General features: G+C 37.3%; 8 protein-coding genes, 3 non-coding genes and 6 pseudogenes across 25 annotated transcripts; 5 read left to right on the top strand and 12 right to left on the bottom strand.

Moving 5' to 3' along the window:
- The first annotated feature begins 65,785 nt into the window (after positions 1–65,785).
- PGRMC2 (progesterone receptor membrane component 2) lies at positions 65,786–83,301 on the top strand. The gene is made up of 3 exons (XM_065903816.1): positions 65,786–66,231; positions 79,533–79,688; positions 81,084–83,301. Exons 1-3 carry the CDS (start codon positions 65,814–65,816, stop codon positions 81,179–81,181), a joined length of 672 nt encoding a protein of 223 aa, XP_065759888.1. The 5' UTR covers positions 65,786–65,813; the 3' UTR covers positions 81,182–83,301.
- Positions 83,302–86,961: 3,660 nt separating this feature from the next.
- Positions 86,962–87,674, top strand: LOC136145485 (aminoacyl tRNA synthase complex-interacting multifunctional protein 1 pseudogene; annotated as a pseudogene).
- Positions 87,675–87,840: 166 nt separating this feature from the next.
- LOC136145927 (WD repeat-containing protein 82 pseudogene) lies at positions 87,841–88,774 on the bottom strand (annotated as a pseudogene).
- A 35,735-nt stretch (positions 88,775–124,509) lies between these two features.
- Positions 124,510–254,944, bottom strand: LARP1B (La ribonucleoprotein 1B). 3 transcript variants are annotated; one of them, XM_065903918.1, is made up of 19 exons: positions 254,063–254,944; positions 244,759–244,817; positions 244,326–244,385; positions 242,159–242,336; positions 240,834–240,974; positions 237,407–237,538; positions 237,012–237,177; positions 233,155–233,299; positions 224,026–224,200; positions 220,033–220,205; positions 214,867–215,232; positions 178,563–178,686; positions 159,007–159,215; positions 158,453–158,559; positions 143,023–143,183; positions 142,531–142,675; positions 128,563–128,672; positions 127,717–127,844; positions 124,510–126,543 (listed from the first exon to the last, which is right to left on the bottom strand). In XM_065903918.1, the coding sequence occupies exons 1-19, from the start codon at positions 254,556–254,558 to the stop codon at positions 126,298–126,300; spliced, it is 3,321 nt and encodes a 1,106-aa protein (XP_065759990.1). In that variant the 5' UTR covers positions 254,559–254,944; the 3' UTR covers positions 124,510–126,297. The 3 variants fall into 3 exon arrangements, with proteins under 3 accessions (XP_065759990.1, XP_065759991.1, XP_065759992.1); XM_065903919.1 differs by having other exon boundaries at positions 126,485–126,543; positions 127,717–127,761; XM_065903920.1 differs by lacking the exons at positions 124,510–126,543; positions 127,717–127,844; positions 128,563–128,672; ... (5 more) ...; positions 214,867–215,232; positions 220,033–220,205 and adding an exon at positions 222,519–223,452.
- A 13,702-nt stretch (positions 254,945–268,646) lies between these two features.
- On the bottom strand, positions 268,647–272,580 carry LOC136145484 (ferritin heavy chain-like; annotated as a pseudogene).
- LOC136146215 (U2 spliceosomal RNA) lies at positions 269,909–270,089 on the bottom strand (annotated as a pseudogene).
- A 6,270-nt stretch (positions 272,581–278,850) lies between the features above and the next one.
- On the bottom strand, positions 278,851–319,054 carry ABHD18 (abhydrolase domain containing 18). Of its 3 annotated transcripts, XM_065903928.1 has the most exons (13): positions 318,865–319,054; positions 308,629–308,737; positions 307,913–307,997; positions 302,546–302,646; positions 301,697–301,775; positions 301,284–301,368; positions 299,721–299,748; positions 293,495–293,633; positions 290,870–290,959; positions 289,781–289,882; positions 284,861–285,239; positions 283,914–284,076; positions 278,851–281,070 (listed from the first exon to the last, which is right to left on the bottom strand). In XM_065903928.1, the coding sequence occupies exons 2-13, from the start codon at positions 308,718–308,720 to the stop codon at positions 281,019–281,021; spliced, it is 1,395 nt and encodes a 464-aa protein (XP_065760000.1). In that variant the 5' UTR covers positions 308,721–308,737; positions 318,865–319,054; the 3' UTR covers positions 278,851–281,018. The 3 variants fall into 3 exon arrangements, with proteins under 3 accessions (XP_065760000.1, XP_065759997.1, XP_065759998.1); XM_065903925.1 differs by lacking the exons at positions 301,284–301,368; positions 301,697–301,775; positions 302,546–302,646; ... (1 more) ...; positions 308,629–308,737; positions 318,865–319,054 and having other exon boundaries at positions 293,495–293,638; positions 299,721–301,191; XM_065903926.1 differs by lacking the exons at positions 289,781–289,882; positions 301,284–301,368; positions 301,697–301,775; ... (2 more) ...; positions 308,629–308,737; positions 318,865–319,054 and having other exon boundaries at positions 299,721–301,193.
- Positions 285,260–287,817, bottom strand: LOC136145550 (small integral membrane protein 15-like; annotated as a pseudogene).
- On the bottom strand, positions 293,298–293,431 carry LOC136146201 (small nucleolar RNA SNORA42/SNORA80 family). Its single transcript, XR_010658930.1, has one exon. It is a non-coding gene; the product is annotated as a small nucleolar RNA SNORA42/SNORA80 family (small nucleolar RNA).
- An 83-nt stretch (positions 319,055–319,137) lies between the features above and the next one.
- MFSD8 (major facilitator superfamily domain containing 8) lies at positions 319,138–357,780 on the top strand. Of its 4 annotated transcripts, XM_065903924.1 has the most exons (13): positions 319,554–319,732; positions 320,076–320,166; positions 326,091–326,182; positions 331,186–331,229; positions 337,461–337,701; positions 338,535–338,648; positions 341,056–341,200; positions 341,921–341,976; positions 345,567–345,675; positions 349,648–349,782; positions 353,539–353,642; positions 353,731–353,978; positions 356,765–357,780. In XM_065903924.1, the coding sequence occupies exons 3-13, from the start codon at positions 326,164–326,166 to the stop codon at positions 356,969–356,971; spliced, it is 1,422 nt and encodes a 473-aa protein (XP_065759996.1). In that variant the 5' UTR covers positions 319,554–319,732; positions 320,076–320,166; positions 326,091–326,163; the 3' UTR covers positions 356,972–357,780. The 4 variants fall into 4 exon arrangements, with proteins under 4 accessions (XP_065759993.1, XP_065759996.1, XP_065759994.1 ...); XM_065903921.1 differs by lacking the exons at positions 319,554–319,732; positions 320,076–320,166 and adding an exon at positions 319,138–319,396; XM_065903922.1 differs by lacking the exon at positions 320,076–320,166.
- Positions 357,781–362,495: 4,715 nt separating this feature from the next.
- Positions 362,496–379,189, bottom strand: PLK4 (polo like kinase 4). Of its 4 annotated transcripts, none has more exons than XM_065904865.1 (16): positions 378,961–379,189; positions 378,200–378,295; positions 377,391–377,486; positions 377,195–377,309; positions 373,796–374,819; positions 372,965–373,065; positions 370,698–370,831; positions 369,772–369,876; positions 369,310–369,412; positions 367,924–368,073; positions 367,008–367,141; positions 366,824–366,915; positions 366,536–366,680; positions 365,669–365,809; positions 364,322–364,428; positions 362,496–363,137 (listed from the first exon to the last, which is right to left on the bottom strand). In XM_065904865.1, exons 1-16 carry the CDS (start codon positions 378,988–378,990, stop codon positions 363,035–363,037), a joined length of 2,676 nt encoding a protein of 891 aa, XP_065760937.1. In that variant the 5' UTR covers positions 378,991–379,189; the 3' UTR covers positions 362,496–363,034. The 4 variants fall into 4 exon arrangements, with proteins under 4 accessions (XP_065760937.1, XP_065760938.1, XP_065760940.1 ...); XM_065904866.1 differs by having other exon boundaries at positions 366,536–366,677; XM_065904868.1 differs by lacking the exon at positions 364,322–364,428.
- A 24,290-nt stretch (positions 379,190–403,479) lies between these two features.
- Positions 403,480–456,038, bottom strand: HSPA4L (heat shock protein family A (Hsp70) member 4 like). Its single transcript, XM_065904869.1, has 19 exons — positions 455,627–456,038; positions 443,151–443,208; positions 441,276–441,416; positions 438,780–438,902; positions 436,426–436,525; positions 435,961–436,094; positions 433,980–434,224; positions 433,764–433,840; positions 432,957–433,108; positions 432,383–432,489; positions 430,830–430,963; positions 428,803–429,002; positions 424,564–424,662; positions 420,513–420,650; positions 418,327–418,452; positions 417,924–418,031; positions 410,631–410,750; positions 407,515–407,676; positions 403,480–404,094 (listed from the first exon to the last, which is right to left on the bottom strand). The coding sequence occupies exons 1-19, from the start codon at positions 455,731–455,733 to the stop codon at positions 403,903–403,905; spliced, it is 2,523 nt and encodes an 840-aa protein (XP_065760941.1). The 5' UTR covers positions 455,734–456,038; the 3' UTR covers positions 403,480–403,902.
- A 7,447-nt stretch (positions 456,039–463,485) lies between these two features.
- On the bottom strand, positions 463,486–491,029 carry SLC25A31 (solute carrier family 25 member 31). The gene is made up of 6 exons (XM_065904764.1): positions 490,746–491,029; positions 479,629–479,756; positions 471,968–472,085; positions 468,991–469,145; positions 467,418–467,543; positions 463,486–463,686 (listed from the first exon to the last, which is right to left on the bottom strand). Exons 1-6 carry the CDS (start codon positions 490,987–490,989, stop codon positions 463,486–463,488), a joined length of 972 nt encoding a protein of 323 aa, XP_065760836.1. The 5' UTR covers positions 490,990–491,029.
- On the top strand, positions 470,463–471,383 carry LOC136146005 (small ribosomal subunit protein uS5 pseudogene; annotated as a pseudogene).
- A 2,464-nt stretch (positions 491,030–493,493) lies between the features above and the next one.
- On the bottom strand, positions 493,494–576,397 carry INTU (inturned planar cell polarity protein). Of its 5 annotated transcripts, none has more exons than XM_065904748.1 (16): positions 576,178–576,397; positions 561,825–562,363; positions 551,056–551,141; positions 541,552–541,755; positions 537,349–537,467; positions 534,549–534,638; positions 531,727–531,804; positions 524,988–525,177; positions 521,089–521,142; positions 515,400–515,462; positions 514,361–514,582; positions 512,918–513,370; positions 511,933–512,030; positions 507,592–507,781; positions 505,113–505,270; positions 493,494–496,781 (listed from the first exon to the last, which is right to left on the bottom strand). In XM_065904748.1, the coding sequence occupies exons 1-16, from the start codon at positions 576,321–576,323 to the stop codon at positions 496,670–496,672; spliced, it is 2,802 nt and encodes a 933-aa protein (XP_065760820.1). In that variant the 5' UTR covers positions 576,324–576,397; the 3' UTR covers positions 493,494–496,669. The 5 variants fall into 5 exon arrangements, with proteins under 5 accessions (XP_065760820.1, XP_065760822.1, XP_065760821.1 ...); XM_065904750.1 differs by having other exon boundaries at positions 524,988–525,129; XM_065904749.1 differs by having other exon boundaries at positions 537,349–537,464.
- LOC136146164 (U6 spliceosomal RNA) lies at positions 549,170–549,276 on the bottom strand. The gene has a single exon (XR_010658903.1). It is a non-coding gene; the product is annotated as a U6 spliceosomal RNA (small nuclear RNA).
- LOC136146238 (U6 spliceosomal RNA) lies at positions 572,426–572,532 on the top strand. The gene has a single exon (XR_010658956.1). It is a non-coding gene; the product is annotated as a U6 spliceosomal RNA (small nuclear RNA).
- Positions 576,398–576,716: the final 319 nt, after the last annotated feature.

Genomic DNA, 576,716 nt, shown 5'->3' with positions numbered 1-576,716 from the left:
ATTCCATTTTTAGACAGGAATTTTAAAACTACTAATTGCCACTAATGTAAATAACACCCATCTGTGAATCACATCAGAAATTTACAAAGTTAATTATGGGACTGCATCTCTGATGCTCTCCCAGGATGGCTCTGGCACCTGCTATGTGCTAGGCGCTGGTCTAGACATTTTACATATGGCATCTCTTTAATACTGACAATAATCCTATTACATGGGTATTAATCACCCCGTTTTGCAAATCAAAAAACTGAAAACACGATGGAAGCAGGACCAAACAAGTAAGAGACAAATTCTGATTTCAATACAATATCATTCAATACAATACAAAGCTCAAGAAGGGTAGACTTCATGATGTTTTAAGGCTCACCCCCATACCTGTCAATCTGTCATTAGCTCCATTCAGTTGTGACTTAAATGTCCTTAATAGTCACCTAAGAAATTTAAAATAACCTGTACACTGATCAGAGTAGACAACTGTATGCTACAAAAAAAAAAAAAAACAAAACTGGAATCTCAGTGGCCTGACACAATAAAAGTCATTTCTTGCTCATGCAAAATCTGATGCAAATGTCTGGAGTACTTTAAGGGGATCAGCAATGAGACAAGGAGAGCATGGAAGATGGACAGTGCAGGATGTTTTACATTCACAGATGCAGATCACTCAGGCCTACAAGTGAAAGTGAAAGTCACTCAGTCATGTGCGACTCTTTGCATCCCCATGGACTATACAGTCCATGGAATTCTCCAGGCCAGAATACTGGAGTGGGTAGCCGTTCCCTTCTCCAGAGGGAATCTTTCCAACCCAGGGGTTGAACCCAAGTCTCCCACATTGCAGGCGGATTCTTTGCCAGCTGAGCCACAGAGGAAGACCCTACAAGTGAAGTACCTCATTTCCACTCACATTCTGCTGTACAGAATCAGTCACATGGCCAACCTAATTGCACAGACAGCTGGGAAATATAGGAAAGGAAAGCAGTGAATGATCACTATAATCTCTAGCACACTCCTAAAGAATTATGGCTTTGCTTCCTATCTATCAATATATCAGTTAAGAGTTAGTTAACAACAATAGACACAAGTAGTATGTAAGGAATCTCTTCTTCAGGACAGAATTAGAAATGAAGAGATAGAAAAAAAGAACAACAGAGAAAAATGTACTTACTTGACAGTTTTCTTGGGTTTTGCCCAACTTGAAAAATCAGTCTATTAAACCCAACTGTGGGGGGAAAAAAAAACCACTGTGTCTCCAGCTCACTGCTCAGATTTTCAAGGGCTCTGGCTGTGTGCTGACTTAGACCTTACATCTTGCAAGTATAAGTCCTCTCAAAAATATCAGAACTAAATCTGTTTGCTTTATTCAAAGGGGCATGTAGGTATTTGGGACATTAAAACTAAATAAATATTTTCCTGATAAGTTGACTGTAACAGATATCAATAAATTGACATTTTTTTCATTTATTTCTTCCATAAAATTCAATGACAATTAAACAATTGACACCCTCTACCCCCCCAAAAAAATAAACCAAATTTAAGACTGCATAAAATTTTTAAATCATATATTTAAAGGAAAATTATGATTTATTAAAATATTAATAATAGCTATTTGTGCATGACCCAATAGAAACCTGAATTGAAACCCTCCTTTTCACTCAATCTAATCACCAACTGCCTTTGATTTTATCTGCAAAATATCTCTCAAGTTCATAATCTTCTCTTAATCCTTCCATCCCCATTGTGGCTGTCTCAAACCTTCTCACCTGGATAATCACACTACTTCCTAGATAATCTTCCTGCATTTAGTCTTGTCCACTCCCTCAATCCTACTTCGAGAAAGAGCGGGCTTGAAACTACAAGGTAGAAGGCACATGCTGATTCCAAAGTTTTCCCCCTGGAAATTCTGATTCAATTCAGTGCAATTCAGGCCTCTGAATTTTTAAAAAAACATTGCAGAAGATGGTAGCATTGTGGTCCTAGGAGAAATGCTGCTCCACACAAAATCTCAGCAAGAATCCCAAATCTCAATTGCCAGTTCTCTGTTCAAAGCAACTGAATAGCACATCACTACAAGGCGGATAAATTTCATGCCCTTTATCATGGAATATAAAGCCTCCAAGACCTTGAATATCTTTCTGGGCTCATATTTCACAGTTCCTCCTCAAACTTTACACTTGCAGAACCACTAATGCCAAATTATTTGCAATTCCTGATCACACTGTACTGTTTCATGCCTCCACATCAGCCTATGTTCTAGCTACTCAGAATTTCCTTGCACATTGCTTTTTTGTTAAACCAGAATTTACCTTCAAAACTGAGCTATAGTCTATCTCCTTTGTTAATCTTCTCTAACAGGCCACCATTACTTTGTCAGTGTTAATGTCAGTTACTTTGTCAGTTCCTTCTACTGTCTGCTCCTGACCTCTGTACGACTTCTATGACTGCACATCTTTGTTTACACTCCTGTCACTCCCTGCCTTCTCATCATCTTCTCTCCCTACTTCATCTCTGTGCCTGACACATAGAAGGCACTAAATAAACATTGCTGAATGATCAGTAAACAGAAAAGTTGAGCTCCTTTGGAGATAGAAACAAATGAAGCTTCCTCTTTGGACTGTCTGGCTCATTAAGTTAAATAGTTCAGTTTATAGCATTTTCTCTATCCTACATTATTCAAATTAATTCTACACTTTTTGAAAGCCTACTATGCATGTCTTTGTACAATAGAGCTTCCTAAAATTCTATGTTTACACACTAGAAACTGTGAGACTGTCACGGCTAACGCCATGACAGGCAGCCTAGGCCAGGTTTCCTGGGGTAACATAATTATCAGGCTACCTGGAGCCAGCCAATCAACATATGCCTAGCCAGAAAAAAGGGAACCTATCAGGGGAAAGCTGAAAGCCCCACCTTGGGCCAACAAAAATTACCTTGCAACTGTGTAACCAATCCACTTGCGCCAACTACCCACTGTGTAACCAATCCGATTGCGCCAACTACCTCTTGTTTATTTTGACCTAATAAATACCCGAGAGAACTGGGGCTCAGGGCCTTTCGTCCTCAGACACTTGGTGAGGGCAGGAGGCCCTGGCTCAAGTCAGTAATAAATTCCCCTATTGCAAGTTGCATTGTTTCGAGGAGTCTTCTTTCCCGACCGGGGACTCGGACTACGGACAGAACAGAAACTATGAGATATAGTTTGCCTTTCTTTATCTTTTATTCTCTATTGGTCTTTCATTAATTTTCTTGTTTTTACTAATGGTTTCTGTACCACTTAGGTGAGCTATTAGTACCTTGAAGACCTATCTTTTGAGAAGCTTAAATTGCTATTAACTGTTTTTCTCTAAATAAAGCTAAAATTTCTTTCCAAATAATGTAACAAGTAGTGTTAAAATATTTTCACACATTTGTGTTTCTATCTAATAGTTTCTTTGGAAAAGTTAATAGCAACCTAATATAATACTTAACCCACATCCTTAAGCAATTAATAAGTTGTGCCATTGTTTCTTTTTTTTCTTTAATTTCATGATCTAACTTATCCTGAGGAATACTGTTGATTAATAGAAAGAATGGACCATTGTCTTTCTATATTTATCTCTAGATCTCGGTACTTAACTCAAAGACCTCTGGGACTCTTAAAGAAACATACAACATTTGAAAATGGGACAATACATATGGTAGCCTTGATCACCACTAAATAACCTCTTTTATACATTTCTTCAAAAGTTTAGATCAGGATTTTAATCCTGCATGTAACAATGTATTTAAACATTGCTCTTTTATACAACTCCTTGGATATTTTATTGTGTAAACTTGTCTCTCAAAAGAGAAAATGTTAAAAAATAGAAAATAAAACTCTCAAACTTGTCAACATTCTAAAATAATTTTCTAACAGAGGAAAACTGCTTCTTTTCAGCAGAAGAGTGAAATTATTACTAATGTACTCTTTCTGACATCAAAATAGTAAGAATGATTACTTATCCTATATTTGTTGCAATAGACTTATCTGGATGTGGCAAAATAGCACCAAAAATAGTCCTTGCTTTTAGCCATAAACCTGCAAATTTTCCCTACAAAGGTGAAAACTGTTCAGAGCAATCAATAGCAACACTCCAAGTGTGACACTCTTGGACATCTAAACAACACAGTGCTGACTGGACAAAGAGCCCTGTTATCAGTAGCATTAACCACAAAATCACACAAAGCACCCCACTCATTCTCCCCAAGGGACAAGTGTCCTTAATTCTGCAATGGACCAAAACTCAAAGCTGCCCCAGAAAATATACAATGGAGGGTTGCAAATATGCCCCATGGAAGGATAAGAATTTATAACAAAGTTTAAAATCATTTGTAAGGTGGCTATATTTTTTAAAAATAACAAGTGTTGATGAGAATATGTTGAAATTGGAACTCTCATACATTGCTGGTAGGAATATAAAATGGCGACACTTTTTGGCAGTTCACCAGATGCATGTCAGACATAGAATTACCATATGATTCAGCAATTTTACTCCTAGGTATATACCCAAAAGTATCAAAAATAAAGACTCAAACAGAGCTTTATACACAAATGTTTATGGCAGAACCATTCACACCAAAGGGTGGGAAAAACACAGATGTCCATCAATAAATAAATGGATAAACAAAATGTAGTATATATACACAATAAAATATTATTCAGCCTTAAAAAGGAATGGAGCACTGATAAATGCTACAAAACTGATGAACCTGGAAATTATGTTAATAAAAGAAGCAAATTATAAAAGGCAACATACTGTATGATTCCTTTTATATGAAATATCTAGAGTAGGCAGAAAACCGATTAGTTGCTAGGGGCTGTGGGAAGACTAGAATGGGAGTGACTGCTTAATGTCTCCCATTTGCTTTAGGAATGATGAAAACATCTAAAGCTACATAGTGGTGATAGTTTCATGACACTGTGAGTGTCCTAAATGTCACTGAATTATACATTTAAAAATGGTTAAAATGAGACTTTTATATTAATTTTACAATGAAAAAATCATTTGGCAGCTAAATAATTTTTTAAAATGTAGTACAGTTCTAAGATAGTCCACAGTAATAATACTTTAAAAGTACACTTATCAATACAACTATTTGCAAATTTCTTGAATTATCAAATGTCAGCCTTAACTTTAAACAAAGTTGCCATTACAATAGAATTTCAAGAAATCCTGAAAACAGATGATATTTGGTGAATTGTATTGAATTAAAAAGTAGCAATGCTATAAAGTCAAATAATATAAATCCCAAATCCGTAACATTTTTGGTAATGTAAAATGATTACAGGTATCTATGATTAAATGCCCAAAAGACCACAGATTCCCAAAAGTCTGAGAAGAACTAAAGTTCTGTTTTGAAAATGATGAAATAGTTACCATCACAAAGAATTATTGGCCTCGGTCATTACTCAGTATTATGTATATATTGATGGTTTAATCAACAGAATTTATGTGGAATGCTTATTGTGTGTCATACACTGTTCTAGGTATTGGACATATGAAATTTACTAAGGAAAGGTTCTTTCCCTGAAGGATCTTATGAATAAAATGAAAACCATGCATGTTTCACATACTGCAGTTTTACATATGTCAATATCATCACCCAGAACAGTAAAGGGATGAATAGTCAACAGTAAGTGGAAACAAAGAATTTACTGCAATTATCTTCCTAAGTGGTTTTTAAAGCAACCGATATGCATGCACACACCAGTAAATCAGTATCATTATGTTGTCATACATATAACTGCTGAGAAACATCATGCTGGATATTTGAGTTGGTAATCACATTCTCCTAAATTCCTAAGCTCTGTTTTATTAATGCTCTGTCTCCTCAATCAATCAGAAAAGTGGGTAAATGTTAGGTTGTTATCATTTGAGGAAATAAATTTTTAATGCACAGAACCCTGTACTAGGCACTATGGATTACTCAGAGTACACTTACCTTTGTGTAATCTATCATCTGACTGGATAGGCAAAATGTCCATCAGAACTATTTAAAGAGCAATTATTGAGTGACATAAGATCTAAACACAGGTCAATATAATATAAATCAAGCTTCCAAGTGCTGTGAGAATGTGAAGAATGAAAGACTCACACCAGAGCATTTACCTGATACTTATGCCCTTCTGATACAACTCAGGCTATGTTTTACCTGTTCCCTTAAAATAAAAAACAACAACAACACTAACCCTGACCTATTTTCTCCATATCACGTGCAGGGGTTTTGGAGGAGGAAATTTAGAACTTACTGTGCTGCTAGACATTTTGATGGGCATTTTCACATTTAACCTCACAAAACCCCAAGCAAGTTCATTATCATCATTATTTCCACTTAATGTGCCCAAAATCACACAGCAACCAACTATGACAGTTGAGGAGGAGTCACTGAACTCAAGTTTGATTTCAAAGACTATTTTTTCCACACTATTTTACTCCATGATTCCACACTCCTGAGACCATACTCTAGAGTTGTTGCCCTAAAGTAATGACTCTTTTTCAGAGATGCTTCTCAGAATTACCCCCGAGGGCTTTTTCAAAATATATATACTGAGTATCATAACCCAGATACAGAGCCAAACGCAGTTATTTATCAGTCAAAAACTCTAGGGCTGAAGCCTGGGCGTCAGTTCAGTTCAGTCCCTCTGTCACGTCCAACTCTTTGTGACCCCATGGACTGTAACATGCCAGGCTTCCATGTCCATCACCAACACTCAGAGCTTGCTCAAACTCATGTCTGTTAAGTAGGTGATGCCATCCAACTATCTCATCCTCTGTCATCCCCTTCTCTTCCTGCCTTCAATCTATCCCAGCATCAGGGTCTTTTCTAATGAGTTGGCTTTTTGAATCAGGTGGCCAAAGTATTGGAGCTTCAGCTTCAGCATCAGTCCTTCCAGTGAACATCCCAGGATTGATTTCCTTTAGGATTGACTGGTTTGATCTCCTTGCAGTCCAAGGGACTCTCAAGAGTCTTCTCCAACACCACAGTTCAAAACGCATCAGTTCTTCGGCACTCAGCCTCCTTTATGGTCCAACTCTCACATACATACATGACTACTGGAAAAACCATAGCTTTGACTATGACTATACTATGACTAGACAGACCTTTGTTGGCAAAGTAATGTCTCAGTTTTTTTCAATATGCTGTCTAGGTTGGTCCTAGCTTTTCTTGCAAGGAGCAAACATCTTTTAATTTCTTGGCTGCAGTCACCATCTGCAATGATTTTGGAGCCCAAAAAAAGAAAGTCTGTTATGGTTTCCATTGTTTCCCCATCTATTTGCCATTAAGTGATGGGACCAGATGACATGATCTTCGTTTTTTGAATATCAAGTTTTAAGCCAACTTTTTCACTCTCCTCTTTCACTTTCAGCAACTAAAGAGGCTCTTTAGTTCCTCTTCACTTTCTGCCATAAGGGTGGTGTCATCTACATATCTGAAGTTATTGCTATTTCTCCCAGAAGTCTTGATTCCAGCTTGTGCTTCATCCAATCCAGTATTTCACATGATATACTCTGCACATAAGTTAAATAAGCAAGGTGACACTATACAGCCTTGACATACTCCTTTCCCAATTAGGAACCAGCCTGTTGTTTCATGTTCAGTTCTAACTTTTGCTTCTTGACCTGCATACAGATTTGTCAGGAGGCCAGTGAGGTAGTCTGGTAATCCCATCTCTTTAAGAATTTTCCACAGTTTGTTGTGATCCACACAAAGGCTTTGGCATAGTCAATAAAGCAGAAGTAGATGTTCTTCTGGGACTCTTTTGCTTTTTCTATGGTCCAGCAGATGTTGGCAATTTGATCTGGTTCCTCTGCCTTTTCTAAATCCAGCTTGAACATCTGGAAGTTCTTGGTTCCTGTACTATTGAAGCCTCAGTTGGAGAATTTTGAGCATTACTTTGCTAGTGTGTGAGATGAATGCAATTGTGTAGTAGCTTGAACATTCTTTGACATTGCTTTTCTTTGGGATTGGAATGAAAGCTGACCTTTTCCAGTCGTGTGGCCACTGCTGAGTTTTCCAAATTTGCTGGCCTATTGAGTGCAGCACTTTCACAGCATCATCTTTTAGGATTTGAAATAGCTCAACCAGAATTCCATCACCTCCACTAGCTTTGTTCGTAGTGATGCTTCCTAAGGCCCACTTGACTTCACATTCCAGCATGTCTGGCTCTAGGTTAAGTGATCACACCATCATGGTTATCTGGGTCATTAAGGCAAAAAGATATGACATTGAAAGATGAACTTCCCAGGTTGGTAGGTGCCCAATATGCTACTGGAGAAGAGTGGAGAAATAACTCCAGAAAGAATGAAGAGATGGAGCCAAAATGAAAACAACGCCCAGTTGTGGATGTGACTAGTATTGGAAGTAAGGTTCGATGCATAGGAACCTGGAATGTTAGGTCTATGCATCAAAGTAAATTGGAAGTGGTCAAACAGGAGATGGCAAGAGTGAACATCAGCATTTTAGGAATCAGTGAACTAAAATGGACCAGAATGGGTGAATTTAATGCAGATAACCATTATATCTACTACTGTGGGCAAGAATCCTTTAGAAGAAATGGAGTAGCCCTCACAGCAACAAAAGAGTCTGAAAAGCAGTACTTGGGTGCAATGTCAAAAATGACAGAATGATCTCTGTTCTTTTCCAAGGCAAGCCTGGGCATATATCTCTCTAAAATTCTACAAAGTAATTTTATATACCCATCTAATTAAGAAGGTCTGCCTTCAAATACGCTGCCAGGGCAAAATCCTGACTACATAATCTTTCAAAAAATTATTCCACACACCTTCTTCTCAAGAAGGAGTAATCTTTTATGATCCTTTTATTTCTGCAGTATCAGCTGTAACTTCTTTCATTTCTGATTTTATACTTGAATCTGCTCTTGATGAGTCAAGCTAAATGGTTTTTAATTTTGTTCATCTTTTCACAGAATCTTGGTTTCACTCATCTTTCCTATTGCCTTTTTAGGCTGTTTCATTTATTTATGCTCTCATCTTTGTTACTTCCTTCCTTCTACTAATTTTGGGCTTCATTTGTTCTTATTTTCCTAGTTTCTTGAAGTAGAGTTATGTTGTCTATTTAAGATTTTTCTTGTTTCCTGAGGTAGGGACTTATCATTATAAACTTCCCTGTTAGAACTGTTTTTCCTGTCTCCCCTAATGTTTGGCATGTTGTATTTACATTTTTGTTTGTATCAAGATATATTTTTTCTTATTTTTGCCTTTTATTTCTTTGTTGATTCATTGGTTGTTCAGAAGCATGCTGTTTAATCCCAAAATATCTTTTTTAATTTTGCAGATTTCTTCTTATAATTGATTTCTAGCTTCAAACCACTGTAGTTGGGAAAGACTTGATATCATTGAAATTTTCTTCAATTTATTAAGTAATGACTTGTGACCTAGTATATGATTTAGCCTAAAGAACGTCCCATGTGTAGTTGAGAAGATTGTAGATTCCAGTGTTCTTGGGTGGAATGTCCTGTATATATCTGTTCAGTGTACCTGGTTTAATGTGTCATTTATAGCTTTGATAGTTCCTTACTGACCTATCCATTGGTATAAATGGGGCTTTACAGTCCCTTACTATTACTATATTGCTATTTTCCCCTTCAAGTCTGTTAATATTTTTCTTTATATATTTAGGTGCTTCTACATTGGGTGCATAAATATTTACAAATGTTATATCTTCCTGTTGCATTGACCCTTTATCAATACGTAATGCCCTTCTGTGTCTCTTATTACAATCTTTGTGCTAAAGCCTATTTTGCTTGATATAAGTATAGCTATCCCAGCTTTCTTTGGGCTTCCATTTGCATGAACTATTTTTTTCCATCTCTTTTCTTTTAATCTGTGATATCTTTATATCTGAAGTGAGCCTCTCATAGCAGCATATAGATGGGTCTTGTTTTTAATCCACTCAGCCATTCTATGTCTTCTGATTGGAGAATTCAGTCTATTTACATTTAAAATAATTGTTGCAAGGCATGTACTTAATACCATTTTGTTCACTGCTTTCCAGCTGTTTGTAGCTCCTCTGTTCTTTTCTTCTTCTCTTTCTCTCTTCCTTTGTATTTTGACAATTTTCTTTAGTGGCATGCTTAGATGTCTTTCTCACTACCTTTTGTGTATCTGCTATAGGCTTTTGCTTGGTGGTTATCATGAGGCTTACACATAACAACTTATAACAATCTAGTTTAAGTTGATAACAATTTAAGTTTGAATACATTCTAAAGCTCTGGAGTTTTACTTGCCCCCATGCATATATTTTGCTTTTCACGTCACATTTCACATCTTTTAAGACTCTTTCTTTTCTTAAAGTTAATAAATTTACTTTTATTTTGTCTGCACTGGGTCTTCATTGCTACACATGGTGTTCTCTAGTTGTGGCGAGCAGGGACTACTGTCTAGCTGCAAAGTGCATGCTTCTCTTTGTGATGGCCCCTCTTGTTGTGGACTATGGGCTATAGGGTGCACGGGCTTAAGCAGTTGCAGCATGTGGGCTCAAGAGTTGTGGTATGTGAGCTCAGCAGTTGTGGCTCGCAGGCTCAGTAGTTGCAGCACACAGGCTTAGCTGCCCCATGGCTTGTGGAATCTTCCCAGAGCAGGGACTGAACCCAAGTCTCCTTCATTGGTAGGCAGATTTTAAAACACTGGACCACCTGGGAAGTCTAAGACTCCTTCTTAACAAGGGATCTGACACAGAAGACAGCAAAGGGAATCCCCAAACAGGTGATAATGGGTAACACCAGACAGACAGCTGTGTACCAGACCAGGGAAAACGAGTCTAGGTTGAAAGATCAGAAACCAAGTTAGAAAGTTCCAGAAGAGACTGCTCCAAGAAGTTAACAGAATATCTGTTGTTTCTGGATATATTTAGAGGAGGTCCTCTGCAAACCTGCAGAGTTTGAGGCTAAATTATATAAACTGAATACAGGCAAACTTTTCCTATACGGGCCAAAGAGTAAATGTTTCAGGTTTTTCAGGGGATGGAGTCTGCTATACTATTTAACTCTGCTATAGCAGGGTGAAAGCAGACATAAATAGTATGTAAACATATAGGTATGATTTTACTGAAATTTTTACAAAAACAGGCAGTGAGTTGAATTTGGCACATGAGGTACAGTTTGCTGCCCCCTAATATAAGCACAGAAATGTAAAGTGATGTCATCTGAGGAGGCTTTACACAGTTGAGGAAAGAAGAGAAGAAAAGCAAGGGAGAAAGGGAAAGAAACACTGAACTGAATGCAGAGTTCCAGAGAATAAGGAAAGAAGATTTTCTGAAAGGAACAATGCAAAGAAGTAGAGAAAAACAATAGCATAGGAAAGACTAGAGGTCTCTTCAAGAAAATTAGAGATATCAAGGGAACATTTCATGCAAGGATGGGCATGCTAAAGGACAGAAATGGTAAGGACCTAACAGGAGCAGAAGAGATTTAAAAAAGGCAGCAAGAATACACAGAAGAATTAAACAAAAAAGGTCTTAATGACCCAGATAACCACAATGGTGTCATCACTCACCTAGAGTCTGACATCTTAGAGTTTGAAGTCAAGTGGGCCTTAGGAAGCATTATTACAAACAAGGCTAGTGTAGGTGATGGAATTCCAGCTGAGCTATCTAAAATCCTATATGATGATCCTGTTAAAATGCAACACTTAATATGTCAACAAATTTGGAAAACTCGGCAGTGACCACAGGACTGAAAAAGGTCTTTCATTCCAATCCCAAGGAAGGTCAGTGCCAAAGAATGCACAAACTACCACACAATCGCCCTCAATTTGCATGCTAGCAAGGTTATACTCATTGGAAGGACTGATACTGAAACTGACACTCAAATACCTTAGCCACATGATGCAAAGAGCCAACTCACTGTTAAAGACCCTGATGCTGGGGAAGATTGAGGGCTGGAGAAGAAGGGAGCAACAGAGGATGAGATGGTTGGGTGGCATCAGTGACTCCATGGACATGAGTTTGAGCAAACTCCAGGAGATAGTGAAGAACAGGGAAACCTGGCATGCTGCAGTCCATGGGGTTGCAAAGAATCAGACAAGACTGAACAACTGAACAGAAACAAGGTTATGCTCAAAATCCTTCAAGCTAGGTTTCAACAGTAAATGAACCGAGAACTTCCAGATGTACAAGCTGGACTTAGAAAAGGCAGAGGAACCACAGATGAAATGGCCAACATCTGTTGGATATTAGAGAAAGCAAGGGAATTCCAGAAAAAATATCTACTTCTGCTTCACTGACTATGCTAAAGCCTGACTGTGTGGATCAACAAACTGGAAAATTCTTAAAGAGGTGGGAATGTCAGACCATCTTACCTGTCTCCTGAGAAACTTCTATGTGGCTCAAGAAGCAACAGTTAGAACCTTACATGGAACAACTGACTGCTTAAAAATGGGGAAAGGAGTATGACAAGGCTGTATGTTGTCACCCTGTTTATTTAACTTATACGCAGAGTATATCATGCAAAATGCTTGGATGAATCACAAGCTGTAATCAAGATTGCCAGGAGAAATATCAACAACCTCAGATAGGCAGATGATATGCTCTAATGGCAGAAAATGAAGAGGAACTAAAGAGCCTCTTGATGAGAGTGAAAAAGGAGACTGAAAGAGCTGGCTTAAAACTCAACATTCAAAAAATGAAGATCATGGCATCCAGTCCCATCACTTCATGGCAAATAGATGGAGAAAAAGTGCAAGCAGTGACAGATTTTATTTTCTTGGGCTCCAAAATCACTGTGGATGGTGACTGTAGCCATGAATTAAAAGATGCTTGTTTCCTGGAAGAAAAGTTGTGACAAACCTAGACAGAGTATCAAAAGCAGAGACATCACTTTGCCAACAAAGGTCCATCAAGTCAAAGCTGTGGTTTTTCCAGCAGTCATGTACAAATGTGAGAGATGTACCATAAAGAAGGCTGAGTGCTGAAGAACGGATGACCTCGAATTGTAGTGCTGGAGAAGACTCTTGAGAGTCCCTTGGACAGCAAGGAGATCAAACCAGTCAATCCTAAAGGAAATCAATCCTGAATATTCATTGGAAGGATTGGAAGAATCACAAGCTGTAATCAAGACTGCCAGGAGAAATATCAACAATCTCAGATAGGCAGATGATACACTCTAATGGCAGAAAACAAAGAGGAACTAAAGAGCCTCTTGATGAGGGTGAACCTCCAATACTTTGGCCACTGATGTGAAGAGCCAACTCATTGGAAAAGACCCTGAGGCTGGAAAAGACTGAAGGCAACAGGAGAAGAGGGCGGCAGAGGATGAGATGTTAGACAGCATCACTGACTCAATGGACATGAATCTGAGCAAACTCCAGTACAATGTGAAGGACAGGATAGACTGGCATGCTGCAGTCCATAGGGTCAAACACAACTTAGCAAATGAACAACAGCAGCAATGTATGCACAGAAAAAACTCAATGAATTTGTAAACATGGAAATTACTAATTCCCAAAAATCCCAACAAAAAGTTGTATAGAGAAGTAAATGTTTTCATGACTCAGATAAATGTGAATAATATTTACATAATCATAATTATAGGGCTTCCCAGGTGGCACAAGTGGTAAACAATCCACGTTTCAAACACAGGAGATGCACATTTGATCCTTGGGTCAGTAAGATCCCCTAGAGAAGGAAATGGCAACCCCCTCCAGTATTCTGCCTAGAGAATTCCATGGACAGAGGAGCCTGGCAAGCTACAATCCATAAGGTTCGCAAAGAGTTGGACAGAGTCAAGCCACTGTTGTCCAGAATTTTTAAGTTGCTACTCAAAATATTTTATGGGACTTACCCACACGGGGGACTACAAGAAAAAAGGGACTGCTACCAAAATCAGGCTCTAGGGACTTCCTTGGTGGTCCAGTGGTGGAGCATCCACTTGCCAATGCAGTTGGACATAAGTTCAATCCCTGGTCCGGGAGGATCCCACATGCCTCAGGGCAACTAAGCCTGTGCACCACAACCGCTGAGCCCACACTCTAGAGCCTACACACTGAAACTCCTGAGTCTGCAGGCGGCCACTACTGAAGACCATGCACCTACAGCCTGCACTCCACAAGAGAAGTCACTGAAATGAGAAGCCTACACACCGCAACTAGAATAGCCCTTGCTCACTACAACTAGAAAAAACCCACACACAACAAAGACCCAGAACAGCCAAAAATATAAATAAACAAAATTTTTTTTAATTATTTAAGGAAAAGACAGACTCTGTAACTTCTCTCTCATCAACACAATAGGACAAAAAGATCTGATCCCTCAGAAAGAATTTATCTGCTAAGAAAGATACACATATATATATATACACACACACATATATACATACATATATATAAAGTCCAGTAGAAAGAGAACCATAGTGTTGCACATCCACTTCCAGTTTTGACTGAAATCTTCACAGAGAGGCAAACATCCCACAGATATCAGTTGATTAAGACTCAGTGCTAAAGACTGGACTATGAGCAAATGCACAGACTAGAATCAGTAATAAAAGACTCACAGTCTTTTATTCCCCAGGCCACATGGAGCAAGAACAGGAACCGAACCTAACCTAAACTCTTCTCTAAGTTACTCAACTTGCATTCTCATCAGCTTCTCAGGGATTTCAGAACCCTTGGAGAGCTTATGCAATTGTCTTTTAGCAATCTAGGATCAGTTGGGCCACCAATTACTTTCAACATCTACATAAAACTTCAAAGTAAGGAAATCTTCTAGACGTTGCTATTTTGAAATATGTAGTGACATATTAATAGTATCTTAAAACATTAACCTTTATGGCTCTATTTTTCTGAATTTCCTTGGCTCCTATCTTCAATCTCAGGAACCCACATTGCCATACAGAGAATTAGGACAGTTACAGCAATAATTACAGGAGCAGGGCACAGAGTTCGTGTCCTAGTAATAAACTTGAAAGAGACTAGAGAAAGGCAAATGATCCTCTTGGCCTCTCCCAGGTTAATCTCTCTCTCCCAGGATCCCCTGGGCTGGGGTTCAGAGGAAAATAGTGGTGCAGGTGGTTTTTTTTTTTTTTTTCCTTTGGTAAACAACTAAAATGGACCTGGAAGAAGTATATGGTAATTAATACCAGAGAAACACATGGAAGCTGAGCCAATACTCACTAACTAATCAATATCGTACTAATGAAAAAGCATGTGTCAGCCATGCTAAAGAACTTCAGAGTGAAAATACACTATTGACAAAGGCTGACACATGATCCTTGAAACATCTACCAGATAGATACCCACTCATGCCCCAAAGCATGCTGAATTCCATATGAAATGCGTCTTAAGGGATATCCTAGGAAACTCCTAACTGCATGACACCCAGAGGAGCAGTGGTTCATGAAACGGTAGCCCTCAGCAGAATGTGAACTTGAATGAGACTAAACAGTAAAGACGGAGAAGGCGATGGCGCCCACACCAGTGCTCTCACCTGGAAAATCCCATGGACGGAGGAGCCTGGTAGGCTGCAGTCCATGGGGTCGTGAAGAGTTGGACACGACTGAGCAACTTCACTTTCATTTTTCACTTTCATGCACTGGAGAAGGAAATGGCAACCCACTCCAGTATTCTTGCCTGGAGAATCCCAGGGATGGGAGAACCTGGTGGGCTGCCGTCTATGGGGCTGCACAGAGTCAGACACGACTGAAGTGACTTAGCAGCAGCAGTAGACAGTAAAGAAATCTCCAATCACAGATAATTGGGCTGTGTGGGCTCTATTAGACTACAGAGTTACCAAAGCAGGCACTCTTTAAGGAATCCAGTCTTAATAAGACTTATTTTTGTCTAGATATTTAAAAAGCCCATGCCATGTATGTGAATGTAAGCATTCTCCAAGCCTCCACTTCCCTATGTGAAATTTATCAAGGAGTAAATTAGTTCCCCTAAGAAACAAGCTCCTAAATTGAAAGCCTTAGTTGGTCTCTTATTTGAATGAGGGATTCATTAACAAGAGTCCCCACTGGAACTCCATAAATGAGACAGCTCACATGAGTCCCTTGGACTGCAAGGAGACCAAGCCAGTCAATCCTGAAGAAAATCAATCCTGAATATTCACTGGAAGGACTGATGCTGAAGCTGAAGCTCCAATACTTTGGCCACCTGATGTAAGAGACAACTCATAGAAAAGACCCTGAGGCTGGGAAAGATTGAAGGCAGGAGAAGGGAACAACAGAGGATGAGATGGTTGGATGGCATCACCGATTTGATGGACATGGGTTTGAACAAGCTCCAGGAGATGGTGAATGACAGGGAAGCCTCGCATGCTACAGTCCATGGGGTCTCAAAGAGTCAGACACAACTGAGCAACTGAACAACAACAACAAATGAGACAGCTACTAATCCCACACAGTGAATTGAGCATTCAAACAACAACCAAAGAGAAAGGAGTAACACTTCCCCTTGGGTCCTTGGTCCCTTTAAGCACTTGTATGCTATTTTCATTTCTTTTTAAAAAAAATACCTTTTTAAAGGGAGTCAACACCATTGCATTTATTGGCAAAGGTTGAAAGTTCTACTGAAACCCTGCATCTCTATTCAATCTTTACAAATAATTTATAACCAGCACAGCAGGCCCTCCATATCCACTGGTTTGGCATCTGTGGTTTCAACCAATTGCATATCAAAATATTTTCCCCAAATTCCATAAAGTTCTAAAACACAAAATTTAATTTTCCATGTGCCAGCAACTACTTACAGAGCATTTACATGGTATTAGGTGTTATAAGTAATTCAGAGATGATTTAAAATATATAAGATGAGGGAATTCCCTGGCAATCCACTGGTTAGAACTAAACTTCTACTGCAGGGGGCCCAGGTTCAATCCCAGGTCAGGGAAATAGGATCTCACAAGTCACACAATACAGTAAAAGAAAAAAAAAGTAAACAAATAAATAATAAAATATATAGGAGGATATGTGTAAGTTACATGTAAATACTAAACCATTTTACATAAGTGACTTGAATAACCACAGATTTTGGTATCTGTGGGGTCCTGGAATCAATCCCCCACAGACACTGTACTACATTATCAATGGAAATCTATTCAATCCTTATTAAGCTCTACCATTCAAATCTAATAAATATAAAGAAATTTGAGGTCAACAATACTATGCACATTTATTTAGGAATTTTTTCAGAGATGTAGTAATCTTTCAAAAAACAGAATAGACAGTGATCTGATAATAAATCTGTTGAATCAAGAATATGAGAAAGAGCTCAGACCTTCTCTTACAGCAAGTAGGAGATGCCACCTAACAAGAAACCTGCTTACTTTTAATAATGCATATGATAGGACTGTGTGCCCATGTGGCATTAGGTAAGAAAGTTGGTTCTAAGAGATGGACCAGAGTTGAAAGGGCCAACCACAGTCCCCAAATCCTCAGTGGAATAATGTGACTCAAGGAGAAATGTGGTGAGTGTGTCAATATGTAGGTTATAAACAGTAGCTAAGGGCAGACAAACTGATTTGTGTCTGAGGCAGCTCTTAATAAATTTCTGGATACCTTTTACAACACTATCAAACTAGCTGTTCCAAATACAACTGCAGTGTTGTCTGACTTAGACTAAGTAATCAAATCTTAACAAAATGAGCAGGAGTTGCTGCCATGATAACAAGCTACGGAACATAGTAAAAATGTTCCATAAGTGAAAATGTTTGGTAAGGGCTTAAAGTAAGTGCTAAAAGGAACCTGGAACACAGGATAAGTATTCAGAAGGAAGTTGAACAGAAGCCACAGTGAAGAATAGATATTTTCATCAATGCGTTGAAGGTTAGAAAAAGAAGAGTAGACTTTAGGGCTGGAAGAAATATAACAGTACCTAACACAAGACTCTCTTTTCTAACATATGAAAATAAGAGGCAGGAAAGGGTCTTTGAGACTTGTCACTTGAGATTTCTTTATTTTCTGCATAGGTTGTTTCTACCATACTATTTTGGCCTTCTCTACCTGAGTTTCTTGAGGATAAGACTTTGGCTTTCTAGATCATCCTTCCATTCCATAACCCTTGTTTAATGAGTGATTTTGTAGGCATAAACTCTGGCCCCATAGGATTCTTCCTGGCAAGTCAATCCTTTCCTTCCAGTTTCTGTATACCATGCCAAACAAGCAAATACTACAACTGCAACATGTTGCTCTTCATGACTTCATAAGGAAGTAAATAAACAGCCAGGTCTACCAGAAAATCGTTTTGTTGTTCCAAAGATGAAAGAGTCATATAAGCATTACCCCTTAGAGAGACTAAAATTCACTCCTAGATGAAGCTGAAAAGCTGACATGATGTACATGTTACAAAACAATCTGCCAAATCACGTCTGCTGGTGGAAGAAAAAGCACACATTATATGGTTGGTAAATATTTGCACTGGGTCCCACGTGGGTGATTCACAAATATCAAGTGAGGAATTAATTTGAGAAGGTCATATGGATAATTTCATCTCATTTTTGGTGATATAAAAGCCCTTCACCCTTTCAGCAAATATTTATCTACTCTGTGCCAAGCACTGATTTAGACACTAAAGATATAGTGGTGGAAAAGCCAAGTCCTTGCCCTTAGTCACTCAAACACAAAGTTATAGTCCTTTTGACCATTTTTCCCCAGCCCCTCTATTATTCAGCACACTGCATCCCTTCAAATGACTCTTTTATTCCTTTATCTCATTTATGTTTGCCTCTAGAGCCAGCACAATGAGCTCAGGCCTTTATCACCTAAGCCAGTTTTTTAACTGATCCCCCAACTTTCTTTCAACCTAAAACGCACATCCTGGCCAGATTATAGTTTTGAAAATTCTGATTTGTTCTGATTAGTTCAAGTCTCAAAAGCTTCAAATGGCTCCACATAGCCTATCTCAAACTCCTGTCATATCTCAGCTTCTAAGTTCTGGCTCTACCTCTTCTGTCCAAATTTAATCAACAGGAATAGTATTCAGAAGCAATTTTAAACTGTATTAATATTTTAAACTACATATCCTATAAATTTATGCAAAGAGAAAAGATTTGCGAGGCAAGTAATTCTTCATTTATGTGAGTTAGATTCATGGAAAAGCTATTTTAAATCAACATAAAGTAAATAGACTTTAGTTTTTCCAGAGAACCAATGTCATTACAAATATTTTCACTCTTGACTAAGAAGCTAATGCCCAACACATTTATTGCAGGTCAAGATAGTGGAAGAAGTGCTGTAAGTCAAAATAGTGTCAGTAGGATTTTCTTTTCTGTGAAAACAGCTATACATCTAACCAAGCATCTACTTAGCACCCCTTTATGGAACCTACAATCACTGTCTATTGTCAACTATAAGTCACCTCCATGTGTATTATTCTAAACTATATGTAAGCAATCAAGGTATTCCAATCATAGGAATGCATTTAGTATGATATGCTATCAACACTTACACCATTTTCTTTGCTTACTTGATAACTTTTCCTTTATTTTTACTTTAGTAAAGCAAAAGGTGAGAGGCACCTTTGCAAGGACTCAGAATTGAGGAGGCTTACTTTGGGTCAACTCTGACAGCATCTTCAAGGAAGAGAGACATAGGGCCACTTGTGACTTTTTCAATGATACTAACATAGAGATATCTAAATTGTTGGTGATCCTTTATTTTCTTTCAAGAAAAATTTTCTTGTAGTATACTTAAAAGTTTCAGCATTAGAGATTAAAAGTCTTCGTGTCTTTGAAAACTTTCTTGAGCGGCAATATCACTAGCCTAATCATCTTATAATATCTAAAAGTGAGTCTCTTGATGAAATTTTAATCTTTTTAATCTCTTGCCACTTATTACTCCATAGTGTTAAAAAGACCCAAAGTGTGATAGACAAAGTTAAGCCCAAAGCAGTAAGTTTTATTTGAATGAAGTGAAGCCAGTTTCCTCACCCCAGTCACAACTGAGCTGCTAGCTTATAGTTATGGAAGGCAGTCAACCTTCAACATCTAACCAGTCATTTAGATTATGCACTCAGGTTAGTGGCTAATTTTTTTTTTTTGACAAATATATGAAACTGTTAAATACAAACGCTTTTGCTCCAGTATGTATCAAAAGCCTTTAAAATGTTATGTGCCTTTTGATCAATAATAGGCTCAGCAGGTTAACTTATAGTCATCTTTTTCTAAGAAAAGAAGCATCAAGTATGCAGAGATGTATTTATAAGGACATTCCTCACAACATTGATTATAACAGTGAAAAAAGGAAATGATCAATGTGTCCATTAAAAAGAAAATAATAAATAAGAATGCATCCAGGGCACAGCAAAACTGTCTCAGACTAGGTCTGGACATAAAGTAGAAGTCTAAAGGGCTTGAGTTCACGTAGTTTATTTTGAGAGGTGAACCCAGGGAATGGTAGTAAGGGACCAGGAGGAATGGGACAAAGAAGAAGGAAAACTCAATATAAAGATGTATTTTCAAGCCAGAAACTATGGGAAATTGAAGCTTGATCTGACTGGAGGCCTCTAAGGAATTATGTACAGTGTCCCTCTCCAGGAGATAGAATCAGAGAACATTTACCCACCAACTCTCATACACCATTGGTGAAGTTTTCCCATGAAGTTAACACCCTCACACTTCACGTATGCCCATGCTCAAATGTTAAATGGGTCCCCATGGATCTCCCATATAGGATATAAGAAACCCAGGGCAGAAACAGATACCTGGTGCAGGTAAAGCAGGTACAGGTAAGGTAACATCTGTGCAATGGCTGGAGTAAAACTGGGGCTGAGAGAATGTGAGGTATGAGAGATAGAGGTATCTAACACCAAGACCAGATGCCACAAAAGCTATAACATTGTTCTGATATTTATTGACCTAACAGGTGTCTGCTATTGATAAGAGAAAACCAAAGTTGTTACAGCAATTTAAAAAACACTCTAGATAGTATGATTCCACTCATTTTAGACAGCTAGCTTTAGTTTCTACTAACAAAGTCCCTGGAGGTAGATTTTAAGAGAAGACGGTGGTTTAGTGGAAGAATCAATTGAGCAATAAGAGAAACAGGATCTCAAAGGAGATTGCACAGACAGCCCTCAGGGAAAAGGAAAGCCTCTCAATTTGGAGGAAGCTCTGAGACTGAGTGTTCTCTCCACTTTGGTCTCTCTCACAACCTAATTCTGCTCTTCTCTCACCCTTGACTGGCTCCCTAACACTTTTCTTCGTATCTCTGAATCTCCTCTTTCTCGTCTAAGATACGGCTTCTGCTTCTTTACAGCCTTTGTGTCCCACTACAATTGTGCTGGTTGTTTATAGGTGGCATCCACTCTAATTAGTCAATGAATATGACATACCATTTGTTAAATATTCTCATATCAACTGTTTATACACACAGGCACACACATACTTATGTATTATGCATTTATGGAGGAGGAGAAAAGACACGGAAGAAAACAGGAAGAAATCATCAGTGAGAAAAGAACATGAACCAGAGCCAGTGGAGGAAACTGTAACTGTCACTGCACACAAAATGTTCAGTTTATGTATACAGCAGCAATAAACACACAGAGGAATTTCCTTCAGTCCCATGCCAGAAATAACTCTTTCTCCTTTTAGCCTATACACAGAATGTGGTTAGTAAAAGGAAGAGAGGCTACAAAAAAACTTGTTCTCTCCATCTCCAGAGAATGTGTGCTTCCCTGGAGAAAGGTGAGGAGAAAGAAAGCTCATTAACATAGCTTTCTACAATATATCAAAGCAGCCAGGTACTCGGACTCTTATAATTAAATATATCAGAGCTAGAAAACATAAAGCTCTCATAGCAGCCTTACTTTAAGAGTTATATGGTTTCCCAGGTTTCCCCATAAGAAACCTGAAGGAGAAGGCCTTTCGTACTCATCTATACATGTCCCATACACAGTAAACAGTCAATATCAGTAAATATTCCATCAAAATTTCAAGCAGTTTAATTAAATATTATTTATAGCTGATATCTATCATATTGGCCCCTATATTCATCATGAAACTCCCTAAAGGAACTACCTTCCCACTGACTTGAGACCATGTGGTTTGAATGACGTGTCCCCACTCTTAAATAGAAAGCGAGGCATGACAGAACTAAGTTAATCAGCAGATTCAATTATCTTACACAAAATGACTGATTCAAGGATGAGTATATGACCTACTGAGGGCATTGAGAACCAGAAACAGGGCTTTTGATCATCTGCTGAAAATGAGAAGTACTCTCTGCCCCAATAGATAATTCTGTCTAAGAACGAGATCTATACATGGAAGAGAGAGAGAAAAGCTGAGGTAAGACACAGCCTTTGAGACTATTTCTGGAGCATCTGTGTCAAGCAACAATTAAGCCAGTCACCCCACGGTGACTGTTTAAAAAGTCAATAAACTCCTTTTTTAATTAAAATCATCTAGGTTAAACTTTCTTCACTTTCAACCAAAACAAACTTAACTGCTACACTACTTACATAACATAGCTGCTGATTCGTTTCTAAGATTTCCTCCAGGGATATACATACAAATCAGACCCAGTCAGAAACAAGTCTTGCTAATGGAGGGGCAGAGGTATAAGGGGGTCATTTTTTTGGGGGGGGGGGTTGAACACTCTGGACACTGGACCCTTAAATCTTGAGCTTAACTGATTAAAGTGGATCCTTACGGTATAAATACTTAACTTATAAAGAGATCTTACATGATCTAAATTTTAGAACTTTATATAAAGACAGACTTGTTGAGAGTGATAACGTATGTTTTGGAATGAGACTTATAAACAAAAATGAGAATTCTAAAAAATATTAACCACATTTAGCTACTAAACTGTCTCTAATTTTGTCCAGATTTCTCTTTTCCCTTCATTGTCCAAGCCAGTCCTCTGCCTTTTTCATCTCAGGTATGAGGCAGCACATTACCGCCTGACATCAGGGTCCTTAGTCACATTCATTACAGTTATTTGCAGTCTCTACTTACAGTGCCTCTAAATTTACTTTAAAGTATGAAGCCCATTTTAATAACACTCTTAAAGAGGTCTCACCAGGCCTTCCTAGTACTTCAGACAATTTTTAGCTCTATGGTTCTTCCCAATTTAAAAACAAAATGAATTTCACAAACAGAATTGAAATGTCAAATTTTACTACCATCTGGATTTAAAGACTGCAAGAAAAACTAGGTTTGGGTTGTTTTATTTTTGTAGCCAAAGTGAATGTATTACAGTACATTTGTTTTCAGACCATTTACCTCTCTATCCTGCATTTCACCTCAGGGGAATAAGGTATTCAAGTGAAAAAGAGGAGACCATCCAGAAAATTCTAAGAGGGAGCCTATAAAATTCAGTAGTTGTACTTGATATAATGGAAGAAAAATCTTCCAGCTCCTCTTCATCATCATGATGATGATAAACCCGATCTGCTCACTGCACTGAATTTAGAACCATGAATGTGAGTTAACAACTTGGCTCTGCTCCTCTAGGGGCTTACAATCTGATATAAGTACAGACATAAAGGGTATACGGACAACTTAACAAAGGCTTTTATGGTCCATCCTTTTAAGACACAATGCAGCTCTAGTGGCTCCAGGGAAGGGGAAAGAATGGCAGCATCTGAGACATATCAGGTGGGATAGATCTAATGAAATAGGAGAGGCACTGTGAGTTTAAGTCACTCCTGCCTTGGGCAGCAAAGACATCGCCTCAGGGAAGAACCCAGCACTGTGACTTATGCAAAAGGTAGCTGAGTACACCTTTATATTAGAACAGGGATCTCCAACCCCCAGGCCACGAACCAGTACCAGTCCGTGGCCTGTTAGGAACCAGGCTCCACTCCCTTGCCTGGAGAATCCCATTGACAGAGGAGCAAAGCGAGCTACAGTCCATGGGGTTGCAAAGAATTGAACATGACTGAGCAACTTAGCGTGCACGCATCCATTGCTTCTACCTCCTGTCAGATCAGCAGGAGCATTAGATTCTCATAGGAGTGCAAATTCTATCGTGAACTGTGCATGTGAGGGATCTTGGTTGCTCACTTCTTATGAGAATCTAATGCATGATGATCCAAGGTGGAGCTGAGGCAGTGATGTCAGTGCTGGGGAGCAGTTACCACTGTCTCCCTTCACAGCCAGGATGGAACCATCTAGTTACAGAAAAACAAGCTCATTCTGCATTATGGTGAGCTGTATAATTATTTCATTATATATTACAAAGTAATAATAATAGACATAAAGTGCATAATAAATGTAATGCACTTGAATTATCCACAAACCATACCCCGACTCTGGTCATGGAAAAACTGTCCTCCACAAAACCAGTCCCTGGTGCCAAAAAGGTTGGGGACCACTGTACCAGAAGACCCTCTACAGAACACATCATTTGAGTCTCTCAAGAACCCCAATGAGAAGCAGGTCAAGGACTTGAACAAAGACTTTTGCTGCCATTACAGTAAACAAAGGATGTTGCAGACAAAATCCTTCAGCAACTGCAGCCACCCTCATTAGCACCCAGAGGGGAACTCAGGACTGAGATAACAGGATACTGGCTTAAGATAGTTAATGTGCATATTAAAAGAATAGCTTCAAAAAGCCCAGACTCTTGTACAGCATCTTTCCATACACAGAAAAGGAGACAATTCATTAACTAGAGGTGTCTGGTTTTTTTTTAATTAGCAGTAATCCTTTGATGTTCAACTGCCTGGCTTTTATTTTGGTTTGATTGTTTTTGCAAAAACCTCTTTATATTTTCTGTCTCTTCCCTTCCTTACCTCTTTGGAACAGTCCCTCAGAAATGAGAGGCTGTATCCCAGGCTTAAGTCCTCAGTAAGGAAGACAAGAAATAGTCTGAAGGCACAGATAAAAGTGAAAAGGAAAGATGATATGAAAGAGAATGAAATGAAGCCTACCAAGACTTGAGCAGAGAAAGCAGCAAAAAGACATACTAAAGGAGGGCCAGATTATAGAGAGCTGTACACTGTGCAAGCACTATGCTTTTATCCTAAGGCAATGGAAAGTCAGGAAGGGTTTTAACCAGAAGAGTGACACAGACTCACACTGATGAAAGACTATCCAAAACTCCAGAGAAGAAGATGAACAAAAGGGAGGGAAGGCAGGCCTAGAGTAAAACACCAACTGAGAGGATATTGTAATAGTGGAGCTTAAATCAGAAGGGGGAAGGGGGAAAGCTGTACTTATAAAAACATTAAATATTAACAGAATCAACCAAAAAACTGTTAACTATGTTAACTAAATGAAGAAACTTATCTTCTCATAAAACAGGAAGATCCAAGGACAGGTTTAGGTACAACTAAATCAAGGGAATTTACATGAAATCAACAGGTCCCCCTTTCTACAACATAAATCTATGTTGGAAATGTATCACTTGTGGCTGCCCAAAATCATTCTTTATAGTTTTCCACACTGTCAATTCTGCCTTCCAAAGTAGGATATAAAAATTACATTCACCAGACTCCTTTGCAGCTAGAGCAAAAACATATGATCTATGCTTTGCCAAACAGATTTAGCCACAGAAGACTTGCAGTGTTGGCCTCGCACTGGGAAATTGGTTGATTTTTCCCACAGTATCAGTAGTCAGGTTGTCTTAGTCTTCTGGGGCATCAGTGGCACAGATTTTGACACCAGGTTCAGGGTTGGGGCATGTTAAGTGGCAGCAGGTAGTAGGGATGGTGCTTCTCCTAGAATAATTTTTTAAAGAGGTTAACCATTTTTCTTAGCTTTTCTTGCATGGCTGCAATATTTCGTGGCAATGAAATATCAATTCTGTTTTCCAGCAATCCTGGAAATTCCTCCAGCTACCTAATGTTTTTTTAATAAATCCATTTTTTTGTTTAATTTAGCTGGACTATCTAGAATTGATTCTGCTGTTCACAACCAAGAATGCTGACTATTACACTACTCACTTACTTCTTCTTGGCTACTTTTATATGTTGGCCTCATTCTTTTCACGAAGACTTTCTCCACATAGCAGAAAAAAAGGGCCACCAGAAGCTATTAATTGGCATTTTCCAGCTCCATGACCCAAAAGCAAGCCCCCTTTCACCTTAGCACCAAATTAAAAAGTGAGGGGAATAATAACAGCTGCCATTAATACATCACATTAATATATAGCACTAATTAACAGACAACTTTCAATATGCTCTCTCTATATTAACTCGTTCAATCCTTACAATATCTCTAGGAAGCAGGAACTATGATTTTCCCTCATTTCTCAATAAGAGAAATAATACAGTAAATTTCTCAAGGTCATATAGATAGGAAGTGACAGAATCAGAATTTGAATCCAAGCAATTTGGTTCTAGACTCTATGTTCCCAATACTGGAGCATTCCAATGTAGAGGTTGAATAACAAACAATAACCAGCAAAATTCCAAAAAGGTCAACCCATGAGATAGGAAAAAAGTCAGAGAAACATGTGGCAATTTAGAGAAGAAAGAGTTTCAAGAAGAAAAGAGATATTTATCTACTCAATCAGGAATTAGCAGTTACTCAAAATATGTCACATATTCAATTATCAAGTGTGCTTTACCAGGAGATCTCTGAGGAATTTCAAAAGGGAAAGGTGGGGTCTTCCCTGGTGGTCCAGTGACTAAGACTCCAAACTCCAATGCAGGGGGCCCGGGTTTGATCCCTGGTTAGGGAACTAGATCCCATATGCCACAACCAAAAGATCTCGCATGCCTCAATAAAAAACAAAGATCCCAAGTGTCGCAGCTAACATCCAATGCTGCCAAATAAATAGATATTTTTTTTTAAACTTTTTTTAAAAAGGGGAAAGTTGCACCTATGAAGGAGTCAAAGAAAGTTGTCAACAGGATTTCATTACCTATTTACAGTAATCACTTCAGAATTATTCACAACCATGTTTCATTTGTGAAACAAACAATAAAATCATTAAATATGAAAAGAAGATGAAGAAAGAGGAGAAGAAAGAGAGGTCACCTGTGTCAGATGCTAGTAAGAGGTTGAATGAGGTGAGGATAGAAATTGACCATTAAATTGATAATTGACCGATTAGATGGTAGTAAACAGACCAATTTCAGCAGAATGGTGAGTACAAAAAGTGTCCCTGGAATGGACCTGTGAAAAGAAAAATGGGAAACGGAGACAGTTATAAACAAATAATTTGAAGATTATGTAAAGAAAGAGAGAGAAACAGAACATACAAGTGGGATGTGGGTCCAAAGGCAGTTTAATTTTAAACAACTATCCATAGTAATACATCAGATGTGAGGAGTGAAAACACTACTCCCAGTGTAATAGAAGGAAAATGAAATATGTGGAGGTACAGATGCAGGTAGGTTGATAGTTTCAGTGATAGGGAGATAGGGTAGCGATTAGTTGGTTAAGCATTTAATTGGTTAAGATCATAAATGGGATGAAAGTATGGAGGCTTGAGAATATAGGTCATCCTAGAGTGTAGTAGAGTTAATGTGCCAGGAAACTATAATAGCATTGCCTGGCAGCATTTGATACCATTTCAGATTTAGGGTGGATAAATTTAGACAAGTCCAGTCAGCACAGTTGTATAAACTTTCTCTACAAACAGCAGTTGCTCAGGTATGGTCACAGCATAGGATAACCGGGTTTCACAAGGTTGGGTTTTTTCAAACGAGTACTACGGAGAGAAAGAACAATTGAATTCAGCTTTTCTGCAAAGATGTGACTAAAATGCCAGATCACAGAAACTAGCTGGGCAAGAAGATAAACAACAGTATGAAAGAGAAGAAAATTTTTAGAAAGCCTAGGGTCAATGGATTGAATGTCCCTATGGCATCCAAGAAGAGTTCAAAGGGAACTGGTAGGAGTGAGACTGAGGTTCAGAAGCTGGTAATCAGATAGCAGGACAAAATTTACTGTCCAGAGATTTTGAAGGAGGAGAAGCTATTAGTAACACTACCAAAACTATGTGGTGTGACCAAAGGAGTGGCAATGACTGGCTGCAATGGAGTGGGGGGATTACGGGAATTGAGAAGTTCAAGCAATTAAGAGACCAGGGTTTTGAGTGGATCACCCACACAGCACTGGTGGGTTGATGGTTGCTTACACAGATGTGAGGTGCAGATGCAAGGGCTGTAGTCTATCTCAGGGCAGAAAGTTTTATGGCAACTGGAAAATAAGGCCAGGTGAGGACCTGGAGCCACTAGTACTTCTTTTGAAGAGGTAAAGGAAATTGTAATTGTTTTCTTATCACCAGAAAGTCTAGCTTTTAACCAACAAGTTTCCTTTGCTCTGTTTTGTCTCATTACACTGAATTGTATTTCTCTGGACTCTAGAAAAGTCCTCTTCTTCCTTGACCACTATTTTAAGAAATGATACAAGACAGGTAAAACTGAACTACTTTCATGAAACATTTCAAACAAACTCCAGTGATATTTGAAACTTCAGATAACTACTGCTCCTTATCACCTTTGTTCCCATTCCCATTAAAACAAAATATAGGTAGACAAAGATATATGATAGAGAGAGAGAGAAAAAGAGGATAGGCAAACTGATAGATGGATAAACAGATGGATGACAGATAATAGATGAGTGAGAACAGGGAAAGAAAGAGAAAGGAAAGGAAGAAAACAGAAAAGAGAATAGTAAGGGAGAGGAGGGGAGAGGAAAAGAGAGTTAGGGAAGTGAAGAGATAAATTAGGATCTGGGTAACCCTTTGAGAGCTAAAAAAATGTCTAGGTATTCTTTGGACTAATCCATTCCTACAACCTCATGAAAAGGATAATCTTATTTAAAATCTAATTAGCAAAATGAAAGCTAATTTCCTAATCCCTCAACCTCTACATCCAAAAATATTAGTACAACTTCCAGGCTAATATAGATAAATAGGAAAGGTCAAAGAGTTAGAAGGCCACTTTGGAACTGTCTTCCTAACTTCTGAATCCGAACCGATCTTAAAATCCCTGGAGTATATGAATCAGTTCAGAGGCAAAGCTAGAGAGCATTAGTCCAAAGATCTGCTATAAATAGAACACGAACTCTGCTCTTGCTAGGAAAACAAGTTTCTTAAATCAGAGTTAATCTCACTATTATGATGAGAAACCTGCATTGTCTCTCAAGAAGGATTAGCCAGTGGATTGTGGCAGCTCAAGAAGAGAATCAGAAGCAGAGTTTCAAGGGCTGTGCCTAAGGCTACTTAAAATTCCTGTAGTAAGCTGATTCAATTCCCTCAGTGGCCCATAAGACTTCCTATTTCTTCCCTTTAAATAAGTACTGCAGTTTTAGTTTTGGTTAAAGATCCTATGGGAAATTTCAGAGACTCAGATGAGAAAGTAGACATATCCTGGACCATAAGTTCTCACACTGTTGTGCGTCTGAATTCCCCAATACAGAGTGTTATAACGGTAACTCCAAGCACCCAACCCTTGAAGTTGATCATTTCACCCTTACCTCACTTCATCTTCATGTGCAATCTCTGGGCAAGATGTTTCCATTCCTATTTTACAAATGAAGAAACTGAAGCTGAAGAAAGTGAAGCAGCTTCACCAAGTCACTCCATTAAAATATGGGAAGGTTGGTTTTATGTGCAGGATATCTGATGCCAGATCCTATGTTGTAGCAATTCCATGAACACCACTTGTCTGTTATAACCATAGAGTGGGGCCTGAAATTCAGAAAAAAGTGTTGTTTTAAAAGTTGGGTGGACTGAAATGTTGTGAAGTAATTAGCCTCCAATTAATAAAAAAAAAATTTTTTTTTTAATAAATAAATAAAAGTTGGGTGGAAAAAAAAAAGTTGGGTGGAAATAAATGGAAAATGGGGGGGGAATGGAAAAATAAATAAATAAAAGTTGGGTGGACTTCAGGTTTCTTTTTAATTAAATATCACATCCATACACAAACACATACACACAAAACCATTTAGCACTTTTAAAAGCTGGCATGGCAGTTACCCAAAACTGGGAACTTGTTTAAAATTCTACAGTATTTCAAAGGAAGTAAAATTAACCCCAAAAGGTTGAGAGTTATTCCTCCCATGCACAGTATTATTTATGTAGCTACCACAAATTTTAAAACAATGTTGATGTATGATGACATTAAAAAGATGTCATTTTTTGTTCCATTAAAAAGAGAGGAAGAGAGAACTCTCCTGACCTTTTCAGGTTGATTGTTACTTGATTAGTCAATACAAAGAAAGCATTCCAGGCATTGTTGTACAACAGCTCCATTCTGTATTCCAAAATATTTATATACATGACATACTTGAGCTATGTTTACTTATAGCAGCTAGGTTTAGAGCCACTTTAGGGTATACACAGAACTGTAATCTAGCCAGCATTCCAACTAGACTTCTTCAGAACCTTCCATCCCCTCCAGCTTTCTCTCAAATGTTTGTGTCATCCCTCTTCCTCTCCTTTCTACCAGCTACCAGCATCTACAACCCTATCCAAATGTACTCTAGTTATCAACCATCTTATTTCACTTACATGCATCTTGTAGATCTCCCTTCCAATGTGAATAAACATTCTTTATGCTTTCTTCACTCCTCTCACACTGTCTTATTTTCTAAAACTTTATTTAATAATCTCTCCTAATCTCAGGTAAAGGTCATCTAACTTCCCCACTATCTGCCATCCTTCTTCATGGCTGTCTATAGACCTAAGGGATGCTTCCCTAGCTGCTTTAGAACCAGAATCCATGTCTTCTCCCATGTCCACTCTTCCATCAACATCCTTGGCTCCTCCTTTGCACCATGGGAAGACCCATACCTACCAATAAACCCTGTTAGGACACTGGCCTCCCTTCTCTGCAATCCCAGCAAATTCTGTCTTCATTCCATCTCAGCCTCCTTTCAATACAGTCAAACCTTGGCTTTCTTACACGGAACTCAACTCAGTATGCTTCAAATTTTGCCTCTGGCCAGAACAAGATCTGGCAAAAAGTTAGTCTTTGGGATGAACAAACTCTTGAGAATATGAGCAAACTAATCAACCTCTCTGGGTCCCAGTTTCATGGTGTTGTGATGAGAACTGAATGCTACAATATATCTACAGATTAGAAAATAACAGGTGTTAGGATATAAGATTAATATATAGAAATCTGTTGCACTTCTTTACACTAACAATGAAATACCAGAAAGTAAACAAAAAAAAAAAAAGCTGCTTAAAAATCACATAAATACCTGGGAATAAACCTAACCAAGGAGATGAAAGACCTATACACTGAAAACTATAAACTATTGATAAATGAAATTGAAGATGATTTCAAAAAATGGAAAGATATTCCATGTTCTTGGCTTAGAAGAATCAATATTGTTAAAATGGCCACACTACCCAAAGCAATGTGATCCCTATGAAAACATCCAAAACATTTTTCACAGAACTAGAATAAATTATCCTAAAATTTATATGGAACCATGAAAGACCCAGAATTGCCAAAGCAATCCTGAGGAAAAATAACAAATCTGGAAGCATAACCCAACCAGACCTCTGATAATACTACAAAGCTACTTAAGCAAAACAACATGGTATTGGCACAAAAAACAGTTCCATTTCAATGGAACAAAATAGAGAACCCAAAAATAAACCCACATACCTACAGTCAATTAACCCACAACAAAGAAGACAAGAATATACAATGGAGAAAAGACAGCCTCTTCAGCAGGTGGTGGTGGGACAGCTGGACAACCTCGTGCAAATCAATGAAATTAGAACACTCCCTCATAACATATACAAAATAAACTCAAAATGGTTTAATGACCTAAACATAGGACATGACACCATAAAACTCCTAGGGAGAATACAGACAAAATATTTTCAGATATAAATTGTAGCAATATTTTCTTAGATCAGTCTCCCAAGGCAAAAGAAATAAAAGCAAAAATAAACAAAAGGGACTTAATCAAACTTAAAAACTCTTGCACAGAAAAGGAAACCATCAATAAAACAAAAAGACAACCTACAGAATGGGAGAAAATATTTGCAAATAAGGCAGACTGACAAGGGTTTAATTTCCAAAATATACAAACAGCTCATACAACTCAACATCAAAAGACAAACAAACAAAAAACGGGCAGAAGACCTAAACAGACATGTTTCCAAGATGGCCAACAAAAATGCAGTATAACCTAACATTGGTCAGAATACCCACCACCAAAAAGTCTACAAATAATAAATGTTGGAGAGTGTGGAGAAAAGGGAACTTTCCTACATGGTTGGTGGGAATGTAAACTGGTACAGCCACTATGGAAAACAGTATGGAAATCCCTTAAAAAACTGAAAATAGAGCTACCATATGATCCAATAATCCCACTTCTGGGCATATATATAGAAAACACAAAACTCTAATTTGAAAAGATACACTCACCTAAGTGTTCACAGCAACACTATTTACAATAGCCAAGACATGGAAATAACCCAAATGCCCATCTACAGATGACTGGCTTAAGAAAATGTGGTATATATACACATTGGAATATTATTCATCCATAAAAAGGCTGAAATATTGACATTTGCAGAAAGATGGATGGACATAGAAAATATGAACTAAGTGAAATAAGTCATACAGAGAAAAATAAATATTTATATATATATATATATCACTAATCTGTGGAATCTAAAACGTAATACAAATAATTCTATATACAAAACAGAAACAGATTTACAGACACAGAAAACAAATTCTTGATTACAACTGAAAAGGGGCATGGGGAGGGATAAGTATGAGATTAACAGATATTAACTACTATACACAAAATAGCAGAGCAAGAAGTACTTATTGTATAACACAGGAAACAATATTCAATATCTTATAACAACCTACAATGGAAAATAATCTGAGAAAATATATACTGATCATTTTGCTGTACATGAAACTAACAGAATATTGCAAATCGAGTATACTTCAATAAAAAAATGAAGAAAAAAAAAAAGAAAATAGCAGGCATAGTATAATAAACAGCTAAGCCTGTCTCTTATTTTCCATGTAAATGACTCCCAAGCCTAAATCTATAAACTATAATCACACCAGAACCCCAGACTCAAATGTACATATATCTCCCTTGATAGCTAGACAGCTCATCAATAATTTGAAATTATCCCACCTTCTATTCCAAACCAGTTCCTCTCCCTCTTCCCTATTTCTATAATAACGCTACCATTCTCCCAGTTACAAAGGCTTCAAACCACAGAAATCACCTATAATTCTTTTAAGCCCTTCCCACATCCCACTACCAAATCCAAAGACTATTTCCACCATGTCCTTCAATGTTCTTTCTACTCCCACTGCCACACCGCTCATGAGACCAGCACTGGCTCTTGTTGAAAGCTCCACAATAGCTTTTCTAATAGTCTCTTTACCTTTGGTCCTGTGAAGTCCACCTGTAAAAATCTCTGATCATCTCATTTCTCTATTCAAAGTCTATAATAGATCCTCCAGGTTTACCAAGTAGAGCAGACTCCTTAGCCTGGCAATGAGAGCCCTGCACATACGACCAAATTTGTTATCACATGTTTTCTTAAGGCATCCTGTGTTTCTCACTTTGTATCTTTACTCATGCACTTCCTTTTCTCTTTAGAGCTTTCATCCCTGTCTGTAGCTGCTAAAATCTGACCAGCCTTCAAAATCCAGCTCAAATCTTCTGCGAAGTCCTCCCTGATCTTTTCAGTCGGATTTGATGCTTATTTTTCTAGTACTTCCTCAGTAGTTTTATTTTTCTTTTATTTTATTCTATTGTAATTGAGGTTTATTAATAATAAATTTTTTTCTACTATGTAATAAGCTTCCTGAAGATGGGAATCATGCCTTATTAATTTTTATATTGCCCCCAAACAAGCGAAATTCCTCACACACAAATGGCTGTCTCTCAGATGAATAGAAAGAGAAAATGTGGTGTATTGACATATATAATGGAATATTACTCAGCCATAAAAAAGAATGAAATAATGCCATATGTAGCAACATGGATGGACCTAGAGATGATCATAATAAGTGAAATAAGCCAGACAGAGAAAAGACAAATATCATATGATACTGCTTATCTTTAAAAAAAGGTACAAATGAACTTATTTACAAAACAGAAACAGACCAACACAGAAAACAAATTTATGGTTACCAAAGGAGAAAGCAGGTGGGAGAGAGTCTGGGATTAACATATACACACTCCTATATATAATGTAAAACAGATGATCAACAGGACCTTCTGCATAACACAAGGAACTATAATCAACATTCTGTAATAACCTATAAGGGAAAAGAACAGATACATATGTGCGCATGTACAGCTGAATCACAGTGCTATATACTTGAAATTAATACAACATTGGAAATCAATTATACTTCAATTAAAAAATGGTTTTCTTTAACTATCTGTTAAATTCACATGTATATACCTTTAAGGAATCACACATTGGAATTTCGTATTTTTGAAATTGAACATTATGATCATTTGTATGCAGATAAAATGTAACTTTCAAGGCATCTTGGTGACGTATCTCTTAGGAATTGATAGAAAGAACTTAAAAGACATATTTATCACAGTTGTGAAATTTCTTTCCCGTCTCACTCTGGCCTCATACTCAAATCACAGTGATGGCTAAGCATATAGATGAAATTATCACTTTAGAGAAAAATGATTGTTGTAATCTTCTTTCCTGGTTAAAAAGACAGAAAAATATCCTTCCATCTGAAAAGCCTAACACGAGAGATGAAGAATTATGTCAATTCAGAAACAGCAATTGCAGGGATCATTTGTCAAGGCTTCAGAATGCTTTGTAAAACCCACCATGGATTTAGTCCTTGCAGTTAGCAAATCCCAGAAGCTACATGAAACATCAAAAGGGCTTTACACTTATCCCAGCTCACCACTGATAGACTATGAGGTCATCACTCCATGCTCTTGGCCTCAATTTCCCCATCTTAAAATAAGGAAGTTAACATACTGAGTAATCTCCAAGGTTCTTTCCATCCCAGACCTTCTCTGACCCTGAGACATAAGATGTCTCTTCTCTGCAGCCATTTGAAGCAATGGAGCAATGGAGCAAAGAATCTGAGCAGTCAGACCCAGCAGTGATCTAAATCCTGCCCAGGTGCTTCCAGTTATAAACACTGAGGAAAATACACATCCTCTCTGTTCCCAGTTTCTTCATCTGTAGGAGGACTATGGTGATAATACTAACTATTTCATAGGTTACTTTAAGGACTAAAAGAGATGTATAGTTTATCACAATGCCTGACACATAGAAAGTGTTTGATGAATTTAGTGACTGTTAAGTTAAATGGGATCTATTTTCAAAAATGGTAAATGCATTCTGAGAACACTAAGTGAGCCACCTTCCACAGGTATGTACCCAAGTATGTCCTTAGGCTGCCAGATAGTGGCCATGAACTTCTGAAGCCAGAGGTTATAAACTGGCAACCCAAAATATATTTTAACATATTTTCCCCATAGGTGTATTTACTTGGTATAAATAGTGTTAATGTTGTTGTTGCTGTTGTTATTTAATTACTTGCCAACATTTAAAAATCAGGGTTTCACATTTCTGGCTTCTTTTGAAAAACGGCAGTATCTGGCAATAGTAAACTTGCATTCCTGCATAGCATTGATAACTAGAGCTTCCCTTAAAGTTCCTATCACTCCCTATTGTCCTCCACCAGGCCTCACGCCTATAGGCACTGCAGTTTTGATCCCTGTTCTAGGGGATGAGGACAGCTGTTCTTCTCCATTAAAGAGTCCACACTTCTCCCACCACATGCAGAAAGTCTAAGAAAGAATCAACACACAGAGAGAAGTGGAGTTGAAACATGAATTTGGAGGGAGCCCTAGTTAAATAATTTGATCCCTGGATCCATTTCTTCCCCAAATCCATACATCCTTACATTTCTCAGTTAAATGAGTCATTAAATTCCCTTTTTAAACTGAGGTCACTTTATCTGAATTTCAGTCTCTTGCAACCAAAGAACATAACGAATTCCATGACGAGGGTGGCCAATTCACCCTTGTTTTCTCATTGGAAGTCCTGTATCCCTGGAAAAACCTCTCAGGTCTATGCAAACTGGAATGGCTGAACAGCCTATTCATGGTGGTGATATGATTCAAAGTAACTTAAAGCTGTTACCAGAGCATATGTTCTCTACCTCACTTTCATTTGCAAAATTCATTATTATATGATCAAAAACTGGACCAGATTTTGCTTTCTAATACCATTCTTCTACAAAATGAACCATGACTCCTTGTAGAAATGGCTGATTCTAGGGCTGGTCCAACAATATACAAGATAGCCCAGAGCATCCTCTGGCACCAGAAACCAAGGAAGTGCTCCAAAAACAAAAATGATGGGTACATATCAAAGAGACACAGGAATTAGCTGAAAGAGTTTCCAATGGCCAAAGCTGGAACTGTCTGAAAAACAAAATAAATAACAAAATATTTTATTATAACACAAAGTATAAAGCAAATATAATGGGTTCATACTGGTACAAATAAATGACTAAACAAGTAAGAAGAGACAAATCTCCCTTACAGAAGAATTCATGATAATACTTTCCCCCTCCAAGAAGTGAAACTTAATTTTCCAACCTATTACTCCACTTAGAGTAGGCTGGCCCTTATGACCGGCTTCAAAAAGTAGAGTATTAGAAAGGAGTAAAAAGTAACTTTGCAGTAACGAAACCTGACCACCGTGGCAAGGTTAACATCAACATGATGAGTCATGCTGACCATATGTAACCTTAATATGATGTGATAAGAGTGGCATTACCCTTCTGTGGTCTTCTTCCCCAAAACCCTTGTCTAACCATGAGAAAAACACTGAAGAAATCTAGATTGAGGGACAGCCTAAAAAAAAAAAAAAGAAAAGAAAACCCCGACTAACACTTCTAAAACTGTCAGGGCCATCAAAGACAAGAAAAGTCTGAGAAACTGTCACAGACCAGAGGAGGCTAGGGAGTCATGTTAACTAAACATAATGTAGTGTCCTCTGTGGGATCCTAGAATAAAGAAAAGGACATTAGAGAAAAATTGGTGAAATCTGAATCAAGTATGAAGTTTAGTTAAGAATAATATACCAACGTTTATTTCTAACTTGTGACACATGTACATACTGAAACGTGATGTTAACAACAGAGGAAAACTAGGTGAGCTGTTCTCTGTACTATCTGTGCAACTTTCCTGGAAATCTAAAACAACTGTAAAATTAAAAAAGTTATCTTTAAAATAACAGACCAGCTCATGTTCTAAAGGAAAGCCCCACTATGAAGAATGATATGCCTTCACCCATTTCAGAAACTTAACCTAAAAAATACACTATAGAAAAGACGGATTTTATGCATTTTATACACTTTCTGTATAAAGTAACATTCAGTGTAGTGTCATCTGTCTGGACAACTTCTCCCAGTATAATTGCAAGCTAGCTGTACCGTAAGATTTGATTGACCTACTTAGAATTTCAGTTCTTCTAAACATTCATTAAACTTACAAACTAAATTAATGCTTGTTCTTACATGTCTTGGCAGAATAAATTAATACTATGTGAACAAATTAATAACCTTGGCTCCTAACTCCTGTGATTTTGGCAGGTTATACTTTCAGTTTCTGAAGCCTATACACAGAGGAGTCCTGAGGTAGGGAACTGCTCTCCTGTCTATACCCATGTGGAGTTATCCTTAATGAGTGTTAGAAGCATGCCCCAGAGGAAGAGCAGTCATCATACCTTCTCGTCAAAGCCATGAAAAGTTGGCCCAGTGCCCTATTAAGAGACTTAGATGACAACATAAAACACAAATCCTCACAGCAAGGAAGCAACTCATTCACTCAACAACATTTTTCTTAACACCTGAACTAAGAATACAAAAATGACAGACACTGAAGGGTTTCCATTCTTACTTCAGGGGCAAAATAGCAACATGTTGTTAAACAGGAGGTGTAGAGATGTTAAACAGGTGAAACTGAGTTCTTGAAACATGCAACTGAGTATTTCTAGCATATCAGAAGCAGTGAGTAGTAGGAGTAAAGACGCATTTCATGAAAAAACACCGATCATGTGTCTCCCATTGACTGCCTCTTCTAAGCCCAGTAAAGGTTGCAGATTAGGACACAGTCCATGCCCTCAAGGCACTGGCTGTGTGGTAACCGAGATGGAGGAAGTACACCATTAGTTACAAGCACAAAGTAGAAGTTAATATGTCCCCCAAGAAAAGTACAAAGTGCTCCTGGATGTCAAAGAGGAAAACATTAAATCTAGTTACGAATAGGGAAGTACAGACAGCATTTTGAGATAGGCTTAAATTGTGGTTCAAACTAGATAGGGTTGAATGGGAGTATCACAGACAAAGATATAATCTCAGCAAAATCACTCAAGTTTTCCTCTTCATCAAGGGTATGTATATGTGAATCTTGGGAAATGTGTTTTGATGAAGTAACCAAGACAGATATTAAGTCTGGAGGAAAGAGTAGGATAAGTGAAAGTGAAGTTGCTCAGTCGTGTCCGACTTTTTGGACTGTAGCCTACCAGGTTCCACTGTCCATGGGATTTTCCAGGCAAGAATACTGGAGTGGGGTGCCATTTCCTTCTCCAGGAGATCTTCCCGATCCAGGGATTGAACCCGGGTCTCCTGCATTGTAGGCAGACGCTTTACCGTCTGAGCCCCTAGGGAAGTCCCAAGAGTAAGATAAGGAGCATACTTATCCTCTGTGCTCATAATACATCTCTCCTCAGAATGCTTACCAGCTGTTAAGGGGGGAAATCGCAACCATACTGTGCAGAAATCAGATACTTTAATCAAATGATCAATATTAACATGACCAATGAGGAACAGATAGACATCATGTGACTCCAGATGCCACATGCTGAAAAGAACATGACAATTTCTTTTGTAGTTTTCTAGCCAAACACTGAATTTCCTCAGGAAGAAATCTGAATCTTATCGCAAAGAAACATCAAATTCAAACTGAGGAATATAAAATAACCAGTCCATATTCTTAAAATATGCTAATATCATAAAAGACAAAGAAACGTGGGGAAGATTAAAGGAAACTAAAGAGACAACATGACTAAATACAATATATGATCTTGGACTGGATTTGGAACTGGAGAGGGGCAAATGCTAGAAAACAACAAGGTTAGGACAATGGACAATTGAAATACAGACTGTACATTGTTTAAAGTTTTATATATCCATGTTAAATTTCCTGAATTTAATAATTCTACTGTATGTACACAAGAGAATATTGATGTTTTTAGGAAAAATGCACTGAAGATTAAGGGAGTAAATGGACATGATGTACCTCCTACTCTCAAATGATTCAGGAAAAATATGTACATATATAAGGAAAGAGAGAAAGCAACTAAGGAAACAAATATAACAAAATGTTAAAAATCAGGGACTATAGGTATAGGGTCAGGGAGAGTTACTGACATCATTCTCGCAACTTTTCTATAGTTTAAATTATTTCAAAATAAAAACTCTTTTAATGTTTTTACAACATTAAAGTCAAAACTATTTCCAGGGACTTCTCTGGCAGTACAGTGGTTAAGACTCCTTGCTTCCACTTACAAGAGGCACAGGTTCGATCCCTGGTCAGGGAACTAAGATCTGCCATGCTATATGGCCCAACCAAAAATATTTTTAAAAATTTTAATTATTTTCATGCATAAAAGTTTCATAAGCAATTTCTTCTAAGGTATAAACTTTTCACATAGGTAAAAATTACTATTTATAGTACTTAAAATAGCAATTGAAACCTTAGGATCTTCTTTTTTGTTTAATATTGTCTTATTTAAACATTTCCATGTAAAAACTTGGCCACATAGCAATCATTTTTAGTAACTATATATTCACTATGATATAATCATTCTTCTATTGAACAGCTGTTACCTCCAATTTTCTCAATTATAGTATTACTGATATGAGTGTAGCTATAAAAACTACTTTACTTCCTTTGGGAACATTTGCTAGGGACTTTAGAATAATTCTGTAGAACAAGATACAAAAAGAAGACTACTATTTTAGATGTGTCAAACTTACATGAATTTGAGATCCACTCACTCTAGAGGACATTTTCCCTACTTTTGAATATGGAATAGGTTTTGAAAATCACTCAGGAACACTGGCACCATTGCCAGACAACATCTCTTAGACATATACACACCATTCACCAAGCCTGCAGAGCAAACAGAAAGAGAAAGAGAAGGATGCGCAAGGAGCCAAGCTGACAAACTATCACTGTGTTGATTCACCACCAACTCAGCTGGAAAGCTTTTCTAGTTAACACAAAGCACAGCAGACCAAAGATGCCCATGCTCAGATACACTGCCTTTAGTCAATACATCTTATTCTTAACAAAATTTTCTCAAGACTTTAAAACTGTTTAGTTAAAAAAAAAAAAAAGACACGCGTACTTTGACTCTAAGTGTGTCTGGGGAGCTTGAGCATCAAACAACTGAAGAATTATTTTGTATGTAATAATAATTATGTCAGGCTATAAACCAAGTGGAGCAAACGATTGTAAACAAGGAACACCAATTAGCAATTTCATCAATTAGGAACTGGTTTGCAAAAGGATAAAAAGCAGCTCATGGGACTTTGTGAAAATCCTATTTCTGTCTTTAAGGAAGTATACACACATACACAATAAGATGTATCTTTGCTGAGATAGGTAAAATATATGGATACACATAAAATATAAGTACTTGAATTCTTACTAATACATACAAGGAAAGTTTTCAAAGAGTTGCCTAGTACAAGGGAATGTTCAGGAGCAATGGAAATTATTTTTATCACAGGATCTAAATCATCTATATGGTTCTGAAATTGGTTACATGAGTACATGCATTTGATAAAATTCTCAAACTATTCACTTAAGATCTACAAATTACTCCACGTAAGATATGTCTCAAAAATGCAATAGAAACATACAATGTCAGCAGACCTGCTCTGTCACTAACTATTTTTATGTGCTTAAGCAAGTCATATAACCTCAGTTTCCTCATCTGAAAAACAAGAAGATAATCTCTTTAACATAATCCCTAGATTCTTTACCAGCTTTAAGAGTCTAATTGACAATTTTTTCAAGTAGCAACAAATTTATGGAAATTAATAATCTGACTGAGGACTTTGACAATTTTAACTTTACAAGTTTCAATCACATTTAATACATGAATACATTATCATCATAAATAAAAGTTCTCGCAATCCTAGAGGGGACTTGTCCTGCCAGGTTTCAGTGCGTCCTTCTGGACCTTTTTCTTGTTGCCGCAGAGGCAGTACAGCTCTGTGGATGTACATGAAGACTGTGGGGTAGTGCTGTGTGGTCCACAGCCCAGCAGCACCTCTAGCCAGGATAGACCTTGTTGAAGGCATCCAAAATCCCTGTGCTTCAGTTTCCCCATCTAAAAACACCGACAAAAATGGCAGCCATTCCTGGGGTTGTAGTGAGAACAACATATGATATCATAAAACACTTGGAGCCTGGCACCCAGGAAGTGTCACTTACTACTGATAAACTCTTCACTCTTTCATAATAAAGTATCTACACTTGTTCCTTAGAGAATAAGTAATTTAAACACTAACTCTACCTCAAAGTCACTTAAAATGCAACACTAAATACAAAGGCACTCAGAAAAGTAGGTCTCTTAGCATATTTAATCATTGGTCTTGAGCCAAATAATTCTTCAGTATCATTCAATACATCTTGTAGATGGAAACCAGGCCCATCAAATTTCTGTTACCAATATTTCAGATTTTTAAGTATTAAAAGCATTAAATGAGTGAGGGTGGGGTGAAAATTGAATTCAACAGAGACACATCCCGTCTTATCTCTGTAGGTCTGCCCCATCACTGAAAATCACCAAGCCGTCATGATACCTAAGGACCCAAGGATGGCATAAAATGTCTCACACACAGCCTGAATGACTGAACTTTGTATCTTGGCTTAGGAAAGGGGGATACAATGTGCTTCCTATTATTCACTCTGCATTTACTCTGTCAAATTTTTTCATTTCCTAATGCAGAACCCTTTAGTGAAGGAAAAAAAGCCTGCCTGGTTGGATTTGCATTTATTATTTCAGTGACACAGAAAGACATGGAAACTAAACTTTCAACTGACACGAGGGAGAATAAAATGACACATTTTATTCCAATCAATTTTTCACCTTTACACAGAGTGATAAGAGCCTGAGCCAAAGGTTCTTGATTCTATCTACGTGAAAGGACTCCGACAACTGTTTAGTCCACAAGTCAACAGCCTTAAATATCAAAAATGTGAGGACTCTGAATGTGGATTTGCACAGTGCGTGGCTCTCCTGGAAACTGTCTGCTTCTGGAACAAGACACCTGCAGAGGGTAGCCAGGTAGTGCCCTGCTAGAGGTGAGAGAAACCAAGAGGGTGGGGAAAAGGCCTGGAATTGCCCTTTAACCAGACACAAGCATGTCTCCCTGGTTTTCTTGGCTGAACATTCTATCAGCGTGTTTCCAAAAACAACAGCTGACCTCCAGTAGCAGAGTGAACTATGGCCCTTTTGGTTTGATTTAAAGATCCCTCTGCCCCAAATTTCCCCTCACTCTCCTTTGCAACTGCTTGATAGCATGTATTTGAGACTTATTCCTTTAGTTAACATGCATTGTCTTAGAATGCCAATGACAGTTTTTTCTTTTTTAATTGAAGTATAGTTGAATTACAATGCTGTGTTTAATTACTGCTGTACAGACAAATGACTCAGTTATACATACATATACATTTTCATATTCTTTTCCATTATGGTTTATCACAGGATACTGAATATAGTTCCATGTGCTATACAGTAAGACTTTATTGTTTATCCGTTCTATATATACACCAGCTTATATCTGCTAATTGCAAACCCTCAACCTAACCCTCTCCTACCCTGCTCCCCCTTGGCAACCACCAATCTATTCTCAATGTGGGACAGTTTGTTAACGCACTAAGTCATCCATCACTCACTCCAACTAGGGCATATGTGCACTTATCCATTCTTTTCTTTCTACTAGCTGGCTGAAATCACCAAATCTAGAGGATAAGAATTATTGGATTATGGATTGTGCATAGTCCATAAATGCATATGGATTATGCTTTATTTCTGCCATTCTGTTTTATCTTTTGACTCAGGAAAAGACCTTCAAAGGGAGGGAGAGATGATTTTGGAGCATGGAGCACTACCAAGGAAGGAAGAGGAGAGAGAGGTGACAGAGTAGGCAGCTGGAGGACAGCAGGAGAGACCTGATGCCCCAGGGTGAGGAGAGGAACCAGGAAGTGAGTTTAAACTAAAAAAGCCCCAATATTTCCCAACTTTGGGACCAGTTCACTTCCAAGGAATACTACTTCAGCTCTGGGGAATGACCTAGAGTTGCATAAACTCTGCTTATCTTTCAAATTAAACCACTGAGTTTAATGAGGGAGCAATTTTTCAGTGCATAAACTGAATTTTTAACAACCCAATAACCACATGAAGAAAGCATTAGAAAAAATTCTAAATGTACATACATCCCATCATGTACACAATTGTAATTTCAGAGAGGAGTGGAATCCTGAAGCTGCAAGTGACACAGAGAAAATTACCCATCTACACATTTTTCCCTCTTCACTGAGGCAAAGTGACAGCTGTGGCAGTTTTCTGCGTGATGACTTTGGGTGGCTAAGATGATCTTCCCACCTGGTCTTATCTCCTGTGCTATATTTCATATGGCCATGGCCACAACAGCTATAAATTTGCTTCAAATAAACTATTGTTTCTCAAGTCTGCTTCATTTCAGTTCAGTTCAGTCGTTCAGTCGTGTCCAACTCTGCAACCCCATGAACTGCAGCACGCCAGGCCTCCCTGTCCATCACCAACTCCTGGAGTTTACTCAAACTCATATCCATCGAGTCGGTGATGCCATCCAGCCATCTCATCCTCTGTCGTCCCCTTCTCCTCCTGCCCCCAATCCCTCCCTGCATCAGGGTCTTTTCCAATGAGTCAACTCTTCGCATGAGGTGGCCAAAGTATTGAAGTTTCAGCTTCAACATCAGTCCTTCCAACGAACACGGAGGACTGATCTCCTTTAGGATGGACTGGATCTCCTTGCTTAGACTGTAAGAATTGTCCAGGGTGCTTATTTAAAGCATGCTGTGTGCTGTGCTTAGTTGCTCAGTCGTGTCCGACTTCTTTGTGACCCCATGAACTACAGCCTGCCAGGCTCCTCTGTCCACGGGATTTTCCAGGCAAGAATACTAGAGTGGGTTGTCATGCCCTCCTCCAGGGGATCTTCCCAACCAGGGACCAAACTCAGGTCTCCCACAATGCTGGTGGATTCTTTACTGCCTGAGCCACCAGGGATGCCCAAGAATACTGGAGTGGGTAGCCTATCCCTTCTCCACGGGATCTTCCCGACCCGGGAATCGAACCAGAGTCTCCTGAATTGTGGGCAGATTCTTTAACAGCTGAGCTACCAGGGAAACTCTGTTTAAAGTATACTCTTCCTTAAAATTCAGATTCAACAGGCTTGGAAAGGATCCAAAGAATTGTGTTTTTCACCAACACTTTAGATGATTTTTATAATCAGGCAAGTTTTACAAATACTAAGATAAGAAATCCACAATTTCAGAAAGAAAACTAGGAAAAGGGAGAGGCCAGAGGAAGTCGTTTATCCTCTCAGTTTGGGAATACATGTTGCTGTCCCTTTCAAAGAATTAGGTAGATTATTACTTCAGGCCCCATCCACTGTCTATCTTGAGCTGAGACCTTTTCAACAATACACAGGAATCCAAGCTAAAGAGGGAATTCAACTCTTATGTGTAAAGGCCTATTAACACCCACAAACTCACTATATACAACAAAACATACAATGAAAACCTAGTATTGTATAGCTCTTCTTCCATGCTGCTGCTGCTGCTAAGTCACTTCAATCACGTCTGACTCTGTGCGACCCCATAGACGGCAGCCCATCAGGCTCCCCCATCCCTGGGATTCTCAAGGCAAGAACAGTGGAGTGGGTTGCCATTTCCTTCTCCAATGCATGAAAGTGAAAAGTGAAAGTGAAGTCGCTCAGTTGTGTCCCACTCTTAGTGACCCCATGGACTGCAGCCTACCAGGCTCCTCTGTTCATGGGATTTTCCAGGCAAGAGTATTGGAGTGGGTTGCCATTGCCTTCTCCTCTTCCATGTGCTGATGGTAAAGTCATAGCCCCACCACCAACACCAAAACAAACAAACAAAAGAAACAAAGATACTTCTCAGTTCTGTAATGGTGCCACCAAAGTTCTAAGATAACAGACTAAAGCTAGCTACAGTAAGTTAAACGTGGGTACTACCAGAGCTGGTGTGAAGTACAACTCTCAAATGGAACACAATTTTTCACAAGACTTCCTCCACCACAGAACTGCAATAGGAACCCCACTTGGTAGCTTCACAAACACAGAGCCTAGGCCTAGAAAAGAACATAGGAGAATAAAAACAGTAATTATAAGTGAAGTCTTTCTATATTTTTTTCCTTCATTGTTATTTTAATGATATGTCATAAAAAATTAACAATTGTTGATGCATTACTTACCACTTCTCCTTTGTTTGTCTGTTTTTTGGCCATACCTCCCAGCTTCTGGGATCCTAGCTCCCCCACCTGGGCCCTTAGCAGTGAAAGTGTGGAATCCTAACTACTGGCCCACCAGGGAATTCCCCAATGCATTACTTACTATTAGTATTTTTTAATCATTATTAATAAATCACTATTTTGTCAAAAAGAAAATTTAAATATTCCTTCACGACAACTGAGTCAGTTTACTAATTGCTCCCATTAATGGAGATATTATATTCTATCAACACATTTCTTTGTCACAAACTTCATAGTGACATGAGGTATTGAGAGTTACATCCCAATTTCAGGCAAAGCATTTAATATGCTATAAAAACAGAATTAAATGTTTATTAAAATAGCACTAATTAAACACAGAATTAAACACTTATTATTCTCACGTAAAATCTGATGTTATATATTTACACTTTCATTTTACAATAACTGGAGTTACAACTATTTTTATAATATAATATTGATAGCTTATATACAGGCATATCTCATTTTATTGTGCTTCACTTTATTATATTCTACAAATACCACATTTTTAAAAAATTGAAGATTTGTGGCAACCCTGCACTGTCAGATGATGATTTGCATTTCTTAGCAATAAAGTATTCCTTAATTAAGGTTGTATGTTAAAAAAATGTTATATGTTGTTTTTTCAGACATAATACTAATGCACACTTAATAGGCTACAATATAGTGTGAATATTACTTCTATATAAATTTTAAAATTTAAAAAAAATTCATGTAACTAGCTTTATTGAGATATTTACTTTATTGTTGTAATCTGCAACTGAACCTACAATATCTCTGAGGTATGTCTGTAGATGAGTTGATTTTATTTTCAAGTAATACTGCTAGAGCTTTACAGCTGTAATAGGCAGTTAGAACACTTAAGGCATCAAAAGTGGCCAAATTCATAAAAGAGAAATAAACAATGCATATTACATATAGTGGAACCAAAGGCTAATTGGTGACTAAGGATGATGACCAAGATGTAAGCAACCACAGCAAGTATTTTGACAGCTCCCATTTGAATAGTCAGTGCCCCTTTCCCAACAGGAACACACTATAATGTATCCGCACACATCCCCCTAAAGGGAAGAGTCCCTGTCATCTCCTCTCTTCCAGATTTCCTGGTAAACTGGGCTTTCTCTCTCTGAAAGTACCTCTGAATCCATAATTTCAGAAAGTTCCTAGCAAAACAGTCATGACATATAGAAAATGTGTGCTGGCAGAGTGCAAAAAAATTAGGAGCCTAGCTCCTGAGCAGGAGAGTAGGAGAGCACAATGGTAAGTCCTGGCTCTACTGACTGGTGATCTTAAACAAGTGACTTAATCTTTCTAGGTCTCAGTTTCCTCATATGTAAAATGAAGACGAAACTGCTCCTACCCCATAATGAAGACGAAACTGCTGGGAGAACTGACGAGATAATGTAGGTAAAGCACTTCCTTCACTACCTGGCAGGTAGTAAGGACTCAGTGGGTGTCAGCCATTGCAGCCTTTGGGGGTTGCTGAGTGATAGCAGCCTTGTCCCACAAGAACACTGTGGGACAACTCCGGCACAGAATGGGACAATCCTGACCCTCCACTGGGCCCCTGCAAGGCCAAGTCAGGGGAGTCCATATAGTACAGACTGCCTGGATGCAAGTGATCAGGGTTTAGTTGTGTGAGTTGGGATGGTTGCTTAACCTCATTGTACCTCAGTTTGTTCGTGTGTAAAGTTGTGATAATAATAGCACCTGACCAACACATTATTGTGAGGATTAAAAGGAATATATTTGTGTGTGTTTATGAACTTACACAAACATGTATGAACAAGTCTGGCACACAACTGTATAAATTAGCTGCTATGATTCTAAGCCACCCTCAGTTTTCACTTGCTACCAACATCTCTGTGTTGAAGTAGACAGATAAATGACATTTTATGTGGTCACTGAGGGAAATTTAAAATATCTTGCTATATTTTTCAAATAATCTGAGAAATACTTTGCACTCTATATTTCTGTTGGAAGAAGTTTGAGACCAGCATATCAATAAGTCCCTTTCTGGTTTTAAAATATTTATTATTAAACTGAAAAAGTCTTGAACAGTATGTGACAATATGCAAGAATTCATATTCTTCCTAAAAAAGTTAGACTCTCCTGCCCCTAAGTGTTTCAGACAGTGAAAGAGAAAACGCTAGCGTAAGAGAACTGTTTTGTCGAATAAAAGTGGCCTCAAAAGTGTTTACAATTCTCATTTGATTATTCTTACTGCTGAAAAAAGTGGAAATGCTTATGAGGACTTTAAATAAAACTTCCATTACATGCAAAGGAAATGGTACAAACTACACACTAGACTGTTCTCCAGTTTTTTAATTAAGTCAAGTAAAGTAAGGAAGCATTCAAGATAAGGCTGAAACACACCCTTCCCACTGCTTATCTGCCACTCCTGATAAAAAAAAAAAAAAAACTGTAATCGAAGCCAATCCTGGGCAAAGCAAGGTCCTGGCAAAAGGCGCTATTTCCTCCTACAAATATTCACAGCAAGGTTGTACCAAGCCCTTTTTTCATGCAGTGCTTTCTTGGTCACTAAGCGTCCACCACTCCCACACCCTCCTCTCTCCCTTGCTCTTGTCTCTCTGTCTCTCTCTCTCACCCTGTGTCTCCCTCCCTCTCAAACACATAGTCAGTCTCAATGACGGTTTAGAGCAAAGATGAGAAAGAGTAGACTGAACAGCTTTTCATACAGTTGACGTGCAGGGCCCTGTTATAAGTATTGAGATACCCAGCAGTAACCAGCTCTCCCCACCAGTAACCAGTTCTCCCCACCATCCTTCCCTGGCCAGTTTCCAGACATGAAAGAAACAATCCATTTAAAAGGCTATGTCAAAGATAGCCACATTGTCCACCTAATCTTGCACATTCCAGAATTCTTCAGAATACAACTGACCCTTGAACAACACAGGTATGAAACGCATGGGTCCAAACTTATATACAATTTTTTTAAAAAATGGTAAATACTAGAATACAACACAATCCACAGTTTGTTCAATCCATAGACATGGAACCGCTGATATGGAGAAAGTGTACCCATGCAGGCAGAGACGATTTTAAGTCATATGTGGACTTCCGATTCCACCAGAGGGTCCCCCAATTATACCATCAGCCCCCTGCCATTGCTGAAGGGTTAACTGCAGCATTTAATAAACCCCAGAAATGTCAGACTACTAAAATTCTTCTGGTAGTGCTACCCAGATATATGACTGTTCCATCTTAAGCTAGACTAGGGAGAATACTTAGGGAATCTTAAATTCTAGCTCCCTTAATAATGTTTATCGTTTATCATCCAAATTTGCCATATGTCAACTTTGGCAGCTTCTCAGCAGCCTATGTAAAGAGTCAGAGTGCTTAGTCCAATTCCAGACAACTGATGTCCAGGTCACATATCACCTGTACTCGGGACAGGTCTGGATTCAGAATGTTCCCCTGAGGCTTAGTGGGTGACAAAACAGTCCAGAACAAGGAAATCCAGAACCGCACAGAGCCAAGAGGAAAGCTGGTAATGAAGAAGGGTTCCAAGAGGAACAACTGGTGGAAGGAATTCAGTATCTTGTTGTGTTGTGGTCAGTTCCTAAGTCATGTCTGACTCTTTGCGACCCCATGGACTGCAGCACACCAGGCTTCCCTGTCCTACACTATCTCCCAGAGTTTGCTCAAATTCATGTCTACTGAGTCAGTGATGCTATCTAATATCTTGTTACAATAAAGTAATGAAAAGTACTGTTGGACTAGAGGAATGAATGTATGTGTGTCTGCCAGGCATTGTAGTCTGACAGGAGGGAACTTTTAAAAGCAGATACTTTCTCAGCCCACAGAAGATCTGGGGTCCCAGGAAGCACACCAAGCCAGCGAGGGGACCAGCTGAGGCCCAGTCACCAGTCATAGTGAAGTGTGCCACATCAGATCTTTTCAAGAATTAGTGACGGTATGGTTAAACACATAAATACATAAAACTATATATGGGCGAAAAACTCTAGAAATGATAAGATTAGGTATCTAGTCTCGTGTTTACCCCTTCCAAGTTAGGTGACCTTCAACAAATCACTAGGCCTATTTCAGCAGCTTTTCTTTTTGGCTGCATCATTCAGTATGTGGGATCTTAGTTCCCAACTCTCTGCGCTGAAAGGGCAGAATCTTAATCACTGGACTACCAGGGAAGTCCCTGTTTCAACAGCTTTAAATGGAAACAATAACCATTACACCTATTGTATGTGTTGTAAGGGTCTGATGCAAAGACAGATGTGAAAACAGTTTATAACCAGCTCTAGACCTGTGACATGGCTTCTTTTCACTTTACTGCAAATCCAAGGGATGCTCTGGACTTGTAAGAGGAACAGCGGCTGACAATGTTAGGACTGTCACCACAGCAGGAAGTAGGGAAGCATTTGGGCTGGGATGTCTCAGAATCTGTGCAACTCTTCAAAGCCTCCTCCTGCAGACTCTAATGCCCTGCTGCCCCACTCCACCCCAAGAAACACACACTGAGAGTCAGTCCTCTAGTCCAATAGTATTTTCAATTGCTCTATTGTCAACATAATACTTGACTACCCTATTATAAGCTGAAACTGGAAGGGTGGAGACCGCAAAGCCCACAGATATGCTTTCCTTGGCCTTCAGTTTGGCCTACAAAAGGTACCTCTGCTCCCACCCAACAAAAATTACACATAACCCTCAGTTTTTATAATGTTTAAAAATCATGAGATTCCCATAAAAATTTACTTTTCTAGCTTCTCTTGAAAAATCAAAAGATTTAGCAATACTGGGCCCAAATTCCCACAAGACAACACTCAAACTTTCAGGAGTATAACAATCACAGGGAGAGATCATTAAAATACAGACTGCAAGACCCCATCCTGAGAGTTTTTGATTCATTAGGTCTGGGGTGGGACTGAAAAACTGCATCTCTAACAAGTTCCAGGTGATTTTGATGTTGCTGGTCCAGAGATGGTACTTTGAGAAGTACTGTGCTAGATCCTTGCATGGGCTGTTCCTGTTAAATAGGGACTCTAGTTTACCAAAGTCCACACTATCTTCCACTATCAGTGACAATAGTATCTGTTGGTAATTACCATGTTTACTCTGTAGTTTCTCTTACACATGCAAAGCCACTTAACTAACTTAATATGCCTGACCTCTTAAGTGTTTGAGTTACCAGCAACCTCTGCTACTTGTGGGCAAGAAATCTGCCTTCTGCACCCCTTCCTTCCTCTTCAACCCCTGTCTCTCTGCTTCTCTCAAACATACACCCTCACCATCTTACACAGTGCCTTACACATAGCATTCAAATATGTTAGTTGATTTGAATATCTGCAGAAAGTCTGAATCCTTCAAGGCCTGAGCTTGAAGGACAGCAAGACTTTTTAGCCAGGAACTGGCTTAGCTTTCCTTCCCCTTGTCTACTGGATCCTGATCTAAGACAGGATGCTGCCTCAAATGTGGAGGTGGGAAGCAAAGAACGAAGATCATTATACAGGATAAGCGTAAGTTCTCCCAAGACCCACTTCTCCTATTTAGCTTCTTGGACTCAGTACTTAGCCCCAAATCCTCAAATTAGTTATCATTCAGGTATATTATCAATTGATCAATTCAACCAACTGCTTTTACTAACTGGTTTCAAGATCATCAGCTCGAGGGCAGGGGACAGGCCTGGGTGATAAATCTAGGTTCCCTCTAACTTTCTTTTCTATTTGCCCATTAATGATGACTTAGAATGAAACAGATCACCAGCCCAGGCTGGATGCATGAGACAAGTGCTCGGGCCTGGTGCACTGGGAAGACCCAGAGGAATCGGGTGGAGAGGGAGGTGGGAGGGGGGATCGGGATGGGGAATACATGTAAATCCATGGCTGATTCATGTCAATGTATGACAAAAACCACTACAACACTGTAAAGTAATTAGCCTCCAACTAATAAAAATAAATGAAAAAAAAAATCCACCAAAATGCAGGCCAGGCTACTCCCTAGTGTCTGCCCCCATCCACACGTGCTCTATCTTGTATCCTTGGCCCTGAGTTGTGGTTTGCATACAATGGCCTCAAATATATAATTTCCACTAAGAGTTTAAATGTTTCTGTTTTCGATAATGAAATATAGGCAGTTCATTCCAGAAAGCTGTAAAGAATGCCAGTCCTTAAGGCCAAGAAATTTTATCCTTCTTTTACAAGCTGACAGCAAATGAAAAGAGTTTGTTTTGCCAAAAGGGATATCAAAGTAATTTGTGAAGACCTGATCTCATTAAAATATTCTTGAAATGTGACCAAAAAGGAAGAAACATCTAAATAAACTGTTAGAAGCCTATCCTATGTCAAAAAGTGGCCTCGGAGCAGTATTATCACTTCTGTTTTATGAAAAAGGGCCCTGAGGCTTATAACAACCTCCCCAGGATTATACAGCTGTAATCAAAGACAGAATCAAACCTCCTCTCGAACCTACTCTCAAGCCCACAACTTCCCCATTACCAAGTTATCTTCACTATCCATAAGTCTTACACCCAGGGCATATCGTCCCTCTAAATTGCCTCTAAAAAGTTTAAGAACTCAGAGGCTAAAGATGACTCAAAACACAGAACATAAAATAGAAGACGCCGCAGTAATTGCTTCTTAAAACCAGGAGTATCAAAATGAGCACATAGTAAATAAGACCAAAAATATGCAAACGCATTTTTGTAAGTGACAAATGACTCCCAGGCCAGAAAGGCTTTGCTTGAATGTAGTAACAAATCTCAAGAAAACAGATCCCTCAGGAGACTATGAAGTAGCAGCAAAAGTAAAAGAGCCTCAGAAAAGTCATCAAAGACCATTAAGCACTCTTCAAGGAGAGTCCTAGCTGGTTGTTCTAACCCTTAATAAAGAGAGATGCCTAAAACCTGTTAAATCCAAGAAGCTCAAAAGCCCTGAGGGAAAGACCAACAGATTTGAGCACTAACCAATTAAACTAAAGGATGCCTTGAAAAGGCAAATGAACCAAGAGGAGAAAATATTTGAACATATGTCAGAAAAAGGGTTAATATTACTACTACTATAAATATGCTCCATCCCCCTAAAATGATCAAAGACAAACAATCCAACAGAAAATATGAACCCGAGAGGAAATTGATAGACAAAGCATGGAACAGGAAATGCAAATATCTCAAAACATAGAGAAAAATTCTCAAATTCATCTATAGTCAGGAAACGTGCAAATCAAAACAAATGTCCACTGTTCCTACTATCCAAAGAGCCCCTCCACCAAAAAAAAAATCAAACCTAAAAATATCAGTATCATCAGAACTAGTGAGGAACAGACACCACTATCCCATGATTTTGGGGAATATAAAAATGCTACACAATCCCTGGAAAATAATTTGGCTACGTACTGATTTAAAAATAAGTATGACCTCTGACCTCAAATCCCACTTTGGAGAATTACATATTGAGGCATTTTAAATGGCAAAAAACAGCCTCAACATTCGTCAACAGAAGAATAATTGGAAAAAATTCTGGGCCTCCATAAAAATATTATATAGTCACTGAAATGAACAAAAATAGCATTATTTGGAAGACAGCAAAAAGCAGTGGACTTGAGAGCCACATTGCTCAAGTTCAAATTGCTGCTCCCATTATCTTTGCAACCTAGGGCAAATTAATTACATCTCATTTCCTTGTCTACCCACTGGGGATAACAGTACCTACCTTATATGGCAGTTGTGGCATAAGTAAGATAAAGCATAGGGCCTGGCATTCAGCAAACACTGGATATCCTGTTGGCGGAGCAGGAGAGAAGTATCCAAATTTTATAGCATAGATATATTTTAGTTGAAAGTATATATATTTCAAAGCACACTATGTATGTATGTGTGGTTCTGAAAGAAAAGAAAGTTTTTATGCAAAGTCTTTCCTTGCACATCTCTGGGTTGTCTGTCTTACTGCAAAGAACATATATTGCTTTTACAGTTTGGAGGACTAACCCAACAACATTCTTTGAAAATGGTGTGAGTGACAGTGATAGCAGGAGACAGGCATACAAAAGCATAATTAAAGACTGGGAAGTGAGTCTGGAATCTGAGAAGTCTGGTGTGTCTGGATCACAGTGAGCAATGGAAGCAGCCGGCTGGGTAAACGAAGGATCGTGTGTTCTCAGAAAAGGAGAGCAGACTTTCTCCAGATATTCATAGAAAGTTCTCTGGAAAAAAAGGAATGCAAAGTATCGGCTGTACTTTGGCAGGGTTAAAGATGTACTCTACCCCTCCACCAAAACAAAAACTTTCTGTGGCTCCTTTTATAGGGATAAACTCCAGACCTACTTAGGTCTGTGCGGAGCTTCCCCCGTGGCTCAGCGGTAAAGGATCCACTTGCAAAGCAGGTGATGCAGGAGACATGGGTTTGATCCCTGGATGAGAATGATCCCCTGAAGAAGAAAATGGAAACCCACTTCAGTGTTCTTGCCTGGAGAATCCCATGGTCAGAGGAGCCTGGTGGGCTGCAGTCCATGGGATCACAAAGAGCACACACGCAGACACTTAGGTTTGTGAGTCTGAAAGCCAGGCTTCTCATCCCACCTCCCTGAACTACTTGTAATTCTTAGAAAGTTGTGCTCTCTCCAGCTTCCAGATCTTTGCTCAGGCTGGAGTTTCTGCCTGCAGGGCCCTTTCCCCCAGCCACCCCAGCCCCTCCTGCCTTGTTCTGCCTGACTGACTTCTCAGAGCTCAGTTCAAATAACCCTACCTCCTGAGAAGCTCCAAGGCTTAATCCCCCAAGGCTCAGTTTCCCTTCAAAGTCCTCCTATGTCACCCTGGCATTAACCTAAAAAGAGAAGTTTTGACATTGGTTTTTAATTGTCGGTTTGCTATTTGCCTCTCCAACTAAACTGCAAATCCAAAAGGGCTGGTGCTTAATAGTATTCCTTGTTGATTCTTCAGTGAATAGCGCAGAACACAAACTGAAGTCAGAATAGATAAATGCTTGTTAGATGAACATCTTGAAACACATAAGCCATCTAACTCTTTCTCCTTTTTTGTATTCTATGTTTTCCCCAAAAGTTTCTCATTTAATGCCCTATCCTATGTATGTCAATCCATAGCCAAGTCTTGGTCCAACTGACAGTTATACTGCTCACTGAAAACTAATAAATTGGCATATGGATTTTATATGTCAATCTTATACTTTGGGCTAACATAAGTTCTGCCCTGGAGGAAAAAAACTCCATGTGCTGGCAAAAGCTTACATCTGAGCATTTAAAACAAAGGGCCACAACCCTGAATTATGGTAAATTACTAACGCAAAGGCCCCTTGGGAGGCCCCCTCGGGCTACATCTGGACTTGAGTCTTTCATTCATCCAGCAAATATTCAACAAACTTCCACTAAATGACAACCTTCATTGCAAGCTCTGAGAGTATAGCAGGGAACAAGACAGATGAGCTCTACCCATCATGGAGTCACATTCTACTGGAGGTTAGCAGAGAGATAGATAAAAAACATGTGAAAAACAAGATACTTTCAGGCAGAATCAAATACTGTGAAAACAACTAAGCAGAATAGGAAATGAAAGTTTGGGAGAAGGGGTGACAGGCTCTTTAGTGTGGTCAGGATAAGGCTTCTCTGAGAGATGGATATTTTATGCTAAGTCGCTTCAGTCGTGTCCAACTCTGTGACCCCATGGACTATAGGCCACCAGACTCCTCTGCCCATGTGATTCTCCAGGCAAGAATACTGGAGTGGGTTGCCATTTCCTTCGTCAGGGGATGGACATTTTAGCTGAGACCTAAGCAACGAGAATGAATCAGCCATGAGAAAATCTGGGAGCAGATAATTCCAGGCCTGAAAAAGAGCAAATGCAAAATCTCAAAGATAGGAATGAGCTTGGAGCACTCAAAGACAGAAAACCAAATCTGACTGGAGAACAAAGAGCAAGGAATGTAACTGAAGAGCAATCAGAGGGTAGGTGTAGAACAGATCATAAAGGCTGTGATTATGAGTTTGGATTTTATTTTAATTGCAATGTAAAAACATCAGTGAAGTATAGGTAAGGAAGTGACAATCTGATTTATACTGTTAAATGGCTAATGACTGAAAGTAAACTCTATGAAGGTAAGAGTTGCAACCCAGGAGCCAGACAAGAGGCTGCTGTCATGGTCTAAATGAGAGCTGCTGATGGCTTGTACCAAGATGGTAGCAGTAGACATGGTGAGAAGTGGTCAGTCAAATTTGGAATAATATTTTGGAGGTGGGATCAACAGGACTTGATCTTTGATCAGACATTGCAGACAAGAGAAAAAAAAAGAATCAAAGCAGTGATCTTTTGGTTCATCTCATCAGAAATTCCTGTACCTGCTTGCCAATGAAAATCTGTGTTCTGCTGGAGAACCTCCTTTCAGTAACCATAACAAAGTCAAAGCCAGTCAAAATTTCCACTAGCATATGACAATATTTGAATTATGCATGCCAATTTATGACAGAAGATTCAAGAACAGTTTATTCTGCATTAAACTAAAGCTTTAATCTTTTTTCTATCTAAAAAGCAGCTCATTTTCTAAAGATCCAAGTTACTTACAAAGCAAAGACTGGGTCCCTTTAAAAAATGTTATTTCCCCTGAAATATTAGAGATCTATAGGCTCAGAGCTTCTATTATAGTTATCAGATATTTATTTTGTCTTATATTTTCTCATATGAGGGCCATCTTTTATATTATGACTTTATAAATATTAAAAGTCATAGCAGGCCAAGTAACTTACAGCACAGGAAGAATGGAGAGACTGTTCTCCTTAGAGTCAACCCCTTAAAGTATTCATTCACCTTCTATGAAACTCTGGCAATAGTGCGTCTTTAAGAAACAACTGTTTAAGGCTTTCGAGCAACTGTCTTTCTCCTGAACTTAACTCTTCTGATGTTTTATATACCGCCCAATAACAGTCCTTTTGAAAACAAACTACACTCGTTAGTATGTACAGACCCATGAAACACATACAAAAGATTATTAGAAAAAAAAAAAGGCTGGATTGAACATAATTTCATGACTTTTTCTAGGAAAATTCACAGTAGTATTTACTGTGTTAATATGAATAGCACTGATAAAGACTGAGAACCTTTAGGGGACTCTTCCTACCAAGTTGTGAGCCAACCGAAAAACAGGAAAACGAGTAGACAGCTGAGAAACCACTCATATTGATAAAGTTGATCTGGAGGCAAGATGGCACCAGTGGGCCTTCCAACACTGATCCCTAGGACAAGGCAGATTTACAGTGGAGTTGCTGACTGGCAGAGCAGAATGAGAGAAACTCTCCTCCTCACCTACTCCAAAGATCTGTCTTTATAAATTCTGCAGCAAAAAGGAACATACTAGAAGTCATGATTCCTGGTAGCCTGGCCCCAAGATTAAGACTAGCCAAAGGGCTGACCTTTCTCACCCAGTTCCTCACTAGCATCTTACTCAATAGGAAAGAGGAAGGGCTGGCCCAAGATGCCAGGGATGTTAATAAAACCCACAACTTAAACCACACTCCCCCATAATTTTATTCTCTTAACTTGCTGCTGCTAAGTCGCTTCAGTCGTGTCCGACTTTGTGTGACCCCATAGATGGCAGCCTATCAGGCTCCCCTGTCCCTGGGATTCTCCAGGCAAGAACACTGAAGTGGGTTGCCATTTCCTTCTCCAATGCATGAAAGTGAAAAGTGAAAGTGAAGTCATTCAGTCGTGTCCAACTCTTCTTGACTCCATGGACTGCAGCCTACCAGGCTCCTTCATCCAAGCCATTTTCCAAGCAAGAGTACTGGAGTGGGTTGCCACTGCCTTCTCCATTCTCTTAACCTAGTAATCTACAAATTGGAATAAGTCTACCCTGGGATTCTACTTTCCAAGGGGAATACAAGCACAGATAATATTATCAACTTTCACCTACTCTTTCCTAAAAGTGAGTTGTCTAAAACATTAGTGAGGTTGAAAAGTCATTTCAATTCAGTTTTTCTAGTTCCATTTTAAAATCATTCGTTTCACACTTATAAAAGACAGGCATCCTCTCACCCACCCCAGATCCTACTATGACAAATTGCTCCCATGTGCAAAAAGCTTCAAAGGCACCAAACAAAGGAATAATTCTGAATACTGATGTCAATGTTTACTTTAATCAATGCATCATAAGTAGCAAGGAGATTTCTTGACTTTCTTTTCCTTATCTTAAATACATTTCTATTAAGAAAAAAGCATGGCACTAGAAACTGAGTATTTTGGTCTGGGCTGGAATGTTCTGAGTTCAGATATATGAGTAGCAGAAGGTATGATCATTTTTGTCTAATACCATTTCCTCTTCCATTCCCTGATAGTGTTAAAGAAAACTGTTGAGATAACAAAAAGGAATACTGAAGGAGCCCTACGGGTAACAAACTCACAGTAAAGTTTCATGCTCCATATATCTTTCTCAGAATTCAAAAATGAAAGATATGTGGAAAACATTCTGTGATATATCAATCAGTTACAAGGGACATCTACTCAATAATGAGAGAGAACTCTGTGTCTTTCTCCTGTGTCTCAACTGCATATTTCAGATAATTTCAAGGAAAAGGATGTTAAAAAATTCCAAATTTCCTTCCAACAGATCAACATTACATATAAAAGGAACATATATCAGAGATACATTAATGTTTTACAGTGCTTTTTGAACAATTATTCAGACTCATGGGAGAAAATATTTTCACTAGTTTTCATCTGAAGATTATTGAATACAGTAAGTCTATACTCATTGTTTTACCCAAACACTGTTGTAAATAATGCACTGAACAACAATAATTTATTCATCTTTTGTAATAGTCCCCCAATATGTTTTCATATTCTGTGTCCTAGCAGAAAATCAGGCTTCCCAAGTGGCTCAGAAGTAAAGAATCTGCTTGCAATGCAGGAGACAAAAGTTCGATCTCTGGGTCTGGAAGGTCCCCTGGAGGTGGAAATGGCAACCCACTCCAGTATTCCTGCCTGGAGAATCCCCACAGACAGATGAGCCTGGCAGGCTACAATTCACAGCGTCACAAAGAGTCAGACACAACTGAGCATACAGCACACCAGAAAATTACATTCAGGAACTAACCGGAAAAGTGGAGCTACATCCATTTCATTGGGAGATATATTTCCAACAAAATTTTAGCTCTTTAATAATCATTTGGAAAAATCTGTAATGTAATTAAGTATTACTAATTATGTATTACTGAAACATATTACAATTATGTATTACTAATAATTATAAAATAACTCAATCCAAAACAAATTTTAGAAACTTTTGAAACTTTTAAAAAATTATAAACAACTTTGTAATCACCTAAAAAAATGACAGGGTAGGCAATAAAATACATTTGAGCATAAAATATATCTTTAAGACTTCTGTGGGGAAGTAAAATAAAAATACAAATTAAAAGAGAAAAAAAAAGAATCATGTAGGGACTTCTCTGGCAGTCCAGTACTTAAGACTCTGTACTCCCAATGCAGGGGGCACTGGCTCAATCCTTGGTGGGGAAATTAAGATCCATTAAGATCCCATAGCAAAGCACTACCCCCAAAAACAGAGAATGCAAAATTTCTGTAAAAATGGAGATGTGCATATTCAATTTCTATTGGATTTAATTTCACTAAATGCATTTTTAAATAACATAAAGCTTTTTTACTTTAAAATAGTCATATTTACATTATACCAGAAATTACATTTTTTGCCACTTAGGACAAAACTTACATGTTAAGCTAAAAAATATTTTGGGTGGTATGTTAGTATAAATGTACAAAGATCATTCACTTAACCCTTTCAGTTTACCCACTGAGACTACCTTGGGATATGGTTAGCTCCCTTGGGTAAGAAGTCAGCAGTCAGTTGGGGTAGTCCTGCTCCCATCTTCATAAGACCACTTCAGTGCTAATTTCACTTCTTTTGTGGAATCTCATGGGGCCACTGATAAAGTGTAGGTTTTGTTGTCAGAACGCCCTGACTGGGTCAGAACAATATACCAATTAAATGAGCTCCCATGTTATTCTGTACATGGGAGCTGTAATTCACAACCTGTTCTATTGCCACCTCAAATTATGTCCCACTATCTTGTTCAACATTGCTGGAACAAGATCAAACAGTAACATAAAAACAGTCTAAAAATTAAGAGCCAAAAAGATGCCTTCAATCTGATTATGATCTCCTCCCAATATGAATTTTCCAGCAAGAAATGAAAAGCTCAGAAATTACATTATCTTGTTCTGCTGAATTATAGCCCAAAGTAATCAGGACTGACTTCATGTTAAAGTCCAAAATTATTAATGTCCAACTTGTTAGCTCTCTTGCTCTTGTGAACTAAAGTTCAAATAACAGATTTTATCACTTCTTGCCAGTGAACTTAGCTCCAGCCTGGTTTCCCTTCCCCCAGAGCACTTAAACTATTAAGTTTATCCCAAGCCTCCCTTGGCCTGGGCAGGCCACCCTCGGCATGGACAAACCACTGTTAAACTTGTGGTACGAAGCAGCAGAGTAGGAAGCATACTTTCTGTGGGCGGCCTGGCTCCCATGAGAAAAGAGAGAGGAAGGTGCGCTGCACATGCCAAACTTACACATCAGGAAACTTGCTAGAAGTGCTGGAATAAAGTATCAAGTGTTATGTTAGTGGCACCCCCTCCATACTTCAAGAAACATCTGATGTGGGAAAGAAGTGTTTTCTCCTAAAATAGAGAAATAGAATTATAAGAAACAGTCTCTCTTATTTAAGAAATATTTATTCAGCTCAAATTTCTAAGCTAGGTTTGCTGAGAGATTCCTTAGTGAATCAGAGCTGGATGCTGCCTAACAACCAACCACCAACATTTGTAACATATTCATATATGTCAATGCCATATATTTTAGGTTTTTGTTACAGCAGTGCTCTACATTCAGTACCAATTTTTGTATTAGATCAGTCTTTATTTGCTACCAAACAACCCCAAATATCTCAGTGACTTAGAATAGCAGAAACGTATTTCTCACTCATACAACCATGTGTGTTAACTAAGGACTCTTTTCCACTTTGTTCTGACTCTCAGACCCTAGCTGACGAAAGCAGCCACCATGTGGAACACTGTTACTGTGGTAGATTAAATAAGACTACAAATTCTTTGTCACTCTTCTCCCAAGTCCCCATCAAGAAGTGGACTTTATTTCCCCTCCCCTTGAAACTAAGTTGGCCCTGTGACAACCTTAACTAATAGAATGAGTTATTTCCACACCTAAGTTTTAGAAATAGACTGGAAGAATCTGAAAGCTTTTGCAATTTTGAAGAGCCCTGAGCCACTATGTAAGAAGTCTACACTGTAGGAGAAGCCATGTGAAGTGAGGCCCTGGAATAACACTGGGAAAAGAAAGGCTCAGTCATTCGAGCATCCCTGTCACGCCTCCAAATTACTCCAGCCCGACAATACCTGGCTGGAACCACATGAGAGACCCCAAGCAAGATGAGACAACTGCCCATGAGCCCATTCAACCCACAAAACCAAGAGAGATTATGAAATGGTTATGGTTTTAAGTCACTGAGATTTGGGATGATTTGTTATGCAGCAATACATAACTAAAACATTCCATCACTATGCCAAAAGGAGACATGGGAAACTGTGCACAGGTTCCTATATTAATCACTTTTGCTTGCAAGTGACACAGATCACTTCAATCACGTTTCAGTGGCCATGCTGAGTTCAAAGGAGTAGGGAGATGCAAGTCAGCTATGTGTCTGAGAAAAGAAACAGAAACATTCATTGCTTAGTACTAATACCTCACAGAGAGGGGTCAAGCTTAAAGAGATATATCTTCCATAGAGATGACAAGTTAATCAGTAAGCAGTGGATTACATCTGTAAGGGAAAGGCAGGGAAGCCATTTGTGGATTTACAGAGTGCCAACAGAATTTCTGAGTTACATTGAGCAGCACTGGAGATAAAGGAGTAAAGGAAAATCAGTATACATGACTAGTCCATGTAGGAATGGAGGGAAAGACAGAGCAGGCCTCCAGTCTGAAAGCTACTGCAGGATTCAAAACAAGAGTATCCTACTGGGAGAGATATTTTCCTGGGGGGGGGGGGGGTGAGACCTAAAAATGAAAAGAAAAAAGAGAAACGTTTCAAGTGTAAAACTGAGGTATTTATCAAGAATATAAAAGAAAATGTTTAATTCTCATGGCAATGTTACTTAGCTATTCAACATTCCCTCTCCCTGCCATTTCCTTGACAATGTAACTTCAATACTGTTTGACTCCTCTCTTCCCTCCAAACCAATCAGAAACAAACAAAAAAATCTATACACATAACTCAGTTCCAAAATAAATTCCGATTGGTCTAAGCCAGTGGTTCTTAACCAGTATCATCTCTTGAGAGGGTGTGTGGAGGATGGAGGGAAAGAGAGTTTTTTGGTTTGGATTGGTTGGTTTTTTTTTTCTCGTGTCACGTCTGGGGTTGTACTGACATTCAGTAGGAAGGCACCAGAGATGCTAAATGTCTACAGTTCTGTGTGAGAACAGTGAAAAGCCAGAAAAACACTAACAAATCATGGTAATCCTATGCTCCTTATCAGTAACTGGTATAGAAACTAGCTAATAGCCTAATTTTGGAAAAATAAGATATAAGGAGTGACCTGCTATGAAGCCTCTGGGGAGATTTCTGTCCGCTGATGTTGTATGAACCATGTAACACCTGGGACCGCTACAGTCATCTTCCTCCAAAAACCAGTTTCTTCCCAATTTCCCTGTTTCCATCATTGTCACCACATCCTTTTTACCAGGTTCTAAGGCGTCTTTGATTTCTCTTAACCTCTAACTGCTACATGAGGTTTGTCTGGGACAATTTTACTCCTATTCTCCCAGTGTGGTTAGTGAGAAGCTGCGACATAGTTTTAACCGCTTGGCGCCCCCCAAAAGGGGTGTCTTTTCTCCCATGGGCGCCGTCACGCCTGTCCAGACGCCCGGAGCGTGGGCGCGCAGGCAAAGCTACGGCCCAGAAGTTTTGGCGACGAGCTGGAGTCGCCTGGCGCCCAGAGAGTGCACGGAACTCGCACTGGGATTGTTTGGCGAAAGGAATCTACCTGCTGTCACCGAGGACACCGAGTAGCCACTCCCCAGTGATTTTGGCCAAGGCTGCTCCTGTAGAATTTTCTTTCACATTTTAGACGAGAGGTGTCGGTATTCCTTAAGTCGCACTCATTTGGGGCAGGAAGAAAGTGGATAGGGTGAGGTGGGCCTTCAGTTCGCTTGTTTAACTTAATCTACAGTTTCTTTTCATCTACCTAGGTCTTGTAGTCTTTTAACCTTTCGAGTCCTTAAAACTTCGGCGTAAATGTCACCTCTGAACCCTTACAGTGAGCGCCTCACCTCACGCTCTGAACTCCTTTGTCGTGCTCCCTCTCGCTCTAGCTTGTTTTGTGTCACTGGTTCCCCCACCCCTACCCCCTCGCTGTAAACTGCCCTCGTGGTGAATGAGCTGTGTCAAGGGAGTAACAGTTTTCGTTTAATCTGGAGGAACTTGCGGAGTGGAGGAGAGATGTGGGCAAACTGGAGCGTATGGTATACTAATTAGGGAAACAGCTAGTGGTCCATTTTGGCTTTAAGTGCCGCAGAGGAGCGAAGTCTGGAAAACTAAGCTTGTAATCACAGTATCACGGGATTGGCTTGGACTTTATAGGAGGAGTTTCAGCAGATACTGAAAGGAAAGTGACAGGATCAAAACTCTTCTGTAGAGCGATTATCTACTAGGATTGGTGTGAAGGGTTGGAGTGGGGAAAAGAATGGGAAATCAGTTACTAGGCTAAGGTATTTGTGCAGGAAGTGGCAGGAAGTGCGGGAATGTAAAGGGCCAGTCATTAACATTTCAGGTGTTCGGGTCGTAGGTACATAATTTTGCCTCATAGCGACTTCACTTCAGAGTTATAAAAGCAGTCCATGGGCTGAACCCCTGCTTGAGAGGTATTTTCTTGAGGCAGAGTGAACAATGGGGAGTAATCCTCCCATCTAGACTGTTTTTAAAGCGAATGTGGGCACTATTAACTACACTGGGAGAATGAAGAAGTGAAGTCGCTTCAGTCGTGTCCGACTCTTTGCGACCCCATGGACTGTAGCCTGCCAGGCTCCTCTGTCCATGGGGTTTTCCAGGCAAGAATACTGGAGTGGGTTGCCATTTCCTTCTCCTGGGGATCTTCTTGACCCGGGAAGTTTCCTCGTAGAGGAAACCAGCCATAGAAAATACTTAAAGGAATGACTGGCTGTATTCCAATGAAACTTTATGGACACTGCAATTTTCATTTGATACAATTTTAGATACCATGAAATAAGTTTTCAATCACTTAAAAGTGTAAAAAACTGTTTCTTAAAACCTTGTAGAGTTGTAAATTTTAATTCCCTGGCTACTCAGAAGGTAGAGTCTGCCTGCAATGCGGGAGAACCAGGTTCTATCCCTGGGTCAGGAAGATTCCCTGGAGAAGGAAATGGCAGCAGTATTCTTGCCTGGAAAATCCCATGGACAGAGGAGCCTGGCAGGCTACAGTCCACGGGGTCGCAAAGAGTCGGACACGACTGAAGCGACTTCACTTCTTCATTCTCCCAGTGTAGTTAATAGTGCCCACATTCGCTTTAAAAACAGTCTAGATGGGAGGATTACTCCCCATTGTTCACTCTGCCTCAAGAAAATACCTCTCAAGCAGGGGTTCAGCCCATGGACTGCTTTTATAACTCTGAAGTGAAGTCGCTATGAGGCAAAATTATGTACCTACGACCCGAACACCTGAAATGTTAATGACTGGCCCTTTACATTCCCGCACTTCCTGCCACTTCCTGCACAAATACCTTAGCCTAGTAACTGATTTCCCATTCTTTTCCCCACTCCAACCCTTCACACCAATCCTAGTAGATAATCGCTCTACAGAAGAGTTTTGATCCTGTCACTTTCCTTTCAGTATCTGCTGAAACTCCTCCTATAAAGTCCAAGCCAATCCCGTGATACTGTGATTACAAGCTTAGTTTTCCAGACTTCGCTCCTCTGCGGCACTTAAAGCCAAAATGGACCACTAGCTGTTTCCCTAATTAGTATACCATACGCTCCAGTTTGCCCACATCTCTCCTCCACTCCGCAAGTTCCTCCAGATTAAACGAAAACTGTTACTCCCTTGACACAGCTCATTCACCACGAGGGCAGTTTACAGCGAGGGGGTAGGGGTGGGGGAACCAGTGACACAAAACAAGCTAGAGCGAGAGGGAGCACGACAAAGGAGTTCAGAGCGTGAGGTGAGGCGCTCACTGTAAGGGTTCAGAGGTGACATTTACGCCGAAGTTTTAAGGACTCGAAAGGTTAAAAGACTACAAGACCTAGGTAGATGAAAAGAAACTGTAGATTAAGTTAAACAAGCGAACTGAAGGCCCACCTCACCCTATCCACTTTCTTCCTGCCCCAAATGAGTGCGACTTAAGGAATACCGACACCTCTCGTCTAAAATGTGAAAGAAAATTCTACAGGAGCAGCCTTGGCCAAAACCACTGGGGAGTGGCTACTCGGTGTCCTCGGAGACAGCAGGTAGATTCCTTTCGCCAAACAATCCCAGTGCGAGTTCCGTGCACTCTCTGGGCGCCAGGCGACTCCAGCTCGTCGCCAAAACTTCTGGGCCGTAGCTTTGCCTGCGCGCCCACGCTCCGGGCGTCTGGACAGGCGTGACGGCGTCCATGGGAGAAAAGACACCCCTTTTGGGGGGCGCCAAGCGGTTAAAACTATGTCGCAGGTCCTCACTAACCACTAGCCCGCACCCTCGGAAAGGTGTCCGAGAGAGGCAGCCTCAGCAGCCGCCTCAGCGCACGTGAGGCTCTGAAGCTCAGCGTGGGCGAAGAGGCGGGAGCTGGCAGACGCAAACCGTGACCAGGGAAGGGGCGGGGTCCGTGAGCGCATGCGCACAGCCAGAGAACTGGGCAGGCCGTTCCTCCCAGAGGGTTTGCAGAGGAAAGGGGAGCTCGTGGCGCCCCGGAACCCGCGCACGCGCCGTAGCCTCGCCCCGCCTGTGTGCGCGCGCGCGCGCGGTCGGCGCAGCATCTTCTCTTCAGACCCGCCCCCCTCTTGTACTTCAACTAGAGAAGGAGACAGGCGAGAGCAGGGAAGTGTGGGGCGAGGTGGGCGGGGCGTCGCACGCGAGCGCGGCCAGCAAAAGGACGGCTGAGGGAGAGATCCAGGACAATGTTACCGCGTAAACACCCAATCAGGAGCCGGCCTGACCCCACCCCCTGCCCTCACGTTATTGGCTAGAAAACCCCATATGGGCGGGGCCGGCCGTGGGGTTGGGGAGGGCAGGGGGCGGGGAGGAGGAGGAAGGCGCTGGCGGGCAGTGATGGCGGCGGGTGATGGGGACGTGAATTTAGGCACCCTGGGGAGTGGCAGCGAGAGCAGCAGCGACGGTAGCAGCGAGAGCCCGGGAGGCGCGGGAGCGGCAGCAGAAGGGGGCGGCTGGTCGGCAACGGCGTTGGCGCTTCTGACGGTGGGCGGGGAGATGCTGCTGAACGTGGCGCTGGTGGCGCTGGTGTTGCTGGGGGCCTACCGGCTGTGGGTGCGCTGGGGGCGGCGGGGTCTGGGCGCCGGGGCCGGAGCGGGCGACGAGAGCCCCGCTGCCTCTTTGCCTCGTATGAAGAAGCGGGACTTCAGCTTGGAGCAGCTGCGCCAGTACGACGGGTCTCGCAACCCGCGCATCCTGCTTGCGGTCAATGGGAAAGTCTTCGACGTGACCAAAGGCAGCAAGTTCTACGGCCCGGGTGAGGAGGAGTTGGAAGGGGAGGGGGAGGACCCCCTGCAGCTCAAGCACGACCCCCTTCTGATGGGGAGGCCCCTGGGCACCGGGTTAGTTTGCCAGCCTTCTCGACATCTGGACCCCCGAGCCGTTTCTGCCGCACCTGAGACGGCCCGCCCCCCACACGCCCAAGCCGCGGGCCCCACCGGTGTTTACTCCTCGAATTCGGATCCCAGTGTCGCCCCAGCAATGAGCTCTGAATTTTCATCTTTTTCCTATCTCATTTCTCTTCTCAGCCTTTTCTTGGGCTGAATTTTTCAAAATCCTTCTAGTTGTCGCCAGTCACGCTGGCCCTCAGCCTTTACTGAGCTTTCTGATTTCTGGAATCGTTGGGGGCAGGAAAGAAGGAAGATTTCTGAAGTAGGGACCTAAAATTTTAGGCCCTGTAATTCACAACTTTCTTTACTTTTGTGTGTGTGTGTGTGTGTGTGTGTGTGTGTGTGCGCGCGCGCCACAGAGCGCTTATCTACTACTCCCCATAAGGCCACGTTTAAGTACACGTAGTTCCAAGTCCCAACCTTCTAGAATCTATTAAATCCGATCCCATATGCAGCACCTTGACTTTTTTTTTTAACCGGTTTTGATACAGAGATGTTTTCCAAGATTAACAGTCTATGTGGGATGAGGCTGATCAGAATGCAGATCCTAATAAATACTGGCAAGGTTATTCGCCCTGAGTTTTGGAGGTGGAACTCATATACCCAGCAGGCGTGCTTGTACAGTTTCTTCTTTTTTTTTTTTTTTTGGTAGCAGGAAGGCAAGTATTAAAATACACGTTGATTATCACTTACTTTGTTTTCACTGAGAAGAAAGAACTTTATAAACAGCTATAAATTCATATCACCATGCACCAGTTCTGCAAGTTAAATGTTTCTAAAGCTTTGCTTTCAGAGAACTGTGTATGTAAGGTGGTTGGTTTAGAAATCCTTCTTTAACAATGTAGTTATAGCAAACATTTCAGTTCAGACTCATGAAACCTGTTGGCATACCATAAAATTGAGCAACATTGTACATTCTGGTTTTGTAGTTATTCTGAGCTTTTAAGGAGTTACTACAATAAAAGTAAATAAAATTAGAGACCTATAGTCACCTGTTAACTTGAAAGAGGACATCCAAGTCTTAAGGGGTTGGCAAATCTAAAAACAAGTTGGTTTCCTCTTTAATCTGTTAGTTCATGATATTTATTGACACCTGCAACTGTACACTTATGATTTCTGTGCTTAGTGGCTGGAAAATATTTTAGAAGTGTTCTGGTTTGTTGTTTGTTAATTGGGTTAAGGAAGAGAAATGGGAGATTCTACACCTGGTAACAAGCGTGTTGAACTATTTCTTAGTTGTTTGTATTTTGTGTATATATTTACATTCAATCCAACCAAGTCACAGATAGCTTATAAAGTACTTGCTGCTTGTATAAAAATGAAAACCAGATGTCTACCCACTCACATCAGCTGAAACAGTTAATACATTTTTGTTTACTTAAGCGAATATGAGTAGGACCAAAGGACAATATTTAAACGAACAGACCAAATTAGTTAATTTTTTTTTTAGTCAAGAATTTACACAATATTATGTATTCAGTAATTAGAAATTGTGTACAGGTCTAGGTTTTTTAACACAACTTACCCAAACTAATAACTCTGCTTTTGTAGCCCCTATCTAAACGGACAGTGAAGCAACCAAGTGTTTAGTGCAAAGAAGCATATCAGTCCTCACACATTAATGCCTTGCCACTATCTGAAAATAGCTAAGAGAGACAGCCATGGACACAATTTGGCAGCACCCAGTGGCAAATGTTCTGCAACAGAAATTTTTAAATTAAGATGAGAGTCATCGTTATAATATAGATAGTCTTTGTGTGGCTCGAGCCAGTGAGGGGATTCCCCTCAGATGACAACAGCGGACTCAGTTTTAGGTTAGCTTTCACTGATTTCCAGGTTCTTCTTGATGAACAGGCAGAGTGATACTCCATTATTTCATTCTAAGTAGTTTTGAACAACCTAAACAGATACTTGGAATACTTTTTTATTGAAAGGAACCTTAAAGTTAGCCAGATCAGCTTATGGATTTGGAATATATTTCACATTAAGAGGAGATCTAACATTTCCCAGAAGTCTTGAAGCAAAATTTCGGGCTATAAAACAAATTCAGTTTTTATTTTAATTTTTTTATCCTCAAATCAATTAAGGAATTTTGTAGCAGAGTAATTCAGAAGTAAAAATCCTTATATGAGACTTTGTAGCTTGAAAGAATGAGTTTAGGGAGTCTAGCCAATATCCACTCCCAGTTCTCAATAATGGTTTTAGAGTTAAAAGATTGTTTGTGAGGCTTTTCTGTGTTGAAGTTATTTTTATTTTTAGTCATAATTTTTAAAGTTTGAGTTCTTAAAAAATTAAATGTTGGCAGTTTAATTTAGTGGAGTAAACAGACATTGGGAAACAATTGGCATTAACTACATTTGTCAATATTAAGTTTAGTAACAGTTCAGGCACTTGGCCAGTTTGTGAGGAAAGTGATCATGTAAGAAACAAAAAATATGGGAGGAGAAAGGAAGCAGATTTGTTAAGCAGCTACTACATCACATCTATTATTTTGTCATCTCCACAATGCTTCAGTGAGGTTAGTGAACATTCCTATCTTTAAGAGAGAGAGCTCGAGGTTTAGGAATTTGGAGTAAATTGGTTGGGTCACACAGACATGATATTCAAATCCGGATATATTTGACCACAAAGCCTGTCTACTCTATTTGAGATAAACTGCATTCTGAGATAAACTTACATAGAGAATCTTATTTTTATACCCTCTCCTGGTTCCCATAAGGATTTAAAGCCTCAGAGAAACATACTTTCATGGCTTTATGTTGTGATGTTCAATATGGTAGCCACAAGCCACATGAATTGAGTTTCTCAGTCACTTTAGCCATATTTCAAGTGCCCAAACAGTGCACTTTATAGAGCATTTCCATCCTCCCATCGAGTTCTATTCAATAGCATTGATTCTAGAGGTTAGGGTAGAAGGAGGAGGAAACTCCCATTTGGGGCTTATTATCTCGTTTAATTTCCAGACAGCTCTAGGAGATAAGTGATGTTCCCATTTTACAAATGTGAAAACTGAAACGCGGAGATTTGGCCCAAAGTTACATATCTAGTAAATGGCCAAGCTAGAAATCAAACACAGTCTAACTGGCTTCACCGGCTATGCTTGCTACTGTATCACAACATAATATAATTTCATGTTTCCAGCATCATAATAGATGAGGAAGACTCATCTATCATTTTAAATATTAATATTAATTGTTAAATAGTAATAATTTGGTATAATATTTCTGCAGTGGGATTCTAGCAAAACTTTTTGCTTTTATTCTTTATAATGGCAGGAAATTATACAGTTATACAACTGACCTTTCTAATAGTTTATTCACATTTCTGGTATTAAGATACATAGCTTCCCCTTTATTCCATGTAGAGTTTTCTTTGATGTATAACAAAGCTGTAATTTCTCCAATATACCATTTAAATTCCACTGGAAAGAAAAAAGTTTCTAAGAAGTACCCCCATGACATGCCTAATATTTAGGAGATGGGGAAAAGGAGTTCATACACCTTTTATGTGTTCTTCCTCCTTTTTTAACTTGATATTTGCATGTTAATTTTATTCGTAGTTTGCAAAATTGCAGCTGAAGCAAGAGTTGCAGCATATGGACAAACATATTCTTTCTTGAATGTCCTATTGACACTATCCAACTTTCATCCTAGACTTTTGTTTTGAAGCCAGCTGGGTCTGTGTTAAGTTTAATGCCCATGCACATTCATTACCTAGCAATCAGGTAAAAGGACCAGCTAAGTTTTCTGATGAATTTTGATACTCTGCTCAAATTCATACTAATTTCTTTTTTTTTGACTGTGCCATGTGGTTTATAGGATCTTAGCTCCCCAAGCAGGGATCAGACCCACCCCTGTATTGGAAGTCCAAAGTCACAGCCGCCGGCTTGGCAGGGAATTCCCTTTACTAGTAAATTTCTACAGTACCTAGTTGGTTGGCTCCTCTGAGTTCAACATCATTCCATTGTTTTTAGTCAAAGAGAGAATTGTGTTAAATACTAACACAAAGTATAAAAGGATAGCTTAAACCATGTATGAGACCAGAAGATGTTATTCAGGTTGAAGGAAAGGAGTAGATTAACATCTGGAGGTAGCCCTTTTTACGTTCTTTTCATAGTTCTTTCAACCATGTGGCATAGGTCACTCATCCCCCGCATACTTGTGAGATACATCACTAAACAACTGCTGTATAAGAGCCAGCATTTTGTTTCAGGAGCAACTCTGAGAAGGAATGACCTGGGTTTCATCACACTGTTGCCTAGATAAATGTTTTGAGTAATTCTCTGAGTCTTCAAAACTTGTGCTTCCCAGCCCTCATGGAGTTTGTGTTCTGTTAAGAAAGACAGATAATAAACTATCATTCAATATGTGATTATAATAAAGGACTTTATTTATTAGGTTTAGATGGTAAAGAGAAGTACTTATTTATGTTGGTTTGTCAAGAAAGTGGGGATTGATACTTAAGCAAAAACCTGAAGGAACCAGCCTTACAATGATTGGGTGTATCATTGTTTTAAAGCTATCTAAGCACCAGACCTAGGACTGATAACGGCAGAGGAAGAAACATCCTTATCACCCTTACTGATTTTCAGATTTGACTTCAGGCTTCATTTGATAAGTATTACCTCAGCAGTTCTTTTTCCATCCTCTTAAGCAATGTGTTTTATTTTTTCTTTATAAACAACATAGCTGGATTTTTAAAAATTAAATTTAATGCCAGTACTGTCTTTTAACAACTTAATCAGTTTATATTTTTTGTCCCTATTAGCATATTTAGATTTATTTCTACTATCCTATTTAGTAATTTCTCTGACTACTTTTCTTTGCCTTCTTTCCCACCATTTTTTCTTAGATGGATTTTTTTATTCCACTTTTTCTCCCCTACTGATTTGTTGTTTCATTTTAGTATAGTTGATTTGCAGTTGTATTAATTTCTACTGTACAGCACGGTGTTCCAGTTATACACATACATGCATTCTTTTTCATATTCTTTTCCTTTGTGATTTCTCACAGGGCATCAAATATAGTTCCCAGTGCTATATAGCAGTACCTTTTGTTTATCCATTCTCTATATACTAATTTGTATCTGCTCATCCCAAACTTCCGACCTTTGCCACCCCCACTCCACCCATCCCTTACAAGCCAGAAGTCTGTTCTCTGTGTTTGGGAGTCTTGTTTCTGTTTCATATCTACCTGCTAATTTGGATGCATTCTATTTGTATTCTTTTGGTGACAAGAGTCTTTTCCTTAAATTTTTTCCATAGGCATTGTCACTCTGAACAATATATGAATGTTAACCAAACATTTTTGTACAAATTAGAAAGAACTGTCACATTAAAACACTTTACTGCCATTGGACAGAGTATTTCTTAATATTAAATATACAAAACAATCGTGTAGACAGATGTGAATGGTGTCCCCTGGAGTTGTATGGTACACAGCCATATGTTGTGGCCTTGGGTTAGAAAGCTTTAACTCTAATCCCTCCCCACTCCATTTTCTATGTTATTTCTATTAGACTTACAGTTTTACTGTAGTTTTTTAAACGCTACCCTCAAACTGAATAATAAACTTTTTTTAAATAGGCAATTTTCATTTACATTTACCAATAGTTACCATTTTCTTCTTTCACTGTCATTTCTTGCATCTCATACTTTTGTTCAGAGTTCAGTTTTCATTTTAGTGAGGTATGTCCTATAGTTTTGCCATTGATAGAAAAAAAATCACTTTCTATCTGCCCTCATTCAGGAATTATAGTACAGATCCAGTTCCAGTTCAGTCGATAAGTCATGTCCGACTCTTTGTGACCCCATGAACTGCAGCACGCCGGGCCTCCCTGTCCATCACCAACTCCCAGAGTCTACCCAAACCCATGTCCGTTGAGTTGGTGATGCCATCCAACCATCACATCCTCTGCCGTTCCCTTCTCCTCCTGCCTTTCCCAGCATCAGGGTCTTTTCCAGTGAGTCACCTCTTCCCATCAGGTGGCCAAAGTATTGGAGTTTCAGCTTCAACATCAGTCCTTCCAATGAACACCCAGGACTGATCTCCTTTAGGATGGACTGGTTGGATCTCCTTGCAGTCCAAGGGTCTCTCAAAAGTCTTCTCCACAACACCACAGTTCAAAAGCATCAATTCTTTGGCGCTCAGCTTTCTTTGTAGTCCAACTCTCACATCCATACATGACCACTGTAAAAACTGTAGCCTTGACTAGACAGACCTTTGTTGACAAAGTAATGTCTATGCTTTTTAATATGCTGTCTAGTTTGGTCATAACTTTCCTTCCAAGGAGCAAACATCTATTAATTTCATGGCTTCAGTGGCCATCTGCAGTGATTTCAGAGCCCGAAAAAATAGTCTGTCACTGTTTCCATTGTTTCCCCATCTATTTCCATGAAGTGATGGGACTGGATGCCATGAACGTAGTTTTTAACAATGCAAACCTTTAACAATATTTTAATATATTGAAAGCCTTTTGTATCAGTTTAGAAAGAACTCTATCAGTTTTTGGAATGTGTGTGTAATTCTGTTATGAATATATCATTTAATAGTCCACTTTTAATGAATATTTGTTTCCAGTCTCTTGTTATTACATACATCCATGCATGCTCAGTTGCTTTAGTCATGTCCAACTCTTTGTGATCCTATGGACTGTAGCCCACCAGGCCCCTCTGTCCATGGGATTCTCCAGGCAAGAATACTAGAGTGGGTTGCCATTTCCCTCTCCAGGGGAACTTTCCTACCCAGGGATCGAACCCATGTCTGCCAGTGCCTTCTGCATTGCAGGCAGATTCTTTACCTACTGAGCCACCTGGGAAGCATGGTATCATGTACGTATCATTTAAAAATGTTACTGAAATCATAATTATCTATTAAATAAATTCCTAGAAGTAAAACTACTGAGTCTTAGGTTATGGACATTCTTAATTTGGATACTTCTTTCTAAATTGCCCTCCAGAGATGTTGGACCAATTTACACTCACATGAAAATGCCTATTTCTCACTCTCTTGCCAAAAATGTGATATAAAATTTTTTGATCTTTGTCAATCTGAGAAGTTAAAGTAGTATTTCAATATTATTTTAATTTACATTTCTCTTTTTCTCAGTGAATTTTGGTTAGTTACATTTGGAATTTATTTAAGATGTGAAGTAAGCATCAACTTTTGTTTTTGTTTTCTTACAGGGGGCTATTCAGTTATTGCAACACCATTTATAGAATAGTTTTTTTCCCTAATACTTGTAGTTAAGAGATTATCTAGTTTGACCTCCACAATTTTAGGCATGTAAAATTTGCCTCAAATGTAGGGTGTGGCCTCAAACCCAAGTATCTTGGCTTGGAAGAGGTATTCTTCCAGTTTTACCATGCTGCCTTCCCTCTAAAAGTCCTGGGAGTTCCTAGAACCAAGCACAAAAAAGATATATTAGTTGGATTTCATTTAATCACTTTTATATATGGTTTGATTTGTCCTAGGTCCATTATAACCGTATTTGGAATAAGTTACTCAGTGTGCGTATGTGCTCAGTTGTGTCTGACTCTTTGCGACCCCATGGGATGTAGCCTTCAGCTCTTCTGTCTATGGGATTTTCCAGGCAAGAATACTGGAGTGGTTTGCCATTCCCTTCTCCAAGGATCTTCCTGACCCTGGGATCAAACCTGCATCTCCTACATTGGCAGGTGGATACTTTACCACTGAGCCCCCCGGGAAGCCCTATACCAAGTATTATTAGATTTTTTTTTTTAACTTTATTAATCACAGAAGACTATTGTCAAAACACACCAGAAAACTAGGCTGTTTAACTTTTAGTGAATTAAAGTTTATCTCTCAACGCTATGGTTTTTATACCATGAAAATAACTAAAATATTTGTTCTGGAATTTTCTTCATAAATACTAATGTATTAATAGATACATAATCACCCTAGTAGAAAATTATCTATTACATATTTTAGATGTTTACTTTTTCCTGGAATTTTTTGCTCATTAAATTAGTGTTTTACAATAACCATATGTTGTTCCCTTATCAAAAATATGTCACTCCATTATATTTGACTGTATGATAGTAAGCAGTTTCAGGATGCAATAACTGGTAGATTTATTGAATTTTGAACTTCAAAAAAATCTGTATCGTAAGTTGTGTTAACTCTTAAAACTTAATGAAATCTGGATTCTAACTAGTATGTCATTTTGGTATATTTAACAGTATCATAGAAGTAAGATTTATCTATAAAATGATGTCCTAGAATATTTGTTTTATAAATACATTTTAAAGAATCTGTCTTGGCTAAATAATTGGGTTCATTTTTTGTAGCAAGAATATTCTTGAAATAGTAAACCTAGTTTTGTATCAGCATTATATTTTAGTTTTTTAGAAGGCAAGAGTGTAATTCTCCTATTGTTACTGAAATGTTAATGTTTAAATGAACCTTAATTGTTAAAACAATCTGATTAGTTTATATGAGCTAGCCTTTTAATTTTTTTTATAAATTATACCATACCAAAAGACCTAAGAGCTTTTAAAATGTGCTTTCCTTGGGTAGCTCTCTGTTGTTACAGTATTATGGATAGCCAAGAGTAGTCACCAAAATATTAGAGTCATAACATATATGTCAGTTATATAAGGGGGTAGTGGAAAGGGGAGGTATTACTGAACTCTCAGATGTGATTCTGATTGTATTCGGGATGCAGAGGAATATACTTTAACTGGACCTCAAATCCTCCTTTCTCAGCAGGTCATCCTTTTCCATCTCTAGTTCTTAGTCTTAATATTACATTCTTTATGCTATTACAGGAAAAAGAAAACTATTTTCAAAAAGACCTTTTCAGAAGTTAAATGCTTCATGTGGGAAATTCGAAATATGTGGAGAGGTCATTCTTTCCAATAGTTAACAGAACATCATTTTGTCTAGGATTAGGCTTGCATTATTAACTGTTGCCTCTAGTTCACTCTTGAGTTATCCAAACCAAAAAACAGCATTCCCTCTTAGGGAAGTTGGCAGGAAATTTTACTAAAGAATACACTGGTATGTTATCCATATACTTAAAGATGGAGGTTCTTATGACTTCTGTTTTTATAGTGATCATCTCCTTTTTACCATTTGGATGTTTTTAAGGTTGGTGAAGTATCCTCAAGTAGATTGAGTTTTGTAGACCAGGAAGGTAAATATTATATAACATAATGCTAAGAAAAGCTATTGATTTCTACAGCTTTTTTTGGTTAATGTTCTTCCATTTTAAGAGGTATTTTAAAATAGCCATTCCCCTGAAATTTTGTGATGAGTGAAATGCTCCAGTTTTCAGGGTTGTCATTTCATCTTTGGGTTTGTGGGTCCTCTGTTTTCTCAAGATGTACTGTGTTTGGTATAGTTAGAAAAGTGGTTGGTTCTGTTAGTAATTTTAGGCAAGTCACTGAATACCTCTGCATCTTTTCATCTGCCAAGAAGGGAGGGCAAAACTATCCCTTCTACTTTGTGATACAATGAAAAGGAAGTGAGATTGCTAGGAAATTCTTCAAAAAGTTGAAATTCTCATTTTCTATTTGTAGTTTTTTATAGCCTTAATCAGTTTTATTTTTTCTTTTGTGTTTGACTCATCACTGTTTTAAGTTTGTAAGCATTGGTCCAGTCAGCATTAAGATTTTTTTGGTCATTATTGTTTCTTAAGAAAATATTAGTGTTTTATATGTATATATACATATATTCCATCTCTTGAAAACAGCCATTACCACGTGGAGTTATACCACAGAAAAACTAAACTTTTTTAAGGTGGACCACTTTTCTTTCCCTCGGGACTGTTCTTGCTTAATTTTAGTGTTGGGTTTTTTGTTTTTTTTTTTAACTTGCTTAGTTTTAAAAGTTAATGTTGGGAATTCCCTGGCAGTCCAGTGGTTAGTACTCAGTGCTCTCACTGCTGGCACTGGGGTTCAGTCCCTGGTTGGGGTCTTGCAAGCCACATGGCTTGGTCAAAAAAAGCAATGTTTCTCATTTTAAAAAAGAAGAAGAAGAAATAATGTCATTTGCAGCAACATGATTGGGCCTGGGGATTATCATAAATGAAGTAAGTCAGACAGAAATATCATATGATATCACTTATGTGTGAAATCTTTAAAAATGATACAAACGACTTACTTAGGAAACAAATACAGACATAGAAAACAAATTTATGGTTACCCAAGGGGATGAGGGGAGAATAAATTAGGAGTTTGGGCTTAATGTATATACACTACTGTATGAAAGTTTTCCTGGTAGCTCACTGCCTGCAATACAGGAGACCTGGGTTCAATCCCTGGGTCCTGAAGATCCCCTGGAGAGGGAAATGGCAACCCACTCCAGTATTCTTGCCTGGAGAACCCTATGGACAGAGGAGCCTGGCGAGCTACAGTCCACGGGCTCGCAGAGAGTCGGACAGACTGAGCGACTCAGCGCAGCACGATAGAGAGAGAGGACGGGGAACAAGGACACGGGGCGGGACTCGGCGTCTCCTGCTGGCCGTCATGGAGACGAGTCTAAAACACACATACTTTTTATTTATTTTTTTATTTTCCAGTGGGTTTTGTCATACATTGATATGAATCAGCCATAGAGTTACACGTATTCCCCATCCCGGTCCCCCCTCCCACCTCCCTCTCCACCCGACTCCTCTGGGTCCTCCCAGTGCACCAGGCCCGAGCATTTGTCTCATGCATCCCACCTGGGCTGGTGATCTGTTTCACCATAGATAATATACATGCTGTAGTTTCGAAACATCCCAACCTCACCTTCTCCCACAGAGTCTGTTCTGTACTTCTGCGTCTCTTCTTCTGCCCTGCATATAGGGCCACCGTTACCATCTTTCTAAATTCCATATATATGTGTAAAACACACATACTTTTTAAAACCACATTTTTTTTAGAATTACTTTGCTGTACACTTGAAACTAACAGAGCATTGTAAATTAACTATAAATTTTAAAAAATAAAGTTAATGTTTCTCCAAAACAATTAACTCCAATTAAAGAACTTCAGATTTTACTTTGTAAGTAGAAATTTACTACTATTTACTGTAACTAGTACTAAATTTCTTTATCGTAAACATTTAAATAAATACCGTTTTGAATGTCAGTTTAGATGATGGGCAGTGTTTGAAAGTTACAAATATTGACCGGTTGTAAGTAGTGTCCCATTTTCTTCTATAGAAGACAAATTTAGAAATAGTCGTGATAGTCACCTAATATTAAGGAGCAAGATAGAAAGTACTTAAGAATGGGAAAGCAGAATAAAAAAGTACTGGAAGTGTTACCTTTATTTTTGTGTTAATATATTATTGTCTAATAATGGTCCTTAAATTTATTGCTAAGGCTCTTTTTTTGTTCCATGCAATAAACTTTTAGAGAATGAATTTTCCTAACTCATTTCTAAAACTCATTAGTTTTCCTAAGTAACCCAGTGAGCTTCATGGTGCAGTGCTTACTGTAGTTCAAACTAAGGTTCATAAATGTTTAGAAATTTTTGAATTTTCTTCTTAAAGGTATGGATGCTTTTCTGACACATAACCTTCAATTTCCTAAATGCTTTCAAATATGAATATGGGTATAATCTTTATTTTACTCATTTAAAAATCAGGGAATTTCCTTTCTTTGTACTGTGTACTTCTCATTAGAAAATACTTCACTCTGTTAAATGGACAGTAAGCTTTTTCACTGCCTACTGATAATAGTTGCTGGTTCATAATAGTTAAGCCAGCAAATTTGATTTTTAAACTTTTCTCTAGATTTATTTTGTCATGTATTGATAACTTCAGACTCAGGAAAGAAATTTTTATATATAAAATCATGTATTTTGTAAATCTTATTTATTAGTGCATAGTTCTTAAAACGTTTTAAACAGGAAAATTTACATGGTCTGTTCTATAAACTAAGATGAAGAAAAACTTAACTCTTAAGAGATTTATATTATAAAAATTGTTTTTTAAATAGCCAGACTTGGGAATCCTCTGGCCGTCCAGTGGCTAGAACTCTTAACTGCTGAGGGCCCAGGTTCAATCCTTGTTCAGGGAACCTAAGATCCCACAAGCCGTGTGGCATGGCTAAAAATAAATAAATAAGTAGGCAGGTTTAACCAATTAAATGAAGTAGTAAAACTTTCCTCTCCATTCCCCAGAAACATTGCTACTGTTAAGTACTTGGTTTGTATTCTTCCCGGTGCTTTTTTCATGCATATACAAATACGGGTTAAATGTGCATATATGTATATCCTTTTTTAGTTCAAAGGAGGTCATACTATGGGCTTCTGTGATGGCCCAGTGGTTAAGACTATGCTGCAGGGGGCACGGGTTGGATCTCTGGTCCAGGAACTTAAGTTCCCATATGCCATACAGTGCAGCCAAAAAAGAATAAAAAATAAAAATAACTAAATGAATCATACTGTGTAATCTAATTGCTTTTTTCAGTTACTATATCATGGACTTCTTTGTGCATCTGTACATACAGAGTTACCTCGTTCTTTTTGATAGCTTTGTACTGTTTCATTAAAGTAATGTACTATAATTTATGTAAGCAAATTCTTGATATAGAAAATTCCGTGGTTTGGATTTTTGTCTGTTAGTATGTGTTTATTTTGTTCCTACTTTATGCCAGGCATGTGGTAAGCATTGAAGATCCAGAGATGTGCAGTTGAGTTGCTGCTCTCAAGGACACACTTTGGGAATAACTTGCTTCTGGTAGCCATTCCTCCCTATTGACAAGGTGGTTCCTGATTCTATACACTAATTATTTTGTGTCCTTGTAGCCATATATATATCCAGCCAGTGTTCTGTTGATTATTTTTAGATGCCACAACTAATTAACAGTAATCTATAAGGCATCATTTCCCCTCAAGAAAACTGGCTTCCAAACCTAACTCTTCTAAGCTTCCTCTTCTTTCTAATCTTTAATCACAGTCTTCATCTTTAAATTAAGTTTTTTTTAAGTATCTAAAGTAATTGAAATGTAAATTCTCAGTAAAAAACTTTACTTTGGTCAAAAGGTCGATTTCTAAGAAATTTCTTCTTCTTATCCTGTTTAGTGTCTGAGCATGTTTTGAAATATAAGACTGAGTACCAGATAAGAGTCATGAGGTTTCTTTTATTTGGCGTTTTCCTTTGAGACATTCTAAAATACTTTTAGATAATCTAAATAATTTCTTTTTTTTCCCCAGCGGGTCCATATGGAATATTTGCTGGTAGGGATGCCTCCAGAGGACTGGCAACATTTTGCCTAGATAAAGATGCACTTAAAGATGAATATGATGATCTCTCAGATTTGAATGCTGTACAAATGGAGAGTGTTCGAGAATGGGAAATGCAGTTTAAAGGTACCTTCATTTTATTGGGTTCTTTACAAATACTAAATTTATGGCCAAAGAAAGTACATGCCATTTTATTACTCTTTAAGAGCCTAAGGATGCTATCTGTTTTCATTGCCATCATTATTTGATGATAAGCATAGCTAACTATCAAAATGATTGTTACATGTGCTAATAAAATCCATATTTAAAAATTCACTTGTTACAAACTGTAAAATTTACAAAAGTTGTGACACCTTTAGTCTTATAAGGCTTGTTCATTAAGATAGAGTTTTTTAAACATAGACTTATATTTAAAACTGAATTGATTACTGATACTGTAATTTTAGTTTATTTTTAAATGATTTAATTGATCTTACCTTCAAACCGTAAAGGAAAAATGTCATTCTCCTTCATTATATGCTTGTGACATCAGTTTTTACTGCCTCAGTGAACACTCTGGACTGTTACCATGTGACTTATGGATCCCTTGAAATATCTCTTCTGGCTTCTTGGCACTTGTACTGGTTCTGCTGGACCAAGCAGTCCTCCTGTTTCATCCTCTTGATTTGTCAGTTAATTCACTTAAACTCAGTTCAGAATCCTGACCAAGAAATGACTAAATATTATCATGAACATAACAGTGGACATAACAGTGTTCTAAATTAAACACATGGTAACATAAAAACAAGTGGTGTCACATCTAAGAAGAGAGTTTAATAGGAGAAAGAAAAATCCTGTACTGAGAGTCACACATCAGGGCCTCAGAGAACACAAGATAATAAGTAACAAGTGAATTTCCATCTGTTGGTTTGGTTTGTTTTCTTAGGGACTACTACATGTGTCACATTTTCTCCCCAAGAATATTTCCTGGTTGGATTTACTTTCCATGTGATTTTCCACCTCTTATTTTTCTCCCTACTTTTTCAACCCCAGGAAAGTCACCATTAACTTTTTTAAGATCTTCTCACTGTTGGAAATGCCCTGTGTTGCTACCTTATTTATTTAATTAAAATTACTTTGGGTTATTAAGTTTAAAGATCTGCTCTGAGACTCAGTGCACAGTAGAAGTAAACCAGTTTCAAAGTACATGTCATCAGACCTATTCCAAGAGCCTGGCATGGGTCCTGGACTCACATGTATTTTTAAAATGTCTCCAAGTGATTCTGAGGCAGCGTCCTTGATTAAGAACTGGTTGTATGGAATACTCTCCTCCAAAGCATAAGTCCGAAGCTTTATAAGTTCCCTGATCCTGTTTTCTTTTGTTCAGGCCTTACATGAGTATAAAAAGACTGGACAAGGTAAACGATAGGGAAAACATACCTTATTCTCTATGACTAAAAGAAGCATACACCTTCCCTCCTGTATAATGGAATCGTGAAATAAATTTGATTGCTACTGATTTTCTTTTGATGTATCTTTCAGAAAAATATGATTATGTAGGCAGACTCCTAAAACCAGGGGAAGAACCATCAGAATATACAGATGAAGAAGATACCAAGGATCACAATAAACAGGATTGAACTTTGTAAACAACCAAAGTCAGGGGCCTTCAGAACTGCAATTCTTACTCCCTTTCACAGAATGTCCAGCATCTTTGGGTTTGGTTCACCTGCTGCAAAAAACATTCAACAGATTGTACAAGCTACATGAATCTCACTATGAAGATTCGAATACTAGACATTATGTATGCTGCCAGACTCATTTGTTGCAGTTATTTGTAATGTCTGGTGGGGCTTCATTCTGAAAAGGAGGAGACAGGGATATTTTTAAAGAGCAAGAGAGTCACAAGATTACTTTCTCCTTTTTTTCTTTCCTTTTTTTTTTTTTAAATCAAAGACAACCTGATATGTATTTGCTACTTGAGTGTACAAGAGATTTTTTTGAAATCTCTTCAAAAAAAAAAAAACAACAGCAAGGAATTCCTGTTTCATGTGCTGTGTTTTGTTTTAGCAGTGAGGTAGAGAGGAGACCTGGGCAGGAGAGGTGAGGGTGCACACCAAATTCAAGTAGTTAAGGCTGCTGACACATTAAAATGGTAAATGTGAGTCCCAAGCTTTTCTTTTTGGGTTTTGTCAGGGAAAAGAAGAAAACCTTTATTTCTAAGAAATCTTTGGAAATTAGAAGAATGAATTTCAGGTGGATTTAAGTCAAAGCTAATTCCCCAACAGCAAGATCATTTGAAACTAGTTTTTATCCCTTTCCTTCCCCTAGATCAATCAATATTAATTGTGCCTTATTTCACTTACATAGACTTGAATTATTTTTAGGGAAAGCCCCTATGTGAATTCCGAAGTCACTACAAGCAGCATTGAGACTGAAGTTGGAATATTCTGTTGACTGCAAAACCTTGATGTCATTCTGTGTATATAGAATGTAAAAGGAATATTCAGTGTTACTGCCATATATATGTTAATATACACAAACTTAATTAGCATTATAATGGCCAAATGCATTCCCCCATGCTTCTCTCTTTTCAAAAAAAAAAAAAAATTGAAAAACAAATCAACAACTCTGTCCCCTAACAGCTGCCTAATTTCAGGAGTCTTGACTCTCACATCTCACTGGTGTGGGTGCATGGGGCTGTAGTGTGGATGTCGCGTGGGTGTGTCTGAATGTGTGTGAGAGCGCCTTGGAAGGGACTCTGCAGATACTGTAAATACCCATACCGTTTTAATAAAGCATGTACAATAAACCAAAATAAGCTTGAGTTGGACTTTATATACAAACTGTAAACCAGTGCATTATAATATGGTAGTCAAGATTGTGTATTTGATTCAAGATAAGGAAAAATCTTGGAATGAAAGGCAGGCACTGGTTAACCAAGTTGTACACATTGTACCACACCACTGTAACTTTAGGAAGAAATTCCACTTTGTGGAACATTCTCAAGAGATCTGAGATTATTCAGGTAAGAATTGATATATTAAAATGTACATATTTTTACTTTATATTTTTATGCCAGCTGATTATACTAGAAGTAATAGCACTTCCGATGGTAGTTACTGAACACAAAACAATAAAGGATATTATACTGTTAGGTTTTAAATTCTGTTTGAAAATGCTCTTACTAAAAAGCCCTATATATGTCCATTATTTGATTTCATCATATCATGACTGTTTAGGTTCTTAATTGGAGACAAGTTATACCAAAATAGACAATTTTATGTAATAAGTCACCAGTTAGAAGAATTGTCCTGCGGTATGAATATAATATATGTGGAAGCCATCAAAGAAAAAGGAAGTTTTAATTGCAATAATAAGCTAAAGTATGTAAAATACTACATTCTATTGTAATCAGTCTTGGAATGTTTAGTAGAAAATAAGTTTCAGCCAAATTCTGCTGAAGGCTGGTTGCAACAACTGAAGAATGTTGGTAAATGCTTTTTGTGTGTTTTTATGTAAAATATTTTCTAAACAGATTTGTTAAAGTACGTGTCCTCTGGAGTAAATTGATATTGAGAGAGAGATATATATATATATATATAATGAATCATTTCAGCCTAAAGTTAAGTAAATCTACACTTGTGAATAGAGAAACCCTAAATATTCATGCAGTAAAAATTATGCAGTCTGTTAAGAAAAATGAGTAATTTTGTGTTTTGGACTTGAAATAAACAGTGTTCTCTGGACAGTTGCTCAATTCCAGTTGAGTGTTCTCATTCTTAGGTAGTTTGATGGGCAGTCACTGAGTGTGGGAATGGGAGCTGTGGTGACTGGCATTGCTGCTGTCCACCCCCTGCCCCACCCTTAACCACTATTTCCCCAACCTTCCTGGTTATTAGAACCACTTGAGGTGCTTGAAATACAAATTCTTGGTCCCCAGTCCAAACCTGCCACCCAGTGAGCCCGAATGGAAAAGAGCGAGTCTCAGACTGTAAGGAGTCCCTTGGGTAATGCTAATGATCAGGCACAGTTGGGAAACACCACACTGGTCTTTTCAAGTCATACAGTTGACCTTTGAACAAGGGTTTGAACTGTGTGGGTCACTTTTATGCAGTATTACTATATGTAATAAATACTACAGTACTTCATGATCCACATTTGGTTGAATTTGTGGACGTGGAACTGTAGATTTCAGAGGGCTGTAAGGGGAATTTCTGTCAGCACAGGTTAGTACCTTAAACCCCCACATAATGTTCAAAGTTCAGCTGAATTGTCTGTCTTTGTCTTCTACTTGAAATAGACTTAACCTTTGGACAATTTTGGTCTGATTCCCTGTATTCGTTTTTGTTTCATTCCCTAAAAGTCCATAGTGTTTCTGAGTAAAATGAGATCTCACATAAAAATATAGTGTGTGATTTTTTTAATAGTTTTATTCTCTTAAGTTTTTAAAATTTTTTTGATAGCATCTTCCAAGTTGGCATTATGTTTCCCAAATAAAGACTATACTGTGAGTACTAGCATAGTTTCTCTTTATTAGAAAGTGAACCCATTCAGATTACAGATCAAGTTTTTTAAAACTTTGACTATGGTGCTAATGGTTACTTAGGTTTTCCTGACAGAGATTCTACCTGCCTTCTTTGAAATCTGCAGAGTCTAACACATTACCCCCACCTATGATCTAGAAAGCAAAAGTTAATATATTGAACTGGTACTGGGGGAAATTATTCTGTTGAAAACGTGAGATAAATCAGACTCTCCTCACCAAAGTAGACCGTTTACATTTTGATAACTGAGAAGTGCAACACAGTGCTAGAAATAGATGTCACTGGCATGTTAGTGTATGCAAGGCTATACACTGTATGTTTATGCATTAGAATAAGCTGGTAAGGAGGAAACTTTAATATGCAAAGATACCTGTACCCCAGCACTCTTAGCATTGTTTACAATAGCCAAGACATGGAAGCAAACTAAATGATTTATCAACAGACGAATGAATAAAGATGTGATATATATACATGGAATACTACTCAGCCATAAAAAGAATGAAATAATGCCGTTTGCCAGCAACAAGGATGGACCTAGAAATTATCCTATTAGGTAAATATGTGGAATCTGAAAAGATGATATAAATGAACTTATTTGCAAAACAGACCCACAGACATACAAAACAAACATGGTTACCAAAGGGGAAGGGAGGAGGGAATAAATTAGGTGTCTGGAATTAACATATATAGAAGAGATAAATAACAAGGACCTGTAAAGCACCAGGAAGTATATTCAATAGGTTATAATAACCTATAATGGGAAATAATTTGAAAAGGTATATATACATAATATGTGTATATAACTGAACCTATTGTACACTTGAAACACACAACATTGTAAATTATACTTCAATTTTCTTAATGGTTTAAAAAAAAGCTGGTAATACTAAATATTAAATGTGTAAGTTGCTTTGAGCATAATGAAAATAAGTTACTGAAATAAGCATGGTTCTTTTCCTCTAATGAATTAAAAGTAGCAGATGTTCAATGATAGCTTTTGAGTATGTATGTTCCATTAAGGTCAGCTATCAATCTGCTAGATGATAGCAATCACAGGGTATGATCTATTTGTTGGGGCAAGGAAGTTCAAATGAAACCCACCCAACTTTTCCTTACTGTTTTTAGGCAAAATTCATCATTCCCAGGTAATGTCAGAAAGGCCTGAAACTTAGACACACTTGTGAGTCACATTTCTGAGGAGACACTGGGCTAGATACTCAGGTTTGCATTTGTTCTACCATCAATGGTTACAACATTAGGAGGACCTATGATTACTCCATTCAAGAGAGCACTTAACATGCTGTGAATACTTTATTCACAAGAGATTTTTCTGTCTTGCTGTATCTACAGAGAGTCCAACTAAACCAAATTGTAAAGTTTAGTGTAAGAAAACTGGTAAATTGTTGAATTTTTCTTTTGCAATCATTTTTAGTGGCGGCATAATATATTAGTGAAAATGCAGGATATGGCATGGTATGCTACCAGTTGGGTTAAAGAGCAAAGTTTGGAAGATAAATCAACAGACTTTATGCATTTTCCCATTTATAAAAGTAATATATGTTTAGTGTACAGAAAAAGATAAAATGATAATTAAGCAAAATTAGTTTAAACAATCTCTTAAACTAATTTAAACTAATCTTCTCTTTTTTTATTTTTTGGCTGCACTAAGTGGCTTGCAGGGTCTTAGTTCCCTGACCAGGGATTAAACCTGCACCCTCAGCAGTAAAAGCTTGGAATCCTAACCACTTAGGCTTTTCCACTTAGATAGCCATCTGATCATGCTGAACATCTGTACCTGGAACCTCAACGTGAATGCATCCTTTTCCTCACAGCCTTGCCTCTGCCCTCATGTTCTCTATCAGAGAGCTACTGCTATTTACTCTCCTGGCTTGTCTTCCTACCTCTCTACTAGTTCTCATCAAGTTCATTGTCCCTATCGGCAGTCTGAAATAAATTTGACCTGTTTCCCTACCCCAAGGCCTTAAGTGATGACAACTTACTTCCAATTTCAAGACAGGGAGGGCTTAGGCCTCTTCATCAGTTCCCAATGAACTGTTACATAAAATGACTAGTAGCTTCCAGAATATACCTCTAGCTACTTACCCACTCCATTCTTCAGTCTATATTATACTCTTCCCCACACCTTGCCAAGTTTAACTGCCCTTCTAGCTAATTGGCCCAGTCATAGAGACTCAGGCTCACACTCATTGCCCCCAGACTGAATTAGACAGCCCCAGTTCCATGGCTCCAAGTATCACAGGTAATTCTGTATCACTGAATTCACTATTGTGCTGTAATCATCTGTCTTCCCTGATAAGCCAGGGACCAGAGCATACCCATATTTTAGGCTGTTTTTCCTAAGGGCTTCCCTGGTAGCTCAGCTGGTAAAGAATCCACCTGCAATGCAGGAGACCCTGGTTTGATTCCTGGGTTGGGGAGATCCCCTGGAGAATGGATAGATTACCCCCTCCAGTATTCTTGGGCTTCCCTAGTGGCAGAGACAGTAAAGAATTTGCCTGCAATGTGGGAGACCTGGGGTTGATCCCTAGGTTGGGAAGATCCCCTGGAGGAGGGCATGGCAACCCACTCCAGTATTCATGCCTGGACAGAGGAGCCTGGTGGACTACAGTCCATAGGGTCACAAGGAGCAGGACTGAGCAACTGAGCACACTTTTTCTAAACTTAGACACATAATATTTGTTCAGAATTTTTTGTTCATAAAATGAGAGGGTAGACTAAATCAATAAACTTTAAATGAGGGCTCCAAGGAAATATTAAGAACTGAGGGGAGGCACTCCTTACCTGCTCCCAGCTGAAGCTGTTGAGGTGCCTCAGTCCACTGATACATGATTTTATACCATTTCTTGGCAAAAATGGCAACCAGTGATGCTATTGATTGTAGCAGAAAGGTGCAGGAGCAGATCAAATTATTGAATATCTTAAGCAGAAAATTGCTCTAATTAAGGAGAAAGCAATTTTGCAGACAACTTTGCAAGAAGAGAAGAAACTTCAAGTTGAAAATGCTAAATTGAAGAAAAGTTGAAGGATTGAAATGAGCTAATTAAGGCAGAAATTAAAAATGGAGAAAAATATCATTTCTATCTGGTACTCCACTAAAAACTGATTCTACAGTTTCTGAAAATGAGCTACAATCCATACCAATAACAACCATATATTCTGGTGCTAAAGAGCAAATAAAGGAGGAAGAGGAGAAGAAGAAAAGATGAAAGAGAAAACTGAAAAGAAAGGAGAGAAAAAGGAGAAAAAACAGCAACCAGTAGCTGACTCGAAGTCTGTTGATGTTTCCCCGTCTGGATCTTTGAATTGGTTGTATCATCACTGCCAGAAAACACCCTTTGCAGATTCTTTGTATGTAGATGAAGTAGATGTTGGAGCCCTAAGAACAGTGGTCAGTGGCCTGGTGAATCATGTTCCTCTTAACAGATGCAAAATCAGATGGTGGTTTTACTTGTCTCAGGCAGTGGTAATGTGTGAAAGTTCACCAGAGAAAGTTGAAATCTTGGCACCTCCTAATGGATCTGTTACTGGAGACAGAATTACTTTTGTGAGAAGCTCAGCAAAGTAACTTTTTTCTTTTGAGCAGATGTATAGCACATTCTTGGGAAGACCATGCGGAAGGATGCTCTCCAGTCCAGTCCAATGATCCAATCCCACTATTATCTTGGTCCCCTCTGAATTTTTTCCTACTTGCCACCCCTTGCTGTACAGAAAACAGCCAAGCACCATGCAGGTCAGTCATCAATGGTGAGCAACCAGAAGGCCGTGTTAGAACAAGCGCTGGCAAAGGTCATGATCTTGGGGTTGAACTGCAAACAGGTAATGGGGCCTGTGTATTTGCCATCCAATACAGCTACTTTTATACCACTCTGTCTATTCCAGCATGGATTTTACCATCCTCTGAACCAATCATAATAAACTGGGAGTCTGGGGTAAACTAGGCCTCCAATGTGACAGCCTTGCTGTTAGCATAACCCTCAAACATATGCATCACTACTCCCTTGAATGCATCAGATGGATGAAGCTGCCATGGGTGGAGATGAGGATGAGCTTGCCATCATTGCTGAACTTAAGTCCTGTCCACTCACAAGTTCAATCATATTGTATCTTAAATGTTGCAAATGGCCCCGTATCAAAAGAGCAAAGATCATAAAGTTTGACCATTTCAGAATTGACACCTGCAGCAAAAATTAATCCTTCTGGATCAAAAGGACAAACTGGCTTGCTCTGTAGATGCATGAGACCCTGGCAGTTAGGAGAGCGGAGATCCCAGAGCCAAATAGTCTTATCAAGAGACCCAGAAATGAAAGTGTCATCCACAGGTGACATGGACAAGGCCACCACCCTTTTGCTATGTCCAGGAAAGTACCTGATATATTTGTTGTCATGCAACGACAGATAACGAATAGTATCGTCTCTTTTGTTAGAGCTGTAAACTACTGTTATTTGCTGCATGAGAGTATCTGATGAGATCCGTGCTGCCTTACTGTACAGGGTTCTCTTTGGTTTGCCCTCCTGGCAGTCATAGAGCATGATGGAGTCGTCATCGCTGCTCGAGATGACAATCTCGCCATTGGGACTGAAGCTGAAGCAGTTGATCTTGTCAGAATTTTCGCGGAACACCTTGGCGACGCGGAAGCACCGAGGCACGCTGTGGATCAGCTTCATGGTGGCGATTGCCTACCATGACAAGGAGCTGAATCCTAAGAAGATGATTTCAGAGCAGATCCAGCCTGATCTTTACACTAATGATGAATGCGCGACTACATACAAAGGCGCTCCCTTTGAGGTGAAAGGGAAGGGAGTGTGTAGGGCTCAAACTATGGCCAACAGTGGAATAAAATAAAAACACTTCAGTTTCTGAAATACATTAGAGAAAACAATAAGAAGAAATACATTTGTCACTCATACCTAAAATTAAAAAAAAAGAGAAAACTGAGAAAAGAGCCTAAGAGCTACATCAGAGCAGCACCTCTTTGTTTTGTTTGTAGGCTTGCAATTAAGTTTGGAAAGGTTTTTGTACTATTAAAAAAAAAAAAGGTGAGAAAATCACTGGACTAGATAATCTCTAGTACCCTTTAGTTTATAAATACAATTCAAGGGAAGAACCATATAGTCTTATTCATATCCAGCAAAGCTATATGACAGCAGAATACAGATTTGTCTTCATGACCCAACTAGATCACGGCACAAGCACCATACAGCAACTTTGACCTGAGTGCCGATTTAAACAAAATTTGCAGGAACAACAGCTTATAAGCTTCACTGAAGAGGTGATCAAAGGAAAGCCAGAGGAAAGGAAAGGACACACTTTTTCTTTTCCTTATAACTAAAAACACTCATCAATGCCTTGAAACCCCACCCAGGGAGTTGTTCGCACCCCCCCACGATGCCCTCTGATCTCCACCCCCAACACTCCCATCACTGGGGCACTGATTGCAGCTCCTGGTCTCTTCCAGAGGTGATGCAGAAGAAGGCAAGTAAGACGAGACACAAGTTTAAATCTGATCTAACCAAAGACAAACTGCAAGGTAATAAAAGCATACTGAAAACAGTCCCACCTGCTGCACTCACCTGAAAGCAATGCCTTATCTGTGGGGAAAGACCTTTACACTTAGTACTGTGCTAAAGGTGAGAAAGGAGACAAAGGCAAGATAAGATAGGAATAAATCACCTTTGTTATGTAAGAAACGCCAGAGCATTTTAGTTCCTTCTGTGTTTCAGCTGGGTCTTAGAGGAAGCGTTTAGGTCTTGAAGGGAATCTGCTGCTTTCTGGTGACCTTGGGCAAGTTTCTGAATTCTATGAGCCTAATTTTCCTATCAGACATCACCAGATGGTCAATACATTGATTATATTCTTTGTAACTAAAGATGGAGAAGCTCTACACAGTCAGCAAAAACAAGACTGGGAGCTGACTGTGGCTCAGATCATGAACTCCTTATTGGCAAATTCAGACTTAAATTGAAGAACATAGGGAAAGCCACTAGGGCATTCAGGTATGACCTAAATCACATCTCTTGATTATACAGTGGAAGTGAGAAATAGATTCAAGGGATTAGATCTAATAGACAAGAGTGTCTGAAGAACTATGGACGGAGGTTCATAACATTGTTCAGGAGGTGGTGATCAAAACCATCCCCAAGAAAAAGGAACACAAAAAGGCAAAATGGTTGTCTGAGAGGCCTTACAAATACCCGAGTAAAGAAGAGAAGCAAAAGGCAAAGGAGAAAAGGAAAGATATACCCATTTGAATGTAGAGTTCCAGTGAATGGCAAGGAGAGAGAAGAAACGCTTTGTAAGTGATAGTGCAAAGAAATAGAGGAAAACAATAGAACGGGAAAGACTAGAGATCTCTTCAAGAAAATTAGAGATACCAAGGGAATATTTCATGCAAAGATAGGCACAATAAGGAACAGAAATAGTATGGACAGAAGCAGAAGATATTAAGAAGAGATGGCAAGAATACACAGAAGAACTATACAAAAAGAGATCTTAATGATCCAGATAACCATAATGGTATGATCACTCACGTAGAGTCAGACATCCTGGAGTGTGAAATCAACTGGGCCTTAGGAAACATCATTACACACAAAGACAGTGGAGGTGATGGAATTCCAGCTGAGTATTTCAAATACTGATGGTGTTAAAGTGCTGTACTCAATATGTCAGCAAATTTGGAAAACTCGGTAGTGGCCACACGACTGGAAAAGGTCAGTTTTCTTTCCAATCCCAAAGAAAGGCAGTGCCAAAGAGTGTTCAGACTACTGCACAATTGCACTCATTTCACACACTAGCAAAATAATGCTCAAAACCCTTCAAGCTAGGCTCCAACAGTATATGAACCAATAAATTGCAGATGTACAAGCTGGATTTAGAAAAGGGAGAGGAACCAAAGATCAAATTCCCAACATCCATTGGATCTTAGAAAAAGCTAGAGAATTCCAGAAAAACTGCTTTATTGACTACGCTAAAGCCTTTGACCATGTGAATCACAACAAACTGTGGAAAAATCCTTAAAGAGATGGGAATACCAGACCACCTTACCTCCACCTTATCACCTTACCTCCTGAGAAACCTGTATGCAGGTCAAGAAGCAACAGTAGAGAAATATCAATAACCTCAGATATGCAGATGACACCATCCTTATGGCAGAAAGTGAAGAGGAACTAAAAAGCCTCTTGATGAAAGTAAAAGAGGAGGGTGAAAAAGTTGGCTTACAGCTCAACATTCAAAAAGTAAAGATCATGGCATCTCGTCCCATCACTTCATGGCAAATAGATGGAGAAACAATGGAAACAGTGACAGAATTTATTTTCTTGGGCTCCAAAATCACTGTGGACAGTGATGGCAGCCATGAAATTAAAAGATGCTTGCTCCTTGGAAGAAAAGTTATGACAAACATAGACAGTATATTAAAAAGCAGAGATATTACTTTGCATACAAAGGTCCATATAGTCAAAGCTATATGGATGTGAGAGCTGGGCAAGTGGAGAAGGTTTTTCCAGTAGTCATGTACGGATGTGAGGGCTGGGCAATGGAGAAGGCTGAACCCCAAACTTCCTACTGTTATGCTGGAGAATATTCTCGAGAGTCCCTTGGACAGCAAGGAGATCAAAACTGTCAATCCTAAAGAAAATCAACCCTGAATCTCCATTGAAAGGACTGATGCCGAAACTGAAGTTCCAATACTTTGGCCACTGATAAAAAGAGCTAACTCATTGGAAAAGACTCCTGATGCTGGGAAAGATTGAAGGTGGGAGGAGAAGGGAACAGTAGCTGATGAGATAGTTGGATGGCATCCCCGACTTGATGGACATGAGTTTGAGCTTGAGGAGACAGTGAAAGACAGGCAAGCCTGGTGTGCTGTGGTCCATGGGGTTGCAAAGAGTTGGACACAACTAAGTGACTGAACAGCAACAACAATATTCCTGTTAGTCTCTTCAGAGAGACTAATAATACCTATCTCACAGATAAGAAATAAGGTAAATGCCACCAACTCCATGACATATACTACACACTATTCCTTCCTTTGCAGTGGTAGAAAGACATTTAAATGTCTTTTAGGTGGTATATAATTTTGTTCTTATCTGACGGTAACAATCTTTTGTTAATTAAATTGATAATTCTAATGACACCAGTTTTTTCTCAGTTTACCAGTAACAAAGAATTGATGTGTTTACTAACAGAGCATCAAGGCAGTACTAAACTTCAGCAATAATGCCAGGAGTGATAGATCCGCATTTATTGACATTCTCAAATGCCCAACTCATAATTTATTTAGAATCTAGATTCAGGTTGCGGTTACCCTGAAATCACTTGCATAACTTAGTTAACTGTTTGTGTAACTTGCAGATGAGATGTCAGAGACAACTGAGTGATTTTATTAAGTTGAAAACACCTCATTACTGACCAATTTCACTGTAAAGTAGTCACTTTATATCTAGGCTAACTAAGAGCAAATGTGAAAATGCATGATTTATAGCAATGAGTTCAGTGTGTTTACTGTTAGCTTCACAGATTTGTGTGCATTGTTTTAGTTAACCTTGTTTCAACTGCCATGAAATAATTGAGAATTATCTCACAACCTAGTTTGCGTTAAGCAAAACTGGTGATTAGAATAGCCAAATATATTGCGAATGCACTATTCAAATGTTTTTTTCAAATGGCTGAATCTTTTAAAGCAAATTAGAACTTCAGTCATCCTAAGTGAAAAAATTACTAGACTTTCTGTAAAACAATTATCCTTCAATTAAAAAATGAATAAATTTGAAAAAAGGAAACAACAAGAAAGCAGTATTGTAACAAATTCAATAAAGATTTTTTTAAATGGAAAAAAAAATCACTAGACTGGCCTATCTCTAACATATATTTTTGAGCAGTCAGAATTTAGTTCAAATTAGACTTTACTCATGATGGTTAACTGTGTTAACTTGGCTGGGACTTCCCAGGTGGCATAGTGGTAAAGAATCTGCCTACCAATGCAGGAGACACCAGAGACGCAGATTCAATCCCTGGGTTGGAAAGATTCCCCTGGAATAGGAAGTGACAACCCACTCCAGTATACTTGCCTGGAGAACTCCATGGACAGAGGAGCCTGGGGGGCTAGAGACCATGGGGTCCACAAAGAGCCAGATATGATTGAGCACGTACACGCATGCACACAACTTGGCTAGTCTATGATGCCCAGTTGTTTGGTCAAACAGTAGTCTAGATGTTGCTGTGAAGGTATTTGTGTTATGTGATTAACATTTGCAAGTCAGTTGACTTGAAGCAAAACAGATTACTCTTTATAAGGAGGGTAGGCCTCATCCACTAAGTTGAAGATGAGGTTTCTGCAAGAAAGAAGCAGTTCTGCCTCAAGACTCCAACATATCAATATAAACCCTGCCTGAGTTTTCAACCTGCTGACCTGCCTTGTAGACTTCAGACCCAAGAGTGCAACTTTTACCTGAGTTTCTAGCTGGTCAACCATGACTTCAGGCTCACCAGTCCCCACAAATGTGTAAGCCAATTCTGAATCTCTCATTATCTATCTGTCTAGAGAGAAGATATAGATATATAGATATCTATAATTCCCCAAAGATTTATTCTGTATTCAAAGATTACACGTATCTCTATCTGTATCTCCTATTGGTCTGTTTCTCTGGAGAACTCTAACACCCTACTATATTCTAATTATTAGTACATATGAGACTTTAAAAGTTCTACTTCATTTTTGTAATTAAATGACAAATCCCTTCTTGATTTAGTTCAATACTTAATACTTGATCTGATATGGCTACCTGGGCTTCAGTTTCTGAAGTATCTCTGACAGATACTTCAGCCATGAAATATAATACTTTCACCAATATGCATCCCGTTGTTCCAGACAAAACCTGAAATAGCTTTTTATCTAATCTCTGAAATAAGATTTCATCAGAGGTTATGAGATGGACAAAGAGGAAAGATTAACACAATTAATCCTTCTACTCCCAAAGATACCAAAGTCAATGTGAAATTTAGGAGAAGAGCATAACCTAGTGATTTTATGCAAAATCAATTCCACTGACCACAAGATTTTTTAAAATAATTTTTAAATTAATTTAACAGAAGTAATCTGAAGTCATTATCCTGGGGGAAATATATTTGGGGAGAAACAAAACCCTCAAGCATTGTAGCTAATGGAATATTTGACCTGCCCAGTCTCCAGTTCCTGATTTCTCTCCAAAGACAACCACGATTTTCAGTTTAGTGTATATCCTTCTGATCTTTTTTTTAAGCATTTACATTCATATAGCTGTTCCTGTGGAAATATTGCAAAACTTAAGTTCCAGAATCTATAGGCAAACTGCCTGAGTTTAAATCCTAATTTTGTGACTTAGGCAAGACACTCAACTTCTCCATGCTGTTTTCAAGTCTGTAATATGGGAATGGTAATTACAGTACCCAAGTCATGGAGATGTTTTGAGTGTCAGTGAGTTCACCTATGTAAAGTGCTTGGAGAACAGTGTCTGGTATGGCACATAGTAAGTACTACAAAGTATCGTCTATGTGTTAGTCACTCAGTCACGTCCTGACTCTGCAACCCCATGGACTGTGCCTGCCAGGCTCCTCTGTCCATGGAATTCTTCAGGCAAGAATACTGGAGTGGACAGCCATTCCCTTCTTCAGGGGATCTTCCTAACCCAGGGATCAAACCCAGGTTTCCTGCATTGCAGGGAGATTCTTTACTGTCGGAGCCACTAGAGAAGCCCTAGCTATTATCTTTTCACCTCCTTTTTGAAAACCATATATGGCATCCTACTACTATATGTTACTTTGCAAATCTATTTAGAACAGGGACTCTCTTGTGGCCCAGTGGCTAAGACTGTTCTCTCAACACTGGGGACCAGGTTCAATGCCTGGTCAGGGAACTAGATCCCCCATGTCACAACTAAGAGTTCACATGCTGCAACTCAAGATCCCTCATGCCACAACTAAGGCCTGGCCCAGCTAAATAAAAAAATTTTTTTTAATTTGCCTAACCCACTCGTGTATTTTGGAAATCTTTCTGTAATATTACAAATAAAATCTACCTCTTCTTTTTTCAACTATTTCAAGTCTCATTTTCCATATAGTGATTTCAATCTACTCCTCAGTACCTAAAAGAAATATCTACATTTATTTACCCAAATAGTTCACTTTTTCTGTATGGTTCAGTGAATTAATGTACCTGGGACCTCAGGGTGGGGGAGGGAAGTGCTTGGTGAACTAAAAAGCATCATGGAAATATTTGTATAGATGTCTTCACACCTTAGGTATCAAGTGGAGAAGGAGATAAGACTCCGCCTTATCTGGGTCATACCCTTTACTACCCTAGGTAGCCTCCATTCATTTTTGAGGCTTGGTTTTCATTTACTAAAAGTGGTGACTCACTAAAGATGCAAGCAGTCTTTGGCAAAGCTACCATACTCTGACTGTTCTGTTTTCCCCTTCTTCCACTTGAGTTGCGGCCTCACTGCCTTGAATGAAGCAGCATGTATCTTTAAAGAAAAGCAAGGGAGGACAAATGATTGGCATGGTTGAAGGTGATGTTTACACTGCAGCTCTACTTCCTTTTGAAGTTCCCCTTTGAGGGCATCTCCTCTTTTGGACCCAAAAAGGCTTAGGAAGTGCTGCCACCTCATCTGGTGCTATTGGAGCCCGCTGCAGAGGGCCAGGTGAGAGAGCAAGGCAGGGCGCGAGGGAGGCGAGGGAGGCTGCTGCTCTGATCTTCCTTATGTTACCCTCAGGCTGTTCTTTAAGTAGACACAGCACCTGGTGCAGTTCCTAGTAGTGCAAAGCAGGCATTTGGCAAATGTTTGCTGATTAAATAAATGAATCAATTAAACCTTTACTTGCCATAGCAGAAGAGAGTATATTTTCACATCATAAAAAAGTGGGGAAAAGTGTTCTGTATTATCAGCGTCTATTTTTATATCTCTCCCGCTTCCCTCTCTTAGATCCTCATCCTATGACATTAACTCTTAGGAGCCAAAAAAAAAAAAAAAAAAACTCTTAGGAGCAGAAATTCTGTCTTATCTATCTTTGTGTCTCTAGCCCTAGGACAGTATCTGCTCATAAAAGTTAATGAGCAAATGAATAAATAATTTTAGCTACATTAGGTTTGTGGTAAAGCAATACTTACTTTTTATTGATAGGTTAAATCCAGAAACACAGAAGCCCCTAAGAGAGCTCCAAAAGGCAGAGGACCTGAGGTGAGGCTCACTCTAGCTTCCTCCGGGGAAAACTCACCTTTATGAGTCTGAGTCAGACTAGTCAGTCTGTGAATCCTCTAAGTATTGGGAAACAAGGCAGATGCTCCTGGGGCATTCTGTTCTTTTGCCATCCACCAAGCTGCGAAGTACTCTTCAATCTTAGTCAATCAAGTCTTTGAACTGGTATTTCTTCCCAGTCACAAGTCTGAACTGATGCAATGGTGTTCTAGAGGTTATAGGAGAAAAGTTGCTGGCAATCATATCTGAAAGACCCAATCCTTACTTCTGTTTATGTGCCAAAGGTTTTTCACAACAATCAGCCTTCTCAAGAAGTGTACCCACAGCTTGCCTGACCAGGCCTCAGTGAGAGTCAGAGGGTGAAGCCATGGTCAGGCAGAAAACACTGTTTGCTCCCTTGAGAAAATAACATCACTGTCAGCACACTTGCCAGGGTGCTCAGAGGACAAAAAACGTATACCGTGCCTTAGAAGAAAGAAGAACAGAAGTCTGAGTCCTGGTGAGAGTTTTCAAGTGGATCCCAAGGCTAAATAAATGAATGGTGTGTCTCTTCATACAAATTTCCAGCAAAGGAAAAGGATGGGACACTCAAGTGGGCCCAGCAAAGACACTGAATTTTCACTTTTACAAATGGCACTGTGAATGTGAGAGCTGAAAGTCGGGAGGAAAGTTAAAATGGTGCAGTAGCAAACAATCACTTCCTTTGCTTCCCACATCTTGCAGTGCTCACATTTGTCTAACTTGGCAGAAAGGAGGTCAGCAGCAGAATACAGGATCCAAATCCATTTCATACACCAGATGTGAGTTCCCAGAGAATCCTGTGGGAGATAGGACTGATCTGATGTGTTGGGGCAGAAGGAAAGGCAACTCAAAGAGAGGAAAAGAGCCAAAATAGCATTTTTCAAATAAAGAATTCCTCCCCTGCCTTCATTCCTAGGAGGAGAAGCTTTTATTTTCGTGAGGAGATCACAGGAAAATTTCCTGGTGTAAACTACAAGCTCTTCCACATTGATTCTTCAGAGGATGTTCCAAACTCCAACTCTGCCCTGCCCTATGTCGTTTTGGATGTGGTATTTGAAATAAGAGTATTTAACATTTCCCTCTGTGCTGGCTTTGTGCCTGTACATTAACTTGGCAGTCACCAGGACTTCCATTGCATTTACCTTCAGCCAGGCCTTAACCTTGCTAAAACAAATCATATATTGTGAACTTCACATAAAGAAAAGATAATTTCACAAAAGTTTTACCCTTTTAGAACTTAGATAAATTATGGCCCTAGGCTATTCAAAAGTCGTACTCTTTATGTGGTGGTGGTTTAGTTGTTAAGTTGTGTCTGAGACTCTTTGCGACCCTAAGGACTGTAGCCCACCAGGCTCCTCTATCCATGGGATTTCCCAGACAAGAATACTGAAGTGGGTTGCCATTTCCTTCTCCAGCTGATATTCCTGACTCTGGGATCATCCTGCATGTAGGCTGATTCTTTACAGATGAGCCACCAGGGAAGCCCCATACTCTTTGCATATCCCCTCAGAACAGGGCCTAAGCTTATGGGGCTCCAAAGATGGGTTTCTTACCTGGGCATCTACCAAGAGCTGAGGGAGTCAAGTAATAACTCACTGCAAAGAGTAAGGAAGACACCCTCTCTGCAAGCTCTCAATCCTGTCAAAACATACCTCATAAAGACATGAACACTCTTGTTCAACACAGCCTCTTTGAGACCAAATGGAGCAGTTACATATTCAAACCATATAATCAAGAATATAATATATAGAAATTCTTTTTTTCCCAATAAACCTGCAACCCAATTAAATCTCTATTTTGAACTTGCATTTCCCTTCATAATGGATGTAAATTGGCCCCAGATTCTTTGTAGCTAATCACACTGAGGTGAAATCCATTTCTGCACTCCCTGAATATGGAACGGTCCTTGGACTTGCTTTGACCAAGAGAATGTAGTAGAAGGACCAAGTGACTTCTGGTCTTCACCTCAAGAGGCCTCACAGCTTCTGCTCTTATCTTTTTGGAAAGTTTCTACCATTCTGTGAAAAAGACTGTGGCGGTCAAGTTCAAGTTCAGTCACTTAGTCGTGTCCGATTCTTTGCTACCGCATGAACCACAGCACGCCAGGCCTCCCTGTCCATCAACAACTCCCAGAGTTTACTCAAACTCATGTCCATCGAGTCAGTGATGCCATCCAGCCTTCTCATCCTGTGTCGTCCCCTTCTCCTCCTGCCCCCAATCCCTCCTAGCATCAGGGGTTTTTCCAATGAGTCAACTCTTTGCATGAGGTGACCAAAGTATTGGAGTTTCAGCTTCAGCACCAGTCCTTCCAATGAACACCCAGGACTGATCTCCTTTAGGATGGACTGGTTGGATCTCCTTGCAGTCTAAGGGACTCTCAAGAGTCTTCTCCAACACCACAGTTCAAAAGCATCAATTCTTCGGCGCTCAGCTTTCTTCATAATCCAACTCTCACATCCATACATAACCACTGGAAAAACCATAGCCTTGACCAGATGGACCTTTGGTGGCAAAGTAATGTCTCTACTTTTTAATATGCTATCTAGGTTGGTCATAACTTTCCTTCCAAGGAGTAAGCATCTTTTAATTTCATGGCTGCAGTCACCATCTGCAGTGATTTTGGAGCCCCCCAAAATAAAGTCTGACACTGTTTCCACTGTCTCTCCATCTATTTCCCATGAAGTGATGGGACCAGATGCCATGATTTTAGTTTTCTGAACGCTGAGCTTTAAGCCAAATTTTCACTCTCCACTTTCACTTTCATCAAGAGGCTTTTTAGTTCCTCTTCACTTCCTGCCATAAGGGTGGTGTCATCTGCATATCTGAGGTTATTGATATTTCTCCCGGCAATCTTGATTCCAGCTTGTGCTTCTTTCAGCCCAGCGTTTCTCACGATGTACTTTGCATAGAAGTTAAATAAGCAGGGTGACAATATACAGGCTTAATGTACTCCTTTTCCTATTTGGAACCAGTCTGTTGTTCCATGTTCAGTTCTACCTGTTGCTTCCTGACCTGCATACAGATTTCTCCAGAGGCAGGTCAGGTGGTCTGGTATTCCCATCTCTTTCAGAATTTTCCACAGTTTATTGTGATCCACACAGTTTAAGGCTTTGGCATAGTCAATAAAGCAGAAATAGACGTTTTTCTGGAACTCTCTTGCTTTTTCGATGATCCAGCAGATGTTGGCAATTTGATCTCTGGATCCTCTGCCTTTTCTAAAACCAGCTTGAACATCTGGAAGTTCTCAGTTCACGTATTGCTGAAGCCTGGCTTGGAGAATTTTGAGCTTTACTTTACTAGCGTGTGAGACGAGTGCAATTGTGTGGTAGTTTGAGCATTCTTTGGCATTGCCTTTCTTTGGGATTAGAATGAAAACTGACCTTTTCCAGTCCTGTGGCCACTGCTGAGTTTTCCAAATTTGCTGGCATATTGAGTGCAGCACTTTCACAGCATCATCTTTCAGGATTTGAAATAGCTCAGCTGGAATTCCATCACTTCCACTAGCTTTGTTCGTAATGATGCTTCCTAAGGCCCACTTGACTTCACATTCCAGGATATCTGGCTCTAGGTGAATGATCATACCATCATGATTATCTGGGTCGTGAAGATCTTTTTGTACAGTTCTTCTGTGTATTCTTGCCACCTCTTCTTAATATCTTCTGCTTCTGTTAGGTCCATACCATTTCTGTCCTTTATTGAGCCCATCTTTGCTTGAAGTGTTCCCTTGGTATCTCTAATTTTCTTGAAGAGATCTCTAGTCTTTCCCATTCTGTTGTTTTCCTCTATTTCTTTGCACTGATCACTGTGGAAGGCTTTCTTATCTCTCCTGGCTATTCTTTGGAACTCTGCATTCAAATGGGAATAGCTTTCCTTTTCTCCTTTGCTTTTTGCTTCTCTTCTTTTTACAGCTATTTGTAAGGCCTCCTCAGACAGCCATTTTGCTTTTTTGCATTTTTTTCCCATGGGGATGGTCTTGATCCCTGTCTCCTGTACAATGTCATGAACCTCCATCCACAGTTCATCAGGCACTCTGTCTATCAGATTTAGTCCCTTAAATCTATTTCTCACTTCCACTTTATAATCATAAGGGATTTGATTTATACCTGAAATAGCCTAGTGGTTTTCCCTACTTTCTTCAATTTAAGTCTAAATTTGGCAATAAGGAGTTCATGATTTGAGCTACAGTCAGCTCCCAGTCTTATTTTTGTTGACTGTATAGAGCTTCTCCATCTTTGGATGCAAAGAATATAATCAATCTGATTTTGGTGTTGACCATCTGATGATGTCCATGTATAGCATGTAAAGTAACGCTAGCAAAGTAATGCTCAAAATTCTCCAAGCCAGGTTTCAACAATATGTGAACCATGAACTTCCAGACGTTCAAGCTAGTTTTAGAAAAAGCAAAGTAAAAAAATTGCCAACATCCAGTGGATCATCAAAAAAGCAAGAGAGTTCCAGAAAAACATCTATTTCTGTTTTATTGACTATGCTAAAGCCTGTGACTGTGTGGATCACAACAAACTGTGGAAAATTCTGAAAGAGATGGGAATACCAGACCACCTGACCTGCCTCTGGAGAAATCTGTATGCAGGTCAGGAAGCAACAGGTAGAACTGGACATGGAACAACAGGCTGATTCCGAATAGGAAAAAGAGTATGCCAGGATATACATTGTCACCCTACTTATTTAATTTATGTGTAGAATACATCATGAGAAACGCTGGGCTGGATGAAGCACAAGCTGGAATCAAGATTACCAGGAGAAATATCAATAACCTCAGATATGCAGATGAAACCATCCTTATGGCAGAAAGTGAAGAGGAACTAAAAAGCCTCTTGATGAAAGTGAAAGAAGAGAGTGAAAAAGCTGGCTTAAAACTCAACATTCAGAAAACAAAGATCATGGCATCTGGTTCCATCACTTCATGGTAAATAGATGGAGAAACAGTGGAAACAGTGTCAGACTTTATTTTTGGGGGCTCCAAAATCACTGCAGATGGTGACTGCAGCCATGAAATTAAAAGATGCTCACTCCTTGGAAGAAAAGCTATGACCAACCTAGACAGCATATTAAAAAGCAGAGACATTACTTTGCCAACAAAGGCCCATCTATTCAAAGCTATGGTTTTTATAGTAGTCATGTATGGATGTGAGAATTCAACCATAAAGAAAGCTGAGCGCCAAAGAATTGATGCTTTTGAACTGTGGTATTGGAGAAGACTCTTGAGAGTCCCTTTGACTGCAAGGAGATCCAACCAGTCCATCCTAAAGGAAATCAGTCCTGAATGTTCATTGGAAGGACTGATGCTGAAGCTGAAACTCCAATACTTTGGCCACCTGATGCGATGAAGTGACTCATTTGAAAAGACCCTGATGCTGGGAGGGATTGGGGGCAGGAGGAGAAGGGGACGACAGAGGATGAGATGGCTGGATGGCATCACCGACTCAATGGACATGAGTTTGAGTAAACTCTGGGAGTTGGTGATGGACAGAGAGGCTTATGCTGCAGTCCATGGGGTCACAAAGAGTCGGACACGACTGAGTGACTGAAGGGAACTGAACTGTTTTCCTTCAGATCACCTTTTTGAATGATGTATACTGTTATATCTCTGGTTTACATAGAGGAATGGTAGAGGAAACTACTGACAGAATCCACTATCATGTTTATTGAGGAACATTAAAGATGTCCCTGTGGCACTTGATATCCACACATGAAAACCCATACAGATGTCTTACAGACCTAAGAAACAATAAAAGTTTCCTTTCTCCTAAAAAAACTGAATTGTCATTGCTTTAATTGAATGTGAAGTTTTAACCTATCATGTTTCTCTTTTTACCTTAGCTATTAAGTGGCTCAAAAAGGTATTTGCATCCCAATTGTAAGAATAATAAACTACTTTAATCTATAAATCTGCATGCTATCAAAGCTTTAAACCTCTAGTCTTTTAAATTTCCACTGATCATAAGGTTAAAATTCTTGTAAATTGCCTCAATTCCTTTACAGAATGAAGCAGGCAAACAAATTTTAAAAATATTTCCCCAAAATTGATATTTTGGGGAGTCCTTGAATTGGAATGTAATCTTCATATAATGCAACCATATGGTCTTCCAAGCTGGTGAGTTATATCTGGCAAATAATTTTCACTCTATTTAGTGCTTTTCCGTTTCCAGGACAAGAATGTTACCCACAAAAGTGGCTTATCTGACCAGTCACAGACTCTCTGGAGGCTACCAACTGAGTAAACAACAGGCATCCTAACATCAGATGTTTCTTGGAACCTTTGTTAACCCAGTCCTTTCAGTCAGTGCAGTTCAGTCGCTCAGTCATGTCCAACTCTTTACAACCCCATGGACTGTAGCATGCCAGGCTTCCCTGTCTATCACCAACACACAGAGCTTGCTCAAATTCAGGTCCATTGAGTTGGTGATACCATGCAACCATCTCATCCTCTGTGCTCCCCTTCTTTTTTGCCTTCAATCTTTCCCAGCATCAGGGTCTTTCCCAGTGAGTCAGTTCTTCACATCAGGTGATCAAAGTATTGCAGTTTCAGTTTCAGCATCAGTCCTTCCAATGAACATTCAGGACTGATTTCCTTAAGGATTGACTGATTTGATCTCTTTGCAGTCCAAGGGACTCTCAAGAGTCTTCTCCAACACCACAGTTCAAAAGCATCAATTCTTTGGAATTCATTCCTTTAGAGGTGACCTAGGAAATGGTAACCCACTCCATTACTCTTACCTAGAAAACCCCATGGACAGAGGAGCCTGATAGGATACAGTCCATGGGGTCGCAAAGAGTCGGACATGACTGAGCGGCTTGACTTTGAAGGGGGATCTGGGAAGGAAGACAGCTGTTCTCCAAGGGGCCCATGGCCCTCCACACCTTCATTAGTTTGTTCTTTTGTGAGTAGTAATCCTGCTTCTCAGGGTGCCAGAATGTTCTTAATCTTATTACAGATCTGATCATGCCATAGATGTTCCTCTCAAGAGAAAAGAGATTCACCAAATGTGGTCAGATAAGTCTAACTGCAATTACTCCTTCTAGACAAACACTTAAAGGTATTAGAATGACCAAATGCAAAACACTGACAGCACCAAATGCATGTGAGGATCTGGAGCAATAAGAACATTCATTCCTTGGTGGTAGGAATGCAAAATGATACATCCACCTTACCTTGGAAGACAGTTTGAAAGTTACTTGCAAAACTAAACATGTTTTTATTACATAATCTAGTAGTCTCCCTCTTTGGTATTTAACCAAAGGAGCTGAAGACTTATGTCCACACAAAAACCTACACACAGATGTTTGTACCAGTTTTATTCATAATTGCCAAAACTTGTAAGCAACCAAGATATCTTCCAGTAGGTGAGTAGATAAACTGTGCTATACTTAGTGGAATACTACATAGCACTAAAAAATAAGTGAACTTTCAAGCCATGAAAAGACATTAAGGAACCTTGTTAATGGAAGTGTTAGTTGCTCAGTCACATCTGACTCTGTGACTCCTTGGACTGTAGTCCAGAAGGTTCCCCTGTCCATAGAATTCTCCAGGCAAGAATACTGGAGTAGGTAGCCATTCCCTTCTCCAAGGGATCTTCCCAACCCAGGAAACAAACCTGGGTCTCCAACATTGCAGGCAAATTCTTTACTGTCTGAACCACCAGAGAAGCCCTGAGAAGGAACTTTAAATGCATATTACTAAGTGAAATAATCCAATCTGAAAAGGCTATATATTGCATGAGTCCAACTATACGACATTCTGGAAAAGGAAAAATTATGGAGATAGGAAAAAGATCAACGGTTTCCAGGGTTGTGGGAGGGATGAATAGGTAGAGCACAGAGGATATACAGGCAGTGAAAATACTCTATATGATACTATAATGATGGATACATATTATTATACATTTCTTCAAACCCATACTATGTACAACACCAAAAGTGAACTCTAAACTATGGACTTTAGATAATTAGGATATATCAATATAACATATCATACTTTATATGATATATATATATATATATTTTACCAAGGGTTTTTTTTACAAGCATCCTTGGTTTAAAAAAAAAAAAAATGTACCATTCTGGTGAGTGATGATGACAGTGGGGGAGGCCATTCATGTGTATGGGGATAGAGGAAATCTCTGTACCTTCCTCTCAATTTCATTGTAAACCTAAAACTGTTCTAGGAAAAACAGTCTTTTATTTTTCAAAAAGCATGTTTAGAAACCCTCTGGGAAGAAAAAAAAACAACAACAGAAACCCTCTGGGAAATACTCTGGAAAGGTATTCAGGAAATGAATGGAGAAACAGGGAGAAACAAGAAGGAAGAAAGACTTTTGTCCATAAACTGATGTGAATTTTGAGCTGCGTGAATGTAATGTCTATTCTAAGAAGAAATAATTTTTAAAATATATTAAGATCCAAGTTTGGAAGGCCTAAATACTACAGAATTTCTTTTCAGCAACACTGAGTGACATGACTAAAGTGGCATTTATGAAAGGAGGATCTCGCATTAGAGGACAGGATAGAGAAAGGTGGGAGGGATTAGACGAGGCTTTTCTAGACACTTTGGAAGCAAGGGCTTAAACTTTTATTTGTTGCCCTGGCCAGTAAGCTTGCCCCTAGTAGGCTCTGGTACCATGTCCATTGCTCCTGGGGTTGTTATTGCTGTGTTATAAATGTTGACGGTGGTGACAGCAATGAGGGTGATGATGACACTTGGTATGGTAGGGATTCAGGAAGCTTTCAGAACAATTCACACCTGCTGTTTGATTCTCACTTCTCTAAATCCCCTCTTCTGTTCTGACAGCCACTGCTTTAGTTAAAATCTGACCCAAAACAATGAACAAGATAGTATCTTTGCTATTGAGAAATTCACAAATGGTGGAAGAGTACAAAAACAATCCACTAAGTGAAACGTCTTCTATGGTAGCGAGTGCTTTAGAAGTCTCAGCCTCCAACGGTAGCAGAAAGGATAGAGCAAGCAAAAAACAATGTAAAATCCTTAGGTATATTCAGAATTTTCCAACTCAAAAAACTCTTATTTAATAATCACAATAAGCCCGTGGGGTGGATACTGTTGTTCTAGTTCTTAGCCAGAAAAGTTAAGATCAGCAAAATAAGAGCAGGGGTTCTGGAGGTGATAGACTGGGTTTTAAATCCTGGCTCTGCCACTAATTAAGTAAATTCTTGAGCAAGTTATTAACCTAAAATTATGTTTCCTCACACAAAACATTAGGTTCATAACAGTATCTACCACACAGAATTGCTGTGAAGGATGGAACAAAAATAGTATATGAAAGGTTTCTCATGGAGTCTGCTAACTAGTAGTACTCGATACTTTTTGCTCTTTTCCTTCTTTATTCTTCAACTTTCTCCACAAAGCTATCTCCAACTCACTCATCTTGGTTTCAGCCACTCAAGGCCTGTTTCCCTCTTTCCAACTAACTTTTTATTTTCTGAGAAGTTACAAGTTCCTACTTCTGTATCTCTACAAAGCACCTAACTCATAATTTATTTTGTTTTATATCCAAATCTTTTTTATAACCATTAAAATTAAAAATTGTATCATTTAGCATTTTTAAGTGTATGATTCAGTGGCATTAGGTACCTTCATAATATTGGGCAACTGTGTATTTTCAAAACTTTTTCATCAAGACTTCCCTGGAAGCCGAGTGACTAGGACTCGGCGCTCCCAATGCAGGGGGCCCACGTTGGATCCCTGGTCACAGAACTATATCCTGCATGCTGCAACTGAAGATTCTGCGTGACACGACTTAAGATCACACGACTTAAGATCCTGCATGCTGCAATGAAGATTAAAGATCCTGCGTGCTATAACTGACCCAGTGCAGTCAAATAAATACATAAACTTAAAAAAAAAAAAAAAACCAACTTTTTCATCAACCCAAACACAAACCTTATACCCATTAAGCAGTGACTCCTCCTTTTTCCAGTCCCTGGTAACCTCTGCTTTTGTTTGTTTGTATGAATTTGCCTGTTGTACCTGCTTCATCAGAGTGGAATCATATGTTGTTTGTCCTTTTGTGTCGGCTTCCTTTCACTAAGCAGAATGTTTTCAAGGTTCACCCATGCTATAGCACAGGCTTTTTTATGACTGATTAATATTTCACTGCATGGATAAACTGCATTTTGTTTGTCCATTCATCTGTCAATGGACATTTGGGTTATTCCACATTTCAGTTACTGTGAAAAATGCTGCTACGAACATTGGTGTACAATCATCTGTTTGCTTCCCTGTTTTCAATTATTTTAGGTATATACCCAGAAGTAGAATAACTGGTTCTTACGGTAATTCAATGTTTAATATTTTGAGAAACTGCCAAATTGTTTTCCACAGCAGTTGCACCATCTCTATCAGCAGTGCACAAAGGTTCTAATTTCTCCACATCTTTGCTAACACTTACTTGTCATTTCTTAATTTTTTAATTTTTTTAATTGAAGTATAGTTGAATTACAATGTTGTGCTATTAATTTTTGTTTTTATAACAGGCATCCTAATGGGTATGAGTGGTAACTCATTGTGATTTTGATTTGTATTCCCCTAATGACTAACAATCCTTTAGGTTACTACATTGATGCACTCGAAACTAAGTTAATATTTTGAAAACAAGGTGATTCATTCTGATGGCTTAATGAACACTTTACTGTTACTCTTTAGCACTGAACTTTGCATATTTCTGGGAAGAGGTGAATTTGTCCAAGGAGAATATATTCCACAGTTCATGGGAAAAATAGTTGTTTGTAGTACTGATATAATGTTACTTTCTCATATGATCATGATTTAAAGGATTATCTTGGTTCAATATGTATCGGTTAGAGGTGTAAATGCTCATATTGTTAGCACACATTAAATGATTTTATACATAGTTCCCAGGGGTGGGTTAAGAGTGGGTTGTGAAGTGACAGGAAGCAAATGGTGGCACAGAGACTGTCCAGGGAAGACTTTGTGATAAGCGTCTCTCATAAAGACAGCAAGGGAGAGAGACTGTATAATAGTTACTGTTACAGATTCACTGCCTGGAAAAATATTTTCCAGAATTATGAATTAACAGTCTAGAATTCTTTTTCATACTTATGAACTATATAATGCAAGGCATTTTGCATAGTTTTCATTTCTTTAAAATTGCTGCTTTCTAAAATTCTCTTGTTTTCACACTTTGTTGGGAAACCCAACTACTGATCAGTAGAATTTCACCCAAGAAATAGCAATAGTTGGACATTTCTGAATTTTTCCATATTGTTTTTTTCTTATTATATTTATACTTGATTTTGAAGGATTGCTTATGCTTGTGTCACTGCAAGCAATCAGTACCCAGTCATTGTGTAACACATAAAGATACTTATTGTACAACAAAGCCTGAGTTTTTACCAACTGTAAACCCTTAGAGTTAGGTGTCTCCCTCCTAATCCATTCATCTATACCGTGGCCTTTTCTCTTCACACTCAGCAGATTCATAAGGTTATTTGCCTTTAGTGATTTCACTTTCTTACAGTATGAAATGATGAAGGTTGATAAAAGGAGAGATTATATTAAAAATAAATAAATAAATAATAAAGAACGGAAAGAGCAAAAAAGTGAAGTCGCTCAGTCGTGTCCGACTCTTTGAGACCCCATGGACTGTAGCTTACCAGGCTCCTCCATCCATGGGATTTTCCAGGCAAGAGTTCTGGAGTGGGTTGCCATTTCCTTCTCCAGGGGATCTTCCTGACCCAGGGATTGAACTCAAGTTTCCCGCATTGTAGGCAGACGCTTTACCCTCTGAGTCACCAGGGGAAGTAAAGAACAGGAAAGCAAAGCTAAAAGAAACAGCAGCTCTAGTTTATTTCTCTGTGAGAGTCTCGGGTCTCCTTAAGTGTTTTCCTGTTTTGGCTCTTCAAATCCAGCCTAAGCTAAAATGAAGAGGTGTGGTAGGTGCTGTTACACATACGCGCAGTTCCCAAAGACCCCAGTAGGGTAAAGACCAAAAGGAAGCAAAACTAAAAGAAAATAAAACAGGACAGCTGGGTTTATCCCTGGTTTGGGAAGATCCGCTGGAGAAACAAATGGCAACCCACTCCAGTGTTCTTGCCTGGAGAATCCCATGGACAGAGGAGAGCCTGGTGGGCTACAGTCCATGGAGTCACAAAGAGTTGGACACGACTGAGTGACTTTCTTCACTCACTCACTCACTCACACTCAATGACTAATGATGTTGGTCATCGTCTCACATGTTTACTGGCTATTCGTTTATCTTCTTTGGTGAAATGTCTATTCAAGTCTTTTACTCATTTTTGAATTGGGCTGTTTTTGTTGTTGAGTTATAGAGGTTCTTCACATATTCTGGATGTTAATCTCTTATCAAACATATGATTTGAAAATGTCTTCTATCCTGTAAGCTATGTTTTCATTCTTTTTACAGTATCATTTGATGCATAAAAGTTCTTTATTTTGATAATGTGCAATTTATATATTTTTTTGTTGCCTATACTTTTGGTGTTATATTCAAATCATCAACACATCCAAAGCCATGAGGATTTTCTCCTATATTTTAAGAGTTTTATAGCTTTAGCTCTTAAATTTAGGTCTTTGACTTATTCTGAGTTAATTTTTGTATGCGGTATAAAAGAAAGGTCTAACTTCATTCTTTTGCATGTTGGATATCCTGTTTTCCCAGCACTATTTCTTGAAAAGATGGTCCTTTCTCCATCGAATGATTTTGGTACCCCTGTTGAAAATTAATAGACTATATATCTGAGGATCATTTCTAGGCTCTGTTATCTATTTCTTTGGTCTGTATGTACATCTGCATGCCAGTATCACATGTTTTGATAATAACTTTGTAGGAAAATTTGAAATTGGTAAACATGAGTCTTCCAACTTTGTTCTTTTTCAAGGTTCCTTCGATAGCTCATAATTGGTATGCAGATAGATTTGAATATGTAGCAGATGCATTCAAGACAAGAAAGGAAAAGCTCAAACTCATGCCCTCACAGTTCGCCACCTGTGGCAAGGTCCCACTGAATGCCTTTTTAGTCACACAGGTCTATTCTGCACTCCTAGAGGTTTAGTGCAGTGTTGGGGAGGAAGAAATTTTCCTCTCCCCTTCTAGGTTTTCTGGGATGGTCTTAATTAATTCTTTAATTCTTAATTGACATGAGAGAGATTAACAGGGAAAAAAATCAAAGTTTCACAACATGTGTACCTGGGAGAAGCCCAGGAAAGCTGATTACCTTGCCCAAATGGCCAAAGCCCTCACCTTAAATACCATCCTCAGCTAAAGAGAATGTTGAGGGTGGGGAAAGTAAGTTAAGTGAGTACAGGGAACATGGGTAAGACTTTATTTGGATTTAAGTCCTTGCCTTCTCCAATGATAAGGGTTCTTAAAGATTTGGTCATTCTCCTCTTCCAGGTAGAGGGAGACACCCGTACAAATGGTGATTTCCCTTACAAATGTAAATATTTCCTACAAAAAGCCAATTCCTACTTGGTTTTCAGAGTCCTTCCCATATCTGTTTTTGTTTATCAGAAAATAACTAGCTTAAACAATTAATATGCTGAATGTTATGCCTGATGTCCGAATCCCTGCGGGAAGAGAGAAGGCTTCCAAGACAATGCAACTCGCAAAAAAGGGAAGTTTATTGCTGACTTGAGTCAGGGCTTACTGCCGCAACCAACACAGTGGTGCAGGGTCAGAAAGCCCTGAGCCCACGCTGTTCCCCAAATTTATATGGTGTGCATAAGCAATTGGTAGCTGGCTTAAGCGGATTGGTTACATGTTTGCAAAGTAATCTTATTGGCCCAAACCTTCACGGGCTTTTTTCAAACTTGGGCGTTCGTGGGCTTCCCAGCTTTCCCCTGATAGGTTCCCTTTTTCTTGCTAGGCGCATGTTGCTTGGCTGGCTCCAGGTGGCCTGATAATCATGTTACCCTGGAAAACCAGGCCTACTCCTAATCTAGGCTGCCTGTCATGGCACAGCCTCACACTGAAGAGATATATTTTAGGGTGGCAAATTCTGCTCCCCTACTGTAGGTTGTGGTCACATTACAAATAAATGGTCATGATGCTACAGTACTGTAATTAAGTGGTATATGGAGAATGTTTTGTAAGGAGACCAGAAGGGAAACTGAGGAGGACCCTGTGGGGCTTCTGGGCATGGAAGAGTGTTTGTCCCCCATTCCCTGTAGGCGGGACTCCAGCCTCCATGACTTTCTCTGAGTTCCATCAAACAGTTACTAATCAAAGAAGGAGCAGCCAAGAAACCACCTGAGGCAAGATTAAAGGGACCAGAGAAGCTCATCAAGATTAGGAGACCTGAGACTAATCTTGTCAGCAACACTACCCTTTGAACTACTGCTATAAAACAACTCATCAAATTCTTCTGGGTTGGGACACATAGCTTTTTAAGCGTGTCCCACTTTGCCTGGCATAGCAATAAATCTGTCCTTTTCTACTTTGCCCAAAATTGTGTCTCTGAGGTTCAATTCAGCACTAGAATATAGAGATGCTGAGCTTTCCACATCAGAATCAGGATTCTAGTTCCAACTCTGCACTTACAAGCACTAACTTTAACAAATATCTCACCTCTCAAAGGCTCAATTTACTGATTTTTTTTATTGATCTATAAAATGGAGATTATGTACCTCCCCTGTGTACCTCACGGGGACAAACAGAGGTTCAAGTGACAGAAATGTGTGGCAGGCATGGTAGACGTAGGAGATCCACCCATGTCCTCTGCCTGCCTCTTGTTTTAGAAAAGTTGCAGTCTCCTAGGCTCCTAAGTCACAAAAACCTAGCTCAATGATTGAAAGGATATGAACATGTGGCAATAAAAATAGCAGTTGAGCCAGGAGAATTGGTAAGAATCCAAATGGTAAATCAGCCATATGGGAGTCACAGAATCTTTAGTTCCTTTCTGAAGTACCTAGATAACAATATCTGATGCACCAAATGGAAGAAGTTAGCTACTTGATGACCATGAGCATACAGCCCCCAGACCTACTGGAGCCTGAGGAATGATAATGCTAACCCTTGTGACACCGCCCTATTACCTCACCATTAACCAATCAGAATTGTGCATGAGCTGATCGATCACATATCCTGAAACTCCCCTCCTTCATCTTGATTTTAAAAATTATTTCCTGAAATTCATCAAAGAGTTCAGGTTTTTTGAGCATTAGCTGCCCCAGAGTCCCTGTCTGGCGCTTTACAATAAACACTGCACTTTCCTTCACCACAACGCAGTGTCAGTCGATTGGTTTGACTGCCCAAGGACAGCAGAACCAAGTTTGGTTTGATAACAGACAGAAACTGACTGATACGGAGAACAAATTAATAGTTACCAAAGACAAGCAGGTTGGGGGAGGGGCAAAATAGACGAAGAAGATTAAGAGGTACAATCTATTGGGTATAAAATAAATTATAAGGATATAATGTACCACACAGGGAATATAGCTAATATTTTATAATAATTTGCATGGAGTATTATCTATAAAATATTGAATTACTATGTTGTACACCTGAAATTAATACTATAAGTCAACTATACTACAATAAAAAATGAATAAAAGAGTTCACTGTTCCAGTTGGCATATTTTTAACCCATCACATTTCATGTCAACAACCAACAGAAAGTAGATTCCATAATAGGCTGTGAAGGGGAGCAGATTTTGATGCCCCAAATATACCTATTTTAAGCTATTTTTTTTTTCTCTCTTTTTTTTCCGCTGTGCCATGTGGCAAGTGGGATCTTAGTTTCTAGACCAGGGAATCTAACCCAGGCCCCTCTATAGTGAAAGTGCAATGTCTTAACCACAGGACTGTGAGGGAAGTCCTTAAACCGGCTATTTTTTTTTTTTTTAAATAGCAGAAATGAGAGAAGTTCTGAAAACTGAGTAGAAGTTAACCTTTTGTAAGAAACATTTATATATGTTAGAAGAGTTTCTATTTGTAAGGGTGTCTCCCTCTCTATATCTGGAAGAGAAGGATCACCAAATCTCTGGGAACTTATCACTGGAGAAAGGCAAGGACTTCAATTTGCACAACAAATATCCTTGTTTACTGTACTTTTCCTGATAACCTCCCATAACTGACTCCTCACCCTAAACATTTTATTTTATATTTAGCTAAAGATAGCATTTAAGGTGAGGTCTTCTGACATTTCAGTGAGTTAGTTTTTCTGGGCATCTTCCATGTGTATATGTGTACATGGAGGTATTACATATTATTACACTTTTGTTTTTCTCTTTTACATTAATTTATTAGGACATCAAAGAACCTAGAACAGAAGAGGGTAGTTTTTTTTTCTGCCCTTATAACTGCTTTAGTCTATCAATGTCATATAGATAAGTGAAGACCCTGTGAGAAAAGCGGAAGACTGTGGGAGATAAAACTCACAAGCATCTGGGAAAAGCCCTTATTCTATCTCCTGAACCTGAAAGGAAATTTACAATTGCATACTCATTTATGAGAATCTTTGGCTGGTGAAATAGCAAGGGCTAGTCACAACAAGCCTTTTCAAAAAGACAAAACAAGTGAAAACAACAAAAGCCCTTCCCATTAGCTGTTGGTTTCACTTATAAGCAATTACCAGGACTCGCAGCAAGTCATTTGGGGCCCTCTTGACAAGATTCAGACACGATCTGCAGAAAGTAGGGAGAAATCTCCTCATCTCTGCATGTTAATTAAGGAAGACAGATGGCCTTGTGATTATTCAACCATATGTAGGTCAAGACTAAATGAATTAATAAGCAACTTAATTCTCAGCCGCCTCCAAGAGCTTATGGGGCATCTATGAACAAACAATTGCCACAGTATCCTGGGAAACAGGAGATGGGAGTGGGAAGAGAGATTAAATTTCTCCCATTGCACACTAAGTTCCACAGCCTGGGGGGGACAGCTCAGTCCCTCCACCACACACTGTCTTCTATATTGTATTTGCAATGTTAAATGAGTCACGTTATAAATCTTAGTTTCCCACATATAAAACATAGTTCACAGGGTCGCTCTTTTTTTTTTTTTCTCCTTGAAGTTAAGCTTTCCTTAATTGATCACTTTAGGACTGAAAAAAGCACAGGAACTAGAGCCTAGAGCCATGAGGAGAAATGTAACAAGACAGGCAACACATGCTGAAGGCAAAAGGTTGGGTGTGTGTGTGTGAGAGAGAGAGAGAGAGAGAGAGAGAGAGAACAAGTTCTGAAAGGGCTGTGTGTGTGTGTGTGTGTGTGTGTGTGTGTGTGTGTGTGTGAGTGAGAGAGAGAGAGAGAGAGAGAGAGAGAGAGAACAAGTTCTGAAAGGGCTCAGAGGACCAGGGGCTGTGGGAGGTAGAGCTTGATCTGGACCTGAAAAGGCAAATGGACATCAGTGGGGTGGGGGCGGGAGACCAGGGGGGGTGTGTGTGTGTGTGTGTGTGTGTGTGTGTGTGTGTGTGTGTGTGTGTGTGTGTGTGTGTGTGTGTGTGTGTGTGTGTGTGTGTGTGTCTGAAAAGGCAAATGGACATCAGTGGGGTGGGGTGGACCTGAAAAGGCAAATGGACATCAGTGGGGTGGGGGCGGGAGACCAGGGGTGTGTGTGTGTGTGTGTGTGTGTGTGTGTGTGTGTGTGTGTGTGTGTGTGTGTGTGTGTGTGTGTGTGTGTGTGTGTGTGTGTGTGTATGTGTGTGTGTCTGAAAAGGCAAATGGACATCAGTGGGGTGGGGTGGACCTGAAAAGGCAAATGGACATCAGTGGGGTGGGGGCGGGAGACCAGGGGTGTGTGTGTGTGTGTGTGTGTGTGTGTGTGTGTGTGTCTGAAAAGGCAAATGGACATCAGTGGGGTGGGGTGGACCTGAAAAGGCAAATGGACATCAGTGGGGTGGGGGCGGGAGACCAGGGGTGTGTGTGTGTGTGTGTGTGTGTGTGTGTGTGTGTGTGTGAAAAGGCAAATGGACATCAGTGGGGTGGGGATGGGAGACCAGGAAAACTGTGTGCAAAATGCAGGAAGCTGTGCAAGGCATGCCAGGGATGGTGATCAAACCAGTATGACAGGATGACGCAGGAGAATCAGGAGAGAGGTCAGTTGGTAAAGGTGTTTAACAGCTAATAGAGCCCTGGATGCCAGCAGTGCTGGGTGTTTATAGGGGAAATCAGCCTCTATCCTCTTCCCAGCACTGCTGCCAGACTCCCCAGGACAGAAACTAAAAACCCTCCAGGAGTTTGTACTGGGCAGAGTTATTTCTGTGCTTCTCTCAGCTCTCAGTCTTCCTGTGCGAGTGACTGGCGAGACTGGCAAAAGAACTGAGTTGCCCCACTCAGCTCCTCTCTCCCTTCCTCTTACCAGGTTGAACTCCCTGTAGAACCAACCAGTTTTCTGTCTTAACCTCCTCTCCTCTTCTAAATGGTGAGTCTCTTGCCTCTGAGGAGAGGCCTGAATTTGTCTGGTTGTCTCTGGATGGGCAAGTTTAATTTTTTGAGCAAAGGTGTGAGTATTAAACACAGCTGTCAAATTCAGTGTTAGTAGTAAGTGATAGATATTTTGCTCCCCTTCTGACTCTATATACCTGAGTTTGTTTGCACTGAGTTTGGAGCACTGAAGAGGGGAAAAAAAAAAGAAGCATAATTTATTATCTCTTGTGTAAAATCCCAACATCCAAAAATCTGGAAGAGATATACATAGAATTGCTGTACTAGTCACCTTATAGCGAAACCAAAAGGACATATTAAGATGAGTCAAAGTAACAAATCTTAGTTTCTTAGCATTGTAAAGCTTAGGAACTTAAAAAAAAAAATCTTAAAAAAAAATGTACACATAATGAACAGCTTATACAGCTCAATATTAAAAAAAAAACAAACAACCCAATCAAAAATCGGGCAGAAGACCTGAACAGACATTTCTTCAAAGAGGACACACAGATGGCTAAAAGGCACATGAAAGGATGCTTGACACTGCTAATAATTAAAGAAATGCAAATCAAAACTATAATGAGGTATCACCTCACACAGGTCAGGATGGCCATTATCAAAAATTCTTCGAATAATAAATGCTGGAGAGGGTGTAGAGAAAAAGGAACCTTCTTAAACTGTTGGTGGGAGTATAAATTTGTGCAGCCACCACAGAAAACAGTATGGAGGTTCCTTAAAAAGCTAAAAATAAAGCTATCATATAATCCAGCAATCCCACTCCTAGGAATATATCCAGAGAAAACAGTAATTCAAAAGGATACATGCATTGCAATGTTCAAAGCAACACTATTTACAACAGCCAGGATATGGAAGCAACCTAAATGCTCATGGACAGATGAATGGACAAAAAGGAATAGTAGTTAGCCATAAAAAGGATGAAATAATGTCATTTGCAGCAACATGGATGGACCTAGAGAGATTATCATATTAAGTGAAGTAAGCCAGACAGGGAAAAGCAAATATCATATAATATCATTTACATGTGGAATATAAAAGAAAAAAAAAGAACAAATGAACTTATTTCCAAAACAGAGAGACTTACAGACAACAGAAAACAAACTTATGGTTAACAAAAGGAAAAGAGAGGTGGGGGGAGGGATAAAATACAAGGCTGGAATTCACATATATACATTGCTGTGTATAAAATAGTTAACTGGGACTTCCCTGGTGGTCCAGTGGTTAAGAATCTGCCTTCCAACAGAAAAAGAGACACAGAAGTACAGAACAGACTTTTGAACTCTGGGGGAGAACGTGAGGGTGGGATGTTTTGAAAGAACAGCATGTATATTATCTATGGTGAAACAGACCACCAGCCCAGGTGGGATGCATGAGTCAAGTGCTCGGGCCTGGTGCACTGGGAGGACCCTGAGGAGTCGGGTGGAGAGGGAGGTGGGAGGGGGGATCGGGATGGGGAATACGTGTAACTATATGGCTGATTCATGTCAATGTATGACAAAGCCCACTGAAGTGTTGTGAAGTGATTGGCCTCCAACTAATAAAATAATATTTAAGAAAAAATAAATAAATAAAGAATCTGCCTTCCAAAGCAGGGTACTCGGGTTCAACTCCCAGTCAGGCAACTAAGCTGCTGCTGCTGCTGCTGCTAAGTCGCTTCAGTCGTGTCTGACCCTGTGCGACCCCATAGACGGCAGCCCACCAGGCTCCCCCGTCCCTGGGATTCTCAAGGCAAGAACACTGGAGTAGGTTGCCATTTCCTTCTCCAATGTGTGAAAGTGAAAAGTGAAAGTGAAGTCGTTCAGTCGTGTCCGACTCCTAGCGACCCGATGGACTGCAGCCCACCAGGCTCCTCCGTCCATGGGATTTTCCAGGCAAGAGTACTGAAGGGCAACTAAGCTTCCACAGTGCAATTACTGAGCCCGAGGGCCCCAACTAGAGAGAGCCCACATTCCTCAAACGAAGATCCCACCTGCTGCAACTAAGACCTGATGCAGCCAAAAATAAATAAAATAGATAAGGAACAAGGGTCAACTGTATAGCACAGGGAACTATACACAACATTATTATGTAATAATATATAAGGTAAAAGAACATATATAATATACATATAACTGCTACTATGCTGGATGTCTGAAACTTATACAATATTGTAAATCAACTACACCTCAATAAAAAAAATTTTAGTGTATGCATAGCATAACAGCATTTTGAAAGCTATTGCTAAATTTTCAATCACAGAGCTTTTGTACCAGTTCATACTCCCACCAACATTGATTAGCATTTTTCATAATGTGGTTCTCTTATGACTTTCTATGATCCCTTCCCTAAATGCAAGAACTCTAGTGGTAAATCCAAATTTTAATAGAAAGGTCAGCTGACACCAGGTACTGCATTTGCCCTGTCACCAGGCATGAACTTCCCAGTTCAATAGCCTTCCCAGTTTCTGTCCCTGCCATGATGACTAACATTCATCTGCCGAGTCAATAGGTTCACACTGTGATCAGAGGTATTGCCATAGTTAACCTCTTGAATTCTCTCAGAGATTTAAAAGATTTGCGAAAGAAACAAACACAGGTGGCAGTTGACCTAGTTAACTCTCTGGCATCACTTGGGATCTACTTAAAATAAAAGTCACACACAAGGAAGGAGATTCATAAAGTACATGCTATTTATGATACATATAAAATAATTACACCAACTTCAGCAATCTTTTCAGTAACTTTAAAATGTAAGGGCTATTTTAATTGCATGGTAGGCTAGAATCAACAATGTAAGTTAAAGCAAATTTATGTTTCCTTCTTATTTTTCTTTGACAAGCAACCCTGCCAGCCTTCTTAATATCCTCTCACGTAAGGTCCCCTCCAGTGCCATTTTGTCATGTAACAGAGCTTCTTCCCTTGCTTCACACTCTAAAATTATCCCTCCTTTCCAAAATAAAATCTTTTCACCCTGTATCCAATAAATTCACTCTCACATATAAGGGATTTGATAAATTGTTTTTCACCTGAGTGGCTAATTACATATACATATACAGTGGCTATTACATATACATATATTCTTTTTTAGATTACTTTTCATTATAGATTATTACATGATATTGAATATAATTACCTGTGCTATCAAATAGGTCCTTGTTGCTTATCTATTTATATACAATAGTGTATATAAACTAGATATAAATTCCCAAACTCCTAGTTTACCCCTCTTTTCTCATTAAGACTCTTAATAGCAAGAGGTTAGTACCAAATGTTGTTGTTTAGTTGCTCAATCCTATCTGACTCTTTGCAACCCCATGGACTGCAGGCCACCAGGCTCCTCCTCTGTCCGTGGAATTTTTACATGTATTTTCATTTAAATACTAGAGGAGAATAGGGAAAGATGGATTAGCCTAACTTGTCCAGTGATCCAGCAGAATCAGAATTTGGATGCAGAGCTACTTAACTCCAGAGTCTGCACTTTCCCCCCTCCCATCAGTGTGCAAACCTTGTAAGATAATTCCTTGAAAATCTTGTAAGATAATTTTCATAAATGTATGTATCCCTCACAAATTTTAAGTTGATGTTTAAAATTTTTCATTTTAATAGCTGCAAAGGTCATAACTTTCAGCATGTTATAAATACAGTCTTAGAAAGTTATAAATATCACTTTTTAAGTGAAGTCAACGAAACCCAAATATAATATTTAAATCCATTTTCAAAGTGTATAAGTAAGCTCTTCTTTAACATTTAGAAAACTTATACCTTTATCTTTTCTCCTTGAACTTGTATTTTCATTCCATTTTCTCCAGATTTTTATCCTAGTACATTTTAATGTTTGAATGTCTTATTGAACATCAGATATTTATCCTCAACAAAAATAAGTATACAATTAAAATTTTTTTATTTTCTTCTGACCATAAGTGGCTGTAATTGACAAAAAAATTTTTTTCTTCTGTATTGCAGTCATTATTACAAATAATAGTAATACATAATGACTGAGACAACATATATAAATATTTTGTTAATTATTATACATAGGTAGTAAACGTTTCATTATCAGTAAAGATAATACTAAACTACTGTAACTCCAAGCTCTTGATGGCTTAATATAATAAAAGACTATTTTTTGATAACATAGAGTCTCGTTAGAGATTAGTAGAAGTTGAGGGACACGGGTTCCTCTATTTGGAGGCTCTGCTATCTTGAGCATGTGGCTTCCACATAGTTAAAAAAGGAAAGACAGCATGGAGATGGCACTTAGGCAGGTCTGAAAGTAGTGCCCCTTACCTCCTCTGCCTTCCAGTATCCAGAACCAGTTGTACTGGCAAGTCTAAAGCAGAAGGAGAATGAACATGCAGTGTGACCAGGGGAAGGAGAAGTGAACTGGATAAATAACTTGACAATCCCCACCACAAGTTTTATGGTAAATGCTTATCATCGGAAGAATCATGATCTAACATTTTAATGGAATTTAATGAAAGAGAAGGTTTTCGTCTGATAAATCTGTTTGGCAGCTATTTTTAAAATGATGTATCTTATAAATAGGAAGTGGAAAATTTTGAACACTTTATCAGGTGACATTAGATGAGGACTGACAGTAATTATAGTATACATTTTGTATGATTTGGTAAAAGCATGTTCTAACTCTCTCATTAAATAACACATTGAACACCAACCAAAATTACACACAAAACTTTCTGTTACCCTTAACAGAAGTATTTGTAAAGCAGAGAAATTCAGCAAGTCTTATGAGTTTATGAGAGCCCAATAAATCATTAGATTTCAACCTTTATGAGGCTCGTGACTGCCTTCACATCTACAGTAATATTTTGGATTGGTAAGGGCAATGGCTTTCTTTTATAACATGGGAAAAAAGACTATTAGGAACTTGAGTATATTACTGGATAAATCAATTTTAGTAAAGAGTACTCATGTAACCTGAGAATCTGGACACTGATTCCTTTAAAATGATCTATGCCTATGTAAACTCCTCCGCAAGGATTTATGTTCTCCTGGGCATACCCCCAACTTGAGAACTACTACATCACACCATAGTTCCTAGACGACCCAACGTAATCTCTAAAAGTGTGTTTCTAACAAACTTGTGAGATATTTCAATGCCTCCCTTGGCTCTTACACTGTATACTCTGCCTCTTACAAAAGAAAGTAAGTGGCAATGAATGGCAGGTGGCAGTCACTGGAGTGTGCCTTGGTCTGGGAGAGGCCTCGGCCATGGAAAGGCAGAGTCTCATGTCTTGCTCAGGAACTGGATATTTATGATGAGGCAGAAGTAACAGATTGTGGTGAGGTTGGAAAAACACAATGAGCAAAACTGTTAACTGAATTAAAAAAAAAAAAGAGGCAAGAACTAAAAGTGAGACATTACCATAATCAAATCCATGACATGGTGACTGCTTCATGGAATTCCTACCCTTGTCAGTTGTTCAGAGTCAGCAGAAATTTAGCAGCATCTAAGCACCCTACTTCTCACGTGGAGGTGACAAAGACAGAGAAGTGTTCATATGTTATTATCCTAGGACAATGAAACAATGACAAGGAATCTCACTTTTTTCTACTGACTAGAATGTTTTAAGTAAATTAATTTCACAAGAAGATTTAAAATGAAATTCACTGTTTACTGGAGAAAATATCTTTACAAATGTGAAGATAACCGGTCCAACTCTTAATCCTAATAATAGCTAATGTTACTGACTGCTTATCGCATGTCAGTTACTGTGCTAAGTGCTTTATATTTAATCTTTATAACACTATGAGGTAAGTGCAATTTTGTAGATGGACTGTAACTAAATGAGGGAAGCCAGGATTCAATTCATGTTTCTAACAAATAAGTTGTTTCTAGAGCAGTGGTTATTAAACTTATTTGGGATCATAAATCCTCACAGAAATCTGATAAAAGCTATGCATTATTACCTCCAAAAGTATGTAAAATCCTACGTATTAAGTTTTGGGGTCTTACAGACCTTCCGTCTCAAAGCCCATCTATTGACTCATTAAGAATCAGTCTCAGATTATACTCAAGGACACCCAACTAGAGACCAGAAAATTTTAACATTAAAAACATTACAGTACTATGATTATGTTCGTGCTGTAATGAAGGTCTAACATACCTTAAAATATCCTGAGAAAGGTATTCAGTTTTGTAGACCTGACATATTACCTGGAAGAAACAAAATCAACACGAAAAACAGCACATCCTGATTTTTTTTAATCTGAAGCAAATGTATATAGTGTATTGGCAGAAACCATTCTATTAACCAAATCACGTCTTTAACTGGACAAGTTAAAAGCAAGCTCATTCCCTGGAGAAGGACTTGGCAACTCATTTCAGTATTCTTGCCTGGGGAAATCCCATGAACAGAGGACAGAGAAGCCTGGCAGGTCAAGTCCATGGAGTCACACTACCAGCATGCAAAACAAGATGAAATATCAACAAAAATTGGAAAATAAAAGTTATTTTAAAAGGTTCATTGTAAAGAATTCAGAAAATTATTTAAAAAAATAAGCATACATTTTAAAGCCAGAGATGCTTCCTGTTAATTAACCATATGGCATATTTCCTTCAAGCTTCTTAAAAATTAGAACACTTATTTCTAAATAGTATAGGATCTTATATCTGTAGTTGACAATTATAACTAATGTAATGCAAAATTTCTAATCATATTCTGAATAAAGTGTTTAGTTTTTATTTTACCTTACCTAATTCTAGGAAAATATTGAAACACATGAATGATATTGTCCTCAACTGTGACTCTTCCCTCCAAAGAGGATTCCCCATATAGCATTTAATATATATATAATTATTCCACTAGACCACTCGTTACTACAGAAGATGCCCAAGATAAAACAACATTAGTCTTAACCACAAGAATCTATCTTGATTTTATAATAATTAAGAATCACAGCATTTTGAGTTTTAGAGTCAGGGTTCATATGTTTCGATATTTCAGGCTATTAAAGAACAGTCTGGTCAAGATGAAGAGCTTAAAGTCTGGAGCCAGACTACTTGAGTTCAAATTCTTGCTCTACCATTCAACTAACTGCATGATAACTTTTAGTTCAAGTCATAAAAGTACCACCTAGTTTTAGGTTTCTGGTGTTTCAGGAAGGATTTAACTACACAGCTTAGGTTAGCCAGACAGATTAAACAGATACACCTTACAATTTTCTTGCTTTGTTTACATCTCAAGGCTAATCACAAATAATGCTAATGAAGTACTACAAATTTTTAAAAGAAATGACCAAAAAACCCAGAGCATTTTTATCTAATCATATGCAAATCTTAATTTATCTGTATTTATTGACTAATAACTAAGCAGTTTGGCATCGCTGTAACAAGGTAATCACGAGTTGTTAACATGTGACTATTAGGAATGCAAGAGTAATTGATATAATTACATATTACCACAAGATGGAGTAAGAGTGGAGTGAGAGTTATACTCACACACACAACACCACCACAAGATGGAGTAAGAGTGGAGTGAGTTACACACACACACACACACACACACACACACACACACACACACACACACACACACACACACACACCTGTCAAAAGACTTACAGATCTGACTTATTCCATTCTGCCATCTAGTGGTGATAAAATTAGGTATTACTCTCAGATCAGTCTCCTATGTCATAAAATAAAAGCAGCTTCATAAGAGCTAAGAAATTAGGTGAAAGATAAGATTAGGCACAGAAAGGAAAGAGGTAATATCATTTAGTATAATGGCAAGAGGAAGCATCAGAGAATGTTAGTGTGAAGTCCCAATCTGGCAAAAACAAGTTTAAAAAATAAAATCTGTTTAGAAACTAAAATGATATCTGTGTTAACATATAACTTTCTTATTTAATTCCTTTTAGAATAAAGAACTCCAAAGCTGGTTTCAACCATCCCTTTAACAGGACAAGTAATTTAATTTAAACATTTTAATGTTGCCTTTTTTCTTTAATAAAACTGAAAACTACAAAATCACAAGGAAGGAAGCATCTGAGGTCTCTAGTTCTGTGCCGTGCTGCGCTTGGTCTCTCAGTCGTTCCGACTCTTTGCGATCCCACAGACTGTGGTCTGCCAGGCTCCTCTGCCCATGGGATTCTTCAGGCAAGAATACTGGAGTAGGTTGCCATGCCCTCCTCCAGGAGATCTTCCCAACCCAGGAATCAAACCCAGGTGTCCAAGGTGGATTCTTTACCATCTGAGCCATCAGGGAAGCTCTTTAGGAACTTACATAAATTTTAAGTAGGACTATTTAGATTTATAGTCAATAATGTTTTTCTTTTCATTGAATAACAATGCTTTCAGTTCCTTAAGTTTCACATTTGGCTTTAAGTGGTATAATTTTTAAACTCTTACCAAAAAAATGTACATACTATGTCAAATATACATGAACAAAATTAGAAAGCAAAGGATTAATAGTCTTGCTAAGTAAAAAAGCTCTATAAATTAATCAAAAAAGATAATCATGCTAAAAGGAAAACATAAAAGATATGACCAAGCCATCTACAAATATTATAATAAACAATAAAATTATCATTCATTAGTAACTTGATTAAAATGATGACCTTAATAATGACATTAAAATAATATTTTTTGCTTCTCAATCTATCAAAGAAAAGATTTATAATAACCAGTGTTGGTCAGTTAGTCAGTTCAGTCGCTCAGTCGTGTCCAACTCTTTGCGACCCCATGAATCGCAGCATGCTAGGCCTCCCTGTCCATCAACAACTCCCGGAGTTTACTCAAACTCATGCCCATCGAGTCGGTGATGCCATCCAGCCATCTCATCCTCTGTCGTCCCCTTCTCCTCCTGCCCCCAATCCCTCCCAGCATCAGGGTCTTTTCCAATGAGTCAACTCTTTGCATGAGGTGGCCAAAGTATTGGAGTTTCAGCTTCAGCATCAGTCCTTCCAATGAACACCCAGGACTGATGTCCTTCAGGATGGACTGGTTGGATCTCCTTGCAATCCAAGGGACTCTCAAGAGTCTTCTCCAACACCACAGTTCAAAAGCATCAATTTTTCAGCGCTCAGCTTTCTTCACAGTCCAACTCTCACATCCATACATGATCACTGGAAAAACCATAGCCTTGACCAGACAGACCTTTGCTGGCAAAGTAATGTCTCTGCTTTTTAATATGCTATCTAGATTGGTCATAACTTTCCTTCCAAAGAATAAGCGTCTTTGAATTTCATGGCTGCAATCACCATCTGCAGTGATTTTGGAGCCCCCCAAAATAAAGTCTGACACTGTTTCCACTGTCTCCCCATCTATTTGCCATGAAGTGATGGGACCAGATGCCATGATCTTAGTTTTCTGAATGTTGGTAAGGACATAGAAAAGCAGATGCTATTGGTAAAAGGGTAAACTTTACAACCGTTCTAGAGTATGTTAACTGGGAATATATTTTTACTTAGAATTTCAACTTCTAGGAATTTATGTTAGGCAGTAACTCCAAGTTTACACACAGATTTATCTGTAGGGATATTATCAATTAAACTGTTGTTTGTAACAGCCCAAACCTGACCACAGGCAAAATTTCAACCATACGTGATTTAGCTAAATAAACTATGACACATCCACATGCTACAATACTATATACCTTGTAAAAGTCACAGTGTAGAAATATTAATGACATTAGAAAATGGTCACCTCTACAAGTAAAAGCAGGTGATAATGCTGTATGTATAGCATGATACTGATTTTATTTTTTCCTTTTTAAAAAAAGTACTTTATTTTCATCTTTGTGCTTTTCTAAATTTCCCAATGTACATGTATTGTTTTTATAATCAAAATAATTTGATAAAACTATTAATTTATTACACATCACAAAACTCTTGATCATTGTATTTTCACATAAAATATACAATTTCATCTACAAATTTCAAATATACATTTGCATATTTAGGTGAGTGGAAGTAATCTTAACGTTAAATACAGGTTTCAGAGGTAAGTGTTCAACACAAAAAGAATATTGAGAAAGATTTTTAATCAATTTAAGAGAGCACTTAAAGCTAATAAGCATGGTTTGGAAAGTCCTCACTGAAAAGCCAGAACTACATATGCATGTAAGAAAACATTTTCAAATGTATTATCTAAATCTATTTGTTTTACTTTTGATTCTCTTCCCAAGATCTAAGTAGATTTTCTGAATATTCAAATTTGACTGCTTCTTAGAAGCAATATATCAAAATGACTTCCCAAATATTAAATATTATACAACTGCAGATTATCACTTATTCATAGGAAATAAAGTAATGAAAATCTCTTATTTATTAAAGGCTAGTCCATTTATCCAAAGAAAATATGTATTTCAATATTGTCATTCTATAAGAACAAGACATCAAAGAGAAAATAATAAATTAATTTAGTGTATTAAACTGGCTGCTTCTTCACAATACAGGAAAATATATGTTAAATAAAAATGGATATAAGTTTAACACTGAAACTTCATTCACAAAATACAATGGTCTTCTACTAGAATTTGAAAATTACAGCTTTTCAACTATATTCTAAACAAAAATAATTAAAATTCAATTCAAATAATTTAAAATTAGTGCTTTATTTTAATTCCCACAAAAACTAAAACTATCATTTACATTAGATGCAACAGTAATAAAAATTAGAAGTAAATTTGTTTTTGAAAACACTTATAAGCATAAAACAAAACTAAAAGACACAAAAAAGGAAAAACTAGGTACTCCTTTTAAACTGAGGATAATCTGACTACTTGTGACACAAAGAGCAAATACATTCAAAACAGTGCAAGATTTAATTAACTTAGGACAGTGTTCCAACCAATCCCAACTCCAACTTCAATTACTTGTGCAGGTTTATATAGCCACAAAAAGTAAATCTATCCTAGTATGTAATGGGCTGATGTCAATTCAGAACACTCCACAACAACACAACAGTAACCATGGAAGTCATGAAGTATGACTTGGTGGGGGAGGGGAAGCAAAACCCAACATCCAAGGTGCATATATACTTCAATATAACTGCAATATACCTCTCCCTTTGTAAAAAAAAAAAAAAAAATTTTAAACCATACATCTAAAAGAAAAGCAAATGTGGTATTTCACATTCTTTTTCTGAATTTAAAAAATATATACGTAATCTTCCTTTGTTTTTGATAAGTTCAAATATGAATTGATAATGAGGTAACTGGATTCTTTAAGAGAACTCTACAGAAGAGATGAATACAACATACTATATCTTCTTTAAGAAGTATGAGTCGTAATGTTAGGCATTCCTTGTGATGTTTTTATATATATTTAAGGAAGGCTGTTCTTGTAAACAATGGCTTTGAAAAAGAAATACTGAGACTAAAATACATTACTAGAGGATCTCTATAAAAGGTTACCAAAATTATCCTTGGTGAAATCAAGGCAACATTTTTAGAATTTATCCGGCTAGAAAAAAAGGCTACCATTTTTCTTCCTTTTTCTTTTTTCTGATTATCACAATTAAACATCAGACGATTTTCCCAAATAAATACTGATGTAAATGTTGATTTCAAGGGTAAACAACTTTTGTTAAGAGTCTATTTCTCAGGCAGTTCACCATTTGTTGGGACTGAGGCAGCATTGTTCTGGTGTGAATTGTCACTGGACTCCTGTGAAGTGTTCCTTCTGGGAGAATTTATTGGAACCTGAAGCTGATTAGCAGGTGTAGGCTTAGCAGCACTTGGTGGCTTTGTAGAGAAATTAGATGGAAGTCTCTGACGATTACTCTCCTCACCAGAAATAGATGAATGTCTTTTTCTTCCAACCTCCTCACCAATAGGGGGCTGCAAATTATGAAAAAAAACATAGTGATGATTTTACTATTTTTTCCTCCCTTCAAAATCTAAGGTCAGAATTTTCTAACAGAGAATCTGTTAGATCTCTTTTTATCTACTTTAAACCTACTTTAGTAGATTTTATTAGTATAAGGAAAATTTAACAGAAATTTAAGGTACTAAACTTAAATTTCCTTCCTATCAGTTAATTCTTTCATTCAACACATGTTTATTAAGCTACTCCTATGTTTTAGGGTTTGAACTATATGGTAAAGCATAAACATAACACTGCATTCCATAACTCTGGGAAAACGTTTCAGAGAGGCTATTTTTGTTCTTTATGCAACTTTCATCAAATGCAAAGCATTTGTAACTCTAATCTTTTCCTTCTCCAAACTTCCACTGTATTTAAAGGCAGAGGTCTGAATTCTTGAACTCTCTTCAGATAGGGCAACAGTCATTATAATATTATAAAGCAAGGACATCTTTGTGACAGAACTGGCTGGACCACTCTGGAAACACAGCTCTTTAACTGCAGAGATGTCGGTACTTCTATTAACTGCACCCCTGGGCTATCAAATCTATTTACACAAAACTGCAAGACAAACAAATTATAATACTAAAGAGAGATGTACCTAGTTTTCCTTTCACCTCTCTCTTTTCTGCTCTTTTTGATTCTTCTCTCCTTGTTTCTCTTTTCTCTTCTTTCCCCTTTTCCTTTATCTTATGCTCATTCCCTTCTCTTTAAAAAATGTTTCCTTTTCCTCTTGAAGTCAAATTGGTTAAAGTGACTGACAACTCCACTGCGGTTATGTAAGATATTAACCTTTAGGGACTCTGGGTAAACTGAGTATATGGGAATTCTCTATATTATTTTTGCACCTGTTTTGTTTTTTTCTTCCCTTTTTGGCCTCATGGTGTGTGGGATCTTAGTTCCCTGACCCGGGATCAAATCTGTGCTACCCGCATTGGAAGTATAGAGTCTTAATCACTGGATTACCACGAAAGTCCCATTTTTGCACCTATTTTAAAGTTTGATTTCAAAACTAGAAAGTTGAATTTTCAAAATGAAAGTTAAAAAATAAATATTGTAAAATTAAAGTTAAGAAAGTCACTGATAAGCCCAAATTGCTCAAATATAAGAGTAATAAAAAGAATACAGGGAAAGAACTTAAAACTTACATCAACACGGAAGTCTTCTAGCTTCTTAAAGCTACAGAGGTATTCCTGAAGTTTGGGGTCAATAGATTGTGTCTTAGATTGAGAATATTTTAGATAAGCCCAAAACTTTTCTAATCCATACAGCTGACCTAGTAACAAAGAATATATACAATAAAATATATAGAATCCTTAAAAAATGATTCATTGACCATGATCCTACCAGCATTAAGCCATGTCTTCTAATATACACTTTATCTAGATCTTGAGGCTAACACTGTAATGAATAACAGCAGCTAACATTTATTAAGCATTTGCTATGTAACAGGTATTATTTAAGTGGTTTATTGTATATTAAACTAATTTGAACTATACACCACCCTGTAATATAGGTGTTCCTGTGTAAATATTACTGATGAGTAAACTGAGTTAAGCAAGTTAAACAAGGTTAAATTAAGCAACTTAACCATGGCCACAGAGCTACTAAGTGGTGGAAAGGGAACTCAGACTTAGGACTAGCCCAGAGCCTGTATTGTTACCCACTATACTATTTCACCTTTCCAAGCATACTTGCTCATATTACATAGAATTTTCACATAATGGAACATCAGTGAGTAGTCATGTTAAGTCAAATGAATAATGACAAAATGCAAATCCATAAAGAAACACTTGGGAGTGATTATTTTCCAACATCTTACATGAAAAACCTTCTTACCATATGGTGCTCCATCCTTTATAACAAATCATAATAGCGGCCTCAAAGTCTTTTTGGTCTGTCTCCCCCACCAAAAAAGGATACAATCTCCCTATTTATTAACAGATTCAGATTTACAATTTCCAAATTGAATAAGGTTATTGTTTTGTTTTTACCAGATTCGTAGTCTTTCTTGGTTTCTTCTTGGAAATCCTTAAAAATTTCTTGTCTGAATTTCTTTTCCAGTCCATAACTATAAAACCTGAACAGACATTCTAATCCATACCTGTGGGGTGGGGAGAAGGGGGTGGAGGGAAGGGAGGTGGGGAGGGAAATGGTTTATAATAAAATTTTCGCTATGACAATGCAAATAATAATACTTAACAGCACTGACATAAGCAAACATGGCACAAATAATCCCAAATAAGAATGTTTAAATCTATGTAGTTTTTTAATCCACAGCTGGTTTTCCTATTTTTGTTGACTTAGGCACAGTATCTCATGGAGGTATACTGGAGATGTGCAAAATAAGAGGCAACCCATGAACAACTAGAGCATGGCTTCTTTGAACAGACAGAGGATCTCTTCCTGTTATTTCTGAAAAACTCCTTGGTATTTCAAAAGATTTAGTGACAAATTGGCAGTTTTAGATTTTTTTCCAAACCAAGGCTTGCAATGGTGTTTTACTACATGGTATTAAATGCTCTTGAACATAATCTCTACTCTAGGAAAATAAAGACCATACTCTTGGGTCATAGACCCTAGGTGTGGTTGACCCAATCAACTATAAAGTGAAGTGAAGTTATTCAGTCGTGTCCAACTCTTTGCAATCCCATGTAGCCCACCAGGTTGCACCATCTATGGAATTTTCCAGGGAACAGTACTGGAGTGGGCTGTCATTTCCTTCTCCAGCAGATCTTCCCAACCTACGGATAGAACCCAGGTCTTCCGCATTGCTGGTAGAGGCTTTACCCTCTGAGCCACTAGGGAAGCCCCAACTATAAAGGGACAAACCTAATTAAAACTGTCTCCTAAGAGAGCCTTCCTGTTTATAAAGCACTTCCTGTTTATAAATAAAAGATAATTTACCAAAATAATTGTATCACTGCATAAATCAGAAAGTAAATTTCTTTCTTCTTACAACCACCTAGAGAACCTGAGACAAGTTTTGGACAGTGGATCAAGAAACTACATGGGCTCAACCTGCAACTAACGGGGATGAGCAGAATCCATGAGAGTGGACATGGATAAGTTGATGGACAACAGTAAAGGTGCCATCTAGCTCATTCAACTACAACATGTCACAACTTAAAACAACTTCCTCACTTAAATCTCTAAATCATTCTGGGTACCTCACCGGAGGAGAGGCAACATTTCTTTATTCCTGGTAATATAATACTGCCTGGTCATTATTCACATGTGTATGCATATGTCTTTTGTAACTGGCTTATTTAAAATGGAATGATGGTCTGCCTGGAAGAATAAACAAATTTCTTGGCAATGTGCCAAGAGAAATGTGGGCTTACCAACCACACACTAACCTGAGTCCTTTCCTTTGGTAGCCATAAATGATGCTTTTCCTTGAGTTTGTCTGACTGAGGACTCACGAAACAACAGTTAAGAATGAAAAACTTATCTTAACACTCTTCTTATGGGATCATATTATATTGATACCAGTAGTCCTCACCTTGACTACATATACAGACCACCTAGGGAGCTTTTTAAAAAATGCAGGCTCCACTTCAAACCAATGAAATCATAATCTCTTGGGATGAAGCCAAGGCTTCTTTCTTTATGGAAAGCAGAATTGAGAAAACTTAGGTTATATTGAGTGAATGATATTTTAGAGGAATATTAGGATTCTTAGATTACTGGTAAAGGACAACTGACTACTACAATATCTGGATTTCCAGTCTAACTTTTTTAGAAAACTAATTCCAAAGATCAAAAGCATGACATTAGTACTACAACTCAAATATGTAGCATAACTGCTGGAGGAAAGAGAAGGGGCATATGACCAGCTTCTCAGTTGCCATTTATTCACTGACCCATCACTGCGAGACAGCTTAGATGAGTGGAAAACATAAAGGTTGAGAACCAGAAAGAATTATATTTGAATTCGTTTATAGTCATATCTCTAAAAATGCAGGTACTAATATCCTACTTTTCAATGTCAGATAATATTTGTAAAGCACTAAAAAACCAGACCTGATGCATTGCAGATATCTATGAAATGTTGTTTCTCTCCTTCCTTTTTGAAATCATCTTATGCTAATGTTAGTTAATGGATATATTTAGTACTGATCTTCTTTCTAATAAGAATAATCATTTATTGAGCATACCAGGCAATGTGTTAAGCCCTTTAAATGTTGTGTTTTCCTTTTTAAATCTTCACAATAACCCTGTGAGGGTATTTACCATAATTTCCCCACTTTATAGATAAAAAACCTAAAGCTTACTGGGATTATAACTTTCAAGGTCACAGTAAGTTAATGGGTTTGATTTGAAAGCCTTCGGGTGCTTAACCACTGAGCTATACTTGCTAAGGAATAGCTAATCCAGTCTCATCATGAACACTGCAGAAACAGATCAAAATTATAATACTGTTTTAAAAATCTATATACAGGATACCACAGGAACAAAGAAGAACTGCCAATCTACACTTGGGTAGAAATGGGATCAGAAAAGTTATTAGAAAGTCCTGAGGAACAAATAGAAATTGTTTGCATAAGTAGCAAAATATGCCAAGACTAAATTAAAACTTAGTTCCAACAGTAAGAAAAATATTTTACGTTGTGACAGTCAATACAACACATATTTGTATAACATAAAAACATATATAAGTTTTGTAAATAATTTTTAAATTTGCATTTATCTATGAATTGTAAAACATATTAATAACTTCACTATCATCAGTGAAGTCTGATATTTTCTATGTAAAATAAAAATTATTTACTTATTTGGCAGTACTTGGGTGCATCTCAAAAATGACAGAATGATCTCTGTTCATTTCCAAGGCAAACCATTCAATATCACAGTAATCCACAGCTATGCCCCAGCCATTATTTCAAACAGTTCTATGAAGACCTACAAGACTTTCTAGAACTAATAAAAGATGTCCTTTTCATCATAGGGGACTGGAGTACAAAAGGAGGAGATGAGAGATACCTGGAGTAACAAGCAAGTTTGGCCTTGGAGTACAAAATGAAGCAGGTCAAAGGCTAAGAGTTTTGCCATGAGAATGTGCTGGTCATAGCAAACACCCTCTTTCAACAACACAAGAGAAAACTCTACACATGGACATCACCAGCTGGTCAATACTGAAATCAGATTGATTATATTCTTGGCAGTTGAATATGGAAAAGCTCTATATAGTCAACAAAAACAAGACCTGAAGCTGACTGTGGCTCACCTCAGGAGCCCCTCATTGAAAACTGAGGCTTAAACTGAAGAAAGTAAGGAAAACCACTAGACCATTCAGTGATGACCCAAATCAAATCCCTTATGGTTATACAGTGAAGGTAACAAATAGATTCAAGGGATTAGATCTGGTAGACAGAGTGCCTGAAGAACTACAGATGTAAGTTCATAACACTACAGGAGGCAGTGACCAAAAACATCCCAAAGAAAAAGAAATGCAAGAAAGCAAAATGGTTGTCTGAGGAGGCATTACAAATAGCTGAGAAAAGAAGAGAAGCAAAATGCAAAGGAAAAAGGGAAAGATATACCCAACTGGATGCAGAGTTCCAGAGAATAGCAACTAGAGATAAGAAGCCTTACACGAACAGTGCAAAGAAATAGAGGAAAGCAACAGAATGGGAAAGACTAGCGATCTCTTCAAAAAAGTTAAAGATACCAAGGGAACAGTTCATGCAAAAATGGGCACAAAAAAGGACAGAAATAGCAAGGACCTAACAGAAGCAGAAGAGATTATGAAGAGGTAACAAGAATACACAGAAGATCCAAATAATCATGATGGTGTGGTCACTCACCTAGAGCCAGACATCTGGAGTGAGGAAGTCAGGTGGACCTTAGGAAGCATTACTACAAAGGCAGTGGAGGTGATGGAATTCCAGCTGAGCTATTAAAAATCCTAAAAGATGATGCTGTTAAAGTGCTGCACTCAATATGCCAGCAAATTTGGAAAACTCAGCAGTGGCCACAGACCTGGAAAAGGTCAGTTTTCATTCCAATCCCAAAGAAAAGCAATGCCAAAAAATGTTCAAAGTGTCACACAATTGTGCTCACTTCACATGCTAGTAAGGTAATGCTCAAAATCCTTCAAGATAGGCTTCAATACTACATGAGCTGAGAACTTCCAGATGTTCAAGCTGGATTTAGAAAAGGCAGAGGAACCAGAGATCAAATTGCCAAATTCCGCTGGATCATCGAAAAAGCAAGGGAATTCCAGAAAAACTTCTACTTTGCTTCATTGACTACGCTGAAGCCTTTGACTGTGTGGATCACAACAAACTGTGGAAAATTCTTAGAGATGGGAATATCAGACAACCTGATCTGCCTCCTGAGAAACTTGTATGCAGGTCAGGAAGCAACAGTTACAACCAGACATGGAACAAAGGTCTGGTTCAAGACTAGGAAAGAAGCACATGAAGGCTGTATATAGTCACCCTGCTTAAGCAGAGTACAACATGTGAAATGCCGGGCTGGATCAATCACAAGCTGGAATCAAGATTGCCAGGAGAAATATCGACAACTTCAGATATGCAGATGATACCACTCTAATGGCAAAAGCAAAGAAAAACTAAAGAGCCTCTTGATGAGGGTGAAAGAGGAGAGCGAAAAGGTTGGTTTAAAACTGAAAGGTTGTTAAGCCATGAACGACTCCAGTATTCTTGGTGTCCTGAGGAGAGGAATTCCATCCGGGGCAACTGATGAGGCTTGATCGCTCAGAGCTTTTGTGTGATAAAGTTTTATTAAAGTATAAAAGGGGTAGAGAAAGCTTCTGACATAGACATCAGAAGAGGGCATAAAGAGTGCTCCCCTGCTGGTCTTTAGCCAGATGTTATATAGCTACTAGCAGTCTACTAATTAGAGAAAGGAAATGTCTCCAAACTCAGAGACTGGCACCAGGCCCCTCAGCCACAACATGCATTTTGAGATAACACTGGCACGAGGTGAGCTGCCCCAGCCATAAAATGATTGACATGAATCTTGAAGAAAGGCAGGTTTCCAAGCAAATACAGTCTCATTAACATAGCTTAAGAGAACATTTGCATAAGTAAAACATACTGGTTTGTCAAGTAGGTTCATGAGTCTTAGTTAGAAACAACTTGAAGACAGAGTCCAGGGCCCATAAGTAGTTCATTAACATAGCTTAAGACAAACATTTCCAAAAGAAAAACACATCACATTGGCGAGCTGAAGGTTTGAGAAACATTAAGTTCTGGTGGAGCCAGGTGTCCTCACAGCAACACAGAACTTTAAAAGAAACCTCTTTTTAAATTTGGATCAGTTCAGTTCAGTCACTCAGTCGTGTCTGACTCTTTGCAACCCCATGGACTGCAGCACACTAGGGTTCCCTGTCCATCACCAACACCCAGAGCCTACTCAAACTCATATCCATCGCATCAGTGATGCCATCCAACCATCCCATCCTCTGTCATCTCCTTCTCCTCCCACCCTCAATCTTTCCCAGCATCAGGATATTTTCAAATGAGTCAATTCTTCGCATCAGGTGGCCAAAGTATTGGAGTTTCAGCTTCAGCATCAGTCCTTCCAATGAACATTCAGGACTGATTTCCTTGAGGATTGACTGGTTGGATCTCCTTGTAGTCCAAGGGATTCTCAAGCATCTTCTCGAACACTACATTTCAAAAGCATCAACTCTTCGGCGCTCAGCTTTCTTTATAGTTCAACTCTCACATCCATACATGACTACTGGAAAAACCATAGCCTTGACTAGACGGACCTTTGTTGGCAAAGTAATGTCTCTTTAATTGTGCTTCCACTATATGCTTTTTAATATGCTGTCTAGGTTAGTCATACTTTTCTACCAAGGAGCAAGTGTCTTAATTTCATGGCTGCAATCACCGTCTGCAGTGCTTTGGGAGCCCCCCAAAATAAAGTCTCTCACTGTTTCCGTTGTTTCCCCATCTATTTGCCATGAAGTGATGGGACTGGATACCATGATCTTAGTTTTCTATATGTTGAGTTTTAAGCCAACTTTTTCACTCTCCTCTTTCATTTTCATCAAGAGGCTCTTTAGTTCTTTGCTTACTGCCATAAGGGTGGTTTCATCTGGGTATTTAAGGTTATTGATATTCCTCCCGGCAATCTTGACTCCAGTTTGTGCTTCATCCAGCCCAGTGTTTCTCATTATGTACTCTGCATATAAGTTAAATAAGCACAGTGACAATATACAGCCTTGACGTATTCCTTTCCCCATTTGGAACCAGTCTGTTGTTCTGTGTCCAGTTCTAACTGTTGCTTCCTGATCTGCGTACATATTTCTCAGGAGGCAGGTCAGGGGGTCTGGTATTCCCATCTCTTTAAAAATTTTCCAGTTTATTGTGATCCACACAGTCAAAGGCTTTGGCGTAGTCAATAAAACTGAAGTAAATGTTTTTCTGAAACTATCTTGTTTTTTCGATGATCCAACGGATGTTGGCAATTTGATCTTTGGTTCCTCTGCCTTTTCTGAAACCAGCTTGAACATCTGGAAGTTCATGGTTCATGTACTGTTGAAGCCTGGCTTGGAGAATTTTGAGCATTACTTTGCTAGCATGTGAGATGAGTGCAATTGTGCAGTAGTTTGAACATTTTTTGGCATTGCCTTTCTTTGGGACTGGAATAAAAACTGACCTTTTACAGTCCTGTGACCACTGCTGAGTTTTCCAAATTTGCTGGTATATTGAGTGCAGCACTTTCACAGCATCATCTTTTAGGATTTGAAATAGCTCAACTGGAACTCCATCACTTCCACTAGCTTTGTTCATAGCGATGCTTTCTAAGGTCCACTTGACCTTGCATTCCAGGATGTCTGGCTCTAGGTGAGTGATCACACCATCATGGTTATCTGGGTCATGAAGATCTTTTTTGTATAGTTCTTCTGTGTATTTTTGCCATCTCGTCTTAATCTCTTCTGCTTCTGTTAGGCCCATACCATTTCTGTCCCTTATTAAATCCATCTTTGCATGAAATTGTCCCTTGGTATCTTTAATTTTCTTGAAGAGAACTCTAGTCTTTCCCATTGTATTATTTTCCTCTATTTCTTTGCATTGACCACTGAGGAAGGCTTTCTTATCTCTCCTTATTATTTGGAACTCTGCATTCAGATGGGAGTATCTTTCATTTTCTCCTTTGCCTTGAGTTTCTCTTTTCTCAGCTATTTGTAAGGCCTCGTCAGACAACCATTTTGCCTTTCTTTTTCTTGAGGATGATCTTGATCACTGCCTCCTGTACAATGTATTGAGCCTCTGTCCATAGTTCTTCGGGCACTCTGTCTATTAGATCTAATCCCTTGAATCTATTTGTCACTTGCACTTTATAATCATAAGGGATTTGATTCAGGTCATACCTGAAATGGCCTAGTGGTTTTCCCTACTTTCTTCAATTTAAGCCTGAATTTGGCAATAAGGAGTTCATGATCTGAGCCACAATCAGCTCCCACTCCTGTTTTTGCTGACTGTGTAGAGCTTCTCCATCTTTGGCTGCAAAGAATATAATCAATCTGATTTTGGTGTTGACCATCTGGTGATGTCCATGTGTAGAGTCTTCTCTTGTGTTGTTGGAAGAGGGTGTTTGCTATGACCAGTGTGTTCTCTTGGCAAAACTCTGTTAGCTTTTGACCTGCTTTGTTTTGTACTCCATGGCAAAATTTGCCTGTTACTCCAGGTATCTCTTGACTTCCTACTTTGCAGTCCAGTCCCCTATAATGACGAGGACATCTATTTTGGGTATTAGTTCTAGAAGGTCTTGTAGGTCTTCAAAGAACTGTTCAACTTCAGCTTCTTCAGCATTACTGGTCGGGGCATAGACTTGGATTACCGTGATATTGAATGGTTTGCCTTGGGAACGAACAGAGATCATTTTGTTGTTTTTGAGACTGCATCCAAGTACTGCATTTTGGACTGCTTTGTTGACTATGATGGCTACTCCATTTATTCTAAGGGATTCTTGCCCACAGTAGTAGATATAATGGTCATCTGAGTTAAATTCACCCATTCCAGTCCATTTTAGTTCACTGATTCCTAAAATGTCTATCTTCACTCTTGCCATCTCTTGTCTGACCACTTCTAATTTCTCTTGATTCATAGACCTAACAGTCCAGGTTCCTATGTAATATTGCTCTTTACAGCATCAGACTTTACTTCCATTGCCTGTCACATCTACAATTCGGAGTTGTTTTTGCTTTGGCGCCGTCTCTTCATTCTGGAGTTATTTCTCCACTCTTCTCCAGTAGCATATTGGGCACCTACCAACCTGGGGGTTTCATCTTTCAGTGTCATACCTTTTTGCCTTTCCATACTGTTCATAGGGTTCTCAAGGCAAGAATACTGAAGCAGTTTGCCATTTCCTTCTCCAATAGACCACAATTTGTCAGAACTCTCCATCATGACCCATCCATCTTTGGTGGCTCTGCATGGCATGGCTCAGTTTCATTGAGCTAGACAAGGTTGCAGTGCATGTGATCAGTTAGGTTTCTGTGACTGTGGTTTTCATTCTGTCTGCCCTCTGATGGATAAGGATAAGAGGCTTATGGAAGGATAAGAGGCTTATGGAAGCTTGCTGATGGGAGAGACTGACAGAGGGGGAAACTGGCTGAATAGTATTCTTATGGCTGAATAATATTCCATTGCATATACATACTGCATCTTTTTTATCCATTCACTCTCTGAAGGGCATTTAGCTTGTTTCCAGTTCAGTTCAGTCGCTCAGTCATGTCCAATTCTTTGTGACCCCATGGACTGCAGCACACCAGGCTTCCCTGTCCATCACCAACTCCCGAAGTTTATCCAAACTCATGTCCATTGAGTCAGTGATGCCATCCAACCATCTCATCCTCTGTTGTCCCCTTTCCCTCCCACCTTCACTCTTTCCCAGCATCACGGTCTTTTCAAATGAGTCAGTTCTTCACATCAGGTGGCCAAAGTATTGGAGTTTCAGCTTCAACATCAGTCCTTCCAATGGATATTCAAGACTGATTTCCTTGAGGATTGACTGGTTGGATCTCCTTGCAGTCCAAGGGACTCTCAAGAGTCTTCTTCAACACCACAGTTCAAAAGCATCAATTCTTTGGCACTCAGCTTTCTTTATAGTCCAATTCTCACATCCATACATGACTACTGGAAAAACCATAGCTTTGACTAGATGGACCTTTGTTGGCAAAGTAATGTCTCTGCTTTTTAATATGCTGTCTAGGTTGGTCATGACTTTTCTTCCAAGGAGCAAACATTTTTTCATTTCATGGCTGCAGTCACCATCTGCAGTGATTTTGGAGCCCCCAAAAATAAAGTCTGTCACTGTTTCCATTGATTCCCCATCTATTTGCCATCTTGGCTATTGGGAACACTGCAAGAAACATGGGAGTGCACTTCTCTATTCAAAATACTGTTTTCACTTCCTTTGGGTATATACCCAGTAGTGGAACTGCTGGGTCACATGGCAGATCTATTTTTAATTTTTTGAGGAATCTCTTTATTGCTTTCCATAGTATTAGACCAATTTACATTTCCACCAACAGTATATAAAGATTCCTTTTTCACCACATCCTCAACAGCAACTGTTATTTTTTGTCTTCTTGATGCCATTCTAATGGGAGCATAATTCTTAAATTTTAAGTGTGAATGGAGAGATCACTAGCTAAGGAAAGAGGGAAACCCATTCAGATCTTATTCAAAAATTGCATTTTGATGAAGATGATGAAACAAACATACTTCCACACATAATGTATCCTTCCTCTTTCCAATCAGGTAGGTCCAAACTTATCCACAAAAGTCAGAGCCTCTCTCTTTCTAAAATTATTTTGATTATTTCTCTTTTTTCCTCAGATAATAGCTTAATCAAAATTTTTTCAGTGCCCAACCCCAATTCTTCAAGCTTCACTTCAGCCTTATTCCTGCTCCATCTTCCTTTTTTTAACTTTATTTTTAATTGGAGGATAACTAACAATATTGTGATGGTTTATGACATACATCACTGTTCAGTCTTCCTTATTCATACGAAATAAAGAAGTCTCTTTAGAAACAGATTTAAGATGGCACTCACCTTCTCCTATGAGACCAAGTCATGTACTCATCTTCTCCTGCAAGACCACCAAAATCACAACTAGCTGTTTAACAACCATCGACAGGAGGACACTGGAACTCAACAACGACGAAGGACTAGGAATCCCCAGAGAATTTGACTTTGAAGGCCAGCAGGATTGACTGCAGGACTTTCACAACTGTTAATTGGTTATACCCCAATACAAATATTAATAAAAACTTAAAAAAAAAAAAAAAAGTCTCTGAAAACCCATTCAAAGAGTTGAAGCCAGTGTGAAATTCTCTTCTCAATCACTGCTTTCTCACTTTCTCCTCATCTCTGTATTCAGGCCTAACTCTCCTTTCATCTTCTCCACATACCACAGGAAAATAAGCCTATTCTAGGAGTCCTAGGCATTTTTTGGGCTTGTGGTCAATATCTGCAGGCAACTTTGTTGGCAGGATTTTCAGCAAAGTGGCTGGTGGGGAACTTGCTTGAAGATTAATAAAGCTGGGGGAGGGCTTGGCTTGACAAAGAGGCACAGTATTACCCTCCTCTTTGGCTGTGGTGTCAACAGAAAGCTTCAACTCCAGCACCCACCCCTGTAGTTGATACACACGTGTAGTGCTGTGCGGGCCAACTGCCGGAGCCTCTGAGCTTGCACAGAAGTTTGTTCTGCACACAGCCACCCTATTTAAATTTGTATTGAGAAGGTGAAAAAATCTTGACACTTGTAATTTTTTCCTCCTGCCGCTTAAGAGAGAGAGAAAATACGTCTGACACTTGTAGTCTATTTCCTCCGTTTGGAGACCCCTGGTCTTCCTGCCTGTTACCGTCTCAAAACTCAACATTCATAAAACTAAGATCATAGCATCTAGTCCCATCACTTCATGGCATATAGATGGGGGAAAGGTGGAAATAGTGATAGAATTTATTTTCTTGGGCTCCAATCACTGTGGATAGTGGCTGCAGCCATGAAATGAAAAGGTGCTTGCTTCCTGGAAGGAAAGATATGACAAGCCTAGACATATTGAAATGCGGAGACATCAGGTTGCTGCTGAAATTCTGTAGAGCCAAAACTATGGTTTTTCCAGTAGTCATGTACGGATGTGAGAGTTGGACCATAAAGAAGGTTGAGTACCGAAGAATCAATGCTTTGAAATTGTGGAGCTGGAGAAGATTGAAGAGTCCCTTGGACAGAAAGGAGATCAAACCCGTCAATCTTAAAGGAAATCAACCCTGAATATTCATGGCAAGGACTGATGTAGAAGTTGAAGCTCCAATACTTTGGCCACCTGATGCGAAGAGTCAACTCATTAAAAAAGATCCTGATGCTGGGAAACATTAACAGGAGGAGGATAAGGGGGCGACAGAGAATGAGATGGTTGAATGGCATCACTGACTCAATGGACATGAGTTTGAGCAAACTCTGGGAGATAGAGAAGGGCAGGGAAGTCTGGCGTGCTGCAGTCCATGGGGTTGCAAAGAGTCCAGTGCGACTGAACAACTGACCTACAATTTATTTGGCTGAGTCAGGTCTTAGCTGTGCCACATGGGTTCTTCTTTGCATCATGTGGAATCTGTAGTAGTTGCAGCATGCGGACTTAGTTGCCCCACGACATGTAGGATCTTAGTTCCCTGACCACGGATGAACTCATGTCCCCTGCATTTTCTATTTTTTTAAGTAAGTCAAAACCACTAAATGATTTCAACCCATTAATGGGTAGCATACCACAGTTTGAATGAGAATATCTAGACCAGCCACTATGAAGAACAGTACCAAGAAAAGTGAAAAATAAAACTACCACATGACTGAGCAATCTCACTCCAGAGCATATATCAGGAGGAAACTATAATTTGAAAAGATACATGCACCCCAATGTTCACAGTAGTACTATTTACCACAGCCAAGATATGGAAGCAACCTAAATGTCCATCAACAGATGAATGGATAAAGAAGATGTGTACATATATACAATGGAACCTACGCAGCCATAAATAAATAATAAATAAAGCCACTTGCAGCAACATGGATGGATCTAGAGATTATCATACTAAGTGAAGTCAGACAGAGGAAGACAAATATATAATATTATATATGGCATCTAAAAAGATGATACAAATGAACTTATTTATAAGACAAAAACAGACTCACAGATCTTGAAAACAAACTTATGGTTATCAAAGGGGAAAGGTAGGGTAGGGATAAATTAGGAGGTTGGAATTAACATATACACACTAGTATATATAAAACAGTAATTAGCAAGGACCTACTGTATAGTACAGGTAACTACTCAACCTATCTGGGAAAAGAATCTGAAAAAAAATGGATATATGTATAAATGAATCACTCTGTGTACACCTGAAATACAATAATATAAATCAACTATACCCCAATATAAAATTTTTTTAAAAAAAACCTTTTTTAAAGAAATGGCAAATTTTGCCTTTTGTGCCAACTCAGATAAACTGGCAGTAGCCATTAGAGGTGTGAGAAGAAAGACTATATAAATCTGAATTCAAGAACAATATTAAATAATGCTGAGATTGATTAGAGATGTCAGTAATGAGGTATACATGCCATTTATCTATTATTCCTGATCAAGATTCTAGATGAAAACTAAATGGGCTTTATTTTTACACAAGTCAGTGCAAGTGTAAAAAAAATTTATTTTCAGAAAATAGTTTTTGCAGCATCTTGTATTTCTCTTGAAGATCACAAATTGATTAACAATGGATTCTTATTTGAGCTTTACAAGAGAAATCCACAGATCCAATCACATATGGATTATGGTTGACTATAGTATTTACTATTGAAAAAACATGCATTTAAGTGGACCCATTCAGGTTCAAATCAGTATTGTCGACGGGTCAACTGTAGTAGGAAAATATGAGATTGAACAGGTGAGTCAGGAGGTATCATGAGAGGCCTTACTTTAACTTCTTCTTGTCTCAAGGAATGTTAACAATTGGTTTGGCTCTAATCATGTATCAATCTGGGAATGTATATATGCACATCCAAGGGAAATCTGTCATGGTGAGGGCAAAAGAGAGAAAATGTCTTTCAAATTTCATTTGGCTTTTGTACCAGCCACTAAGACAGTTCCAAACAGTCCCACCTCCTGATATACACAAACTTGTGTAGCTCCCTCCTATATTATATCAGGGCTGGTTTGTGTAAACACAGTAATATGGCAGAAGTGATGTTACTTTCAGGTGTAGGTTATGTAAGACATTGAAGCTTCCATCTTGGAAGTTTTCCCTCTTTCTTAGATCATTCACTCTGAGTGAAGTCATATGGTGAAATGCCTATGGGGAGGCCTATGTGGTGAGATACTTAAGCCTCTTGCCAATATCCAAGTGAATGAGCTTGAAGAAGATCCTCTATCCTCTTCAGGGACTGCAGCCCCATCCAATACCTTGACTGTAGTCCTACAGGGGAGCTTAGCCAGAGATACTCAGCTAAGTTGTTCCTGGAGCCTTGACACTTAGAAACTACTACCTAATAAATGTTTATTGTTTTAAGCTTTTAAGTTCTGGGGTATTTTGCTATGCAGCAATAGAAAACTAATACAGTCTTTTCCTTAGCTATCACATGGTATTTTCACAGTCCAAAATCAGACTAGTTCAGGGACTTCCCTGATGGTCCAGTGGTTAAGAATCTGCCGGCCAATGCAGGGGACATGGGTTCCATCCCTTGGTCATAAAGATCCCACATGCCACGGGGCAACTAAGCCTGTGAGCCACAACTACTGAGCCCACTTGAACTAGAGCCTGTGCACCGAAACGAGAGAAGCTACTGCAGTGAGAAGCCCATGCACTTGGTGCAACTAGAGAAAGCCCATGCATGGCAATGAAGACCTAGTGCAGCCAAAAATAAATTAACTTTAAAAAATAAAAATTCCCTCCAAGTGTAAAGATATGAGAAAATATTTGACCTGTAATTTTCTTTTGCATCTTCCCAAGCAAGTTGTCTAAATTCCTCATACATTTTTTTATTGAAGTGATCTCTGAGGAAAAAGGACCAGAAACGAAAGAGGGTATTCATTTCTTGGGACTGGCCAATTCCCAAACGTTTTCTCTCTGGAAAAAGTCAAAATAGCAGACATTTTACATAGCATAAAATCAAGAAAGCTGAAATACATCAATCCCCAAGACATATTTGGGTTTCTTCTAAACAAAGAATAATCATTTCTCTGACTCATTGCTCAAGTTTAAGCATTTGTCAGTAGTAATGAGAATATAGTAAACTTCATTTCCTAATGTATCTAAACTATAAAATACAGGAATAAAGAATATATAAAAACATTTAAGGTAATTAAAACAAAACAAATAAAAGAATATTTTAGCCTGATATTAAATGTTACAACTTGAATTTTTGCAACTATGTTTTAATCTTAAAGATGACTATATAAAGGAAAGCATCTTACCACTTAGGCATCTTCTACGGTACTTGTGGTACACTTGTTGGGTAAAGCCGTTTTCCTTCAAAAGTTCATGAGAAGGGTGCTGGAACTTTGGGAATGAACGAGGAGTACATCCAAAACTTCCTATTAGTGGTGCACCTTCTGAAGGCGAAGCATTTGAACTGCTGTTTGAGGAGGGGGAAAAAAGCCTTCAAACTGAAATATCGAGAACTAAGTGTTTAAAACAATTTGCACTGTTTGTTACTGAGAGTCTCAATAGTGAAGGCATTAGCCCCTAAAACTCTCTTAAACTAATGATATACAGCTATTCATGTTCAACACATGGATTAATTCAGAAGTTGATAAAGGACATGGTCATAAATCCTCAGACTAAAACAGTAAGTAGAAGGAGATAACTGACCAGCTAGCTTACTCCTCTTTTCCAGATCTGTTAAATTTAGCTTATATTTATTTTTTTCTTATGGTACTGGAGAAATTTTCAATTTTTATGAGCAATTAGGTTAATAATATAAATTAAATACGTAGAAATGAGGAATAAAATCCAGCACACAGACAATATTTTCATTATCCTAAAGACATACCTACAACCCTGTAAATCAATTTCACCTCTGAAATTTCACCTATATCCATCTTTTTCTTTTCATCTTCACTTTATTATTCAAATTGAGGCTTTTCTCCTTTCACTTGAACTAACTGGTGTCTGGGTTTTTCCAACCTCCTTCCTCTATGCTGTCACCAAAGTGATCTTAAACTGATTTAAATCACTGGTTCTCAATATGTGGTCTGCAGATACTTAAGAGAGGTTCCCAAGAACCTTTCAGAAAGCCTGCAAGGTCAAAACTATTTTCAAAATTTTAGACATTATTTGCCCTCTTCGTTGTGTTCACATTTCTACTGATGGTACTAAAGCAACGGTGTATAAAACTGCAGATGCAAACTGAAGCATTGGCACCAAACTTTACTTACTACTGGTTGTATTATTTACTGCTATGTAATACTTGAATTTTTTTTCTTTTGCCAGTTTTATCTTAAGAAATCCTTGATGAAGCAAACAAAATTAACTTTATGAAATCTCAACACGAGTACATCTTACTAAGTGTGACAAAATGGGACAGAAGCTTTAGTTTTGCAAAACGAGAACATTCTGGAGATGTTTCACAACAATGCGAATATACTTAACACTGCTGAACTGTACTCTTAAAAATGGTTAAGATGGTAAATCTCATTCTATGTGCTTATTATAACAATCAGGAGGAGAAAAGCACTTTTGAAGCATATCAAAGTACGATGGCTGTTGTTATGGGCTGTTTGTTGACTTCCTAACCCCTAATGTGATGGTTTTAAGAATAAATATGTCACGATGGCAGAGTCTTCATGAGTGGGATTAGTGCCCATACAAGAGGAGACATAAGAATACTTCCCGCTCTCTCGGCTCTCTGCTATGTGAGGATACAACAAGATGGTCATGAGCAAACTAGGAAGCAGGCCCTCACCAGGCACAGGATCTGTGGGCACCTTAACCTCAGGTCTGTGAGAAATAAACACTTTCTATTTAAGCTCCTTAGTCTATGGCATATTTGTTACAGCAGTACTATGACAGTTGTCCTAAGTCAAAGCACTCCTGAGAAAAAGTTGTGACCTGGACTAGCTGATTTTTTTCATGGAATACCATTTTTAATTAGAAGATTAATCAACAACTTACGGTTATTCAGACTTCGTTTTAGGTCAGTCATTTTCTTGAAAATGAACAAATGAATCTGTTTCCTCAACACAATGTTGAGGAAAAATCCAAATTTCATGCAAAAATAAGGATTTTGGAAACTTTTTGTTACCATAAGCCTAGGAGTTTCCACTCATACCTAAACACCTAATGAAATCAGTGTTTGTTTTTTTTTTAAGACTGTGTGTGTGATGTAAAATATATACGATATTTGTCATTTTAATCATTCTTAAGTGTAGTGGCTTATCAGCACTAAATATTCACAACATTATATCATACTATCTCTACCAAAAACTTCTTTATCATCCCCAAAAAAAACTCTTTCCCTCTTCCTGTAGCCCCCAATAAATTCTATTCTACTTTGTCTTTCAATCTGACTATTCTAGGTACCTCATATAAGTGGAAGCATACTAAATTCATCCTTCTGAGTCTGCCTTATATCACTAAGCATGCTTGTTCTCCAAGTCCATCCATGTCGAGGCTTAAATCAAAATTTCATTATTCTTTATGGAACCACATTCCATTGTATGTATATACCTATTGTGTTATCTAGTCATATGTTGATGGTCTATGTATTATTTTTACCCTCTGGCTATTATGAATACTGCTTCTATAAACATGGGCATAAAAATATCTGTTCAACTGACACTTTTCATTTCTTTTGGATATAGATTTGGGAGTAAAATAGCTAGGTCATATGGTAATTCTGTTTTACCATTTTGAGAAAGTGCCAAACTGTTTTCCACAATGGCTGCAGCATTTTATATTTCCAAGAGCAAAGCACAAGGTTCTAACTTCTCCACATCCACACAAACATTTACTTTCAATTTTTTTGATTATACACATCTGTATTAGTCAGCTCAACTGCCATAACAAGATACCACAGACAGGGTAGCTTAAACAATAGAAGTTTCTGTTCTCATAGTCCTAGGGGCCTGAAGTCCAAGATCGTAGTGCTAGCAGTGTTAGTTTCTCGGTAGGTCTCTTTCTGGCTTACAGAGAGCCAGCTTCTCAAGGTGTCTTCACTAGGCCTTTCCTTTCTCTGTCTACATGCAGAAAGAGAGAGATCTCTGGTGTTTCTTCCTCTTCTTATTAAGGTCACTAGTCCTAACGTATTAGAGCTCCATTCTTACAACTTCATTTAACCTTAATTTCCTTAGAGGTCATATCTCAAATACAATCAGATGGCAGGGTTAGGGTTTCACCATATAATTTTGGAAAGACAATTCAGTCCATAACACCATTGTAATGGGTATGAAGGGATATCTCATTTTGGTTTTTGATTTGCATTTCTCAAATGATTAATGATATTACATTCCTTTTCATAGGCTTATTGGCCATTTGTACATCTCCTCTGGAGAAATGTCTATTCAAATCCTTTCCACATTTTTGAATTGGGGTTTTTTTGGTTACTGTTGAAGTTGTTAAAGATTTTTTCAGACTATTAATCCCCTTATCAGATAAATAATTTGCAAATGTTTTCTCTTATTCACTAGGTGGGCTTCCCTGGTGGCTAAGATGGGACAGAATCCATCTGTAATACGGGAGACCTGGGGTCGATCCCTGGGTGGGGAAGATCCCCTGGAGGAGGGCATGGCAACCCACTCCAATATTCTTGCCTGGAGAATCCTCATGGACAGAGGAACCTGGCAGGCTGCAGTTCATGAGCTTATAAAGAGTCGGACACGACTGAGTGACTAAGCACAGCACATTCAGTAGGTTGTCTTTCCACTTTGATAGTATTCTTTTTTATATAAAAGTGTATAATTATGATGAAGTAAAATTTATCTATTCTTCTCTTTTATTGCCTGTGCTTTGGTGTCATGCTCAAGAAACCAGTCAAATCTAGCATTGTAAAGATGTTCCCCTATGTTTTCTTCTAAGAGTTTTATAGTTTTAGCTCTTAGGTTTATGTCTTCAATCCATTTTAATTAATTTTTTTGTATCTGGTGTAAAGTATGGATCTCATCCTTTCACACACTGGATATCCAGTTTCCCAGCACCATTTCTTAAAAAGATGATCCTCTCCTTCATTGAACAGCACCATTGTAGAAAATAAACTGACCGTATATGACAGTGTTTATTTCTAGACTCTTTTTTTCTATTTCATTAGTCTACATGTCTGTCCTTAAGCCAAGACCAAACATTTTAATTACTGTAGCCTTGTAGTAACTTTCAAAGTTGGCAAGTGTTGGTCCTTCGATTTTATTTTTTAAAGGTCATTTTGACTTTTCAGGGTTCCCTGCAATTGTATAAACAATGGAGGATAAGCTTTTTCCATTTTTGTAGGGACTGTGTCAAATACATATAGATCACTTAGAACTGTAATAATGTCTTAACAATGTTAAGTCTTCCTATCCATGAAAATGGGCTGTCTCTCCATTTATTTAGGTCTACTAAAATTTTTTACTTATCAGTGTGTGTCTTTTGCTTCCTTACTTAGATTTATTCCAAAGTATTTATTTTTTTTAACACACTAATGTAAATGGAATTGCTTTCTGAATTTCTTTTTCAAATTGTTCAGTGCTGCATACAGAAAGACAACTGATTTGTATGTATTTTGTACACAGGAATTCCAGGACAACAGTGAATACCAATGACAAAAGCATGTATCCCTCCCTGTCTTGTTCCTGATCTTAGGATGACGGCTTTTAGTCTTTCACCAGAGTATAAGGTCCACCGTGGGTTTCTCATAAATACCTTTTATCATGTTGGCAAATTTTCCCTTTAATTTTAGCATTCTAAGAATATTTAATCATAAAAGGACACTCAGTTCAGTTCAGTTCAATTGTTCAGTTGTGTCTGACTCTTTGCGACCCCATTAGTCGCAGCATGTCAGGCCTCCCTGTCCATCAACAACTCCTGAAGTTTATTCAAACTCATGCCCATCGAGTCGGTGATGCCATCCAACCATCGCAGTGGATCTCCTTGCAGTCCAAGGGACTCTCAAGAGTCGTCTCCAACACCACAGTTCAAAAGCATCAATTTTTCGGCACTCAGCTTTCTTCATAGACCAACTCTCATATCCATACATGACCACTGGAAAAACCATAGCCTTGACTAGACAGACCTTTGTTGGCAAAGTAATGTCTCTGCTTTTTAATATGCTATCTAGGTTGTTCATGACTTTCCTTTCAAGGAGTAAGCATTTTTTAATTTCATAGCTGTAATCACCATCTGCAGTGATTTTGGAGCCCAAAAAAATAAAGTCTGACACTGTTTCCACTGTCTCCCCATCTATTTTCCATGAAGTGATGGGACCAGATGCCATGATGTTAGTTTTCTGAATGTTGAGCTTTAAGTCAGCTTTTTCACTCTCCTCTTTCACTTTCATGAAGAGGCTTTCCAGTTCCTCTTCACTTTCTGCCATAAGGGTGGTGCCATCTGCATATCTGAGGTTATTGATATTTCTCCTGGCAATCTTGATTCCAGCTTGTGCTTCATCCAATCCAGCGTTTCTCATGATGTACTCTGCATATAAGTGAAATAAGCAGGGTGACAATGTACAGCCTTGACGTACTCCTTTTCCTATTTGGAACAGTCTGTTGGTCCATGTCCAGTTCTACCTGTTGCTTCCTGACCTGCATACAGATTTCTCCAGAGGCAGGTCAGGTGGTCTGGTATTCCCATCTCTTTCAGAATTTTCCACAGTTTACTGTGATCCACACAGTCAAAGGCTTTGGTGTAGTCAATAAAGCAGAAATAGATGTTTTTCTGGAACTCTCTTGCTTTTTCAATGATCCATCGGATGTTGGCAATTTGATCTCTGGTTCCTCTGCCTTTTCTAAAACAAGCTTGAACATCTGGAAGTTCACAGTTCACGTATTGCTGAAGCCTGGCTTGGACAATTTTGAGCGTTACTTTGCTAGCATGTGAGATGACTGCAATTGTGCAATAGTTTGAGCATTCTTTGGGATTGCCTTTCTTTGGGATTGGAATGAAAACTGACCTTTTCCAGTTCCGTGGCCACTGCTGAGTTTTCCAAATTTGCTGGCATATTGAGTGCAGCACTTTCACAGCATCATCTTTTAGGATTTGAAATAGCTCAGCTGGAATTCCATCACCTCCACTAGCTTTGTTCGTAGTGATGCTTTCTAAGGCCCACTTGACTTCACATTCCAGGATGTCTGGCTCTAGGTGAGTGATCACACCACATTGGATTGTATCAAATTAACTTTTCTATGTCAGTTGATATGATTACATAGTTTTTTTCCCTTAGTTCTATTAATATCATTTATTGTATTGGTTTCCTTATATTATATTGAATCATTTATACTACTGGGATAAATCCTACTTGTCATGGTGAATAATCCTTTTAATGCACTGTTAAATTTGCTAATATTTTTTGAGGACATATGCATTTATATTCATAAGGGATACTGGTATGTAATTTTATTTTTTTGTGATGCCTTTATCTGGTTTTGGCATTAGGGTAATGAAGCCCTCAATAGAATAACTATTCCCTTCTCTTCAGTTTTTTGAAAGAGTCTGAGGAGAGTTAGTGCTAATTCTTCTTCAAATATTTGGTAGAATTCACTAGTGAAACCATTTGATTCAAAATTTTGTTAGAGGTTTTTGATTACTGATTCAATCTCTTTACTTCTTATAGGTGGGTTGAATTTTTTATTTTTTATTAAATTAGTTTAGGTAATTAATTTATGTGTTTCAAGGAATTTATTCTAGGTTATGTAATTTGTTGATATATAACAGTTTGTTCATAGTATTCTCTTAGAATCCCTTGTATCTCTGTAATGTCAGTAATAATGCCTTCATTTTCATTTTTGAGTTTCTTGCATCTTCTTTTTTTCCCCTCATAGATGAGAAATCCATGGATATGGAAGGTCAAATGTTTTTTCTAATTTCCACTGTAATTTCTTCTTTGACCCATGGGGTACTTAAGAATGTGCTATTTAATTTCTACATATGTGTGAATTTTTACTTTCCTTCTGTTAGAGATTTCTAACATCTCATTGTTGTCAGAGAAGATACTTTGTGTGACACCTTTTAAAATTTATTAGAAATTCTGTTATGGTCAAACATATATAGTCTATTGTGAAGAATGCCCCACGTGATCTTAAGAATTTGTATTCTTCCATTGTTAGGTGATACAGACTTTCCTGATAGATCAGTTGGTAAAGAATCTGCCTGCAATGCAGGAGACCCCGGTTCTATTCCTGGATCGGGAAGATCTGCTGGAGAAGGGATAGGCTACCCACTCCAGTATTCTTGGGCTTCCCTTGTGGCTCAGCTGGTAAAGAATTCGCCTGCAATGTAGGAGACCTGGGTTTGATCCCTGGGTTGGGAAGATCCCCTGGAGAAGGGAAAGACCACCCACTCCAGTATTCTGGCCTGGATAATTCCATGGACTCTATAGTTCACGGGGTCGCAAACAGTCAGTCACGGCTGAGCGACTTTCACACTATTCACACACTATTGTTAGGTGAAAAATTCTTAAATGTGTTAGGTCTAATTGCCTTATAATGTTGTTCATGTTCTATGTCTTGTTAATCATTTTATGTTGGGTTGGTTGATTTATGCATTATTGAAAGCAGGGTATTGAAATCTCCAATTATGCTTACAGAATGTTCATTTCTCCTCTTAATTCTGTCAATTTTTGTTTCATATATCTCCTGAGGAGCTGTTATTAGTAACATAAATGCTATGTCTTCTATACTGAACCTTCTGTTAATATATAATGTCCTTATCTCTTGTATTCTTCTTAAAGTATAGTTTGTCTGATATTAAAACGGCTGCCCCAGCTCTCTCAAATGTGCATCTTTTACCATTCTTTCACTTTCAATCTATTTGTGTCTTTGAATTTAATATGAGTCTCTAGTAGATGTATATAGCTGGATCATGTTTTTTTACCATCCTGCCAATCTCTGTCTTCTGACTGGAGAATGAAGTCTATTCATATTTAAAGTAACTGCTGGTAAGGAGGGACCTGCCATTTTGTTATTAGTTTTCTATATGCTTTATAGATTTGCTGTCCCTCACTTCCTCTTACTGTCTAACTTTTGTGTTGTTTCTTTTCCTTCTGAATAAAATATTTTGACTCTCTTCTCATTTCCTCTTATATATAATCCATAGATATTTTCTTTGTGGTAGTCATGAGGATTACAATGAACAAAAACGTATCTACTCTTATACATATCTGTCCCCTACTTTCTGTTACTGATTAAATTAAATCTTTATATATTATATAATAAAGCAGTAATTTTTTAAAGTTGTCTTTTAAATAACATAGAAAGTAAAAAGTGGAGTTATAAGTTAAATTACAGTAAAACTCTTACCAAAATTGCTTCTTTCTTCATATGTCTTCACGTTACTGTCAAGTGTCCATTCATTTCAAACTGAGGACTATCTTTAGCATTTCTTACTGGGCAAATCTAGTAGTAACAAACTCCTTCAGCTTTTTTTTTTTTTAATGAAGACTTTATCTTTTAAAGAAACTTAGCATTATGGCAAATTGAGTGGAAGGTATAGAGATGCCCCTTATACCATCTATACTCCCTGCTCCCCAGACCATGGCCTCCTCCACTGTCAACACCCAGCACATCTACCACCAGAGCAGTAACATTTGTTACAACTGACCAATCCACACTGACAACATTATAATCACCCAAAGTTCACAGCTACATCAGCCTTTACTCTTGGGGCTGTGCATTCTATACTTTATAACAAGAAGGAGCTCCCATTACAGTGTCATACATAGTATTTTCACAGCCTAAAAATCCCCTGAGTTCCAACTATTCACCTCTCCTTCCCCTCAACCCCTAGAAAAAACTGGTCTTTCTGTCATCTCCATAGTTTTTCTTTTCCAGAATGTCAAATAGTTGGAATTTTACAGTATGTAGCCTTTTCAGATTGAATCCCTTCACTTAGTAATATGCATTTAAGGTTCTTCCATGTCTTTTCATGGTTTTATAGCTAATTTCTTTTTTTACTACCAAATACTATTTCATTGTCTGGATATACCACAGTTTATCTACTTGTCTACTAAAGGACATCCTGGCTGCTTCCAAATTTGGGCAATTATAAATAAAGTTGCTTTAAATATCCATGTGCAGATTTTCATGTGGATGTAAGTTTTTAGCTCCTTTGGGTAAGTACCATGGAAGGTGACTGCTAGATGGTATGTAAGAGTATATTTAGTTTTGTAAGAAACTTCCAAACTATCTTCCAAGGTGGCTGTACCATTTTAGATTCCAAAATATTGCCAGTGAATGAGAGTTCCTGTTAATCCATATTCTCACCAACATTTATTAGTGTTGTCAGTGTTCTGGATTTGGCCATTCTAACAGGTGTGTTGTACAATCTCATTGCTGTCTCACTTTCCCAATTCCCTGATAATATATGATGTGGATGGAGTATCTTCACGTGCTTATTTACCATTTGCATATCTTATTTGGTGAGGTATCTGTTAGGTCTTTGGCCCATTTTCTAACAGGTGCTTTTAAAATTTTTTTTTGTTTTATTGTTGAGTTTTAAGAGTTCTTTAAGAGCTTTATTGTTGAGTTTTATTGTATATCATGGACAATAGTCCTTTCTCAGATGTGTCTTTTGTAAATTCTGTGGCTTGTCTTTTCATTCTCTTGGCAGTGTCACTCACAGAGTGAAAGTTTTCCACTTTTATCAAGTCCAGCTTGTTGATTTCTTCCTTTACAAATTTCACTTTTGGTGTCATATCTAAAAAGTCAACATCCAACCCAGGATTATAGATTTTCTCCTGTTATCTTCAAGGAGTTTCATAGTTTTGTGAGGTTTCTGATCCACTTTGAGTTAGTTTTAGAGAAGCATATAAGATCTATGTTTAGACTTTTTTACATATGAACATCCAATTGTGCTAAGCACCATTAGTTAAAAAGATTATCTTTGCTCCACTGTATTGCCTTTGCTCCTTTGTCAAAGACCATTTGAATTTATTTGTGTGGATCTATTTCTGGGCTCTCTAGTCTGTTCCATTCATATATTTATCTATTTTTTCACCAATATCACACTGTTTTGATCACTGTAGTTTTACAGTAAGTCTTGAAGGCAGGTAATATCAATTTTCAAACTTTGTTCTTCTTAAATATCATGTTGGCTATTCTGGGTCTTTTGCTTCTCCACAAAAACTTTAAGAATCAGTTTGTTAACATCCACAAAATAACTTCCTGGGATTTTTTGTTGGAATTGTTTTGACTATGTAGATCTAGTTGGGAAGAATTGACATCTTGACAGTATTCTTTCTATCCATGAACATGGAATATAACTCCATTTATTTAGTTTTTTTTTTAATTCCTTTCATCAGAGTTTTATACTTTTCTTCATATAGATGTTGTACATATTTTGGGCAGGGTGATAATGCCAATAGTATTTTGCCCTTAATTTCAAATTCTACTAGTTCATTGCCGGTACATAGGGAAGTGATTGACATTTGTATATTAACCATATAACCTGTAATGCTGATGCAATTGCTTATTAGTTCCAGGAGTATATTGATTATTTATGATTTTCTACATAAACAATCATGTCACCTGCGAGCAAAGACAGTTCTATTCCTTTTTTCTAAATCAATGTATCTTTTGTTTCTTTTTTTCCCCTCAGGTTTTATCTCTGACTGTCTCTCAAATTTGAAGGGCTATTTGCCAGATAAGGAATTCTCAGTTGACAGGTTTTATTTTCCCCCCTGCACTCTGAATATATCAGTTTACTGACTTTTGGCCTACAAGGATTCTGCTGAGAAACTGCCTGCTATGTTTACTAAGGATCCCTTGTGTATGACGAGTATCTTCTCTTGTGCTGCTTTCAGGACTTTCTCTTTGTCTTTGGTTTTCAATAGTGTGATTATAAAGTGTCTTGAGGTTAGTCTCTTCTGGTTTATCCTACTTCCAGTTCATTAAGCTTAGCAGATCTGTAGATTCATGTATTCCAGCAAGTTGGGAGCCATTATTCTTTCAAATATTCTTCCTGCCCCCTTTTTCTGGGTGTACTGGTCTAGTTCATGTACCTGACTGATTCCTTAGATACTGCTTGATTTTTCTTCATTCTTTCTGTTCCTCAGATTTGATAATTTAAACTGTTCCATCTTTAAGTCTGCTTATTCTTTCCTTTCTCTTATGTTTGATGAAATCTACTTTTGAATCTCCTGGTGTATCTTTCATTTTAGTTACTGTATTTTCAGGTGCAGAATTCCTTTCTGTAGACAAAGATAGCAAAGCAATGTATGAAGAAAACAAGATTCTCAAGAGATAGAAATTATATATTGGTTTCTTTATATAATTTCTATCTCTTGAGAATCTTGTTTTCTTCATACATTGCTTTGCTATCTTTGTCTATATCTCCCTTTATTTAACTCTTTGAGTATCCTTAAAACAGCAGTTTTAAAGACTCTGATTAAGAAAAATGGGAATGGGAGCTTCATTAGGTACATTTTTCATCAATTAATTTATTCTTTCAAATGGACCATACTTTATTTCTTTGTAAGCCTTGTGATTTTTTTGTTGTTTAACAATGAAAATTTGAATCTTATACTGTGGTAACTCTGGAAATCAAATTCTCCCTCTTGCCCAGGGTTTGCTGTTGTGTTTTTTTTTCCCCCTTAATTGCTGTACGGTAATTCTGTGCTGAGGTAAGTCTGAGGTGAAAGCTTAAAGTCTCTTAGATCTTTTTCTGAGCCTACATCTTTTCTTGGGCATGAGTGAGTTTTCTAAATTTCCCTCTATTAGTGGTTGCTTTTGAATGTCAAAACAAAAACAAAAAAAGACATTCAGACAGTGTGGATGAAACAATGGCCACCAGACTCAGTCTGTACTTTGTTGATCAGAGGCAGTTAGCAGTCGGAATACAAACTCCAATATTTGGAGGACAAGGTCCTCATTGCCTATTTTGGATCCAGCAAGCCATACCAGAGTTGGGGTTGCCATCTTCCCAAATGCTGGTCACAGGGCTAGGGGTAGTGGAAGATAGACAGCTGCTACTACACAAAAGGCTGACATCAACCAATATTGACAATTTACCCGACATGCTTTCCTCTGGAAGCTTTAAGTGTTTAAAAAGACTGTAGAGTTCCAAAACTGTCAATACAAACAATTTCTGAAAATACAATTGTTGTTTAAGTGGTGATACAGATACCTACCTCTTCCTTCCCACTCTGTTATCTGCCTGACGTTACTCTCCTTAGTGTGTTTATTTTAGGACACCAAGGAAGTTAATGCTTCAAAGACCCAAACTCCCCGATGGCTTTCAGGGGAAGGTTTTTAAAGACAGGGTGAGGCAGACCAAGATCAGACGTGTGGTTACCAAGGTGGAAGGAGGGAGGGAGGGAGAGGGATGGACTGGGAGTTTGGGGGTGGTATATGCACACTATTACACTTAAAATGGATAAACAACAAGGCCCTACTGTACAGCACAGGGAACTATATCCAATCATTTGGGATAAACCATAATGGAAAATATGGGAAAAAAGAATGTATAACGGGCTTCCCAGATGACTCAGTGGTAAAGAATCTCCCTGACAATGCAGGAGACGCAGTCCCTGGGTCAGGAAAATCCCCTGGAGGAGGAAATGGTAACCCACTTCAGTGTTCTTGCCTGGGAAATCCCAGGGACAGAGGAGCCTGACAGGCTACAGACCACAGGGTCGCAAAGAGTAGCACACGACAACTGCGCACCAGCAGCACGTGTGTATGTGTAACTGAGTCGCTTTGCCGTACAGCAGAGATTGCCACAATACTGTAAACTGACTACACTTCAACAATAACAACAAAAAAAGACAGGGTGGGGGTGCAGGATTGTGGGGTACATGTTCAGCTAGTTCTCATTCTGCTGATTGGTTGGTGGTGAGGTATCAGGAGTTAATTTTGGTTTCAATGGGTATGGGGTATCTATGCTTATGGGCAGCACAGAGTTAACTTCTTCCACCTGGTGGGGGTTTCAACATCACCTTTGATAGATGCTACTGCCCTCACGGGGCCTCTATCATGAGATTTGAGAATCTTCCTTCTGCACTTGCAGTTTTGAGGCCTTGTTTCAATAAACATCTAGAACTGTCTGTGCTCCTCAGTGCCTGCCCACCAGCTGGCCTTCCTCTCTTTATCACATATTTAATGCTGTGTGTCAGGCACGTGTGATATACTCTTTCGTTTTGTGTTGGTTGTATTTTCTGTAGGGGTTGTCTTAAGAAAATACTGTAAGCTAGCCAGCAATAACTTTTTAATGGTTGCAGAGTTCTTCTTTGTATCTTTGGAAAGCAACAGTGTAACTGATGCCCTATTGTTGGACATTCATGGTGTTTCCTTCTCTCTTTCTTCTCCTTTCTTTTCTCTTTCTTCCTCTTCCCCCACCTCTTTTCCTCCTTCTCCTCCTCAGGGGTTACTTTTAAAAATGTGATTATTTTGAAATTGTATTCTGAGATATGTCATCATTTAGAAGTCTGCATAACGAAGTTAATCAAGTTTTCAAGGTGACCAATGATTCATGATGTTACAAAAGCATGCATGACAAAAGAGTCATTCAAAGTGGAAGAAGTTCAGTGACTTTTAATGTAACAGAGTATGAAAGTCATTGACATATGGTTTCAGATTCCACATTGCAACTAACTTTTAAAAAACTACCACTTGGTCAACTTTGGTTAAAATCAAAGAAGAATACCTACTTTGGATAATATCAAAGAGGAATAAATTTCAGTTATCTGAAAAGGCTATTAAAACATGTCTCCCTTCCCCAGATTTTATTATTCTAACAACAACAAAAAAAACACAAATGACAAGACTGAATAAAGAAACATATGAGAACCCAGTTATCTCATATAAAACAAAACATTAAACAAATATGTAAAACTTTAAGACAAATACCACTCTATTCAGGAATTTTTTGTTTTGAGAATTATATTTCATAAAAATATTTATGTTAATATAGAATATTTATTATTGTTATTTTAAATGAATAAACATTTAATTTCTTTCAGCTTTACTTTTAAATTCAATTTAATTTTTTATTAAACATTTCTTGTTAAACGAAAGCTAACAGAATTCATTGCCAATAGACCTGCACAAGAAATATTTAAGAAATGAAGAGCATTGTAAATGGTAAAAATGATAACATTTTAAAAACTTTCTTTTTCATGTTAATTGCTTTAAAACCTAATTGTCTAAAAAATAATAATAACAAAGGAAGGGAGGAGATGAAACTTTACTATAGTAAGGTTCTTATCCTATACATGTAGTGATGTATCATTTGAAAGGAGAGTATATGTTACAATGTACACTATAAACCCTAGAAGATTAGTTTAAAAAAAGAGATACAACAAGCCAATTAGAGATAAAACAGAATCATTACAAAAACTAAGCTGATTCAAAAGAAAGTAGGAAAAAAGAACAAAGAACAGATGCGACAAATAGAATATAAGATGATAGATTTAAATCCAATCAATACTTACATTAATGTAGAAGGTCCAAAGATATGTTAAAGCAATTAAATAATCCTTCAATTAAAAATAATTAAATTTTTTAAAAGATAAGAATGTTTATAGTGGGGAAGGTTGTGGCGAGGGAGGCAGGGGATGCAAAAAGTATAAGGGAACTCTGTACCTTCCACTCAATTTTGCTTGTAACTAAAACTCTAAAAGGTAAGTCAATTAAAAAAATTTACCCCTCATTATTGTAATTACATACTTGTCTGCCATCTCTGAATTAAGGTCTGGAAAGGCAGGGACTATATATATCATCTTCTCTGCTATATATCAGTGCAAAATTTTCGCCATTATCTACTGATCTCTAAATATACTCCTCCAAGAAAAAATAATAATAAAAGAAACAAACTCTGAAAATGACTTAGAATACAAAGTAACTGTAAATAAGCAATAGATGTGCAAGAAGAGCATATAGACATTTTATCTTTTAAGGGAAATATGCCTAATAAGAACAAAATGAAAAGTACCACATGAATACCCAAGAAAGACATACTTGGAGATTTTCAGATCATGATAAACTCTCTAGTTTTTCTTTGAATAAAACTAATTCTTCCCTTATAGTAACCAGTCAAAAAAGACTTGTTTTCCTAAAACTCATTTTCCAATTAGAAAGTTGATCAGATAATTATTCTGAAAATATCTATACAAACGCAAGACAGGTTTTTCAAGAAACACAAAGCAATAGTAACTCACCTCTGCAATCACTGTATAGGACAAAGCATAACCAAATTTTTATAATGTACTTAACTGGCATAGTAAAAGTTCACTCTGTCATCACTTTTGAGATAAATAATAGTCTTTTGTAATATTAAAGCTAAAAAAAAAAAATAACCAGCTAATCTATTTTCCCCCAAAGGAAAAACTCTAAAATACTAATGTGTTTTATTTCCATATCCTTTACATAGCTTGAGCAGATTGTTTAGCACATTAACTTACTAAGAACCTACTATGCCACAAAATATCTGGAATCTTTCCAAAGATAACTTTAATAGACCTAAATATTTTTAATCTAAGAGTACACATTTGTGGAAATTACTTCAAAAGGGGAAAAACAAAAACCTATCCTACTGAATTATTCCTTAACATACTTATTGTAAAACTGTCCCACTTACTTCCTCTTCTTTGGCTTCTTTTTACTATTCTCATTGTTCTATAATTTGCTAACATACTAATTTTTAAATGTTCCCAAATGTCTAATTAGTAACTGTTTCCAGTGAACTTAAAATCAAGAACAAAGCAATGTTTGACAGATACAGTACCTGACAGAGGATGTTCTTGGCCCGTGATCTCTGGAGTCCATTATCCAACCAACATGACACTCTAGAGGGGGATTTGTACTATGTCTTGTTTTTCTCTTTCTTGGACTCTAAGGAAAAAAAAGTCAAACATTGCAATTACTTTCAGTAGTGTGAAACTCACAAGTAAATTAAAACCCTCTGACTATAAACCAGCTCAAACATTTTCATACTGTGGATGACACATTGTGAAATCATATGAAGTCACAAAACTCAAACATCTCACATACAAGTTACAAAACTTAGCAAGGCTAAGATTTCAACACAAGGATTAAAGAAAACACAGCTTAAAATGATTCTTTATTACACCTTCTGATCATCTTTAATTAACACTATCTATTGTAAAGAAGTTATTCTTTAACCTGAGAAGACATCACTATGGTAAAATATCATTTGTTTAAACAAATTCCTACAACTTAAAATACAATTTTTTTATTGTGATAGAAACTAAAAAAGTCTCATTTTGTAATGTTGAAGTATACAAAATGTAGGCTGTATATTTTTGGTATTCTGTGTACCTTTACATCAATGGCTTTGGGCTCTTTAACAGGATAAAATCTTGGTGTTTTGTTTGGATCTTGTAATCGAGGTGTTCGCAGTGTCTTGGGTGCCCTTGCAGGGTAAATTCTTCGAGATTCTGGAACTGCTGTGGGCAATGAACGGGCCATTGTTCCTGAAGATACTTCTGAAACATCAAACAGCTTCTGAGCTAATTCATCAGTCAAATCTGCACAAAAAAAAAAAAAAAAAAAGGTTGTTAAAAGTATTTCAATGCAAAAAAAATTATTTTATTACTGAGACCAAGGATAATTCTGAAATTCTCTATTCTCAGAGTACTTTTTCATTAGAAATATTTCAAATATACAAGAAAGAATTTAAAAAGAAAAAACACTTGTCTACACATCATCTAGATAACTACATTTTAATTTTGCTTCATTGCAAACTTTTTTATTTAAAGAAAAATATGCCTAATAACCTTTCCTAATCCCATTTTGCTTTTCTTCCTCAGAGATAACCAGGCTCTTAAATTTGATATTTTTATCTATTACTCTATATATGTAATAATATTATTTTGCATAATTAACTTGATATAAATGGCATCACAGTATAATATCATTCTGCAGGCTTTTTCAGTCAATATTTTGTTTGTGACCATTACTCAAGTTCTATTCATATAGCTTTGGTTTATTCATTTATACTGCAGAATATCATATTGTATACAAATATTAAAATTTATTCATTCTCCTGAAGACAGTGTTTTTACATTTTTGGTATAATCAATAGTGCTGCAGAGAACATTGCTGAACATGTCTCTTTGCACAGGTATGAGTGCTTCTCTAGGGTTTATATCTGAAATGGAAATACTGGTCAAGTGCAATGTGCATCTTCTGGTTTACTAAATACTGTTTGCCAACCTGCTTTCTATAGTGATTTCACCAGTTCATATTTTGACTAGTAGTTATCCTGGTCAAAGCTAGGTTTTGCTTAGACTTTTAAATATTTCTCCATCTCATGGGATTTAAAAGGTATTTGCATTTCTTTGGCTATTAATGAAGTTGAGCATATTCTTATATAGTTAGCACTCAGATTTCCCTTGTGTGAGCTTGCCATTCATATCCTTTTGATTATTTTTCTGTTGAGTTTTTATTAATTAGTTCGTGAAAATCTTAAGGTAAAATACTTAAAGCAAGCAGACAAACCAAGTTAAAGTGTCAAAACTGTAGGCTCTATTTCTACATGGTTTTTCTTCAGACTTATCAACTTCTTTTGATTCATACAATAAACTTTTTACTCAACAAATATTACTGAGTACCTAATACATTCCAAGTACTATTTAGACACAAGTTTGTAAACTCAAAAGGGAACTAACCCACTCTATTACTTAGTCTCACCATCTTGGTATTTTCCTTCCTAGTCCATGATCTTTACTGTTGCCAGAATAATTATTCTGAGGAGCAATTTAGGTCATTTCACATTTCTACCTAAAAAATTTCAGGTTTTCCCCACTGCCTCTAGGAGAGGCATAGGTTCTTTATCATGGCATATAATACTCTCCTGATTTTGCTTCAGTTTTGCTTTTATTGTCATTCTCCATTTCAATGTTGGTGCCCCAAATAGCAACCTACTTGTTATTCCTATTTTCTGTTGCTCTTGTTTTCTTGTGTCATATCTTTTCTTATGTTTTTTTTCTGTATCTAAAAGTCCCTTACCCTCATCTTTTTACACCCAATTAGACTCATATCATTCCTTTAAAATCCAGCACAAATTCTGAGTACTTTCTCTGGGAATGTGTAGCATTATTCAAAGATCTGCCAACAGAATTAATCATTAATCTATTTTTTTTGTGCCACCTCTGCATTTTTATCCATTTATTCTTAGATTTGTTAAATTGAAATTTATTTTCTTATATATCTTCCATTAAATGCTAGCAGTAAATATCAGTACTTCTCTGAAAGCAAGGGCCACAATCTATATATTGTATACCAGGATCTACAATTGTGCCTAGGAAAAAGTATATCCCATCCAATGACTGAAAAACTTAACTGAATTGTGTTAATGGTATTTTTCTGTATGGTAAGATGATACACAATCTCAGGGGTTAAAAGTAGGAGCGTATACTGAAAAATATGGTAAATCCAGTGCCCTTGTAAAAGAACTATTCAAAGATCTAGGAGCAGTAACAACCCAGAAATAGTAAGCTTCCTAGCATCTAGATTATGGCTTCTAAATTCCACTTCCCACTGATCAGTCTTCTTAAAAAACAAAAAGTCTGAAGCACAAAGTATTATAACAGCCTAGGAAATCTTGAGCCAGAAAGCAATGAAGTTAAAAATGAAAATATTAGCATGGTTCATGAAGAAACAGCAGCAAACTTTAGGAGACACTGCCAGTTAAAACAATGACCGAATTGGCCTAAGAACATCAGATAAACAGACCCCATGAGTTCATTATGGTTCCTTTAAAACTTAATCATATTTCTAGGCTGCTATGGCACCAACTCATTATTCTGAAAATGATCAATAGAATACAAGGAAAGAAAAAAGAACTTAATCTTTTTTGTAAATTGAATTCCAGAGTAAACAAAGAGTTAATTAAAAGAAAAAATTCTTCCTTACAGACTTCTAGGTTAGGAAATATAAAAGGAGTAACAAAATTAGAAGATGACTATTTTGCAACTCTACTGAGACAGAGGATGAGGAAAATATTCATCAATAGATGCTAAAATCATTTGGTAAAATGCTGAGGGTAGATTTAATGACCCATGAAAGAAATAATTGCTATACTAACTTCTGTAAAAGGAAAAACTTCAGTTTTGAGAACAACACTTTGAAGAGAATAAAAAGACAAGCCAAAGAATGTCAAACAGTATTTGTAGAACACACATATGATAAAGGATTATTATCCAAGATATACAAAGAACTATCAAAATTCAACAACAACAAAAACCTGATTAGAAAATGGGCCAAAGACCTAACAGACACCTTACCAAAGAAGATATATAGATGGCAAAAATCACACGGAGATACTCCACATCAGATATCATCAGGGAACTGCAAAGTAAGACAACAATGAGATTCTGCAACACATTTGTTAGACTGGCCAAAATCCAGAACTCTGACAACACTGGTAAATGTTGGTGAGAATATGAAATAACAAGAACTCTCATTCACGGTGGTATTGCAGAAATGAAAAATGGTACAGCCACTTTGGAAGACAGTTTGGAAGTTTCTTACAAAACTAAACATACTCTTACATACCATCAAGCAGTCACCCTCCTTGGTACTTACCAAAAGGAGCTGAAAACTTACGTCCACACAAAAATCTGCACATGGATATTTAAAGCAGTATTATTTATAACTGCCCAAACTTGGAAGCAACCAGATGTCCTTCAGTAGGTAAATGGAAAATAAACTGTCATATACCCAGACAACGGATAATTATTCAGTGAAATGGGCTATCAAACTATGAAAAGACACAAAGGAACCTTAAATGCATATTACTAAGTGAAGGGATTCAATCTGAAAAGGCTACACACTGCAAAATTTCAACTATTTGACATTCTGGAGAAGGAAAACTATGGAGATGATAAAAAGACCAGTTATTTCTAGGGGCTGGTGGCAGAGATGAATAGGTAGAACACACAGCACATTTTTCGGGCCGTGAAAATGCTATATATGACATTATAATGATGACTACATCTCATCATACATTTATCCAAATCAACAGAATATACAACACCAACAGTAAATGCTGGGACTTCCTTGGTGGTCCAGTGGTTAAGAATCCTCATCACAATGCATGGAACATGGGTTTGATATCTGGTCTGGGAAGATTCCACACGTCACACAGCAGCTAAGCCCAGGAGCTACAACTATGGAGCCCACATGCTGCAACTACTGAAGCCCACACGCCTAGACCCATGCTCTGCAACAAGAGAAGACACCGTGATGAGAAGCCTTCATACAACTGAGTAGGCCCCACTCACTGCAAATACAGAAAGCTAACACATAGCAACAAAGGGCCAGAACAGCCAAAAATAAATTCAAAGCATTTTTAAAAGAATAAGAAAAACAGAAACTGAAAAAAAAAAACAAGGAAATGCTAATGTAACCATGGACTTTTGCTGATAATGATGTTAATATAGGCTCATCAATAGTAACAAATGTACCACTCTGATGTGGTCTGTTGCTCTGAGAAGGCAACCTCTTTCACCAGATGGGTAATAGCTAGTAAGTTAGGGTCATATTAAAAAGCAGAGACATTATTTTGCCAACAAAGGTCCCTCTAGTCAAGGCTATGGTTTTTATAGTGGTCATGTATGGATGTGAGAGTTGGACTGTGAAGAAAGCTGAGCGCCGAAGAATTGATGCTTTTGAACTGTGGTGTTGGAGAAGACTCTTCAGAGTCCCCTGGACTGCAAGGAGATCCAACCAGTTCATCCTAGCGGAGATCAGTCCTGGGTGTTCATTGGAAGGACTGATGCTGAAGCTGAAACTCCAATACTTTGGCCACCGCATGCGAAGAGCTGACTCATTGGAAAAGACCCTGATGTTGGGAGGGATTGGGGGCAGGAGGAGAAGGGGACGACAGAGGATGAGATGGCTGGATGGCATCACTGACTCGATGGACATGAGTTTGAGTAAACTCCAGGAGTTGGTGATGGACAGGGAGGCCTGGCATGCTGCGGTTCATGGGGTCACAAAGAGTCAGACATGACTGAGCGACTGAACTGAACTGAGGGTCAGGGTGTAAATGTGAAATCTCTGTACCCTCCTCTAAATTTTGCCATGAGCCTAAAACTGCTCTAGCAATAAAACCCTTGGCAGGAGGTGGGGGGTGGGGTGGGGGGTGGGAGGGTGGGAGGCTGGTGGGAGGAAGGCTAAGGGAAACTGTGTGATGAATAGATCAGGCTGATAACATCTAAACTCAATGGTAACATCAGCAAACATTCTCAGGTGCTGTAGTCGTGTCCAACTCTTTGAGACATCATGGACTATAGCCCTCCAGGCTCCTCTGTCCATGGGATTCTCCAGGCAAGAATACTGAAGTAGGTTGCTATTTCCTTCTCCAGGGGATCTTCCCGATCTAGGGGATTGAACCTGAGTCTCCTGTGTCTCCTGCATTGCAGGCTGATTTTTCACGGCTGAGCCACAGGGGAAGCCCAAGATAAGTACATGGGAGTTCATTAACAGTTCTCTCTGCTTTTTTTCTCTGCTTTTATTTTTATCTGAACATTTTCATATTAAAAAGTTAAAGTTTTATTTCAGTTTTACATTTATTTTATTTCAGGTTTAATTAAGTCTGAATTTGACCCATCACCAAGAGCAGATATACCAATTTTATGAAGATTAACATTTATAGAGTACTTTTTGTTATCTCAAAAGAAACATTTTACAAAATTTGTATAGCGTATCATTTACCAATTTATTATATTTTGACAAAAAATTACCAAAAATAGTTAAGAAAATTGCAAGTACATAAAATATATTCAGTACAAAAATTATATTGCTAGAAATATAAGTAGTTGGAAAATAAGAGTATATTAAAAGTATTTTTTTTATAAAATACAAAGATGACATATGAATATCATTTAGATATTGTAACTCTTTTTAATTAAAATCATGGGCCATCTATTATATGTGAATGTTCAAAATAGCATTTTTCATAATAGGCAAAAGTGGAAAAAAAATCCAAATATACACCTATTTCCAAATGGATAAACAACATGAAGTATAACCATACTACAGAATACTACACCTTACAAAAAGGAGAGAAGTACTAACATAAGCAACAAAATGGATTAATGTCAAAAATATTATATTAATTGACGTCCCCTTCTCCTCCTGCCCCCAGTCCCTCCCAGCATCAGGGTCTTTTCCAATGAGTCAATCCTTCACATGAGGTGGCCAAAGTACTGGAGTTTCAGCTTCAGCATCAGTCCTTCCAATGAACACCCAGGACTGATCTCCTTGAGGATTGACTGGTTGGATCTCCTTGCAGTCCAAGGGACTCTCAAGAGTCTTCTCCAACACCACAGTTCAAAAGCATCAATTTTTCGGCACTCAGCTTTCTTCATAGTCCAACTCTCATATCCATACATGACCACTGGAAAAACCATAGCCTTGACCAGACAGACCTTTGTTGGCAAAGTAATGTCTCTGCTTTTAAATATGCTATCTAGGTTGTCATGACTTTCCTTCCAAGGAGTAAGCATCTTTTAATTTCATGGCTGCAATCACCATCTGCAGTGATTTTGGAGCCCAAAAAAATAAAGTCTGACACTGTTTCCACTGTCTCCCCATCTATTTCCCATGAAGTGATGGGACCAGATGCCATGATGTTAGTTTTCTGAATGTTGAGCTTTAAGCCAGCTTTTTCACTCTCCTCTCTCACTTTCATCAAGAGGCTTTTTAGTTTCTCTTGACTTTCTGCCATAAGGGTGGTGTCATCTGCATATCTGAGGTTATTGATATTTCTCCTGGCAATCTTGATTCCAGTTTGTGCTTCATCCAGCCCGGCATTTCTCATGATGTACTCTGCATATAAGTTAAATAAGCAGGGTGACAATATACAGCCCTGACGGGAACTTGTAGCATGATGCAATTTAAAAATAATTACGGGAGACTTCCCTAGTGGCCCAATGGCTAAGACTCCATATTCCTAATGCACGGGGCCTGGGTTTGATACCTGGTCAGGGAACTAGATTCCACATGCTGCAACTAGGACCCAGCACAGTCAAATAAAAACAGAAACAAAACAACTGAATTATGGCACTGATGTACAAATATACAAATTTACTGACATTAATCACACTATACACTTAAAGTGAGTTAATTTTGTGTAAATTATACCTCAAAAAAGCTTTAAAACAGAAGACCAGGACGTCTGTTCTTTGGGAACCTCAATTGTGATCATCTACCATACAGTTTTTGCTAAAAGTTTATCAGAGAAGGCTGATATTTCAAGGATTAGGCTAAAGTACTAATTTTTGAAGTGTAGTCCCAACCAGTGGGAACAGCAAGAGAACTAGAATTAGAAGTGGAGACTGAAGATGTGACTAAATTGCTATAATCTCATAAGAAAGTGGTTTCTTAAGATAAGATCTACTTATTCCTAATGAAGATGCTGTGAAGAATGTCAAAATGACAACAAAGAATTTAGAATACTGTATAAATTTAGCTGATAAAGCAGTGGCAGGGTTTGAGAGGACTGACTCCAATTTTGAAAGAAGACCTACTGTGGGTAAAATGCTATCAAACAGCATTGAATGTCACAGAGAAACTGTTTATGAAAGGAACAGTTAATCAATTCAGTGGACTTGACAGTTCTCTTATTTGAAGAAACAGCCACAGCCACCCCAACCTTCAGCAACTACAACCCTGATCAGTCAACAGCCATCAACACTGAGATGAGGCCCTCCACCAGGAAAAGGATTATTATAACTTATTGATGGTGGTTATCATTTTTGCTAAAAAAAAAGATATGCTCATTTTTATTTTAGACATAATGCTATTGCACACTTAATAGATCACAGTATAGTGTACACATACTGTATACAGACTGTAAAACCAAAAATTCATGTGACTTGCTTCATTGTGGTATTTACTTTATTATGGTGGTCTGGAGCCAAATCCATAATATCTCTGAGGTATGCCTGTATCTCTAAAGACCCTACAAGCATTGAAAGAATAAAAAAGGAATGTTACTAAAAACACCCCCCAAAACAGACAAACTCTTTATATATAAACTACAAAAGTTCACTCAAGAAAACCTAGATTACCTAAATAGGCCCATGTCTCTTTAAAAAATTAACTAGTAGTTAAAAACATTCCAACAATTCCAGACCCAGATAACTTCACTGGCAAATTCTACCACTCTTATAAGGAATCAACAATAACAATTGTATACACACTCTTCCAAAATACCAAAGAGGAGAGAATGCTTACTAACTCAATTTATGAGGCAGTATTCCCTGATACCAAAATTAAGTAAAGATAATCCAAGAAAAACCAATATTCTTCATTCTTCTTAAAAAAAAAAAGCAAATGGAATCTAACAGCATATAAGAAAGGTAATATGTCATAGTCAAATAAGGTTTATCCTGGGCTCATCATTTGAAAAGAAATCAATGTAATTCACAATATAAATAAGCTAATTAAGACAAAACATGTAATCATTTTAAAAGACCCAGAAAAAAGACCCTCCCCCCCAAATCAGCATCCATTCATAATTAAAAACTCTCAGGAGAATAGCACTGCAACATGTATATTACCATATGTGAACTAGGTCACCAGTCCAAGTTTGATGCATGAAACAGGGCACTCAAAGCCACTGCACTGGGACAACCCAGAGGGATGGGATGGGGCAGGAGGTGGGGGGGGGGGGCGGTTCAGGATGGGGGACAAATGTACAACCATGGCTGATTTATGTCAATGTATGGCAAAAACCACCACAATATTGTAAAGTAATTAGCCTCCAATTAAAATAAATAAAATTAAAAAAAAAACTCTCAGTACACTAGAAATAAAATCTACAACTAATATCATACTTAATGGTAATAGACTGAATGCTTTCCTCCTAAAATAAAAAACAATGCAAGGATGTCTTATAACTTCTATTCAACACCATGTTGGAGGTCCCACTCAGTGTAATAAGGAGAGACAATAAATGAAAGTATATAAAAATAAGACATGAACTGCAGCTATTCACAAACAACATAACTGTGTCAACATGATCGATGCAGAAGTCGATCAATACAAAATATATCAAAGAATCTATAGAAAAAGTTACTAGAACTATTACTGGTAAGTTTATCAATATCACAGGATACAAAGTTCTATTAGTCAGGATTCTCCAGAGTAAAGGAACCAACAGGATAGAAAAGAAGATTTAATATGAGGAATTGGCTTACAAGATTATGAGGGTGAGAAATCCCACAATCTGTCATCTATAAGCTGGAAACTTAGAAAAGCCAGTGGTGTAATTCAGCTCTGAGTCCAAAGGCCTGAGACCTAGGGGAGTCGATGATATAAATACCAGTCCGAGATGAGATGAGACGTCCCAGGTCAATGAGACAGCAAAAAAGGAGCAAATTCCTCCTTCCCCCACAATTTTGTTCTGTTCAGACCTTCAATGAATTCGATGATGTCCACCCATACTGAGGATGGCAATCTACCCTGCCCAACAATTCAGATACTTACCTCACATAGAAAAAGAGTCACAGAGACACCCAGAAGCAATGTTTAACCAGACATCTGGGTATCCTCTGATTCAGTTAAACTGACACTTAAAATTAACATCACAAAGAATAATATGAAAAAAATCTATCCTATTTCTATATAATAGCAATAAACAATGAATAATAAAAAATTTAAAGCACCATTTATAGTGACACCAAAATACTTAGGGACATAGCTAACAAAATGTGCACAAAATATAACAAAAACTATAAAACACTGAAGAACAAACAAATACTTAAAAGGAGAAGTATACCATATTCATAGACTGGAAGATTCAATACTGTTAAAATTTTATAATTCTTCCTAAACTAAACTGTAGATTAAATGCAGTTCCAATAAAAATACTAGTTGGAGTTTTTATAGACTTGATAAGCTATTTTTGTAATTTATGTGAAAATGCAAGGAAACTAGAATAGTCAAAATATTTTGGAAATAAAAAGAGAAAAAAGGTGAACAGCACATATTGATTTTTAAGATTACAGTTATAAGGACTTCCCTGATGGTCCAATGGTTAAGAATTTGTCTTCCAATGTAGGGGACATGGGTTCAATCCCTGGTCAAGAAATTAAGATCCCACATGCCACAGGGCAACTAAATCCATGCACTCACTGCAACTAGAGAGCCTGTGTACTGCAACTAGAAAAACCCCCTTGCAGTGCAACAAAGACCCAACACAGCCAAAAAAGAAAAAAGTTCTCCTCTTCAATAGGCACTCTTTCTGGCCACAACATGTAATTTTTGCAGGATCACAGTTCTCCAACCAGAGATTAAACCAGGCCACAACAGAGAAAGCCCTGGATCCTAACCACTAGATCACCAAGGAACTCCCCAATAGGCATTCTTAAAATGAAAAGATAGTCTTTAGATTGGGGGAAGATATGTGCAAATTACATAGGTAATAAAGACTTGGGTTAGAATAAAGAACTCTGAAAGCTCAGCAAGGAAACAACTAAAAGAAAAAAACAAATCTCAAAATACTTGAGCAATCACTTCACCAAAGATATACCAATAGCAAAAAAAAAAAAAGCTCAGCACTGTTAGTCATAATAAGACACTACTACACACCTAATAGAAAGGCAAAAATAATTTAAAACATTACAATACCACGTGCTGATGAAGACATGGAGCAATTTGAACCCTCATACATTACTGGTGGGGATGCAAAATGACATAGCCACTTTGGAAAACCATTAGACAGTTTCTTATAAAGTTAAACACACTTACCACATGACCCAGCAATTCCACTCCAAGTATTTACCCAACTGACATGAAAACTTATCGTTTTATCAAAACCTATAAGCAAATATTTATAGCATCTTTATTCACAATCACCAAACATTAAAAACAACCCACATGTTCTTCAACTAATGGTAAATTGCTTATATCCATGTGATGGAATATTACTTACCAATAAAAAGGACACACAAAATATAGGTGAATCTCAAATGCATTACAGTAAATAAAAGAAGACAGACACAAAGGGTTACACTCCATACAATTCCATTTATATGATATTCCGGTAAAGGCAAAATTAGGAGTAGAAAACAGAAAACAGGCTGCCAAAGGCTAGGCATGGGGTTGGCTACAAAGAGGCATAGGAGAATTTGAGTGGAGTAATAGAACTGTGCTGTAATTTGAGTAGGTGGTAATTGCAAGACTATGCATTTGTCAAAATTCCCAAATCTGTATATGCAAAAAGTGAAATTTACTGAATATAAATGATAGCTTATCTTTTAGAAAAAGAAATAAAAAAGACAATTCTGGATCCTTGTAAAGTGGAATGAAAGGAAACAGACAGATTAGGAGTTATTATAATTAACCAACGTAAAATGATGGTAGCTTTTGTGAGAATGATAGAGAAGATGAGAAGTGGTTAGGTTCTAGATATATTTTAAAGGATAATGGAAATAATCTGCCAAGGAATAAGAAATAAGAGGTTGAAAGAGAAAGGGATCAAAAATAACATCAGCATTTTTTTTTCCCCTGTACAACTAGAAAGATACAGTTAATATCATAGAGATGTGGAAGTCTGAGAGAATTCCTTGGAAAGGATTGGGAATTCAGACTTTCAATTTTCACCATATGAAGTTTGACATGTTTATAAAATATCCAAATGAAACTGTTGATATACAGTTATTTATTCAGAATATAGGATGGAGTCTGTACATAAAGATTTGATACTCAGGTTGGACACGACTGAAGCAACTCAGCAGCAGCAGCAGCATAAGGATGCCATTTAAAAACATGAAACTAAATGCTATTACCTGCAGAGTTATTGAGGATCAGAAAGAGAATTTGAAGAGTAAGTGCTAAAGCATTGAAAGCCTGGGGAAATGGGAAAGAAGCAGCAAATAAAAGACTCCATGAAGTTGAATGAGAACTAAGCAAACAGTGTCTAGGAAGAAGAATGTTTCAAGACAAAGAATGATTGATCCAATCCAATGCTGTCAGGAAAGATGATGATTGACTTGACCCGTCTTAAACACAGAGATCTCTAGAGGCACTATCTAAAGCTGATTTGGGGTGTGAGGGGCGGAAGCGTGTTTGGATCAGGTCTAGGGGATAAACAGGAGGATAGATATTAACGACAGTGAAAACAAAATACTTTTTTTTTTGGCCTCAAATTCTATTTTTTAAATCAACAGCAATTCTTTTTTATTACTATCAGTGTTTTACAGCATTTCCCATCTTTTCACCTTGCAATCTTTGTGTATACTTATGACACACAAACAGCATAGAGCTGAATATCCTTTATATCCAATCCATAACTGTCTTTCTAACCGAAAGTTAATCTATTCGACATTTCTTAGCAATATATTGGATTGATTTCTGTCTTCTTAATTTGTGCTTAATTTTATTTTTGTTCATATTTTTAAAAATTGGAGATTATAGCACACGAAGGTTTATACACACACACACAGACTTTAAAATACAGTTGATTTAGAAATGAAAATGAGAACATGAAACTAAGTATGGAAAAAATTCAAGCTTTCCAAAAACACTGTATTAAAAAAATATCTTTTGGTAAATATCTGAGACTTTACTTAAAGAGCATAATCATTTATACCCAGGTTGGTACCCACAAGCCCACCAAGGCCAAACCATAAATTTCAGATGCAGGCAAACAATTTGCAGACTCTCCAGATAGAATTCCTTCCGTTTCTCAGGAATTAAACACTGTATATATATTAAACACTATATATATATATATATATATATATATATATATATATAGTGAATGAAGCACAAGCTGGAATCAAGATTGCCGGAGAAATATCAATAACCTCAGATATGCAGATGACATCACCCTTAATGTCAGAAAACAAAGAAGAACGAAAGAGCCTCTTGATAAAAGTGAAAGAGGAAAGTGAAAGAGCTGGCTCAAAACTCAACATTCAGAAAACTAAGATCATGGCATCTGGTCCCATCACTTCATGGCAAATAGATGGGGAAACAATGGAAATAGTGACAGACTTTATTTGGGAGGGGCTCCAAAATCACTGCAGATGGTGACTGCAGTCATGAAATTAAAAGACGCTTGCTTCTTGGAAGAAAAGCTATGACAAACCTAGACAGCATGTTAAAAAGCAGAGACATTACTTTGCCAACAAAGGTTCATCTAGTAAAAGCTATGGTTTTTCTAGTGGTCATGTATGGATGTGAGAGTTGGACTATAAAGAAAGCTGAGCACCGAAGAATTGATGCTTTTGAACTGTGGTGTTGGAGAAGACTCTTGAGAGTCCCCTGGGCTGCATGGAGATCCAACCAGTCAATCCTAAAGGAAATCAGTTCTGAATATTCATTGGAAGGACTGATGCTGAAGCTGAAACTCCAATACTTTGGACACCTGATGCAAAGTACTGACTTATTGGAAAAGACCCTGATGCTGGGAAGGATTGAAGGTGGGAGGAGAAGGGGATGACAGAGGATGAGATGGTTGGATGGCATCACCGACTTGATGGACTTGAGTTTGGGTGAACTCCGGGAGTTGGTGATGGACAGGAAAGTCAGGTATGCTGCAGTTCAGGGGTCGCAAACTTGGACGTGACTGAGCAACTGAACTGAAACACTATTTTAAATTTTTAAAATTAATTCCCCTTGCTCTTTATGGTTTCTATAAGCTATCCAGGTATCCATGAATTTTATATAAGACTAAATTTAGTGAACTGATTTTTTTTTTACATCCTCTGCCTTTAAGATTAAACCACTTTGTCACAAATAGCTTTAGATCTTTTATTTTTCACTACTGCATATTTTTCCTTTATGTAAATATATGACATCTTATATTCTATCAATGGGTGCTTTTTAATTTTCATTTGTTTTTTATGTTATGAACAATGCTGCTACAAATGTTCTTTTTGGTAAGCATTTGCAAGAGTATCTCCTGAAGCGAAACTGTTGGCTTATAATATGGTATATCACTGTGGTTTTAATTGGCAAATCTCAGCAAAGTAAACAGTATGGTATCTTTTCATATTTATTGCCATATAATTTTTGTCTATGTGAAGTTCCACTCTGTTTCATTTACTACTTCTTCTACTGATGTTAATCTTTTTTCATATTGATTTATTCATATCTAAGTATAGTTGATGTACAATATTTTATTCATTTCAGGCATACAGCATGGTAACTCAACATATTTATGAATTTTATTCCATTTAAAGTTATTACAAAACAATGGCTATATTCCTATTTACTGTACATTATAATGTATAATGTAGCTTATCAATTTTATACATAAGCTTATCAATTTTATACATAGGAGTATGCTTTTCCTAGGGATTTCCCTATGGCTCAGATGGTAAGTAATCTGCCTGCAATAAAGGAGACCTGGGTTCAATCCCTGGGTCAGGAAGATCTCCTGGAGAAGGAAATGGCAACCCATTCCAGTATTCTTTCCTGGAGAATTCCATAGACAGAGGAGGCTGGCAGGCTATGTTCATGGCGTCGCAAAGAGTTGGACACAACTAAGCAACTTAACACACACACGTTTCTCCTAATCTCATACCCCTATCTCCCCTACCCCACTCCTTCCCTCTAATTCTTGTTACCTTTATGCACTGTAAAATTTATCTCTTTGGGACATAACAATTTAGGAATGTGCCCATGGTATGGTATTAAGTAAAATGAGTAACATGAAGAGTGACAGATATGATGCAATTAAAACTGCATATGGGAGAACATTTATTTTTTGGCAGTGGAAGATATTGATGATTGGCCAGATCACTGTCTTTAAAAGGGCTCCATTTTCAAATGAATAACATGTATTTTTGTAACTGTGAACCATATCCTCTATAGTTTTTTCCTTTTGAAAGTAGAGTGCTATACTTTTTCCTTTTGCACAGAGCAACACATTAGCCCAGTTAACAATAAAAATTACTGATATTATCAGGGGATTAGAGTGTAATCTGTAGTTTATTCCAAGACTTTGCATATATCTTTAATAGTTCTCATAGGATATAATCCAAGGTACCAAACCAAACAAAGATGCTAACATGAAATCTTTGTTTATTTAAAATGTGGTCACTTAGTCCTAAGCAGACATTTCTCCAAAGAAGACATACATATGACTAATAAACACGTGAAAAGCTGCTCAACACTGCTCAACATTAGAGAAATGCAAATCAAAACTACAATGAGGTATTGTCTCACACCAGTCAGAATGGCCATCATCAAAAAGTCTACAGACAATAAATGTTTGAGAGGGTGTGGAGAAAAGGAAACCCTCCTGCACTGTTGGTGGGAATGTAAATTGACACAACCACTATGGAGAATAGTATGGCGATTTCTTAAAAACGATGAATAAAACCAACACATGACCCAGCAATCCCACTCCTGAGCATATACCCTGAGGAAACCATAATTGGAAAAGACACATGTACCCCAATGTTCAGTGCAGCATTATTTACAATAGCTAGGACATGGAAGCAACCTAGATGTCCACTGACAGATGAATGAATAAAGAAGTTGTGGTACACATATACATAAGTGTATACTGGAATCTTATTCAGCTATAAAAAGGAACACGTTTGAGTCAGTTCTAATGAGGTGGATGAACCTAGAGCCTATTATACAGAGCAAAGTGAAAGACAAAGACAAATAAGGTATATTAATACATATATACAGAATCTAGAATGGCATCACTGACTCGATGGACATGGGTTTGAGTAAACTCCAGGAGTTGGTGATGGACAGGGAGGCCTGGCGTGCTGCGATTCATGGGGTCACAAAGAGTCGGACACAACTGAGTGGCTGAACTGAACTGAACTGAGAAAGATGGTACTGATGATCCTACTGCAGAGCAGCAAAGGAGATGCGGACACAAAGGACAGACTTTTGGACACAGTAGGGGAAGGAGAGGGTGGGATGATTTGAGAGAGTAGCATTGAAACACATGCATTAACCATATGTAAAAATAGATAGCTGTGGGAATTTGCTGTGTGATGCAGAGAACCCAGAGTCAGTGCTCTGTGACAACCTAAGAGGGGTGGGATGGGGGAAAAGGGTGGGAGGGAAGGGACATGTGTATACCCATGGCTAGTTCATGTTGACATATGGCAGAGACGCTCACAATATTGTAAAGTAATTATTATCCAATTAAAAATAAAACAAAAACGTGGTTACTTCTTTAACCATGAAAAAAATACACATGCTAACTCTGACTTCAATAATCACTTTAAATGACTTTGGGTCACTGAATTTTAAAACTGTATTGTATAGCATAGCATAATTTATTAAAAAGTTAAAAGTGGATTCCAGGAATTTAAATAAATAAATTAAATTAAATATACCTCATGGAACTTTAATTCTATGATGTAGGGAGGAGCATAAATTGTTAATTTTAATGTATTCAAATTAAACAACATGAAAAATCTTATAATTACTTTGAACATCCCTAGTGGAATACCCTAAAACATTTTTAAAGTTTTAAAGTATAAAGTTTTAAGTTAAAATTTTAAGTGTTTAAAGAACTTTAAAACAAGTAAGCTTCTTTTAGTATTTACAGTAATATTATTGTTATTCTTAAATTATTATAGGATAAACAATTCTGTTACTGTGCATAGGAATATTTTTTTTCATGTAAGTAAAAAGTGGTACAAATATAAAATCTAATAAATTAAAACCTTTAATCTTAAATGTGAACAAAAATTATCAACATAAACTCACAATGTAATTTTCCTTAAAAAAATTTCCAAGCTCTTTCAATGGAAAAGGCCTAGAAACAGTAAGCAACTCAATAGCAACTGGAATACTGACAAAGCTTAACATCAAGCCAGTTGGCAAATAAGGCAGTTAAGAATCCAACTCCATTATCACAAAACAAAGCAACGAAAGGTAGATAAAGTCAATAAACTGATAAACGGCACACGTATCAATAAGATGAGAGTATAATTCATCTAACATATTTAAGAGATCATAGTGATATTTTAATCAAAGTATAGTTGGTGCACATTATATAAGCTATAGATGTATAATATAGTGATTCACAATTTTTATAAAGATAATACTCCATTTATAATTAAAATAATATTGGCTATATTCCCCATATTATACACTATACCCTTGTTGCTTATATCACACATAATAGTTTGTACCTCTTAATCCCCTAACCTCATAATCTCCCCCATTCCCTCTCCCCACTGGAAACCACTAGTTTGTTCTCTGTATCTGTGAGTCTGTTTCTTTTTCTGTTATACTCACTAGTATGTTCTATTTTTTAGATTCCACATATAAGAAGTATCGTAGAGTATTTGTCTTTGTCTGATTTATTTCATGTAGTATAATGCCCTCCAGGTCTAACCATGTTGCTACAAATTGCAAAACTCTGTTCTTTTTTTATGGCTGAGTAGTCTGTCTATATGTACCATACCTTCTTTATTCATCTGTTGATGGACACTTAGGTTGCTATAGATTTGTAGTATAGTCTTAATTAGGGATTCTGATTCTTGCAACTGTTATTCTTTCTCAAGACTGCTTTGAGTCTTGAGAAATAATCATTTGGTACCTTTGGTGCTTCCAATTTATTCTAGTTCTGTGACAAATGTCATTTGGCATTTTTTTGTGGGGTGGGGGGCTGCACTTGGTCTTCATTGCTGTGCATGGGCTTTCTCTAGTTGTGAAGAGTGGGGGCTAATACTCTCCAGTTGAGGTGTGTGGGCGTGTCATTGTGGTGGCTTCTTTTGTTGTGGAGCACTGGCTGTAGGGTGCGAGGGCTTCAGGAGCTGTGGCTCATGGGCTCAGAAGTTGCAGCTTGTGGGTTCCAGAGATCAGGCTCATTAGTTGTAGCATAGTGGCTTAGTTGCCCCATAGCATGTGGAATCTTCCTGGACCAGGGATCAAAACCTGTGTCCCCTGCATTGGCAGGCAGATTCTTTACCACTAGAATACCACGGAAGTTTGTCATTGGTATTCTGATAGGGACTGCATTGAATCTGTTGATTGTCTTGGATAGTATGTTCACTTTAACAATATTAATGCTTCCAATCCAAGAACAAGGTATATCTCTCCATCTGTCTCTGTCATCTTCAATTTCTTTAATCAGTTTCTGACAGTTTTCCAAGTACAGGTCTTTCACCTCTGTAGGCAGGCTTATTCACAGTTATTTTACTATTTTTAATGTAATTGTAAATGGGACGGTTTCCTTAATTTCTCTTTCTGATAGTTTGTTGATAGTTTGCAACTGATATCTATATATATTACTTTTGTATCCTGCAACTCTACCAATTTATTGATGAGCTCTAATAGTTTTGATCATAGTGATAATTTTTAAGTAAAACAAAGAAACCAAAAAGACTCCTCATTGCTCACCAAAGAAGGATGTAGACAACCAGCTCATTACTTTGGAGACAGTAAACAAAAGCAAAGAATTAAGTATTTATTCCTTTTCCTGTTAGAACTCTAACTCAAGATAAAACAGTCAATTAACAGAAATTCTCTTTATAGGCGTAATCCACAAAATTAAGAAAGAATTATGAAAATAGAATTATCACTGTTTTAAGCCCCATGTGATCCAAAAGCTACAAGCAATGATTGCCAATAGCTAACACCAACAAAAAGAATCAAGTATTATGTGCCTCATGGTGTAGTTTTCAAAACAATATATGACATATTCTTGCAGAAATGTGAGCCTCAGTCTGTTCAAGCCTCTGTATCAAAATCACAATTAAAGAAAATTTAGGACCAGAAAATGGCTAGATGAAACCATGAGGATGCAATCAGCAAAATCCAGAATGTGAGATACTATACAGGGCAAACTATCTAGTTTCTACAACAATAAAGTTCAAGGGGAAAAAAAAAACCCAGTATGAACCTATATATTAAAAGAGACATATCAACATATTGCAATGCTTGGAACCATTATGGATCCCGATATTTTTTTTTTAAGTGAGGAATGAGAAAATTTGAACACCAACTATATATTTCATATTAAGGAATTTTACTAACAATTTTAGTATGATAATGGTACTGGGTTATTTATGTGTTAAAATAGATGTCCTTTTCTTTTTAATAACATACACAAACATACTTACAAATGAAAAAATATGAATGATTAGGAGTTTGCTTCAAAATAATTCAATGGGAGGTAAAGAGAATGAGTGGAGTCAAGATGAAATAAAATTGGCTACAAGATGATTAAGTAGCTAATGCATAGGTAGATAATGGGTATATGGTGTTTCATTATAGAATTTGCTCTATTTTTGCATATGTCTGAAGTTTTCCAAATTAAAAGTTTTTCTTTAATCTGCCTTCCAGAAAAACTATAATAAAATCAGTTACACTTGCCTGAAAATGTCAGATTCAATTTATGAATCTCCCAAATGTATTTACATTTTCACACAAAGATAAGGCCTTAAAGCAAAAGAATTATACTGATGGTATATTTTAAGAAATCAACAAGTCAGTGAAAAATTTTCCTTATATTGTGAAGAGAAGGATTCTCAGCAAACTTAGAATCAAGAAAGACACATAACAAACCAACCAATTCAGCTTACTTTTTAAGTAAGCATTTGGGTTTGAGCATGATCTGGTAATATAATAGACAACTCCTGGTTCACCTTTGTCATTGATTACCTGCCTGTTTACCAAGAGTAAGATGGGATTCCAACTATGTCCATTTACTACATGACTGTCTTACCAAATTTACAATCTGTATTTTTTTAAGTCTTTAAAATGTTCTTAAGTTCATCAAAGGATAAATAAAAGCTGAGTTTTAAAATTCTGGTCTTTTATCAGACACCTAAATGTTTTCCACAAATAACAAAGCAGCAAATTTTAAAAACAATTTAGAACTGCTTTAATATTATTGACACTTAAAGAAAAGCAGACTTACATACCTTGCCTGGACTGTGAAGCTGCTACAGGAACTTCTTGGTTTGGCTCAAAAGGAAGCTCAGGTGTTAGGTTTTCAAACTGGTCTTTACTAATGAGATTTAGCTTCTTAAAGTTCTCAACTTCTTGCTAAAGTAGAATGGAGGAATCTAATTACTAAACTGGCTAAGAGAGTAACCAACAGACAATAATTGATACCAATCTCAAAAAAATGAGTTTTAAAAACCGGAATTGATTGCAACAGAATAAGAAAGATGTTCCAATAAAGAATCTAGCATTATACTTAAAAATAATTAATATTCAGAGTCTAAAGGTGGCATCAAGAACCCTAAAATGTTATGAACATTTTATAATTAAAACACATTACAAGAACATACATTCTTATCATTAATTATTTATTGAGCATTGACACACAAGACCATTAAGGTATTATAGAGGTTACAAAGTAATCTAATACACGTTCCCTATCCTTAAGGAATTTATCAGTTAAAGAGAAAGAAGTGTACAAATAAAAATAATATTAGACAGTATATGAAAAGTGTAATATTTGGTATAAGAATTGAGATCATAAGGGAGGCATCACAGAGGAGATGAGACAAAAGAAGCTCCTTAAATGAGAATTTAGAGAAAGGGAAAAGAATCCTAAATTAGGTACTATGAGCACAGATGAGAAGCTTGGAATAAATAGTCATTTATTAGAAGATAATTCAATAAATGAGAGAATTTATTTAGAACCAGTGGCAAAAAGGCCTAATAAGTAAGTTGGAGAAAGCTAGTAGACCTTTAATACTAGTCCAAGAAGTTTCTACCTCATTTTCTAATAGAGGAAACATGTGATGAAAGATAAATCTAGATGGATCTGAAGATTCATTTCCAAACCCCTTTTATAAGCTTAGCAGCAAGGATGCTGAGTAGATCTAAGTTGTTAGCTCTAAGGAAGAATGGGCCCATCCATGTCCCTAGGCGCCCTTCTAATTTTTGTTAGATAATTACTTAGATTTCCCCTGCCCTGAACTACAAATATGCAAAACATTACAAAGGTAGAGGCCATTCTCTACTGGAAGGTTATTTTGTCATAGTGCATGAAGACTATCCAAACCTGCCCAAAGCCGCAGGGGGAGGAGGAAAAGATTTTGAGGGGCTGCTTATATTGTATTACATCTGGTTATTTTCCCCAATAAACCCTATATCATGTCTACATCACTCAGTGCTAATATGTCTATAAACTTTTACAGCGTAACATCTAAAAAGAATGGACACAGGTAAAAGACAAAATTATTTGTCTGATGAATCAAATTAAACAGCATCATTACAAAATAGTTGTGACATCTTGCTCTTAACAGCTAACAAAACCACCTTTTCCTTCTGTCTTCAAATATGAATAGCTAAAAAAAAAAAAAATATGAATAGCTTCTTGCCAGTTCACACCATATGAGATCCAGTTAGCCTTTCAAAATAGTATCTATCTTTTTTCCATGAAAATGTCTTAAATGATTACTTCCCCCATACCAAAATTACTTTCCCAAAAGTCTTCAAGAAACTCTTCAAGCTAATTCAAAGTCTTTACTCTTCACTGGCCCTTATCTTGCTACAGAGCTTGCTATTAGCAACTCTCACTTCAGTGAACATTTATTGTATGCTTCTCACATGCCATTAATGAATAAAAACAGTTCTATTCTGATAGGAACACAAATTATATGTTTCTATTTAGTTTTTAATTTTTAAAATTAACTAAGGTATAACACACCCAAATTTATATATACATATACACATTATTGAGGACATAAATCATAAGTTTATATCTCAATGAGGGGTCAAAAGTGAATGAACCTGTGGGACCACCATTTGGGTAAAGATATAACTAAGCACCCTAGAAGTACCCTTCATGCACCTTCCTCTTACTACCCTCTTTCTTCCTAAAGGTAACCAATACTCTGACTTTAATTTTATAGATTCATTTGCCTGTCTTTCAATTTTATAAAAAAGCAGTAACATATGGTTTCTTTTACACGAAAATATCTTTATGAGATTCATTATAGTTTGTGACTCTACACCAGAGATCAGCAAACTAAAGCCCCTAAAAGCCAAAGTTTGTTTTTGTTAAGTAGTTTTATTGGAACACAACCACACCTATTTGTTTACATACTGCATATGGCTGGCTCCAGAGCTACAACTGCATATGGTTGAATAGTTGCCATAGTCAATGTATGACACACCACGCCTGAAATATTTACTACATAGCTCTTCATAGAAAAAGCTTATCCTTCCTTGCAATAATCAAACCTGGTTTTTAAAAAATCCATTCTACTGCTGATGAGCATTCAGGTCCTTTTCAGACTATAGTCATTATAAAAAATGTTACCATAACTATGTTTTTACAGGACACTTACTTTGGTCAACAGACATATTTTTTCCCTCTTTAAGAAAAAATTCTTATAGGCATATAGTTGATTTACAATGTTGTATTACTTTCAGGTGTACAATAAGTGAATCAGTTACACATATATTCACTTTTTAAAGATTCTCTTCCCATTTAGATCATTATAGAGTATTGAGTAGAGTTTCCTATGCTATACATCAGGTTATTATTAATTATCTGTTTTATACATAGTAATCTGTACATGTCAGTCCCAATCTCCCGGTTTATCTCTCCCCCTGCCCTATCCCCTGGTAACCATAAGTTTGTTTTCTATATCTGGGACTCTTAAAATAGAGCTTTCTTTCTTCTCTCTCTCTCTCTTCTTTTTGGCTGCATAACATGGCATGCGGGATCTTAGTTCCCAGATCAGGGATTAAATCCACGCCTCCTGCAGAAGTGTGGAGTCTTAACCACTGGACCACCAGGTTAGTCTCTTTCTCTTTCTTTTAAACTGAAGTATAATTGACATTTATTTTGTGATTGTGAGAGCTGGACCATAAAGAAGGCAGGGCACTGAAGAACTGATGCCTTCGAACTGTGGTGCTGGAGAAGACTCCTGAGAGTCCCCTAGGTTGCAAGGAGATCAAACCAGTCAATCTTAAGGTAAACTTACCCTGAATACTCATTAGAAGGACTGATGCTAAAGCTGAAGCTCCAGTATTTTGGTCACCTGATGCAAGCGACCAACTCATTGGAAAAGTCCCTGATGCTGGGAATGACTGAGGCCAGAAAGAGAAGAGGGCATCAGAGGATGAGATAGCTGGATGGCATCACTGATGCAATGGACATGAAGTTGGGCAAACTCTGGAAGATGGTGGATAGGAAGGTCTGGCATGCTACAGTCCATGGGGTTGCAAAGAGTCCGACACAACTGGGTGACTGAACAACAACAATAATTGACATATAATATTCTATGTTATGAGGGCTATCCCCAGGGGCTCAACAGTAAAGAATCTGCCTGCAATGCAAGAGACTTGCAGGATATGCCAGTTCCATTCCTGGGTTGGGAAGATCCCCTGGAGTAGGAAGTGGAAACCCACTCCAGTATTCTTGCCTGGAGAGTCCCATCGACAGAGGGGCCTGGTGGGCTAGAGTCCATGGGGCTACAAAGAGTCGGATACAACTGAGCAACTAAACAACAGCAAGAACGATTCTAAGTGACAGGGGTACAACATAACGGTGCACAATTTTTAAAGGTTATATTCCATTTATAGTTATTATAAAACTTGGTTATATTCCTTGGGTATGTACAACATATCCTTATATCCTTATCCTATACTCAACAGTTTGTACTTCTTACTAACCCACCTCTATATTGCCTATCCCTCCTTTCCTCTCATGCTGGTAACCACTAGTTCGTTCTCTATATCTGTGAGAATGTTTCTTTTTTGTTATATTCTCTAGTTCGCTGTGTTTTTTAGATTCCACATATAAATGAGATCATATTTTCTCTGACTTACTTTGTTCAGCATAATTCTAAGTCCATCCACATTGCCGCGAATGGCAAAATTTTGCTCTTTTTGTGGCTGAATAGTATTCCACTGTGTCTGTGTGTGCACATAAACACAAAAATACATACACCACATCTTCTTTATCCACTCATCTGTTGATGCACATTTTGGATGCTTCCATATTTTGGCAATTGTAAATATTGCTGCTATGAACATTGGGGGGGTGTGTATCTTGTTAAATTAAGTGTTTTTGTTGTTTTCTCAGATATACACCCAGGACTGGAACTGTTGGGTCACATGGTGCTTCTACTTTTAGATTTTTGAGAAACCTCCATACTGCTTTCCACAGTGACTGCACCAATCTACATTCCAACCAACAGCGTAGGAGGATTCCCTTTTCTCCATACCCTCGCCAACATTTGTTATTTGTGTTCTTTTGGATGAGAGTCATTTTGACAGATGTGAGGTGATATCTCATTGTGGTTTTGATTTGCATTCCCCTGATGATTAATCATGCTGAGCATCTTTTCATGTGCCTGTTGGCCACCTCTCCTCTTGGGAAAAATGTCTATTCAGTTCTTTGACCCATATTTTAATCTTTTTTGTTTGTTTTTGATATTGAGTTGTATGAGCTGTTTATACATGCTGGATAGTAACCCTTTACTGGTCATATAATTTGCAAATTCTCTCAGTCGGTAGAGAGGTTGCCATTTCCTTTTGCTGATGATTTCCTTTGCTGTGCAAAATTTTTTTAAGTTTAATTAGGTTACATTTGTTTATTTTTTGCTTTTATTCCCTTTACTTTAGGAGACAGACCCCCCCCAAATATTCCTGTGATTTATGACAGCAGACATGGCATACATTTTTACTGAGTATTTACTAGGAGTGGAATTGCTGAATTAGGCGGTACACTTCAACTTTAGTAGAAACTGGCAAATATGTTTTCATAGTGGTTGTGCCTATTTGTATTCCAACTAGCAATATATAAGTTCATATTGCTCTACATCCTCATCAACCCTTTGGATTATCAGTTTTTAAAAATTTAGTCCTTTTGAAAATGATGAAACTATGGATATAAACATTCTGAATGGACCTCAAGGGCATTATGATTGAAGAAAATGTCAGTCTCAAAGGGTAACATGCTATAAGGTTCCATTTATATAACATTCTCAAAATGACAACATTGCAGAGATAGAGAACAGATTAGTGGCTACCAAGGATTAGGAAAAGCAGAAGGGAGGCAGATGGGTGTAAATTTAATAGCAGAAGGAACATAACTGGCTATTATTGAATATTTGTTGAAAAAAATAAACGCTATCCCTTTGGTTCAGCTCTTCATTTCATCCCTGGATTACAACTAATGAATTGTAATTCATCCTCTGCCCTCCCCTACTCTGACCTAAGCTAATGCCTCTGTGAGATTAAAACCTTATTAAACCATATTTTGATCATACTACTTTTCTTTATAAGAAGTGCAATCACTCCTTATTCTAAATTTCTACATAGCTTTTAAGACACTTCACAATCTGCTCCCAAACCCATCTACCCAAATAATCTGTGGCTTCAGTACATTAAAACAGTATTGATATTTAACTTATAGAAATTTGATTTTACTTGTTCAACAACAAAAACTTTTTTCAAGTTATTTTTTAACGCAACAACGATTCTACTCAAAGAACATATGCAGGCACTGGAGAACTTAAGCCCTAAAATGTTACCTCACATAAAGAAAAACACAACAAAAGGATATATATATTTCAATAATGTCTTGACCATGAAAAGATAGTGTCCAGGGAATAACCTGGTGGTTCAGTGGTTAGGATTCTGCATTTCCATTGCTGGGAGCGCTGGTTGGATCCTTGGTTGGGGACATACTACAAGCCATGCAGTGCAGCCAAAAAAAGGATTAAAAGGTAAAGTGTCCATTCAGACAAGTATAGTTTCACTGAGCACCATCACCATGTTTTTTTAAAAAAAAGTTGAGAACCACAGAGAAACACTAACTAAATCTAAAAATCAGCTCTTAAGAAAAAGATGACCATGAACAGAAAAAGCCACCAAGTTAGAATCTTCATAAATTTGCTCAAGTGCTTCCAACAGTGAAACACTTGAGTATTTTATAAATATGATCCTGCTACATTATCACACACATAGTAAGTTTACATATGCATATTATGATATGAGGTTGTGCTTAAAACCATATACATACTTTACGACTGGTTAAAGGGAATTTTAAGGGTATTTTGGCCATACTCAATTTTCACCTTAAAAAGGACTACAGAACCAACTCCCAAATAATTTTTTACTTCACTGCATTAGAGAAGACACAGTTATGTCTTCTTAGGCCAATCAATGTTGAGCAACTTTTCTTTACTCAAGAAAGTCATTTAAAAATTACAAACTATATTTTTCATAAATTTTCTTTTATCACAATATTAAAAAGTACATCTGTGTTATACACCACTGCAATTCCATCAAAGAAGGAATAGGTCAGAATTTTATGTGTAGAATTTTATAAACTACATATTAAATTGCAATAGCTAACTTTAACATTATCTTTGAAGGAGATACTTTAGAAACGGATTTGCTTTTCATTTATTGACATATATTATTTTAGTGTTCTTGGTCATTCTTCAATCCACTTTTTTAAAACACAAGATTTTAATCATCACTGTTCTTAGCAATAATCACAAGGTTTTAACATTTTCTTAAGAGATAGTTCACCCATTTCCAGCACCAGTGGCTAACTTTCCCAGCAGGACTACCTATTCTGTTTTGATTTTGTACATTTCCAAATACTGTCTAAAAACCAAGACTAAGCTCTTGCCTGCATCAAGGGATGAAAAGTTTGACAGAAGTTATAAAGGGGCAAAATTCAACCACTGTTTTAGCAGTTGTAAAAACATTTCTCTGCCACAGAAACCTGAAAAGGAAATCAAGCAGAGTTCCAGGAAAAGGCAAGATATGAGTCACCTGTAGGGCTGACTAGTCCACACCTTAAACTGAACATACAAAAGAGGTTCCTAGTCCAAGTTCAACAAACGGGAAACATAAAGGACCTTGGGCCTGTAAATGCCATGACAGCGGGGACTTTTTATTTAACTTAACACGGTCTACAAATGCCTACCACTATACTTGACACCTCACAGGTACTCAGATATCTGTAATGAGTGAACAAATGAATGGATGATTGAATGAAAAACAAGACAGAAACTGAAGTCAAGAAGAATGAGTTCCACAGACTTAGGGAATAAACTAGTTGCTAGGGGGGAAGGACGGGGGAAGGGATAGTAAGGGAGTTTGGGATGGGCATCTACACACTGCTATATTTAGAATGGATAACCAACAAGGACCTACTGCATAGCACAAGGAACTGTGCTCAATGCTATGTGGCAGCTTGCGTGAGAGGGGAGCCTGAGGAAGAAAGGATACATGTATATGTATGACAGAGTCCTTTTGCTGTCCACCTGAAACTATCACAATATTTTAATCAACTATACTCCAATAAAAAGTTTTAAAAAAGTATACTGTATGGTAACATTTAGATAAAGTTCAAAACCAGGCCAAAGGGGAAAAAAAAGATGGCTGTAACAATTTAATCTAGCACCAACTGTAGTATCTCAGTTCCTATTGCACCATTCTTTACAAAGACTGAATTCTGTCAGACTAACTTTATGATGTAAGAGTTATATCTTTTGCTTCTTCATATGATAGAGGAGCTCATATAAGCCTATTTCTCCCAATGAAAATAACTGAAAACTGATATGACTCCCTAAGACATATCAAAAAATTGCTGCAGTGAAACTGAGCTAAAGACATACTTTATTGGCTAAAGGCCAATAGTGTTGGAAGTGGAGAAGGGAATAGCAACCCACTCCAGTATTCTTGCCTGGAGAATCCCAGGGACAGAGGAGCCTGGTGGGCTGCTGTCTGTGGGGTCGCACAGTCGGACATGACTGATGCGACTTAGCAGCAACAGTGTTGGAAGATGATTACATATAGACCCAATTGAGAATGGAGACCCCTTGTTAACCACTCATCAATACCCAAGGGATCCAGCTGAGATACACTTTAAAATTGGGCCATGCTCTACAGTAAGACCCATACCCTATAATAAGACTTACTCTAGATTCTCTAGCCCAGTACTCTTGCCTGGGAAATCCCATGGACGGAGGAGCCTGGTAGGCTGCAGTCCATGGGGTCGCTAGAAGTCGGACACGACGGAGTGACTTCACTTTCCCTTTTCACTTTCATGCATTGGAGAAGGAAATGGCAACCCACTCCAGTATTCTTGCCTGGAGAATCCCAGGGACGGGGGGAGCCTGGTGGGCTGCCGTCTATGGGGTCGCACAGGGTTGGACATGACTGAAGCGACTTAGCAGCAGCAGCAGATTCTCTAGCAGAGGTGTAACCCAATACTCGACAAGATGTTGAGGGGGCAAAGAGTTTAGAGGTTAAATTCTATCAAGTTAGAGGTTTTTCACAGATCTGATCTAACAAAGAGTAAAATCAAGCCAACAAAATTTTAAGTTGGGCAGCCAATAAGACGAAAGAATCAACATTCCTCAGAGAAAGATGACAATGTATAATCTCTACAGTATAAACATAATATCTATAATGTCTAGTAGAAAGACATTTCTCATTTAATATCTAAAATGTAAAAAGAAACAGGCAATTGTAACACACAGTCAAGAAAATAACAGTCAATAGAAATTGTCTTCCAGATATTTCAAATGTTGGATTTTACAATAGGGACTTAGCTACTATAAAGTTATGTTTGAGGCACAAAAGGAAAAGATGATCTTAATGAGTGACGAGATAGGGAATTCCACCTAAAAAAGTAAGACTACAACAAAAATGAAGCAGGGCAAAGGCCAATAGAGAACACACTGGTCACAGCAAACACCCTCTTCCAACAACACAAGAGAAGACTCTACACATGGACATCACCAGATGGTCAACACCGAAATCAGACTGATTATATTCTTTGCAACCAAAGATGGAGAAGTGCTATACAGTCAGCAAAAACAAGACTGGGAGCTGACTGTGGCACAGACCAAGAACTCTTTATTGCCAAATTCAGACTTAAATTGAAGAAAGTAGGGAAAACCACTAGGCCATTCAAGTATGACCTAAATCAAATCCCTTATGATTATGCAGTGGAAGCGAAAATAGATTCAAGGGATTAGATCTGTTAGACAGAGTACCTGAAGAGCTATGAATGGAGGTTCATTACACTGTACAGGAGACAGGGAACAAGACCATCCCCGAGGGGGGAAAAAATGCAAAAAGGCAAAATGTTTGTCTGAGGAGGCCATACAGATAGCTGCAAATAGAAGAGAAGTGAAAAGGCAAAGGAGAAAAGGAAAAATATACCCATCTGAATGCAATTCTTTGGAATAGCAAGGAGAGATAGGAAAGCCTTTCTCAGTGATCAATGCAAAGAAATAGAGGAAAACAATAGAATGCAAAAGACTAGAGATCTCTACAAGAAAATCAGAGATACCAAAGTAACATTTCATGCAAAGATGGGCACAATAAAGGACAGAAATGGTATGGACCTGACAGAAGCAGAAGATATTAAGAAGAGGTGGCAAGAATACACAAAAGAACCATACAAAAAAGATTTTCATGACCAGATGATCACGATGGTGTGTTCACTTAGAGCCAGACATCCTAGAATGTGAAGTCAGGTGGGCCTTAGGAAGCATCATTACGATCAAAGCTAGTGGAAGTGATGGAATTCCAGTTGAGCTATTTCAAAGTCTAAAAGATGATACTGTGAAAGTGCTGCACTCAATATGCCAGCAAATTTGGAAAACTCAGCAGTGGCCACAGGACTGGAAAAGGTCAGTTTTCATTCCAATCCCAAAGAAAGGCAATGCCAAAGAATGTTCAAACTACCACACAATCACACTCATCTCACATGCTAGCAAAGTAATGCTCAAAACTCTCCAAGCCAGGCTTCAACAGTACGTGAACCATGAACTTCCAGATGTTCAAGCTGGTTTTAGAAAAGGCAGAGGAACCAGAGATCAAATTGCCAACATCTGTTGGATCATCAAAAAAGCAAGAGACTCCAAGAAAAATATCTATTTCTGCTTTATTGACTATGCCAAAGCCTTTGACTGTGTGGACCACAACAAACTGTGGAAAATTCTGAAAGAGATGGGAATACCAGACCATCTGACCTGCCTCCTGAGAAATCTGTATGCAGATCAGGAAGCAACAGTTCGAACTGGACATGGAAAAACAGACTGGTTCCAAATCGGGAAAGGAGTACATATAGGCTGTATATTGTCACCATGCTTATTTAACTTATATGCAGAGTACATCATGAGAAACACTGAGCTGGATGAAGGACAAGCTGAAATCAAGACTGCTGGGAGAAATATCAATAACCTCAGATATGCAGATGACACCACCCTTATGGCAGAAAGTGAAGAAGAACTAAAGAGCCTCTCAATGAAAGTGAAAGAGGAGAGTGAAAAAGTTGACTTAAAACTCAACATTCAGAAAACTAAGATCATGGCATCAGGTCCCATCACTTCATGGCATATAGATGGGGAAACACTGAGAGACTTTATTTTTTTGGGCTCCAAAATCACTGCAGATGGTGACTGCAGTCATGAAATTAAAAGATGCTTGCTCCTTGGAAGAAAAGTTATGACCAACCTAGACAGCATGTTAAAAAGCAGAGACATTACTTTGCCTACAAAAGTCTGTCTAGTACAATCTATGGTTTTTCCAGTAGTCATGTATGGATGTGAGAGTTGGATTGTAAAGAAAGCTGAGCGCCAAAGAATTGATACTTTTGAACTATGGTGCTGGAGAAGACTCTTGAGAGTCCCTTGGACTGCAAGGAGATCCAACCAGTCCATCCCTAATGGAAATCAGCCCTGACTATTCATTGGAAGGACTGATGTTGAAGGTGAAACTCCAAATACTTGGGCCACCTGATGTGAAGAGCTGACTTGAGGGAAAAGACCCTGATGCTGGGAAAGATTGAAGGCGAGAGGAGAAGGGGAAGACAGAGGATGAGATGGTTGGATGGCATCACTGACTCGGAGACATGAGTTTGCGTAGACTCTAGGATTTGGCGATGGACAGAGAGGCCTGGCCTACTATAGTCCTTGGGGTCGCAAAGAGTCGGACAGGACTGAGCGACTGAAATGAACTGACAACAAAATATAAACTATATAACTGAAAGCTTCGTGCTTGAATGTGCTTAAGAATAGAACAAAGATGGCATTAATTAAAATGAAGACAGATTTGCAGAACAATTTAATCTATAAAACAGACAAAATATATGTAAGAAAACAGAAAAAAAACTTCAGGAGTCTGTGAAACTACTGAATGGTGTAACATACACATAATAAAAATTCCCAAATAAAAACAGTAAGATTAAAAGTACAAAGTAACAACAGCTGAAATTTCCCCAGTTTTGAAGAAAAGCATCAAATTATTAGTCCACGAATTTCAGTTATCCTGAAATTGGATAAATTCAAAGAAAATCACTCTGAAACACATCACAGCAAAACTGCTGAAATATCAGTAGTAAAGGAGAAATCTTGAAAGTAGCCAGGGACAGAGGATGAGGGGAGGACAGATTAAGAAACATATTAGGACAACAATACAAATAATACTTGACTTCTTGTTAGAAACTGTATAGTACAGAAGACAATGGAACATCATCTTTAAAATGCCAAAACAAAAGACTGTCAATCCAGATTCTATATCTAATGAAGACATTAAAAAATTAGAATCAAATAAAGACATTATCAGTAAATGAAAGCTGAGATGTATTATTGTCAGATGTATACTACAAGAAATGCTAAAAAATGTTCTTCAGGTAGAAAGAGAAATCATAAAGAAACTAGAAAAATAAAAGGAAACAAAGAGTAAATATAAAAGACTATGATTTTCTTTTCACAATTTGCTTAAAAGACAACTATTAAAGCAACCGTATAATACTTTAAAATGGGATTTAGAATAAATGTAAAAGGATATGACAACACTAGCATAAAGGCAGTAGAATCATATTTTTGTAATTACAAGCTATATTTATAAGCCAAGAAGTAGTAAATGTCAAATGAGAAGTGAAAAGTGTGAAGTGATATAATAATGTCTCTAAATAGATCTTGAAAAGTTAAAGAAAGAAAGTAAAGTCACTCAGCCGTGTCCAACTCTTTGTGACCCCATGGACTGTAGCCTACCATGCTCCTTTGTCCATGGAATTTTCCAGGCAAGAGCACTGGAATGGGTTGCCATTTCCATCTCTGGGGGATCTTCCCAACCCAGTGATCAAACCCAGGTCTCCCACATTGCAGGCAGACACTTTACTGTCTGAGCCACCAGGGAAGCTAAGTTAAGGAGGCATATTATTAGCACTAGAGTAATCAGTAAAAAATAATGTTTAAAGAAGCATAACTAAGAAGCCAAAAGAAAATAAAACGTAATATTACAAAATGTTTGACTAGCTCAAAGAGGTCACAAAAGAAGTTAAAAGGAAATAAAAATATTAAAACTAACAAGACCCAGTTATATGATGTCTACAAGAAATCCTCCTTTAAAATAAAGGCACTAATCGAGGAATTCACTGGTGATCCAGGGGCTAGGACTCAGCACTTTCACTGCCAGGGCCCAGGTTTGATCCTTGGCTGGGGAACTGCAAGCCGCCTGCTGTGGCAAAATAAATGATTGAATAAAAATAAAGGCACTAATAGGTTGAAAGTGAAAAGATGAAAGAAAGCTGGTAACTTTGGCTTCAACATCAGCTTCAGGATACAGTATTACAAGAAATTAAGAGGTGTATTTCAAAATGATTAATCAATTCATCAATAACACATAACAATATACACATATTGTATCTCATAACAGATGTACATACATACATCATATACATGAACGTGAAAGTGTTGGTTGCTCAGTCGTGTCCAACTCTTTGCAGCCTCATGGACTGCAGCCCACAAGGCTCTTCTGTCCATGGAATTCTCCAGGCAAGAATATTGGAGTGGGTTACCATTCCCTTCTCTAGGGGATCTTCCCAACCCAGGGATCAAACCTGGGTCTCCTGCACTACAGGCAGATTCTTAACCATCTGAGCCACCAGGGAAGTTCCCTGCATCATATGCATATATGTATTTAATAATAGAACTATAAAATTTATGTAGCAAAAACTGACGGCTCTAAAGGAAGAAATAAACACATTTCAAGCATAACTAAAGATTTTAATATCCTTCTCTCAGCAATTTATACAAGAAAAAAAAACATTTACAGGATATATAAGATTTGAACAGCCCTATCAGATAATAACCAGGCATAATTGATATTTATAGATTACACCTAAAACCTGCAGATTATAAAATTATTTCCAAGTATACATAAATTTCCACCAAGATAAACCATATGCTGGGCCATAAAATAAGTCTCAATAAATTTTAAAGACTGAAATCTAAACAAAACATTCTCTGATCTTAAAGGAATTAAATTAAAAGTCAATAAATGAAAGGTATCTCAAAAATCCCCAACACTGAATTGTATCTTTAAAAATGGTAAGACGATTATTGGTATTTTACCACATTAAAAAAAAATAATTTAATCCCCTAGATACTTAGTGTGAGGTAGTTAGAATAGGAAACAGGAGTCCAAAATGGCGGTGGCTAAAGACAAGGAAGGGAAGAGCCTGCAAAAATAGAACAAAGGAAGGTCAGAGCAAGGTCTGAGGACCTGAGTGAGGACCTCAGGTAGAACAAGTAGCACTCCTGGCTAGCCCAACTGACATAAGGCAGGCCCAGGCAGGGGGGAGGAAAAAACATAAAAAGAGGAGCCAAACGGCTCTTTCTTCTCTTGGCGTCTCTGGGTCGGCATTCCCTGACACCTCGAGGATGTAATTTCCTGCTATTTTCTAAATAAAACTGAGCTGTAACACGGAGCTGTAACACTGATCTGTCTAAGAGCTATAACACGGTTTGTTCGAGACCCAAGAGCTATAACACGGTCTGTCCAAGAGCTGTGTCACGCCGAGGGCTCTAATGTCCGTCAATTCAAATCCCTGTTTTGACGAGACAGAATTGAGATTACACTCGCCTGACACTTAGAGATCTTTAAAACATACTTCTAAGGAATCTATGAGTCAAAGAAGAAACCACACGGGAAATTATAAAATATTTCAGACTGAACAATAAAAACACAACAGATCAAAATTTGTCAGATGCAGTTAAAGCAGTGCTTAAAGAGAATTTTATAGCTTTAAATGTCTGGAAAGGAAAAAGAAGAAAGGTTAACTAATGGACAATATGTTTCTACCTTAGGAAGTTAGAAGAAAAAGAGCAAATTATATCCAAAGTAAATATTAAGAGTAGAAATCAGTGATACAGAAAGGAAAACAATGAGCACATAAAACAATATTGTGAGTATGAAACAATTCTCATTGTGGTTTTAATTTACAACTTTCTAATTAATGATGAGGTTAAACATTTTTTTAATTTTTCTATCAGTCACTGGGATTTCCTCTTTTGTAAAACCCTATCTAACCATTTTTTAATAGGGCTCTCTGCCTTTGCCTATTGAGTCATAAGAATTCTCTATACATTCTAAATAATCATTTTTGGCTGTATATATTCCAAAATATATATATTCTCAACTTGCAAATTATTTTTACCTCCCATATGGTATACTTTAATAAATATACTTATTTTTAATGATATAAAGTGCATCAACAACTTTAGGTTTATTTATTTATGGGAAAAAGCCTTCCCTGCACTCCCATTATTGAAATATTTTTCTCAGAAAAGTTTTATTGTTTTGTCTTTCACATTTAGGTTTCTTCTCCACTTAAAGTTAAGGCAAATACAGTTTGAGGCATAGGTAAAATTTCTTTTTTTCCCCATAAGAGTATATTTTTGACTCAGCATCATTATTTAGTGCATTCTTTCCTATTTGGTCTAAAATACAGCCACCTGTGACATATATCTCGTTTCTATATATGAGTAAATTCTTGGTTCCCTGTTCTCTCAGATTATTTACATATGCATAACCTATACTTCCAGAGAAGGCAATGGTACTCCACTCCAGTACTCTTGCCTGGAAAATCCCATGGACGGAGGAGCCTGGTAGGCTGCAGTCCATGGGGTTGCTAAGAGTTGGGCACAACTGAGCGACTTCACTTTCACTTTCATGCACTGGAGAAGGAAATGGCAACCCACTCCAGTATTCTTGCTTGGAGAATCCCAGGGACAGAGGAGCCTAGTGGGCTGCCATCTATGGGGTCGCACAGAGTCAGACACGACTGAAGAGACTTAGCAGCAGCAGCAGCAGTAGCAACCTATACTTCATTGTTTTAATTATTTAAAAAATATTTATTATTATTTATTTTGTTAAAAAAACCCTTGATATCTGGTAAAGCAAGACAACCCTATGCTTTTTCTTTTGAAACTGACTTTGCTACTGTAAGCTTTTTGCATTTCTATATAAATTTTGGAATCAGCTCCTCCAATAAAGAGGGAGAGAGGGGAAAAACATTAGGAATTGCAAAAAAATGTACAGGTCAAGATGCTGAAGACTGTCTTTACAATAGTAACTGTCTTTACAATAGTAACTCTTGCAGTCTATAAAGATAGCATCTCTATTTAGATCATTTAATAACTTTTTAATAAAGTTTATAATGTTCTCCCAAGGATCTTGTACATTTTTTGTTATGACTGAGTCCTAGTTCCTTCCTATTTCTTTCATTATCTATCTTTGGCTGTGCTGGGTCTTTGTGGCTGTGCAGGCTTTTCTCTAGTTGCAGCGAGTGGGGGCTATTCCCTAGTTTTGGTGCCCAGGCTTCTCTTTGTGGTGGTTTATCTTGTTGCACAGCACAGGCTCTAGGGCACAAGACTTCAGCAGTTGCAGCATGAGAGCTCAGTAGTTGTAGCTCCAGGGCATTAAAGCACAGGCTCAACATTTGTGGCACTCGGGCTTAGCTGTTCCATGGCATGTGGGATCTTCCTGGATTAGGGATCAAACCCAAGTCTCCTACACGGGCAGAAGGATTCTTTAACACAGAGCCACCATGGAAGCCCTCCTTCATATTTCTTCCTTCATATTTCTTAATGCTATTATAAAATACTAGCATTTGTTAAAGTTTCATTATAAAATTTAATTTTGTTGGAAGACATGCAAAAAGATTTTTAGATACTGATTTCTGTATACAGCAACAAATATCTATAGTCTAATAATAATTCTAATAATTCATTTAATTTCCAAGGTTTTCCAAATAACTATTAATTTCATCTTATTCTTTAAATAAATGCTTTCAAATTTTTAACATTATGTATGATGATAAATTCAGGTCCCTTGGCAGATATTTTTATTCACATTACAGAAATTTACATCTATTTTGCAATTTCATTTTTCTAAATCACAAATATTAGCTTATCAAATGTTATTGCTACATGCATTGTTTATATTTTTCTCTCCTGACCTATAAATTGGTTTCCTAACATTTCCTAAAATAAGCCTCACATTCCTGCAAAGTTCGACTTATTAAATTCATATTTCATGATTTCTAGAAATTTCTTAGCCCTATAACCCTTATGGCAGAAAGTGAAGAATAACTAAAGAGCCTCTTGATGAAAGTGAAAGAGGACAGTGAAAAAGTTGGCTTAATCAACATTCAGAAAACTAAGGTCATGGCATCCGGTCCCATCACTTCAAAGCAAATAGATGGGGAGTGGAAACAGTGGCTGACTTTATTTTTCTGGGCTCCAAAATCACTGCAGATGGTGATTGCAACCCTGAAATTAAAAGATGCTTACTCCTTGGAAGGAAAGTTATGACCAACCTACACAGCATGTTAAAAAGCAGACATTACTTTGTCAACAAGGTCTGTCTAGTCAAGGCTATGGTTTTTCCAGTGGTCACGTATGGATGTGAGAGTTGGACTATAAAGAAAGCTGAATGCTGAAGAATTGATGCTTTTGAACTGTAGTGTTGGAGAAGACTCTCGAGAGTCCCTTGAACTGCAAGGAGATCCAACCAGTCCATCCTAAAGGAGATCAGTCCTGGGTGTTCATTGGAAGGACTGATGTTGAAGCTGAAACTCCAATACTTTAGCCACCTGATGCGAAGAGCTGACTCATTTGAAAAGACCCTGATGCTGGGAAAGATTGAGGGCAGGAGGAGAAGGGGATGACAGAGGATGAGATGGTTGGATGGCATCACCGACTCAATGGACATGGGTTTGGGTGGACTCCGGGAGTTGGTGATGGACAGGGAGGCCTGTCCATGTGGTTCATGGGGTCACAAAGGGTCGGTCACGACTGAGCGACTGAACTGAACTGATGTCTCTTCATGTATTGCCTCTGCCCATTCTTTCCCTGCTTTTTCTGGAACTCTAATTATATCTGTACATTCTAACACCATTTCCTGAACCTCTTTCATATATTCCCTTTCACTCTGTGCTTTATCCTGGGTAATTTCTACTGACTTCTCTTTCAATTCACAAATCCTCAGTGTCTCATCAACTTTGTCTCACCTGCTATTAAATCCAACCATTGAATTCTTAACTTCAAATAAACTTTAACTTCTTATAGAAGCTTTGTTCCTTTATTTTTTTCAAAACTGAACTGTTAATTTTCCCCTTAACATATTTTGAACCTCATCATTCATTAATTAAACCATGTAAACATTTATATTCTGTGACTGTTATTCTGTGCTTTGATAACTGCAGCATTCAAAGGACCTATGGGTCTCTTTCTGCTGTCATTTCAGCTATAATAATACACTTCGCAACTTTTTTCCTTGCCTGCTTAGTCATTTTATTTCTCTGATCACTTAATTTCCCTAGAAAATACTTATGGGAATATTTGGAGAAATATTACATTCTAATAATATTAGAATGAAGTCATTCTACATCAATGGGCCAAATCTGGCCTGTAGTCTGTTTTATGTAGAGCCCTCTAGCTAAAAGGACATCAGTCCTGGGTGTTCACTGAAAGGACTGATTGTTGAAGCTGAAACTCCAATACTTTGGCCACCTGATGCGATGAGCTGACTCACTGGAAAAGACCCTGATGCTAGGAAGGATTGGGGACAGGAGGAGAAGGGGATGACAGAGGATGAGATGGCTGGATGGCATTACCGACTCGATGGACAGGGGTGTGGGTAGACTCTGGGAGTTGGTGATGGACAGGGAGGCCTGGCGTGCTGCGATTCATGGGGTCACAAAGAGTTGGACACCACTGAGCAACTGAACTGAACTAAACTGAACTAGCTAAAAACAGTTTTTACAATAAGTGGCTACATTTAAAAACAAAACAAAAAACCATGAAGCAAAGTACATGCTACAGAGAACTGAAATCTTAAGTAGCCTGAAAGGCAGAAAATACTACCCAGCCCAGTACAGAAGAGTTTGCCAACCTCTGAAATAAGTTCCTCTAGAGAGGATATAGGTATGCTTATGCCAGACACCTGTGATGATTAACAGTCTAGAACTACTTTATATTCTTAGCTCTAGTTTTTTTTTCTGACAGAACTATATTATGAATTTGAGCTGCAAATCTAAAATGTCTGATCACCAAGTGGTTACTTCCTACCTGCCTCCATTCAGAATCAAGACAAAAACATGCAATTTTTCTTATAGTTTCTTCTCTTTACTTCTCAGTTGAGTGGTACATTTAAGATGCACCCCAGTCTCCTATTTTACTTCCTAACTTGGGTGAATCTTAGGGTTTCTCTACAGTCTCATGCTGATGAAGATGTGAATTTCAAAGCTGAGCTCATCTGAATTATTACCTGCCCTCTGAGTATATGCCTGTTTCTGAGCTCAGTCTCTTTTCTCTGGGATCTCATTTTCAATCTGTGAAATGAGCATACCCTTATTCTTTTGTCTAACCCAGTCTGAAACACGACGAGGAGTTTGTGTAGCAAAGATGGTGGAGGCAAAAGCATTTCAAGGGTTTGGAGAAACACATACAAAAGCTTAAAGATGAGAAGAGTATCTTTGGGAAACTTCAACTCCAAGTACTTCAATGTACAGAGAAAGGAGCAGTGAGATGAAACCGGAAATATGGATATACGGAAGAATTCATGAAATGTGAGAGTAATATAAACAAGACTACTAACATGAGTCAAGAGGGATGTACCCCTGCCAATATTCAGGGGCTGCAGACCCAATCACCAAGATGGGAATCATAAGTCAACTGGGGACTTCTGTTAAGTTGGAGGAGGAAAAGGAACAAAGAAGCAGGTTTTGAACGGAGAAACTTGGTTTGGGGCATGTTGTTTTTTAAAGAACTCTACGATAAATATGATGAAAATGTCCCAGAAAACAGCTAGACCCATTGTATCTGAAATTCAGGGTCAAAATCTAACTTAGATATAAAAGAGTTGGGATTAAAAAAACAGTGGTAATAAGAGTCCTGAATAGAAACAGTGCTTAGGGAGAGGAGCTAACAGTAAGACTATAGAGGGCTTAAGTCATAAGTCTAGAAATTGCTGAAAATTAAGGAACAGATGGAAAATAATTGTAAATCTGACTGAAAAAAGAATGGCTACAGAAGTAGAAGGAAAAGCAAGAAAATGTGGTATAATGGGAAAGTAAAAAATTTCAAGAAGTTAACAGATTTAAGTGCTTGTGACCAAGTAAGATCAAGACAGGCTCTCATCTACCACTTTTAGAAATAAATCAAGAAGAATCTTGGTACTGTCCTCCATTTTCCTGTCTGGTCTCTTTGGTCTAAAGCCTCTCTAGTAAAATTTCTGCAAAAGAAATAGTCTGTAGCCCTCCCACTGCTCACCAGGAATCTTTGATTTTTCTAATAACCTTTTCCTCCCGTCCTACAAAAATGACTTTTTAACTTTGTCACTCTCGACCATTTGACCAACCGCGTAACCCTGACTCATTTCATCAAGAACGGTAAAATCATGAGAAGAAAATTACTTTTATTATCAACTAAACTACAAACCCATCTACATCTAAAGAACCCAAAGCCTTTCTTTAAAAGACCAATACTTCTATATCAATTATTCTCAACTAGAGGTGATTTTGTGCACATAACTCTCTTCAAGGTACATTCTTTAAAATTGTCATGGGGGTGGGGTACTTCTGGTATCTAGTGGGTAAAGGCCAGGGATGATGCTAACCATTCTTTGTTGCACAGGACAGCTTCCATGAAAGAATTATCTTGTTCCAAATGTCAACAGGGCCACGGCTGACGAATTCTGATCCATACGCTCTGAATCTTATCCAGTTTCACAACCTCAAGAATTTAGTTCCATTTTCTATTTCCTTTTATATCCTCAATTCTCCCATTCCACTGAACCATTCCCATAACCATATAAAATGTTCCAGTGCTTTCCAATCTTTAAAAATATATTAATACACAAATAAACACACACAAAACTTTGACTCCTTATCTCTTTTTGTTGCAGGGAAAAACCAATTTTGTTTCTTTGACTTGCTTTTTGTTTCTTTTGTTACTACAATCATACATAAAATGGCCTGCCTCAGAGGACCCTGCCCTACTGCCTGGATAAAGAGCCTTTGTTCACCGCACAGATAGTCTTCCCCTGCCCACCCATGAATAGCTACAACAAAAAGAGATTAACATGTCCCTTCCAAAGGCTGAGGCTTCTAGATGTTTTGCAAGACTGAAGACTCTTTTTACTTTTCTTCCTCACTGCCTCTCCCTCCCTATTCTGCTTTTTGACTTTAGTTCCTCATTGCTTCTCTCTCTCTGACTCTATAAAAGAACCTGGCATCCAGATCCAGTAACAAGATGCTTTCTTTGAGACATTAGTCTGTCATTTTCTCTATCAGCTTACTTTCCAAGTAGTCATATTCCTTGCCTCAACATGTCTCAGGGATTTACTGGCCTGTTGTGCGGTGAGCTGAGCAAGCTTGGACTCAGCAACACTTTTAGGCACAGCCATTTCTCCAATATATTATACCAAGTTTCAATATTCATATTATATTGCTAATATAATATTCAATGCTTATGTATATCTGAATGTGTTACATTCTTCCACTTGTCATTTCTTCATTCAGGCTTTTCCCTTAACTGTTCCACTGTGATAACTCAGCAAGTTTCTTATTTCCTATTTATGAAGCAGCTCATAACTAAATTCAGTGGTCAATCATGGCAGTTATCTATTATTTATATTTTCTGGATTAATTATCTCCATCCACACTTTCACCAATGTCACCATCCTGAAATACCACATTCCTAGCCCCCAACACACAGCAGGCACTCAAACACATGTTAATGAATGAATTCCTGGCAAAGAGTTAACTTAAAACAAAGCTACCATACTGTATCAAGGCTGTATATTTTCACTCTGTTTATTTAACTTATATGCAGAATACATCATGAGAAAAGCTGAACAGGATGAAGCACAAGCTGGAATCAAGGTTGCTGGAAGAAATATCAATAACCTCAGATATGCAGATGACACCACTCTTATGGCAGAAAGCAAAGAAGAACTAAAGAGCCTCATGATGAAAGAAAGTGAAAGAGGAAAGTGAAAAAGTTGGCTTAAAACTCAACATTCAGAAAACTAAGATCATGGCATCTGGTCCCATCACTTCTTGGCAAATAGATGGGGAAACAATGGAAATAGTGACAGACTTTATTTTGGGGGATTCCAAAATCACTGCAGATGGTGACTGCAGCCATGAAATTAAAAGATGTTTGCTCCTTGGAAGAAAAGTTATGACCAACCTAGACAGCATATTAAAAAGCAGAGACATTACTTTGCCAACAAAGGTCCATCTAGTCAAAGCTATGGTTTTTCCATTAGTCAGGTATGGATGTGAGAGTTGAACTATAAAGAAGGTTGAGTGCTGAAGAATTGATGCTTTTGAACTGTGGTGTTGGAGAAGACTCTTGAGAGTCCCTTGGACTGCAAGGAGATCCAACCAGTCCATCCTAAAGGAAATCAGTCCTGGAAGGACTGATGTTGAAGCTGAAACTCCAATACTTTGGCCACCTGATGTGAAGAACTGACTAGATGGAAAAGACCATGATGCTGAGAATGATTGAAGGCAGGAGGAGAAGGGGACAACAGAGGATGAGATCGTTGGATGGCATCACTGACTCAATGGACATGAGTTTGGATAAACTTTGGGAGTTGGTGATGGACAAGAAGGCCTGGAGTGCTCCAATCCATGGTGTCACAAACAGTCAGACACAACTGAGTGACTGAACTCAAACTTGAACCATATTTGAAGTACATGTATTAAAATAAGGAACTGACTTGTGCAGGGGCTTTAGCTAGAATTAAACAGTGAGCTAAAATTAGGTCTAATTCACCTGTCTCTTCAGCAGGGAGAAGTCAAATCAAAACCATTTCTAAGGAGAAGATGACTACAGTTGATATGGGGCCTCATGTTGAAAGGAAATTTGAGGAAGTCTTTCAGAGAAAGATATTAGGAGGAAGAATTAAAAGAGTTTTGCATTTTAAAACACACAAAAATACTAATTATGAAAACATCTGACTCTATAGTATTTCCCTGGTGGCTCAGAATCTGCCTGCAATGCAGGAGACCCAATCTACCCAATCTACCCTGGGTCAAGTAGATCCCCTGGAGAAGGAACTGGCAACCCACTCCAGTATTCTTGCCTGGAAAACTCCAAGCACAGAGGAGTCTGGAGGGCTATAGTCCATGGACTCGCAAAAAGCCGGACACGACTGAGTGACTAACACCTTCACTTTCACAGTGCCTGTAGAGGGGAAGACCTCTACAGACTGCAATTTGACGTCACAATTTCTATGTAATGCCTGAAGTTTTGGCACTGTCTTTAAATTCCTGATCTCACCTCCACTTGTGTCATGATTCCTCCACATAACCATATGGCCTTTGTTGTTTCTCACACATGCTCAGTCTTTTACAGTTTTCAAAAGTCTTGAAAGCAATTTCCCTGGTGATCCAGTGGCTAAGATTCTGCAGTCCCAATTCAAGGGTCCCAGGTCAGAGAACTGGATCCCACATGATGCAACTTAAGAGTTCACCTGCCTCAACTAAGACCTGATACAGCCAAATAAATAAATAAACAAAATATATTTTTTTAAGTCTTTCAAACCCAGTGAGGTAAAGACGACGAGAATGATCCTCATCTGAAAAAAAAAGAAAAAAAAAGAATGATCCTCATTTGAAGTTCAGAGAAGTTAATTTTTGGTCCAGAACTGCACACAGTGAAACTTGCACACAAGTTGACTGCTGGTCAAGAACAGTCCCCGGGTTTTGTCAGAGAGGTTCCCAAGTTGGTGTCCTTCTCTAGGGAGAAGAGAAGCAGCTCAGATGGTGGTGGTGACTCTTGGCTTGCCAAGTCAATATGATGTCATGTTTCTGTCTGTCAAGTGATGATGTGGCATCTCCTGGTGAATTGTGCACCACTTCCAGCTATATACCAAAGACTTCACCACAACTGAACTTCCTCTTCACCATGTGGAACAAATACAAAAACCTGCCTATATTTGTAAGAGAAATGCAACAGAAGACAGCAAAGTAATCTACAGAGTAACAGCCACCAGGTCTCCCAAGGCTTTAGGAGAAATGTCTTTAGGTTTTAGAACACATTCAGAATAGGTCAAGGCAGAAGAGAGTCTATGTCCAGTCTACCCTCTCAGCAATGAGCCTGCTGACGGTCTCAGTTATCCAGCAAAACTGAGTATGTTCTGTCATACAATACAAATGCAGGAAAGCCAAGAACTCTGGAAACTGACACATAAACCTGTGTTAACTTCACATAATCCTCAAAGAAGTACTGGGCAAAACTGACATACTGCACAACCGCAAATGCTATAAGCCTAAAGATTAGACTGATTGACTGACCAGTGTAATTCAAAAGCTTCTAATTTGAAGATTCTTCCTGAAATGCTAGAAAAAAAGGCATGAGCATATTTAGGTTTCCACACAAGCAACTTGGACAGAGGACATAATGACTGAAGAACAGGTTGTGATGGTTTCCCTCCTTTGTTCTGCAGTTTCAAACCCAAGATTTCTCATTAGGGAGAGGTATCATGAGAGATAGTAGACTGGACAACTCTTGACCCTCACAAGCCCAGAAGCCAGTCAGCAACATGAGTGATAAGATGCAGAAGCCCAGCAGCCTGTCTCTTCAAAGAAAGCCCTATCTTTAAGTCCTCCAGTAATAAAGCCTTCAACAACGAATAGCTTTACACCACCACCCAAAGGAGACTGCTGAACAGGAATACAAATAGCTGTATACAAAAAACGAGAAGAGGTTCAACATTACACCTGAAAATAACACAATATTGTAAACCAACTATACTTCAAATAAAATTAAGTTTAAAAAAAAGGAGGGGGAGGGTCAACCTAACCTTGATTTTAGCCCAACAACAACCTTGCAGCTCCAAGAAGTAAATAACTCATCTTTGGCTTACCTCTTCTTGTCCCACACATTCCCATTCATGCTAGCCTAGTTTTTGCATTGTCATAAAATACGCCATATAAGAAAATGTGTTATACATACATGTGTAACTTGTTTAGAAAACTAGTATATAAAAGCTACTAAAAACATAACACTGTTAGTACATTGGAAACCCTGTGTATTTTATTCCCCACAGAAACAACTCAAATCCTGACTTACACGATAATTATTCCAGACTTTTTCTTTATATTATCTTATATGTATGCTTACATATATTTCTAAAAAACTGCATGTCTGAATTGACTTGTTCTCAAGAGTTTTATGGAATCATAGTCTGTAAGCAACTGTACTTAACTTCTTGTACTTAGCGTTGTTTTGTAAATTAACAAAGATGTGTACTTCCTGTCACATTTTTACTACTATATAGTATCACATTGTTTACTGTACCACAACATATCCAGTCAATTGCTACTGGGCATTTTGGTTATTTCCAGTTTGTGAATATAATGAATAATTTTGCTATACTGTTTATATATTGTTCCTGATGAACATTTCTTGGGTTCTGCTAGGGAAGTACGGTTCAATACATACATACTGAAAATTACAATTTAAAATTTTCCAGTAGCTACAGTAAAAAGGTTTTTTAGGGACTTCCCTGGCTGTCCAGGGGTTAAAACTCCATACTTCCGATGCAGGGGACACAGGTTAAAGCCCTGGGTGGGGAACTAAGATCTAGTGTGCTGCGTGCTACAGATTAAATAAAGTTTTAAAAATAGTTTTTAAAAAGGTTTTTTAAAAGAGCAAATATTTTACTATTTTACCTAACCAAATGTATTATCATTTCAGTGTGATTATTTAAAAAATTGAGATTTTTTACATTCTTTTTTCTTACTAAGTCTTTAAACTGTACATTTAAAGCACATCTCATTTTAGACTGTCTACGTTTTGAGGACTCAATAACTACATGTGGTTATAATACCTATGACGTTTGAACAATGCAACCCAAGAGCATACTGAGTAGAGATAGTAAGCAGAGTACAGTATTATATTTGGCATTACCACAGACAGATTAAAGAAGTTCTCCTTCTAAATACTCCCAAACACTTCTGACTAATGTTTTAACTTTGCTAGTGTGCTTTATATAATGAAATTTTAATTTGCACCTTCTTTATTAGTCACTTTGAAGATCTTTTCATGATTTCAATCACTTGGACTTCCTCTTTTGTGAAACAGTCGCTCATGTCTCATAACTAGTTTTTACTGACTCAGTGTTTTTTCTTTTTAACTTCTATATATATTTGTTTTATAATACCTATCAAATCATGAATGGGAACCACCTCTTCTTCACATTGTGGACTATGTATGCCCTCTTTTTGATGTTTAATGAAAAATCCTTTTTTTAAATTTACCAATCTTGTCATTCAAGATTGTGATTTTTGTGTCCATTCAAGAAACTTTTCCCTACTCTGAGTGCATTAAGACCTTTTACTATTATCCACTAATAATGTTTTTGCCCTTCACTGAAATAGATATGAATGACACTGTAAGGCTGCAATTTCATTTTTTCCTGAAACAACTTTTCCAGCACTATTAAAAATCAGATCTCTTTGATACATAATCCTGTCATTTGCCAAGTGTGCACGGATGGATCCAACTGTTTCTGTACTTTCTATTCCATTCCTATAGTCTATCTCATATCTTTAATTTAATAAATCATACCTTTAATTTAATAAAAAGAAGTTGCCTCACTTTTAGGAGTGTGATGAGTTTCCTGTCCCTTACATTTCCATATAAATTTGAGAATCAGTTTATAAAATTCCTTAAAATAAAAAAACACTGCTGAAATATTTATTGGAATGTAATTGACCTTTCAATCTATTTGGGGAAAATCACCTTTATCACATTGATTTTTCAAACATGAACTTTGGTATTTCTCTCATTTGAGTCTTAACTAAAACCTTAAAAAATATTATAATGCTCTCTTTAAAAGTGTGATGCATCCTTTTAAAGATCTGCGTTATATTAGGCAGAAGGGTCTCTCATAGATGTACAGATCCCAATCTCCACAAGTAATTACATTGAATACATGGCAAAAAGGACTTTGCAGATGTAACCAAGATTTTCTGAGTGATCTTATTATGCAGAAAACTTTCTCCAACTACAGGCAAAAGAGATGTGGCAAGAAAGATTCAAAGTAGGGTTCCACCAACTGCTGCTGATTTAAAGAGTGACAGTGCAATCTGACCAAGAACACAGTTGATCTAAGGAAGTTGAAAGGCACCAGTCTGCCAAAATGGAAATGAAGGACCTCAACTCTGCATGGAGCCACAAAGAAGCGAATTCTGCAAATGATCTGAATGAACTTGGAAGTAATTTCTCACATAAAAGTACAGATAAGAGCCCAGGATTTTTCTTGTAGGCTCAGAGTAGAGAAACTGGCTGAGTTCACTTAGACTTCTGATTTACAAAGTTAAATGATAAATTCATGTTGTTTTATAGCTGCCAAATTCATAGTAATGTGTCATGGCTGCCATAGAAAATATATAGATTCTTTCATGGTTGTTTCATATTATCAAAAAATAAAATCTTAAAAGACTGTCATTCATATCTTCATGAATTTCTCATTCACGTTCTCGTCAGGTGTTAGTATCAAGCTTATGTTCTTTTCATAAAATGAATCAAATATTTCCTCTTTTCACCTCAGCTTTTCAACAAATATCTGAATATTTACTATTAGTCACCAGAAACTGTGCATGACTGAAATTATTTCAATTTTAGAAGAACTTGCTAATAAACCTAAGTTAAATCGGAGTTTGAAGATTATTTTAAATGGTCTGTAGCAACTTATATTCTTTTCTAGTCAGTTTTGGTAATTTACATATTTTTCTAGAAATTTCCCTCGTTTGAATTTAAATGTTCAAATTATAGATCTGAAGTACTTTTAAAGATTAAAACTTCTCCATAATCAGTAAGTACACCCCCACTTTCACTGCAGCTAAAAATGTACATTTTCCTCTATTTTGTCTTCCTAAGTGTAATCTTAGTCTTCTCAAATAATTGTAAGATTAAAACCTCTTTTAGATCTAATTATTTCTTTCCATATACTTTTATGGAAGTTTCACACTGCTAAAGTAATGCTCAAAATTCTCCAAGTCAGGCTTCAACAGTACGTGAACTTCCAGATGTTCAAGCTGATTTTAGAAAAGGGAGAGGAACCAGAGGTCAAATTGCCAACATCTCCTGGATCATCAAAAAAGCAAAAGAGTTCCAGAAAAACATCTACTTCTGCTTTATTGACTATGCCTTTGACTGTATGGTTCACAATAAACTGTGGAAAATTCTGAAAGACATGGGAATACCAGACCACCTGACCTGCCTCTTGAGAAATCTGTATGCAGGTCAGGAAGCAACGGTTAGAACTGGACATGGAACAACATACAGGTTCCAAATAGGAAAAGGAGTACGTCAAGGCTGTATATTGTCACCATGCTTATTTAACTTATATGCAGAGTATATCATGAGAAATGCTGGGCTGGATGAAGCACAAGCTGGAATCAAGATTGCTGGGAGAAGTATCAATAACCTCAGATATGCAGATAACACCACCCTTATGGCAGAAAGTGAAGAAGAACTAAAGAGCCACTGAATGAAAGTGAAAGAGGGTGAAAAAGTTGGCTTAAAGCTCAACATTCAGAAAACTAAGATCAAGTCATCTGGTCCCATCACTTCATGGCAAATAGATGGAGAAACAGTGCAAACAGTGGCAGACTTTATTTTGCTGCTGCTGCTAAGTCGCTTCAGTCGTGTCCGACTCTATGCAACCCCATAGACTGTAGCCCACCAGGCTCCCGCATCCATGGGACTCTCCAGGCAAGAGTACTGGAGTGGGCTGCCATTTCCTTCTCTGAGACTTTCTTTGGCGGGGGGCCTCTAAAACCACTGCTGGTGGTGACTGCAGCCATGAAATTTAAAGATGCTTACTCCTTGGCAGGAAAGTTATGACCAGTCTAGACAGCATATTAAAAAGCAGAGACATTACTTTGCCAACAAAGGTCTGCCTAGTCAAGGCTATGGTTTTTCCAGGAGTCAGGTATGGATGTGAGAGTTGAACTATAAAGAAGGTTGAGTGCTGAAGAATTGATGCTTTTGAACTGTGGTGTTGGAGAAGACTCTTGAGAGTCCCTTGGACTGCAAGGAGATCCAACCGGTCCATCCTAGTGGAGATCAGTCCTGAGTGTTCACTGGAAGGACTGATGTTGAAGCTGAAACTCCAATACTTTGGCCACCTGATGTGAAGAGCTGACTCATTTGAAAAGACCCTGATGCTGGGAAAGATTGAAGGTGGGAGAAGAAGGGGACGACAGAGGATGAGATAGTTGGATGGCATCACCGACTTGATGGACATGAAACTCTGGGAGTTGGTGATGGACAGGGAGGCCTGGCATGCTGCAGTCCATAGGGTCGCAGAGATGAACACGACTGAGTGACTGAACTGAACTTATGGAAGTTTATTTTGCTAATTTTTGTAATTTCATGAGAAATTTCTAACTTCTAGCTTTATAAAAGCTATAGTAGATTCTATTAATATTATTGTTCACAGCCCGAATTTCCTAGAGTAAAGGATCATGTAATTGTCTTTCATCTCATTTGAGTATATACAACTCCAGCCCATACACTTAGCCATGTGATTTGCCTTAGCCAGTGGAATGTGAGTAAATATACATAAAACACACAAAAGCAGCAATTTTGAACACAATAGTACACTTTAGCTCATCCTCCTGTTCACCCCATCTGCTATATGAATGAATGAGCAAATGCTGTATAAGGGCTGCTCTTTCAGAATGAATACCAATCAAAAAGAACCAAACACACACATACACAGTTGCAGCAGCCACTATCAAGCAGTGTGAGAAATTTTTATTTTAAGGCTTTGAGACTTGGGGGGAAATTTTTATACAGCAAAGATAATAATGGTGGTTGGTTTATTGATTTCAAGCATTTTTACCTAATATTTCCATTTAAGTCTTATCTCTCTAGGTGCACCTTTGAAATTTCGCTAACATTCCACTTAGATTTTCTAATTTTCACTATGATTTCTTCCTTGGTGAGTTATTTATAAAATACAGTTTTGTTCCAAAACAAAAAGGGTTTTATTTCTACTATTAAACACTAATTCTAATGTTTTATGCATTATTATGTTTTATGTATTATGCTTAAAAATTTGCTATACTCTGCAGTTGCTAGGTACAGAGTTGTTTATCAAATTATTCTTTTTAAATTACTTGAACATTCCTTATTTACTCAGGAGGTAAATTAAGTCACCATGACTGGATTTGTTCTATTAACTTTTTGCTTCACATATTTGAATATTCTGCATTAAATACATCAAATTTTAAGTTACACTTTTCTGATGAATTTCTTCACTTTTAATCATTATTTATCTCTAGCACTAGTAATTCTTTTTGTCTTCAAGTCTATTTTGTAAGCGTATTCTGTCTGCTATTAATATGTGTACAAAAGTTTTTTTCTTTACTTTTTATGTATTTGATAAGTGGCTGGGTTTCTTTTATAATTTTCACCTTTAATTGGGGTAAAAAACAAAAGCAAATAACAAAATTTACCATCTTAACCATCTTTAAGTGTATAGTTCTGTAGTGTTAAGTATATTCACCATGTTGTGGAACAGATACCAAACTTTTTTTATTAAGCAAAATTGAAATTCTATCCATTTAATAGCTCCCCATATCCCCTCACCCCATAACCACCACTCTACTCTTGTTTCTATGCACTTCAGTACTTTAGTACTTCATATAACTGGAATCATACTGTATGTCTCAGTGACTCATTTCATTTAGCATATCTTGACTATCGATGTAGTAGCATGTGACAGATGTCCTTCTTCCTTTTGAAAGTTGAATAATATCCCACTGCACATATACACCATCATTTTGTTTATCCATTCATCTGATAATGGACATTTTGGGTTGTTTTCACTTTTTAGCCACTGTGAACCATTTAGTTCTTTAGTTTTGTAACTGCCATACTGTTTCCCATAGGAACTATACTATTTTATGTTTCCACCATCAATGCAATGTTTCAATTTCTCCACACCCTCTCCAACAAATTTTGTTTTGCCTTTTATTTTGAAAGTAGCCATCCTAATTGGTTTGAGGTGCTAACTCCTTTGACTTTGTTTTTCCCTTGTTGAGTAATGATGCTGAGTATACTCTTTCATGTGCTTATTGGCCATCTGTATATTATTTTTGGAAAAACATCCATTTGAGTCCTATGACATTTTCTAAACTGAGTTATTTTGTTGAGTTGTTGGGTTTCTTTATATATTCAATAGTATTAACATCTTATCAGTTATGATAAGCAAATATTTTGTTGTTTTGCAGACTGTCCTTTCATCCTGTTTTGTGTCTGTTAATACACATAAGTTTTTGATTTTCACAAATTCCAACTTGTCCATTTTTGTTTTTTCACATGTGCTTTTGGTGTTACAGCCAAGAAATCACCATCAAATCAAATGTCCCAAGGCTTCACTCCTGTGTTTTCTTCTACAGACTTTGGGTTTTAGGTTGAAGTCTTTAATCTGTTATTAAAATTTTCAGGTATTATGGTGATACAGTAAGGGTCCATCTTCATTCTTTTGCACGTGAATATTCAGTTTCCCCAACACCATTTGTTGAAGAGGTTGTCCTTTCCCCATTCAGTGGTCTTGGCATTCAAGTTCAAAATCATTACACCATATAGTCAATTCAAGGGTTTGTTTCTGGGCTCTATAATTCCATTTGTCTATGTCTATCTTTATGCCAGCAGTACATTGTTTTGATTACTGTAGTTTTGAAATATATTTTGAAATCAACAGCATGAGATTTCCAACTTTATTTCTTCTTTGTAAAGATTGTCCTTGCTTCTTCAGGGCCCAATGAGATTCTATATAAATTTCATTATCTCTTATCCTATTCCTGCAAAAATTGTCATTCAGGGATCACACTGAATCTGCAGATCACTTCAGGTAGTACTGACTTCTAATCCATATACACAGGATATCTTTCCATTTACTTGTTTAAAAATCTTTTTATTAAGATAAAATCCAAATATGGTACAATCTATCCCAGTGTATAATTGTTTTTAGTGTACAATTTTGCAACCACCATCACAATCAATATTTCAACATTTTTATCACTCCAAAAATAAACCTAGTATCCACTCAGTTCAGTTCACTCACCCAGTCGTGTCTGACTCTTTGCGACCCCATGAATCACAGCACGCCAGGTCTCCCTGTCCATCACCAACTCCCAGAGTTTACTCTAGGATACACTAGCAGTCACTATTTTCTTTACCCACCCCAAAATCCACCCTAGGCAGCCACCAAGTTAATTTTTCTCTGTTTTGGATTTCAGATGAAGAGAGAGAATCATATAATATGTACTACTTTGTGACTGGCTTCTGTTATTTAACATGATGTTTTCATGTAGCATTATCAGTAAGTTCACTTTTTTCTATTGCCAAATAATGTTCCATTGTATGGCTATACCACCTTTATTTATCCATTCATCAGACAAAGAATATTTGAGTTCTTTTAACTTTCATAATGCTGGAATGAAGATTTGTGTACAAGTTTTTGTGTGGACGTATATTGTCATTTTTCTCATGTATATACCTAGGAGTAGAATTCCTGGGTCATATAATAACTCTGTTTAACATTTTGAGAACTGCCAAATTGCTTTCCAAAATAGTTGAACCATAGTACATTCTAACCAGCAGCCTACTAAGACATTTATTTTTAAATGGGTATCCTCCAAACTGAAAAATAATTTTTAAAACTGAAAAATAATCAATTATCTTATTTCCAGACACAAAAATATCTTTAAGTACTCTCTCTCAGTTTGTATTAATGTTAATCTATAAGACACAGTTATTATATAGTTAATATTTATTTAGGTTTATTTACATATTTATCACTTACTTTGCTCTATACTCCTTTCTGTACCTCTGGCATCTGGAATCACTTTTATTTCAATTTTGGAAATTTCTTTGATGACGTTCTGTTGTTTGTAATTTCTCTTATATTGCACTCTCTTACTTGAAAGATATTTTTGCAAGGCATACAATTATGTGTTGTTAGTTATTTTCCCTTGCTATGTTAACATCATCATTCCATGATCTGTTGCATTCAAATGTTACTGGTGAGAAGTTAGCTGTCAGTTAGCTGTCCAGCCACTCTTCTTTAAAGTAACCACTCTTTCCCTGGCTATTCTACTCTGGTACTTCTCTGCACTTCAGAAAATGTCCTAGGTATTACCTATTAAAACACTGACTCTGTCCCATTTACTCTCTTTCCTTCTGAAACTGAATAAATATCTATCTTAGACCATGTTTTTCGCTCTATATTCCACTTGCTTTTTACTTTTCTCAAAAATAAAAAGATTTATAATAAAATCCATGTAACTCCATGGCTGATTCATGTCAATGTATGACAAAACCCACTACAATATCGTAAAATAATTAGCCTCCAACTAATAAAAATAAATGAAAAAAAAATTAAAAAATAAAAATAAAATCCATTAAATGTTAATTTACACAACTAGATTTGAAATATACCAAATAATAGCAACAACTTTCTAGAATACCATTCTATTCCCTCTTTCATACATTTTATCTCTTTGTCTGTTGATTTCTGAATACTCTCTTGTAACCTATCTTCCAGTTCACTGATTCTTTAATTGTATCTAATCCGCTGTTAATCCCTTTAATTAACTGAGTTTTTAATTTCAGTCTTTAACTGCTTTTACTTCCAGAAGTTCTACAAAGGTTATTCTTTAGAATTTCTTCTTCCCTGCAGATATTCTTTAAACATAGTAAGGATAGTTACTCTATACTATGCTTAATAATTCTACTACCTAAATTTTTTCAGGGTATGGGCTTATTGTCTGCTACTTCTGTTCATTCTCACATGTGATACCTTGCTCAGCACAACTAAGGAAATATGCTTTGTAGTCCTCGAGAAAAGCAGATGAGAAAGCAGTTACGTTCCCTTCACTAGGGTATAGTTTTTCAGGTACCAATTGAACAGGGGAAAGGACTCCTGTTAGAACCCCTGACTCTGACTAGGCCACAGGTTTGTCTTTTACTCTATATTTTGGGTGGCTTTTGCAAAGCTGAACTTCACAAACTATCCACATTTCAAAATGCTCTCCCAGGCAAAACTGGTTTTAATCCTCTACTTCTCCATGGTTTTATTCTGATAACTTACCTTTCAGATCTGCAAGGATTTTAAGTTCATATTTTCTCATTTATTAGCAGGCCATTTTAACTGTCTTTAGCAATAAGGACATGTCAGAAACAGAAGGCCTATACCTACTCTTTGGTACACACACTTCAACAAAGCTTATGGATTCAGCAAAACTCCCTTCACAAAGTCAGAAATTATCACCAAACCACCCTACCAATTTGGCATTCTTTTCATTCACACCTAAACTCAATCTTTCCAGCTTCCAGCACATCTGATTATTCTCTCCTCATGAAGCTTCCACAACACCAGTTTCCTATACAACTCCTAAATGGTCCTTCCTCAAGATTCAGACCTGGGTCGTCCAATTTCTACACTTCCTTTGCCACCAATTTATCTTAAATTACCAACATACACCTTCTGGACTACTTTAATAGACTCCCAACTGAATTTCATCTGCCACTCTTATCCCCATCTAATCCATTCTCTGCCATAGTAACCAAAATGGTATTTCTAAAATAAAAATTAGATCACATGCTATCACCTGTATAAAATTCTTCAAGGTACTCCATTTGAACTTTAGGTAAATTCTAATTTACCTAGGTATATTCCAAAGGCCCCCATGTTACCTTCTATGATCAGATACATGCCTATATATCTATAACTGTTCTCTTGTATAAATACTATAAACACTGTTTCTGGTTCCTCAAATATACCAAATTCTTTCCCATCTCCTATCCTTGACACTCGTTATTCCCCTTTCCTAGAATATGGTTTATCTGTTATTTGCATGGTTCATTTTTACTTATACTTTCTATCTCACTATAACTGTGACTTTCTCACAGGCATTCCCTTATAGCCTAATTCAACAGCACCTTAATTTGTGATCAGGTACTTACTGTGGTTTATTTTAATGTCTATTGTCCCAAGTATATGTAAGAATAGCATGTAGAGATCCTACTGTTATCTTCCCATTTCATGCCCAGTACCTAACATGGTGTCACATACACACAGTAGGAGTAATAAATAATTAAATAATTAATTTTTCTCCCTCTATACAGACCCACAGAAGTAGTACAATTCTAATGAGAAAGTATATGCTGAGCACAGAATTAGAGAAAAGAGGAATAAGTTAAACAATAGGGATTAGGTAAGACATAATTATGAACAAACCCATAATGCTTAAGAACCAAATAGCCAAGACTTTTTTCCCTGGACCAATATTTTTTGGCTAAGGCAACAGATGAGGTCATTGAATTTAATTATTGTTGTCTACACTTTCAAGCAAACAGTCACCTACCAAGAGCATATGTTTCAAAATGACTTGAAATTTCATTATCTGGACCTCTGAAAATATCTTCTCTTAAAAACAACATTATACACAGAGGTTAGGTTCTTCTGGTGAGTTCATAACATTTAATTCGTAATTCATTATCCATTTTAACAAATATGAATGAAGTACTACTCTGTGTCAGAACTGTAACAACTGTGCAACAACTGGAGATAAGGCTATCCAAAAAACAGGAAAAAAATCCCTATCCTCAAAGATCTGACATTCGCATGATCAAAAGTGCGATACACAGAACAGCAGGGTTAGAGGAGTAGGGGATGGAGGTAGGGCAATCTTAACCTGTGATAAGTTTACTTTCTATCTCTTTCTGTTCCCAAAAGGATTTAAGCTAGATGTTACTTACAGAACCTAAGTATCACAAATAATTTAACAATTCTTATACAAGTTAAGGTTTCAACCAAGAAATTTTATAAAAACATACTTCCTTTCCCATAGCAGTAGGACTGTGAGAACTGCTCAGGTTCCAAGTTACTGACAAGCTACCATATCCTGAGGCAGGATCTTCAAAAAGGCAGTGGCGAGACAAGAGGATAAAAGCAGTGATGGAAATTCCAGGAAGAAGAACTGAGAAGGAAAGCACACTTCTTGATGATATGAAGCTTCACAGACAGCCAGTCCCTTCTGTCCAACCATGAGTTGGCTGGCTTTTCTGTCTAAAACTCTATTTCTAAAATCTCTTTCCTATTTGGCATATTATACAACTTTTCCTCATTATTCTAACCTCAAAACAAATATTTAATTTTGGGGAATTTTCTAATCAATTAAATGGCAGAAAAAGATCCTTTTAAATCCCTATCTATACCACTAAAAGTCATATAAAAGGAATGCAGACTCTCAAGCTTTATCTTAGTAACTGGGGTAGGTACCAAGAGGTTGGGTGAAATGCAAGAAGATGAAAAACTGCAGCAAACTTTCAAACAAAGGGTCCTGCAACAAAGTAATGATCCACAAGGAAAGACAGTCAGTGTAATCTTGTCTACTTGTCAACAAGGAGTTCCACTGTCACAGAACACTCACCACAGACTAAGGTGAGAAGCACACAAAGGGCAACCAAAGTAACTACTTTCTGAAGCCCTGCTCACACGGCTGGAGTGACTATAGCCACATATGTAAACAGCATATAAACTAAGCCAGTCCATAACTTTAGTTTTTATTTCTTCTAATGAGAAAAGGCCTTCTTATTACTTTCACCTGAAAAAAAGGAAGGATTTTTTTAATCAGGGAGTGCTAATATTTTTTGGTAATTAAAGCACTTATTCACTGCCATTTTTTTTGTTTTTCACTGTCATTTTAATAAAATATCTTTTTCAGATTGTAAATCTCACGTGTATTTCTAGGAATTTTTCAAATTAAATATAATTTATTTATACTCAAAATTTCATAAAATAAGGTCTCAAGTTTAGGAAAACCTAAGCAGCAACATGCAGACAAAACAAAGTATCAATAGAAAGATGTTGGCCATAAACAATTACCTTTATGGCTGTGTGTTTGTTTTCATCTTCTTCCATCCACAGATCCTGCTCATAATAATATAAACCATCGTTGATAACTTTAGCAAGTTCAGATGTAATTTTTGCTTGAGACATGTGGTTGCCTGTTCGATCTCCTCCAGGATGTTTTCTCATGTAAGGAGGTGTCTGAGTTACAATCAAAATCTTATTTAAATCTTGATCATCAATTTCATAATCCGAATCATTATCAGACCAATCAGTAAATGTGTTTTTTTGACCTTCTATTTGTTCCATCTCTTCATCAAAGAAAAAATCAAGTTCTTCTTGTTCTTGTTCATCTGGAAGATAGAGTTGATTTGATGCCTCTTCAGGAAGAGATGGTGGTTCCTATAGGAAGGAATTGGTATTTTATATAAAAACATTATCACTTTTATAATGACTGTTGTGTAACAATGTTAATGTAAGTAATATCAAGACTGTTCAATAACTGGATTAATAGTCAAATGGGAAAAGAAAATCATGCCAGTATTATTCTGACCCAATAAATAGTAAGCAATTGCTAAATACTAAGTTCAAGAGTAAAAAACCCACAAAACTGAATAAAAGAAAGATTATATAAAAACTCCTCTAAAATTAGCATGGTCCTTAGCACATTCATTACAGCATACCAACTTATTTTATGGATTAGGGAAGAAAAGGCCTATATATGTGACATTGTTGGTCCACAATTTCAAAATTAGTCTATTAGTACGAACTAGAACAACCAAGGTCATCTTGTAGCACATCATGTGGGATCCTAGTTGCCAGACCAGAGTTCAAACCCAAGCCCCCAGCAGTGAAAGAGCAGAGCCCTAACCACTGGACTTCAGAGGTATTCCCAGAAAAAATAAGGTCTTCAGACTTCCAGATTCAGTCCTCCGTATCCTCAATCCTTTTACCTCAAAATTTCATGTTAAATTCACTAACACTCACCGAATTGTTGAATTTCCAACCCCGTGAAAAATGTAAAATAGCTTACTGTTGGGTAACATATATAAAGTCCAAATTTGTAGATTCTAGATCCTCTAAAGTCTAACTTAATCTAGATTTTCAAACTCTCAACACAAAGAAATAGATTTTTCAATGTTCTCATCTTCCATTGCCACGCTCTAATCAATCCTTATCCTTCAGTAAATGCTAATTCACCTATTCACTTTTAGAGAATAAGACAATTATTCTCTCCAAAATTCCTATTCATGTGAATCTATATTCATTCATTTGGTCAATAATTATCTGGGTCCTCACTGTGAACTGGGTACTGTTCTAGGTAGGAGATTATAACAATTAATGTAACAACAATTCTGCCCTGATGGAGCTAACATTCTAGTAAACAGAAGTTTTTACTTTTTTAAAAAAGTAAGTTTTAAATCTCTGTGAATATAATTAAAAACAAAAAGTACATATCCTATTATTCACATTTGCAAAAACATGAAAAAAAGTCTTAGAAAAACATCAAACTGTGAATAATGATAAAGCAAGGAGTCTTTTGTTATTTGATATCAGTTATATACAAACTTATATTTTACATATAAATTTTTTAATAATTTATAAGGAAGAGACAAAAAAAGTAGGGGTTAAAGAGTTTTTTTTAATGTGGAGGAAAAAATGTAGATCTTGGAATAAATGAAATATGGCACAAATTTTTGTCAATGAGTCCAGGGTATGATCCTCCCAAGTTATCCAGGTTCACCATGACAAATACAGAAATTAATCAGGATCTTTAGAAAATCTCTTTTTGATATACAATGGAGAAAAGACAATTTCTTTAACAAGTGGTGTTGGGAAAACTGGTCAACCACCTGTAAAAGAATGAAACTACAACACTTTCTAACACCATACACAAAAATAAACTCAAAATGGATTAACGATCTAAATATAAGACCAGAAACTATAAAACTCCTAGAGGAAAAAATAGGCAGAACACATACAGACATAAATCACAGCAAGAGCCTCTATGATGCACCTCCCAGAGTAATATAAATAAAAACAAAAATAAACAAATGGGACCTAATTAAACTTAAAAGCTTTTGCACAACAAAGGAAACTATAAGCAAGGTGAAAAAGAAAGCCTTCAGAATGGGAGAAAATAATAGCAAACAAAACAACTAACAAAGAATTAATCTCAAAAATATACAAGCAGCTCATGCAGCTCAATACAAGAAAAATATATGACCCAGTCAAAAAGTGGGCCAAAGAACTAAACAGACATTTGTCCAAAGAAGATATACAGATGGCTAACACATGAGAAGATGCTCGCCATCACTCATTATTTGAGAAATGCAAATCAAAACCACAATGAGGTACCATCTCACGCCAGTCAGAATGGCTGCCATCAAAAAGTCTACCAACAATAAATGCTGGAGAGGGTGTGGAGAAAAGGGAACCCTCTTACACTGTTGGTGGGAATGCAAACTAGTATAGCCACTATGGAGAAGAGTGTGGAGATTCCTTAAAAAACTAGAAATAGAACTGCCATACAACCCAGCAATCCCACTGCTGGGCACACACACCAAAGAGAATTAAAAGAGACACATGTACCCCAATGTTCATTCCACCACTGTTTATAATAGCTAGGACATGGAAGGAACCTAGATGTCCATTGGCAGGTGAATGGAAAAGAAAGTTGTGGTACATATACACAATGGGATATTACTCAGTTATTAAAAAGAACACATTTGAATCAGTTCTAATGAGGTAGACGAAACTGGAGCCTATAATACAGAGTGAGGTAAGTCAGAAATAAAAACACCAGTATATTAATGCAAGTATATGGGATTTAGAATGATGGTAATGATGACCCTATGTGCAAGACAGCAAAAGAGACACAGATATAAAGAACAGACTTTGAACTCTGTGGGAGAAGCTGAGGGTGGGATGATTTGAGAGAATAGCATTGAAACATGTATACTACTATATGTGAAATAGATCTCCAGTCCAAGTTCGATGCATGAAACAGGGCATTCAGAGCCAGTGCACTGGGACGACCCAGAGGGATGGGATGGGGAGGGAGGTTGGAGGGGGGTTTAGGATGGGGGGACACATGTACACCCATGGCTGATTTATGTCAATGTATGGCAAAAACCACCACAATGTTGTAAAGTAATTAGCCTCCAATTAAAGTGAATTAATAAAAAAAAATCTTATTTTGAGAAGCTGCATTAGGCTTTTAAAATAACCCAAGGAAGAAAACCTTAAGTATGCTGAGTTTAAACACCATTGCTAATTTAAAAGCTATCTTTTCAAGACAGAAAAGACTAACAGACATAAAAAATTTATGGTTACCACAGGGGACAGTGGGGGTTGGGGTAGGATAAATTAGAAATTGGGTATCAACACACACAATCCTGTAGGTGGCACAGTGGTAAAGAACTTGCCTGCCACTGCAGGAGGAACAAGAAACGCAGGTTCAACCCCTGGGTTGGAAAGATCTCCTCCATGAAGTAGGAAATGGGAACCTACTCCATTATTCTTGCCTGTAAAATTCCATGGGACTAAGCAAGCACATGTACACACACGTATAAAATAGATAAACAACAAGGTCCTACTGCATAGCACAGGAAACTATATTCAGTATCTTGTAATAACCTATAATGGGAAAAAAATCTGCAATGGATATATATATATATATGTGCATATATATATAAAAACTGAACCACTCTGCTGTACTCTTGAAGCTAACACAACATTGTAAATTAAATGTATTCCAATTCTTTTTTTAATGGCAAATAACTAAGTACAAAGTTATCTTGGATCAGGGCTTTAAACTCAGCATGAATGACATGTTGGGCTTGATAATTCCTTAGGATGTGTGGTGGAGGTGGAGGTGTCCTCTGCACTATAGATGTTGAATAGCATTCCTGGCCTTCACTCTCATAAGATACAGTAGCACTTTCAGATTTAACAACCAAAAACTGTCTCCAGACATTGCAAAACATCCTATGCTGAGGTGAAATATCAACATCCTTTCCATTCCTCCAATGAGGAAACACCCTTAAGTCCTTCATGCTTTCTTTCTTCACGCTTTAATCTTAGGAATAAAGAGCCCTACCATAGTAATCTTTAGTATTAATGATAGCCTTCTTCAGTCTTCCTACATTTGGGTCCGTTATTTTTTGTGACCTCTTCCTTTTAGAGCTTACTTTGAATATTTGAATTATTTTACTGGTACTATTACCAAGTTTATTTTCAGTAAGCTTTTTTACTTTGAGTTAATTGTACATTCACACATAGTTATAAGAAATAGAAATCTTGAGGACTTCCCTGGTAGTCCAGCACTTCCAATCCATGGGTTGTGGATTTGATCCATGGTCGAGGAACTAAGATTCCACATGGCACACAGTGCAGCCAAAAAGAAAAGAAGAAAACAGAAATCTCGTGCACTTTTTACCCACTTTCTCCCAAAGTTAACATACTATAAAACTATAGCAGACTACCACAAGAGAAACATTGATGTTACCTATCAACCTCACTAGGATTTCCATTTTACTTGTACTAATTTGTGTTTGTAGCTTATATCAGAGCCATTTTTTATCACATTTCAAGTTCACGAATCCAACCATCAGCCAACAATACAGCAGTTCTATTGCAAGAAACTCTCGTATTGTATGACAAAACCCACTGAAAAAAAAAATAACTAAATTAAAAAAAAAAAAAGAAACTCTCGTATTGTTCCCTAACTACCATCATCTCATTTCCTTGTGTGCCTCCAAGAAATTTATTCTTCTCCTTTTTTACTGTAAAATCACCAAAACATAAACAAACCAGACATGTATCTTTACAAATAATTATATGTAAAATAATTCTACAATTAGAAGGTACATATAATGTGGCAAAGTTATAAATTCAAAATTTAGAAAACTTTTGTCATCTTTAAAAAAACTGAAATGTATTCAAACAAATTTCAAGTAAAAAGATTAAAGCAGAATATTTTAAAATCATACTCAGAAATAAGATATTTTTTTAAAATTGATACAATATAATTATTTTCAACTACTTAGTAAACTGTAAGTTTTTACTCAAGGGCAATGTTTCCAAATTTTACCACTGTTTTAAACTTTACCAAATTTTATATATGTACCTCAAAAACAGTGGCCTTACAAGCCACTCAGGATATAGAATACAAACTTCACTTGGGTCATAACAACTTACCTTCAGTTTCACTGGGGATGGATGATGTCTCTTTTCTACTTCTATCCAAGGTTCTGAATCCAAGTTGGGCAAACTGGTAGATAAACCTCTAGACATTCCTTGAAGATTACTTGTTTCTGCGTTTTTCTTTGGGGTCAGTGGACTTCCAATTCTTGGAGAATTTGGGGCAGACTCTAAAATTTTAAGTTAGTTCTATAGTTAAAATAATGGTTTACTTACTTATAAAACACATTTTTTTCTTTACTTGGGCTTGGTATTTATTTCTTCACAAAAACATGATAAATCAATCTCAATTATAACCTTTCAATGATGTTCAAAACCAAAGGGCTCTGTAAGATGTAGAATAAAGCCAATGAATAACAGCAGTAATGTTAAAAACCCCTACAGAGACACATTCATTCAAACCTGTCAAGAACATCAGTGCCACTCATTTACTAATTATGACAACACATTTATTTCAGTCAATTATCTGTGAAATCTGCAATGAAGTTAAAGAATCTTAAAAAAAAAAAAGAATATTAAAAAAATGTTACTAAGCAAATAAAATGTCATTGGTTCTACTAGGATCTATACTAACGCAGCCAATAGTTTTCTCCTTTTCCTAATAAGGTTTACTTAAATGCAATAAACTGAATACTGTAAAAAGCATAATGTGTCACATCATTAAAGTGTACTGCACTGGAAATAATATTTAGTTAGAACATTTTACAATTCTGCTGGAATTTAAAATGCCTTTCTCCACAATTTTAATGAAAGTAATTATATACTTTATAAAATACAAATCATAATTAAAAGTGAAATATGAAGTTATAATGCATTATGCACTTGCTTTGGAAATAACGTGTTTCAGAAGCAAATTTATACTGTAAACCCACTCCAGTACTCTTGCCGGGAAAATCCCATGAACGGAGGAGCCTGGTAGGCTACAGTCCTTGGTGTCCAAAGAGTTGGACACGACTGAGCGACTTAAATTTTTTTTTTCTAAGCATTATTTACTCCTCAAAGCCAACTCCTTGAAAACATCACAAAGCAGAATATTACATAGAAAAAGTTGGCTGTGGCTACTCCTGAAATGTGCTCAGGATATAACTATAAAATATGCAGCAGATTTCAAAGACTTGGCACAAAAATAACATTGGTACATAATTTTTAATGTTCTAACATTTGGATATATCAAAATTAATTTCATGTTTTACAGCTTTTAATGCTATTAAAATTATTAGGATTACATGTGTGGCAAACTAAGTATTTCTATTGGACACTGTTGCTCTACAACTTAATGGTACAAATTAATTGATCCAAAAAATTAGTATGAGTAAAAAGATTTGGATTGTTAGTATTAACATTAAAAGTTGTACAAAATGGGAAAAACATTAACTTCAGAGAATTCTATTACTGGTGCCATGAATTGTTTCTATTCATGCAGTGAATTAGGTTTTAAAAGTGGATTAAGCACCAGCACTCTAGTAACTGGGAGAATTAACTAAATTAGTATGCAGAGTTCATGTATATATTAGAACAGTATCTGGCACAAGGCAGAGAAATCAGTATCTACTATTTTTAACACAGAAATTGAAGAAAACCTGTAAAAACCTATTTTTATTTAATCATCTCTAAATGCTCTTTAAGCTTGAGTAATGTTTTTGCTATGAAGTTATATGTTTCACAATATTCACAACACATGTGCTTATAAGTTAAACGACATTAAAATATCAAAGAATTTGGTTAAGAAAACTTAGAAAGTCTCTCATAGTTTCTAAAGGCTGTTCACTACATAAGCTAAACACACGTTCTGTATGATTTTCTACATCTTTTACAAAAAAAAGACTTCAAACTATGTGTGTGCAAATTTTAATAATAATGTGTGTGTGCTAAGTCACTTCAGTTGTGTCTGACTCTGTGTGACCCTATGGACTGTAGCCTACCAGACTCCTCTGTCCATGGGATTCTCCAGGCAAAAATAATGGAGTGGACTGCCATGCCCTTACTTGGGAAGCCCATTTAATAGTAATAGTAAAACCCTAATCTTCTAAGATCAAATGAGTTTGAGTATGACTTGGATTATTTGACTTTAAATTTGTTTATAGCAACTCATTGACTGTGCAGACTCTGCACTCTCATTCACAGATTCAGTTCCTGGTTGGAGAACTAAGATCTCAACAAGCCAAGGAATGTGGTCCCCCCAAAATTAATACCACTTAGTTATGGACAAAAATTAGACACATACTTAGAGACACTTAATAGGTTCTAATTTCTGAGAACCTAGAAAGATTTTGTTCCTAATTGAAAATTGACAACATGACTTTTCAGAGATAAATTACCATATATATTTCATGATATCTATTTCATGACATCTTTATCCACCTTGAATCATAGCTTTGGGTAACTATACAGATTGACTTGATTCAGACAATACATATGTGCATGTAAATGAGTATATATTTAAAGAAACACAAAAATGTACAAACATTGATTTTATTCTTGTAATTTTATTAATAATGCATAAATGATTAAAGGACAGGCATCACCAACTTGACTATCTTACCTACCTTGTTTCTATTTTACAACCGACTTAATGCCTGTTCATAAGGTTAAATATATCATCTTGGACCCCAAGTTTATACAATAAATTAATCTAACTTATACAATCAGACATCATATATTTTTTTAAAAACCTAAAAAGTCACTTGAAGTTCTCAAACTTTTAAAACACCTGCCCAAATTGCTTTCTAGGCAGAGAGGCACAGAGGGCTAACAATCAAAGAAATGCTCAATAAAAATACCTGTGAGACTGTCCATCAGTGCTTTATTGATGGCAGGTTTCTATAATGGTATATCAAAAATAGATTTTAAAGAGTAAAAAAAAAATTCACTTGTTCATTTCCTAAGGTTTCTTATCCTTAATAGTCCACATTAATCTCATAGTCCATGTGAATTATTATGACAATAGGTGAGTTATACAAAGTACATTATACTGAAAACAGCAAAAGATCTAACAAACCGGGAAATTCCACTCAGGCCTATTTCTGCTTTATTGATCTGGACACAAGTACAGAAGTCTGGAAGGAAAAGACAGAATCTTGCAATATTTCCAGAATGATAATTAACTTTCCCACCGTGAATAAAAGTTGCACATGCAGCCCAGGCTAATTACAAACAAGTGGGCAGTTCCTATAAAAACAACAGCAGTTCTTGGGTCTGTCTTTCATCATCATCACAAAGGTGTTTATCTCCATTGTAGTGTTGGCCAACCTCCTCCACAAGGAGTGGAAGTAGACAGTCTTGCAGAGAAGTCTGGTCGCTTTCATTTCTGCAGCACGATTTGTTCCAACATTTACAATGATATTTCAGTGAGTCACCTATTCCTCTGCATATTCCGATGAAATGACATCCAAGAGCATCAGTAGATCATCACCCTGACTGAAAAAAGTTTAAGCACACATATTTTTTTCCCAAGAGGGAATGTCTTAAAAATGATCCAGGAAAAAATTCTTAATTTTAAAGCAATTTTGGGAAATTCTAAATACCACCAACTCTTTAACATAAAATTATAACAACTTCATAAGAGATCCCCAATTCTGCTTTAGAATATAGGTCATCTTATGATTTCAAGACAAAGTTGAAGCACATTGGAAAAAAATTAAAGGAAGGCTATCCCCACTCTTGAGTGTAAGACTTTCAGACTATTCCAATCTTACAAGGGGAAAACAGGCAGAATACATCTATAACCATTTAGTAAAATTAAGATAGGTAAAAAAAACTCCAAACATGACAAAGTATACAAATAAGAATAAATAGAACAGAGCACTTCCCATAATTCCTAAATCCCTATTTAACTTATAGCTTTCTGTGGGAGACATTATGAATAAAATATAAAGCATCAAAACATTATCTTTAATTTTCTACTGAGTCTAAATAAACTTTTACAAAGATAGGTAAATGGAGTAAAAACCCCAGCGTTAATGTTGCTTGCTCTAGAAGAAAAGCTGTTACCTGTATGTGAACCAAAGGCTTGCCCTGGTACGAACTCTGGGCAATCAATCAGTCGAGAGAAGTCTGTTTGTGGCATACTCCGTGGAGGAGGGCCCGGAATTGGCCATTTTTCTGGCTCTATCTTTTTTCTCATTTTCTCATCCACGATTTCCACTTCTGTGCTATCTTTCAGTGCCTATAAATAGGTATTTTTAATTATTAAAGAAATTTCATTCAAAAAAGTTAATTGTACACCCTGTATTTCTAATTTAAGTCTGAAATCAGCATACAGTATGTTTTTAAAAATATCCATGAACAACAAAAAATCCATGAACAGAACAAATGTTAAAATCATTTGTCCCTGCAAAGTATGAAATATCCTGATTTAGCATGTAGCAGATTATTCTTATTGTGAAAATTTTTTAATTAAGGAGTATTTTCAACTAAGTTCAACTATAATTTTTATTGTCAATTTTTTCCTTTCCTATTAATATTTTCTTTTATTTTCCTTAATATCACCAAGTAAAATTTAGGCAATATTTCTAATTACTGTCATAAATCCCACCATTATTGAATAATAAACACACACATGAAGAGATTCCTCATAACATCTTGTAAATTTAAGGTGGGATTCATAGATAAGAAATTGAGGCTCAAAGAAATAAAGTAGGGTAACTTGATAAAGGTCATAGACTTAGTATGAGGTAATACCAGGTCAAACTATTATCTGTCCCCCATGACAACTCTTAGCCCCTAGGATACGCTGGCTCTCAAAAATAAACTTCAAAATAAACAAACATGGTATAATTTAAGGGCAAAATAAAACGAGAACATAATTTCTTCCAAATAAAAATTAGAGTCTTACTGATTTGAATCTTAACTGAAATTCAAGGGTACTCACCTTCAGAGACAAGGAAAAAAGACAAGTATAAAAACTCAACATCAAAGTGCTAGCATAAAGATTTAAAACTCACTGTATTTTAGCTGGAGAACACATTATATTTATTCCTTTAAGTATCTTACATTTGTACACCTTAATATTAGCATCATGCTTACTTCTCAAGTTATATTTTCTGTAATGGGACATTAATAAAATAAGTATTAAAATTATTTAAAAACAAACTCTTGATGGGAATCAGGATAATCACTGAAAGAGAGTCTGAAATATGAAATGAAGGAAATAAAGAAGAATCTTTTTTTTTATTATTTATTTCTTACTCATCCTTGCATTTTATCTTATTACTATCAATCTTTGGCTGTACCAGGCGGCTTGCAGGATGTGACCAGGGATTGAACTCAAGTCCCCTGCATTAGGAGCACAGAATCTTAACTGGACTGCCAGGGAAGTCCCAATAAGGCTTTTGAATTAGTGATACATGCATGGGTCTTTTTGTTTGTTTGTTTGTTTGTTTAAATATATTTTCCTAGTTTTGTCCACTGAACCATCTGGAGGCAATGACACCCTAGTAGCAAAGCAGTGGACCCAGCATCCAGATCTTACAACAACATGGATGAATTTTAAAAACTATAAATGAAAAAAAATAAAAACGATAAATGATAGAGAAGGAAATGACAACCTACTCCAGTACTCTTGCCTGGGAAATCCCATGGACAGAGGAGCCTGGTCAGGCTACAGTCCATGGGGGTCACATAAAGAATTGCATATGACTTAGCAACTAAACAACTTTACCCCAGATCCTGTTGATGCCTGAGGTTTTCAGTTCAGTCACTCAGTCATGTCCGACTCTGAGACCCCATGGACTGCAGCACACCAGGTTTCCCTGTCCATCACCAACTCCCGGACCTTACTCAAACTCATGTCCGTTGAGTCAGTGATGCCATCCAACCAACTCATCCTCTGTCATCCCCCCTTCTCCTCCCTCCTTCAATCTTTCCCAGTATCAGGGTCTTTTCAAATGAGTCAGTTCTTTGCATCAGGTGGTCAAAGTATTGGAGTTTCAGGTTCGGCATCCGTCCTTCCAATGAATATTAAAGACTGATTTCCTTTAGGATGGACTGGTTGGATCTCCTTGCAGTCCAAGGTACTCTCAAGAGTCTTCTCCGACACCACAGTTCAAAAGCATCAATTCTTTGGCATTCAGCTTTCTTTATAGTCCAACTCTCACATCCATACATGACTACTGGGAAAACCATAGCTTTGACTAGACAGACCTTTGTTGGCAAAGCAATGTCTCTGCTTTTTAAGATGCTGTCTAGGTTTGTCATAACTTTTCTTCCAAAGACCATGCATCTTTTAATTTCATGGCTACAGTCACTATCTGCAGTGATTTTGGAGCCCCCCAAAATAGTCAGTCACTGTTTCCAATGTTTCCCCCTCTATTTGCCATGAAAAGATGGGACCAGATGCCATGATCTTAGTTCTGAGGTCTGGTGCTGCCTTTTTCCATCCACCAGAGGGCAGTGTTCTACTCTGCCTGATACTCGGCCTCCCCTTTGAGGTGTTCCCTTTCAAATCCTAGTATTTCACCTCCTGAAGTGATCCCCAGTGTCTCAAAGTTTGATTTGACTTTTAGAAATACATCTTATGTTGGAACCTCACAGAGATATAAATCCAAATGCAACTCTGTATGTACATATATAACAAAAGTTTCATAAAATACCCCTTGTCTTCACAGAGAACAGACTTGTGGTTGCCAATGGGGACAGGGTTGGAGGAGGGATGAAGTAGGAGTTTAGGATCAGCAGATACAAACTATTATATAGAGATGTATGGATAAACAATAAGGTCCTATTGTATAACACGAGGAACTATGCTCAATATCCTGTCATAAAAAATAATGGAAAAGAACATGAAAAAGATATATACATAGGTATAGCTGAATCACTTTGCTGTACAGCAGAAATACACTGTAATCAACTATACTTGAACAAAATTAAATTAAAAAAACACTACAAATGAAAGAGCGAGGAGACAGAAAAATTCCATCTATACAAACATAAATAACAGACAAATCTACAGTAGCAGAAATCACAAAAGTGGTTTGATTAGGCAGGGCAAAGGACAAGAGGACGGGGAACTGATTGGAAAAGGCCACTGTGCAGGTTTTTAGAGTAATGAACTATTGATATATGTTGTTTGGGGCAGGCTTATTCAATTTTCAAAAATCAAACTGAAACCCTAAGATCCTTGGCAGTTTACAGCATGTTACTTATTAAACCTGAACTTAAAAAAGGAAGAGAAACAACTCCTTAACACTTCCCTATGGGTTTAGTTTTTCAAAATACTTTGAAAAAAAGACTACCAATGGCGTTCACTGGGATGTGAAGACAAACACCCTGAGTGGCAATAGTTTCAACTGGCTCAATACTTTGGCCTCATGCATTGTAGGCAGATTCTTTATCAGCTAAGCCACAAGGGAAGCCCAAGAATACTGGAGTGGGTAGCCTATCCCTTCCCCAGCAGATCTTCCTAACCCAGGAATCGAACCAGGGTCTCCTGCATTGCAGGCAGATTCTTTACCCAACTGAGCTATCAGGGAAGTCAATCTTCCTTAAACGTAATACTTAACATGAGTACAGGCATAGGGGAAAAGAAGTCATCCTTAATCTTATAATTTCTTATATACAGTGTTTAAGCTATGTCACAATTTCAAGAAAAAATTTCAAGAAAAAATTAAAAGTTCTTTATATGGAATGATATTCCAATATATGCTGTTTTTATTAAAGGAACAAAACACTATTATGTAGTAAAACATGCACGATCTCAGGAAAAATACATAAAAAGGAGTAACACTACTTGCCACACCAAGGAAGGTTTAAGTAGTTCACTGTTAGTGAATGATGAGAAGGAAATTTTTCACTATATACCCCTTGAATCTTGAATCACGGGGATTCTCCACTGGGGGAAAAAAATTCAAGAAAATAAAGAAAACAGAAAGGAGAAAAACTGTGATTCAGGCCTTAAAAGATTTATAGCATACAGAAATAAAGAAAAGACCTAGACAAAACGAGACATATTTTTACTAAAACCAAATCTTGTTATCTTGAGCTTTGAAACAATGAGTCAGTTACTTCTGAGTCTCTGAGGTTTTTTCTGTACTTGGTCCTTTTTTTCTGTACTTGGTCCTATTATTATGAGCAACCAGCAATGCTGAAACATATAGATGTTATATCCCTAGGTTCAGGTCTTATGACTGGTACCAAGAGGAAGACTAGCCTGTGCAAAGACACAGAAGTAAGAAAAGAGCAGCACACGTTTTCTGGAACCGCAGGTCAGCCAATTTGGGCAACAAGGTTTGAGATGAGAGTATCAAGCACAGTTCTAAGGACTTTATGATTGTTATATTAATTACTCTTCTAAGTCCACATACTCTATGATAGCTTAAGCACTTATTTGTTGTATTTTAACAATGAGAAAACTTTAGCATGTAAAAAGTTAAATAACTTGAATACAACTGACTAGATGCAGAGCCAGAATCAATTAAACCTAACAAAGAGGAAGACACAGATAGTTTTGGACTCAGTTTTGGAGCAACTGTCAAGCATGCAAAGCTGGATCAATCACATGATCCAGCAACTCCACTCACTTCTAGGTATATATCCAAAGAAAATGAAAAATATTCAAAGAGATACATGCATTCCCACATGTATTGCAGCATTAGTCACAGTAGCCATCATATGGAGACAATGTAAATGACCTCTAAAAAATGAATGGATAAAAAACATGTGATATATATACACAATAGAATACTACTCAATCATGAGAAAGGAGAATATCCTGCTGTTTCTGACAACATGGATTAATTTTGAACACATTATGGTAAGTGAGATAAAAAAGGTAGAGAAAGACAAACACAAGTTTTGTATGATATCACTTATATGTGGAATCTAAAAAAGTGAAACTTGTTAAAAAAAAAAAAAACAATAAAATGCTTACCAGGAGATGGAGGAGGGGATGAGATTGATGTTGTTTACTACTACTCACTTATAAGCAGCAGTAAATAAGAGAGAGATATAATGCACACAGAACAATGACTATAGACATTATATGATAACTATTAAGTGACAATGCTGAAAAGCAATCAAAATACAATATATATATATATATGTAAATAAGTAAAAAAAAAAAGAGAGAGAAAGAAAAAGAATTCAGTATGGTGAAAATGAATGGGAAAGGAGGAAACAGATTCAGTAAGTGTGGCTATGTAGACATTCTTAACCAAGGTTCAGTTCAGTTCAGTTCAGTTCAGTCGCTCAGTCGTGTCTGACTCATTGCGACCCCATCAACTGCAGTACGCCAGGCCTCCCTGTCCATCACCAACTCCCGGAGTTTACTCAAACTCATGTCCATTGAGTCGGTGATGCCATCCAGCCATCTCATCCTCTGTCATTCCCTTCTCCTCCTGACCCCAATCCCTCCTAGCATCAGGGTCTTTTCCAATGAGTCAACTCTTCGCATCAGGTGGCCAAAGTATTGGAGTTTCAGCTTCAGCATCAGTCCTTCCAATGAACACCCAGGATTGCTCTCCTTTAGAATGGACTGGTTGGATCTCCTTACAGTCCAAGGGACTCTCAAGAGTCTTCTCCAATACCACAGCTCAAAAGCATCAATTCTTCAGTGCTTGGCTTTCTTCACAGTCCAGCTCTCACATCCATACACAACGAATGGAAAAACCATAGCCATAACTAGACAAACCTTTGCTGGCAAAGTAATGTCTCTGCTTTATAATATGCTGTCTAGGTTAATCATAACTTTCCTTCCAAGGAGTAAGCGTCTTTTAATTTCATGGCTGCAGTCACCATCTGCAGTGATTTTGCAGCCCCAAAAAATAAAGTCTGACACTGCTTCCACTGTTTCCCCATCTATTTCCCAAGAAGTGATGGGACCAGATGCCATGATCTTACTTTTCTGAATGTTGAGCTTTAAGCCAAGTTTTTCACTCTCCTCTTTCACTTTCATCAAGGTAGATATGGGAAATAACTAAAGTATATTTTGCTTCCTTTGATAGCTTTTTCAAGAAAGTTGTAACACTTGAGCATATTCAAATACATATTGGAAAAAGCTGATTAAAAGGAGTAAGAAATAGAAGGATATAAAAGTAACAGCAAATTTTTATTGAGAGCTTAAGATGTATGCCAGACACTGTCATTATACATTTCATACCCTTAACAACCCCATGAAGTATGTATTGTAACAATTTACACTTTACAGAAGTCTCAAAACACTACCTGAAGTGCTTGAAGTCCAGAGCTATAAGGATATGTATGCAGGTCCTCAAGTCCATGCTCTAAATCAGTATGTTTACACTGCAAAGCCTAATGAAGCCCTACCTTCCTAAAGGACAAAAAAAGACATCTTTCCTACTGTAATAAATGGCAGGTACATAATGAATGTTAAGTGAATACAGACCTATGCTGTTCTAAATCACTATGCTTATGTGTTTCTGTTTCAAAAGTTTTATTTCTTACTGTAAATCAGCCACTCTGTATTAATAATGCTAACCATAATAGTAATGCAAAAATTCTTTTTAAAATATCCCTTCCCTACTGCTGTTTTATAATAGAAGTAGACAATCAGTGATATAAAAATTAAGGACTTAATGGGAATATGAACAGACCAAAAAAAGGATGCAGTGAATTACAACCAGATTCTTACAGAGGTACGAAGACCAGAACAAATTGATAACATCATTGAAAATGACAGCGGAGCTAGAGCTTGCTTAGAGATCTGAGCATGCTCAGTCGAGTCTGACTCTTTGCGACCTCACAGACTGTAGCCCTGCCAGGCTCCTCTGTCCATGGAATTTTCCAGGCAAGAAGTGGGGTGGATTGCCATTTCCTTCTCCAGGGGAATCCTCCCGACTCAGGGATCAAACCCGTGTCTCATGTGACTCCTGCACAGCATATATATATATATATATATATATATATATATATATATATAGTGCATTGCACAATATAGATCTTTGCTATAGCTTAGGCAATGTTAGTGGTTAATAAGCTCATTCTACTATGAACATAATCATAATAGTTTCCTCCAAGAATAAACTGTGCAAGAAAAAAAAACCTAAGTTTTCTTAAAATTAAAGTATACAAAAACTTTACTGAAACAGCTTCTATAAAAAATAGCATCTATAAAAAAATAAATACAATAATGTCATTGTCTGAAGTAAGTTCAAAACAAAGAATCATTAATCACATAAAAATAACAAAGTTATTTATTTTTAAAGTTCTTTTAAAAATAGTTTATAGTGTTTTGAAAACCTGAACTTTCCCAAAGCTGGTTTTTAAAACCTGGACCACATGTGTCCAAAGCAGCCTTAAGAAAATTAAAAGATGTGCCAAAGACAGGAAAAAAGTATCTCTAAAATATGCTTAAAGGACTTACACCCAGAATAATAAAATCTAACAACTCAATTATTTAGAAAATAAACATTCTCAGTAAAAATGGGCAACAATTTGAGTAGATATTTCAACAAAGTACACCAATGGCAACTACTGATACTGATGCTGAAAGCTTCAATATTTTGGCCACCTCATGTGAAAAGCTGACTCACTGGAAAAGACCTTGATGCTGGGAAACACTGAGGCCAAGAGGAGAAAGGAGCAACAGACGTTGGATGGCATCGCTGACTCAACTGACATAAGTTTGAGCAAACTCCAGGAGATAGTGAAGGAAAGGGAAGCTTGGTGTGCTGCAGTTCATGGGGTCGCAAAGAGTCAGACATGATTTCGTGACCGAACAATAAACAACAACAATGGCAAATAAACACATAAAAAGATGCCCCACATCATTAGTCACTAGGGAAATGCAAAGTAAAACCATAATAACAAACTTATCCATTATTCAAAAAGCTGAGAATACCATGTGCTGATGAGGCCAAGGAGCAAATGGAAATCTCATACAAAATGGTGGCATGAAAAATGGTTAAATCCATTTGGACAATTGGTTGGCAACTTCCTATAGTTAAACATACACTTATCACACATTCCAGCAATCACAATCCTCAATATATTTAGATCTATGCTTTATTCATAATCTCCTAAAACCAGAAACAATCTATATGTCTATCAACAAGTGAACTGTAGTGCATCCTTACTATGAAACACCAGTCAACAATAAGAACAAACTACTGATACATGAAACAACAAGAATGAATCTCCAAAGCACTATGCTAGGTCAAAGAAATCAGAAACAAAAAGCTACAAACTAATGATGTATAATTTATTTACATGATAGTCTAGAAAAGGCAAAACTAGAAGGACCAAAAAAAAAATCAGATCAGTGGTTCCCAAGGGGTTATGTATGAGGAAAAAGATTGGCTACACAGGTGGCACAAGTGTGTAAGAATGCCAAAATTCAGAAACCTATATAGCAAAAAGGGCGAATATTATGTATATATGTAGGGAAGGGAAAACCAAAAATGCTGAAACCATTTCTACAACAAAACAGACAAGAGATTTAATAAAAGCTTTAAGAACACAACTGGAATAACTATTTTAAATTAGCCCTCGGTATACAAGAAAATTTCTCAAAATTTTAATGATGAGAATACAAGCTCTTTTACAGCAACCTAAATACTAAAGGACCAAGAATAACCAAGAATGTTTAAGTTTGTTTTGGGGTTCAACCCATCCAAGAAGGATCAAGTTAAAAACAGGTGGAAACGTTAGTAATCCTTTGAGGGGTTTCCAAGGTTAGACATTTATTTGGATTTTATAAAATGACCAAAAAAAGCCTTGAAATACAGTCTCAAAAGTCTTAGGTTACTGTGCTGTGCTTAGTCACTCAGTTGTGTCCAACTCTGAAACCCTATAAGGCTATAATTCCTCTGTCCATGGGGATTCTCCAAGTAAGAATACTGGAGTGAGTTACCATGCCCTCCTCCAGGGGATCCCAATCCAGGGATCGAACCCAGGTCTCCCGAATTCCAGGCGGATTCTTTACCATCTGAGCCACCAGAGAAGCCCAAGAATATTGGAGTGGGTAGCCTACCCCTTCTCCAGGGGATCTTCCAAATCAGGAACTGAACCAGGGTCTCCTGCATTGCAGGCCAATTCTTTCAGCTCTGCTACCAGGGAAGAATGTTTTTGCTTTTTTCTTAACATTATTTAATAGACTTGTTTTAGAGCAGTTTTAGGTTCACAGCATAACTGAAAGTACAGACTGTTCCGTATATGAATAATTACCTCCAAAATGAGATTAAGGTTTGTAGTGAGAGCCTGAACACGGTGGAAACCAGCAATCAGGGAAATAGGCAAGAAACCTTGCTCGTCCATCTTTCTCCTAAGAAAGAAATCCCGTTCCAAATTTTCTATACTGAAGTAATACTCACTAAAAAGAAAAAGAAGTAAATATAAATTTCATCAATTTATTCAACTGGAAATAAAAATGTCTATTGCTTAAGACATCAACTGCTATAAAACTATTTTGATTTATTGTAACATTATACACATTTACTGTAGCATAGGATAAATATAAACAGTTGTAAACCCTACTGATAGTAAATTCTCTTACACAAGTACAAAGAAATTTAGAATACTATCTTCCCCAAAACTAACTTCTACTTAGATCAACTTTACCTAAGTATAAACAATTAAAGAGTGTTATTCTTTAAAACAGTTCAATAGTTAACTTTCTAATGAGTTAATTAAGTGAAATTTTCATTTCAAAGCCACATTAACCATATGTAAAATAGATAGCCAACGGGAATTTGCTATATGGCTCAGGAAATTCAAACTGGGGCTCTATACCAATTCAGAGGGGTGGGATGCAGCAGGAGACAGGTTCAAAAGGGAGGGGATATATGTATACCTATGATTGAGTCATGTTGAGGTTTGACAGAAAACACCACAATTCTGTAAAGCAATTATCCTTCAATAAAAAAAATAAATTATATAAAAAAAGACAATGTCACATTAACTTGCTTCATTTAAACACTAACAAAGTTAAACATGTCAACAGACTGCCTTCCAACTTTTTCCCATCACTGAAAATAATGGTATATTAGAAGCAGTTTTTATCAAGTTTACAGAGCAGATTAGTTTGCTGTGTTTTCTAAGCTGGTACAGTAATGACATTGTTTAATATGTACAAACTCTAGCATACAGCACAATGTTTAGTAAAAGCTGAGTGAATACATGGACACAGATGCACACACTCAATTTTATATTTGAATGATTCAAGACCCTCAACCTCCCCTTTGAGAGGCAAAACTATAAAAGACATTAAAAGTGAACAGAATAAAGCTAAATAAAGAACATCTATAACACCATGAGGTATACACATAGGTGAAAAACTATAGAAGCAAACTTTCGCACCTTAATTGTCTCTCTAGGAAAGCAGAGAGGGAGGTGTAAATGAACAAGCTGTGGGATCAACAAGTTCCAACATATAAAGATAATATGAAGAATACATATAATAATGACATTTCAGAAACACTTGTTTAAATTACAGCTTGCATATTTTTAAAAAATGACAACAAGATTCTAGAGAAACAAAATAAGAGGATAAAAGAGGGGAAATATAGAAAAGAATAATACAAAAGAAATACATGACATCAAATGATATGGCTTACAGTTTCACAACCCTACACTATATCCAAATCACAAAGCAAGTTTTCAAAGGGTGGCAACTGGGTGACTAAAGATACCCTTGAAGTATTTAGGTCAAATTCTTAATTTTGAAAAACAAAACAAAAAAATTCTTAATTTTGAAGAAGTAATTACCTATAAATGAAAGCTGGCTTTGAGCTACCTTTCACTGGGTGGGGAAAAAAAAATCTCGTTTTAGAAATGTAAATACCCAAGTTGTTTTTTTACTCTGATATTTTCCAACTATCAAAGTACAAAGCTCCTTTAGGTCAGTGAAATACAACTAACATCTCAGTAACACTAAGTAAATCATTTACTCTCTTTAAACACTGAAGAAAATTAAGAAAAAAAATCTAAGTCTTGAAGAAATGAACATTCTGATTTTTGTTACACCTCAAAAGCCTTTTCACAGTGCCTGGCATGTGGTGGGCACATAATACATATGTTTAAATTTGAAAATTTTCAGACATTAAGACATCTGATTTAACCATAAGTTAAAAATGTTCTTGGATTAAAAAACTTCTCTGAACCATTAATTTTTTTTTTAATATAGTACTCTGAAAAACACAGTACCTAAATAAACTCATAAATCACCATTACTTATAGTATACACTTTTTAAAACTTTTAATGGGCTGCAAACATACTTATATCTGAATGCCAAGAGGCTATCCACATAGTTAATACACATTTTCAGTTAATATTATTTTAAGGACTCAAACATCTATGATACAGTTAAGCCTCTTCAAAAATATTTAGCATAATATTCCACAAGTACAAGAAGCTTTTCAGGAACTTCTCAAAGAGAAAAATCTAAACACTAATGAATGAATAAGCCTGTATATGTATGCAAAACCTTAAAGACACAAAGTCAAAAGCATGACTTCTCAAATCTAGATGTGCACTAATCAGAGAATGATAACAGTAGCCACTCTAAAGTTGGTGCTCTAATACCTGCCGAAAGCTTTACTGCTAAACAATGACAAGAAAAGAAGCCATGCCCGGTGCTGTGTCTGACATTTTGTTCACTGTCCTAGGGGACATTATCATGTCCTACCTTGAAGCTCTGGATTCTACACTGCATGATCAGGAATTTGTCAACACTAAAGTAGCTGTTCTCCTCCCTCACCTGTATGAGCACATTGGAAGGCCAGTTATCCTGACATGGAGTTGCCTGTCCACTGTCAGGTCTCAGAAGGGACCTGGTAGCAAGAGTTATCAAACCAAACACATGAACAAATAAAAAGGAATAATAATTTGAAGTTGATAGCCACATGCCAGGCACTTTCTGCCCATAAAAAGGCCCTTTTCTTCAGTGTTTTCATCAACTGTAACAAAAGAAGCAAGAAAAAAATAAACAAGTTGCTTCATATTGTAAGCCAATCAAATCCATCATGATGGCATCCAAGGAAGATGGCTGGCTGATGCTGATGAAAAAATTATTTTCTAGTAATGAGCCAAGGTTCATTTTCTTTTTTAAAATAAAGGTAGATATTTTAAAACTGCTATGTCCTTTCAAAAATAGCCTTTCCCTTCCCTTTATAAGAATAAAAAAAAAGATTAAAATTTTAACAAATTAGATACACATATGCAAATCACTATATAAACATGCAAAACATCCTACACAATACTAATACACAGAGGGTTATTATTTTTTCTTGCTTAAACATAATAGAACAAACAATATTCCCCTAACATCAACTTCAATATTCAGAAAGCAACTATTATAAAAAGTCTAAACTAAAAAAGATTATTAGGTAGTCTCCTTTTAATGTGTCACAGAGAACTTAAAAGTTAAAAAACAATCAGAATTCTGAAACCAACTGTGAAGAAAGTCAGAAGACAGCAACCATTTTTTGCCATTTATGTTCATCTGCAAATTTTAATATAAACATTTATTTGCAAATTAGCTAAATTTCACTTGCTCAATTTTAAATATATACACTCGTTTCCTCAGTGGCTGAGCCTCAGTGGCCTCAGAGAGTTAAGAATCTGTCTGCAATGCAGGAGACCCAGGTTCCATCCCTGGGTTAGAAAGATCCCCTGGAAAAGGTAACAGCAACCCACTCTAATATTCTTGCCTGGAGAAGCCCATGGACGGAGGAGCCTGGTGGGCAATAGAGTCAGACACGACTGAGCAACTAATACTTCACTTTTTAAATTCTTATATTTAATCATTCACATTATGCTTTTTTCACTAATATCCTTGTAAGCAGAGAAATACCGCAGTAGAGAAAGGAGTCATATAAACAACAACATGAACCAATATAAATTTTTTAAAATACTTTATATACTTTACTAACATTTCCTAGAAATAAAATATAAAATACTATTAAAATCCTAATTTTACTAATAAACAGCTTAGAAAAATGTGTTATATTCATTATCAATGATGTTAAACTTTGACATTATAACAGATTTTCCTACCGCATCTGTTCAATCTCTGATGACTTACATTTGGCGCTTAATATACTCTTTAAGCAATGCTTCTTCCACAGGATACACCTGTACGCCTGTACCATCATCATAGTAATACATCATACTGGTATTAAGTTCTGTTTGAAATGGTTGATCAGTCCTTTCACCATGTTCTCGATAACCATATGAATAATCAAAGGTCACTTGAAGTAGTAAAGAAAGAAAAATGATCACAGATTGAAAAAAAAAAAAAGAACAGTTACTATAAAGAAAAATTCAAAGTGAAGTTTCTCAAGGGCTAACAAATACAAAACCATCTTTATTATCAGTCAAAAACTCAGTTGAAACACTATATGGTATAGTGGGAAAAACAGAGGATTTGTACATTTTTCATCATTCATCTAATTTAACAAAACAAAAATCATGTCTTACATCGAGGATTTCCTCTGCCCCGGCCTCTTCCTCGTCCTCGGCCTCTAAAGGAGCCTCGGATATTACCACCCTCACTTCTCACGCTGGAAACTTCATCTTGATCGTCTCTCTTTTCTCTTTCACGCCTCCAACCTTTTTTAAAATAAAAACATTTTTATACATTCCAGTTTGCAACTATGATTAACATCTTATCTTATAAAAATGTGGTAACCACCCCTCCCGACTTTGTAACCAGTTATTAGTAACTGGTCATTCTTCAGAAAGATAGAAACTGAAGAGATTACATAGGAGTGTGTCAAACTTTCTTTGCATAAAAGACATTTTATGTTGCTGTTGTTCAGTCGCTAAGTCATGTCTGACTCTTTCCAACCCTGTGAACTGTAGCACATCAGGTTTCCATCACTATCTCCGGGAGTTTCCTCAAACTCCTGTCCACTGAGTCAGTGACGCCATCCAACCATCTCATCCTTTGATATAATAATTATAATAATATCTTATTAGAAGATATTCTAATAAGTAAAATAACATACTACAAAGATAATGAGATCCTTTGCTAAAACTGTACTGTTAAAAATTCAGGAAGTTCCAAGGTAACTGAGTTTTATACTATACAAAACTCCAAAAGAAAAAAAAAACAACTTATTTTCACCCTAACAACTTATTTTCAGAAATAGGAATTTTTGAAGGAAACAATATTTCTATTTAAGTGAAAGATTTTTTCCTTTTTTAAGAAAAAAGGAAATGAAAACAGAAAAACTGAGAGAAGATATCAGAAGCTTGTGCTTCTGACTGTACACAAATTATTGTACACAAATTACATCCTTCATACATATAGAACTCAGACAAATATATCTTAAGCACATGCACATTCCCACACATACAGCGACTTAGATGGAAAAAATCATTAAAAGATTGGAAAGGCAAACAAGGAAATGCAAAGAGACAATAAAAAAACGATGCTCAGTGTCACTGGCCTTCAGAAATGCAAGTTAAGACAATCAAAGAGTATTTTCTAATCTGTACCAGTGTGAAAAATATTTTAAGGTCCTATAATATCAAACATTGACCAAGATAGAGAAGATAGAACTTTTTTATAATGCCAGAGTAAAAACAAATACATTTCAATTTTGAGAAACAACTGAAATAATGAAATAAATGTAAAGGTTTGTATACCCTAGACACCAGGGTTTCTCACCCATGGCATGATTGACATTTTTGAATCAGATAACTTTTTAGTGTGGGGGCTGTCCGAGTACTGTAGGATGTTTTCGTGTTATCCTTATTTTCTACTCACTAAATACCAGTAGCAAGATTTATAATGTTATATAAGTCATATTTTGTGGACAATTGAGTAAATATTAACTAGACTCAAGATGATACAAGGGAATTAGTGTTGATTTTCTTGGATGCTGCATTTTCTTGGGACATCAGTGCTCAAGTGTCATAATATCTGGAAGTTACTTTCAGATGATTCAGCAGATGGATGAATTAAAGATAACCAAATTACTAAATCTAGATGGTAATTAGACAGGTATTTACTGTACAATGCTTTCATGGGACAACATGCCTAAAAAATTATCAGACTCAGTAGAAGGGGCTTCCCTGGTGGGTCAGTAAAGAATGCACTGGCCAATGCAGAGGACACAGGTTTGATCCCCAGTTTGGTGTAAGTCTCCACATGCTGTGGAGCAACTAAACCTGTGCACCACCAGTACTGGGCCTGTAGGGCCCATGATCCACATCAAGAGAAGTCACCGCACTGAGAAGCCCATGTGCCACAACTACAGAGAACCACCCCCCACCACAGCTGAAGTAAACTCACGCAATCAAGATTCAGCACAGTCGAAACTAAATATTTTTAAAATAAAAAACAAAATAAAAAGATTTCAGTAGAAAACTATAAAAGCAAATGCTCAGGGAATTCCCTGGTGGTCCAGTGGTTAGGACTCTGCACTTTCACTGCCAAGGGCACAGGTTCAATCTCTGATCAGTGAACTAAGACTACGTTGTGTGGTGCACCAAATATATTTATGTCTATGTGTGTGTGTGTGTGTGTGTGTGTATCTGTGTAAGTGTATATACATGTGTGTGTGTGTATACATACACACATTTTACCATACCACCTAGCAATCCCCTCCTAGATGTTTACCAGGGAAACAAAGACATATGCCCACAGAAAAGCTTGTATACAAATGTTGATGGCAGCATTAGTCATAACAGCCAAAAACTAGAAACGTGCCAAATATCTATGAACAGATGAATGGATAAATGAGTATATCCATTCAACAGAAAACTGTTATGTAATAAAGAGGTAGAAATTACTGATATATGGAACAATACTGATGAAGATGAAAATCATTATACTGAGCAAAAAAAAATATAAGAGGATATAATTTATATTGTATAGTTAAATTTATTCTGAAAAGGTAAATAAAATCTGATAGAAGGTAGACTCGTGATTAGGGACTTGATAATAATTTCAATGTAGTTTCTTTGATTATTAGTTCAGTAAAGTTGACTTTTTAAAGGATCCAGAAACATACATAAGAGGCTCCCAAGAGCCAACTCTGGGACAATTTGATCATTAAAATTAAACAATCATGGTAATGATTTCAACAGGTGAAAATATGAGAAGACTTTAGTCCACACCAATAATAACAGGGAGTTGTTCCTTACAGTGGAATGCCAGTAAGGAATGTTGTAATAGCTAAATTAGCATTTATAGCCATCATGGTTAATACCTCAGTCATGTAAGAATAAAAATCATCAGTGGAAACTAAAGTTCATATGAAAACTCTGATGAAAAAATGGGTATTCTCACATTCTTAAAGTCTCTGACCACAAATTACATATTAATCACCAAGGGAAAAAAGAGTATCTTTATCATAAAGAAACCTGGAGTACCTCACCTTAACCAAGTGCTGAAAGTTAGTATCACCAATAATAAGATACACCAATATTATATGTATTTTCAAGCTACACACTTGAAAGAAAACCATTTAATCTTTGCAGTATTCTTGCCAAAAACTCATAACCCAATCAGGAGGAAACATCAGAAAACCCAAAGTGAGGTATGGCATAGACACATAACTGTCCTATGTCCTTCAGAAAAAGATGATCATGAAAAGACAAAAGCAGAAGAACTATTTCAAACTAACAGAGATGAAAGAGAAGACAAGTAAAAGCAATGTGTGATCACAGGTTAGATTCTGGAAAAGACAGAAAAACTGCAAAGGGCATTATTGAGAAATTCTGTCTGTGGACAGACAGACTGTGTTACTGTTCCTATGATATATACACTTTAACCCTGAATAAGGGGCACAATATCTGCAACTTACTCTCAAATACTTTATATCGTATACATGGTTATTAAAATAATAAGCATTAAGGCTAAATTAAGTCATTTTTCTCTTAAAATGTTACTTACTTCGTGTGTCATTTCTCCTATTGTTATGTGATGATTTATTTGCTTCAAGTTGACATCTTGAGCTATTCCGGGACCCGGGTCTTTCTTGACTCTCTGGTCTTACATCTTCTAAGTGGAGTGGTACCCATCTGTGCTTATTAGCTTGAAGAAAACAAAATAAAATCACTTAAAGACAATGTACAATTTACATGAAAGCTTTGCAATTGTGAAGGGAGTCTAAATTTTACCAAATGAAAATTGCAAAATTTCTAAAGCTCAAGTGAAAAGACAATGATAGAGTATAACTGGAATTCTTTTGCTTTTAAGTGAAATGCACACTCTTCAATTTAATTCTGACAAAGAAGTTATAAAAAAATATTAAGTGTACACACTACTCTCATCTAATACTTGATACTTAGGCTTTAGAACAGGGTACACCTGATAATTGTTTGAATACTGATTCAAAACACTTAGTTTAAAATAACTGGCTCAAATTTTAATTTATCCAGCATAACTACTACTGAGCTTTCTCAAAATGAACTTTAACTGCAAATCTAACTGCATTTGATAAATCTTTGTATTTTCCTAACTTCTTCAGAGATGTAAGCAATTTGATATTTCTTGTTGACTAAATGATAATGTAATTAACAGCTATAGTATAGCGAAATCTGAAGATTACCTATTCATGGATTGCACAGTTAAGGTTTCAAAATGTTCAGATTTCTGCCCAATACAATTTTCGACTACAACAAAAAAAGATTCATGGGCAAAGGAAAAACTACCAAATTAATTAAGAGAATATTAGTGTATTAATTTCCTACAAATATGGCAAACTATGGACAGATAAGGAAAACGGAATACGAAAGAATCTAAAAGTTCTCTAAAGTCTATATTCTAAATTCTAATGAGTATCAGTGAGATTCTTTGGGGACAAATAAGCCCTTGTTTTAGGCTTCTCTGGTGATAAAGAATCCACCTGCCAGTGTAGGAGACACAAGAGATGCAGGTTTGATCCCTGGTTTGGGAACATTTACCTGGGTTGAGAAGGAAATGGCAACCCACTTCAGTATTCTTGCCTGGGAAATCTCATGGACAGAGGAGCCTGGCAGGCTACAGTCCATGGGGTCACAAAAGAGTCAGACACAACTTAGTGACTAATAACAACAAACTCCTTGTTTTAAAGATAAACGTGTGCTGTGTTTGTGTGTGCACTCAGTCACTCAGTTGTGAAGACATCCAAACTACTCACTGGTGACTACCAGGAATCTACTGATTAAATATGATTCTTCATTACTATAGCTCTCTTTAAATACTTAAAATCAAAATGAAGGTATAAACAAACTAACCTCTTTTTCGTTGATTACTTAACTGAGCCTCATCCTCACTGACATTTTCACCAGGACCATCTAATTTTGTTTCCCGGTTTTCTCTGTTTTCATTGTTAACACTTCTCTTTTCAACCTTGTCTTCTCTTTCTTTTCTATTTTGTGGCTTCTTATTTCCTTGACTGATGACACTCTGACACTGCAAAAGGTTTTACAGAGTTAAATTTTCATGAACATTTTCTCAAACAATATCCCCACATTTGTGGTAATATCTTAACTACATATCGTAAAACAAATGGCAACTTTTATCAAAAATAAAAAACTACAAAAGACATTGTTCAGAGAAAAGTCAAGCGAAAGACAAGGAGAAAATATTTACTAAGTATCTGATAAAAGGACTTGTATCTAAGATATATAATGAACTCTAAAATGCAGCAACAAGAAAACAATCAAAAAGTGGGCAAGGGTTAAACAGACATTTCACCAAAAAGATATACTGATGGCAAATGTACATGAAAATGTGTTTGACATCAATAGAAAAGTGCAAAGTAAAACTACAATGTGATACCGTCACACACCTACTAGACTGATTAAAATTAAGACTGACCATGTCAAGTATTAGTGAGAATATAGAGCAATTAGAATTCTCATATGTTGCTGGTGGAATAAAAAGTTTGGTAGTTTAAAATTTTAAATAGCTACCATAAAATCCACTTATTCTACTCCCAGGAAAAATAAAAGCACATATCCATGCATATTTTGTATACAAATATTTATATAGTAGCCTTATTCCTAACAGTCACAAAACTGAAGTCAACACAAATGCTCACCAGTAGGTGAATGGACAGCATTATATCCATCAATTGACTATTACCCAATAAATAAGAACAAACTACTCATATATATAACATAAATAAATCTCAAAATAATGAAGCTAAATGAAAGTCGGGGGCAAAAAAATAGTACATGCTGTATAACTCCCTTATATAAAACTGTAGGAAATGCATTGTATATCAACTATACTCCAATAAAAATTTTTTTAAAAGCTGGAGAAAAGGCAAATTAACTAAGTAGACCTTAACAGTGGTTGGGATAATGGTGTGGTGAAGGACATGACAGGGAAGAATTACAAATCAAGTTCATTATCCTGTTTGTGGAGAAAGTTTCACAGGTCAAAGTATATCAGACTGTACCCTTCATATACGGTTGTTATGTTGTTTATACATCAATTAAGTTGTTTCATATATACTAAACTATACTCCAATATTACTGCACAAAATACAACAAAATGTACAGTGTCAAATGAAACCATGGAACCAGATGACCACAGACACTACGTCTTTAAAAAGAAAATCCTTTTTATTTATTGTTATTATTTTTTTATTTGGCTGTGGCTCCGATATGTGGGATCTTAGTTCCCCAACCAGGGATTGAACCCATGCCCCCTCCAGTGGAAGCATGGTCTTAACCCCTGGACAGCTAGGGAAGTCCCTAAAAAGCCTTTTGACAGACTATTTCAGAATATATTTTTAGAACTTCTTTCATAGTTAAATTAGAAATCCATTTACTGAGACTTCCCTGGAGGTCCAGTGGTTAAGAATCACCTGCCAATGCAGAAGGTATGGGTTTAATTCCTGGTCCGGGAAGATTCCTCAGGCCTGGGGTCAACTAAGCCTGTGCACCACAACTGCTGAGCCTATGGTTTTCCCCTGCTCACCACAACTAGAGAAAGCCCAAGAGCAGCACAAAGACCCAGCACTGTCATAAATAAATAAATAAAGCAAACATAAAAACCTAAAACTGTTTTAAAAAATCTTTTGATATGTTATATGCATATATATGTATGTGTATATAAAGACTTAAGACTTCAACACATTGAAAAAAATTTACTTAAACATCTATAGAACAAATTTTGAAACACAAAATGGGCTTCAATTAGACATACTATATTAAAAAATAATCTATTTGTTGGCATTACATGAAGTTGACATCACAGTACCCCATCCTTTCCAAATATATGGTCCTGAGAATACAACCAGATGAAGGCAATGTGATGAAAGAAATCAAAGTATTCGGAAAATGGATATTTTATCAATGTGATTCTCTAAATTTGAAGTAAAATAAAGTCTGCATGTGAAATGAGAATACTTTCCCTTTATTTAAAAAAAGGTCTTAAAAGAATACTCACTTCAGTGTTCACTAATTCACTTGGTGTTGGCCAGTTTGCCATATCGCTGAAATCACTAGCCTAAGAAGTAATAAGAGAAGTGTTATGCAAATTAGGAATTTTCTAAATAGAAAAAGATTTTTCTAAAAGTAAATGCAACTTTTAAAATCATCTACATTCATTTTTATGTAGGCATTTGCCAAATTAAACCAAAACCTTCTCCAAACAACAGAACCCAGAAAGAATGGTTTGGTCTTTTAATCCAACTTCTGGCACAATTAACAACTTTGACTAAACTGATAGACGCAGGATAACATATGCATATGGAGATCTGGATAAAGGCTACAATTCTCTAGTATATTAACATCAAACATCAATGACAGAAGAGAAAAATACACAGTAATCTGAGGAGTTCCTTTCAGAATAGTCAAAAATTATTTATTATCAAGTATACCTTATTGGATTTCTTTGTCTTGAGTTTTCCTGCTTTTATAATTTGGGGGGAACTGAGCTCTAAAAAAAAAAAAATACAAAGAACTGTTTTTTACAATCGTATCACTTAATATTTGATAAAATAACAATCAAATCAATTTCAGTAAGTCAATGTAGTCATTATTTTCAACAAAATGCAAAGTTCTAAGACTCAAATTCCTAACAAGAAATCAACCACATTTCAAACATGGGCTGAAAGTTGTCTTCAGTGTTCAAATAAAGAAGAAGAAATATTAACAGCTTACTGAACTGACAGACCAGTCCTTTCACTAACAGGTGTAACATGGAAAAATTAGAAATATAACACATTTTTGTAAAGTTGGTGAATCAATTCCCAATGGGATATATTTTTCTATCTGTATTATATATGTCATTGCTCTTTAATCGCTAAATAGTGTCTGACTCTTTGCAGCCCCATGGACTGTAGCCCTCCAGGCTCCTCTGTCCATGTGGTTTCCCAGGCAAGAATAATGGAATGGGTTGCCATTTCCTTCTCCAGGGGATCTTCCCAACCCAGGGATCAAGCCCACAACTCCTGCATTGGCAGGTGGATTCTTTACCACTGAGCCACCAGGGAAGCCATATACTATATCTAATACATTTATTTGTATATATAATATATTCACATACATCAAGAAGCATCCAGAAAATAAGTCAGAAGACTTCAATTTGTCTTTGGAAAAACCAAAATAGCTTGTCTGTAGAATCAAGCCATAAAAAATAAAACAGACTTCTGTAAAAGCATGTGTAAGACTATCACAGTATCATCACCTGTCCCTGTCTTGAATAAGAACACAATGATTGATAATAATAGTCTCCAAATGAAGCTTTAAAATGTCTTTCTATCTAGCACGATGATTATCTAGTTAAACATGCCCTAAAGTAAATATTAAAGTCAAATAAATAAAAAACACAATAATTTAGTAAACCATGAATCCGATAAATCATGGCAATGACCAATTCAGAGTAAAATAAAATGATTTTTAAATTAAAACCAGAAAAATTCAAATAAGATATTAAGAAAGGAAGCTGGATGAAGGATGACGACATTCCCAGGGATGGGCACACAAGGAGCGTGAATACTGTAGAAATTCTATTTCTAAAGCAGATAGTGAGTACATGGCTATTTGCTCTACACTTCCTTATACTTTAGGGACACAAGTAAATGTGTAAGTAAATGTCAGTCACTCCGTCATGCCCAACTCTTTGGAACCCCATAGGCTGTAGCTCGCCAGGCTCCTCTGTCCATGGAATTCTCCAAGCAAGGGTAGCCATTCCCTTCTCCAGGGAATCTTCCCTACTCAGGGATCAAACCTGGGTCTCCTGCACTGCAGGCAGATTCTTTACCATCTGAGCCACCAGGGAAGTGTACTGTGTAGTCACTAAGTCGTGTTCGACTGTCTGCAACCCATGGATTACAGGCAATCAGGCTCTTCTGTTCATGGGATTTTCCCAGGCAAGAATACTGGAGTGGGTTGTCACTGGGGAGCTTTCCGACCCAGGGATCCAAACAGCATACCCTACATTGGCAGAAGGATTCTTTACCATTGAACCACAAGACTATTATTAACCTAATGAGCAACACACTCTCAGGTCCAACTATCCTGTTTCAACAATTTTCTACCACAATTATGAACTCAAAACTTTTCAGTAGCAACTACAGTACAGTTTCATTTTTAATATGACTACTTAGCACTGTTTTGAGAACCCTGAAAAATTTTAGCTTATCAATTATTTCATAATAAAAAATTCACAATTGCACTTCTATTTATAAATAAATCCCCCTTCTCCAACTTGCTTCACCTCTTCTTAAAAAGTCTACAGAAACTACTACAGGGAAAGGTATACATGCATATAAATAAGCATAGAGATAAATACTTCATTAAGAAAAATGAGATGCAGAACAAAATATGCACGGGTAGGACAAAAATGGAGGCAAGAAAAAAATCTAATCTAACAAAACGGTATTTGTCCAAATATTATCTGGAATTTGACTAAGGTATATTCTATAAATAGCACATGTATTTTATGAAAGTTACACAGTATCAAACATTTGAAAGACTTTTCCCTCAGCCAAATAAAAACACATCCCAAAATATTGCTAAGTCAAGTAATTATTGCCTGGTGGTTACAAAACACAGCCTTACACAAACTGTTTGATGTAATGGGAAGTAATTAGGGATAGGCCACAAAAGTAAATTTTATTACAAATCAAGCAGACATTAATAATCACAAAATTAAGGTCAGAAATTTAAAAATTATTCTGACCACATAAACTTTTAAACTTCAGCATTAAATGACAAGTAAGTTATTTACAAGCAAAAATATCTGAACATAAGTTAACAATCTTTTTGATTTAAAAATCAACATGGTGCCATACCCTACACAGACACTGATTATAACCTCTGGCTAAAAGAAATTGGGGAGGTAACCCAATATTGTAAATCAACTATACTTTAATTAAAAAAAAAAAAAATGTTGGAGGTAACTCCCTGGCGATTCAGTGGTTAGCACACAGTTCTCTAACTGCCAGAGGCCTGAGTTCAAACTGTAGTTTGGGAACAAAAGATTCCGCAAGCCATGCAGGGCAGCCAGGGAGGGATAATATTGATCTTTATTTCTTCACACATATAAAAATAAAAGGAAGAGAGATTTTTATTTCAACCAATTCTTTTGTTTAAATTTTAATCTCTCAACTTTAACTCTTCCTCGGGTAATAAATGGAGAAATAGATCACATTTAAGTCTGTGACCTCTATAATTCTGACATTTTATTGATAAGAGTATCTTTAAGTACACACTGTAATTTGGATATTTATAGTTTACCAATATGGTAATTTATTTTCACCAAAAGATATTTGACAAATTATGCTGGCCACTGTGGTTGGATACTCGATAGGAAAGAGGGATTTCTTAATACTGGTTACCAAATGGCACTTATAGTTACTTTACTTTTTTAAAATGAAGACTATCCTGGAACATTCCTGTTCCCAAGTACCAATTGTTCCCACAGAAACAATGTTTCCTGATTAATGAGTTTAGGAAAAGAACTGACTTGCAAAGCCAGCACCTTTCCCCTCTTTCCTTTGGGAGCTAGCTGTCCACAAAAAGTAAGCATTCTGGTCTGCTCCTTCATGCTGTCAACCACACAGGGCAGACTACCCAACAGAGGCAGAAAGGGAACATGCAGTTGTGCAAAACCAACTGTGAATACATTTGTCTAATTCCAAGTTCAACATAAGGAAGTCCTTTGTTCTCCTCTTAGACCACCTCATCAACCCACTCTTTCTTCAGTTAAAAGAATGATATGAGCTTTAAAAAAACAAATTTGAATAAAAGATAAACATGATTCAAAAATGAAATAGCAGTGGTCAAACACGAAATGGCACTAAGAAATTTAAGTGAAAACAATTTTCACCTATCATTCTGACAAAAAAGAAAACGCCAAGTGTTGGCAAGCCTGTATAAATGGACATTTCTCTCATGCTGTTGGAATGAATATGAAGTAGTAGAATCTTTCAAGGGTAACCTGACATTTAAAATGTATATACTATTTTTGGAATGTCCTGCCAATCCAGTGGTTAGGACTCTGCTCTCACTGCCAAGGTCCTGGGTTCAATCTCTGGTGGGGGAACTAAATAAAACCCCCAAGCCATGTGGCAAAAAAGTAATACTACTAATTATATATATATATATATACCCTTTTAAAAGATAACCAACAAGGACCTACTGTATAGCACTGGGAACTCTACTCAATGTTCTATGATAACCTATATGAAAAAATAATCTGAAAAAGAATGAATATACATTCTGAATCACTGTGAGGTACACCTGAAACTAACACAACATTGTAAATCAACTGGAATCCAATAAAGTTTTAAAAAATTAAATTAATAAAATGCATATATATTTTAATGAAAAAGTTCAATTTCTTAGAAATTATCTGAGAATTAAGACAAGATACAAAGATGTCTGTATAAAATTTTCAGTGTAGGAATTTCTGGCGGGCTAGTGGTTAAGACTCCATGCTTTCACTGCAGGGGACATGGGTTTAACCCCTGGTCTGGAAACTAAGATCCTGCTGGGTGAGCAGCACAGCCAAAAAAAATATGTTCATCGTAGCAGATAAAGGGCTTCCTAGGTGGCTCAGTGGTAAAGAATCTGGCTGCCAAAGAAGGAGACACAGGAAACATGAGTTTGATCCCTGGGATGGAAGATCCACCAGACTTCATTAAAACAAATAACCTCTAGGAAGTTCCCTAGATAACTGTATTTAAATAAATAACCTCTAGGGAGTTCCCTGGTAGCCTAATGGTTAGGATTCATGGCTTTGACTGCCGTGACTGTTCCAGAAAACTGAGATCCCACAAGCTGTGTGGCATAGCCAAAAAATAAATATATAACTACTATATTATTGAATATAGGGGTTATATTATTGGTATATTTATTAAAAATAATGCAAAATTTAAGAAATAAGACAAACCTGTATGTATTAATACACCAGATTCTACATATAATTTTACACACACATATAGAAGAGGTAAAACAAGGCCAAGAAAATATTTTCATTTTCCCATGCTCCAAACAAAATGGAGGAAACTGCTCTCCCAGTATGTCATTAGAAAAAAATCTAAGACTAAAAAAGAAAGCCAACCTAAAAACTTAGAAATACAGAAACTTTATTAAAAAAATTTTTTTCAGACAGATGAAGCCTAAGAAATTTAAGCTCCAAGTATATATATGTGTGTGTGTATATATACAACATACACACATATATATACATGTCTCCAAGCATATATACATAAACAAGTATGTGATCTTCACATATCCATTTTTCAATCACTGGTGAGCCAAAATACAACTTTGAGTATTACTGTAATATTTTAATCTATAAGGAAACAAGTCAGTCCTGATAAGAAAACAATTCATTTGAAAAGTTTGGATAGTGAGAACAAAAAAATGCAACATGATAGGTGAGTTTGCTCTAATTTTCATGACCATAATCTTTAGCAAAGTTTTAATTAAGAAAAGGCATTGACAGTTATCAATCATTAATCACATGGTTTTATTATATTTAAAGAAGAAATGTCATCAAATGCCATTTTATTACAGTAAATGAGTGCCTTAAAAAATGTGTAAAAAAGCCTACTTACTTCTCAGACTCTAAAATTGAGACTATCAATCTGTAGTCACTTTAGAGAACAACCTGTCAACAAATACACTGTGATCTAACAATTCCATGTAGCTATCCTAGAGTAAATCAGACATATATATAAGAGAAATGCATAAAGATGTTTGAAACAACCAGGATGTTGATTAATAGGTAAATGGCTAAACTGGCTACATCAGTTATATTTATAGACCACTTCTTTGCAATTTTTTAAAGTTTAGACTAAAAAGCATCAACTATCACAAGAAAAAAATTTTATAAAAAGTATGTAGATGGTAGTTAACTAAACATATGATAATCATTTGCAATGTTGTTGTTTAGTTGCTAATTCGTGTCCGACTCTTTTGCAACCCCATGGACTGTAACCTGACAGGCAGTTTTGTCCATGGGATTTTCCAGGCAAGAATACTGGAGTGGGTTGCCTTTTCCTTCTCTGCATGCATGCTAAGTCACTTCAGTCATGTCCAACTCTGTGGGACCCTATGGACTGTAGCCCACCAGGCTCCTCTGTCCATGAGATTCTCCAGGCAAGAATACTGCAGTGGGTTGCCATTTCCTTCTCCAGGTGATCTTCCCTACCCAGGGATGGAACCTGTGCCTCTTAAGTCTCCTGCATTGGAGGCAGGTTCTTCACCACTAGCACCATCTGGATTTTCTTGATCCAGGGATCAAACCCGCATCCCCTGCCTTGATTGGTGGATTATTTACCACTAAGCCACCAGGGAAGTCCACAATATGTATATGCAAATCTGAATCACATACCTGAAACTAGTATTAATATAATTTAAAAAAAAAAACTCACTGTAAAGAAAAATAAAGGATCAGGCAAAATTTTAAATTGAGAATAGTCTAAATGCACATACAAAACACTGTATTTGAAAATACTTTCACAGAAAGGACTGAAAGGATATTCAATAAACTGGTAACATGACTATTCTTTTTTTTGAAGGGAACAGCAAAATTCTGTGTTTATAAAAACATATTTATGTATAATTTATATAATTTAAGTAAAACGTTATTACGTTTGCAGTAAGCTTATTTAAGATTTCTGGGAAACACACTTGGAGAAAAGGTTGATGGGGTCAAGAAGACTAAACATGAAAAAGAAAAAACTTTTTGTATTGTGACCCAACCTCTCAGCATGAAGGATTAGTTCCCCAACCAGGGATCGAACCAGGGCCTCTGCAGTGAAAGAGCCAAATCCTAACAACTAGGCCACCAGGCAAGTCCCAAAATCAATATTTCTGTGCATAAAAATTAAATTTAGAAAGCTGATTTTTAACATGCAAATTGTAACCATGGGTACAAGGTAGGTGACTCATAAATCCCATACTTTGACCTTCGTAAAGGTCTTCAAAATAAGTAAAATTATTTAAACATGGATCAGGGAACAATTCTTTCTAGTCTCCTGATGAGAATTTAAGACTGCAGTGATACTATTCTAGGTTCTCTTGTGGGCCGGGCTTTGGCTGAAAAGAGGGTCTTATCTGGATTACCAAAAACACCAATACACAAGCCAGAACTATCCCCAAAGCGGAGGAAAATGTGTCACAGGGCTGAAGAATTCCTCACTTGCAATTCAGTTACAACTCCAGGTTCTAACAAAAAATTCATGACTACAAGTCCAGAAATACTTCCCTACATTTCCCATGTTTCTATCTCTGGTAGTAAACTTTCTGCCAAAATTTTTATGGTGGATGGAATTCTGGTACTTCATTAAGTGAGTGACAGTAAGTCCTGGTTTGGCTAGGAAAAATTAATTAAAAAATTAATTCTCATATTACACCATAATTAATATTCTCTTTCCCTCTCATGAATATCCTGGTTTATAGGATAAATCACATAGGCTTCCAACAAAAAAGATTATTGTATTAATTTAACACTTCCCTAGTTTGCACCTATTCTGTCCCTAGTTTGCACCTATTCTGAACTCTGAACCCTAAAGGGCGTCTGCTCCTATATCATTACTCTTAAGGTTGCAAATTTACTTCGGAAAATAGGAAGGGCAGATCTAAGTTATAGACAGTCCTCTGGTATTAAGAAATGAAAGAAAATACATCTGCTTCATTCATTTACAAGGCCCAGAAATCTTGCCAAAAGTCAACTAGCTAGGTAGTAGCCAGTCTGGTCTAGAACTCAAGTTGTGCATTTCTACTCCACAAACTCTTGTCTAAGTTACCTAGACAGAGTTTTTCAATTACGAATAGAAGTTGTGTAGAAGTACAGAGTCAGTGTTGGGGATAGACTATAAAGTTACTACAGCACTCCAAGTATAAAGAACAGTATTCCTGCAGGTATAGAAATAGATTCCAAGAACAGAAATGTTGCCTACAGAGAAACATCAGCAAAATTAAAGTCCCTATGAACCACACCTGGTTCATCACCAGATGCTTAATCTGCAACAAAGATTAAGGTCCCTATTGAATGCACCTGCAGGCTAAATATATTAAATTGCTAAATATTTTCACAAGGTAATCTCCAATTAAAATTTGAGTCTTAAAACCTGTCAAATTAATTGTACAATCAAGGTTTGGTTTTTTTTTTTTTGGTAGATCACTGACTATAATGTATAATGTGTGTTAAGTCTCAGAGTAGGGAGGTGAGACAGACATTAAGATTCCCTAAAGTTTTCAATTTAAGACTTTTGTTCTCTTCAGTTAGTAACAGTGGTAAACAGAGCTTTGCAGCTAGGAGAGAATGGTTGCAAATTTAAATTTAGAGCAAAAATTGTGAGTAGATTTTTCTGTGTAAGATTTATCAAATGATAATTTAAAGACCATCAAACCTCAGATGTAAAATAACTATTTGTTTAAAGTTATACTGTTCTGCAACACTAAAAAATGATTATTACTGTGCAAACCAACTAACACTTATCTCACTCTATTGGAGTTCCTTAGAAGAAATGTTACTATAGCTGCAATATGTGTCTATAACAATCACCTTATATTTGACCATTCCTTAGTCTCATTTGATCCTCACAACCCTGTAAACACGCTTGAATTTTCCCTGTTTCACTGTTAACCTTTAAGAAAAGCAAACACTTGTAAGTAAACAGCTGTAATTTCTATATGAAAAGTTTAACTTACTACAACTTAATTAAAGAGCAAAACTAGTTTGTCTTCGTTTTATTTAGGATATCTATTTAACTTAAAAAAAACAAACCTGAAGTTGTTATAACCAAAATAAATCTCTAGGGAACATACGGCATTGGTCAGCATCAAATTCAGCGACACATCTTACCTCCTCTAGGAAGGAGAGGTAACTGAATGTTGTAGAGTCGCTAAATCGTGTCGGACTCTTTGTGACCCATAGAATGCAGCCAATGAGGCTCCTCTGTTCATGAGATTTCCCAGGCAAGCATAGTGGAGTGGGTTGTCATTTCCTTCTCCAGGGGATCGTTCCTACCCAGGGATCCAACAGGCATACCCTACATCGGCAGAAGGATTCTTCACCGTTGAAACACAAGACTACTATGACTACTATTCACCTAATGAGCAATTCACTCTCAGGTCAACTACCCTATTTCAACAATTTTCCACCACAATTATGAACTCAAAACTTTTTACCAACAACTATAGTACAGAGTCTCATTTTTAATGTGACTACTTAGCACTGTTTTGAAAACCCTGCCAATTCTCAGCTTATCAAGTATTTCATAATAAAAAATTCTCAACTGCGTTTCCATTTATAAATAAATCCCCCGTCCGACTTGCTTCACCTCTTCTCAAAAAGTCTACAGAAACTTCTGTAGGATGAATTGAACATCTACCTCTTGTCAGCTTTCCCAATTCACTACCACGTGGGGGCAAGACAAAACTGAGGCAGTGCCAGCCGAGTGGCTCAGCTCCATTGCCCACGCCGTGCCCCCACTAGTCAAGGAGAACCCGAGGTCCCACCTCTTCCTGTCGCTCCCTTCCCAGATCTCCATTTATGTAAATAGGCAAAATGAATGACACCTTGGAACGAAACACCTCGGACTGACAGGGCAAGGAGCCCTGCCCCTGCCCCTGCCCCTCCCCCAGCCCCGCGGAGCCTTGGTCGCCACGAGTCGCCCCTGCACACACCCTCCCGGTGCCCACCGCAGAGGAGCCACAGACCTGCCTCCAAGGTTTCCAGTGGGGGCAACGGCAGCGGCCCTGTCCCGGCGGGGGACAGGTGCTGGGGAGGCTTTCTGGTCCAGGGATTCTCCTTCGGCGGTGGCGGCGGCTGCTGCTTTTCCTCCGAGCTGGCCGCCGCAGCCTCCTCCTCCCGGGCGTTCTCGGCCGGCGGCAGCGGTCGCGGCGGCTCCCCGCCGAAGGGTCCCCCTGGCCCGCGCGCCTTGTGCGCCAGGTGCAGCGCCAGGGGCTTCACAGGCACGGCCGCCTGAGGCACGCTGTGTCCCAGCACCGGCGCCGGCGACGGCTCACCCCGCGCCCCCGCGCTGGTGGCGGTCGCGGCCCTCTCCTCCCTCGCCGCCTCCTTGCCCTCCCGTTCGAGCGGGGGTAGCTGCTCGGCCTGCCGGCTCGCCGCGGCCGCCAGCGACTCCCTCTCAGCTGCTGCCGCGGGAGGCTCCTCCCGAGGGTGAGCGGCGGGCACTGGAGCGCGAGCAGACATGGTCCCCCTGCCCCAGCCGCCCCAGCCAGGGGGGGCCCGGGGCAAGGGAGCCCGGCTGCCCGTCGCTCCGCCGGGACACCGACTGGCTCCGGTCTGAGGAAGAGAACCCGAGAACCCGGCCGCCGTCGCCACGGCCGCCCGCGTCGGGTGAGGAGGCCGTGCAGCTCTCGGCGTGCCGCCCCTCCCCGCGTCGAACGGGGCGCTAACCGCCCGTCGACCCAGCCTGCCTCAGCGGCGCTAGCCCCGAGTCTGCCAACACGCGCCGGGCTTCGCAGCCGGAGCCGCGAGCCCTCAGCCGGCGCGGGCTGAGGCAGAAGCGCCGCAAACCGGGGCTTGAAGACCTCTAGCAGCGTCGGAGAGGCGCGCGCTACCACAGCCGGTAACTGCTCGCGGGGGGCGGAGGCGGGGCCGGGAAAGGGGGCGGTCCGAGAGGACGGAGCGGGGGCGGGGCCTCCCGGAGGAGCGTGACGTGGCTACTCACCGGCTCCAGACCTAGCCAGGCCGCCGCCCGCGGTGGGTGACTGACGAGCCCGCCTCGGTGCCGCCCTGCTTGAGGGCCGGCCCCGCCCCAGCGGCCAGCCGAGGGGAAAAGAGGGCGAACAGGGCGATTCCCCGGCTCCCGGGCCGCGGCGGCCCTCGCTACGGGCACAGGGGCGGGGCGCGCACCAGGCCTCTGTGACTCGCAACTGGCTTGCGCCTCGCTCGGCCGGCTGTGAGCGAGGGGCGGGGCGCCCGACGCACGTGGCTCTGGGCGGCCGGGGGCTGGGGTCGCTTTGCCCCGGGCCCTGAAGACCAGTTCCCTCGGGGCGAAGTAGGTAATCTGGGCGGTAGACCCTGGGCGGCTCCCTAATGGGCCTTACTGTCGTCCCCCCGCCTTCACCGGGCCAATTTGCTCCCCGCGTCCGTCGCTTCGCCGGGTGAAAAGGTTTCCCTCCGGCGTTTTCGGGCGCTGTGGTCACATGTAATCTTGAGCCACGTCCAAAATAAAAAACAGTGTAATCTATAAGTAACTGTAAGAAACCTTTGCCCCGGGACCAGAACCAGTGCATTTCCCCGCCCTTATTCCTACCCACAATCCGAAATTTTTAAAGTGCTTGGGAGTAAAACAGATAATACTAAGCCGGTTTTAAAAAAAAGTTACAGGTTTTGTCTGTGTCTTCTTTAAAATTTTTTTAGGTGTTTCAGGTGTATAGCACAGGGGTTCAGTTATATATATTCTTTTTCAAATTATTTTACGTTATAGCTTGTTACAAGGTATAGAATATAGTTCCCTGTGCCGTATATTAGGTTCTTGTTTGTTTATTTCGGGTTGTGCTAGGCCTTTCTTACTGCGAGGGGGTACTACTTTTCTAGTTCTAATGGTCAGATTTCTCACTTCATGGCTTCTCTTGTTGCAGGAGTCACAGGCTCTAGGGCTCCAGGGCTTCAGTAGTTGCGACTCCCTGACACTACAGTACAGGCTCAATAGTTGTGGACCATGGGTTTAGTTGCTGGGCATTTGTGGGATTTTCCCTGACCAGGGATCTAACACATGTCACCTGCGTTGACTGGCGGATTCCTTACCGGTGAGCCACCAGGGAAGCACGGTTTGTTTTGTATACAAGGTTTGGTTTTGTTTTCTAGAGAAGCATTGTTTATGAATTAATCCGTACTCCAAATACTTTTTCATGGAATGGATATTTGTTCAGTTCAGTTTAGTCGCTCAGTCGTGTCCGACTCCCTGCGACCCCATGAATCGCAGCACGCCAGACCTCCCTGTCCATCACCAACTCCCGGAGTTTACTCAAACTCATGTCCATCCAGTCGGTGATGCCATCCAGCCATCTCATCTTCTGTCGTCCTCTTCTCCTCCTGCCCCCAATCCCTCCCAGCATCAGGGTCTTTGCCACTGAGTTAACTCTTCGCATGAGGTGGCCAAAGTACTGGAGTTTCAGCTTCAACATCAGCCCTTCAAATGAACACCCAGGACTGATCTCCTTTAGGATGGACTGGTTGGATCTCCTTGCAGTCCAAAGGACTCTCAAGAGTTTTCTCCAATACCGCAGTTCAAAAGCATCAATTTTTCAGCACTCAGCTTTCTTCACAGCCCAACTCTCACATTCATCCATGACCACTGTAAAAACCATAGCCTTGACTAGAGGAACCTTTGTTGACAAAGGAATGTCTCTGCTTTTAAATATACTATCTAGGTTGGTCATAACTTTCCTTCCAAGGAGTAAGCGTCTTTTAATTTCATAGCTGCTGTCACCATCTGCAGTGATTTTGGAGCCCCCCAAAATAAAGTCTGACACTGTTTCCACTGTTTCCCCATCTATTTGCCATGAAGTGATGGGACCAGATGCCATGATCTTAGTTTTCTGAATGTTGAGCTTTAAGTCAACTTTTTCACTCTCCTCTTGCACTTTCATCAAGAGGCTTTTTAGTTCCTCTTCACTTTCTGCTATAAGGGTGGTGTCATCTGCATATCTGAGGTTATTGATATTTCTCCCGGCAATCTTGATTCCAGCTTGTGCTTCTTCCAGCCCAGCGTTTCTCATGAGGTACTCTGCATCTAGGTTAAATAAGCAGGGTGACAATATACAGCCTTGACGTACTCCTTTTCCTATTTGGAACCAGTCTATTGTTCCATGTCCAGTTCTAACTGTTGCTTCCTGACCTGCATATAGGATATATGTTAATAAGGTACAAATATGTGTTGAGTTTTAAAATGCAATAAGAGCTTTCTACTTGGCACTCAAGTGAATGATGTTGGTTTATTGGTTTCATGTGAGTTTATTTTATGAGTTAATAATATTTTTGTTGCCCTACAAGTTCATTGAAAATGAGTTCAGCTAGGTGAAAAAGTTTTCTCTGGGAGACTGGCCCCCCAAGCCCCGAAAAATAGCTGTACCTGACATCTGTAGGGACCTGGCTTTGGGTCCCTCCTAGCTTCCTTTAAGGGCCAAGAAATGTGTACAGGACTCACCTACCATGAGTCTTGTTTCAATCACATTAAATTTGAGATAAGTATATTTTTTGTTTACTCAAAAGTTCTACTGGGTGTAAATTCCTTATTTTCCTAAGGCTAATAAACTATTCACATGTTACAACAACTATAAACAATAAAGCCTTTTCTTGTTTTCCACATCACTAATTTACAACTTACCCCATCCTAAGCAACCTTATAAACCTTTTTCCAGTCATTGTTCTTTAGTTGCTAAGTTGTGTTTGACTCTTTCATGACCCCATGGACTGTAGCCAGCCATGCTCTTCTGTGTATGGGCATTCCTAGGCAAGAATACTGGGGTGGGTTACCATTTCCTTCTCCAGGGGATCTTCCTGACCCCATGATTGAACCCACATCTCTTGCTTGGCAGGTGGACTCTTTACCTGTGAGCTATCAGGGAAACACATTTCCAATTAAATAAGTGATTGTACTTCCACCTTAAAGTGTATTTCCATAGAGGCACCATCTTTACTGGGCTTCCCAGGAGGCACTAGCGGTAAAGAACCTGCTTGCCAATGCAGATGTAAGAGAGAGATAGAGGTTGGATCCCTGGGTCAGGAGGATCCCCTGGAGGAGGAAATAGCAATCCACTTCAGTATTCTTGCCTGGAGAATCCCATGGACAGAGGAGCCTGGCAGGCTACACTCAATAGGGTCACAAAGAGTCGGCAGGACAGAAGCAACTTAGCATGTACCATCTTCACTTACTCTCTTATTGGTGAAGCCTTATGTTTTTACTTATCAACTAGGTGATCTTCCTGTGATAATCAGCCTTTTGGAATTTTCCCAGGTAATTCTTCAGTCTCTTTTACAAAAGCCTATTAAAATGATATGTGTTCTCAGTTCAGTCGCTCATTCGTGTCTGACTCTTTGCAGCCCCATGGACTACCACACACCAGGCTTCCCTGGCCTTTACCAACTCTGAGAGTTTGCTCAAACTCATGACCATCGAGTCGATGATGCCATCCAACTGTCTCATCCTCTGTCATCCCTTCTCCTCATGCCTTCATTCTTTCCCAGCATCAAGGTCTTTTCCAATAAGTCAGTTCTTCACATCAGGTGGCCAAAGTATTGGAGTTTCAGCTTCAGCATCAGTCCTTCCAATGAACACCCAGGACTGATTTCCTTGAGGATTGACTGGTTTGATCTCCTTTCAGTCCAAGGGACTCTCAAGTCTTCTCCAACCACAGTTTGAAAGCATCAGTTCTTTGGCACTCACCCTTCTTTATGGTTGAACTCTCACATCCATACATGACTACTGGAAAAACCATAGCTTTGACTAGACGGACCTTTGTCAGGAAAGTAATGTCTCTGTTTTTTAATATGCTGTCTAGATTTGTCATAGCTTTTCTTTCCAGGAGCAAGCGTCCTTTAATTTCATGGCTGCAGTCACCATCTGCAATGATTTTGAAGCCCAAGAATATAAAGTCTGTCATGGTTTCCATTGTTTCACCATCTATTTGCCAAGAAGTGATGGGACTGGATGCCATGAGCTTCGTTTTTTGAATGTTGAGTTTTAACCCAACTTCCTCACTCTCCTCTTTCACTTTCATCAAGAGACTCTTTAGTTTCTCTTTGCTTTCTGCTGTAAGGCTGGTATCATCTGCATTTCTGACGTTATTGATATTTCTCCTGGCAATCTTGATTCCAGCTTGGGCTTCATCCAGCTGGCATGTACTCACATGATGTACTCTGCATATAAGTTAAATAAACAGGGTGACAATATACAGCCTTGGAGTACTCCTTTCCCAGTTTGGAGCCAGTCCATTGTTCCATGTCCAGTTCTAATTTTGGAACTGACCTGCATACAGATTTCTCATGAGGCAGGTAAGGTGGTCTGGTATTCCCATCTCTTTTAGAATTTTCCACAGCTTGTCATGATCCACACAGTCAAAGGCTTTGGTGTAGTTAATAAAGCAGAAGTAGATGTTTTTCTGAAACTCTCTTGCTTTTTCGATGATCCAGCAGATATTGGCAATTTGATCTCTGGTTCCTCTGCCTTTTCTATTTCCAGCTTGAACATCTGGAATTTCTTGGTTCATATTCTGTTGAAGACTTGCTTACAGAATTTTGAGCATTGCTTTAATAATGTGTGAGATGAATGCAATTGTGTAGTTTGAACAGTCTTTAGCATTGCCTTTCTTTGGGATTGGAATGAAAACTGACCTTTTCCAATCCTGTGACCACTGTTGAGTTTTCCAAATTTGCTGGCACATTGAGTGCAGTACTTTCTTTTCTTTCTTTTTTTTTTTAATTTTTTTGAGTGCAGTACTTTCATAGCATCATCTTTTAGGATTTGAAATAGGTCAACTGGAATTTCATCACCTCCACTAGCTTTGTTCATAGTGATGCCTCCTAAGGTCTACTTGACTTCACATTCCAGGGTGTCTTGCTCTAGGTGAGTGATCTGGGTCATTAAGATCTTTTTTGTATAGTTCTTCTGTGTATTCTTGCCACATCTTAATATCTTTTGCTTCTGTTCGATCCATACCATTTCTGTTCTTTACAGTGCCCGTTTTACATGAAATTTTCCTGTGGTATCTCTAATTTTCTTGAAGAGATCTCTAGTCTTACATTCTATTGTTTTCCTCTATTTCTTTGCATTGAGAGGGCTTTCTCTCTCCTTACTGTTCTTTGGAACTCTGCATTCAGATGGATTTATCTTTCCTTTTGTCCTTTGCCTTTAGCATCTCTTTTCTCAGCTGTTTTACCATTTATTTAAATACAGTGAATTAAAGATGTGGATTCAGTTGATCAGAAGAGTATGTGGAGTGGTTCCTGAAGTTAGATTCATATGGGCTACTTAACCATGATTGGTGGTTTTGTTTGTTTGCTGTTTTGTTGTTGTTGTTTCTGAAGTGAAAAATCATAATGCTTCATTGAAGGAACACAAAAGGACTTTCTTGGGAATAAGTTGTACTTGCAAGGAGAGAACTGTAGGGTTCTGCAAAGAACTCAAGATGATAGGGTATCTTCACTCTAGTGCATTACCACTAATGTCGGTGAAGGGAGCTGGCTATTTGTTGTCCTCTTTCAAACATGTGTTACTAACTCCTGCCTTCCAGGTAACTGATGTTGGAAACAACCTCACCTATCTCCTATTTGCCCCTCCTTATCTGTTCTCCGCCCCTTCCCTGCTCTTGTGCCAGGGAGGGCTGACTCACCTGGATTACACCTGTGATAATCCCGTGTCCTGCTTGGTATCTCTGTGGATTCAGGTAGTGGAAAGTATCTGCTGGAGATTCAAGGCCAGAAGATAGTGGGGTCATAGTCCTTATTCCCCAAGATGGATACAAGGGTTGACTGCAGACTCTAAGCATTCCCTTTGCCTCCAGAGGCCTAAGTGTAATGATCACTGCTAGCCCTTGAGGTCGTGCACCATCCCTGGTGGTTTCCCCGACTCTTGCCTGCACCTCTGTCAGTAATTTAAGGAATGTGTGGCTTAGTCGTGTTTGACTCTTTGGGGCACTGTGGACTGTAACCCACCAGGCTTCGTCAGTCCCTGGGATTCTCCAGGCAAGAATACTAGAGTGATTTGCCATTTCCTCTTCCAGGGGATCTTTCCGACCCAGGGATTAAGCCTCTTGGGGCTCCTGCATTGGCAGATAGATTCTTTACTACTGAGCCATTTGTTGGCAGCCCTCAAATAATTTAATAATTCTCTTCAAATTATTCAGTTTGCGCTTTCCACCTGATATCTGATGGGAACCTGCCTGACCTCATTTGCCACTGCTGAACCTCCTAGGTTACGTCATTTGGCCTGTCCCCTGCTAGTTTCTGCCTCTGCTTCTTAGTTCAAAATTAAGGAAAAAAGACTCGGTTTAATTTATTTTTTTGTACCCCGATCACACAGATCATTAGCCATCCCATGAATTATTTGCCCTAGGGTAGGCTGCCTATCTGGCCTGGAGAAACAAGTTATTTGGTTCAAAATACTGCCATCAAGGCAATGGACATGGGAAAACCAGCTACCGATAGGAATGTGAGAGAGGTACGTCCTTTAACCAGGTTTCCTTCCCTTTTCCCTGTCTTAGTGAGTGTACCACCATATAACCTAGGAGTGACCCTTTCACTCCCTTAACCCTCACCCTCCATAATCTATTAATTTACAAATATCACTCAAGCATCTGCCAAGCAGTGTTCTAGACACTCACCAAGACCAGTTGATTATACCTCCTAAGTGTCTATCACAAAGTCTTACTTTCTCCACTGCCACCACCCTACTCTAACTGCCTTTATGCTTCTGTAACACTGTTACATTGAAAAGAGTAATGCTGAAGCTCCAATACTTTGGCCACCTGATACTAAGTGTCCACTCATTGGAAAAGACCCTGATGCTGGGAAAGATTGAAGGCAAGAAGAGAAGGGAACAGCAGAAGATGAGATGGTTGGATGGCATCACAGTCTTGATGGACATGAGTTTGAGAGAACCCTGACAGATAGTGAAGGACAGGGAAGCCTGACGTGCTGCAGTCCATTGGGTCGCAAAGAGTAGGACATGACTTAGTGACTGAACAACATGCTGTTACAATCTTTTAACTGGACAGCCTCTCTCCCTCCACTTAGACTTACTTAATATAATTACTGTGAAGATTACATAAGATAATATGTATAAAATGCTTACCAAGAGCTTAGCTCAATAGTACTACCTATTTTTATGCTTCTAAATGCATATGCTTAACCAAGCATTAATTTTACTGCATTACCAAGGTTAGGAGTCTGATCTTTTTTTTTTTTTTTTTTAATAGGAAACTGGAATCTAGAACAGAGGTACAGGATTATCTTTTCAAAAAAGAAAGAATGGGTCTCTAAGGCTCAGAAGTAATGGAATATCTAAAGTAATTATACAAATTTGATGATCACATGTTCAAATGAACCTCTAAGAGGTGAATCTTGTTTTTCCTGTTTAGAATATGTTAATATATATCTTCAAGGGACTTTCTAAAGTCCTAAAGTTCAAGGAGAAGATAAAACTGAGCCCAGAGATTTTTTTTTTTTTTAGAACTTTTTTTTTTTTTGGTTATGCTGGGTCTTCATCAATGAGAGAGGGCTTCTCTAGTTGCAGAGATTGGGGGCTTCTCTTGTTGTGGAGCACAGGCTCTAACCACACAGACTTCAGTAGCAGTGGTGCATGGCTTAGTTGCTCCATGGCCTGTGGGATCCTTCCAGACCAGGGATAGAAACTATCTCCTGTGTTGGCAGGGGTGTTCTTAACCACTGGATCACCAGGGAAGTCCCCTAGAGGTGTTTTTTGTTTTTATTTTAATTCATATATTTTTGGCTGTGCTAAGTCTTCGTTGTTGTGTGCAGGCTTTCTCTAGCTGTGGTGAGTGGGAGCTGCTCTCTAGTTGTGGTGCACCAGCTTCTCGCTGTGTTGGCTTGTCTCGTTGCGGAGCACAGGATTTAAGACAGGTGGGTTTCAGTAGTTGTCATGCACAGGCTTAGTTGCCCCTCTGTTTGTGGGATCTTCCCAGACAAGGAATGAAACCCATGTCCCCTGCACTGGCAAGCAGATTCTTAACTGCTGGACCACCGGGGAAGTCCCGAGTTATTTTTTTTAACTACTCATAAAATAACAATTTTTTAAAGATTTTTAAACTAGATATACTGAGCCATGATTACCTCCTATTGCAGAGCCTTAGACTCTGTTTATCATAATAATTGCTTTAATAATGAGCTAATTCTAAGGTAAGTAGTATATGCTTCCACTTATCTCTAACCTTCAATGTAGGGTCAATGCTAATGTCCTTTGCTCCTTCCCTTCAATTAATACAACTGAGGTATTCAATGTTAGATAAAATGAGAATAAAAGCACCTTTGAAAAATTTGCTCCTTTTTTTCCCACCTTATCTGTATCATATAAATAGGTTAAAACACTGTGCTTATCAGAGCTTCAAAACAAAACTAGGCTACCTTTCAGCCAGACTGCCATTCCTAAGAAGGTAGATCTCTCTACTTTTAGGTGGGTTTTAATACACCAGTTTAATGAAAGTGAAAGAGGAGAGTGAAAAAACTGGCTTAAAACTCAGCATTCAAAATATGAAGATAATGGCATTCAGCCCCATCACTTCATGACAAATACATGGGGGAACACTGTAAACAGTGACAGGCTTTATTTTCTTGGGCTCCAAAATCACTGCAGATGGTGACTACAGCCATGAAATTAAAAGATGCTTGCTCCTGGGAAGAAAAGCTATGACAAACTTAGACAGCATATTAAAAAGCAGAGACATTACTTTGCTGACAAAGGCCCGTCTAGTCAAAGCTATTTTCCAGTAGTCATGTATGGATGTGAGAGTTGGACTCTCTGAGCATTGAAGAATTGATGCTTTTGAACTGTGGTGTTGGAGAAGACTTCGTAAGAGTCCCTTGGACTGCATCAAACCAGTCAATCCTAAAGACTTGAATCAAACCAGTCAATCCTAAAGAAAATCAGTCCTGGGTGTTCATTGGAAGGACTGATGCTGAAGCTGAAACTCCAATACTTTGGCCACCTGATGTGAAGAACTGACTCATTGGAAAAGACCCTGATGCTGGGAAAGATTGAAGGCAGGAGGAGAAGTGGATGACAGAGGATGAGATGGTTGGATGGCATCACCAACTCAATGGACAGGAGTTTAAGCAAGCTCTGGAGTTGGTGATGGACAGGGAAGCCTGGTGTGCTGCAGTTCATGGGGTCACAAAGAGTCAAACATGACTGAGTGACTGAACTGAACAAAATACGAACTTTCAAAAGTTTAAGTGTCTTGCTTGAAAACTCTCAATCAGTAATGCCTAGGGTTGACACTCAGCAACTGTCTGCCTTTCCTGCCACACTATTTACTCTTTATGCTTTTACAATAACTTGAAATAACACAAATAATAGTTAAATAATATTTAATCTTTTAAAAAGTGTTTTAGAAGTATAAGCTCAAGGAAGCATACCTTTTTCTCTTCCAGTTTTCAAAGAACAGATTTTCAAATAGTAGGGTATACAACAGATTAATAACCCTTCTGAATTCTTCATACTGTCCAGTTAGATTTAATATTAGTATAGCTTTATGAATACTGGCACAAATTCAAGTTCAAATCAGTGGTTGGCGTAAGGAGAAGTAAACTTTGTAGAGAAATTAAGGAAAAGTTTTTATCACCTTCTTAATATTTATCATAGTTTATTATTGGCAAATTAATAAATATACACTGGGTGCTTACTGTGGTCCAGTGGCTGGGCTAGACCCTGGGAATACCCTGGTGAACCTGGTCACCGGTCAGTTCTGAAACTTATACAGAAAGGCAGAATACATAGTACAGTAGCTTTCACAGCTTGTGACTATATATGTGTGTGTGTGTGTGAGTGTGTGTGTGTATGTGTGTGTGTGTATAATTGAGTCAAAAGCTTCAAAACCTGTACTTATCCTTACTGAGTAAGGATTTATTCTATTCCATTTTAATTTTTTCAAGAAGCCCTAAATTTCTTGACACAGGTACATACAGATTGTAACCTAAAGTTAAAAAAAAAAGAAAACGACAGTGGCGCTGGTTAAAATGAAACTAGATTGCCTGCTCAGTTGCTTCAGTCATGTCTGACTATTTATGACCCTGTGGACTGTAGCCCACCAGGCTCCTCTTTCCATGGGATTCTCCAGGCAAGAATACTGCAGTGGGTTGCCATGCCCTCCTCCAGGGGATCTTCTCAACCCAGGGATGGAACCTGTGTCTCCTCCATCTCCTGTATTGGCAGTCGGTTTCTTTACAACTAGCACCCCTGGAAAGCCCATAACTAGATTGTTGTTGGTCAGTCATCTGGGTTCAAATAGCAGCTCTGCCACTTCCTAACAGTTGTTATTCAGTCATTCTGTCGAGTCTGACTCTTTGCAACCCCATGGACTGCAGCACACCAGGCACCCCTGTCCTTCACCAACTCCAGAGTTTGCTCAAACTCCTGTCCATTGAGTTGGTGATGCCATCCAACCATCTCATCCTGTCATCCACTTCTCCTCCTGCCTTCAATCTTTCCCAGCATCAGGGTTTTTTCCAATGAGTCAGTTCTTCTGCATTAGGTGGCCAAAGGTATTGGAGCTTCAGCTTCAGCATCATTTAATTTTAATTGGTTTATGTTGTGTCCTCAGGCTGTGTCATTTTTTCGAATGCTGTGCCCTGCCCTCTTCCCTCCTGTTTCATTTACGGGTCCACCTGGGAACTGTCATGGTGCCTGTGGATATTTCATTTAGCTTGCTGATGGGTTTCCATGAGCCTATGCTGCAGCTCAAGGTTTAGTGGAAGATGACTCATCTGCCTTCTTGAACCTATTTTGTTCTAATCAGCTTATGTCATGTCCTTGGGCTATATCATTCTTTTAAATGTTATGCCCTGCCTTCCTTCCCTCCTGTTTCATTACTATTATAGTAATTATTATTAGAAGGAACTAACAAAGAGCAAACTCAGTAACTACAGATTATTGATAAATGTTATGAAGGAAACAAATAAAGAAGGTAAAATTTAACTGAGAATTAAAGGATGAGAAGAAACAGGCTCTGGGACAAGTATTTCGTTAAAATGAAAGAAGTTTGGTGTTAAGGATTGAAAGAAGATGAGTGAAGAGGGTGTGTTTTTACCAAGGCCTGGTGAGAGGACTGTAGCTAGGACACAATAAACAAAGTTGGAGAGATTGGAGAGATAGCCTAAGACAAACCTGCAGCTTCCAGAGGTGGTGAAAGTGAAAGTGTTAGTTGTTCAGTCAGGTCTGACCTGTTGTGACCCCATGGACTGTAGCCGTCCAGGCTCCTCTGTCCATGGAATTCTCCAGGCAAGAATACTAGAATGAGTTGCCATTCCTTTTTCCAGGGGCTCTTCCTGACCCAGGGATTGAACCTGAGTCTCCTGCATTGCAGGCAGATTCTTTTCCATCTGAACCACCAGGGAAGCTATAATTGGTAGGGCTTGAATTTTATTCTCAGAGTAATAGGAAGCCACCAAAATGTTTCTATCATTGAAAACAATTGCTGCAACATGGAAAATAAAGGGAGATGAGTGGTGGCAAAAGCCAAAAGGTGATAAAAAGAAGTGATTGTGGCAGTCCAGGAATGAAACATTGGTCTGGATTCAAGTTGTGGCAGTTGGCAGCACATATGGCAGGAGGCTTAAGACTGACTGAAGAGTGACTTAAGATTCATGTTGGAAACAGGACTTGCTGATCTAATATCTGTTCAAAGTAAGATAAAGAAAAAAAATCAAGTTCTAAATTTCTCCCTAGAATAACTGATAGGGGTTGAGATAGAAGTGTGGGTATAGACACTTTGCCTCATCTTCTTAGTATCCTTAGTGTGTAATTAAGTCAGAGAAATTTTTAAGAATTGACTGAGTGTTAAATCAGAGAGAATCAAAATGTGAGGAATAAACATGAAAATCAGGTTCAACCTCATTAGAAATTAGGGGAAAGCATGGGAATTCCCAGGTAATTTAGTGGCTAGGACTCCAGGTTTCCACTGCAGGGGTTACTGGTTGATCCCTGGTTGGGGAACTAAGATCTCAAGAGCTTTGTGGCATGGCAGAAAAAGAAAGAAAGAAGTCAAGAAAATACAAGTTGAAACCACTATAACCCATCAGTGTGGCTACAAAAAGGCCTGACACTTTCAAAATTATTGATGAGGATGGGGATTAATGAGAACTTTTATACAGTAGTAATATAAATTAGCACAACCATTTTGGAAATCTGTTTGCCAGTACGTAGTATGGTTGAACATGAACATATCTCTCACCCAGGCATTTTACTCCTATGTATATACCCAACAGTAACTGGTGCACCAAAAAACATGAACCAAATGTTCATAGCAGCATTAGTTTGGGTTTTTTGTGTGTGTTGGAGGGGGTGGGGCGTGCTATAGGGCAGGTCGGGGATAGAACCTGTGTCTCCTGCAGTGGCAGTGCAAAATCCTAACCACCAACCAGGGAATTCCTACTAGTATTTCTTGCAATGAGAGTATTTTTGAATATGAACATCTCAAAGTTGTGATAGACATATCTGTCAACCATAAAGTACACAGGCATGAAGATACCTCCTAACTCTTAACTCTACATTGCTCTTGAGTCTATGATGACCAAACCTGTCTTTCCATCAAAATTTGCCTATCGAGGACTTCCCTGGTAGTACAGTGGATAAGAATCTGCCTGCCAATGCAGGGGACATGGTTTCAATTCCTAATCCAGGAAGATTCCACATGCTGTGGAGCAACTAAGCCTGTGTGCCCACAACTACTGAGCCTGCATGCTGTGACTACTGAAGCCCATGTGTCTAGAATCTGTGCTCTGTAACAAGAGAAGCCACCAAAGTGAGAAGCCCATGCTGCAGCTAGAGAAAGCCCACACAAAGCAAAGAAGACTTAGTGCAAACCAAAAATAAATAAATATATAAATAATATTAAAAAAAAAAAGATTTGCCTATACAGAAGGGATTTATGGATTATCTTGATCAGGACTTGGCTAACTGTAACCTGTGGATCAAATCCTGTCCACCACTTATTTTGTACAGGTGCAGTGTAAGAGTAGTTTTACATTTTAAAATTTTAACTTGATTTTTATTTTATATTGGAGTATAGTTGATTTACAACATTGTGGTAGTTTCAGGTAAACAGCAAAGTGATTCAGTTACACATATTCTTAGATTCTTCTCCCATGTGGGTTATTACAGAATACTGACTGGCTTTTACAATTTTTCCCTCTTTTGTGTTCCTTTTTTTTTTTTGGGTCTTTGGATATTTTAAAAAAATAAAATTGTATATATTTAAGGTATACAGTATGATGGTTTGATATACATAAGCATAGCAAAATGACACTGCAGTCAAGTTAATTAACATAGTTTTTCCTCACATAGTTACCATATTTTTTTTAATGATGATAGTACTTAAAATTTATGCTCTTAGCAAATTTCCAGTGTTTGATAGTGTTGTTTTTTTTTTTTAATATTCTTTTTTTTTTTTGGCTGGTCTTATTTTTTTGTGCCAGGTCTTAGCTGTGGCAAGCAGGATTTTTTGTTTGTTTTGGTACCAAATTAGTTTATTTGAAGGAATGGTACTAAAGAAAGAACTTAAGTAGATGTTTTGGTACAACTAATAGAAACGATGAATATAACCCAAATATGCATGTACTGCCTTGGTGACCAGGGAATTCACCCCTGTGGCTACGGGGAGCCAGTCTGAGGCTTAGCTCTCACTGCATCCCAGGGTGTGCTTGTCAAAGAGGTACTCTGCCATGCCAGATCCAGGGGCCCCCATCTTGCGAAGATTGGTTTTGTGGTCACCCAATTCTTTGATGGCTTCCACCTGCCCCTTCAGATAATGAGCATCAGTGGAATCACACAGATGGGGGTCATTTTTTTCAGTGGCCAGTTTGTGCAGTTCCAGTAGTGACTGATTCACACTTCTTTCCAAGCATGGTGCACATTCCATTGCATTCAACCCCTTCTCCCAGTCATCACGGTCTGGTTTCTTGATATCCTGAAGGAAGATTCGGCCACCTCGTCGGATCTGCAGCTTCATCAGTTTCTCAGCATATTCCCTCTCCTCATGAGATCAGTGAAGAAAGTATTTGGCAAAGTTCTTCAAAACCACATCATCGCGGTCAAGATAGTATGACATGCACAGGTAGACCTAGGAGGCGAAGAGCTCCACGTTGGCCGCGGTTGATGGCGGCCTCCGAGTCCTGGTGGTAGTTCTGGCGCACCCGCGGCGGGGATGCGGTCGCCTTCGCAGGCGGCTGAGGAGCGGCGGCAGTGGCGGCAGCTCTGCGGCCCTGGAGCAGCGGCGGGGACCTTGGGCCGGCTGGAGGGCGCTCTCAGGTGGCGAGGAGGGCTGGCTCTGAGTGGCCGGCCGGGGCAGGGACCAGCAGGCGGGGAAGGCGCTACCGGGTTCCCTTCAAGCAGTGTTGGCGCAGGAAACCCCGGCGACTCTAAAGATTGTCCATGCAGGGATTTTAGTTGCAGCATGGGAACTCTTAGTTGTGGCATATGGGATGTAGTTCCCTGACCGGGGATTGAACCCGGGCTCCCTGCTTTGAGAGCCGAGTCTTGGCCACTGGATCACCAGGGAAGCCTTGATACAATGTTAGGAACTGTAGTCATCATGTTGTATATTAGACCTGTAGACTTAATAAGCCTAACTTTTAAACTCTCCATTCACTTTCCTCCCCCTCCCCCCACCCATCCCCCACTCCACCAGACTCAGTTATTCCCTTGTCTTCCCGCAACTGTCAGGAACGCTTACTAGTAATGCAGGGAAACCTGAGAAAATCAACTTCCTGAGCTAGCTCGCAGACAGCTTACAATGAAAACCCCACTCCAGGACAGGAAAGGGCCAGTTTCTGCCTTTTGGTACTCCAGAAATTGTCCCCGAGGGGGGTGCACCGTTTCTGGAAGTACTGCAATATCAGGTTGTGAACAGAGCAAGTTCCTATTCCAACTCTCTGCTTCAAAAATCCATTTAATACATTGTTCTCGGATAGAGGATGTATCAGATATTAAATTGATAAGAACAGATACTACACTTGATCTTAGCCAGAAGGCTGAAAAGCCATAAATTCACCTTTAAATATGATAATGGCTGGGGTCAATAGCTATTGGCTTGGAATTTGACCTCCATCAGTGTAATAATAGCATATTGCACAAAATTTAGAAGTCTAGAATATATTTGATGCAAGCTTTAAAAACGTTGGACCTTAGACATCTTGTTGAGGTTCCTCCTCCAAGAAAACCAAAGCCATAAAGTCAATTGTATAATTGAGCAGCTTTTCAGAATAAAAATCTAGCTCCTTCTGGCCTCAACACCTTTTCTAGTTAGATCTTTCAGCCTAAAGGCCTGAATCTTAATTTTCCTCTTAACTTGTTATTATATCTTTTACTATTAAAAAGTAAAGGGAAGACGTTTTTGTGGTACATAAAAACTATATGAAATTTAAATTCCAGTTCCATAAATAAGTTTTATTGGGCTGCCGCATACTCATTCATTTATGTACTGTCTGTGGCTGCCTTTGCACTACAATGGTAGAGTTGAGTACTCGTGACAGAGACCATATGTGGTTCTTTCACCACTTTGTACTATTGCTAAAAGGCAGACATCCAGAGAGTAGAATCTAATCAAATGCTATAAATGGCTTCTAAGGATGATGAATATGTTTAATTAAAAGCATTTGCTTTAAATGGATATCAGTTGTTTGGCAGCATGTATCTGCATGAAAAGTTGCTTTTAAAGTTGAAATATGTAAAATTTCGTTACAGAACAGCATTTACAGATGACTATTTGGAACAGATTTTGATGTAGATCTGGAGTGTTTTCTAACACCACCCACCAATTCTATTTCCTGACTCTCCTACACCACCTGGGTGTCCAACAATTCAGTTCAGTTCTAACATGGACTACTTCAGAAGTTAAAACACCCAGTCCCATAAGTCTGCCCTCACTTTAGTTTTTAATCATGTTCTTCTTTTTTTTAAACTTTTAATTTTGCATTGGCACATGGCCGATTAACAATGATGTGATAATTTCAGGTGGACAGCAAAGGGACTCAACCATACACATACATGTATTCATTCTCCCCCAAGCTCCCCTGCCCTCACTTTAGGCGTCAGCAACAAACAGGGTACTCGGACCACCCACACTTTCGCCCAGCCAATTACAAATCAGAGGTTCCCACAACCTCTTTAGGTTTGATAATGCATTTGAACGGCTCATACAACTCAGGGAGACACTTTATTTACATTTATTCATTTATCATGAAGGATACAACTCTGGAACAGCCAGATGAAAGAGATGCACAGGGCAAAGTATGGGGGAGCAGGGACTGAGTTTCCCTGCTCTCTCCCAGCATGTCACACCCACCGTCCCTTTCACAGCACCTTGACCCAGAAGCTCTCCAAATCCCACTGCTCACGGGTTTTTCTGAAAGTTTCATCACTTAGCCATGGTTGATTAAATCATTTGCCGTTGGTAATTAATTCAGCCTCCAGTCCCTCTCTCCTATTGTACTGACTGTACAATAAAAGCCAAAAGAATGTACACGCTGCCAAGGTAACCTGCAGGCCCACCGTGTACATCAGCTGCAGCGGTGTCCGTAAGAATTCTACAGAGCTGGCTCGCGACCTGTTCACTGATTTCAGAGAGAGAAAGGGAATTTTAAGATGTGCATATAACTGCGCGAATACATGTAAAAACAGAACCCACTAATGCGGTAACAGAGAGAGGGAGGCTTTTCTTTGAATGTTTGACCCGAGGGCAGCAGGGGCCAGGCTGAACAGAAAAAGGAGCTACACTAAAGCTCCCCTCCTTTTCCTGAAGGATCTCTCAGGGTAACAAGCAAAAGTATGACCAGGCCCCTAGTCTGGCCGCAGGTCATCTATGGGAAGGGAAAATGTACACCCCGCCTGGAGGAGGGCATGGTAACCCACTCCGCTATTCTTGCCTGGAGAGTCCCATGGACAGAGGAGCCTGGAGGCCTACAGTCCACGGGGTTGCAAAGAGTTGGACACAACTGAGGCGACTTAGCACGCACACACAGGCAGGGGCCACACTGTCACCTGGAGTCCTGTTTGTCCTCACTAGCTTTGCCACTGAACCGACTGTGTCACAGGATCTGCAAAGGTGTGAGTTTTCTAGCCAGGAAACTGGAGGTCTAAACCCAAGCCAGCAGCACTCCTGTAGCCAGAACTCAACCTTCACAGGAAAAGTCTCAACTGCTGCCTTAGAAGCCTGCCTCTGAGACTGTTTCTTTCCGATCTCTTCTCCTTCGCTAGAAAAGTGACAAAACCAGTTGCGTGGGGTATAAGTCACAGGAAGCAGGACTTGGGTGGCCCCGCTTATCCAAAGGAATTGGAGCTGGGGCGGCTTCTGTGGTCTGTGAGCCACCAGGGGGCCAGTGGCGGCATCCCCACCGTCTGGGGTGGAGAAGGTGGGGGCAGCCTAACTCAGGGGGCCAGCACAGCAGTGATGGTGATCCCCTGATCATCAGTGTATCCTTTGTCCGCACGCTTCAGGGCCTTCTTACCTCCAAAGGGATTCTCAAACTCTACCATGTGGCCTGCCGGTAGATCGAGATGCTTTCTTCGTCCAAGTGTCAGTCATTTAAATTTCCCCACAGGTGGAGAATATCTCCATGACAAGATCCTTCATCACATTCTTCATCAGCTTCCCAATATGCACTTTGTGGGGCTTCAGGAAAGGTCTCTGCTTTTTTCATTTTTCCTCTCTTTTAGGTGGTTTGCATGGGAAGCAGGAACACGATCTTTTGGTACATGTGCATTGAGAGAGACTTAAGTGGCACAGGAGCTGCTGGGAGCTGGAGGTGCTGGATGGACTGACTTGCTGAAACTTTCCCTGGCCCTTGAGCCGCTGCTAGTGCTGGGGTCGCAGCTGGAGGTGGAGCAGCATGAAGACCTGCTGCTACCCTTGGAAGCACTGTGTCTATTGTTTTATGCCTGTCTCAATGCTTCTCACTTTACTCCTTGGTGCTCCTTTATTTTTAGAGTGATCCTTGGATGTCTCACTTCTAGCTTCAGCCTGGGAAAGTATCCCTAAAAGATGGCAGTTCTCACCAAAGAACAGGATCTTCCACCAAGTCCATCACTTCCCTCTCTCCTCAGCTGCTGAATCTAATATACAGTTGACCTTTGGACAATAGGGGGTTGAACTGCTTGGGTCCAAAAATACCTGGACTTTTAAAAAGATAATAAACACCACAGCACTGCAGGACCAAAGCAGTGTTGGTAGAATATAGGAATGCTGAGCAGGGAATACTTTGGAATCAAGTACACCTAATGTGGGGCTGGCTCTAAATTACAGGAGGATTTCCTGCTTTGCAGAGGGTCAAAGCTCCTAACTTAACCCCTGAGTTTCAAGGGTCAATTGTGGTTCAAAATTACAATCTGGTACACAGAAAAGAGCACTGCACTTGGAATCATTTTGCAAACTTTAATGAACTAGCTGGTAGTCCTTGAACTATGCCAGGAACTGCCTGCATAAAAAATGAATCAGACCTGCCTGTTTTACAGACTGGGTTTGGAGAGGGTGGGGCACAGAGAGTTGAGTACTTAAATATAATGAGATAAGGGTAAGATAAAAGTAAGCTCTGGGGGTTACAGAAAGAAAAGATTAGAGTCTTTATTATGTTTGTTCAGTTGCTCAGTTGTGTAAGACTATTTGGGAGCCCATGGAGTCTCCTCAATCAGGAAGATTCTCTGGAGGAGGAAATGGCAACCCACTCTTGTATTCTTTCCTGGAGAATCACAATGGACAGAGGAGCCTGGCAGGCTACAGTCCACAAGATTGCAAAGAGTCAGACATGACTGAGAGCCTAACACACTAAAGTGGACATGGTAATTCTAGCCATTATTTTCAACTCATTTGTTACGATATAGAAAGATAAGTGAAAATAGTTTTAAAATTGCAAAACGTTAATAAATGTGTTAATATGAGCATCCATTTTAAAGAAACTTTTTTAGTGTAAAACAACTTGAAATTTATAGAAGTGCTTTACCAAAGCCTTTGACTGTGTGGATCACAATAAACTGTGGAAAATTCTGAAAGAGATGGGAATACCAGACCACCTGACCTGCCTCTGGAGAAATCTGTATGCAGGTCAGGAAGCAACAGTTAGAACTGGACATGGAACAACAGACTGGTTCCAAATAGGAAAAGGAGTACGTCAAGGCTGTATGTTGTCACCCTGCTTATTTAACCTATATGCAGAGTACATCATGAGAAAAGCTGGACTGGATGAAGCACAAGCTGGAATCAAGATTGCCAGGAGAAATATCAATAACCTCAGATATGCAGATGACACCACCCTTATGGCAGAAAGTGAAGAACTAAAAAGCCTCTTGATGAAAGTGAAAGAGGAGAGTGAAAAAGTTGGCTTAAAGCTCAACATTCAGAAAACTAAGATCATGGCATCCAGTTCCATCACTTCTTGGCAAATAGATGGGGAAACAGTGGAAACAGTGGCTGACTTTATTTTTCTGGACTCCAAAATCACTGCAGATGGTGATTGCAACCATGAAATTAAAAGACGCTTACTCCTTGGAAGGAAAGTTATGACCAACCTAGACAGCATATTAAAAAGCAGAGACGTTACTTTGCCAACAAAGGTCCGTCTAGTCAAGGCTATGGTTTTTCCAGTAGTTATGTATGGATGTGAGAATTGGACTATAAAGAAAGTTGAGTGCTGAAGAATTGATGCTTTTGAACTGTGGTGTTGGAGAAGACTCTTGAGAGTCCCTTGAACTGCAAGGAGATCCAACCAGTCTATCCTATCATTTGTCAAAATTAAGAAACACTGGTGAAACACTATTATCTAAATTACAGACTTTATTCAGATTTCAGCACGTTTCTCACTAATGTCCTTTTTCTGTTCCAGGATACAAAACAATGGTTTTTAATGAATCCGAGAATGAAAAGTTAATATGGTTTGAGAAACAACATTTCATTGTTTAAGAAACTATCACTTGTGGTATTTGGGTGTTGAATCAAGGAGGAATATCCTCAATTATCTAAAAAGGAAAACACTTTTCCTTCTTCCAACCAGATTTTCTTCACACCCTTTTAACCTTTCAGAACAGATAAAATGCATAAGCAGATATGGCAGTCCAGCTTTCTTTTGTAAAGTTAGATATTTAAAAATTTCACAAGACTAAAATAATGCTACACTACTCACTAAAAATTTTTTTGGGGGTATTGGAAAACAAGTTACTTTTTATTAAAACTGTTAACATTCATGGGTGTTCCAGTCTTTTAAAAGTATTTTATTAATATTTGACTGCAACTGGCCTTAGTTGCAGCTTGTGGGCTCTTCATTATGTCATGTGAGATCTATTGTTGGGGTGCACGGACTCTCTCATAGCTTCCCTTGTGGCTCAGCTGGTAAAGAATCCGCCTGCAATGTGGGAGACCTGGGTTCAACCCCTGGGTTGCAAGGATCCCCTGGAGAAGGGAAAGGCTACCCATTCTAGTATTCTGGCCTAGAGAATTCCGTGAACTGTATATATATATATATATATAGTCCATGGGGTCCAAAGAGACACAACTGAGTGACCTTCACTTTCACGGACTCTACTGTGACACACAGGCTCAGCTGCTCTGTGACATGTGGGATCTTACTTCCCCGACCAGGGATCAAACCTGTGTCCTCTAAGGAAGTCCCAAGATAAGTTCAAGTCTTCATCTCCAGTACCTTGAATATGATCTTAGGAAATAGATCTTTGCAGATGTAATCAAGTTAAAATTAGATCATACTGGATTAGAGTGGATCCTAATCCAATGACTGATGTCCTTATAAGAAGAGGGTAATTTGGGACTTCCCTAGTGGTCCAGTGGGTAAGATACCCAGCTCCCAATGCAGGGGACCTGGGTTCTATCCCTGGTCAGGGAACTAAATCCCACGTGCCACAACAGAGACCTGGAGACAGTCAAATAAATAAATGTTTAAAAAAAAAAAAAAAGAAGAAGAGGGTAATTTGGACACCGAAATGAGAATGCCATGTGAGGAAGGAGGCAGAATTGAAATTAGAATCATGCATCTACAGGCCAAGGAATGCTACAGATTGTCTTCTACCACCAGGAGCTAGGAGCGGGGGTGTAGCAGATCTTTCACTGTAAACTTCAGAGGGATCACGGACCTATGAATACCTTGACTTTGGCCTTCTAACCTCCAGAACTGTGAATTTCTGTTGGTTAAGGCCAGTCAGTTTGTGTCACATTTTTCACAGCGACCCTAGAAATCTAATACAACATGTATTCAGTTCAGTTCAGTCACTTAGTCGTGTCTGACTCTTTGCAACCCCATGAACCACAGCACGCCAGGCCTCCCTGTCCATCACCAACTCCGGGAGTCCACCCAAACCCATGTCCATCGAATCAGTGATGACATTCAGCCATTTCATCCTCTGTCTCCCCCTTCTCCTACTGCCCTCAATCTTTCCCAGCATCAGGGCCTTTTCCAATGAGTCAACTCTTCGCATCAGGTGGCCAAAGTATTGGAGTTTCAGCTTCAGCATCAGTCCTTCCAATAAACACCCAAGACTGATCTCCACTAGGATTGACTGGTTGGATCTCTTTGCAGTCCAAGGGACTCAAGAGTCTTCTCCAACACCATAGTTCAAAAGCATCAATTCTTCTGTGCTCAGCTTTCTTTATAGTCCAATTCTCACATCCATACATGACCACTGGAAAAACCATAGCCTTGACTAGAGGGATTTGTTAGCAAAGTAATGTCTCTGCTTTTTAATATGCTGTCTAGGTTGGTCATAACTTTCCTTCCAAGGAGTAAGCATCTTTTAATTTCATGGCTGCAATCACCATCTGCAGTGATTCTGGAGCCCAAAAAACAAAGTCTGACACTGTTTCCACTGTTTCCCCATCTACTTGCCATGAAGTGATGGGACCAGATGCCATGATCTTAGTTTTCTGAATGTTGAGCTTTAAGCCAACCTTTTCACTCTCAAGAGGCTCTTTAGTTCTTCTTCACTTTCTGCCTTAAGGGTGGTGCCATCTGCATATCTGAGGTTATTGATATTTCTCCCGGCATTCTTGATTCCAGGTTGTGCTTCTTCCAGCCCAGCGTTTCTCATGATGTACTCTGCATATAAGTTAAATAAACAGGGTGACAATATACAGCCTTAATGTACTCCTTTTCCTATTTGGAACCAATCTGTTGCTCTATGTCCTGTTCTGTTGCTTCCTGACCTGCATACAGGTTTCTCAAGAGACAGGTCAGATGGTCTGGTATTCCCATTTCTTTCAGAATTTTCCAGTTTATTGTGATCCACACAGTGAAAGGTTTTGGCATAGTCAATAAAGCAGAAATAGATGTTTTTCTGGAACTCTCTTGCTTTTTTGATGATCCAGCAGAAGGTGGCAATTTGATCTCTGGTTCCTCTGCTTTTTCTAAAACCAGCTTGAACATCTGGAAGTTCATGGCTCATGTTTTGCTGAGACCTGGCTTGGAGAATTTTCAGCATTACTTTACTAGCGTGTGAGATGAGTGCAATTGTGCAATTGAGTACAATATGTATTGGTTTATTATTATTTTAAAATTAATCAATATTTTAAAATATTTCTTAGTTTCAATTTGTAAAGTGGTAATATTGATAAATGTAATCCACCTAACCGAAAGCTCCCTAGGGCCTTCACATCTTAAATGTATAAAGGGTTCCTAAGATCAAAAAGAGAATCGTTGTCCTTTTTCTTCCCTAGGTGCCTCAGAATCTTAACCATAATATCAGTTACCCTATAAACACTGGTGATTCCAAGTCTTTTTTTTTCTTCCCTTTTGTCCAAATCTCTGCTGAGTCTCTGATTTATATATCCTACTGTCTATTTTTTAAGACATCAAAAATCTGTATATGCCAGACTAGGTTCTAAATGCTTTCCCTCACACTGGTCTTCTTCCAGGGTTCTCTCTTTGAAAGGCTTATACCTTATACCACTCGCTTATACCTCATTCCAACTCATCACCAATCCATCATCTGAAATCCATCCAGCTCTCTCTGTATCCATCCACTGCTGTCATAATCTTAGCTTTCACCTGGGCCACTTTAATAGCCTTCTAGCTTATCTCTGCAAGGACTGGCAGCCCCCTAAAACTAGTTCTTTTCATTGCAGCCAGAGTGAATTTCTTAAAACACATGAAATCATATATTTAATCTCCACCAACTTCACATCTCCCCCACTTCATCCCCCCTGAAGAAAACCCTTCATGGCTTTCTGTAGCTTTGCATGAATACCAAAATCCTTAACCTAACCTACAGAACAATGCATGGTCTAGTCATAACACTTCTAAAATATTTTTAGGAGCAGATTCCATTAAACAAACTTAACTCTTCTTCTATGCCTAGTCACTCAGTCATGTCTCACTCTTTGCGACCCAGTGGACTGCAGCCTGACAGGCTCTGATGTACTCTGCATATAAGTTAAATAAGCTTATATGGGGATTCTCCAGGCAAGAATACTGGTGTAGACTGCCATTTCCTTAGAGCAGCAGTTAAGCTAGTTTTATTTTTATACTATTTTTAAACTAAAATGATTATGAGGAGGTGTGTGTCAATTCTTGTCCCTTTTGGTTTTACACTGTGAATGTTCTTTAAAGACTTTTTTTTTGGCTGTGCCACACAGCTTGTAGGATCTTAGTTCCCCAGGCAGGGATGAGACTAATGACCCCTACAGTGGAAGTGCAGAGTCTTAAACCACTGGACTGCCAGGGAAATCCCAAATTAGGCCATGTTAATCAAATGTGACATGGGTTTTCTGTATTTGGAATAAAACCTCTTAAACATAACCAGTAATTTTTTAAATAGACTTTTATTGTGAATATAAAATATTTGGAAATAATTTTAAAATTTCAGTTACAGAGTTAATAATTCAATGATTTTTACAAAAGAAAGCACCACATTAAAATTTACATTCATAAGAAACAATCTAAAAATGCATATGCTAAAATGATTCAACAGTACTTACAGTTTTATCAAATGATGAAATTCAGAAACTTTTTAAAACCACAGATCTAAACCGAGGTCTCAAGCTCAGATGCCTTCAGGGCCAAGTGGGTAACACAAAGTAGTGAAGTAGTCTCATGAAGGAGCCTGGAGTCTGGTGGACTATGGCAAATGGGGGACTGCATACCCAATATAAAGGCTTTCTGAATTCAAAACTTTTGGAATTATGCACCCTGAATAAAACAACCGTGGGCCAAGCTGGCCTGAACTGACTGTCAGTTTGCAGCTCTGGGCTACATGAATTTCTAGCAAGTTATGTACCCAATCTTAAAAATGAGACAACATTTCTTTAGGTAGTTGTTTAAGGATATATTCTTAAAACATCCGACTAAGAAGAAATTTTTAAAAATATTTTTTTTCACATTTATTTGGGGGAGATTAATTATGCCTAAGAGTTTATTAAAATGAAATGAATTTTATTCTTTTACAAATTGAAAGTTAAATACATTATTATGTACATTATTGCTTATAGGAAATATTTATGTGAAAAATAAAGTATTGGGTTTGCTCAAGCCATTGCTCAGAAAGCATTCAATCACCTCACTAAATACATAAGAAAATACTTGTATTTCAGTTAACCAACAAGTTTATCTTTAAAGAGTATTTTGTTGGAGAACCTTAGTAAATTTCATACTGTCAGTGAAAAGGTTCTAATCTAAACATGTAAAAGTTTACAGCTCAAACCATGTTTGTTCGTTATGTCAAAGCAGTTTTACAGAATTCACAACATTGTATGCCACTGGTGACTTCACGTTAATCATTTAAAAAATAGTTTTAAAAAATTAAAGTGATGGAGGCATTATAAGGACAAATAAAATCTCCTTTAAAAAGGCTGCAAAGCACCTTATAATTCAAATGTCCTTACTAGAGTAGGATTACTTATAATAAAGTAACCCACAGACAACACATATTTCAAACAAATGCAACTCAAATACATTTATTCCAAGCCAAAATATTTTCTACTTTTAAAAAACATTTTAGCTCGTGGCTTCAGAAAGAAGAAAGCACCAAGTGTAACCATATAATACTTCTTTTTAAAAAGGTTAAAAAGTTACTAGTTATTACATCTTTTCTATAAAATGAAGTTTATATGGGACAAATCAATTTTATAAGTGGCCATTAATTTCTGAAATTAAAAAGTCAAAGTTTTGACTTTGCTTGAGTATCTGGCCTAAAAAAAGACATTTAGCAAACTCTGAGTATGTATACAAGAAAATGTTAAGAAATCGTTATCTATCAATTAATGCAATAGGTCTGTGTTCATTTTCATTTTTCATGACTTGAAAGTTTTCAAGTAGGGGAAATATGTTTGGCATTTTTTTCTAACCTATTTTGGCAAAGTTTTAAAGTCTTATGCATCTTATCTTCATTCTCACATTCAATTATTAAAAGCACTTAAAATACAAAGCAATCAGGATTTTGTAAAATTCAAAGTTAACATTAACACTGATTTTACACAGAATTATCCATGGAAGAAAATTAATATTGAAAATAGGATTATAAATTCACTATGGATCCATAGAAGAAACATGTTTCTCAAATCAAGTCAATAATAGAAATACCATGTAAGGGAATATATACAACACAGGCTGACATATTACAAATGAAGTTTGATTTAGCAGTTCTTTAAAAACCAAAAGGGTTTCTATGAATACCTTTATTTTAAATTAATAAATTATTCATAATAAAAATGTAAAGTTTTCATAAATAACAAAGTACTAGATATTGATTTTTATGGGATTCCCACAAACTAACAAAATATTCAACAGTATTTCATCCAAATGTTGGTTTACAATTATTCAAATGTATTTAAAGATAATAGTTGACTGATTTGTATACTGAATTCCAGGCTCAACTGACAGCAGGTAGAGTATATAGTGCTGTCCACTTGTTCTTCACATCATCAAAGGATGAAGCTCCTTTTGTAAGAAACATGATGGCTCCACTGGCTACATACAGTGATCCCATTAGTTAGCGTATTTATGGAGGAAGCGTTCAAATGCATCATAGATGGCTCGCCTAAAATTAAACATGAAAGAAAAACTACAAGTAATTGGCAAAAAAGGGGGACAGACAATGCTTTTACTGTAAGCTATTTCCAAATGCCCTGTGGCTTGCAACCTGACCTTGCCTCCAAACAGCTGTGGAAGAGGCAGGTACGTGAGGGTGTCTGGATCCATGTAATTCACCACTACTGGGAAACTTCAAATGTGCGTCCAACTGATGGTTCAGAAACTGATGGCTTATAAACTCAAGGTTGATAAAAGCCATCTTTTCCTGAGAAACACTTTTTTTGTGCCTTAAAATTTATATTATTTATATGAATAAAATATGAAATGATAAAATGAAAAGGGACTGGTTCTTTCTATTCTTTCTACTTGTTGAAAATTAACTGGCTATATAACTTTTCAAATGTCATATTCAATCTGTTTCATAGATTATGATATAGCAAATGAACTCAAGAGCCTTAGTTCCTTACCTTAACTTCACTAGGTATTTTAATATTTTAATTGGAAAGAAACAGTCAAATTGAGCTGGCCCAAGTTCATAAGATATTATTTGTAAGGCTTATTTTGGCTTTTTTTCCTATTGTCAAATACATTTTCATTGTATAAAATTCAGAAAAAGAGAAAAAAGTCATAATCCCATCACTCAAAGGTATCTATGTTTAATCTTTTCCTACAGGGTTTTTTTTTTTTTTTTTAATGCTCATGTCTTTATTTTTACAGAGCTTAAATAATAACTGAGGAATTTCCCTGGTGATGTGGTGGTTAAGTGTCCATGCTCCCAATGAAGTGGGACAGGGTTTGATCCCTGGTCAGGGTACTAGATTCTGCACGCCACAACTAAGACCCGGCATAGCCAAATAAATTTAAAAAAATTTTTAAATAAATAAATAATAATTGAGATCATATTAATATTAATCCTATATTGTACTTGTTTGACTAAGCATTTCCCCACATCCTTAAAAAGATACTAAGATTAACTTTAAAACTGGCACTTGCTATGACTGTGATTTCCAATTTGTTGTAAAGAAAAAGTTTTGTATCATTCTTGTATTTGGCTCAAAAATTCATAAAATGAGGCCCAAGGTTGCAATCTGGGCTACTGTACATGGTATGAGAAGGGTTAGTAAAGGTATACATGTGCATTTTAAATCATTTGAATAGTTTCTTACTCACTTGTACTATCAATCCAAACAACCCAAATTCTTAAAGCATACAAAGGATTGGCTTGTTTTACTTTTAAATCTGAGGAGTGATAAGGGTGAATTTGTAAAGTTCTGCTTTTCCAATGTCATCTAAACTTTGTTAGGTTTTAAAGTGACTAGTGCGGAGTATAAGTCAAATAGCTTAGTATTTATTCCTCCTGAGCAAGTTATTTAATCTTTTTTGTTCCCTATATTTCTGTGTAAAAGGGGATATTAAAAGTAATATCAGAAGAAATTGCTCTAGTACCTGGCACATACTGATAGCTAACATTTATTTCTTTCTCACATGAAGCCTTCAAGTGAGCACCGAGGAGTTTTTATAGCAGACTTTGATAACATCTATTCTTCCTAATGCCTCTCAGCCACACTCCCACATAGATACATAAAAGAGTAATAAAATAAATTTGAAAACGATTTACTAAAGCAAGCATGTGGGTTCCCTGCATTCACATGTAACAGAACTTTAGACTCTTCTTGGGAAACCCTAGCAACCCTCCCTACACACAATGTTTGTTTGCTTTTGTTTCAGTTTTGCTGTGCCAGAGGGTCACTTGAGTGTTGGGTAAATAGTCCGCTCACTCACTGACTAACTCACAGCTTTAAAAATGAGTGGCTTTTTTTTTTTAAAGCGCATACTATAAAAAGAAAGTGTTACATTCTTGAGGACATTACAGACTTGAAGAATTAATCCATACCTCAAGAAGATGACATCTATACATTGAACTACATAAGCAACAACATATAGATAATTATTTCTTAGATTAAAAAAGAGCTAAAAACATGTCAAACATATCACGCACACACACACAATTCTTCTTTGATATGACTGTCCAGTTGGCAGTTTCGGAACACTGCACAGGGCACTAGTCTAACCCCTTGATGTGAACGGATTTAACCATTAATGATAAATATTCCAATAATAACTGTTACAATCAAATGAACAGAAGTAGAGATAAACTGGCATATCAAAAAACTAGAATAATAGCATAAAAGTTTTTATGAGTGAGTGAGTGAAAGTCACTCAATCATGTCCAACTCTTTGCGACCCCATGGACTATACAGTCCATGGAATTCTCCAGGCCAGAATACTGGAGTGGTAGGTAGCCTTACACTTCTCCAGGGGATCTTCCCAACCCAGGAATTGAACCCAGGTCTCCTGCATTGCTGGAAAGCTTTTATAAGTTCTAACAAATATGGAGTCATACAAGACTATTAACAACAAAATCAGTATTTCACTTCTCATTTAAGGTTCAATATTTACTGGCTGCTGGAACACACTGCTAGATTATTCCACAAGATGCTCAGGTCACTCTGAGCGAACATAAGAGTGGAGTGAAAAATTCATGATGAGTCAAAGCAAATTTTACAAACCCTAGTGTTCCTCCCTACACTCTAAAATACCTGGCTATTAATATTTGAAGAGGGTAAAACCACACAATAAAACACGCCTATCAAATGCTATTTCCTAGTTCTCTAGAAGGAAAAGAAAATAAGATAGGAAAGAGTATCACAATGTGAGAATTGAGAGAAGCAGGAAGGAAATAAGAGGACTAAAATCTATAAGACAAATATCAATTTTTTAAATATTTATTGAGAAAAAAAATCCCCAAAACAAACAAGTAACAGACACCAGTTAGACCAATCATCTTACCTGAAGAGTCCTTGTTTAAAAAGATAAGCACTAATATGACCCCCTTCTAGATATCGGATTTCACAACCAGGCCAAATTTCTTGTAGACTTCGAACTCCTGTTCGTGGAATATAGGCATCTTCTTTGGCTTGAACCACTATGATGAGGCTTGGGTCAACTGGAACTAGGTACAGGATTTTTTAAGATGCAACATATATACTTTGAAGAAGCTCTAAGAATTTTATATAAATACTGGTAACCATATTGAAAAGTAAAATACACCATACAATGCAGTAAGTATGCAAAAAATACTTGCCAAACTAAAACTTTTGATCATTAAGTTGAAAGTCAACTATACTGGATCTTCCTGGTGGCTCAGTGGTAAAGAATCCACCTGCCAGTGCAGGAGACCTGGGTTCTATCCCTGGTGCGAGAAGACCCCACATGCTTGGAGCAGCTAAGCCTGGGTGCCACAGCTGCTGAGCCTGTGCTCTAGAGCCCAGGAGCTGCAACGGCGGAAGCCCAAGCACCCCAGGGCTGAGCACGAGAAGCCACTGCAATGAGAAGCCCACGCAACTAGCAGAGTAGCCCCCACTGCCTGTAACTAGAGAAAAGCCCACACAGCAATGAAGACCCAACACAGTGAAAAATAAATAAATAAAATAAGCTTTTAAAAAATCAACTGTACTGAACCATAACATTATAATATTCATCTCTAATACGAGGAGATGGGTATTCTAAAGAAGATACAAACCCCACTGTTTTTAACGAACTAATAAAATGGTCTTGGATTTTCATGGATAAAATTTAAATATACATTTAAATAACTCACTTATCTTAGAAAACACATTGCAGAGCCAATGATAAATATATTCTTGAAAATATGAAATTATAGCATACTTTAAAAATATTTCACACATTTTACATATCATCAGAATATAGTCTCAATGTCACATAAAAATTAATACCTGAGAAATTTGCTACATGAGTACATTCATCCATAACTCCTTTCATAAATATTAAAGATTCTTTCTGAAGATTGCTTCTTCTTTGTTCTTTACTGAGAAGGTGGCATGACTGAGGACTGCAACTTGTATAACTACTTTTGTTGGTTGAAAGTGTTTGATTGAAGCAGTCCATCTTAGAGGTATCTTGTAACAAGAGTCCTTCTGATGTGGCACTGATAGATGTTTTACTAGATTTATGGCACTCAACAGGTTTTTGGGACACAACGTGGTCCGTCATATCTAAATTTAAAGTTCTAGAAACCAGATTAAGGTTAGTTAGCTTGTCTGCACTGCTGGGGAAGCGTTTCACGAACTCTTGTCCCATTTTGAAAGAATCTGTCTGAACATATGAAAGAGAAGAAAATGTCATTTAATATAAAATAGGATTTTATGTAACAACCTTGTCAAAACAAAGAGAAAACACATATATCCATCAAGGAATAACTGGACAAACAAAATATAATATATCCATATAATAGATTATTAGACAATCTTAAAAGGGAATGAAATTCTGACACATGCTATGCCAGAGATGAACTCTGAAGACATTCTGCTAAATGAATAAGTCACACACAAAAGGACCATATTGTATGATTCCACTTTTATGAGGAACCTAGAGTAGTCAAATTCATAGAGACAGAAAGTAGAATGGTGGCTGCCTGGGGCTAGGAAGAGGCAGGAATAGAGTTTAGTTTAATGGGTACAGAGTTTCAGTTTAGGAAGAGGAAAAAGTTCTGGAGATGAATGGTGGTGATGGATGGAGGTGATGGCTACAAAACAATGTAAATGTACTTACTACTGCTGACCTGTACACTTAAAAATGGTTAAAATGGTTAATACTAATGAACTGTACATTTAAAAATGGTTAAAATGGTAAATTTTATGTGGCATATATTTTACCATAATTAAAAAAAAACAGGAAAAAAGGTATCCAAATTTAACTGAGGACTAAGACAGATTATGTTTTATTGCTAAATGTTTCCTACTAAATGGTAAAGATTATCATTTAGCCTGTGACACATTTTGTTTTGTTTGTTTTGGCTGCACCACTAGGCTTGCAGGATCTTAGCTTCCCAGACTAGGAGTGAATCTGGGCCCCCAGCAGTGCAAGTGCAGAGTCCTAACCACTGGACTGCCAGGGAAATCTCACTTGTGTCATGTTTTTATTGTTACAGTTTTGAAATCCATGATTTGTTTTAACCTTAGAACTTCTAAAATTCTTTGGAGTGCATCCTAGCAGTAGTAATACATCAGTCACCCCAAATTCTTTCCTTAGGCTGAACTAAGAAAAATTAAAAATTATCAAGAAAAAATATTATTAAAATCCCCAAAGTATAATACACACTAAGTTTAAGAACTTACAATTTAAGTAAAAATAAAGTTTGTCAGATACTAAAAGCAGTCAAACAAAAGAACGACAGCCTGGGAAAATATATTTGCAACTTATATGACAAAGAGCTAACTACCTTAATTGATTAGACGTGAATAAAAGGCTCAAAATAACAATTTAAAAAATGAGCAAAGGATATGCCATAAAGGTCACAAAAAATGAAATACAAATTGCTCTTAAACTTATAAACATGTTCAATTTCACTTACACTTAATTGCTTTTTTTTTTTTTTTGCCACACAGTGTGGCTTACAGGATCTTAGTTCCCAGACCATGAATGGAACCTGGGCCCCCTGCAGTGGAAGCATGAAGTCCTAACCACTAGACTGTTAGATAAATCCCCTAAAAGAGTGCATTTTATATTACTCTACTCAAGTCATCTCTAAGAAAATGGCAGTGTTCATAAGTACAAAAATGGTTATATCCTCTAAGTAGTAGTCTACATAGTGAAGATAATAAGAGAATGCTTTATAAAATTAGATTTTTAAAAAATTTTTATTTAATTGGGGGCTAATTACTTTAAAATATTGTAGTGGCTTTTGCCATACACTGACATGAATCAGCCATGGGTGTACATGTGTTCCCCATCCTGAAAATTTTTAAGAACGTAGAATATCTGGTAATTACAAGTATCTCAAAAGCTAAGATGAGAAAAATAGAGAAAATAAGTACTCATTGAATAAATATTGTTTTGCTTTGAGGAAGCCAGAAATGATTCCTGTCCAAAAAATAAGTAATAATGATAAAAGATGTAATTAATACACTGTATCTCTTTTAAACCAAAGCATGCATTTCACCTCAAGACAATTCTGATTTTGTCTAGAACAGGACCCCATTTTAAGCCATTATTTGAGCAAAGTTCATAATCTAAAGCCATTTTTCTCCACAGGATGTATTCATTTTAAATACAGAAGCTGCAAACTGGCAAATGACGAAGTCAGTTAAAAAGAATCCATAGCATAATAAATATCAGTTTACATTAACTGTCAACAAACTTCTACATGAAGGCTAAAAGTTGATACAGTACAGGTGAGAACTAACATGATTCTTCCATGTTCTTAGACTTTGTTTACTAAATAATGCTGTCATAAGATCTGAAAGGAAACTTTAATGGGTCTTCCTAAAGCTGCATAATTTTCCAAACAATTTTCCTCTGATTACAGAGTCTGTTCATTCCTTCACTCCTTTGCATGAAGAATTTTTTTTTTTAAATTTTTAATTTTGCACTGAGGTATAGCCGATTGACAATGTTGTAATAGCTTCAAGGTGAACAGTGAAGGGACTCAACTATACATGCATATGTATCCATTCTCCCCCAAACTCCCCTTCTATCCATCAATCTTTTAACTTTTGAAATATTTTCTTGACATTTTTCCTTGGCCTCAATCAGCCTTGCCAATTTCTAAGCCAATGCAGCACCTGCCAGAAACAATGGAGTAAGGACTAAGATAGCTGTTGTAAGGAAGCCATGCGGATCTTTTGCAAGCCTATACCACAACATACTCAGCCCAGGCCTGTACATCAAACATCGTTGTAGAGGCCTTATGCTTGAGCAAAAGTGAAAGTGTTAGTTGCTCAATTGTGTCTGAATCTTTGCAACCCCATGCACTGTAGCCCACCAGGCTCATTTGTCCATGGAATTCTCCAGGCAAGAATACTGGAGTGGGTTGCCACTTCCTTCTCCAAGGGATGGTTCCCACCCAGGGATCGAACCTGGGTCTCCCACATTTCAGGCATATTCTTCACCGTCTGGGCCAGAAGGGAAACTTGAGTAGTCTCTAATTTTGTCCTGGGATTATTAGCCATCACATTTTCAGGGGACCCTTGGTCAGTTGTCTTCTTTAGCTCTACCATACACTTCTGAGTTAAGGCTTAAATTCTGTTATGGTCTCATGTACCTCAATTTCAGATTCCAAGCTCATGCTTGGAGGAATAAATATTATTTCTTTAAGGAATATTCTTCCTTCCAAAAGGGATTGAGACTGGGTTTGATCTCCAGATCAGACCAGACCAGCGTGGCACCTGAAGCCATCTGCACTTTTCCTCCATACTGATGTTTCCCCTTCACTCACTCACCCTTCCTCACTGACCCCCTCTTCAGCCCCCACCGCAATCCCACCTGCATCTGGCCCCTGGGGCCACACTCAGCTGACCCTCCCTCCGTCTGGGACTCACATGGTGGGGTGTGTGAGAATCAGGGGTGGTCCCCGCCACTCCTTGCAAAGCACCATGGCTGCCTCAGCTGACACGGGCAAAACCTCTGCAGTGGGTGCCACCAGCCTCCCCGACTCCCAACTCACCCAGATTATCAGTAACTTTCAAACTGAGTGTGCAAAACTTTAAAATTCATGAAAAGAATGGTTACTTTAGGAGAGTAATCAGGAAGCAATTCATTTCCCTGAAAATTGGTAAATTAAGGGAAAAAATTAAACTTTTCCTATATGAACTGAGGGCTTCCCTCATGGCTCAGGGACAAAGAATCTGTGTGCCAATGCAGGAGACTTGGGTTCCATCCCAGGGTCAGAAAAGTCCCTTAGAGAAGGAAATGGTAACCCACTCTAGTATTCTTGCTTGGGAAAGCTCATGGACAGAGGAGCCTGGCAGGGGTTGCAAAAGAGTTGGATGGGACTTAGTGACTAAATAACAATATGAATTGAATTATGAGACAACCAAATAATTAGCAAAGGAAGTGACTTTTTAAAATAAAAGTATTTTAAATTAATAAATGAAAAAAAGGGACAGAATTAGAGTATCAGCATTTTGCAACTCTCAATGTAATAGACATAGACATTAAGCATCAGTGGCTGCTTACACCACAGGAAAGAGCAGCCAGACATTACCTGCTTCCTATACTCTTAACAAAGAACATGGAGGAATATACATGAGAATACAAACAAAAACCTCGGCTGTGAGAAACTGTACAGGTGAATAGCCCATGTTCTTCAACAGATAAATTATAATGAAAAGAAAGGAATGAAGAAGAATTTATAGATTAAAGATACTTAAAAGACCCATCAGATAAAAGATATATATCTAGGAATGCGTATTTGGACAATAAAATTATCTTAAAGACAGAAGGAAGTAATTACTATAAAAATCTGGATGATGATAACTAAATAGTAGAAGGAGGAGGGCCTTTTGATTAGGACACATGAAAGAGCTTTTTGTGTTGGGTGCTAAGTGCTGAGCGGGATGGTCAGGTTCTATTCTTGACCTATTACAAATGCATTAGCCATTTAATAAATGTAGTAAGCTATACATTAGCTTTGCATGATTGTGGTTAGGACTCTGTGCTCTCACTGCCGAGGGCCTGGGTTCAATCCCTGATCAGGGAACCAAAGTCTCACAAGTCGTGCAGCACAGGCAAAAAAAAAAAAGAAAGAAAAAAAGATATACATTTAAAAAAAAATCTGCAATTCTTTTTAAAAATCTGAATCATTACCATGGTCAAAATTCACCCCCCCATGTTATGCAAAAGTTAAAAATACTTACTCCACAGTATTCAAGCATGTGAATAATTTCTTCTTCATAAACTGTCTGTGTATAATACTGCTTTTCTAGTTCCCTCCAATTAATTGATTTACTTAGCACGCCCTGAAATAACAAACTAAATTAAGATCAGATCACATCTGTAAAGCATGTTGTCCAATAGTTTGATTATTCTTATTGTGCAGAAAGAAAATTAACAAAGCAGGCTTGAGATTTCCTATCTCTGGACAAGCCTACTTGTAAGGCTGGACCTTAACTAAAGTCTGGTAACTTGACTGGTAAACAATAGTTCTTTCAGTTCAGTTCAGTTCAGTCGCTCAGTCGTGTCCGACTCTTTGTGACCCCATGAATCGCAGCACACCAGGCCTCCCTGTCCGTCACCAACTCCCGGAGTTTACTCAAACTCATGTCCATCAAGTTGGTGATGCCATCCAGCCATCTCATCCTCTGTCGTCCCCTTCTCCTCCTGCCCCCAATCCCTCCCAGCATCAGGGTCTTTTTCAATGAGTCAACTCTTCGCATCAGGTGGCCAAAGTATTGGAGTTTCAGCTTCAGCATCAGTCCTTCCAATGAACACCCAGGACTGATCTCCTTTAGGATGGACTGGTTGGATCTCCTAAAGCTTCCAAAATGATATGGGTCACTGGGCCTAAACTGCTGATACAAACAATGCAGTTTCTATTAAACAATGGATTTCCTTCTGGAATTTTAGTATGTGAGGCTGAGAATACCTAAGAACTCTGATCTCTTATATAAACCCCAGACTTCAAGGCTCAGGTGAGTTTCACTGATGGACAACAATTTGCACCTATTGTCATAACTCACTGCTGAAGGAATTAAACACATTCTGAAAGACTCCTTTGGAAGCTTATGCTTGGTTTCTTCTGGACTGTACCCCATGTGCCTTTTTCCTTGGCTGATTTTATAGTGAATCCTTTTGCTGCAATATGTTTTAGTTGTGAATATGACTATATATTGAGTACTGTGATTCCGTCCAGTGAATCACCAAACCTGGGGGTGAATTTTAGAACCCTGAAAACTATTATGTTTAATTATATATAGCTATCTAAATATTAACTGCAATTATATTACCGTAGTGAAGACCCCAGATGCTGTGGACCAAGACAGACATGGAATCAATGGCATGGGCTTAGGCCAGTTGGATACTGCTAAGGAAGCCATCTGTAACATAACAGAAAGATTCAGTTTAAAGTTCACAGTCATTAAATGAAAAATACTTAATATTAATAAGTACTTTGGGAGTGGGATGGGGAGGGAGGTGGGAGGGAGGTTTAAGAGAGAGGGGACAAATATATACCTATGGCTAATTCATGTTAGATGTATGGTGGAAGCAAGCACAATATCGTAAAGTAATTATCTTCCAATTTAAAAAAAAGTATTTTGTATAGTAGTTGGTGAGATAAGACATGAACATCAAGTCTCTTAAACACTCATGAGAATGTCTACAACCTCTCCAAATTCCCCAGATCATAAACTCAACAATGACATAAAACTGCCTCCTAAAAAACCAATAAAGTATATTAGGAAATTTTAAGTATCTTAAGACCCTTCACAGAAACCTACTTTCTACTGGGTAAATATAGAGCAAACATGCTGGGATGTAGATCCTGGGCAGTAGGCTAAGCACACTCATTACTTAAGTGACCTGCTCAGGTGGAGCAGGATCGTAACTAAAAATCTCAGACTTTTGAGGTTGACTGAAAGATGTCAAGAATTTGGTGAACTACAAAGCAGATTATACAGTTGATATAAAATGATGTAATATGTTTAGAGAAGTAAAATGTTACTTTTGGCTAGAGGAATCACAGAAGGCTTTATGAAATAGCTGTCTTTTAGGGGAAAAGATAAATGGGGTCTTCTCTTCTATATAAAGAAGACGGTATGATCAAAGGTGGATGGTGAGAAATACAGGGTCTGGTGGGGAAACAGCCAACATACTTCAGTTAGGCTGGTCAATAGGGCATGTATCCAGAGGAGTAGGGAGACAGGTAGGGCTAGAAAGCTTGATCAGGATCAGATTAGAGGTTCCTTTGTTCCATAGATAATGGGGAATTAATAAAGAGACGGGAACAAAGTAGCGTTATTGTCAAAGAATTGATTCAGTGAAGCTAAACAGTATTTTATAAGATTGATTAGAGACGGTGAGATTTGAGGTAGGGAAACCAGTTAATAGGTAGTAGTCCAGCTGATAAGTTAGAACACTCTGACTTAGGTCATAAAAATGGAAACAGTACTAGATAGGAAAATAGATCTTTTCCCACCCTTCAGTTTCACTGTCTTTAGTTGTTTCAAATTTGAGTTTTTGAAGCTAATTTTATCAGTTTCAGCCTTTGGTAATTGCTTTGAATTTGAGTAAGTTTTTAAACTTAATCTTATAATTCAAATGAATTATAAAGAATATGTATCTATAGATATAAACGTACTGGATGATTTTTATGTCCAGGAAATGAGCCAGAGGGTCATGTTCCTGGCCCTCACTGAATCAACTGCTTTACAGAGAAAATGGACTGCTAGACAACAATCACAGTGCAAAGAAATATGTACATGTTACTGAGAAATGAAGTGTGGGAATCAGGAAGAGCTTCCCACAGAAGGACGCTCTAACCTGGAAGCAGAAGGGCAAGCTGCTACCTGGCTAGGTGATAAGGAGTGAGGGGGCACTAGAGGGATGTGCAGCTAGCGCCAGTTCCATAGTAAAACCTTTGGCAGGTTTTAAGCACGAGAGAGCAGAGAACAGATTTAGGAACACCACACTAGTTACAGTGTGGGAAAAGCTCTTAAGAAAAAGATTGAGGAGAGAAAAGACTAAATGGAGAAACCAATGAGGAGACTGTACACTCTAGAAAGCAAAGGTAAAACAGGTTGATGGTATGGGGATGGAGGGAAGAGATAATCAAAAAGTGTTTTGTAAATCCACTATCTTCAGGAATTTAACAGCAAAATAAAGCATTTATAGTTGAGATTTGAAAAGCTTTTTATTATCAACTTTTAATAAAATATTAAATCTAATACCTGAAACATAGCTGTGAAGTAAGTAGTAAAATCAGTATGTCCATAAATCACAAAAAAATCGTTATTTAATAACTAGAATAAAAGATTAGAATCTGTTCCTGCAGGATTTCCCTGGTGGTCCAGTGACTGGGACTCTGCACTCTCAATGCAGGAGCCCGGGTTGGATCCCTGTTCAGGGAGCTAGATTCCATATGCTGCAACTACAAGATGTTGTGTGCTGCAGTTAAGACCTGGAGAAGCTAAATAAAATAAATAAATTAAGAAGAAATAATTAAAAAAAAAATCTGTTTCTGCTTTCACCAAAAGTAAAATTAATTCTATACCTAAAGTGATTTCTTTTCTTTTGGCCATACCACGCAGCATTAGTTCCCTGACCAGGGATAAACCCACACCCCTGTACTGGAAGCAAGGAGTCTTAATCACAGGACCTCCAGGGAAGTCCCTAAAGTGAATTTGTAAATAATTAGATTCCCTAGACCTTCCACCCACCTCACCAACCCTCTTCAGTGCTCACAGCCCACAGGTAAGGATACTGGGCAATAGTTTAAAGCTGCAGTTTTCTCTGGCATGGGTCTACTGTGAGATGCCCACAGAGGACACACCATAAATCCATTACTATGCTTGATTCCATAGACCTTATAAACATAACCACAATTAAATATAAGTTGAAATGAAAATGCTTACGTGTCCTCCCATGGATATTCCGGTCATTCCTAGAGGTCCATAACCCTCCCTCTCTAGCCAGTGCAAGAGAGCTGCAGATTCTAAAACAAGAGCTCCTCCCATCACAAAAAGGTCGGACACGTTTTTTAAGCTGGACCTTCTAGCCTCACAAAACAAAAGAGAAAATTATTTATGTTTTTACATTTTTATACACACACATTTACAATACGCAGCCAAAATGCATGTTTTTCTTTTAATGGACCAGATAGCTAAGTATTAATAAAACAATGGTATAAGTTGATAAAATTAAATTGCTGCTAACATTGTTCTACATATTAATCACCTAAAACTTAAAAAGTTGTATCTGCTCTACTACATACAATCTTCATTGAATTTCAACTACTGAGCTATTTTGAAATCCAGAGAACATATTATTTATTTGACAGAACTTAAAACTGTTAAAATATGTATGGGAAAATAATATTTCTATATTGTCAATTTTTAGTTAAATTACCACATCAACAAAAGGAAAAACAAATTTATAGTTGTCCCTTCTTAGGAAAAAAAAATTACAATAGAGCTTAAAGCTCACATTAAAAATATATATATATAAAAGAATTGAAACCTAATACTAGATAATTTTCATAGAACCAGAGCAAAAAACTCTTAAATTTGTATGGAAACACAAAAGACCCCGAAAAGCTAAGGCAATCTGGAGAAAGAAAATTGGAGTCTAGAGGAGTCAGACTCTCTGATTTCAGACTATACTGCAAAGCTGCAGTAATCAAGACAATATGGTAATGGCACAAAAACAGAAATCTAGATCAGTGGAATAGGATAGAAAGGCCAGAAATAAACTCATGCACCTATGGTCATTTAATTTATGACAAGAGAGGCAAGAATATACAATGGAGAAAAAGACAGTCTCTTCAATAAGTGGTGCTGGGGAAACTGGACAGCTTCATGTAAAAGAAGGAAATTAGAAAACTCTCTAATACCATACACAAAAACAAACTCAAAATGGATTAAAGACCTAAATGTAAGACCAGATACTAAGTCTTAGTGGACTTTCCTGGCAGTCTAGTCGTTGAAAATCTGCATGTCCAATGCAGGGGGTACAAGTTTGATCCCTGGTCGGGAAAAAAGGTCTCACATGCTGCATGGTGTGGCCATAAAATTAAAAAAAAAACACCAAAAACCTCTTAGAGGAAAACATAGGCAGAACACTCTTTTGACATAAATCAAAGCAATATCTTTTTTTTTTTTTTTTTGCTGCACCACACAGCATGTGGAATCTTAGTTCCATGACCAGGGATTGAACCTGTACCCCCAAGCATTGGAAACACAGAGTCTTAACCACTGGACTGCCAGGGAAGTCCAGCAATATCATTTTTGATCCATCTCCCAGAGTAATGAAAATAAACAAATGAGGCCTAATTAAACACAAAACCTTTTGCACAGCAAAGGAAACCATAAACAAAACAAAAAGACAACCCACAGGTTGGGAGAAAATATTTGTAAACAAAGCGACTGACATAGAGCCCATGCAGCTCTATATATTAAAAAAGAAAAAAAAAAAAACAAAAAACATCCACTCAAAAAACATGGGCAGAAGATCTAAAGAGACATTTCTCCAAAGAAGACACGCAGATGACCAAAAAGCACATGAAAAGATACTCAACATCACTAATTATCAGAAATGCAAATCAAAACCACAATGAAGTAACACCTCATACCAGTCAGAATGGCCATTAACAAAAAGTCCACAAACAATAAATGCTGGAGAGGGTAGGAGAATAGGAAACCCTCCTACAATGATGGTCGAAATGTAAATTGCTATAACCACTAAGGAGAACAGTATGGAAGTTCCATAAAAAAATAAATGACTACCGTATGATCCATCAATCCCACTCCTGAGTATATATCTGGTGAAAACCAAAATCCAAAAGGATACACTCATCCCAGTGTTCACTGAAGCACTATTTACAATAGCCAAGACATGGAAGCAACCTAAATGCTCACTGACAGAAGAATGATAAAAGATGTGGTGTATATATATACAATGGACTATTACTCAACCATAAAAAAGAATGAAATAATGCCATTTGCAGCAACATGGATGGAACTCAAGATTATCGTACTAAAGTTAGTCAGACAAAGAACAACTTGTGATAGACAACTATCATATGTTATCACTCATATGAGGAATCTAGTTTTAAAAGGATACAAATGAACTTATTTACAAAGCAGAAACAGACTTACAGATATTGAAAATAAACTTACAGCTGCCAAAGGGGAAATGTGAAGGGGAGGGATAAATCAGGAGTTTGGAATAAACATGCCCACACTACAATATATAAGATAGATAACCAACAAAGACATACTGTATAGCATGGGGAACACTACTCTATATTCTGTGATAACCTATGTAAGAGAAGAATCCAAAAAAGAATGATTGATGCATAACTGAATCACTTTGGTGCACACCTAAAACTAATAAAACATTGTAAATCAACTATACTCCAATAAAATTAAAATATTAAAAAAGAAACAAGGCAATAATAACAAAGGGAAAATAAATAGCAATGTAAAAGAATTCAACCTAATACTAGTCTCCTGAATTACGGAAATCTTGACTATTAGAAAAATAATTTTTATAAAAATACATGTTTTGATGAATTTAAACACACCAATTCAACTGAAACTTTCTGTTTTAGAAACTGATTTTACATATAAGTATTTACTTGTAAGAATTATTTTACTACATATTTTTAGAATCCAGAACCATTCTTATATGATTAAAAATATGACTTTATTACTAAAATGACCAAGTTATATCTACTTGTCAAAGTTTAATTCACATAAAAACATATTCCTATAGGAAACATTGCCAGAATGTATAAAAATTCACTTTGTCAATGGTTATTATATGCAGACTAATTATGTAGAATTATTATGTGACTATGTAGAATAATTATGTGCAAAGAACCAAATGCCATAAGAATGCAAAGTTTTGAAAAACAGAACTCTGGCTCCCAGAGAGCTTATCTCCACTGTCCTACCACATCCTCTTAAAGTCCATAAAGTAGGTTTCTTTTTACAGAAACTATACTATCTTATGCCAAAATAAATTATATTCATCATCATAAAAAGGCCTATTTATCCTTACGTATTTCTATCCTCGCTTCAATTTTCTATTTATGATCATAGTTCTCCTGATTACTTATTTTAGCCTGGTATGGATGTTTGAATTCTTAGTTCCTCTTCAGTTGGCTCTTTTACATAGAAGTTACTAATATAGGTTCTAGGACAGTGGTTCTTTGTAACAATGGACTGAGTCTCAAATGGTTTAACCATTTTTGATGAAAGCAAGCATCGATGGCTTTGCGAGAGAAAGAGAGAGAGATGGAAGTGAGAGAGAACTGTTTATCATAATTTAAACTATAAGCAATTTCTTAGGAGAATTGTTCAAGAAAAACAAAATAAAGTATTATATTTCTTGGGTATATAATATCTGATAGGATAACTTATAAACATAATTTATAAACATAAACTTATAAACATAATTCTGAATAATCTTTCAAGGAAGAAATTATTGAGTATTCTCACTTCATAAATGAGTTAACTGATATTTAGAGAGACCAAGGCCATACAATTAGCAAATGGCAAGTTATGATTCCAAAATATGTCTATGACTCCGAAGTCACAGTCTTCCTAGCAAACCTATGCTGCTTCTTAGAACCTAATAACCTCTTGCCCTTTTTAACCACTTATATGACACACCTAGTTTTGAATTTATGGCATGGCTCCTGAGTAAGAATTCTCGAACTATTTAGTTTTGCATTTTAACTTCCACAAGGTTTCGAAAGGAGATTCTAAACTATCCTTCACAGAATATAGGTTTGCCTCCACTGCACTGTGCTTTTGTCTGTACCTCTTTCATGTTCTCACCACTTTATAAAGACCTATGGTGGTGGTGGTTTAGTAGCTAAATTGTGTCCATCTCTTTGTGACCCCATGTACTGTAGTCTGCCAGGCTCTTCTTCCATAGGACTTCTCAGGCAAGAACACTGGAGTCGATTGCCATTTCCTTCTCCAGGGGATCTTCCCAGCCCAGGGATCGAACCCAGGTCTCCTGCTTGGCAGGAGGATTCTTTACCACTGAGACACCTGGGAAGCCTGTTATGACGACTTTGAACACATGACTTCTCTCTCTCTCTCTCCCCAGCACCTTCCATCTTCCTACTTCTTCACTTGCAGGTCTAATGGTCATTACAAGTTTAACATGTCCAAGGAAGAACTTTTGATCTCTTACCCACAATATCCAACTTTTTAACAAGTCTTACCACTTCAACTTGTAAATTTTATCTAAAGTACATTAGTATTCTTTTCATTTCCTCTGCCACAACTTGACTTTATTCAAAATTTCCCCTGCATTATTGTAATTAACTTATATGCAGAGTACATCATGAGAAATGCTGGGCTGGAGGAAGCACAAGCTGGAATCAAGATTGCTGGGAGAAAGATCAATAACCTCAGATATGCAGATGACACCACCCTTATGGCAGAAAGTGAAGAGGAACTAAAGAGCCTCTTGATGAAAGTGAAAGAAGAGAGTGAAAATGTTGGCTTAAAGCTCAACATTCAGAAAACTAAGATCATGGCATCTGATCCCATCACTTCATGGCAAATAGATGGGGAAACAGTGGCTGACTTTAGTTTTTGGGGTTCCAAAATCACTGCAGATGGTGACTGCAGCCATGAAATTAAAAGACACTTACTCGTTGGAAGGAAAGTTATGACCAACCTAGACAGCATATTAAAAAGCAGAGACATTACTTTGCCAACAAAGGTCTGTCTAGTCAAGGCTATGGTTTTTCCAGTGGTCATGTATGGATGTGAGAGTTGGACTATAAAGAAAGCTGAGTGCAGAAGAATTGATGCTTCTGAACTGTGGTGTTGGAGAAGACTGTTGAGAGTTCCTTGGACTGTGAGGAGATCCAACCTGTCAATCCTAAAGGAGATCAGTCCTGGGTGTTCATTGGAAGGACTGGTGTTGAAGCTGAAACTCCAATACTTTGGCCACCTACCTGATATGAAGAGTTGACTCATTGGAAAAGATCCTGATGATGGGAAAGACTGAGGGCAGGAGGAGAAGGGGATGACAGAGGATGAGATGGTTGGTTGGCATCACCGACTCAATGGACATGGGTTTGGGTGGACTCTGGGAGTTGGTGATGGACAGGGAGGCCTGGCGTGCTGCGGTTCATGGGGTCGCAGAGAGTTGGACATGACTGAGCGACTGAACTGAACTGAATTGTAATAGTCTCCTATGTGAAGCTACTTTACTGCTACTCTTGCTCCAGTAAGCCAGATAGGCCTTTAAAAAAATAGATCAGATCACTCCTTTGCTTGAAATTCTCCAGAGGTTTCCCAAAGCACATACAGTAAAATGCAAAGCATGGCTGTTGTTGCTGTTTAGTCACTAAGTCATGTCCGACTCTTTGTGACCTCATGCACTGTAGCATGCCAGGCTTCCCTGTCCTTCACTATCTCCCGGAGGTTCCTTTTCATTATATCATGTCCTCGTATCTGATACTGCTTCAACCATGCCCTCACCCCCTACAATTCTTTCTCTCATTTATCTGCTTTATTTTCTTCATGGCATTGAGAAGCACCTAAAATTATGTTTTATTTTTATCCAGCTCCCATACTAGAATATAAACTCTATGAAGTAAGAACCTTGTTTTGTTGCTATCTTACCAGTGGTTAGGGTCAAATATCTATTGAATGAACCAAAATCAAGCACAATATATTAATAAATTATGGAAACACAAAAGAACTGATTTAAAAGTTCATCATTTTAAAAGGCAAGAAAAAAAAAGATTACCTTATCTTCAGATTACCTATACTACACATTGCAAGAATAAAGAGAGTAGAGTTTCATTTCACAAACTAAATGTATCTTAAAAAGGGAAAGTCTTTTAATTTCTTTGGTTACAGTTTTACAAATAAAATATATCTTTAGTCAGCCTATTAAAATTTCTTATTTATCTTTTTATTAGACATTGTAAAAAGTTTAAAATAACAATTTAAGATAATATGCATTAAATTTTCAGTTTTATAACAGAAAATCTTCCCCAGTAACACTTGGACATTAAACTTAAAAATGGTTAGCCTACCAAAAATTTCAGAATTGCTGAAAATTTAGTATAAAGACTGGAAAATGAAGGTAACACATACTTACATTTGGTCCTTGGGTTTCCTGCAGCCATTTAAGGATGTGGGTCAAAGAGAAAATTTTACAATAATTAAATACACTGTGTCTCAAAACACATTAACTTAAACAGTTAAATTTGAAGATAATTTAATGCTGAAATAACTATTTTCCAGTTATCTCATATAGGCTGTTTATAAGTTCTCAAGTTTTTCAACTTAAGTCTTTTTCATTTTTAAAAAAGATTCATTGAAATAAAGTCACAACCACCCAATTCACCCATTTAAAGTGTATAATTCAATGTACAATTTAAAGTGTACAATTCAAGTGTAGTGTATTCAACAAGGTTGTGTAATTTTCATCTTAATTTTAAAATGAAATTTATCGGTTTCTTTCTTCATGTATACATTTTTATAGAAAATTTTGAAAATACAGAAAAGCATGTTTGAAGAAAAACTATTTTATCTACAGAGAACCATATTAATATTTTGATATACTTCTTTCCAACATTTTCATTTCTGCACATTTTTTTTTGCACAGTTTTTAATGGATTTTCTGTTCTAGGTTTTTTTATACCTATGTCATATCATAGTTTTATACATTATTTTTGCATTAAAAATATTTTTCATTCATTATTGTAAACTGTTAATAATAACTTGCTAAAATCTACTGAATGACTGTTATTTGCCAGGCACTGTTCTACAAAGGATTAATTATTTACGACTTTAAATAACCTAAGAGATTATTCCCATTTATGAAGGAAAAGTTGAGGCACTAAAAGGTTCAAGGTTATACAGGTAGTAAATGGCAAAAGTAACAAACATAAAATAACCAATCATATAACATTCCAATTTATAAACCACAATTTAATTAACCATTTTTCTACTGTTAGACATTTAAGCTATTTCTAATGGCTTTATCCTTAGAGTAAACTTCCCAGAATTAATATGACTCTGTCAAGGGATGTGAGATTTTTAAAGGCTCACAATGCATATGTAACAATGCTTTCAAAAGGTTGAACAGTCATCAGTAATGCAATTGCCCATTTCACAACAGCCTCATGGCTACTGTGTTTTAATTTTTTAAATATTTTGTAATTGCTGCTTTAACTTTACATTTCTGTTATTACCACCAACGCTGAATATTTCTTTATATCTGTGCATCAGTTTCCTTCCTTCTTCTGGGAATAGTCTGATGTCATCTTGAAATTTAAGTTAAGAACTGCTTCTAAACCTCAACTGATACTTATTTATTTATTTTTCAACTGATATTTAAATGTAAATGCATTCAAAATATGAGCTTCCTTAGTAAGTCAAACACTTGACTTCCCATGTAAAACTCAAAGGAACCAGAAGGGCAGTTTATCTTTATTATACAATAGAAATAAAATCCATAAACTGCCTTTTAAAAAGGTATGAAACAATTTTTCACTTCTTTTCATTCTTGCTTCTTACTTCTTAAGCATTTTCTGAACTGACAAATTTCACCACTGTAGAAAAGCTGGATAGTATCTATGATTCGTTTTGATACTAAATCTATAAATAAATAAATAAATAAATAAATAAAAGATTTCAAAGTATTATAAAAGGATATAATAAGGGTTTTCTAACAGCAAAGAGGCCATTCGGGCTTCTTTAATCATAGGACGAGCCATTAGTGTTCGTCGTCTCCAGTAATGCTAAGGAAAGAAAAGATGACATACTTAAGGATACAGTAAGTAAATTAGAAGTTTGAGATTAACATATACAACTATATAAAAAATAGACAATTAACAAGGACAAGTAGCACAGGGAACTCTATTAAATATTTTGTAATAACTGATAAGGGAAAAGAATCTGAAAAAGAATGGATATATGATATGTATAACTGAATCACTCTGCTATACACCTGAAACTAACACAACATTGTAAATAAACTATATTCAAATATAAAATAAAAATTAAATTAAAAAATATAATAAACACATCTATTAAGGAGAGTATGTGGGTTTCATAATAAAGTCTTACATGATCTCCTGTTCCAGCAAGATGAATGCATACAGGTCTGTATTTGCTGTTCCATTCTTTAGGCACAATAAATTGGAACCTATTTAGAATAAGACAACACGTCAGTGAAACTAAAAGGCTTTAAATACAAACGTTGAATTCTTTAAAGTTCCATAATTCAATTTTTTGGGAGAAAAAAGTCATTTAGAAATTTGACATTTAAATTGTAAGTAACTGATTAAACTACTGTTAGCCCAATGGCAACAAAGATATTGTAAATTTGCTTTATATTACAGTGTTAAAATATTTAATTATAAGCACAGAATTTATCATAATCGTTTTTACCTTATTCAATACCACAACTTTATATATGCAACATGAAATTTTCTTATTTTGTAAAGACATCAACAAATATGATTAAGTCCTAGAAAAACAATTCTTTAGATAGCTCTACTTTTTCTCCTTGTAGGAAATGCTTGGCTGTACAAGCTGTTGATGTATCAACAAAATAGTTCATGGTATCTTTTTTTCAACCTGGAGTGTATGACAGGATTTATTAACACTTTTATGTTTGACGGTAAAAGCAAACTATGCCTCCCCAGAAAATATCTCTCTATTTGTTGTCTTTTTATTATAGTATTTTGGTCTCCTCTATAATGTTTTTTCCTATATGAGTTTGTTTTAACCATTGTAGTAAAATTTTATCTTATATACTAAACTTTAAACTTTTACTCTCCCTCTACATTTTAATGGAAAAATACTGAATAATTATTGTAATTAAAAAGTAACTTTAAATAATGACATTGATATTAACTGCATACAGCAACATAAACAACCTATTACTTTAACTTTCTAAATAAAAGTTCTTACCTAGCAATAACAGATTCAATTGGCATGATATCAGGCACATAATGGGCCATGGGGGAAACAAAGTGTCCATCTAGGATCTTACAATCTGATTGCTCTTCAATCTAAAAAAAAGCAAAACCAAGTTGTATACACAAGGATGGAGGTATCTCAGTCTATCATAGATGTTTTTCTATTTAAAAGTTCTATTTAATTAAAACATTTTTTTCTTCATGACTATGTATCCTTTTGGAGAAGGAAATGGCAAGCCACTCCAGTGTTCTTGCCTGGAGAATTCCATAGACGGGGGAGCCTGGTGGGCTTCAGTCCATGGAGTCACAAGGAGTCTGACAGGACTGAGCACACACTCCTACTCCTATGTATCCTTTTGCACCATTCTGCTTTCTAGAGGCATGGCTCCTTCATTTCCTTTAGTCTATTTGGGAAAATAATCTATAAGTAAAGCTCATTTGTACACAGACAATTTGTACAATAACAAAATAAAATATTCGTTACAAGAATTCAACAATATAAAGATAAGTATAAAAACAACTTACAAACAAAGTATAATTTACCACTGTCAAATAAGGGTTGACATTATATATGTCAGAATGGCTTATTTTCAGGCAAGCTATTGATGTAAGAGTCATGTAAGGAAAGACGTGATAAATCATGTAAGGAAAAATGTCGTACTTGCATATATAGCAAAGGCATTTGCTAATATTCAACACCTAACTTTTCCCCCTCGAACAGTTATTTTTTTAAATTAAAAAAAATCTTTATCAGGATAATAACCAAAATTAAATCAGCAGTATAGCATCACATATTGTTTATGGGATTCTCACAGGCTAGTAAAGTAATCATCTCACAGGCTAGCAAAGTACTGCTCAAAATTCTCCAAGCCATGAACTTCCAGATGTTCAAGCTAGATTCAGAAAAAGCAGAGGAACCAGAGATCAAATTGCCAACATCCATTGGATCATCAAAAAAGTAAGAGAGTTCCAGAAAAAACATCTATTTCTGCTTTATCAACTATGCCAAAGCCTTTGACTGTGTGAATCACAACAAACTGTGGAACATTCTTAAAGAGATGGGAATACCAAACCACCTGACCTGCCTCCTGAGAAATCTGTATGAAGGTCAAGAAGCAACAGTTAGAACTGGACATGGAACAACAGACTGGTTCCAAATCGGGAAAGGAGTATATCAAGCAGTATATTGTCACCCTGCTTATTTAATTTATATGCAGAGTACATCATGAGAAATGCTGGGCTGGATGAAGCCCAAGCTGGAATCAAGACTGCTGGGAAAATATCAATAACCTCAGATATGTGGATGATACACCCTTATGGCAGAAAGCGAAGAAGAACTAAAGAGCCTCTGAATGAATGTGAAAGAGGACAGTGAAAGAGCTGGCTTAAAACTCAATATTCAGAAAACTAAGATCATGGCGTCTGATCCCATCACTTCATGGCAAATAGATGGGGAAACAGTGGAAACAGTGACAGACTTTATCTTTTTGGGCATCAAAATCACTGCAGATGGTGATTGCAGCCATGAAATTAAAAGATGCTTACTCTTTGGAAGGAAAGTTATGACCAACCTAGACAGCATATTAAAAAGCAGAGACATTACTTTGCCAACAAATGTCTGTCTAGTCAAAGCTATGGTTTTTCCAGTAGTCATGTATTGGATGTAAGAGTTGGACTATAAAGAAAGCTGAGCACCAAAGAACTGATAGTTTTGCACTGTAGTGTTGGAGAAGATTCTTGAGAGTCCCTTGGATTGCAAGGAGATCCAACCAGTCCATCCTAAAGGAAATCAGTTCTGAATATTCATTGGAAGGACTGATGATGAGGCTGAAACTCCAATACTTTGGCCACCTCATGCAAAGAGTTGATTCATTGGAAAATACCCTGAAGCTGGGAAAGACTGAAGGCAGGAGAAGGGGACGACAGAGGATGAGATAGTTGGATGGCATCACTGACTCAATGGATATGAGTTTGAGCAAGCTTTGGAGTTGGTGATGGACCGGGAAGCCTGGTGTGCTGCAGTCCATGGGGTCACAAAGAGTTGGACACGACTAAGTGACTGAACTGAAAGCACCACATTATTTCATTAAAGGCAGAAACACAAAACAGTGTTTTGGAAGCTAAATATATCAACTTTTTTTTTTTATATAAAAGACTCTGAGAGTCCCTTGGACAGCAAGAAAATTGAACTAGTCAATCCTAAAGGAAATCAATCCTGAGTATTCATTGGAAAGACTGACGCTAACGCTCCAATACTTTGGCTACCTGATGAGACGGGCCAACCTATTGGAAAAGACCCTGATGCTGGGAAAGATTGAGGGCAGGAGGAGAGGGGGTAATAGAGGATGAGATGGTTGGATGGCATCACCAACTCAATGGACTTAAGTATGAGCAAGCTCCAGGAGATGGTGAAAGATAGGGAAGCCTGGCATGCTGCATCCATGGGTTTGCAAAGGGTTGGACATGACTTAGTGACTGAACAATAACAATAATTTATTATAACATGTACATTGGTTTTTGTTGTTGTTTAGTCACTAAGTTGTGTCCGACTCTTTTTGAGACTGCATGGACTGTAGTCCATCAGGCTCCTCTGTCTATGGGATTTCCCAGGCAAGACTATTGGAGTGGGTTGCCATTTCCTTCTCCAGGGATCTTCCTGACCCAGGGGTCAAACTCCTGTCTCCTGCATTGCAGGCAGATTCTTTACCGCTGAGGCACCAGGCAAGTCCTATATCAACCTTTTTAGAAAACACAAATATCTAGCCAGTTGTTTCAACATTATTTATTAAATAATCCACATATTTTTTGCAAATGACTTAGAATGCCACTTTATCACTAAGTAAGCTTCCATAAATTTTGACAAATTATTTCCAATAATATATTGGGTCTTATTAGCATATATTTTATTTCTAAACCAGTATCAGGCTGTGTTGAGTATGCTGTGCCTCACAATAACCATTGATGTATGACTGAACTAGCTTTTACTTAGCACTCTTCACAACCCACTCCAGTACTCTTGGCCTGGAGAATCCCATGGATGGAGGAGTCTGGTAGGCTACAGTCCACGGGGTGGAAAAGAGTTGGACACGATTGAGTGACTTCACTTTCACTTCCTTTTCAGGTATTCCTGATCTGACAATACTCCCCAAATATATATTTGAGTCCTTCTCAAAATAATTTAAGGATCCTTTTATGGACCTTAGTGCTAAACTGAAAATTTTAATTGGGATTACATTGCATTTTCTTAAAAAAAATGGTAAAGAGACCTAATGTATATAATATGAAATTCTAGTCCAAGAAATCTTTACATTTTAGCCATCTTTGTGCCTCTTATAGTTTTAAACTTTTATCTCTTTTAGAAGAATTAATTATTTGAAAAAGGAGGCAGCACAACCTAATGTGAAAAGGAATAATAATTCAACAAATAGTGTTGAGATAAATGGCAATTGGATAAGGAAAAAAAAAAAAAACCACTCTCAGAGCCATACATAATATAGATTTAAAAATTAAGCAAGCTACAACTCAACACTAAAAAAGATGAATAACCCAATTAAAACTGGGCAAGGGTTTCACAGATATTTCTCAAATGAATGATCAATAAGAATGTGAAAAGATGCTCAACATCACAGTCATTAGGGAAAGGCATATCAAAATCACAATAAAATATACTTCACACCCATTAGGAAGGCTAGGGCAAGTAGAATAATTAGTAAGGATGTGGAGAAATTGCAAGCATTATACACTGCTTGTGGGAAAGTTTTAAAGTGGTACACTTTGGAAAACAGTTGACAGTTTGTTAAAAATTTAAGCACAGAATCACCATGTGACTGAGCAATTTCATTCCTAGGTGTATACCCAGGAGAACTGAAAATGTATATTCACAAAACACTAGTACATGAATATTCATGGCATTATTATTTGTAATAGTTAAAAAGTAGAAACAACTCAAATACTCATCAATAAATGAATAAACAAAATGTACATATTTACACTGGAATATTAAGCCATAAAAAAGAATGAAGCACTGGTACATGGTACAACATGGGTGAACCTTAAAAATCTGCTAAGTGAAATAAGCCAGAAACAAAATGCCACATGTTGGATGATTCCATTTATAAGAAATGTCCAGAACAGGTGAATCGACAGACAACAAATGAGTGATTACCAGCAGGTGAGAGGCTAGGGAAGTGGCAAGTGACAACTAGCAGGTATAGCGTTTCTTCTGGGGGCAATAAACTGTTCTGGAATTAGACAGGGATAGTTGCACATCTTGGAATACAATAAAAAACAACACTGAATTGTACATTTTTAAAGGGTGATTTTTCTGTATTTGAATTATTTCTCAATGTTTGAAAACTGAGAGTAAGAGTGAGATAAGGTTGGGGGAGAGGAAGGATATCAGCAAGAAAGCATTCTAAAATCTGAACAGTAATTCCTCCCAGGGAGGAAAATGGAAATAAGGGGTAAAAAGTGGCTGGAATTAGAGTTCTGATCTTTACATGGTATGTTTTAAATTTGTTTAAGCCTATGAGTCTTCAGTAGAAGAAAATAGAGAAAATGGAAATATTTAGCCATGTTTGAGGGAGAAATGTTCTAAATCTAGAAGATATAAGGATATATGGTATAGAGGAGGGATTTCCAATTTACAAGATCCTGTGTTTAGTAGTGAAGGTCTTTTGAAAAAATGACATCTTCTAGAGATATCCAATATATAAAAGAGATGAAAGTGGGATTATTTTGGTTGATGGCAGTGAGGGATGTGAAGTTCAATCATTTGCAGCTCCTCTCCAACAACACTAAGTATCCAATTACATAAATCTAGAAATATTTTACAAAAAAACATGGTTGCTTAAAAACAAAACTATTTCAAAAATATTTTCTCATATTCTCTAATTTTATAGCATTTTCTTTCTACTCTTCTCTCAGCAATTAACTGTACCCTATCAGAATTCCCTGATGTTATACAACAATTGTTTTGGTAACAGCTTTTCATGTGCTGATTCTCTAACTAGAGTACTTCCTTGTATTACTTGTAATGCTTCTGAATTGCTGAATAATTTATTAACTTTCTTGAGCCTAAAGATAAAAGATGAGGTTCAAAAAGATCCAGCCTTAAACATTTACTTGTATTTATCTAAGTGTTAAAAATATGCTCCTATATAAACATGCAGATAGTTATTGCAAGCATTCAGTTAGAATATATACAATAATAACATTTTAAAAAATATTAAATGAAAAAAAATCTATATTGTACTCATGTTTTAGAATTCACTGTTATTATACTCCAACATCCAGCCCACTCTTGCCACAGTTATATGAAACCTGAATTTCTATAACTGCATTTCTTTCATTTTAGTACCTTATCGATGTACACTGGATAATCACTTGAAACCAGATTCTGACATCTTTCTCGATTTCCAATAATCTTTCTAAATTCAAAGAGCCTTATGGGAAGGGAGGAAAAGGAAAAAATTCATTATTCCCATTATATTGAGACTGATGAAAAGTAACTAAGTTAGCAAGTCCAGTTTACAAACTGTATTAAAATTTCATTTTAATAATTAAAAAATCAGGCTTTGTTTTGTTTCAAAACTGAAATTTTGTTTCAGAAAAAACATGAGAAATATCATTGTTCTGAAAGTAATTAACATATGCAAGCCTCAAAATTAAAGGTGCAAATCCTGAATTAATTTTCACAAATTCAAATGTTTACATGAGCTATACAGTGTATCACAGTTTTATAGTCATCACAAATTCAAGTTATTCAAGAAAGTTCAGTCCTTGAAAACTCTAAGCAATAATAAATTAGCAAAGTTAAAAATCTATGCCTGAAAGCTCTTTATTTTTAAGTCTGAATTTCTTTTAAAATAGTTCAGTTTATGATTGTGTGAGTTAAAACTTAACAGCAATAATTAGATAAAAGAGAAAAAATAATTTTTCTTATTTCATAGTTAATGCTTAGCTTACCAGTCACTTTATATTTATAGAAAAAAAACTTTTTTAAAAACTGAAATGAAATTTTAAATGTTTACTAAAACAACAAACTTTGAACAAGCATGCAGTGAAACTGCTTACCTTTTGAGATCCTCTGGCCTTCCCCATCCTCTGATAAAAAGTTTTGTAAGGAGTAGTCTCCGGTATAGAATATCTAACTTGCTCACACCCATCAGTAGCAAACAAACATCTATAAAATAAACATTTAAATGACCTTAAAATATTTTATTTTACTCAGCAGGTCAATTTTCTAACTATCTCTTTACATATTAGGTACAAATTAAAGACTGATCTACTCTCTTAGCAACTTTGCAATATACAACACAGTATTGTTAAGAATAGTTACTATGCTGTACATTACATCCCCATGACTTACTTATAAGAAAAAAAAATTGTAACTCTGGTTACAGACTGATGGATGTTATCCAAACTTGTGGCAAATGCATCACAACATATACATATATCAAGTCATTGTGTTGTATACTTTAATATGACATTATATATCAATAAGACTGGGGGAAAATGAAATAATAAGATTAAACTAGAACCTTGAATTTATTCTCTTGGGAATAAGATACAAGATATAGGAAAAAAGAACTAGGATGAAAGTAAAGAAGATGAAGTAGAGCCCTGAGCATCAGTAAACTGAATTCTCTAAGGCAGCACCTTCCCATTCTCAGCACAGAGACTGACAGTAAATACTCAGTATCTGTTGATAACAATAGGAGTGGCTAACATGTAATACTGTTTTATCTGCCAGTCATCATTTAAAAACTACACACACACACACACACACACAAGTTCTTGTTTAAACCTTCCAACATTTTTATGAAGAAAGATATATAGTACCCCAAGACAAGGAGAGGATACGTGATTAAGGTCACACAAAAAGTGGGAGACAGACCTAAGACTAACTCATGACTAAAGATCTAACTTCTCTTCTATATTACAGTGCATGAAAAGTAATAATTAATCAATGTGACTACTTCTGTACCACTTATCTGTCTTTCCCAAACAGTTCTGAAGCTTTTAAAAAATATCTGCCTCAGTCTTTTCAAATCGAATGGTGCAGTTTTGATTTGCAGGCAAAACCTGATTCAGGTTCAGGGTTTATTCTACTTACAAAAATGGATAATGGGAATTAAAAGTTCCATCAGTGAGGGTTCATAAGTACTTATCTATTACTCTGAAGGTTGGGGGAACCACCATTTATGTCTTATATTTTTACTCTTTGATTTGTAACAAACAAGTTCATTTTAATGCTCTTCTTTGCATTAAGTTACAATCTAATCCACCATCAATAGGACTAGCACTTTATTATTTTTATGACTGAACCAGCAAAACCATTTATTATTGTGAAGAAATTTCACTAGAATTCCATACAAAATTTCTATCACCATTATTGTATTGAGATATTATCATATTATTGTAGCAATGTTAGTGTATCAATGTACTGAAGGAGCAAATCTATCAAATACCAATCATAGAGGACTTCTATAATTTATGATAGTTTATAAGAGGAAAATCAATTCCATTTAAAGAAGAGGATGAAAGTAAAAATCAATTTGAAGAACCCTTATGTACTCATTTATTTGCCACTTCCTCTGAAAAAAATTTTTTTAAACATTTCCTGAAACATTCTAAGAATTTTCAACAGTCACTTTGAAAGTTAATCCAGAACTGAATGACATAAGCTTCCTAGAATACCTACAGATGATGATAAAATACATTTTTGGCTTTCTTTTACCACTTTACAAAAGTATAGTCAATATTATAAATACAGTCAAAATTTAATGTTAACAAGGGAGAAATGTCAATAATGTTGACATTATCTGTTGATAATTTTTCTACTCAACTGATTTGCATTGTTAATCAGAGAGGGGAACTCCTGTTACTAGTTTTTGTGGCAGTGGCTAAAGCCTTTATGTGTTATTACTTAAACTTAACAACTTTAATTTTCAGCTCAATCTTATAGGACAAAAAAACCTAAGAATTTCTTTACCTTAATGCACCAACCTCTTAAATGACATTTTCTGACTGAATGATTTTTAAAGATTTGTAGTGAAATTATATACTATTTTCACTCAATTACCCATTTCTACATGTTTTACAATTATGTGGTATTCTGACATTGATATATAGTTTGCTGAAAAATCTTTTGCTGTTGCCTAGTGAAGTCAAACTCTGCATACAATAGGAATTGTCCTATGAAGTATGAATAACCAGATGTGATATACTAGCAAATAGCTGTGAGGAAAGGAGACATCATTTGAACATTTGCAGAGGCTGCAGAGATGGTGTAGAAAGGCAAAGCTTGGAGACTTTCCCAAGTAGTTAGGAGTTCACTACAATTTGTTGTTGCTGTTTCTGTAACTTTTTTAATAAACTGAAGCATAACTTAAAAGTAGAAATCATAAGTATAATTTATTTATTTTCATAAAATGAACAACCTATATTTTATATGGATGATTATAGTTAAAAGCGGTTGCAAAAGAGAAGGAAAGGTTATAAAGAAGAATCAAAGTTTTAACTGAGTCTTCAGGGAGATTAGTCAGGCAGATAGAAGATACGCAAGCACAGAAAGTAAGATGTGAAAAAGTGTGACTTCCTGAAATAACACTGAGGGTCCAAAGAGTAGGATCTCAAATGAGCAGGAAATGTCATGCTATTAGTAACATTTATCTAGTGGAGACTGATTGTTGACTTTAAAGATTCATAATAATTTTCTATAGAGTTTGGATTTTAAGTCTTTACCTATCAGATTCATAGCAAAAAGCTTTTACCATTCCGCTAATTTTAAAAATTAGTTTTTTATGCATTCCACACATTTTCTTAAATGTTTATATAATCAAACCAACCCACTGCACCATATCCAAGAGAACTCCCTAAAACATTGCAGTAAATATAAAATTCAATTTTTTTTAATGTTAAATTCCTTTTTCTTATTGGAGATCATTTGGGATTTTGCTTAATGGGGGTTCATAGTTGGTACCTCTATCATCAAACTGAGTATTAACACATCTGCAAAAATTATTCTTAGCTTGTAGACCATACAAAAACTGGCAAGTTGGTGCATAGGCCATTAATTTGCTTACCCTTGAGCTAGAAAATCAAATAAATCATAGATATGTCAAGAATATCACAACATTGTCAAAAATGCAAAGATAAACTAAAATGACATAAATAAAGTAGATATTGATTTTAAGAGAATTCATTATGTCAGAAATTGAAAGTGTTAGTTGCTCAGTTATATGGACTGTAGCCTGTCGGGCTCTGTCTGTCTAAGGAATTCTCCAGGCAAGAATACTGGAGTGGGTAGCTATTCCCTCCTTCAAGGGATAGTCCCGACTTTGGGATCAAACCCAGGTCTCCCACATTGCAGGCAGATTCTTCACTAAGACTCCAGGCATTATGACAGAGGGTAGACCTAAAATTTGTATTCTATCTAAAATAATTTTAATTAGCCATATTCTCTGTCTTAAAATTTAGAATTTGGTAGCTGTAAAAAGTGGAAGCAAAGCAAAATGTCGTGTATATATTATATGTATATATACATATGCTGTGCTTAGTTGTTTAGTTGTGTCCGACTCTTTGCGACCCCACGGACTGTAGCCCCCCAGGCTCCTCTGTCCACGGGGATTCTCCAGTCAAGAATACTGGAGTGGGTTGCTATGCCCTCCTCCAGGGAATCTTCCCAACTCAGGGATTGAACTCAAGTCTCCCACATTGCAGGCAGATTCTTCACCGTGGAGCCAGCAGGGAAGCCCAAGATTACTGGAGTGGGTAGGCTATCCCTTCTCTAGGGGAAATTCCTGACCCAGGAATCGAACGGGGGTCTCCTGTGAAGCAGGTAAATTCTTTGCCAGCTGAGCTACCAGGGAAGCCGGAAACATACATACAATGACACCTCATTCAGCTTTAAAAAAGGAGTAAAATTCTAACAAATGTTACACTTTTATACACAACTTATACACAATTTATATACACAAACTTATACACAATTTATATACAAAATGTTACACAACATATAACAAATGTTATATGATGTTACTTTTATGAGCTACCTAAAGCAGCTAGAGTCATACATGGAAAGCAGAGGGGTGGTTTTCAAGGGCTGAGGGGAAGGGGAAAGGGAGGAGGGTGACGGGTGTACAATTTCAGTTCCGCACATTGAGCGCTCTACAGATGGATGGTGGTGACAGTTGCACCTAATACCGCCCAACCATACAATTAAAAATGGCTAAGTTGGTGAATTTTATGTGATGTGTGTTTTACCATAAAAATATGAAACCATTTTAGAAATTGGAGTTGATTTGATTTGATCATTTCTCTTCAAAATTTTTCAGAGGTAGTAAACTGACAATTTCCCTCTTAACAACTTTCTCAGTAAGCAGAAGTAATTCATTTGACCCTAGTAATTCTATTGACCCTAGAACAGAACTCAAGGCTCTTACTATTCTCTTCAAAACACACTACTGTGTAATTTAAATATTTGAAGATTTCACTAAGACCTTTAAATAAAAGAACTTGAGAAACAAATCTTTAGAATAAAGTTGGTCCCTCCCTCCCTCTCCCTCCACCCCCCCATCTTCTCACTTCCCCTCTCTTCAGGATTGTTCCGCAAACACAGGCTACTTGGGTTTCTGCTTCGGGGTATCATGTAGCGCTTATCAAGGTTGTTGGCTGGGCTGCATTCTCATTTGGAAGCTTGAATGGAGAAGAACCGCTTTTAAGTTCACTCAGGTTGTTAACAGAATTCATTTCAGCTTCAGTATTTTGCTCAGCCAGAGGCCAGCGTCAGCTGCTGGGGACTACTCACAGCTCGCTACCACATGGTTCTCTTCACAGGAAGTTCACAAAAGTTTACTTCTTTAAGGCCAACAGGACAGCGAGAGTGAGTGTGCTGACAAGATAAAGTCTTATACAGTCCTGCCCACTCAAAGGGAGGGGATTACCCAAAGTAAACAGGAGGGCTACCTTAGAGACTGTCACACTGGGAGAAACCAGTTGTACATCTCAGCCTTTGAGTAAAATGACTGGGCTGACACCCTCATGGCTCTCAATACCAGAGGTGACAATCACCGTCTTCTCACTGTACCACCAACAGGAAAACAAATAGCATAGATCTGAATAAACATCTGTTTATAAGCAAGTGAACTCTTGAAAGTTTGTCTAAATCACATTTATATATTTCCATTCACTCAAGAACACTTGCCCAGAGAAACAAAATCCCTCAAAGCAAAATAAAAACCATTGCATCTTAGTATTTTTTTTTATAACGTTTTGTTTTTTACTCACTAAACAAATTATAAAAGGCAAACTGGCTTCTAAAATGTTGTCCTCATCATATATATTTTCTAATTTAGTGCAATTATTAAAATCAAGTAAGTATATAAAGTATATGTTTAAATTGCTTGACCAGCTATTTTTTTTTTTTTTTTTAAGGTAAATGTCAATATGTGTAGTCTTTGATCCCAGTTCCTGGGGTGGAGCTCCTAAAACCCTTGGAATTCCCTGAATGATAGGAGTGTCTTTATGCTAATGAGGTGACTTATGGTGGGGTCCTAGATAGATTCAGGATAATTTCTGGCTGGACCCCATAAAGACCAACTACTTGATTAGAGGGCTGACTTCAGGTCAGCCTGACCTCCAAGAGAGAAAAGGAGCTGGAGATGCATTGAATCACATTGCTAAGGATCCAATCAGTCATGAAGATCCCAATGATAACTCTACAGACACTGAGGCATGGCAGAGCTTCTTGGGTAATGAGCATGTGCTGGAGAATGATGCACACTGACTCCGGAATAAAAGAAAATGGAAACTTCACACTTCCTCTTATGACTTGCCTCATTTGTCTCTTCGTGGGGCTGTTGCTAAGTTGTATCCCTTATAAGGAAGCTAGAAGAAGGATAGTATAGTGGTTTATGTAGTTCTTTTGAGTTGTTCCAGCAAATTATTAACCCAAGGGGTCACAGGAACTCCCAAATCTATAGTCAAGTCAGTTAAAAGTGTGGTTGGCCTTGGAAGCAATGGCATCTGGACAACTGAACCTTTAAGTGGTGGGAACTGCACGAACTCCTGTGGTGTTAATCTATGGGTGATTAATATCAGAGTTGAACTGAGTATACCCAGCTGGGGTAGAAATGGAACAGTTTATTCTTTAACCAAATAGCAAAATTCTGAATTAGTGTTCCATATTTCAAATAAGGGCCTCTCTTGTGGCTAAGCTGGTAAAGAATCCACCTGCAATGTGAAAACCTGGGTTCAATCCCTGGGTTGGGAAGATCTCTTGGAGAAGGGAAAGGCTACCCACTCCAGTATTCTGGTCTGGAGAATTCCATGGATTGTATAGTCCATGGGGTTGCTTAAGAGACCAACTCTTTATATATTAAGATATGCAACTCCAGCATAAGGAAAAGACAAAACTGAGTGATAAATGATAATTTTAATTATTTTATTCCTTGGATCTTTCTGGAATTGTTCAAAAAATAGCATTGATACATTTTTGTGTACATTTATCACACTGTAGGAGAACAATGGTTAAAACACAGGACTTCACAATTTTTTGCAAGCATTTTAGACTATTTACTTTCTCTACAGTGGCAGGAAAAGAATGGGGGAGGGTGGTCCATATCTTCTTCTGTTACATCCATAGCATCAACAGCAATATGCATATTCCAAGTTGGCGTAAAAAAGAACAAAATCCCAACACTCATGTTTTACAGTAACAAAAGTATGTGAGACAACCCATTTTTCTACGTCATATTCTTCTGAGTTCGTAACAGATAAACAAGCTAAGACAAACATGAAAAAGTAGAAAGTCGCAGGGACTTCCCTGACGGTCCAGTGGTTAAGACTCTGTGATTCCAAAGCAGGGGTCATGGGTTCCATCCCTGGTCAGGGAATTAAGATAATGCATGCTACACAGCATGGCCCAAAAAAAAAAAAAAAAAAAAAGGTAGAAAGTTGCCAAAAAACAGGAAAAAGTGAAAGTGAAAGTGTTAGTCACTCAGTGGTGTCCAACTCTTTGCGATATCATGGACTATAGCCTGCCAGGTTCCTTTATCCACTTCAGATAAGAACACTGGAGTGGGTAGACATTCCCTTCTCCAGGGGATCTTCCCTACCCAGAGATTTAACTCGGGTCTCTGTCATTGCAGGCAGATTCTTTATCATCTGAGCCACCAGGGAGGCCCCCAAAGAATGGAAAAGAACCTGAGAAAAGTGAACTCTTCAAATATTTTGTAAGTACTATATTTATTGTTGTTGTTGTTTAGTCGCTAAGTTCAAAGTGTCCAACTCTTTTGCAATCCCATGGACTGTAGCCCACCAGGCTCCTCTGTCCGCGGGATTCTCCAGGCAAGAATACTGGAGTGGGTTGCCATTTCCTCCTCCAGGGGATCTTCCTGACCCAGGGATCAAACCCTGGTCTCTTTATCGCCTGCATTGGCAGGCGGGTTCTTCCTAGAAGCCCTCTGGGACTCTGGGGTTACTCTAAAAGCTCAGTTGCTAAGTGGTGTTGGACTGTGCGACCCTGTGGGCTGTAGCCTGCCAGCAAGGTTGTTTGGCAGAAATACTGGAGTGGTTTGCCATTTCCTTCTCCAAGATCTTAAACCCTATTTCATCACTAAGAACAATATAAAAGACCAAGTTTTCTGGGATGCCCTAAACTTGTAGGTTTTTCCAAGCAGGGCTAACTGCTATCCAGTGCCACCATAAACAGCCTTTAATCCAAACCCAAGGTAAAGATAACTCCCATTAACCATGAGAAGGTACCATCTGGAGCCACATCAGATACTTTTTAAAGTCCTCAACTGACATTAGTGAGCTTCTGCAGAAACCGGACCCACTTTCGAAGTGTGTATCAAGCCAGACTGACACAATTGTCATCTATACTTTTATATAGCCAAATGCAAAAAAGAAAAACAAAGTGAAACAAAAATAGAAGTTCTAGCACAGTGCCAAGGAATGAAGTCTTTCCTAGAAATGTGCTCCACTGCAAAATGACACTCAACATCTATTAAGCCATCTAGTACTTTCATCTCTTATCACTCTGTACATAAGCATTTAAATGCAACCCTAATTGTTTCTGGACTTTTATCCTCAAATAGTTGATACACACATATCTCAAAGGCATACATGAAATTATACCACCATGTACAAGAACTTTAATCCACAAAAATGCAGACTTAATTTTTACATTTTTAAATAACTTATTTTCAACACAAATTTAAGTAGCAGTGTATACTGGAGTTAAGATACACCTGATATCCTCTATTAAAATTTACTACCCTACCTCAACAAATTTAATTCCTTTTATTCTCACACTGGAGAAGAGTAAAAAAACAACTTTATTTGTTTATTTGTTTGGAGGGGTATCTAGTCTAGCTGTCTATCTGCTATCTATTCTATTCTAAGCAGTCATCTATGGAAATCCAAGAGGCAGACTGTCTCATATGCTTATGTGAAACATTCAGCAAATAATCAAATTTCAAATTTAGTTCTTTTCCACAGGCTTTAAAATAAATAATTAGGTTTTTAAACATTTTAAAAAATGTTTACTTTGAGTGGTGCATGTTTCCTAAGAAATGATTTGTTTTTTTTCTTTTTCTTTTTAATTGGTACAATACATAGAGCTTATTTACATTTCATCAGTTGTATGTGTACTCATTCCATGTACTTCTGCCATCTAAAGTCATCACTTGGAGGCAACAATGGAAAACAGCCGTGTCAGAAGACCTGGGTTCCTCCACTGGCAGTGTGACCTTGAGTAAGCCACCTTAAACTATAAAAGGGGAATAATAGCTGGCCTAATACATAATAGCAAATTATTTCATTTTTATAGAAACTGATAATCTATTTTGAAATATTTTGAGAGATATGGGAAAAGATTCTTCTTTACATTTTTTCCATAGGAAGGCTGGTGCTGAAAAGCACAAGCTTTACAGTCAAGAGTCCTGTGTTTCTTAGATTATAGTTCTATTGCTAATTAGAGGTGTGATCCTAAGCATATTACTTAATCTCCATACTTTCAATTTCCTTGTATGCTCGAGAGGATTCCACTTCTGAGGATTGTTGTAGGGATGAAATGAAGCAATTCAGTAAGTATTCATTCAACATATATTATTTAGTAACCATTCTGCTAGGTTCAATGTTGGCTAAAAATTCCTTTGTCAAATATATATATATATGTATGTCTATATGCCATATACATATATGCCATACACTGTGCTAGACTCCAGAGGTTAAAAAAGAAGTCAAAGATATATTAAAGCAACATCATAACAAAAAATAGTAATTTTACCCATGTACTTTCTTGGAACCAGTCATAGAAATCTGATATGTTTTTGTAAACGGTTACAAACAAATCTGCAAGACTGAATCCAGTACACAGTGTCAGGTCTGGATTCGGAAGATAACCCTGAACTAATAAACACATTTCAAGTTTAGTTGTTTGCCAGTGGAATGTGTCTAACAGGATACACACAAGGTCACAAACAAGACAAAGATCAGAAGTGATGGTATATTACCATACAACACATTAACTAGTATAGGGCCTGGCACAGGATAAGTGCTCATAAATATTGATCAAAAGAATTGAATCTGGGTCCCAACTCTGCCACTTTCACAGTGAGTGATTCTGGGTAAGTTATTAACTTCTCTAGGCCTTCGTTCTCTGTAAAGTAGAAATGTGTCTGCTTTACCTATCTCATAGGACTGTTGTGATCAGATGAAATCACACAAGAAAGTATCTAGTGCTAAATAACACAGTAATTGTGACACACACGACTACTGCTACCAATTACCTTACAAGCCTGCTTGTAGGGGTAAGGTGTTAACATGTAAGCGCCAGGAAAGAAACAAACAAAAACACCCCACAACATACTTCTTAAAATTGTCATATTCCTTGTGATGAAAAGAGCTGGTCATTGTCAAACTGGTGCTGTGCCTTTTCTAACCCTCAGGTTACAGCAGCAGACTCTGCTGAGTGACCTCTTGCACCGCTGAAGCCCCCAGTCCACGCAGGCTGCAAAGGGTTCGAATCTGAGGAGCAGCTGGACCTCATCTCCATCCCAGGTCCTAATAAGGCAGTACGGATAAGGTGCCTTTGCAGTTAGCCGAGCAAAGAAAACCACGGCGCGTAGACATTTCCACCTTCCACAGGCGGAGGGAGAGCCCGCCAGCCCGCCAGCCCACCTCACTCCGGCCGGGACCCCCGAGTCTCCCGCCAAGCCTTGCGCTCTCAGTACCTGCCTCCTGGCACGTAGGCAAGCGCTGCAAGAGGCTTGGGAAGCGCGGCCTGGAACAGCTACTTACTCAGTGGCCGCTTGGCGGACGCCTGCTGTCCAGCTGGCCGAGACTCCCAGCGCCACGGCTCCCTCGGCTCCTGGGACTCGCCGTCCTTCTGAGGCCCAAACGCAGCGACAACAGTCTCCCCAGGAACTGAGAAGCGAGAGGTAGACGGCAGAGCGTTATAGGGAGGAGGATGAATTCTGGGCAGAGTGGCTGTTTGGACACGCCCCCAACCGCCTCTGGAGGCGGAGAGGCTCGGACCCGAGAGGAGGCTGAGGACTTAAAGCTCCGCCCTTAACCCCCATCATCCGCTCGGCACCGCCCCACCGCCTGCGTGACCCCGCCTCTGACCCGGGGGCGCTCCGCCCTCTCTGGTCGCCTGGCGTGCACGCGCACTCGGCGGCTTGTTTTGACAGCTTCAGGACGTCTTGGAAGGGAGGGAGCAGGAGGTGTCGCGAGAGTTGGCCCCAAGCCTTGTGGGAGCTGTAACTATGGCGAGTTTAGGGGTCGACTCTGAGCAGGAGCCGCTCTTAGGGGACAGGACGCCCGGAAGCAGGTGAGCGGATGTTGGGGGAAGGCTCCCCGAACCCTCCTGCGCTGTTGGAACTGGCGCCTTTCCCTGCGTCAGGCTTAGTGGGCAGAATAAGAGGTGCCAGAGCGGCTGAAGCCGGCGGCAAGTCGCGCGAGATTGGAAGATGCGCTGCCACTTCCTAGAAAGGGCGTCGAACCGTGGAGCACCTTTGAGCCGGCGGGTTCTGGTGAAGGTGTTACAGAAATGCAAACTGCCTGTTGTACTTTCGCTCCGTTGGTGATGCAGCAACCAAGTCACTGCTTTCTGGGTTTGACCCTTCGTAGAACTGACCACTGTATATGTTTCACGCTGTTTTAATCGGTACTTGGTGTTAATAGTCACTTGACTAATTGCCTGATAATGATACTTTTTTGCAAGTAAACCTAAGATGAACTCATCTTTGTCCTATGCCAAATGTATAAGTAATAACTAATTTTTAAGCATTTGGGCGATGAGGTGTATTTTGACCCTAGTTTATGGACTATGATTCAGAATTGTTTCTTACTACGCAATCAAATACGTATTTTCACCTTTAGGAATACGAAGTTCAGTATCATTTTATTTTATACATATATCATTATCACAGCAAGTTAACCAATAAGTTCACAGGTAAGCTTCAGCTGTCTACAAACGTGTTAATTTTCTCTCTTTTGTCTCTCTTAAGTACCAGACCTTTTTTAAAAATCACTTCTTTTGGAAGCCTGTGGAAAATATGTTTGTCGAATCCCCGATCCACTAAACAGCATATATGAAATGTAATTTCTTTAGTTTTTATTTGAGATTATTAAAATGAACATTACTTGAAGTATAGTGTAATAGAGTGACGTCCTCTGGGCTTAATAAAGCATTTGTGCCTTTGGGCTTCTATACTAATTTGTTCTACAGTGCCATACTTTTCACATCTGTTTTGTTTTGTTTTTTTTTCTCCTGCCTGTTCTGTTTCTGGCAAACTATTTCTCCTCGTTTTTGTTACCTGTTGGCAACCTCTGTTTTTGTTGGTGTCAGCAAACCTCTCTTTCCCCAACTTTAGTTTGGGATTTCTAGCTTGCTGTGTCTTTGAAAATCATATATGTAAGTTTCATATTGTGGGTAGTTAGAATACAGAAGCTCTGACTGAAAACTAAAGATCTCTCCTACTAATCAAGTGCATGAACTTGAGTGCATGGACTTTGTGACTTTTAGATTTCTTAGCATTGTTTTTGCTTCTTCCTAGTCCTTGGTGGTTTTCCACGTAGAGTCAAGGATCCTTGAATTATGGTTAGATGTAGTCTTATGGTACATTCTGTCACTTTGTCCAAATAAAGGTCAGTTACTCAGTCGTGTCGGACTCTTTGTGACCCCATGGACTGTAGCCAGTCAGACTTCTCTGTCCATGGAATTCTCCAGGCAAGAATACTGGATTGGGTAGCCATTCCCTTCTCCAGAAGAATCTTCCTGACCCATGGATCAAATCTGGGTCTCCTGCCTTGCAAGCAGATTCCTTACCATCTGAGCCACCTAATAAACCTGCTTTTGGAAGGGAATTTTTTTCCCCCTTACTTCTTAGCTTCAATTTTGTCCAAGTAATTGATCCCTTTGTGGTTGTTCCAACACTCAGTCATGTCGGTCTTTTTGCGATCCAATGGACTGCAGTGTGCCTGGCTTCCCTGTCATTCACCATCTCCCGGCGTTTATTCAAATTCATGTCCATTGAGTTGGTGATGCCATCCAATCATCCCATCTTCTATTTTCCTCTTCTCCTCCTGCTTTCAGTCTTTCCCAGCATCAAGGGCTTTTCCAATGAGTTGGCTCTTCCTTTCAGGTGGCCAAAGTATTGGAGCTTCAGCTTCAGCGTCAGTCCTTTCAATGAATGTTCAGGATTGATTTTCTTTAGGATTGATTGGTTTGATCTCCTTGCAGTCCAAGGGATTCTGAAGAGTCTTCTCCAGCACCACAGTTTGAAAGCATCAATTATTTGGTGCTCAGCCTTTATGGTCCAACTCTCACATCTGTACATGACTACTGGAAAAACCATAGCTTTGACTAGACGGACCTTTGTTGGCAAAGTAATGTCTCTGGTTTTTAAATGAACTGTCTAGGTTGGTCATAGCTTTTCTTCCAAGAACCAAGTGTCTTTTAATTTCATGGCTGCAGTCACCATCTGCAGTGATTTTGAAGACCAAGAAAATAAAAGTCTCTGTCATTGTTTCCATTGTTACCCCATCTGTTTGCCATGAAGTGGTGGGACTGTATGCCATGATCTTCGTTTTTGAATGTTGAGTTGTTAGCCAGCTTTTTCACTCTCCTCTTTAAACCTTCATCAAGAGACTCTTTAGTTCCTCTTCACTTTCAGCCATAAAGGTGGTGTCATCTGCATATCTGAGGTTATTGGTATTTCTCCTGGCAGTCTTGATTCCAGCTTGTGCTTCATCCAGCCTGGCATTTCACATGATGTATTCTGCATGTAAGTTAAATAAGCAGGGTGACAATATACAGCCTTGATGTACTCTTTTCCCTATTTTGAACCAGTCTGATGCTCCTTAGGTTCCATTTAAATTCAGATATTCTGTCCATCTGAATTTAGATTTATCATTTTTATAAATAAAAAGGGAGTATTTTGAAAATAATTCCAGTAAGTTTATTGTCTTTAAAAACAATAGTTTCCCTAGTAAAAGGAACAGATGTAACACTAGTTAGTAAGCCCCGTTCTCTTTGAATAAATTGCAAAAACATAAATCAATTTCACTACCAACCTTTCATCACTAAGAAGGCTGATTCTGATTTACTGATCTGGTGAGTCCTTAGTGATCCCATGGACCCTATCCATAGAGTTTAAGAGCGCAGGGGTTGGTAAACTTTTCCTGTAAAGGCCCGTATGGTAAATATTTTAGGCTTTGCAGGCCAGGAGGCAAAATCAAAGTTATTATATACATACTTAGATAACAAGAAAGTAAGCTTCCACAAAATTTTTGCAGTAATGAAATTTAAAATTTAACAGTAAAAGTACAATTTTTTTATAATACAGGTTTAATAGTGAGATGAATAGAATTCTTGTGAGGGTGGCATTTTGTTCAATCGGAGTTCAAAGTTAATGTTTTCTGTCATGGAATTAATCACAAGTATTCATCTGTAAAAACTACTTTTAGGTCACAGACCACACAGAAACAGGTGGTAGAGCAGATTTGGCCTATATAGACAGTAGTTTGCTGATCCCTCTCTTAGAATATCCTAAAGTCTTATAGGTGCTTAAAATTTTTCTTTGCAACTTCAGCCTAATCTCTGTAAAACAGATATTACTAGCACTCATGGTTGTATAGAAGATCCTTTATGAAACATTCTCAATTTATTTCTGTCTTTTAATTTCTGTAACTTTTTATCATTACACTATTCTACCAGTGACCACACACTCGTTTCTCTTATCCTCTTTCAGTATGGGTTCTTTTTTGCTCTTCAGGAGTTTACAGATGCTCTCTGGTAAAGGTACGATTTTATTTTTTCCCTCAGGAAATCCAGTCTTTTTTTTTTTTTTTTGGCAAGTAAAGTATTGCTGCTTACCCAAGAATCCTTCTGTTAGATCTTGATCTATTGAACCTAAATATGGTTCCTTTTACTTATTCCTGTTGAATTTTATCTAGCTAAGTCTGGTTATCAATTTACTCCCAATATGTTGTATATTCTTCATTGTTTAAGTCACAACTTTGATAAACATGCTATCGTTTGAGGTGTAGTTTGAAATGAAAATATTGGACAGGACAAAACCCTTAGCACTGCAATTTTAGTTGAAGGAGAGTCTCAAGTGGAGAACTAATACCAGAATACAGCAATGATAATAGAAAGCAACCAAAATGTTAAGTCACCTTGGAAGTGCAGAATTTTTTCTTTTGCATTAGTGATACAAGAAAGAAGCCTTTGGGAAGTTGCTCTCAGTCATGTGACAGGGTTGGTTGAATCATCAAGGTTAAGAAAATGTAGTAAAAATGATAACTTGATTGAAGGACAGTTATATTCTCCTATATTCCTACTATTTCCAACAAGGAAGAAAGATCCATTTCTTCACCAAAGTTTTTTTTTTGAATTGAAAAGAAGGAAAAGTAAAATATTTGTTTTGAAACATTTTAAATTAAGAAAAATGGACAATACAGTGTAATAAATATCTGATTACCCAGTCACTGTTAGCCTTTTCCACACAGTTCAAATCTCTCTTTCTACACACACACACACACACACACACACTCATACAACAGTGTAATAAATATCTAATTATGCAGTCACTGTTGGCCTTTTCCACACTGTTCAAATCTTTCTTTCTACACACACACACACACACACACACACACACAAACACAAAACAGCATTATAAACATCAAATTACCCTGTCACTGTTAGCCTTTTCCACACTGTTCAAATCTCTCTTTCTAAACACACACACACACACCCCCACACCCACACACACCTCTTGCCAAACTCCAAAGTAGATTGCAAACGTTATGTCACTTTATCCTAAATGTTATAGTCTTCAGCCTACATCTTCCCAAAACATATTCATTCTTTTATATAGCAGTTTATCACTGTTACCACAGCTAGAAATAGCAGTTTATCACTGTTACCACAACTAGAAATACACTATTAATTCAAAGTATATACACTGTACTTATATTTTTCCACTTGTTCCAGAAATATACTTTATAGCTATTATTTTTTAAATCATATCTAAGTACTGTTCAGATTTCTATCCTTAGGTCTTTTTAGACTCTACCATTCTAAAACTGTCCCCTGACCTTCTGTTTCTGTTCTTCCCAACGTTGAGTCCTCTGGCAAGTCTAGATTAGTTTTCTGCTTTCTTTGGAACATCTCACATTCTGGATTTGTAGGACTATTTCTGAGTAGATCCTGGTCAGACATTTCTGGCAAGAACATCCCATGGCTTATGTTGAGAACATCCCAGTATTTCAGGGGGAATTCCCTGTTGGGAATGCCAAGCTTGACTACTTGGTTAAGAGGGTGACTGGTATATCTCTCAATTATAAAGGCTCGTTTTCCATTTTCTGACTAGTAAGTCGCCAGACAAGTGATACTTTGAGGCTATATGACCTTCCAACCAGTTATTTTTGGATTCGCTGATGATCTTTGCTTTTATCCATTGTTACATGGAGAGTAAATGGTGATTTTCTATCTTCCCTTTAATATTTGATAGCTGTCATTGAAAGAAGAAAGACTTTTGACTGACCTTTAAGTCAAAGTTACTCAAAAAATTTTATTACTTTTTTTCAGAATCAAATAGTTTTCTTCTCTTGGTTCTTTGTATGACTTAGATAGCATCTGAGCAAATTTGAAAATGTTTAGGCTTATTTTAGTGATACTTTTATTTATGGTTATCAATTAGATTTCTGTTCTTCAGAAAATAAAAATGAGTTAATTAAAATTATAGTAGTAACCCAGTACTTTAAAGATATACCAGAATTCCATGTGTGGGATTGAATGGTGTATATTTTGCTGATATATGGAACATAAGAAGTCATTTTCTGTTAGGTTTGTCTTAATTCTTTGAACACATAATGCTCGTATTAAGGTAAATTTGCTAACTCTTTTCGTATGTATATGTGAAAATGTAAGGAGCACACACACTAATGTGTCACCTGACAAAGATAGTGTGTATGATTAGTATACTTACCCTTAATCCAGGTCACAGGCTTATATGAAAACTTAGCCCAGCCTGGAGGGACCTTGGTCTCTCTTTGGTCCACTAACAGAACTTGTCTGGTAATTCATGTTGGAGCAAAGGCAAGTGTTTTAGGAGGTCTCAGGGCTAGGAATGTCTTAAGTCACATCAAACCTTCTTGGTGCCACTTATATTAATTTTGCTTTAAGTACCCAGCCAAAATAGTTTCCTACAGCAAAGTTAATTTGATGTCATCAAGTAGAGCATGTCATCATGATGACAGTTATTATCTTTTTTTTTTTAATTAAAAATTTATTTTTGGCTGTACTAGGTCATTGTTGCTGCTTGAGCTTTTCTCTAGTTGCAGCGAGTGAGGTCTACTCTCTATTTGCCCTGCGCAGACTTCTCCTTTTGGTGACTTCTCTGGTGCCGGCTGCAGGGGTTGCAGGCTTCAGTAGCTGGGGCACCTGGGCTCAGGAGTTGTGGCTCCCGGGTTCTAGAGGGAGCACGGGCTTAGTTGCTCCACAGCATGTGGGATCTTCTGGAACCAGGGATTGAAACCGTGTCTCCTGCATTGGCAGGTGAATTCCTTACCACTGAGCCACCAGGGAAGCCTCCGTTATTATCTTTTAATAGTTACTAGTTATTTGTCCCACCTGTAGGAGATTGAAGTGACTAGTTTATTTATTTTTATATACTTTATTCATTTTGTCAGTTTAGCAAATTTCACCACTTTTGTTCATAAGTTTTGTAGCATGCCAACGATAGCAAAATAATTGGTTCACAAAATATTTTGCCTGTTTCAGCTACCTCATGTCTCCCCTAGTTTCTATGCACAATGATGTATAAATACATCCATGGAAATTAAAAGATATAATACTTATTTATAGATGAATTAATATAGTAAAAACCATTATTGATAAATTAGACCTCTGTCATATAATTTTCATGACTTTAGGAGAGAGGAAATAAAATTGTGCCACAGAAGATTTACATGTAATGAGCTAACTTTATACTACTTTTTTTCTTCTTTACATTTAGAGAATGGGATATTATAGAAACTGAGGAGCATTATAAGAGCCGATGGAGATCTATTAGGGTTCTGTATCTTACTATGTTTCTTAGCAGTGTAGGTAAGTATTAAATTATAAGTAATTTAAAAAATTTAGATAAAACACCATATTTGAATGTCATTTAATTAAAAATTATTTTTTTATTGTGGTAAAACCTGTATAGCATCAAATGTACCATCCTAACGATTTCTAAGGTCCGAATGTTAAATGTATCTAGATGGTAGTAACCAGTCTCCAGAACTTTTGTGTCTTGTAAAACTGAAACTCTGTACCAATTAAACAATGACTCATTTCCCCTTCCTTAACCCCTGTTAGTCATCACTTTGCTTTCTGTTTCTATGAATTTGAGTACTCTAGATACTTCACATAAATGGAATCACACAGTATTTTATTTTGTGACTGATTTATTTCATTTAGTATGACGTCCTTAAGGTTCACCCGTGTTGTGGCATGTGTTAGTATTTCCTTCTTTTTTAAGGCTAATAGTCTGTTGTATAAATTGTAGGAGAGGAATAATTTTTCCTTTATTTTCTTGGTATTTACAGCTGGGGCCTGCAAATTAAACTGACAAAAGGCAGATCAACAGGAGAAAATCATAAAGATTTAGTTGATGTTAATATTTTTTATGTTTCACAGGGGGCTTCATAGAAAAGAAGTGAAAATCCCAAAGAAACATTCAGGAGGTTATATACTGTTTTAATAAAGGGCTGTAATTGTGGAGAACTGACTATAGACAAAGGAAAGGGGTTGGGCTTCCGGGGATGGTAATTGTGGGAAAGTGATACATTCGGCACACTAGTGGAGGATGCAGGTGGTTTTGTAAGGTTTGTTTGTAACAGGCTTATCTCAGCACCTATGCCTCATCTCCAGTGATAAGAATGTTTTCTTCTTCCTGGTACTGGACAAGTACATTTCTCAGGGGAAATTTATGCCCTGTTTTTAGGCAGAAATGGGGAGGGCAGAGAGCCCTACTGTGTCTCCAGTTGCTTTCAGCTCAAAATAATCAATATGCTAAAGCAGCATGTTTTGAAATAGCATGTGTTGATCCGCTTCAGTGTATACCACATTTTGTTTATTCATTTATTTGTTGATGAACATTTGAGTTAATTCAGTGTCTTGTTTCTTAGAAATAGCTGCTGTGAACATGAGTGTGCAAACATCTCATTAAATCCTGCTTTCAATTCTTTTGGGTATATATCCAGAAGTGCTATGTCATATGATAATTCTATTTTTAATTTTTTGAGGAACTGCTATACTTCTTTCCATAGCTGCTGCTGCATTTTACATTCCCATTGACAGTCAGGGTCCAAATTTTTCCGCATCTTCACTAACTGTTATGTTTATTTAATAGATGGTCATTCTAATGGGGCTTCCGAAGTGGCTCAGTGGAACCCACCTGCCAATGTAGGAGACGCAGGTTCAGTCCTTGGATAGGGAAGATCCCCTGGGAGAGTAAATGGCAACCCACTCCAGTATTCTTGCCTGGGAAATCCCTTGGACAGAGGAGCCTGCTGGGCTACAGACCATGGGGTTGCAAAAGAATCTGCACAACTTAGCAACTAAATAGCAGCAAGTCATCCTAATGGGCATGAGATGGTAGCTCATTGTGATTTTGATTTGCATTTCCTTGATGATTACTTACACTGGGCATCTTTTCACGTGTGTATTGGCCATCTATATATGATCTTTGAAGAAATGTCTGTTCAAGTCCTTTCCCCATTTTTTAAAAAAATCATGTTTTTGTTGTTTTGCTTTTATTGAGATGTAGAGTTCTTTGTATGTTTTGAATATAACCCCAGATCAGATATATGATTTGCAAATATTTTCTGCCATTCCAGGACTTTTTTTTTTTTTCACTCTAATGATTGTGCCCTTTGTTCACAGAAGTTTTAAATTTTGATGTAGTTCAGCAAATCTGTTTTTTTCTTTTGTGGCCTGTGAACCTCATTTAACTTTTATATTGGCTGATTCATGTCAATGTATGGCAAAAACCACTACAATATTGTAAAGTAATTAGTCTCCAACTAATAAAAATAAATGGAAAAAAAAAACTTTTATATTGATACATACAAATAGTAAAGTAGTCAGGCATGTCCGACTCTTTGCGACCCCGTGCACTACACAGTCCGTAGAATTCTTCAGACCTGAATACTGGAGTGGGTAGCCTTTCCCTTCTCCAGGGGATCTTCCCAATCCAAGGATCGAACCCAAGTCTCCTACATTGCAGGTGGATTCTTTACTGGCTGAGCCACAATGGAAGCTTGAGTGAAGTGCAAAAATCTTAATTTATATAGCTTGATGCATTTTAACCTATTAACGTTATTTCTGAAAATATATTTACTAAAAAATTAATCTTCATTAGGGAAAAAATGAAGAACTGTAATTGTGTTAAAATGATAAGGAATATACATGTTTTTTTTCAAATACTGTATATATATATAGTATTTCTTAATACTGTTGATAGTTTTTAAAAGAATGTTTTAGGGAATTAATTCTTTTTTTGACAAGCTTGGACCCTCTAAGTCCATAGGCACTAATTTTACAAATGGTTTCTTTCCCTGAGATGGATTTAGTGGTCATTTGACTAAATAGTTTTCCATATCCTTTTTATTAATCTCAGGTCACTCTCTTGTTCTCTCTCACTTGCCAGTCTTCTTTATGATTCAACATTGAGGAAAAACAGATTTTAAATAAAGCTAAAACTAAAGAAAAGTACAAAATAAAGGATATTTGGATTGTATATTATTATGCTCTCTACAAATATCAGGAAAAAAAATGTTGATTCAAGTTGGCTTGAACAAGTTTGTTAACGACCTGACAATGATGACCAGTAAATGCAGGACATCAAATCTGATCACTTTAATTTATAATGGCAATTTTTTCTTTGTTTTTTCTGTCAAGAAAATCCTTAAGAAAAGCAAACAAATAAAAAATTGGCTTGAACAGTGATGTTTTCTTATAAGATGTCCACAGGGGAACAACTCCAGGTAACCTTCCCTGACTCTGCTTCTGAATAAGTATTTTGGTTTTGCTCTCTTCTGCATATTGCCTTCATCCTTAGGCTACAGCAGGGATGCAGCAGCAGTTCTAGGTGTCAGTCCTTCCACAGCAATTTTTACTGACTGAAAGGGACTTATTTTTTTACCCTCCAAAGAGATGAGGCATCCTTTCCTGGAGGTCCCAAAGTAGACCCCCTCTCATTTCTCACCATTCAGAACAGGGTTACCTGTTAACTTCTAAACCCATCATCAGCTAGAATATTGGGACCTCAGGATTGACCCTCTGGAATTTGGGGTGGACACAGTGTCCTCTGAAGTCTGTGACTTTGTGAAAGAGTGATAAATACTTGAATACAACCAGGATTCTATCAGGAAGTGGGGGAGCAAATGAATGTTGTTTAGGTAGCAAGCTCTGCAACAGTTGTTTTTCATTTAAAACACTTCTAATTTTTTAGTACTCAATTATCTAAAGCATAAGTAATAATTTCAAATTGAACAGCAAAAAAAATCTTTAACTTTAGATTTTAATTGGCATGTTAAACATTTTACCTGTTTACAAGTTTCTTGATTGTGCAATAATAGTCTTGTTTTCAAATACTTGTTGACTCATCTCTGTTTTCATCAAAGTCATTGTGTTAATTCAAAGTACACTAAAATGAAACTAATAATTAAATTATTTTTTAAGTCAAACTTTTCTCAAATCTGGTGCTCTGTGACAACCTAGAGGGGTGGGATGAGATGGGAGGTGGGAGGGAGGTTCACAAGGAAGCAGATGTACGTATACCTATGGCTGATTCATGGTGATATATGGCAGAAACCAGTGCAATATTGTAAGGCAATTATCCTCCAATTAATAATAAACAAAAAATAAACCAGGCTTTTAAAAAAGGAACGAAGTACTGACCCTGCTACACCATTGATGAACCTTGAAAGTATTATCAAAGAAAGAAACCAGACAAAAAAAAACACATACTATATGGTTCTATTCATATGAAAACCCAGGAAAGGAAAACCTATAGAGACAGAAAGTAGATTTCTGGGTTAGTTATGGCTGTAGGGGAGAGGGTGGAGGGTAGCAGAGGATAGCTAAAGGGTCCAGGGTTTCTTTTTGAAGTGACTATGGTATTCTAAAATTGACTATAATGATGGTTGCATATATTTGGAATGCTAAAAACCATTGAATCATACACTTAAATGGGTGAATTCTATGTGAATTATATCTTCATACAACTTTTTAAAAAATAGCTTTGGTATGATTTTGATTGGATGTGCCTAGCATTTAAAATCGACAAATGGTATTGGAGTCAATTACAGTTGTTTGTATGTTAGGTCATTTCAGTCATGTCCGACTCTTTGCCACCCCATGGATTGTAGCCTGCCAGGCTCCTCTGTCCATGGAATTCTCCAGGCAAGAATACTGGAGTGGGTTTCCATGCCCTCCTCCAGGGGATCTTCCTGATCCAGGGATGAAACCTGGGTCTCTTATGTCTCCTGCATTGACAGACAGATTCTTTACCAGTTGCACCATATGGGAAGCCCAATGATGATCATTACAGTTATCAAGCAGTAAAAGCTAGCAGAGACAATTTTCTTTTAAGGTATGCACATCTTGAGGAATCCTGGTTCTTTTTAGCCACTGTCCCCTTAAAGGTCATTTTCCTTCTTCTTAGTCCTCCCTACAGTCAATTATTTCTCTCAAATAAAACAGATGATAAGTTTAGCATTCCTCTGTAGCAAAGTAGCCTTTCATCCATTCATTTTTGCTGTAAATGCTTAACAAAGCTTTCAGTAATTTTCATCTACAATAAAGACATATGAATAAGGAGAAATAGGTCCTCTTCTTTTATTATGATAATTATAGTGAGAGACTATAATTATATATATATTTTCAAGTCTTAAGTATTTATTTTTCTTCTGATAAATAAAATCCCATTGCTTGATAAATTAAACATTTGTGGTAATAAATTTGTAAATTCAGAATGATGTTTTAAAATTCATGTTCAAAAAATTGTATCTGTAGTTATGAAATTGTAAATATAAATAACAGAATTTGCCTCTTCACAGGATTTTCTATTGTGATAATGTCAATATGGCCATATCTCCAAAAGGTTTGTACACTTCATTCTTATCTTATGTAGCTGTAAGTAATAACTCTTTAACGTAGTTTTCTAGAGAGTCTCTGTAGTATTCTGATTTAATCTTTGCTAGAATAACATGAGAATAATTCCCCTAAAGAGGGTTATAAGTAAGGTGACCATATGCTTTCTTGTGCTCACCAGAACACGCTTGAAGTGAGAAGAGTCTTATAGCAAAATATAGGATTATACCCAGCAGTCCTAGGTACATACAGATATATGGCATGTGTGTGCCTGTTCTCAGTCACTTCAGTCATGTCATGCAACCCCATGAACTACAGCCAGCCAGGCTCCCCTGTTCTTGGGATTCTCCAGGCAATAATACGGGAGTGGGTTGCCATGCCCTCCTCTGGGGAGATCTTCTTGACCCAGGGATTGAATCCTCGTCTCCTGCATCTCCTGAATTGCAGGCAGATTCTTTACCCCTGAGCCACCTGGGAAGCCCTGAGATATTTGGTCACATCCTTACTAGCCATTTTCCCATCCTCTTCATACCCCTTCCCTCATAAAAAGGAAACTAGGTTAGACATAGTCTGAATTCCTAAAATGTACACATTTCATGTTTTCCAATAGAATTAATTTAGGTTGTCAGGCGACATTGTGAAATGAATAGACAATATACATATTTTGATGCTGCGGTTACTAGGTGGGAAGGAAAGAGTGAAAAGAAGATGAAAATTTGGTGGGTACCCTGACATCAATTGATCATCAAGTCCTGTCAGTTCTATCTTTAAAAATATATATATTTGATATATAACTGTCAGTTTTATCTTAAAATTTCAGTAATGAATTTATTAAAAAATCAGTATTTAAGTTGGAAGCATAGTTAATCTATAATAATATTTCAGTCAAGGTTTCTAAAGGAATTCTTTAATTCCTAATTCCTGTTCAGTCCTTAACTTGCTACAATGTGATTAACTCTCTGTACCCTGAAACTGCTCTTGATGAGTTCTTCGAAGACTTAATTACTCACCAAATACGAGATACTTTTCAGTCCTTACTTGAGGTGACACTTGGGTAGTGCTTGACATTGTCCTTTCTCTGCTTCTTGAAACCTTCTTTTAGCTTCCCTGCCATTACCCTTAACTCTTTATTCTTATTTTGTGTAGTTTTCTTTATCAACTTGCTCCTTGTGTTTTGTTTTTCTCCAGTAGTGTGTATGTGTGTTTCAGCCTAAATCCTGAGCCTTGGCCCACATTATATCTATAGTGAGTTTTAGTTTCATGAGTATTGGTTTCATGTAAAATAATGTTTTAATCAGTTTAAGTTAATGTTCAAAATGGTAATGAAAATGTGGTACTAAATCACTAAAATAAAATTAGTACTCTCCTTCTATATTTCTTTTAAAGATAGCCTAAGAAAATAGCATTTTAAGTTAATAATGATAAAAACTACTGTCCCTCACCTCACTTTGGGTTAGAACGTTTTCCTGTGTTTCTGTGTTTCCTATGTTTTCCTGTATCCCTTTACCGTTAACACTTGTCATTGAGTGTTGTAACTGTGTTACAGAGACCTTACCTGACTTCCCTAGTAGGTTGTTAGAATGGCTGGAGGGCTTCAACAGAAATACTAGATATATTTGATGACTGTTTAGAGTTTAAAAATTATACTGTACTAAAAAAATCCAAAATGAAATATAAGATCTCAAAAAATTTTTTATGCCTGCTTTTTTTGCGTGCTCAGTCACAGAATTTATTAGATACATGTACTTGGATGAGCCTAAAATCCTTCAGATCTTTGAATATTTTCCTCCTTTTTTTCTGGAGTGAATTTTTTCCTGCATCGCTCCTTTCTTCTGCCATTCCCTTCCTCCCTTCTCCACTATTTTCAAGGTTTTGCTCCAGTGTCCCCTCTGAAAAGCCTTCTCTTACTGTCCCTCACCTCACTTTGGATTAGAAGGTTTTGCTTTGTGCTTTCATATCTGTTTATCATTAACACTTACAATTGAGTGTTGTAACTGTGTGTTACAGAGAGTGTACAAACTTCTCTACTAGGTTGTTAGAATGGCCGGATGGCTTCAACAAAAATACTAAACATATGTGATGAATGTTTAAGCTTTAAAAATTATACTTATTCAGTGGTAAAGAATCCATCTGCAATGCAGGAGACATGGTTTTGATTCCTGGGTTGAGAAGATTGCCTAGAGGAGGAAATGGCAACCTGCTCCAGTATTCTTGCTGGGAAAATCGCATAGAGGAGTCTGGCGGGCTACAGTACATGGGGTCAAAAAGAGTCAGATGTGACTGAGCATGCAAAAACACACATAAGGAATTTATTGACATCTTATATTCGTTTTAGATTTTGTTAACTTAAAATTCTATTTCTTATGCTATCTTTAAAAGAAATATAGGAAGAAAAATACTAATTTTACTTTTTATTGATTTAGTGCCCCAGTGTCATTGTCATTTTGAAAATTAATTTAAAGTAATTAAAGCTTTATTTTACATGAAATCATTACTCATGAACTTAAAAACTCTTTCCATACTGACAGAATTATTAGAGTTAGAGTAGTATACTTAACAATTCTGGAGCAACATCTTCTGTGCTAAAATATGTATTTCCGTATATCAAAACTCTTGATTTCAGAGTCTCTGTGTCTAACCTCAGAATTTTCAAAAGGAAGGTATTTGCACAATTAGATCTACTCAGCATAATACTTTGAATTTTGAAATTCATTGCTTTCAGAAATACTTGAAATCTCTTCAAAAGAAAAATTACTGAGGTCACATGAACATATCACTAGTTCTTTGGCAATACAAATATAACATTTTCACCCAAAATCTTGTGAATTAATTTTCTCAAGTTATTTCATAATAGTATTAATATTATTATAATTATTTATAACTTACTGTGTGTGAGGCACACACATGTAGATTATCTTTTGATTTTCATAACAACTCTGTGAGGTGGTTATTATCACTCCTATTTAACAGATAAAGAAACTCAGAGAAGTTATGTAGCTTGCCCAAGATCACACAGCTAGAAAATGGCAGAATCAAGCCTATCTGAAACCAATGTCTGACTCTACAGTACTGTTACCTATTGCCTTAAAAGTTTTCATTCTTTTTCTTTCTAATTTTATTTATTTTATTGAAGTGTAGTTGATTTACAGTGTTTCAGATGTTCAGTAATTTAGTTACACACACATACATATGTACATACATATATGTATTCTTTTTAATTATAGATTATTACAAGCTATTGAATATAGTTCCCTGTGCTATATAGCAATTTCTTATTGTTTATCAAAATTTTCATTATTAATTTGAGGTTACTGTCTCTCTTATGATAATATGTTACCACATATTTCTTAGCTTAAAAGTCATCTCTGAGAAAGATAAAAAGCTAGGCCACCCCCCTCCCCCTTGCCAGAAAAGAAAACCCAAAAAACCCAAACAGTAAATTATCTCTCTGAAAGAAATTTGGTACTACTGTCAATCTCTGACTTGTGCTTCTGGCCATGACTGATAGACTGCTATCAGCTGGGTGATTCCTCAGGCTGCGTTGCCCAGAGTTGTGCTTAATTTCCAGGAAGAATCATTCTTAAACCTAGATTTTGAATTGGGATGATGGGTTATCTATAGGTCCAGGAATGTAGTGGGAGTACTCATGCATGAATTACAGTAAAATATAATAATAAAGCTGACATCAGTAAAAATAAAATACTAAGAACTATTAATGTTTTTATTCCATAGGTAACATTCATTTAGTGCATACTATATGCAGATATGGCTCTAAGCACTCTACATACATTGCCTTGAATAATTCTCATAACAACTCTGTGAAGTTACCCTTATTTGACAGAAAAAGAGTAAAAGCATGCTGGTTTTTCCCCTCAGTTATTCAAAAATGCAGGATTTTTTGGGATCAGATGAGTAGAACCTGATTTGGAATCTGCTTGATGGCAGAGAACTATTTACTCAATTTGTATTCATATTGCCTCACACAGGTTTTGTCACAGAGAAGGCCTTAATAGCTGTTAATTGGATGAATAAGCAATAGTCTATAAGTAAATAATTGAAGGGGCTTCTAGGTGGCACAGTGGTAAGGAATCCACCTGCAGATGCAGGAGACACAAGAGATGCAGGTTCGCTCCCTGGGTCGGGAAGATCCCTTGGAGCAGGAACTAGTAACCCACTCCAGTATTCTTGCCTGGAAGATTCCACAGACAGAGGAGCCTGGGTGCTACAGCTCACAGGGTCGCGAAGAGTCCGACACAGCTAGCACACACAGCACAGCCCAGCGAATAGGTGAGCAGACTTGGAACACATCTCAGCTCCCATGGCAAAGCTTTAAGATTTCTAGAACTTTGTCATTATTATTAACATGTTTAGAGAAGAGTATTTTGAAATTCAGTACTATGCTTTGTCTTTTTTTTTAAAGAGAAGCTAACAGATCTGACTTTCACTGAAGTGTGCAAAATCAAACTAGTTTACAGATAAAAAGTGTGTGTGCATGCATGCCCTCGTGTGCTCATGCACAGGGGAGAACTAGAGAGGGGGAGAGAGGCAGGCAGAGAGAGAGAGAGGAGTGAGCAGGTGGGGTGATAGACATATACAGACAGACAGATATGGGGGTTAGGGAGATGTTGCTAATTCAGACCAAAGAGATCCTGGAAGATTTTCCAAAATCAGTTATATCAGAATTGAATTGGGAAGGCCCTCCAGAAATTGACCACCTGAAGGAATGATCAGGGCCAGGCAGTAGGAGGTTAGAAAGGCAGTCCTGGTGGAAGGCGCAGTAGAAAACCTGTGCAAAGGCCTGGAAGCCAAGAGCTTGACTCATTTTGGAGACTTTAAAAAGTTCTATGTGGCTGGAAGTTAGTAGTTGGGGAGGAAACATGCAGAGAGATGAGTTTGGAAAGGAGAGACAGTGGCCAGCTAGGGAGCTAGTTTTTCATAATAAATAGTTTAGATTTTATCCTGAAAACAATATGACAGGGATCATTAGAGGTGGCCAGAGGACTGGAAACAGGATGCTGTTATTGCCAGGAGGGAGAAGCACACAGGAGCACAGCTAACAGTTCAGTTACTAAATTGAACTTTCTGAACCTGTATCTTCCAAACCATTTTACTTTCCTGTTACAATTCTAGCAGAATTCTAACAGATTGCAGTTTTCCAGTCATTGTAAAGAATAGTATCCAACTAAAATAGCAGATATTGTTGAAAGTGTTACAGGCACCTTCAAGAGTCAGTTCACTTCTGTCCATGCAATGGACACTTGACTATGATCAATTAGTATCCTGAGAAGACACGTTTATCCTTTTGCTTTCAAATTACTAGACATCTAATATTAAAGTTTAGTTTTCATTGCTTTTTAAATTGTTATATATATGACATGAAGTTGTTATATTTATTCAATCTTATTTCTTATCTGTACAAACAAAAAATATACCTAAATATCATCATTTTAAGCTATTTAAAAATACCTTTGGGAAAAAAAGCCCAGGGTTTTTCTTGTTAAATTATTCTACCATTTAACCTGCATATGTTTAACCTTACGCCCCAATATATAATGGTTCTTACTTTTCTAAATTATTATATAACCTACTATATATGAAAACAATCTTCTGATTTATTCCATAGTCCCTTTGTAAGCTAGAATTCTCTATTTTCTGAAAGTATTTTCTCTGTTTTAATCATTTGGTTCTTCCCTCAACATTCATGATATATAAATCCTCTTTGGTAGAGTCCTGGATTTTCGATGCTGAAAGGAAGAATTAGTAGTAGGTTTAATGAGATAAATTTTATTTGGAATTTGATTATTGTGTGCAGTTTAAAAAGATAAATTCAAAGTCCTAACAAATAATAATAAAAAAGCTAATAAACTGTAGGTTATTGAGTTGCATAAGGGTAAATAATTGTATTTTTAAGCATTAAAGAATGGCATATAAATTTTATGATGCTATTGTTAGGTATATAATGTGAATATTTTTTTAAGATTTTTTATGATGCAGAATTTTTATAATTATTCTAAAAGATGAAGCTTCTTAAGCACTTTTCCTTGTGTAGTGAATTGTTAATATAGTTAATGTCAGAAGCTTGAATTCCTTACTATAAGTAGTAATAAGACTAATGTGTTAGAATTATTTATTTTATTTGTTTTAATAAGAAATGTTAAATGGTCAGAAAAAAATGTACATAGCTTTTTAACTTTACTTTTCTTGGATAACAATTCTTAAAGCATATTTCTTTTTTCTACAGATTGATCAGACTGCTGATGCAAGTTTTTTGGGCTGGGTTATCGCTTCATTTAGCCTTGGCCAAATGGTAGCTTCACCTATATTTGGTTTGTGGTCTAATTACAGACCAAGAAAAGAACCTCTTATTGTTTCCATTTTCATTTCGGTGGCAGCCAACTGCCTCTATGCATATGTCCATGTTCCAGCTTCTCATAATAAATACTACATGTTGGCTGCTCGTGGATTGGTAGGATTTGGAGCAGGTAATATGTATGCATATATGTTTTTGATTGTGTTGAACTTACATTCATCCTGACACTCATGGCCCTTTCTCATTTAGGGTCACCTCTTCTCAGTCTCCTGTACCTCATTCAACATACAGATGTCTCATTGCAAATATCTTTCCTATCATTTTGCCTTTTCTAATGATGTTGCCTTTACTTATAGTTTCTCTCTTCTGTTCCCATGGTTCTTCATCCTTCAAGATTCAGTTCAAGTTCTGCATCTTCCATGAAGCTTTCTTAGGCTACCCTACCCCTTAATAGACCTTACCCTTTAACAAGTCTCTGGCATTTGCTTATGTACTGTTTTGCACTGTTTTCATCCTTTATCACCAACTAGATAGTAAACTTGGTGTAACTAGAGACTAATGACCACTTTTAAAAATACTCTGTAGCCCCCAGCAGTGTCTCTTCAACATAAGAGCTCAACAAGTTTTTTTGAGTTAAATTGTTTTTCTGTTTCTTATGTTACAGTATAAGTATGCCGAGTGTGTAACAATTAGTAGTACTCCATTCACTCAATTCTTTCTCAGTATTTAATGATGAAAAAAATTTTAAGGTTCCTGTAATGCTGTTTTTTTTTTTTTTAACTCTTTCAAATCTTTAACTTTTTTCATTTTAGTAAAAGTATTATTTTCTATTAACTGATGCATTTATTGACTCTAAATGCTTTGTATAATCATAAAAAAGAAGCAGTGACTATGCTGCAGATTAATGTTTCTTCTGTATAGAGCCAAATTAGGTTGAATTTTATAAACTGGAAAATATTTTCTTTATTTTTACTTTACTTTCTTTTGGATTGTATCTTTTCTTAGGAAATGTAGCTGTTATTAGGTCATATATTGCTGGTGCTACCTCTCTTCAGGAAAGAACAAGTTCCATGGCAAACACAAGTGCATGTCAAGCATTAGGCTTTATTCTAGGTCCAGGTAGGTTGTCATTACTTAGATTTGAATTGGGTAAACTTTTGAAGTTCAAATGTTAGATGAAATCCAAGAATAAAACCCCTCGTGTGTGTGTTAGTCGCTCAGTTGTGTCCGACTCTTTGTAACCCCATGGACTGTAGCCCACCAGGGTCCTCTTTCCATGGGATTCTCTAGGCAAGAATACTGGAGTGGATAGCCATTCCCTTCTCTAGGAGATCTTCCCGACCCAGGGATCAAACCGGGGTTGTAGGCAAATTCTTTACCATCTGAGCTGCCAGGGAAGCCCATAAAACCCCATAGCAGAAGGAAAAGGAAGGGGAATGATATTTTTTAACCCAGCTGTGAGGCTACACTCCTTATATGTGTTAACTCATGTTCCACTAAATTAAGTGTTATTAGTCCCCGTTTTACAGATTAGAACACCAAGACACAGAGAATATAAGTAAATTATCCAGGGTCATCCTGGATAAATGGGAGGCGTGAGATTCAGACCTCACTCTTTGAATCCAAAGTGTATGTTTTGTCAGGTTATCATTTAGCTTGGCATCTCAGCAAGAGTTTGCTTTTTTTTTTTTTTCCTGTTAATGAGAAACAGAGTTCTTTTAACTGAAGGATTTGAGGAAAGTTATAGGGGTTTCCCTTGTAGCTCGGTCGGTAAAGAATCTGCCTGCAGTGCAGAAATCCTGGGTTTGATCCCTGGGTCGGGAAGATCCTCTGGAGAAGGAAATGGCAACCCACTCCAGCATCCTTGCCTGGGAAATCTCATGGACAGAAGAGCCTGGTGGGCTGCAGTCCATGGGGTTGCAAAGAGTCGGGCACGACTGGTTGACTAACATTTACTTACTTATAGCAAGTTCTTTACCATTTTGCCTTTTGTCCTTACCTTTAAAGAAAATTTACTAGTCTCTTCTTTCCAAGCTTTCTTACTTTAGCTGAATATAAAAGTATGTTAATGAGATTTAATGTTTCTGTAAGACCAGTTAATTTTCTGCAAATGAGTAGAGAAATTAATTTTATGCCTGTAACAACATTGAAAAGACATAATTTGTCCATGCTTTTAATATTGCATTGAAAAGGCATAATTTGTCCATGCTTTTAATATTGCAGTTATAAATAGCATAAATTCGAATGCAACTCAGTTTACTTCATCATCACCCCAGGCCCATCTGGTTTCCATTATTTCTTCTCTTTAACATAGAAAATCTAATTCATCATTCACCAAATCTAATAATTCAGTTTAGTGTTCTGGAATAAAATATAAGAAGAAATCTTATTTTAAAATATATTATAAAATACAAGAGGGCGTAGTCTGGGTCTTTTTAAATTTACCATTCTCTCCTCAGTGTCTAGCATAGTACCTGATATATAGACCCAGATTCTCAGTAAATATTTTGACCATCTAAAAAAGCATTTTAAAGATTGTTCACTAAAATATTTTGTATTAGAGATGAGCAGATGTAAGCCTAAAAAGATGAGACGACTTTTTCAGTAATAACCACGCCACTAAGCACGAACATTTATTCACCGCTTGTTGTTGTTGCTGTTTAGTTGCTAAGTCATGTCCCATTCTATTGGACATTAGCAGGCAGATTCTTTACTACTGAGCCACCAGGGAAGCCCATTGACTGCTTACTATGTGCTAGATACTGTTCCAAGTGCTTTAGGTGCAGTATTTTACTTAATTTTCACTCTAAGGCTACGTGTAAAGTAATGGCAGAACCAGATACAGAATCTAAATCAGGAGAGTAAACAAATACTTTTCCATTCCAATTTTTGCCACAGAACCAAATCGAAAATGATATTAAATATATAGTTTAAATAGTTTATCCACAGTAATATTTAATAATATTAAGTTAAAATGTGACATTTTCTTACAGTGAGATTGGTTAAAGTTTAATAATTTATTTATGGAATTTAAACTGTATAATTTAAATATCCTCAGTCAGTTCAGTTGCTTAGTCGTGCCCGATTCTTTGCAACCCTGTGGTCTGCTGCACTCCAGGCTTCCCTGTCCATCACAGAGATCTTTTTTTAAAAAAGAAGATACACGTTATGTGAGGAATAATCCTTTGAGAATGTCTATACATCAGTGCTTCTCACCCATTTTTTACATCATTGTCTCCCAAAGGAGGATTTTTAGACTTTTTTCTCCAAATTATTCCATCCGATGAAATTTCAGTATCACAGATCTGTATCATATATATTTTTGTACCATATCTATGTCTGTGTTTTATACAGAAAAAAAGTAAATTTTTTGTCTCTCCCCACCAAGAACCAATTTTCTTGCTTCTTGAGATCCCTGTTGAGATTCCATACATTATTTCCAATTTTGTGGTAAGTGTTCTTCATATTTGTTTTATCCTGTACCTCCCATGTAATAATTCACATGTACATATTTTGTTTTAATAAGTTTTTCAGACTTGTTTTGCACTCATTGGAGAAAAGGGCGTGACGTGGGATGTCATTAAGCTGCAGATAAACATGTACACAGCACCAGTTTTACTGGGCGCCTTCCTGGGAATTTTAAATATTATTCTGATCCTTACTATTTTAAGGTAATTAGATAGAAATGATAAAACTACTCTTGTAGATTGTGAAATTAAATAAGCATTATCATTATTGAAGATTATTATTTCTGTGATGTCTTTATTTGGTTTTTGATGTCTCTTGTACTTATATTTTTTAATAAGCGAATGCATGTGGTACTCAACTAAAATAATGGATGATGAATAAGAACAGGTTATAAATTCTTTGAAGATTCAAAGTTTGGTCTTGATTTACTAATTATAGGTTTCTAGGTAAGGTAATAGCATGAAAGCAACATTTTAAGTAGATTAATGATTAGTATCAACCTTAGATACAAAAATTCCTCATAATATATATTTCTTATCTTTTATATGTCAGAAGAAATTTTATAAAACTACAGAAGTTTTGTTACTATATATTATTTTGGAGTGTTTTATCCAGGAGTCCACAGATGTTTATAACTCATGTTGAAAACTGTTTGAAAACTTTAAATTACTGATTAAGGTAGCTCATGTGTGCTCTTAGATTAATTGAGTATTTTTTCCATTTTATATGGTAAAGTAATAAAGTAATAATTGTAACATATCATTTTAATTTTATTGGTTATGTCTCATAATAATTTCATTACTCAGAAGGCAGTAAAAGAAACTATCAGAATGTGAAAAAATAGAAAGCTAGTAATAAATTTAAGCCATTCATCTATTATACTAAGCCTTTCATGGATACAATATTTATGTTTTTCTTTTAAGAGAACATCGTGTGGATGACTCAGGACGACAGTGTAAAAATATTAATTTTGAAGAAGGTACTATTAACCTGTTTGACTAAATGACTATAATATTACAGAGTGTTTCTAATGATTCTATCTGTTTGATATTTACTTGAATCTTATTTCTGAGGACAACACAATGGGTAATTGGGGAAGGTCTCCAAAGTTGAAATTTACCTAATTTATTATTTTTATAAAGACATACCTGTATCAGTGATTTGGTGTGCACAGCTGGCAGGGTAAAACAATTGCTAAAAATTACTTCATCTTGTTTTCCAAGAGCCAATATCCTAAAATCCTTGAGATCTTTGGAATGAATTCAGTAGTTTTGCTACCAAATGTGTCTTTCTGATTCAAGTATTTCTTTGTTCACTTAATCATTGGTGTAAGTATGGTTTCTCTTTTGCATTTTTATTCTTTCGATATACTCCACAAATGCACATTTTCATCCTATAGATCTTTCTCTGGCCCATAAATAGGTACCCAGTCTGGTAAGTATGTGTAGTTTACTAAATAAACCATTATTTAAGTACTTCTAGTTATACCCTCCTTGGGGAGTGTCCCTTCGTGCAAAAGAATGCAGTTTAGTCCTTGCCCTCACGGAGTTTATAAAGCTTTGGAAAAGACAGTATTATTTTACTGAGTTCTTTGATAGGCATTTTATTTAATTTTCACAGCAAAACTACTGGAAGGTAAAGTTAAAAGTAGTTCGGTAGAGAGCAGAGTGATGAGAAGCTATAGCAAATTTTGAAAAAAGGATAAGTATGACATTAGTCAGATTCCAAGTGAGGCTAATCCAGATATGTGAAGACTTGAACTACAGCAGTAACTGAGAATGGAGAAGTGATAGATATGAGCTTTCAAAGAAGAAAGAAAATCAAGATTCTTGACAGGCTGGATAGAGAATACTAAGCTATGGAGGAGGTTGTTGATGTCTGCTAGGGTTTGATTCCAGACAGTTGAAAGAATGAGAGAAGAAGAATTTAAGAAGGGACATTGGCTGAAAAGATAAAATGATTTCAGTTTGGATCAAGCCAAATACAATGCTACTCTAGGAACAACTAAAAAATTCCAGGCATTTGTAATTTTGATGGTAGAAATCAAACCTAGAGATAGAAATTTGGGAGTCATCCAATGAAAACTGCTATAGCAAAAAAGAGAAAGGAGGAAAGGAAGGGATAAATGGATCAAGTGTGGCAAAATATTGTTGAATGTAGGACATAGATGGATAAGAATACATTTGAAATTTTTCAAAAGGAAGAATGCATGGTGAAGGAGTACCAGCAGTGGGAATAAGCTACTTTTTGGAATGGGTGTAAAATTGGATGCTAGCTTAAAGGACCTATCAGATAAAAAGAAGGAGCAAGTTAAAGAGGGTGTAGTTGGGGCCAGAAAAGGGAAGATACACAAGAAGCAAAATCTTTCACAAGTTGAAGGAGATAACCATATATGGATCCTTGCTTTATTGACTTTAATATGCTTAGGAAGCACCTGGGAACCGTGTTAGAATGCAGACTGTTTCAGTAGGTCTGGGGTGAGGCCTAAGTAGGCCTATGAATCTACATTCATAACAAGCTACCATGTGAACTGATGCTGCTGATTTTCAAACCACACTTGGAGTAGCAAAGACCTACAGCTACACTGTCCAGCGTGGTAGTCACTGGTCAAATTTCATTGCTTAAACTTAGTTACATTTAAGAAATTCCTGGGAATTCCCTGGCAGTCCGGTGGTCGGGACTTGGCACTCTCACTGCCAGAGTCCTGGGTTTGATTCTTGTCAGGGAACTAAGATTCCTCAAGCCGCACAGTGAGGCCAAAATAATAATAATGAAGAGTAATCTTAAAAAGAAAAAGAAATTTCTTATTTTCACTATCTCACTATCTACATTTCGGATTTTGTTTTGTTTTGTTTGTGTTTGTTTGTTTGCAGTGCTCTGTGACTTGTAGGATATTAAACCCGGGATTGAACCCAGGCCACCACCATGAAAGCACTGAGTCCTGACCTCTGGCCTGCCAGGGAAATCGCACACTAGCACATTTCAGGTGCTCGGTTGATGGGCATATGTGACTAGTGGCCGACTATTGGACAGCACAGAGAAAGGACATTTCCATCATGCCAGGGTTCTGCTGGACAGCACTGCTCTGAAACACAAGTGACAGTTTTAAAAGGAGTGATCTATTACGTTTCATAAGATTTCTGGGACCTTCAAAATAATTTTTATAAAACAAAGATCATTTTTAAATTTTAGTAAATGTTCAGGTGAAATATATCAGATTTGTTCCTCTTATTAAAGGTGTTATCATGGGATCAGGTTTAATTTCCAGTTACACAGTTTTTTAATCTATATGTTAGCGTAGTGTTTTCTTACAATTCTTATACTTATGATACCTAGCTAATTCCCACAGTTTAGGATGCGTCATTTCTGAGTCTCTAAAGCTAGCACTGGTTGGATGCTGTGGAAAACTAACCACCCATAAATAATCTATAGTCTAATTTGGGGCAATGTTGGTGTTTGATTCAAAGGATTAAAGTCTGGTTTAGGTGGTAATTGAGGATCAGGGAGGTTTATCCAAATAATTTAAGGCTCACAGGGACCAGAATCTACCCCAGAAAAGGAACTGGGCAAAGATGACTGGTTTTCTTTGTGTAAAAGGGAGGTTATAACCCTGTGTTGAGTGTTCAAGGTGCTTAATTGCTCGCAAGTATAACAGACTGTTATTGGAGAAGAAACTCCTTCTCAGGAATCCTGAGATATAAAGGCAGGCACTCCTATGAAAAAACCTATAGAAATTTGCTATGTCTTAGGAAAGTCACCCCCTGCTCCTACTTCTGCTGTGCATATACTTAAAGATAACATAAGTGAATACATTCTTGTATTATTTACCTAGTTTACTCTGAGTAAGTAGGTAAATTATTAAAAAAGTATGATGGACATATATAAATACATGTATGTAACTTCATATTTCTCAATTACATCAGATACAGTTTATATTAAGTTTGTTGCTTAACTTCATAGTTCAAGATCAGTGAATATCTGAACTCATTTGCCTTTCTAATTTATGAAACTGCCATCAAATCTTGGTAGTTCTTTGCAAAAAATATAAATGGTAATGTGAGGACTTTTAAAAATTATGGAAAAAAATGCAACAATATTTACTAATACTAATTCACTGAAATTTAAAATATATATCCACTGAAGTGAATCATAGAACTGAGAACTGATTTAGTAAACTGTTTGAGGTCTTCATGAAGTCCTTGTAAATTTAAAATTTCAGTAAGGTAGGAAAAAAATTGCAACTGAAATGTACTTTGCCTGAGATGATTTTATAGAATTCTATGGACATACAGTTCTCTTTTTGAGAGATACCAAATAGAAAATCTGAATATTTCCTGTAGATAACAGAATTGAAGTGTATGCCCTGGAAAGAAAATTCACTTTAATTTTTAGTGCCATTTAAAAATTATTTCTATCATGTAACTTCTGTTACTTTTAAACTATTTTGAAGCCTAAAAACCATTTTAAATGTTTAGTCATTGAATTTACTATGTATAATTTTTACATTATTTTAGTGTCATGAGAAAATTAAGTATGTAAGTAATATAATTTTTCTTTTGTTTACTGTAGCAAATACAGATGAAGTTCAAGTCCCCCAAGGAAATATTGATCAAGTTGCTGTTGTGGCCACCAATGTTCTGTTTTTTGTGATTCTGTTTATCTTTGCCCTTTTTGAAACGTAAGTTTTTTTCTATTTTCATATAAATCAGATTGTATAAATAACCCATATTTCTTAATGCAATATTAATCAGGCTTATAGATATTCTCAAAAACCTTATGTAAGGCATATTTTTCTTACGATGTAAAAAAGCAAGTGTAAATTATTTGCCTTTTAACTTGAATGTAGTTAATTCTCTGGCGATAAACTTACTGCCTTATAGTGAGTCTGTTTCATTGTTCTTTCTTTCCTTTGAGTTTTATGGTAAATATAATTATAAAACTGTGTATTAATTTACTTTAAGCTGTATAGCTCCTGACTTATGTATATTGGATTCAGTCTAGAAATTTTAGCTATATTTCAGTCCTAATCCTGAAAAAGCTAGTATATCTGCCTTGTGTAGGCTTTATTGACCTTCACAAGTTTATCATATGGCTTTATTTTTAAAATACTTTTCCATTATATTATTAAAATAATATATTCTTGTAAAAATATTACAAACACTGCAACTGTATTCCCATGTCCACTACTTTCCCTGGAGGTAGCCACTGCTGATACATCAGTGTGTGTTTTATTTCCCTAACAATTTTTTCTATACAACTGTAAGTATTGAGGTTTGTGTGTATGTGTGTGTCCATTAAGCCAACATAGAATATGTGATAGTATCATTTGACAGCTTAGTATATTCACTTACCAGTATATTGTAAGATCTTTATGCTGGTATATTTTATGCCAGATCTACTTGATTTTTAAAAAAATTATTGAGACATATGAAAGTTTTACCTCATCTCATTTTGTGGACTTTTATTTTATTTTGGCAAATATTGTTGTTCAGTCACTCAGTCATCTCTCTGTGGCTCCATGGACTATAGCACACCAGGTTTCCCTGTCCTTCACTATCTCAGAGTTTACTCAAACTCGTGTCCGTTGAATCGATGATGCCATCCAACCGTCTCATACTGTTTCTCTCTTCTCCTCCTGCCCTCAGTCTTTCCCAGCATCAGGGTCTTTTCCAGTGAGTCTGCTTTTCGCATCAGGTGACCAAAGTATTAGAGCTTCAGCTTCAACATTAGTTCTTCCAATGCATATTCCAGGTTGATTTCCTTTAGGATTGGCAGGTTTGATCTATTTGCTGTCCAAGGGACTCTCGAGTCTTCTCCAGTACCACAGTTTGAAAGCATCAATAAAACTTATTTTAACTTTTTTTTCAATTTTAAGGATATAATTTATTTTCTTGTATATTTATTTCCCATTAATCCATGTTGAGCCATGTTAATGGTGGTGGTGGTTGTTTGGTTGCTTGGTTATGCCCAACTCTCTTGCGGCCCCATGCACTGTAGCCCTCCAGGCTCCTCTGTCCATGGGATTTCCCAGGTATGAATATTGAAGTGGGTTGCCATTTCCTTCTCTGGGGGATTTCCCCAGCCCAGGATTGAACGTGCATCTCCTGCATTGGCAGGCTGATTCTTTACCACTGAGCCACCAGGGAAGCCGCATGTTCACATTACTGGACATGTATTAAACTTTTAGTCTGTTAGGATTCTTAGAACTTTTCTGCCATATTTTCTTTTTTTTTAATTGAGATCAAATTTGTATATAATAATGTATTTGTTGTTTAAGGTATACCATTTTACTTTTCTTTTTGGGCTGCAATGGATCTTTGATCCTGTCCGGGCTTTCTCTAGTCACAGTGAGCAAGAGCCTGGTTGTGGTGTGTAGACTACTCGTTGTGGTGACTTCTCTTGTTGTGGAGCACAGGCTCTAAGGTGCCGGCCCTTCAGTAGCTGTGGTGCAGAGGTTTAGTTGCCACACAGCATGTGGAATCTTTCTGGACCAGGGCAATCAAACCCAAACCCTGCACTGGCAGGTGAATTCTTTACCACCAGGCATGTTCCTGTTTTAATTATTTTTAATTGTACAATTCAGTGACATTAAATACACTCACAGTGTTGTGCAACCATCACCACCACCCACCCCCGGAACCTTTTTATCATCCCAAACAGAAGCATGACTACACCCATTAATCAGTAAGTCCCCATTCCTTCTCACCCAGCCCCTGGTTGCCTCTATTCTACTTTGTTTCTCTATGAATTTGCCTATTCTAGATTCTTTATATAAGTGGAATCATGCAATCTTTATCACTTTGTGTCTTGCATGTTTCACTTGGCATGATGTTTTCAAGGTCCTTCCATGTTGTAGCATGTGTCAGAATTTTATACTTTTAATAACTGAATAATATTCCTTTCTATGTGTATACCTGTTTTGTTTATTCATTCATCTGTCATTGGAAACTTGGGTCATTTCCACCTTTTGCCTATTGTAGAGAATGCCACTATGAACATTAGTTTATAAGTATCTGAGTCCCTGTTTTCATTTCTTTTGGGTATATACCCAGAAGTGGAAAGGCTGGATAATATGATAATTCTGTGTTTAGCTTATTGAAAAACCACTGAACTGTTTTCTAAAGCAGCTCATCTGATTTTAAAATAAAAAATGATGTTAAAAAAAAGAAGGTGATGTTCTGGAACTTTACTGGTGGTCCAGTGATTAAGATGCCATTCTTCCAATGCAGAGGATGCTGGTTCAAACACTGGTCAGGGAACTAAAATCCCACATACCATGTGGCCAAAAAAAGTGATTTTTTTCTGAAAAATTTTTTTTCACTTATTTATTCATATCATGCCTTATGGAAATTTTTCTTTTTCAAACTTTTCTCTCTTTGATGTTATTTGCCTGGTTAAATATTGCTGTAAAAATCACTAAGGCAAATGGAAAGGCTCTAAATCTGCCCCAAACTGGTAACGCCTGGAGTTCTAGAGCAGAGTAAATAACAGGTTCACCGAGAGGCCACGACACCAGCAGATGCCCCTTCCTAACGGAGTGGATGGGCTAAGGAACCTGCTGATGGTCATTACCTCCCTCTGGAGCAGTGGCTACCCACCTTGGCTGCACATTGGAATCACCTGGGATGCTTAAATAACCGCCAATGCCTGGGTCCTACCCGCCCCAGCAAGACTCTTGCTTGGGTGTAGTCTAAGAGTGGAGATATTCTTTCCAAGGGTCCCTGGCATTCTGATAAGAAGCCAAGCTGAGAGCCTCTGCATTAGGAGACTGGATTGTTCGATTTAAGTCCTATGTCATGTGTCAGCCTAAGAGATAAGCTATGGGACCTCAACTTTCCTTTGACTCTATTTAGTCATAGCCCTTTACGTACATCCATATCTTTGTTAGAAAAAAATATGTCCCATTTGTGGCAGTTTTGGTAGAGCTGAAATAGGGATGGTGGCTATTATCAAGATATGTCTACCTTGTCAAATGTTTGCAGAAGCTTTCACTCTTGTTCTCAAATAAACTTTCTTTTTTTGGAAAAAAAAGTAATTTTTTTAAAAAGAATGACTATTTTAAATATTTAAAAATTCTTTTTGTAGCCAATTAACAGAAGGAGATAGAAAGTCAGAAAAGATTGTCAAGAAAGGAAACTGATAGTCATATAAAGGAAGAGTAGCCTTAGACGTAGGGAGAAAAATATGTGCATTCAAAGTTAAGTATAAAAGAGATTGAAGAAGAGAAAAAGCAATCCCATAATTTCTAATAACTTAATCATAGTAATATTATTTCATTGAAAACAGACCAATTGAAACCAAAATGCAACCATGACTTCTTATATTAGAATGGTAGGTATTTTGGTTTGTTTTCTTTTCCTGTTTTTCAGACTTTTTGCAGTGTGGATATGTTACTTATATAATTATAATAACTATTAAAAAATAAAAAATGCAAACAGCCAAACTTAGTAGCCTGTGTTACTGTGATATTATGTTACAATAAAATGTCCTTAAAATGTGTTAAAAATTTTGTTTGTATAGATCTGATGTCATTGATAAAAGGGATACAAATTCGTAAATGTGTTGGTATCTAATAAAGCTTACTATTTCAACTTTAACAATGACTAAGGTTTAAATAAAATGAGAATGATTTATTTTTTGTTTCTGTTAGCATTGTGACTCCGTTAACAATGGATATGTATGCCTGGACCAGAGAACAAGCTGTATTATATGATGGAATAATACTTGCTGCTCTTGGAGTTGAGGCAGTTGTTATTTTCATGGGGATAAAATTACTTTCCAAAAAGTAAGTTATGTGTCTTTGTTTTTATTTCACACCTGTTTTTTTTTTTAAAATAAAACATGAAACAGAGTTAATGATGTAAGTGAATATACCAGTAAAATAATGTCAATCTTTTTTCTTGTTATTGTATGAGTTTGAGTCCTTGAACGTTTGCAAACATTTAAAATTTATTAAAGGAGCATATTTCTATACCATGTAGAATATTCTTTGGTAAAGCAACAATATTTTACAAAGTGAATAATTGTCTTCTAATGTATCTTTTGTATATGATATTTTATTTAAAGTATTTCTGTAAGTATATTTCATAAAATATTGTTCTTCTATTGGTAATATATGTTATACAATAAGAAAGAATGGTTAAGTCTGGAAAATTCTGGTTAAAATCATCAAACTCCTTTACTCTAAAACTTCTAAATCTTCAGTATATATACTATATCATCATGACAAATAAAGAATGGAGCATTTCTCAAAGTTAATTGCAACTTTGATCATAGAACACTTTTAGTTTTTTTATTTTTAAAATTTATTTTCAATTGGAGGATAGTTGCGTTTCAGTGTTGTGTTGGTTTCTGCCATGTATCAACAGGAAAGAGGCACAGGTTTATATACGTTTCCTCCCTCTTGCACCTCCCTCCCAACTCCCGCCCCACCCCACCCCTCTAGGTTGTCACAAAGCACCAGGTTGAGCTCCCTGTGGTATATAGCAATTTCCCATTAGCTATCTGTTTTACATATGGTAATGTGTATGTTTCCCTGCTGCTCTCTCAATTTGCCATCCCACCCTCTCCTTCCCCCACTATGTCCATAAGTCTGTTCTCTATGGATTGTAGAACACTTTTTTAAAGATGCATTTTGTAAAAGTAGACTGTAAGGAAATACTTTTATAAAATTTAGTTCATTCATATAGTCTGTGGTGGCATGTTAGTTGATGAATTCAGTTTTCAAAATTTAATTATTCCTGAATACTTTAACAATATAACTTTAATGAAGTTCTAAGATCATTTGACAAATACTGAGTCAGTGCATAGGGTTGGGTGCTGTGGGGAATACTATGAAGATTTCTGTCTTTATAGAGCCAAGTAAAGAGGCCAAATTATACAGTGGAAGTGAGAAATAGATTTAAGGGACTAGATCTGATAGAATGGTGACTGCAGCCATGAAATTAAAAGACACTTACTCCTTGAAAGAAAAGCTATGACCAACCTAGACAGCATATTAAGAAGCAGAGATATTACTTCGCCAACAAAGATCCATCTAATCAAGGCTATGGTTTTTCCAGTAGTCATGTGTGGATGTGAGAGTTGGCCTATAAAGGAAGCTGAGAGGTGGAGAATTGATGCTTTTGAACTGTGGTGTTGGAGAAGACTCTTGAGAGTCCCTTGGACTGCAAGGAGATCCAACCAGTCCATCCTAAAGGAGATCAGTCCTAAGTGTTCATTGGAAGGACTGATGTTGAAGCTGAAACTCCAATACTTTGGCCACCTGATGTGAAGAGCTGACTCATTGGAAAAGACCCTGATGCTGGGAAAGATTGAGGGCAGGAGGAGAAGGGGACGACAGAGGATGAGATGATTGGATGGCATCACTGACTCAGTGCACATGAGTTTGAGTAAACTCCAGGAGTTGGTGATGGATAGGGAGGCCTGGCATGGTGCAGTCCATGGGGTCTCAAAGAGTCGGACACGACTGAGCGACTGAACTGAACTGAACTGAAAGAGGCCAATATACAGATATAGACATAGACATTGATTCATATTCAGTTAAATAATAGTAGATGCATTATATCTTGCTACAAAGACAGAGTGTCCTGCTGATATTCTTACAGGTTATCCAATTTCATACCTTCCAAGAACTTGTATTCTATGGAAAGTCAGTAAACACAAGTATGAAATCAGGTCATAATAAGTAGTATAAAGAACAGAGCACAGGAAGAGAATGAAAAGTGGCCTGGGCAGTGTTTGATTGGCTCCTCAAGGAAAGCAGCTCAGTTTGAAGTTACATCCAGGTTGAGACTTCAGTGAAGTCAGGGAACAGTGATTTCAGTGGCCTGGAACTCTTGCCTCAGAAGACTGACCTTCATGAGATTAAGGAACAAGCAGGAAGGCCATTTTGGCTAGAGCAGAATGAGAGAAATGGCACATGAGAGGAGATCAGGTTGGAAAGATATGAAACCTTGTAGGTATTCTGAGGGTGATGAGAAGTGTTGGGTTTGTTTTGTTTCAGGAACCTTTGGTCTTGTTTGTGTATTTCACATTTTATTATGGAAAATTTCTAGCATATGCAAAGGTGTAGAAAGAATCATGTCCTGAATGTCTAACATCTATTGCCCAACTTCAACAGTTATAACCTTGGATAATCTTGATTCATCTATACTTCTACCTACTGCACACTCCCTATCCTCCACACCTGGATTATTTTGAAGCTGATGTTAGACATCACTTCATGTGTTCCATAAATATTTCATTATGTATCTCTAAAAGTTGATGATGGCAACATTATCACATCTAAAAAAATTAACAGTGATTTCTAAATATCATCAAGTATCCAGCACATATTCAGATTTTCTCCACTATCTTAATTTTTTAAAATTTGTTTTGTTTTATATTATTTTACAGCTTACTCACTTGACTCAGGCCCTTCTGTTTCTTAAGTCTCTTAAATCACAAGCTCCTTTTCCACCTCTTCCATCTCTCTCCGTCTCTCTTTTGTTCCCTTACAAATTGAAGCAATCAGGATGTTTGCCCTATAATTTCTCCACATTTTGGATCTGGCTTAATATTTCCCTATGGTTTCTTTCTTTGTTTTTCTAATATTTTCCTGTGTTTACTTTATTTCTCAAAATTTGATGAGATTTGAGTTCAGTTTTTTGGCAATAATGTTTTATAGGTCACCATCACTGTATATATATAAACTGAGCAACTAACAGACACACACACCACTATATATGCTTACATCAGAAGAAGTGTAAAGTTTTATCTCTTTGTATGACATAAGTGGCCATTCACCATTCCCTCAATCCTTTCATTTATTAATAGATCATTGCAAAATGCTGATATTTTAATTCTCTCATTCCTTTATTTATTTACTAGAATACTTTCTATGAAGAGAACCTTTCCATCACCAACTATTTGGTTATCCTCAGGTATAGTTTTTAGAGGAGAGACGGAGATTCTTTCCTTTTATTAACTGATTTTTAAAATAACGAGTGGATTACCTAACATCCTCTAAATTACCAAGAATATTTTATTTGCATATAGTATATATTTATAGGTTATAACATTCTCATGTGTTTCAAGTCATTGTCACTACTCTTCTTTTTGGTATTCACATCATGTTTTTGGTCAGCTTCCTCAAATTGGCTCTGAGCCCTTTTTTTTCCGGCTGCACTGCACAGCATGTGGGATCTTAGTTCCCCAGCCGGGGTTCAATCCTGTGCCCCTGCGGTAGAACGGCAGAGCTCTAACCACTGGATGGCCAGGGAATTCCTCTATCACTGATAATTTATATTCTTTCTGGTATGGTAAGATGTCAAGGTTCATCTTAATACTTCTTTTGTCCCAGAACTGAAATAATCCAGTTTTCAGAGGAGTCCTAGTTCCTCTTAGTGGGAAATTGTAGTGTGTATTCGTTTTAGTTAATATATCACTTAAAATTTTAAGATATTAGTTGTTTACAGTTTTGAAAGTGTAAAGGTAATGGAACTATATATTATAATACACTGTTTCATTTTTAAATTACAGAGTTTCTGTTCTTTAACAGGATTGGCGAGCGTGCTCTTCTACTGGGAGGACTCATCATTATATGGGTTGGCTTCTTTGTCTTGTTACCTTGGGGAAATCAGTTTCCCAAAATACAGTGGGAAGGTATAGCCATTTATAATTCTATAATGTTAGACCCTGTTATTCATCTAAAATTAACAAGTAATATACTGTACTAATTTTGTTTTCATAGATTTACATAATAACTCAATCCCTAATACCACATTTGGAGAAGTAATTATTACTCTTTGGAAGTCTCCAAGAGAAGATCACAGTGAAGAACCAACTGGTTGCCCCGTTGAACAAGCATGGTGTCTGTATACCCCCGTGATCCATCTGGCCCAGTTCCTCCTATCAGCTGTGCTAGTTGGCATAGGCTATCCATCCTGCAATGTTATGTCCTATACATTATATTCGAAAATTCTGGGACCAAACCCTCAGGTGAGTCCGTTATTCTGATGTGGCAGTTGTGTGAGGTATATGTATACTTGCAAGCACTCACATTTTTTTTTCCCCAACTATTCTTCATTTTTACACAAGCTGGTTTAGGGGATTTTTATCATACTCAACATTTTAAACTTAAAATCCCACCGCTTTCATAAAGTACTTACAAGATTGTAAGCTGAAATTTAACAGAAAGTTCTTTAAGTTGGAACTAAGGATATTTTGAACTCTATATGAGCTCTAAGTTATTTTCATAGAAAAAGTTACCTGAAGCATACTTTTCAGAAACTCATTGTTAAACTAGGCAACAGTTCAGTTCAGTTCAGTCACTGAGTCATGTCCGACTCTCTGCGACCCCATGAATCGCAGCACGCCAGGCCTTCCTGTCCACCACCAACTCCTGGAGTCCACCCAAACCCATGTCCATTGATTTTGTGATGCCATCCAGCATCTCATCCTCTGTCCTCCCCTTCTCCTGCCCCCAATCCTTCCCAGCATCAGGGTCTTTTCCAATGAGTCAACTCTTTGCATGAGGTAGCCAAAGTATTGGAGTTTCAGCTTCAACATCAGTCCTTCCAGTGAACACCCAGGACTGATCTCCTTTAGGTTGGACTGGTTGGATCTTCTTTCAGTCCAAGGGACTCTCAAGAGTCCTCTCCAACACCACAGTGCAAAAGCATCAGTTCTTCAGTGCTCAGCTTTCTTCATCATCCAACTCTTACATCCATACATGACTACTGGAAAAACCATAGCCTTGACTAGACAGACCTATGTTGGCAAAGTAATGTCTCTGCTTTTTAATATGCTATCTAGGTTAGTCATAACTTTCCTTCCAAGGAGTAAGCATCTTTTAATTTCATGGCTGCAGTCACCATCTGCAGTGATTTTGGAGCCCCAAAAAATAAAGTCTGATCCTGTTTCCACAAGGCAACAGTTAGCCAACCAAAATTGATAGCCAAATTTGGATCTAGACTTAATTTCATGTGATCCTAGGGACAGTTATTAATAGATGAAAATGCAGTAGTCTGAAAAGTATGCAGCAGTTTTGTTATTTTACATTTGTTCTTATAAGAATTTCCATATTCATTATTTAAAAATTAGAAAAAGTATAGAAGCAAAATGGAGAGAAGTATCAGCGACAAGTACTACGAACAGTTTTGTGAAACATACTTCCACTTGGAGTCTTTATCCATGTGTGTGTGCCTAACACAAAAATGGGACTATATCTTTGATACTATTTTGTAATTTTTTTTAAAATTATGCTGTAAATATTCTCCCATGACATTTAATTTTAGGGAATTATTTTTTAATGGAGACATATTCCATAGGATGGAGACATTCCATCTTATGTATGTACCATCATTTACTCATTTTCCTATCATTGTACATTTAGGTTATTTCAGATTTTACTTCTGACTTTTTTAGTGCATGCATGCTTAAGTCGCTTCAGTCATGTCCAACTGTGATTGTGTAGACTGTAGCCTGTCAGTCTCCTCTGTCCATAGGATTCTCCAGGGAAGAATACTGGAGTGGGTTGCCCAGTCCTCCTCCAGGGGATCTTTCTGGCTCAGGGACTGAACCTGCATCTCTTATATCTCCTGCATGGGCAGACAGGTTCTTTACCACAAGCACCACCTGGGAAGCAGTTATTTACATGGCAACAAAATGAAAACATATCTTCCTCTTTATAAAAATTAAACTGATAGTTTTACGTTTTCAAGGTAGAAATTAGTGTTTTTCTTTAAATAAAGCAAAGATAAAAAAAAAAGTTCATTATCACTGTTTTTAAACTATAATAACATTTTATTAATTTCTGGATTTTTTTAATCTATAAAGTTATATTTTCACATCTTCAAAATCAGGAATAAATGCATATTAGTTACAAAAGCAATACATGATAGTTGTAAGAAAAGTCAAATAATTTGAAATGTGTATAGCAGAAAAGGAAAGATCCCCTTAGCCCATCATACTATAGTTAACCATTTCGTAGTTTACTTCATTTGTATCCTTCATGACTTTTTTTATGCCTTTTCAAATATATCCACCCTCATGCCTTTTAAAAAATCTGAATTATATCTCAAGTATATAAACTTTTTTCTACATTTTTGATTTTTTTCCCTTTAATATACCATGACTTTCTATGCCAATGTGAATAGATGTTATTCTCATTGTAAGATCTTATTCTGTATATGGATGGCATTATTCTTTTAAGCAGCTGCTTAGCATTCCATTTATTAAATGTGCCATAAATTATTTACTTAATCCACATTTGACAGGTTATTTACAATTGGGGGATATTAAAAGTAATGCTGCACTGTACATCCTTGTGTAGATTGTATGAGCTATAGTTTTGGACACTGTAGTTGGAGCAGTGACATTGTGGTGATGTGGAAATGAATACAGTGGAGTCAGCCAAACAGGGCTTCAAATCTCTTGGATAAGTTACTTGAATTTTCTGAGCTTTAGCTTCCTTGTTTTCTAATTGGGGATAATACCAATCATAGAAATTTGTGAACATTGAAAATAATATATGTAAAGCACCTAATGTAGTGTCTGGAAAATAGCAAGTACAAAACCAATGTTGGCCTTCAAAGGTAAGTGTATATAAATCATTTCAGTAGACAGTGGTTGTTCTTTTATACTACTTTTATTTTTCCTAAATAGTGTATCAAATAAGTTTATCATTCGTTATTTGTGGTATTTAGAGAGAGGCACTTTGTGTTTAATTTAAACATAAGAGCAAAGGCCTACACCTGAGTATGAGTGTCCTTCTCCCTCCGCAGGGTGTGTACATGGGCTGGTTAACAGCGTCTGGAAGTGCGGCACGGATCCTTGGACCTGTGTTCATCAGCCAAGTGTACACTGCCTGGGGTCCACGGTGGGCTTTCAGCCTAGTGTGTGGGATGGTGGTGCTTACCATCACACTCCTGGGTGCGGTTTACAGAAGACTCGTTGCTTTTTCTGTAAGGCATGGAAGGATTCAAGAGTAACCCAGCTAAGACTGTGTGGAAAGTACTTGTGTGGAACTTTCTTTTTTAAGACTCTGCTTGACAACTGCTATGAGTCAGTTTCCTGAAGTCAGGTGGAAGGTAATAGTTTATGTTGAAAAACAAGAACGTATATTGAATAAAATAGGGAATTCTGTGTGTAATTGTGACTAGCAAGATAATATGAAAATTCTGGATCATAGTTTTCCTTATCTCAAAAAAAGAAACCGTTTCCATAAGACCTAATTTGGGGGATGGCATGAAGTCATGAATGGACAGTGCTCTATAAATGTGAAGTTATACCCTTAAGTCAAACTGCAGAAGTGTCGTTAAAATAATGAGAGAAGATCTATGCAGTGAAATCATAAGGAGAGCTCTGTATGAATTACCTGTGATAGAATAAAATCACATAAATTATTTACCTAAATAGAGGGATTTTTATTGAAAGGTATCTCCTTTTTATTTACTAAAAAATACATTTTCTGTTATTATCAAATTTTCCTTATAAAATAAAATCATGACTTAAATTTTCCACTTACCATGCCTGTCATCCTGCCTTAGCTTCTGTGAGTCATGATTTTTAATAGTATACTTTGCATCTTATTTTAGTTTTGGATCTTTATAAGTAACCCCTAAGTTAATGGATGTGTATGAATAATGCTCATATTTGAGCAATAAAGAAGATCAATAGATCAAAATGGATTTCACTACCTGTAGTAGGAATAACTACTTTTTTCTTTCAAGGCCTAATAAATGATTCACTTTAGAAACATAAGCCAGATAATGTGTTTATATATATATATATATATATACTTAACACCAAAATGTTAAAATTATTGGCATTTTCCAACTCCCTTATTCTAGAGAAAAACCATTATTTGATTTACGTTTTCTCTTGTCTCAGTAGTGGTAAGGGAAGACCCAACAGTTTTCAATCTTATCTGCATAGCTACTCAGAACTGCAGAATTTAAAATTTGGATAGGCTATGGCAGCCCCAATATAGTTAGCTAATGAATATCTGAGGTAAAATGGCTTTAACTAACAGTTTACTGAGTTTACTAGAAGTTGGCTAAATTACACTATTTACACATTACTACCTCATATAAATTGAATGCTGCTAAAAGGGACTAGTACAGAATTATGTATATGGATAATCTGTATTACCCAAAAAGGCAAAAATATTTCTAAATAGTTTTTCAAATGTTTCCTACTGTTATAAAAATTTTCAAAACTGAGAGTAAACATTATAATCTGCACTTTATATTGTTTGCTGTCATTTTTTTGGTGGTGGTGGTGGGGTTGCTTGAATAACAAATTTATTTTTCACAGTTCTGGTCTAGAAATCTAAGGTCAAGGTGCTAGCAGGGTTGGTTTCTTCTGAGGCTTTTCTCCTTGGTATGTAGCGTGCATACTCTTGTCGTAGCTCTCCAGGCTCCTCTGTCCATGGAATTTCCCAGGCAAGAATACTGGAATGGGTTGCCATTTCCTCCTCCAGGGGGATCGTCCTGACTGAGGGATCAAAACCACATGTCCCGTGTCTCCTGCATTGGCAAGTGGATTCTTTACATTGAGCTGCCTGGGAAACCATCTTGGTATGTAGAGGGTTATCTTTTTCCTGTGTCTTTTGTTTTTTCTGACTTTATTAATATAACGGACATATAACATTGTTTAAGGTGCACCACATGTTGATTTGATTCTTAAATATTGCAAAATGATTACCACAATAGCATTAGCTATCACCTCCATCATGTCACATTAATTACTGTTTCTTTTTTGTGGTGAGAAATTAAAATAAACTGTTAGCAATTTTTAAGTATATATACAGTGTTCCTAACTATAATCAACACACACACACACACACACACACACACACACACACACACCTGAAAACCTCTGGTGGTGAGAAATTAAAATAAACTCTTAGCAATTTTTAAGTATATAAGTATATAATACAGTGTTCCTAACTATAATCAACACACACACACACACACACAGACACACACACACACACACACACACCCCTGAAAACCTCTGGTGGTGAGAAATTAAAATAAACTCTTAGCAATTTTTAAGTATATAAGTATATAATACAGTGTTCCTAACTATAATCAACACACACACACACACACACACACACACACACACAAATTAAACTCTTAGCAAGTATATAAGTATATAATACAGTGTTCCTAACTATAATCAACACACACACACACACACACACACACACACACACACACACACACAAATTAAACTCTTAGCAAGTATATAAGTATATAATACAGTGTTCCTAACTATAATCAACACACACACACACACACACACACACACACACACACACACACACACACACACACACACACACACACACACACACACACACACACACACACACCTGAAAACCTCTGGTGGCTCAGACTGTAAGGCATCTGCCTGCAATGCAGTAGACCCGGGTTCGATCCCTGGGTGGGGAAGATCCCCTGGAGAAGGAAATGGCAACCCACTCCTGGTAGGCTACAGTCCATGGGATGGCAGAGTTGGGCACGACTGAGCAACTTCACTGGTTCACTGGTTCCTTATCCATTCATTGGCTGATGGACACCTAGGTTGTCTGTCATCTCATTGCTGTTGTAAATAATGCTGTAGTAACATGAGAAGGCACATATCTCCTGATATCCTGCCTTCATCTTCTTTGGATATATACCTGGTAGAATTGTTGGATCACATGGTAGTTCTAATTTTTTGAGGAATCTCCACTCCACAGTGGCTATACCAGTTTACATTCCCATCAGCAGTACGAGTGTTCCCTTTCTCTACCTTCTTACAGTTTTTATCTTTTTGATGATAGCCATTTTTAACAGGAAGAGGTGATGTATTTCATTGTGGATTTTAAAAATTACTTAGGCTGCACTTGGTGTTCACTGCTGTGAACAGGCTTTCGCTAGTTGTGAGCGGGAGGTACCCTTCACTGTAGCGCGCAGTCTTCTCAGTGCAGTGGCTTTTCTCGTGGAGCACAGGCTCTAGATGCACAGGCTTCAATAGTCTGGCATGCTGGCTCTAGAGCACTATGTAGATCTCATTTGGGATCTTGTTTGAAGTCAAATGTAAAGTGGTATTGTTGAGGTAGTTGGAGAAGTTTGTGAGGGAGCAAGGTCAGTTGCTGGATTTTAGAGCAAGCAGTGTTGGGTTCCCGGAACCTAGTCCCCTAGCTCCATCAGCGTGGGTGTGGGGTCTCTTCTGGGACAGCGCGTGCATTGTGGTAACAGCCATTGTTCCTAGCTGCAGAGCCTGAATCTCTGTCCCTCCTAGAGGGTCTGAGCTAATATCCTCTAATAAATACTTTCTCTATAGCTTAGATTGTGTTTTAGTTTGTAACTAAAACCCCTGGCTGATATAGGAGGCAAGAGTAGATGTTTGAAGATATGAAGGAAGCTATTGTCATAGTAAAGATGAGTGATCCTGGTGACTTCAATTAGGGAACTGACAGTGGAATTGGGAATTAAAAGCATGTTGAATGCAGTGTAGAGGCAGAGTTAGCAGGATTAATTGGTGATTAGATTAAAGGTAAAATAAGGTGTTAAGAATGAGTGCCAGGATTTTGAAATGAAAAACTAGTGATGCAGATGCCATTTACTGGAATAATTACTGAGGAGAAACAGGGAAAGTGTGCAGTTGACCAAATGTTCTGATAGATGACAAAAGCATGCTAGATAGATACGCCTATAAACAGATAAAACCAGAATGTATTATAAAATGAGCTGAAATAAATTATGAAGTGAAGGAAAGGCAAAAAAATGACAAAGTCATATTTTGAAAAACTGAGAAATGGGAACATTTCCCAATGAACTAAGAAAATAAGATAATAAGGTATGAAAATATTGCTGGCAGAGCTCAGGAAATAAGCTTAAAAAAATAATTTCAGACATGAACAAATTAGAAGGATCACAAGACTAATAAGATGCCATAGATAATTTTATAATGGAAATTAAAGATGGAGGAACATTAAAACACTAAAGAGATAATGTGCATACGAAAACGAAATTCAACCTGAAAAAAGGGAGTAAAGGAAAAGACAAGCAAACAAGTAGAAAACACAGAATAAGCTGGAAAATAAAATTTTTTTTTTTGAAATGCAAAATCTTCATCTCATTTTATTTACAGTTATACATGTTTCAGTTTTCCTCCATTTCTGTTTTTTTTTTTTTTTTAATTTTATTAGTTGGAGGCTAATTACTTCACAATATTTCAGTGGGTTTTGTCATACATTGACATGAATCAGCCAAAATTTTTTAAAAAGTCAGAAATACAACAGAACTGTAATGACAGTGAAAATAAAAGAGAAATGATAATAAATGTAAAGAGTAGACTACAGAGCTTATTACATTGGATTGAAAAAATTTCGCTATGTAGTATACATAAGAGAAATGCCTGAAACATAAAGACACATTAAGACTGAAAGATAATTTTAAAAAATACTTAAATTCAATTAAAGCAAAATATATTTGAGTCTTTAGCTTCAAAATTAAGCTAAGAACACCCTTATTTCTAAGAGGAAATTCTTACATTTAATCATATTTTTATCCCTGAGAATGGTTTATGTAATTTTCTTCCCCAAAGTTGGATTGCCAATGTATTAAAATATGTTAATTCTAATATTGTCAGATTGCTTTTTCATTTATGCTCTAATCAACAACACCTGAGAACACCCTTGTCACGGTAGCAATATGACTTTTTTTTTTAACCAATCTTTGATAAAAGGAAATTATTTTTGTTTTAGCCTTATATTTCTCCAGATGTGGTGAGTATGTTCTGATTCATTTTATGGATTTTCTCCTTTGTGAATTATCTGTTCATATCTTTTGTCCTTTTTTTCATTGGGTTGTCTTTTTCTTATTAACTGTGCAATTTATGCCACAAATTATTTTCTCATTGCTTTAGACAGCAACCTCCAAATCAGTGTTGAATAACTGTGACAATAGGTATTCAATGGAATGGCTCCAATATTCTCTGATTATAAAAATCAGCAGGAAAAAAACCACTGTGTAACAGTCTATTATATTTAAGTAGTTTCATTTTATTCCTACTTTACCTTGAGTATTTCATTAAGAATGGCTGTCCCACCATCAGATATTCTTTTTCCTCATGTCGCTTAGTTGTGTCTCTTTGTGATTCCATGAACTGTAGCCCGCCAGACTTCTCTGTCCATGGGGATTCTCCAGGCAAGAATACTGGAGTGGGTTGCCATGCCCTTCTCCAGGGGATCTTCCCAACCTAGGGATCGAACCGAGGTCTCGCAGATTGCAAGTGGATTCTCTACTGTCCGAGCCACCATTCCTCATGTTAATTGAATTGTTGAATTCTTCATTGTTAAAACGTTTATCATTAATATACAGATATTTTCAGATAAAGGTAGAGAAACAATGTACTTACCATTTAAAAAGTTAATTTTTAAAATTCAACTGCCTCCTCTTGAACAGTCAGTAAGTTTACTAAGTTATTTTAAATTAAGTAAATAAATCAATAAAGTAACATCACTGTATTTATTATTTTTTAATAAAATGCATTTGCAGAAATGTTTCATCACAAACCAGTGCTACAAAAATAAATATAAAACAAATATACATGTTTACATGTTACTTATAACATAAATATACATTATTTACATGTTCAAAATTCAGAAACTCCAGCATGTTTTGTCCATGATCCTTAACATGTCTAAAGTAGGGAAAACAATAAAAAAGCACAAATATACCATACACCATTTATATTTTTGCTTCAAAAGACTGTTCAACACAAACATATAAACACAGTAATTTCAAGGGTATATGTTCTAAGAGCAAAGTTAGGTGCCCTATTTTAGTCTATGACCACTACATTTTGTGACTCAAGTTCCATTCTGCTTTGTTCTCTCATTGGAAGACAGACATACCTTTATGGTACAGATTAAAATTCTCTTTTACAGAAAGGCTTTCTGAAGAAGTTTTTTAAAATAAAAAAAAGTCACTTTACTTGAAAGCCAACAAAAAAGTTATTTATTAAACTTATATATCTAAAAGGAGATTTAATCAATGAAAACTAGGAGTTGGATTAGAAAACATCAAAAGGATGGAAGAAAGACACTGTAATTTCTGTTTGATGTATTCTGGTAATTTTTCATTTTCTCCATACCTAAATGAAGCAGAAGAGAAAAAGATAAAATCATAACTTAATCACTTGGTTTGTATGAATACCAAAAAGCACAGTATATTTTTCAGTAATTCTTCAATGGCAAAAGGCAGTGCAGAAAGATTATACAAAATTATTTATTAAGACACTAAAACATACTCAATTTGTATCCTTTTAAAATAGATCAATTTCTAAACATATTTAAATAATAAAATACATAAAAAAAAAACTTGAACAGATTTTATACAAGCTGAAAATCTAGATTCCTCATTAAGCTGAAGACCCTAAAGAAAATACAAGCTAAACACATTATAATAACATTTCCATTAAATATCAAAATTTTCCAAACTACCATATCAAGTAAAAATCTGAACTTTTATCTTTGAACATGGGTTCTACCCATTTTATACCTGTATCTTTCCACTTCCTAGAACATTTGGAAGATGTTTTAACAAGACCCCTCAACCTGTGAGTTCTTTAAATGATGGTACTGCATATATACACACAAAAGCAATTGGTAGACACCCACAAACTATGTTTGTCCCAAGTATTTCCTCCACGATAAGCACTTTTCATAAAGTAGCATGTTTTGTATTGGCATCATTGGCACCCTACCTCTTTTTAGTAAGTTATGGTTTGAAATGTGCAAACCAAACCACTGCTTTTTGTTGTTGTTGATTGATTTTTCTTTGTTAGCATACGTATTGTATTAGCCTGGCATATACCCTCATTCAGAATTAATATATACATTTAAAAAATTCTTTTAATCATTAATCACTTTACATTATTAGATCAGGGTATACAGCCTTTCATTTGGGAAAAATAATCTGGTTATCTATTAAAATAAAGATTCCTTGTTTCTGTGTTCTTTTATATTAACTAAATATATTACTTAGAACTCAGAAGTCCATTACTTCTGAAAAGGGTCAACTTAGACTAAAGGAACAGTAAGGCTAAAGCAATCTAACCATCTGGTGTGGATAATACATACCAGCTACCTTACATTCCTGTAGATAATCATAAAATATGTATTAAAAAGACTGTGAGCTGCTTTGAATATATAACAGTTTAAATAATAAGATGAACTTTGTCAACATGAAAAGAGTACCTTAAGTCATTTATTTCAACATGTAGAGAAAAAGAATTATAGCAAAGGGCTGAATCTCAACCAGTATTTTAAAGCTTACCTAGTTGTTTGACCATCTGGTGATGTATAACTAATAGAAGACACTCCTGCCTGCACGACCAACTGGGACCCATCATTAAACTGAACCCACACAGCTCCACTAGTTAACTAGAAAAATAATAAGCATGCAAAATTACTATACAGTAGAGCGTAAATTCTTAAAAGGCACTCATGTTTAACAGGTTTTTCACAAGTTAAAAAATAACAACCAAAAACAACCCTTTAGCTAACTACAAATTTGGGGCTGTGATGGCAGCAACATTTGAGAATATCCATATTTTTTTCAGGTGATTCCTTTAATAGATAGGACATCGGAAATTAAATTTATTCTACATAAATCCTGTTTTTCATTAATTTCTACTAGGATGTCTGAACAAGTGTTTTTCCTTTCCCATAATATTTCTAGCTAAGAACAAATTTAGAAAATTACCAAACACTTCCTTAGATTACAATTTTCATCCATTCTTTGTTCTTAGGCCACAAGAATTTTTGTTCTGCCTGAGAATATTACATCTTTGCTTTTAAAACTTGTTCCTTTAGTCACTAATACTTACAATGTGCCTGCCACTCCAAACAGAGTACAGGAATTCAACACTTGGGTTTACATCCAGATTCTGTCAACTAACTAGTAGGAATGTGCAAGTCAACCTATCCATCATAGCCATAATTTTACTATCTATGAAAGGAGGAGATGGCATCAACTTTACTAGGTTTTATTTTGGGAAATAATGTGACAATGTATGTGAAAAACATGGTACCACATAGGAGGTACTCGACAAATGCTGCGTTCCCTTCCCTTTATTTCGTATTTCCATAAAGGACTAAGCTGTATTTTACTTTACTGGTAAGTAAAAATTCCATGTGCTATACTCAAAAATCTCCAAAATTCAAGGTTTCAGATAGCATACACATACAGGTTTACATCTACATAAAATTCTTTTAAGTTTGCAATTTAGTGTAGACCCAACTTTAAAATGCAAAAAATCTTTTCTGCCAAATCAGTTACCCTACTAATATAGATTACAAATAGTTTCTAAAACTTAAAATGCCTAGACATTCTCAAGTCCTAACGTTTAGCCATTATCATGACCTCTACTTTAAAGACAAATGGCAAAAACAGGTCACCTAGGCCCTAGCAAGCAATTTGGTATCAACAGTATCTAGAGTTTTCCAAGTGTATACAAATAAAAAAACTTGAAAATTATTAATGACATATCCAGTGCAAAAAAGGTGTAAAAACTTTCTTGCAAAGAGAAATCTTTAATTTATATTTCTTGGTCATTGTCAATCACTGTGGAAACCAAATTATTACATACTTAGAAAACTCACTTTCCTAAAAGCTGCTCACCTGTGTAGCCCAACCAACATTTTTCACAAAAACAGACTTCAAAAGTTGTGCTGATTTAGGGAGACAATCTTTAAGACTTCTAGGAGAGCTGTTTGTTTCAGAAGCTGCACCCGTAAGGCCAAGTCCTTCATTTGTAACCACCTACAAACAGTAAAAGAAAGGAAGATATCATTCCTCAGCATTCTAATAAGTCAACCTCAGCAAAAGTAGAAAATGACCAGATTTTCATTATCTTAATTTATAAAAAAGAAAAGGTAAAAAAATATAATCACATTATAGAAAACAAATGCACAGGACAGGAAAAAAACATTTTCATTTTGGTAGATTTCTTTTATTCATTTCCCCAAAGATATAATTTTTCATAGCTACAATTATAAATGTTTGTGAATACACACATACACACACACAAAGACCTATCTTTAATCTTATATTTTACTACATTGCTATATCATCTTCATTGGCATGATAGTTCATTTGGTAAAAATATGTTTATTTAACCATGATCCTATCATGGCTATTAAGGGAATTAATGGTATTTTACTAGCAAAAATAAAAGTATACATATGTCAGTATATTTGGTGTTTTCCCTGAGAAGTCAGGTTAGGCCTCGCTGAGGTAATGCTTAAACTGAGAGCTGCAGGCGGAGAAAGCAAGCCATTGTGGGGTTCAGGAAAAGAATTCCAGGTCAAGTGAACAGCATGTGAAAAGGCCCTGAGAGTGCTGGGGTAAAGTAAAGTAGTTCAGGATGAGGCTGGAAAAGTAGCTAGGTGATAGTAAGACCACAGTCAGGCTGTTTTAATTTTATATCAAGGACATTAGGCAATCATTGAAGAGTTTAAAGTACATAAGTGACATATATTTACTTACAGGAGGATTAAGTACTGGTGCCTGTTTTGGAGAAGCAGCACTGTTTATGACCATTCTGTTCAGAGATGGTGTCTCTCTCATTGGGTAGTTTGGATCCACAGGAGGAGGTGTTAAGGCCTTAGGTGAACTAGTACTACTAGGTCTTCTAAAGGAGAAAGACATGTCAAATACATTCCCTCAAAGCTCTCAATTTACAGAAAGCAGAAGAATGCTCATAATGTAAACACTAAACTTAAAAAAAAAATTCTACACATTTTACTCATACTTAATAAATTTTCAAACATTTACCTTCCTACGATTATGGGGAAAAAGGGAGAACTTCCACTTTTCTTTTCCTCTTCTGAAATTATGGATTCCAGTGCTAAACAAATACGGTGGCCCTGTTTTAAAAGAGTGCTTTCTGTCATTGCTTCACCTATGTCATTTGTAATGTTATTAACTGGTTAAAAAACCTACCAAAGTAGGCACATACCTCATTAGCATGGTTCATATACATTTTTACCTCCTCTTTCAAGCTATTAACTTCACTTTCACCTTTTAAGGTGTAAGATCTGCCAGTCTTTTCGATCACCTGAATTAAATCTTCTGTTTTGTGTATCTTTGCTCCTTAAAAAATAAGCAGAAAATGCTTTATCATTTCTATAAACATTCATTTTATGTATATATGTATATATATGAATATATATGATATTATATTCATTATCATACTCCAGTATACAATAGCTCCTAGATCAAGGTATCATTTACATATACTCATTGGCCATTAATAAAATGAGGCTCTCAAAGTAGTATTCCAATAAATATATGCCCCATTTTTCTTTTCTGAATATATCTGGCTTAAGCTCGAAACTTTTATATTTTTCAAAAACTACTACTGATACAAGGATGTAAGTGAAGGAAAGCTGTAATTCTGTGTACTGTGTGAGTATACATTCTATGTGTCCCTTAGGACACATAAAGGAGGAAACTTTACAGATTAAAAAGTGAACATCTTTATAGATTTAGAAAATAAGATTCTCTGTTTCAACCATACCCTTTTGCAATGTTTGTTATTCTAAAAATTTGGTATATGTCCATTTAAGTTCTAATAAGAAGTAGGATATCAATCAGAATGTTGTTTAATACACACATACACACACACGCACATGCACATGCGTGCACACACACACACTTGCTGTGCTAGGGAATTTGCTGGTTCTCTAGTGGTTAGGATTTTGAGCTTTCCTTCCTGTGGTCTGGGTTTAGTCCCTGGTCTGGGAACCGAGATCCCACAAGCGCATGGTGTGGGCAAAAAAACCAAACAACTATGCTGAATTAAAAAAACAAACCCACAACTACAAAGTTACAAGCTAAATGGGAAAAAATAACCATTTCTAAATGGCACTTACCATCATAAAACCAAACCTCAAAATCAGCACCAGGGGAATTCTCCATCAAAACACATTTAGCATATCTTGTAAAATAAGTAATTTTGGGAGATTTAGATCTTACAAGCTGTACAAATCTGGAAGCATATTGATATTTTCGCCAGTACTTTTCTAGGCAGAGAAAAGAAAGAAGTTACCTAATCTTAGGGAATTAAAATGTTGACATAAATTCAATAACAGTCTTAATATTTATTTCTACTCTTTCTCAAAAATTTAAGTCAAAAGTTAATAATTCCATTACCCACAGTTAATAATCCTATTACCAACATAAAAATATTTTAGAGATGTAAGTCTACTATTTTAATGAAAACTAAAGACAGTATAATAAAATTCCCAAGATGTATGTAACAAAATCTGATGGATTAGTATCATGACTATTAAAAAAAAAAATCTCTCTTTGAATCACTGACTCCTTACTATAAGTAAGATAATGACTCTAGGAAAGTTTTAATAAATGAAATGAAAAGAGTTCTATCTAAGACATCAGAACCAAATGACTTTGAGAAAAAGAAATGTAGCACTTTTTATATTAGTAAAGTACAGCATGTTAAATTTTTGTAGTTCCCTGTAACCATGGTCATTTATGGGCTTCCCTGGTGGCTCAGACGGTAAAGAATCTGCCTGCAATGTGGAAGACCTGGGTTCAATTCCTGGATCAGGAAGATCCCCTGGAGGAGGGCATGGCAACCCACTCCAGTGGCTCCTGCCTGGAGAATCCCCATGGGCAGAGGAGCCTGGCAGGCTACAGTCCATGGGGTCACACAGAGTCGGACACGACTGAAGCGTCTAAGCAGCAGGAGCAGCAGTGGTCTTTAAATAGTCTTGCCTCCCTGCTTTAGTTCTAATAAGGTTAGGTTAGATAGGTTCTCTCATTTGTTTCTAAGTCACCTTAGGGAAGTCTTACTACTCAGTGCTTAATTTTCTAATTCATAATATCCAGGAAAATTGAACTGGGAGTCAAATTTGGTTAACTGCAATTACAAGGGATCATTATGTAGCACAGAAAGATTTCAAAAGCCAAAAACCAGATACTTGATGCTGAATTTTTAACACTATTCTAGACAAACTGTAACTAAACAAGTGTACAAAGTATATTTGTGGACACATGACTAATATTCCAGAGTTAGTTTTTCCTTAAATAAAATTCCATTATAACACATAACATGCCTGAACACTGAGTTAGTAAGGTACAGCACATCTCACCAGATATAAAGTTATAAGAACATAACTTACAGCCCAAATGAAGTCAAGATATTTACAATTTATGATATCCACATGTATAGAGTTTATGTCTATGGATTTATATAAATCCATTATCTAAATTTATTCCCTGGTAAATTTACATACCTGGTAAATTATCAAAACTGTACCTACTGATATTATCAGTAGGTGAGGGTGGTCTATCAGCAAGAGGAAAACCTCTTCCATCATTTGGATAATAAATAGTGATCTGTCAAAAAATTTTAAGAATTCTAATTATATGCCATTAAGTTAAAGAACTACATTTTGTCACTAAAATTATAAAAAGAGCTCACATGAATATTAAATTTTATCTTTACTGAAAACACTAAATACTCTCTAAAAGTAATTTTTTCACTGTTTAAACTTAAGCCTAAAGTTTAGATTTTGTTACTAGTTATAATTATTTTTTAAACCACACTATTTTAGTATGCTATTTTAGTTTTTGAATTCCATGTATACTATCATATCAGGAAAAGTAATTTTAAAAATTGTTTTGTAATAGAATGAATAGAATGGTAAATACTTAAGTGATGAAGCTGCAAGATAATAAAAGTGAATCCACATTACCATACTCCCATCACTAGATATCTGAAGAACTTCTTTCACATAGTCTTGAGATGCATAATCCTTCAGAAGCTCCACACATACCTCCTCTGAATCAAGTATGCTCACCTAAAAAAAAAACAAACTAAAATCAATAACAATTATTTATTAGAACATTCTGACATATGTATTAGTGAAGAGCAAAGTACTTAACCATGGCAGAAACAAAAATTAACGTAAAAACAAAATAGCTGCTTCACTGCAGTAGTCTAGGTCACAGGTATATTTGAGCACAACTGTGAAACATAAGGAGCCCAGGTGAGAAGGTGTAATGAGGTGTGAAATAACCAGTGAGCAGAAAGGAAGCAGAAGGTAGGGTGGAGAATTTATGGATTTTGGAAAGAATAGCACTCCAATTAAAGGCAAGACTGGGTGAAATGGAAAACAAGGGACAAACAGGATGAGTAGGGAATTAAAAAATAAAAATCACTATTCCCAATACACACGACGTTAAAAAAAAATCCTCAACTTATTTTTCATATTCCTGTTAAAACATCAATAGTTTGAGATGTTAAAAGTTATATTTTCTAGTTTATCTTTTTGAGACTGGATTAAATGTATAAACAATGAAAAAAAATAATACTAGATATTAATTTAGTGATTAGGTTTGTGAATAATATTTAATAGCATTTAGCCAGTATTACTTCTAAATGTTTTTCATTATCAATAATTTAAAGTTCATATCAGTTCACCATTCTTAAAGTATCTAGAAGAAAAGAATAGCTATTTTTCCATAAACATGCAATCTCCGTTCTCTTATGTGAGTTTATCAAGTACATATAAAAAATGCAGGGACATTATAGGGAACTGAAAAGATACTATGTTTGATACCAGAAACCATGTACTCAAGGAAAACATCATACAGTGATTTAGAAAAATAACAGACATACCACGGCCTTTTTGGTTTTCTGTCGGATTGGTTTTAACCTATAAGCAGTCAAAGGAGATGTAATGCTCCGTAATGTACGCTTCTGATAGACCGATGGTGGCTCCACACCCCTAGTCTTGCTTTGTTCAGAAGGATCTAAGCCAAAAACAGATTCTTGTTGAATTATTCCAGGTTTAGTGTGACATGCAGTCATATATTTCATGGTATTCAAATGTTTTACAGAACATGCATTATTAGAAGCACTGGGGCTCCTTTTGGCTCTTGTACCAGTCCAGGCATTTCCTGATGTATCCTGCAAAACTGGACAGCCCTGGAAATCTCTGTTTGGGCTAATACTGTTGTGCTCAGTAGTTTCTCTTAAATGAGCTATAATATATATAAAATAAAGCAACTTAGTGAATAATTAAAGTCAAGTCTACACAAAACAATGTCATGCTGGTTACAACAGCATACTTTTTAATGAAGAACAAAAGAAATCTAGTTAAAACACTCATAATTTTTCAGTTTAAGATGGCATAGGGGACTTCCCTGGCAGTCCAGCCATTAGGAATTGGTGCTTTCACAGCCGAGGGCCTGGGCTCAATCCCTGGTCCGGGAACTAAGATCCCACAAGCCATGCAGTGCAGCCGCAAAAGAGAAAAAGATATGGCATAATAAAACAGTGACTTATGACTTTAAAAGCATATTTTAAGCTAGTCTGCAAAGGAATACCTCAAAGTCTAAGACTAAGAAAGAATATATACCAATATGAAATTAATTTTTCAATCAAAGCAAAAACTAGTCATCTACTAAATGGGTCACCTACTAATACTAAACAAGCAACTGCCAATGCTGCAATAAATAGATTTGAGAGGAGTTCCCAAATAATCATTCTACATAACATGTAAGCTAAGGACTATTTCATTTTTACTTACAAAATATGCAACTAAAGCCAAAACACACTAAAATATACAAAATAGCTTTAATATCATTAATACTTAATATTACAAATGTTATTTGTAGCTACATTTCTAAAAACGCTCTTGTTGAACTTTACCTATTTAAATTTTATATAGCAACAGTTCTAGAGTTCACATGGAGACATTATTTTTTAAAAAGCCCTTAAAATGATTAGAGTATATAAAACTTTGTAAGGCAATTTTTCTAATTCTAAATCTAGAAATCTGTATCTCGGTTTTCCCCTTAAGTGACTTTTACATGCCTCCCCCTCCTCACTACCATTATAATAGGAAATATCTTATATCAAATAATATACTTTAAAATTGCAGCAGCACCACTAGAGTATTATAAACAAGGTTACCCCAGACATGTCCATGTTACCAAATAAAAAGTATCTATAAACACAGTAGAAAGTTAAGTACAAGATTTAAGCACTGGGCAGTTTTATAGTTTAAAACACATAAGGTTGAATTATCAGCTTTAACAAGTACACATAAAAAGACTAATTATCTTTTGGGCTCTTGAAAATAATACACACACAAAAAAATAGACTTGTGGTGACAAAACAACTCTACTTAAATTACACCCATATATTATGTACTTTGTCTGAAGTAATATGATACCTAGTAAGAAATTATCTTTTCCTCTCCATATGTTTCTTCCATATGTTTCTTTTTTATTCTCACTTTTTCCCATAATTATTTTCCAACCCACTTCTGTGAATCTAACATGTTCATTAAGGAGAAATGTTTAACTTTCAAACTATGGATCTATAAATGAAACAATGACTTAATGACAGTTGTTTAACAGTGTTTAGGTTTTAGTAGCTGTGCAGTGTATATAAGGTCCCACTGGTATACTATGATATCCATACCCCCTTATGGTTAAAAATAAAATCAACCATCTTTTGATTATTTTATAGGTACTGATATAGGTACTTATTACAGAGAGAATGCGAGAGCAGAGGGGTTAGAGACTAAAGTCTCTGAGTCAGACTGCGTGGGTCAGACTCGTGTCTCTTCCATTTATGGATAGTGTGGCTTGGCAAATTAAGCTCTGTGCACTATAACTTCCTCATTTGTAAGACAGGATTAATAATAGTGTCTTCCTCGTATAGTTTTTGTCAGAATTTAAAAAGTTAATACATGTTAAGCATTAAGGACAGTGGTTGATACAATAAATACTCAAAATGTATTGTTATTACTATTATTATAACTAGGTTTATTCAAAATGCCATTATTTCCTTAAGAAAATCCAAAGAGAAAACTGCAATGCTTGCTAAGTGGCCAAATTATTAATATTTTATTAAATAGTCCATTAAAAACTCACCATTTATTTGCAGATTCCCAAACCATTGTTGCACCATTTCAGTCTGAGGTGTCTGGTCAGGAAATGGAAAGGGAGTTTTTCCTGGACAAAGATGATTGGAGCTAAAGAAAGAAAAAAACTTTTTCCATAAACTAATAAAAAATTATCTGATAATAACTTTGTAAGATAAAAATACTTTAAAAAGAGAGATTTCTTTTGATACGAACACCTAAAAACTTTTAGATTAATAGTAGAACCCAATATTTACATAACTAAATTGGTTCTACGAAGCTAAATTCCCATGCCAAAATGCCCATGGCACTGTGACACTATTTCTATATGGCTACTATCCTCTTGTAATTTAAGAATAAAAACTAGAGGGAAAAAAAAAACACAAGCCACTAGTTACTAAAAACCTAGTCTTCACGAAAGAAGCAGGTAACAGTACGATTACTCATCACTTAAGCTCAGCTATTCTCTATTTGTGTGTGCTTACGTATGGTTACTGTTAAGAGTACTTTAGGAATCACACATGTTTAAAATATGATATACTGCACTGGAGACCTGCTTCATATAAAATTAAACATGACACTAAAAATTCCAAAGTATTAAATGCATACTACAGATACATCCATGAGCACATATACTCATTTTAATTCTTAACCACAATTCAAAATTATCATTCTGATTCTCTCCCTATTAAAAAACAGAAATCATAGTTAAGAAGAGCCCTAGGAATATCTGATAGGGTTAGAAAAAAGGTACCCGCAACCTTAGTTACAAGCAGCTTCATGTTTGTGATAATACAATGCTTATCTAAAAGTAAAATGCTTTTGATAGAATTATTCTTACAGTGCTTGATTGTTATCAGGTCCTTCAAAAGATCCACAACTATTGGATGTCTTTTCCTTAAAGAAGTGAAAAATATTAGCATCATTGTTTGTGGGTGAGTATCTTCCATTTTCCTCCGCTCCTGATCGTTTAGGTTTTGAAAGCATCTCTGCTGAGTAACATCGTTCCATTGTGTATGTTTTCACTCTAGACTGACTATGAGAAGTCTCAGATCTATCAGAGGAATGGGCTCTACGAAGGTATCGAGAATGCGGTCTTTCCTCTGCCTCTTGGATCACTCTTCCCCTTCCACTATTAGTGGTTTCTTGTTCTTGATTGCCCCATGGAGTACAAAAGCTGCTTCCATCTCCTGAAGAAGAAAAATCACTTGGATTTTTATTCTTTGGAAATACAGTCATTTTATTTGGGAGTGGCTGTTCAATCAGAAGTCGTCTTCTATCAAATAAACTACCACTTATACTGGTACTGGAAGAAGCTGTAATTGCTGTAGAAATTGTGGCATGTCCACTATCAATCGAGTCTTCTACAGTTCCTAAATCCTTACTTTTTTTTGAAGAATTTCGGGACATAAAAGGATGATCTAATACTGAAGACAGACTTAAACGATCTGCTGGATTTCTACGAAGTAACTGGTGAATAAGGTCCTTGGCTTCTCTTGACAAAAAAGTTGGCATTTCATAATCTGCCAATACTACTTTATTTAATGTGTTCTTGACCGTGTCAGTGTCAAAAGGCGGTCTCCCGATAAGTAACGTATAAAACATACAGCCCAAGGACCAAATATCAGATTCAAGTCCATGTGCACTTCGAGTTGCAATTTCTGGAGAAATGTAATTAGGAGTTCCACATAACGTATAGTGCTTTTCATGTGGCATTTTCAACTGAGTTGCCAGCCCAAAATCAGCAATCTTGATGTTCATATTACGTGTAAGTAAGAGATTAGAAAGTGTGAGGTCCCGGTGCAATATACCATGCGAATGGAGATATAACATGCCTGTGATGATTTGGTGCATGAAGTGTCGAGCTGTTAGAATGCAAAAAATAAAAGTTACAACTTAGAAAATCTGAAGATTCAGTATTTAGAATACATTATGAAACCCAAGTACATAAGCTAATATTACAATTAGTGAACTGGTTTGTGGCTTAGTTTCACCAACCAAAATACCACTCTGATAATTTTATAATATTCTTTAATATTTCCCTTTAAGACATCTAGGCGCTCCTTTTAATCTTTGTCCTTTACAACTGATGAGTTTTCTAATACAGTTAAGGGATGCTTACTTTTATTAAGAATTGAGAGTGACTAGAGTTAACCAGGGTAATCACAAGTCCATAGAAATTAAGAGAAAATATTTATAAATAAACAAAAAATTCATAAATACACTCAAATTGTAAAAAAGAGAGAAGCAACCTAAAGTTCCTTTAATGTCCCCATGTTCTGTGTGCATACTCAGCCGTGTCTCTTTGCGACCTCATGAACTGTAGCCCACCAGGCTCTTCTGTTCATGGGAAATCCCATTATTTCCCAGGCAAAAACTGGAGTGGGTTGCCATTTCCTTCTCCAGGAGACCTTCTTGAGCCAGGGATTGAATCCACATCACCTGCATCTCCTGGATTAGCAAGTGGATTCTTTACCACTTTACCACCTGGGAATTGGCCAACTATACTTTCTCTTCTGTGAACAGTTTCCTTATATCCCTCATCCATTTTCCTATTCAATTGCCTTTTTCTTTTTAGGCATGCCTTATGTTTCTTTTTTGGTTGCGCTGGGTCTTTGCCGCTGTGTGCGGGCTTTCTCTAGTTGCAGCGAGCGGGGGCTACTCTTCACCGCATGGTGTATGGGCTTCTCACTGTGTGTGCAGCGCACAGGCTCTACACGCGTGGGTTTCAGTAGTTGTGGCACCTGGCTCAGCAGTTTCGGCTGACTGGTTCTAGAGCACAAGCTTAGTTTCTCCATGGCATGTGGAATCTTCTGGGTCAGGGATTGAACCTACGTCCCCTGCGTTAGCAGGGGGACTCTTAACCACTGTACCACCAGGGAAGTTCAGGCATGCCTTATATTTTAAATATTAATTGGCCAGCCATTTATTTTATAAATATTTTCTTCCTATCTTTAAGTTTGAAATCTGTTGACAGTATCTTTTGTCATATACATTCTTGGTTTTAATTAAATTGGTAATTTATTTCCTTCCTATTTTTTCTAAGTTATGTCTTATATAAGAAGACCCTACTATTACACAGTATTATGAAAAAACACAGTATTCATCATCAATATGTATATGAATTTATTTTCAATTTGTATAATGTTCTTATTTTCAGTCTAAGGATATAAACAGTTCCATGATTCTTAATATGTGTGACCAAATTGTTTTCTAAATGGGTTAAATATAGAATCAAATGGACAAAAAGCCTGTCAACAACCATCTTTCTTAGATTTCAATCTAGCCTGCAATCTCAGTTAGCAAGGTAAGATAACTTGAAAACAATCATTTCTGGAACGTCCCTGGTGGTCCAGTGGGTAAAACTCCAAGCTCCCAAATCAGGGGGCCTGGGGTTCAATCTCTGCTTGGGCAACTAGATCCTGCATGCATGCCACACTGAGTCTGCAAACCTCAGTGAAGATTCTGGGAGCTGCAACTAAGACGCAGCACAGCCTAAATAAATAGACAGATAGAAAGCAATCATTTGTGTGATGATCCATGGACCTTACTTGATCCTGATCTAAAATATAAAAATGCTATTTCTAAGAAACTGTGGAAGCTGAAACTGACAATGTGTTTGATAGTAAGGAATTATTAGGTGTGATAGTGACTTTGTGCTTACTTTTTTTTTTTTAAGTCTGTCTCACTTAGAGATAAAAAGATGTCTATGATTTGCTTCAAAACACGCTGGGGCACTGGGGGAATAAGAAGAGTAAGATGAAACTATTTGACCATGAGTTGACAGTTTTGAAAGACAATTGGTAAATCCATAGGGGCTCATTATTATTACCCTCTCAGTTTAAATGTCTGATATTTTCTACAGCAAATGGTTTCAGCAGGTACTTGTGTTTGACTTAGAAACTACTTTATAGTCATCAATAGCATTTTTTCTAAAAAACTTTTTCTAGATGTCAAAGGATACACATTAAACTGTGAACAATGATTTTAAATGTTTTTAAAAGAAGGATAGTAAATTTCTCCTTCTACTTCATTTCTGTGACACCTAAATTATTCACATGAACTAACAGCTGTTTAAAGTTTGGTGGGGGGGCGGGAACAGTCTCCTTTTGTAGCCTAAAGTAATAACTGTAACAGTTTTACTAAACATTACAAAATAGTATATTCTTCAAAACTACAAAAAGTAAAACTCATATCTACCAAAAAAATCTTTTTAAAGAAAAAAAGAAGTATGGCCTACCTTCATTTTCTGAGAATGGTTTTCTTCTATTTTTTAAATACCTGTTCATTTCTCCATTATGGCACATTTCTAATACTAGGTACACATAATTGTTATCTTCAAAATAGTTATATAGCTGAAATGTAAAAGGGTGTAATAAATTATAATAGAGAAAAATTCAATGTCCTTGGCCACTTTTGTAAAATGTGTATCTTACCTCTAAGATAGAAGGATGTTTCAATTGGCAATGTATTTTCACCTCATTTTGGACTCTCTGTACCATTCCAGCTTTGTACATGGCTTTCTTATCTATCTAAAATAACATGAGAGTTTTAAACATTCATGATAAACTTTCAAATGTGAATTTGTCATGTTAACTTTGAAAAAAGAAAATATACTTTGAAATATTCTTTTGTCCTTTTATCTACTTTTTAGATCAGTTTATTCTGTTGTGTTTTCCCCATGCACCCAGCAGAGTGCTTGGCAGAATGAACATTCAATAAGTTTCTCCAATGCATTCCAATATACTCTACCAACTTAAAGAACTTAAAGCTCAACTATCGTATCTATGATAATGACAACACAAATTTAGCAAAGTTTTAAAAGAAAACTTCCCTTCCCTTTTCCTACTGGTTTAGGTGTTTCTTAATTTGCTTATGTTAGTCCTGTTAGACTGACTCCTAACAATCAAGAATAGTATTTTAGCTTGTTACAGTGCAAAACAGAACTATGCACAAGGGTATTCTTCTTCTTATAAACAAATTATTGTTTCTTCTTTGATTTCTACCAATCCAAGTATGCATAATTAGAACAGATACCAGATCTAATGAACATTAGTAAAGATAAGGCATTTGTTTAAGATATCCTTAAATTCAGCTGTTGGAATTACTGTCTTTTGCTTAAGCAATGGGTTTTTTTACAGCATAAAGAAAAGGCTGGCAGGTAAGGAGTTTCTAACATCTCAAGTAGCAAGCCTCTCTAGTTATTTGCAAAGTAGGAGTGAGAAACTAATTAATACATTCTTACCATTTTGATTGCAACTTCCAAACCAGTGTGAATGGACTCAGCTCTATAAACACCAGCAAATGATCCTTTACCAAGCAGATTTCCAACTCTAAAATCCTTAAAAGTTAAAATTAAAGAACATGTGTGATGATTTCCAGAAGTAGAAAGGAAGAGAAATAGGAAGGAGCTGGAAAGAGGATAAAAAGGATCGAAAGAAGAATTTGCATTTAAAATTCAAGCAGGTATTACACCTCGATACAGCTGGTGTCTAGGGTGGACAGCATGTTGACGCCTTGTGTGTCTGTGAGCTTCCAGGCTGGTTTCTAGATACAGCACCCTAATCATCTGGTTCCTCAACCTCTGCGTAGACTCAGCAACCTCCTCCCTCCTCCCACCTCCAGCCAACCCCTGAGAGCTAAGGGCTGGAACGGAATCCCGCCGCAGCTCCCGCCGGAGGTAACCGCCATCCCCTTGGAGAAGGGGGAGACACCCTAGACCTGCTCTAGCGCGGCAGCTCCGGCGGGATCGCTGACCAGGGGGCGCGGTGGCTACGGACAGAAGGGCGGAGCCGCGAGGGACTCACCTGTCCCACCGCCGCCGCATCTCCGAGGGGCGGGCCGCTCCGCCCCCAAACAGCCAGGCCGGGTGGTTGGGACCCTCCCCAGGCACTTCGGAGCCCGCCCTGCAGCTGTTAGCTTCGTCTTATCCCCTTCCTGCCAGGGTTTCGAGACCCGGCGCTCCGACTCCCGCCCGCCCTACTGGGGACTGCCGAATCTTTTCACCTCGATCTTTTCTCCGATGCAGGTCGCCATATTTCCTGGCCGCAGCCCGTGCTCCCCGGATCAGCTCCCTTCACGCAGTTCCTTCGAGGCAGCACTCCAAGCAGCCAGCGGGTCTTGGCGCCCATCAGGCTTGGCTCTCTAGGCCGCCGCTCTTGGCGACGACAGCACAGCCACCGAAAGGTCTCCCGGACACCTTCCGAGGCCTGGGCGGCGCCTCCGCGCTCCCATTTTGAAAAACTCCCGCCGGTGGCTGTCCTCTGAGGTTGGAGGTGACGTAAGGAGGCGGGTCGCTCCGAAGCGGCTGAGCGGGGCCGAGCATGCGTGGTAGGCGCCTTAGACTGCATGAGGACCGGAAGTGTTTCGGCGTCCTGCACCTTGACCGGAAGTGTTGGCAGTTCGGCTTTTGGGGGACCTGCTCCAGACGGATAAAAAAGGTAACTTGGAATATGGTCATTGACATACGTCAGGGTGTGAACAGGTCCTGCTTCCAATTCTGCAAAGGACCTAAAATAATTTTTAAATTCCAAATACTTAAAGTTGACGGAACAGCTTGTTGTTGTTCAGTCTTTCCCGACTCTTAAAACTCTAACTTAAGCAGCCCTTTACATCTCAGTGCTTACTCCAGTGTTTCATAACTGAAATGAGTGGACGCGGTACTTTAAGAACATGAACTCCTTTATTTGTTTTGGTAAATTTCTATTAATTACAATGCTATTTGTGTAATAACTCATGTTTGAGAGATCTTACACACGTGTGATAATGTATGTCGACTTAAAAGCAAAACGTATGAGTTACGAGTTAAGTTTTACTTGAGGCAAAATGAGGTTAATAAATAGGCGGGGAGACAGCATTTCAGATAGCTCTGAGAAAATTGCTACAGAGGCAGGAGGGGAAAGTTAGTATATATATGTGTTCCTGGTGAAGGGGGAGTACAGTGCAGTCAAGCAGATATTTTTTGCATAATGTTTCTGCTAGTCTGCTGCTTCCTCTGCAAGTATTTTAAGTCATGTGCTGCTGCAGCTGGTTTTCAACACTCATGAAAGGAGTTCAGGGTGGAGGGCGGACGTGAGGCACTCTGTGCTCTGTAAAAAGCTAGCAGAACAGGTCTTCAAAATAGATATTTTCAGGAGCCGATTTTATGAGCCCAATTCTTATACCTCTTCATGTTTAGAAAAACACTAGAATCCTCATGGTGAAGACTGTTTCTCCTGACTAGCAAAAAGCTTCTTTACGGTCTGATCCACCAGGAAAGCCCCAAGAAGGAAATGGAAACCCACTCCAATATTCTTGCTTGGAGAATCCCATGGACAGAGGAGCCTGGTGGGCTACAGTCCATGGTGTCGCAAAGACTCTGACACGACTGAAAGTGACTTAGCATGCATGCGTAATCATGCAAAATCCACCCTTCACCTTAGAATTCTCTTTTTTGAAAAAAATGTATAGTGACATATATCCATCATTACAGTATTTTCACTGCGCTAAAAATCCTCTGTACTCCTTTTCACCTCTTCCCCCATCCCCAGTGCTACCTGCTAAGTCGCTTCAGTCGTGTCAGACTCTGCATTCCACTGGACTGCAGCTAGCCAAGCTCTTCTGACCTTGGCATTCTCCAGGCAATAATACTGGAGTGGGCTACCATCCCCTCCTCCAGGGGGATCTTCCCAACCCAGGGATCGAATCCATGTCTCTTAAAGTCTCCTGCATTGGCAGGTGAGTTCTTTAGTGCCTGGGAAGCCCCACTGATCTTTATACTCTCTCCATAGCTTTGAATTTTCCAAAATGTTGAATAGTTGGAATCATATGGAATGTAGCCATTAAAAGATTAGCTTCTAACTTAGGAAATATGTATTTAAGTTTCCTCCATACTTTTTCATGGTGTGTTACCTCACTCGTTTCAGTGCTAAATAATGTTTCACTGGGGCTTCCCGCATGGCTCAGCGGAAGAGAATCCGCCTGTAATGCAGGAGAGACAGGAGGTGTGGTTCGATCCCTGGGTCTGAAGGATTCCATGGAGAAGGAAATGGCAACCCACTCCAGTATTCTTCCATGGAAATCCCATGGACAGAGGAGCCTGGCGGGCTACAGCCCATGGGTCACAAAAAGAGTCGAACATGACTGAGTGACTAAACAACAATAATGTTTCATTGTCTGGGTATATTACAGTTTATTTATCCAGTTACCTGCTGAAGGACATTTTAGTTGCTTCCCAGTTTTGGCAGTTGTGTGTGAAACTGCTATAAATGTCCTCTTGCAGAAAGTTCTAGCTACACATTTTCAACTCCGTTCAGTAAATACCAAGGAAAGCAATTTCTGGAGCATATGGTAAGAGTATGTTTTAATTTTCTAAGAAACTTCCAGACTCTTCCAAAGTGGTTGTACCATTTTTCATTCCCACCAGCAATGAATTAGGGTTCCTGTTGTTCCACATCCTCACCAGCATTTGACCGTTATCATTGTTCTGGATTGTAGCCGGTGTAAGAGCTGTGTAGTTGTATCTGGTTTTTATTTTGCATTTCCCTGATGCTGTATGTTGTAGGGCATCTTTTCATATGGTTATTTGCCATCTGTATGTATATCTTTGGTGAGATATCCGTTGAACTCTAACTTTTTTTTTTCTTATTGTTGAGTTTTAAGAGTTCTTTGTATTTTTAAAAATTCCTTAATTTACTTGGCTGCCCTGGGTCTTCACTGCTGTGTGCATGCTTTCTCTAGTTGTGACAAGCGGGAGCTACTCTTGGTTGCAGTCCTCAGGTTCTTCCTTGCAGTGGCTTCTTTTGTTGCGGAGCACAGGCTCCCAGCTCATGGACTTCAGTAGTCGCAGCTCTCGGGCTCTAGAGTTTGGGCTCGATACTTGCAGTGCGTGGTTTAGTTGCCCCACAGTATGTGGGATCTTCCTGGACCAGGGGTTGAACCCACGTCCCCTGTAACAGCAGGCAGATTCTCATCCACTGTGTTACTAGGGAAGTCCCAAGAGTTCTTTGTTTTGGATTAACAGTCTTTTAGCAGTGTTGGTTTTGCAGCATCTTCCCAGTCTGTGGCTTATCTTACCATTCTTGATAATGTCCTTCTTTTTAAAAAAAAATAATTTTATTTACTTATTTTTGGCTGTGCTGGGTCTTCGTTGCTGTGCGGATTTATCTCTGCTCGCTGCGAGTGGGGCTACTCTCTAGTTTCAGTGCTCACGTTTCTCGCTGCAGTGACTTCTCTTGTGACTGAATAAGGACTGTAGGGTGCGCAGGCTTCAGTAGATGCGGCACATGGGCTCAGTAGTTCTGGCTGCTGGACTCTATAGAGTAAAGGCTCAAGAATTGTGGCACGTGGGCTTAGTTGTTCCTCGCCGAGTGGGATCTTTCTGGACCAGGAATCGAACCCATGTCTCCTGCATTGCCAGGCAGATTCTTTACCACTGAGCCACTAGGGAAACCTGATGATGTTTTTTGAAAAGCACAAGTTTTTCATTTCTTAAAGAAGTCCAGCTTATCAATTATTTTTTTCATGGATGGTGACGTGGTGTCGTATTAAAAAAGTCATTGTCATTCCAAAGATAATCTTAAGTTTTTTCCTGTGTTATCTTCTAGGAGTTTTATAGCTTTATTCTTAGGTTTATAATCCATTTTGAGTTAGTTTTTGCATGTGGACATCACAGAGACATGACTGAGCGCGCACAGGGAGACACACACACACACACACACACACCCCACCCCACCCAGTTGTTTTATCACCCAGTTGTTGAAATGACTATCTTTTGCTTCATCCTATTGCCTTTGTTATCCTTTGTCAATGATTATTGGCTGTATTTCTTTGGGTCTGTTTCCGGGCTGTCTATTTTTTGTCATTGATCTACTTGTCTGTTCTTTCATGAATACCATGCTGTTTCTAGATTGCAGTAGATTTATAGTAACCCTTAATTGTCTAGTAGCATTAGTCCTCCAACCTTGTTCTCCTTCAGTATTCCATTGGCTATTCTGGATCTTTTGTCTCTCTGGTATACAGTTTAGAATCAGCTTATTGATAGCCATAAAATAACTTGCTGGGATTTTTATTGGGATTGCATTGAATCTGTAGATCAAAGTTAGAAAGAAACTGACATCTTGACAATATTGAGTCTTCCTATCTGTGATCATGGAATATCTCTCCATTTATCTAGTTCTTTGATTTCTTTCATGAGAGATTTGTTGTATTCCTCATATGAATCTTGTACATATTTGTTAGATTTATACTGAAGTATTTCATTTTGGGGGTTGCTGCTGTAAATCGCATTGTATTTTTCGTTTCAAATTCCACTTGTTCATTGCTGGTAAAGAGGAAAGCAGTTGACTTTGTATATTAACCATGTATCCTGCAACCTTGCTATAATCACTTACTAGTTTCAGGAAGTTTTTTTATTGTTGTTGATTTGCTCGGTTTCCTAAATAGGTGATAGTATCATTTGCAAACAAAGACAGTTTTATGTCTTCTTTCCAAACTTGTGTACCTTTTATTTCATTGTCTTATTTTATAGTATTGTTAGTATTTCCAGCTTGATGTTGAAAAGTCATGATGGGAGGAGACATACTTGCCTTGTTTCTGATATCAGCAGAAAGTCTTCTAGTTTCTCATCATTAAGTATGATGTTAGTTGTCAGGTTTTTTTATAGATGGTCTTTATTGAGTTAATGGAAGATTTCCTGTACTGCTAGTGAGAGTTTTTATCATCAGTGGATGTAAGATTTTGTCAGAAACTTTCTCTGCATCTATTGATATCATCATGTAATTCTTCTCTTTTTGCCTGCTGATGTGGTGGATTACATTAATTTTTAGCTTTGTATACCTGTGATAAATCTCAGGAATTGGTCCTGAAAAGGAATTGGTCCATTTCATCTAGGTTATCAAATTTGTGGGCATAGAATTGTTCAAAGTATTTTTTTATTATCCTGTTCATGTCCATGAGATCTATAGTGATAACCTACCTCTATCATTTCTGATATTGGTAACTTTTAACCTTTTTTTCTTAGTTAGCCTGAGTAGAGTCTTATGAATTTTATTGATCTTTTCAAAGAACTAGGTTTTGGTTTTGTTGATTTTCTCTGTTGATTCTCTGTTTTAAATTTCATTGATTTCTGTATTATTGTTTCTTTTCTTCTGCTTACTTTTGATTTAATTTGCTCTTTTTTTCCCTTCTAGTTTCCTAAGAGGGAAGCTTAGATGATTTTATGAATGTGTGTATGTATCTGTTTATGTGTTTATTTTGTTTTTTCTTTTCCATTGTGGTTTATTATGGGATATTTAATACAGTTTCCTGTGCTGTGCCATAGGACATTGTTGTTTATCCATTCTATATATAGTAGTTTGCATCTGCTAGTTCTAAAGGCCCAATCCATCATTTCCACTTTTACTCTCCCCCTTCACAACCAAAAGTCTGTTTTCATGTCTATGAGCTTGTGTTTTGTAGGTAAGTACATTTGTGTCATATCTTAGATTCCACATATAAGCAATATCATATGGTATTTGTCTTTCTTTTTCTGACTTATTTCACTTGTATGATAGTCTCTAGGTTCATCTGTGTTGTTGCAAATGGCATTATTTCATTCTTTTTTTAATGGCTGAGTAATTTTCCATTGTGTGTGTCTTCCATTTCCATTGTGGATGTCTTTTTTATCCATTCATCTGTTGATGGATATTTAGGTTCTCTTGTCTTGGCTGTTGTAAATAAGTGCTGCTATGAATATTGGGATGCATGTATCTGTTCAAATTAGAGTTTTGTCCAAATATGTGCCACTGATTGGGTTGCTAGATTATCTAGCAACTCTACTTTTGGCTTTTTGAGGAACCTCCATAGTGACTGCACCAATTTACACTCCCATCAACAGTGTAGGAAGCTTCTCTTTTCTTCACAACCTCTCCAGCATTTGTTAATTTGTAGACTTTTTACTGATGGTCATTCTGCCTGGCCTTAAGTGGAACCTCATTGTTGTTTTGGTTTGTATTTCTCTAATAATTAGTGATGTTGAACATTTTTATCATGTGCCTTTTGGCCATCTGTATGTCTTTTTAGGAGAAATGTCTGTTTAGGTCTTCTGCCTATTTTTATTGCATTGTTTTGTTTGAGTTGAGTGAGCTGTTTACATATTTTGGATAGTAAGCTCTTATTGCGTCATTTTCAAATATTTTCCCCCCATTTTGTAGTTTGTTTTGTTTTGTTTATAGTTTCCTTTGCTGTGCAAGAGCATATAAGTTTGATTAGGTCCCATTTGTTTATTTTTGCTTTTATTTCTATTGCCTTGGTAGACTGATCTAGAAAACATTGGTATGATTTATATCAGAGAATGTTTTGCCATGTCCTCCTATAGGATTTTTATAGTGTTGTGTCTTATATTTTAAGTCTTTAAACCATTTTGAGTTTATTTTGTATATGATGTGAGGGAGTGTTCTAATTTCCTTGATTTACATGAGGTTGCCCAGCTTTCCCAACACCACTTGCTGAAGAGACTGTTTTCTCTCCATTGTATATTCTTGCCTACTTTGTTGTAGATTAATTGACTGTAGTGTTTATTTCTGGACTCTATTTTGTTCCACTGATTCATGGTCCTATTTTGTGCTAATACCCTTCTGTTTGATTACAGTAGGTCATTGTAGTATTGTCTGAAGTCTGGGATGGTTATGCCTCTTGCTTTGTTCTTTTTCCTCAAGATTAATTTGTCAATTCTGGGTCCTTTATGGTTCCATATATAAACCTTGAGGACTATTTATTCTAGTTCTGTGAAAAATATAATGGGTATTTTGATAGGATCACTTTAAATCTGTAATTGCTTTGGGTAGTATGATGGTTGTAACAATATTAATTCTTCCAAATCTCAAGCATGGAGTGTCTTTCCAATGGAGTGTCTTTCCATTTCCTTAAATCATCTTCAATTTCCTTCCTCAGTGTTTTACATTGTTCTCAGCATATGGGTCTTTTACCTCCTTGATCAGGTTTATTCCAAAGTATTTTATTTTTTTGATGCCATTTTAAAAGGGCTTTCATTTTTTTTTTTTTTTGCTTTCCCTTTTTGTTATTTCATTGTTCGTGTAAAGCAATGCAACTGATTTCTGCATTTTAACCTTGTATCCTGCTACCTTGCTAAATTCATTTATGGGTTCTAGTAGTTTTTGTGTAGTCTTTAGGGTTTTCTATATTTTAGTATCATACCATTTACATATAATGATAATCTTACCTCTTCACTTCCAATTTGGATACCTTTTATTTCTTTTTCTTTTTTTTAATTGCTGTGGAGAGGACTATGTTAAATAGAACTGATGGGAGTGGGTATCCTTGTCTTGCTCCAGAATTTAGCAGGAAGGATTTCAGTTTTTCACCATTGAGTGTTATGCTGGCTGTGGGTTTCTCATAAATGGTTTTTATTATGTTGAGATATGTTCCCACTGTACCCACTCTGGTAGGAATTTTTTTTTTATCATGACTGGATGTTGAATTTTGTTAAATGCTTTTTCTGCATCTGTTGAGATGAGTGTGGTTTTTGTCTTTTCTTTTGATGTGGTATATCACACCGATGGATTTGCATGTATTGAACCACGTTGTGACTCTGGGATAAATCTTACTTGGTCCTGGCGTGTAATCTTTTTTATGTGTATGTGTTGTTGGATTCAGTTTGCTAGTATTTTGTTGTGAATTTTTGCATCTACATTCATCAAAGATACTGGCCTGTAGTTTTCGTTTTTGGTAGTGCCTTTGTCTGGTGTTGACTTCCCTGATGGCTCATATGATAAAGTATCTGCCTGCACTGTGGAGGACTTGAGTTTGATCCCTGGGTTGGGTAGATACCCTGCAGAAGGAAATGGCTACCCACTCCAATATTCTTGCCTGGGAAATCCCTTGGACAGAGATCCTGGTGGGCTACAGTCCGTGGGGTCACAAAGAGTCAGGTGCTACTGAGTGACTAACACTTCCACTTTGTCTGGTGTTGGTATTAGGGTGATGGTGGCTTCATAGAATGACTTTGGGAGTCTTCCCTCCTTTTCTCTCTTTTGGAAGAGTTTGAGAAAGACTGGTATAAGTTCCTCTTTGTATGTTTGGTAGAATTCCCTAGTGAAGCCATCTGGTCCTGGAGTTTTGTTTGCAGAAACAGTTTTTTCTTTTTTATTACAGTTCGGCTTTCTACTTAACTGATTTCTTTCTGCTGTATGTGTTCATTTCTAAGAGAATGGTGTTTGATGTCTCCAACTGTGATAGTGGATTAACCTATTTCTCCTTGCTGTTGTATCAGTTTTTTGTCTCTCACAGTTTATGCTCTGTTGTTATATTTTATACACATTATAAATTGTTACTTCTTCTCAGAATATTCACCCCTTTATCATTAAATGTGTTATTTTTCCCTTTATCCTATACCTTCCCTTACTTTAAAGTCTGCTTTGTTGGAGATTAATATAACCTCTCCTGCTTTCTTTTGTCTAGTGTTAGCATGTTACATTTTTCTCAATCCACTTACTTTTGATCTATCTGAGTTTTCATATTTTAAGTGGGGTTTCTTGTAGATAAGTTTAGATGAGTTTTCCTTCTGACAACCACTTGCCTTTGAATTGGTGCATTTAGATCATTGAGCTGCAAAGTAATTATTGATATATTTGGATTAATATTTGCCATATTTGTTACTGCTTTCTGTTGTTTTTGTTCATCCATTTTTCTTCCACTCTTTTTCAGCCTTTTAATTAGTCATTTTATTTGATTCCATTTTCTTTTTTTAGTATATCAGCTATACTTTTTTTAAAAAAACATTTTTTTAGTGGTTTTCCCAGAGTTTGCACTATGCATGGACACTAATCTAAGTACATTTTCAAATAACACTACACCATTTTGCTGTAGACTGAATATTTGTGTCCCTCCAAATTCATATGTTGAAACCTTACGGTATTTGGAGGTGGCACTTTTGTGTGATGATTATGCAGTGCAGGTGGAGACCCTCTGAATGGGACTAGTTCGCTTGTAAAAGAGAACTAGAGTGCTTCTGTGCCTCTTCCACCATGTGGAGACAAAGAAGACAGCTGGCTCTGAACCAGGAAGCAGTTTCTCACGAGGCACCAAATCTTCTCAATAACTTCTTTTAACATTTTTTGCAAGGCATTTTTTTCCAAACTTATTTTGAATAATTTCAAATTTACAGAAAAGCTACAAAAATAATAGAGAAAGTTCTCTACCAGTGACTTCACTGTGTGTCCCCAGGTGTGCTATGTATCCTTCAGGACCTGTGAATAATAAACCTTGCTGGTTTTTTTTTTTTTTCCCTCAAAGTTTCCTGATGTTTATTGCTGAAGGCATCTTGGCAGTCATAAGAGCCACAAGGGCTGGTTCAACCACAACAGTGGTTCCGAAAGGGGAAACGTCCCTGTATGGGACTCACTCACTTCTAGCCCATGGAAGAACACTATTGATATGCCGATGTTGGTGCAAAACACACACTCTTTTCTTTTTCCTTTTTCTTTTTGCATTGTTTGTTTTACCGCCACACTGGAGCTTCATTGCTGCACAGGTGCCTTCTCTGGTTGTGGTGAACAGGCTGCTCTCTTGTTGCAGTGCATGGGCTTCTCATTGGTAGATGGATTCATTTTTTAAAAAATCTTACCATGTATTATTGAAGTATAGTTGACTTACAGAGTTTAAGGTGCACACAAGGTGATCCAATTATACATATACACAATATTATTTTTGAAATTATTTTCCATTATAGATTATTACAAGATACTGACTGTACTTCCCTATGCTATACGGTAGACCTTTGTTGCTTGCTGCATATTCATTTTCTTTTTAATTAGAAATCTAGCATTCTGTTCATACTAAGTCAAACAAGTGGGATCAAAATGTCATAAATTTTTTAGGCAAAAGTTCATAAGTTTTCTAAAATATATATATTATATATTACTATTTATACATATGTATACAAAAGCTTTTCTATTATATATGATAAAGACTCGAGAAAGAACATAAAAAATATAGAAATTGGAAAACATAAATGAAATGGGAGCACTGAATGTGAAATAGAAGTAGTGGAACAAACTAGATAAAAGTAAAATATAGTCCAGTTGTTTTTAAACACTGCTGCTCATTACAAATATATCTGAATCTTTGGAGAAAAAAAAGCAATACATGGGCATTTGTATTTTTCAAAAAAATTCCAAGATTATTCTGATAAGAATCTGGAGTTTAAAAAGTGCTTACAGATTTTTCTATTAAATTTAGTTTTGGTGACATAGAATTATATTATTTTTCTGTTGACCCGTCATGTAACAGTGGTATTAAGTGAGTAATAGTTACATAATCACAGTAGTAAAAGATGTTTTATCGGTTTTCACAATCAATAGTGAAACAAAAAATAAAAGATAATTATAATTGCAAGCCATAATGAGAACATGATTAACCTAACAATATAAAATAATTACATACAATTTGGGGGGTCTAGCCAAGTGAAGTGGTACGTAGCAGTGAATACATGCACATGTTTTTGAAGTATTTATGTTGATCCTAAATATCCCCTCTCTTACTCTCTGTCTCTCTTTGTAACCTCACAAGGGTTGAGGTCTCAGGATAAATGCTCACAGTTGAAGTAAACGTCCTCGAGTGGCTCACGTGTGTGTCTGTCCATGGTGGGTGTGAAGTGTGCGTGGTTTCTCAGTCAGGACCGTGGTGTGTTTTATGGAACTCACCTTTTTATTTGTGGTCTGTGACTTAGTAGCTACTCTTACTATATAGCAGATGGTGAATGAGGACAGGTAGAGTGAGTTTTCGTGCTGCTTGTTGGAGGGTGTGAACAGGCTCCTGGGCAGCTGGGATCGTCTGTGTACACACAGCAGACCACCCGGCGCTTCCCTGGCTCCCGTGCTGGAGAATCTGCCCGCAGTGTAGGGGCCTGGGCTGATCCCTGGGTCAGGGAGACCCCTGCAGGAGGAAATGGCAACCCACTCCAGTGTTCTTGCCTGGAGAGTCTCATGGGCAGAGGAGCCTGGCGGGCTGTGGTCCACAAAGAGTCGGATACAACTGAAGTGACTTCACTTGCACTTACACACGCACGCCACAGGCCGTGAGGCCTGAGTGCCAAATCTCCCTTACATGACATCATTTGCCTCTGCTCAGGATACGTTTGATTCTTGTGCAATGTTTGTTGTAGAAAAACTAACATGGGTAAACTAACTTACTCTACTACTTAATTAAAATATTCCAGTTGACTTTATGATGTAAGAAAAGTTTTCATTTGGTGAGTTAATCAATTAACAACTACAAGGAGTGTCTTTGTTGACAAGGATACAGAGAGCTCAGACAGTTTCACTGGGAGAAAATGCTGTCGTTGATTAGTTACATATATGCTTAGGTGTGTGGAGTATGTAGCACATGTGCTAACTCTTACATAGCGCCCTTATATAGCTCGTATTATATTCTAAGTGCTTTGTTCAGTCGTTCAGATGTGTCTGACCCTTTGCGACCCCATGGACTGCAGCAAGGCTTTCCTGTCCTTCACCATCTCTTGGAGTTTGCTCAAATTCATGTCCATTAGGTCGGTAATGCCTCCAACCATCTCATCCTTTGTCATCCCCTTCTCCTCTGCCTTCAATCTTTCCCAGCATCAGGGTCTTTTCCAACGAGTCAGTTCTTTGCGTCAGATGGCCAGAGTTACTGGAGCTTCAGCGTCAGTCCTTCCAATGAATATTCAGGGTTGATTTCCTTTAGGATTGACTGGTTGGATCTCCTTGCAGTCCAAGGGACTCACAAAAGTCTTCTCCAGTGACACAGTTCAAAAGCATCAATTCTTCGGCTTGCAACCTGCCTTATAGTACAATTCTCACATCCATAAATGACTACTGGAAAAACTATAGCTTTGACTAGACAGATCTTTGTCAGCAAAGTAATGTCTCTGCATTTTACTACACTGTCTAGGTTTGTTATAGCTTTTCTCCCAAGGAGCAAATGTCTTTTAATTTCATGGCTGCAGTCACTGTCTGCAGTGATTTTGGAGCCCCCCAAAATAGTCTGTCACTGTTTCTGTTGTTTCCCCAACTATTTGCCACGAAGTGATGGGGTCAGATGCCATGATCTTCGTTTTTTGAATGTTGAGTTTTAAGCCAGCTTTTTGACTCTTCTCTTTTACCCTCATCTAGAGGCCTCTCAGTTCCTCTTTGCTTTCTGCCATAAGGGTGGTGTCATCTGTGTATCTGAGGTTATTGATACTTCTCTTGGCAATCTTGATTCCAGCTTGTGCTTCATCCAGCCCAACCTTTTGCATGGTATGCTCTGCATGTAAGTTAAACAAGCAGGGTGACAATACACAGCCTTGACGTCCTCCTGTCTCAGTTTTGCACAAGTTCATCGGTCCATGTCTAGTTCTGTTGCTTCTTAACCCTCATATAAATTTCTCAGGAGGCAGGTAAGGTGGTCTGATATTCCCATTTCTTTAAGAACTTTCCACAGTTTGTTGTGATCCCCGCAGTCTAATGCATTAGTGTAGTCAATGAAACATGTTTTTTTCTGGAATTCCCTTGTTTTTCTTGTGATCCAATGGATGTTGGTATTTTGATCTCTTCTTCCTTTGCCTTTTTTAAATCCAGCTTGTAATTCTGGAATTTCTCAGCTATTGTGTTGTTGAAGCATAGCTTGAAAGATTTTGAGCATTACCTTGCTAGCATGTCAGATTAGTACAGTTGTGCGGTAGCTTGTGCATATTTTGGCATTGCCCCTCACTGGGACTGACCTTTTCCAGTCCAGTGGCTGCCACTCATTTTCCCAAATTTGCTGGCATATTGAGTGCAGCACTTTAACAGCATCATGTTTTAGGATTTGAAATAGCTCAGTTATTATTCCATCACCTCCGCTAGCTTTGTTCACAGTAATGCTTTGTAAGGTCCACTTAACTTCACACTCCAGATGTCTGTAGGTGAGTGATCACACCACTGTGGTTATCCTGGTCATTAAGATCTTTTGTATACTTGCCACCTCTTCTTAATAATCCCTTCTGCTTCTGTTAGGTCCATACCATCTCTGTCCTTTATGGAGTCCGTCTTTGCATCAGATGTTTCTTTGGTATCTCTAATCTTCTTGAAGTGATCTCCAGTCTTTCCCATTCTATTGTTTCCCTCTGTTTCTTTGCATTGTTCACTTAAGAAGGTTTTCTTATCTCTCTCCTTGCTATTCTTTGGAACGCTGCATTCAAATGGGTCTATCTTTCCTTTTCTCCTGCCTTTAGCCTTTCTTCTTTTCTCAGCTATTTGTAAGGCCTCCTCAGACAACCATTTTGCCTTTTTGCATTTCTTTTTCTTGGAGATGGCTTTGGTCACTACCTCCTGTAGAGTGTTACAAACTTCTGTCCATAGTTCTTCAAGCAGTCTATCAGATGTAGTTCCTTGAATCTATTTGTCACTTGCACTGTATAATCATAAGGGATTTGATTTAGGTCATACCTGAATGGCCTACTGGTTTTCCCTACTTTTTTCAATTTGTTCCTGAATTTTGCAATACGGAGCTGATGATCTGAGCCACAGTCAGTTCCCGGTTGTGTTTTTACTGACTGTGTTGAGCTTCTCCGTCTTTGGGTACAGGAATGTAATCAGTCTGATTTTATTATTGACCATTTGGTGGTTTCCATGTGTAGAGTTGTCTCTTGTGTTGTTGGAAGAGGGTGTTTGCTATGACCAGTGTGTTCTCTTGGCAAAACTGTAAGTCTTTGCCCCGCTTCATTTTGTGTTCCAAGGCCAAACTTGCCTGTTACTCCAGTATGTCTTGACTTTCTTGCGTTCTGGTCCCCTGTGATGAAAAGGGCATCTTTTTTTGGTGTTAGTTCTAGGAGGTCTTGTAGGTTTTCATAGAACTGTTCAACTTCATCTTTTTTGGCATTAGTGGTTGGGGCATAGACTTGGATTACTGTGATACTGAATGGTTTGCCTTGGAAACAGAGATGATTGTGTCATTTTTGAGATTGCACCCATGTACTGCATTTCGAACTGTTTTGTTGACTGTGAGGGCTACTCCATTTCTTCTAACGGATTCTTGCCCACAGTAGTATGTATGATGGTCATCTAAGTTAAATTTGCCCCTTCCCTTCCATTTTAGTTCACTGATTCCTAAAATGTCAGTGTTCTCTCTTGCATCTCCTTTTTGACCACCTCCGATTTACTGTGGCTCATCGACCTGGTGTTCCGGGTTCCTGTGCAGTAGTGATCTTACGGCATCGAACTTGACTTGCACCGCCAGACACACGCACAGCCGGGCGTCGTTTCCAGCTTGGCTCAGCCTGGTCATTCTTTCTGAACGATTTCTCTGCTTTTCTCCACTAGGATGTTGAACACCTACTGACCTGGGGGGGTTCATCTTTCAGTCTCATATCTCTTTGCCTTTTCATACTGTTCATGACGTTCTCAAGGCAAAAAAACTGAAGTGGTTTGCTGGTCCCTTCTCCAGTGGACCACATTTTTCAGAACTCTCCACCATGCTTCCTCGGTCTTGGGTGGTCCTACATGGCATGGCTCATAGTTTCATTGAGTTTCACAAGTCCATGATCCATATGGTCATTTTGGTTAGTTTTCTGTGATTGTGGTTTTCATTCTTTCTGCCCTCTGATGGATGAGGATAAGAGGCTTGTGGAAGCTTCCTGATGGGAGAGGGTGGCTGTGGGGAAAATTGGGTCTTGCTCTGGTGGGCAAGGCCATGCTCAGCTAATCTTTAATCCGTCTTTCTGGTGATGGATGGGGCTGTACTCTCTCCTGTAGTAGGCATAGAGAGGTCGAGTAACTTTATCCAGGCCACATAATTAGTAAGTGGCCAAGACAAGACTTGAATCCAGGGAGTCTAGCTTCAGCGTTTAGATGCTGAACCACTGTGTCAGGTTGCCTTTCTGTGTATTTATTATCCCATTTTAATCAAGAGAGAGTACCTGGATCATTCTAGTTAGTAAAGGCCTCACTTTCTTTTTCTGGTCTAGGATGCAAGAAGTGGTCTTCACTGTGATGCTTACTAAACATAAGTTATAAAGGTGTCTATCACCCTTCTTTCTCTCCAGGCTAGTAAAAATTTAGGTTCTTGACCTTGCAAAATGAGATGACTTTTTCAAACAGAAGGGTGGGCCCCAGGGTGAATAGGTGCTCATTTTGGTGACAGTTTACCTGAAGGTGACAGGGAAAGTTGAAGACAGTGGTATAGTGTAAAGCGTTCCAAGCTCACTATTTGCTCTAAGTTACGTGACACTTTTTTCTTTTAAGCGATCATTAAGTGCCAGGGCTTCCTCGGTGGCTCAGCCAGTAAAGAATTTGCCTGCAATGTAGGAGATCTGCGTTAGACTCCTGGGTCGGGAAAATACCCTGGAAAAGGAAATGGCAAGCTATTTCCCATTCTTGCCTGGGAAATGCCATGAATAGAGGAGCCTGGTGGGCTACAGTCCATGGGGTTGCAAAGAGTAGGTTATAACTGAGCAACACTATTAAGTGGTAAGTGCTTAACTGCATCATTTCATCTTTTCATCACAACAGTCCTAGCAGGTAGGGGTTTATCTGCTTTACACAGATGAAGAAACTAAGACTAAGGGAGATTAAGTAAATTTTTAAACTCCAAAGTCTATTTCACTGGTATCAGAAATTTTCAACTTCTTTTGTTTTTGTTGCTGCTGAATACTAAAAGTTTAATGAAAATCCCCAAAAGCAAAGCAGTGGTGAGTTCCCAAAAGTTACCCTGTCAGGTTCGTAACTGTCCTTTCCCAAAGCCATCCCTGACTCTTAATTCTTCACAGATTACATTTGGGAAACCACTGAATGTCAACTGCACTTTTTCAACTTAAAAGTACCTGACTTGGGGTGGTTGACGGGTTGATGTCTTCTTTTTACAGGAAGATTCCTAACCTGGGGACATTCCCTAGCCACTTAAAGACAGACTCCTTTTTTAATTCAAGATATAGAAAGAAGTACACCTTCCTTGTCTGCAAGGTTTTCAGACTTCTCCAACACTAGGTTGTTTTTGCCAAATTTCATTTGAATTTGTATGTAATACACTATTATTTTGAAAATATTTGTTATCCCCTCGTAGGTAATCAATGTTAACTTTGAAAGAGTCCCTTCCCTACCTTCCTACTTTTGTACAAATATTTCAAATATTTCCTGTTACTTAAAGAAATGGGATTGTATGTACTGCAACTTATATTTTTAACTCCCAGTGTATCAAAATTATTACTCAAGATAGCCACATATGAGTTAAACTTACAATTTTATATACTGTGGACATACCAGAAGCCTGGTATTTTCATATAAGAACTTGTCACATTGGCTACCCTCACCCGCTTGTTTTTCTCTAGAGGATTCTGAATGAGGCTTTTGAATATTCTTGGGGCTTAGCTGGCTGTTTGCAACACAAAGCTGATGACCCCAGGAATGGGGGCGCTGACTGACCGTCCATGGTCCAGAGTGCAGGATGCCTTCCTTTCAGGCACTTTCCAGTGTTGCCTCCACTGGAGGGCCCACTGTCCCCTCCATACCTGTTCTTTTCTTCTTTTTAAAATTTTTATTAAACCTATTTAAACTATATATTTATACATATATAAATTAGATTCTACATAGAATGTGGTGGTTTTCTCTTACTGCCTTGCTTTACTTAGTATAATGCCCTCTGAGTCCACATGTTATAAATTTGTGTAAGATTTTTTTTTCTTTTTTATGGCTGAATATTAATTATATATGCAAAATACCACATCATCTTTAATTACCCATCAGACACTTAGGTTGTTTCCATTATCTTGACTATTTTTAAACAGTACTGCAATGAACGATGTTGTTCAGTTGCTCATCCATGTCCATCTCTTTGCGACCCCATGGACTGCAGCTCAGCAGACTTCCCTGTCCTTCACCATCTCCCGGAGCTTGCTCAAACTCATGTCCATTGAGTCAGTGATGCCTTCCAACCATCTCATCCTCTGTCATCCCCTTCTCCTCCTGCCTTCAACCTCTCCCAGCATCAGGTTTTTTCCAGTGAGACGGCTCTTCGCATCAGGTGGCCAGAGTATTGGAGCTTCAGGTTTAGCACTGAGAGGGGTGCATGTATATTTTTGACTTAATGTTTTTGTTTTATTTGGATAAATATCCTGAAATGGAATTGATAGTGCTGTTTTTTAATTTTTATAAGGAAACTCCATACTGTTTCCCATGGTAGTTGCACCAATTTATGTTCCCAACAATGCACGAGTCCTTTTTCTCCACATCCTCACCAACACTTTGTAAAAAATTTTAAGTTGAAGGATAATTGCTTTAAGAATTTCTTCTATCAAACCTCAACATGAATCAGCCATAGGTATACATATATTCCTCCCTGTTGAACCTCCCTCCCTCTCCCTCCCCATCACACCCCTCTAGGTTGATACAGAGGAGCCCCTGTTGGAGTTCCCTGAGACACACAGCAGAACCTGATGACAGCTGTTCTGAGAAGTATGATGAAGTGGTACCCCATTGTGGGTGTTTGGTTTTTATTAGGTTTCTTTTATATTAAAAAAAAAAAAGGATTGCTTTACAGCAGTTAATGTTTGTGTTAGTTTATGTTTACACATATCCCCTCCTTTTTGCGCCTCCCTCCCACCTCACTTTGCATCCCACCGTCCTAGGTCATTCCCACAGCACTGAGCTGAGCCTCCTGTGCTATATATACCGCAGTTTCCCACTAGCTAGCTATTTTACTCATGGTAGTGAATATATGTCAGACCAGCTCCAAATCCGTCCCACCCTCTCCTTCCCGTCTGTGTCCACAAGTCTGTTCTCTGTGTCTATTCCTGCCCTGCAGATAAGTTCTTCAGTACTGTTTTTCTAGATTCTACATATATGCGTTAATATACAATGTTTGTTTTTCTCTGACTTACTTCACTCTGTAAGGTCCAGCCACGTCTCTGCTAATGGCACGGCTTTGTTCCTTTTTGTGGCTGAATACTATTCCACCACACATATGTACCACATGTCTATCCATTCATCTGTCGGTGGACATTTAGCTTGATTCCATCTCCTGGCTACTGTAAGCAGTGCTGCAGTAATGAACACTGGGGAACGTGTCTCTTCTTGAATTACTGTTTTCTCAAAGTATATGCCCAGTTGGGGGATTGCTGGGTCATACGGTAGTATTGGGACTTCCCTGGTGGCTTAGATGGTAAAGAACTTGCCTGCAATACAGAAGATCTGGGTTTGATCCCTGGGTCAGGAAAATCCCCTGCAGAACGGCATGGCTACCCTCTCCAGTATTCTTGCCTGGAGTTTTCCATAGACAGAAGGATCCATGTGGTGGCGGAGAGTCGGACACTGAGTGACTAAGCACATCACATCATTGTGTTTAAGAAGTATCCTTGTAAATACTACATATAGTTCTTAAACTGCTAAGTTTATGGTACTTGCATTCCCATAGTTACTGATATTTGGATTTCTATTTTATGATTTCTCTTTGTTCTCTTTGCCTACAACAGGGTTAATTTTCTTTACTACAGTTGTTAATTTACTCTTTTATTTTCTGTTTATTTTTGGCCATGCTGGGTCTTTGTTGCTGCATGGGTTTTTCTCTGGGTGGGGGCTGTCCTCTAGTTGCGGTGCACACGCTTCTCGTTGCGGTGACCTCTCGTTGCGGAGCGTGGGCTCTGGGGGCGCGCAGGCTCAGTAGTTGCCGCTCCGGGCTGAGGGCACAGGCTTAGCTGCTCTGCAGCATGTGGGATCTTCCTGGACCAGGGATCTAACCTGTGTCTCCTTCATTGGCAAGCAGATTCTTCACAATTTAGCCACCAGGGAAGCCCCTTTTATTTACTCTTACTTTAACCTGAATCTTTTTATGTCTAAAACCAGTACACAAATCCTTTTCAGGAGATCAAATGTTGCTTGATACAACTAGCTTCGAATTGCCTTTTGGCATCTGCAGGATGCATGAATCATCTTCAATCTATCTTTGTTTCTTTAGGAGGGAGGGAGGGATTGAGGATAAAGTATTAGGAATTACAGTCAACAGACATTCTTTCTTCACCTCTGGAAGGTTATCAACTCTTCTGTTCATCACTAGGGATTGTGGGTTAAAAAAGCAAAATCCTCTCCAGTCCTCCTGAAAATCAGGGTAAGATGAACAGGTATAAACTGCCAGTTGTTCAGCCTTTATTTGCACTTATAATGGAAAGTTTGTGGAGGTATAAATATTTTCTGTGGATTGAGGATTTATTATCCTTTGTATTCTCACAAGTTGGTTCAAGCACCAGAAGATTAAGCATCAAATGCTATAATGTAGACCAGGAAACCCCAGCATGCTATTTGATACATTTTCATCCCGAATAGCAATTCTCAGAAAAAGGTTAAGAGAAACTCGGGCAGGGAGCTCCTCTTTGTGTAATGAAAATCTTTCTAGTTTATTTATTCCTAGATTTTCTTTTTCAATACAAACTTATTCTGTGACAACACTTCCAATATTCAAAAACTACTATTGTAAACATCATTGGAAGGTTTAAAAAGTTTGCCAATTTACTCAGCCCTCATTGCCAAGCAAATATATATATATATAAATGGCTCTGAAAACCTGTCCCCAAACCACCATCAAGTCACTGAAGTTCAATATGTGAACATTAAGCCTCCGGTGTGCAAAACTCATGGTTCAAAAGGAAGTAGATATGTACTTATATTTACAATACGTCTTGATAGTGTGCACTTACTATTAGTGAACAAATAGCAACTGATAAATGCATTTTGTTGGTTATTTGTTCACTAATATGATGCCATTTTATATACTCTGATTCTGCATATGTAAACATTTTATGGCTATGCTTTGTAAGCAGAAATTGTACACCACCTATATAGGGGTTACACATAAGAATGTTACCAACTTAACATCATAAGCCAGTCTCATGTTTGCTCACTGAAGCTAAAGGTCTGGTATGTGCAAAACCCAGTTTGTTATGATTTTCAGCATTGCACTGGTCACTGTGCTGACCACAAGCTGGGAAATAAGAAATCAAATGTAGTAGTTTTCTTTAAAAAAAACAATTGTCAGCTAGTAGGAACTGAACTGCCAGAAGGTATTTTATACTAATGATTGGAGTCGGAGTCACTATGTATATAAATTATTTTAATAATGGTTGGAGAAAAGAAAAATAACGTGGATACCATATTAGTACTAAACAATTCAGTAGCTTCATTAAAAAATTGCTTCTGTATTAAACAACAGTGGCTTCATCCAGCCAAGTACAATTTTTTTTTTTTTTTACTTTTACTGTGAGTCTCCTTTCAAGATACTAAGCCATAAAAGTATTATTTCAGGGAAAAAACCACAACGCTTTAAAGCTTCCTTTACTTAGATTTCCATTTCTAATTACATTTTTACATCTACATTCTGTGTGGGTCCATATGATTTCAAGAGCATGTTAACTCAAGTTCATGGAGGCAAAAAATTAAATTCTAAAAAAACCCAAGGAAGATGCACAACACATGTATGTAATCAGAAAGCAGCAAAAAATGGAAGGTGGCTAATCTTTAACAACTATTTTGAATTTTGACTTGAATTTTACATTGATACTTGGATTAAAAATGAAGGACGCTGGTTACTTATCATACACAGTACTCACAAAATTGACTTCTTTTGGTCCAGAACTACTTAAAAGTGTTCAAGGCCAGAATATGAAAAACCTATATAGCCAATATTAAATTTTAGAGGTATTACATATGGAAATTTACAACATGGCTTTTTAAGTATGAATTTCAGAGTCAAAAAATTCTTAACAGTAAGATTTGGTTTTAAAGTAAAAAGATAGCTAATAAAATCAGTTATCAAGCAAAGTAATAGGAAAACTTTTTTAAAATACATGAAATAAAAGACTTAAATAATCCAAAATAAAAAAGCAAAATATAATTGAAATAAAATGATTATGTAATAGACTGAATGAGAGGATAAATAAAACAATAGGAAGGACTAAGGTAATTTCTACTTATAGTTTATATACTGTAAGACAACTAAAGTGTGTAAAACATGTTGAAGTTCATGAATCTCTTTATAGGATGAGTAATCAATACACTTCCCTAATACTCATCCTGTGACCTACGACATGATAGTAAATTAGAGATCGCAAAGATCATGCCATTAATGTTTTTGTCGATATACATTTTGACCTGCATGACAGACTAAATCAAATGTTCGTGATTATTAGTTTTCTTTGACTTGAAAGCTCCAAGTTATTTAATAATGTATTTTTAACATGTGCTTTTTCTTTTTAATGCTTACTCTAACAATATGCTAGAGGACTGGACGGTGACCAGATCCTAGAGATCTGGAAGGTGAAAAAGCCATTACCACCTGCTGACCACTGACCACAGGCATAGATATTTAGTGGTTTTGTCTTTTTTTTTCTTCTAAGCAGTTATTAATAGTCCAGAAATTTCAGGTGCCCTGTTATTGAATTTAGCAAGGGGAAAAAAAACTTAGACATCTGGTTATGTTATAAACCCAGAGTCATTTGTTTAGGAAACATGAGTATATGGAAGACTGTTAATTTTAGTTTACTTTATATTAAGAGATGTGAAAGTAAAATAAAGGTTTTGTGTGTTTTGAAACGTTAAAGACTTGGTTGGTTTTGATCTGCATTAAATCTTAACTTCTTTATCAAAAGAAAAGATTATGTGCTTCCTGGAAATTATTTTAAGATTATACTTTAAATCAAACCTTGACAAAACAAGGTAATTTTAAAGCTTATTTTGTTTTTTGATCAAAAAGTCTGAATCTTCTGAAATTGACTAAGATTAAACATTTAGTTTGATAAATGATAGTTGTAAAACATACTATAGTTAAGAGGATAATAAAACATTAGAATCAAATTAATAAGCATTCCCCACACCTGTGTCATTGGAAAAGTCATCAGTGGCTGACTTTAATCAATGTCATCAGATTTTAAATACTGATAAATCAATACAATTTGATATAAGTCTCATTAAGTTTTACAGAATCAAATACCACAAAACAAATGCCACTTAAAACTTGGAAGTCTAACCACAAAATAACATTTCCTTTAGAATTGAATTTTTTTGTTGTAAATCTCTAAAAGTTGAGAAAGATGAAGTTAAATTTTTCTATCACTTGTAAATCCATGATATGTAAAATTAATAACAAGGCTTTAATTGTTGTGGACTACCAACACCAGCTGTTAAAACAAAATCCTAAGGGTAATGTTTATAGGCTTAGTATTACAGTTCAAATTTATGAAAATGGAGGGATGGTTGTTAAATCTATTTTGGGTTAGTTGATCTTAAACATAATTTTTCAGAACAGTTGAAGATGTGCCAAATTAAAATATTTTCACACTATCATTTTATGATATTGATAATTGATTTTCCAAATTCACTTTAAAGACTTCTAGCTAGGAAATATAATCATAAATATACCAAAAACTGACCCCCCCGAAGTCTAAGAAATCTGTATTTAAGTTTAATTTTTACCTTTTTAAAATTGAGATGATCTGTTATTCCAATAGCCTAATTCTTTGGTATGCTATTTGTAGTTATTTTAAAACTTAAGTATTCTGTACATAGCTAAGGAATTAAAACATTGCAAACTTTCATTATATTATTTAACAGCTTTTGTTTTTAAAATCACTATGATTGGTTATTAGTTGATTTCTGAAACCAGGTAACTTACATTTTTCCATAGAGTTAAGTGTATTATTCTATTAATTATCCTAGATATTTCCTACATATTTAGTTCTTATCTGCATATTACTACAGGAAAATATCCTATTTTGCTATGTATTTTTTTTAAAAAGATCTTTAATTGTCTAGCACTTCATACTTCATATAGATTAAAATTAAACTGAGCCCATACCATCTACCCAAAACTAGATTAAGTAGAACATTTTCTTTTTTATTAATGTATTCAATAAACTACTAATTATAAGGTTAAGGGCTTTTGAAAATCATTTAAGTTGAATAAATGGGTAAGAAAAGTACACACATTATTTTTGGATATATTTAACTTATAAAATGAAGTGGTACATAACTACAGGAACTGGAATATAATTCTGATTAAAACAGAGAACTATGTAAGCTAGTAAGAAACTGAAAATGTCAGGATGTACTAGACAGTTCAGCTGCAGAAAGGGTTGTTCTTACATATTCCCAATTACTTGTAGAGGTACAGCTCCTAACAAAGTGGGTGGAGATTTTCTTAAGAGAAAGCAACAAACTCCTTCCATGTACTTTATTCCCTTTCATAACTCTGATGCTGTTAAACTGAAGTGAACCTATATATACCAACATAGAAATGAAAAGTAACTACATGCTTAACAAATGTTTCATCATTGTTAATGGATATGATTATTTCATTAGTTTGAAGACAAAAAGTACATTGGGTCTATATGATTTTCTTAATGCAAAATCCTTCCTCTGAAAGGATGAATAAAAATCCCTGCAAAATGCACTGGTCTATACTCTTTCAGTGCAGACTACATTGTAGAAACAAAATCTCTCTTAGAGAACTAGTTGTGAGTAGTGACCATCCCTAAAGATATTGAGCTCTCAATTTTTACTACTTAAGGAAAGTCAATGTTAATTCTTAATATAAAGATGTAGTTTTGGGGAAAACTGAGCTTCTCAAAATTTTAACATAGGTCAATCTAGTTGATTGGCATTAAGAATACAAGTGCCCATGCATTCTCTGTTTCTTTTCTTTGTAGGTTGAACAGTCTGCCTCCCATACTGAAAGTTTCAAGCTTTTGGACAGAACTGAACAGTGTGAACAAGTCTGGTGATGAAGCTCGGACTAAATGCTTAAAGTACCTTAGTTTCACAGTCCCTCATCCCATATAACTTATACGTGAAGCCCCAAAACTGGAGCCAAGGTCTGAACAGGTTATGTAACAGCAAGAACTATAATTTAATCACATCGTATCATATCACACTATGTAACACTCTGTATTTTGCCTGTTGATATGTAACAGTTTATTACAAGCATTATTTCCTAAGACTTATGTGGTATAAGTGCTTCTTTCAAGTATTACCGCTGACAGTGTTTGTATGTTAACAGTGAGTCACTGATAAATGTATATAATGCAGTACACACTCTGCTGTGTCTCCTTACCCTGTGTTAACATGTCAACAAAATGAACTAAGAAAACAAAAACTATTTAAGACAAAGGCTGTCAACATCACAGATGCACGTCTGAGTAAGTCAACAGCATTTCCCCCTTAACATGAAGGTATTTTCATCAAAAATGCTTCATCCTTTTTAGGCTAGCATTACTTTAGCAGCAGCTGGTCTTCAGGACAAATAGATCAGAAGTTTCAAGTGCAAAAGACACTGAATTACTCTGAGAAGCATCAATCCACATGACTAATGAAAAGAAGCAAACTGCTGGTGCCACCTTAACATAAAATTGTGCATTTTCCCCTTCAGTGTGTGTTTTAGTTCATTTATATGATAATAAAGTTTTGGAGTCCTCATGGCACACAACTGAGATGGAATAGTTTGTCAAGGAACCTATTTGTTTTAATGTTTTAAATTGTAACAACACAGTAACTACAAAAGGGTCAGTGCCTGGTGGCTGTAAACCACATCTGTTTCAATGTTTTTAAAAACAATGATGCAATTAAATCTATGCTTCTGCAACAATAGTGCAATACAGTATCCTTCCTGAATAAAGGAGCTGAGGTTTATCCAAGTAGAAGCTTTAAATAAGGTAGACTGTTGCCAACTACTTATCAGTCTTGCATGTTTGACATAAAATAGATTAGGAAAGCTTAAACTGACTTGTTAATCTATATTCAGCTAAAGCTTCACATAAGCAGCAATGGAAATGAACATAGGTGCACTCAATATAAAACACTTTTCAAAACTACTCCAAAAAACAAATGACAGAAAGTGGTTAAGAGCAACTAAACATCTGTTGTGTGTACCAGATGTAAAAGAAGAAGAATGGACTCTGTGGTTACTTGCACTATTTGAATTACGTGAAGGTAAAGTTAAGACTTAGTCCACTTCCATCTCTGCAGAAGATTTAGTATGCTGTGAGTTGTCTTTTGTTGAATCTGGTTTGGTTTCAGTCCCACTCTGTCCATCCATTGGTCCGTTGTGCTCACTATTATCTTTTGCCTTGTCTTCAGCAACCTCTACTTTCGGTTTGGGCTTATAAATGATGGGGTTACAGAAATTATCCAGTTCCTAAAGACATGAAGAAAATTTATTATATTAAAAATATTATGTAACAAGTTACCACTAACTTTCTGAAGTCCACATATACTTTCTAAATTTCCACATAATTCCACATTGCTGAATAGCTGTTAGCTCAGCTAGATAACCAACTAATTCTTAAAATACCTTAATGAATTATTTACCTTCTTGGCTAGTGTATGTCAGTGGTTTAGGAAACTATTCAGTCTTTAATAATACATTCTGTATTTAGTTGTTACTAAATATCTTCCTTATAATTTATTTTGGCAGGAATAATCTTTATATATTTATTTATTTTGGCCATGACACATGGCATTCAGAACCCCTCCAACTCGGGTCCTTGGCAGTGAGAGCATAGTTCTAACCACTGGAATGCCAGGGAATTCCTAGGAATAATTTTTAATTCATTCCTTTAAATTATGCCTAAAGCTCTGTTAAGAGAATTATGTCTATACATAGCACCTATTTTGTAAGTTAAAATTTGTCAAAATTATCTGAAAACTATTTTAATAAATGGGATTAGATAAATGTATACACTAACTTTACTTTTGGAAAACAGTAGCTTTTTTTGTCAAAGGAAAAATAAGCCATGGAAGTAAATTCAACTTAATAATAATTTCAAAGATATTATTTTCTATATTCTTGGTTTTTCTGCACAGAAATATAAGACCATTTCAATAATGCTACTGAAACACTTTAAATTCTTTTAAGACCAGTGTCACAGAAATTGGGTGGGATGGAAAAATAGGAGGTAACATCCTGGGGGAATGTTTTAGTGGCAAACTGTTCTTGTCACACTCTACCTCTCACCTGATTAGGAGTAAATTATAATAGATTCTTTGTAAAACTTTCTCAAAAAGGAAAATACTCTTACTGCTTTATTATTAAAAAAAAAAAAAATACCAGTTTGGCACAAAAGTTGCTCAACGTGATCACTAATCATCAGAAAAATGCAAATCAAAATCACAATGATATGTCTCATACCTGTCAAAATGACTGTCATCAAAAAGAACACAACATTTTGGTAAGGATATGGAGAAAAGGGAACTCTACGTACATTTCTGGTGGAAATGTAAATTGGTATAGCCATTATAGAAAACAGTATGAAGGTTCCTAAAAAAGCTAAAAGTTGAATTACTATATGATCGATCCAGCAATTCTACTCCTCAGTATCCAGAAATAAATGAAAATACTAATTTGAAAACATACATGCACACCAGTGTTCTAGCAGCATTATTTACAATAGCCAACATGTGGAAGCAACCTAAGTGTCCATGAACAGATGAGCAGACAAAGATGTAGCATGTGTATACAATGGAATAAAAAGAATGAAGAATGAAAATTTGCTGTCTGCAGCAACATTGATGTTACTAGAGGGTATTATGCTTACAGAGAGACAAATACTATATCTTATTACTTACACGTGTAATCTAACAGCAACAGAAAAAAAGACTCACAGATACAGAGAATAAACTAAGAGTTTACCAGTGGGGAGAGGTTAAGTGAGGGGCAAGATAAGGGTATAGGATTAAGAGATACAAACTAATATGTATAAAAGAAATAAGCTACAAGGATATATGGTATAATGGAATATAGCCAATATTTTAGAATAAATGAAGTAAAATCTATAAAAATATTGAATCACTGTATACAATTTATAATCCTGTCAATCAAATATACTTCAATTAAAAAAAACCCAAACCTGTTTTTGTTTTTAAAATGAATCAAATACCTATGAGCATACTGAACCAGATTTTAAAAAATCACCTGATATTCCACCTCCTCTGGTGGTAGTGGTGTAGTTGCTAAACTGTGTCTGACTCTTGCTACCCCATGGACTGTAGCCTGCTAGGCTCCTCTGTCCATGGGATTTTTCAGGCAATGGAGTGGTTTAACTTTTCCTTCTCCAGGGGATTTTCCCAACCTAGCAATCGAACCCTGGTCTCCTGCACTGCAGGCAGATTCTTTACCCACTAAGCTACCATCTCCTCTAGATTAACATTATTAGCCTTTTGGTGAACATTCTTCTAGATATATATCCATGCACACATATATCCAAACATACAAGTCTTAATGAAGATGCTAATTTATAGTCAGATAACTTTAGATTCTGTAATCCTTTTTCATGCATCATGTATAAATCTCTATATCTCAACAGATTTACTGGGCATCCCTGATGGTCTAATAGCTAAGAATCCATTTGCATTGGCAAATTGGATCAGGTTCGATCCCTGGTCTGGGAGGATCCCACAGCTGCGAAGCATCTAAGCCTGTGAACCACGAGTGTTGAGCCTGTGTTCTAGAGCCAAGCCACAACAGCTAAGCCTGTACACTACAACTACTGAAGCCTGTGCTCTGCAACAAGAGAAGCCGTTGCAATGAGAAGCCCACACACCATAAGAAGAGTTGCCCCTGCTCACCCCAACTAGAGAAAAGCCCAAGCACAGCAACAAAGACCCAATGCAGCCAAAATTAAATCTGCAAAAAAGTACATTTATCTCTATTATCTTAAATACTGTGTTTAACTATTATACTGTGTTGTATATGCATCAGTTTATCTAATTTCTTATTGGTAGGTATTTAGGTTGCTGCCAGTTTTTTGCTATCATAAGCAGGGGTTTATATACTCATGCGATAGTCAAATTAAGATGAATTCCTAGAATTGTTATTTCTGCATTAAAGGTAAACTCATTTTAAATTTCTATACATATTCTGAAATGATGTTCCAGAAAGAAGCAGTAACAAATGTAACCAAATTGCTCAGGGAAAGGCATCCGTTTCTTCACACCCTGGCAGTTACGGCAAAGACTGCGAATGTGAACAACCAACCAATCAGAGAAGAGAGATTTGCATTTCTTAAGATGAATCTTTTCTTATGTTTATTAGACATGTGTTTCTTTGTCAGCTGTTTTTCCACTGTCTTATTTTTCTACTTAGATGCTGATCTTTATTAAAGTTTATCCCCATGTTTCTCATGGTGTTTTATATAACTTTTGACATTTTCAGTAGTAACAGTTTTTAAAATGGAAAGTTTATCTCGGAAGTAAGATTTTACCATGAAATTTTATACATTTCAAACTATGTCAAAAACAAGTATATACTGCGGTTTTAGAATGGAGATTCAAAAGTGTTATCTAGCCTAGAAAAATCAGACATAATCTATAGTTGTTGCATTGTTTTATTTTATTGCTTTATTTTACACTTAAAATCTAAAAGTGTTTTTTGTGTGTAAGGCTAATTAAATCAAGAAACATGATCCACCTAGAATCTTCCCCCCACCCCAAATTAAAGATTAGCCTCAAATTCCTATTTCTGTCTGTTTTTCTGTAAGTTGATTACTTCTTAGAGTATGGCTCCCATTAAAAAATTTTAGTGACTGAAGCCATTAAAAACAAGTTTATAGTTTCTTACCTTTGACTTTGCAACTATTTCTGAAACTTTCACCACAGGATCTTGAGTGAGACTTAGTTTGTTCTGTGCGTTCATCTTACTGTTCAGCCAACTCATGGCTTCACTGATATATTTTTCAACCTTTTCAATTTCAGCAGGATCCAAATGATCGTATCTTTCATCCTATTAGGGGAAAAAAAAAAAAAGAGGCTTTTCAGGAAGCACCAATTTATTGATAATTTCTGCTTAAAAGATTTAGACTCTTATTGAGTGTATATCACACGCATACTTGTGAAGAAGCTATTTACAAATTACATAGAACTGAAGAAACTGGGAGAAAGAAAAATCAGTATGCTTTTTAAGAGGAAAGGCCTTCTGAAGAAGTCAGGTTTGGAAAGGAATGACTTGTGGAGAATATTAAAACTGAAAAGTAGTTTTTAGCCAAGAAAGAAGCTGCATGGAATTAAATCTGTCAAGGAGTAAAATGAAATAAGGTAAGTAGGCACAAGCAAGCTACACAGAAAATTCCGACTCTACAGCAGACTCTGATTAAGTTGATAAGGAGACATAAAAAATAAAAAGTAAAATTGTCTGAAAAAGACATCTGCAGCTGTCACATGTAGAAGACAATCTAAGAAGTCATGATTTATACTGGTGGTCTCAAAACCAGAAAGAAGTGACAATGCAACATACAGAAAGAGGATCTCCTCCTCATTCATCTGTCTGTCTACATGCTTTTAAAAAATCTCTAGCCTGAACATCTTCCCTGAACTCTCAACTCTATCCAGCTTCCAACTTGAATTCTTATTTGTAAAGTTTGAAACAACATACCTGTGTTTCAAATTAACGATTACCTCCCTACCTACTCTTAAAAGTTTTGCTCATCTCGGTAATTAAAAAATATCCTTTCAGGCCAAAAATCCTTAAGAGTTATTTTGACTCCTCTTTCTGTTTTATCTACATAAAAATTATCAGCTCTGCTTCAAAATATATGCAGCAGAAATCCACCTACTTCCCCTTCCACTATCCAGGCTTAGGGTTCCATCACTTCTTACCTGTACTATTCTAATGGTTTAACTAGTCTCTCTGCTTCTGTAGTCTTAAATCATGCTGCTTCTATGCTCAGAAGCCTCCAATGGACTCCTATCTCAGGGTAAAAACAAAGCTTTTATAATGGCCCCTGGGTGCTGCATGATCTGGGAACTAATAACCCCACCCTTACTGTTTTGAGTCCCCTTGGCTTCCTTGCTGTTAATCCTACACTTTCCCTGAGATTTTGCAATTGCTTCCTACCCCCCTGCCCCACTTTTTAAAAAACATTTTTCTTATAATTATCATACATCTTGAACCCTCCCTCACCTCCTTTAATTCTCCCCTCAAATGATGTCATCTTAATTAGTCTGCCTTTCTGACAATCTCCACCTCTGGCAGTCCCTTCCTTTTCCCACAGCTCTTACCACCATCTGACTTCAGTGACCCATTACTGTCTATCTTTTCCCACAAGCATATTAGAAATAAGTCCAATGTTTTGTTTGTTGCTGTAGTTCCAGCACCTTGAAGGGAGCATGGAACATAATAAACTCAAAATTCTTGAGCACAAGGGAAGTCTTGCCTTGCTCTGAATAATAGTTTAAACCTGCATCTTCAGGAAGCTTTTTGACAGCATGGCGAACACTAGGTTGTAATAATAATAAATAGACCCTCCAATACCAGATTTGAAATATTCTTGGTGTCTCTATTTGTCTGCTTGCTCCTTTTTTTCCATTATCCTTATATTCTATTTGTACCTGTATGGACACTGATGTTGGCAGGCACATTCACAATTGGTACCTGCATTATTCCTTTAGGTTGGTTGGACTACACTCTATCTCAAAAAATGTACAAATCTTTTATTGGTAAAATAAATAACCAGCTTTCCCACACTGTGTAGTGAAAAACAGTATAGTTGTTAAGGGTTTGTATATTGACTTTAGGCTGCTTAGATTTTATCCTGACAACATCACTACTTCTAAAGGTGCTTAAGCGCTGCTATTTTCCTATAAAATAACAGTCTTGTCAGAACTGAGATAATCCATGCAAAGTGCTCAAAATTTAGTACGTGCTCGATAAATGTAAACTGTGATAATGCCCGCCCTAAATCTTTGGTGCTGGTCTCTCCAGCCCACTGATGCAGTTTTAACATCAGTGATAAAATCTGGGGGAATTACAGTGAATATTTAAAATTGGAAACTTGGGGGCTCCCTGGTGGCTCAGTGGTAAAGAATCTGCCTGCAGTGTAGAAGATGCAGGAGACGGGTTCAATCCCTGGGTCAAGAAGATCCCCTGGAGGAGGATATGGCAACCTGCTCCAGTATTCTTGTTGGGGAAATCCCATGGACAGAGGAGCCTGGCTGGCTACAGTCCAGGATCACGGAGAGTCACATGACTGAGCATACACACAGAAAACTTGTCCTGCAGGGAAAATTAAACCTGCTGAGTTTAATAAACTTATTTTGGAATACTACCATGCCCATTCGTTTACACACTGTGTATTTGCTCTTGCTCTACGACAGCCAAGTTGAACTTACATAGTAGGCCTGCAGAGCCTAAAATGTTATTTGGTCATTTAAAGAAAAAGTTTGCTAACCTCTCCTTTAGAGGAAAAAAAACATCAGCTTAATTTTGTCAAATCTTACTGTTACATTCAAATGCAGGTTACTTATGTAACTAAATATCTGAGGCTAAAAAACAGTGGAAAGGCTAAGGGTAGTAAGACAGATCTGGGCACAGATATAAAAGAATAAAGGACATGGGAGTTACAGATAAGCAAAAGACTGGAAGACCAAGAGCAACCAAAAGAAAGAGGCGCCAAGGGACAAAATGAACACTAGCAGAGTCCAGTTTCAAAGATGCCAGTAAAAAAAGGTTCAGCAAAACCTCTTTTTCACTGTATCAATAATGAAATCCCTAATAGGAAAACAATGAATTTGTTCACTGGATTAGTTCAGGGAATTCTAAAAGATTAAAACCACATAACTGCACTTTGGTAGCAACAACTGCTATAGCTCTGTAGTTGAGAACTTTTAAGATTTACCCCATTCTCTCTGTGTACCACACACGTTCCCATTATCACCAATTTACTTTATGAGTTTTAATACCTTGTTTCTGTATGCTTCTATCACTTTCATGACAAGTTGGATCTTTTTTCCCAAGTCGTTTAAAGCTTTTGGTCTTTCTTCATGTTCCATGTACCTTATTTGAATAGGCTGGCCATATTTCTGTTAAGTTTTTTAAAAAGAAAAAGTTATTAACAGAAAACAACTTTTACTGTGGTTCACTGGAGGAAATGGCAACCCACTCTACTATTCTTGCCTTGAGAATCCCATGAACAGTTATGAAAAGGCAAAAAGATATGACACTAGAAGATGAGTCCCCCCTTCCCCCAGGTTGGAAGGTATCCAATATGCTACTGGGGAAGAGCAGAGGGCAATTTTACTCATAGCTCCACAAAGAATGAAGTTGCTAGGCCAAAGTGGAAACAGTGCTCAGTTGTGGATGTGCCTGGTGGTGAAAGTAGTCCAATGATGTAAAGAACAACATTGCATAGGAACCTGGCAATGGATGTTTATTTGAGCAAGCTATGGGAGATAGCAGAGGACAGAGGCGCCTCAGTTCAGCTCAGTTGTGTCCGGCTCTTTGCGACCCCATGAACTGCAGCACTCCAGGCCTCCCTGTCCATTATCAACTCCCAGAGTTTACTCAGACTCATCTCCATTGAGGCGGTTATGCCATCCGACCATCTCATCCTCTGTCGTCCCCTTCTCCTCCTGCCCTCAATCTTTCCCAGCATCAGGGTCTTTTCCAATGAGTCAGCTCTTCACATCAGGTGACCAAAGTATTGGAGTTTCAGCTTCAACATCAGTTCTTCCAATGAACATTCAGGACTGATCTCCTTTAGGATGGACTGGATGGATCTCCTTGCAGTCCAAGGGACTCTCAAGATTCTTTTCCAACACCACAGTTCAAAAGCATCAATTCTTCGGTGCTCAGCTTTCTTTATAGTCCAACTTTCACATCCATACATGACTACTAGAAAAACCATAGCCTTGACTAGACAGACCTTTGTGGACAAAGTAATGTCTCTGCTTTTTAATATGCTATCTAGGTTGGTCATAACTTTCCTTCCAAGGAGTGTCTTTTAATTTCATGGCTGCAGTCACCATCTGCAGTGATTTTGGAGCCCCCCAAAATAAAGTCTGTCACTGTACACTGTTTCTCCATCTATTTGCCATGAAGTGATGGGACTGGATGCCATGATCCTAGTTTTCTGAGCTTTTAAGTTTTTGAGCTTTAAGCCAACTTTTTCACTCTCCTCTTTCACTTTCATCAAGAGGTCTTTAGTTCTTCTTTGCTTTCTGCCATAAGGGTGGTGTCATCTGCATATCTGAGGTTATTGATATTTCTCCTGGCTTGTGCTTTATCCAGCCTAGCGTTTCTCATTATGTACTCTGCACATAAGTTAAATAAGCACAGTGACAATATACATACAGCCTATATGTACTCCTTTCCTGATCTGGAACCAGTTCCATGTCCAGTTCTAGCTGTTGCTTCCTGACCTGCATACAGATTTCTCAAGAAGCAGGTCAGGTGATCTGGTATTCCCATCTATTTCACAATTGTGAAATTCCATAGTTTATTGTGATCCACACAGTTGAAGGCTATGGCATAGTCAATAAAGCAGAAATAGATGTTTTTCTGGAACTCTCTTGGTTTTTCGATGATCCAGCGGATGTTGGCAATTTGATCTCTGGTTCCTCGGCCTTTTCTAAAACCAGCTTAAACATTTGGAAGTTCACAGTTTATGTATTATTGAAGCCTGGCTTGCAGAATTTTGAGCATTACTTTGCTAGTGTGTGAGATGAGTGAAATTGTGCAGTAGTTTGAACATTCTTTGGCTTTGCCTTTCTTAGGGATTGGAATGAAAACTGACCTTTTCCAGTGCTGTGGCCACTGCTGAGTTTTCCAAATTTGCTGGCATATTGAGTGCAGCACTTTCACAGCATCATCTTTTAGGATTTGAAGTAGCTCAACTGGAATTCCATCACCTCCACTAGCTTTGTTCCTAGTGATGCTTTCTAAGGCCCACTTGACTTCACATTCCAGGATGTCTGGCTCTAGGTGAGTGATCACACCATCGTCATTATCTGGGTCGTGAAGATCTTTTTTGTACAGTTCTTCTGTGTATTCTTGCCACCTCTTCTTAATATCTTCTGTTTCTGTTAGGTTCATACCATTTCTGTCCTTTATTGAGCCCATCTTTGCATGAAATGTTCCCTTGGTGTCTCTAGTTTTCTTGAAGAGATCTCTAGTCCTTCCCTTTCTATTGCAGCACACTAGAGGAGCCTGGTGTGCTGTAATTCATGATGTCACAAAGAGTCAGGCACAATTTAGCAACTGAATGACAACAAATACAGGAAGATGAATAGGAAAGAAAGGTGGTCAGATCAAAAGCTGTCCCCTCTTATTTTCCTACATGGAAATGAGTTCCAGTGGTTATGTGCTTATTCAATCCTACACAGGGATGTCTATACCTTATGTCCTCCTCTCATTCATTAAGATTACCTTTTGATTCCTCTCAAATCCAAAGAATGTTAATTTTTTTAACGTTGGGTGTTATAAGTTTAAAACTACTAAGAAAACCATAAGAACTATACTGCATCCAGAAATAATGTATTTGAAACTTGGTTTCATATAACTCATGCATATAACTCTGTATATGCAACATGGTTGTTGGGATTTCCTGGTATTTAATACCTATTGACTATTATTTATGTCATATTTATTCATTAGATTAGTATGTGTATTTTAAGTATAGTGCTTAAAAACAAGAAAGCCCTTTGGCCCCTCACCCCAGGTGCATAGAAGTAGAGAGTGTCTAAATTTTAAAACAGCTTCTCTAACTGTGAGGATGGGAATACATTAGAAAAAAAGATATTTTCTTCCAAATTCTTTACATACGTAAATAAAAATCAGCTTATTTTAGAGTAATTTTAGGTTTTCAGAAATGTTACAAAGGAAACAATGACGAGCCAAGCACCTTTTATTGCTTTTCTCTAATGTTAGCATCTTATACCATTATGGAACAATTGTCAAAACCAAGAAATCAACACTGGTGTATTACTTTTAAATATTGACTGAACTCCAGATTATTTGGATTTCATCTTTTTCTTTCCCAGGATACCATACTGCATTTAGTCTACTTACATTGTACTTTTAATTGTAAATGTTTTGGAAAGGATAGTAAGTTATAAAAACCATCTTATAAAAATAGTGAAGCCCATGAAAACTTCTATAACATTCATTTCTACATTTATGTATACATTGGAAGCAAAATAATACATCCTTGGAACTTCTGGGCTTTTCAGTTATTTCTATTGGCCTCAGCTGTCTGGCTTGTTCCTCCAGCCCAATTTATATATATAGTCCTTTAAAGGCGATGGGGAGTAAAAAACACCAAGAGGATAAAATATGGTAAAGCTTAGTTTTGCTTTCATAAGCATAGGCTTTCAAGTTGCTTTTTAATTGTTCCCTTTGGAAGTAATTTATTGGCAAGATATTAACCTTTAAACAAAATTTTTTACATGTACCCCAGTATGCATTGCAGCACAATTTACAATAGCCAGGACATGGAAACAACTGAGATGTCCATCAACAGATAAATGAATAGAGAAGATGTGGTACATTTATTTTCTTTTGCTTTCAAGTTACATAAATTCTTTTGCACCTCAACCTCCCCATCACTAAAGGGCTGCCTTTCCACATACTCTAGAAGTCTTTATTAATGTCATCACTTAGTATACATGTATTTACTCACTACTCAAAGAATGGTTCAGGTACCAGCAGCATCAGAATCTCTCGGAAGCTTATAAAAAATTTAGAATCATGGACCCAACTTAGATATACTGAATTTTTTTGCATTTCAGTAAAGGCCCCAGGTTATTCATGTGCACATTAAAGCTATGATCCTCACTAAGATGGAAAGACTAAAATTTCCTGTCATCTTTCCAATCTAAACTTCTAAACTTTTGAAGTTTTTTTGTTTTTTCCAGGATGGGGGGTGAGGGTTGGGTGGCAAGCAGGAGGAAAAGAGTAATAGTGTTTTTTTTTCTCTAATCAGACCACTGACCTAGAAAAAGGGGACCTGGTGGACATATCTCCTTATTTCTTTTTTAAAAGGACATTGAAGAGCAGGGGTACTATTTTTGAAGTTCTTTGCTGGCCTGGTGTCCCCAGTAGTGTGAACATACAAAAGGGCAATGTGTTAACTCCTCAAAATCAGAGCAGTCAAGGGGGAGAGAAGCAGAGCAAAAGTGACTCCTCTAATGGATGAGGGGTCAGGCTGACAAGTCACTTCTTAACAACATCTCAGAAATCATGGCTTATATAAGAGTAATAGTAACACTCTGATCACGTGCTAATTTGAAGTAGTCAAACGGGAGATGGCAAGAGTGAACATCAACATTTTAGGAACCAGTGAACCAAAAGACTGGAATGGGTGAATTTAACTCAGATGACCATTATATCTACTATTGTGGGCAAGAATCCCTTAGAAGAAATGGAGTAGCCCTCATAGTCAAGAAAAGAGTCCAAAATGCAGTTCTTGAGTGCAATTTCAGAAACAACAGAACAATCTCTGTTCATTTCCAAGGCAAATCATTCAGTATCACAGTAATCCAAGTCTATGCCCCAAACAGTAATGCTAAAGAAGCTGAAGTTGAACAGTTCTATGAAGACCTACAAGACTTTCTAGAACTAACACCCAAAAAGATGTCCTCTTCATTTTGGGGGACTGGAATGCAAAAGTAGGAAGTCAAGGCCTTGGAGTACAAAATGAAGCAGAGCAAAGGCTAACATAGAGTTTTGCCAAGAGAACGCAATGGTCATAGCAAACACCATCTTCCAACAACACAAGAGAAGACTCTACATGTGGACATCACCAGATGGTCAATACCGAAATCAGACTGATTGTATTCTTTGCAGCCAAAGATGGAGAAGCTCTACACCAGCAGCAAAAACAAGACATGGAGCTGACTGTGGCTCAAATCATGAACTCCTTATTGCCAAATTCAGACTTATATTGAAGAAAGTAGGGAAAACCACTAGACCATTCAAGTATGACCTAAATCAAATCCCTTAGAGATTATACAGTGGAAGTGAGAAATATATTCAAAGGATTAGATCTGATAGAGTGCCTGAAGAACTATGGACAGAGGCTCATGACATTGTACAGGACGTAGTGATCAAGACCATCCCCAAGAAAAAGAAATGCAAAAAGGCAAAATGGTTGTCTAAGGAGGTCTTACAAATAGCCGAGAAAACAAGACAAGCAAAAAGTAAAATGAGAAAAAGAAAGATATACCCATTTGAATGCACAGTTCCAAAGAACAGCAAGGAGAGATAAGAAAGCCTTCCTCAGTGATCAATACAAAGAAATAGAGGAAAACAATAGAATAGGAAACACCAGAGATCTCTTCAAGAAATTAGAGCTACCAAGGGAACATTTCATGCAAAGATGGGCAAAATAAAGGACAGAAATGGTATGGACCTAACAGAAGCAGAAGATACTAAGAAGAGGTGGCAAGAATACACAGGAAAACTATACAAAAAAGATGTTCATGACCCAGATAACCATGATGGTGTGATCATTCACCTAGAGCCAGACATCCTGGAATGTGAAGTCAAGTGGACCTTAGGAAGCATCGCTAGGAACAAAGGTAGTGGAGGTGATGGAATTCCAGTTGAGCTATTTCAAATCCTAAAAGATGATGCTGTTAAGGTGCTGCACTCAACATGCCAGCAAATTTGGAAAACTTAGCAGTGGCCACAGTGGACTGGCAAAGGTCAGTTTTCATTCTAATCCCAAAGAAAGGCAATGCACTCATCTCACACGCTAGCAAAGTAATGCTCAAAATTCTCCAAGCCAGGCTTCAATAATACATGAACTGAGAACTTCCAGATGTTCAAGCTGGATTTAGAAAAGGCAGAGGAACCGGAGATCAAATTGCCAACATCTGCTGGATCATCGAAAAACCAAGAGAGTTCCAGAAAAACATCTATTTCTGCTTTATTGACGATGCCAAAGCATTTGACTGTGTGTATTACAACAAATTGTGGAAAATTCTCAAAGAGATGGGAATACCAGACCACCTGACCTGCCTCCTGAGAAATCTGTTTTGCAGGTCAACAAGCAACAGTAGAACTGGACAGGGAAACAGACTGGTTCCAATTTCAAATTGGGAAAGGAGTACATCAAGGCTGTATATTATCACCCTGCTTATTTTACCTATATGCAGAGTATTTAACATGTATGGAGAGTATATCTTGCTAAATGCCGGGCTGGATGAAGCACAAGCTGGAATCAAGACTGCTGGGAGAATATCAATAATCTCAGACACGCAGATGGCACCACCCTTTTGGCAGAAAGTGAAGAAGAACTCAAAAGCCTCTTGATGAAAGAGGACAGTGAAAAAGTTGACTTAAAAGTCAACATTCGAAAAACTATAATCACGGCATCCAGTCCCATCACTTCATGGTAAATAGATAGGGAAAACCATTAAAACAGAAAGAGACTTTACTTTTTGGGGCTCCAAAATCACTGCAAAGGGTGACTGCAGCCATGAAATTAGAAAATGCTTGATCCTTGGAAGAAAAGCTATGACAAACCTAGACAGTATATTAAAAAGCAGAGACATTACTTTGCCAACAATGGTCTGTCTAGTCAGAGCTTTGGTTTTTCCAGTAGTCATGTATGGATGTGAGAGTTGGACCATAAAGAAAGCTGAGCACTGAAGAATTGATGCTTTTGAACTGTGGTGTTGGAGAAGACTCTTGAGAGTCCCTTGGTCTGCAAGGAGATCAATCCAGTCAATATCCTGAATATTCATCAGAAGGACTGATGTTGAAACTGAAACTCCAATACTTTGGCCACCTGATGAGAAGAACTGACTCATTTGAAAAAACCCTGATGCTGGGAAAGATTGAAGGCAGGAGGAGAAGGGGATGACAGAGGATGAGATGGTTGGATGGCATCACTGATTCGACAGACCTGAGTTTGAGCAAGCTCCAGGAGATGGTGATGGACAGGGAAGCCTGGTGTGCTGCAGTCCATGGGGCTGCACAGAGTGGGACACAACTGAGTGACAGAACTGAACCTCTGCTAAATTTTCATATCTGAGTATCATAATAGACAAGAATGATTATGCATTATTTAATTTCAATTATCATGTAGCAGTCCTCACCTCCTAAATGAAAAGAGAGCATTTCTTGTTACACATATCTGCCTTAGAAATTTCTTATGTATTAATTAAACACATACACTGTGTTCTTACACCATAAATTTTAGGACAATTTAATGTCCTGTTCAACACTAATATAGACTTTAAAAAGTTTACCTTTAATTCTTGAAGCTTATCCACATATATTTGTTTAGGTTGGTCCTCTCCTTCTTCATAAAGCCAATTTTCTGTGTCTTCCAATATTGCAGACAGTTTTTTCAAGTCCTAGTTATATAGTTAAGAGATACCAATTGAAAATACTCTCCTTAGAAACAAAAGTCATCAGAACAAGGACAAAATGTTTTTCAAATATAAAAAAATTTTTTTCTGGCTTCATATTTATAAACATGTTTTCACTAGACTTCTGAAATTTGGTAAAATAACTAAGAACCATTCCTAAATGTGCTCAAAAAGACTGACAACAAAAACACATTTGCAACATTTATTTATATATTTATATTAGCATGCTCAAGCAAACATATAAATAATTCTAACGAAAAACTACAAAACTTAGACTTACTTCTTGAGTGATGAATTTTTCATAGACAGTGCCAAGCTTGTCTCTAAAATCATATACATATTCTTCAACAGCATTCTTTGCATCATTTCTTTCTTTCTCTAACTTATCCTGCATTATCATCTTCCCCTATTCAAAAAGTTTTACGTTAGTTGCCATGAAAACACTAGGAAAATAAAAAACAAAACCACAATGAAACATCACTTCAAACATTACTTGGTGATTATTTGTAGGATTTGAAACCCTTGTACATTGCTGTTGGGAAAGTACAATAATGTCCCCCTTAGAGAAAACTTTGGTGGCTCCTAAAGAAGCTAAAGAAAGAATTACAATGTGACCCAACAGTTTCACTCCTAGACATATAATTAAAGAACTGAAAGCAGAAACTCAGTTATCTGTCACCCAATGTTCAATGCAGCATTATTTACAATAACCAAAAGGTGGAAACAACTCATTTGTCCTTTAACATGTGAATGGACAAATAAAATGTATATATACAAAATGGAATGTTATTCTACTATAAAAAGAAAGTTCTGACACATGTTACGAACTTGATGAACCTTGAAAACATTATGCTCAGTGATATTAATACAGACACAAAGAATAAATATTGTATGGTTGCATTTATGAGTTATCTAATACAAATTCAAAGAGACAGAAAGTAAATTAATTTATTGGGGGTTGGGGAAGGGAGGAATGGTGAGTTATTAGTGGTTAGAGCTTCTGTTTAGGGTGATGAAAAAGTTTTGGAAAAGATAGTGTCAATTAAAAAAATTTTTAATAGACTAATTAGTGTATGTTAGTGTTCAAATCCTAGGTTTCCCATTTATTAGCTTTGAAATTGCAGCAAAATTGCCTAACCTAAGCCTCAGTTTTCTTATCCTAGAGAGCATACGATTGACATATTCACATAAAGTATTCAGGACAGTGCCTGACACATAACTGGTACTGAAGAGACGTTAGCTTTGGTAAGTGATACAGTATAGTGGTTGTGATCTTGAGCTTTGGAGACAGACTACTGGGCTCCAAAACAAAGGTTACTTGCTGAACTTGGGTGATTCAGTCTACTTCTGCCAGTCTCCTCATCTTTTAAATGCAGATTTCTAACAGTACTTAGATTTCATAGGTTTGAAGATTAAAGAGGATATGAAAGTATGTTAGCAAAAATTATTGTTAAATCAAAAGCCAAGAAAGAATCTGTAATAAATACTTGTACTTTAACAAAAACATAATATTTTAAACATAATACAATGCACCGATATTTGTAAATTTGAAATAGACAATTAGCACAACATTGTAAAGCAACTATACTCCAATGAAATTATTTTTAAAAAATAAAATGAGGCATTTAAATATTTTGAGAAAAAATCTTACACACAAAATTTATCATAGCTGCACTTCCACATAATCCATTTCTTTGGGAAAGTTAGTCTCAAATAATACAAATTCAGAATTATTTGGGATCTCTAGAAATGCTTGCTTCACATAAAATGTAGCTTTTAACAATTCATGAAGAGGTGATATAGATAGGTACTAGAAAGAGAACACTGTAAAGTCAAAATGTCTTGAGGAAATTCCTAGAGTAATGTGCAGCAGCTGGAGAATATGCAGCACTTCAAAGACAACTGCTGGTCAAGCCTGTAGAAATTAGGAACTACCATATAAATGTAAATTAAAAAAAAAAAACTTTTTACACAACCATTGGTAAAGAAACCAAACTCTTTTGCTCAAGAGAGTATAAAATGAAACATATAAACATGTAAAGAAAATTTCAAGAATGACAACAGTTTCTAAAAAAGTATCAAACGGAAGTAAGAAGACATTCTGAATTGAATCTTAATCTTTAAGGACCACACATTTGAAGAGGGGAGCTGGTAATACTTCCCTATACAATGTCTGCTGAGTGTGCTACTGTTAAGACACAATAAAAGGGGTAAGAATTATTAGTGCTGGAAAGGCCTTTCTCTGTAGTGGAGACAAGCCAAGTTTTCATATAACTAAGGTGAAAGATACAACTGTACATGACACTAATACAGCTCAGCGTTTTGTCCAAAATAAAGCAGTTCAATAATCTATTTAATAATTTCTTATGAGTTACAGACTAGTTCCCTAAATTTGAGGGATAATTATTCTACAAAAATTTCAGAATACACTACCACCAATTTCAACATCAGTTCAGATTTATATACCTCATTTTCAATGTAGCTGTTGAGAAGATCTTGGCCCAGTTGTCTACATAGGCTACTCTGGATGGGTAGATCAATACTCTTGACTTTTCCTTTTTTAATGTTCTGGTTCAGTCGCTCTTGTTTCTCTGAGAGAGCAGACTGCAAAAGAAATGCAAGAGAAGTATAAGTTTCTCTAGCTTAAAAATAGATTTAAGAGACTGATTTCAGATGAAACAAAGTAAAATCAAAACTATTATCTTAAAAATATATTATTTTTAATATAAATATAATTTAAGTATAATTTATAATTTATAAATTTAGTATTTATAAATTTTTATAATTTATAACTTATAAATTTAATATAAACATAAATTAATATAAATATATCTTTAAAATATTATCTTAAAAACTATACCTTAAAATATTATTTTAATACTGATAGTATTTTACACTCTTGTATACACTAAATCTTTCTACATAAAAAATCCTGGGCTGGGAAACAAACTGAAACCACAATGAAATACCATTTCCTACCCACTAGGATGACTTATAATGAAAAAAAAAAAGAGGAAAATAAGAGATGGTGAATATATAGAGAAATTGGAATCCTTATACATTGTTGACAAGACAGAAAAATATGACAGCCATTTTGGAAAACAGGCAGTTCCTCAAATTGTAAACATAGAGATATCATATGACCCAGCAATTCCATTCCTGGGTATGAGCCCAAGAAAAATAAAAAATAAAAAATATACATCCACATAAAACCTGTATATGGTTGTTCAAAACAGCATTATTCATAAAAGTCAAGCAGTAGAAAAAATCCAAGAGTCCATTAGTTGATGAATGAATAAATGTGGTATCCATCTGTATGATACAATATTACTCAACCATAAAGGGGAATGAAGTACTGATATATCCTACAACCTGGATAAACCTTGAAAATATGCTTAGCAAAAAGAAGCCAGTCATTAAAGGATCACATACTGTATTGCTGTATTTATAGGAAATGTCTAGAACAGGCAAGTCTATAATTCAAAAATATTAGTGGCTGACTAGGGCTGGCAGGGGGAGGGTTGAGGGCGGAAATAAAGAGTTACTGCTAATGGGTACAGGGCTTCTCTTTGGAGTTGTAAAATTGTGATAATGATTACATAACTTGGTACATTAAAAACCTTTGAATTGCACTCTTAAATGGGAGGATTGCATGATATGTAAATTGTCTCAATAGAGCTGTTGAATAAAGACAAAACACTGAATAAAATAAAAAATTCAGAAAAATAGCTTTCAGGTTTTACATTACTTGAGAAACTAGGATTTAAAATCGAGTCTTTACAGCCTTTGGAAAAAAAATCTGTACAAACCATCACAGATTAAATTCTGTTCAGGTTAGAAAAATCTGTCAAAGATGATAGTTTAGAGCTGGAGCCAGCCATATTCATCTGGATGGTTGGTGCAGGGTATTTCTCCCTTCTCTTTTATCAGCACTCATTTTCTCAGTAAGATAATGACTCTTAATAATAAGAGCCATTTATCCCTTAAAACTTTACTTCCAAAAATATAATTTTTGCACTAAGAATGCTTTATGATTTGCAGCATGCACCACAGAGTGGTTAATTTTGAGGTGCTGCATTATTGCTAATTTAATTTTTCTTCATTTGTCCTATTCTAGTTTCTATTTTCTGAGATTTTAAGATTTTTAATGAGAAAAAAAAGTTAATGAAAAGACACAAAAAGACACAGCCACAGTAATAGTATACTGGTTTCCCTAGTGGCTGATGGTAAAGAATCTGCTTGCAATGCAGGAGACCCGGGTTCAACCCCTGGGTCAGAAAGATCCCCTGGAGAAGGAAATGGAAACCCACTCCCGTATTCTTGGCTAGAAAATCTCAGATAGGAAAAGAAGAAGTGATACTCTCGCTGTTTGCAGATGACATGATCCTCTACATAGAAAACCCTAAAGACTCTTCCAGAAAATTACTAGAGCTAATCAATGAATATAGTAAAGTTGCAGGATATAAAATTAACACACAGAAATCCCTTGCATTCCTATATACTAACAATGAAAAAACAGAAAGAGAAATTAAGGAAACAATACCATTCACCATTGCAACAAAAAGAATAAAATATTCAGGAGTATATCTACCTAAAGAAACAAAAGACCTATACACAGAAAACTATAAAACATTGATGAAAGAAATCAAAGAGGACACAAACAGATGGAGAAACATACCGTGTTCATGGATTGGAAGAATCAATATTGTCAAAATGGCTATTCTACCCTAAGCAATCTATAGATTCAATGCAATCCCTATCAAGTTTCCAACGGTATTTTTCACAGAACTACAACAAATAATTTCACAATTTGTATGGAAATACAAAAAACCTCAAATAGCCAAAGTAATCTTGAGAAAGAAGAATGGAACTGGAGGAATCAACCTGCCTGACTTCAGACTCTACTACAAAGCCACAGTCATCAAGACAGTATGGTACTGGCACAAAGACAGAAATATAGATCAATGGAACAGAATAGAAAGCCCAGAGATAAATCCACGAACCTATGGACACCTTATCTTTGACAAAGGAGGCAAGGATATACAATGGAAAAAAGACAATCTCTTTAACAAGTGGTGCTGGGAAAACTGGTCAACCACTTGTAAAAGAATGAAACTAGAACACTTTCTAACACCACACACAAAAATAAACTCAAAATGGATTAAAGATCTACATGTAAGACCAGAAACTATAAAACTTCTAGAGGAGAACATAGGCAAAACACTCTCCGACATAAATCACAGCAAGATCTTCTATGACCCGCCTCCCAGAATATTGGAAATAAAAGCAAAAATAAACAAACGGGACCTAATGAAAATTAAAAGCTTTTGCACAACAAAGGAAACTATAAGTAAGGTGAAAAGACAGCCCTCAGACTGGGAGAAAATAATAGCAAATGAGGAAACAGACAAAGGATTAATCTCAAAAATATACAAGCAACTCCTGAAGCTCAATTCCAGAAAAATAAATGACCCAATCAAAAAATGGGCCAAAGAACTAAACAGACATTTCTCCAAAGAAGACATACAGATGGCTAACAAACACATGAAAAGATGCTCAACATCACTCATTATCAGAGAAATGCAAATCAAAACCACAATGAGGTACCATTACACGCCAGTCAGGATGGCTGCTATCCAAAAGTCTACAAGCAATAAATGCTGGAGAGGGTGTGGAGAAACGGGAACCCTCTTACACTGTTGGTGGGAATGCAAACTAGTACAGCCACTATGGAAAACAGAATGGAGATTTCTTAAAAAACTGGAAATAGAACTACCATATGACCCAGCAATCCCACTTCTGGGCATACACACTGAGGAAACCAGATCTGAAAGAGACACGTGCACCCCAATGTTCATCGCAGCACTGTTTGTAATAGCCAGGACATGGAAGCAACCTAGATGCCCATCAGCAGATGAATGGATAAGGAAGCTGTGGTACATATACACCATGGAATATTACTCAGCCATTAAAAAGAATTCATTTGAATCAGTTCTAATGAGATGGATGAAACTGGAGCCCATTATACAGAGTGAAGTAAGCCAGAAAGATAAAGATCATTACAGCATACTAACACATATATACGGAATTTAGAAAGATGGTAACGATGGCCCTATATGCAGGGCAGAAGAAGAGACGCAGAAGTACAGAACAGACTTTTGAACTCTGTGGGAGAAGGTGAGGGTGGGATGTTTCGAAAGAACAGCATGTATATCATCTGTGGTGAAACAGACCACCAGCCCAGGTGGGAAGCATGAGTTAAGTGCTCAGGCCTGGTGCTCTGGGAAGACCCAGAGGAATCGGGTGGAGAGGGAGGTGGGATGGGGGACCAGGATGGGGAATACGTGTAACTCTATGGCTGATTCATATCAATGTATGACAAAACCCACTGAAAAAAAATAAAATAAAATAAATAAAAAAAGAAAATCCCATGGACAGAGGAGCGGCAAGCTACTATCCATGGTGTTGCAGAGTCGGACACGACTGAGCTATTAAGCACAGTAATAGTAGAACAAACCTTTGTTTTGGTTCCTGTATGGTCAATTTCTTCCTCTGGAGTGTGTTCAGCATGACATTTTTGATGACCTCCTTCTTCTTGGTCAACCTGCATTTTGTCCTGCAAAGAAAATGAGTAACTGACAATATCTCTAGTTGCTTTTTCTTTCTTTTTTCTGTTTTTGGTAATGAACAGCATCTTAGAGTTCAAGCCTGTTTTCACATGTGTGAAGATGGTAAAGTAGAAGCTCACTGTTTCTGAAATGGGAGTAACTATTAATATAAATACTCAGGTTGACAGTAAGTAAAATGAAAAGAGCTATTTGATACTATGAAAATAAATCTTGTTTTTCACCTGTGACCAGATAACTACAAATAAATGGAAAATTGTTCTTAAGTCAAATTCACAAACCAAGATTGACCAAAAAAAAGAATGTTAAACCTGACACAAAAAATGTTCATAAAGAACTTAATGTGGGAAAATAAACTGAAAAAGATATAAAATTTATGTATTACACATAAATTCAATTGTATTTTTAAAATCTAGGAAAATACCCAAATACATAAAAACTGTCAAAGTAGATGTCTCTGAATTATCAAATGTAAACTTTTAAGGTTTTTTTTTTTTTTAAATCTAAAAGACAAATTTCCAACCCATAAGACTGCCAAAATGGACTCCCAACTTGGCAAAAAAAATCACAAGTATTAGGTTTTTCTGGTCTTCCTTAATCTTACCCACCACTATCCTCCTAAAAGGAAGAAAGTTTGGCACTCAGGAATCAGGATAATTTAGGTGTTCAGATATACATGGAGTTAAGCATTATTACATATAATGTCCATAAAGTTATCTTGCCTAATGCTTATTTGTGCCAAAGAGAAAAACATGTTAGAACACAACTTATAGCAGTGTTCTTTGTTAAGTAAAGAACTGAAATTCCATCCCCACTGCTCCCTGCCCTATCACCTGCCAACTATGTAATTTTCCCAACCTTATGATGAAGAAGAGGTGAAAAAAGTGTTATAGTGCCATGTTAGGGTAATGTAGATAGACAACAGATACATTATTAACTATTTCATGTAATACTAAGAAAACAATGTTGCTAGTTAAGGCCAAAATACTTCATCACTTGGCATTTTAAATTTAGTACTTATATATATTCCTATCTCTAAAAATATATATAAATCAATCAATACGTTAAGGTATTTCTAAAACTTTTTCACATGCATAACCCAACTCATCTAAATCACATAATTCAGTTAATGATGTCTGAATTGTTCTATACATATTTGTCCTCTGTGCTATCAAGAGCATTAGTGGCCCAGTCATTTGTTTAAAAATTGCTCCAGTATCATCTCTAAGTTTTCTTATAAGCCACTGATACCTACGCTACAAATTTTATGATTTTTTTTTTCTGTATTTTACCAGAAGGAATCAGTAGATTATATTCAGACAACAACCAAGACTAATATTCCTTTCGTGAATGGTCCTTATACAATTTAATGTCAAGGGGGTGCAACTGCCAACTCATGCCATGAGGAGTAATAATCAAGTTCATACATGTAAAGATGATGAGAACTTTTCATGATTACTGCCACACACAACAGTGAATGTAAAATATCATTTGTACAATCCATCCCAATTTCAGGTATATTAATAAGGGGGAACTTGTACATCTTAGTAGTTGATCTGAGAGTAATTTGGTAATCTTTTAAAATACTTATAAGAAGGTTCATAGGAATATTATGCCTAGTGGGAAAGTTAATGAAAGCGCCTCTAGAATTGGCTTCCTGATTTTAAGCTTCATGAGGGTTGAGACTGTTTTTCTAATCACTGCTATATCTAAACACAAAATTTAGGTACTTCTAGCTATTTGCCAAATAAATAAAAAGCACTTAAAAATAAAATCTAGTATTATCTAATCTGTCCTGTGATCTACCTTCTCAACCTCTTTTTCTTGTCACTCTCCCCTTTTCTATATCTTTTATTAAAAGCTATCCTCCCCTCAGGGCCTTTATACTTATTTTTCCCTTTGTCTGGACGCCTACCTGCACCTGGCTCCTTACTCTGCCTTTTCATCTTTCACGCTAGCTTTCCTCTTCCCTCCTCACAGGTGGCTGTCCTCATTACTTAATTTAGACTATGCATCTCCTACTATTAATTTCCTTTATATGATATCCTGTTACTTCTTGCCTGTCCTTTTCCATTAGAATGTAAGTGACAGACCTTCTTTATCCTGCTGACCACTGTATCTTCAGTGCCTAGAACAGTACCTGGTACATATAAGTAATCAGACATTTTGAATTAAAAAGTAGATAAAAAGATAACCTAAGTGGTCAACAGTTGAGGAACAGTTAAATTATGGTATGATAGTCTCTTTGATCCTTCACTGTGTAATGAAGCCTAAGTTGTGATACCTTCCTAATATGTCCAGAAAGTAATAAATACCTAGAAGAAAAGTGTTCATTTTCTGAGACATCTTTTTACTGTTCTGAAGAAAAGCTGGCAATCTATGCTATGGTTTCTCAGGAAAATTGAAGATATCTTAATTTTTAATGAAAACAATGAGGCCCATAAAATAATTTCTCATAAACTAACTTGCGTGCAAAGAAAAAAAACCACCAACCAACCCAGTGCTGCTCACTGATCCATACCTAGGTTTCACCTGCCAGCAATGTCAGCAACCAGGGAGCAGCAAAAACGACCTTACTGTCCTCTCATGTTCTCCTCTAAAGCTTAAATAATTGGCTTCCAGGGTCTACTTCAAATTTACTCACATTTTTTTTGGGGGGGGGGAAGGGAGAGACTGCTTAATAATAGTATTTAAACCTTAAGCTTTTAAACTTCTTGATACAGAATTAAAGAAAAAAGTCCTAGAGAGAAACACTAAGCAAGACAGTACACAGGATGTTATCTACACAGCAGAAAACAAGAATAAGGAAATAAACTACAATTTATTCAACATGGGTTATATTGGCTAAGGTAGAGACTTAAAAGGAGATGATAAATGTGAATGTGCTCTCCAACAATGCTAACTATATGACCCATAATGTCAGTTACCTTTTTTTTGTCCCTTGATTATATAAATTACGGAAGATATGCTCAGGAACATCTCACTCAACTGGAAGAAATACTTTCTATGGAACACCAAGTACCTGGAAATATTCTCTAGTAAGCCAAAAACACTCTTGTAAGCAAGTCAATCTCTGAGTGCCCAAAGCAGATGCTATAAATTCATGCATTTTATACACAGGTGAGTTTTTTAAGTACACATTCAGAAGTCATCCTAAAGGGCTGGCTAACTGGATTTCAAGCCCACATTCAAACAGAAGCAGCATATAAAACATGCAAGAGGTAGATAATGGGTGCCACAATCTTCTTGTTTTTAGTGCCCAGGATTCACTAACATCACACAGAGAAAACTCAAGGTCTAAAACATTACACAGACTTTTTAGAAAAAGAGGTGAAGTCAAACAGCTGTAAAAGAACTTATTCCAAAAAGCATACAGAATGCTTTCAATTTTAGTAAAACTAAATCTTAATGGATTAAATTTACACATCTACCATAGTTGTTGTAAATCATAATTAAGAAAATTAACTTTTCAATTTATTATTCTTACATTTATTTATGAAACTTGACTATCTTTACTAACATATTAGGACAGTATTTCCTTCTCCTTAATTCAAGGAAGGGAGGATGTAACAGGAAAATAATACATGTGAAGAAAAATGAAAGAAAATGCCATGGTTCTTAAATGAAGTAGCGGCAGAATTCTGATCATTCTGAAAGAAAAGATTTTACAGTAATTTTTAGTAAAAACAGACAAAAACACAACTTTTAAAAATGGGAGAAACCATCTTGAAATTTAAAATGTTAAAATCTACTCTTAACATGCACAAATATATGAAAAATCTAGGGCAGATTATGGGGCAGATTTCAAATTATGGTTTGAAAAAAATCCAACCAAAGTCTTTAAAATAACTTACAAATACTATACATAAAAAGAAGAAAACTTTATGTAATGGAATATATTACACTTTGTCTTAAGACTCTTTCACTGACACTAAGCCAATGCAACATTAGAGTCACATTAACTCTTTCATAAAGAAACTATTAAGAATCTATTGCAATGTTACTGAATGTACAGCACATTTTTCTCTTCAGACAGAACTGAGTGACTGAACACACACACACAAACAGTTATAATTAAGACACTGTATATATTATTAGAGGAGCCTTTTAAAAATAGAATTTCTACATACCACATCATCTTTGCTTTCATTCTTAAAAGAAGTTTCTGTCTCCATAGGAACATCACTGTGATCCCCTTCTACATTTTGCTTCTCAATTACAGATGCGCTAGCCACACTGAAGATTCCATGGATATTAATACGAACTTTAACCTTAACTTTGGAACTATCACCATCAGACTGTGGGAAAACATTCTGAATAGTAAAGTTCCCTTAAGGAAAAAAGAACTTTGATCAGAACACAGGCCTCAGATTAACTCATTCAATTCATTCATTCAATAATTTTACTATCATTTTCACATGTTGGCCAAAAAAAAAAAATTTTTATCATCATATTCTGATTATTGTGGGGCATGCATTTCCCCCAATCACCTTTTTTTTTATATAATAAACCTGGTATAAATAAAAACTCAAAAGGTTGTAAAGCAATTGTCCTTCAACTAAATATAAATTTTAAATAAAAGACTCAAAAGGTTAAACCACCTGCCCCCAAGTCATCAGTGACAGGAAAAAGGAGAGTTAAAGATCTTAATCAAGGACAATCTGACTGAAGGCAATATCACTTTTAAGTTTTACAATATTGCCACACTAAAACCAAAATAGCAAAATTCAATTTCCGAACTTTAAAACCAAATACATATTACCTGTTTGTTATAAATTGTGCAAATCATTATCATTTTGGTAATTCACAAAGCAATTTAAATTTTCTTTTCCTGGAACTTGCCTATAGCAAAATTGCTAAGCTATACAGTCACTACTACCTACTAAGTTTACATTACTTTTTTCACTTTAAGAAATCTGGCGTTTTAGGGCTTCTTTGGTGGCTCAGTGGTAAAGAATCTACCTGCCAATGTAGACGACATGGGTTTGATACCTGTTCTGGGGCAATCCCAGTAAGAAAAAAAGAAATCTGATATTTTACTTTTTAGAAAAAAATCTCAAATATATAATGTTGTCCATGGTAAAGAGAGAAAACTAGGCAGAAAAGTTGTATATAAAATTCTGGTTTTTATAGGTTGAATTGTGACCACCCCGCTTGCCCCAATGCATATGTTGAAGGCCTACTCTCCAGTAACCTCACGAACTGACCTTATTTGGAGACAGTGTCTTTACAAAGTAATCAAGTTAAAGTGAAGTTATTGGGTGGGGTCTAATTCAATGACTTGGTGTCCTTATTTGGAGATGGATACACATAAGAGGAGAAGGACACATAAGCATGATGATGGCCATCTATGAACCAAAGACAAACGCCTGGAATGGATCCTTTCCTCACAGCCCTCAGAAGGAATCAATCCCACCAACACCTTAATTTTGAATGTTCCAGTCTCCAGAACTGTGAGACAGTACATTTCTATTGTTGAAATATCTAGTTTGTGGTGCTTTATTACAGAAGCCCTAGAAAATGAATACCATTTTCAATAGTTACTTCTACAGTTTTAAATAATGTACTTGAAATATTAATACTGTCCTCATTTTAATCTATCAAGAAAAGTAGCACATATAGAAAATTTTAAAATTTTATATTCTTTTAAATGATACAAATCATACTTTTTTGGTGTCTTCTAAAAAGATAACTCAGCTGAAATGGATATTAGTCTCCCAGTTCCACTTTCGTATTAATCCAGTAATACTCATTCTATCTGTTGCCCATGGGTCAAACCAGTAATACTCATTCTAGTTGTTGCCAGTATGTCGAACACGAGTTTAAAGTCACAATATGTAGTCAGTCGGACAGCACTGACTACATATTCAAGTTTATTGATTAGTTTTTTCATTAAAAAATAACCCTCATCCAACCTCTCAAGCCAATTACAGAGCATTTTAAATACAGATGTTAAAATGAATTAAAAATATTCAAACCTGCTGTTATCCAGAAATGAAACTCTAAGCACCAAAAAGTGCATGTTTAGAAAAAAGTATGACTATCTTTGTTTAAAAATCCGGCGCTGGGTTAGCTGAAATGTTAATTTGTTTCCTTGATTCAAATACTGTAAGAGGATAAATTTTATGAAAAAAAAAAAAATTGGGAGTTTTCTTACCAATTCTTGGATCTGGATAAGGCACTTCATGTAAATTAGTATAAAATGCTTCTAGCTCAAATGGTTCTTTCTTGTGGAAAGTAATGACTTTTGAGAATGGGGCAGGATGGTTCTTACAGAATACTTCGCATTCCCTAAAATGGAGTGGGAAAGAAAACAGTTAAACAAAGAGCTTCCTACGAACCTAACGACAGAATCCATCTCGTTTTTAATTCGTAAGCAGCAATTTTAAAGACCTCTGCACAAATGTTAAGAAAAAGAATTATTGGTTTTGCTACAAATAAACATACAATGAATTTTGACAGGTTTATGTCTCAAAGTTTTAGAATGCCTGTCATAGTAACAGATAATTCTCTCCTACTAAAATGGGAAAAATTACCTTAGAGGAGGTATATTTTAAGGCCAATTTATAGGGAATTTTGTTGTTGTTCACATCTGAGAACCAAATTCTGTCGACAGTTTCCAAAATACTTATCTTATGTAACCCTTTTTATTCTAGCTCCCTTAAAAGTACTTTTAACTGGAAATAATTTCAAACTCATAGAAAGGTGCAAAAATAAAACAAGGATAAGGAACACCTGTGTATCTTTTACCTAAATTTGTTACTGTTTTAACCCATTTATTTCATCATTTTGAGTACACACACACACTGCTGTATGTATACATTTTTTTTCTGAACAAGCTGTGGGTATTACATACATGATGGCTCTTCACCTAAAAATTTTTAAAAGTATTCTTCCTAACTTAAGGGACATTCTCTAATATAACCATAGTACAGCTATCAACTTTATAAACTTTAATACTTTAATCTATAAACCAAATTCCAAGTTTTTCAGTTGATGTAACTAAATGCCCTTTATAGTATTTTCTCTTCCCTAGTACAGAAAGCTTTAAAAGCTACAAAAGCAATTCTTATTTTTTAAACAGTATAACAGAAATGACTTATAACTACTGTTTATAGTGACCCAGAAACTCACTCTTTATTATTATGTATACCATCATCCGGAGAAGGCAATGGCACCCCATTCCAGTACTCTTGCCTGGAAAATCCCATGGACAGAAGAACCTGGTGGGCTGCAGTCCATGGGGTCGCCACGAGTTGGGCACGATTGAGCGACTTTACTTTCACTTTTCACTTTCCTGCATTGGAGAAGGAAATGGCAACCCACTCCAGTGTTCTTGCCTGGAGAATCCCAGGGACGGGGGAGTCTGATGGGCTGCCGTCTATGGGGCCGCACAGAGTCGGACACAACTGGAGCGACTTAGCAGCAGCAGCTACTATCCACGAAATTTTACAAGCAAGAATACTTTTTATATTTCTATACTATGATTTATATTTGAAACTGAGAATGTTTTACTTTTATAATAAAATATTAACTAAAAAGATGCCATTCTTGGTTTACAGATCTATTGTGTTTTTATATTCTCCTTGTTTCTTAATACTATTTTAAAGTGTTTGGCAAGTTTAAGGAGTATAAATTCCTCTAATTTAGAAAAGAGGTTCAATTTCTTATTTATGATAAGCTCTAACCAAGGCTTTAAAAGTAACTTACCCAGTTCCATCTTCAAAAGAGGTCTTCCATCTTAATGTGATTGAATAGGGAACAATGTCTGTTATGGAAAATTCGCGCACTTTAAATGCAGGTGAGAGAATCGCACACTGAAAATAAGAAGGACACCGTATTTAAACCAAAAAACACCAAACATACCCCATGCTACCATGATTGCTCAACAAAGTTGCTATAATAAAACTGTTCCATTTAAAAAATTTCTGGGTTTTTGGTAATAACTAGGTAAAATTTTAAAGTGTTAGAGCATTCTTTCTGTAACTTTACAAAAACGGATGTAAAATATTTTTTAATCTCAAAAAAATAATTTTAAATAGGAATAATCATAAGAATTCATAAAATTTAAGTGTCTTTCAGTGTAATTACTGACATACAGTCCTATGATAGTTTAAAAACAAATGGGATAGACATAACTTTTATTTATCAGGAATAATTTCAATTTAATTTTAGCTTATTGTTGAGTGGTTGGACCAGATAATAAATTAAAAAGTTGAGGCCTATCACCATATTTCTGGCAAAATATACATTCTAAAATTTAAAAAAAGACTAATAATCACACCTGTAATGCACATCCTCTTGCAACAGCTTCATCAGCATTTAATGTGGTACTTATGTCTTTAAGAAAGAATTTAGTGATTTGCTCTTTCACAGCAGGAATTCGTGTTGCTCCCCCTACAATTTCTATACTACTTATGTCTTCACGTTGTAAGTCTGGAAAACAAAATGTTTCAAAAATTAAGACAGTCTTTATAAAAAATGTGAACAGTAGACTCTGGAAAGTACTTTTTTAAAGAAATGAATTTTTTAATTTACTCAGAACAAGGTAGAACAAAAAGAAAATAAAAATAAATTTGGAAAAAAGCAAAATTTAATAGATATTAATTGTCCACACATCAGGCACTGTACTTGGTCTAGATGATGAAGTGACCACAAAACAGACAAGCACCTCATGGACTTCAAAGAAACTGTTCAGAGTCCTTCATTCTTTCTAACTTCTACCTCACAAATCCCCATAGGAACTAGTTTTTAATTGATCACGAAAAACCTTAACAAAAAACAGTCATGTTCTCACTTCTACTTCTGATCAATCTTTAAAAACTTACTTATAAAAATACCTTAAAATATAATTAGCATTAGTTTTATGATGTAAACAGTATGGGCCAGGACGAGTTCTCATAAACTCTGATGTCTAGTGGCCCTTGTCTTATGAATAAAGAATGAGTTATAAACTCCTTATCTAAAATAAGAAATACTAATCTTCAAAAAAAAAAAACACATGAATTTTTTATTGCTTTTACAATTTTCTACCCCATTAAAGTAACACCATGGTACACTTTCCATGGTTAGTTCAGTAACTTTCACTTACTAGCTTGTTCCATTACTGCTTTTAATGGTGGTTCAACTCTGGCTAAGAGGGAAGCACATAATTGTTCAAATTGAGCCCTGTGGGAAATGAAATAAAAGTCATTATTTGGGGGTATAAAAATTGAGCATCTCTTCTGAAATAACAGAATGAAAAAAATTAGACATGATCCAAACATAAAATGAGGAAACACTTTTCAATTGAAAACATACATAGTACCTGTTCATTTTACTAGAAACATCAAGGTCATTCATGAAACACTCAATGTTCAGTGGAAGATCTGATGCATTTGCACTCATTAGCTTCTTTAGTTTTTCACATTCCTGATATAAACGCAACAAGGCCCGAGAGTTTTCTTTGACATTTATCTTATATTTTGTCTTGAACTCTTCACAGAAGTAGTCTACTAAAACCTCATCAAAGTTCCTGCCACCCAAATATGGATCAAAGGTAGTAGACAAGACCTGTTTAATTGAAAAACCAGAACTGAATTTTCAGAAATATTACATGCTTTCAAAAACTAAACTGCCTTGAGAAAGCCTTTTAAAATTCAAAGAACTTGTCAAAAATCATAGGCATGCCAAATTTGGAATCACTTATATTAATTATCATATTTAGCCAACATATTTATCCATTCTGAATTATCTACTTTATAGATCTATATATCTATGTGAGAAAGTAACTTTAATTCTGAGATAGTTAAGTTGCAATGACTAAAAATTCATTATCCCATATCCTTTGGTTTTACAACAGCATTGAACAGATTGGCCAAAAACCAAGTTTAAGAGAGCAAAGAAAGAGTCCTAAGTATGTAACCAAAGACAAAACAGCCAAGAGGAGCCAATCCAAAGATTAAATATAAAATATTTTAATTGATCAAACATGGAACTCTGCTCAGTGTTATGTGATAGCCTGGGTGGGAGAGGAGTTTGAGGGAGAAATGATAAATATTTATGTATGGCTGAGTCCCTTCAGTGTTCACCCCAAACTATCACAACATTGTTAATTGGCTATACTCCAATATAAAATAAAAAGTGCTTTAAAAAAATTTTTTTTAATATTTTACAAATTTACAAATCAAGAATTGCTGCCCCCATTCCCCTAAAAAGCCAGACTATTTTTATAAACATATAGCAGGAACAAAAGAGCATGTAAGGAACCAAAAAATAAAATTAAAAAAAAATGAAAAGGAGAGACAAGAATTTAATAAGCTTATTGAACAACTGGCCTCAGCTAAGCAGTCTAATAGAAAAGGAGCAGAAAAGTCACACACTTCAATGATATAGCTCTTGAAAACCATAGAGCCAAGACATCTAGTCTATCTCCCTGTGGCAGAGGGTAAAAATAACTAGTTATAATAACTACTGCCAGAAAGTAGAGCTCCACATGGTGTGATTCAGCCTTTTTCATAAAGGTGGGTGGTGGAATAGTGGTAAACATCAGTAGGATGTGAGCATAGACTGATTGGGATGTCATCCCACAGATTAACATGGAGAATCAATGGACAGATTCCTATATTCACTATGAGTAATTTCCCTTTAACTTTCTGATTACAAGGATGTTGATATAGTAATATAAACTTCAACACAAAAGGCTCTAAAAGGTTCTGGGTAACCCAAAGCATTTAATCTTCTGAGCAAATTCTATACATGTGTATAATAGGGACAGAAAGTGTGTGTAAGTCTGGGTAAGATAATTAATGTAGAAATGAATATAAAACCAAACAAAGGCTATAAGAAGATAAGCGCGGAGAGGTAAACAACACCCACTGTAGAAAATTTTGATTAGGATTCCTGGATAGAAAGGTTTCTAAAGACAATGGGAATCATTTTAGAAAATGTTTCCTATGTACGTTTATAAATATGTAATTTATGCTCCCTGATAGGTGACAAACACCTCAACACTAATAAAAAATAGCTAACACACAATAACTGCAATATGGTGTTCCAAGTATCTTATAAACTTTAATTCATTTCATCCTCAAAAATTCTATGAGATACTTACTGATAATATCCTCAGGTGAGAAGCCTGAGAGTTGGAGAGGTTACATAACTTGCTCAAAGTTCACAGGTTTTTTTTTTTTTCTTACAGTTTTTAAGTGGCAGAACCAGGGTTTAAATCCATGCGTTAGGGTTCTCGATTTAGCCTTATATGCTCTTAACCACTAAAATTAAATATAGCAAATCATTTATTTACTTACTTTAAGTTTTCCTTTGTTAAAAGCACAAACCGAGACCTGGTAGGCAGAATGTCCCATATCAATAAATATTACATTTCTTGGTTTCTCATCTAATGGAGGAAGATCTTGTTTATAAATTCCATATGCTAGTGCAACTATGCAAGAACAAAGAATGAGATTAACTCCAGGAAAGCAATTGCTTGGAAAACAATAAATAAGTAATGTTGATACTACATTTTAGTTAGCTTCAAAGTAAAATAGTTTTTGATAATTTGGTTAATGTTTTTTCTACCCTATAATGTTAATGACTCAAGAGTCAATGTAAGACATGTTTAATCTCTGCCAAAATGCTCTACTCCAAAATGATAAGCTTATAACATATCAGGACATAACAGAGTTATTAAAAAAATAAACACTTTGTACTAATTAGAAAAAAACTATAATAATATTTTAATGACAGTGATTTTCAAATTGCAAACTGCTCACCTGCAGTAGTTTCATTCATTAACCTTAAACAATTTAAACCTGCAACTTGGGCTGCAGCCATCACAGATCTTCTCTCAGCATCAGTGAAAAAGCTAGGAATCTGGTATTGCGAAACAATAATTAAGTGTATTAGTTCATTGTAATACATTATACTTAAACATTTCATCAACTGAAAATGAAAATAATTACACCAAAACTTATGTAAAGTAATAAATGGTGTTCCAATAAATGAGAAAAAAATCCTGTTTTTTGTTTCAGGTTGTGCTTAGTCGCTCAGTTGTGTGCGATTCTCTGTGACCCCATGGACTGTTGCCAGGCTCCTCCGATCATGGGGATTCTCCAGGCAAGAATACTGGAGTGGGTTGCCATGTCCCCTTCCAAGGGATCTTCCCAACACAGGGATTGAACCCAGATCTCCCGCATTGCAGGCAGATTATTGTCTGAAGTAAGTACCAGGGAAGCCCCCCCACCTTTTTTTCTTTAAGGTTGGCAATTGCTATATCAAAAGTTTTGACCTAAAGTATGAACACAAATTTAAAGCAATTAGTAAAATAGAGTAATACTGTAGCATTTCAAAAATATGTTAATCTAAATCCATCTCATGTTGGTCTATTCTATAAAAATACATATTTGTTTATATTTAATAATAAAACATTAACAACCCAAGAGTCTGTTAAAATGAGATTTGTTAAATATGTTATATCCACATAAAGAAATTTGATGTGGATGTTAGAATCAGATCGATCTGAACTGTCATGGAATAGTATCTTTATTACATTAAAAAAAAAAGGGGGTGCACATATAGCATGATTTCATTTTTGTGTGTATGTACTACTAGAAGAATACACTCCCAAATGTTTACAATGGTTATATTTCAAAGGGAGGGCAAACTATATTGCAGGGGACTTAGGATGAGCATGTGTTTCTTTATAAATCACCAAAAAACATTATGTTTCTATTAAAAATAAATTCATAATTTAAAACATAATTAAGATTACATATACTTAGTATTATCAAAGTAAGAAGCACTTTCCTTTGGTCTACAGATTTATAAAAAACAGTACATTCGTGTACAAAATGCTTTGGGGTTCTTCCAATTTCAAGTTAACTGCTTTTTGAATTTAGAAATTTCATTTAATAGATAATCACACTAAAAGAACTTGAATTTTGACAAGTCAGTATATCCTGATTTTGGTACTATTCTCCTGGTACAAATGTACATTATAAGCTATGATTCACTTAATATTCACTGAGAATTTATGTACCAGGTACTTTTTTTAGCCATTAGGGATAGGACAGTACATAAAACAGAGAAAAATTCCCCTTATATAGCTCACATGGGCTTATTGCACTAATTACAAAGTTAACAGTGGCCAAGAAATTCACAATGCCATATTCTGATACTAATTTCTGACATAATTACTAAATTCACTGAAGAGTTCATAATATTCTATTCTTCTGATGACATGAGGCTTGAACTTCTGTAGCCAAGTTTAACAGTACTAAGAATATATTCACATTTAGGTGACAACATACAACTTAAAACCTAGTTATCAATATATAGTGGGATCTCAAGAAATAAAAGTGTAAATGATTAAATGTTTTGTTAAGAATCCTTAAAAGACAGATCTTTTCTTTCTGAAAAATACTGCATGATCTAACCTATAGATGGAATCTGACGAAGTCAAATTCATAGGATAAAATAAAATGGTGGTTACCAGGGATAGGAAAGTGGGGGAAATCAGAAGCCAATGGTCAAAGTGTATAAAATTTTATTTATGTAGAATAAGTTTTAGAAATCTAATGTTAGCAATGGTTACAGTTAATAATACTGTATTATATGCTGAAATTTGCTAAGAAAGTAGATCTCAGGTACTCCTGCCAAACAAACACAAAAAAGGTAACTATAGGAGATAGATTATTAATTTGTTTGACTACAGTGATCATTTTCATCATGTATATCAAAGCACTTTCTTTCCTGAAAGAAAAAGGATCTTTTCTTTCAGATACAGAATATACATAATCTCCAATTTCCAACTGGGCATTTTCAACCTTTGATGTAAGTGTTAAGGTTCCCTGAAGCTTGGATGTTTAAGTACCACCTAGAAAGATTCTTAAGGGTAATGGCAGGTACAGCAATCACCAATTAATCACATACATTAATTTTTTTTTAAAGATTAGCTAATTATCACAATTAACTTATGGGAAACTCAATCCTGAACTTCACCAAATGAAATTTTTTAACATAAAAGTAAAAATTGGAAGTTATTTACTAGATAATGGGAGAAAAATATTTCACATTAATACACTGGAAAATATGATTCAAGAGTGTTCAGGACTGAGGTAAAACTTACTGAAATCACACAGTCAGCCACTGGTTTCTTCAAAGCATTTTCTGAAGTCTCTTTAAGCTTAGCCAACAGCATCCCAGTAACCTGCTCAATTGCAAAAGGTCTTTCTTCTTCTAGGTATCGCACCTGAAGCCCAAGTGGAGATATTTAATAAGAGTCATTTATTCATCTAGTATTTAACGAAAAAGGCAGAGTCCTTACACAATGAACTTATATAGCAAAAAGATGGCTCTAGTATCATCATATATCATCTCTGAAGTTCCAGTGCCTTACCCATAGTATTACAACCAAAAAATCCTCAAGAGTGTCTTTACCTGCTCCAGATCCCCATCTCCCACAAAAGCAAGTTTTATCATTTACTATTCTTCTTGTAAGCAAATAACGGGAAAGAGCAAATTATCTTTCTTTTGGAAGTTAGAACTCTCCTTGGGCTTAAAATGAAAGCTTTAGTAATACAGTTTTGTGAAAAGAAAATGAGAACACAGGAAAAAATTATTATTTAAAAAAAGAAATTTTATATACATTACTCCAAGGCTTCAGGGGATAATTAAACATTAGAGATGCATACACAGAATTTTTAAAACTTAAAAAATTACAATTTCATACACAGGTTTGACTAGCTTGAATTTAAGCACATAAAATGAAACTTTACAGTGCTTCTTGACTAAGGAATACTATGCTTTATTCAAATAAGCAAACTCTTTCATAATGACAATCACAATATTTATAAGCAATACAAAGTTAACTTAGAACCCATACAGTAACTACAACTAATTTACAGAAGAAAAGGCTATGTCTTTCATCTTTGTATCCCCAAGAGCAAATAATTTTATACTAAAACACTGAACTTTGGAAGAGCTTTAAACAACTTCTCAGGCAGTACAATGTATGTATTTATTTAACTGTGTAAATATGAATAATGATATAAAATTTACTATGAAACAGACTTAAATTTGATATCCATTTGTTCCCAAATCAATTTACAGGTAAGTTCAAAACCAAGTATTACATGAAATTACATGAAGTTTAAACACAAGAAGAAATCAAGCACACCAAAATAAGGGAAAATGAATCAAGTACCATGTGTCTTAGTTTGATTATAGGAGGCACAACAATAATTTTTTTGAGAATAAAACACTTTAGTTTAGAATAAAACTGTTCCACACAGTCATTAACTGGAAGTTATCATATCTAAAGGTCATGTAAACATTACTCTTTATCACATTTATTGCTATCATAACCCATTAGCTTTCTAGTCAGTACCTCTTGATCCACAAATTTCACCTAAAATATGACTTCCCAATTTTCAATTTGTCCTTAATCTCTTATCATGTCTTCTTTGAACTACTGTTAAGTCTCATGTCTCATTACAATTCATCATCCATCCTGTAGTCAGAACCCTCTTCTAAACATGGAAATATGTGCACCTTAAAACATATATATCAATTTGAAAATCAGCTACTAAAATTTTTAGCTGTGAGATTATAAATCTTATTGCATAAAGTTTACCCTTCTGAATTATACAATTAAGTGGTTTTACTATGTTCAAAGTTGTATACTGATTACCACTCATTGTAGTACATTTTCATCACCTTAAAAACAGTGTCCCATTAGTAGCAGCAGCAGTAGAGATACCCATTCCTAACAATTAAGATACCCTTAATTCCTAACAACCATATGTCTATTTTCTGTGTCTACTGATTTGCACTGATTCTGGAGAGCCACACAAAAGAAATCACAAAATATGTGACCTTTTATATGTTTTTTCCCCCAGTTAGCATGTTTTCTAGGTACTTTCTTTTTATGGTCAAATAATACATGCCACTGGATAACTATACCACATTTTGTTCATATGCTCATCAGCTGGTAGACACTTGGGTTGTTCCCACTTCTTGGCTATTATAATATTATTATGAACATTAGTGTACAAATTTTTGTGTGCACAAGTAGTTCAATTCTCTTATGTATATATACCTCCTAGGTAGAACTGCTAAGTCATATAATCTATCTATTTTGGGGTATTCTGTTAGTTTTTGTTAACCAATCTAAAATTTTCTGTCTCAGGATGTAGAAGTAAAAACCTAGAATCTATCTGTTACTTGGAAGAAGAGTTTGCTTTAATACTCCTAATACAAGATTCTTCTAAATTAGAGCAAACTCATTATAGCAGTTAACATACTTTGGGGTCTATTTTTCTAAATCACATACGCCTCTGCCTTTGTCCCTTAAAAATGGTTCACCTCGAAAAGTTCTCCAACAATAATACCTTTTTCTTTACAATAAAAGTATTTGGATGAAAAAGATCACTATTTTAAGTCAGATTTTTTTTTTTTGCATACACTAAAGCACACTACAAAAACTGCCTGTTTCTTGGCATGTATGTATTTCACCTAAAGGAAAAAAGTTAAAATATTTTTAAAGTATTTAAAAATAGGCAATATTACTGCTTTTGGTTTTTTAATTTGAACAAATGCTTGCATTCTGGGAATATACACTTACCTTAACACCTGCACTTCCATTTGGCATCTTCTGCAGCTCATAGGGAAGCCTGATCCTTTCAGTTTGCACAATAGGATCGTCAAAAGATCGCCCATGAAGTTTTTTGAAACCATGAATTGTATTTCTTACATTCGTGACTATCTGTTGGCAGTAAACACTTTTATCAATTACTGAATTAATGCAAAGTAAACTACCCTAGTATTTGAGAATCACCAAGTCTCCTTATCCTATACATCTGTAAAAGTTAAGAATTACACACTATCATTTAATTATCTGATTTCTAATTGACAGGAGTCCCTTGGACAGCAAGGATATCAAACCAGTCATCCGAAAGGAAATCAACCGTGAATATTTATCGGAAGGACTGATGCTAAAGCTGAAGCTCCAATACTTTAGCCACCTGATATGAAGAGCCAACTTATTGGAAAAGATGCTGATGCTGGGAAAGACTGAGGGCAGGAGGAGAAGGGGGCGACAGAGGATGAGATGGTTGGATGGCATCTACTCAATGGATATGTGCTTGAGCAAACTCCAGGAGACAAATAAGGACAGGGAAGCCTGGCGTGCTGCAGTCCATGGGGTCACAAAGAGTGAGACACAACAAGCAACTGAACAAACTGATAGAAACCACTATCTCCTACCCCTGGAATGTTAAAATCAAAATTAATTGTCTTTTAAAAAGAACAAAACTTCAAAACTTCTCAAATACAATGAAAATCTATCAACAACTCAATTATTTGGTTTTCTTCAAGACTTTTAGGCTAATGAATTAGTATCTTTGATTTCTTTCCACTTTCATTTGTGTTTTTATTAATATTTAAACTATGTCTTTTATCACCCTGTTTTTCTTTTACACTAAATATCTTCTGTGTCCTAGGCTAGTAAATTAAAAATCCTTCCATATAGCATGGTGCTAAGTTAATGTGTCTTCATTTGTAAATAGCATGTATTTTGGCAAAGTAGTTTTTTCTTTAACTAGAACATGTAGTTGTTGCCCTCTTAGTGACCTTAAATTATAAGATGAGAACTGCAGGGATGCTGAATTACTATGTTGATCTCTTTAGCTTTTTAGGAAAAATAACTTCTAGTTTGCTTCCTTCAGGACTCTAAGCCATACAATACCTTAGGAGATCAGCCGGAATATGAGAAGTAACCTTTAGTGAAGGGGTCATTTTGGCACAAACATTTGGTTATGTGCAGTATGAAAATGGAAAAGGAGGAAAAAAACATATTCACACTCATTTATTCCTGGATAAATGAGTCAATTATTTCTACAAAGTCATGAAAAAAAAATAGCTCAACTAAACAGTTATTTTGTAATAAAGAAAAGACCCAGATATATATTAAAATGTAAAAAATAATTGTTAAGGGCATTTGGTTCATGGCAATAAACAAAGTCTAAGAAAAATGAACGTGTAGCATGGGATGTTAAAGTGTATGTTTTATGCAAAAGGATTTCAGAAGCCTAGAAATATGAATACTTACAACAGATTCCATGTAAAGTGGCAGCCACAGAGAATTAACTCTGGAAACTAGTTTCTCCAATTTTTTCCACCTTCTTTAACAAAGACATCATTCACTTGTTGTAGAAGTATGTATTCTAGATAGCATATCTCTCATTAAAAGTGACCATACAAGGAAAACCTGATGCCATCTGATGGCATAACATAACCTCACAACTAATATTTTTAAAAAAATAAAATTCAAGAAATATTTTACAATCCAAAGCAAAATATATTTAGTAAGATACAAAGATATTAGGATCTGCCAACTTCTTTACTCTTTTTTCACTTTTAATTATATAAACTGGGAGCTTAGCTGCCATTATGAAGTTAATTCTTCCTGTAAGTAAAAACATCTACATTAACAACTCACCTGGCTCTTAGCTGCATTTCCAATGGCTCGTGTTCTTGATCCCAAAGATATACATGCTCTGAACAGGGAAAAAAGAAAAAGTGTTCCCAAGGTATTTTTATATTAATGTACTACTACTCTGCTTCTCTTTATACAAAAATGAATTTAAGGATGAATATAATCATGTAGTATTCAAAAAACAGGTTATTGAAATCAGAATTTTAAGTATTTTTAAACTTTCCTAAGTAATAGATTAGTTGTCAGAATAAAGGTTAAAATTTTTTAAAATGTGCTAATGGTTGGCAACACTATATGGGTCCCAAAATTATTTTATTGGTCCCCAAATTATTTTTCAAAATTTTCAGTAAGTCTATGACTTGGATCTAAATCCTGGCTCTGCCACTTAACAGCTGAGTAACCTTGTAGTATAACCATTATTTGCCTCAGCTTCCCATCTGGAAGACAGTGTTGATAATAATACCTACTCAGAGACGTGTGTGAGGATTTAGTGAGTGACTATAGGTAAATGATCTCTGGAATCAGAGATCAAATTGCCAACATCTGTTGGATCATTGAAAAAGCAAGAGAGTTCCAGAAAAACATCTACTTCTGCTTTAATGACTATGCCAAAGCCTTTGACTTTGTGGAAAATTCTTAAAGAGATGGTAATACCAGATCACCTGACCTGCATCTTATCTTAAGAAATCTGTATGCAGGTCAGGAAGCAACAGTTAGAACTGCTGGAACAACAGACTGGTTCCAAATAGGGAAAGGAGTATGTCAAAGCTGTATATTGTCACCCTGCTTATTTAACTTCTATGCAGAGTACATCATGAGAAACGCTGGACTGGATGAAGCACAAGCTGGAATCAAGACTGCTGGGAGAAATATCAATAACCTCAGATATGCAGATGACACCACCCTTATGGCAGAAAGCAAAGAAGAACTAAAGACCTCTTGATGAAAGTGAAAGAGGAGAGTGAAAAAGTTGACTTAAAGCTCAACATTCAGAAAACTAAGATCATGGCATCTGGTCCCATCACTTCATGGCGAATAGATGGAGAAACAGTGAGAGACTATTTCTTGGGCTCCAAAATCACTGCAGATGGTGACTGCAGCCATGAATTAAAAGACACTTACTCTTTGGAAGAAAGTTATGACCAACTCAGACAGCATATTAAAAAGCAGAGACATTACTTTGCCAAAGAAGGTCCATCTAGTCAAAGCTATGGTTTTTCCAGTAGTCATGTATGGATGTGAGAGTTGCACTATATAGAAAGCTGAGCACTGAAGAATTAATTGATGCTTCTGAATTGTAGTGTTGGAGAAGACTTTTGAGAGCCCCTTGGACTGCAAGGAGATCCAATCAGTCCATCCTAAAGTAAATCAATCCTGAATATTCATTGGAAGGACTGATGTTGAAGCTGAAACTCCAATACTTTGGCCACCTGATGTGAAAAACTGACTCATTTGAAAAGACCCTGATGCTGGGAAAGATTGAGGGCAGCAGCAGAAGGGGACGACAGAGGATGAGATGGTTGGATGGCATCACCGACTCAATGGACATGAGTTTGAGAAAACTCTGGGAGTTGGTGATGGACAGAAAGGCCTGGAATGCTGCAGTGCATGGGGTCGCAAAGAGTCGGACATGACTAAGCAACTGAACTGAACTGATAAGTACATGAACAATGTTGTTTTTATTACTGCATTTAAATGTATTAATAATTCTGCTTATAAAAGTGTAGAGTACCATTTTTATCAAAAAACCATTTCATGCTGTGATTCAAACAAATGTTTCCATGGTTTCAGTGTTAATTACAGGTTATAATTCAGTTGTAATTCATTCAATCAACAAATACTTACAGGCATTGTGTTTATACTAGCTACAATCCAATGTGTTTGGAGAATTTAGTCTATCAAAAAAATCAACATATAAAATTATGAATGATACCAGCAAAAAAAGAGAATAATCACTTGTAGATAAAAAGGTTTAGATTTCTTAAGACTTAAAAGAAAAGAAAGCATTTTAATATGTATCTGGTTTTATGGAAAAGGACATTACCAGAATATAGGTATGCCGTCTGTTCTCAATATAACAGCCTGAGTGATCCTCTTAAAGACAGGAAGTCCTCTGCTAAAAACCCTGGAATGGTGTCCTCTTTCCCCAACAGCCAATAAAGCCCATGGTTTGTGTTGTAGCTGCTCTACCCTGTAACTTCAATCTAGGCACAGAAGTCTCCTTGCTATTTCTACAGTAGGGCAAGCACATTTCTGCCTCAGGGCCTTTGTACATGCTATTCTCTCTGGGACACAGACCTTGAGCTCTCACTTCATGTCTCTGGCTCAAATATCAGCTTATTAGAAATACCTTTTCTATCTTACATAAACGACATTCTTGCTCCTCCTCAATGCACACATCTTCTGTTTCCTCAATTTTATTTTTTTTCCATAAATATATCACCATCTGATACAATCTCTTTTTTTAACTGACTATATCTCCACATTAGGCTGTGAACTCCGTGTGGGTAGATAATGTTGTCTCATTGCCTTGATGTTCAGTATCCAGTATGGTAGCCACTAGCTAGTAAAATTTAAATTGACTAAAATTAAAAATTCAGTCACATTTCAAGAGCTCAACAGCCAATTTTTGAGTGTTTCAGCTACATGTGGCTACTGTATTTGCAAAGAACAGAAAGTACATAGAACATATACTGTAGAAGAGGAAGTTCTACTGGACAGCACTGCTTTAGGTGTCTGGTACATAACCAAGGTACTTACTGAACGAATGGAAAAACGGCTCCTAAGGGTAATGCTCATTTGGAGACTAGGAAGAATGCAACTTCACTAGTTTCATAGGACATTTTGGTAGCTCTATCGGGACCAGATTATATAGTGTATTAAATGATATATTATAAATGTGAAATATATTTCATTAGGTTTTAAGAGCTCATTAAAAGCTTTTGAATAGCAGAAAGAACATTCCATGCTTTTATATATATATGTGTGTGTGTGTATATACATATATGTATATGTATTATATATATATAAACTGAAAAGGAAAGATCTCAGAACAGTGCTTTCCAAGGGCTGAACAAGATACTATTACATTGCAGACATTGGATTCTCAGTAAAGGCAAGCAGTTAAGTTCGTCAATTTAACAGATGAATGCTGAATAACTACTACATGTCTGGCACTCTGTTGGGTAGTAGAGCTATAATAATGAGGGGGAAAAAGTCAGACATCATATTGGCTCCCTTGGAACTTAACTGCTATATACTCACCCAAATGTACAAAGTAAACTAGATGGTACACAAATGAGAACACACGGCAATGAAAAGTCGATAATAACAGGAATTGACCTAAAAGAGGAGGATCAGAAAAGGCCTACCTGAGAAAATGATGAGATTTGAAAGAAAAGTAAATTTCTTTCACTAAGAAATTTATCATTTACTAAGAAATTTATAATTTATCATTTAAGAAATTTATCATTACTAAGTAAATGATAGATTCAACTAGGGGAGTGTTTGGCAGAGGTCATTTAGACTACAGTAATGGGAGTAGGGCTAGAAGTCATCAAAAATCTCATATCAGGAGAGTGGCAAGTGAGATAGAAGGAAAAGGAATTACGAGATTTTAGGAGCTAAAACTCAAAGAACTTGGTGATGAACTAGATCTTCAGAGAGCAAGAGGCGGCCACCAGACACACATGGCTATTACGCACATGAAATGCAGCTAGTCTGTATAAATAATGCATGCTAACTGACTACACCACTGGGGCCCCAGTGCGGCTGGTCTGAATTGAGATGTACTTACTTTAAGTATGAAACACCCTTATTAATTTAAAAACACTGATTACATGCTGAAATAAGGTTTCAAATATACTGAGTTAAATCAAGTATATTAAGATTAATTTTGTCTGTATTTTTAATGAAACTATTAGAATATTTTAAATTATGTACGTGGCTCACATACATTGTATTTATTTTTACTGAACAGTGCTGGAATAGGTAATAGGAAGAGGTAAGTAACAAGAATAATGTTCAGGTTTCCAGTTTGCATTGAAGGGTAGATAGTTGTGTCATGCAATAAGACCGAAAATGCCGTAAGAGGGACCTGTTTGGGGATGGGCCATCACAAGTTCTACTTTGGATATGTTGAGATTGAAGTGCCTTTGATACATCCAAGGAGATATTTATTTAGAACTAAATGTTAAATGTGATGAACTGATATACGATGAAATCCAAGTTATTTTTCTTTAATTGTGATCTGGTAAAAACAGGTAAATAGGATATATTAAGAACCAGTGGTTCAGGTGACACCTTCATTTTTCTTGGAAATAACTCCGTGATTCAACATAGTCTCTGCCAGAGTAGACTTTGCATGCCTGATACAGAAATCCACGTAGATGGTTGGTATTCCATTCTAAACTCATCAGAGAAAATATGGACTTGCCATCTCTTGGCCAGCTTTATAACCCATTTTGCTTTCAACTCCATTATCTGGATACACTTTTAATTTTTCAATACAAGGCTATTGTTACTTTAATGCACAGAAAATCTTAGGTTGATTCTCAAGAGTTTGACTTGTTAAAACACTTAGATCCAAGTAAGACTGATCAAACTATAATCATTTACTGCTGTATTCACTGTATGTGCTGTATTCAGTGCTGTATTCACTGAAATATGTTTTATTCCTTTATCTTTTCATAAAGAAAGCTACAGTTATCATCATCAGACATTCTCTTTAGGTTAAAAGCAGACAACTTGTAAAGTTCAAAAATTTAATGTTATAACTTGGAAATATCCAGTTTCAATACAGAGAAAATTCTCCTCACATACTGCACACATGCTAAGTTGCTTCAGTCTTATCTGACTCTGCGACCCCACGAACTGTAGCCCTCAAGACTCCTCTGTCCATGGCATTCTCTAAGCAAGAATACTAAAGTGGATTGCCATTTCCTTCTCCAGCTAAAGGTCCTTCTCACATACTAAAGGTCTTCACATTCCCTCCAATTTTTTCCCACCAAAAGATTCTAGAACACAGCCATTAAATAAATATCTGTCAAGGATTTTCAGAAAAATAAAAGTAATTTAAATACTTATTCTCTTTCAAAACTTTTACCTAATTTTCAGTAATAGCAAGGAAAGCAGACACATTATACTATATATTAGGTTGACAGAAAAGTTTTTCTAGAAAAGGATATTCAACAATTTATCCAACTATATATCACAACATCCAATTACACTTTTTATAGATTATTTCAACTACTATTTAGAAAATCCATTTTATACCTAAAAGAAAAAAAAAAGAGTTTACAATGCAGCTTAAACCCATTATATTTAGGCTGATGTTGCCACCGTTAACGGTAGTCCTAGACTCTCAAAGAATGCCACAAAATTAAACAAATAAGCAAAACTTCTAAATGTTCTGTATAAATTTTAGTAGAGGAGGGGCATAAAAATCAAAAGACAGGATGTTACTTTAAGAAAGTTGTATTTGTATTTTCCCGTAAAATCTAAAATTAACTCTGTTATAAAGCCAAGCATGGTTAGGTTGGCGAAAACACACACTGCCAACAGACTATGAAACTTCTCACCTAAGAGGTCAACACTCTAGATTTGTTTGCTTCTTTGTAAATCTCCACTAAGGAATCACAACCTCTTGATCTTATCATTGACACTTTAAAAACAGTCTTATTTTTTAGAAATTTCCACTTTCCCTTGCCAGTTCCATAAGATCACAATTACTATTTATAGTCTCTTCTGCTATCACTGAGTAGATGCAAAGAAATACAATAGCTGAATTAATGATATAAGAGGACAGTTGATTGGTTTAAATAAGGGGTTTGTTCCTTACATGGCCAATTTGGCTCTGAATCAAATTGTCAACCGCTAAGGAACTCCTTTCAACTATAGTTGCCAATATGTCTATACAGCAGGATTTCTCAATCTTGGTACTACTGACATTTGGGGCTAATTTCTTGTTGAGAGACCAGGGCAATTTTGTGCACTGTGGGATTTTAGGAGCATCTCTGGCCTCTACCTGCTAGATATCATTAGCTCTCTTCCCTTCCCTCTCCCCGTATGACAACTTAAAAGTATCTTCAGACATTGTCAGATACACCCTAGGGTACAAAATCTCCTTTAGCTGAAAACCACTGCATCACTTCTCAAATAGTGTCCTGTACAAAGTAATCCATTAGTGGTTCAAAAAAGCTGAGGAGAACATTCTTTTCTATTTCAATGCCTCTAAACAAGTTAAGGATTTGAGACTTTGACAGTAGAGAAAACATGTGATTATTATTTCTCAAACTTAATTATCTGGAAAAAAAGTAAAGGAATGATTGTTACCATTTCTTTTTTAGTTTGCTACTTAGAAATAGTAGAGTAGGAAATAGCAACCCACTCCAATATTCTTGCCTGCAGAATCCCATGGAGAGAGCAGCCTGGTGGTCTACAGTCCCTGGGGTCTCAAAGAGTCTGACACGACTGAGTGACTAATGCTTAGGAATATAAAATGTTTAGGCACGTATGATTTAGTAAATTTTCCAATCTTTCAATATGGACAATGAATAAAATATTTTAACGTATAAAAACAAAAATTCCTTTAGTAGTCTCCAAATGCTTCTAATAAGCATAACTCTAATAAGTAAGCGTAACTTCTAATAAGCATAACAAATTAAATTTGTTCATAACTTAAAACCATTAACAGAAATACGCTGCGTGTGTGTGTGCTCAGTTATGTCCGACTCTGTGACCCCACTGATTGTAGCCTTCTGGACATCTCTGTCCATCCCAGGCAAGAATACTGGAATGGGTTGCTATTTCCTACTCCAGGGGACGGTCTCAGCCCAGGGATTGAACCCATGTTTCCTGCATTGGCAGGCAGATTCTTTACCACTGTCCCATCTGGAAAGCCCCTACAGAAATCACACACACATTTGCACAGCTGATTTAATTTTTATTTAAAAAGCTGATTAGGTACTTTAAATGACATACTGTTTAATTATTAAATTAGATACAGTATTTTGAAAACTGATTATCTTACTCAAAATTCATGAAAGACAAATAACAATGCACAATAATTTTGTCATTTTTATTATGACTGCCTAGAACAAAGATCTGCAAATTACCACTTGCCACCTATTTTTGTAAATAAAATTTAATTAGAACATAGCTATGCTCAGTAATTTGTACTATAATGACCATACACTAAGTGAAGTGAAAGTCGCTCAGTTGTGTCTGACTCTTTGTGACTCATGGACTACAGAGTCCATGGAATTCTCCAGGCCAGGATACCGGAGTGGGTATTCTTTCCCTTCTCCAGGGGATCCTCCCAACCCAGGGACTGAACCCAGGTCTCCCACATTGCAAACATATTCTTTACCAGCTGAGCCACAAGGGAAGCCAAGAATACTGGAATGGGTAGCCTATCCCTTTCTCCAGCAGATCTTCCCAGCCCAGGAATCAAACCGGGGTCTTTTGCACTGCAGGCAGATTCTTTACCAACTGAGCTATCAGGGAAACCCAACCACATACTAACCACATACTAAAAGGCATGTTAAACATCTTAAACTCATAATGTATATTATGTAATTTGTACCTATCATTCCTGCCTTCTAGAATTTTTTCAGAATTTTGCAGCTACAAATTCAAGGCAATGACTAGAGATTCATTTTGTTTTGTGGATAATATTCATATGAAAAGATTTTATAGTACTAGCTTTGGCCATGCTAAAGTGTGGGATGTCCGCCCATCCACTCATCTAGGCACAATTTCATTAAAAAAAAATTCACTGAATTTTTGTTTGTCAACAGCAAAATACTTTGCAACATACACTAATAGACATGTACAGATAAATGGAATACTGTACATACATTAAGAAGAATGAGGTAGTGATATGAGCAAATTTGAGATGTTCACATTATATTTTGAAAAAGCCAACTGCAGAATGTACATAAATGTAATTCTACTTTTGCTAAAATAATCCCAGTTTTATACATATACTCACTATGTATAGAAACACACACATTAAAGTTTAGGAGGTAGTTGGGAAGAGACAGAGGAGATATACTTTATGTAATTCTTCAGTATTTAAAATACTTTAAATTAAAATTAATGTAGTCTCATAGTAAAACATACAAACAAAACCATTTCATATGATACAAAGAATAAATAATTTTAAAAATCTAAAATTTTTCTCCTAACCTGAACTGCTATTACCATTTAAAAAATCCTCCTCCCCAGCAAGTTACTGTTAATGTCTGGAGTTTCTCATTTTCCGTGTAGAAAAATTTTTCGTTTTCAGTATCTCAAGGTAAGTGATTTCTACTTTTGTAGAAATACAAAAACAGGACATCTCACATATCTGAGATGTGGTATATAAATAATATTTCCCCATATTTTCAGATTATACATACATTGATAAGGACAGAAAACCAGAGAACTGGTTAGTCTGCTAAGTTGAATCCTGCAGAATTTTAATAGTAAAACAAATATATACATCTAACAAAAATGTCTTGAAATAAGTTCAATTAAAAGATCCATTTTCTTTATTGTAAAGTAAGTTCATAAAAATTCAAAATATTACAGACTATATGTATTAAGAGCACACTTCCATAATCTACTTCCAAGAAATATCCACTATTAATAGTTTAATGTCTTTCTACACTGCCTTTCTCCATAGGTTTGCACTAACATATTTTGTATATCTACTTTTTTATCAATTGCTAAATTGAAACAAGATTTTTACATGTTCTCAAAATAACTTAAAAGCGTACTAATATAACATTTTAAAACAAGATAATATTTCTTAGAAACTAGCCAGTAACAGATGACTTTACTGATTAAAAGATGCCTCTTTATACAGTAACTGCCCAGACAGATAATTTGTCCCAATACGCCCATTACCCAATATGTAGATACCATCCATATGCCAACGGATAATGTAAGGACACTGGGGTTCTGGGGTCAAAGAAGCCTGAAACTAAATCCATTTCACCGCTATTTCTTGGCCAGGATATTTAACTTTGCTTAAGGCTTCTTATGAAAACAGATAGGCAGTATTATCAAACTCATAGAATTGCTGTGATACATATGCCAGTGCAAACAATGCCAAGCCCATAGAAATCATCACTAAATATCAATTTAAAATGCAGGAAGCATGTTTTAGCTGTGAGAGTTGGACCATAAAGAAAGCTGAGCACTGAAGAATTGATGCTTTTGAACTTTGGTGTTGGGAGAAGACTGTTGAGAGTCCTTTAGACAGCAAGGAGATCCAACCAGTCCATCCTAAAATAAATCAGTCCTGAATATTCACTGGAAGGACTGAAGCTGAAGCTCTTTGGCCACCTGAGGCTGGGAAAGATTGAAGGCAGGAGGAGAAGGGGACGACAGAGGATGAGATGGTTGGATGTCATCACCAACTCACTGGACATGAGTTTGAGGCAAGCTCCAAGAGTTGGTGATGGACAGGGAAGCCTGGTGTGCTGCATTCCATGGCATCGCAAAGAGTCAAGACACGACTGAGTGACTAAACTGATGTTTTATCTGACCACATGCTTTAATCTGATATTGAATGAGGATTTCTGGCTCCAGTTTTCTTTCCCCATGTGTGAAACTAACCACTTTGATATAATTGAGTCTGAGACGGAAACTCCAATCACTACATCTATACTTAACTGAACAATATAAACATATACAAGGCCTTAAAAATGTGCACACTTAGTAATTCTAATTCTAGAAACTTACTTGAAGGAATTAAGGGTCAAAAATTTAGTTACAAAGATAGTTATTGTAGCACTGCTTATAAAAAGAAAATATAAACAACCTGAATACCAATAAGGGATGATTCAAGGATATTCAGTGTTTCATTATACAAACACTGAAATTAATTGGGTGCTATGTGCTAAGCCACTTCAGCCATGTCTGACTCTTTGCAACCCCATGAACTGTAGCCCACTATAGGCCAAAACTTAAGCAATTATCTTTTTCATTAAATTGTCCCTGGTTTATACATAGGATTCTCCCATGCATACATAATTATGTATATTAAAGAATGAAATGTGAAAAAGTATGGATGCTGAAACCAACTAAATCAAACATTTTCTACTTTTTTCCCCACACGATCTTTTTAAAATGTATTTGCATCTTAGCAATGCCTTTGTCATATTACATTGATGTTAGCAAATGCGACATACAAAGAATTTTTAAAAAATTTATTATGTTTTAATTTCCCATCCATTCAAAAAAGTTTCCAGTTTTATGATTTAGAATTTGTTTTTGAAAAGCTAGTTTATGTGTATTATTCAATACTGTGTTGTATTAGAAAGTTTCAGGTCCTCCAATAGTTACGCTTTTTGCAAGATAGGCATTTAATGAATAAACATCTAGGAATCAGGAAGGGCTATGTTTTCACTCAATAATGTAAGCCCCACAAAGTAAATACACACTGTAAGGGCACCAGACCACAATGAAGCACTAGTTAAGTAACAATAAACTGAAATACATGACAGTATACAACTCCAGAAAGAAGGGCAGAGTTGCTGACACAAGCTAGGAATACAGTCCTTCCACTTTTAGAACGTTCTACTTTGGTTTAGCCTCATTAAGTCTAGATGTTAGAAGTGACTTTCTTACATAGAAATCAGAAAGATAACCTCAGCCACACAGAATTTGCCAATGTGCTTAAGAATATTAACAGAGACTTTTAGAAGACTTAAATGAGCAGCCTAATTTCTAAAGAACTCTCTTTGAAAGTGTAGCCAAGATCTTTAAAGAGTCATGGAACCACTAATAAGATTTTTGAGCCTGGAAATGCAGTATCTGTTTTACAATTCTGGTTTCTGATCTTTTAGGATAAGGCTTTAAAGGTAAGGGGAACATCCATCCGACCTCTCATTTTTTCTCTATAGGCTAAGTTCCTGAAGCCAAAGACTGCCCCCATTAACCTTTACTCTGATGAAAGAGGAGAGTGGAATTTCCTAGTCCTTTTCTGGCAGAAGCCCATATCTGCTGTGACTTAAAACGCTGTAGAGATGAAGTCATCAATAGTTCACAATTTACGCTTCACTGTCTCATTGTGCATAAAGCCAGAGAAAGATGTAAAAAGAAGCAAGAGTTCTAACAGTACTAATGAACATTAACTGACCTATACTCACATTTGAAACTGTAAGTATACAGGAATTTCAGCAAAAGAAATATGATGCATATATCTAGAAAAAGGTGGTATAAACCTTCTAGAATATTCTTTAAAAGAAACCAAAGCACAAACTGCTCCAAGTAAACTATCGTCAAAACCTCCTTGATATAATTTATTCATAAAAGATTAACAATATAATTAAAGGCTTAGCTTAACACTGATCTTGGACAAGATTAGTCTTATGTTTAAAATATTATATTTTGGACCATTCAGAAGGGTCAAATCAACATGTTTGGTTGCTTAACCTTAGAAAATAAGACATCGGCAGTTAGTTACCTCATAAAATTACCGGTAACAGGAATCTACAATGAGAAGCTAGTTTTTCACATCCCTGTCTTACTTAATTATATTATTTGCTAACTTCCCAGACCACAGAAACAATGAAACATGTGGATACATGTTTCCATGACATAATGCCACTCCTAATTCTTTCATCAAGTGTTCATAATAGAATCACTTCACAATCATGTTTATACAGGACAGATGCCTCTGACTCTCGAACAATTCATTCTGTAGAAATACGCTTTCGATAGGTTCTAACTCCACTACTTTCCTTTAATGGATGAACGTTACCGACACGTGGCCAACGACTCCCATCCCTGATTCTCTCCCTATTAATGAACCACTAACCTAAGCCCCAGGAAACCCGTCTGATTACCCCCAATTCTCAAGGACACTGAGGTAAATTCCCTTCTTTTAAAAAACAAAAGAAGGCCTTCTAGGCCAGATGAACTTGCAACTCATATTCTGACATTTGCATTCTAAGCTTTCATTTCTTACTTTTCTGAGAGAAAGCTGTCGCGTTGACAGATGGGCAAAGGAGGAAGGGGAGAGACAATAAAGAATTTTTTTACTGAGCGAGCACGGATGCCCGCCCTCGGCCAATAACCCCAAACAAGCCAGGCGAGGGGGGAACTAAAGATCTTTCTCTAATGTTCGGGACGTCGTGGTGGTCCCGCAACAACCCTTTTCCTAAAAACTAAACCAGGGCCGCCAGGGGACCGAGGCGTGGTGGTGGGCGCGCGCGGGGGATGGTGAGGGGGCGGCGGGGGGAGGGTGTGCGTGGGTACACAGATGCGCCAACTATCCGAGATAAGTCCCTTGTCCTTGAAGGAAAAGCAGCTTTGTGGAGCGAGGAAGTCCGACTCCCACCTGGGCCCGCCACCCCGCGGACTGCAACTGATGGGCTGCACCTGTCATCTCAGAGTTCGGCGCATCAGAAGAAACCAGCAGGCGGGACAAACGTGAGGGTCGGGAGGAAACGTTTCCCAGGATTACCACCAGACCGGACACTTACGGCGTACACCTGTCGCTGTACTCATTGGCGATGGTTTCGATGCCGCCGCTCCTCGCTACTGCGACGTAGCAGTTGAGAAAGCCGAGGTCAATGCCGACCACAGACATCCCGACGCCTAATGGTAGGGGTGATGGTGTAGAAGCCCTCGGTGCGGGGACCGCGTCCTCTTCTGGGATGTTGCTCCTGGAACTACGACTCCTACGAGAAGCAAAGGAGAGATGACCCCAAGTCGCTGCGCATTAAATCTAGGGCAGCGCGTCGGGGAACCTTGGAGGAGGGGGAAGCCGCCCGCGCCGCAGCCTCCGCCGCCCAGGTCTCTCTCCACTGCGGTTCAGCAGCCTCCAACCGGCAGTTACTGGGGTCTGCGCCTGCGTGCTCCGCCGCTGGGGGGGCGCGCGAGCTGCCCCTTCGTGCCCGAGGCTGCTCCTGGCCCCGACTTCGGCCGCTTCCGTCAGCGCTCGGGCAACGGCTGCCCGAGGAGCTGCGGGTTCGAGAAAGATCTGGAAAATGGAGGCGGCTGAGCCAGCAGGAGTGGGAGGGAGGAAAGGGGGGAGCAGGGAGGATCAGGCAGGAGAGGAGGAGGGGAAGCAGAGCCGGTTGGCTCGCCACCGCGCGGCTGCGGGGCGCACTGCGGTTGGACGAGGTGCGAGCCCCGGCCCGGCCGGCCGTTTGCCCACGGGTTTGGAAGAACCCCTTTGGGTTGTTTTGGCAACTGGGGACCGGCCTGCTGCAGCGGCACGGCACTGCCCGGGCCTGCCCGGCGTCGGGCGCGCAGCCTGGCGGTTGCTGGCCCGGCGCCGCCGCCTCGGTCTTTCCCTCCGAGGGGCCCGCCCGCAACCCCAGCACCCACCCGACGGCCTCGCCGCCCCGAGGGGCCCATGTGCTGCCAGCCCGCTTGCAGTCCCGCCGCGCGGCCCCGCAGCCCGCCCGCCGCGCCCAGCTCTGTGAGGTGGCGCCCATTGTGCGGCCGCCGGTGGCCTCGCCTCGCCTCTTCCCCGGGGGCGCGCGGATCTCGAGGGAAAGGGGTCCTTTTCTCCCCACGAACAACAGTATCTTGTGTGAAAGCCGACTGAACAATTTCCCCTAGCCTAACAAGGGCTTGAAATACCAAAAGACAAACATGTCAAGAAACAACACACATGCAACTCTCTTGGTATAACTTCCCTCACTTTATCCTAAAGGGAGCAGCCTCCTCCACTAACCCTTACTTACCTCTGAAAACCAGTTTTACAGGACAGTAACATTAAGTCTGTGTGTCCTGTGACACCAGGCAAGCTTGTGCATAGCCGCCACCCTTTGGTCCCCAGAGAAGCCTCCAGTGGTTCAACTGGCTTTCTTCCTTTGATCAGGATAAGTGGTGGTGTCTGACATTTAACCAAGTTATAGTTACACTTACAAAGTTTGGCTGCCCTGTTCCTTTTCATTCAATCCTTCCTGAGTTTCTTCTTCCTTCTTGTTCAGTTCTTTGTGGGTCTCCTGTTCCTTGTCATTTGGTTCCTTGTGGTCCTGTTGGTCGTCGTTCAGTTCTTCATCGGTTTCCCCTTCCTCGTCATTCGGTTCTTCGTAGTTCAGTTCCCTGTCATTCAGTTCTTCCGGGATTTCCTTTTCTTTCTTGCCCAATTCCTTGTGTGATTCCTGTTGCTTCTTCCTTGATTCTTCATGTGTTTCCCGTTTCCCGTTTGTTGGTGTCATGAGAAAGACTTTTTTACGAGGTTTTTTCATAGGCTCACTGTCCTTATTTGTCCACTTCTTAAAAGAACTGAGACTTTTTACCACAATCAGTGCTGCAATAGCAGCGGCAGCAAGGGTGGCTATCGCTCCTGCTGCGGTTGCTATGAGGAACATGAAATCCATTTTCAAGGGCGGTACTGAGGAAACTGTGATGTACTGGAGTGTTCAGTAATGTTTCGGCTCCGGTCTGTCTTCATTAAAGAATTACATCCCTCTTCCATCTCACAAGCACACAGGAAACATGGTAACTCCCGACGCCGCCGCCATCCTCTGGCCTCTCCGCGGCAGGTGTCGCGGCCGCGTCTCCCGGCAGGCAGTGCGTGAGCAGGGCAGGGGGTGGGTGCCGCTGCTCGCAACAGAACCCGGGCCCCGGGGCTGCGGGGCGGCCCCCGGCTTGTAGCCATTCTCAGTTCCCCTTGGAGCCACCGTTCCGTTAGGCCTGCCACCATCTATTTATTCTAGAATAGCCTGAAATTCTCCTAGGACCATTTAGTTCCCCATTGCTCTCTGGACAACTTGAGAGTTTGAGAATAATTTTCCTATTAAAAAACACTTAAAAGATCAGAGTAAAAAAAGAAACAACTGGGGTCAGGAGCAAGAGATTATTATTATTACATTCTTTACAGTTTCTGGGAGGAAATGAGAGCACCTCCTGTCTGAAAGCTTGACAGGTTTGGTGGGTCACAGGATTGGGTTGTGGTCCCAGCTTGGTCTAACTTACTAGTGGTAGGACCTCTGACAGGTTACTTAACTACCAAGCCCTAGGTTTAAAACCTGTTAAAATGAAGAAGATACATGTAACTATGAGACTGTTGTTATTATTGTATAATGTGAGTATAGGCACAGTGTCTGGCATCAAAAAGGCCAATATATGGTAGATATGCCCAGCTGGTGCTGCAATGTAGGAATTTTGTGGTTATGTATATTGATCAGTGTATCCAGCAATCCTTCTGTATTCTTATAAATTCTAATATTCCTAGAGATTCCTGGGTTTTCTGTATATAGAAACATATGGCCTGGAAAATAACTGTTTTTTCATTTTTAATCTTCTTGTTCTCTCTTATGTTGCCTATGGTCATCAGTAGTACAATGAAGAATACAAGCTGTAATGGTGAGCATCCTTGTTTTGTGCTTAACATTAAATACATTCACGCTGACATTAGAGAACCTGAATTTTTCCTCTTTTCCTTGCTAAGAGGTTTCTCCTAAGTGGATACTAAAATTTAACAAATGCCATGCATCATCTATATTTTGAAATGATTTTTCTCATCAGTTAATGTGACAAATAATATGAACAGATTTTCTAATTCATATTTCCAAATAGATTTCTAATTGCTGCACTCCTAGGATAAACCTGTTGGACCATCCATGATGGTTCTGTTTTAGATACATTTGATTTAGCTTGTGATTATTTTATTTAGAATGTTTGTATCTGAGAGGTTTAATTTTCCTTTATTCTTCTTGCTAATATTAAGATTATACTAGCTTAATTAGAGAAGTTGAGAATGTTTCCTCTTTTTCTTTTCTCTGGTAAAGTTTTGCAAAGACAAGCCTGAAAACCATTTTGACCTGGAGTTTACAAGCAGGTTTATGACCATGGGTTAAGTTTCTTTAGGGTATATAGTCTATGTCTTCTATTTCTTGTATCAATATTTATATTTTTACTGAAAAGTGACCATTTCATCTAGGTTTTCATGTTTGTTGGCATAAATTTAAATGAATAATCACAGCTTCCACAGCTATATGTCCAACTTTCTCAATATTGTTTATTTGAATCCCTTTTCTTGGTTCCTTATCAGCTTTACTGATAATACTGATACTAGAGAAATGTGTCTGTGGGTTTGTAATTACTGCACTCCAGAATTAAGCAGATGTACCTACCTAGTTATAATAATACACCTAGTTTTATATACATTGGGGTCTGCCCCTGAAACATTTTAAGGAGGGAGAGACCAAAATGTGTGTGGGCTCCCAAGAAAACTGATTATCCCCAAATTTACCAAATTATGTTACCTCTCCCACCAAAAAGTCTTTTACAGCCAGGGTTTGTCTAAGTTTACCAATATGTTTACCAATTTGTTTACTTGACTGCTTTGGCATCCCTCTTTCCATCTGGGTTCAGTTTTCTTTCAGTAATTGTTTCAGTAAAGGTCTCTGAATGGTGAACATTTTTGTCTAAAAATCTTTTAATGTAAAAAAAAATTCTTTTATTGGAGGATAATTGCTTTACAATGTTGTGGTATCTCTGATTTACCTTTTGAATAACTTGGTTGTCAATAGAATTTTTGATTGACAGTAAGTCCCTTATCTTTTGGCATCCATTATTATTGATGAGTCTAAATATTGTTCCTTTCCAAGATATGAGTTTTATCTCATTATTTCATTTTGTAGCTTCAATAGGATGCATCTAATATGGATTTTATTAGATGAAGTCTACTCAGAATTTTTTTATTAACCTGAGGATGGATGAACTTTTTAGGTTCTGGAGAAGTCTCAGTCATTGTCCTTTGATTACTGCCTCTCACCCCTTTGCAGTGTCTTTTGGATTTCCTATTAGAATGTGTAGGGACTCTAACTTCTATGACTCTTAGCTCTTTTCATCATGTTTTTAATTTCAAACACTCTACCATTTCTAGATGTTCTTTCAAACATGACTCTTAGCTTTTTGTCATGTTTTTCATTTCACTCTACCATTTCTAGATGTTCTTTCAGACTTGCCTATTCTTTTTTTAACTGCAGTATTTGTATTGCCTCCTTTAAAAAATTTATTAGTCATTTTAAACATTCTAACTCTAGAGCCTTTGAGAGTATTTTATCACATTTTTAGTTCTTGGGGTGCTAATTCTGACTGTATAATACCTGCCAGCTCTTCCACACAGTGCTTGTTTCCACATATGATTCATGTTTTCACTATAAATTCACCTTCAGTAAGGTGGTTTTTTCTGTGGGATATTTTGTGTGCCCTGGGTCACAGAGGTGTCCCAGAGAGGTTTTGTTATTTGTTTCTGTCAGAGCCCTGAGGAAGTCTCACTGGCTCTAGAACAGTTTTAATTATTCAGGTTGGAGTTCCTGTATCACAGATAGTGTTTATGTATATATTCTGAACTTTTTGTTGTGGCTCAAGCCTCGGCGTTTTAATTTCTCACAGATGACTTTCCTTTTTCCAACTTATTGCTTTGAGGTAGTTGGCAATCCTCATTATATACTATGGTCTGGTGCCTATCTTAGTTTCTCCTTTTAAATAAAACTCCTTCCAACCTTTCAGCTTTATTGTAGAGTCATGTGGCTGGTAGGCACAGCATGTTGTTTCAGTCCCCTAGGTAACATTTCATTTTCTTTTGTCCTAACTATATACATGTTCCAGTCTTCAAAGAATACACTTTTGGTCTGGTGATTTAGTAATTAAAATCCTGTTTGCTCTCTATGGATGCCATTCAGGATTTTAAAGACTTTTTGCTTCTAAGCATGTCCCTGAATAAGCTGAAAACTTTTCTTTTCTTAGTTTATGTTTGTATGGGACACAGTTACTAATATTTTATTATTTTAACTGCTTTGGTCCATCTTAAATCTTCCTTTTTTTGTAGTAACAAAATTACTGATAGTATAGAAGGAAAGAAAAACATCTATCTTGTTATTTAACTTTTTGTGATATGTTGACCTCTACAAGAAATCATGTTAAGACTTTTCAAGAGTTAACTTTTTTTCTCAAGTGATAGCACCCAATATACTACAAAGTATACTTTGGATTATTTTCCTTGAAATATACTTTGCCCTGTGCACCAGCAGGGACATTCACCCTGTTTTGGTTTTACCCACTCATTGCCGCATAAAATCTTTCTAAAGTTTATCCTCACTAGCTTAACATTCCTTTACCCACTAAAACTTTAAAATCTTGGGGATTTCAAATGTACTATCTTCTACAACATTTCTGAAAAACCAAACAGACTCCTGTACAAAACCCTGAAAACCCTGCTTTCTGTCTTTAAGCCAGTTCCCAATTCTGATAAAAATTTGGTTCCGTTCAGTTCAGTCACTCAGTCGTGTTCGACTCTTTGCAACCCCATGAATCGCAGCACGCCAGGCCTCCCTGTCCATCACAAACTCCCGGAGTTTACTCAAACTCATGTCCATCAAGTCGGTGGTGCCATCCAGCCATCTCATCCTCTGTCGCCCCATTCTCCTCCTGCCCCCAATCTCTCCCAGCATCAGGGTCTTTTCCAACGAGTCAACTCTTCACATGAGGTGGCCAAAGTACTGGAGTTTCAGCTTCAGCATCAGTCCTTCCAATGAACACCCAGGACTGATCTTCAGGACGGACTGGTTGGATCTCCTTGCAGTTCAAAGGACTCTCAAGAGTCTTCTCCAACACCACAGTTCAAAAGCATCAATTCTTCGGTGCTCAGCTTTCTTCACAGTCCAACTCTCACATCCATACATGACCACAGGAAAAACCATAGCCTTGACTAGACGGACCTTTGTTGGCAAAGTAATGTCTCTGATTTTTAATATGCTATCTAGGTTGGTCATAATTTTCCTTCCAAGGAGTAAGCGTCTTTTAATTTCATGGCTGCAGTCACCATCCACAGTGATTTTGGAGCCCAAAAAAATAAAGTCTGACACTGTTTCCACTGTCTCCCCATCTATTTCCCATGAGGTGATAGGACCAGATGCCATGATCTTAGTTTTCTGAACGTTAAGCTTTAAACCAACTTTTTCACTCTCCTCTTTCACTTTCATCAAGAGGCTTTTTAGTTCCTCTTCACTTTCTGCCATAAGGGTGGTGTCATCTGCCTATCTGAGGTTTTTGATATTTCTCCCGGCAATCTTGATTCCAGCTTGTGTTTCTTCCAGCCCAGCGTTTCTCATGATGTACTCTGCATCTAGGTTAAATAAGCAGAGTGACAATATACAGCCTTAACATACTCCTTTTCCTATTTGGAACCAGTCTGTTGGTCCAGGTCCAGTTCTAACTGTTGCTTCCTGACCTGCATACAGGTTTCTCAAGAGGTAGATCAGGTGGTCTGGTATTCCCATCTCTTTCAGAATTTTCCACAGTTTATTGTGATTCACACAGTTGAAGGCTTTGGCGTAGCCAATAAAGCAGAAATAGATGTTTTTCTGGAACTCTCTTGCTTTTTCGATGATCCAGCGGATATTGGCAATTTGATCTCTGGTTCCTCTGCCTTTTCTAAAACCAGCCTGAACATCTGGAAGTTCTCGGTTCATGTATTGCTAAAGTCTGGCTTGGAGAATTTTGAGCATTACTTTACTAGTGTGTGCGATGAGTGCAATTGTGCGGTAGTTTGAGCATTCTTTGGGGTTGCCTTTCTTAGGGTTACTCTATGCTTATTAATAATGTTAGCATCAAGGAAAATAAGGCTCAGGCATAGCCAAATTTAAACTTTTTTATTTTCATCAATACAAAGTACACAAACTAATTTTCAAGGGGTTAATTTTTCTTCTAAGATACATTCACATTTAGCAAGATTTTATTTGTCTTAAAGATAAAAGCTAGCAGATATGCCATCTTTATCTTTTACTTTCCAACTACAGGTTTACAGTGTCATTAAAGTCATTATCATTTTTTTATAATCAGATATAGAATCTGTGCTTATTAAAAGCTATATGATACCATAAACACTATACATAGTAATAAGCTGAGCTTCTTTAGTAGAGATGTTGTAGAAGAAAGCTTACTTATGCCCATAGATATCATGATGACATCTCCTGATAAGCTTTTAAGAAATATTTGTCATATCATATGATTTCAAAAGATAGGGAGACAGTTAAAATAATATAATTTTAAAAGAAGATACTTTCATTTCTTAGATTTTAGCACTATACATTTTACCTTTTTTATCACAAAAGAAAAAGATTTTAAACTAATAAAAAAAACATTTACCACTTATAGTAAGTAAAATGTCTCATTAAAGTGAGTTTGAATCTAAATAGGAAAGAAACTAAATTTATTTGCTTTTTTAGTATTTAAATTCTTGAAAAAAGCCTTTTCTTTATTGCAGAATTAACACTTTAAGAAAATACTGACAGTAATAACACTATCAAAATGTACACAAATGGCAGCTATGTAATTTGTATGTTTAAGAAGTTGACTATATCCATTTCTCAATTTAATCTCCTGATGAACTACCTCCAATATCAATATTAAGGAGGTCTTTAATTTTATCATATAATACCAAGACCAAAGCACCCCCTGTACCACGAAGGATGTTGGAGAAGGCACCACGAAAAAATGCACCAATTCCTTCCTGTTGGTATATCTTCATAAAGCAGTCTAAAGTTCCTTTATATTGCCGTTCAGCCTCACCACTCTATATAAAGACAAACAGTTTGCCATTATCTTAGTATCTTTTATCATTAGACAGATTTTATATAGCACCAAGGATAGATTAAAATTAATACTGTGTTGAATAAGTATGTTGAGTTAACAGTCATATATTGAATACTGTTCCCACTGACTGGAGAATACTCATACTTTTTCAGGTACACTTTAAAAATGGCCAAATATTAGGCTTAACAAATTTTAAAAGATGGCATCACATAACATGATTTTATCATTTCACCACACTGTAATTAAGTGAGAAATCAATAGCAAAAAAAACAAAAACAAAAACAAACTAGAAATATATTGTATTTGGCTATTAACAAAAATATATCTTAGAAAATTTGTAAAACTTACTATTATAACCATAAAACGCCTCAAATAAATTTGTAAGATGTAGTCTGAATGGTAACTTGAACCACCAGAAAAAAAGGAAATAATGCAACATAAAGAATAAAAAACAAAAACTTATTTGAAATACTTTGACTAATTTCTAGAAACATTGTTTCAGGAAAAACAGGAAAAGGCTCTTAAATTATTAGGAGTGGATCACTGCAAATGACCCAGAGATTAAGAGAGAGCAACATGATACTATGAACAACTTTTATTACAATTATTTTGAAAACTCAGAATAAATAAATTCCTTAAAGGTATAATTTACCAACAGAGTAGGAAAAAACATTGGACTAACACTAGATTTGTTACAGAAGTTCAATCAGTTGTTGAAAATCTCATAAATTAGAAAACCACATATCCAGATGGCTTTATATGTGAGTTCTACTAAATATTCAATGAACATTTAATTCCAATCTCACAGAAACTATTCCAAGGAAGAGAAAAAGTGGGGAGACTCCCCAACATATTTTATAATGATTGTATCAGCCTGATACCAAAGTTAGACTAGGACAATACAAGAAGGAAAAAAATGTCAAGCTTATGTCAGAGAAACAGCAGATACAAAAATCCTGAACAAATCCAGCAAATCAAACCTAGCAAAGGGTACAAAATATAATACACCATGACCAAGCTGAATTGATCCCAGGCATATAAGGTTGGTTTAGCTGTGGAAAATAGATTAATGTAATACATATATTAATACATGAAAAGAGAAAGTAATATGATCATCTCAATATAGAAAAAAAATGACTATTCATGATTAAAAATTACTGTAATCCAAAACAGAAAGGACCAATCATAACATAATAAAGGATAACTGAGAAATTCACAGCTGATTATTAAACTCTGTAACACTGAAGGCACTTCCTGTAAGACAGGAACAAAACAAGGTTGCTAGTTATTACTTCTTTGAAGTGACACTGAATCAGAGGCCTCAACCAGTACAGAAAGGCAAGAAAAGGAATAAAAGGAATAAGAATTGATAAGAGAGGGGGGGAAAATGTGGTATTATTTGCAGATTATATCGCTGTGTAAAAAAAAAACTTCAAAGGGTATACATACTGATAAGTGTTAGTAATAAAGCTTAACAAAGTTGTGGGATATAAAATCAAAATGCAAAATTTAAAGAATACTGTCACAAATTGTGTCCTCACAAAATTCATATATTAAAGACCTAACCCCAGAACCTCAGACTGTGACTATATTTGGGTAGAGTCTTTATAAAGATAATTAAGGTTAAATGAACTCATTAGAGTGGGCTCTTACCCAAAATTATCATCTTTATAAGAAGAGAAACAAAAAGGACACAGGGAAAAGGCCATCTACAAGCCAAGGAGAGAGGCCCTCAGAAGACACCAACCCTGCTGGAGTGTTAGAAAATAAATCTCTGTTGTTTAAGCCACCCAGTCTTTGGTACTTTGTTATGGTAGTGGTACTATGTTTTATATATATAACAATGTACACACATATATATAAATCCACACCCACAATTTTTTATGAATTATTTTGACAGTAAGTTGCAGCTACAGTTGCCCCCTAAACATTCAGTGTGAATTTTCTTAGAATAAGTATATTGTCCTACATGCCCAAAGTAGTTATAAAAATCAGACAATTTAACATTGATACTGAACCATCTACCTAATTCAGTCCATTTACAAATTAATTTTCTATTTTCAAAAGTTTTTCAATTAAACCAGAGCTAGACATAGATCAAGAGGAAACCAGATATAAAAGGAACAACTTTAAGGATAGTCCATATGAAGCAGCAGATTAAATAAGTTAGATATGCTTTACCCTTTCAAGGAGATCCAACCAGTCCATCTTAAAGGAAATCATTCCTTAATATTTATTGGAAGGACTGACGCTGAAGCTGAAACTCCAATACTTTGGCCACCTGATGTGAAAAACTGACTCACTGGAAAAGACCCTGATGCTGGGAAAGATTGAAGGCAGAAGGAGAAGGGGATGACAGAGGATGAGATGGTTGGATGGCATCAACAACTCAATGGACATGAATTTGAGTAAACTCCAGCAGTTGGTGATGGACAGGGAGGCCTGGCATGCTGCAGTCCACGGGGTCGCAAAAAGTCGGACACGACTGAGTGACTGGACTGACTGACGGTCCCTTTCATGTGGCCCAATGGGTTCTTTCAAGACCATTCTGTAGAGGATAATGAGGACAATGATAGTAACTACACCTCACATATTAGTTTGAGAATAAATGAGTTAAAGTGTAAATACTGAGGACAGTTCTGCCACATAATAAACATAGCTTTGCTGGCCTCATTATTTTCACTTCCCCTCATGAAACCTATCATATATGGGTTATACTGAAATGCTTTTCAAGCCATACCTCTAGGTGTGTTTTTTTCTCCTCTGCTGAGAATGTTCTCTCACTATCTTGAGAAAAAGCCTATTCTCTGAGATTTAGCTCTTTAAGAGGCCATATCTGATCACTTTTAAGCACTTGAGTACCCTCCCCCTACTGCATTCTTGGAACGTAGGCACATTTCTATTTAAACCATTAATAATATGCTTTCAATAGTATGCTATGAGTTTGGGTGCAGGTTCTGCCTTATTTTATTTGTGTCACTGAAAGTGTCACTCAGCTGTGCCTGACTCTTTGCGATCCCATGGACTGCAGCCCACCAGGGATTTTCCAGGCAAGGATACTGAACTGGTTTGCCATTTTCTTCTCCAGGGGATGTTCCTGACCCAGTGATTAAACCTGGGTCTCCTGCACTGCAGGCACATTCTTTACTGACTGAGCTAGCAGGGAAGCCCATTTGTGTCACTAGAGTTGGGTGAATAGTCACTCAATTGTTTGCTAAATGAATGAATATAAGAAGTATCAGCAATGGAGATCAATAGTATCAAAATTCTGGTCTGGGGATTTACATTTAGAATATATATCATTATAAATATGTTTTCCTCCTTGGAGTTAAAATTATTTACTTTTATTAAAATATACTACAACAAATGATTACGTATGTCAGTGGCCTGTGACTGGGCTTATTCTACTTAATCTAATATTCAGGTAAGACAGACACATTCTCATCTAATCCCTGTCATGCCCCTCCACTCTCCAAACAGTAATATACACTACAGGAGACAAAGACATTGCTGTTCTGATAGCAGACATGGAAGAAACTTTGCTGGACGATGAATGACTGCTTATGACAGGAAACACAACAAAACATATCATGTATTTATTTCAGTAATAAAACGAAGGGCCTATGTCTTTTAGTCAAAATGTCTCTAAATTACACCTGAATATCAGAGATATTGGAAAACTCAATTAAGCTTACAAATAATATAAAATACCTGCATCATCATACGTCTTCTAACTGTGTCAAAGGGATAAGAGAGTATTCCAGAGCACGTAGTCACAACTTGAGCAATGAAAAAGGAGACAAGAAAAGGTGTCTCTTTCGGTTTTGGTAATAAGCCCTAGAAAAGAAAAATTATCAAGTAACCATCTAAATTTCCAAAATACCTTAAATTATTAAGTCAAAGGAAAATTCATATATATATATATAGATATATATAAAAGAGGGCTCAATTATATTAAAATGCAATAAAAAACAGATTTAGTATGCAAAGATTAAAATAATAGCACGAGATCACTAAGAAAGGAGAACCCCACACATGACTATATTTTTAAAATTTATTTGAAAAAGAATAGTATATCTGCAATTATAGGAAATTTGTTATTAATAGCACTGAAAAGGAGAGGAGATGGCAGCCAGTGACCAAAAAAAGTTCTTCCATTGTTCTTCCTCATAGAGTTGGAAAGGATGAAAGAATGCCTGTTACTATTGACAGATAACATTTGATAAACTTTAAAGCTCTAAGCTAGTGAAGAAACATTTCTAAATTTTATAACTACTACAGCTGATAATAGAGAAAAGCACAGGGAGAGTAAACATAAATTTTTCTGTGATTAAATAAACATATAATATCCCGTAATTTCCATTAATCTATCTGTCTAAAAAATACACTACAAATGAAAAGCAATATGTCCAGACTGCAATAAAAATGACATTCAATTACATTTGTACTGCAGAGAGAGCAGAGATAATATATAACACCATCATAAAATTTCCCTCCAAGTTTTAATCTTAATAGTAAATAGTACTGATATTAATTTCATTGCTTCTTTTTAGAAGCATTATGATATAGTGGTTAAAAACATGGGATCTGTGCTTGCCACATAAATTACTCAGCCATTTCTAGGTTATTTATTTTTAAAATGGGATATACTAAAAGCTCTCACAGTGTTTGGATGTAAAGTCCTTAACAAGGTTCTTGAAACTAAGTAATAGATCAAAAACCGGCAGCCATTATTACTATCTCTTGTTTCCTACCTTACAGAAGCACTACTAACATCTGAAATGAAAAGGCAAATTGCAGAACCTGCAGAACACAAAATTTAACAGTACCCAACAGATCACTGAGCTATAGTAGCATATTTATCATATTTAACTACTATGCCTTGCCTGTTTTCCAATGATGATAGTAAACTGATAATATCCATGTAAAAAAGTGATAACAAAATGAATGTAAAATTAGAAAATAACTGTTAGAAGATGCCCGCCTATATACCATATATTCAATTATGATATAAATCTAATTAGCATGTTTTCTATTTGAGTCTTCCAGTGCAAGCAGCACAAACACTTTATGTCTATGCTTTATATCCGCATTCAGGTTCATAATAGAGTTATAATTTAATTAGGTTATGGCAAAGTCATGATTAAACAAAGCTATAATGTCTCTTATGTCATCATTTATTTTGATTTCTATAATTAAAAGTAAACATACTTGCTGAACATATTACTAATTAGAACAACAAAAAGAAACAATCTATTTAACATATACTAAAGTACCAAATTACCTTAACTGTGTCATAAGCTCCAAAGTAAGAAGCTCGGTACACAATGATGCCTTGAACTGAAACACCAAACCCTTGGTATAAACCAACAATTCCATCTGATTTTGCTATTTTCATAATACAGTCACCTAAACCCTTGAACTGTCGCTCTTCAGGACCTAAAATACAGCCATTTAAAATTAGTTAGCAACATTATAATCAGATAAACACTTTAATCAAAGTAAATTAATTAAACATTTTACAGATTTAAATTACCTGGTACTAACATTTAGAAATCTTTCTAACAAACAAGGCACAAATTGAAACCTTCCCATTCATTTAAAGATAATTAAGATGTGAAGTAGTATCAAGATATTTTAACTGCAAATATTAATCTCTTATATAAGCAATCTAATTCAAGCAATCTGATTGGCTTAAAACATTTCAATAAAATTACCATTCAATAAAGTTACTAGTTAGCATTCAGAAAATACTTAGGCATTAAAAACCTCTACAGCTTGCTTCAGTTGAAGAGCAAAAAGACAGATAAAACAAAAAGGAAAAGCTAAAAACTAGTAACTTTAAGGATTATTAACATTTTAGATGAGGTGTCATATTTTTCTAGTGCTTGATGGTTTTAGTTTTCCCTTGACCTAGAAATCTTTGATAATATTTTACAATTATATATAGAATACAATGTTTCAAAATGAAGTTTTCCAATTGTGAGAGAAAACAAAACTATAGAATTGAAATCAAACCAGGATGAATGTTATTTTCACTTTCTTAACAAGAAAATCTGGACTGCCAGTTAAACATGATAGATCAAACTCCTCATCTCTGTCCAAACTGTCATCCCTTCTGAGGCCTTTTCTCTGATCATTTATCTAAAATTGACGTCATTCTCTTCTCCTGAATTTTTTTTCCTCGCATTTACTGCTAAGTGACAGTAGATTTTAGTCATTTTTTCCTGTTTTTATTACTATGATGTCCACTACACTATAAGGCACATGAACCATAAGCTCCATGTTTAATATGGCATATCTCAAGCAGGACCTACTTTACCCAATAATACTTGTTGAATGAATCTCTGCTTCCTTGAGAAATTCTATTAAAATAATAACAAGGGAAAAACAGGTTTACAGCAAAAAAGAGTACATGACAAGAATAAAGTTCACAAATTTTGGCAAGATGGAAAGGAGGTAGAGGAGTGGTAACTCACTTAGAGTGAGTAGAGAAAGTTGAAACCTAATTTCTTGCAGAGGGAGATACTGTTGAAAAGAGAACCACAGGTCTCCAATAATCACAGAAATTTAAAATTAAAGGAATTAAGTACTATTGTGGTAAGGCTCCAATTTGTGCTGAAGTCACATGGGGCCAACTGACTTATCTTCACAATTACTGAAAAAGACTCACACAAAGATACATCATTGTGAATGTCAAATCATCAGGGATATAAGGTAATTAAAAAGAAAAAAACACCAAATGGTGGATGATAAATGTTCTGTGGCGGGGGGGTGGGGGGGGTGTCTGGAGGCCCTGGAATGGGAAGGCATGGTGGCTTCTGTGGAGGCTTCGGCAGCTGCACCGGTATCCAGGGCTGAGGTTGCAGAGCTTGCAGAGGCAAAGCCAAGGACATCACCAAGCTGGGCCGCCTGGTCAAGGACAAGAAAATCAAGTCACTTCTTTTGCCCATCAGGCAATCTGAGATCACTGACTTTTGCGAACAGTGACTTTCCTGGGACATCCCTCAAGGGCAAGATTTTAAAGATTATGCCTATGCAAAAGCAGACCGGTGCTGGCCAGTGGACCAGGGTCAAGACATTTTGTCACCACTGGGGATTACAAGAGACATGTCAATTTGGGTGTCAAGTGCTTAACGAGGTAGCCACTGCCACTCGTGGGGCCACCATTCCGGCGAAGCTCTCCATCATCTCTGTGCTGCGAGGCTCCTGGGGGACAAGAACAGCGAGCCCCGCACTGTCTCTTACAAGGTGACCGGCCGCTGCTGTGGCTCAGGGCTGGGACGCCTCATCCCTGTCCTCAGGAGCACTGGCGCTGTCCTGGCCTCTGTGCCCAAGAAGCTACTGCTGATGGCTGCAACTGACGACTGCCGCACCTCTGCCAGGGGCTGCCGCGTAACCTTGGGCAACTTTGCCAGGGCCACTTCTGATGCCATTTCCAAGACCTACAGTTATCTTACTCCTGATCTCTGGGAAGAGATGTTGTTCACCACGTCTCTGTATCAGGACTTCTCTGACCATCTTGTAAAGACTCAAACTAGAGTTTCCATGCAGAGGACCCAATCTCCACACAGCCACCATATAGTTTTACATGAGAAAAATACAATGAATGAAGCCAGAAAAACAAGAAAAAAAGCCATCTACAGAAGGATCAGCAGTAAGAAAATGATTTCTTAAGAGCAGTATTAGAAACTAGACTCCAGAGTAATGCTTTCAAAATTGTGAAAGAAAATGAACATATGTCCAAATATTAAAAGAGTGAAACTGACATTTTCAGATAGCCAAGATCTCACTTTATCTCCTATCCACCCTCCTCAGAAAGCTATCAAAGAATACATCTACCAAAACAAGGGTATGAAGAAACATAGAAAGATGTGATAAATAAGTAAGGATAGAGGAAAAGGGAATCTAGGGTGAGAGTTATACACGTAACCTAGAAAGGGGCCCACAGTCAAGACAGGTAAATAAGGGCATGAAGGGATCTAGGGGATGGCTCTCTAAATAACAAAAATAGAAACAAACCAGAAGTTAAAGTGCTCTTTGTGGCTTACTTTTTTGTTATTATAGTGTTGGCCTTCCTTTCCCTAGTTTAAAAGAAAAGAAAAAAGTAGTAATCTTTAGGCTCTATGACTTTACTATTTGGTTGAGAACAAAATTTTTAGGTTGAATCCAACACTACTGTTAAAAGCATAACTATGATAAATAATGCAGTGTTCAAAAACACAAAGAAGGAAGAGTTAGTATTTCTAATAATTCCGTACCTTTTCCAATATCAGCACCTAATCGGGTTCGGGCAAAATCTAGTGGGTAAACTACACACAAGGATGTTGCCCCAGCAGCTCCACCAGAAGCCAGGTTTGCCAAAAACCACCTCCAGAACTGAATGAAACATATTAATTAAAAAGTAGTTATTAAACTATAGAATCTGATTTTTAAAAATCCTTTATTTTTATAAGGTTAAAAAGCCAGATTTACAAGATCCTTTTATAAAATAAACACCTAAAATAAATAAGCATATATTATCATCCAAAAAACTTCCCTTCATGTCCATGCAGGCTTTGTTTCTTACCAGGCAGTCTAGGAGATACAGGTTAGATGCTGACGTATTGAAATTCCAAGATATTTTAATATGCTCCAGCAAAAGCAGACCAGATTAGCACAAGAAGCCACATAAGATACTCCACACTCTTTAGACTGTATAAAGCTTTTTATTATTAATATATCTTTTTATTACTAAAATGTTAGGTATCTGTGGAGTCCTCAGCTGTTCCCTTTCTTGGTGGCAGGGGAGAGGGACAGTAATATATCATAATGCCACAATTTCACTTTGTAGTTTTAGTAAAAAAAAATTTAAACAGCTCAAAAATATAGACTATGTTCAAATGCCAAATGTAAATTGGCAGAAATCAATTATGTGGCTGAGTGGCATGGAAGACCTTAGTGATCCACTAGTTCACATGGGCTGTTGAGGTTCTTTTTGATAAACATTTGAAATGTTCTCTGCTTAGGTTCAGTAAGCTGCTTTTCAACATCTAGCGCTCAAGGAAAAGAAAGGAATATTTGAACTGGAGTTCTTACAGAAAATCTAGGGTACAAGAGCGCTGTAACCATCCTAGTCAAACTCAGTTTCTTGCTTCTCTAACGCCTATTTCTTTTTTAATTTAGTATTAATTGGAGGATAATTGCTGTGCTGGTCTCTGCTGCACAACAACACGCATCAGCTACAAGTACACGCACATCCCCTCCTTCTTGTGGCTCTTATTTCCAAAAATAATTTTAAGTCTCCCAGTCTCGGCTTTGGAACTCTCTATTTTCTCCTGGTCTGGAATGCCCTTTCTATCTTTTTAATTTTCTTCCTACCTTTTATAAACAAAAAGTTATTGATTTATGCTCTAATTCAGTTTCTTTCATGAATTCTCTTATCTTTAGCTCACTCAAAACTATATGTAATCATACCCTCTTTCTATAAATACTTCCTCTCTCAGAGAATTAAAGGTAAATCATGTGATCAATATGTAACATGTATCAACATGTTCCAGATTCTCACTTTTTAAAACCAGTATTTACAATGACTACTTTCAATTTACAATTATTTGTATACCTGTCTTGTTTTACTTTCTACAGACTATAAATTTCTGCAGGCCAGAATTATTTTTATTTTTACTTACTGAGATATATTTACCCACTGTTCAGTTCACCCATATGTTCAAATCAATGAATTGTTAGTTTATCAGAGTTCTGCAACCATTATCAGTTTCAGAACATTTTCAGCACTCCCAAAGAAACCTTGTACCCATCAGCAGTCACTGCATATCTTTCCCATCTCCCTGAACCCAACATAACCATTAAGCAACTTTCTGTCTCTATAGATTTGCCTATTCTAGACATTCCCTACACATGAAACAAACAGTCTTTTGTGACTGGCTTCTTTCATATAACGTATTTGTAAGGGTTATCCATGTTGTACCATGTGTAGCATGTGTTAGCATTTCATTCCTTTTTATTGACAAATAGTATTTTACTGACTTATCACATTTTAATTATCCATATCTGTTGCATGGACAATTAGGTTATCTACATTTTTCGAGGCCTGAATTCTTAATTCATTTGTTTATTTCACAAAGCAAGTCATAGGGCCTTGTCCAGAGTAAGAGTAATGCATCCAATAAATATTTGTTTAATGAAGGGTACCTGGACTCCCACAGTGCCTTTTACCATGAAACTCGTAAATTCTACTGTACAGATAAGCCATGTTTCATAACCACATAGAGATAATGAGACCAGAAGGTAGCTAATCCATAGTTTGGAAGATGATATGTAATCTGGCAGAAAAAGAGGAGCTAAGCCACAGTTTAAATCTTAGAAATGTGAATCTAGAAATTCTAGGCCAATTAGTAGTAAGGACAGAAACAGAAAAAACATTAAATAATGTTTTTAGGTTTCAGTCTACTTTGAGACTGTTGAAAACTACAGATACTCTTCCAATAAAAATCTCACATATATAAACACAGTTTTATTGTAAAAGTTTAATTTATTCCTCAAGTATGCATGGATCTCAGGTAAAGAACCCCCCCCTCCACTTGAAAGGTTAGTGGGAATCACTATGATAGTAACACTGAAATTAAAAGAAATAAAATATAGGGAAGTAAAAGAGATGGGCAATAATGAGAAAATGCAGAGCAAATATATATGCACAAAAAACCAGATCATTACAGACAGAGATAGACTAACTGACCTGGGAGACAAAGATAAAGGGTATAGTTTGATCCCTATAGCTGCCTGTGGTTCAAATTCCACTGCAGTAAATACGTCTTTTCTTAATTTCTCTGCTTCTTACAAGCAAATAGGCCAAATCAAATAGGCTATGCAGCACAAAGATTTATAAAGTGCATCTTAAGTTCAATTTAACCTTCTATTTCCTTCCTAGATAAGAGAAAGAACAGATCCATAACTTTCTGGGGTGAGTGATTGTATAATTTACATAATTTACTATTCAAACAGGGACCCCTCTGATAGTGAAAGTGGGGCCTATGAGAAAGCAGTGCAGGCAGGCACAAAATGTATAAATAGTATGGCCAAACTACTAGGGGAAGGAAGGCAGGGAAGGTTAAGGAGGATGGAAGGAGGGAAGAAGGAGACAAGAAGACTCTATGATGAATGATAATTCTGCAAGTGTTTCTGTAACAGATAAAGTCTGTCCCCCCACAATTAAGTTTGAAAATAAAACAGACCCAGAAGTTGTTTTTTAAGTTTGTAATTTCAGATATTACTATACTATAAAAGGGGCTTCCCAGGTGGTGCAGTGGTAAAGAATCTGCCTGCCAATGTAGGAGATGAAAGACATGTGGGTTCAATCCCTCGGTTGGGAAGATCCCCTCAAGTAGGAAATGGCAACCCACTCCAGTATTCTTGCCTGAGAAATCCCATGGACAGAGGAGCCTGGCGGGTTACAGTCCACGGGGTAGCAAAGAGTCGGACACAACTGAGCACCGCCACCAAACTATAAACGGAGAGGGAGTGAAAGGAATCAGGAAAGGAGAATAAGAGCGTTTAGGGGGTTTGGAGGAAAATAAGCCTATTCATTTTCAACTGTTGACAAATAGGTGATAAACTGCCTCCAAGCACAAATACCTGGGACCAAAGTTCTTTCTAACAGTATGTGTGGGCATGGAAGAGAGCAGGAAGCTCTAGTCTTCGATGAGGGTTGTGCTGGTAGCTGCTTAGGAGCAGCAGAGACACATTTTATGCCCAGGTCCAGCTAACACTCATCTAGTTTAGTCACCTCAGATGAAAGAGGAGTAAGAGTATGGTAGAAAGAACTGAACTGGGAATTAGAAAAGACATGAACAAAAGACTAGGGCAAGTGCTTTAAGCTCTGTCTTATTTCCCTTATCTGTACATTTGGGGTAAAAATAACTACCTCAAAGGGCAAGGTAAAAATTCAGTGAAAGAGTATATAGTATGCACACACCTCCCTACCATGGTTATTTTTAAAAACCTTTTACTCTGACATAATAGCAGATTCACATGCATCTTAGTACATATGAAGTCTATAAACTTTTCAAGCAATTTCCCCCAAAGACAGTATCTAGCATAATTACATGTGTGCATGCTCAGTGGTGTCAGTCGTGTTTGACTCTTTATGACCCTATGGACTGCATGTAGCCTGCCATCCTCTGTCCATGGGACTCTCCAGGCAAGAATACTGGAGTGGGTAGCCATGCTCTCTTCCAGGGGATCTTCCCCACCCAGGGATCAAACCTGACTCTCCTGTGACTCCTGCACTGCGGGAGGATTCTTTGCCCACTGAGCCACCAGGGAAGTCCAGCTAACTATAGTAGAGAAAATTAACATTGATGGAAATCTACCTTATTCAGATTTCACAAGTTTTACACACTTATCTGTGTGTGTATTTAGTTCTATGCCATTTTATCATATGTGCAGATTCATATGAGCACCAATTATCACAGTGAACAGTCCCATGATAAAGACCCTCCATTTATGAACCTCTTTGTAGCCTCCTCCCTCTCTCCTGGCAGCCACTATTACGTTTTCCATCTCTGTAATATTCTTACTTCAATAATGGTAAACAAGTGAAATCAGAAAGCAAATGTCTTGAGATTGGTATCTTTTCAGTTAGCATTCAAAGTTGCTGTTTGTATCATGTTTGTTCTTTTTTAAAACTGTATGGTAAAATTTACTGTTCAGGCATTTTAAGTGTATAATTCAGCGGCATTAAGGACAACACTGTATAAACATCATTACTATTTCCTGAACTTTTCATTATGCTAAATGTAAACTCTGTACCTATTAAAGAATCTCCCTCCCCCTTACCCCTGGCAACCTCTGTTCTACTTTGTCTCTATGAATTTGCCTTTTCTAGATCCCAAGAGGATCATATAATACTTGTTTTATCAAAAGGTGTTTCTCTTCATTGCTGAATGACTTTCTATGGTGTGATGTACCACAGTTTAAGTATTCACCTGGGACATCTGGGTTATTCCCCAATTTTTGCCTATTATGAAACAATCTTCTATGAACATTGTATACTTTGCTTTTTTGTGAACAGAGGATTTTTTTCCTCTGGGATAAATGCTCAAGAGTTGGACTGTATGATAAGCATATGTTTAGTTGTAAGTAACTGTCATTACTCTCTTGAAAGCGGCAAGATCATTTTACATTCCCACCAGCAGTGTAAAATTTAGCTGCTCTGAATCCTTGCCAATACCTAGTATTGTCACCAGTGCAGCCATCCCGAGAAGCATGTAGAGATATTTATTGTGGTAGACCAACCACTTTTAAATCACATACACTGTACTTGTTTTTTGTATCTTCAATGTTTCTTTGAAAACCAGGTAAGAAACCCAAAATACTGAATTTTCATTTTCAGTTTTTTTTCCCACTTTTCTTAGAGCAGGAACAGAGATAGGTGAAAATTTTGATGTCTAAGGGCAGAAATAGAAGGGTCATTAGTAGCCACATTTAATAAATAATAAATATTTAAACTTACATATTACTTGTGACTGAATATCTTTACATAGACTGCATGTTCTTTCTTTTTCATTGTTCTTTTCTTATCTTTTGGCCACACCTCGCAGCATGTGGGATCTCAGTTTCCCAACCAGGGACTGAACCTGTGCCCCCTGTATTAGAAGTATGGAGTCTTAATCACTGGACCACCAGGAAAGTGCTAGCATATTCTTTAGAAGCATACTAAAAATGTTTTTACCTCAAGCTCTGCTGATTTGAAATTTATTACAGAGTTTTAACAGAGTTCAGAGTTAACTGGAACTTTTAGAGTCATGTTATTTACACTGTTAGGGACAGATGTTAGTAACATAAATTTTCTAGTTAATTCTGGAGTTAATTGCTCCATCTGGCTTAGTTTTACAGGAATTATCTTTTGGGGGAGATAGGGTGGAAAATGTTCAGTAAAGGGTTAACTCAGCAGGCTTGTGTTGCCCAAAGCCTGCACATACTGAAAAGATCTCCCTCCTTGACCAAACTCAAAGGTTCCTTTGTGGTAACCTTCTGAGCCCGTGGAATATCCTATCTAGTAAGACTGTCTTTATATGCCAGAAGCTTTGGCAACACCAGATAGTTTATACTAACATTGATTTATGGTGAACACCTCTTTGTTTACTTGGGGCTCTGGGCTGAATTATATCAGTTTGACCTTTTGAGTAGGTGGCGGCCGTAGCTGGAGACTGAGTAGCTAAGGTCAGTCTCTTATACATGCCTGTGAAACTGACTCCCCTCCCACAAAGACCTGACCACCACAGCTCAAGTGAGCAACCTTATCTGGCAGTATATTATAAGTGCTGTCTCACATTATTGCTGGGAGAACTAAGTGCTGTCCAGCTGAGTCTACTAGGAGAGGACACCGAGAAGCCTGCACCTAGTTTCTCCTGGATATTGTCCTGTGTGCCTTTTCCCTTTGTTGATTTTAATCTATATCTTTTTGCTGTAATATACCAGGAGTGTAATAGCTTTTCTGAGTTCTTTGAGGCCCTACTCAATCAATGAACATGAAGACAGTCTTGGGGACTCTCTGATACAAGTCCACTGTCAAAAGAAGTTCCAACTATTACAAGTTCCAACTAAAGATCCCTTAGTTATTAAATTTGTGTTAAGAGGTTTATAGAAACTTGTAAAAGTTAATATAATTCTAAATTTCCATATGCAATTTCTATGACTTAATACATATTATAATATGCTAACAGTTATTATGTTTTAACTATTATTTTTTCCACTACTTGAGCACCTCCTCCCCAAATAAAACTCCACAGGTTTTTTAATGGATAAAGAAGATGTTGTACATATACAATGGAAAATAACAGCTATAAAGAAGAATGAAATAACACCATTTGCAGCAACATGGATGTAACCAGAGATTATCACAGTAAGTGAAGTAACTCAGAAAGAAGTGTGGCATCACTTATATGTGAAATCTAAAATATAACAGAAATGGACCTATCTACAAAACAGAAGTAGACCCACAGACATAGAGAACAGACTTGCGGTTCCCAAGGGGTACGGTGGGGTGAGGGAGGAAGGAGGAAGAGGCTGGGCTAGCAGAAATAAAATACTACATATATGATGGATAAACAAGGTTCCACTGTATAGCATAGAGAATGATATTCAAAATCCTACGATAAACCACACTGGAAGAGTATATTAAAAAGGATGTATATATATATGTCTAACTGCCTCACTTTGCTATACAGCAGAAATTAACACAATATTGTAAATCAGCTATGCTCTAATTGGAAAAAAAATACCTCAGGTAAGGCAAATCCAACTACTTCTTAGAAAATTTTAGACATATTAAAATATAATTACCTGCTTTTTCTAAAAACAGAACTACCATATGATCCAGCAATTCCACTCCTGGGTATATGTCCAAAAATACCAAAACACAACTCAAAAAGATGCAGGCACCCCAATGTTCATAGCAGTATTATTTGTAACTGCCAAGGTTGTAAAGGTATGTAATCAATCCAAGTGTCCATCAACAGATGAATGAATAAAGAAGATGTGATACATATCAACAATGGAATACTACTGAGCTATAAAAAAGCATGAAATTTTGCCATTTGCAGCAACATGGACAGACTCTGAGGGCATTATGCTAAATGAAGTATAAGTCAGAAAAAGACATATACTTCATGATATCATTTCTATGTGGAATCTATAAAACACAACAAACTAGTGAATAAAACAAAAAAGCAGCAGATTCACAGACACACAGAACAAACTAGTGGTCACCAGTGAGGAAAGGGAAGGGGCACTGATGGGGTGTGCGAGAAAGGGTTACTATGGGATAATCTGAATTACGTATGTGAGGTTTCTAAAAGCTGCAAAGCACTATATAATTTAAAGAATCTTTCATTCAATTAAAAAAATAATAAAAAATAATTACCTGTTTTTCTTTATTAACTCCAGACATGAACAGTTGTTTGTATTTGTCTTTGAAAGCAAAGTTTAGAGCTTGTGTTGGAAAATACCGGATAACATTTGCCAAATTGCCACGCCAGTAACTGAGGAAACCTACAAAAGAAAACATACTACATATAAACTTGCATTATTATTAAATAATTTGCATAGTTTTAACAAACTTAGCTGTTTGAACTACCTAAAACTTACATATTTTCTCATGAGAAAAAAGTTTACATGTGTCTCCAACTGAAGAAAAAAAGGCAGTGTTAACTTCAAGCATCCCATTTCAATTTTGTTAATTTCCAATAAGAAGCCTTGACTACCTAAAAACCTATGGAAAGCATTACCAGCTGAATATAGGTCTCTTCACTAATAGAAAAACAGAGCTAACTAGTACTCATCAGAGAACTTTAGTCTCATTTCAAATCATAAAATACAATTCCTATGGTGACAAGTCTGTTGCAAAAAAACTGTTGTATATATACTCTTGAGAATGAGATAAAAGAGTCTTATATTTATATTTTAAAACCTAGCCAATTAAAAGGAATTCACAATTCAAGGCAGTTTCCGGAGGCCTGATGGAGAGACAGGAGGAAACTTTCAAGGTTAATAATCTTCCCAATTCAAATCTCCATGGACTGAATGACCAAACTTTATAATTCAGTCACTGTGTTACCTGATAATTCAGAGCTGCCTTTATAATCCTTAGCTTCCCCAGAATACAACAGGCAATCCCTCCAGGACTGTTTTTACAGATGGTTGAACCCTGCTACTCTTAATAAGATAGCACTAGTCCCAGTTTGGAGAAAAGAATACCCATAAACAGTCTTCTAAAGATAAAAATTTGAATGACGTTAATTTCAGTCAACTAGGTCCAGTGCTCAGAAACTGAAAGTTAGATCAGATAAATACACAGAGAAAGACATTTATTTGTTAAATAAATAAGTATACTTTATGGGAAGTAAAATTGAGTATTAGTGAATCCCAAGGTGAATGTAAAGCGGTCGCAGAGAGACAATTAAGATGTATATTAATCGCCAAGAAATAATCTTTTCAGTCCTCACAGCTGATTCAGTTACTCGGCATTCAGTTGCAGGCATAAATTACTAGGGCATTTAACATGTAATAACAGTTACAACTTCCTGAGCACTTAATGTGTACCAGGCACTGGCAAAGGCTGTACTTGTACATTTAATTTAATCATCACACTAAGCTTATGATATATGCTCTCTTATAGTACCCATTTCATACATGTACAAACTGAAACTTTTATAAATTTAAAAACTATAATTAGAATTTAGAATCAAGTTTTCTGTCTCCAAAGCTCTACTGCAGCTTTGGGTTTCTGGAGAAGCAAATCTTAGAAAAGTTTGAAAATTATTAAAGTATGATAAATAAATAAAAGCCTATTTTTAAAAAAATGGAAAATTATCATTGTAAAAAATTTTGAGGCAACATTAACAAAACAACACTAATTTCTAGGAACTGCTTTTTATTCATTTAATCGTCATAATCACCCATGAGGTAGGTAATATTAATCTCTCCATTTTATATATGAAGAAATGCATTAAAAACAACCTCTAAGGCATAGAGAAGTTAGTTAAATAACTTGCCCATTGTCACTTAGGTTAGAAAATTGTACACCTGGAATTTAAACTCAAGCAATCTGGTTCAATAATTCAGTCCCTTAACTACAATACTTTACTTAATCATGCAAATATCTTCTGTACCTAAGAAAGGTCAACAAGTTTTCTTTAATGGAAGCGAAATAAAAATCTTAAAACATGAGAAATGTAAGCAAATTGTAAAAGAATATTGCTTGCTATTTGCAGCCACACTGAATTCCTGAGGGAGATTGATGAATCTAATTTTCAGAGGTATTTTTAATGGTTTCTAAGTTCTTCATAGTTAACAACATTTAACAACATAGTTAAGCATTTGTATTTTTGCAGACTTGCAGAAGAGAAACACTGAAAGTAAAAAATGACTGTAAATGATACTGAAGAATAAGATTTTATTTTCTACACCTGTGTTACAGTAACACAACAACAGATTACTGGCAGAGGATAGAGTTGATCTTAAATGTAAAAAAAAAAGCATATTGGCTGGAGAATTGCCAATGCAGTCAAATGGGATTTAAGTTAAAAACCATCATTTGTTTTTTAAAAAAACAAACTAATAAGCTGAGTTTAAAAAGTGCTGTGTATCAAAAATGTACTGGAATTCCCATTTTATACATGGCTCTTATTTATTAATAGTCATTTTGGAAATGGTTGATTTAGATGGTATTGAGATATTATAGGTTTCAGATTGTGAGCTGTTATATAATTATGATTATGGAAAGTGTGAAAGTGTTCATTTCTCTGTCATCTCTGACTGTAATCCCATGGACTGTAGCCCACAAGGCTCCTCTGTCCATGGAATTCTCCAGGCAAGAATACTAGAGTGGGTAGCCATTTCCTTCTCCCTGGGATCTTCTGGACTCAGGGATCAAATCTGGTCTCCCACACTGCGGGTAGATTCTCTATTGTCTGAGCCACCAGGGAAGTGCAATTACGATTATAGTACTGAATTAACATCTATTTCACAAAAGAGTATCACAAATGAGTAGTAAAAAGCTTGTAACTTTGGCTAACGTATTGAATATAAACAGAAAATTCTGATGATAGACATCTGCAAATTAACAGGAGACCATGACAGAGTGCCAGATTTATGACTGAAGTGGCTTGGTATCATTGACAGAATGTATTCCTTTTAGCAAAACTGTATCTGCATGAAACAACCTAGAGTATTCAACAAAACAACTGTCAACATTTCAATGAAATTCTAGAAACAGATCTCTAGAAGAATAACAGGAAAACTGGCAGCTTCTAATGAGTTATGTCTGAAAAAATATTTCTCTCACACACAAAATACTATTGCATGGCTACTACTGATTGGTGGATTCCCTGAAGCTACAGATATCAGGTTAAAAACCCTTCCTTTAGCCCTTTTCCACATATCATGCTGCAAAACCTTACTCTTATTCCCTTTTATTCAACTCACTGATGTACCATGCTTTTAGGAGTGCCAATTTCCTTAGTAAGAGTACAAAGAGGAGGAACTTCAAAGTTGAATCCTGAATGCATTTTCTATAGAAATATTATTTTGGGAGGCTAGGTTTCAGCATTTTATTAAACTATACTCTAGGTACACTATGTACCATGTAGGTTCTTTAGATTACAAAAATCTACTTTATATGTAAAACAAATTTATCCCAAGTACATTCATTTACAAATGATCATGAAGAATGAATAATTGTAAATTCAGGAAGGTATTCACAATGATTAAAGAGTTAAAATTTATTAAGCACTAACCATGCAACAGACACAAGGCTGAATATTTTACAGCACTTTTTTATCTAACTTTTTATTTGATTGGAGTATAGTTGATTAACAATGCAGTGATAGTTCTAGGTGTTCAGCAAAGGGAGTCAGCTACACACATTTATGTATGCATTCCTACCCCAAACTCCCCTCCCAACGAGGCTGTCACATAACAATAGAGTTCCCTGTGCTATAGAGTAGGTCCTTGTTGGTTATTCATTTTAAATATAGCAGTGTTTACATGTCTATCCCAAACTCCCTAACTATGCCTTCCCCCTATTCTCTGTCCTTGGCAACCACAGGTATCATTCTCTAAGTCTGTGAATCTGTATCTGTTTTGTCAGTAAGTTCACTTGTATGCGTTCTTTTTAGATTCTGCATATAAGGGATATTATATGGTTTCTCTCCTGTCTGACTTACTTCACATTATGACACCTCTAGGTCCATCAGTGATCCTCCAAATGGCATTATTTCCTTCTTTTTAATTGCTGAGTAATATTCCATTGTATGTATGTATCACATCTTCATCCATTCCTCTGTTGATGGACATGTAGGCCGCTTCCATGCCTTGGATGCTGTAAAGAGTACTGCGATGAACACTGGGGTGCACGTGTCCGTTCAGAGCATGTTATCTGCTTGCTTTTGGCTGCACTGGGTTTTCCTCACTGTACACGCACTGTCTCTAGCTGGGGCAGGTGGGGCCCTTCTGGGGAGGGCAGGCGTCTCACTGTGGTGGGTTCTCTCGCGCGGAGCACCGGCTCTGGGCTGCAGCGGCTGCGGCAGGCAGGCTCAGTGGTTGTGCGCAGGTTTTGCTGCTCTGCGGCATGTGCAGTCTCCTCAAACCAGGGATCAAACTCAGGTCCCCTGCCGCGGCAGACAGGTTCCCATCCGCTGACTGTCAGGGAGTCCCAGACCATGCTTTTCTCCAGATACAAGTACAAGAGGGGGATTTCAGGGCCATATGCTTGCTCTATTTTTAGAGGAACCTCTGGACTATTCTCCACAGAGGCTGTACCAATTTACATTCCCACCAAGAGTGTAGGAGGGTTCCCTACCCTCCACACTCTCTCCAGCATTTACTGTTTGTGGACTGTTTTATTACAAGGATTATCCTGTTTAGCCATCAAAACTACCATATGAGGTAGGTAATAAAATTATTGGGCTTCCCTGGTGGCTCAGATGGTAAAGAATTCACCTGCAATGTAGGAGACCTGGGTTCAACCCCTGGGTTGGGAAGATCCCTTGGAAAGGGGAATAGCTACCCACTCCAGTATTCTGGCCTGGAGAATTCCATGGACAGAGGGCTACTGTCCACTGGGTCACAAAGAGCTAGACATGACTGAGCAACTTTCCGGAGAAGGCAATGGCACCCCACTCCAGTACTCTTGCCTGGAAAATCCCATGGATGGAGGAGCCTGGTAGGCTGTAGTCCATGGGGTCGCTAAGAGTCGGACATTCTGAGCGACTTCACTTTCACTTTTCACTTTCATGCATTGGAGAAGGAAATGGCAACCCACTCCAGTGTTCTTGCCTGGAGAATCCCAGGGACGGGGGAGCCTGGTGGGCTGCCGTCTATGGGGCTGCATAGAGTCGGACACAACTGAAGTGCCTTAGCAGCAGCAGCATCAGAACACCTTTCACAAACGTACAATATTATTATACCCAGTACAGGACTGAGTAAATTGATGTTGAGAGAGGTTAAATTAAAATTGTTCAAGGTTACAAGGTAACAGAAAGATTGGGATTTAATTCCAGATCTTTCTACATCTATCTGACTCCAGATCTAGAACTATTACATCTCTATTGCCTCTAGGAAAAATCCACTTTGAATAAAAGCAGTAGTATTTTTTGATCAGAATAAAACAAAGGAAAAGCAAGAGTGATGCAAATGTAGTAGTATTTCACTCTCTAGTTATGCAGATTAAAGGACAGTTTCCAAATATATAATCACAAAATTGATACAGAAAAACATGGGGATTGTGGTATATTTCTCCTCTAACAGCAGAACATCTAAGGTGTGTTGTTGTTTTTTTACTTAATTGCTTAATAAAAATAATCTCTTCAAATTTTAAGGATGGTAAGAAACCTCCTTTGAACTTAATTCTGAGAAAGTAATTAAGAATTAATATAAAACTTATGGGAAAATGGGGCAAAGTTACCAGGTCAGTTACTGGTCAACTTACAAGTCAAGAATGGAAATGCCAGGCATGTTTGGGTATACAGTTGACCTTTGAACAAAGTGAGGGTTGGGGCGCTGATGACCGACTCAGTCAAAAATCCAAGTATAACTTGTAGTCTGCCTTCCCTATATGTAGTTTCTCCATATCCACGATTCTGCAACCATGAAGTCAACCAACCAGGGATCATGTAGTACTGCAGTATTTACTACTGAAAAAAAAATCCACATGGTGCTCAAGGGTCAAGTGTATGTATATTCTAGACTTGTACACGCCAACCTACTTAGACAGTCTGCCTATTAGTTAAAAAAAATGCAATCAATGATTCTCAAATATGTACATACTTAAAAAAGCAAATTATATACCTCTGCCACTATACCACCCTGTTATGTGCATCTGTAAAACATATGCAAAAGAGAAATTAAAGAATGAGATAAAGATTCTTCATTTACGCAATACTGTAAATCAACTATACTCAATAACTATACCAAAAAAAAAAAGGATTCTTTATTTAAAAACCTTTTATGTGATACCAAGTACACAGCGGAGTTGGTGATGGACAGGGAGACCTGGTGTGCTGCGATTCATGGGGTCGCAAAGAGTCGGACACGACTGAGCGACTGAACTGAACTGAACTGAAGTACACAGCAGGGGCTTCTCTGGTGGCTCATATGGTAAAGAATCTGCCTGCAATGCAGGAGACCCAGGTTTGATCCCTGGTTTGGGAAGATCCCCTGGAGAAGGGAATGGCAACTCACTCCAGTATTCTTGCCTGGAGAATCCCATGTACAGAGTAGCCTGGCAGGCTACAGTCCATGGGGTGATAAAGAGTCAGATATGACTGAGTGACTAACACTAACACACACACACACACACACACACACACACACACACACACACACACAGAGCAGACCTGCTAGGGACAGCACTAGGAACAAAGTTCTTGGTCTTATGGAACTTATATCACAGACAATGAAGAAATAAATGTTAGGTGTCCAGAAGAAAAAACAGTAATATGCAGATGGAGAATGAGGAAGGACTATTTAGATAGGGTGGTTAGGTCAAACTGTAAGATATTAGGACACAACTGAGCATTTATTTTACTAGTTAAAACACAGTACTTTCAAATACCTTGCTAATTATGATGTTTTCATACTATCATCTGCTATTATCCCAAGGCACCCTTAGAATGAGGTTCATTCTTAAAAATAATGTGAATCTATATTTCAAATAGTCTTCTTGACAATTTCAAATATTCAAAAAGTCTTATCTCTATAAATCCATTTAACAGAGCCAATATAAACTATATTTATTATATAATAATTGAGTAAGGGCTCCAATCATCCCCCTTCTCCTGTGTAACTCTTACTTTTTTCAGGATGCCTTAGTGTCCTGTGATATATAACTGACATATGGCCAATCATAGGTACAAGGGCCAAGTCATTTACTAAATATTAGTAAAGTTTATTTTCCTATTTTATTTACATAAAGCATATACCTAATATTTTCTTTTCATACCCCAAAATATCATCTTCAATATTTAAAAACCTCACTGCTTTAGCCTTCAGAAAAATATGCTTGGAAAAGTTCAGATTAAAAATAACTGATGAACTCATGGCCAGAAATACCTGAAAGAGAAAAGAGTTCTGGTAGGCTCTCTAAAAATGAGAGATAATATCCTTAAAAACCTATGTTACAATACACTAAATAAAACAGTTCATATTAATTAAAATATATTTACTGATGCATAGCTTGCTCAATGAAAAAGAATCACTCTCAAGACACTAAAATGTTAACTGTGGTGATGTTAGCAGTTTTTTTTTTTAAACATTTTGTTTCTCTATATTTTCTAATTTTCTATAAGAAACATGCATTATTTGTATAATGAAGGTTTAAATAGTACTAAATAATAAAAGTATACATATGAAGTTGGAAAGTCATAAAACCAACAAAGAATAAATCTTTAAAAATAGCATTGGTCAGGTTAAACCCAGAAACTTTTACTAAAAAGTATCAAAGACACCAAAAGAGATATTTAAAGCTATGTTCAGAACAAGAATGAAGAGCTGTCTCCTTGAGGTGTAAACAAAGACATTAGGTAAGAAGATAGTGACAGAGCTTGTGCCTTCTGAGTTCACTGTCTCTTATCCTCATTTCATATTGCCTAAAGAAAGGAAAAGTTATCAGTAAAACCAGAATATGGAAAAAAAGAGAAACTTCAGAACACTGAGATGGCGATATACCTTGATTTTCACAAGAGAGAGAGTAAATTCCAGAAAATAAAAGCCTCAGAATCTGACTGCTTAGTAAAGTTCCAGAATGATCTAGCACAGTGATTCTCAACCCTATCAGGTTCCAGTTTTCCATACACAATAAATATTTTACAATGCTTCCTATACTATCTATAAATAGAATTCAAAGACAATGACCTCTTCACTAGTCCCAAAAAAGTCAATATAATGCCTTCTTTGCTACATACAAAGAGGAAATAAAGGAGTTTATAATATGTATTTTAAATTAGTAAATTGGTGAGGTGTGATCACATCAGAGACATCATAGTAATGAATCTGTTGTGTTTAAGATACACAATGACATTTTGAAAGAAGGACTTAATAAGTATATCTATACAATCATCATAATTCAATATTTAAAAATGAAGATGATGTAAGTGATGATCAAATATGACACACAGAACTGTTAACATGAGTTTCCACAATGATGAACACCTCTCAGTAAAATTCTGAGCAAAACAAAGTACAGTCTTTCCTCTACTTACACGACAGCTGCATTATGGAAATTAGTGTGTACTAAAATTATGCCCTGGATAGTTTATGTTGATAAGTAAATAATCAAAAACAGGTTTTAGTGCTATATGAACATCCAGTGGGAGATCTGAGTCATTCCGTTGCAGGATAAGTCTTTGCTGTGCAGGACTGACCAGGTACAGGGGCAGCAGGATGTTTAGCAGTCCTGGATTTTGCCTTTCATATCACTGCATTTAAGAATTACTCCCCTCTTTGTGCTAAAAAAAAGTCCTCACAAGTTTCCCAAAATGCCCCTAGATGGCAATATTATCCCTGTTGTGAATTACTAATCTTTTAGCATAGGACTGATAACAAGGTTTTGTATGTACCAGGAAACATTTTCTTAAAATTCTGCTTAAAGAAAGCTGGAGCCAGAATACTCTTCAGAATGGTCTCAATTTGCAAGAGCCATATTGAATGTGTCTGTGCGCGTGTACTCAGGCACTTCAGACATGTCCTATTTTTGCAACCCCAAGGACTGATATTTAAGCTGAAACTCCAATACTTTGGCCACCTGATGCGAAGAGCTGACTCATTTGAAAGGACCCTGATTCTGGGAAAGATTGAGGGCAGGAGGAGAAGGGCACGACAGAGGATGAGATGGTTGGATGAATCACTGACTCAACGGACATGAGTTTGGGTAGGCTCCGGGAGGTGGTGATGGACAGGGAGGCCTGGCGTGCTGCAGTTCATGGGGTCGCAAAGAGTCGGACATGACTGAGCAACTGAACTGAACTGAACTGAACTGATGGACTGTAGTCCGCCAGGCTCCGCTGTCCATGGGATTTTCCAGGCCAGGATACTGGAGTGTGTTGCCATGCCCTCCTCCAGGGGATCTTCTAGATTCAGGGACCCAACCAAGTCTCCTGCATTGCAGGCGGATTCTTTACCACTGAGCCACCAGAGAAGCTCCATATTGAACATAGGTTTAAATATTACAAAAAACATTTAAAATATAAAATGATTTAGCATTGGTCAGCACAATCTGTCCAGAATATTCAACTTTACCTGACTAAATATTTAAAGCAGATTAGTAAATAATAAAGAGGCTCCTACTTCTCTGAAGAGAAATGGGAAGCTTGCTCTGATAAAATAAATGGAAGTGAGAAGATGTGAGCCATTAACTATGAAAGATCTAAATTAAGCTCCCAGACGGGGCGCACTAAATCCACAGTAGAGATGATGCCTTAAGAGTCTATATCCTCAACCCTAAATACTCTGCTTGCAGGGTCTTAGTTCCCCCACCAGAGATCGAACTCGTGTCCCCCTGAAGTGGAAGCCTGGAGTCCTAACCATTGAACCACCAGGAAATTCCCAGGAATCCTTTTTTTATGAGAGGAAGTGTAACCTGTCTTAGACTTAGGAGTGAAAGAATGGCCTGCACTTGAGTTGAACCCACTTCACATCTTGTTCAGAATATACAACAAATAGGCCTATTTCCCTTTTTAAAATTCATATAGATGTTTCAATTGAATCCAACAATATGGGAGGCTCAGATGGTAAAGAATCTGCCTACAGTGCGGGAGACCCTGGTTCAATCCCGGGGTCAGGAAGATCCCTTGGAGAATGGAATGGTATTCTTGCCTGGAGAATCCCATGGATAGAGGCGCCTGTTGGGCTACAGTCCATGGGGTCACAAAAAGTCGGACATGAGTGAGCAACTAACACTACATTATACAGCTGAAAGTTTCTGATCAATTTATCCTCTATTCACTTAGCTAACTTAGAAGCCAGTCTGCAAGGTAAGGGCAATGAATGATTAATAAGGCATTTTCATTATTCCTTAAAATCACTTCAATATTAATGGGAAAAACTCCAAAACTCCACAATGAACCAAAATATCAAAATTTTACTTAAAACAGAGCCTGATGCAAAAAAAGAAAACCGATCCTATCTCTACTTGAGTTTTTACATTGCTCACGGTACATTTTTCTCATTAATTTTGATTTCTAAAAATACTGCATTAAAATAGTTTGTTTCTAGACTGAGGTTCCCACGTGGCACAGTGATAAAGAATCCGCCTGCCAATGCAGGAGACGCCTTCGATCCCTGGTGGGGAAGATCCCCTCTGGACGGAAACGGGCAACCCACTCCAGTATTCTTTCCTGGAGAATGCCATGGACAGAGGCGCCTGGCAGGGCTACATTCCATGGAGTCGCAAAGAGTCGGACACAACTGAGCACGCACCTACCACTGAGGTTTTTTGGCATCCTCCTAAAACATGTGTAGACGTGAGTGCCTGTTAAGCTTCAACCTCAGTCTTCAGTAGTTCCTGAGAACTGAAGCTCTTTTCACTGGATACGTACTAGAGAGGCCCCAGTGCTTCTCTACTTGGGACACTTGTCTCAAACATGTCATTTCAACAAATATTTCAGAACCTTAAAGCACTTATTAACATACAGCCAAGTGCCTAATGGCATCTCCCCCAATCCTGGGAGGTCAACCATTTCCCTCTTGAGCCAGGTAGAGGCGCACCGGGGTGCAACGCCTACTAGGAAGGAGAAATGTAAAGAAAGAGAAGGTGGTGATCCCTCCTGCCCAAGGACTGCTCACGTGCAGGCCTTCTTGGCCCTGGGAAAGCAGAGCCTCATAGACTGGTTAAGAAATTGTATTATCCCAGGCACAGAAATCAACTCATCACCGACACACACGGCCCTGGTGTCCGCAGCGTCCCCTCCTGGCTCGCCCACTCCCTTTTCCGGGAAGCTGACCCTGCGCGGAGGGAAGGTTGGCGGAGGGGCCTCCCATACGCACCCTGCTCACGGGGAATCCGCACCAGGCAGTCCACGATGCCTTTGTACTGCGCCTCGGGGCTGATCTGCTTGGACGACGCCTGCACCTGCAGCAGCAGCTTCACACGCTCGATGGGCGCCACCGTCGTCTTGGACACAGCCGCCGCCACCCCGCCTGCCAGCAGGTCTTTCCCGAAGGATGTGGCGTCTAAAAGCCGCTTTTCCACCTTCTTCTCCTGCTTCTTCTTCGGAGGTTCACGCTGCATGGTGGGACGACTGAGGTAAAAACGGGTAGCAGAAGCTCAAAATAAGAGCCGGAGACACGCGAGGACGAAGGCGAAAACCGCTTCTGCGTAGTCCTGGCGGGAAAGCCGCGCTCAGGACGCTGGGAGAAGGTCGCGCCGGGGGCGCGGAGCTGCGCAGGTGCCTCCAACCGCCTCCAGCCGGTGGGGCCGGTCACGTGACTCCCAACACGTGGCTCTTCAGCGCGGTACTGTCTCCGCAAGTAGCGGTGCCTGGCTGCGCTTGCGGCGGCGGACGGGACTGCGAGGCTGTGAGTTCTCGCCTGCGAAGGGATCCGGGAGAACCAGGTCTGTAAAAAGAGTTAGTAGCCCAAACACGACAGAGCAGCAAAATCAACTGTGTGGGACTAACCAAGTTTAGTTTTGGTTCCCAGAGTAACCCTTGCACCTTCTATTAGAAATCGCTTTAAAATCTCCTTTCAATGTAGCAGGGGTCCTTTGTCTAGTCACTGTCTCACTCTGGTTTTACTGACTGTACCCGCATAACGTAATTCAACACATTTCTCTTTCTCCGGTGTTTTATTTGGTAATTCTATCTAGAGCAGTGGTGCTCAGACTGCACAAATTGGAGGTGTTGGTAGGGGGTGGACGGAGACATGGGTTTGTGCCTGGGTGTCTGTGTTTGAATTTGAATTCCCCAGGTAATTTTAATGTGCAGAGAGTTGGGAACGTGTTCTAGAAGAGCGGTTCACAAACTGATTTTAGGATACCTTTTCACTCTTCATGTAGAAGACCGCAAAGAAGCGTCTGTTTTTATGTTATATATTGATATTAACCATTTCAGAAATTGTAACAAAATTTTAAAAATCTACTCATTTAAAATAACAGTAAACCCCTACAAAAGTACATTTTTATATTAAAGAACAGTTATTTTGCCAACAAAAAAATGTAGTGAGAACAGCCTTGTTTTATATTTTTTAAAGTCTTTTTAAATGTCTGGCTTAATAAAAGTCTGATTTACACAGCTGCTTTTACATTCCATTTGCTGCAATAGCGCCCAACATGTATGTAACTGCTGGAAAACTCCACTATACACTAATGAGGAAATGAGAGCAAAAGAGGCAAAAAATGTCCTATGATTATTAATAAAGAAATATATTCTTAATTCCTCTCTACAACTTGTTTGATGATTTCTACTAAAGGAAGGAAGCTTCTTCCATTTTATCATCTTTTACTCTGCAGGACTTGGAGTCTTTAAGCACATCTATAAAATGTGAGATGAGTTACTGGTTTTTTTGAACTTTAGTTTGCATTTTTAAATTTATTATCCCAAGTGTGTTGTAACACTTTTAATAGTACTTGTTACTAGTGAAGAACCAAATATTTTGGCCAGAAGCATTCCAGAGCAGGAATTTTGTTAATCTTTTGGCGACCTCATAAAAGGAGTTGGCAAGTCCTACTGGTACCATGTTTGATACCTTTTCTTAGCAGCTCACTTGACTCAACTGGTTTTTCAGCCTGAGTTTCTTTGTATATTGTATGCTGCTGACATGTTAGTCTTTCTAAAGCAATTCCATTCATCATTATTCCTAGCTTGAAAAATTACAAGTTTTCTCACTGCATTGACTTCAAAATCCTTTGTGAAATCCATCACAACTTCAAGAAATGATGGGCATTTTATCTGCAAAAATCTGGAAAATGAAAGACTTAATTCTCTTTTAAGGTAATTTGAAGCACTTAGGGAGAAATTAAAGGGGGAATTTCCCAAATCACATTCCAAGCAAGAATGTCTCTTTAAGGTGCCAAAAGAGTTAAAGGAACCATCTCTGGTCACAGGGAATGTAAGTTATTTTCAGAAGTCAGAAAAGCCTGCTGCTGCTCCCCAGGGCAATTTTCTCTCCCTTCCCTTTTTGCCCCCCTTCCCGCCCTAACATGACTATAGTTAACAGTGTTTATAGCATGTTCCTTTATGATATCTTCAAGCTTACTTTTGACATATATTCTTTGTTAGAAGACGGCAAAAGTGAAAGTACTTAGAAATGTAATTTTGGTTTTTTTTACCCTATTAAGAGCTCTGAATCATCTCTTTTCAATAGATTAAGTGCAAATGTTTATTTTAATTTGTTGCTTTGCATTTTATTTACTGATTTACTGAATGAAAAAAGTTCTGGTCACTTATATGTTGATAATAAAAATAGAGAGTCTCAGGGCCTTTGCACTGTTCACTTTTTCCTTAGAAGTCAGCTTGGTTAGTTTCCTAACCAGATCTGAGGCCATCTCAGCAACCCTTTCCCTGGCCACCCTGTCTCTCACACTTCATACTCCATTTATTGCTTCACCTTTCTTCTTTTAGTTTTTGTTTTACTTATTTGTGGTCTGCCTCTCCCACTAGAACATAAGCTCCATGAGAGTAGCAATTTTTGGCTGTTTTGTTCATTGCTCTATCTCTGGCATTCAGAACAGTGCTTGGTACAGAGCAGAAATGTAATAAATGTTTGTTGGATGAATGGACAAAAGGTCAACACAACTGCAAACAAACCTCTGCACCATCTTTATTAAAAACTATCAATATAGTGCAAAAATAGCTTCAGTTATATAGAATATAGAAGTACAACTCTAAAAAATTAATTTCCACACAGTACAGTATATAAAGTTTTATTAATATTACTGTATTTTAAAATATTCAAAGTATAAATCCTCATTTTTAAAGTGTTTAGTGCTGAATACTTTTTCTTAGCTTTCCAACATTTTGTACAGTAGAGGGTATGATTTAGATGACTCCATCATGTTCAACCAATGGATATTTAATAATAAGTAGTCATAGTAGTAGCAGCAGCTAACACTTTTGTAGCACATAATGTGTGCCAGGCACGTTAGAGGGAAATTACACAGACAACAATAATTATTCACAATGTTATTTTCAAGAATCTTCAAAGTGGACAAACCTAGTAAATTGGTTTCATAGCTCTTCCCATTTGTATCAGAAATGTAAAAAAGCAGGGACTGCAACTTACTAACTTGCCAGTATGCATCATCATTGAGGGTCCCTTGGCACAAAAAGAGAAATTCCCTATTCTAACATGACAAAACAAAGAGACAAAAATGAGAAATGGAGAATGGGGGTTGAAATCTAAAATGTAATTTTGTGAGGGGACAGGATTAAAAAATATATGATGGTGGTAAGCCAGCACTTGCTTTTTTTTTAAAAATGCTGGATATATAGTCTTTTGCATTACAGTCTTTGGTGAAAATGAATGTTTGCAGGACGCTAATAAAATCCAACCTAAGAATGTTTCTATAACTGCAAAAGCATTCTATATCCCTCTTTATTTAATAAAGTAGCAGATAGGCACTTATTGTCCAGTGAGTCGGATCTACTCTCAGGTGTGAATCTGAACATATGTGGAAAAATGAGCAGCTAAGTTTACAGTACTTACCACACTTATTTTGATATCTATTTAGAGATAAAAGCCAAGATAATGTTTGGTTTTCTTTCTTAAAAATGCAATGTCTCTGCAACATGCACATTACATCTGCAATACTTCAAATGACTTGGCCTTATAAAAGGATAGTAGTCTTTTTATTTCAGTTATTAAATAGTGGTCTTATGATTCTTTCAGACCAGGAAAGCAGTTCAACAGATCAAAATTTCACTAAATGAAACAAAAAGTTCCTAATGGTTTAAGTCCCAAGATCAGTCTGTTTGAAAATCTGAGGTGATCAGTGGCTGCATTTATGAATAATTCTCCATATTAAATATAGCTTCATTGTGTTTGAGGGACCATTATCAAGAAATTTAAGACATTTACTAAATACTCTTAAACAATACTTTGATACTTATATATGTGCACAAGCAGTCCTAAGACAGCAGTAAAGAGTCTATCATTTGACCAAAATTATAATCTGAAGGGGAAAGGGAGGATATTGCAAGTCATTTTCTACCAAAGTTTCTTGTTCTGTTTTGAATGCCAAAATTAAGGTCCACAAGTCACTAATAGGACAAATACAGTGGTTTGCATCTTCAACACCTGGGTGAAAATCTCTTAAACTCATGACAGAGGGATAATAGTGTTTCTTCTAAGACCAAATATTTTAAATGGTGCATCCACTACATTTTTCAGTTAATTCTAATTAAGCTCGAGGTCTCATGCTTGAGGTAGGGGAAAGGCAGAGACTGGCTTTATATGTGCCGGTGTAATATGCCTTCCAAAGGTAAATCCTGAAGAAGAGAGAACCCAATGCTATAAAGTCACGGGAGCATCTGAGAATTCAGGAGAATCGACTGGGTAAATGTCAGTTAAGAATTGTCATGTTCTTCCTTCCTTTCAATCTGCCAAATTCTGACAGCTAAAGAAAATTCGTAGCTTAGTACCTTTCTTTCTCTGCTGCTGCTAAGTTGCTTCAGTCGTGTCTGACTCTGTGCGACCCCATAGATGGCAGCCCACCAGGCTCCCCCATCCCTGGGATTCTCCAGGCAAGAACACTGGAGTGGGTTGCCATTTCCTTCTCCAGTGCATGAAAGTGAAAAGTGAAAGTGAAGTTGCTCATTCGTGTTCGACTCCGTGCGACCCCATGGACTGCAGCCCACCAGGCTCCTCTGTCCATGGGATTTTCCAGGCAAGAGTACTGGAGTGGGCTGCCATTGCCTTCTCTGTTTCTTTCTCAACTCATGGTCAGATAAATTTCTTTTTCTACTCATGGTCAAATAAATTATTGTTCATTAAAGGTACCCCTTTGGGAAAACCCAGTACATCCAGATTTGTAAGGAAAAACTTTGTATTGACTGGAAGTTGTCATAGAATTTCTTTAGTTAACTTTTTCATTGTTTTCAACATGATTGGGTTTTTTTTTTAAAGATTTACATAAAACTTTCCTAAAATTCATGAACTTGTATAAAATGTGTGTATACATGAATATATTTCAAAAAAGAGAAAAACAATGAAAGTATATGAACAAATAGTTTACAAATATATATCCTAGTCAAAATAGAACTGACCTGAATGAGTAAAGAAAATCAAATAAATAAAAAAGTAAGTTTAATTTTCACTCCTCTTCCCCCACAGTGAGGTATCTACTAAAACACATAAAAGAAAAGTATCTAATCTAAGAAGGAATCAGTACTCAACATTACAAATTTAGGTACCAAACAATAGGTTAGAGGGAAAAAATTGCACATTTTACTGAAGAGGATCTTTAGACACCTCAAAGCAATCATTTCATTTGTACATGAAAAATCTGAGCTCAGAGAGGTACAAAAACTTGCTCATGGTCACAACACTAATTAGTAACAGAACCTGGTCATCTCTTCCCAATTTCATGATTGTTTTGCCAAATATCAATACTAGTCTTGAGAAATATACACAAAATATTGGGTTTTTTTCCAAGATAAACATTCTTATATTAATTTCACATAAAATACATCACATTATTTCAAATCAGTAAATAAATTAATGTTATATACCAAAATGGAAAATAAGTTAACAATCTCTTTTTCATATTTTGATCAAGTATTTTCTTCAAAACTCTCAGAATAAGATTTAGTGCATCAAATCCAGCAGCGTATTATCTCAGCCTTCATCAGCCTTATGTTCAGTATTGATTAGTGAAAAGAAGTTAAACCGTATCTCCTTGTGAATAGATTTCAGCAGTTCTAACCCTGCTTGATGGTCTCTGCACAGTGTCGCTATGCGTCAAGAAAATACAGCTACAAGGTTAATCCAAAGAACAATTTAAAAGCCATCTCAATGGCTATTTCTGTAACTGAGTCATGAAAACAGACATAAAGTTCTTGAAGTTTGGGATGAAGAAAGAGCCTCCTGTAGAGAAAAAGAACACACTAATTTCAGAAATTCCAAGAAGGAAAAAACTCCAACTCTCCAATATATTTTCCTATATTTTTTGGTTTCTGAAAGAATAAGTCATAAATTCAACCACTAATCTAAACCTACAGTAGGGGGAAATGCAACTAGATTTATAATTAAATAATATATGCCTTAGGTCAATTATATTTATTTTTTCAGGGTGTAAAAAGCCTATTGTATCAACTTCTATAGACATATTCCTTAGTTTTAAAATGTTAAATTTAGTTATTATTATAACATAGTCAATGATGTACCATTGCTCTAAGTGCAATAGTTATTAGACATCGAATTGGGATTAACATTGAAACTTTGATTTTCTTAAAGAGTTAAAATTTTAGTCTGTTTAATCAATACTAATCAAGATTGCTGGGAGAAATATCAATAACCTCAGATATGTAGATGACACCACCCTTATGGCAAAAAGTGAAGAGGAACTAACAAGCCTCTTGATGAAAGTGAAAGAGGAGAGGGAAAAAGTTGGCTCAACATTCAGAAAACTAAGATCATGGCATCTGGTCCCATCACTACATGGGAAATAGATGGGGAAACACTGTAAACAGTGTCAGATTTTATTTTTGGGGGCTCCAAAATCACTTTAGATGGTGACTGCAGTCATGAAATTAAAAGACGCTTACTCCTTGGAAGGAAAGTTATGACCAACCTAGACAGCATATTAAAAAGCAGAGACATTACTTTGCCAACAAAGGTCTGTCTGGTCAAGGCTATGGTTTCTCCAGTGGTCATGTATGGTTGTGAGAGTTGGACTGTGAAGAAAGCTGAGCGCCAAAGAATTGGTGCTTTAGAAGTGTGGTGTTGGAGAAGACTCTTGAGAGTCCCTTGGACTGCAAGGAGATCCAACCAGTCCATCCTAAAGAAATCAGTCCTGGGTGTTTATTGGAAGGACTGATGTTGAAGCTGAAACTCCAATACTTTGGCCACTTCATTCCCGGGAAGAGCTGACTCATTGGCAAAGATGCTGATGCTGGGAGGGATTGGGGGCAGAAGGAGAAGGGGACGACAGAGGATGAGATAGAATCACCAACTTGATGGACATGAGTTTGAGTGAACTCCAGGAGTTTGTGATGGACAGGGAGGCCTGGCGTGCTGTGATTCTTGGGGTCGCAAAGAGTTGGACACAACTGAGCAACTAAACTGAACTGACTGTATACAAAATATTAAACCATTTCTGACTTCCTTCAATTTCTCTATTATGCATAGATCAGCATCATCTTAATTCAACACCTATTGATTTTTTTTTCAATTCCAGTTGTGAATGTAGTCATGGCTCTACTATATACCTACATGTGTGCCTAACTGGTCTTCTTATCTCTATTCTCTCTCATGTCCAGACCATTTCATTTGGCTCCCAGCTTGATCTTCCAATAACACAGCTCTGATCACTGTACACTTAGTTTTGATCATGTTGATGCTCCCAAGCTTGCCTGGTTATACATAGAATCACAAGTGAGCTTACTACAGATACAGAGTCCCACTCCCATAGATTCTGGTTCAGTAGGTCTGGGATGGGGTACAGGCATTTCTGATTTTAATAAGTGACTCAGTCAGTCGTGTCTGACTTTTCAACCCGGGGGACTGTGGCCCTCAGGATCCTCTGTCCATGGACTTCTCCAGGTTAGAATGCTGGAGTGGGTAGCCATTCTTTTCTCCAGGGGATCTTCCCAACCCAGGGATCAAACCCAGGTCTCCCCTGTTGCAGGCACATTCTTTACGATCTGAGTCATCAGGGGAGCCCTAATAAATGTGACTCATCTGATTCTAAATCCTGCGGATCAGCACATGGGAATTACTGCTTTGGATAACATTTGTAAAGCATTTGTCATACAGCTTAGTACTACGTGGTAGGTGTCGAGTAACATTCAGTTCAGTTCAATTGCTCAGTTGTGTCTGACTCTTTACGAACACATGAATCTCAGCACGCCAGGCCTCCCTGTCCATCACCAACTCCTGGAGTTCACTCAAACTCATGCCCATCGAGTCGGTGAGGCCATCCAGCCATCTCATCCTCTGTCATCCCCTTCTCCTCCTGCCCCCAATCCCTCCCAGCATCATGGTCTTTGCCAATGAGTCAGCTCTTCGCATGAGTTGGTCAAAGTATTGGAGTTTCAGCCTCAGCATCAGTCCTTCCAATGAACACCCAGGACTGATCTCCTTTAGGATGGACTGGTTGGATCTCCTTGCAGTCCAAGGGACTCTCAAGAGTCTTCTCCAACACCACACTTCAAAAGCATCAATTCTTCGGTGCTCAGCTTTCTTCACAGTCCAACTCTCACATCCATACATGTCCACTGGAAAAACCATAGTCTTGACTAGACGGACCTTTGTTGGCAAAGTAATGTCTCTGCTTTTTAATATGCTGTCTAGGTTGGTCATAACTTTCCTTCCAAGGGGTAAGCGTCTTTTAATTTCATGGCTGCAGTCACCATCTGCAGTGATTTTGGAGCCCCCCCAAAAATAAAGTCTGACACTGTTTCCACTGTCTCCCCATCTATTTCCCATGTAGTGATGGGACCAGATGCCATGATCTTAGTTTTCTGAATGTTGAGCTTTAAGCCAACTTTTTCACTCTCCTCTTTCACTTTCATCAAGAGGCTTTTTAGTTCCTCTTCACTTTTTGCCATAAGGGTGGTGTCATCTGCATATCTGAGGTTATTGATATTTCTCCTGGCAATCTTGATTCCAATTTGTGCTTCTTCCAGCCCAGTGTTTCTCATGATGTACTCTGCATCTAGGTTAAATAAGCAGGGTGACAATATACAGCCTTGACGTACTCCTTTTCCTATTTGGAACCAGTCTGTTGGTCCAGGTCCAGTTCTAACTGTTGCTTCCTGACCTGCATACAGGTTTCTCAAGAGGTAGATCAGGTGGTCTGGTATTCCCATCTCTTTCAGAATTTTCCACAGTTTGTTGTGATCCACAGAGTCAAAGGCTTTGGCATAGTCAGTAAAGCAGAAATAGATGTTTTTCTGGACCTCTTTCTTTTTCGATGATCCATCAGATGTTGGCAATTTGATCTCTGGTTCCTTGGCCTTTTCTAAAACCAGCTTCAACATCTGGAAGTTCACGGTTCATGTATTGCTGAAGCCTGGCTTGGAGAATTTTGAGCATTAGTTTACTAGCATGTGAGATGAGAGCTATTGTGCAGTAGTTTGAGCATTCTTTGGGATTGCCTTTCTTAGGGATTGGAATGAAAACTGACCTTTTCCAGTCCTGTGGCCACTGCTGAGTTTTCCACATTTGCTGGCATGTTAAGTGCAGCACTTTCACAGCATCATCTTTTAGGATTTGAAATAGCCCAACTGGTATTCCATCACCTCCACTAGCTTTGTTCGTAGTGATGCTTTCTAAGGCCCACTTGACTTCACATTCCAGGAGGTCTGGCTCTAGGTGAGTGATCACACCATTGTGATATCCAGGTGGTGAAGATCTTTTTTGTACAGTTCTTCTGTGTATTCTTGCCACCTCTTCTTAATATCTTCTGCTTCTGTTACGTTCATACCATTTCTGTCCTTTATTGAACCCGTCTTTGCGTGAAATGTTCCCTTGGTATCTCTAATTTTCTTGAAGAGATCTCTAGTCTTTCCCACTCTGTTGTTTTCCTCTATTTCTTTGCATTGATCACTGAGGAAGGCTATCTTACCTCTCCTGGCTATTCTTTGGAACTCTGCATTCAAATGGGAATATCTTTCCTTTTCTCCTTTGCTTTTCGCTTCTCTTCTTTTCACAGCTATTTGTAATACCTCCTCAGACAACCACTTTGCCTTTTTGCATTTCTTTTCCATGGGGATGGTCTTGATCCCTGTCTCCTATACAGTGTCATGAACCTCCGTCCATAGTTCATCAGGCTCTCTGTCTATCAGATCTAGTCCCTTAAATCTATTTCTCACTTCCACTGTATAGTCATAAGGGATTTGATTTAGGTCATAGCTGAATGGTCTAGTGGTTTTCCCTACTTTATTCAGTTTAAGTCTGAATTTGGCAATAAGGAGTTCATGATCTGAGCCACAGTCAGCTCCCGGTCTTTTTTTGCTGACTGTATAGAGCTTCTCCATCTTTGGCTGCAAAGAATATAATCAATCTGATTTCGGTGTTGACTGTCTCATGATATCCATGTGTAGAGTCTTCTCTTGTGTTGTTGGAAGAGGGTGTTTGCTATGACCAGTGCGTTCTCTTGGCAAAACTCTTATTAGCCTTTGTCCTGCTTCATTCCGTACTCCAAGGCAAAATTTGCCTGTTACTCCAGGTGTTTCTTGACTTCCTACTTTTGCATTCCAGTCCCCTATAATGAAAAGGACATCTTTTTTGGGTGTTAGTTCTAAAAGGTCTTGTAGGTCTTCATAGAACCGTTCAACTTCTTCAGCATTACTGGTTGGGGCATAGGCTTGGATTACCGTGATATTGAATGGTTTGCCTTGGAAACAGAGATCATTCTGTCATTTCTGAGATTGCATCCAAGTACTGAATTTCAGACTCTTTTGTTGACCATGATGGCTACTCCATTTCTTCTAAGAGATTCCTTTAGTCCCACCCAACTGTGTGCTCCTTCCTCTACCAACTCTCTACCCCAACTCAAAGAACTATCGGTAGTTCAATATTTCCTTCAAAATTCAATTCCTTGGTTAGGAACTGAAGGCTCTCTGCAGTGATCCTACCGTAGCTTTCCAGTTTTATCTTTCACTTCATCTTTGTATATGCCATTCCTCTACCATCCTAGCCAACTAGTCTACTCACAGCTAAGCCTTATGATTTCCCTTGTTTGGGTCTTTATTCATCCCATCCTTTACCTAGAATGCGCTATCCAAATCCAGTTCATTTCTGAAAGCAGATCACATGGAATCTCTTAGCCTTTCTTTGTAATCTCAGATTTCCTCCCCCTTTTCAGAATTTACAGAGTGTGTGGTTGTATTTCCTAATTTATCTTTTATTGAAGTACAGTTGTGTCACATGTCACAATGTTGTGTCAGTCTCTGCTATACAATGCAGTGACTCAGTTTTACACATATACAATCTTTTTTTATAATATTCTCTTCCATTATGGTTTATACCAGAAGACTGGATATAGTTCCTTGTGCTATACAGTAGGACCTTGTTGTTTATCCATTCTAAATGTAATAGTTTGCATCTACCAACCTCAGATTCCCAGTCCATTCTCTTCCCCCAACCCCTCGCCCATAAGTATGATCTCTGAGTCTGTTTTCTGGTTTGTAGATAGGTTCATTTGTGCCATATTTTAGATTCCACATATAAGTGATATCATATAGTATTTTCTTTCCCTTTCTGACTTAGCTCACTTAGTATGATAATCTATAGTGTTGCATCCATATTGCTACAAATGGTATTATTTTCTTTTTTATGGCTGAGTAGCAATATGGATGCAACTACAGATTATCATGGAATGATAATCCATGAATGAATGAAGAATGAAGAATGAATGAATGAAGAATATGTATGTGTGTATACACACACACACACACACATATATGCACACACTGCATCTTCTTCATTCATTCGTCAATAGATATTTAGGTTTTTTCCACAGAGGTACATGTATGTTTTTGAATTATAGTTTTATCTGAGTGTATACCCAGGAGTGGGATTGATGGGTCATATGGTAATTCTATTTTTAGTTTTCTGAAAAACCTCCATACTGTTTTTCATAGTGGTTGTACCAACTTACATTCCCACCAACAGTGTAGGTGTGTTCCCTTTTCTGCACACCCTCTCCAGAATTTGTTATTTGCTGATTTTTTAATGATGGCCCTCCTGACTGGTATGAGGTGGTACCTCATCATACCTTTGATTTACATTTCTCTAATAATTAGTGATGCTGAGCATTTTTCATGTGTCTACCAGCCATCTGTATGTCTTCTTTGGAGAAATGTCCATTAAAGTGTTCTACCCATTTTTCAGACCACCTGACCTGCCTCTTGAGAAACCTGTTTGCAGGTCAGGAAGCAACAGTTAGAACTGGACCTGGACCAACAGACTGGTTCCAAATAGGAAAAGGAGTATGTCAAGGTTGTATATTGTCACCCTGCTTATTTAACTTATATGCAGAGTACATCATGAGAAACGCTGGGCTAGATGAAGTACAAGCTGGAATCAAGACTGCCGGGAGAAATATCAATAACTTTAGATATACAGATGACACCACCCTTATGGCAGAAAGTGAAGAAGAACTAAAGAGCCTCTTGATGAAGGTGCAAGAGGAGAGTGAAAAAGTTGGCTTAAAGCTCAACATTCAGAAAACTAAGATCATGGCATCCGGTCCCATTACGTCATGACAAATAGATGGGGAAACAGTGGAAACCATGTCAGACTTTATTTTTTGGGGCTTCAAAATCACTGCAGATGGTGACTGCAGCCATGAAATTAAAAGATGCTTACTCCTTGGAAGGAAAATTATGACCAACCTAGACACCATATTAAAAAGCAGAGACATTACTTTATCCACAAAGGTCCGTCTAGTCAAGGCTATGGTTTTTCCAGTGGTCATGTATGGATGTGAGAGTTGGACTATAAAAAAAGCTGAGCACCGAAGAATTGATGCTTTTGAAGTGTGGTGTTGGAGAAGACTCTTGAGAGTCCCTTGGACTGCAAGGAGATCCAACCAGTCCTTCCTAAAGGAGATCAGTCCTGGGTGTTCATTGGAAGGAGTGATGTTGAAGCTGAAATTCCAATACTTTGGCCACCTGATGCGAAGACCTGACTCATTTGAAAAGACCCTGATGCTGGGAAAGATTGAAGGCAGGAGGAGAAGGAGACGACAGAGGGTGAGATGGTTGGATGGCATCACTGACTCAGTGGACATGGGTTTGGGTAGACTCCGGCAGTTGGTGATGGACAGGGAGGCCTGGCGTACTGCGGTTCATGGGGTCGCAAAGAGTCAGACACGACTGAGTGACTGAAGTGAACCCATTTTTCAATTGGGTGTTTTGTTGTTGAGTTGTATCAACTGTTTGTGTATTTTGAAGACTAAGTCTTTGTTGGTTAAATAATTTGGAAATATTTTCTCCCATTTCATGGGTTGTCTTTCTGTTTTTATTTTATTTTATTTTTATGTTTTTCTTTTCTGTACCAAAGCTTGTAAGTCTAATTACGTCCTATTTGCTTCTCTGTTTTTATTTCTATTGCCTTGAGAGACTGACCTTAAAAAAAAAAGTCAAAATATAGCCAGCTAGATCTCTCTTTCTTTCTCCATAGAATATTCATCCATAAATACATAGATATTTAAGCGTGTTTCATATTTCTTCTGCTAGATGTAAGATCATCAGATGCAATGACTATGTCTTTTTCTTTGTGTTTGCCAGTCCCCCTAACCATCACCACATACATTTTGCCAAGCGCAGCTCCATTTACTAATCCTTATACATTTATCAAGTGACTATGTGCCGGGTGCTGTGCCAGTGGACAAGACAGATAGAATTCCCGATCTCTTAAAACTGACATTCCAGTGACAGAGAGAAAGACCATAAACAAGAAAATTAAAGGGGTGATAGAGTAGAGAATAACTTTAATGTGGGAAAGAGATCACAGTTTGTCTGTCTGACAGGAGATGATATGTTACCGCTGGTCTGAATATCTAGGAGCCAGAGAGGCAAAGGTTAAGTAGAACATCCCACGTGGAAGGAAGAGCAGGAACAGCGTTCAGCTGGTGCCAGTGTGGTGTGCACAGCGGCTGGAGGAAGAGAGTGACAGGAGGTGGAAACAGAGAGGTGGCCGGGGGACAGATAGGGCCAGGTCTTGTAGCTGGCTGGGGGCAGGGGGAGGAGGGGGAACGGAAGAGGGAAAGAAAGGAAAGAGGGGCAGGAAAAAAGTTAGAGACAGAAGGAAAGAGCAATGGGTATGAACTCATTACCTTTTAGTGTCTTACTAGTACAATCTTATAAGTGAATAGGTTTTTTTAAATTAAAAAAAAAGACTTGGGAAGAATTTTAAAGGAGTTATTTAGTAAGTAGAATTCTAAAATACATTAAATACTAGACTCATGTGAATAAACTCATATTGTGTGTTGTGTTCAGTTGCTCAGTCATGTCTGACTTTTTGCAACCCTATGAACTGTAGCCCACCAGGTTCCTCTGTTCATGGGATTTCCCCAGCAAGAATACTGGAGTGTTTTGCCATTTCCTCCTCCAGGAGATCTTCCTGACCCAGGGATCGAACCCACATCTTCTGCATTACAAGCAGGAATAAATCCATCCTTATATCTTAAAATGTTTATCTCCTTTACCCCCTTTCTAACACTTAACAATATTTTCTTCCACTTACCCTACTACCCAGTAAGCCATAACTGGTGGTGCTCTCCTCTGATCAGTCCAGTTTTCAGGTGAGCATTCAAACAATACACCATGTTCTTTCACAGGGTTCAGAGAAGACACTGAATTTGCTGAACCTGAGTGATCTTTACCATTTCGTGCTTTCTTTTTCTGTAAATTAATAGGTATTATTAGTCTTGGCTGGTATTACTTGCGCTGCTTTAAATGTTTTCATGTATAGATTTGAACTGGCTGATCCTAATACTGTTAGTGCCCGCAATGACATTCTTCTCCTTACCTGCAGGAAAATTTCTACCCTTCCTCATACTTTAAATGCCATCTGCTACAAGAGACTTCACGGATAAAGTTTCTCTTGACTCTCCAAGGAAACATTTGTTTCACAGTCTTACCTTATTAATATTTACACTATATTATATTAGCAGTTTATAGATTTGTCTTCCCCAGTACATTAGAACCTTTTTCCCAGGGCAGAGACTATATGCCGTTCATCTCTGTATTCCTGAAAGCAGCTGTGTTTGGTACACAGTAGGTGCTTAATGAACAGATTACTAATGAGTTACTAAATGAGTAGATGATTTTAAAGCAGTATTTTTTCCCTTGAAGCATACTCTCCAAATTTCCCACTGATTAAATCATTAGGAAACCAGTGACCCACTTGTAATATAAAGACTTTCTGGAAGGCTCAGGCCAAAACAGTGGAGTGATCCTTGATTCTTCTCCTTCTTTCAAAGTGCTTATTGAAGACACAAATCCTTTTGGCTCATTCTCCATTATATCTGCAAGATCCAGAACCCACTGACATTTCTTGCTTTGAGAATTTCCTTGCTCCTTGCCTCCCACCCTTTCTATCTACCCTGCAAGCTTGTTCAGAGTAGCCCGAGTGGTCCTTTGAAAACTAAGGAACATGTCCTTGCTCTTCTCAGAACTACCCAAGAACGTTCCATCTTCTTCCGGATAAATCTCAAAAAGTCCTTAGCCTATCAGGCCTTGCTGACCCAGTCCTGCTGCTTTTGCCATCTCAGCTCCTACTGCTCTCCTCCTGACTCAGGCTGCTCCTGCGCTCTCAGCCACCCCACCTCCACGGCTGTATACTAGCTCTTCCTTCTGTCTGGAAGCTCAGCCGCCACATTTGACACGTGGCTTTGCCCCTCAGTTCCTTCTGGTTTCTGTTCAAATATTACTTGACATGATCAGAGGGATCTTTCAAAATAGTAACCACCACCTCTCATCTTTACTCTGTTTTGTTAAAATTGCTGTTGAAACTTACCCTACCTGATATATTAAACTGCTTGCTAATTCATTAGCTTGCCCTGCTAGAATACAGGCTTCATGACGAAAGAGACTTTGTTCACTGCTGTATCCCCAGCATCTTGAGTAGTATCTGGTACTACTGGTACTGGTAGGTACCTCAATGTTTAAATAATATGGGGAAGGCTAATTTATATTACTAAGTAAGTTAATGAAATGAACCTTACAGAATCTATTAGTATGTTAAACAGGAAAGGAGGAGCATAAGAATGCAAAGCACATAGAGATATATAGTCAAACATAACATTTTGCTGAATACCAATTTCTGGTAGCTAGAAGAAGAAATCCTATAAGATAAAGAGTTTCACTGCTGATTGAGTCCTAAGAGATGATATAATTCAGCTCACTCACTTTATAACTGAGGAAACAGGAAGAGCTGAGACTCAGTCCAGGAGTCCTTATTCCCAGTCCAATGTTCTACCACCTTTACACCTAAGTTCTTCACAAATTTGGCAACGTTGGTACATGTATTGCTATATACATTATATTAATTTTTCAGTCTTCTTTATTTTATTTTTTTGGCAGTATGATGTTTGACCAGTCACAAATAAGCTTCTATACATTTATCAAGATATTTAATACTTATCTTTCCCTGCTATTAAATCTATGTAATTGAGATTTTAATTGTATACAACATTACTACTTTTCTGGAGGTACAATATTAAATAAAACTTCATTCCGGATTGAAAAGCAAGCAAGCAAGCAACCAACCAAGTGACTAAAACATTTATAACACTATTGTGTAAATTCTGTTCTTTATTCCTTTATATTCCTGATACTTTATCTTGCCTTTGAATACTTAAAAAATTACCAGTTACAAAATGGTAGAGATAAATATCCAAATAATGGTTGAGTCACAGATATCAAATATGGGAGGCAAGTTTACATTACAAACTACTATATTCTATTTTGCTATAGAAAAACACAGGCTCTCCATTTCAGAAACATACCCACCATTTCCTGAAACAGTAATCTGGGACATCAAACTCAGAATTATGAAAGAGTTAAAAGTTAAGTACAGTGAATATAATTCTTTGGCATTCAAATTAGATGGAATGACTATTAAAAAATTAAGTGAAAAGAGTTATTGCTAAAGAGTTTTAGAATATTTAGAGATCTGGAAGTAAAATTGGCAGAGAGCTATATTTATAGCAGTGCCCTACCTCTTCAGCCAACGTCTGCTGGAAAACTGCACGAATGGAGAGACAACACTGATGGAAGTTCTTTATGAGTTGAGGGTGGATAGAGCCGCTCAGCTGTGCCACCTCTTCATGGGTAGGAGTAATAAAGATCCCTTGCACTGTTTCTAAGGCAACATAATGGAAAAGTGTGTTCTCAGGACCAGATGTCAATCTTGGGGAAGAAAAGGAATTAAAAAAAGATATTAGAGTAAACTTAAAAATGTTGCTTCGTTTTGAATTTTGTAGACGTCTAATAAGCTTCTAACTACGATAGAACATTAGGAGTATAATTAGGGAAGAAAAACTAGGCCAAACATTGAAATTCCCTCTTCCTCCTTACCTGAAATACAGGCTAAGGTTATTTATCAGTTCCCTTAATGGAGGCAAATACTACATGTTATTCAAGGATAAATAAACACCAATTCATTTGCAAGTAACTTTATCATCCCTTTGCTAAACAACCCAAACTGGCTAAACCCTTCTTTTTCCATGGTTGGTAATGAATAACTCAGCCTGAGTCTGGCCTAGATACCTACAAGCCATAAACAAGGTATCAGTCTAGGGTGCACCACATACAAAAACACCTTCCAACAAACTAAGATTTTCAGTTAGTAGCTTAGTAGTCATAAAGTCTCTTACCATGACAGTCAAAAGAACCATCCTGAAGAAAAATGAAATCAGTATTACTAACTACAAAGCTGAGTTAACATTCTAGAAGCCATGGCTATTACTAGAAGTATTCCACTACTTCCCATCATTACAGTCTCTTTTCTATGTTCTCTTACTATTTTCACTTCTGCATTCTTTTCCATCCTTTCTTCCCCTGCTGAGGTTTGAGATGCCAGCAGAACCTATAAATACTGCTTATTTCTACCAGTGGTAAGAAGAGTAAAGAACAACAGTAGCAGTGACAATGAAATAATGGTAATAGTTATATACTGAATGCCCTGTGTCCCAGGGTAGGTGCTTTAAAATATCTTAGGCTTATAGGCTTAATTCTCATAATTACCCTGTAAGATATTAACTACTACTATCCTCATTTTAACCATAAGGAAGTCAGTGTTCAGAGAACTTGCATTAACTTGTTTGAGGTCACACAGCTCAGTGTCAGAGCTTAGCTGATTCTGAGACCTGCTCTGCTATGCCTTGCTTTTTCCTGATTGTTAGTCTATGAACATATGGACTGAAATCCCCCATCAGCGCCTCCTGTTAAACTGTTAATTAGGCAGCAAGGTCAGAATAACTTTTTATCACTAACTGATGGTCTTGGTTTTCTTTAGAGAGGCCAAAGATAGGCAGGGAAGGAGATCATCTATAAATTTTTCTCATACTTTTCCATAGGGTAGTGGATTCATTAACAACTGGTGGCTGGTATTTTTTCAATTAAGTAAAAAATAATCAAAATACAAAAACTGTAATTATTCAAAAAGAAAATAATTGAAAACATACCATTTAATTCTGAGGTTTTCAAATTCAAGAAAAGCTACAGGACAGAAATGTTTCTTTTAAAAAGAGTTATTAGTAATGTTCGTACTTAGGGAGGTTTAGAATTAAAATTTATATTAACTTCTTTAGTTTTCTCTCAGAACAACCCCACAACACAATGAGCAGCTCTGGTTCTTGAAAACCATAAATTAACTCTGTATATTAACTCACTCAGTGTATAAATTGAAAGTTTAAAAATCATCAAACAAGCAATTTGGAAGGACAAGTATTTATTTTTAAAACATGCAGATTAAATCGGATTTGTTCTTCAGAAAGGTCTCCCCTACAGCAGAGGATAGATTCAGCATAGGATAGGAATTGGGAACTGGTTGCAGTATAACCAGGTGAGAGAACGGGAGCTTGAACTAGCGTACAATTATTAGGCGCTGGGTGGATTCAAGAATTACTAGAATGCAGAATGGGTAAGACTTGTTTACTGAATGGAATATTTTCTGCATATTATTATTTTTAGTATATTATATATTTTTATTTTACAAAAACAAATTAGGATAGTATATTACACACCAGTCTATATCATACTTTTTAAATAAACTATATAGTTTGAACATCTTCCATGTCAGTAAAGAGAATAAATATGCCTCTGTAGCATCCTTTTAAATAGGAGAGCCTATGATTTACATCACATATTAATTTATGCTTAAAAACACAATTATAAATTTATATTGTTACAATATAACCTTTTGTTAAGCTATAATATAAACTTGGAAAAAGTATTTCCTTTTACTAGAGATAAAGCCCAAATAACATATATATACATACATATTAAAAAAATAATATACAGAGGTAATAAAAATTCAGAGCAGTAGTTTTTGTTAAATGGAAGATTAGGGATTGGGGAAGTTATTACAGGTTTCCACCAGAGGTTTGATTTAGATTTGTTTAAAAAATATTTTTGTTTTTTAAAATAACTAATTTTCTTTAACTACTAAAATATTACACCTCATATTGGAAGGCATTAAATTCCAATTTTTAACACATTAGATTTTCAATGCATTATTTTGTGAAGACAAGTTACCTTGTTTTTGCCCTCACTTTATGAAAAAAGTTTTTTTCCTGATGACTCTGAAACATATAGATGAACTTAATATAAAACATTTCGATGATTAAGAAGGTGGTAGCTCTAAAGCATCTTTTTAAATATTTAGTTTTAATTGGAGGGTCACTGCTTTACAATGTCGTGTTGGTTTCTGCCATACAGCGACGTGAATCAGCCGTAAGTATGCACGTGTCCCCTCCCTTCTCCCCAGCCCCGCACCTCCTCCTCCGCCTCTAGAGTCACAGAGTGCGGGTTGAGCTCCCTGTGTTACCCAGCAGCTTCTCTCCAGCTACGTATTTTACATACGGTGATGTGTATGTTTCCGTGCTGCTCTCTCAGCTCGTCCCACCCTCCCCTTCCCCCATGTGTCCACAAATCTGTTCTCTATGTGTGTGTCTCTATTCCTGCCCTGCAAATACGTTCATCGGTACCGTTTTTTTTAGATTCCAAATACATGTGTTAATATACAGTTTTTTTTTTTTTTTTTACAATTTATTTGTTAGCACTGGGTCTTAGTTGCGGCATGCAGGATCTCTAGTTGCGACATGTGGGATTTAGTTTCCTGACCAGGGACCGAATCCAGGCCCCCTGCATTGGGAGCACAGAGTCTTTAGTCACTGGACCACCAGGGAAATCCCCAATATTTGTTTTTCTCTTCTGACTTACTTCACTCTGTATAACAGGCTCTGGGTTCATCCACCTCACCAGAACTGACTCAAATGTGTTCCTTTTTATGTCTGAGTAATATTGAACAGCTTTTTTTTTCTTTTAATGTGAATTTGATTTGTACATGTCTACTTGCTCTAATGAAAGTGTGCAATAGGAGTTTATTACACAAATGGATTCCATGCATGCTATCATAATACCATACAAAGCTCAGGAAGGAAGCCCTGCATAGCAAGAAGTGAATTTGTAACAGTTCATATTTTAATAATTATAGACAGATTAAGTTCTAAACATGCCCCTCACACTCAGCTCTTTTTACATCAGAATTCCCTATTTACTTTTACCTATTTCCTAAAGAGGGTGTCATAGGTCAGTTCCCTGACCTATCAGAGTTCCTCCCAGACTCTGATAGGGAGGTATGCAGGGAGGAAGTTTATTAGGGAGGACTTTTGGGGACAACAGCTGTGGGGGTGAGCATGAAGGAAGCAGGATTGAGCAGAGGGAAAAGCTGAACTGTGCTCCAGTTGAGACAGAAGACTCAGCAGCTACTGCCAGGACCTCTGAAACTTGGATGGCTTTTCAGAGTTGTGTTGAATTTAAGTAGGGGCAAGCCTGTACTCACTTATCGATTAGTCATTAGATGTGGCTACTCCTAGGGAGAGGTGGTAAGCTTGGCGGAGTTGATAAACTTCCGTGTTGGACAAGGCCAGGGTAGGGGGACTCCACTATGAGCCATTAGCAACCAGCACTCTCAAGCCCTGGGAATGAGTACTCAGAGCTAAGGAGTATCTACAAAACCACAGCATTCATGAGAGCCTAAAAACAGTAAACTAATTTAAAAATCAGACACACAGAACGGAGGCTACCTGTGGAAGAGACATAAATGGAAACTTTTACATTTTGAAGTACTACTTTGTATGTTTTTTATTTCTTATGTTTCTTATATGTGTAATGAAAAATATTAGGGAAATAGCATAGCTATCTTCTTTCATATATAAGAGGTACCATATTTGCTGAATAAAATTTATATGTTATGGAACTGCACTTTTTCACTGTAAAATTTCTTCAAAGACAGAGCGTTAAGTGAAAAAGAATGAAACAAGGAAGTTTCTTACTTCACTGTGTTATATATATCCAGTTCTTTTTCTGACAGGTCCTTTTTCAGGTTTCCCAAATGAAATGGATTTGGAAGAGTAGACTTCTTTTTAGTGACCTGAAAAGTATTATTAAGTAGATCCATTTATATCTAAGAATGGAAATCAAACAGAAGATATAATGTAAAACTAGAAGTCTTTCAAGGAGAACTACTTATTATTTTTCAATGTTTCTGTTAGGGGACCGGCTGATCAAAACCACTCACCCTGGCCAGGCACAATAGTTGACTACTTGCATGAGTTATCTGACAAGAGGGGTCCTAGTAAGGAATGCAGAAGTGACAAGTTACCACCAACTGGAAGAATTTGGGAAAGGTCAAAAGGAGAGAGGAGACACCAACCCGTATGTCCTACCAACGTCCCAGAATCCTTGCTGGAATCCATCTTGGCTGAGTGACGCGCACAACACCATGAGGACCCTGAGTCAGAATGACTGACCAGAGACAACCCGGAAACCAACCCCATCATCATAAAACCTGAGACTGCAAAACATGTGGCAGAGAAGTGCTCCCTGGGTTCCCTTACCCTGTTCTCTGCCAGGGAGCCCCTTTCCAGTGAAGTCTCTTATTTCATCAGCATGTGTCTCTCCAGGTAATTCACTTCCAAGTGTTAGACAGGAGCCCCCTCTTGGACCCTGGAAGGGGTTCTCCTTCCTGCCAACATTTCCTTTAAACATTTTCAATGTTAACTTTTACCCTTGGCTTATCCTATGCTAGCAGTAACCACAGTAACACATCATGCGAGAGGACATGACAGTTCCCTAATGTTTTACTACTTGGTATTCCTTTCTCTCTTGGCCCTAAATCACTGGTTTGCCAACAGCGACAGAAGCCACCACTAGTACAAATGAAGAAGGATTTGTCATTAAAAATTCCCTTGCAATTACAAATAAGGCCTGGAGAGACAGTTTAGCTCCTAGAATGTACACATAGGGATGAACACATACCTTAAGCAAGGCTCCAGTTTCTTCTGAACCATCCGAACCCTGAGATTCTGTAGTGTGGGGGCTCAGGCCAACACCTTCACCTTCAAGACCATTGTCAGGTCCTCCACTTCGGGATGGACTGGGCTTACGTGTCTTTAAGGAATAGTCACCGAAAAGGGTTCTTCTGCATGTTGGAGAGGTTGCGATCTTGGAAGCACTGTGCAGCCTACTGAGGATAGGTGAGGTGGTTAAATTATCTAATTTTTCATGTGACCCAGCAAGGAACCAGTCAGCACAAGACAAGCAGGGGGTTGGAGAAGAGGCTAGCCGTTCATTTATGCGGGAATCTACCCCTTCCAGCTGGTGAAGAGTTGTTTTGACCTGATCCACATATATACAATCTGGTCCAGGATTCCCAATGGCTCTGGACGCACAGCCTCCAGCTTCTAATAGTACACATAACATATAATGTCTCTATAAGAAAAAAAAAATTAATACAGGTTTAGCTACATGAAAATATTTGCATGTAACGGGCATGCATAAATGAATACTAAGTGCTGAAGAACTGATGCTTTCATATTGTGGTGCTGGAGAAGACTCTTCAGAGCCCCTTCGACAGCAAGGAAATCAAACCAGTCTAATCCTAAAGGAAATTAACCCTAAGCATTCACTGGAAGGACTGATGCTGAAGCTCCAACACTTCAGCCACCTGATGCAGAGAGCCAACTCATTGGAAAAGACCTTGGTGCTAGAAAGTTTGAGGACAGGAGGAGAAGGGCACGACAGATGATGAGATGGTTGGGTGGCATCACTAACTCAACGGACATGAGTTTGAGCAAACTCCGGGAGACAGTGAAGGACAGGGAAGCCTGGCATGCTGCAGCTATGGGGTGGCAAAGAGTCCGACATGACTTAGTGACTAAATAACAAACAGATATGGGCATGTGGCATAATTATGTGATGGTTATGAAAAACTCCACCCTCCTCTTCTTAGTTGTCCTCAAGGCTACTTGATTACCCTTGAAAACAAATCTCACACTGCCTTATCCTGATACACCATAAGCTGCTACTTTTGGCACATGGACTCCCCTAAGGTAGCCTTCAAAGAGCCTTCATCAGTGGTAGTCCTTTCATTTGCAATCACATATTTATTCTGTTTCTGATTCTATATTCTTTTCATGTCTCTCTATTTCCCAAAACAAACTAGAAGGTAAAACCTCTGGTTTTATAGAAATGGGAACAAAAGATCTTAAGAACCTGCTAAAATCTTATCTTGGGGTTCATTACTATTTCTCTATGAGTATTAAATGGATACAAAATAAAAGAAATAAAGGAGAGTAACTTATTTGAATACCAGTATTTGACATGCTTATAATTTTAAATTATCATTTTTGTGTATTTATTTAGACAATCAGTAAATGGCAAAAACAAACAAACCCAAGAAAGAAACTAAGGTAAACTTACCAAGCCAACAATTAGCAAAAAATATCTCCCTTCAGGTTCCTGAAAGACTTCAATGTTTGAGTCTGCAGAAGGTTGGAGGTGGTGTCGAGGAAATACTTCCCTCCATATTACCAACTGACCAATTCTCTGTTTTGCTGCTAAAGGCAGTAGGCAATAGTGGCGACAGTATACAGCAATATCAATAAGATCATCCTTAGGCAAATGACTGCATATCAAATACCCCTTGAATTGAACCACAGAAAATAAAAGTTAACTAGTGACATAAAGCAATAATCCTATAATGTATTTTTAAGAGTTTTACAGGTATTTCTTCAGTTGGTTTAAAATATTTCAGTTTTAAGTGGAATAAAGAAATAACAAAAATGTCTTCTTTCAACTATTCATCAAGTATGTATAATAACTTAGGTCTGTAATAAATAGACTTTAGCATAAAACAAGATCACTTCTAAGTAGCATTAATCTGAGAATCTGAATTACAAAGAACTGAATTCTGAAGATGAAAATCAGAGAAGTATGAGTTGAGGTGGGGTGAGACTTTCACATTTTAGGTCTTTATTGTCTGATTCTCTTTAGATATGTTTAATTCTGTGCTTAAAAATATACAAAATTAAAATACCTAAATTCATTTGATGAATTGGAAACTTTGAATTGAATTGAAACTTAACTTGTTTTACCTGGAAGGCAACTACCTAATTTTAGAAAATTTATCAATAAGATACAGTTACTTTTTGAAGATAAGGGAAAATTTTACACAACTGCAAAAGGAAATCAACAAAGTAGTGCTCTTTTCTCATATACACTTGATTCTTTGAGTACTGTTTCTTTCTTACAAATTTTTAAATGCTTTAAAATGTAATGAAACTGAAATATTTAATGTATTTGTAAATATTAGGTGTAAGTCTTGTTTTAAGATCCAAATTTTGTTGTATCTACACTCAGAGAAAAAGAGAGAAATGCATTTCTCATGTTTGTAAGAGTTTGAGAAAATTTAGGTGCGTTCATATAACAGTACAACATTTAAAAGTCAAGCTTAACTTACCTTGTAAAATAGAGAAGACCCCAAAATTGTATATAGCCGTCTCATGTCATAGTAATCCTCAGACTAGGGGAAAAACCACAGTGGATTTATACATGTATATGTATATTTTATGATTTTAAAAATATCCTAGTTAAGCTACAACAATTAAAATGGAAATTACATTCCTTAGTAACTGAAGTTTCCCCTTTTTTGTATTTATTTATTTATTATGGAAGCACAGTTTATTTACAGTGTTTCAGATGTACAGTATGGTGGTTCAGTTACAATCACACACACACACATTCTTTTTCAGATTCTTTTCCTTTATAGGTTATTACAAGATAATGAATATAGTTTGCTGAACATAGGTCCTTGTATTGAGGTATAAGGTGCCTATGTATTTATTTTTGACTGAAAACAATCTTATTTTTGATCTTATAAAATATTGTTGAATAGAGACACCTAAGAGTAGAACATGTTTGTTCTACCCAAGAGGGATTGAAAGAAATCTACCAAGACAAAATGCTTCTACGAGACATCATCTAAAATATTTGATATTACCATATACTATTTTTGAAACTACAAACTGGTACAACCTATTTGGGGTTTAAAAGTATGTAAAAAAAATTAAATACACATATCCTTTGAGTAATTCCTCTTTTATAAATCTACAGAAATACTTGAACAAGGCAATCAAGATATTTGTATAAAAAGTTTAGAATTTCTAATAAAAAATAGCACCCCCAATGATATGTGTATGTGTGTGTGTATATATGCATGCATGTGTGCTAAGTCACTCAGTCCATCTATTCTGTGCGGTTCATAGACTGTAACCAGCCAGGTTCCTCTGTCCACGCAGTTCTCCGGGCAATAACACTCGAGTGGGTAGCCATTCCCTTCTCCCAGGGATCTCTCCAACCCAAGGACTGAACCTGGGTTTCCTGCATTGCAGGTGGATTCTTTAGCATCTGAACCACCAGAGAAGCCCATGTATATATGTGATGTATGTATGCCATGCCCTCCTCCAGGGGATCTCCCCAACCCAGAGATTGAACCCACATCTCTCAGGTCTCCTACACTGGAAGGCGGGTTCTTTACCACTAGTGCCACCTGGCATATACATACGTATTGGCTTGTACAGGGGTATGTATGGGCTTCCCCAGTGGTTCAGACAGTAAAAAAATCTGCCTGCAATGCAGGAAACCCAGGTTCAATTCCTGGGTCAGGAACATCTCCTAGAGAAGGGAATGGCAACCCACTCCAGTATTCTTACCTGGAGAATTCCACAGAGAGAAGAGCCTAGCATGGGATCGCAAAGAGTCAGACACAACTAAGCAACTAACACTTTCACTTTCATGTATGTGTACAGAAAAGAGTATGGAAGAATACATCCAAACTGTTAGAGCAGTTACAACTGAGGATGGAACTGGTGGAGAGGGATGAGGAAGGAGGATATGTGTTTTTTAGTAATCATGCTAGCATATTTTTAACCCAATATGCATGCACTACTTTTATAATTAAAAAACAACAAAACAAAACCTAAGGAAAACTGGAAATAATCTCAATATCCCTCAACTGGGGGATGGATTAACACTGTGATAACTTCATATAGTGGACTACTGTATGCAGTAAAAAGAACTGAACTACTGATACAGACAATGAATGAATCTCAAATAAATTATGCTACATGAAAGAAGTCAGACCCATCCTTTTTCATTTGTTTTGACTGCTTTTATGTCAAAGATATTTTCTGTGATGCTTTACTGTCCTCACATTTAAGAATGAGGTGTTAATAAGTTTATCGGAAGCTTTTTGAGGGTATGGAAGCTCTTTGGCGTCACTGTAGGTAAACTTTTAGAATTTTAATTAAAAATTTTTACATGGTGAAATATACATAAAGTTTACTATCTTAATAACTGTTAGATGTACAGCTCAATAGCATTATGCACACTGACACTGTTCGCAACCAAATCAGAACTTTTTCCTCTTGCAAAACTGAAACTTATTATCTATCAAACAAAGACTCTCCATCCCCCTCCCTTCCCCAGCCCCTGGCATCCACTCTTCTACTTTCTGTTTGTATGAATCTGACTACTTTAGGCATCTCCTACATTCTTGCCTGGGAAATCCCATGGACAGAAGAGTGTGATGGGGTACAATCCATGGGGTCACAAAGAGCTGGACACGACTGAGTTAACAACAACAATGGATGAAATCTTGCACTATTTTATCTTGTGATGGGCTTGGTTTGCCTTTGTAACGTGCTAGTGTGGTGTCCTTTGGGTTCATCCCTATTGAGGCATATGTCAAAATTTACTTCCTCTTGGGGGCTAAGTCATGTTTCACGGCATGTATTTTCCATGATTTCTGTCTGTTTGTTCATCTGGTGGTGAATGTGGGTTGCTTTCTCTTTTTGGCTGTTGTGACTGATGCTGCTGTGAAGGTGGGTTTGCAAGTGTCTCTTAATTCTTTTGAGTATATGAACTGCTGGGTCATGTGGTAGTTCTGTTTTTTATTTTTTTGTGGAGACCACATGCTGTTTTTTTTTTTTTTTTTAAATAACATTTGCACTGCCTTGCATTCCCACCAACAGTGTACAGGGTTTCCAGTTTTTCTACTCCTTGCCAACCTTTGGTATTTTGGGGGTTTCGTTTGGTTCTGCTGTTGTTGTTTAGGACCCTGCTTTTTCCACAGAAAATGATCTTGAATATTTTTTCATGTCAGTAGACAGTTTTCTAAACATGATTTTAAAGGCAATATTATTGAAAAATTCCATAATGTAGTATTTTGTTTCCAGTAATTTTTCAGGGTATAAATAATGCTGTGGAGAATATTCCTAGAAAGAAAATCTTTGGGTACATCCCTGATATTTTCCTTAGTTGATAAGTTCCTGGAGGTTGAATTCCTATACCATAGGATATATATTTTTAATGTATATTGTCAGATTGTTTTCCTGAGAGGTTGCATGAGTTTATATTCCTACTAGCAGTATGACAGTATCATCTACACTGCACATTTCAGACAAAATTACTTCAGTGTAAGATCTTAAATACAAGGTTACCAAGAACATACACCAACTGATAACAATGGTTAACTCTGAGAATAGGGCTGGTTTTGATGTATGAGTGGTCAAGCTAAATGCTAGGTTTATGTTTACTGTTTGCATTTCCCCATAAGAATGTACTCATGTAATATTTGTAAAACTAAATATTTAAACTTCCTAATTAAAAAAAGTCAGATGCAAAATATTATTTACCATGTGATTCAACTTATGTGACATTCCAGAAACGGGAAAACCATGTACACAGTAAACAGACCAGTGGTTACAGGAACTGGGGTAGGGGAAGGGGCTGACTGTAAAAGGGCCCAGAAAAACTTACTTAATATAAATTATACCTTAATAACAATCTTAAAACACTAAAGAGAAGAACACAGAATTAAAATATAACATTAAATCTTAAATCTAATGTCACAAAAAGTTTAGAATAGATCCATCTTTTTTTAAATTAAAACTCTGAATGATTCTGCCAGTTCTGACAAATGTGTACAGATGCGTAAGTGCCACCAACGTCAAGATATAGAACAGTTCCATCAACACAGTTGCCAATATTTTTTGCTGAGTATTATTCCATTGCATATAAATATATATACCACAATTTGTTGATGGACATTGATTATTAAGCTGATATGAATATTTGTTTACAGGTCTTTGTATTGACATAGATTTATTTTTCTTGGGTAGTTAGATAGCAATGAGTTGGGTTGAGTTCAGTTCAGTCACTCAGTCATGTGTGACTCTTTGCAACCCCATGGACTACAGCACGCCAGGCTTCCCTGTCCATCAGCAACTCCCAGAGCTTGCTCAAACTCATGTCCATTGAGTCGGTGATGCCATCCAACCATCTCATCCTCTGTCATCCCCTTCTCCTCCTGCCTTCAGTCTTTCCCAGCATCAGGGTCTTTTCCAACGAGTCAGTTCTTCGAATCAGGTGGCCAAAGTATTGGCGCTTCAGCTTCAGCATCAGTCCTTCCAATGAATAGTCAGGATTGATTTCCTTTAGGATGGACTGGTTTGATCTCCTTGCAGTTCAAGGGACTCTCAAGAGTCTTCTCCAACACCACAGTTCCAAAGCATCAATTCCTTGGCACTCAGTTTTCTTTATGGTCCAACACTCACATCCATAAACAGCTACTGGAAAAAACCATAGCTTGGACTAAATGGACCTTCATTGGCAAAGTAATGTCTCTTTTTTTTTTTTAAATGTCTCTGCTTTTTAATAAGCTGTCTAGGTTGGTCATAACTTTTCTTTCAAGGAGCAAATGTCTTTTAATTTCATGGCTGCAGTCACCATCTACAGTGATTTTGGAGCCCCCCAAAGTAAACTGTTTCCATTGTTTCCCCATCTATTTGCCATGAAATGATGAGACTTGGTGCCATGATCTTAGTTTTCTGAATGTTTAGTTTTAAGTCAAATTTTTCACTCTCCTCTTGCACTTTCATCAAGAGGCTCTTTAGTTTTTCACTTTCTGCCATAAGTGTGGTGTCATCTGCATATCTGAGGTTATTGATTTCTCCTGGCAGTCTTGATTCCAGCTTGTGCTTCATCCAGCCCTGCATTTTTCATGATGTACTCTGCATATAAGTTAAATAAGCAGTGTGACACTATACAGTCTTGAGGTACTCCTTTCCTATTTGGAACCAGTCTGTAGTTCCATGTCCAGTTCTAACTGTTGCTTCTTGACCTGCATACAGATTTCTCAGGAGGTAGGTAAGGTGGCCTGGTATTCCCATCTCTTTAAGAATTTCCCACAGTTGATGTTTTTCTGAAACTCCCTTGCTTTTTCTATGATCCAAAGGATGTTGACAATTTGATCTCTGATTTCTCTGCCTTTTCTAAATCCAGCTTGAACATCTAGAAGTTCATGGTTCACATACTGTTAAAGTCTGGCTTGGAGAATTTTGAGCATTACTTTGCTAGTGTGTGAGATGAGTGCAATTGACTGACTGTAAAGAGAAACTCTATTTGGTAACCTTGAGGTATGGTTTAGACAGGAAAGGAAATCAATGTTAGAGTCTTTCTCCCTAATTACTGTGTCACAGTAACAGATGGGTTCCTTAGTATTCTCCAAAGTTGACCAATAACTTTCTTTTTTCTTTAGTACCATTATGAACTGATAGACTTAGACTTAGATATATCTGATGTGTTTCAATCCAATGCAGTTATTATCCTTATAGATGCTCAAGTGGGAGCCTCTTCAAGTTGTCTCCTAATTACTTGAACCTTAAATTAAACCTAGTAATTTTTGAAAGCTTCCTGGATGTCTGATATAACAAGATGTTGCCAGGCTTATCTTGTACATTTTCAGCCCTAAATCTGGATTCAGCCATTTCTCATAGGAGTCTTAGTTGCCTTAAGTGAACCACATTATTTATACACAATGGCCTGGGTGCTAGTGATGCTCTAGTGGACAGAACTAGGAAATATATTTCACTAGACAGAGCTAGGAAATATATATATATTTTAAATGATTAAAAACCATAACTACCAATCAATATAACATGTATGGTCTTTCTTTCAAAGCCCAGTTATAAATGATACTGCATATAATGATTGCTACATGCCCTCTTGGAAAATACTTATAATAATGACTGATTTACAAAGTAAGAAATAAACAATGAACTTTTTCTAAAATCCACTGCTTCTCTTACCAGTTCTGCAAAATCTGCGGCCTCCAAGTCACTCAATGCCGTGTCTAATTCCAACTATATGAAAAAAAAAAAGGTAACACAAACATTTAATTTTTATTACTTACTTTTTAGTACTGGCCATATAAAAGTGCTTAATTACTTGTGCGTGCCAAGTTGCTTCCGTCGTGTCCGACTCTTTGCGACCCCATGGACTGTAGCCACTAGGCTCCTCTGTCTATGGGATTCTCCAAGCAAAAATAATGGAATGGGTTGCCATTTCCTCCTCCAGTAATCACTTGAAGAAGTAAATAAATACCTCTCTCTCCTTTGTATTATTTAAGGAATGTCCCAAAATGGAACATCTTGCTTTTAAGCTTTGCAATTACAAAAATAAAATTAGTGTATTTTAACATGCAGGTATTTTTCACTTACATCTTAGTACTGCAAAATGGGCTTCACTCTGTATTCAGTTCAAGCTAATTTATGAAGTTACAAAGCTGCATTACAGTTTTGTCAGAAAAGCTTTTAACCTATTAAAAATCTTAAGAGGAAAATCAATCTTGATATAGCCAATCTATTATGAATTGTCTATTTTTCTATTTTCTATATATTTCTCAACAGTTGGATCTTGGAAAATATCAACATTCTTCCCTGTCTCTTGCCTTTAAACTCTTTTGTATAAAAAGACTGTTAATCTTTATTCATGGATTAAATCATGAAAGCAAGTGTTCCCCTGGAACCTGGCACAGTTTAACCACCCTACAGAGTTATTAGAAAAATCTCTTACTTAGGATTTAGCTTCTGTTCCTATGGAAGATGCCGGAACTCTTTCATGTATTTGTCCTTCCCTGAAGCATTCAAAATTTTAAAGCACAATATATTTAATCTGAGGTTTAATCTGTAATGCATATATATAAACTGGAAACTATTGATAGTTAAAATTTGTAGTATATATGGTAATTGTGAAAAATAACCCTTGTTTTTTGTTTTTTTAAAAGGCCAAGGGCACTCTCTGCAGGACTGTTTCACAAACTGTGTCTTACTGAGATGACAGAAGCTTTGGAAACATTAGTCATGCCTCTCAATGCTTTTCACACGGTGTGACTTATTACTTATTTGTGACCTACATTTTTCTGCATCTAGCAAATACTTCATGTTCTCCTTTTTGTGGCTATAGTTTCTGTTGTGAAAAACTAGAGGACAAAAAGAAAATTACCTACTTAAGATTTCTGATCACAGAAATGTTAAACAGGTTGCTATTCCTGCTACTGAACTCTATAGGCTAAAACACAAGGTTACTATAATTGCTTCTTCATACTCCTTAAGAGAAAAAGTAAAATATCTTTTCTCTTAATTATTCCAGTGTATCTTAGCAAAAACAAAATTTTTTTAAAGTCTGACATACAAAATAAGGAAAGAAAACTGAAGTGCAACCTCATCATATACTAAATTCAGAACAAGTATATTTTTCTCCAACTTAAAAGCAATTATTCCCACCTACAAATTATCAGGTACAAATTACCTCACACACCTATATGTTTTTAACTAGATTTCTCAAGGCACAAAATTTCTTATTGTTTTCCATATAGTCAATAAATCCTACTATTTTTAATTACAGTAAGAAATCTCAAAGGGGAAAGCAAAGCATGTGAGTTCTTTGAGTCTGCTGATAAAACAAAAACTTCAAGGATTACCATGTATTTCAAACTTTACATTCATCAGGGACTTTCAGATCACTTTATCAGAGCGTATCTCTTTCCAAAAATATTATTCTTAATTCTCTTAACCAGACTACAAAATGTAAAAACGTCTCAGCTATACCCTCATTGTTTCCCGTGTAGAAGTTCCACCTACCCAACTACACTGTGAGCATCCAAAGGACTTTTCTGGATCCCAGAGCACAACACACATCTGAGTACTTGGCCCAGTAAAGGCTGACCTCCATATAGAAATGTCAGAAAGTACAAGTACAACCAAAGCTGGTGAGATACAGCAACAGGTATGATTTGAGTCAAAAGATTACAGAATATACATCAGTTCGCACAGTGATTTCTCAGTGTGATATTCTCTTAGGCTGATAAAAATAAAGTATACAGGGTGTGAGGTGGGAGGGAGGGTCAAGGGAGGAGACATATGTATGCCTATGGCTGATTCATGTTGATGTGTGGCGGAAACCAACGCAACACTATGAAGCAATTATCCTTCATTTAAAAATTAGTAAATTTTTAAAAAGTATATAGTCCTTTTAATCAAATATATGCTAAGCTAAAGGGAATAATGTCAATAAAAGAGAAATCTGAATACAGGAAGAAGCCTTCACATGGAATTTATAAGACTAAAATAGGCTGTATTTTTAAATCTCTTAAACTTCTTAGAAGGAAAATATTTAATCATAATATATCCAAAGTCTAAAGACACTGCCCTAAAAACATTTAGTCTTATATCTCTCCTCTCACAGAAGAGACTATATACTCTGTGGAGAAAACATTTCTTTAAGTGAAGAGAGTCTTAGGGGAAAGAACTTGGGCAAAACTCATGAGATGATGCTGTGCGTGATTAACTGTTCAGTGGTGTCTGACTCTTTGCGACTCCATGGACCATAGCCCACCAGGCTCCTCTGTCTATGGAATTTTCCAGAAAAGAACACTGGAGTGGCTTGCCATTTCCTACTCTAGAGAAAAGGTGATGGCACCTCTGACTCACAAAATGTCCTGTGCCTTTCAGAAGAAAAAAGACCCCAGAATGGACATGAGGCAGACTTTGGAACCAGGGTCTTTCTATATTAAATGTAAGGTTATCTAATTAAACTCTGTCTCTTTTGAACACTTACAATTTCTTATTGAGGGGAATAGAATTATATATTTCATACTTTTCAGTATGGAAATGATTTAGGAAAATGATAATCATTGGCCTCAGATAAAAAAATGCAGCAGGAGGCAGTTGACAGAGGCAAGGACAAAAAAAGAATACCAGAAGGTAAAGTTTCCTTTAAACATGCTCTAACCCCTCAACTCCCTCCAGTTATACAATATGTAATACTACTTTCACAACTATAATTACAACAATGTGCCAGGCATGACTCTAAGCATTTTATGTATTATAACTTCTTTATGAAGTAGATACTATTATTGTTCCCATTTTACAGATGAGAAAGCTGAGTAAAGAGACTGATAGATCAGTTTAAATTATTACTAAACTGTCAAAAGGGATACTTATTTGATCATATATTGTAGAATTCCATGAAGAGCACAATCTTGAATTGGGGTTTTACTACAACATAGCTTGAGTTTCTTCATGGACAAGGAACTGCTATGGCATAGTGCCTCATTAATACTGTTACAAATGCTGTGGCTAAATATACTGTTGTTTATGAATATGTCTGAAATGAGTCTTCAATCATTCAGTCATTTCAATCAGTAAAGTTATTCTGGATCTAGAAATGACTAAAATCACATTGATAACCCTCATGAACCTTACCTTTGGGTGAGCTATCTATAGGACAATGCTAAGGCTAATTACAGATGCTCATGTAAACAAAAATTTTGGTATTATTCATGGAGTTTGTATTTCAGTTAAGAATATTTGTTAGCCAATCATTTCATCCACCTAACTCAATGACCCTGCCATTATAAAATCAAAACCACAGAATTAAAAAGTAAGACACACATATAATTATGATTTCCAAAAAGTATTCCAAGTTTGAACAAAGCTTGAATGTTAAAGTAAGATGAGAGAACTAATTTTTATTTAGAAAGAAGTTCACTGCACTGGATCTCCTGCCATATCAACTAGTTGCCCTTTTAACTCTTACCCACAATCCTGAAAATAACAAAAAACCTATGGAGAAGGAAAAAAAAAAAAGAAAATAAAGAACTATAAGGCAACTGGCTCTGATTCTTATTTATGACACCTAAGAGTACCTTAATTTCCTGGGGAAGTGTGAGCCACCGAACTCCAGGGAGACTGTCTAAAAGTACTGCACTGGAAGCAGCATACTGCTGTGTGCTGGGACTGGCACTCGAATGTAGTTTCGTGGGCTGAAGTGCTCTTTGGAAAAACAAGCTGAAAAAATGATCCAAACGAGGAACATTCTCAACCTGGCAAAAGGCACTGAAAAAACAAGAGCTGTAATGTTAGAACAACACATGCAAATGGCGGTCATTGCTTGTACAACCCTAAAGGGACTGGATCTTGCCCAACTACATAGGTTCTCTTCCTTCCTCCTCCCTTAATGAGAATTATAGCCATAAGGTAACTGATAGAGTGTGTTAAGAAAGTCATCCTGTCAATATTTTTTACCCTAAAACTTTATTCTCAAATGCACTGGGCAGATGGTACTATGGGAAAACCACAGGGTTAACACAAGTGGTATATCTAAAACAGAATGGGCTGAAGTATCCTTTTGGCAAAAAATGTAAGTTGCTTTCACTTTTAATTATTTCTCAACCATTTACAACTCCCAATATCTTTCAGTCAACATAGGATAACAAAAAGATTCTGAGCTTATAGAACAGATCTGACTAAATCCTATCACTGCTTTTCACTAGGTAGATCTCTCAGGAGAATCATCTAACCTTTCTCTGAACTTTTGTTCTCAACTCTAAAAACAGGGATAATACAATCTAACTCTCATGAAAAGTACCTAGTATACAGTTAAGTACTCATTATGCCTATTACTTACTGGTATACAGTAAACACATGATTAGCCTAAGTTATTTCCTCCCCTCTTTGCTAATGAAGGCACAGCTATTTAAAAACTTAAAAAAAAAAAAAAAAACACCTTAGTTTCAATGATTTAAAAGTAGTATAGCATTACTGACAACCATTCAGTGGTATAGACTACTGGATAACACAATAACTGATATATACATATATATATATACACACACACACACACCATTAATATATCAGAATAATATTCACTGATTCATTCAACTAATTACTTGAGTGCCTACTGTGTTTCAGGCACTATTCTCATGGATGGAGGTACAGCAATAAAAATATCAAGACAAAAGACAAAGTCTCTACTCCCATGGAGCTCCCATTCTACTGGAGAATGATGATAAATGATCAAAATGCAAAAACATGAACTTGTACAAAGGACTAAGCAGAGAACAGGGCTGTCTGAATGGGTGAGGTGACTGGCTGGCTATTTTAAATCAAATGGTTAGGGAAGGATCTCTGAGAAGGAACAGGGCATTTAAGCTGAGGTCCTGATGTCAAGACAGTCTAGTGCGATGGAAGAGTACAAAAGCCAGGGTGCAAACAGGCTTGACCAGGATGCCTGCAGAACAGTACAGAAGGGTGGTGTGGATTGAGATCTGAAATCAGAAGGATATGTGGGAGCCACATAATAATGTAGAAAGATCATTCTGACTTTGGAAATTAAAGAGGCAAGAATGGAGGCAAGGAAATCAGGACGTTACTGTAAGAATGAGTCACAGCAGTAGTTGGACAGGGTAATAGTGAAGATGGACAGAAATGGATGGATTTGAGATTTGTTTTGGAGACAGGTTGATCAGGATTTGTTGATGGATTGGCTGGAAATGATGAAGGAAACACCTTTAATTTGATCACAACACTAAACTTTGTTAAGGTATAATCAGTTTTCTGTCACAGAGGACTAACCAGCTCATAAATGATAATTTACAAATTACAAATGATATTTTGTAATTTGTACAAATGATATTACATTTTGTACAAATGATATTACAAATGATAATTTAAGTTTTGGACTTTTTAGTCATTTCATAATTTTCACAATGGGCCTTTAAAATCTTTCATAATCAGAAAAAAAGTGATTAAAAATTATAGCAAAATGACTGTTAATATCATAGATCCATACTGCTTCTTGGTTTCAAGAACTCAGTGGGTCTTGACATTTATTATTTTAGTTTGCCTTTCAAATTCTAACTTGGATAAGAAAAAACTGCTTAAATTTGCTGTCAACTTGGAGATGCTTCCAAATCAATGGAAGCTAAATATCAAAATGAAATTCAGAGAAATCAAGAGTCCCTCTGCCCTTAACCTACTTCATTGGAATTTATAGAACAACTCCAATTGCTTTATCTTCATATACAGAATTCATTACAGGAATTTAATCTTTGATCATCTCTAGTTTTTGAAAATAGAGATTCAGCAATATTTGCTCATCTAGTATAAATTTAAGGAGGTAGTTTATAACCACCTTAAGAGTCCTTACTTTCATTGGTTACCATTTTTCTTACTAGTAAAAGGTAAAAGCACTATATATGAATGCCCAGCCTTTTATAGTTCACACATTTGGAAAATGCTAATACGTAATTGGATTTGAGAGGAAGGTGTCTCCTAAGAGGCTCCTGGAGGAAAATACTGCAAATTAGACAATTTCTACAGTTGACATCATCACAGAAAATTCCTTTAGGCAGCTCTGAGAACAGTGACAACAAAGCTGATACTACTATGGTTTGGAAAAGTATATAAACTGTCTTTGGAATTTTTATATTGATATAATCTTAAGGCTTTAAATTAAAGGTACCATTTTAGCCCTCTAAAGTACTGGGAATTACAAAAATCCTCCAAAGAGAAAAAAAAAAAAACCTATTTTCTCATAATTTTACATGTTCAAATGTTAAATGACTACCTCAAATTTCCTCCTTCAGATCAAGAAAGATGCAGCATATCCTGCAAGGTTAAAAAAGCAAAAAGCAGAAAAATATGCAGTGTGAGCACACATGTTAAAAAAAATGTGTATATTCATATTATATAGACAATATTGGGTTGGTCAGCAAGTTCATTCAGGTTTCTTTGTAACATCTTGTGGGAAAAAAATCAAATGAACTTTTTGGCCAACTCAATATATGGAAGAATATACATGAAAATAAATAGTCAATTACCTTTTCCACCGTGTCTTTTATTTATTTTAATAGCACATTTTTTTACTAAAAAAAATTAAGGAAAAATATCACATTTTAGGATAGTAATTTGACAATGGTCTTTTAATCAGAAGAAAATACAAAAAAAACTTATATGAAATCTTCTTACTCTTCTCTGTATCTGTTCTGAAGAAATGCTTACATTTGCCCCTACAAAAATATATCAAATCAAAGCAGTGCTAAGGGGAAGGTTCATAGCATTACAGGCTTACATCAAGAAACAAGAAAAAAGCCAAATAAATAACCTAACCCTACACCTAAAGCAATTACAGAAGGAAGAAATGAAGAACCCTAGGGTTAGCAGAAGGAAAGAAATCTTAAAAATTAGGGCAGAAATAAATGCAAAAGAAACTAAAGAGACCATAGCAAAAATCAACAAAGCTAAAAGCTGGTTTTTGAAAAAATAAACAAAATTGACAAACCATTAGCAAGACTCATTAAGAAACAAAGAGAGAAGAACCAAATGAACAAAATTAGAAATGAAAATGGAGAGATCACAACAGACAACACTGAAATACAAAGGATCATAAGAGACTACTACCAGCGGCTCTATGCCAATAAAATGGACAACTTGGATGAAATGGACAAATTCTTAGAAAAGTATAACTTTCCAAAACTGAACCAGGAAGAAACAGAAGATCTTAACAGACCCATCACAAACAAGGAAATCAAAACTGTGATAAAAAATCTTCCAGCAAAAAAAAAACCACAACAAATTCTTCCAGCAAACAAAAGCCCAGGACCAGATGGCTTCACAGCTGAATTCTACCAAAAATTTAGAGAAGAGCTAACACCTATCTTACTCAAACTCTTCCAGAAAATTGCAGAAGAAGGTAAACTTCCAAACTCATTCTATGAGGCCAGCATCACCCTAATTCCAAAACCAGACAAAGATGCCACAATAAAAGAAAACTACAGGCCAATATCACTGATGAACATAGATGCAAAAATCCTTAACAAAATTCTAGCAAACAGAATCCTACAACATATTAAAAAATCATACACCATGACCAAGTGGGCTTTATCCCAGGAATGCAAGAATTCTTTAATATCTGCAAATCAATCAATGTAATACACCACATTAACAAATTGAAAGATAAAAACAATATGATTATCTCAATAGAAGCAGAAAAAGCCTTTGACAAAATTCAACACTCATTTATGATTAAAACTCTCCAGAAAGCAGGAATAGAAGGAACATACCTCAACATAATAAAAGCTATATAACAAACCCACAGCAAGCATCACCCTCAATGGTGAAAAATTGAAAGCATTTCCCCTGAAATCAGGAACAAGACAAGGATGCCCACTCTCACCACTACTATTCAACATAGTGTTGGAAGTTTTGGCCACAGCAATCAGAGCAGAAAAAGAAGTAAAAGGAATCCAGATAGGAAAAGAAGAAGTGAAACTCTCGCTGTTTGCAGATGACATGATCCTCTACATAGAAAACCCTAAAGACTCTTCCAGAAAATTACTAGAGCTAATCAATGAATATAGTAAAGTTGCAGGATATAAAATCAACATGCAGAAATCCCTTGCATTCCTATATACTAACAATGAAAAAACAGAAAGAGAAATTAAGGAAACAATACCATTCACCATTGCAACAAAAAGAATAAAATACTTAGGAGTATATCTACCTAAAGAAACAAAAGACCTATATATAGAAAACTATAAAACACTGATGAAAGAAGTCAAAGAGGACACAAACAGATGGAGAAATATACCGTGTTCATGGATTGGAAGAATCAATATTGTCAAAATGGCTATTCTACCCAAAGCAATCTATAGATTCAATGCAATCCCTATCAAGCTACCAACGGTATTATTCACAGAACTAGAACAAATAATTTCACAATTTGTATGGAAATACAAAAAACCTCAAATAGCCAAAGTAATCTTGAGAAAGAAGAATGGAACTGGAGGAATCAACCTGCCTGACTTCAGACTCTACTACAAAGCCACAGTCATTAAGACAGTATGGTACTGGCACAAAGACAGAAATATAGATCAATGGAACAGAATAGAAAGCCCAGAGATAAATCCACGAACCTATGGACACCTTATCTTTGACAAAGAAGGCAAGGATATACAATGGGAAAAAGACAACCTCTTTAACAAGTGGTGCTGGGAAAACAGGTCAACCACTTGTAAAAGAATGAAACTAGAACACTTTCTAACACCATACACAAAAGTAAACTCAAAATGGATTAAAGATCTAAATGTAAGACCAGAAACTATAAAACTCCTAGAGGAGAACATAGGCAAAACACTCTCTAACATAAATCACGGCTAGATCCTCTATGACCCACCTCCCAGAATATTGGAAATAAAAGCAAAAATAAACAAATGGGACCTAATGAAACTTAAAAGCTTTTGCACAACAAAGGAAACTATAAGTAAGGTGAAAAGACAGCCCTCAGATTGGGAGAAAATAATAGCAAATGAAGCAACAGACAAAGGATTAATCTCAAAAATATACAAGCAACTCCTGCAGCTTAATTCCAGAAAAATAAATGACCCAATCAAAAAATGGGCCAAAGAACTAAACAGACATTTCTCCAAAGAAGACATACAGATGGCTAACAAACACATGAAAAGATGCTCAACATCACTCATTATCAGAGAAATGCAAATCAAAACCACAATGAGGTACCATTACACACCAGTCAGAATGGCTGCTATCCAAAAGTCTATAAGCAATAAATGCTGGAGAGGGTGTGGAGAAAAGGGAACCCTCTTACACTGTTGGTGGGAATGCAAACTAGTACAGCCACTATGGAAAACAGTGTGGAGATTTCTTAAAAAACTGGAAATAGAACTGCCATATGACCCAGCAATCCCACTTCTGGGCATACACACTGAGGAATCCAGATCTGAAAGAGACACGTGCACCCCAATGTTCATGGCAGCACTGTTTATAATAGCCAGGACATGGAAGCAATCTAGATGCCCATCAGCAGATGAATGGATAAGGAAGCTGTGGTACATATATACCATGGAATATTACTCAGCCATTAAAAAGAATTCATTTGAATCAGTTCTAATGAGATGGATGAAACTGGAGCCCATTATACAGAGTGAAGTAAGCCAGAAAGATAAAGAACATTACAGCATACTAACACATATATATGGAATTTAGAAAGATGGTAACGATAACCCTATATGCAAAACAGAAAAAGAGACACAGAAGTACAGAACAGACTTTTGAACTCTGTGGGAGAAGGTGAGGGTGGGATGTTTCGAAAAAACAGCATGTATATTATCTATGGTGAAACAGATCACCAGCCCAGGTGGGATGCGTGAGACAAGTGCTTGGGCCTGGGGCACTGGGAAGACCCAGAGGAATCGGGTGGAGAAGGAGGTGGGAGGGGGGATCGGGATGGGGAATATGTGTAACTCCATGGCTAATTCATGTCAATGTATGACAAAACCCACTGAAATGTTGTGAAGTAATTAGCCTCCAACTAATAAAAAAATATATATATATCAAATCACAATGTAATTGCGCTTACATCACTATTTCACAAAACTTATGAGATCAAAAAAGAAAACGCACTGGATCAAATGAAAACCTGCCTAGAGCTGTAAAATAAAAGCCAGACATGAAGGATGAGAAAATAAGGTCAACAACAACAACAACAACAACTAACTTGACAACCAAGGAACACTATTAAGCACAAAAAATAATTTAGAATCATATACCTAAAATGTGTGAGATTCAATTCAAAGAAGTACTCACCTATCTAAAGAACCATACATAAATTTTAAGGTTTGGGCAACATCTTCTATCATATTCCTTAGCTGAGGAAGAGGTACTCTTAAAAAAAAAAAACAAAATAACATCTGTTCATTTATAACATAGACAACTGATTTCATAACAAAAGAAGCAGATCTTTACATTATATATATATATGAAAAATATGAAAAGTATGTACATTAACTATGAGTACAGCTGTGTAAAATGGTTGTTTCCTGCAGAACCAAAAATTCTGACGTCTAGATTTGGGGTTCTAACATGAGTCAAGTACAAACTTTTATATCACATCTACATTACTTACTCCCCTTAGGATTTAATGGATTTAATTTCCTTTATGTGTAAAATGGGACCATAATCACTAAACCTTCTCAGGTTCATTTTGAGGATTAAATAGAAGTAATATATATAAGAAGTTAGTGCAATGTCTGGGCACATAGAAAGAAATGTGAATTCTTGACATTTTCCAGTAATACTAAAATCTCAACTGAACCTCTTAACTTTTGTGACAAAATGACACCCCTTAATGAAAGAGGAGAAAGGAAAGAAATGGGACCTAACACTTTCTTATTGAAGCCTTGTAGGAATTTTACAAAGCAGGTCTTACTATTCCCATTACACCAATGGGTAAACTGAGGTTTAAGAAGTAACTTCTGCAAGGAAACCCAGGGAGTAGAACCTGCTGGTGGGCTCCAAAGTTCCTCTCTACTACCTCACACTGTCTTCCTGGTTATGTCCTCACTGTTCACTGCAGCCATCACAGAGGGTGATCTTCCCACCGAGAAAACACACGTTACTACTGAGTATATGCCCCACTCTGTCCTCTGCAGGGCAATGCTTTTCTCGTCCTGATTGTAAAAGGTATAGTGATGAAGAAAGAAACATACAGACTGTGGCATTAAGACAGACAAGGGAAAAAAATCCCGGGGACACCAGTGCAACTACAAACCACATGCACGATGTTGGAGATACAGAGATGTGCAAACTGACACTGAGGAGGCACTTGGGCATGATCGCTCAATGCTCTATTTCCCAATCAGAACAAATGAGAACAATAATAACTACTTTTCACAGTCATGTGAAACAAGATCAAACAAGGAAAAGGAGTCTGCTACAGAGAGGTTGATATGAGCAATAAGACAGCTGTGAGAAGAGGTGGCTGGGACTATTCCTGACTTGAAGCTCAGGTTAGAGAAGGAGGAGGACCTTCCAATTTATTCTAACTTAACCAGCCAAGTTCTCTAGGAAGGAAATGAGGTAAGAATTTAGGAAAGGCCCCCTCCCCACCTCCACCGCAGTAATAAAGATTGAGAAAATGGCTAGAGCATCATCTTATCGAGCAAAACCTTGATCCAGAGCTCAGCAGTGACATTCCTTTTTTTGGCTTCAGGGCAAAACCTGTGAACACTCTCTCTAGCTGCCTAAATGTGACTGGTAGCATCACATGGTGACATCAGAATGTGGGGGAGCAGCCTCTGCCCACTTCTTTAGCTGGGCCTTCCTCTTTGCTCTCTAACTGCCCACACTACTTTATCTTAATACTGTATTAACTGTATCAACTGTATCTTTTCTTTTGCCTTTTGGGCTACTACAAAAGTCTAAAGGCACTACCCCGCCTTTTACCTGCCACTACTCTGTAAAGCATCTTATTCTGGATATTCTCCAATTTGTATAAACCCATACTGTGAAAACAACTAAATTTTTCATTACACAACCCATGGCATAGGGCAGTCTCCTAGCAGGGTTCATTATAGTTCTTTTTTAGACAGAAAAATGCACATGCATTTTTCTAAGTGACGATTAAGTCACTTCAGTCCTGTCTGACTCTTTGTGACCCCCTGGAGTGTAGCCTGCTGGGCTCCTCTATTGATGGGATTCTCTAGGCAAGAATACTAGAGTGGGTTGCCATGCCCTCCTCCAAGGGATCTTTCTCACCTAGGGACTGAACTTGTGTCTATTATGTCTCCTGCATTGGCAGACGGGTTCTTTACCACTAGTACCACCTGGGAAGCCTGAAAAATGCACATTAGCTGATTAAAGAGAACCATCATGTAATAGTACCACTGTCCCATCATGTGAACATTTTTGATTCTCTTTCTATCCAAAATTAAAGACCCTTTTAAAACACAATCATTTTAATATTTTTCACTGCAGCCTCCTATGGAGTTCCTGTTTGTGGTGTTAAAACAAGTCCACGCACTGTTTGATACTCTTGCCCTTGAGTGTGGGCTGGACTTAGTAATTCACTTCTAACACATATATAGATAAATGTCAGTCCACTCTTATAGCCAACTATTAAAATAAGATATATTTCAAAATACTTCCAAAAAAGTTAAGAAGAGGACCACAATATGACATACCATTAAAGAAATCACTGTAAAGTTAAATATTCATTATTTAGTCAAAGATGCTCAACATCAAGGCAAAACATCTTTCTGCTGACCTTTAATTCTCCAAAATCGCCAACAGGAAAAAGAACAAAAACTGTAAACATGCAAAATCCAAACCATGATACTGTCAAAAGTCTGAGCAGAGGACAAGCGGATCTCAGCCATCTCTGTACTGGTCACATCTTAGAGAAAAATGTACTGACAGCCTTACTAATTAATCAGGCGGGCTGTCCTGGTGCCTTTCTGCACTCTTCATGCCAAATGAACACAGGTAGCCATTAAACCAGTGCAGCAAACCTCCCAATTGTAAAACTTCCTGAATTGACCTTTTGACAAAAATGTCATCACTTTAATGAAACAGACTTTATCAGCAGTATTTTAGAAATGAATTTAAGGTAAACAAAAATCCCAACTTACTCCTCGGCAGGCAGGCCAATTAACAACAGCTTGTCAGATTCTTTCCAATAAGCTATATGAATTTGTTTTCCATTTATAAAAAGGGATGAGCTAAGAAAAAAACAGAGTCAAGATGAAATTAAGAATATCTTTAAATGTCATAAAATTATAAACAGTCATTTAGAAAAGATTACATATGGTATGATTTAAGAACCGCATGCTTAATAAGCAAATTTCTTGGCATATACCTAATTGCCACACAGAAAAGGCAAGGAATTGTACAACATAAACATATTCTAAAATACATACTTCAAAAAGCTCACAAAAACTTGGTCAAACAAAAGTAGACTCATTATAGCAAAAAGCTATTGAAACTCTTTTATTAACATTAATTGACTATATACACATTTTTTTTCACAATAGCAGCTAGATATTTTATTTATTTATTTATTTTTTTTCAGTGGGTTTTGTCATACATTGATATGAATCAGCCATATAGTTACACGTATTCCCCATCCCGATCCCCCCTCCCACCTCCCTCTCCACCCGATTCCTCTGGGTCTTCCCAGCGCACCAGGCCCGAGCACTTGACTCATGCATCCCACCTGGGTTGGTGATCTGTTTCACCATAGATAATATACATGCTGTTCTTTCAAAACATCCCACCCTCACCTTCTCCCACAGAGTTCAAAAGTCTGTTCTGTACTTCTGTGTCTCTTTTTCTGTTTTGCATATAGGATAATCGTTACTATCTTTGTAAATTCCATATATATGTATATACACATTTTTTAAGAAGAAAGCTTCCATCTCAGTGTGTTAACAAATCTTTACTGATTATCTACTTATGAACCTAATTTACTAAAAGAGATTACTAAGAAGTAAGATATCGTCCCAGGCTCAAAACACAATCACTTAGTATGGGACACATAAACAAGTAACCAAAATGTTGTCAGATTTAAATGTATTCTCAAGGAAACATTTGGAGTAATAAGATATATTCATGAGGGTGATGGTTTCAGGGTCTATACCAATGTCAAAAATGATCAAATTATACAGTTTACATATGTGCCATTTACTATACTTCAATTATATTTTAATTAATTTGGAAAGCAATGTGTTCTAAAGAGAGATACAATAATAAACAATGGAAACACATAATACGATTCAATCTTACAGTGTGGGTAGGTGGTGAGAAGGTGTTTTCTTTGAAATTAAATCTTACTAAAAAGATTAGAAATGAGGCCTGCACCTTAAAAACATGTTAGGAGAAGGAAGCTAGTCACAAATAACGATATATTTCAATTTCTTTCTTACAAAATGTCCAGAATAGGGAAATCTATAGAGGCAAAAAGTAGATTAGTGGGTGCTTAGGGCTTGGGGGTGAGTAGGTGAATGAATATCTGAAAGGTAGAGTTCTTCTTTCACATAATAAAAATGTTCTCAAACTGACTCTGGTGATGGTTTCACGTTATCTTCAAATATCAAAAACCATCCTATTGTATACTTTTAAGTGGGTGAATTGGATGATGTATGAACTATATCTCAATAAAACTATTTTAAAAAAGTTTAAATGCCCATGTCATGCTTTTATGAATGTGTGTGCTGTGCCTCGTCACTCAGTTGCGTCCAACTCTTTGCGACCCCATGGACTGCAGCCCACCAGGCTCCATGGGGATTCTCCAGGCAAGAATACTGGAGTGGGTTGCCATGCCCTCTTCCAGGTTTATGACTGTGAATATATACTACATGGAGCCTCAGTTACTAGCATTCTGTAATGAACTAATCTTTCCTATATACACTATGTTAAAAGTCCCAGAGTTAAATATCACTTTCATTTAGAAAAACAAAAAATTCTTCCTGTTATCTTGCAGATCCTATCTATTAAGATCCTAGACAAAGACCTACTGTATAGCACAGGAAACTATACTCAATACTTTATAATTACCTATTACAAAGGAAAAAGAATCTAAAAAGGATGTGTGTGTGTGTGTACACTGTGCTGTACACGGGAAATTAACACATGGTAAACGAACAATATACTTCAATAAAAAATAAAATCCTGAAGGTGTCATTTTAATCAGAAGGTGGGAAAAGAAAAGTTAAAGCCTAGAAAATCCAACTTGATATTGTATCAGTATTGAAGGGCTCATAAAATTTGAGATAAACTTTTTTTTGGTAAAGTCCAAACTGTTGAAAAATTAAGAAAAATAGTTTATAATCTGTAGATCTATTTTATGAAAAAAAGAAAAAAAAACACCTCAAAAACTTTGAACCCCGTCTTTCCACAAGTTAACTATAAAATTTCAAAGTCAGGAAATATGATATCACCTTCTGGATACTCTTTCTAAAGTGTATGTGTATTGTGTGTTTTTCTATCATTGTTTTAAGAACAAAACATTTTGAACTACATGAAAAATTTGTATTCAGTCATCCTTACCAAACACAAAGCTATTGTCAAGCAAGTTAATAATCAAGATACAATCATGAAAAAGCCAAGATTCATCATAATGCCATGCTTAATAGAGACCACTTTTATGAAAAAACTCTAAAATGCAGGTCATTAGTCTAACTTTGTTATGTAAAGTGTGCCCAAACACCCAGATCTACAGCTGTACTGAGAATCTAATTTTCAATAGGTGAGTAGTAAAAACAACCTATGTGAGGAAGAAATTATCCATAGATATCACACCTGTCATATAAATATTTCCATTATAGATACAAACATATTTGTATAACAGATACCTGCATTGGTGTTTTGTCAGAACCAAGGTAAAGAACTTGAAAGAAAAAGAATTAAAGCTAAATAAAAGTCAATTATTACCTCGTAACTTGTGTCCCAGTTACATTTTCCAACATGTCACAGAGTGTGAGAAATATCCCTCTCACACTCCGGAGTTTTTGAGATGCCTCAGAAACTGGATAATGATAAAGGATTTCCTGCTATTAAAAGAAACAGCAATGTCAATCCCTCTGAAATTTTCCAACCATAATTTTTTTCATGCCAAGTATAGACTTTGAATTAAGGAAAAAACAAACAAAAATGACTCCTTTCAGCTTCAGTGGGAGTTTTATGCAAACATAAGGAGAAAAGTATGCCTGGAATTTTAACACATTAACTAGAATTTAATATATACATTTAAAATAAGTTAGAGACTATCAAAATTGGTCATGATATATATGCTGAGTAGAATACTGATTAGTTGGAATAGTTAAACCAATTACCAGCAATGCTTCAAATATTAATCTCCTTTACAATAAATTTAAATACTAACATTTATATTTCATTATATAGATATTCTTGTCTCCTATGGTTACATACGCACACAGACACTAAATGAAACTTTAAGGAGTCTTTAAATTTAATTACTTTCATTACTGACTTTTAAAAGATAAGCTTCATCTTTGCTAAAACCATAAAATTTTTATTTAAACACAAGGCTGTTATTAAACTTACAAAGTGAGAATACAAAATTAAAGTCATGCAGATAAGAAAGAAGTATTAACGATACTATAAAATCTTCCGTTTCAGTTTAAAAGCATTTGCCTGTCATAAATTAATCTGAATTCAACCTTTAAAAGGGACATTTTAAATTATGGAAAATACTAAATCCATAGGATTAGTCACAAAATGCTTAATAGTTTTCTGTTTTCAAGAAGAGTATATTCCCAGGAAACAAATATTTTCATAAAATTAAATAAATTTCAAAACCAGGGTGTGCATTGTTAGTACTTTTCCATGAAGGGATGGCTCAATCTGTACCTCACTTTTTTGCTGTTACTTAAAACAAAATGCTATTTTTCTCTACAACAAATTAAAAGCAAGCAAAATAGAAGTTTCTAGATAGAAACCATAGAGAATTCAGAGTACTTTCCACTTATGATATTCAATGGCAATACCCTTAAATATTAATATAACCATGATTGAAACCCAAACTTTTAAAATGCTGTATCTTTTCTTTGGTTCTCTCTCTATAGAGTGTTCTACACTTTGCTTTCATCTCTCTTTAAAAGAAACAATTATGTGGCTTGGAGTCCATGTCTTAGCAACTTTCATATTAGGATAAAATATAAATAATAACAAACTGGACACATCTGTTTTTTATACTTACCAAGCAGATTTAATATATGCAAACTGCTATAGAAGATGTGGGTTAAATACAGCCTGCTTAATAACCTGAACTTCTGGTAGTATTTCTAGTGTAAAAGTAATCACAAAACACTTTATCTCTAGAAATTAAGTCAAACACCCATTAAGATCTTCTGTTATGTCCATTTAATAAATTTGAACCTTAACTGGAAAACAAATTTACTGTATTTAGCCAAACACCAAACACCACTTTAAACAAATAACCACATAGTCTTTGATTATTTTTTTTAAAAGTCCAAATCTTGTAACTTGAAGAAAACAAGTTGTTATTAAATATGTAACTCATATGAAAACAAAATGACCCTATGACATTTAATTGTAAAATAAGTAATACCAGAATACAAAGGTCATTTGAGAAAGTCTTTGCTCCAACCTCTGCAGCAACCAGCTCACAAAGCCTCACTATTCAAGACCTGGCAAAGCACCACAGTTCCGAACCAACTTCATTAGCTGCGTTTTAAAGCGCTTGTTAGTAGCATGTATTTGCAGCAGCTTCCACTCTGTTCAGCGAGAATAAAAAGCCTCTCCTAATGACAATGTTGATACAGAGCTGTCAACAGACTGAAACCTGCTCATTAGAGAAACATCGACACACTTTCCCATGGAAAGAAAGGCGAGGATGACAAAAGGCCTCAGCACCATCCTACTCCAAGACGACCTTGAAAGATGCAGGGTGCTACCATCTCAGAAATATGCTATGTGTTTTATTTAATACATGGCTAAATTTCTCATTTGTTCTAAAGATACAAGGGACTAGTAATATGTGCAATAAATTAGAGTTATCACCTCTAGGTCTCCATGTATTCTTCGAGCACAGCAAATTATAAAAATATGTGTAAGTAAATTCCTTCCTTTACAGTTCAGTTATTGGCTAAATTCGGACATATGAAAAAGCAACACAAGGAAATATACACTTTGAATAAAAATGGACTTGTCATGGACAGTATAGACTGCAAGGATTTCAAAAGGAAAGAAATGTAAATTAGGTCTAAACTTTAATGTGTGTGTGTGTTTTAAAATTATTTAATTATTTATTTTTTGGCAGCATCTTGCAGCACATGGCATCTTAGTTCCTCAACCAGGGATGGAACCTGCACCACTGCAGTAGAAGTTCAAGCTTAACCAGGGAAGTCCCGGTAAAAACTTTTTTGATTTCACTTCTGCTCAAAGCATTATGGTACACTAGGTGCTCTGAGACCCTTGCACTGTAAAACAACTAGATTCATGGCCAAAACATACTTGTTGAACTGCTCAATATAAAAGAACTAGAGAGGTCTCCAATGACATCCTCTCCATACCCTTCCTTCAGCACTGCAAAGCAAGCTGGGGCCTCAGCTGGGAGTGGTAAGTAGAGGGCAGAAGGACAGAGGCAGGCTGTCTTGAGGGCTGATACATACAATGCCTTTGGTCAGGACACTGAGCTTTGGGCCAATAGTTAGGTAGGTGAGTTGAGCCTAGGACCATCGTGTTAAACCCAGACCTTTGGGGGAGGCTGAAGTGCCCTAGGTCAGTGAGAGAAGCAGAAGAAGCAAATTCTCTTTGCAGGAAGGCATTCCCCATTTAGAACCAAAGGACGCCCAAAGATAAAAATCAAGCAGCAAGTTTAGTCAGTGATACCCAAGAACATAACATGGTAAGCCACCACAAGTCAGAGTCCCCATCAGGAGAAGGTCTGTATGAGATGCTTAGAGAAAGTAAAGAATCACCAAGACAAGCAAGCAACAAGAGATTATCAGGAATAGTCCAGCAGATTTGCATGTAAATTAGTTAAAAACTTTTCAGGAATTTCTCAAAATAAAAATGGGACTGTTTAAACAAATAAATACCACGGAGAGGTTAAAAAGCAGTTTGGACATAGCAGAAGCAAGAATCTGAACACAGATAATACAACAGATCTTGAAAAGGAATAATGGAGAGTCCTTAATTAATAGCAACTATGGAAGTCAGAAGACAAAGAAATACTGTCTTCAAACAGGGTAGAGAAAAAAATTTTCTGTTTAGTTGGCATGTCCAATGCCATGTGTTGACTTCATCTTCTTCTTGGTGACACAAGAAGACTTAAACAAAGGAAGTATTACAGGAAGAATTACAAAGCTGCCTCTCAGGAAAGGTGAAAAAGGCAGCATCAGATAAATAACAACAAAAAGAATTCAGTGAAAGAGAGATGCCTAAAGTACAAGTTTTAGGAAGAAGAAAAATAATCAAATAAAGTGAGATATAAGAATAGTGAATTAAAAAAAGGTAAACATACATGCAAATTTAAAGATGATTCATCTGTATGAAATATGACACATAAAATATGAACTTTATGATACATAATTTATACATTCTGTAATATATAAAATACAGTAATAAATAGTAGTACCAGTAGTATAATTATGCTCAATTTGTAGAATTTTAAAAAGTGATGGTACTTAACTACTGATGATAATAGCATGTATGTGAAGAGGGGAAAATTAGGAGTTAAGGTGTACTAAGGGCTTTGAATTATTTTGAAAACAGGTTAAGATAGTGTTTAACTTTAGAATCTGTTAAGACAAATATCATGAGAAAATATTTAGAGTAATCACAAGAAAACAGAAGTAAGAATATACAGCAAGAATAGTAATGATACAAGCAACCAAGTATAGGTTAAAAAATATGGAAAAAGCAGTTCAAATAGACATTTTTAAAGAAGATAGGGAGAAACAAATTCAAATATTTTAGTAATCTCTCTAAACGGGTTCACTGAGCTTGTCAATGGGAAGGCTGCTGTGTGGAAGAGAGATACCAAAAACACAAGACAGAGTGGCTGAGAAAGCTTGCTATGCATTTGGAAGTCTACAAAGAAGTCCTTGTCCTTACTTTTTTCCTTTGCACTTTTGAGAAGACACTCACCTCTTCCTTTGATGTGTCCGAGTCAAGCTGTAGTGTGAGGTACATAATGATGTGAGGAGTGTTTAGAATATTCTGCTGGATACCTTCTACCTCTTCTCCCCAGAGAAGTTTGACTAGATCACTTGTGTTCGACTGTGCCTTTTTCTGTCTTGGTTGAGTTGTTTCCTTTTTCATGGCATATGCATTTTCGAATGTCAGTTTCACCTTTAAAAAATTAAAATATATTGATTTTATAACAAGGGAAAATCAGAGGTGGTTTTCACAAAGAAGACCCTGTACATGCACATTCACTCCAGTATGCATAAAAATCACTGTAGAGTCTGGGCTCCTTGACGGCAGGAACTGTGTATTCTATTTATATTTGTATCTGCAGCTCCTAGGACAATGGCTGGTATGTATTATTACAAACATTTATTGAGTAAGAATGTATAGATCTCTGCACCTAAGTTCATTAATTTAAACTTCAGTTCAGTTCAGTTCAGTCACTCAGTCGTGTCCGACTCTGCGACCCAATGAATTGCAGCACGCCAGGCCTCCCTGTCCATCACCAACTCCCAGAGTTTACTCAAACTCATGCCCATCGAGTCGGTGATGCCATCCAGCCATCTCATCCTCTGTCGTCCCATTCTCCTCCTGCCCCTAATCCCTCCCAGCATCAGGATCTTTTCCAATAAGTCAACTCTTCCCATGAGGTGGCCAAAGTACTGGAGTTTCAGCTTCAGCATCAGTCCTTCCAATGAACACCCAGGACTGATCTCCTTTAGGATGAACTGGTTGGATCTCCTTGCAGTCCAAGGGACTCTCAAGAGTTAGTCATTGTATTTTAGGGACTTCCCAGGTTTGGTGCTAGCAGTAAAAAACCTGCCTGCCAATGGAGGAGGATAAAAGATGTGTGTTACATCCCTGGGTCGGGAAGATACCCTGGAGGAGGAAATGGCAAACCACGCCAGTGTTCTTACCTGGAGAATCCCATGGACAGAGGAGCCTGGCGGGCTACAGTCCATGGGGTCACAAAGAGTGGGACACGACTGAGCGACTAACACACACATTATATTCTAAGTATTGACAACAAATACAAGATATGCCATGGGAAAACAAAAGTTAGTATGAGCTGATAGTGTAATAGAGTAACACTGCATTACAAATGCTAATAGCATTGACTCATCTGGGGAAATTAGCAGGAAGAGATTCAGGATTAAAAGCAACCTCATGCAACCAGAATTAGCTCTCTGTTCAAATGGTGATACTCAAATATTCTTCTCTTAGATATTCTTTGTGGTCCTTTAAAATAAAGGCTAACAAGAACAAAAACTTATCAACATGTTGGATCTTGAACTGTGGCCCTAAGAAGAGTATCTATTTTATCAAGATAGTTTTAATTTCATGGCTTGATGTCAAATAAGATTGGCAAGAGTCCAGAATGTGGCCATCTTCCAGTTGTTGAAAGGTAGCTTCCATTTCTCAATTACCTTTCCTTGAAAAAGGAGATATGTGTCTAGATGCCAGCTGACCAAAGATAACTTGCTTATCTAGAAGAAGCACCAGTGTGTATTTTAACTAAAAGAAGTCGTCACTAAACACAGTTAATTTTGTGTAGCAGGGACATCATCACAAGTTACATAGGCACAAAATATTCCTAATGTTTAAAATCTTATCAGAATACAGATAAGTCAGGACATTCTAATCATAACAATCTATATAATTTTAAATTTAGAAATTAAAGTGCAATGACTTTTTAAAATTAAATTTTAAAAATAAAAAAATAAATTCATGCTTGATCAAGAATAAAGAAGTCTGGATGATACATGTGTATTAAATCATCACACTGTACAATCTAAACAGATACAATTTTTAAAACAGATACAATTTTTGTCAATCAAACCTCAATAAACTGGGGGGAAAAGGAAATTTCGTCAATATTTAAAAGCAGATAAAATTGTTAATAAGCAGTAAGTTGCATTTTGAGAGGAAACATTTAAAAATTACTATCAAGACAGTAATAATCCCTATTTTTGATAACTTATTAAAAGAGGTACTATTTTCAAGTCCAACTTTAAATATATGATAAATACTAATATATCACTGTCATTTTAAAAAATGAGTCCTAAATATTTATTTATTTTCATAAAAATATTAAGCATATTATTTAAAAAATTCATAATCGCATAAGCCTATCTATTGTTAGTATTATACTGTGAAATAAATCTACCCGGATGAGTAAAACTTTCCAAAAGAAAAACTATCTAAATATCTTTCTTTTTTGGTTGGCAAAGAGTGACTACGGTTGCATTCAATTTTGCTTATCTGTAGCTGTCTAATATTTCAGGGGCGCTGAGTTATCTTTGTCTACCTAAGGTGGTTCAGACAGTAAAGCATCTGCCTGCAATGTGGGAGAACTGGGTTTTATTTCTGGGTTGGGAAGATCCCCTGGAGAAGGAAATGGAAATCCACTCCAGTATTCTTGCCTGGAAAGTCCCACGGACAGAGGAGCCTGGCAGGCTATAGTCCATGGGGTCTCAAAGAGTCAGACACGACTGAGTGACTAACACACATACACCTAAAGTGAATTTAGTTAAATAAACATCTTTTCTAAAATATGTTTCAGATTTATTTTACTAACAAGTAGAAAAGAGACATAAAGTCTAAATTCATCAATATGTATATATTCAGAGTTAAGATGAACCAAGTCATGGCGAGAGAGTAGGAAGGGAGAAGCTCCTCATGGAATTTTTCTGAGGCCAAATGTTCATGTTTCTTTACAAAACATTTAATATTCCAAATGGAAAAGACCAACCCTTACTAACTTTAATGTTTTCTATAAACTTGATGTTGAAAAATGTGCCCTTGGTATTAGAACACTATCTAAAAAGGCTTGGGACTTCCCTGGTGGTCCAGTGGTTAAGACTCCACGCTTCCACTGCAGGGGGTGTGCAGGTTCAATCCCTGGGTGGGGAATTAAGATCTGCATGCTGTATAGCCAAAAAACCCCAAAAGGCTAGTAGAACACTAGTATAACTGGATGGTGGGGGAGGTGTTGGAATATTAAGTAAGCTAAACAAAAATATAAAAAGTTAGTGATCCTATATGGGAACACTCAAGATTTATCTGAAAAATTAATATAAGGATAAGAAGGATGAGGTGAAGAAGAGCTTAAGAGACACTGTTTCAGAAATGATCTTAGAAAGATGTGAAAAAGCGTATCTGGTGTGCGGTTTTGATCCAAACAAGCAATATGTAACCAATATATGGCCTGAAAGACCATGTTCTGAGGGTGGCATCTGTTCTAGTGTGAATGCTCAGTATATGTATACATAAATAAAAATATAAAAATAAGCATAAATATTGGAGAAGAAAATGGAAACCCACTCCAGTATTCTTGCCTGGATAATTCAATGGACTTAGGAATCTGGAGGGCTACAATCCACGGGCTTGCAAAGAGTCAGACATGACTGAGCAACTGAGCACGCAGAAGCATAAATATATTAAATCCTTGAATGATGATCTGATGAAGCAAAAATGGTTTGGTACTTAGGGTGTTCTTTTATCTGAGAATAAGGATTTAGGAATATCCAAAAGAAAACATATGGTAGTCTTCGGTGGTGTTCCTTGGAAATGTGAGAAATCTTTAGAATTTGGGGAAATCTCTAGTGCAGACTTTGTACCCTTAGAGAGGGTAGTTGTGAAGACTGTCCCCAGCACTGGGCTCTGGGGTGGAGTTGGTCATATGAGTGAAATGGAGGGTGAGAAATCTGACTGTAGCAAGCAGGGGATGAGGGACAACCTCAGGGAGCAGGCGTCACAAGAGGCAGGCTGGGTCTGATGGAGCATCTCTCTGTGAGAGGTGCTCAGAGAAAGAAATGCACTTGTGAACAGGAGGGGCATCTTCTCCAGCTCAGATTCTCGTGGGTGGAGAGGTCAAAAGATAGGGTATGACAAAAGGAAATTAGCTGGTAGATTTATAAAAATGTACGAATTCTACTTTAGACAGCTACAGCAACCTAAAATTTAAGACTGGTATGCTAAGCTCGATAAAGAATGACAGACTTGAAAACAAGTTTTCCCCTCACTATGACAAAAACTCAAACAATACACACACCACAGAACCATCCGTTAACATTCTTTAAGGGACTATTTTAGCCACTATTCTTCTGATGTAAGTAAACTTGGCTCCATAATGCAAAGATAATTACACGTTAGCAAGACATTTTGAAAAGCTTACATGCTAAGTAGCTATAAATGTCAGGGAATCTGGTTGCTTTGATAAAACCATAAAAGGGTAAGACAGATAACCAAATTAAAAGTTAAGTGCTATTTTTAAAAAGGGGTTGATATATGTAAATATTGAGGATATCATATGTTTTATAGGAAAAAAACTTTTATTGAGTAACATCTAATATAAGATAGTTTATATCAACCTTCTTATAGAAAAATTTTGTCTTGAGTTTATATGAAACTTCTCATAAAAAGGGTTTTTTTCTGTTGAGTTTATGTGAGGCTTCTTAAAGGAAGGGTATTCTGTTGTTCCTCCATGGACATTAAACTGTGACAAGTTTCATCATCTGTCTCCCTCAAAAGGTTTTCTTATTTGTGCAATTTACCGATCCTTTTTTTCCTCCTCCCTTCCCTCCACCCCCGATACCTTCAGGGGATGCTGTACCTTATTCTCAGGTCCAAGGACATGCACTCTATAACTCACCACTTCCAAAACCTGACTGCTTTAATTATCCTCTCCAATCCACATCATGTAACATGCCATGTTGCTTTGGCCTCTGTCAAACAAACCAGCCAACGCTCCTTCCCCATTAGCTGCCATGCCAGCCTCTCCACACGTGGAACCGCACAGCCAAACTACAGCCTCACTTCTGCCTCAACGTCTGCATGTCTCTCTCACAACATCGTCGCTGCTCTCCATGTGTCTGATCCTTTCTCCTATGTCTGGCAGATGCTCTGAACAGTCTTTAGTCAACAGTCTGAAGGAACTGAATCCACCTGGCTCAGCAAATTCTCTTTGATCCTCCTCTTTGGGGCAATATCACGGGACTACTCAAGGCAAAACCTGGAAGGCACCGTGGACTCTGTTATCTCCTGCAGAATGTACTGGCCTCTTTACTTCCCACATACTTTACCTCTCATCTACTTCTTCTCCTCCATATCCACAGCCAAGGCCTTTGCCCAGACCATAACTCCCTCTCTTCTGGACTATCAAAAAGCTAATCACCCGGTTTCTCAATCTCCAGTTCCATCCAGAGGGATATATTCCTAAACGCAAGTCTGATCACATCAGTCATCTTCTTTAAAATACTGACATTAATTAGTTACTTCTGGGTTCTGAGAATAAAAAAGATTTACAAATACTTTTTAAAAAATGTGTCTGTCTACTTCCTAATCTTTCCACGATATATATGAGCACCACTTTTGTGTGACAAGGAAATAATAAAAGTTGAAATATTCTACTCAAGTATCATCTCTTTAAAGAAGACTTTTCTCCTCTCATAAGCCTAAGAAGTAATGTTCTGCAGGCTGGTCTCCCAGAAAAGGGGTTGGATTCCTCCAAAGTTTCAGGAAAACCAGCAACGGCCTGGTACTTAACGCAATCAGTCCTGGTCAATTGCAATGTCTGGACCCAAATTCCCTGATGAAGCCAGAGGGCGGGGGGGATGGTGTTCTACCTGCTGGTTGAATGAATGAGTGTACAGAGATGTGGCAACAGATCAAGATCACAAAAACCAATCATTAGAAGAGTGCTGTCACCTTCGTTCTTGTCATTTTGAATTTCTGAAACATTTTTTTTATTTAAAAAAATGTAAACCTACAGAAAGTTGCAAGAAGTATACGATGATCACCCATACATTCCCCTCACTCAGTTTCAGCAGTTTTAAAACACATTCTGCCACACTTGTTTCCTCCCTCTTTTCTCCCTTGTCTTACCCACCTCTTCTTAAATCCTCACCTTCTGTCTATTTAAAAAAATAATTTTGCCGTAACTACTTGAGAACTATTTGCAGCTACTTTAATACTTCACTGCTAAGTACCTTAGTACGTATCTCCTAAGGCTACATAACCAAATATAATTATGACATTTAGTGATATAACACACAACACTCTTCTCTAACAAAGATCATATTCAAATTTCCCCAAATGTCCCAATAAAGCTATTCCTAATTGCATTAGAGGATCAGTAAAGGAAGGGTTGCTGCATTTGGTTGTATCTTAATCTATCTTAATCTAAATTAGTCTATCTTAATCTAAAACAATTCTCTAGCCTTTTTTTCTTTCATGACATTAACATTTTTGAAGAATCCAAGGTAGCTATTTTGCAGAATGTTAAAACCTAGCTTTAAATGATTTGGTCTCTCTGTGCTTCACCTACTGGTCCAGGCTTTGCTGCTGGACTTCATGCTGGTATTCTGGATCTATTTAAAGCAGAACTTATTTAAAATTCAAATACAGAACGGTAGAGTTGGAAGAGGGCTCAGAGATTTATTCTCACAAATGCCCTCTGATTATAGATGAGGAAAGTGAAACCCAGAAGACTTTCGAAAATTGCTCAGAGCGAGGTTTAAAATAGAGATCTGCCCTCCTTCTCCTCAGTGACCTTTCTGCCACATTACATTCTCACCCGGGGCCTCTTCTGCTGGATGATGAGAAGCATTTCAGGCTATTTTTATACCCAGAGTATAAGTTTAATATGCTACTGTTGGTTATTTCCAAAATTAAAATAAAGTCTCCTAAGGTATTCTTTGGGCTTCCCTGGTGGCTCAGCTGGTAAAGAATCTACCTGCGATGTGGGAGACCTGGGTTCAATCCCTGCGTTGGGAAGATACCCTGGAGGAGGACAGCAACCCATTCCAGTATTTTTGCCTGAAGAATCCCTGGAGAAGGACTGAGGAGCCTGGAGATTCCCTGGAGAAGGGAAAGGCTACCCACTCCAGTATTCTGGCCTGGAGAATTCCATGGACTATCCGTGGCATCACAAAGAGTTGTACATGACTGAGCAACTTTCACTTTCACTTTTCACTTTTCAAGGTATTCTTTATAAACCAGCATTCCTCTTCTCTTACTGCTTGAATCACCATTTTAAATGCCATAGGTACAAACCAGGTAGAACAGCTTTTTCTGAGACAAGTCCACTGCAGTTAGTTGTGGCGAGAACAAGGGGATACAGACACAAAGACGCACCCAGGCTGTGTGTGCAATCGGAGCATCACGCTGTGGAGTCAGTTTTGGCTCCAGTTCTTTGAGTTATTAATTTTGTAATCTTGAACAAATCATTAATTCTCTCCTAGAGTCTTTTTCTCTCATGTATAAACAGGAATACAGATTATCAGATTAATACAGATTATTATGGGGAACAAATGAAATTATCAAAGGGAATGCTATTAGCAAAGCACCAACATACTTTCTGGCACCCTACAAACTCTAGTTCCCTTCCCAATTCTCAGGCTGTATACGGGCAAAATCCCCTTGAAATCACAATAGGAAGGCAAGGCTGTGCTGGAGTTCAACTTACTCTCTCAATATGATCATTCTGACCCACAACAGTATTTCTTCCATCTTTGCTGTTTCTTCATTTTGTTTTTTAATTTTTATTTATTTATTGACCATACTGGATATTCAAAAAAATAAGGAACGCTTCATGAACTTGCATGTCATCCTTGTGCAGGGGCCGTACTAATCTTCTCTGCATCGTTCCAATTTTAGTATATGTGCAGTCGAAGCGAGGACTGCTGTTTCCTCATTTTGGCACAAGATATAAGAGTTGGCACTTAAGAATAATGTTGTAAAAAATATATAAATATATATACAGTGTGTGTGTGTGTATATATATATATGTTTAAACACAGAACCATATTTAACGCAGTTGTAATGGGCAAATTGGGCAGGCAGCAGATATACAACTCCTATTTCATGCTTAACAAGGACATGGAAATGGTGGGTGAAATTGGTCCAAAATATTTAAACCATTATTTCTTTGTTTCTGCCAACTGTGCATCGCCAAATTTGCAAATGTTGTATATTAATTAAATGTCAGAATAATGTGACTCCACTGGAAACATAATTCTTTTTTTGAAGGCAGAACAGAGGTGGTTGAACTCCGGCAGTACTGTCAGGACACCTGCAAGTGACACAGGCAGGAAAGGAGGAGCCCTCATTTGGGGCTCACATGCAGCCAGTTTACTTGGACGACGCTGTTTCAGCCTTTAAGATACTGTGATTTTTTTGTTACTGACTGGTAAGTAGCTCCTGTCTGAGCCCAGGGAGGTGCTCTAGTACCCTGGCCCACCCTTGTTCCTCTCCTCACCTCGCAACTAAAGGGGAAACCAGCACACTGCTCCAGCACTATGTCTGGTGTGTTTAGTCACTCAGTCGTGTCCGACTCCTTGTGACCCCATGAACTGTAGCCCTCCAGGCTCCTCTGTCCATGGGATTCTCCAGGCAAGAATACTGGAGTGGGTTGCTATTTCCTTCTCCATGCCTGGTGTCTGCCTGATTTTTTTTTAAATTTCAAACAGCATCATCTGTCTAACCACTCCTAGGGTCTGGCTGGTCACTGGCTATCATAGCTATTCTAGCACTTTCATTTTGCACTTCCAAAGACAGCTTAATTTACAGAGCATCTGTGTGCATGTGTATGTTCAAAGTACGTGTGTGCATGCATGTGTGTGTATTTTGAGAAGGAAGTGAACACAACAAAATTTTACTTCTTGGAAAACAAGAAACTTTGTAATGGGTCTTGTTATCTCAGAACCTCAATCAGATGCAGGTATGATTCTGATTTATCAGGCATTCTGTTCTTTATTCCCATCAATCTAAAAACTTCTTCCTTCTTTCACTGCCTGATGGAGCCTCTAACCTTTCTAAAGCATATCATCCTCCCTACCCCTAGAAAGAGAGAAAGCCAATTCCCCATGCTAACAAGAGCAGAACATTCTTGAATAGGAGGTATGGCATTTTAAAAATACATCTAATGACCTAAAAATGTCATCTATAATACAAAATGTCAATGCTTAGCGTATCAAAATAACTTATTATGGAAGAAATTTATTTTCACCTTACAAGGAATGAAAAATAATTCATTATGTGGCTAAACAAAAGTTCAGGAGTAAGGCTAAACTAGATAATATGAAAATCAAAAAAATAGTATAGTGTTTAAAATAAAGCCACATTTAAAAACTTTATAGAAATTATGATTTTAATAAGTCAGAGAATAGAAAATTCCATGACTGTTTAAAATGACTTCTCCAGAAACTGGATTTTCATTAATATGTATGGTACTTACAATGGCAAGTTGGTTATTATGTATGTTTTTAGTATTGTTCTTACAGATATTTATCTTTCCTTTTAGAACTATCTCTAAAAGCTAAAAATGTTGAGAGCTAAAAATTTTTAAGTATTCTAGTGTTTAACTCACCCATTATACATGACTCGTTTCAGAATTTTATAAAAGGAAAATAGCACAAGATACACTTATTTCATCACAAAACACAGAAAAAGAATGTTCACCTGCATAGGTCCAGGAATGCAAGACAGAACTCTCTCTATGTTCTCAGTGGTCACCTCTACATCATTTACAGCAACGAGGACATCACCTGAAAACACAAACACAATAAAGGACAGTTGTGTGAGTATGCAAAACTGAAAAAGATCTGGAATTGGAACATTATAAAATATCTAATCTGACCTTCCAAGTGCAGTACAAAATGTAGTGCAGACATTCAGGGACTTGCTCAAGATTATAAAAGTCTTCAGTGGCAGAGCTAATCTGCCATCCCACTCTTAAACTATAGTGCAGCCCGACACTGCAGCACAACTAAATATAACCTATGAATGTTTAAAGAGATGGATATTCTTATTTTTTTCTACAATTGGGAGAATTATATCAACCCAAGGGACAAATGGAAAATTTGTTGCATTAACCAAGTATTACACTTAACAAAATTGAATCTAAACACTTAGACCCACAGTAAAAAATTTCAGCTGAAATTTTAATTAAATCCACGTGGCACATCATAACTCAAAATGCTGGGTATTCACTGTTATTACTGATCTTTGTCTACACACAGCATTTTGTTTCAAAAGCCCCCAACCACAATAAAATCTATAGCATGTTTCAGTTAAAATATCCTTTTCCATGGCTTTCCTTTAAATGTGTATATTATCAAATCAAGTGGTTTTAATAAAATAAAGATCAGTGTTAAAATGGAAATTTACTCTCATGACATGAAGGTGATATCTAAACACCAGTGAACTACAGTAATAGAAATACACATAACAAGGTTATTTTTTCTCATCATTCTTATCGATAGGACATAGACTAAACAATTACAACCATTCATTAATTCATCCAACAAACACTTATTGAGCACCTACTGTATGCCAGGCACTGTTCTAGGCACTGCAGAGCGAATGAACAAAACAGACAAAAATCTCTATACATATGGAACTTAATATTCTTTGGAGAAGACAGAAAGTAAACAGGCATATAGATAAAATAGTGTTGTCAGACAACTCTCTATTGGCCTCTCCTGCTTTTCTGCATCTTACAAGCCAAGGAACTGAAAGTCTTTGTTCTGAATGATATTTTCAAGATTGTACAGGGGACAGTTTTGGATAAAACAGTGTCTCCCTCCGGAGCAAAAGTACAGAACAATAAGGATAATTTCTCCCTCAGTGTCTTATTATTAATGATTGTTCTTTATAAAAGATGCATGTTCCCTAAACTCAGAGTTCCGTTCCTTTAAAGCAGCCCTACTGTGTGTAGGTATCACCTGGTCCTCTTCATGATGACCTCTGAGAATGAGGGCTGGGGAACAGGTGAAACTGTCATTATTTCACCCATTGCTGTTCCTCCCCCTCCTTTCTCTGCCTTCGTTCCTTGGTTTCCTTGATATGCTATCACATGGGAAAGGGGCAAAGTGCAGAGTGAGCAGAGTTTCTCAGGCCAGCCCCGTGAGAGCCTGCAATGCCCTACACTAGGTTTGGATGCTCAAGAAATGCCGTTCAGTTGAGGACGGCATTGGGTTTGGCCACCAAGTCTGACATGATGGTTCACTATTACAGCACTTTGAGCAACCTCGGAACTTTTCTTAAAAGTTAAGAATTCTGAGATGTATAGAAATATTGAACCACTATGCTATATAATAGGAACCAAAACAGTGCTGTAGGTCATTTACACTTACAAAACAAATAAACAAACTCATAGAAAAAGAAAATGCATTTGTGGTTACCAGAGGCAGGGAAGCCGGGAAGGGGAAAATTGGATGAAATTGGTCAAAAGGTACAAATTTCCAGTTATAAGATAAATAAGTATTAGGAATGTAATGTACAACATGATAAGTGTAATTAATGCTCTGGTATGTTACATAACAAAGGTGTTTATAAAGTAAACCCTAAGAATTTTCATCACACAAAAAGATTTTTTTCTACTTCTTTAACTTTGTACCTATATGAAATGATGCATACTCACTAAACATTACCACTTATTATGGTAATCATTTTATGATGTGAGTCAATTTATTATGTTGTACACCTTAATCTTCTACAGTGCTTTATGTCAATTACATCTCAGTCATACTGGAAGAAAAGAAAGAACTTGCAAACTAAACTTCCAACTTTAGTTCAACTTGGAAAAATAAAAAAGCAACATATTCCCCTAATTATTTTTAAACAAGAGACTAAATAAGTGTACTATATAACATTATTTATAGCTGTAGTGATTTTTAAAAGGAAGAAAGGAAGGGAAGACGAAAGGGAGAAGAGAGAAAGAAAGAAAATAATGAAAGAAAAAGAGAGAAGGAAGGGAGGGAGTGAGGGGAAGATGAAGGAAGATGAACACAATACAGGAATACTATGTAAAACAAAACCACTTCTGGATGATACCAACCATGAGTTGTAGATTATTCTGTCCTCAGGACACTTAAATAGTGAAACGATTTAATACTTGTTCCTTTAAACTAAAACCACCTGATAATGTCATAAATGACTCCTCTTTTTCCCCCCTCCAAACCCTAATGAATACAGTTCTGTAGTTGTAGGAAGTATTGTCTGAAAGCACCATGTCCAGCAAGCCTCTAAAAATCGGAGACATGAATCATCACAAAAGACATGAAAATTAATTCTAGAACAACTGTAGTATGTACACAATATTTTAAAATGTTTAGTAGAAAACTGTCTCTTTCTACAAAGAGAGAGATCTCCTTTTCATTCCCAGATATTTGTTCCCCTTGTGTTCCTCTGAGCAGCTCCTGTGAGGTGACTCAGAGATGGCAGGCTTCCTGGACATCACATCACTGCAGTGGGCAGCCTGTGCCCCAGCAAAGTTCTTTCTCAACAAGCGCATGGGAGTCATTAGTATGCATGGTCCCATCTCAAAGGCTGAAAGGAAATGAAATGCATGAATTGGTTTGAACTGTTAAATAAGCAATAGAGTGAGGATTATTGATGGGTAGAAATAAGAGGGAAAATCTACCAAGTTTATCAAGAGATACATTCAAGAATCAAATAAAACCTAAAGAGAGAAGGTTAGTTTATAATAATGCTTAAGTCATTATTTCAGAACACCCATCAATATCTCAGCATCTACTTATATCAAATGACAAATGTGTACTGAAGCATACTAACTAGGCATCAGGGACTAAGGAAATAGATATGCAAAAGTTAGTTTGCAGTTCCACTGACACTATATACAAAATGAATACACAATTTAAGAAATCACTTTTGAATAAAATTATTACACATATATGTATGAAAAAGAAAGGACACACACCAAAATGCTGTCTTTGGGTGACTGGGCGTCTGCTTTGCTTTGCTTTATTACATTTTCTAAATGGTCTACAATAAGCATATATTATTACTACAGCAAAGAAAAAACTAATACTCATATATAAAAAAAAAATTAAAAACACACACTGTGGTAGGCAGAATAGTCCTCCAAAAATGTCTACATTCTAATCTCTAAAATCTGTGAATATGTTACTTTACATAGCTAAAGAGACTTTTCAGATGTAATTAAGAAACATGAGATTGGGAGATTAATCAAGTGAGTCCCATGTAATCAAAGGATCTTTAAAGGAATGAGGCAGGAAAATCAGTCACAGAAAGACCTCAAGATGCTACACTCCCAGCTGTGAAGGTGGAGTTAGGGACCACAAGGCTAGAAATGCTTGCCAAGGAAAGGAGTTCTCCCTTGGAGACTCTAGACTGAATGTAGCCCTTGTGGACACATGCATTGCTTGTAGTGTAGGAAGACACATTTTAGACTTCTGATTTCCAGAACTGTAAGATGATAAATTTGTGCTGTTTTGAACCACTGAGTCTGGTAATTTGTCACAGTAGCAATAGGAAATTAATATACCCACTGAACAATATAAAGCAACTTTGACTAAGCATCAAATGAGTCAGAGCCCATGAATGCTAAAGAACAGATGGATAAACAAGGTACATTTGGAGGTCACTGGGGAAAGAATAATTCAGTACTGTTAGAAGTGAGTATTTAAAGTACAGGAGGACTGGGAAATACGTATGAGAGTGTGGGATGGGATCAGATTGTGAATTTAAATTGTTCGTTTAAATTAAGCTGAATTTGACTTAAGAGGGGAAAGCATCTGGTTTTTTAAGCAGTTATATACTGCCATTTTATTCATTAAAGTTCATGCATTTACTGACAAAATCTTAAGTTTTGAGAGAATAAAAATTACTGCATTTTTAAACTTCAATATCAATCTCTCAACTATAATACTTAAGCACTAAACTAGAGAAAATCAAGGTCCCTCCCAACCTCCCATCCTAGAGTTCCTTGAATAATGGTAGCACATATATTGTAACTACTAATACTATACAAAATATTAAGTAAAATACCATATTCTCAGAAGATGATGGATAAGAAACTATTGCAAGGTTTTAATTTCTCATTAAAATAGAAAATAATACTACAGAAATGTTGGAAAAACCACTGATGACTTTAAATTATTTATGGCACTATTTGTCGTTGTTCAGTCATTCAGTCATGTCCAACTCTTTTTGACCCCATGGGCTGTAGCCCACCAAGCTCCTCTGTCCATGGGATTTTCCAGGCAAGAATACTGGAGTGGTTGGCCATTCCTTTCTCCAAGGGATCTTCCCAACCCATGGATCGAACTCAGGTCTCCTGCATTGGCAGATGGATTCTTTACCATCTGAGCCACCTATAGCCATGATTAATTTTGAAAATTATTTTTAGTCTTTACCTCTGTTCACACAAAGGAGTCATTAGGAATTATTTTTTCCTTTTCGGTTTCTCAAGTAATAAGAATTTTTATGCTGGTTATATAGTTTTTAGAATTATAATTTTAATAGTCAAATAAATAATTTATAATTATTAAATTATAATTTAAATAACCATACTGTTGGCTTGACATTTTCATGTTTTTTTATTTTAGCTAAAAAATGCTTCAAAAAATGTTTTCAGGCACATAGTTTTTCCTCTTTTTACATCAGGGGTCAGCAGACTTTTCTGTAAAGGCACACATCAGTAAATACACTACACTCTGCAGGCCATATGGTCTTTGTTACAACTCCTCAACTTTGACATTGTAGCTTTAAAGCAGCAATAAACAAATGTAGCTGTGTTCCAATAAAATTTTATTGATGAACACTGATGTCTGCATTTCATAAAATTTTCATATGTCATAAATATCACTCTTTTGATTTGTTTTCTAACCACTGAAAAAGGTTAAAACCATTCTCAGTTTGCAGACTGCACCAAAATGGGTGGTGAGTTCATTGGAAAGACAGAATTTTAGGAGATTTTAGGCTGGTGGACCTGATTTGATCTGCTGGTGATGGCTTGCAGGTGTGTCTTAGACGACTTTAGAACAAATGCTTCAAAATGGATTAACTGGATTAAACAGTACATTGTGGTAGCTTATTTCCCAATTACATTTTTGAAAGGATTAAATCATTTCTTTTTTGTTTCAAAGAGAAATCTTTTGGCACTTTCCCCACCCACTCAAGTGAGCAACATAGTTAAATGAAAGAGCTCTGTGAACAGAATTCACAACCCACAGATTCCAGCTTTATCACTGACTGGCTGGCTGTCTGCTCTTGGATAAGGAACATGACACCTCTGGTGCTCACCCACAGAAGGAAGTAACTGCACCAGACTCTCTCTACAATGGCCTAAAATCTCTTAAAATTCTGTCTTTCCAATGAACTCACAGCTTCAGTGTCTTTACTAGTGAATCAAGTACCATGGGGAAAAATATGGAGGATAAATTATGTGAGAGAAGACAGACAAGTAAGTAGAGTTATTTTCATTAAGCATATAGAAATGGGGACTTCCCTGGCAGTCCAGTGATTGGGACTCTGTGCTTCCACTGCAGGGGACCTGGGTTTGATCCCTGGTCGGGGAACTAGGATCCCACAAGCCACACGGCACAGTCAAAAATAAATAAATAAATAAAATAAAGTAATCTTACTTGGGGATTGTAAATATAGGAAAACAAAATATCAAAATGTTACAACTATAATGGGAGAAGACAAAAATGTATGCCAAATAACAGTCTACCAAATATCAGAGAATAAAACCACACATTACATGTTCATAAAACCCAAAGCTATCTTTTTAAAAGAAAGTTTCAGATATTTTAATTGCAAACACCCAAAATGTCTGTCAACAGAGGAATGGAAAAATAAATAGTATGTATTCATACAGTGGATTACTACTAGTGACAACACCCACATGTCTCATAGACTATAAACTAAAGAAAACAGAAACAAGAGAATGCACACCATATACTTCCATATACATGAAGTTCAAGAAGAGGTGAAATCAACTGTTGCTAGAAAACTTCTGACTTTTAGAAGATTATCTTTGGTGGGTGTACTAATAAGGAGGATGCACCATGAAGCATCTGGGGACCCACCTGGGTTGTAGTTACAAAAGTATATACATGTGTTAAAATTCACTGAGTATTCATTTAAGATTTGGGCATGTTATGGAGTAACACCTCAATTTAAATGATTTTTTAAAGTAAATCCAAAAGCACTTCCAAATTTTTTTTTTTTAATTTAAAAGCGAAACAGCACAAGTGTTATATAAAACAAATCTATTTAGTGACCACAGGGGAGCATATTAGAAGTTGATACAAAAAGAACTTGAAATAAAAACTTTGTTTATTCTTCATCAGAAATAGTCTTCACGGTATGCAAAGTCTAGAATACTAATCTGTACTTTCTCTAACCCTATCCTTCCCAATCCTTAAAAGAACACCTAATTTTAAATGAGTTGAATAATAATCTTGAAGAAAAAAATAACACACAGATGACAGCGTTTCTAGGATATAGATAAGAGAACTTCTATTTGCTCTTGACCGGACGGGGACTAGCTACAGGTAGTTCAGGAGCTATCAGCTGTCCAACTTTAACAGAAATATAAAAATAAACATGCAAGCCCTTGGCAGCCTGAACAGCAAAAATGGCACCAAGAAAGGTAGAAAACCCCCAAGAAACCAGCAAAGAAGAATGAGAACAGAACAGATTTCTGCTGTCGTGAAAAGAAAGAAGAGTCACCCACCTCACTGTGCTGCTCAAGGGACTTTGGTCAACAGTGGTCACTCTCCAGTGAGACAAAGGCAAGAGTCACCTGGAGCAGGCTGCATGGAGCAGGACAAAGCTCTCACGATCCTCCCGCCTGTGGGGTGACTGCAGTGTGCAATGTCGCCGTGAAACAAACAAGTGAGAAATTACCACCACAGAAGCACCTTGCACAATTGAGCAAGGTGCTTTCCATTTAGCAAACTCACCATGACATTAAAATTGTCCATTCTTGGAGATGGGTGTGAACACATACCCGACTTGGAACAGGACTTCTGATCTTGATAAATGAGGGCATCTGCCCAATGAAGCATTCAAGGACGAAGGCTCTTTCCTAACAGTGATTTATATCTCTGGTGTAAGTCAGGTTATGAGGTAATATTCATTATTCACAAGCTTAACACCTATGACTGCTCAGAGAATTTTAAAAAATAAATGCTGAAAAAAATCACCCATTCTTTATTCCCAAATTATGTAATTTTAAAAATATAGGGCTTAATCATAAAATTCAAAACTTGAAAAAGCAGACAACCACCACCCATAAAGCCCCCACACTAACCCAACACTACAGCATTTTGCTGTATTTATATTAACGTCTAATTGTTTTCACTACATGTATTCTTTTTACATAGTTTATTCATTCAGTACATGTTTTTGAGGGCTTATGATGAGCCAAGCATTTTGCCCTGTGCCAAAGATGAAATAATCATTTTATTTCAACAAATTTCCTTTTCTACTTATTTGTAAGTTATAATCTTCCCTGTTACAAAACTGAAATCGTTTGTCTAACTTTTCTAACTTTTTATTGCTACCTAATACACATGCAGGAAAAATGCATAAATTGTAGTACAATACATGCTACCTCATTCAGGTTAAAAAAGTAGACTACTAGCATCTCGGGTACCTTTAAGTTATTTTAACAATAAACAGTAGGGCCACCCTGGCAGTCTTCCTCTCTCTAGTTGATTCTCTCTCCTCCCATACAGATGGTGCAAAGATCATACCCAGAGGTAACTGGCATTCCTAGGAGGGTCAGCAGACTGGAGTGATTATCAGGGGAAAGGAAATAAGAAACAGGAGGCTCACTTGTCATAGCCACCTCTCTGTTAGGTTTCAAGAGAAATGGGTACAAAGAATTTTAGAGATTTGTCTAAAACTCAGTCCAAATGGGTGTTCCCAGCAAAGGCCCCAGGTGAATATAAAGAGAGGGCATGAGCTGGGGTTTTCCAGCGTGTGGGATCCTACGATTATGGTTGCAATCCTGCAACAACCAGGCAGGATTGCATAAGCAGGGATGCTGGCCTCCTTTCACAGAACTAAAAGAAAAAACCCTAGAGATGTTTTGGCCCAATCCTGTAACTTTACACAGAGGAAGGTGAGGACTTCAGAGAATGTAAGTATGCACTAGCTCCTGTTTCAGTTGCCTGTTACTGCCTAAGTGATCACCTAGAAACTCACTAGCTTCAAATAACAATGATCATTTGTAACTATGTGTGGAGATGAATGCTTCCTAGACTTATTGTGGTGATCGTTTCAGAGTATATACAAATATAAAATCATTATGCTGTATACCTGAAACTAATATGTCAATTATATCTCAAAAAAAAAAAGAAAGAAAGAAAGAAACACCAACCACCATTTATTCTCTCTCCCGGTACTGGGGTTGATGGGGTTCAGCTGAGGTTCTCACTAGGGCTTCTCATGTAGCTGCAGCCAGACAGTGGCTGGTGATGGAGTTCCCTGGACAGACTCTTCACTTACATCTGGTGGCCGTTGGGAAGGGTAGCCGGGGCCTCAGCTGGGGCCATCAGCCAGAATACCACCACTCAAGGCCTCTTCATGCCGCCTGGGCGTCCTCACAGAACAGTGACAGGCAAGCAGCAGCATCTTTTTATGATCCCACTTCTTAAGTCACACAGTACCAATTAAGCTGCAGGCACAGGCCGACCCAGGTTCAAGGCCAGGGAGGCAGGGCAGAGACACCCACTCAGACCATAACTCTCCTTGGGAGGAGTATCAAAGTTACATTTTAAGGAGAGAACGTGGAGATCTTGTTGCAATCGGTTAGAAGACACACTTTGCACAGATGCCCTTCCTACAAGATTCCCCCTTGCAAACCCCCGTCACGGCATTTATCACACTGCAGGAAACCGTCTGCTTATTTTTGACCCACCTCTTCCACAACAGTTAAGTGAAAGTCACTCAGTTGTGTCTGACTCTTTGCAATCCCATGGACTATACAGTCTATGGAATTCTCCAGGCCAGAAAACTGGAGGGGGTAGCCTATCCCTTCTCCAGGGGATCTTCCCAACCCAGGAATCGAACTGGGGTCTCCTGAATTGCAGGCAGATTCTTTACTAGCTGAGCCACAAGGGAAGCCCTTCACAACAGTAAGAGCTACTTAAGAGGAGTAACTGGATCATTAGTGTAACCTTTGTATTCCTGGCATTTAGCAGATGCTCAAAAAATTATCTGTAGCATCAATGAACAAACAAAAGTTGGACTTTAAGTAAAAGATATTTTTTAAATACTTTAAATAGTTTCTAAAGAATCTAAAAAAAATTCCTTTATCAAAATCTCTCGGACTGAGTCAGCTTAAGACCATCAGCTTTGAGAACTGTTAATACCTGTAAGTTTCATTAACATAGTCTCATCTTTAACTAATTTATCTTTAATAAAGTTGCTACTGTAGATAGATGGTGGCGATAACCCTATATGCAAAACAGAAAAAGAGACACAGAAGTACAGAACAGACTTTTGAACTCTGGGGGAGAACGTGAGGGTGGGATGTTTTGAAAGAACAGCATGTATATTATCTATGGTGAAACGGACCACCAGCCCAGGTGGGATACATGAGTCAGGTGCTCGGGCCTGGTGCACTGGGAGGACCCTGAGGAGTCGGGTGGGGAGGGAGGTGGGAGGGGGGATCGGGATGGGGAATACGTGTAACTCTATGGCTGATTCATGTCAATGTATGACAAAACCCACTGAAATGTTGTAAAGTGATTGGCCTCCAACTAATAAAATAATATTTAAAAAAAAAAAAAAATAAAATAAAAAAATAAAGTTGCTACTAACTCAAATATATCCAGCAGTTTAAAATGTATCAGCAACACAAAATGCTCATCTTAACACATCAGAATAACTCACAGGTTTATTATTTTCCCTTCAAAATTGGTAGGATATTTTACGACAAATGCCCTTAAAAGGAAATTTATTTGTAACACTGCTGTTGCTAAATGTTCCAAAGGAAATCATTTAAAAACCACTCCAAGAAACTCAGTGTGCTTAAGTGCAAACATACAGTTTTAAAGTATTTTTATTCTTAAATTACATACTTCTGTATCATGTTGTTGGATATAGGTCATTCAAACCTAAATTATCACTGTACTGTCAACTTTCTTTTTCTCATCAGCAAATAAAACCAAGAAAAAATAAAATTTATAAAAACTCAAAAATTAGTTAAGTTGTTCCCTGGCCGAACAAAGCATGCATGCATATTCAGTGCACTAAAGTGCCTGTCTAAAGAACACTGTGCATGCAGTACACCATCCTTACAATTTCACTATTGTCCCAAATATCACTGAGCAATCTTTAATTAGTTGAGACTCGGTATAATTTTGTTTCAATCGCTTTCTTCACAAGGCATCATCAACCATTAACCCTGCAAACAAGGACTGATGTTCACCAGCAGGACTTACCAATTAAAACCTGACCACTCTTCATTGCAGATCCTCCTGGCAGCAGGCCATGGACCACAAGCCTCTCTCCACCGCCCTGTTTTCCAGTTCTTCTCCAGCTCCACTTGGTCTGATGAATAATCCCAACAAGTACTTCCAGAAGCTTGAGCTGCTCTTTGGCTTTGGTGACGGTTAGCTTTTTGGGGTTTACGTAGATAGTCACATCTTTGTGCTGCTGCTGGACAACAACTCCCGTTTTCTGATTGGACTGATGCTTTAGAATGGATACTGGCCCGCTGGCATTACTATTTTTTTTATTATAGCGCTTGGGTAAAAGTTTTTTACTTTTTAAAATCTTGGTAAACCGCTTGAGTTTGGGTTCATACTTTTTTCCTTCTCTGTAATCATCTTCTTCGATAATGATCTCGTTTTCACTGAATCTGACATGGTTCACAGTAGGTGTCTCAGGAAGGAGGCTTTCCTCCTCATCCTCACTCAGCTCCAAATAAAACAGCTCTCCATTCTTCTGCACACTGTCCAGCCATTCAGGCTCAAGGTCACTATGGAGAAGAGAAAAGATAGTCTGAATCACAGCGCAACATAGGAAAAACAGTTATGCCTTTCCAGTACGGGGGTGAGGGTACAGGCTGGGGTGCAGGGAGATGGGAAGGGTGAAAGCATCTTGATTATCTCAAGGTCTCCTTTCTGTTCCTAATTTACTGTGAGCATCAGCATTATTTACTGTAGAATGTTGTTTGTAGAGCCTTGAAGAACTGGGGTTGGAGGAGAGGGGATCAAAATGGCACAGTGATAGAAAAGAAAACAAACAAAAAAAGAGATGGCCCTCTCCTAGAATCCAAGGTTCTGTTTTGTTTTTTAAATTTAATTCCCTGTGTGGTTTTTGTTCCCTTTAGACAATTTCACTGGACAATAATTTACATTAGTAGTTGATTATGCAATTATGTCCACAGATGTAAGACATTTGGAGATTGTACATAAAACATCTTATTTGCATAGAAATTATACATCATGGCTGACATGCTAAAACAAAAACTAAAGCCTACCAATATTAAGAGACTTTGTTTATATAATACATTTTCAAAAGATGAACATTCACTCACCATGAACTAAAATCTTTGCTGAGTAAATTATCATACAATCACAGTTAATAATAATCACTTTGTAGCCTAAAATGTCCATAAAATTCTTTTTAATGAACAATTTTAGCAGGAAAAGTACACCACAAATTATATAATTCATCATGTGATTATAAAAAAAAAACCTTTTAACTGGGAAGTAGGACATTGAAAAATACAAAACTGTTGCTATTAAAGTGATTGAAACAGCACTGAAAAACAAAAATATTCTTCTTAAGGTAACACAACCAACCACAAACTCTACCGTGTTCAATGTTACAAACAATTTACCTTTCAAACTGGTATACTTTAAAGCAAAATTTGTTACACCGGAGAGAGTTTTTTCAGAAACATGGACTGTAATATGTTGGCATGAAAGGGTATAAGCTGGGTCCTAATCATTCAGTCAGTTATAAGACATCTCTATTTTCTGCAGTATTTATTAGCAACCCTGGTTCTTTTAACTTAAATCAAGTGTCTCTTTCTAAATATCATGAAAATTAATTTAAAAAAATGTACTATTCTATTATTCAGTCTGAAACTAACCACTGCCCTGGTCTGTGGGTGGTAAATAACACTGAATTTTCAACTATATATGTTTGGTTAAAAAAAAAAAAAGCATAACTATCCCCAGATATCAAAACTAACATTTTTTGGCCTGTGCTGGTCCCCAATGTGTGGCATCATTTTAGGCACTTAGGCACATGTGTATTATTCACCATTATCAGTTGCTTTGAATATATCTGTCTATACCTGCAGAAATCAACATTTAATAACTCTGCAGTTCTACTGATAAATAACTGCGTCTTTGTCATAAAATATTAGATAACAATGCACCATAATTCAAAATGGCACAATGAAAATACCATAATTATACACAATTACTTATGAAGATATATATCGATTAGACAAAGAATGAAGCTGATTTGCTTTAAAATCTCACTTTTTTAATCTGCTATGTTATTTAAAGATATGTGATCCCAAAGAAACATTTATCCCTCCCTGCTAAACATGAAGATGATTCATCTTATCCTCTAAAATCTGAATGTGAAACCACTTTTTGGTTATGAGTTAATGATCCCAGCAGGGGATTGTGCCAAGGAGGGAATGTGTCAGTAGTGGAACAAATAAACAGCGCCAGGCACTGTGCTGAGTACCAGAATTACAGTGATGGAAACATCAGTGCCCTCCCTCGTCCAGAGGAGAGGAGACACTGAGAAAGAGCTCACGACAATACACACGGTCAGTGCAAAAGAGAGCTCATCCAGCTTGGCCAAGTTGAGGGTGGGATTAAGGGAGACTTTCCAGTAGGGAGACCACAGAGGTGAGTTTTAAAATGGCCAGGGAGGAGGGCCTGGGGGGCTGAAGTAGAGGACGAGACGAGAATTCCAAACAGAAGTACCAGGACGAGCAAAGGGTAGTCTCCTTGGTCTGTGTAGACAACGACAGCCAGTCCGTGGTTGTCAGAGCGGAGTTGATGAGGTGGGGAATGATAGATGTGGAGTTCTAATTTTGAGAAGGACCCCAGGTTTGGGGTTTTGTTGTGTAGGTAAGAGAGCATCAGTGAAGGGTTTCAGTAGACGGTTTCGAAGTCAGATACCTTTGAATAGCTCTACTTTGATAGGATGATAGAAGAAGTTGTGGTGGACAAAAATTAAAGGTAAGAGGCCATACAGGAGACTGCTTCCATAGTCCAAGCAAATATGATAACTAAGGCAATGGGAGAGGAGATGGAAAGCAGGAAAAACATTTGAGAGACGCTTGAAAATCACCAGGACTTTAAGACTGATTAGATATGATAATGAGCAAGAGTAAAGAATTGATGCTGACTAGGAAGGACTGATCGGAGAAGGCAATGGCACCCCACTCCAGTACTCTTGCCTGGAAAATCCCACGGACGGAGGAGCCTGGTAGGCTGCAGTTCATGGGGTCACTAAGAGTCAGACACGACTGAGTGACTTCACTTTCACTTTTCACTTTCATGCACTGGAGAAGGAAATGGCAACCCACTCCAGTGTTCTTGCCTGGAGAATCCCAGGGACAGGGGAGCCTGGTGGGCTGCCGTCTATGGGGTCACACAGAGTTGGACACGACTGAAGTGATTTAGCAGCAGCAGGAAGGACTGATGCTGAAGCTGAAAATCCAATACTTTGGCCACCTCATGCGAAGAGCTGACTCACTGGAAAAGACCCTGATGCTGGGAGGGATTGGGGGCAGGAGGAGAAGGGGACGACAGAGGATGAGATGGCTGGATGGCATCACCGACTCGATGGACATGAGTTTGAGCAAACTCCGGGAGTTGGTGATGATGGACAGGGAGGCCTGGCGTGCTGCGATTCATGGGGTCGCAAAGAGTCGGACATGACTGAGCAACCGAACTGAACTGAACTGAGATTTCTAGTTGGCAACTGTACTTTCATGCACCCTTTCTTATATATATGGGCAGACTCATCTTACATAAATTGGCACGTAATTACTGTAGATGTCATCCTCCCTTCCTATCTTTCACTGACATAAATGATGTTAAAATCTACGTACCACACAAGGTCTTGCTATATAGCACAAAGAACTATATTCAATATCCTGTAGTGAACCAAAATGGAAAAGAATATGAAAAAGAATATAGATATACATGTACAACTGATTCACTTTGCTGCATACAAAAAACTGATATTATATATTGATATATAACATTGTATATCAACTATACTTCAATAAAAAAAATTTCTAAAAATCTATGTTCTTATAACAATATAAAACATATATAGGGAAATTTGCTACTGTCTGTTTTGAAAAAGTGACTGGAATCTATACATACGCACATGCACACACCTGTATAATTTCTCACTTAAAATCATGATTCAGAAAACCCTAATGGCTACATTAAGATATGTAGCATGAGGGATGTAGGACATTTGATTACTCACCTACTGATAAGCTTTACATTCACTTTTTTTTTGGGGGGGGGGTCTCCTATGAACAACAATACAATAGCCATCTTTTTATGTAGGGAAATAAATATATGTACATATACACGCACACACACATATTTACTTGTGATATATATGTATATACATATATATTTTTACCCAAAGACTATAGCAATTCACATTTCCAACAGCAATGAATAAGATCCATTTCCTTAACCTCTAGATTTAAAAAATACTTCACTTTAAGCAGAATAATTTGCTTTTTAAGAGGAAGAAATTTTTAAAAAGGGGATAAGAGACAAGAATAAAGAGAAGGAAATGACTGTAGTAAACTACAAATGAAGACAAAACACATAATAAAAAGAAAATGAACTGAGAAGTCACAGGCCTTGGTTCACACTGTTCTTTTGAGATTTTCACTTTTCTGAGCTCTAGCTTTTCTCTTCTAGTAAAGGGATTCTAGCTATCTCACAGAGCTGTCATCAACAGCAAGTAAAATAACGTGTCTGGCACAGTTAAGGACAAATAAATGGCAGTTTCAGTCCTCTCGCCCCACAGTCAGAGCTGTGGAGAAATGTACACCTTTATTAGATATAGCTCTTGTATTTCCGCACTCTTCCAACCCCTAGCAGTAAACGAAGATGACTCCAACAATCTGTCTGCTAGGTTCCAGCTAAGTGCTGGTGACACATTAACCAAAACTAGACACTGTCTTTAAGGCCACAGTTCAGGACTCCCAGAAGGTTCCTTACTTTTGTGCGTGCGTGCATGCAAAGTCGCTTCAGTCAGGTCTGACTCTTTGCGACCCTGTGGACTGTAGCCTGCCAGACTCCTCTATCCATGGGGATTCTCCAGGCAAGAATACTGGAGGGGGTTGCCATGCCCTCCTCCAGAGAATCTTCCCAACTCAGGGACTGAACCTGCATCTCCTGCAGCTCCCTGCATTGTAGGCAGACTGATTACCACTGAGCCACAGGAAAAGCCCTCCTTATTTCTACTACAGGTGATCAATTCCTATCACAAAAACATCAAGGGTATAACTGATAAACATGCCAGAAAGTTTACAGAGGTGGAAAGACCATACTGTCAAACTAGTTCGATTATAATGGATGAGATGTACTAAAAACAATAAGAAACCCCAACTTTTCATTGCAACTATTCCCTAAGAGTGAAATTAGTATTGTATGTAGATACACCTCACTCTAAGAGATGGAGCTTAGTCCTTCTTCCTCTTTAGTGCACACAGTGATGTGCTTCCAAAGAAGAGAGCACGGCAGCTTCACAGTGAGGAAATCTGGCAGTCACCACCTTAGCCAAGTGACTGAGGTTATGAAAACAAGGACGGACTGAGAAACTGTCACGACCGGAGGAAGCTAAGGAGACAGGATGACTAACGCCGTGTGATGCTCTGGACTGGATCTGGGACCCGAAAAAGGACTTAGCAGAGGAATGGTGAAATCTGAATGAAGTCAGGAGTTTAGTTAATAATAGGACTGTACTAATGTTAACTTCTTAGTTTTGACAAACATACCATATTTGTGTAAAAAGTTAACATCAGAGAAAAACTGGGTGAAGAATTTACAGAAACTCTTTGTACAACCTTTGCAATTTTTCTGTAAACATAAATTTATTCCAAAATAAAAGATTCATTTTTAAGTCTACCAGTTTTAATTAAGATTTTGATGATATATGGGTCACAGTAATCAATATTAACATAAATATCCTTTCATTTCTTTTTCTGAGATCCTATGGTGCAAGCTGCAAAGCTGTTATTGTGCAAATGTCTTTCAATGAGATTCTTACTTTATTTATTCTGCTTTGCTCTAAACAGAAATAACTGTGTATTTATAGTTGGCCTGCAAAGTTTGATGGCACATCAACTGGGTTCAAACTCTAAATGATGTGGTAAATATGGGCAGAGGCCTTCTTCCTAGACAAAAACTTGCTAATGTGCAGATAATCTAGTTTGCTTACATAAGCTGTAACAGAAATATATTAAAGAAAACAAAACTTTAGATAATGCTAATAAGTTGCTCAATTACTGATGTATTCAAGAATTCCATGTTGGTACTACATCTTTTTTTCTTCTTCTAAGTTATTGAATCTCTCAGATCCTTAGCTGCATTAATGTCAGCATTTTTCACCAAGCGAAATAGCATCAGCATTTCCTTGGTTACCACAAGAACAAGAAAAACGTTATGAAACAGCCAGCCCTCACGGCACATTTCCTTAAGGAAAACAGATTTTGGCTACAATTTCAAACCTCTTGCACTATACTTTTTTCTTTTTAGTGGGAAAAGCACAATGTGCTTTACCTAGGTAGCCAATACATGCAGCTATGTAGTCACACAGTACTAGTAGGTACAGCAGGACAAGTCTAGGACAGAGAAAAGCCACACAAAATAAAAGCAGCATGACAAATTATCACGGATTCCACCTGGGGCTTGGTTCAGAAAGGACTGGTCTGCGCAATGCTTTTCTGTTTTCATTTCTATGTTCTGTCTACCAGTAATATCTAAATTTTCATCTCCAAAGTCTTTTGCTTCTTTTCTAAAAGGAAACAATGATTTTAATGGTTAAAATCTGTGCTAGCCGTTAAGGCAGCTTGAGAAGGTGGGGAACCTGGGGTGGGCTGAAGGTGTTCCTTCTGGCCCAGCCACAGCCACCAATGGAACAAATGTGAAGCACAACGGAGAAGAAGGGATGAGTCAGTGAACTAACAACTGTGAACTCGTTGCATGAAACAACTCTTTACATCAGGAACACATCTCCACTGGAACTATGCTAATAATGACCCCATCCCCATCCCAATACTTCAGCTAAACGGCGCAAGTCTACAGTGCGCTAAGTTAAGGATATGATCTAACTCTGGTAGAACTGGAATCACAGACCAGCAAATCGGTTTCTGCTAGACCTTTACTGTGCTTTTAAAAGATGTCAGGTGGACAGACAGCTCTTCATCTAGCTCAAACACAAGTGCCAAAAGTGAGGAATGAAAACTACTATAAAGAAAACAAGGGCTTCCCTGGTGGTTCAGCAGTAAAAGAATCTGCCTGCAGTGGAGATGTGGGTTCGATCCCTGGGTCAGGAAGACTGCCCAGAGAAGGAAATGACAACCCCCTCCAGTATTCTTGCCTGGGAAATCCCATGGATTGAGGAGCTGGCCTTGAGGTCGCAAAGAGTCAGACACTATTTAGTGACTAAACAACAACAACAATGCAGGAGAAAAACTGTTACTGGAGAAATCAAAGCTTGTTATCGTTCAGTTGCTAAGTTGTGTAGGACTCTGTGTGACCCCATGGACTGCAGCACACCAGGTTTCTCTGTTCTTCACTATCTCCTGGAGTTTGCTCAGATTCATGTCCATTGAGTTGGTGATGCCATCGAACCATCTCATCCTCTGAGCCCTCTTCTCCTTTTGCCTTCAACCTTTCCCAGCATCAGGGTCTTTTCCAGTGGGCGGCTCTTCACATCAGGTGGTCAAAGTATTGGACCTTCAGCTTCAGCATCAGTCCTTCCAATGAATATTCAAGGTTGATTTCCTTTAGGATTGACTGGTTATATCTCCTTGCTGTCCAAGGGACTCTCAAGAGACTTCAGCACCACAGTTCAAAAACATCAATTCTTTGGTGTTCAGCTTTCTTAATAGTCCAGCTCTCACATCCATACATGACTACTGGAAAAACCATACCTTTGACTATATGGACCTTTGTTGGCAAAGTAATGTCTCTACTTTTTAATATGCTGTCTAGGTTGGTCATAGCTTTTCTTCCAAGGAGCAAGCATCTTTTAATTTCAAGGCTGCAGTCCCCATCTGCAGTGATTCTGGAGCCCAAGAAAATAAAACCTGTCACTGCTTCCACTTCTGCCTCTTCTATTTGCCAGGAAGTGATGGGGCCAGATGACATAATCTTTTTTAATGTTGAGTTTCAAGCCAGCTTTTTCACTCTCCTCTTTCAACCTTGTCAATAGGCTCTTTATTTCTTTTTCACTTTGTGCCATTAGAGTAGTTATCATCTGCATACCTGAGGTTGTTGGTATTTCTCCTGGCAATCTTGATTCCAGCGTGTAATTCATCCAGCCTGGCATTTTGCATGATGTACTCTGCATATAAGTTAAATAAGCAGGGTGACAACGTACAGCCATGACGTACTTCTTTTCCAATTTTGAATCAGTTAACTCTCTGGTTCTTGACCTGCATACAGGCTTCTCAGGAGACAGGTAAGGTGGTCTGGTATTCCCATCGCTTTAAGAATTTTCCACAGTTTGTTGTGATCCACAATTAAGTCTAAAAAGGATCAATTAAGGTTCCAGGAGAAAGCAGCACTTAAATGGGACCTTGAATGATGATGACAAGTAGAGACAGGAAGAAAACTTATTTCAAACAGAGACAACAATGTATAAAGTATAGAAGGAGTAAAAGAACATTGTAAGAATGAGAATGGGTGACTATTTCAGTGTAGTAATATTATGCACTGAATTTTTATGTTCCCCCAGAATTCATATTTTGAAACACTATCACCCCAATGCAATGGTATCAGGAGGTGGGGCCCTTGGAATGTAATTAGAATTAGATGAGGTCGCCAGGGTGGAGCCCTCATGAATGGAATTAATGCCCTTAGAAGAACGTCAGGGAACTTGTTTTTCCTCTCTACTATGTGAGAATACAATGAGAATGTGCAGTCTGTAACCTGGAAAAGGGCCCTCACCAGAACTTGGCATGTTGATATCCTGACCTTGGACTTCCAGTCTCCAGAGCTGTGAGAAATAAATTTCTACTGTTTATATACCACTCAGTTTAGGAATTTTTTCTTTTTTTTGCTATGTTTCATGACTTGTGGGATCTTTGTTCTCTAACTAGGGATTGAACCTGTGCCCCCTGCAGTGGAAACATGGAGTCCTAACCACTGGACCACCAGGGAATTCCCTAGAATATTTTTTAATTAGTGGCCAGAGTTAAGACGAGTACGAATAAAGGTGACTTAAAGGAAGATCATCAAAGATGGGTCTGAGAGGCTAAAGAACAGATCTAAAATAGCTTTAAAAAGCATCCTCAGGAATCTGGAATTTATTTGGGAAGACATCAAGCTTTTGAGTAGAAAAATGATTTAATAGACTTTTCTTTTTTAGAGCAGTTTCAGGTTCACAGCATAATTGAGCAGAAGGTACAGCGACTTTTCATATACTCCCTCCCCATGACATGCATGACCTCCTCCACTATCAACATCCTTCACCAGCGTGGTTCATTTATTACAACTGATAAACTGATAATCATAATCACCCCAAATCCACAATTTATGTTATTGTTTATCCTTGGTGTTGTACAGTCTATAGGTTTAGACAAATGTATAATGCCATGAATCATCTAACCACTACATAGCATCACACATAGTAGTTACCCTGCCCTAACAAAATTATCCTAATATTTCCAATTTTAAAATAAAAGTTAAAAAACATAAAGGCCCATAAAGTTTCCCAGTTACCAGGAAGATAGTTTTTATGTTAAAGAAAAGCATGTCTTTTCTAAGGCAGCCACACAAAGGTTTCATTTCCAAAGAGATAGAAACACTTATACATTCAGTCTTTATTTTCTCTTTAAGTGTTTGCCCCTTAGAATACAGCGCTCTTGAAACATCTTGTAAACTAATAAGTTACAACCAAGAATTAATTCTGAATTCCTAAAAACCAGAGAAAACTTGATGAAATTAAAATGTCAACACTTTCAGGTTTTCTGAACCCTACTCTTACACTGAACCAAAATGCCTCTCATAATAACCTGCTGAAAAAATTATTTTGACATTGCAAATATGCTATGGATACTAACAAAATTAGTCAAAGTTTCAGTTATTTCAGGCTACATTATAAGGAATTTCATTGTAATTGAAGTGGCTGAATTCTTTGAACAATACAGTCTGCAGTGATCAAACCTGAAATATTAGATAAGGTTTTAAATCTCAGCCTTTTTTTCCTGATCATAAGGATGATCTGGACATCTACTTCATTTTAGTTAGCTTTGTTGGTAATATTCATGCTTGTGTTTAATTATACTTTTGATCCAAACTGCTACACTGTATCTTTTTGTAATAGATTCTCTACAAGATAAATAATTTAGAACTATAGTTTAGAAAGTAAACAGTCAGCTGTATGGAAGAAAGACAGCAAACAGGAGAAGTTAGAAGCACCCAGACCAGTTATAAGGCTACTTCACTGGTATAAGGGACAGGCGAGCCCTTAAGTAAGGCGGTGCCTGTGAGAAGGGGAAGGAGGTGGTAGGGTGGATATTAGAAAAGCAAGTCAACAGGATTGGAGACTTACCAGATCTGAAGACCTGAGTAAAAAGAGAGTGAGGTCAGCAAATGAGATGGGCAACACTAGTGGGGAACAAGGCAGACAAGGAATTCTTTTCAATATGCTGAGATGGAGACGGTGGCAGAGAATTACCATATCTCATCATAAACTTAGCTACATACTGTTTGACTTTTTAATCTATGTAATTTGACAAAAGAAAAATTAAAAGAAAAGAGAAGTCAAGGTTCAGAGTAGGAAAGAAAAAGGAGTGCTCACTTCGGCAGCACATATACTAAAACTGGAACGATACAGAGAAGATTAGCATGGCCCCTGCGCAAGGATGACATTCAAATTTGTGAAGCGTTCCATATTTTTTTTTAAAAAAAAAGCAAAAAAAAAAAAAGAAAGAAAAAGAAAAATACTGTACGAAACTGGATATTATTGATAATATATTGCACCCTAACTCTGAATGAAACATTTTGATTCTTCAATTAGCACCTTCCCACATTAAAACCCAAGAAAAAGACAAATTTTGATATATCCAAGGAATTCTATTCAGAAATAAAAAGGAAAGAACTACATATAAGTAACAAAATGAATCTCAAAATAACTATGCTCAATCCTATTCAGAAATAAATGGAGTCCTATTCAGAAATAAAAAGGAGAGAACTACATTTAAGCAATAATATGAATGAGTCTCAAAATAAGTATGCTGAGTAGAAGAAGCTAGACAAAAAAGAGAGTCCACACTGTATCATTTAATTTTTATAAAACTCTGGAAATACAAACTCATCTATCACTACAGAAAGCAGATAAGTGGTTGTAAGGAGTGAGGCAGGCATGAGTAGTATTGGGGAGGCACATGGGGAAACTTCTGGAAGACAAGGATATGTTCATTATCTTGGCAGATGTATACATGTCAAAACTTATTAAATCGTACACTTTAAATATGTATGATTTATTATATGTCAGTTACACTTCAATAAAGATGTTAAAATATCCCAGAAAAAAAATTTAAAGGACATATTTCTCTTCTCCAGTCATTCTTATTTTCAGTGGACATTGCTTAGCTTTCTATAGCTGAATTCTCTTTCTAAAGTATCTTTTTTTCTCCCCATCAGTCAAGGTTTTAAGACTCACAACAATAAACAATTCACTTCAAAAAATCAAAAATCTAGGTCAATTTTATGAAAACTGGTAATTTGGCCAACACAAACCAATGTGGCTTCAATGAGTTGGATAACTGCAAACCAAAGCAAAGAAACATGGAGTTATTGCAAGTAAATGTATTTCTGTCATTTCAGGACTGAAAACTAGTCAATGGTTCCCTCAACCCAACCCACCCTCCAGTATTACCTCTGAAGCTTCCTCAGGGACTAGCCAATATGCCAGCTTAGGAGGTAATGCACTAATTTAAAATTTTCCTCTTGTAAGTACCTATTAAAAGTACTATAACCAGAATGTACCTTAAAGACACTGTCTCTAAAAAATGATAAACTTATTAATTCTGTATTGACAATAACTTGCAGCTTAAATTGGTTTTCAGTTTAAAAGCATGCCAGAAACAATGACAATTTCCAGAAAGAATATGCAGAAATTAACTGGAACCTTGAAAGTTCAGAACACCTTATGTGAATCAGTAAGTGGTGTAAATTCCTCAATAACCTCCACGTAGGCAATGAAAGACAAAAGCAATTCATATCTCTTAGCTTTGATGAGAAAGCTTAGGTTCACATCCCTACATCTGTGATCCACATGTTCCCATGTACTGTCCAAGCTGGGAAGGCCATCACTTGCACTGGTGACTCTGCACCTTAGGAAGGTAAATATCTTAAGGAAAAAACAGACAGAAGTCTACCTGGTCAGGTCAGTGTTATCAACTCGTACATTCTAAACACCAAGAAATGACAGCCATAAAATCTGTATCTTGGTAGGACTTGAAATATAGACCAGCTAAATAGTTTACATTCAAGATTTCCTGTAGTCTTATTATTAGGATGTTAAAGACACTGGGATATATGGAGTGATCAGGAAATGACTGATACAGAAAATTTAAAGGCCATTAAAGAAAAAAACTAAAATATAATACATATATACATGTATTCTGAATCACACTGCTGCTGCTAAGTTGCTTCAGTCATGTTCGACTCTGTGCGATGCCATAGACAGCAGCCCACCAGGCTCCCCTGTCCCTGGGATTCTCCAGGCAAGAACACTGGAGTGGGTTGCCATTTCCTTCTCTAATGCATGCATGCATGCTAACTCACTCCAGTCTTGTCCAATTCTCTGAATCACAGAATGCTTTGAAATAACACATTTTCTAACACAAGGTCCTTAGCTTGCTCACTTCCCAGGTAACAGGGTTAGCTCATTTATTCATTCATCAACATCAACACACAAAATCAACCCCTTTGAAAACAGGTCTCCTAAATTTCTCCACTGACAACACTAGACTGTGTGACCTTAAGAAAATTATAGATGCTCTCTGGACTAAAAGTGTGTGATTCTAAGAAGTAGAGAAACCAAGAGTTTGAATCTCACATTGTCTATGGCTCCTATAGCAAGATCAAAGAAGGTTCCACATAATCCATACTTTCCTTCAAGCAACCTGGCTTGACAACCATGAATTTTTAAATTATTTTTTAAATGACCACAGTAGAAGATTACACCAAGTGTTTGATATCCTTTAATTTGTTCGTTTTCCAGAATATAATCTGTCCTCATTAAGCCTCTAGAATACATTTAAGCAGCCAGTAGTGATGGTTTTCTCCTCCTGCTTTTTAAAGATAATGATAAAAATGTTTTACATACCTATGGGTGAAAATAATTGCCAAGTAACTGATACCCCTAAATACACGTTAAATACTCCTGTTATTTTGAAATACATGTAAAATGTCATTCTAAGAACGACTATATATGGCAGTCACTGATTAATGTTTTGGCACCAGAACAGTTTTACAGTTGGTTGTTTCAAGCTAACACTGATTTCTTTACTTGACCTTTCCAAAAAGTTCTCAATCCATAGCTGCTGCTGCTAAGTTGCTTCAGTCGTGTCCGACTCTGTGCGACCCCTTAGATGGCAGCCCACCAGGCTCCACCGTCCCTGGGATTCTCCAGGCAAGAACACTGGAGTATGTTGCCATTTCCTTCTCCGATGTGTGAAAGTGAAAAGTGAAAGTGGAGTCGCTCAGTCATGTCCAACTCTTCATGACCCATGGACTGCAGCCCACCAAGCTCCTGTGCCCATGGGATTTTCCAGGCAAGAATAGTGGAGTGGATTGCCATTGCCTTCTCCCAATTCATAGCAGTAAGGGGTAAATGCCTTCAAAACTGAAGCAGCATTGGGTACTGTGAACAATAATAACTTTGCATCATTTTTAGGGATAAGAAAGTAGAAAATAATACTTAAGATATTCTGTATTTAAAAATTACATTATGACACAAAATAGAAAACAAGAAAACCATGGAAGTTCATAGGAAAATACAGCAGAAATACCCCCCCAAAACTAAAATACAGCAGAGATACCCCCCAAAAAGTTGAGAGGTTGTTTTCGATGGTGAGGCTGGGGTTGATTTACTTTCTTTTACATATCTATTCAGTTTTATAACGGCAAAAAAAAAAACCCTACGTAATTTAAATAGTTGACCAAACGCAAAAGGTGTCCCCTTCACTCTATATACTAATAAGATTGAAGTCACAAAGATCATGACACCAAAGCAAGAAGACACTGCGACAGAACAGAATTTTGTGAACACTCTAGCAGATATACTCTGATATATTACAAAACTCACCAAAGAAAGCCTCCTCCTTAAAACCTACAATAACAAAGAATGTATACAGTAACAAGTCATTTCTGCTCACATTACCGCACAGCTGAAACCTGGTGCAAATAACCCCCACTTAGAGAACCTCAAACACTCATTCTCTACCACGCCAACACTCTCGAAATCTCCCCAGCCCACGTGTACACTTTCGGGACAGAAAGGATGGCTTTAATTGTCCCTCTTCGAGAACCTTACTTAGAGTCTGTACTCGTAGGGGAGTATGAACCCGAGTCGCTGACCGGATCTTCAGGATCATAATCCTGATCTTCTTCTTGTGAAGAAGGGTCTCCAGAGAGTCCCTCTGGGCTCCGAACCGAACCGCACAACGGCAGAGACGCCATGAGCAGGGATGCCGCTGCTACAAGTATAGTAAATCAAACCCCGCATCTAGGGCTTGCCGGGGCCGCCATGTTGCCTCCTCTCGGGAAGCGACCGCGGCCACGTGACCATCAATTCTCAGCTGCAATTGGTGGCAGCTCAGGTTGCCAGGGAGACGGGGAAGCTTCTCGGAGAGAACTGAGACCCCCTGAAAGGAGTCAATGAACTAAAATTTCCAGGACATCCGGGAACAATGGAAGAAAATAAAACTTAACCACTTACGCTCCCCGAAAGACACTCCTTTGGAACAGCTTAACTTATTAAAACTAGTGGAGGCCCACTGGGTTTTTTCTTTTTCTTGCAGTTTGCACTTTGCTGCTACACCGAACAGCTGTCCAAAACCGTAGATGGGCTGC

The sequence above is a fragment of the Muntiacus reevesi genome, chromosome 13, assembly GCF_963930625.1.
Source record: "Muntiacus reevesi chromosome 13, mMunRee1.1, whole genome shotgun sequence".
Classification (NCBI taxonomy): domain Eukaryota; kingdom Metazoa; phylum Chordata; class Mammalia; order Artiodactyla; family Cervidae; genus Muntiacus; species Muntiacus reevesi.
The sequence above is the reverse complement of the archived record's forward strand: the minus strand, read 5'-3'. Positions and strand labels throughout refer to the sequence as shown.

Coding starts and splice junctions, on each gene's coding strand:
- ABHD18 (XM_065903928.1), bottom strand. CDS start 308,720: ATGGGTGTGAGCAAGTTAGATATTCTATACCGGAGACTACTCCTTACA. Junction 284,077..284,860: donor TCATGTAGCAAATTTCTCAG/GTATTAATTTTT, acceptor TCCTGTACCTAG/TTCCAGTTGACCCAAGCCTC. Junction 281,071..283,913: donor TTTAAACAAGGACTCTTCAG/GTAAGATGATTG, acceptor GTTTAATTTTAG/GCGAGCCATCTATGATGCAT.
- PLK4 (XM_065904865.1), bottom strand. CDS start 378,990: ATGGCGACCTGCATCGGAGAAAAGATCGAG. Junction 370,832..372,964: donor TGGGAATCTGCAAATAAATG/GTGAGTTTTTAA, acceptor TTTTTGGCTTAG/ATCCTTCTGAACAAAGCAAG. Junction 363,138..364,321: donor CCAGATGGTCAAACAACTAG/GTAAGCTTTAAA, acceptor TGCTTCATTTAG/GTATGGAGAAAATGAAAAAT.
- PGRMC2 (XM_065903816.1), top strand. CDS start 65,814: ATGGCGGCGGGTGATGGGGACGTGAATTTAGGCACCCTGGGGAGTGGC. Junction 66,232..79,532: donor CAGCAAGTTCTACGGCCCGG/GTGAGGAGGAGT, acceptor TTTTTTCCCCAG/CGGGTCCATATGGAATATTT. Junction 79,689..81,083: donor ATGGGAAATGCAGTTTAAAG/GTACCTTCATTT, acceptor TGTATCTTTCAG/AAAAATATGATTATGTAGGC.
- INTU (XM_065904748.1), bottom strand. CDS start 576,323: ATGGCGTCTCTGCCGTTGTGCGGTTCGGTTCGGAGCCCAGAGGGACTC. Junction 512,031..512,917: donor AAACTGGAGCCTTGCTTAAG/GTATGTGTTCAT, acceptor AATACTTTTCAG/GTCACTAAAAAGAAGTCTAC. Junction 496,782..505,112: donor ATGGCTTACTGGGTAGTAGG/GTAAGTGGAAGA, acceptor TTTTCTCTACAG/GAGGCTCTTTCTTCATCCCA.
- SLC25A31 (XM_065904764.1), bottom strand. CDS start 490,989: ATGCAGCGTGAACCTCCGAAGAAGAAGCAGGAGAAGAAGGTGGAAAAG. Junction 479,757..490,745: donor GCGGATTCCCCGTGAGCAGG/GTGCGTATGGGA, acceptor TTTCTTTTGTAG/GTTTCCTCAGTTACTGGCGT. Junction 469,146..471,967: donor AGGTGCTGATATTGGAAAAG/GTACGGAATTAT, acceptor GCTGTATTTTAG/GTCCTGAAGAGCGACAGTTC.
- MFSD8 (XM_065903921.1), top strand. CDS start 319,332: ATGGCGAGTTTAGGGGTCGACTCTGAGCAGGAGCCGCTCTTAGGGGAC. Junction 341,977..345,566: donor AAATATTAATTTTGAAGAAG/GTACTATTAACC, acceptor TGTTTACTGTAG/CAAATACAGATGAAGTTCAA. Junction 353,979..356,764: donor TTCTGGGACCAAACCCTCAG/GTGAGTCCGTTA, acceptor CTCCCTCCGCAG/GGTGTGTACATGGGCTGGTT.
- HSPA4L (XM_065904869.1), bottom strand. CDS start 455,733: ATGTCTGTGGTCGGCATTGACCTCGGCTTTCTCAACTGCTACGTCGCA. Junction 432,490..432,956: donor CAAGAGGATGTGCATTACAG/GTGTGATTATTA, acceptor TCTTATTTTCAG/TGTGCGATTCTCTCACCTGC. Junction 424,663..428,802: donor ATGAAAGCAAAGATGATGTG/GTATGTAGAAAT, acceptor TTTTCTTTGCAG/GACAAAATGCAGGTTGACCA.
- LARP1B (XM_065903918.1), bottom strand. CDS start 254,558: ATGTCTGCTCGCGCTCCAGTGCCCGCCGCTCACCCTCGGGAGGAGCCT. Junction 242,337..244,325: donor GTGAATTAGTGAACACTGAA/GTGAGTATTCTT, acceptor AACCTTTTGCAG/TGTCAGAGTGTCATCAGTCA. Junction 220,206..224,025: donor AGCCTTTGGTTCACATACAG/GTAACAGCTTTT, acceptor TTAAAATTTTAG/AGTCTGCCCCAAATTCTCCA.